General features: G+C 42.5%; 33 protein-coding genes and 1 long non-coding RNA gene across 85 annotated transcripts; 13 read left to right on the plus strand and 21 right to left on the minus strand.

The window, feature by feature from the left end:
• Window positions 1–3352: 3352 nt before the first annotated feature.
• Window positions 3353–7470, minus strand: LOC133502572 (synaptotagmin-4-like). Of its 6 annotated transcripts, none has more exons than XM_061823525.1 (4): window positions 7355–7470; window positions 5511–5667; window positions 3716–3876; window positions 3353–3630 (listed from the first exon to the last, which is right to left on the minus strand). In XM_061823525.1, the coding sequence occupies exons 1-4, from the start codon at window positions 7364–7366 to the stop codon at window positions 3484–3486; spliced, it is 477 nt and encodes a 158-aa protein (XP_061679509.1). In that variant the 5' UTR covers window positions 7367–7470; the 3' UTR covers window positions 3353–3483. The 6 variants fall into 6 exon arrangements, with proteins under 6 accessions (XP_061679509.1, XP_061679511.1, XP_061679504.1 ...); XM_061823527.1 differs by lacking the exon at window positions 7355–7470 and adding an exon at window positions 6546–6602; XM_061823520.1 differs by lacking the exon at window positions 7355–7470 and adding an exon at window positions 6416–6531.
• Window positions 7471–12020: 4550 nt separating this feature from the next.
• Window positions 12021–24461, minus strand: LOC133502412 (AT-rich interactive domain-containing protein 3B-like). The gene is made up of 9 exons (XM_061823182.1): window positions 24194–24461; window positions 21746–22360; window positions 17537–17608; window positions 17386–17458; window positions 15753–15936; window positions 14413–14663; window positions 14024–14326; window positions 13849–13938; window positions 12021–13220 (listed from the first exon to the last, which is right to left on the minus strand). Exons 1-9 carry the CDS (start codon window positions 24218–24220, stop codon window positions 13084–13086), a joined length of 1752 nt encoding a protein of 583 aa, XP_061679166.1. The 5' UTR covers window positions 24221–24461; the 3' UTR covers window positions 12021–13083.
• A 2252-nt stretch (window positions 24462–26713) lies between these two features.
• On the minus strand, window positions 26714–33836 carry LOC133502478 (cytochrome c oxidase subunit 5A, mitochondrial). Its single transcript, XM_061823312.1, has 5 exons — window positions 33634–33836; window positions 31593–31709; window positions 27838–27959; window positions 27646–27759; window positions 26714–27564 (listed from the first exon to the last, which is right to left on the minus strand). Exons 1-4 carry the CDS (start codon window positions 33704–33706, stop codon window positions 27646–27648), a joined length of 426 nt encoding a protein of 141 aa, XP_061679296.1. The 5' UTR covers window positions 33707–33836; the 3' UTR covers window positions 26714–27564.
• A 3631-nt stretch (window positions 33837–37467) lies between these two features.
• Window positions 37468–38082, minus strand: rpp25a (ribonuclease P and MRP subunit p25, a). The gene has a single exon (XM_061822065.1). The coding sequence runs from the start codon at window positions 38080–38082 to the stop codon at window positions 37468–37470; it is 615 nt and encodes a 204-aa protein (XP_061678049.1).
• A 2588-nt stretch (window positions 38083–40670) lies between these two features.
• On the minus strand, window positions 40671–49056 carry LOC133501905 (protein mono-ADP-ribosyltransferase PARP6-like). Its single transcript, XM_061822066.1, has 20 exons — window positions 48899–49056; window positions 48748–48808; window positions 48588–48678; window positions 48441–48504; window positions 48222–48368; window positions 48012–48153; window positions 46928–47059; window positions 45121–45216; window positions 44954–45046; window positions 44752–44877; window positions 44605–44670; window positions 44452–44519; window positions 42484–42532; window positions 42233–42345; window positions 42079–42151; window positions 41701–41770; window positions 41531–41610; window positions 41396–41453; window positions 40858–40942; window positions 40671–40767 (listed from the first exon to the last, which is right to left on the minus strand). The coding sequence occupies exons 1-20, from the start codon at window positions 49054–49056 to the stop codon at window positions 40671–40673; spliced, it is 1869 nt and encodes a 622-aa protein (XP_061678050.1).
• A 4884-nt stretch (window positions 49057–53940) lies between these two features.
• On the plus strand, window positions 53941–67072 carry pkmb (pyruvate kinase M1/2b). The gene is made up of 11 exons (XM_061822254.1): window positions 53941–53965; window positions 56057–56229; window positions 56306–56397; window positions 59714–59845; window positions 59934–60120; window positions 61285–61555; window positions 61710–61860; window positions 61944–62096; window positions 62561–62727; window positions 65260–65441; window positions 66618–67072. Exons 2-11 carry the CDS (start codon window positions 56085–56087, stop codon window positions 66722–66724), a joined length of 1587 nt encoding a protein of 528 aa, XP_061678238.1. The 5' UTR covers window positions 53941–53965; window positions 56057–56084; the 3' UTR covers window positions 66725–67072.
• A 226-nt stretch (window positions 67073–67298) lies between these two features.
• Window positions 67299–90014, minus strand: LOC133502741 (potassium/sodium hyperpolarization-activated cyclic nucleotide-gated channel 1-like). Of its 2 annotated transcripts, XM_061823898.1 has the most exons (9): window positions 89266–90014; window positions 81269–81692; window positions 79720–79755; window positions 79594–79635; window positions 79067–79285; window positions 77499–77645; window positions 75783–76023; window positions 74641–74805; window positions 67299–73244 (listed from the first exon to the last, which is right to left on the minus strand). In XM_061823898.1, exons 1-9 carry the CDS (start codon window positions 89889–89891, stop codon window positions 71734–71736), a joined length of 3411 nt encoding a protein of 1136 aa, XP_061679882.1. In that variant the 5' UTR covers window positions 89892–90014; the 3' UTR covers window positions 67299–71733. The 2 variants fall into 2 exon arrangements, with proteins under 2 accessions (XP_061679882.1, XP_061679881.1); XM_061823897.1 differs by having other exon boundaries at window positions 79594–79755.
• On the minus strand, window positions 89936–113813 carry nptna (neuroplastin a). Of its 6 annotated transcripts, none has more exons than XM_061823906.1 (9): window positions 113786–113813; window positions 113600–113640; window positions 113312–113380; window positions 109009–109198; window positions 104022–104196; window positions 101199–101293; window positions 99601–99734; window positions 98604–98877; window positions 89936–90339 (listed from the first exon to the last, which is right to left on the minus strand). In XM_061823906.1, exons 4-9 carry the CDS (start codon window positions 109097–109099, stop codon window positions 89984–89986), a joined length of 1125 nt encoding a protein of 374 aa, XP_061679890.1. In that variant the 5' UTR covers window positions 109100–109198; window positions 113312–113380; window positions 113600–113640; window positions 113786–113813; the 3' UTR covers window positions 89936–89983. The 6 variants fall into 6 exon arrangements, 5 of the variants coding, with proteins under 5 accessions (XP_061679890.1, XP_061679892.1, XP_061679891.1 ...); XR_009795575.1 differs by lacking the exons at window positions 89936–90339; window positions 113312–113380; window positions 113600–113640; window positions 113786–113813 and adding exons at window positions 94966–95934; window positions 96088–96164; window positions 96529–96550 and having other exon boundaries at window positions 98604–98631; window positions 98735–98877; window positions 109009–109370; XM_061823909.1 differs by lacking the exons at window positions 89936–90339; window positions 113312–113380; window positions 113600–113640; window positions 113786–113813 and adding exons at window positions 94966–95934; window positions 96088–96164; window positions 96529–96550 and having other exon boundaries at window positions 109009–109368.
• On the minus strand, window positions 110511–113923 carry LOC133502742 (UDP-glucuronosyltransferase 2C1-like). 3 transcript variants are annotated; one of them, XM_061823902.1, is made up of 4 exons: window positions 113786–113826; window positions 113600–113640; window positions 113324–113380; window positions 110513–112150 (listed from the first exon to the last, which is right to left on the minus strand). In XM_061823902.1, the coding sequence occupies exon 4, from the start codon at window positions 112129–112131 to the stop codon at window positions 110536–110538; it is 1596 nt and encodes a 531-aa protein (XP_061679886.1). In that variant the 5' UTR covers window positions 112132–112150; window positions 113324–113380; window positions 113600–113640; window positions 113786–113826; the 3' UTR covers window positions 110513–110535. The 3 variants fall into 3 exon arrangements, with proteins under 3 accessions (XP_061679883.1, XP_061679886.1, XP_061679884.1); XM_061823900.1 differs by having other exon boundaries at window positions 110515–112150; window positions 113312–113380; window positions 113786–113814; XM_061823899.1 differs by lacking the exon at window positions 113324–113380 and having other exon boundaries at window positions 110511–112150; window positions 113786–113923.
• Window positions 113924–115126: 1203 nt separating this feature from the next.
• LOC133502743 (ubiquitin-conjugating enzyme E2 Q2-like) lies at window positions 115127–131410 on the plus strand. 3 transcript variants are annotated; one of them, XM_061823904.1, is made up of 13 exons: window positions 115127–115876; window positions 118083–118187; window positions 118273–118395; window positions 118489–118545; window positions 118637–118786; window positions 121509–121593; window positions 123190–123250; window positions 123344–123434; window positions 123524–123582; window positions 123670–123718; window positions 123800–123895; window positions 129521–129587; window positions 129681–131410. In XM_061823904.1, exons 1-13 carry the CDS (start codon window positions 115718–115720, stop codon window positions 129710–129712), a joined length of 1134 nt encoding a protein of 377 aa, XP_061679888.1. In that variant the 5' UTR covers window positions 115127–115717; the 3' UTR covers window positions 129713–131410. The 3 variants fall into 3 exon arrangements, with proteins under 3 accessions (XP_061679888.1, XP_061679887.1, XP_061679889.1); XM_061823903.1 differs by having other exon boundaries at window positions 115129–115876; window positions 118634–118786; XM_061823905.1 differs by lacking the exon at window positions 115127–115876 and adding an exon at window positions 116681–116767 and having other exon boundaries at window positions 118634–118786.
• Window positions 131411–132829: 1419 nt separating this feature from the next.
• On the minus strand, window positions 132830–142132 carry scamp5a (secretory carrier membrane protein 5a). 3 transcript variants are annotated; one of them, XM_061821658.1, is made up of 7 exons: window positions 142072–142132; window positions 139642–139719; window positions 139429–139548; window positions 137394–137550; window positions 137201–137302; window positions 134367–134484; window positions 132830–134287 (listed from the first exon to the last, which is right to left on the minus strand). In XM_061821658.1, the coding sequence occupies exons 2-7, from the start codon at window positions 139646–139648 to the stop codon at window positions 134099–134101; spliced, it is 693 nt and encodes a 230-aa protein (XP_061677642.1). In that variant the 5' UTR covers window positions 139649–139719; window positions 142072–142132; the 3' UTR covers window positions 132830–134098. The 3 variants fall into 3 exon arrangements, with proteins under 3 accessions (XP_061677642.1, XP_061677641.1, XP_061677640.1); XM_061821657.1 differs by lacking the exon at window positions 142072–142132 and adding an exon at window positions 141714–141813; XM_061821656.1 differs by lacking the exon at window positions 142072–142132 and adding an exon at window positions 140427–140602.
• Window positions 140767–152534, plus strand: parp16 (poly (ADP-ribose) polymerase family, member 16). Of its 5 annotated transcripts, none has more exons than XM_061821652.1 (7): window positions 140767–141247; window positions 143805–144001; window positions 147541–147678; window positions 147752–147958; window positions 149192–149363; window positions 149435–149579; window positions 152390–152534. In XM_061821652.1, exons 2-7 carry the CDS (start codon window positions 143813–143815, stop codon window positions 152532–152534), a joined length of 996 nt encoding a protein of 331 aa, XP_061677636.1. In that variant the 5' UTR covers window positions 140767–141247; window positions 143805–143812. The 5 variants fall into 5 exon arrangements, with proteins under 5 accessions (XP_061677636.1, XP_061677634.1, XP_061677638.1 ...); XM_061821650.1 differs by lacking the exon at window positions 140767–141247 and adding an exon at window positions 141309–141468; XM_061821654.1 differs by lacking the exons at window positions 140767–141247; window positions 152390–152534 and adding exons at window positions 141309–141468; window positions 149744–151137.
• Window positions 152417–161109, minus strand: ctdspl2a (CTD (carboxy-terminal domain, RNA polymerase II, polypeptide A) small phosphatase like 2a). Its single transcript, XM_061821649.1, has 12 exons — window positions 160921–161109; window positions 159767–159902; window positions 159526–159672; window positions 158816–159043; window positions 157335–157431; window positions 155387–155498; window positions 155216–155302; window positions 155085–155147; window positions 154920–154999; window positions 154654–154780; window positions 152806–152901; window positions 152417–152556 (listed from the first exon to the last, which is right to left on the minus strand). The coding sequence occupies exons 1-12, from the start codon at window positions 161107–161109 to the stop codon at window positions 152491–152493; spliced, it is 1428 nt and encodes a 475-aa protein (XP_061677633.1). The 3' UTR covers window positions 152417–152490.
• A 4532-nt stretch (window positions 161110–165641) lies between these two features.
• On the minus strand, window positions 165642–168871 carry sqor (sulfide quinone oxidoreductase). Its single transcript, XM_061821655.1, has 10 exons — window positions 168729–168871; window positions 168228–168411; window positions 167967–168137; window positions 167795–167848; window positions 167536–167730; window positions 167252–167461; window positions 166409–166592; window positions 166179–166246; window positions 165874–166052; window positions 165642–165783 (listed from the first exon to the last, which is right to left on the minus strand). The coding sequence occupies exons 2-10, from the start codon at window positions 168408–168410 to the stop codon at window positions 165726–165728; spliced, it is 1302 nt and encodes a 433-aa protein (XP_061677639.1). The 5' UTR covers window position 168411; window positions 168729–168871; the 3' UTR covers window positions 165642–165725.
• Window positions 168872–169990: 1119 nt separating this feature from the next.
• Window positions 169991–171152, minus strand: nop10 (NOP10 ribonucleoprotein homolog (yeast)). The gene is made up of 2 exons (XM_061821799.1): window positions 170975–171152; window positions 169991–170393 (listed from the first exon to the last, which is right to left on the minus strand). The coding sequence occupies exons 1-2, from the start codon at window positions 171026–171028 to the stop codon at window positions 170253–170255; spliced, it is 195 nt and encodes a 64-aa protein (XP_061677783.1). The 5' UTR covers window positions 171029–171152; the 3' UTR covers window positions 169991–170252.
• An 871-nt stretch (window positions 171153–172023) lies between these two features.
• Window positions 172024–178556, minus strand: galk2 (galactokinase 2). 3 transcript variants are annotated; one of them, XM_061821797.1, is made up of 10 exons: window positions 178412–178556; window positions 176996–177084; window positions 175776–175899; window positions 175597–175690; window positions 175356–175502; window positions 175181–175279; window positions 174670–174822; window positions 174313–174523; window positions 174005–174206; window positions 172024–172683 (listed from the first exon to the last, which is right to left on the minus strand). In XM_061821797.1, exons 3-10 carry the CDS (start codon window positions 175859–175861, stop codon window positions 172476–172478), a joined length of 1200 nt encoding a protein of 399 aa, XP_061677781.1. In that variant the 5' UTR covers window positions 175862–175899; window positions 176996–177084; window positions 178412–178556; the 3' UTR covers window positions 172024–172475. The 3 variants fall into 3 exon arrangements, with proteins under 3 accessions (XP_061677781.1, XP_061677782.1, XP_061677780.1); XM_061821798.1 differs by lacking the exon at window positions 178412–178556 and adding an exon at window positions 178218–178260; XM_061821796.1 differs by lacking the exon at window positions 178412–178556 and adding an exon at window positions 177162–177389.
• On the plus strand, window positions 177509–198421 carry cep152 (centrosomal protein 152). Of its 3 annotated transcripts, XM_061821794.1 has the most exons (29): window positions 177565–178045; window positions 178190–178287; window positions 181433–181542; window positions 182696–182756; window positions 182858–183004; window positions 185185–185329; window positions 185427–185567; window positions 186058–186197; window positions 186373–186573; window positions 187979–188126; window positions 188215–188306; window positions 188883–189046; window positions 189167–189368; window positions 189441–189545; window positions 189638–189768; window positions 189844–189972; window positions 190050–190185; window positions 190816–190995; window positions 191069–191155; window positions 191216–191329; window positions 191431–191562; window positions 192959–193600; window positions 193736–193811; window positions 193909–194076; window positions 194143–194227; window positions 195528–195610; window positions 196494–196650; window positions 197234–197337; window positions 197406–198421. In XM_061821794.1, the coding sequence occupies exons 2-29, from the start codon at window positions 178201–178203 to the stop codon at window positions 198095–198097; spliced, it is 4659 nt and encodes a 1552-aa protein (XP_061677778.1). In that variant the 5' UTR covers window positions 177565–178045; window positions 178190–178200; the 3' UTR covers window positions 198098–198421. The 3 variants fall into 3 exon arrangements, with proteins under 3 accessions (XP_061677777.1, XP_061677778.1, XP_061677775.1); XM_061821793.1 differs by having other exon boundaries at window positions 177509–177611; window positions 191069–191329; XM_061821791.1 differs by having other exon boundaries at window positions 177566–178045; window positions 191069–191329.
• A 745-nt stretch (window positions 198422–199166) lies between these two features.
• On the plus strand, window positions 199167–214619 carry LOC133501806 (long-chain fatty acid transport protein 2-like). Its single transcript, XM_061821795.1, has 10 exons — window positions 199167–199952; window positions 206082–206291; window positions 206377–206532; window positions 206992–207116; window positions 209374–209568; window positions 209647–209737; window positions 210057–210255; window positions 210325–210422; window positions 213663–213793; window positions 213865–214619. The coding sequence occupies exons 1-10, from the start codon at window positions 199478–199480 to the stop codon at window positions 214039–214041; spliced, it is 1857 nt and encodes a 618-aa protein (XP_061677779.1). The 5' UTR covers window positions 199167–199477; the 3' UTR covers window positions 214042–214619.
• Window positions 214620–216534: 1915 nt separating this feature from the next.
• zgc:101540 (hsFATP2a_ACSVL_like domain-containing protein) lies at window positions 216535–224083 on the plus strand. The gene is made up of 10 exons (XM_061823931.1): window positions 216535–217181; window positions 218613–218822; window positions 218897–219055; window positions 220049–220173; window positions 220254–220448; window positions 220570–220660; window positions 220824–221022; window positions 221466–221563; window positions 221637–221767; window positions 222752–224083. The coding sequence occupies exons 1-10, from the start codon at window positions 216716–216718 to the stop codon at window positions 222926–222928; spliced, it is 1851 nt and encodes a 616-aa protein (XP_061679915.1). The 5' UTR covers window positions 216535–216715; the 3' UTR covers window positions 222929–224083.
• tjp1b (tight junction protein 1b) lies at window positions 223306–314652 on the minus strand. Of its 18 annotated transcripts, XM_061823911.1 has the most exons (30): window positions 314208–314652; window positions 312142–312253; window positions 276405–276546; window positions 247920–247976; window positions 247242–247366; window positions 247033–247135; window positions 246570–246885; window positions 245799–245905; window positions 245074–245242; window positions 244787–244931; window positions 242454–242587; window positions 240283–240388; window positions 239801–239951; window positions 239156–239264; window positions 238846–239065; window positions 237677–237861; window positions 237490–237585; window positions 235878–235960; window positions 235568–235778; window positions 235380–235480; window positions 234944–235294; window positions 233497–233727; window positions 231628–232485; window positions 231412–231503; window positions 230951–231166; window positions 230711–230847; window positions 229617–230088; window positions 229282–229499; window positions 227213–227356; window positions 223306–225006 (listed from the first exon to the last, which is right to left on the minus strand). In XM_061823911.1, the coding sequence occupies exons 1-30, from the start codon at window positions 314650–314652 to the stop codon at window positions 224912–224914; spliced, it is 5931 nt and encodes a 1976-aa protein (XP_061679895.1). In that variant the 3' UTR covers window positions 223306–224911. The 18 variants fall into 18 exon arrangements, with proteins under 18 accessions (XP_061679895.1, XP_061679897.1, XP_061679896.1 ...); XM_061823913.1 differs by lacking the exons at window positions 312142–312253; window positions 314208–314652 and adding an exon at window positions 300574–300930 and having other exon boundaries at window positions 227213–227371; window positions 245799–245902; XM_061823912.1 differs by lacking the exons at window positions 312142–312253; window positions 314208–314652 and adding an exon at window positions 300574–300930 and having other exon boundaries at window positions 227213–227371.
• On the plus strand, window positions 288357–292071 carry LOC133502749 (uncharacterized). The gene is made up of 2 exons (XR_009795576.1): window positions 288357–288598; window positions 291782–292071. It is a non-coding gene; the product is annotated as an uncharacterized LOC133502749 (long non-coding RNA).
• A 2077-nt stretch (window positions 314653–316729) lies between the features above and the next one.
• On the minus strand, window positions 316730–341293 carry duox (dual oxidase). The gene is made up of 33 exons (XM_061823123.1): window positions 341158–341293; window positions 340996–341079; window positions 340423–340581; window positions 337886–338073; window positions 337481–337682; window positions 335991–336157; window positions 335261–335324; window positions 334958–335054; window positions 334575–334665; window positions 333474–333576; window positions 333220–333392; window positions 332958–333133; window positions 332757–332875; window positions 332532–332669; window positions 332351–332464; window positions 332084–332286; window positions 331811–331996; window positions 331515–331740; window positions 330360–330453; window positions 330106–330281; window positions 329955–330024; window positions 329650–329691; window positions 327822–328000; window positions 327518–327748; window positions 327266–327365; window positions 325794–325843; window positions 325574–325701; window positions 325304–325457; window positions 324764–324996; window positions 320800–320958; window positions 318372–318527; window positions 317306–317434; window positions 316730–317186 (listed from the first exon to the last, which is right to left on the minus strand). The coding sequence occupies exons 1-33, from the start codon at window positions 341291–341293 to the stop codon at window positions 317064–317066; spliced, it is 4650 nt and encodes a 1549-aa protein (XP_061679107.1). The 3' UTR covers window positions 316730–317063.
• Window positions 340463–346636, plus strand: duox2 (dual oxidase 2). 2 transcript variants are annotated; one of them, XM_061823126.1, is made up of 9 exons: window positions 340463–340573; window positions 342115–342202; window positions 342284–342450; window positions 342548–342605; window positions 342701–342835; window positions 344469–344676; window positions 344751–344965; window positions 345040–345233; window positions 346092–346636. In XM_061823126.1, exons 3-9 carry the CDS (start codon window positions 342304–342306, stop codon window positions 346101–346103), a joined length of 969 nt encoding a protein of 322 aa, XP_061679110.1. In that variant the 5' UTR covers window positions 340463–340573; window positions 342115–342202; window positions 342284–342303; the 3' UTR covers window positions 346104–346636. The 2 variants fall into 2 exon arrangements, with proteins under 2 accessions (XP_061679110.1, XP_061679108.1); XM_061823124.1 differs by lacking the exon at window positions 340463–340573 and adding an exon at window positions 341250–341379.
• Window positions 346637–346670: 34 nt separating this feature from the next.
• Window positions 346671–356711, minus strand: apba2a (amyloid beta (A4) precursor protein-binding, family A, member 2a). Its single transcript, XM_061822067.1, has 12 exons — window positions 356702–356711; window positions 353433–354451; window positions 353111–353212; window positions 351942–351981; window positions 351683–351828; window positions 351433–351519; window positions 351162–351347; window positions 349697–349876; window positions 349245–349457; window positions 348203–348322; window positions 347969–348109; window positions 346671–347456 (listed from the first exon to the last, which is right to left on the minus strand). Exons 1-12 carry the CDS (start codon window positions 356709–356711, stop codon window positions 347385–347387), a joined length of 2316 nt encoding a protein of 771 aa, XP_061678051.1. The 3' UTR covers window positions 346671–347384.
• A 2018-nt stretch (window positions 356712–358729) lies between these two features.
• Window positions 358730–366666, plus strand: fan1 (FANCD2 and FANCI associated nuclease 1). The gene is made up of 13 exons (XM_061823397.1): window positions 358730–360107; window positions 360178–360318; window positions 360538–360739; window positions 360815–361048; window positions 361115–361246; window positions 362862–362970; window positions 363057–363176; window positions 363257–363421; window positions 363506–363662; window positions 363799–363902; window positions 363983–364177; window positions 364296–364424; window positions 365534–366666. The coding sequence occupies exons 1-13, from the start codon at window positions 359033–359035 to the stop codon at window positions 365669–365671; spliced, it is 2901 nt and encodes a 966-aa protein (XP_061679381.1). The 5' UTR covers window positions 358730–359032; the 3' UTR covers window positions 365672–366666.
• A 1345-nt stretch (window positions 366667–368011) lies between these two features.
• On the plus strand, window positions 368012–393958 carry LOC133502181 (disintegrin and metalloproteinase domain-containing protein 10-like). Its single transcript, XM_061822674.1, has 16 exons — window positions 368012–368310; window positions 371803–371953; window positions 375344–375462; window positions 377092–377250; window positions 377732–377832; window positions 380482–380631; window positions 382706–382798; window positions 382910–383093; window positions 384497–384660; window positions 384780–384963; window positions 386669–386819; window positions 386905–387088; window positions 388353–388461; window positions 388577–388797; window positions 389343–389469; window positions 391307–393958. The coding sequence occupies exons 1-16, from the start codon at window positions 368244–368246 to the stop codon at window positions 391489–391491; spliced, it is 2349 nt and encodes a 782-aa protein (XP_061678658.1). The 5' UTR covers window positions 368012–368243; the 3' UTR covers window positions 391492–393958.
• An 8076-nt stretch (window positions 393959–402034) lies between these two features.
• On the minus strand, window positions 402035–407011 carry LOC133501993 (aquaporin-9-like). Its single transcript, XM_061822226.1, has 6 exons — window positions 406838–407011; window positions 406187–406313; window positions 404378–404515; window positions 403317–403435; window positions 402554–402771; window positions 402035–402260 (listed from the first exon to the last, which is right to left on the minus strand). Exons 1-6 carry the CDS (start codon window positions 406913–406915, stop codon window positions 402035–402037), a joined length of 906 nt encoding a protein of 301 aa, XP_061678210.1. The 5' UTR covers window positions 406916–407011.
• A 157-nt stretch (window positions 407012–407168) lies between these two features.
• Window positions 407169–422773, minus strand: LOC133501992 (cingulin-like protein 1). Of its 3 annotated transcripts, none has more exons than XM_061822225.1 (19): window positions 422644–422773; window positions 419903–420782; window positions 419743–419807; window positions 418984–419089; window positions 418813–418908; window positions 418583–418731; window positions 417924–418065; window positions 417628–417840; window positions 417340–417546; window positions 415864–415968; window positions 415615–415767; window positions 415364–415534; window positions 414996–415148; window positions 413250–413339; window positions 411166–411249; window positions 409801–409925; window positions 409510–409618; window positions 409274–409437; window positions 407169–409186 (listed from the first exon to the last, which is right to left on the minus strand). In XM_061822225.1, the coding sequence occupies exons 2-19, from the start codon at window positions 420752–420754 to the stop codon at window positions 409111–409113; spliced, it is 3060 nt and encodes a 1019-aa protein (XP_061678209.1). In that variant the 5' UTR covers window positions 420755–420782; window positions 422644–422773; the 3' UTR covers window positions 407169–409110. The 3 variants fall into 3 exon arrangements, with proteins under 3 accessions (XP_061678209.1, XP_061678206.1, XP_061678207.1); XM_061822222.1 differs by having other exon boundaries at window positions 419743–419834; XM_061822223.1 differs by having other exon boundaries at window positions 419743–419834; window positions 419903–420765; window positions 422644–422728.
• Window positions 422774–423618: 845 nt separating this feature from the next.
• Window positions 423619–437426, minus strand: LOC133502644 (transcription factor 12-like). Its single transcript, XM_061823673.1, has 12 exons — window positions 437249–437426; window positions 434949–435048; window positions 433500–433639; window positions 433310–433421; window positions 431681–431751; window positions 431197–431293; window positions 431004–431077; window positions 429913–430089; window positions 429193–429310; window positions 428950–429097; window positions 425899–426128; window positions 423619–425814 (listed from the first exon to the last, which is right to left on the minus strand). The coding sequence occupies exons 1-12, from the start codon at window positions 437315–437317 to the stop codon at window positions 425684–425686; spliced, it is 1467 nt and encodes a 488-aa protein (XP_061679657.1). The 5' UTR covers window positions 437318–437426; the 3' UTR covers window positions 423619–425683.
• An 11581-nt stretch (window positions 437427–449007) lies between these two features.
• Window positions 449008–465047, plus strand: LOC133502223 (DNA-binding protein RFX7). Of its 3 annotated transcripts, XM_061822774.1 has the most exons (11): window positions 449008–449442; window positions 451314–451347; window positions 454649–454733; window positions 455052–455139; window positions 455232–455354; window positions 456203–456319; window positions 456907–456991; window positions 457073–457283; window positions 457601–457896; window positions 459048–459217; window positions 459299–465047. In XM_061822774.1, exons 1-11 carry the CDS (start codon window positions 449315–449317, stop codon window positions 462345–462347), a joined length of 4386 nt encoding a protein of 1461 aa, XP_061678758.1. In that variant the 5' UTR covers window positions 449008–449314; the 3' UTR covers window positions 462348–465047. The 3 variants fall into 3 exon arrangements, with proteins under 3 accessions (XP_061678758.1, XP_061678757.1, XP_061678759.1); XM_061822773.1 differs by having other exon boundaries at window positions 449009–449442; window positions 459048–465047; XM_061822775.1 differs by lacking the exon at window positions 455052–455139 and having other exon boundaries at window positions 449009–449442; window positions 454649–454734; window positions 459048–465047.
• Window positions 465048–467731: 2684 nt separating this feature from the next.
• LOC133501907 (protein FAM180A) lies at window positions 467732–468933 on the minus strand. Its single transcript, XM_061822068.1, has 4 exons — window positions 468916–468933; window positions 468480–468597; window positions 468165–468226; window positions 467732–468073 (listed from the first exon to the last, which is right to left on the minus strand). Exons 1-4 carry the CDS (start codon window positions 468931–468933, stop codon window positions 467732–467734), a joined length of 540 nt encoding a protein of 179 aa, XP_061678052.1.
• A 1431-nt stretch (window positions 468934–470364) lies between these two features.
• kbtbd4 (kelch repeat and BTB (POZ) domain containing 4) lies at window positions 470365–473487 on the plus strand. Of its 2 annotated transcripts, none has more exons than XM_061823626.1 (5): window positions 470365–470464; window positions 470964–471425; window positions 471504–471645; window positions 472071–472177; window positions 472422–473487. In XM_061823626.1, exons 1-5 carry the CDS (start codon window positions 470447–470449, stop codon window positions 473280–473282), a joined length of 1590 nt encoding a protein of 529 aa, XP_061679610.1. In that variant the 5' UTR covers window positions 470365–470446; the 3' UTR covers window positions 473283–473487. The 2 variants fall into 2 exon arrangements, with proteins under 2 accessions (XP_061679610.1, XP_061679611.1); XM_061823627.1 differs by having other exon boundaries at window positions 470441–470549.
• Window positions 473488–477357: 3870 nt separating this feature from the next.
• On the plus strand, window positions 477358–486341 carry rapsn (receptor-associated protein of the synapse, 43kD). Of its 3 annotated transcripts, none has more exons than XR_009795457.1 (8): window positions 477358–477920; window positions 478346–478684; window positions 481813–481971; window positions 484018–484116; window positions 484229–484351; window positions 485163–485241; window positions 485348–485503; window positions 485574–486341. XR_009795457.1 is itself a non-coding variant. In XM_061823022.1 (8 exons), exons 1-8 carry the CDS (start codon window positions 477696–477698, stop codon window positions 485644–485646), a joined length of 1272 nt encoding a protein of 423 aa, XP_061679006.1. In that variant the 5' UTR covers window positions 477358–477695; the 3' UTR covers window positions 485647–486341. The 3 variants fall into 3 exon arrangements, 2 of the variants coding, with proteins under 2 accessions (XP_061679006.1, XP_061679005.1); XM_061823022.1 differs by having other exon boundaries at window positions 485163–485216; window positions 485304–485503; XM_061823021.1 differs by having other exon boundaries at window positions 485163–485503.
• Window positions 486342–487156: 815 nt separating this feature from the next.
• ighmbp2 (immunoglobulin mu DNA binding protein 2) lies at window positions 487157–495294 on the minus strand. Of its 2 annotated transcripts, XM_061823019.1 has the most exons (16): window positions 495094–495294; window positions 494810–494888; window positions 494367–494536; window positions 494093–494288; window positions 493900–493997; window positions 493064–493227; window positions 492756–492956; window positions 491979–492126; window positions 491716–491890; window positions 491436–491618; window positions 491221–491339; window positions 490797–490891; window positions 489517–489640; window positions 488584–489405; window positions 488317–488516; window positions 487157–487503 (listed from the first exon to the last, which is right to left on the minus strand). In XM_061823019.1, the coding sequence occupies exons 2-16, from the start codon at window positions 494884–494886 to the stop codon at window positions 487306–487308; spliced, it is 2970 nt and encodes a 989-aa protein (XP_061679003.1). In that variant the 5' UTR covers window positions 494887–494888; window positions 495094–495294; the 3' UTR covers window positions 487157–487305. The 2 variants fall into 2 exon arrangements, with proteins under 2 accessions (XP_061679003.1, XP_061679004.1); XM_061823020.1 differs by lacking the exons at window positions 494093–494288; window positions 494367–494536; window positions 494810–494888; window positions 495094–495294 and having other exon boundaries at window positions 493830–493953.
• Between the last annotated feature and the right edge of the window lie 1874 nt (window positions 495295–497168).

Raw genomic sequence — 497168 nt, forward strand, 5'->3', positions numbered from 1 at the left:
AAAGCAACATATTGTAAATCCCTGGCCTCAAACTATGCTTGACTGCAAGATCATCATCATCAGTTCTGTATGAGCATCTGTAGCAGACGCAAATTAATATAATTAATGGCATAATCGCATTGCACAGATGATACCATGAGGAGCGGCCACCGGTCATCCGTTATGCTTCCACGTAGTGTATGTGCAGTAATCCCTGCTCCTGCTTTCGTCAACAAAGATTACAGTAAATTTGCAAGGGTGTCCGTATTAACACACGTTCCATAATCTCACAAATGAACCTCTCTGCTGTATAAATAATCCGATTGGAATATGAGGAGGAAAAATGCAGGAACGCATCCAATGTGGCCAAACAATATCAGAAGCACTGACAACGATCTGATGATCTGAACCTAAATTGAAGGTTCTATTTGTTGCATGAAATGATATAAATTAATTTCCAACAGTCTATTGTTTGCAAGTTTTAGTCAATGTTAGCCTTAGTGCACAACATTAAAACAAAATGTCCAAACAAATATTCCCCCTTGTCAAGATTCCAAAAATATCTCATCCATCTGCAGCCCAACTTAGCATGTACCTAATGAAGTGACAAGTGAACGAACGTATATGCGCCTGGAGCACGCCAAGGAAAAGATATGCAGAAATGTCATTCATTCCCGTTTATACTTCACATCCAGACATGTACAGTAGCAGCTAAACACTTTCACACACTTTCTCAATCTGATGGTACTGCGCATGTACAGTTAAATGTAAATTTAACTTTTTATCATCCTACGTATGCAGAGCACCTAAAGCAAATGTGCTTGTTAATAGTGACAATGTCGCATAAACAATATGAAGGGCCTGAATTTTAAAATTAAAAATGACAAAAGATTCAGCCACCAAAAGGAGACTTAAGGTCTCTCTATACTGCCTACATTACGTCACGTGACTCGCGTTCTCACTCTTCCTCCTGGCTCCACATACCACCAACGCCACTGGTGTCAAACTCAAGGCCCAGGGTCCAGATCTGGCCCGCCACATGATTTGATGTGGCCCGTGAAGTCAAATCATCTGTGACAACTTGCATGATTCTTGTGCAAATCTGTACAAAAATTTCAAATTGTCATGTATAATAAATGATAACGTTGAGATATTATAAGCATGTTTCTGTCACCAAACATGAACGATGGTTGAAAACCCATTACACTTGATTTCTGATTCCAAAACTGTTTCATAAATTCACTGTGTTAATATGATGAAGCAAGTAACGATGGTATGGTTTCACAGTCATAACGGCCCTATGAGGGAAACCGCAACTACAATGCAACTACAAAAATTAATTTGACACCCCTGATCTATGGCACCGCCTTCTTGTTCGAGTTTGCAGTATAAGTACACATCCATTTGTGGTAGTAGACATTGTTTCAGGGTCGCCATTGTTGTTGCTTTGTTCGTTGTTACGGAAAGGAAAGTAAAAAGAGCTACCGGGAATGACCAAACAATGCTGAGGAAACTCCACCCTGTGGCATCCTGGCCAGTACCAGCTTGTACATAGTCACACCTCTGACTTGGGGGGGGGGAATGTAGAACATCTTCAAAACTGCACACCTGGGTTGTGCTCGGATACAAATGCAAACTGCGTTTGGCACATACGCAGTGATGTCAGCATGGTCACCGCCTGTGCGAGTATAAAGACTCCTTCACTCACGGCAATGCTGTCCAAACTCTGACAAACAGAGCCCATATCAGGGAGTTTGGTACCCAATATTGCCGAAGCACCCCCACACCTCCACAGGACTCCCTGAGGGACACGATCTAACGCCTTCTTCAAGTGTTTTGAAAACACACACGTTGACATGAAAAAAAGGCTCATCATTTTAAAGGTCTAATCCAGATGAAATGTATTTTATTTGTCTATCATACAAATGTAGCTAAACATTTCATAAAAAAATATTTTAAAACTTGTTAACACAACAGAAATGAAATAAATTAGCATCAAAGTCAGTCTCAAGATTTTGTGCGAAATGTAACTTAGATCCGGCAAGTTCCAGTATTCTCCGGAATGTGACGTCAAGTCACAGCAACATTTAGCCAGAGAGTGAAAAAGCTAGCAACGATAATGAGAACCACAACCACGTTGCTGTTCTGCGTCAAACGCTGACAAAGTCAGTTAACATGAATGGACGAAACATGAACGGATAGGCAGGTTATGGACCGGGTTTGTGAAGACAAAACGAGAACATTGGACTTACAAACCAAAGTGGACAGTAATATGTTCCAAGCATTTCACGGACGACTGCTTTGAAAACCTGGTACAGCGTTCACTTGGCTTCGGTGGCAAGTAAGTACGTACGTGTTCAATTGTTTGGTATTGACAAGTATCTACCTCGTTTTAAATGTAAGTACAATACCGATACAGATATATATCTCAGCTAATATCCATGTGATGTTTAGGAAGTAATGAAATTTGGACGCTGTATAAAGTTAGTGTATTGTTGACACGGAGGTCTTGCTGAAATTCGACTACGGCGGTGTGTGCTCTCAAGTGTTAGGTGCATTATTTAAAATACGGGCTAAATCTTTAAACGCAGAACGATACCGAAGGTTTTGATTTTTGTTTTACGCCGACTCAGTCGCCAGTACAACAACAAGAACAAACGAGTCACAGTTGTGTGCAAGCAGCATCAGACGTTTAAACGTGTTTGAATTAGATTATTTCGTCAACAAGGTGTACGTAGATTTCTTGAGGCACCTACCAGTCTGTGTTTTGGGTGCGAAGTTCCACGTCAACTGCGTCAGGTTTCGCCGAATCCTGTCCTTGTGTTAGATTCATCAACTCTGGCGCAAACATATATGGTTGAATGACACCTGCATGGGATGTTTTTCGAACATTTAAAGAATAAGAAAATTCCTCCCCTTCAGTTCCTGTCTCTTCCATAGAGCATTCTGGAGATTTATTGGTTGTTTGTCACTATGTCGACTAGGCGCATACGCCTCTCCTCGGTGTTATGGGTTGGGTCCCTTATCTATGTTCTAGTTATTCAGCTGCGGGAGTCTACGTGTAGCCGCTCACTTTGTTCCATGTCCTCATTGCTTCATAAACCTGAGTGATCTCTTATGCACGCACAAGAAGCCAATACCATTTACACATTTCATAAAAACGTCTTCATCAATGCTGTCTATCTTCTCTAGATCCCAGTTGCGTGTGTGATTGTCTGTGTAGGAAGCCATTGTTTACTCGGGTTGTCTAGGTGTGACATCAGATGGAAGCAGCTTCAACAGAGCTTCGGTTTGAAACAGACATGGGAGGCATTCGGATTACAAAGAAAACGTGCACTTTGGCGCCAATTTATTTCATTTCTGTTGTGTTGAGAATTTTTCAAATATTTTTTTAATGAAATTTTAGCTACATTTGCATGATAGACAAATAAAAAACATTTCCTCTTGATTAGACCTTTAAAGTTGACATATTGGATGGTGATCACAGTTCATTATGCTATGTTTCTATGAAGGTTCTGGTAGAACTGTGTGCCAGCGTGAGCGCTCCCCTTGGAGATTGCACATATCCCTCCAGTGAGCACGTCCCACATCTGGAGCCTCTGCACCGATGAGGACTCGACCAAGAACTTTACATTGTGACCGCGCATGACTCTGAAATGTGGGAAAGGAGGAAGTTGAAAATCTTCAAATGGAAAGGACAACAAAGACTAATGGGTCCATTTCTATTGAATCGTACCTGTATGATTATGAACTCCACCATTAGTGCTAATCGACTGATGTCTCCTGGGGGGAGGTCAAACAGGAAGTAGGAGTTCCACACAGCAAACGAGGTTTGTTTTGTTTCTCTGCTGCTGATCACAAGCCCGTCGTGATGCAGCTTGATCATCACCTGGTAGTCTGTTACACAAACGCAGATCATCAATGATGCGGGAATAATGATTCACCGCCAGATGCTCTCACTATTGGTTGTCGTGCATTCATTAACAGACTTTGATGTACTGTGTCCACCAGGATGAAATATCCACATGGAACAATGCATTCATTATTTTGATGTTAACACTATTTTGGACTTTTACACAAAATGATTAAGCTGATTCGACATTGACTTGTTTTTCAATTTCATTATCAGACATCAACAGAAACAGCATGGATTAAACTAACTAACTAACTAAATAAATAAATAAATAGATAAATACATAAATAAATTGTTTATTATTCATCCAAGTATTATAGTGTTGACTCTTGTGGCAAGCTTGCAGCTTAAACACAACTATTTCCATCCATCCATTTTCCGAGTTGCTTATCCTCAAAAATGTCGCGGGAGTGCGGGTGTGATGGTCTAAGCGCTCCCCCGTGCTGAAAAGTCTCCTTGTGATTAATGCGGATGCGTTACCAACAGGGGAACTCTGGGTACGTAGCAGACGCTTACTGGGAAATCACCCAGTCTCATAGTTCCCCTTCTTCTACATAGAGGGAGCTAACATACATTATATCCTTACACTAACCCTAATTTAACCTTAAAACAAAAGTTGATTAAAAAAAAAAAAAGATATACACATATATGTACGTTCGTTGTGTTCGTCTTTCTGAGATGTCCATAGCGAACATGAACACTCAGCGACAAGTTGTCAAATGGCACATGTTGAACCATGGGTGGGGATGTTTAAGACTGGCCGGAAGTTTACAAAATACACCCACATGCGCATTAATCACAAGGAGACTTTTCAGCACCGGGAGCACTTAGACCGTGACATCGGAGCCTTTCCCAGCTATTTTCGGGCAGGAGGCGGGATACACTCAGAACTGGTTGCCATTAGCAAGCTGTTCCTTGAAAAATTGAATCAAATATGCTCACAAATGTATTTCATGTTTGATGAGAATCTGCATTTTGCTGTGCTACTATCTGGTGCATTTTCCATTCACAATGCATGCATTCCTTCAGAATCTGGGCGAAACCTCTTTTCTGAGCTATCAAGTTGCAGATATTAGCTAACTGTTCACTCTTTTTGTATGTGACATGATGAGGTTCCAAATGATTCTAGATCGATGTGTCCTCATGTTTGTATGTTAATTAATACACTGTAACACGCCATAAAAAGTAGAGTCACACAATGCATTCCGTTATGTTGTGTAAATATCCTTTAGGCCTACATACTGTATGGCTACAAGACTGCCCTCAGATGATAATGGCTGCCCACTGTATTGAGCATAAAACCCAGACATGCTCATGCAAATAAAGATTAGAGGTACACTGGAGATTGAAACACTTCCCTATGAGGATTGTGACCAGTAAAGGATTAAACCACAATGTCATTTATAAAGGGATGATCTCCCACTTCATTCGGATCGTGTAAAACATTGCATAATCCCTTTAACATTAAAAGCAAACAGGGGAAAATAACATCGGAAATATTTTACCTCCCCGCCTGCGTGGTTATCTGTCCCTGCAGTTAATATAATATCAGAACGTTTGGTGTCAGGAGGGGCACGGGGTGACAAGTTCGAGTGGCCGGATTTAACTCCGGTTCTACCTGCTGTAGTTGACGTGTGGATGAGGTTCTCCAAGTTGTCAGCCCTCAGGACTGCCACCTTGATCCGATGTGTGTGAGGGTTATAGTGCAGCAGAATGAAGATCTGTGGAGGACAGATAAGCCCCTTCGACATCTGCACATCCTGTCGAACCACACGCTGCAGCAAAGGCCACAAGTTCAGAAAGAGAAGAAAATGTACCATGAGCTCCTGTTTCATGTGTTTGTGTTCATCCAATATCAGGCTAGAGCACGGAATCGTCCATGTATTAGTAGATGCTTTGTCCTTACTAGTGAGACATTCAGTGCAATAGTACTCGGGTCGATTGGCCTTTGACAAACCATCTTAATGGTGAATTACAGGCACCAGCTGATATTGCCCTGCCGCCGCAAGGAAACTAATGTCAATTGATGGTGGCCGAATGTTGTGACATTTGTTGGCTGTAGCTAGCGGTATGGGTGTGAAGCACGCTTGTACCTCACTATATACACTCATGTTTCAATGCAAAAAAAAACCAAAAACAAAAACTGTGAGGTGACGTGTCATAGCCAATAAAATAAACAGAAATTTGTAAGTCAAGAGAATCATATTCATACTGCATCTCATAACAATGCTGTAGTTGTTCCACAATAATGTGCCCGAGGCATTCAACTACTGTGCAGAATTGTCTTACTAGTGAGAATCAAACATCATACTAATCCACAATCTAATCTGTCAGCGAGGTATTCTTTTAACTAGACAATGGATGGATGTGTTGATGATAATGCAGCAGCAACAGGATCTGGTGTGCTGAAAACCCCCTTAAAACTTTCCCAGATACAGTAGTTGGTACGTGTTCATGGCAAGGTTTTACTGTATAAGTGCCCCTGAAACTGATGTTTATCCATCGATTTTCCATACCGCTTACCCTCACAAGGGATGCAGGCGTTCTTGACCCTATCCCAGCTATCTTCGGGCCAGAGGGTACACCCTGGACTGGTTGCCGGCAAATCGCAGGGCACATGGAAACAAACAGCCATTTGCAATCACATACACACCTGTGGGCAATTTAGAGTCTTCAACACACGTTTTGGGGATATGGGAGGAAACCGGAGTACTCTGAGAAAACCCACCCAGACAAGAGGAGAACATGTAAACTCCACACAGGTGGAGCAGGATTTAAAGCCCAGTTCTCAGAATTGTGAGGCAGATTTGCTCACAGGTCCTCCACCGTGCTGCCAACTGATGTTTACCACCCTTTAAATGTATATTTTTTCACTATTCCTATGGCATATGCCCTCTAATATGATGGCGACCAGTCCAGCGCGTAGTCAGTCTTTTTCCCATTCAGCTGCGATACGCAACGCGTGTCACATTTTTTCAAACTGTAGTCACAATTTCACAAATGATATATTTCAAATTCAAACTGTGAGTTTTCCCTTTCAAAGTATCAAACGGTAGACTGATGCAGACTCCTAGCCATTTTGGTCACACCGTCATGCATTCCTGGAAGGATATTTCGCAACTCTCATCACGCCATCTTGACGTTGTCCACAGAATTGTTGTCTTTGATGAAAATTTTAAAAAATCACAACCTTGAGGAGTAGACAGATTGTTCTAGCAATGAGATATCCTTCCTAGCTAAGAACTGTGAGATGCTCAGGTCAATGAGTGAGTTGCCCTGTCACAACACTTCTTGCGCAACGAAGGAAGAAAATAATGTGGGTTTTCTCTCTCAATGATACCATTTTAAAGGTAAAAACTTTGTTGTTTGTTGTTTGGATTTGAAATACATCTTTGAGTTTTAAGTACATCAGCAGGGTTTTTGCCGAATGAGAAGCAAAATCATTCTTCTTTGGACCACAACCTTTTGGGGCATCCATTTGTTTGACTCAAGCTCTTTTGCAAAGTAAATCTCATGGCTTGTATTCCAGTCTTTTCCTCCACATTCAGCCTGCAGTTCACCCAGGGCAATGCCTGTCAGTCCATGTTCTTCCTTCTTGGACAGAACTATTCTTACATAGCACCTTTGCAGCTCCTCCGCAGAGCTCACATTTGAAACCACGACCCGGGTAAGGCCGCCCTGAATGGACGCTTTTACTAAACAGGGGTGGAGAGGCGGAAGGCAGGCCTCCACCGACACATCATCCAGCCTGTGAGATGACCCTGTGAGGCTGAGGACTGTGATTGTCAGGGTTTGTCTCTCTGAGGAGAAGAGCAATGTAAAATTGAGCTGGGGCATCACTGGTGGTGATGATTTGCAGCTGGCACTGGAGTCGCAATCAAATGGAACCAATGGGATTGGTTCCCCGGGCGCGCTCGGAGAGTTTCTACTGAGCCTGCTGTGATCCTGGTATGTTATGCTATTGCCAGTCAAAGTACAGCGTCTCTGCAGAGCCTTGGATAGCAGTTTCGGAAAAGAAGAAGAAGAAGAAGAAGAACAAGAAGGATGGCTGGTCTCTATGGGTTTATAAAGAGGTGGATTGCTGAGACGGCGCAGTGAAAAAAAAGTCTTGGGCTGCTCTTTTCGCTCAGATGCAGACCGGCCTTCATTAGAGTAGGACCAAGGGGTAAAATCCCTTTCAAAAGGGGTGGGGCTGGTGAACGTGGACGGGTAGTCCAGTGTATCTCCCTCCAGCTCGTCGTATTGAAGCCTATATGACGAGGGGGGTGCTGCCGAGGAGGGCTGGCAGTGTTCTAAGGTCGCACGCTCAGTTGAGGTGACACTTTCTATGTCTTCATCACAACAAATATGACTCCGCCACCAGCACAGAACACATCCCAGCAGCAAGCACAGACAGAAAGTGATCAGTCCAACAAGAAGGAGAACTTGAAGGTGAACTACAGAGAAAGAGAAAATACTTGGAATTACAAAAAAAAATCTATTTGCACAAATGCCTGCAGAGTCTGATGAAAACTTCTTGGCTTTACCTTCCAGTTGTTTGGTGAAGAGCACCTGCACAAGAAGCCAGAAGAAGAGGATGACCATGATGACCTCGATCATACCCTTGCAGCAAAAGAGCACCACGGACTGCCACAGAGGCTGACCTGGATACTCCTCGTCGAGATAAGGCATGTTGCCAGAGGGTGCACGACGCCAAACTTGCAGTCCCAGTGAAGCAAATAATTTGCATTAATTTGCATACCTTGTGTTTTCTAGACTTTACCGTGAAGTCATAGTTATGGGAAGTCACCAAAACGTCCTCAGCTTCAGCTCCCAGCAGCTCCCGTCACTGTATCTTGGTTGCCTCAGCCTACATAATGGTTTCTACAAAAATGTAGCTAATCAAGCCAAAACAAAATAGTCTACCCTAATGCTAAATACATACAGTACTCTATATAGGATTTTCTCAAGGATATCGTAGGTTCTTTTTGGGGGAATAAAAGCATATTCAAAATTTGTAGTTTTGTAGTTGCTCCTGATAAAAGGATGAACAATGAGATCCCCGTCTCCAGTGTGTATGCCGGTATTATTGCTATCCAGAGGGTGGAGTCAACGGGCAGTGATCTCCATGTCATAATGCTTCTCATGGTCTCTGTATGGGTCCTTCCTCGTCAACACTGTACCAGCTGTCGATCCAGCAGCACCCCCACGTATTAACCGATCCTGACAATAAATCCCACAATCCGTCCCAGCGTCTTCATCCCTACCGGCCATTAAATCTGAGCTGCAGTTCATGTTTTCTCTGTTACATGCTGTATATTACAACAGTGCCTTAATTTAATCATGCTCATAATTCAAAATATGCATCGCAATCTTTCCCCAAAAACTGAAATTTATGGAAGTGGCTTTAATCCAGCCCAGCCTCACCAATAGAAAAAAATAGCACTCCATAATGTTGAGCTTTACAAAAGAATAACAACACCATTAAATATAATGTAAAGGATTAAACAGTTTGTACATCATGATTAATTGTGCAGTTTTGTAACAAAGATATTAGTGTATTGAATATCCATCCATTTTGCATAACGTGCACATAAGGGTCACATGGATGATGGACAAAAGGCGGGGTACAATCTGAACTGAACACCAGCCAATCACAGCGCAGATACTGTACAAACAAACAGACATTCACCAGCACAATCACACTTGCAGGCAGTTTAGAGTCTTCTGTCAACCTACAAGGAATATTTTTGGGATGTGGGAGCAAACTGGAGTACCCAGAGAAAACCTACACAAACACGGGGAGTGACTCTAACACAGGTGAGACCGAATTTGAACCTGCATCCTCAGAACTGTGAGGCAGATGTCCAATTGTCCACCTTGCTACCAGTATTGAATATGTAAGGAAGTAAATAATATATATCAACAATGAGTAATTATACTTCTTCCTGGAACACCTAAATCACTCCCAAAAATTGGTGAGCATTCAGTTATGCATTGTTTAGGAAGAAATTTTTTTTGATAAATGTTTTGACGTTACCCTTCATAAGTGTTCCACTTTGGCCACCTGGGGGTAGCATAATACAGCCATTGAGATGGATGCAGTCGGAAGCTGCAGTAGTACAGTATTTTTTTATTTTTCAAAGAGGAAAAGGGATTTTGCTATGTGGCCTCAGGAACACTTCTGAAAAATATTGCCAGTTTACAGAATTCTTCAGTACATCTACTATTTCAGGTTAAATCTCTACCATGTAAAAGCAAAAAATCACGTCAACAAAACCCACAAATGCTGACATCTGGGTCAACGGTCATCTGAAATGCACGGACACAAAGTGGAAAAATGTGCTGTGATTTGATTAATCCACATTTCTAATTGTTGTTGGAAGTCGTGGATGAGCAAAAGAGGACAAGGTCCATCTGGATTGTTATCAGCGTAATGCTCAAAAGCAAGCATCTCAGATGGTATGGGGTGTTTTAGTGTCCATGGCATATGTAACTTGCACATCTATGAAGGCACCAACAATGGTGAAAGGTACATACAGGTTTTTGACCAGCATATGCTGCCATCCAAGCAACACCATTCCAGGGGCTTCCCTGCTGTATGTATGTCTACATATACACATTATTAATTTACATTTATTTTGGATATGTGTTGTTTTTTCATGTGCTTGACTGTTAGCCATTAGCTTGAAGCTGCCAGTGAAAGCTACCCCCAAGAGGACATAAGGACTTGTAGTTAAAATCACTCATGAGTACATTTACTGCGTAGTACCTCGGTACTTGCAGCAATGAATCACTCTATGTACATCGCTCCTTAACGGACCACAAACAACGAAGTTCAATGAACGAATCACTCGTGTCCAACAACAAAATTTTGCCTAGTAAAAATGCTGATTGACTAGTAACTCAACCAGCAACAGTGGCAGATGGAAAAAAAGTGAATGTCAAGCTCTGGCTCTTCCATTTGTCTATTTTGTAGCCATTTTGTGGTGTTAAGCATAAAGCTAAGCAGACTTTCTATCATGCAAAAGTTCATAGATATTTTAAATGGACGGAATTCTCTTCATTTTAAGTTTACCTTGACAGATCATTCAACTGGAGGGACAGTAAAAAGTTTGAAGGTTTTGTGAAGAAATGTTCACTATCCGACAAACTACCTCTTCAAACACCAGCCAACCAATGGCTTGTATCTCAAAAAACACAAAAGTCTATTCATTCTTATCTCAAAAGCACCACTGAATTTAATTTTTCAAATGAATTAACACATACAAAACACAACAGGGCAGATCCTGCCACCAATTTTTTAAAAAAGCACTTTCAAATGTACCTGTTTGGAGAATTTTTAAAAATTAGAAATAATACTTTTATCAAGAAATCGTGTACTTTAAAATTGCTGCTGTAAGGAAGAGAAATATTTTTTAACTGTTTTAAACACAGCTTCATGGAGTACCTTGCTTGATTGGTCATCACGAGGAAGGATCTTTTTGGAAACCAGAAATATAAGATGTACTGATTTAAACTTTGAACTCAGTTAGCTTGGCCGAGTTATACTTTAAAGTGTATCCTGTTTGACTGTTATTGTGAAATAGGACTATATTACACTAAGCTTTGTGAGTGATTGGTTAAAAATTGTCTGAGAGCTGAAAAAGTTTATGTAATTTGTACTTTGACCCCAGCTACCTTCTCACTGCTGCGTCAGGCATCTTTTAAAATGTATGCATTTAATTATGGCAGCTCAACTACCTGTACCTTATGTAAATGTGAATCCATGTTTTTTTTCCCCCCAGCTTTGACGTACATGGGCCATGTGTGTACTGTGTTTCTCATGCTGAAGTTTTATACGCCCACACACTGACGTTACTATAACATGATTCCACGATAGCATGATTGATCCATTGAAAATCATCACAGGGACGATACGTACTGTATGAAGAATTTTGACACCTTCGTCACCATTTTTTTTTTTTGTTGTTGTTGGCGCACCACAAGATAACAGGTAATGGTCGAATGCTTTCGAGACATACGATAATTGGGCCTTTTGGGATGTAGAGCACAAAAGAGGAAAAATGCTCATATTAGGCCTGATCAGCGGTGTGTGTGTGTGCGTACTTCTCAGTTTATTTTTGTTACACAGGGTAAATGGTACCACTGAACAGCACACGATTATTTTATTCCACATGATCGTAGGTCCAAGAAATATGTTGTCAAAGAGCAAAACAAGGCCTTGGTGTTTACACTCATCGTTGTCAGTAACATTTTGTTTGCAACTTTACTTGATTGTCCACTTACAGTACATGTCAGCAAATGGCTACATCAGCTTTTGCTGCTTTAAGGATTGCATATTTCTCTCAAGGATTGAGGTAGCACTGGTTGAGTCCAACGTGAGGTCAGTAATGATACATTCTTCGCCCATACAAAAATACATCACAGCACAGTTATGGGTCCAGTGGACATTCCTGAGTTTCAGAAATTTTCCCCCAAAAAGAAAAAAAAAACAACTTATCAAATGAGGTAAGTATGGCATCTGTTCTACACAAACCTCTCCCAGCAGATATGTTCAAGGCAGAACTACAGTCATTAAATAAAGAAAATAAAATACAAATAAAAAGTCCAACCAGTAAATGTGGCTAAAAATCCCTCTAAATACAAAAGGTCCCACAGTACCTGAAAGTGTACAAATTTCCCTGAAGGTTGCCACGAAAACTCGACTTGCAGTAACCAGCCCCCTTTTGTGTTAAATCATATCTACTGGTCACAAAACAGAACTATGATACTGAGATAAGGCTTTTTTTGGTCTTCGTTCACTTTGGCAACACCACCGTTCTATTGGGAACAGAACAGGATCTTAAACTAGCTACACTGTCGACGTCGCAAAAACAGCAATGATTCTCTCTCTCAGCACTAAAGACACTGAAACATGTCAACATCACTACGATTCAAAACAAGTATACACCAGGAACTAAGATTAGCAAGATACAATTAGAAGCTTTCGGAGGCCACACTTTAGACACTATTAACCCAAACTAACAGCAAACATTTCATGAAAAACATCCACGTGTGTCGAGAGTGACGGACTGCGCCGCTTGACGGACCGAACAACAAATTAGAGCTAATATTTCAAACAGTTCTTTGCCGGACGAGAGAAGCTAATATAATGTACACCGGCCAATGGTGATGGTAAGCGTGGAGTAAAAAAAAAAAAAATCTGATCTTTAATTTGGTCCTTTTGATGAGTTGGAGGATGAAGAGGAGGGGCTGTGAGAGGAGAAGGCACTGAAACCGCTGGTTCCTGCTGGAGTAACAGCCTGCGATACACCCGGAGCGCCAGACTTCTGAGCAAACAGCGTTCCTGTTGACAAAGACAAATGCAAATTAATCCTGGTTGATAAGAATCCAGCCTATTGTGGCAATCCAAAAATGTCATGCTTATACAGTGTGCTTCCTACCCGGCAATGGAATGACATTATGGCAACGCCATTGCTTGTTTCATGCTATTGTGACTAATTTAAGGTTTGAACAGAAAACAAAAAGAATTATGTTTATCTACTAAACCACATAACTAATTTGAAGCCTGCAAGCTCAAAGGAGAAATCCGACGAGGATAAAGCAGAGAAATCAGCGCTGGGCTTAAACGGTGTCCCATGTAATCGAGCCTTTGTTGCGGCACGGGACACGTCACATCCGTGCACGTAGGTCATGTGACTCGCGAAAATGCCAGCGCCCCTGAAAATTCGTAATTGTCGATAAAAATCTTCTCAAAACACCATTAAATGAGAGAGGATTTAACATCACATTGTCAAACTAGAGTACATAATACATGACCTATTGGATACATTGTTCATGGAAACCAGTGGATTTCCCCTTTAATGCTGATAAGGCAAAACTAGTACCAGTACAGTGATGGCAATGACCCTTGCTGTACAGAATGACCAAAATTTCACTTCAATCAGTGCTAAGGCATGACTGTGACAATTTACCCGAGTACATGGTGCCGTTGACCTCCACAGACACACTAATACTGGCAGCTCCATTAGTCGAGATACTCAGGGACAAATCCTGTTTGCCCTCTGTGGGAAAACAACAAACATTTCCATGAAATCGCCACCTCCTACGTGGCCCATGAATGATAATGACCAGGACCCCCACAATGACCATTGTTGATCTTGAGGTTCAGGGGGTTGAAGTGCGATGCCATCGCCAGGAGGTTTTGTTGGAGCGCCTGTTGCATGAGGCGCTGCTGCTCCTCTGCCAGACGCATCATTTTTTTCTCCGGGCCGTCGCCAACAGCACCCCCCGCCCCGCGCTCCAGCCTCTCTCGGAGATGTTCCAGAGTGGCAGCTTGGGCCAGTTGCTGCTGCTGATAATGTTGTTGCTGTTGCTGCTGCTGCTGCTGCTGCTGCCCCAGTGCCAGTGCCATTGGCAGCCGGCTGGGTATCACCAGACTTGAGGCCTCATCTAAAGCATTGTGCAGAATGCCCATTCAAAACAACCGTGAGAATGAATTGAGCAAAGAAGAACTAAAAGACATACTCGTAGCATACCTGGATTTTTCTTTACATTTGGGCTGATGGACTGACTGGAGGTGTTGTGCCCAGAGGTGGGGGTCTGCATCGTTGGTGAGGACAGGAGATTGTGTGGAGCGGAAGTGGGAGAGGGCGAGTAGCGGTACAGGCTGTTAGTGTAGCTGGGACGTCGACCTTCTCTGCGGTTACTGTCTATGGCTGCCTGCAGCTCCCCCGGAGAACTCAGAGCCTTCTTTTCGCACTCAAAAGGGTACAGGTACTTCATATACCTAAAGAATTCACATTTTTCATTTGAATACCTCTTTAAATACTTTAATATCAAATACCTCCACCAGAAATTGTCCTATATTACCTTTTGTTCACACCCATGAAACGGCACAATGAGCTCTGCTACCAGAGATTACACACAGTAGCAGTTCTTTTCTCTCTCTTTTGAATCTGATTTGATGAAAACTTTGAAACTTTGAAAACTTGGCTTCTAAGTAAGGCAACACAGAAACTTGGTGTGTCGCCATGCGAGTGCCTGCTGAAATTGAGTAAAGTGACACTAATAGTTGCACTGGAGTGAAGAAGTAGTCATGTGGCAAGGCGAACGTCTCTCTGGCAAATTCAATCCCATAAGAAATAATACAGTAGATTAATAAAAAAAATAAATGTAACATGTTCAATTTAGCTCAATGCAATAAGGTAAAAGTACTGCCTGTTAAAAATATTCAAGTAATAATATAAAGTAGTTTTATTAATACTACTCCACGTACAACTAATCCCATAATTTACTAGTTACTTTAGTATATATAGTGGAGTAAATGTCGCGCTTTCGTACCTCTGAGCAGAAGCTGAAATCTGGACCAAAAAATGCAAATGCAGTGCACGGCAGAAACTACTGAATTGACGTGGGCAGTTTCAATGAACACCTATTGCACGTCACAGATGTTTTCAGTAACTTTAAAAAGATAGCAATTGGTGAGAAGTAATTTTCCCAACATATAAGGTGAACCATAAGAATTACAGTATATTCTTTTCTTTATAATTTTTGTTTCATGCTAGTTAATAAGTACTAGCAAGAGTAAAAATGGGATTTTTTTTTTTTTTTTTTAAACCGACATGAGTTCAAATTGTGCTTGTATTGAGCTTCCAGTGTTGTAACTTTGCTCTTTGATGCCGTAACATGGAAATGTTCCCACTCTGTCTGCGAGTAATAAATGATTTGCGTTCTCATTAGATAAACTGGGGCTGATAAAACATGGCAGGGACACCATGTACCTTATCACAAGCAAGTTTACCATCGGAATGGCTTCGAGGCTCGTAGGGTAATAATAAACCTAGATACTGTCCATTGTGATAGTTTAGACACGTACTGCGTGCGGAGAGTGAACGCTGCACTGGTTATGGAGGTCGGGAGGTTGAGCCCTCTGGTGATCTCCCTCCAAATCTTCTTGTTGATGACTTCCACCAGGCCTCCCTTGTCAGTCACAAGTTTATACAGTTTGTACAGGTCGAGCACCTGTTTGGCCATAATGGGGATACGATTCACAGGCGTCCCTGCAGGAGTCAAAACAGTAAATCCATTGACACCAACGTCTTCAAATTGCAGCCATGAGCGCTTTGCACAAATAGGAGAGACCGGCTATTAAAAGACAAGAAGGTCGCCATGGATGCGCTCCGACTAGCTCACCTTACGATCAAGCCGAGATTAATGTCAAGTAAAAAAAGGCTCGGCTTGTGCAATCTATGTGGACACGCTCTTCTAATGAGGCTTATTTCAAATGGGGGTGGGGGTGGGAGTATTTCCACAGCAACAGCTTTGTTTCAGAATTGATTTGAGCGCAGCCTGGGGGGGTGGGAGAGCAGCAGTGCCTGCCAATCACGAGGTTGACAGCTAAACTCTGCAGAGCCTGAGCCTCTGTAGTAAAGCCATTTAATGAAGAGGGCTAAATACACGTTGTAGAAATAAGATTAGTTTGGGCTAAGCATGAACACATGCACGGTTGGCCTGGGTGTGACCTTTTCAGCGGGCTGACTACGACTTGCTTGGATGAAATCGGTGAAACGAGATAGCTTTGAACTGCATAGGAAATATATTGGACAGTATCGCCTAGTACAGAATATTAATTATTATTATTATTATTAATTAGGTACCGACACCAGGAATAGATATCGGGGTAATACCAGCTGATGTCCAAGATGATGTAATTTAAGCCTTTACTTATTTTTTGTTTGTTTTGTACAACTAATATAATCTTTAAAATGGTGTACAGTTATCGTAATTTCCGGCCAATAAATCGAGACTTTTTTCACACGCTTTCAACCCTGCGGTTTATGCGGTGATGCGGCTAATTTGTGCATTTTTTCTATAAGCCGCATGGGGGCACTCGAGCGGAAAAGGCAAGAGTGAGACCAGTGGAATATATGTGTCGAGGAAGTGACTTTTACCGTTATGTTTTTTTTCTTTAACCGGCCCTGTTGACGCGGCGCTAGCGTTAAACTCGCTGTGTAACATCTTTCTTTGTAAATATCTCGTGTTTCAACACGGGTTTCAATGTGGGTACTTGTGACTTTTACACAGCTGCGGCGTATCTATGTATCAAATAGTATTTCCTTTACAAATGTACTGGGTGAGGCCTATAACCAGGTGCGCTCTGTATGCCGGGAATCACGGTACATAATATATAGAGATAGGTGGGTGTTGACATTTTAGTTACCATTTAGACATTTCTTACTACTTAATATTAAACTCCACCTTTTGCCCTATATTGTTAAATTTTCACCTTGAAGTGGCGTTAAGGATTTAGTTACACATTAAGTCGAAAGTCAACTAATAATGGCACTTAGTGGAGCCAACCACTAAAACAAGACATTTTCCTATAAAAGTTTAATTTCCAGCACAATTCTAAGCTTTTTAAAGTTACCAGGGCATCAAAAACGAAAAACACCGCTTGCGGGGCTGCATAGTCCTAAACGTGCACAACAATCAAGAACGAAGAATCCGACCTCGTTTTTGCATGAAGACGAACAACTGATCGAGAAATTCCTTGCGCTGGGGGTCATTGTCCAGTTCATAAAGCTGCAACGCAAAAGAAAACGCTTATTAGCGTCACTTCCTGTCCAAATGAGGGGGGGAGGGGAACTCAAATCGACCGACTTTTGCAAAGTCCCTGGACGGCTCTGCTCTTCCTCTTCCTCCTTCATTCTCCTCGGCCCAGATGGGAACTCTCTACGTGTAGGAGAAGAGAAAGAGACATTTTAGATCATGTTTATGAAAAGAGCAAGTTAAGGTATGTGCACTAGTGTGGGGAGTTGGCGCTTGCTGCCCAACAGAAATTTGTCAAAACAGCATGGTTCCGCTCATACATTTCACCTATTATCACCCACCCTTACCTACCCCCTGAGTCCCCCCAACAGAAAGGGTGCCTGTATTGCTCTGCTCTGTATACATAATACATCATTTAAAGGGGGAGAGTTTGCTCAGACCTGTGGCCACTTGGAGGGGGGACGACGGGGAAGGCTGCATTGTCATGCGCTAGCTCAATGTGACATGTTATTGCTCCACGGGCTCCAACTTAATGTGACAGTTAAAGGTTAAAGTGTGTGTGTGTGTGTAACTGTAGAAAAACCTGCAGAGATGTTATTGTCCCGCAGACGCACACGCAGAGCGAGATGATCGGAATATGAAAGTGATAAGCAAAGCGAATCCGCGCCGTGTGTATAACAGCGAACTCTTACGTCCAGAAGTCATCGTTTGACGTCACTGTTGACACCACAACGGTTACTGGGCGGCTTGTCATCGTACGCGGCTCACGATTGAATTCAATTGGGTGTTTTGTACTAAAACAAGGGTGTGTTTTAGACAACACGACGTGCGCTTGTACCGGACAGGACGGTCTTGTCCATTTATCACACTTGTGCTTAATCAAAATAATGGAATGTTTTGGTTATTGCTCCGATTGGGATAGTAACATCTCCGTTGTTTTTGCCTCGCAACCAAAACCACGGTTCAAGGACTGGTTCCATAACAACATTTCGCTCTCTCAGCTATAAAATACATGGGAACCAAAACAACATCAACTACAACGCCCTTTGTGTTGACAGTAGAAACACCACTCACATTAGCCTTTTTGGACTCTACGGGGAATTATTTTGTAAATTCTTCCACAGTTGCTTCAACTAAGGGTACATTTACACGACAACGGCCAAGAAAAAAAAAAATTGACACCTTTGGAAAAGCATATGCTTCAAACAATCCTTGGTTACTTCAAAACACCCCCGAGCAAACGTGGCAAAGGACTACGAAGTATTATTTACTAAAAGTCTTCCTCGGTAGCTTCAACTGAATGATTGTGTGCAGCCCTCTCTCACACAACCTCACCCTGGGGTAGCTTTTGACACATGTAATAGCTTGGCTTAGAATTTCTAATAAAGGGCCTTCTACTCCCCCACGCAGAAACCCTATTGACACGAAGGTAGATAAACATCCCAGTCCTTTCACCATCAAATGGAAATAAAACCCTCCCCCGCTTATTGATGAGCAAGTGAGACCTACTGCAGCTCTATTAACAAAAGAGCTGGCAGTTAATTGCTCACAGAGCTTTCACACATCCAACCCTGGGAATGCTGATAGTACTCGGTATGTAGGTCAGCTAAAGGTTTCTTGTTTCACAAAAAAAAAGAAAATACACAACTTTTCACGAGTTGCAAACCATTACTTGATTTTTTTGATATTTTGCAGTATTTTAGGCTTCATTTACCACCCTCTCCCATGTTTTTAATTGATTCTCAAAGCCTTGATTATAAAGTCATTCACCAGACCAAAAGTGAAAATGTCGCTATTCAATGGAACAGCGGGGGGGACTAACATTCTAATCCAAATCAAATCATCATGCCTTTAATCCCCCATACAAGTCAAGATCATTTATCTAGCTCCTTGCTGAGTAAACGGGGGCTTTTAGCCCCCCCTGCAAAGCACCAGTGAAGGCCTTTACAGTGGGACCGCACATAAAGGGTGAACAATGGCCGTCCATGGTGGGCAATATGCCGGTTGATGGCCAAAAACGCTTCTTTAAATCTGAATATAAATAACCACTGAAAGGGCAAATAAGACTAAGATGAAGGGAAAATCTGCACCCATTACGACTGTATGTGATGTTTGCTTCTGGAACCTACGGATAAAGCATTTCTAGCAAGAACCAACGCATCATTTAAATTCGCTGTAATCAGGTCCGACGGCCGAGGGACGAGATCCAAAAGTGAATCCACATCTGAGGATTTTCACTTGCAGGCGACAGTCCACGCCTCACATATAAAGACCTCGTGAAAAATCACAGTTTGACACGACTTCGAACGAGTCCCGGCTATCCAAGCAAAGGGGAGAATTAAACATTGAACAATTATAAAATGCATTTTTAACCAGCACGCGATTACGCCTTACTTTAAACAGAGAGCAGTGGTTTCACCACAGCCTGAGTGCCGTGCTGAAGGAAGGACTTATGTTCTCATAGCAGCACCCATTATGTATTGATTACTTGCATGTGAATTACAGTGCCGTTTAGTGTTGCTAGGAGACAACTAAATTATGCAGGGTTAGCCACTGAGCCCGAGCTATCTTAGCAACGACTTGTTTCGGGATGTGCCTGAATAAAGAGTTTGATTTTTTTTCTCCCCCCACCCCCACTCAAACAATAAAAGGCAGGGCAGGAGTGAAATGAAATGAAACAGAAATATGCTTGGGAAACGAAAAGTGCACCCAACTCCCGAGTGAACGCTTCTGTACCAGTGAAACCACTGTCAGTAAACTTGAGAGTCGCATGCTGTGAGGCAACTGCCCTGGAGCCCCTCAAGCTGCAGGCTTCATTAGTCAGAATAATGTGGGTGGGGGGCTGAGCAAGGCAGAAGAGGACACGTTAGAATGGCTTCTGTTAACAAGAAAACAACACACTTTGGAAGACAGAAAACAAGAACTTACAACACTGCTTACCAACTACGATGTCGCACCAGGCAAATATTTCTTTCCATGAATAATACTTTTATTTTTACTTGTCTATGCGAGCGTTGTAGCGTCACAGGCATAACAATTAATGAATGGCAGGGTGTTAAAAAAAAAAAATGTGTGTATACACCTGTTGCCAGTCACACAACCGATACCATCTTTGCCTTCAACTCAACAGGCCGAAATCACACACAGAATAAGTACATTTATGAATAAATTGAGACAAGCTCATTATTATATTCATTATACGGAGGTACCTTGCCCAACCTAGTCTCGAAAAACCATATTTCAAATCATATTTTCCCATTTAAGTAAATTAAGTGTTGCTACACCATCTGTGTTCAATCCATTGTTTAACCGATTCAAGGGCAGGGTGGCAATTTTTTGCCTTATTGAGATAAACGTCTCCTAACAGGCCACAATCAAGGAAATAACACTTCTTTTTCGTTTATGGTTAAGTTAGATGATAACATTACTAATTTATAATCTCATCCCAAAAATCTAACTGCAAACTTTGACTGATGAGTGATCCTCTCCTGATACCAAATAATGTCTCGAGATTAAAACACTGAAATATTTTGATATACTGAAAGTTTATAATGCGTGAAAATCATGATGTCCCAAAAATGGGACGCTGCCCACGAATTAAAGGGCTAAAGCATTCCGCTATACAGTAACAAAAAAATAGTGGATGCAACAGATAAGTTATGTTTGTGGTAAATATATAACGTATAATTCTGTTTGTTTGGTGTTGAGTTTGACAGTAAATTTCAACCGCAAATGATAATACACCGTTTGAAGTGTCTTTTATGAAAATAATTGTATCTGCCAAACTGCTGGCTGTTGTGAAGTAAGTTGAGCACCATACTGTACAATGCTCAGAAATCTGTCTACACTCAAAAGACAAAACGGTGGAAGAAAAAATAAACAGCACCACTGTATCGTATTTTCTGTGACATTTGTATTTGGTGGCATGATGTGAGATTTGTCTCATGTAAAATACGAGCTTGGGATCAATAAAGGTTGGGAAACACTGGATATATTTTTGGGGGACTCGGTTTCCAAAGCACTGTTGAGCCCTTATCAGGGAATAGACACATTGCTTCGGAGTTACATGTTAGTCAGGCTTCACTGAGCCAGCTGGCTTGGAGCACAGCCAAGAGGTATTAGCCAGGCTGGTGGCATTTTATCAAGCATGCACGATATAAGCGAAGTAGAAGCTCTCTGCTGTGAATTGTAATTGAGAACTATTACACTCTGGGCATTTTGCCAAAAGGGTCGTGTTCCTTCTTTCGGCAGCAGCAAAGCAAAGGGCTTGCGGAATAGGCCTCACAGATGTTCAACTACACACGGACGATGCTTGCTTACTTGTTTCAGAGGCTCATCGTAGGCCCAGTCGGGAAAGCCGTTGGCCGACGTGAAGGGAGGCGGGCCCACGGGAGAGGGGACCTCTTTCTCCTCCTTCTCTAGTTTTACGGCTACAGGAGGAGAAGACGACTTGCCAGCTGCCGAGTGAAGCGTGGGGCAAAGACTGGGTTGGAGGCTCGGAACCTGCTCCAGGTGACGCTTTTTGGCCTCCTGTTGAGGTCCGCTCTCTTCCGCGTCCGCCCGCATCTCCTCCTCCTCCTCTTCCTCCTCAGAGTGATCATCGTCATCATCATCATCATCATCATCATCATCACCATCCTCCTCTTCCTCCTCTTCCCCGGCATTAATGCTGTTCAAAGCTTGCTGAGTGAATCCATCCGCTTTGCCGAACAGGTCTGGCCTGGAACCCGGCTGGGCCCTCGCAGCCGCCGCAGTAGCAGCAGCAGCATGTTGAGCAAAGAGGAGCTGAGCTTGGAGAAGGTGTTTCTCCTGGAGGTTTATGTCCTGTTTGGCTTCTTGCTGTCGCTGGAGGTGCTCCATCAACGCTTCCAGCTTCAGGCCCGCAGGACTGGACTGGGGGCTCCTTGTGGAGCTGCCCTCTTCAGATAAACTGGACTGAGACATACACAACAGCATAGCTTCAATTTTTGACATCATTGTAATTAAATAACAATAGTGTCTTTTTTAGCATTATCGGGCAAATAAAAAGGGAACTCATCTAATGGATTCTGCAGAGGATTAATATGTAAAAAAAAATAATTAAATTAACAGAGTTATCAGACCTATTAATAAACTTTAAATTTCTTTTTTACTTTCAGGTAGAGGTCCATCAATTAATCAACAATTATCAAATTAATTGCAAACTATTTTTTATAATTCAATTATTTGTTTAGAAAAATTGTTAAACTTAAATCTGTCCAAATCTCCTCAAGACTAAAATTCAAAGATTTCTGTAGACCGACATGAAAGAAATAAAATATATGCTTTTACTTTGGAAAACTATGATCAACATTTTTGCCCATTTTCTGAGTTTAATGACCAGAGCAGAAACTGAATCAAATTTAAATTTATGTTTGTGCATTTCATGCACAGTCAATTTAAAATAGTTTTTTTTTAAAGTGTATTAAAAAGTTCTTTCCAATTGATGATTAAGGAAAGATGCATTTATTCAATATTAAGATAAGCGCTAGTTGGAGTCCTAATTTTCATAGTCTTGTTAAAACAATATAAATCTTGCCTTATTTTACCTTTTGTGACTGTAACCAACATTTTTTTCAAAAATGGGGAAAATGAGATTGTAATGAAATGGCATGTCTTAAAATGAGGGCTATTATTTTGTATCATTTTTTTCTGAAATGATCTAGCCGAAATGCCAGTCTATCAACGATTGGATTTTTTTTTTTTTAAAAAAACACAAGATCTTGTGTCACATCCTTTACCTTTCTTTTTTATTTAATATGAATTGACTCATTTTAAGGTGAACTGTTTCCACTGAAAAGATTGTGGGATACAATAAATGTTGGTACAGAGATGTCAAAATAATAATGAAGTTCCAACACACACATATGTATCCAGAGCTGGAATTAGAGATCATTTGGGTCTTTTTCACCAGGGGCTCAAACAATATCATGGGTGTCAAACTCAAGGCCCTAGGGCCAGATGCGGTGTGCCACAACATTTTATGTGGCCCACGAAAGCAAATTAGATTCGTCAACTTCTCCAGTTTTTGCTAAACTCTGTACCCAAATTCCAGATTGTCATAATACACAATAATGTTAAGATAATTCTATTTCACTGTTGAAAAGCAGTTTTTCTGCAGTAACTTAAGACTTGGGGGAAAAAAAACCCATCCTTGTCTTCTGATTTCAAAATGAGCTCTCCCTCAATTTGTGTAATGGTAATAATTCAATTTGGTGATCAAAAATGTGTATGGTTTCACTCATGCCCCTCATAGATAGATAGATAGATAGATAGATAGATAGATGATAGATAGATAGATAGATAGATAGATAGATAGATAGATAGATAGATAGATAGATATAGATAGATAGATAGATAGAGTAGTTTTAAATGGGCCTATTGTATACGTTTATGTTCATTCATTTTGAAAGTGAAGCATTTCCGCAAAGAGGCATCACGTTGTGGAATACGTGTTTGCTTAAAATGCAGCTGGTGTTTTCCACATCAACTAAAACCAATGCACGTTCATGCTAGACAGGAAACTTTTTAAACGGCCAATTTTGTGCTCAAATGGTTGCCAATCTCTTTCAATCTCAATTGAACGAAACCATCAAATCAAATGCAGCATATAAACGAAGCTCGTTCCACCAAGTGTGCCGGTGACGTGGTTCGAGAGGTAAGCGAGCAGATATGTGGCCTGCGGCGCTTTGTCGGGTTAAAGCAAACACTGGTTGTGGAACCTCGAACCGAGCGGTCGTCGACACTCACCATTTGGCCCTTGCAGTAATCCATCATGTCCGACAGACTTGTTCCTTCTCCTTGGACCCCGCGCGGACGAATCGCATCGCACGAGAAAGAGTGGCTCGGAACCAAAGTGACCTGCTTGCTGGGTGGGGATCTTCTTCTTTTTAGGGACAAACAGCCAGTGTGCAGCGCAAGAGGAAAGAAGGAAGGAAGGGAGGGAGGTGGAGGTGGAGGTGGAGGAAGAGCAGGAGGTGGGGTCACGAACAAGCTGCTTGGTCACTGCGCATGGAAACTACAAACATCAGGGACTTTTTTTTTTTTTTTTTTTTACAACCCCCAACTTGAGTAAATGAATGAATGAATGAATGAATGAATGAATGAATTAGTGAGGTCCGCCCACTGCTAAAACGTGTTAAGGCTTAAAAACAAAATCTGCCATGGGGCATTTTGAACTTTTACAAGAATATTATGTACAACTATGACTGAAATATCAAGGCCAAAACGGGCTTTCTCTGCTCAAACCCATTCACAACATTAATTGTAATATATGTTGCATTAAATGGTTTGAATTTGTTCACAGCGGTATATTCTTTTCAGATGGTAGTTTTTCTTTTGGCTGTGCATGTTTTTTTCCCCTTCTTTGTTTTTGCTTTGTCCAATCAAATTTCAGCTTCTGTGCTTTGCCCAAGATATTGAGCATCTGTACAGTAGTGCTAGCACCTAATAAAACGTTGTTTAACCAAACAGGTTATTATTCATTTTCATCCTTTTGATTTGTTGCTAAGAGCAAAACCTATTGGCAAATTTGACAGGCAAAAACACATCTGTAGCAATCTGGACACATGGATAGATCCAATAATCAGCATATCTAGTGAGTGTGGTGTCTTTTATTTAAAATGCATTATGCTTTTCTCATGTTGTTAAATATAAACTGCTTCGGATGATGGACTGTACCACTGATAGGGATGTATGGTGGTGGGCTGCCAACAGAACTGGTTCCCTTTTTGGCTATTGATGAAACATTGGCACAACTACACTAAAGGTGTCAAACTGGTGGGCCAGGAGCCAGAGCTGGCCCATCATATCATTTTATATGGCCTTCAAAAACAAATCGTGCTTTGATTCTTGCAAAAATATGAAGTTGTGAATGATCTTCTATTGTAACGTTATAATGATGAGATATGGTAAGCATTTTATGTTGCCAATCTGTCCATCCATTTTTTTCCCCCGTTTACCCTCATAAGGGTCACGGGCTTGCTGGACGCTATCCCGATTAACTTCAAGCGAAAGTCGGATTACACCCTCAACTGGTCGGCAGTCAGTCGCAGGGCACTCCGGTTTCCTCCCACATCCCAAAAACACGCATTAATCGGACACTCTAAATTGCCCCAAGGTGTGATTGTGAGTGCGATTGTTGTCTGTCTCCAGGATGACAGCTGGGAAAGGCTCCAGCACTCCTGTGATCCTTGTGACGGTAAGCAGCTAAGAAAATGGATGGATGGATGGATGGATGGTTATTAATAGAGTCACTGATGGCGGAGTTGTGCACTTGCCTAAATTCCGTGTGGGCAGTGTGGGCTCCTTCCCGTCTCAGTGACTGTGAATGTGACAGCGTATAGTTGATCATGTGTCTGTGTATCCAACAACTGACTGGCGAACAGTACAGAGTGTAGTCCAAAGTCAGACCTGCCCAGGATAAGCTGTGTTGACAATGAATGAGCGGTTTAAAAGGTGGTATGGTGAACAACTGGTCCGGACATCTGCTCCACAGTTTTGAGCAATGGTGTTCAAATCTCTGCCTCGTCTGTGTGGACTTTGCGTGTTCTCCCCGTGCCTGGATGTTTTTTTTCTGGGTACTCCAGTTTCCGCTCATATTCCAAAAACATGTACGGTAGGTTAAGTGAAGACTCTAAATTGTCCTTAAGTGTGAATGAGTGTAGATGGTTGTTTATACTATATGCCTTGCAATTGGCTGGTGACGTGTTCAGGGTGTACCCTACCTCCTCCCCATTGACAGCTGGGATGGGCTTCAGCACTCCTGCAACCCTTGTGAGGATAAGAGGCTAAGAAAATGGAGAGATGGATGAAACAGGAATACCTACAATAATATACATCCATCCATTTTTTTTTACGAGGGTCAGAGGAGTGCTGCAGCCTATCTCAGCTGTCAACGGGCAGGAGGTGGACCCTGAACTGGTTTCCGGAGTCCCCGGAGGAAACCCATGTAGGCTCGGGGAGAACATGCTAACTCCACACAGGCGGGTCCAGGATGTGACCCGGGACCTCAGAACTGTGACGTCAACACTTTACCAGGTGAGTCACCGTCCCGCCACCTACAATAATAGTTCAACTTTATTTTGGCTTAATAGAGGCACTTTAAATGGTGGCAGGTGCATCCCAATCCCCCAATTTAATATTTTAATGTGATTGGTTAATTACAAACAGTTGAGGGTGTGCACACATATGCAACCCTGTTTTGGTTTTACTTTCCCTCTCCAAAGTCATTTTTCCCCATTTAAATGAATGGCAGACAAAGATTTGACATGATTTACATTTGTCGCTTTTATCCAGTAGATCACAAAACAATGATTGGTAAAAGTATGTGTTGACTTTTTGTATCAACATTCAAATAGGTCAGTTACATCAATAAAAACATGCATTCTGATGATTGACAGCTGCTGTGTTCAGTGATGCATCTCCAATCACTAAAAAGCCAGCCAGAGATCATAGAGCAATGCGGTTTTAAGCACAAACAGCAGATGTATTCTGTGTTTGGCTAAGATTAATGCAAGTGGAGTGGTTGGTGTTGAAAATTTATGTTCTGGATGTTGTGACTTGGTTAGTTAAATCTTCCATCAAAAAAATGAACGCTGGCTGTTGACAAAGAGGACATTCGTTGAAGTTTAGTCCTTTAACAACATTAAATATTGACATAACTCGCCACAATCTACCAACAATTCAAGTTATTGGATGCTTTCATTCACGTGTCTGATCAATTATGTGAAACCGATGTGCCATTTGAACATGTTTATTTGATCAGCATCGAACAAGGTCCCTGAAATGACAACACTTCTACTGTAAATGCAATCGAATGGCTTTTTAATAAAGCGAAAATGCTGGCCTCTGGTGGCGACAAACGAAAGCACATCCAAACAAATGGAGCCTCTCACAAATGAACTTGTCATGAATCGATTGCTTGCAGAACAACTTCACATTTTCTTTTAAAAACAGTATTTTGAAGTACTTGTAACACACGTTACAGATAAATCTTCCTTTATTCGGTTCATCAATATTGTACAAGCAAAAGAACTTAATAAAGGCAAAATTAAATAGACAGATGAGGCAAACGTAGGTACACAAATTCTGCGTTCTGAGGACATCCATCACCAATTGATCTGGAAGAAATAAAAACGGTATTGCTCTGGACTGCCGTCTCATGAAAGAGTGAGGGAAACATTTAGTTTTGGATAACATACTTAGACTTTGTCGATGCCGAGCTCTTCCGGTGTAGAGATTCCGAGCTCGTCTAATGTCGGCCTAAGTTCTTGAAGGAGGTACGGGTAGATCTCTTTGTGGGGCCCGGCTTTATCCTGAGGAGGAAACCGCCAGGACCCACTTAGTAATCAATAAACAAAAGACAAGAACGTCACTGATGTATATCCTGTCACCTTGACAGCTTCCAGAATTCGGATTGCACTGGCCAAGTCGTTTAACCTCCGACAAGCTCGCAGTGCCGCCTCGAGAATCTTTGGCTCAGGTACCAGATCGTAACCGATCAATGTGTTCATCCCTTAAAACACACAATAAACACACTTAATAACTATCATATTACCTGGCAGCACCGTGGACTACTTGCTTAGCAGGACATTTTGGGGTTCAATCATGGCTACTACCACTGATCCGGGGGTGGGGTTGGTAGACACTGGATGGCTTATTGGCCACCAAAGCTGAAGTTGCCATCCGCCATCTTGATAGTCCAAAACAACCATGCCAACCTGTGCATTAATCGCCAGTTTCGTGGCTGTGAGAAAACACTCCAGATGTAAGTTAGAAAGATTTATTTTGACACTGTTCAAGTTTGTTTGTAAAGGTTTTTTTTTTTTCCTGATGCACTTAATTCACTTGAACAAAGTTTTATTTATGGTTGTTGTTTCACTGTTCACTCTATGCTTCACCTTTATAGTCCGACGGTTTTTCACAGAAACACAATGTAAATATTTTCCCTAACGTCATCAGTGGACAAGCAAGAAAACATTTGTGAAATTTCTGATGAATTTCATAATACAGAACTCTGCAAATTGAATTTTGATTTTCAAATGCGAGGAAACAAGTTTAAATTTTGTCTGAAATAGGACGTCCCAGAAACAACTGAACAATGCGTTAAGCATGTATTTTTCCAATGCGAGTCCTTATTTCCAAAAATATATGTAACTGATTGACTTAAAATTTAATGGTTTTAGGACAAAAAATGCTTAGTTTTTTTTTCCCTATGTTATGATAGTGCTTCACAGCGTATTTTTGGAAAAGTTAACATGTCATGGAAATGGGCCATAGGTAATATGCAAGGTTTCCTGGCAGTCAGGGTGTTATGTCTTTCCTTTGCACGTACCCTTTTTTGGTTTACCAAGTCAGATTAAAAATCCTTCATGTTACCAGAACTGGAAAAAATGTCAAGCTCAGCAAATTTTAATTCTCCATGGCAAACTTTGAGAAAAACACCGCCAACCTGTAAACTATGTTTCCCACACGTTTTGGGAGTACCAAGATGGCGGACAACTGACTTCAACCGATCAACATACCACTCAGTGTGTATGCGCTATCCAATCTATTTTTTTTTTTTTTTTTCAAAGAGCAGTGGCTACTACAGCCTTCCTGGTTTATTTATATAGTTCATGTAATTATGACTTGACTACTGCATTACCGTTGGTTTCTGAAAGACTAAATTATGTTATGACTTGTGCACAAAATTCCGGTTACATTGCCAGTGGAGGAATGAAACTCATTCATAAACCAAGGGCCCCTCCCTCTGTACATTCTAATTAAAATCCTTCCCAAACAAAACGCTTTGCCTTGAATATAATCTTGGGCTAAATTAACACACTGCTCGCTACGTGAGGAAATGTAGGAGCTAAACAATCCAGAACGCAAAAAAAAAAAAAAAAAAAAAAAAAAAATCCTATATACCTAAGGTGTATTTTTCATAGAGTGTTTTCTACTGGAATTAGACTAGGTTCTCAGTTTATGATAGTTTCAGTACAAAAGTGAAGCTGTATCCTCAATTTGTTTAGAATGAACCAGTCTTTTGTCTTCAATTATAAGACATTTGCAAAAATCTTTTATTTTGGAATACAATGGTCGACGTTTTCTCCCAATTTATGTTACAGAACTAAATAGTAACTGAATGCTAATCATTTTATGGACAACATTATAATAATGGTTATTTGAAGCTGCAATATGAATAACCTGTCACGTAAATGAACCAGAAGCAGCCTTATAAATTCCACATGAACCTCGTGGCCTTTCACATTATTCAACGTGCAAGAAGCCTTCCGTTTCAAAAAGGTTGGCGAGTATAATTGCTTAACACTTTTTTATGCATTAAGCAAAAGCCCAAAAATAACATTGGTTCACAAACAGTAAGCAGAATAAAAGAATTTGCAAAAATCTGATGAAAATTATTTTATCCGATTATTTGATAGAAGAATTGATTCTAAAATATTACATTTTGAAAACTACAAAACTACATGACAGTCTAACACTGGTACATAAACGTGTTTGTGCACTATTCATAATTTTGAAACCTGGTATGTTGGGCGTGTCGTAAACAAAGCAGCCTCTGTACCACCTTACCAGCTTTTGTAAACTACTCGCGGTAACTTGTTCATGACAAATTTCTACTTGTTGGCTGGATGGTGTTGCTACATTAACCGTCCATCCAGTCGCTGTACCTCTGATCCTCAACGAGGGTTGCAGGTCTGCTGAATCCTCTCTCAGATGATTTCAGGTGAGAGGCATGTTACACGCTGCATGGCAGCCAATCATAGGACACATATAGACAAACATTCTCACCTAAGGACAATTTAGAGTGTTCAATTCACCAAAAACCGAAGTACCTCGAGTTAACACGGCGGCACAGAGAGATCATGCAAACTACATATATGTGCCTGGCATGTTAACATAATATTAAGTTATTCCAATAACTATAGCATAAATAACATACTAAGAAGTTTACCAAAACCAACCGTGTCACTTCATATGTCCGGTAACTAAAATCCAATGATATCTTCATCCTCTGTGTCACTTCTAAACAAGTCCACCAACTCCAGAGGTAGACGACGCGCCACTTCCTCTTCTGCTTCCGCTTACGTCAGACTCGTCAATGGCAGTTACAACTAGTCTATTCCAACCTTTCTGAATCGCGACAGGATGGTTTTGATTGTCACGGAAGCCCATACTTTGTCGAGCCATCCAATGACTTCCTGGAAAGTTGCATGGCTGATTCACTCGGAAGTTAAGCTGTCCACCAGTTATTAGATACAGCACCCTCTTATGGTCGTCAGTGTGAAAATAACAGATAAGCGACTCAAAAAATGGATAATGTGTTAATAATTTCACATATAAGTCAAGTCGCTCTGGAGATTAAGTCACAACCCCAGCCAAACTATGAAAAAAGAAAAAAAAAAAAAAAAAAAAAAAAGACTTATAGTCCGGAAAATACGATAATGGACCCCAGACCAGCAGATGACGTGGCTCCCAAACCATTACTGACTGGAAATTTCACCCTGGACTTTTGGCAGCTTAATTTGCATTTTCCTCCCGACTCTTGGACCTTGATTTACAAATGAAATACAAAATTTACTTTCATCTGAAAAGAAGATTTTGGACCACTGGACATCCTCTCTGTCCATCCTTTAGCAATTTATGTTTGATATGTTTTCTTCTTATGGAGAGTCTCGGTGGTTTTCTGCAAAATTCTCAGGTCAGCCCTTTTCCCTATGATTCTATAGCCTACCAAGGCAGAATATTTAAAGGTAAAAATTCTGCATGTGTTTTGTTATTACGTGACAAGATTGGGACACAGGAAGCCTTTGTCATTATATTCTAATTTTGTGAACTACTGATGTTTTTTTTTTTTTTTAAATCTTTCAGACAATTACCAAAATGGAAACAAAGGCTTGAAATGTCTTATGTGAGGTGAATTGACATAAGTTTCTCTCTTTGAAATAAATTCTTGAAAAAAATGGACACCCTCAATATTCACATTTTTTTTGGCCGCCTACCAGTAGATAAAGGCCCAGAGTGTGAATTCAAACCCCCTAACCTCAGAACTGTGAGGCAGATATGCGAAGCACGCATGCACATGAATAAAATTTGTGCAATGTGAAAGTACCTAAGTTGACGTCATAGCTGCCGGTTAGTTTACCTTTTCTCAGCTCCCACGCATCGATGTCTTGCTTGTTGAAATAGGTGACCCAACGTGCATCGAACTCCTCATCTGTCTCCTGTTTCCCATGTGAATAGCACCTTGAGGCCAACACACCTGCGAGGTGACAATGACACAACCTCCATTTAACGCGCTAAATCACACGTTGATCTTATAGCCTGTGCAGCAATTTTGTCTGGCCCGCAGAATCGATGTGAAGTCAGCATGATATTGGCCCGCATAACAGCATCAGACAAACATACACATGATCCGTAAGCGGCGTCTTCTTTTTTGGATGAACTGTACAGTACTCGGCATTTTGGGTTACAGCAGTTGCCCAATCAGGTAACAATTACAAAGGAATCACATGGCTACTTACGCATTTTAAATACATAATTGTTACTGCTAATTTTGGAAGCTCTTTGTTATTGTTTTAATGAAGACGCAGTGCCCAAGAACTCATTTCTAAAGGTGACGGCAAAAAGTGTTTTCAGTGTCCCAAAAAACCCCAATTACGATTCAGACAAGAGAAAAGTGTATGCAGGTGATGTACTTTTCTTGTCATTTAAGTTTGAAGTAAATCTGACAATGTCCTTCATCTCAGTGTGCAAAAATGGGATCGGTCAAGCACACGGCGCCAATGTTGGTTTGAATGTACAAACTCAAAAATCAATGGAATATCACAATCTCAAATTCTGGCGGACACCTTAAATTACTTTGATATTGAAGGCAAAGTATTTTAGTGAAAATAATGACTCTCAAGGAGCATCTGCTGCATTAGCTTGGACCCTCGCCATTTGCTAATCTTTCTGGGGTCCACATACAGTCAGCAGTTCAAACAACAGATTAGTACAGCTCATAGTTCATCAATACATTCGTGACTCAAAATACATGCTCATGAGTCCAACAAGTAAAAATCACAAAATTACCACGAGCATGGAAGATCTCTTAAATGTAAAGACCATCATGAAAAAATTACTAAACCAAATAGCAGATGTGTCAAACTCACATCCAGCCCACCATATTATTTGATGTGGTTGGTGAAAGCAAATAATATACATCAACTTCCAAGACTCTTGCTCAAATCTCCACCAGAATTCCATATCACAAAAAACATCGGGCTCTACCAAGCACTTTTTTTGGTGTTACCTAATCCCCTTATTCCGTAGGTTTTTTTTTTAACAATCATATTTAAATAAATATCCGAGCCTTCCGATTTGAAAACGACTTAGTCATTTTGTTGTGCGTATGTATAATACTATAATCAGGGGATGAAACATTTTTATGGTATGGTAACGACTGCTTTTTGAAAGTAAAGTGTACCAAAATATGGCCCGAGATTGAAATAAGTTTGACACCTTTACTAAACTTGCACTGGGTTGATACTGAAGGGCACCGTGTACACGGTCAAGGGTACAGACAACCAGTAAAATAGATATACTGTCGGGAAACTACTGTCTAGTCTAAAATGTACAACAGGATCAATGATAAGTCCCACATTAATCATACAAGTATATAGACGCAAATGTGGAGTTATGGACTTCCTCCTCAGAAGCGCGAGACGCCTACTATTTAAAATAGCTCGTTTTTTTTAGTTCTTCGACCAGCAGTTGAATACGTGCGACGAATGCACACGTAAGGGTCATAAAAACAATTAGTGTTGTTCTAGTGTGGGAGAAAAAGGTGACTTGAGCTCAGTTAGCTCGAGCTATTAGCGTTAGCAGCCTTACCACTAGGCCTTACACGCGAGTCTTTCAACTGGGTCACGGCAAGGACACACACGGAGGCGAGCTCACCCGCGGGGCGTTAACAGGCCAAAACGCCCTCAAGTCACATTTTACATGGCTCCTATTCATTTTTGTCTCCCCTGTTCACACGAAGCACCGGTAGGGGTCATTCAAGTGACTGTAACCGATTGGAACACTCGCTAATGTTAGCTAGCTAAGGAGCCCCGCGGGTACCGTGAAGTGTCCGCTATCATTAACAAGAACGTCTTCAGCTCCCAAAGCAGCACCGCCAGACGAATGATGTTGAAGAATACCTCTGCAAGCCGGTTTCGAACGGGTCAAACTCCGAACACCGGAGAAAGACAGGCGGACGGCGGCTCTGAACATGATGCGGGACAGCCGAACTGCGACCGACCGGTCAGTCTGATGGCAGGAAGTGCAGTCAAGTCAACGTTGCTGCTCACCGACGGTGTGACGTCAACCGCCCGCGGTGCGCATGTGCGCCTTTTCCCCAGCAAAGTTGACCGAGAAATACACGCGCGAAGTCCTCACACTGACACTCTTGCTGCAATAGAAGGAAGTCCGGGGACAGTATATGTGAGCAGGAACATTGAAATAACTTAAAAAAGGGGGAGCATATAAGTTTCCCCAAAATTACTTTTTCTCATATTTGTCAAAACTGGTAATCTGATCTGAGTTCATCTATAAAATCATCTGGGTTAAAAAAAAAAAAAAGAAAAAGCATCTGCCCTGTCAGGCCCCATCACGTACCTCCGAACTGATTTTTAAGAATCAGCTGTATTAGAGGGGGGGGGGGGGGAACAAACAAAGGTGCGACGGAAGAAGCAAAGCCATCGAAAAACAACTCTGGACAGGGACACCAGAGGGTGCCATATTATTACACATCTTGACATAAAGTCTATGCTGTGCAATGGAACACAGTTATTTTCCATCCATTTTCCAAGCTGCTTATCCTCACAAGTCAGCGGAGTGCTGGAGCCTATCTCAGCTCACTTCGGGCAAAAGGCGGACTACACACTGAACGGAACTGGTCACCAATCAGCCACAGGGAAGATATTGAAACCATCAGTGAGCAGGAATCAATCCAACACTGCCTCCACTTAAGTGAGGATTGTGTACCACTGCACCGTCACTCTGCTACACACTTGTCTTGTTCTACATTTGACTACTTCCCAAAATATTCAATTTGAATTGAATCATTTTCACATTTGCCGCATGGTATAACCAGCATTCAGGCCCAAATATCGCTGGGATAGAGTCCAGCACTCCTGCAACCCTTGTGAGAATAAAATCAGCAAATTAATGACTGGATGAAATTTCACATTCAAGTGAAAACAAATCAATGTGCCGACAATATTTTAGAGATGCAATTCTTCCTTTGTTTTCCTCTGCTGCCATTTTGACTGAACACATATGGGCAGTTGTAAAGTAGCCACTGGAGTCAATTGGATGGATGACGGAAACATCTCCCTTAAGAAGATAATCTCTGCAGAGCGAGCCTTCGAATGAGGAGGATTTGTACCAATGTTCATGGCGGGCTGCGACCGGAACAGGTGAATAAGGGAGGTTATGCAAGCTATTCAACACGTCGTGGCAGGTCATGGATGGGAGTGAGGCTGCTACTCCTAACTAGCAACCTAAGCTAATGAGCCGGCTTAGTGGAAGCAGATGTTGCAGTCAACATGAATTTCCACATTTTACAGCACCAAGACTGGCCTAAAACAGACCACAGTCATGATGCAGCAAGGGATCCTCATCAAAGTAAACCATTTTTAAGTAAAAGGAATGTTTTGGCAACCACTTTTTCCAGAGGTTGCTAAAACCTCCCAGCCAAAATACATTAGCTGTCTTTTATGGTGTTGTGACAAAGTCTGTGTCCAGCACTTAGCCAGGGGGGTATAGAGCTCGTGCACGTGACATCACAATTTTCATTGTTCCATATTGCCTGTCAAACAGAGCTGCCCAACATTGTGGGAGACATTGAACCGAAAGAGAATATTTACAATGCCCGAGACCTGTTGTGCTGTTGGTTGTCACAACAGACGAGACAGATATTCAAAGAGATCATTCTATGGAATACCAGCTGAAAAGACCAGAAAAGATCGATGGATTTTGGCAGTTAAACGTGATGGATGGTGCCCAACCAAAATACACACATGGCTGTGTAGCGATCGCTTCATTTCAGGTAGGAATTGTTATTCTCAATCTCAAATTACCAAGAAGTATTTATAATACCAAATTGGCTCATTTGAGAACAATGTGTTAAAAAAAAAAAAACGTGTCGCAGAGGTTTACAGGTGTGTGTGTGTGTGTGTGTGTGCGTGTGGCCGCAATACGCTTCCGTGTACGGAGGAGCCGACTCCCCATCCTCATTTTTTGTTCCAATAGTTAATGAATTTGTGTAAAACAGGGGTCATTTATTTAAATATTGTATTTGTATTGAATACCAGGTGAAAAGTTTGATGGATTTTGGCAAAGGTTAACGTGTAGCTGAGTACGCTTCCGCGTTCACGAGCCATCTCCCCATTGAGAACAGATCCAGCAACGAAGTATTTGTATGCGTCCAGACTTTTATACACTTTCAACCTCTTTTGTAAATCTCGACGACTGACTCACCAGATACATGTGTAGATTCATTTGTCCAAGACAAGCGGAAGCGAATGAACAGTCCAATTTCTCATCGGCGAAAACACAGACTTCGGCATTAAATATGGGTCCTCTATGCCAAGTGTCTGTCGTTTTTTCACATACCTTCGTTTATTATCACTTTCTAAATGTTTAAAGGTATCGGACAAAAGTCTGGGCATCGCACTATAAGACATATTTTCGTTTCGTCTCAATGGATTTAGCACTGAACAATGCTTTTTTTGACCTGCAATATGGCCAGTCATGTGATTTTGGTGACATAGGTGCACGAGCGCTATAGATTTTTCAGTTGTTGGACAATGACATGTTTTTATTTTGAAATAGCACAAAGCATAATAATTCAACTGTGAATTGAGTGTCATTTTGGTCAAAGGAGTTGGGGATTAACATACAGTAGCGAAGACACAAAACGTTGGAAGTAGGTAATGAAGTGAGGCGACATTCAAATCTTGCTTGCCTGCATACTCAAACTTTAAAGAAAACTAAGACCTCAATGCACGACCAGTAACACCGCTCGGGTGTCTTCAAGAGTGAAGTGAGCCAGCCTTCGGTGTGGAACCTCAGTCCTTTTCTGCTGAGGCGTGTCATACTGCCACAAATGTTAAATCAGGATTTTGTTGCAAGTCGTAGAAAAATCAAGCTCTTCTTAGCACACAGAGACGACTTGCAATTAGGCAAGCATACAATTGCAAGTCTGAGGGCTCCACAAAAACGCATTAAAAACTTCTGAATCAAGTTAACTTTTATTTATACATTTTTTTTTATTTTTAGTCTTAAATCTTACACTTCAGAAACACATCAAAATGCTGAACCAATCATGATCATAACGTGTGCTGCCTTCCCATCTCATGAGATGGACTATTTCACCACCTTACTGCACATATGCACACATGATTCAGGAAGAGAGTAGCAAAGCAACTTGGTTGGCACGTAAGAAAAATTAAGCCTGGCATATACATAATAATACTAATAAAGGTACTTTGTGAAAATGAAAAAGAAACCGATTGGTGCCGTTTGCATGTGGACATTTCCTCATTGTTGAATATTTTTCTTATCCAGTACAGGTCAAGCATTGAGATGATTCACGTGTCAGACAATAATGGTGAAGCTCAGGAAATGGGAAAATGTTCCTAAATTAGTTCATGATGAAAAATAATACTCAAAATCTGCAGTGCACAGAAGTGGAGAACACCATTGCAAGATTTGCCCTCAGTCCCCAAATAACTAAATATATCGGTTATTCCACACTCAGTGTCCGTGCAATATTGGACATACAAAAGCATGAAAGATTATGTTCTATAAATTGAACAAATGAATCTTCACATAGAGTATTTAAACAAATAAACTCTCAACATACCCATTGCCCAAGTTCCTTTTTTAATATTGAAGAAAAAAAAAAAAAAAAAAAAAAAGAATCCTTCAAGCCACTATCGTGGGAACTGGACATGACAGAAATGCGTTGGGAGGCACAGCTTTGGAGATCATGGATCATATTTAGTCAGCTCTTCAAAGCAGAGTCTCTTGGGTGACGTGGGGCAATGCAGCAATCTGAGCGTGCCTTTGCATATCCCAGCATCCTCTGTGGGAGCACTGGCTGATTGGGGAGGCTGGTATCCGGGCTCCTGGGGATTGAGAGGGTCTTTGGAGAGCAGGATGCAGATGGCAGGGACTGTCCTCTGCACGGTTATACCCGACACTCCGTGTTGCGATCCTTCCCAAACCTCATCCACGGTCTTGTAGTAGAGCTTGGAAACCTGGTGGAGCCCTTCCACTTTCCGTTTGAGGATCTCCACACAGGTGATCGTCTTGGTGACCCCTCTGTCCGAGCCTGTGAAGACCACCTGCCTCGGAGACCCTTCGTAGCCGTCCCGGCCCTCGCTTTGCATGCGAGCTGTTGCGAACCGCAGCAGATTGCGAATCTTGCTTCCCTCTCTCACTCGCATGTGGAGAAAGTTTGTGGCAAGTCCAGGAATTGGATAGGGAGCGTTGTCTTCCGTGCGCTTCACTCTTCTGAAGTTGTTCTGATCAAGTGTAGGAGGTAAAGATTGAATACCTGAAGTATTTGAACGCACCAGCTGAGCAGTGGGTTCTGTCATTGTTTAAAAATTGTCAAAAGTACTAAAAAATTCTGTCCGTCCATCAAATTGGTGTTTTCTTGGAGAGTTGCTTACAAGTGATCAGTTTTGTAATCCTAATTTCCCTTCTGCCCATTCCACATTCCTTCATTCTGAAACGATGGCACAGTTGAAGAAATAAATCTTCATCTAATCCCTGTGATGTGACGGAAAAGATGTCCTTGGTCTATTCAGCGCCGAGGACAGCTGATGCCCTCAACTCGCACGACGCTCCGTCAGTAGAGTGGCACAGAGTGGCTCTTAAAGGCACACGCGACATTTTGCCTGGTTGAATTCAGTCGTTAATTTCATTTGCTGGGTTTACAGGCAAACGTTTTTGACACCCTGAAGCCTCAGTGTGGTTGCTCGAATTATGCGGCTGGATACACGTGATTTAATGAGATGCAATTACACACAGACACACACACACACTTCCAAGTTGGTGGAACACCGATGACTTTCATTTGGGAAACATTTTTAGGTTCCTATTTTACTGTATCGGAGTGAGTTATATCATCGATGCCTGCACTTGCCTTTTGCACTATTTACAGAGAGCCATATGGTATTCAAGAAATGTCTTCCTTTGGGTCACCACAGACATTTGTCCTCCATTTCGCCTGCTGGGCTGACCTAGAAAATGCGAGACACTTTGGGCATCTTGTAAATCAATGAGAACATTTAAACCTTGGAGCGGTGACAATTTAGCGTGTGTGCGCGTCTGTGTAAAACCAAGCCAAACCGGTTTGTCCGCAGATGCCAACAATGCTGGCGGTGGAACATAGGGGGAAGCAGCTGTGGGGCTCATATGGAAGCACAATCGTGTCATAATGTTGCCATTCTGCCTCACGGGATGGGAAGCATCTCCTGTTATTTGCTGATATGAACAATGAGCACAGCCTTGTGAGTTCCATTGTGTCATTTGGTCCAATAAAAGCACGCACAATTGATAAGAATTTTGTTGAACCTCATTATTATGTTCTCTACTAGTTTGCGTTGATGTGTGTCATCCCTTTGAAGTTGTGATCATCTATTTGCATATGAATACACAAATAGCACTTCTGCATATGTCTTACTCTTTCTACCTTGTTTTTACATGTATTTCTTTATTTAATATATCTTTTAAGTATGTTTTCACAACATGTGATGCTTTACTTAAATTGCAACAGAATATAAATCAACATCAGAAAGGCAGAACTTGCCTATTGTCCTATTTGTACAAAAAAAAAAGAAAATACATAAAGCTGATATTGCAATAATGATTTGTAGCAGATTTAGTGCAACGGTTAACTTGATTTCCATCAATAAAAGCAATTCAACAAGTACCCTCGTCTAAAAATAAATCACTTAGACAATATGGTTGTTCATTTATCAAGATAAACCCCCTGGAGAGAAAAATGCTCATCTGTAATATGCAAAATGTAAATGAACACTTTTCCCCTATGGCCAAACTATAGAGCGGATGACTGATTGAAAATGCATTAGAAACCTAACTTAGAAAGTAATAAATAAAGTTAACAAGGTTCACTAACAAATTCAATTTACTTATGGCACAACTCAGTTTTCCCCATTGAAATGAATTGGAATGTCATTAATTTTTTCCAGGACCAAGAAACCCCCTCAAATTATTTGTTTCATGCATGATAAATAATAGAAAGACAATATAACTAACTTAATATTTTTTTTTAATGGTAAAAATGATGAATATTAGGCGGCACGGTGGAGCAGCTGTATAGCGTTGGGCTCACAGTTCTGAGGTCCTGGGTTCTGTTTGCATGTTCTCCCCATGCCTGCATGGTTTTTCTCCGGGCACTCCGGGTTCCTCTCATATCCCAAAAACATGCAACATTAATTAGACACTCTAAATTGCCCCTAGGTGTGATTGTGAGTGCGACTGTTGTCTGTCGCTATGTGCCCTGCGATTGGCTGGCAACCAGTTCAGAGTGTACCCCGCCTCCTGCCCGTTGACAGCTGGGATAGGCTCCAGCACTCCCTACGATCCTTGTGAGGATAAGCAGCTAAGAAAATGGATGGATGGAAATTCACTGGGTTAACGAACAAATTCAATTTACTTATAACGCAACTTAATTTTCCCCAACAAAATGAATCAAAATGTCATTCATCTTTTCAAGGACCAAGAACCGCCTCATATTATTTTGTTTCATTATAAATGAAAAAAAAATAGCCGTGTATTGTAAAAAAACATCATAAATGAGAACATTTGCTGAAGTAATCAGGATATCATGTAGTGTTCATGTGTTATTTGTGGACATTTAAGGGGCATGGTCTCTAGTTTGTGATGTGAATTTGTGAGTGGCAAGCGGTGCTGTGTGTGATGCTCACTCTTACTCTTAACTCGAATTTTGGCTCACAACACAAAGCCAAACATCCACCAAGCGACGGCTCAAATATCCCTACAGCCTGGGAAGCACTTAAGTCGAGGTACCACAATGTTAACGTCAAACACAAAAACGAAAACAGTAGAGTTAGGCAACACATTCAATCATCGCATTCTTTCCATCGAGAAAATGGTAAATATTTTTATCTGTTGGCCATCAAGTGGGGTATATTTTTCATCTGGGGTTGGTTGCAATGACCTCTAAAATTTGGCTCTGGATCTCTTCTTCCTGGGTGTCGATGTGGACGTCCCCCACGCAACCGTTTTCATACCTGAGACACACAAACGCAGTGTACCGTGTAGTTAAAATGAACAGGTACTGTAACAACAACGGAAGTGTGGCAGCGCCCGGCTGTTCTTACACAAAGAGGAAACGCGTGCACACGTGGTCAGATACAGGACACACCCAGATGTTTCCGTGTTTGTTGAGGTCCTTTGAGGTTATGACTGTGGAAAGATCCAAAAGGAAACGGATTTGATGAGGAACCGTCATGCCATGAAATGTAACAACAGTCACTCACATTTGAAAAATGTATGGATTTGGTCAGTCATGCCCGCAGATATAAGGTTACGCGTGTGTGTTCTGTTTGTAATTATGAGTGTACTCCTTTATAAGTGGGGGTCAGGTAAACCAGGAAGTAGAAGTCGGCTGAGCAGCAGCTCGTTATTAGAGACCATGTGCTTCCGTGTAAAAAAACAAAACAAAAAAAAAAGACGTTGGTCAAGACTACTCAAATTAAGCGACGTCTTTCAATATCTATGTATTTCCACTCGTAACAAATTTTATGCAGGTGATTTTCCACTCTCGACTGTGCAGATTTGCGAGTGCGATGGCAAGCTGACGCATATGCGCCCGTCAAACCACAGTGACTGTAACACTCATGATATGGGCAGTCATACCCTCACAAAGTGCAACACAGTTTAGGTTCCTGCTTTGGATGAACCTGCCAGGGGGATCCTGCAATGAGAAGATCAAACATGAAAGGGCAGGATGGACATGTTTACAGTTAAGATGTCGCCTCAAAAGTTATGTACCTGGTGGATTATGTTTACACGATTGTAGTTCTTCAGGAGTTCTTCTTTGGTGGGTATCTGGTGTTGTCCCTTGCCCATGTCTTAGCAAACAAAAAAGAAGATACGTTGGAGAATTCTAAAGAATGACTTCATTTTTTTTCTTTTTTAGGAGAAAACATGTGGATTCGTACCAGAATATCCAAATGATATGCTTGAGATTGGACTTAAATAGATCCCTTTGCCATAAGCAGCTCCATGCATCTTTTAAGAAAAAAACACAAGTGTGGATGTCAACACCAGCGAAAGGTTCTTCGACTTGGGGGTTCCCACCCTTTTGAAACTGAGTATTATTTCTTGGGGAATGATTCGTGCTGAGAGCTACCAGTTGTCACAATAATAACCAACAATGATCTAAAAAGCTAGTCAACGGATAAATATGAACACGCTACAATTCATTTCTCCATTCTACATTTGCAAATAATTACTTCCACAATTTAGCTAGGAAATCACAATGTCTCATCTGTGGGGAGCTGCTTGGCGGTGACCCCTAGATTGATGAGATTACTTACTTGGAATTTTGTGTTGGAGGCATTCACGAGGCCGTTTCTCAAAATGGAGTGCCAGTTTTCAATGTGGGAACCACTGAGAAAGAAGAAGAGTTTATAAACTGTTGTCGAAGTATGTTTCGTATACTACGTGCAAGAATGAAACCCAATTTCTCACTGGAAAGCAAAGGTGCTGCCGTAGAGTTTGCGTGCAGTTTGAAAACGGGCCTCCTTGGTCGGAGGGCTTGTGATGAGCAGGAACTGGTGTGGTGTGTGCATAAAGGGCAGTCGCTATTGTGCAGCGAGGAAAGAAAATAAATATATAAAGTAAGATCAACAAAGCTAAACAAAGTATTGTCTAGTGATACTCTCTAACGCGGCCGCTATACTACGTAGCGCTACTGTAAATCCAAGACTGCACTGTCCTACCCTGTCAGCTGGAAGCTTGACAATGTGAGATCTGTTGCTCGACAATATCCTGACGTCAAACATGGGAAGAAACAGCTGAGGCTCACTCTAATTGGCTGCCACAGCATTAGGTACACTCGCACAGTACACAGTACACAGTAACGAGGACATTAATGTTCGGTTTGGATGGAAACACTTAGAGGGTTATTAATTGAAAAAACACAGTATATATGTTCATTATTGTGGTGAAGCAACAAGTTGCATCGTAAGAACGTTAAATAAAAGTAAAATAGAGGGTGTTCCCGAAAAATCTGACACCCTTCTGTATTCTAGTACAAGGATTACCAATTCGTGCCTTGGCGCATGCGTGTGTCGTGAGAGATCATTAGTTGTGCAATTTAATAGGTACGAAGTTTTGATTTACTTCAAATATAATGTTTTTGTTTAACTATGCCAGTGACATATCGGGATGGGCAGAAAAATTCATTGCACTTTCATGTGATGGAAGGAAAAGAATCGGCGCATCCTCTTTTCTGACAATTTTGCTTAATAGTGCAACATGACATTTTTATGTGCTTCGGCTTGGTAAAGCAATGTTTTGGGAAACTCAAATTGGTCTAATTCCAACACTAATATTCACTCTAATGAGTTAATGTTTTTATGAGATGTGTAAGAACTAAAAACTTAAACTTGTGTCTCACGTAATTGAACATGCCATGTTTTGAAATGAAATTTCACAAGCAATGAAAAGGCGTACAGTGTGGAGTACAGGCGTATAGTGTACATTAGATTTGTTTATACTAACACTTTGTGGTGCGTTGCGATACGAGTTAATTCCTTCTGTGACCATGCTCACAACTCCAAATAGTCATTTCCCAAGGAAATTAATCGGTAATGGTATTAATCAGTATGTCAATACTTATAACTAAAATTGAACAAAAAAAATTTGAGCCTGTCATGTGGAATAAACATTTGCGATCATGTTTTTGTTGCCAACCGCCTTTTTACTGTACACAAGAACAGTTTACCAAGTATTACCCTTGACTTTCGAGTTCAAAACTAGCCATTTGTTGTCTATCCACTAATGTAATGTGGTGATAGTTAATGTTAATAGTTATGTGATTTGAAAATCATAACAGCCCTCTAAGAAAAAAACGTCAATGTGGCCTGCGACAAAAACGAGTCAGTCTTGTTGAATAACACTTTCACAGTGTTACTCATTTTAACTCAATATTTTACACCATGGCACAGCTGGAAAGCGTTTGCCTCACAGTTCTAAGGACCCGGGTTCAATCCCAGTCCTCCCTGTGTGTAGTTTGCGTGTTCTCCCCGTGTGTGCGTGGGTTTTCTCTGGGCACTCCAGTTTCCTCCCACATCCCAAAAACATGCAACACAAATTGGACACTCTAAATTGCCCCTTGGTGTAAAGGTGGGGTGGATGTATGTTTCTATGTGCCCTGTGATTGGCTGGCAACCAGTTCAGGATGTAGCCCGCCTCCTGCCCGTTGACAGCTGGGATGGACCCCAGCACTCCTCGTGACCCTGGTGAGGATAAGCGCCAAAGAAAATGGATAGACGGATGGAGGATTTTACACCATCTGAGTTGTTTAGTAACATGTTAATAATGTTATCCCTGACTGAACTCTGAACCAGGGTTTGGCATATAAACTCCAGGCAAGTGTTCATTTCAAATCTGAGGATGTTAAATTTGTCTTTTCAAATTTGCAGTGGACAATGTCTTAGCATTATACTAGCAGACCTAACGACAAAGTTATTTGGTTGTTTTAAGAACATTTCTCTTCTTTTTAGTTTGACAGTTAATGTCAACTGTGAGTGGCATTATGTAGATCCTCAACTATTCATACTTAAAATGATGTCAATTTTTTTGGAACGCCTCTAGAGTACCAAAAAAATAAGCACGTGATCAAACTGACAAAAGTGAACACATATTGTGATCTTGAATCCGCTTTTTTTGGGGGGGGGGCTTACCATTGCAGTAAAGGAATGGCGAGAGGGTCTATTGTGTCCATCTGCTTTTTTATTTCGGAATATGAACCCTGTAATCACATAAAAGAGCATTGGGAATAAAGTCAAGGCGAACTAAACCACATGTGACGTTAATGAAAGGAGTGCAGGGTTCACCTGTGTTATCCTCCGAATCAGCAGGACACTGTCCAGGGCTTTTTCCAGCCTCTCGTAGCTCTTTCTCTGTGGTGAGTAAAAAAAAAATAAAAGTGAAAAAATCTTCATAAAAAGTTGTCAATTATATCAGCTGAGTTCTGATTATACCTTGGGACTAAAGGCCAGCATTCTGGGATTCTTTGGATCTACAACAGACGGATATGGTTCGAAAATGATGCTTTTGCGTGACGACTGCACGGCCGCCCTGCACATCGCCACCAGCAAGTCGACCACCTGCAGAGCAGAAATGACTTTTTTTTTTTTTTTTAAACTGGATCGAGCCACCACAATCAATCGGCGTGCGGCTGACCTCTGCACCGGTGGCCACCTCCTCCGTGGCTCCCGACATCGCTCCGATGGTGTGAAAAGAAAATACGCATAGTTCCCTGGTGCAAACAGCAGGCTGGCGATGCACAACAGTGTTGTGATTGCGTTTTTTGTGCAGTTTCACAAGCGCTTTGGTTGTCAAACGTTTACCTTCAACAGGGGGCCATTTTGGAAAATGTGTCGTTCGTCACAAACCACGCAGTATTCGTTCAATGTGGGGATTCTCTGCTCTGCGTATCGCATGACCTGTGGAGACATCGAAGCGCAGTCGGATTTGATCCAATACGCGATTGACACTATTGGAGGTCATTTCACAGGTGTGGAAGGTCAGGTTAATGCTGTCTCTGCTGGCCTTAACACTATTAGCAGCACTGACCTACATTTACGACCTACATTCTAATCGAGTCCTGCCTTGAAATGAGAGTGACACGATTTACTTATTTTTGACCCGATTGTACCTAAGATTTTGCTTTGACATTCAGGTAAAAATTTGGGATACAGGCGCTGTCCGGTCCCGGTGAATTCAACTCAATTGACTGCCCAATATGTGTCAGTTTGGCAAATTTTGGTAATTTAAAAAAAAAAAAATCTTCAACCTGTTGAATCCGATTCCATTTAGTGTCATACTAAACAAAAAAGCTTCTAAAAAGGTAGGTTTTGAAAAATTTTTCAACGTAGAAGTAATGCATACTGTATTTCTGAATCCAGAACAATGTTTGAACAAACCTCATTTATTGAATAACTTTGCCAACTGTTTTAACTATTTTTAACAGTATTTTCAACCACACGAATATCAGAGTCACAGTGTTGTAACCCTTCAAGCTGTGGATATTTGAACACAAATTCTGGGGCTACACATATAGAAATATATATATATATATATATATATATATATATTATATATATATATATATATATATATTTTTTTTTTTTTTAATGGGTAAAAATGAGCAATACTACTGTGGCTTACAGAGGAGAGGTATGCACAAAATGGGTTAGCAGAATGAATTAATGATGATACCCAAAAACTCTTTTATTCTTTACATTCTATTTAGTTTTTGTACTGCCATATGTTTCCATTATATACAATATTACAAAGTGCTATTTTCCATATTAAAAAATGTTTTTTTGAAGAGGTAGCTAGAAAAAAATAATTACCTTTCAATTCATCTCAATTGGGAAAGATGATTTGACTATTCCAACCAAATTAAGTACATATTTCTAGGCCCCAATGTATTTATTGTATGAAATTGTGTTCATTGATTCCCAAAATTCAATTTCTCTTCTTTTTCAAGCATTTTTCTTGGGTGTTCTACTTCCAACAGGTGAATGTTAATTTTTTTGTTCAGTGAGATTTCAGTATGTGCTGCCATGCGAGTGTAATACACCCAGGGCCTTCAGAATCAGCAGTGCTGGAAGATGTATTTTAAACTACAGTATGTTAGCAATGGGACTGCCTCTTTAACTAATCAGAGTTCAAATTTCTCCTCACAAGGGCAGCAAGCTGGGCCTTGATGACATCACATTTTTCTATCCACTAGTTGGTTCGAGCAAAATTTGTTACAGCCATCTTTGACTGCCTGCCACTGTGAAATGACAATGTATTTGTTATTACAAGTGCACAATTACAAAGGCCCTCATTTAATCACTGTGTTCATTTCTCCATTCAAAAAGGTGTCAGGGCCTGGTCATTCCTGCTTGCTGGTTTAATTGTGGTTGTAGGTTGCAGTTAGTTAAAAGTGCATTGCGTCATAGTGGAGGCTGTTTTTGATATTTTCAATTCATTTGTGCACCAATAAAAGTCAAGACAAGAATAGTCATCGTTACATTTAGAAGGTGGAAATCGTTCTTGTCAAAATGACAACATGACATAGAAATGGAAACTCAGTTCAAGCATAAGATTCTTGTAAAATACTGACTGTGCACTGTCTTCTCCACACGGTTTGATTTGCTTTACCTGCACCAAGAAGCCATGTTGCAGAGTCGGTGTGCTCTTACAGTGCCCAATGGCCTGAGAGAAGAAGAGCAGCTCTATTAGCTGCTTGGTGCTGAGCTGAGCCGACGACTTCACTCCTGACACGACTACGCTCTGGGAAAGTAGACACACATAATCTCTTGAATGAAGTCAGAGCACTGCAAAGTAGCTTTATACAGTTGACTGTGTTCAATTCTTGGTTCCTCTCAGTCTTGCCCAAGTATTGTTGTGCAAGGTAATGAAGATGCTCATAATGATTTTTCATCAGTATGTGAAAGAGCTGGTTACTTAGTGTGTACAACATCACGTTTATAAGTAAATTGTGGCCTCAAGTTGGGGAGTCATGCATAGAAGTACGAGCAATAGTCAAAACGTAATGAGCCCAATTTTCCTCTCGCTTTATTGATTGCAATAGAAAGGCAAAGATACATAGAAATAACTGAAAAAAATCTATTTTTTCTCTATTTTGGAGATTGGCTTCCCATAGCTGACGATTAATGTTACAAACATAATTTGAAAGTAACTGAAGATTTTATGAGGGGAAAAAAAACGAGTATTTTCACAGAACCAAGTCAGTGGCTTCATCTAAACCCGATAGAGCATGTATTTTCCACTAACTGAAGACATATACGAAGGTACTAAGACCCACAAACAAGTAATAGAGGAAGGTGGCCGCACTAAAGGTCTGGCTAAGCATCTAAGGGATGAAACTTAACAATTTGATGATGTGCATGAATTCTAAACCTTAAGCAGTCTTTGTAATGTTTATCATTTATGACTCATCTTAGGCTGCGGCATGAGTGGTCTTGAGAAAGGATGGAGGGATGATTCATCAATTGTCAAAATGCTTTTGAGTCCCTGAACTTTGCGGTACAGTATTCTGAATACAGGGGTAAATGTTACATTTCTGTGTCTACCCTTCAGCCATCGGTTTGTTTCATTTCAAATCAATAAGGCAAATGTCACACAAATTATGTCATTGGTTAGGCTGAACACAATGTATATTTATATATTTTTTTAATTATCAACGGACCTCACTTGAATATCTTGAAAAGGTCCAGCTCACCTTTCCGCTCGGCGTGTAAGCGAAAAGTTCCCCTGACGGATTCTTGATTTTGTAGGAGGTTGTGTGATTGGCGAAATGATTCAGTTTCATGGCTGGCAAAAGAATCCGTCCCCGCAGGTTGCGGTCTTGGATTGTTTTAGATCTAAGGGGCAGATGCGATCAGAAAAGGAAAGCTGCTAACAGAAGCATCAAATACTGCACACTACATACTTTGAGGGCAGCCAGACACTGAATCTCGCACGGAATTTCTTCATGGTTCCACCGGGCCTGAACCAGCTGTGCCTTCTCTTCTGTCTCATTATCGTGTTCTCATTACTCAAATGGTTCCACTCCTGTGAGATGAAGACCGATAAAACACTGTGGAACAACGTTAAAAGGTTAGTGAACTTCAATCGAAATTTCAACATAAAACAATGCTCTGCGTCCTACTTTTGCAGTTGTTTTCCGAGACTGAAATGTCTATTAGATGGCTGAAAGACTTGAACTGTTGGTTCTATGGTGAGAAATCATCATCATCATCATCATCTGTAGAATGTCGATGCTCAATAGACTGTCTTGGCAGAAATGCAGTCTCACCGGGTCCATTGAGATACTGAGACAAAGAGAAGTGCAGGCGGACAATGATGGGCTCCGCTGGATGAACCCTCCAGGCCTTGGCCACTTCCTCCTGCAGCCGCCAAACAATATATTCAGCACAGCAGGATCAACAGTGTATTTTCTTTTGTTTTGAACTTACATCCAGAATATTGGCGTTAATGTTCAGATCGACGTCCACTTTATCGATTGATTGATATTCCCTGAAACACGCAGAATGTAGGCAGCATTAAAAACATGGGAAAGATTCCCGCTTGTTCCCATGACTAACAATTTTTCTTTTAAAGGTTTACCTGATAGTCACTGAACTAGGTGAATAGAGCCTCCTGACAATCTCAACGTCACCATCCAGGCGAGGATGGCAGCTCGGCTCAAAGGCGCAGCTTTCCTGTTGTGACGAGTGCAAACACTCATATTGCTTCTCCCCATCAACACAAAACCAGCTACCCATTACTACGTCTACGGATAGTAAAAGTGACGTTTACATATGTTGTTTCCTCTTCCTCTGAGCCCAAGTCTTCCTCACTTTCACTCCCTTGCTGCCAATCAGCTTCCTGAACGGTAAAATAGGATAACAATTCATCCCGCCATCTATTTTGTGTACCACCTTTCCTCACTAGGTTTCCCGGTCTGGTGAAGCCTATCTCGGCCGACTTTGTCCGGGAGAGGCAACATAACGCCACGGACTGGTCGCCAGGCAATTGTAGGGCACACGTGAGCAAAAAAATATGCCCACACATCTTCACACCAAAGGACAGTCTTCAATTACCACAGTAATTGTCAGATTTTTACACCAAATACCACCGAAAAACATACTGAACTTTCCAAGTACCACCATCATCACCAACAAAAAATCCAGGAGCGTAGTAGGTCTAACTGTTCATGAACTATGGCGTAGGTTTTATTCCTTAAAATGTATATTGAATATTATTTTTTATCCACTTTTACATTAAACACACTTAATAAAAAACACTGTGAAAACTATTTGATTAAAATAGCATCCATCTATTCATCCATCCCTTTTCTTTGCTGCTTATCCTCACAAGGGTTGCGGGGAGTGCTGCAGTACTATGAGTCATTTTTCACAGAAGATAAAGGATATATCCTCATGAGCGTCATTATTTCATCTGTCTTGTGATGCTCCACTTTGTGTTCAAAAAATGCATTACAGTATAACATTGCCACATAGATGCCATTCATCAGCCTGTCTATGGCATTTCTCATTACCCATTTCTCGCATTAAGCTAGCAGAGCAAAGTTAGGGGGTTGTTTTAAATCTACAACTCGCAATTAATTTCGGATGTTTAGTTTGACAGTAAATTTGAACAAACTGCTGTTTATTGTAGAGTGAGCCAATTTGAGTTCACTGCTGCCTTATATAGCTTGTATCTGAAATTTTCACTTGCAAGTCAAAGCAAATAATTGGCTGGTTGGGAAGTTGGGTCACTTGTAACTCAAAGCATCACTGTATTAGAAACACCCCTCTGTGTGACAACTGTCGAGGTCCTTATAAAGATGCAAGAAATCCTGTTAGGGTCCCACATGACAAGAAATCTCATAGTAGCCTAAAAGTACTGTACTTCACTGTAAACTTCCATCCATCCATCCATCCATCCATTTTCTTTGGCACTTATCCTCACCAGGGTCGCGGGGAGTGCTGGATCCTATCCCAGCTGTCAATGGGCACAAGGCGGGTGACACCCTGAACTGATTTCAACCCAATCACAGGGCACCTAGAGACAAACAGCCAGTCTCACAATCACACCTATGGGTAATTTAGAGTGTCCAACTAATGTTGCATGATTTTGGGATGTGGGAGGAAACCGGAGTGCCCGGAGGAAACCCACGCAGGCACAGGGAGAACATGCAAACTCCACACAGGCGGGTCCGGGATCGAATCCGGGTCCTCAGAACTGTGAGGCCAACGCTTTAGCAGCTGATCCACCGTGCTGCCTACTGTAAACTTCAACAAGAAAATAAACAGACTGTTGAATCAATACGTCGCTCACACTCCCAGTCAATGGGGAGCATCATTACAGCTTTGCAAAGGCAGAATTTTGGCTCCAGCTCTTCTATTGTATCTAAGTAGATTGTGTATTGTAGTACCATACTAGGAGAATAAATACGTTATCTGGACTCACCATGTGCACCAAGTATGCACTTCTTCAACCAACAGTGAATAGTCTTTACTCTTCTGCAGCTGAAGCAAAGAACACTGCAAACACACAGTTACATGCATTTTATACACAGTTCAGGTATATACAGTATTATGTAATGGTGACACAATTATACTTTTCATGGTGTCAGCACTTACCTCCTTTCACAGACAAATCTGCAGTGTCCACATCCTTGACATGAAGAACCAGTGATTGTATGGCCTCCGATCCAGTCAGAAGAATTTTTTTTTTTAAAGCAAGGTCCCTCGAACAATGCGATCTGACCAGGAGGGGGTCACACACGTCCCGTCGTGGACTCAAACAGCGATTAGAAGGCCTCGTGTGATCTACACAGTGAGGAGAGGCTGACACCTGGACCAGGTTGTTTTCTGTCCCGTCAAACACTACCACACTACTCACATCACCCACCCGCACGAGACATAAGCGTCATGACGGTTTTTACGACACATTTTCCGATTTTAAGCACCCCACGCCACCACCACCAATGTCTGAATGTGCTCGTCTCCAGTCTGACCTTAATCAGCAGTTAACCCGTGCCGGCAGACGCCTGCTGCTGCGCAGTCTGGTCAGATTACGCACTTGTAAGGTCTTCATACAAATGTGCTCTTGCAGTTCAGTAAGTGCTTTTCTCTGCGTGCTGTAATCCACTTGAATGAGTGTTTAGTAGTGGCGTGCTGTTTGACCCCTTCTTGTCCTGCTCATTAACCCCCCCCCCCCCCGAGGGGTTTATTGATAGAATTGAGACAACTGTAAAAATGTTGGATTTTCAAATAAAGTGGGAACTTGAATCCATTTTTGTTATTCATTTCAGAGAATTGTTTTAAACATGGCGACTGGTTTGTCTTTTACGCTGGAAGCTATGTGGTGCTGTCTTAATTTTGTGTGAGTGTCTGTGTATGCATGTGCATGTGCGTGTGCGTGTGTGTGTGTGTCTGTGTGTGTGCGTGCTTGCGTGGGTGTGCGTGTGTGTGTGATTTACAGAAGCTTGTTGCTGCCACACCAAAAAAAAAAACCTAAACTTTTAACATTATAACATGAAACATCACATTATAACATGATAACGACACTTTTTTTGTGCGGCAGCAATACGCTTCTGTAATTTCCAACAGCCATTACTGTGTTCTCATTTTGTCACCTAATCGTGTTAAATGTTAATTAATGACTACAACCGCCTGTGCAACTTCCGTGGTCGTGTGCTCATATCAAGTAGTTCAGCTTTTGTTGAATTTCAACAGTAAATTGATGTAATAATGTGCAGGCACAATTCAACTTGTTGCGCGGTTTGATGCTGGGAGAATATTTGTCCACTTCCACCGATCACCCACAAGAGGACGCTGTTGTTAAGAGGTTTTGGATTTAGCTTCACAGACTGGAAAAACAGTTCAACAAGATTTTTTTGCAGCTTGGTTTTCAAACGAATAAAAACAAAAAGAAGACATTTTTTAAAACATGAGCTCCATTCATCACTTCAAATAAAAATTTAATTATTATATCGTAATGAGAGATATGTCTAAATGTAGCCTTCACCACAATTAGATACTGGATAGGACTCAAATTTATTAGGAGCAGTCGTCATGATATGGTGCACCAACGCAAACTGCAATCGCAATAATCCATGTCCAACTAACATTATTTTCATTGTAATAACATGATATTTGCTACAGCTGTTTTATTTCTATTTATTATTATTAATTTTATATGACACACGGGTAATAGTAATGTAACAGTTTTGCTTTTTTTTGTGAAAATACCTCTTCATTCAGCCTATAACTGCATATAGCAAATACTGCATACAGGGGCGGCCCATCGTATGGAAAGCCACCCAAGGCAGGATTCTGTCGGGAGGGGAGGGGGGCAACGAGACCCTCTCCAATCTGCTCTTGACGATCGGCCAAGGTGTGCCATTAGGTTCCAGGTCCTACTCGGACTCTATATGCATTTTACCACATTTTTCCCCTGTGATGGGCTGGCAACCACTCCAAGGCTAAACCCGCCTCCTGCTTGAAGATAGCTGGGATAGGCTCCAGCAATCCCGTGACCCTTGTGAGTATAAGCGGCTCAGATAATGGATGGATGTTTGGGAGATTGCAATATGGTCTGAATAAACACTGCTTGAACATTTTGTCCATAAGTGCAAAAGGAACAAACCCCCCCCCCCCCCACAAAAGAAAACAACAACCCACCAACAACATGTTTTTGTTTTTTATTGAGCTATACAAGGTATAGGTCACAAAGTTTTTAAATGATTCATGCAGCTCCATGCATATTATGATTCTTTTTCTTATTTATTTCTGCACTGAGTCAACTGGTAATGCAAATATCAGAAAATTCACGCTCCCACTCACAAATGCAAGAATCAGAAACGTTCATGAACGATACACTGATACAAACAAGAACTTCATGAAGGCATGTTGTACTGCAGGGTGACTATTTTTGGAGGGTAGAATAGTTTCCTGACATGAACCTCATGTACAATATTTGCAGAACATGTACAATACGTGGGGAGCATGACAGGTGGCCTGTGATTGGCTGGCAATCAGTTCAGGGTGTACCCCGCCTCCTGCCCGTTGACAGCTGGGATAGGCTCCAGCACTCCCTGCGACCCTCGTGAGGATAAGCGACTAAGAAAATGGATGGATGGATCGATGGATGACGGTATCTGTGTCACTGATGGGCTTCTCAGTTTACTTATCATTTTGTCTCATATGAACACATAGCATTTTCAGTAAAATATAAAACAATTAATTGATTAATTGATTAAATACATTAATGCATAGTAAATGCATGTTAGTAAATTGTATTGTATTGTAATCCATGTTCACACATTGAAGATCAAATAAAATCCATTTATTTGTCAGTAAAATGATCCTTTTTACACATTTTAGAGAAAATGCGTTTTATACATGTTAACGCATAAAGTTGCCAACTTTTTTTTTTTTTAATTACGACTATGTGATAGTTTTTCTGCAACTGCAGTCAGCGTGATGTGAAAAATCATGCAACCTTTTTCAAGGCACTGCGGAGTGATTTGGCACAAACTAAGACTTGACGAACCACGCCTCGGTGGCGCACTCCATTCCCTCTGTGGGAGGAAAAGTAGTTCCAGCCGGCCGAGGAGCATAAAATGCTGCCGCCGCAGGGGAGCGAGTGGCGCTTTGGTTCCCTGCAAAGTTCATCCTGAAGGTGAGTGTGCACGTACATGCGTGGCAGAAACAGTGCAACGGAACTTTTGACATTATTAGTCTGAAGGGGGGAGGGGGGGTAATAAGGTCTTCCTCCCCTTAAATTGTCCTTAACACCTCCTGTTGCGCTTGCCTACCCATTATGCAGTGCTTTAAATCCATTCACGAAAATGTACAGTATCAGGATTATAAATGCATTTTCTGCTTCAATTTACATTTCTGTCACTGTTTTTATAGCTAAAAATAAGATGAAAAGTTCATTGAATATATGGTGATGGCAATTTCAGCCATTGTTTCACTTATTACACGGATATTTTGCACCACTCCCCCGTTTTTGGGTTGCAATCACAAAGTTAAAATTACATTCTTTTTAGATTTGTAAACAGCTATGTTTTTAGTTAGTTCCTGCAACTTTATATGTATTTTTAGATACAGTAATGCCAACTTTACATTCCGTTATTCTGAGGTACTTTTCACTTTTATTTTCCTATTTCCCTGTTTAAATAAAATGGGGAAACTTATATTTTGCAGCTCAATTAGACACAAACAACATAAAATAGTTTTCAAAAGATCAACTCCAAACGAGCTCTTCTTTTAAAAATCATACAAGCAAGCACATGTAAATAGTTTAATGTATCAATATTTTTTTTAATTAGACTACAGAAATAAATTGGGGTTTTCCATTATATTCTCTTGTACTATTAAAGTTACAAGTGCATTCTAAACATTATCGATCCTTGATATTTACTTTTGATTTCAGGAAATTTGATCACCAAATCTCATTTCAGCATTAAGACTTTTGAGCAGTGACTTTTGTGTGTGTGTGTGTGTGTGTGTGTGTGTGTGTGTGTGTGTGTGTGTGTGTGATTACATCATTTCAAATGTGTGCTATGAAAAGGAAAACTCAGTCATACATAGAATGTGCCCACTCCCGAAATATTCCTAGGTGGTTATTTTAGGTCATCATTGGGGTGGGGGGAATGGTCTCCCGGCACGCTCTCTGTTTCCATGCACTGACTGGCGATCACAGACAGTTGTCGGTCACGCAACCCGCATACAGCAACTGTCGCGCTGTCTCGGCTGTCAACAATAGAAGGCGCAGTGGTCCTTGTGGCTGAGCCCCAACCTTGCGTCAAAAGCGACTCGCTCCTCCTCTCCTTCAGCGTCACATGAACTCCCAGCGGAATGTGGAGAGCGCAGCCAGGCCGCCACTTTGGTGCTCTTGTTGCTTTATGCACATGTCGTTGTTTGATCAGCTCGCACGAAAACCTCTGTCTCGCCCCTTGGGCCGTTAACACTTTCTTTACCGTTGGTATGCATGTGGATCGGTGATCGTGTGTTGGGTTGATTTCGAAGGTTTTCTTGCAAATTGTTGGCTAGCATCCATATTTGCACCTCAATTTCAAACAGACGACACGCCACGACGAGGCAGTACAATAATAATAGAATGTGATTATCCCAGTCAACCAGCAAATATTTTATATTTATACTTGGACATGCAAGGCTTATCATGAAAACCAAATATTTTTGAGTGAGACTGTTAAAGAGGTTTTCATTTAATAATTTAACTATTTTGGTTGTAGTAATGGAGTTGTTGAAAAGTGTTGGCCTGAGAGTTCTGAGATCCCGGGTTCAGTCCCGGAGCCGCCTCTGTGGAGTTTGCATGTTCTCCCCGTGCCTGCGTGCGTTTTCTCCGGGCAATCCGGGTTCCTCCCACATCCCAAAAACATGCAACATTAATTGGACACTTTAAATTGCCCATAGGTGTGATTGTGAGTGCGGCCTCCTGCCCGTTGACAGCTGGGATATGATCCAACACTCCCCGCAACCCTCGTGAGGATAAGCAGCTAAAAAAATGGATGAGTGCTTATAGTAAACTGTCCCCTACTGATTACATTGCCAATACTATCATTGATCATCTGATACTGGACCTAATTTGATGGTGCACGTGACCCCCAACGTTTTGTCCTTCAAAGCTCGTCCAGAGAGGGAGAATGTTCTGTCAAAATTCTCCACTTGGAACGTGAATGAGTGAATACACATCACGGTTCTCAATAACAAGAAAATCACTTCCTGTGACCTCCGTCGGCAGACCTAATCCCAAAGGCACGTTTCCAATCATGTCCAAGTCCAAGGAGCCCTCCATCATCCACACCCAGCAGCTGCACGCCGCCATGGCGGACACCTTCATCGAGCACATGTGCCTGCTGGACATCGACTCGGAGCCTGCCGTGTCCCGCAACACCGGCATCATCTGCACAATTGGTCAGAAAAAAGACGTAAAAAAAAAAAATCCATGAAGGTCCATTCATTTGACGCAGTTGGTGTATTTATCACACAGGACCCGCCTCTCGCTCTGTGGTCATGGCCAAGGAAATGATTCTGGCCGGGATGAACATTGCAAGAATGAACTTCTCGCATGGCACACATGAAGTGAGTGCATTGGGGTTCATACTGGACAAACAATCATATTGCATATTGCTCACAAACTATATCACTGTGCCTCATTTTTTATAACCGCAAAATTTCGTTAGCCGTAAACCAGGTACTTCCTGTATATGATGATAAAATGATGGGACACCAACCAGTTCAAAGAAACAAAATGGTTGGCGGGTGTACCCCACGTCTTGGCCGAAGATAGCCACGACTGGCTCCAGCACGGCCGTGACCCTCGTGAGGATAAGCAACTTAGAAAATGGATAAATGGATATTAACTCATTCATGGGCAAGGTGGCAATTTTTTGCCTTATTGAGATAAAAGTCTCCTAACAGGCCACAACCAAGGAAATAACACTTCTTTTTCATTTAACACATAAAACAAAGGGCAAAAAAGATGCACCCTCTCACGGCCAGCGTCCCAAAACTGGGACGCGTATGTTATTAGTTCTGTGAAGTGGTACATACTACAGATATGTTTATTAATTAATTAATTCTTATTGTAGAACGACACGTACGCATTAATAATACTGAAGGATTAGCATTTTGAAGACAAACTTGGTTGCATACTGACCTTTCTCCCTTTCTTCGCTTGGAAAATGCTCCATGTATACTTGAGGCAGCCATGTTGGGTCAGGAAGGAAAGGGAAATAACTTTGACCGATGAGTTATCCCCTCCTGATACCAAATTATTAAAACACTTAAATATTTTGATATACTGAAGGATATGAAAATCATGATGTCCCAAAAATGGGATTCTGCCCACAAAAGGGTTTTATGGCAACACTGAAAGAACAACAGCAAAACATTGATAAGAGAATAAAGGAATACAATTATGAGACTGAAGTTGAAAGACTTCAAATAAAGCTCCTTACTTTGCAAAATTCAATATGTATTACAATATTACTGCTACAATATTAATACTACGTATTATGTACTGTATTGCACAGGCAACACAAATCACTCATGAGTCATTTGAAATCTTCAAAATTGAAATCAACATAACCCATCAAAATGAATTATGATCCTTTCCTGGCTTTTTAACTAATTGGCACAGTCCACTTGTTACTAGGCAGAATTCTCTGAAAATGTCAGCTGCGTCTAGTAAATTGATTGAATGACAAAGTGACACTGGAAAAAGGATAGATGTCACAAAATATAGACGTACATTTGACAGTACATTTGTTGTAGGAGTGGAACCCTGCTATGTCAAATACTGTACGGTTATATCGTATTTGAGACAGTCGTCAATGCGCTGACCGCCATGTGGCCTTTCGCTGCCTGTAATGGGATCTCCTGTATTTGCTAGTACTCCAACTGTGGGCTAGCTAGTGAGTTGCAAAGAGGCCAGTACGCTTTTGACCCGTCACCTTTTATAAAGGTCGTACTACTTTGCCTTCGCTGTCACCTGAGTGGACCCGGCGCAGTTAGAAACTCCAACTGGTACTGCTTAAAAGGGTTCAAGGAAAGGTGACTTTCAGGGCGCTCGACTGCCTCTGTTGAGGTGTAATGCAATAAAACAACCAAAAAAAAAAACGTTTCTGCAGGTGTACCTAATGTTACGTCTTGTTAGTTTGCACTACGTGGAGTTGCAGAAACATTAAAACAAAGTGGATCCACGAATTGTCTTGGGAAGGACATCATGAAATTGACCTCTGCATGGTCGCTCACTTGTTAGTACGGCTATTAATAGTTTGAGACTCAGAGAGTTGATATGGAGGCAACATGGGTTGTGTGGCCTCACTGGATTCTCGCTTCATTTTGCCTGTATTTCCTATTCTGAATATTTTCAACAAACATTTGTCAAAACACAATGTAAGTAGTTAATATTTAAATAAGAGAATGTGTTATTCACAAAAGTTATTTCAACTTCCCCGACAGTCGTGCGTTTGATACTGGCTCAACATCCAAGTATACACACATTAACACACAAAACATGCATACGCAGACCTTTGAGGAAATATTCTTGTAACACCTCAAGCACCTGTTTTGGGACAGTGAACCTGAACTGCATCATGAGCTAAAATTGGTATTGCATTTGTCATTCAGGATTTACACCTCTTCTTGGCTTGGAAGAAGAAAGCACTGTACTGTCCATACAAACGTTTTTCCAATGTATATAACTGGACTACTTTGACTATGAACTTTACATAATAACGTACTGTAACATTAGCCTTTGTGACATTGCCACATTTAGAATTTCCCTCCAACTCACTTATGGAACTGAGCTGTTCTTGAGGATGAAATTCAGTCATCATAAAACCTTTCAATTACGGCACAGGCAAAATTATACACGATTAACTAACCAGTGTAAATAGAGCTTACCAAGTGGTTGATTTAATATCTGAATCTAATCTTAGAACTTTCCTATACTCCCCAATAAGTTCCATTTGCCATTCTCAGGTCTTCATCATCATTCAGGTGCCAATTACCGTCACTGGTACTATTCTGTGGTGGCGTTTGGAATAGATGTGGCGTAAAAAGATGAAGAAAAATTCACTTAAAAAACAGGCACAGCTTAAACAAATTCCTGTACGTAAATACAACCAAACATCAAACAAGACAATTGAACACAGCAAAACAATAGAACAGTAACGTTAAAAACAATACAAAACATATCAAATGAAAGCAAGGGTTCACGTCTCGTGCTGTGTTGAAAGGCAAAAAAAATGATTTGAAGGTAGGTTTTAAAAACGGATGGTTAGGAACTTGTCTAATGTACACCAGGGGGCCGTTTCAAAGTTTAGGACGAGCGATAGAAAAAGGCCTCACCCGTCTGAGATGCCGCTTAGCGCTTCCACATGCAACAGGTCAGATAATCAGAGACACCGGGCAGGAGTGTAGAGATGGAGCAGCTCAGAGGTAGAGTGGTGGGAGGCCTTTTAAAGAGTTTAAAAAAAGAAGAAGGATTTAAAGTGCACAGCCTGCCAATGGAAGAAGACCAGAATGGGTTCTGCTCCCCCTTACAAAACAGGTGAGAGCAGTTTGAACCAACTGGAGATGCTTGAGGAAGAACTGGTGGACTCCAAAGTGTCATAAAATGCAGAAAACCCATCAATATGTAATGGAGGTATGGATTACTTTTTCAAAGCGCTGCTATGTAAGGGAAAGCTTCACCTCTAACAGCTGTCTGAGGTGAAAAGGCAGATTTATTAACCACTGCACTAATTTGCAGATCCAATTTAAAATGACTGTCCAATTGAAAAAAACTTGAGTTAACCCTTCAAATGCTGAGAGCGGTTTGGGCTGTGGATGTTAAACGACAGCTTTGGAGTTATTATTCCGTTTTCTTTGCTTGTAACTTGTGTGCCAGTACCACGCTGAGACCATCAAGAATGTCCGTGAAGCAACCGAGAGCTTTGGAGCGGGCTCACCCAGCTACAGGCCAGTGGCCATCGCTTTGGACACCAAGGGACCAGAAATCAGGACAGGGCTTATCAAGGGTGTAAGTTTTTCCTTCCTAAACAATCTCCACAGCCTCAGCGACTCTAGAAAGGATTTTAGAAAGGAGAAGCGTTGTTCTTGTTGCGCAGAGTGGCACCGCTGAGGTTGAGCTGAAGAAAGGTGACACCATCAAGTTGACTCTTGATGACAGTTACAAGGAGAATTGTGATGAGAAGACACTGTGGCTCGACTACAAAAACATCACCAAGGTCGTCCAGAGCGGAAGCCACATCTTCGTCGATGACGGTCTCATTTCCCTCAAGGTCAAAGACATTGGTAAGAGCAAAGATCAGTTTGAGGGGCCAACTTTCTTGTCACGCTCACAGCAGTGGTGACAAATAACCAAGTAGTCATACTTGGTTACTGTACCAAAGGAGATTTTTATGCATCTGTACCTTGCTTGATTTTTTTATTGTTACCAGAACCATCTTTCATTGCGAAGAATGTCAGAAAAACACAAGGAATTGTCTCTGGTACGACAACAGACAGCCACTGTGACAAAACATACTTTTACGACACGATGGAGAGTCATTGAGCACTGAAAGGTTACTAGGAAGGTGGTAAGGGTTCAGTTTCGGCTAACCATAACATCAGTTGGGCAAAACGTAACCCTTACGATACAATGACAATTTTGCAACTGATGCAGAGTCCTCAAGCAATTTACAACACTGAAGTGAAAAATAGTCTGGTACACTGACAATTATACAAATGGTGCTAATAGTTCTCAATGGAGCCCTGTGGGGGGCACAAGCCAGTGCAAACTATAAACCAGTCCCTAGCTTGGTTAAATGCATAAGGAAGGGTATATGGCTTAAAACTCTGTCAAACAAGTACTGTATGAGTCTTCCATCTGAAGAATCCCATACCAGATCGGCTGTGTTAATAACGTGAGGGGGAATTTAGAAAGGGATTAAAGAGGATGAAAAATGGAAAAGCAGTTGTTCCTGGTGACATTACCGTAGAATAGTACAGGACATGGATGAGAGCAGCAGAACATATATTGGTAGAAGGGTGCTGAGGATGGGGCTGCCAGACAAAGGAGCAAGAAGAAGACCAAATAGAAGGTTGATGGATGTCGTTCGGGAAGACATGAGGGCAGTTGGTGTGAGATAGGAAGATGCAAGAGATCGGCTGACGTGGAAAAAGATGAAGCACTGTGGCGACCCCTAATGTGACAAGCTGATAGGAAAAGAAGAAGTGCAGATAGTTCTCAAGCACAAGTTGCCAGTATTGGTCAAAAACAGATACAGTATGCATATAATGCAAAGTGACGAGATGACTACAATGAGTGCACAGACTAGATAAAGACTTTCTACTCCTTACTTTTTCAAGATATGTTCATACAGTTCTTCAATTTTGGAGATGACACGTGACATTAAAAAGACATAAATAGTGTACAATAAAGTCGACAGTCGACTAAGGTAATTCTTCCCCTCAAAGGCCACGACTACCTGATGTGCGAGATTGAAAACGGCGGCATGTTGGGCAGCAAAAAAGGCGTAAACCTGCCCGGTGCTGCAGTCGACCTGCCTGCCCTCTCTGAGAAGGACCTTCTGGACCTGAAGTTCGGTGTAGAGCAGGGCGTCGACATGGTGTTCGCTTCCTTCATCCGCAAGGCTGCTGACGTTCACGCTGTCAGGAAAGCTCTGGGCGAGAAGGGCAAGGACATCAAGATCATCAGCAAGCTGGAGAACCACGAGGGAGTGCGCAGGTCAGGAAATTGGATGGATGGATGGAGGATGGATGGATGGATGGATGGATGGATGGATGGATGGATGGATGGATGGATTCGTTGGATGCCACTAAAGATTATTCTGATGTAAAATGGATTGAGTTGTGAGAGTGTTCAATTATCTTGGTCGCAGATTTGACGAGATCCTGGAGGCTAGCGATGGCATCATGGTCGCCCGCGGAGATCTGGGTATCGAAATCCCGACGGAGAAGGTGTTCATCGCTCAGAAGATGATGACCGGCAGGTGCAACAGGCTGGGCAAGCCCATTGTCTGTGCCACGCAGGTCTGCCGCACCGCCGCAGCGGGGAGAGGATAGCGCTCTACTTTTCCGTGTCGTGATGGGAGCTTGTTGTCGTTGGCCTTAAGATGCTGGAGAGCATGACCAAGAAGCCTCGTCCTACCCGCGCAGAGGCCAGCGACGTGGCCAACGCCGTGCTAGACGGCAACGACTGCATCATGCTGAGCGGGGAGACGGCCAAGGGGGACTACCCTCTGGAGGCGGTACGCACACAGCATCAGGTGAGTGCATGTGGGAGGGGTTGTCGTGACCTTTTAGCATATTTTCACATCGATGATTCCCAAACAATGTGCCATGAGAAATCATCGGCTGTGCAAAGATGAAGGAAATGTTTGAGTTATTTAAAACGCATGTGTCAGTTCAGCTACCTATACCAACAACATATAGTACAAGATTGAAAAATATGTATCCAATTTTTCTTGCTCTTTCTGCTCTTTCTTTGTTTTTTTTTTACCTGGCTCTCATTTTTTGCATTCTTTTATTTTCAAAAATATTTAGGAATCACTTTTACAACAGCTACAGTTACATTTGGTTTCAAGACCACATCAACAATTTATATAACATGTGTTTCATGTATTTTGTGCACGGATCACATAATCGAAACTTTCTGAGGGCCACAGAAAATGTCGTTTGATTGTGGAGTGACCCAAGTAACAGTAACCACATTTTTTTTTGACATGTTCAGATCGCTCGTGAAGCTGAGGCCGCCATGTTCCACAGGCAGATGTTTGAGGAGCTGCGTCGCACCTCCCACCTGACCCGTGACCCCACGGAAACCGTCGCCATCGGCACGGTGGAGGCGTCTTTCAAATGCTGCGCCAGCGCCATCATCGTCCTCACCAGAACCGGCAGGTTAGAATCCCTCCGCTTCGCGAAATCGCCATCTCGCCGCCCCTGCGCCTCAGCGGAAAAGCCCCCGTGGCTCAAGTGGAGTGAGCCACTTCTGACCTTTTGGGAGCTGAACCCTGACATTTTACATGATAATTTTAACTCCCTGTTCATTCCTCTCACGAGGGAGTTCGTCTCCAAAAAACCATGTGATACAGGCAGCTGCGTTTTCATGAGTAGTAAAGTGGTTATTACTGATGGAATGTCGCAGATCAACCTTTCTTAACAACGTTTAGCTGGAGAGCCACTGAAGAGTGGGATAAATGAGGTGGAACCTCTAAAATGTTTAAATTGCATTATTTCCCGTCCATCCATCCTGTCTATACATGTTCCTAATTGATAAAGCCTTCGGCTGATAGCGCTAGACAAGGCAATGAGAAAATGATGACTAACAAATAGCACCTAGCTTTTAGGAGCATGTATGAAATACTTTTATTAAACATCATCATGAAAACATAATCACACGTCAAAGTATAGTACATTTAGTATTTGGAAACAATATTCCCGCATGAATGAAGAAAGAGCAGTACCACGTCAAAAAATACGTAGCCCTTTATGTACCAACATCATGACCAACATCATAATGTATTAGCGTAGTAGGCCCAAGTGTTCATTAAAATGATTCCGACATTTAATTTCTAAAAAAAAAAACATATTGAACAATATTGTAAGTCACTTTGACATTTGCATTGTTACAATGTTAGCACCGTACTTAAATAAAGTGCATAAATAAATACAGGGAGTCCTCGTGTTAAGGCAGTCTCGACCTAAAACGTTTCGACTTTACAACAGCCGTCTCCCGTCCGCCATTTTGTTTGACTAATGCTTGTCCGTGTTTGTGCGCCGGGAGTATCTTTGCATTTTTTGTCCTCCTTTTGAGACATTATCACCCTAAAAAAGAAAGCTGTGTTTTTTAGCAATGCTTCTGCAGCCAAAAGAAAATCCATTACCATGGAAACGAAGCTCAGGATCATAAAAAGAGTGGAGAAAGGAGAGACATCAACACCACCAAGGCTTCAGTCGGTCAAAGGTGGTGACAATTATTAAAGACAAAGCCTGTATTTTAGTGCATGTGATGAAGGATTCCGTTCCTTTGTCGGTGATCACAAATCAAGGTTCTTTGAAACTTGTCGAGATGCGGAGGATTGAGGACCAGGTTCCTTCGCAATAGCTAAGCACAGCCTCCCCTTCTTCTTCTCCATCCAACTCTCAGCAGTAATGCTTGTTTATTTCAATGTATTTGTTTTTTATACAAAGTATTTTGATGTAAATTCCGACTTTAATGGTGGAATCCAACTTGGGTCGTAATTCAAGTTAAGTCGCTACTGTAGGAACGGATTTCAGTCGAGTACTCCCTGTAACGATTTGATGTGTAGATAAATTGCACATCCAGGTTAAAGACCCCGTAAAGTGAAACTGAATATATCTTCTATATTTGACACAACACAGAAAAGAGCTTTGTTAACGATACAACCTCGAGCTTTGTTGCCTGGCTGCTCCGTCTTAATCATGGTTCGACCAATAAACTAACAATTTCTCTTGTGGACATGTCCTAACCAACGAAGTTTGCCCTCTCTAAAGTGTGTCTGTCAAAAAGCGTCGTTTTAACCACGCCCGCACAATAAGGAAAACTGAAATGGTGAGAAACATTTTCATCCTGTCGCTCCACAATTCAGTAATACATACCGTTGATGTGAAATTTTCACCAGATGTTGGGAACAATCAATGTAATCACTACGTGCAAAGAAAGTAGAGCAAATAAGATTGGAAATTAGGTTGTGAAATGGCACACTGAAAAAGTATTGAATACATGAAGAAAGGGAAGTGCAAAAAGTGATGAAAGCCAAGACAACACCTAAACTTTATCAATAATTTCACATCAATACCACCTTTTGAAATATATCTCATGTGAAAAATGGTGACGTGTTAAATATTTATTATAGCCAGTGTATAATGAATTTAGAAACCAATCTCTGAATTCATTTTATGGGGTCAAAATAAAACTAACAAACTAACCCTAATCCCGTTTGAAGGCAATTGTGTTATACTTCAAAGTTAAATACAACTGAATTGAACTCGCAACATATACTGGACTGGATCACTTTAAGCTGATGGAAAATGCAGTTTGACCATTTGATTCCTTTTTTGAATGTAAATGTGAACAAATATTAAAAATGCCGACTTATTAGTGTTCCCGATAACGGCAGTGTGACAATGATGCAATTATAGTTCAAATCAGTTTGAGGTGACTCTCTTATTAAAGGGTTGAAATTATTCCTCTTTTCCAATGAAATAACTTTTACTTCTGACAGCAACTATATTATTTCAGTCAGTCAGTTTAACACAACACTCCTGAATTGTCATGTCTATGAATATCAATTGACATAAAGTAAGTATATTTCCATATAGAAGACTTCTAATCAACCGTTCTTTCCGAACAACATTTCAAAGTGTTGAAACGTTTTGGAAAACTTTGCTTGGTTTTTGCTCCCGCAGGTCTGCTCACATGCTGTCAAGGTACAGGCCCCGCGCACCCATCATCGCCGTCACCCGCTGCGGCCAGGCGGCCCGCCAGGCTCACCTCTACCGTGGTATCTACCCGGTGCTCTACACCAAACCCGCCAATGACGTCTGGGCCGAGGATGTCGACCAGCGCGTCAACTTTGCCCTGGAAGTTGGTGAGTAACAAGGAGAGAAGAAATGCAACATTTGTATTATGTGGGCGGCATGGTGGATGGATCAGCTGGTAAAGCGTTGGCCTCACAGTCCTGAGGACCTGGGTTCAATCCCGGCCCCGCCTGTGTGGAGTTTGTATGTTCTCCCCGTGCCTGCCTGGGTTTTCTCCCGGCACTTCGGTTTCCTCCTACATCCCAAAAACATGCAACATTAAATGGACACTCTAAACTGCCCCCAGGTGTGATTATGAGTGTGACTGTTTGTCTCTATGTGCCCTGCGATTGGCTGGCGACCAGTTCAGGGTGTATCCCGCCATTGACAGCTGGGATAGGCTAAAGCACTCCCCGTGACCAACGTGAGGATAAGCAGCGATGAAAATAGATGGATGGATGTATTATGTGCTGAAATATAGTTTTGTGGCGCTTTGACAGCGCACCGTCACAATTTCCTGTTGTGGTTTTTTAATAAATAAATTTTAATATAATGCAGTTTAAATTAAACTTACTATTACTTTAATTTACTGTCATTTTAAAAATAATAAATAGAAAGTCCGCAACTTGGTACCAGAAAGATGCACGAGATAGGCTTGGATGAAAAAAGATGACACGCTGTGGCGACTCCTAATGGAACAAGCCGAAAGGAAAAGAAGAAGTGTGGATATGCAAAGATATCATAATGGGATGAAGTATTTTTAATGACTATGTTTGTATGTATGTTTATAAATGAAGTTTATTTATATAGGCCTTAGTCACAAAAAAATCTTAACGGGCTTCACTGGTTTATATTCACAGTAATCAGCAACCTCCCCTGGTGTAGACCCTCTAACTGGGCAATGAAAATTTCTGTGAAAACGCATTTGGAGGTGGGGGCGGGGGGTTCAGATAAAACAGGCCAAAATCCAGAGGCAGGGCTAAGGATTGGTTGTATGGTTTAACCAAAGAAGAGAGAGTAGAAATGAGTCTGAAATTGGGATTGAAACATTTCTACAGATGAATCTGTTCCAATGTCCACAAGCAGGACATTCCAGAGAACCAAGGCCCGAATAGAGAATGCTCTAGATCCCGTGTATTTCTCTGTAGCTCACGGAATCTCCAAAAGAGAACATTGTGAGTGTGAACCTTGATCAGACTCGTCAGCGCTTTGCTCGTTAAATCTGTATGTTGCTGTTACCTATGCAGGAAAACACAAGAATTTCTTCAAGAGTGGCGACGTAGCCCTTGTCGTAACCGGTTGGCGTCCAGGTTCTGGTTACACCAACACCATGAGGGTGGTCCTTGTGCCTTGAGCTCCATCCAAAGATGACCTCAACCTGCAACCTGATGTGTAACCCCTCACGTGTAACTTTACCTTTTTTAAATGGAGGCCACTCATCCGAGCAGACATTTAATGATTTTGTTCACTGGCTGCTCTGCAAAATTGTCTAAATTGGGTTCCCAGAATCTTTTATTTGACACTCCACTGTCATGTGTAATTTTATAGTGAACAACTCCATCTCTCTAAACACAGCATACATACGGTATGTATTAATTACTTGATTTATGGTCCTTTTAACTCTTGCAATAAGAATTTCTATGGGTGAGAAACTAATATACAGTAGCGTACCAAGTGTTACCGCAACATCCATTAAAAACAACTCGTGAAATGTATTGTCTTTGTCTCTAATTTATGCTACTTAATGTCCATTTTGTTCCAATTTCATTTTTTTCCCCTTCAATTAGTTTCCCATCCAAATTTGAACTGAAAACCAAGGTGAACTCAGAGTTATCTTTTATTTTTTTTTAGGTCAGTTTCCATCCTGACATACTCTTCTTCTGGAAATAAGGCAACTGTAAGGACCATCATTATTGAGCAGATAATCATTTATTGTACTGAATTCCATACCTAATATATTAAAATATAGCTAACATACTGCACATAGGAGACAGAATTCTCAAATTTCAAAGGCATCAAAAAGAACAATGAATACTGTATCTATAAATAGATGACTGTCCTTTCTATGAAAATGCACACCTTGCACCCAAAGTAACCTTCTAGTCAAGCCGGACTCGCGCCTCTGGTGTTGTGGGCTTGGAGGAGAATAGTAATGAGGAATTGATTGAGGCCAGCGGCGGAGGCAGCTCGGTGACCCAAAGCATCACTCGGTCGCAGCTGAACTCATCCTCCAGATCCACAAACCATGGAGCTAAATGACGCCAAGACACGATGGATTGTGATTCTTTAACGTCGAGGTGCGACTGAACAACTTGACGGTATTAACATGGCAGAGGATTCGCTCAGTATTGATTCAAAACGAGATACAAGGAAAGATGTAAATGTGCAGCAATGCGAGCCATCGGGGGTTTCTTGTTTATCATGTCCAAGTAATTGCTTTTAGCCCTTTGAGTAATGCAAGAAACATCCACATTTCACTGTCGTTCCTCAAATGTACCATCGATTCGTTGCCTTTGATCCATACTCAACAATTAACACGATCCAACTGAAATACTCTGATTCACAGTACTTGCTCATGGCCATAACAGACAGGGTGGTTACACAAACAGCATGGCTTAGCTGTCCTCCGAAAGGTTCCGCACTGCCTCTTTCATGCGGGATAATCTTCCTGATGACCTACATGGTGCACCTAGGTAGACATACATTACATTCATTACATTTTTCAAATATGATCGGATTTCTGTGCCCCGTTCAGCTGTGCGTTATTGCTGAAGCAGTTAGGAAGACATATATTCTTGAAACAAAAGAAACCACTTTCGTCCAATTTCTTTGCAAGGGCAGCAGTCGAAAGAGGGATGCTGAGACTTACCTATCTTTGGGCACCTCTCCTACTTCCAATTAAGGAGCACAAAGGCATTCCCAGGTAGTTGTGACTCATAGTCACTCCAGTGTGTCCTTGGTCTGTGTTAGGGTCTCCTCCTGATTGGACATGACATCCAAGCAGGTCGACCTCCAGGAGGGATCTTACAAACCATTTTCACAGAACACTGAGTTCTGTCACTGAGGTTGAGCCCGGATACAATCCATACAGATTTTTTCCACTTTTCTGGGGTCAGGTAGCAGAGCCTTGGGTCTTTCCCAGAACATCTTCCTGATGATTTGGGCACTGAACACCTCACACAGAGGCATCCAGGAGGCATCTTAACCACCTAAACAGATTCCTGAGTTACGTCAACAGGCTTGATGTCGAGGAGTAGTGGCTCTACACTGAGCCCCGCTCAGGTGACCGAGCTTTTCATACTATCTCCAAGGGGGAGTAAGGAAATTCATTTTAGATTTGTGTATCTATGATCTTGCTAGTGACCATAGCTGAGAGTATGAACGCAGATCAATCAGTAAATTGAGAGCTTCGCCATTCAGCTCAGCTCCTTCTGTACCACAACAGACCAATACAGAGTCCGCATCACTGCAGACACTGCACACATCTGCTTTTTGATCTCCCGCTCCTTTATTCCCTCACTCATGAACAGGACCCTAAGAACACGTGAACTCCTCCACTTGGGGAAGGAGATCATCCCTGACAAAGATGAGGAATGCCACTCTGTTCCAACTCACATTTGGAGGGGTAGATTCTCATCTTAGCCACTTCACACTAAGATAAACCAGTCCAGAAAGAATTGAAGATTACATCTTAATGGAGTCTACAGAACCAAATCATCTGCAAAATGAAGGGATGGAATTCTGAAGTCACTAAACTTGACCCTTCAACCTTAGCTGCACCAAGAAATTCTGTCCATGAAGTTTATGAACAGAATCATTGACAATGCTGGTCTTGGTTGACTCCATCCCTCACTGGAAAAAAATCTGACAAAGACACTGACACTGGTCATACGGGGACCAAACACCCCTTTTTAGGCGGTCCGGTGCCCCATACTCCCAGAGCACCCTCCGTAGAACGAAAACCTTCTCCAAGTCCACAATGCACATGAAAAAAAATAGTTGGGCGAGCTTTGACCTCCTCCATTTGAGGCAGAATTTTTCTCCCAATCCACAGGGGAAATATCAGCCTTATATTACTGAGTACCATTGCCTCTAGTGTGGAGGTACCGAGTCACATCCTGGCTGAAAACCTTCCCAGAAAACCGTGAACGTCAGACATTATCTGCATATAGCAGAGATTAAACCATCTAATCACCAATCTGGACATTGTATGTGCCTATAAATTCTTTATGTGAAGTCTATAAATCCTCACCGAAGTACAACACGCACCATGAAAAAGTTTGACTTAGGGTCGGCTTGGGCCGGTGTCGGATTCAGTGTTGCAATTACACCTCTAAAATGGAATAGTTTGAAATAATTGGATTATGTTAACATTTTTCCATTGAATGAAGGGATAGATCAAAATAATGCAACAGTAAAAGCTCTTATTGTTCGGACAGTGAGAAGCTACTTCTTTAATCATCTGAACACTACAACGAAAACAAAATGATGTTAACTATGCTTAGTAGCTAGTTATCTTCCTCGGTTGGAAGTCCATAGTACCCATATTTATTTTACGAATGGACCTTTCCGACCTGTCAATCACTCGTACAATAATAGCCAATCAGATAGCCGCATTGTCTTAACCTCTGGCTTGACACGCCCCTCTTGTGGTCATGTCCCACAAGCAATGCTGGTTATCAGTCGCGTGTGCTTTGAAAAGTTAATGTTACGAAGAAAATGGTCCTCAAATGCGCTTGGGGAACGTGCAATTCTGATGAAAGATATCCTGCTAGGTTACAAGGGGGCCGGTTGATTCATTTTCCAAATCTTAAAACACAGTTGCCGATGTGTCTATGATGGGTTAAGGCTTGCGGAAGAGCGCACGTACGACTAAATGTGGACAATATCAACAAACACAAGGCTGTATGTTCGAAGGTAAGTGAGGGAGAAGTATATTGTCTGAGTTTGATTGAATTATTATCAGTGCTCTATACAGCGCAGTAGAACAACTTTCACTTTGTTAGCGTATCACTGACCTGCTGAATGAAGTGTGTAATGTTTTATGCCGAAGAGTCAGGTTAGGGATACGTAAATGCGCCATGTCATGCAAGAGAAATGTCTATTTGCCCATTTGTATTACATCAGACTTTTAAGACAGGGCGAGCCATTACGAGACAAGTCAAATGAATACACCAACTCACTTATAAAGACTACAATGATATTACTCGTGATCTTTCCAAGTAAAAAGTACTCACCCTGCTTTAAATGCGCAGTACGATTCCACTATTTTATCCTGATGGATTTCAATATGAAGTTTGTGAGGCGTCAAACTTTTTTGCATCGATTGCCAACGTCTCGCTGTAACTCTGACATTGCGTCCTGCTCCATCAAAAATCTTAATTCCGTGTACATATCCTTGCGTGAAATAGTTGAGACCTTTCTGTAGAACCCTCTTGGACAAGCCTGGCGCATTTGGCAAAAAACATACCCCTACGCAATAGAGAATCCACTTCAAACATGTTCTGTTTAATCGCCATTTTGGAAGCTTATGGGAGATGGCAACAGTTGCTAAGGGGGACGGAACTGAAGATCGGCAGTCGAAAAGGTCCATTGTAGACAGACTCTAGTCGCTGGCTGCTAATGTTCATTTCAAGACACATTCATAGTTATATATTAACATCTTGAATTTGTCAAAGAGTGATGGGTTGCACGCTCGCAAATGCCTCTACCAAACTGGGGTACTCTCATTGACTGCGCACACCAGCAGCAACGAGAAGTTGTGCCTACACTGACAAGTAAAAAAAAAAAAAAATAACTAAAACAGCTCATAATCTTAAAGGTGCTTTTTGAAACGGACTTTTTTAACACCGCAGTTTACCTTGACGCGAGTAACCGGCCCATGCCTACTGCTGGCGATGCAAACGTCTTATGAGGTTAGAAAATGAGCAAAATGCACCAGAGGCCCTCAGGTTGTCATTAGTGTAACTTTGCATTGATAGCTGAGAAGAAGGGACAAAAAGGTTTTGGGTTTCATTGAACTTGAAATGAAGACAAAAGGTTGCTGGGAATACAGGATCACACAGCTGAAAACACATTTTGTGTACATTCTTGTGTAAGAGAGAGGATGATAAATTTGTATTTTCATGAAGTCTTATGTACCCACCAAAGGGCCTCTTATTACTATATTCAAAGGAGAAATATGCTATAGAAACTGTCCCTACCTGAAATCTATACATTTTGTGATAAAAAAAAAAATAATAAAATCCAATCACGCAAGAATCAGGCTTCCTCCTACGTTTAAAGGCGCAAAGTAGGTGTAAAAAGGGATGCCAAGGAAGAGAGTACTGAGTTGTATTTGTTAAAGGAGAGCACGTTTCACCGTCACAAGCTAGAGGGAAGTTTGGTCTGGTTGAGTTGGCTCTCTACCATTTTAGAGTTCACAGCTGGAAACCGATTCTGAGGTTCGAGTCCTGAATACGTCCACGTGACAGCAGTGGTGTGACCCGGAATCGTGACCTGGGGTTTACTGGCTGCGACAGTGAAGGAGAAGGGACTTGTTTCCCCCTCTGAGGTGATAGCCAAAAGTCTGTCTTGTGTGTGGTGTAAAGAGCTGTAAGAGCCTGAGATGGTCTTTATTTGCTGTGTAAAGAGCTCAGCTGGTGACTCGCTGCTCTCCCTGATGGTGCATGCAACCCTGGCCGGGGATGAGGTCTGGACAGTGAGGGGATTGTCTTTGGGCCCGGGGGGCTCGCTTTGGTAAACTGTCCTTCCTCTCACAGGACTTTGTAAGATAGGGCTGTGGAGAGGAGGAGTGTAGCAAGGTGAGGCTTCCGCGGAACCGTACTGCATGAGGGAACCAAGGGCGGACTGCTCGGGAAGAACCTGTGGCAGGAAAATCGAATTGAAGCCAGCCAGGCTGTGCTGCGCTAGACTTGCTGTGGCACCGACTCCGCCCACAGATGCTCGACTGGAGGAATGTGTGCTGGTGATGATGGAAAAATGTGGGAAGTTCAGACTGCTGGCGATCTTGCCTGCGTTGCCGTGACAGGACCCTATCTGCTGCGTGATGGGGTGAGAGCTCTGCTGTAGCTGGCTTAAAATCGGGCTGACAGAACTGGAGATCAAAGGACTTATGCCGCAAGAGGTAGGGGCCAGGAATCTTTCCGCCAGCCTCGCCGTCTCCGCCCGCTGGAGCAAACTGAATGAATGTGAATGTGCCGGGGTTGTCATTGCGCCGTGGAATGGCTGCGGGTGGAGCTGAGCAGCGCAAGTATAGGAAACGGTTGCCTGGCTGACGGGGAAGACTGAGGCCATGCCGGAGTGAGGAGGATTGTGGGCCGGCTGAGTGGGAGGGGCCAGGGGCTGCAGACTGCTGGTGAAGATGGGCTGGGAGAGCAGAGTCGATGAGGGCTCGATGGAGGGATGTTGTGCTCTGGTGAAGGCCAGAGTGGGAGTTTCAATCTCTGTGCGTAATTTGGTTGAACCTCCAGGTGAACTGGGCACTGACCCACAGGTGTTTGATGGGAGTCCTCCAGTGTGGACTCTCTTTGGTTGGCCAATGGGGTCTTTCAGGGAGCTCGGGACCAGATGAGGATGAAAGAGGACAGGGGGCAGCTGCGAGTGGTGAGCCAACGCCAGAGCCAGCGGCGTAGTGGCGGCAGCGGCCTGGAGTGGAGCCTGAATGAGAGGGGCCCAGATAACCGGGGTGGGTGATGAGGGAGGAGGTGGGATGTTTAAGATCTGCTCGTTGCTGGTCTGGATCAGTCGCGTGGACTGGGCCATGTCGCGGTCATGCTGCACTATTCTTTGGATGATCTCACTTTCGTGGAGATTTAATGTGCCAGAACTTTGGTGATGTTGGACTTTATGCTGAAGAACGGAGTTCCTCTTCCCTGTTGTTAAAAAGAGGAAGAAGAATCTGAAATGCATGGTTGCACACAAACGCAATGTGTACCTACGAGTTAACCTCTGAGTGATTCTCAACCACTGTGCAGTACAAATGATGAATTATCCATTTTACATAATTGGTCTTCACTACAAATAATGTATCTTTGTTCATCTATTTAGACCAGGGACATACAGTGACATGCAGAACATTTACGTGTTCTTCCAGTAAATACCAGAAGTTACTCGTTATTCATAAAAGAGAATCGGCCAGAAAACTTCATTGTTATTTTTTTAAACTACGACCAATCATCACCAAAACTTGTATGTTCGTCATCTCTAGTCGTGCCCATGTCAACCTCTGAAAACATCAAAACAAAAAACACAATCTCCGTAGGCGGTCACTAGAGAAAAAGCTTCATGTCATTTACCGTTCAAGGGTTCCCATCGATTGTTGTCAAAATTTATGTAGACGTCTCTACTTATGACCACTGCCACTTCTGAAAATATCACAACAATTCCCCCACTACTTTTTTTTTTTCATTTACGCAACATTTACATGAAGTGTTTTGGACTGTCCTGAGCAATTTGCTGCATAGCCTTGATAGACAAAGGAACTCAAAGCGACATTAAGTTGTTTTACGCTAAGGGTTTTAAACGGTCCCAACTGGTTTCCAGTTCTGCCAATGACATCACACATCATATGGCGGCAAATCGATTGTGCCAATGTACAAGGCGTCCAGGAAGCATTCGAATCAGATGCCCCAGCCACCTCATCTGGCTCCTCTCAATGCTGCTGAGGAGTAGCGGCTTGACACTGAGCCCCTCCTGGATGACCGAGCTTCTCACCTTATCTCTAAGGGAGAGCCCGGACACCCTGCGGAGGAAACTCATTTGCCGCTTGTATCCGGGATCCTGTTCTTTCAGCCATGACCTACAGCTCGCGCCCACAGGTGACGGTAGGAACATAGATCGACTGGTAAATTGAGAGCTTCGCCTTTCGACTTAGCTCCCTCTTTACCACAATGGACCAATATAAAGTCCGCATCACTGCAGATTCTGCACCAATCCGTCTGTCGATCTTACGCTCCATTCTTCCCTTACTCGTGAACAAGACCCCAAGACACTTGAACTCCGGTGTTTGATTCCAAAGTGATGAATGACGGTTTTAATCTACCAAAACTTTCCTGAACTGTCCTGTTGATGGATTCATTCCAAATTAAGAAAAGCAATCAAAATATGATCAAATGTCAATGTTACTTTGGGAAGACAATTGAAATATTTAGACTACTAGAACATTTTCTTGTAATTGTAACAGTGTAGCATTTCCAAAAGTCACCTTCCCAACACTGCTCAGTAGCCATACTGTACATAAATTTTAAGATTGATCCGCAAAGGTCTCACCGATGCGGTCTAGCCGGTCGAGGGCCACCGTCTCAAAAGCTCTCCTCATCATGGGATACTCCTCCAGCACCTCGTTGAAGTTGTCCACCGACAGAGAGTAGAGGCGGCAGTAGTTCTCTGCTCGCACACTTGCGGTCCTTCTGCCTCGGGTCAGGAGGCAAATTTCTGCAGGGGGGCGGGAAGAGAACGATTAGTCACGCAACTTAAAGCATAGAGAGGGTAAAATGCAGAAAGAGTTCAGTGAAAAACATTTTGGTGACGATATTATACTAAACGTTAGGAACATAAAAAAATATATATAACTACACATTTTGGGGAGAGGATTCTGCAAAATCCAAATCCAATAAATGAAAAATCAAACTTTTATTTGCATCAAACTGGCTAAATGGGGGTAGTGGATGAAACATGAAGAGCACTGCCACAGATGGAGCACTTAATGCAATTTCTGCAGCTTACAGTTTGTCCCGACCTAATCTGTCGTGCCAGATCACAAAAATTAAATAAAGCTCTGTTTGAAAAAAAAAAAAAAAAAGATGGACATATTTTCGAGGGCAGACATATTGAGGATATAGACACAAAACCACAGGGTCTCTCACGCTTGCTTCGCTGTCCTGTTTATTGATTTAATCTATTTGAGGTACATGAGCACATGGGACTGCTGACAAATTTATGGTCAGTGTGTTTGTCCTAATAATTTTTCCCTTCACCATTAATTCGACCTCTTTGGTGATTAGACATTAAACACTTACTTATTATATTTCGTCAAATGTCAAACAGGCTTCTGTACAAATTGTACCTCACTCATGAAATAGCAAAAACAGTCTTTCATATGTTTCATAATCGCAGGGAGAAAAAAAAACACACACCCGCTATAAATATTGATTTTAAAAAGTGGGGAAACCCCACAGATGGAACCAAAGATCAAACAATCTCTGCTGCTCTTTAGTCCCGAGCCCCTTTTAAGGAGATGATGTGGACAATTTTTCCCCAGCCGCAATAGTGCGCAAAGTTAATCTGCTGAGTGCCTGAGCAAAATAAATCAAAACAAGGCAGACTATTACCACTTCTTCACATCAGCGAACCGCCGCCAGCCACGGACTATATTTGTATGCATTAAACGGCCCCTCGTGTGAGGACGGTACCTCCGAAATAAGACCCATCTGACAGCTTGGTGTCTTGGCTGTTTTTGGTCAGGACGCTGACGACCCCGTGCTGGATGAAGTACATTTTCTTGCCGATGGTTCCCTCCCTGATGATGTAGTCGCCCGGCTGGAAGACCTCGAAGCGCAGTTTGGTCAGCATGGAGGTGACGAAGTTGGGGTCGGCGTTGGCAAACAGAGGCATGGAGGCCACGAGCTTACGGCAGTTAAAGTTGATGATCTCCTGCGGTGGTTTGAAGTAACAGTACAAATACTTCATTACTGTACTCGGATTTCAGATGGAGGTTTTCCTGATATCTGTACATCGCTTACAGTTGATATTTGTATGATGACATTTTAACTACACTCCCTCCATTTAAAAAAACAGATACTGTGTTGACCTCAGCAGATTAAGACGTGATCTAAAAATGTAAGTACAAATGTGGTGCTTGAGAGTTTGGGGGAAAAATACAGGAACAAAAGAAACATGAAGGAACGTGAGCCACAGACCATGAACAAGGGTGGAAACAGATTTGAAGTAGCAACACAATTCCCGACTCGCAGCCTTATTGAAGAGAATTATTTTTTCTTTTCGGCTACAAGATTTGTGGCAAATCATTCTCGTGAATTCTTGTGCCAGCTGACACATGCAAGTCATGTGTATTTTGTTCAGCTGTTATCATTTTTATTGTTTATTTTACACCATTAGCACACTTATGGGAACAAGTTTTGTTAGTAAAAAAGTCAAGTCAAGTCTAGCTAGCGCTTGAACAACAACATCCATCCAACCATTCATTTTCTTAGCCGCTTATGCTCAAAAGGGTCGCGGGGAGTGCTGGAGCCTATCCCAGCTGTCAGCAGGCAGGAGGCCCGGTACACCCTGAACTGGTCGCCAGCCAATCGCAGGGCACACAGAGACAAACAGCCGCACTCACAATCACACCTAGAGGGAATTTAGAGTGTCCAATTATTGTTGCATGTTTTTGGGATGTGGGAGGAAACCGAGGTGCCCGGAGAAAACCCACACAGGCACGGGGAGAACGTGCAAACTCCACACATGCGGGGCCGGGATCGGAATCAAACCCGGGTCTTCAGAACTGTGAGGCCAATGATTTACCAACAGATCCACCGTGCCACCCATTGAACAACAACATGCGACAGGATTTTATTTTTCCTCAGTCGGAGCACTATAAATCAATAAAAGGATCGTTTTTAAAGTGAACAATTGATGGTAAAAAATATATTTTTTTTTACCTTTTGTGTTACAGAGTGGGGTTTTTTTTTTATTCATACTTAATCGCAGGGTACTACTGCAACTGCACCTCTGATCTCCTGAAAGGGGCACCATCGTATCACGTACTTGATACATTTGCAATCATTCTGACAGCAGCGTCAGTAGCAGCGCTTGCTCGGTTAATGAGGCCCACATGCGGTGTCCAGCATTTACTAATCAGATTACATGACCATAAATATTATGGTGAAAAGATACACAGCTTGATTATACCCAAGCCATTTACATCTAACATGATCTCCTTCCCTGCAAAATGAAAAGACATTCAAAATATCGAGACGGGCGATATCCGTCACAGTCCGCGTGGTGAGCGAGGCGCTCAAAGCGGATTGTCAATTGTTTACATTGGATTTGATTACATTTCCGACGCAATCGACACATTTATGACCCGATAACGGTTAAAAGGGGAAGGTAGGATGACTTCTGACCTCTCGCAGTGGTTCATTTAACTCCTCCAAAATGCTCTCCTCGTCGAACATCTTGCCCTGGTAGCGGTGCTCGTAGTAATCGTGGATTCTCTGACGCATGTCGGCGGGGAGTTTGTGGAAGGACATGTACTGCTCCACCTGCTTGTACTGCGACCACAGACAAAATAGGTTTGATTGTACAGAAGCAAGCAATCTCTACAAAAGCTAAAGGAGCAATTATTTTGTACAGTATGTGATAGTGAAGGCAAAATGCAACGTCATGGCAAATGGAATATATGAATTAATCTGTTTGCTGTGTTGGCCCGAGGGTTGACTAAAATGTGCCTCATTATGTTAACACTCAACTGTCACGCCATCTGTGAAACATCTCCACAGTACACGTTTGGGCCACTTCCCCATCTGACAAATACAGTCGTGCTTTGCCGGCTGAGGCTAATACTATTAACTACTGTGTCCTTCAGCGTTGTACTCCAGCAGCGAAACATCACTAAAGGACAGTGGATCCAACCCTTTTGTCTTTGTTCTGTTTTGTCTCTCTGTTATTATTTTAGAAATTCAGAGGTGGCCACGGTTCTAGACTGAAGGGTGCTCACCTCCCATGTGTGTCGGGAATAAATCAGGAAAATACTTTAATTCATGGGCAGCGTCCCATTTCTGGGAGATCATGATTTTCACGCATTATATCCTTCAGTATATCAAAATATTGAAGTGTTTTAATCTGAAGCCATAATTTGGTATCAGGAGAGGATAACTCAGCGGTCAAAGTTAGCACGGAGTTATTTCCCTTTCCTTCCTGACCCAACACGGCTGCCACAAGTACACATGGAGTGTTTTCCAAGCGAAGAAAGGGAGAAAGGTGAGTATGCAACCAAGTTTGTCTTCAAAATGCTAATCCATCAATATTATTATTGTCGTTCTAAAATAAGAGTTAATTAAAAACATATCTCTAGTATGTACCACTTCACAGAATTGATAACATACCCGTCCCAAAACATTGCCCGTGAGAGGGTACATCTTTTTTGCTCTTTGTTTTATGCGTTAAATGAAAAAGAAGTGTTATTTCCTGGATTGTAGCCTGTTGGGAGACTTTTATCTCAATAAGGCAAAAAGTTGCCACCCTGCCCATGAATGAGTTAACGTCGGACTCCCGCTCTAACCTTAACCTTTTCAAGGGTCAAAAATGTAAGTCAGCGTGCCCCAATTCTGTGGGATCAGCCAATCTTGTGTGCATCTTGATAAAATTGCAATAAATTGCCACAAATTTGCCAGTCGGATTAAGAAAATTTTAATTGAAATGAAAAAAATGCATCGAATCCTAGATTTATGAAATACAGCAATTAGTAATTGACCTGATGTCACTATCTGGCAATTGCTACTATGTAATGTATGGATGATATAGAGTGCAGGAAATAGTTTATTTGTTTGTCTTGCTGTCTTGTGCAGAGATTAATGTAATGCCATGCACAGATGCACGGCCGCAAAAATCGGCGTGTCATCTCTACCCTCGTTATTTCATCTCTTTAACCTGAAAAGTCCTTGCGGCACATTGAGGAAATGTAGCCTCCCACCTTTTCTTGGTACTGCCTCCTGGAGGAGTCCAGGGACTGAATGAGGGCAGTGGCGTGCCCCACAAACATGGCAAAGCACGTCGCGCCCACGATCATGCTGAGGATGGTGAGCCAGACGTCGGCCATTCCGATTGGCGGGTACAGCCCGTAGCCGATGCACAGCATGTGGCTCATGGCTTTGAAGAGGGCGTAAGAATATTGCTGACCCCACGTGTCGTTCTGGAGGGAGGTGGGGGGGAGACAAGAGGAAAGAACATTTATTGATCTTCAGTTCAAGCCAAGCTGGAGGCAGTGGTGAGTGTCAAGGCCAGAAAGGGCTTCTACTAGGAGCAATACTTCCAATACTTTTTTTTTTTTTGGTCCAATCAGATTTCAGCCACTCAGAATCAGGGACTGATTCTGGATAAAGTTAGGTACTGCCGCACTGTAGGACCAGGTACCGAATAACAACCCCGCTGGTTCCAGGTAGAATACCTATTCTTGTCACTGTGGTTTGTCTGAATCATGAATAAAAACAACAAACATACCACCATCTTGTTTCGAGTGACCCAACAATCGGGAGGGAAGTCCTGCAGCATGGGAACCAGAAACTGCAGACAGCCGTCCCAGTGACACAGAAGCAGCATCATGCCGATTAGGTTCATAATACGCACCATGGCACTGGCCAGGTCATAGGTCATGTGGAACACCTGACACACACACACACAGATTATCAGCATTAATGGACGTGAAACAATGTCATGAATGTCTCTAGGCAAGTAAGTCTATGAAATTTCAATTGTCACTCATGCAATCAGAGGATTTGCAAAATGGACTCTGTTCAGTACGCTGATGGCTACGGTCGTCCTATACCGGACCGTAATGCTCTTAATCTTCTATAGAGAACAAAAGGCTATTCTAATGTTGCGTAATAACCTGCCACCAATATTACTGGCCTATGGGGAATGCTGCCCGCAATGACATTACAGTATATGAATGAAATACTGTACCGCTGGGAAATATCACGATTAAATGCAGTCTCAAGAGAGTGCTTGGCATAAAATATTGACTTATTCGTGTTAAAAAAAAAGTTAGACTATACTCCAATAGCTGTATTACAAATATATGCTTTTTGAGAGGGAAAATATAGTAAACAGCTCTTTAGTGGCCACAACACACAAGTGTAACACTCATAGGTTCAGGTTTCAGGTTGATATTTCACTATGACAGAATTACTTGTGACAACATCCAACTTCACACATAATATGATGAAAACTACAAAATGCTGGTAGTAAAGTCACTTAAAACATTGGGGCATTGCCTAAAGGGGCAGTTACATCATCATTACAGAGTGGACAGCAATTTCGGGGACAAAATATTCAATTTGATCGTGAAAATTGTATGCATGATCAAAACATCGTTTTCAAAAATGAAGGAAACACATTTCAGGAAAGCAATCATTGCAGTTGTATGTGTGCAAATGTTTGGCCAGAGTTGTAATTTTCTGCTACACCTTTTTTTAATAACTTTGTGTTTCTGACGAGGACCCCAAAGGCCCTTCATAGTGATAGCGATCCATCCATCCATTCATCTTCTTAGCCGCTTATCCTCACAAGGGTCGTGAGAGTGCTGTAGCTTATCCCAACTGTCAACGGGCTTGAGGCGGGGTACACCCTGAACTGGTTGTGAGCCAATTGCAGGGCACATTGAGACAAACAGCCGCACTCACAATCACACCTAGGGGCAATTTAGAGTGTCCAATTAATGTTGCATGTTTTTGGGATGTGGGAGGAAACCGGAGTGCCTGGAGGAAACCCATGCAGGCACAGGGAGAACATGGAAATTCCACACAGGCGGGGCCGTGATTGAACCTGCGTCCTCAGAACTGTGAGGCCAACACTTTCCACCTCAGTCACCTTGCCACCCTGATAGCAAACCAATCATGAAAATACAATCTGGTTAAATCGGTAACTTTTAACAGTGTAAATGTGAAGTGAGCAATTTTAACGGATGAATGTACATTAATGACCTAGTGTATCAGATAATCTGGGGCCACATTCAATGGCGCAAACTGAAAACACAATTTTTCTTTCCACTCTGTCAATCACAGAGCCTTTCAAATCAAAATCATTTCCCCTCCCTTACGGCACCCCTGGGGGTAACTAAGTATCGACTTTGTGCGTGTGGGCATCGCTCATTAAAGCCACTTTGTGTCGGATCTACCTCCTCCCACTGGTGGATGTAGCGGATGAGTCTGGAGAGGCGTAGCAGCCGCAGCAGACTGAGGATTTTGGTGAAGCGCACGATCCTCAGGGCTCTGGCCGTCTTGTAAAAATCAGAGTCAATGCGAGTCTCTACAATGAGAAAGATGTAGTCCACGGGTATTGAAGAGATGAAATCGACCACAAACCAGCTCTTCAGGTACTTGATCTTGATCTTCTGCGGGTCCAGGATGATTTCTGTGTTGTCCTCTTTGACAATGCCAGTGCGAAAGTTGAGGACCAGGTCCATAAGGAAGAACGTGTCCGAGACCACGTTGAAGACAATCCAGGGCGGCGTGTGCTCGTCCTTGAAGAAGGTGATCCCCACGGGGATGATGATGAGGTTTCCCACCATCAGAAGCAGCATAGTCAGATCCCAGTAGAATCTAAAACACACAAAAACACCCACAGCCCGGGTCGGAAAAACATTCGTACACAATACGTTCGTCGCAGCCAGGAAAATGATATGAGAGTCAAACTGTTCCAGGTCAGATGGATGATTTCATGCTTTGGAGATTGACATTGATTTTCAGACCAGGGGAGAGATGAAATAAGCAACTTGTGAGGATGTGATCTCCAAATGACATCTTCATTCCCTGGATCAACTTCTTCAGCAGGGAATCCAAGAATCCAAGAAATATGGTCATTGTCATATAGTGCAGGGTTTGCAAACCTTTATCGAGCCAATAAACAAGTTATACACAACACACCCAACAAAAATGGCAACAAAAGAATTCGTCAAGAAATAATGATTAATTCGCAAATTGACTTGGTGTGTAATTTGTGGCTGTCTTGTTGACAACAAATCTGATATACAACGTTCCAGGACTGACATCATGAAAGTTATTTTTTTAATGACTGTAGTGTATGGAAGTAAATATGTGCCACCCGGATTTGAATTTGAAATGCCACAGAAAACAGGATTTGAATTTGAAATGGAAAGTGATCACAGTTTCAATAGTTGTATTTCAGTGTAACTTTTCAATGTTAACAATTCAACTGGCTACAATTTGCAGTCTAAAATTTACCATCTGTGCCACCAGGCCGGGTTAATTCAGGTTACAACCCAACACCCAGTCAATCGAGTTACGCTTTCTTAGTCACCTGACGTCACATACTAAGAAAGCGTAACTGGATTGGCTGGCTGTTGGGTTCTGACCTGACGTAACCCTGCCTGGTGGCACAGACGGTGAATTTCAGACGGCGAATTGTAGCTGGTTGAATTTCAGACACTGAATTGTAGCCAGATGAATTGTTAGCATTGAAAAGTTACACTGAAATACAACTATTGAAAATGTGATCCCTTTACATTTCAAATTCAAATCCTGTTTTCCGTGGCATTTCAAATTCAAATCCTGCTGGCACATATTTACTTCCATAGTAGTGACAGTAAATTGTGCATCTCGGGTGAAAGATATGTTTTTCGAAAAGCAGATCCAGCATTATTTCTCCTTGCAGGAGGAGGTTTTAAATTAGTTTGCAGAGTTTGAGTATATGGATGAATTACGGATATGTTTGCGACAAACCTGTACCTAATATTGATTATTTGTTTTCTGTTTTCAATCATGTTCTAAAAGTAACTAAAAGTTATAAAAGTGTGCTAGGCATTGCTCCAGTGGTGTTTTGCACACACCTGCAAAGCTCACGCTGGTTAAATAATCACAGCTTCAATGTGGAACTGTGCTAAACCTCGCCATCTCTATTTGTGTTCAACATTGTGCTTCAGGGCACAAGGAAGGAGGCTAAAAGTCCATCTGATTTGCTGGTAAGAAGATATCGATTTCCACACCTGACTCAATGCTCGTGAACCAGCATCGGCGCGCTCTGTTCCATCTTTAGCTGCGTGACAAATTGATTTTGGTCATCATATCTACATCGCTTTTGTTTTTGCATGCTGCATTAAATATCCCCTTGAAGTAGCTGATGTATGAAGGACCTTTTCTAAAAGTCTCTCAGAGACTGAAATGCGGCACATTTTGCGCAACTTATTGTTGCTTCTCAGCCGAGCCTAGCAAAACTCCCACTGAATACACTCTGGAGTGTGTGTGCTCACACACACAAATCCATCTCAGAGAACTAATTAACCTCGAATCGATCAACCAGCACACCGGCAGCAGTAGCACACATCAACACCCCCTGAAGACGGACCCCCTAAAGGTACTTGTGACACGTGAGAGCGCATTATCACACTGTAGCCGAAATACGAACTTGTTTCGCCGGGGACGAACATTGATCAGCAGAGGATTCACTTGAGAACAGAGCTGATTAAAGGAGGCTATCACCTTCTTGTCAACAAGTGAAATTAATGTAATCCATTACTGATTAAATGTGAGCAGCTTGGAATGACGAGAAGGCTTACGATGGCAGCAAATCGATCCACGATGAGGATGATAATATGATAACTAAGACCTAATGGGGCAGTAGCGTTCAATATTGTTGTATTCGAGTGCTAAGTGTGGAGGCCAAAACACTACATTGACGATATGAATTCAGTTGGATTCTGTTCATTGCAAGCCCTCACATCATTTATTTACAAGCCAATATTGGCCAACTAACACAAATGTCACATAGCCATTCGCCACCAGCAATGAAAATGTAATGGAATTACATATAACGAGTCATGTAACTGGTATAAGGTGCTGGTAAAAATGGGATCGTTTGAGATTTCAGATGAAAGATAGTCCTATACATATAGGTATAAATGTTCATATCGCATGAACAAACAAGGCAAGGTTGAAGCATTTGGCCACCTCGTAGTCAAAAGGATCCATGTTTGAGTCTTGGCTTGGTCTTTTCTGCAGGTGTACTATAATATGGCTTTTTCCCACTTTCCAACGTCACACATGTTGGGTTCATTGAAGTCAGTGTGAACCTAAGTGCCATGTGCCATGTGGCATCTCTTGTAATTGTCATGTGTCATGTCATTATCCAAGCCGCTTATCCTCACAAGGGTTGCAATAAAGCTGGAGCCTACCCCAGCTAGCTTCGGACGAAAGGCGGGCTACACCCTGAACTGGCCGCCAGTCAGTCGCAGGGCAGATATGGATACAGTCACTGAGCGGGAATCAATCCCACGCTGCCCGCACCAAAGGCAGGCGTGTGTGTACCACTACACTATCAGTGAGCCCCTCCTGTAATTGATAGAAGGAAAAAAAAAAAATGGAAAACCGTTGCCAAAAGGTTGGCTGGGTCAGGCTGCAGTTCCCTCATAACTCATAAGTGGTGGGAAATTTATGGAACAAATCACTATCCGGGTTATTTTACCACAACAACTGAACCGAAAACATGGCCCAATTCACCAAGTTCAGCTCAGTATGTCCACTTTTGCTAGGTTTTTGAGTTTCAGATTCCCTCAAATGCGATGTTCTTTATCTGGAGAGTATCAGAAAACCACGTGCCCAAAATGTTCATGATTATCTTTGGGTTTTGTCGTCACGTGTCGCAGGTGGAACTCATGCCTGGATCAGAACAAATTTGCTCTCTCACGATGGCACTTTGTCAGACTGCTGGCAAGAAATCCTGCCATCAGAACAGCGGCAACACCACATGTGCCATTTTTTACGATCATTGGGCTAATCTTGTCAAATGCAGCTGTCGGGGGAGGCGGGACCGCAATATGGTGTCATCGCTACCCGATATAACTGTTCCCATAGCGGCAACAACAACAGTCCTGGCAGAAGAGGTGCTCGGCAATGTTTTATGTTGGAGCAACATTTTTTTTTAAAAAAAAGGGAAAAAAGAAGAAAAATGTTGTGTGGTGTTGTCTGTGGGTGCTCCACTAGGACGGTTTTGGGCTGTTTGTTTTTCAAGGAGATCTTCGGGTCATGTTCACGTAGTTTTAATGCCGCTAATGAGCAGACAAAGTAACAGTTTGTCACTAGCTAAACAGCTAGCTCGAGCTAGCACTAAAATTTGGACATAAACATTCTGTATATAGTGTAAAGAAGGGGTGCTGGTGCCACAAGTCCACCAGCTCCTCTTCCATTTCATTGTCGCACACCCCCCTCGTTTTTTCCCCGCGATGAATGTGAATAAAAGTTGACAACGGCAACCAAGCGTTGCAAAATGAGAACCTATGGGCCGTTTTCACCGACGTCACATTTTTTGCTGAACCACTGCGCGCCACCATTTAACCTCTCTACCTAATACGTACCCAGTACAGAAGACTACGGAATACTCCCGGTTACTGTTTGTGTTTTTGTGTTTCACAGGCGCCTCGGGACTCAAGTAAACAAGAGAGGACTTGCCAACCATCAGGGAGCCTTCTTCTGACTTTTCTTCTGACTTTTTTTCGACAGCTCTCGCCAATTCGCTGAAGCTTTTTCCAGAGTTACTTGTCAGCGCGCTCTTCAAAGCCTGCGATCCGGTACACAAGTCCGGCTGCGTAAGCGGGGACGTCGTCTTACGCTTCCGACGAAATATTTAGGACGTGCTGCAGCTCTTTTCTTCACCGAGACTTGGCTTTGTGGACAATTTTCCCGACGCTGCTATCTCACTGCCCAGTCTCAACCTCCATCGTGCTAACAAGCTTAATTGATACTCTTTTCAGGAGGCCAACATGACAGTTAAGATCCCTTGTTAGTCACTTGAAAGATTGGAGAACTTTGTGAAATACTGGATTTGTTTATTCTTTTGTCTTTCTGCCATTGTCATCAAATTTTAAACAAATAATTAATATTTCGCTTGCTCGTGGTGAACTAATATATGGGTCTTACTTTTTGAAAAAAAAATGGAATAAATGGAGTTTGCTCAATATGAAAAAAAATAATATTCCACCGCCTTTCGTTTTCCATGTTAGCATACAGGTGAGTGCTCTTCCTTTGTGATTTCTGTCACATAGAGTAAAAGATCAAGGGCACAATTCTGCGCCTTTGTTACGCAGTCCTGAGTTCCATGATGTGTGTATGCCAGGTAGCCTAATAGTCAATCTGGGCTTGATGTTTCGTCGGTCGCGTCTTCAATAAATGCGGTTAGAAACATAATGTCGTCTACCTTGCCTATGTATGAGTAACGGGAGCTCAGGGATCGAAAATGGCCGCCGTTCGAGGCAGCCCAACGGGTGACGTCACGTGAAAACAACCCATTGGTGGCCGTCAAGGTGCTTTTCTGCTCGATATGTCACACCACACGACAAAATATGTCGGGCTCAAGCGGGACAATCATTTGCGACGGCAAATCAGTCCACTAATGGGCTGAAAACTTGCAGTCTGATCCAGAGTTGATGATTAGTTTCAATGTTACTAGCAACTGTTTTATCAGAAACGGTGGATCCCTTGAGGAAACTACAAATAATAGTTCTTTTTGCTACTTTTTTTTCTTGTCAGTGCTCTAATTAATGCAAGAGAAAGCGGGGGAGGGAGATTGGTCCTCTTTCCATTCGGGAATTTTGTTATCAACTGTCAAACAAAAGCATTTGTATTGCTCTCTTTATGTGCCTGTTGTCTCTGCGGTGACACAGTGGTTCTAATTGCTCATCCCCTCTCTGGCTAAATCCACCGTTATCTCCTGGGAATCCATGTCATCTCCAGAAGTCAGCTCCCATCAGCCAGATGTTGAGTAGTTAGCATTACGGGTCTCCACACGGCACTGCGCTGCGGAACATCGGAACAGCTGGACCGCAAAAAAAAAAAAAAAGTGTGCCGGGCACGGGGACAGTGCATTATGTCCCCCTTTGCAGACCCTCCTGGTTGCTCATCAGCTGACGGTGCACGCAGCATCCGACCCTCAAAGATCAGGCGACTAGCTGTGGTGCAATCTGCCGCATCAAAATAAAAGTTTGCGGGTCCTCTTCCGAGAGGAATCTTGCACGATTTGGGTCAGAGTGCAACTCGGTTAAAGAGCATGAGAGCACAAAGAGACCGGAGTTATGAGCAAAGTGAACACAAAAAGGCTTAAAATTGTGAAAGGAGCTTAGATCAATCAGGACAGCTGAAAAAAAGGGATCACATTTGTGCTGGAGATACTTATCTCTTGTTGCCAGAGCGCAGCTGAAGCACAACAGCCCGCATTCAGCTCAGTGGCTTAGCGTACACCTGTACCGAGGCTCAGGTACGCCATCATATTAAACGTGCCAGCAAGCCTGGACCATCTGCTGCTGTATCCACTGCAGTCGTAATAAAAGACAGCAGACACTCGTTACACAGTGGCTGGAAAAGTACACAGTCGCCGTGATGGGCGCGTCTGAGCTCACAACACTCGGATATGAAGTTATATCAGTTATATCAGAATAACAATGGCAACTTTAGTGGAATTAGCATATCCATGGTAATATAGTTTTGTTTTATGTGTTAATTGCTAAAGAAAAATGATTTGTTTTCTTCTAGGGGGCTCTGTTGTTTATGATAAAAGCAAAATGCAGCCAACCGGTGAAACAGTGGTTTCCACATCTGCCTCACAGCTCTAATGTTACGGGTTCGAATCTCGTTTGCACGTTCTCCATGTCCTTGCTTTCCAAAAACATCCATGTTAGGTTCATCGCAGACCACATTTTTCAAGTGGGGTGAATGTGAGTGCGAATTGTTGCTGTTGTATATGTGGCCTGCGATTAATCATTTATCGCTAATTAACGGGGCAAGTGGTCCAGGGCGTACTCAACTTCTCACCCACTTTTTAAACTATATGAAATTGAGACAATTTCAGCAAGGCTATCTTGGTCTCAAAATGGTTGAGACAGTTATAGCAATTTTTTTTTTTTTTAACTCTGAGTCCCTTATTATGCTCAAGTGGAAACAAAAGCACAGCAGGAACAACAACATCTATAACATTCAGAATGTACAATTTATATAATGCTGTTTGCGGTATGTTCTAAAGCATTTCAGTAGCGTGATGCCATGACACTTCGGACTCAGCAGAGAGCAAACATCTGGGTGCCTTGATTCCATTCCAATCTCTCTTTCCCTCCATCTATGTCAGCATTTTGCGGGTGGCACCCGCCCCGTCCACAGCATCTCGGTTCCATTAAACTAATTGTGCTGTAATAATCCAGCCTGATGTGTGCATGTAATATTTTGAATGGTCATGTTACCCTATTTTGATTACCCCATTTCCACCCCCACCCCCCTGCTGCATTCTCTCTAATCTAATCCAATGACCTCACTAAATGACAGGGGAAAAAAAGTGTAATTCAGATGAGTGGGGGGGGGAGCAGCAGTAACAAACATTTGTACACATCAAAGACAGACAGCCGAGGTTCCAGGTTCGATGTCAAGACACGACGGGGATGCTATAAAGCAGTCAAGCCTGACTCGAAAACCCTGAAATGCATTTTAGATTTGTTTTTAATCCAGACTTTTGTGTTGGATGACCAAAGAGATATTTTCCTGCAGAGACATAGTTGCCCTAATGTGATTGTGCTTCAGAGTTTGTCTTGCATGATAATCAGCTCTTTTCATAGACATGAAATGATTTGATCTTTACAGCGGGTGATTGAGTGTTCAGTTGAGGGTCATTTTCACAAATTAAGCCATTTATCCAGCCAATTGTACGACTGGCGATATACGACCAGTGTATGCTCCGCATTAGCTCGCAAGGCTAATATTTTGCTGTCAGGAAAACATACACGGACAACTTACTGGACACCAGCACAATCTAATGATTGGAATTCTGCCTTTCTAAAGATAATAGTGCACTCATATTGTATGCCACTGATTTGGGTGGTATTATTTCCACAATCTGCAGTTATTGTGGTTTGCAGTGATACAGAACTCCACTGCATCAAAGTGGGATGCTGTTGCCCTCGATCAGCCACGTTTAATTTAGTGGTATTGTCACATCACAACAGCACAGTGATCAAAACTATTTCCTTTCTGACTATGTTAATCAATGGAAAGCATTATCTTTTGAACTATGCATGAATGCAACTTTTTGGGCTTGGTCAAGTCAAACAAACCCGGTGGGCCTAACGTGGCTGGTGGTCAATGACATGAAATACATTTCGAATTCCAAAAGAAGATGAATTACCTAAAATCACTGTATGGGTGAATAATCCAGAAACCAGCAGATTTGACACGTTCCCTCTCGTGCTCCACCGCCCTCTCACTCCCCAACATCCGCAGAGAGAACTTGTTGACTCCCGGTTGGAGCATCGCGCCGAACTGCCGATGCATAAATCCGGCTTGGTAAAGCCGCTCATCCTCGGGGTTGATTTGCTCGCTGCCTTCCAACTTGATGAAACTCGTCTGGTCGAAGACCGACGCCTGGCCGGCCGCCCCACTCAGACCGCCCGCGGCCGGACCGGGCTCACTGGGGGAACTCTCCCCGACCCCGGCGTCCGCCTCCGGGATGAGGCAGCGCTGCTCCGCCGGATCTGACCCGGCGGGATGACGCCCGCTGACGGAGGAGATGCTGCCCCTGAAACGGCGACAGTCCCCGTTCAAGTTGCTCTTCCTGGCGGCGTCCCTGCCGGCCTCCTCGATGCTCCTGCAACTGCCCGCGGGGGACAGCGAGGACAAATGTCTCAGCAAAATACTTTTCCTCTTCGTGTCCTTGTCGCCGCTGTCTCCTTCGTCCACCGCAAAAGGTCTTTGGCCAATGTTTTGCGGCAAGCTGTACAGGCGCTTGCGCATGGAAGACTGGAACCTTTCCATTTGTTTTGTTTGTTGTTGTTGTTGTTTTTGTTTTTGTTGTTGTTGTTGTTTTTATGGGGGAATAGCACAGTGCGAAGGAGCAGAGGGGTGAATCATATGGGCATCGTGCATTTGGGGTGCCACCGCAGGGAGAAAACACCGAGGAGGCGATTCGGCAGGACGGGTCGTATTTGACACTTGGGACGTGCCTCGCTTTCCCACGCCGCCACCCCGGGTCCAAACATTGGAGATGCGTCAAGGATCAAAGTCCGCCGTGTGTGGAAGAGGCAGGAGCTAAACGAGTGTAGATCCACAGCGCGTAGATGAGACGGCATTAGGATGCAGCACGCTGAGTGCGGGAGGAGTGAAAGAATGCAAGTGGTGCTGCTGCCGCCGCCGCCGCCGCCGCCGCTGCTGCTGCTGCTGCTGCTGCTGAGGTCTTCAATGACAAAGCATGGTCTCCACCTCCCTACAGGATAAATGCGCGGTGTCAGCACAAGGTGATGACACGCATGCACGCATATAGCACATGGCACCTGATTCCCGACGAAGCTTGCATCACGCAACGGTCACACGCGCCACAAAATTAGGTACACCTGCACAATCTACTAATGCCGTGAAAAAAAAAGTATTGGTCGAATGTGTCATATGTTTGCACAGTTTAGCCACTTGAATGGTTAAGATCATCCAACAAATGTAAACCAAGTGCACTTAAAATCCAGTTTTTAAATGGTGGTTTCATTTTATTAATGAAAAAAAATATTCATAGCTATGGTCGGGCCTTCATAAAATGGTAAAAACTCCATTGTTAAATGATGAATTAATATGAATTGTAGCTAATCACAATTAGTGGTTAATTTCCACAGATTTCGCCAGGCCTGATTACCTCCTCGGCACTGAAAAATGGAGAAACTTCCCATGAGTGGCCGGCCTACAAAGATCACCTTAAAAAAGATGAGATGAGTCTTGGACTTTAGGGGAGGTACACGTGACGTGAATGTAAATTAGGAAGATGGAGGCACGTACTGGAAAGGAGAGGAATTTAATATACATAGGAATATATGTGTATGAATGAGAGGGGCGGTGGAGGAAGAGTGAAGCTGCAGGACAAGACATAGTGAGGGTGGACGACTTCAAATACCTGGGGTCAACAATACAGAGCAATGTTGAGTGTGGTAAGGAAGTGAAAAAACGGGTCCAAGCGGGGTGGAACAATTGGCGGAAGGTGTCTGGTGTTCTATGTGACAGAAGAGTCTCCGCTTGGATGAAGGACAAAGTTGAGAAAAAACAGCGACCAAGGCATTAGAGACCATGGCACTGAAGAGACGACAGGAAGCAGAACTGGAGGTAGCAGAAATGAAGATTTTGAGGTTCTCGCTCAGAGTGAGCAGGTTGGATGGGATTAGAAATGAGCTCATTCGAGGGACAGCCAAAATTGGATGTTTTGGAGACAAGATTCGAGAGAGCAGACTTCGATGGTTTGGACATGTTCAGAGGCGAGAGAGTGAGTATATTGGTAGAAGGATGCTGAGGATGGAGCTCCCAGGCAAAAGAGCGAGAGGAAGACCAAAGAGAAGGTTTATGGATGTGGTGAGGGAAGACATGAGGGCAGTTGGGGTTAGAGAGGAAGATGCAGGAGATAGGCTAAGATGGCAAAAGATGACACGCTGTGGCGACCCCTAACGGGACAAGCCGAAAGGAAAAGAAGAAGATGTAAACATTTGGCTTCAACTGTAAGTCACTCTTGTCTACTACTCCTTCTGAAGCATTGTTTGATCAATCCATCTGTTTTCTTAGCTGCTTATCCTCACGAGGGTCGCAGGAGTGCTGGAGCCTATCCCAGCTGTCAACGGGCAGGAGGCGGGGTACACCCTGAACTGGTTGCCAGCCAATCGCAGGGCAAAGAGAGACAAACAGCCACACTCACAATCACACCTAGGGGCAATTTAGAGTGTCCAATTAATGTTGCATGTTTTTGGGATGTGGGAGGAAACCGCAGGGAGAGGGAGAACATACAAACTCCACACAGGCGGCACAATGTTAGAGAGAGCAGACTTAGATGGTTTGGATATGTTCAGAGATGAGGGAGTGAATATATTGATAGAAGGGTGCTGAGGATGGAGCTGCCAGGCAAAAGAGCGAGCGAGCGGAAGACCAAAGAAAATGTTGATGGATGTTGGGAGAGAATATATGAGGACTGTGGGTGTTAGAGAGGAGGATGCACGAGATAGGCTTGGATGGAAAAAGATGACACGCTGCTCATTCAGGGCCTGGACAACTTGCTGTTATTGATGGAATCATAAATTCCGCTCTTTAACAGAAAATGCTGAAGGAGGCTGTTCAGCCATCAGTGTGTGATCTCAAGCTGAAGCATACTTGGGTTCTGCACCCGGACAACGATCCAAAATGTCATGATCCACCCTACAGTACTACGTTCGGAGGCTGGGTGGACTTTGCACTCTCTCGCTCTTGTGGATTTTTTTTTCACCCTTTTTTCCATTTTTTTTTCTTTTTGTTTTCTTTTTGGGGTGAACCAATCTGAAAAATGCTCGTGTTTTATCACCTACTATTCAAGATTTTGGGATTTTTGGTCCCCCCCCCCCATTCCAATTATGATGAGTCACCGTACGCTCCGGGCCCATCCCAATTATGCCATTTGCACTTATTTAAAAATTTATTGAAACAGTGTCGGATGTTCAACTGTATTGGTGAAGACAATGCTATTATTCCGTCGAATGACCGGTTAAGGCCACGCTAAAAATTCCGGTTTGGTGCAATCTAGATTTTCAAGGTCAGCCGGAGCCCCCCCCAAAAAGTGTCTTGTCATATCATATAATTGTCCCAACGTGAGATCGTTGCTGTTTTTATGATGATCACTTTTGAATAATGTCAAGGAAAAATCGTGGTGAGCTTTCAATGGGCCCACACAACAAAACACAGAGGGCCACATTTGTTTGATACCTTGATTATTAGGTTGCCATAGCAGCCAACATGGCACTCGTGATAAAGCAGCTTATTCAAGAGAAAACGCTTAAGGAAGTCTTTTCTATTCCACTTTTGAGAAACTGCACGGTAAACCACTAGATTTAAAAAATGTTACAAAAAATACTGAAATAGGTATCTCGTCTTCGATTGCTCACAGATTGACTTTCTGTGGAAATCTGGGCCTAATTATTGAAACGTAAAAGTGACCACAGAAATCCAAGACTTCTTCTCAATGGCAACGTGTGGATCAAAAGATGTACTGGACCTGTCACCACACATCCATCGTTCAACACAAATGAACTTGGACTGTCAGACTGTGAATTGCTGTTTGTCTAAATTGTCTGGCAACCAGTCCAGGGTGTAGCATGCTTCTTGCCCAAAGTCACCCGTGATTCTAATCAGGATAGGCAGTGTAGAAAATGAATCAATACATGCATCTTATTTACACTTGATGGTTCCAACCGCCATCACGTAAACGATTGTTCTGGAATTTGAGGTTCCGCTTACTAAGAAGTCAAACGTAACATTGCCCCTCCCCTTTACTTCATTCAAATCTGAAGATGTATGAGTTGAATCGAATGCAAAATATGTATCATTCAGCAGTTTGCAAAAGGTAACAAACATCTTGTCAGTTCTGGAAGTCATGCGTGGTCCGCTGGGGAGAATTAGAGGCGCATTTCTTTCCTTTATTTTGGATTTGAAAATACTGTATTGGGCGAGATTAATTTGGCCATAGTGCAGCTTTAGGCATGTGCCACTTAATGGATAGTCTCTTATAAACTGCCAACAAATCCTCCATATTTAAGCAGATCACTAGATCTTTAATCATCTAATTCTGTGCCATGTGTGCTGCATGGACAGCTGTTTGTCAGAGGGCAGCTGAGAAAGTGTGCAATAAAACTATGCACACAGTTAGTCAATGATGATGTTGAAACAATAACGCAATAGCTTCAGTGAGATGAAAGCAATAAAAATGAAAATGTGTTGTCCCTTCCCCCCCCCCCCCCAAGTTTAAAAATCTTGGCTCCACTGACTGCAAGTTAAATGAACATCCATCCATCCATATTCTGAGCCGCTCATCCTCACGAGGGTCGCGTGAGTGCTGGAGCCAACCCCAGGTGACATCAGGCAGGTGGAAGGGTACACCCTGAACTGGTTGCCGCCCAATCGCAGGGCAGTTACAGTAAATGAACAATAAAGAATAATGTGTAAAGCTTTACTTCTTCATGGTGGTGCTGTTGCTCAGACTTCCTCCTTGCAAACGGAAAACACTTTCACAAAGTTGGACTGCACAATCCGCATGTGCGCAAGTGTGCTGATGACCTGTATGCATGTTCGCCACTCTTATAATGGATGTTTGACTTTTCACCTCCACTTATCCATAATCCCGAAGGGATAATACAGCTTGATCCCCGGACTTTCATGCAGGGGGGCTTTCATCGTCACCTCTTCAATCTGTCCACATCTAATTTGGGGCTTTAACGTTTAAATAAAAAAATAAATAACAATAGCAGGAATTTATGTAGACAGTTGGCCAACTGAAAAAAACAGAGTGGTTATGTTTGAGGGCGGCACGGTAGATCTGCTGGTAAAGCATTGGCCTCACAGTTCTGAGGACCCGGGTTCGATTCCGATCCCGGCCCCACCTGTGTGGAGTTTGCATGTTCTCTCCGTGCCTGCGTGGGTTTCCTCCAGGCACTCTAGTTTCCTCCCAGATCCCAAAAACATGCAACATTAATTGGACACTCTAAATTGCCCCTTGGTGTGATTGCGAGAGTGGCTGTTTGTCTCCATGTGCCCTGCGATTGGCTGGCAACCAGTTTAGGGTGTACCCCACCTCCTGCACGTTGACAGCTGGGATAGGCTCCAGCACTCCCCGCGACCCTCGTGAGGATAAGCGGCAAAGAGAATGGCTGGATAGAACCCCCCATTTTTTTTTTTGCACATCAAGCATCATTTTGCTCCTCCGATGTCATCACGGTCGTCATCTGACCCGTTGCAGCCACTAGAGGGCGGTGTAACACAAATTGTTCATCTTCCTGCCATCGGCTGGTCCCTGTGCAGCTTTTCCGTCACGGGTCAGGTAAAGAAACAAGGTCAAGAGCCAAAGTCTTTTTTTCCCCCAAAAAATGTTTATTCTTAAAAATGACTCGAGATTTTGCTTCGCAAGCTGTTCAAATTACGTCCGCTGTACAGAATCCATGCAGCTGTGTACTCTTAACTTCTATGCTCTATGGGTGATCCTATTTGTTTAAAGCTTTGTCACATACAAAAAAAAAAAAAAAAAAAAAGAAAGGGAAAAAGTAAAAGCTGCTATGGTTTGTCAACAAATTGATATGGACATTAGTTGCATAGGATAAAAGCCATGCTGTACAATACACACTGTCATGACATAATGTTAGAATGATTGTTACAGATTTCATAAAGGTTTATACAGTTTCTCGTTATCGTCCACATTTAAGTGCATCATACAATTTATATGAGTACATAGCTATAGTGAGTTGATACATACAATACAATGACATCAATTGAACCTTTAGAGGGACATTGCAAAGCCCTTGAAATGTAATACTAATATTCTGATGACTCTTAGGTAATGATATGCAGCTGCATGATGAAACGTACAAAAACCGCCATATTTGATGATGGCGCCATTTTCTACACCGCCCAAATGTGGTGTTTTTCTGTTTAGAAACGTACAGAAGAGATTATCTACATGAAGCCACTCTTAGAGAAAATAAAAATACAGAACAGAGTCCTGTCTCAAAAAGAGGGTCAACATCTTGCATGCAATTCTTTTTAAGTAGTAAAAGAGTAAAAGAAGCGAATAAGAGTGCGAGGGCAACTAAATCACACACGTCACTGTTGGCATGCAGTACCAATGGTTATATTAACAATCCCATAATGATATGAATGAAAATGAGCATCTCGCACCAGACACAATAAAATCATATACGCAACGCATGCCTCATTCATCTCCCCTACAACCAGCCTTTGAATGGCAAATAAATACTATGAACAACTGGCGTCCGTTCCGTTGTCGTTTACCTTCACGTGGTCAATAAATGTGTAATGTCATCTGCAAATGAAATGAAAGCACATCTCATTAAATGTGTCACGTTCCAGCGTTAACTTCACACATTGGGTCATCGTGTTATTTGTCCCTACGGGCTTGTAGTACATATTTATCATCAGCCAGACGCTTTGGACCTTTTAATAATTGAATACTCACTCTGCAGACAGGCAGCTCAATTTGTATTCCTCTGGCGCAGGTTCTTGTCTTTGTGGTTGTTGGTTGAATTGGTTTTCCTTTAGTAAGAAGTAAATGACCCAATCAAATCACATTTGACACAATGCTGCGTATTGAAAACCCAACACTTATTTGTGCTGTTCACTAATTACGGTCAGTTAAAAGCAACACATTCTGTTAAGCTGCATTATGTAATGCATACATTTGGCTGATATGATGTCAGCAATTTATATAAATCGCCACCATAGCACAAGCAGTCTCCCGCATCCCTTTCTCAGTATGCACGATCTAACAAAGACGTCACATCGAGGCACAGCTATAACTTTGCGATATGATTCAGATTTGAGGTTTGCTGCACTTACTCAAAGCTCTAACGAGAATTTTCAACATGTGACATGGTGAAGTAAAAAAGTTCACACTTACAGTGGTCCAACTGGGTCATCATCTGAAGCAGGAAGGGGGAAATATGCAGAAATGAAAACCAAGAATGAGCATCGCAGGAACGGAAGATGAAGGACTGATGTTTTTTTTTGTCCACAGAACATCGGAATGTGCATTTAGCCGAGTGCATTATGTTGTGATTTTTCTTTTAAGCCGTTTTATGCAATGAAAAGGCAGCCTTTTAATTTACTGCAACTAACAGAATACAATTGAATGTAGCACTACATCACATTCCACAGACAAATGAAATGGAGCTAAACTTGCAAAATTCTAGTTTTCATGCATAGATGAAAAAAAGTGTTGTTTTTTGTTTTTTTTTTTCAAGGTATTAGCAATACCATCCCCTCAACATTAACTGAGGTAGTGTGAAACAACGGCGGTCGTCATAACCGCACAAATGTTCCACGATGCAATAAGCTATGAGTTTAAAGCATCAAAATCAATGCATTCCATCATTTAACATAACAATTTTCAAGTAGAGCGCCGAAAACTGCCATCCTGCACTTTGATGTGAAAGAGGATGCGGCTGAAACATGCAGTCTCACACTTACCACACACAGCGTTAGGTTGGGCCATTGGGAAAAGGGGAATAGGAAGATATGATAACAATAAAATATTCAGCAGCGAAAGATGACCTCATTTAAGGCAATGCAATTGCTATATGAATTATTAACAATTCACGCACAAATTCTGACACTCTCACACAAGCAATGTTCATTTGATTTATATTACGCAAATGTAAAAAGAAATTTCAATACTCGGTCAGTTTCATTTTAGCTAATGAACATTAATGAAAATGTGATCACGTTCTGTGACAGTAAGTCACAGCTGAATCACTTATACATATGGCAGTTAACAAAATTGTAGTTTGAAAGCAAAAGGTTGACAAAATACCATTAATGGACAATTCATAACAGAGCAGGAGAATGAAAGGCTCTGATGGAAATGAAAATCCCATGTTGTGATTTCCTTGAGCAGGTGGCAGCGTGGAGAGTGGAAGGTCCATGAAACGCTATTAATCATTGAGAACGTTCATCTCCACAACACCACAGTATCCCGTTTCTCATGAATATGGAATATATGAAATTGTCCTGACAAAGTGCAACCTCCAACAACAGCTCGTCAGACTGAATTATTGAATGCCAGCGCAGGTGGCCGTGGTGGTGTCCATGGTGATGGAATAGCTAGAGAAAGCATTGTGGGTTTGTGGCGACTGCAGAGCGCGGACCACACGAGCTCCGCTTGCCTCTCCAAGTGCGTGCGTGCGTGCGTGATGGGAAGTATCCCAATTTCCTGCATCGCTGTGCGGCACGCCAACTGCTCTGCGGCAGGGGCACTGCAGCGCCATAATACATAATTTTCACCAGCACCGATAGGAAAGAGGAATACAGATGGAGAATGGGAGGGTACAACAATCTTCTGGCGGCCGGACTAAACGCACACCATCTTTTGTCCTAATGCCGACTTACTGATGCTCTCTACATCACTCAAATTTTTATTGCTGTTAATCAGATTTCGTAGAAATTCAGCCCACAAATCCATCTTAAATTCATACGATCATATACCCTCTTGGTGTTTTTTTATTGTCCTATTTGTAAAAAATAATGAATGCACCTTCCATTCTTATTCCATGATAAATTCTCCTCCTTGTATTTAAAATACCATCATTGAATAATATCCCAAAAACACGCATTCATTGGAGACTCTAAATTGTCCCTAGGTGCGATTGTGAGTACGACTGTTGTCTGTCTCCATGCCCTCTCCTATTGCCTGGCAACAGGTTGAGGGTATACGCTGCCTCCTGCCCGATGACACCTGGGATAGGCTCCGGCGCTCCCGCGACCCTCGTGAAGATAAGTGGATCAGAAAATGGATGGATGGATAGAAGAATAATATCCATCACCCAGTTATGATCACAGGGCGCTGGAGCCTATCCCAGCTGACTTTGAGCGAAAGGCGGACTGTACCCTGAACCAATCGCCCGTCAGTCGCAGGGCACGTGGAATAATAAGTATGTTTCAAATAACAAATTGAGCTCCAAAGTGTTGGCGACTCACCGTCTTGTAAATCCTCGGGCTTCTTACGCTTCTCATAAACAACAATGATCACAATCAGGATGATGATCTCAGCCAACACCCCCAAAAGAGGCCATAACGGGGCCAAATGGCTGCGGACTCTCAGCACAGACCTCTCGTCACTGCTCCCAATCAAATTGGTGGCGTTACACTGGTACTCGCCCGGGTCCAAATTGATGTCCAGATTGGTGATGCTGAGCTCAGTGTAATTGTCTTTGCTGCTGATGGAGAAGCGTCCGGATGCGTTGTCAATTTCCTGTCAAATCCAAACAAAGATGCTAACCTTGAATTGTTGCACATATAACTGATTTCTTTGACGTACACCATTCATCCAATAGTCCATTGCTTTCTGTGCAGTACTAGTTTTTAAAGTATTGGTTCTTAATTAATACTGTCCAATAAAATACAAAACAAATTAATGGGCACATTTTTTTAACAGGTTTGTAAAGATTTACACATTACAGTGACTCTTAAGACCACAGGTGTCAAACTCAAGGCCCAGGGGCCAGATCTGGCCCACCACATGATTTTATGCGGCCCGCGAAGCCAAATCTAGAGTGTCAACTTCCATGACTCCAGTAAAAGTCTGTACCAAAATTTCAAATTGTCATATATCATAAATGGTAAAGTTGAGATGTTACAAGCATTTTTGTTACCAAACGTGAATTGTTGAAAAACCCCTGATTTCTGATTCCAAAAATAGTTCATAAATTGATGATGTAAATATCATGAGATGACTAAATGGCCCGCGGGAAAAATTTGTTTGACACCCCTGCTTTATACACAATGCGCATGTCTAACACCTATTTACCAAATTGTGTCATGTCTGGAGTTTGTTGCTGATCAAGCACGCACCCAAAAAAAAGTCAACTAATCAGGCTCATAATGAAAATAACTTATTTCATTCAAGTTAAATAATACTGTATGATCTATACTACACATACAGTTATACACAGATACACACCCGCACACATCATACCCGATATATGCCGTTCTCAAGTTTGCGCCAGGTCCAGACGGGATGAGGGTAGCCCACAGACTTACAGTAAAGCAAAGCACGCTGGCCTTCGTTCTTATTCTCACTACGCTTGTGGCCCGTAATCTCTGGAGCAGCTACAAGCAGAAAATATATTACATTATATAATGTATGTCATAAAATATGCAAAAACATCTCAATTGGAACCGGCTTGTGATCCTGTTAATCGTGATGAAGATAAACAATCATTTCTCTCCAGGAAGCAGGAAGGTGGATCGGGCTTCAAATCACAGTCCTAGTGGAGTTTGCATCTTCTCCCCATGCCTGCATGGGTTTTCTCTGGATACTCGAGTTTCCTCCCCCATCCCAGAAAAACATGTGAGGTAGAATGATTGACTCTAAATTGCCTGAAGGCGTGAATGTGAGTGTGAATGTTTGTTTGTTTCTATGTGCCCTGTATTGGCTGGGGACCAGTACAGGGTGTACCACACCACTAGCCTGAAGATAGCTGGGATAGGCTCCAGCACACCTGCAACCCTAATGAGGATAAGCAGTACAGAAAATGGATAGATGGATCTCTACCAAGGATGATTATGATTCTAGCTCAGGTTGTTGGTGAGAAGGATTACACAATCTATTGACTCTAATGCAGGTCAATAAAACTTCAGGTAGGAGTACATGAACAACGGGGTTCAAATCCCATTCTCCCGGTACGCCAGGTTCCTCTCACATTCCCAAAACATCTGTAGCAAGTTGGTTGAAAACTCTAAACGCTAACATATTATTTATCTCTATCTACACTCTGTTCTTTAAAGATGATTGTATAAGAAGAACAAACATTAAAAGCAACTCCAATCATTCCAGTAAAAGTAATAATTTAGCCACGTTCTATTTGGGACTATGATTTTCCACATTTAAAAAAAAAAAAAAAATCTGTAAATAACTTGCAAAATAGTGTGACTAATTATAAAAGACACTTTCATATGGTAGTGGAACACTTGTGCAATAATTTTTAAAATGCATGTAAATCATATGGCTGTGGTAAAGCTCAAAATCAAGTGGCTTCCCCCAGGGGGGAAGTGTTAGGAGCCCTTACCAAGAAGTGGCCCTGTTTTTAAATTTCATTGACCTGTTTTGTCTGTTACTGCTTGTTTTGAACAAACGTCTCGTTGACAGTAACATATTTAGCAAATAATCATAACTTGAGTCAATATCAATCTTTCCTTCATAATGATGTGGGTAAAGTGAATTCGATTTTTTGTATCATTCATATGGCATTACAGTCCAATGATTCTCTCATTTCGTGCTAATTTTCCTTCACGGGAGTGTGTGTGGCGACGGAAAGGCTGCAACTAGATTCCGCCGTTGAGACATAATCCCTGTGCATCACACAAACAAGACACCATCTGCTGCCACTGAGCTGACCACTGGTTCGAGGGAGGTGTGAAGGGTGGTAGCTATGTGTGAACAAATCACAGGCCGAGCCCCCCCCCCCCGTTCTTAAGGCCACCCTGCGCCAGTGTTATTGTGAATAAAGTGTAAGCGATGTGGCCTTAAAAAAAGATGACCGGGGGGCCGACAGCTCACAAATCAACACAGACCTTTAACTTCGACGGTGGTGTTGGCAGCAGGAGACATCTCAAAAGTGAACACACACATGTACACGCCGGCATCATCTCCTCTCGGTTTATTCAGCCTGCAGAGCAAAAGCACAGATCAAGTAAACCTGCACTATGCCGATAAACCACTTGTGCGGCATATGCACACACTTAAAGTGCCACTGTCATGAAAAGCATAATTTTTAGTACATTATTAATGAAAAAGGCATCTGGAATCGACCCATCTGTTTTTTCACCACACAACATGATTTTGACGTATATGGCTTTTTGTAACTCCTGCCATGAAAATCCTCTCGAGGGATTTGTTTTCGAGAAGAAGTAGGAAGTGAGATTTTTAGCAGACGCCCACTCAAGCGGTCTCGTCTGTTTATGCTAGTTTTACATGCTGGAAGGTAGCTCGTTGTTCCTTTGTGTTAGCCAAAATGCCGGTTCTTTGCATTGGCAGGGTTCATACTCAGTCTGACCAAAAAAATTTAAGGGCTTGTTAGGGGCATTCTTAGGGGCTGACACGAAAAATTTAGGGCTGACACGGAAAAAATTTAGGGCCAACACAAAAAATTTAGAGCCATCGTGGGAAATCAAGAGTAAGGAAAAAAGACTCACCCAATGGTGCCATCGGCTGTTCTTGGTTCATCAAAGGTTCCACTACCTCAGTACCTGTGACAGTGATCACCTGTCGCCCCTTGTGGTAGTTCTCATTGATATGACCATTGTTAACGTTCTCACATAACAGCATACAGAAAAACTGATTCTAACTACAATTGGAATTATATACACAAATGTCTTCTACTGATGTCTGTCTCAGCACCCCTACTCTAGCTCCTTGAGCCTACCCAGTGCCTCCTCTATTTGTTGCTGCAGAGGTGCCAAAGCGGCTCTCTTGTCCTTTGCTCTGCCTCTGAGTGCATTGGCCTCGGTGATAAACCTCAGATTCCTCTTTTCGTCTGCCTCCTCACACAGCCTGTCAGCCTTCTCCATAAGCGTTGATATGTCAGTCTCTATTCTGGCTTTTTGGCTTTGAGGCAGTAGAGATGAAAAGTGGGCAGCGATGCCAAATGTAGCCAGGTACGAAGTCTTCCTTTCCCCACAGTGGTAGTTTTTAGCAATGTCACTGTCTGGGAACATGACTGCAAACACTTTTGAATTATTTTCACAAGATTTGTTACTGTAATTGCTGCAGATCACTTTTAAAGTCCACACGATCTCTGCCTTCAACGAGTCCGTCTTCGTGTATTGAACTAAGTTCATAAAGCCTGACTTCTGGCTGGTTGAAGTCGATGGCTGGACAACTGTAGGTGCGCATGCACTGCTAGTACCACTGCCTGAAGTTGATGCTTCACTATCTTGATATTTTAGAAACAGATTCATACCAACGGAAGATGAGAGAGTCTTCGCCAAATCAGTGTGTCTCCTGTTTTTTCGGTGCGACTCCAGCGCTTTGACGGCCATCTTTTCAAGCTGGTAACTCTGCTTGCACAGATGGCAGTAAAACATGTGCCGATCTTTTGGATCTCGACGAACCCAGCTCCCAAACTCCTTACTTTCAACCCAAGCTTCTTGAAAAATGCACTTCCCCGTGATACAAGTTGGATTGATGAAAGAACTACGCTACGTCGTAACGAAGACGAAGTGAAATGCCTACTCACGGAAACAAACAATGGAATATCGACAAGATGGCGACTAGTTGTCAACACGGTGACTTCTGTTGACAATTTCCGGCTGATTTGGACGCCAGATGGATCCCTATTTTTTTTTTAAATAAAAAGATACATTTATTTTTTAGGGAGAATTTTGGCGGTAGAGGTCCTCCCTTTGATTTTTTTTTAATTTAAGGCCTTTTTAGGGGCTTGACCAGTTTTCGTGGATTTTTAGAACTTTTAGGAGCCCCTAAATGCACCTTTGAAAATTTAGGGGGTTTTAGGGACTTTCAGGGCCGCGTGCGAACCCTGATTGGTTGATATTGTTCGAACACTCGGAAGGAAGGATTAATTCTTCATATCTTTCAAAAAGACCCGGTTCGTCGTGAAAAATAGATTGCACAGGTGCAAAGGACGAGAGCTTCGTGGGTTCCAAATGACAGGTAGGTGTGTATACAGCTACTAAAAAAAAAAAAAAAAAAAACAATAGTTAACAATGGAGGGGGGGGGGGGCAACAGACATAATCCTCTCAGAATGTAACAAAATATCCTCGTACGTTAATCAGGGGTGGTAAATTTGTCGATGTACCTGTCGGCGCCGCGGCCGGGCTGGCTCATACATACTGTCTGGGAGTCTGTTGTTAGTTAAAAGTGATCCGCATATCATCTGAATATGGCTCGAAACGAACAATAGGGTAATATTGCCCCAGTCACTTCACTCGATAGTGTCCACGGCGGACGGCTTCGGCCGGGCTGGCTCCTACATACTGTCAGTTGTTAGTTAGAACTGATCTGCATATCATCTAAATATGGCTCGAAATGATAGGGTAATAGTGCCCCGGTCCCTTCACTTGATTGTGAGATGTTCTCTTCTTTGAAAAGAGCTTCTGTGTCCCACAGTAGGTGGGAGTAGCGTGTTTTCAATGGCTAATGTCGCGGTGTAACTTAATGAACGGAGGATGCAGACAATATGGCTACCACTTGGATGTCAAATGAGACTTCCGTAACTTTGCGCAAGGATGACGCGCTCTCTGCTCATATTTATTTTTTCGTATAGACATTGAAGTGAATAATGTTATATGTATTTTTCATTACAATAGCTATTTTAGACTGTTTATGGCATAACAGTGGAGCTTTAAGTTCCATGAGGTTATGTGGAGATGCTCACTTGTACTCTGTGCTCCTATTTGTAGTGCGTGTTTCTGGGATCTCCTCCGCATTTTTCATCCAGTAGCTCTCCAGGAGGGCACTGTCGCTGCTGGTCAGGTTGCATTGCAGAGTGAAAGGGAGACTGTGGCCTTCTATGGGAAGGGACGTGTGCTCAGAAGCGGCAATAGATGGCTCTGCAAAAAAAAAAGACATCAATTAGCTCACAGAGACATGATGCCGACTGATTGTGACCAATGATGGCAACTTGAAAAATGTGACTGAGATCTCAAATGGGCATGCCAAGTGGAAAACAATGTGACATCATTTTGAATTAACTAACGGGATGATATGGCGACCATTGATTCGCACGACTGACTGTCGATGAAAAAATATATCAATTTAAAAAAAGATACATAGCGCACAAATGTGTTGCGCTTCTGCACAACTGTTCTGGTGTCCTCCTGAGACCAGCATTTTCTTACTGTTGCAAAGCGGCCGCCCACTTTTATAGACAATAACAATAAAACAAAATAGCCTCAGAAAACACTTACAGTGCATTATATTTTCAAAAGCCTATTCAAATCAGTTTGACATCCCCCCAAAACCATACTGTTAGCCATGTTTCTTTCCTACTACCCAGAGGCTGTGCTGTACTGTATTTATTTACTGTTTTGATTGTACTTTTTCTGTTTTTATTTATGTACCGTAATTTCCAGGCAACAAGCCACAACCTTTTTCACACGCTTTTAACCCTGTGGTTTATGCGGTGATGCGGCTAATTTGTTTATTTTTTCTAACGGGCGCAAGGGGGGCACTCGAGCGGAAAAGGTAAGAATGAGACTGGTGGAACATATGTGCCAAGGAAGTGACTTTTAGCCTGTTAGCGCTGTGCTAGGGTGTTGCTGCTGTGTTACTGGCGTGTCTCATTGATATTTACCGGGAGGTTTTATTTTAACCGGCCCTGTTAGCGTTAGCGCAGTGGTTGCATTGGCGCTAGCTTTAGCGCGGTGGTAGCCTTAGCGTTAAACTCTTTCTGTGTACTATCTTTGTAACTATCTCGTGTTTGAATGTGGATTTCAATGTGGTCACTTGCGGCTTTTACACAGCTGCGGCTTATGTATGTACCAAATAGTATTTCCTTTACAAACGTACACGGTGAGGGTTAAAACCAGGTGCGCTCTGTAGGCTGGGAATTACGGTATTTTAATGCTTCTAATCATGTAAACCGCATTAAGTGACCTTGTGTATGAAATGTACTATACAAATAAATTTGTTCTGCTTTGCTTAGAGTAAAGCCGTGACTGGAGCACAAGTTAATAACATATCTCGTCGCTCGTCTAATTTGTTCCATGTGGGGACCTGATACGCTTCTGCACTGTAATAGTAAGTTTCTTTCGCCTTGTCCCGTTAGGGGTTGCCACAGCGTGAGATCTCAGATAAATACATTTTTAAAAAATGAGAATACAAATGTGATCATTGTAATATTTTTATGAGCTGTCTGCGACGCACTTCCGGGTCCCGACCCAGCAGTTAAGAATCACTGACGTACATTTGTACAAATAGACAGAGGTTAATCACTATAGGTGTTAATCACTTAATGTGCATGCTGAACCGTAGAGGGTGTTCATGTTGATATGCTTTTTTTTTTTTAAATACACAACTCTATAAATATTTAGCTTCATTTTGTTTTATGAGGGGTTGTGTAATGTGAATTGTTAAAATCACAATGTAAAAGCAATTATTTTATGTCATCCTAAATGTCTTATAATAAATATTATACGGGTTAACCCATTAATTGATATTCATGTTAATTTGCACTCTAGTTGATTAAGGAAATATATTCAAATGACCATCGCGTCGAAAATACTGAATTAATCTACGTGATATAAAAGTGTGAGTTTAGTTTAAGCATATTCACCCTCATAAGATTTAATGTGAATGGAATTACAGTTAAATGGATTTAATCATCGCATTAAAATTACATCACTCAATTTGAGCTTTTGCAAAACATAAAAAAATCTGCTACAAAAACAATATTGTGCCCGCGTAAAATGGAAAGCAATAAAAGGGAATAAAACAGAGGGGAGTCAAAAGGGGTACATTTAAGAGGACTACAGCGCTCTGTGGGTTCTCTGGATGCACAACACCACTGATATCTGCTTGAAAGAGAACATCAACACATGACAGAGGTGCACTATTTCAGCACTACGAGGGATGACGGCACCTACGGAGGGAGTTGATGGTCCTCTAGAGATATTTGAAGGGGGCTGAATCACACAGGAACTGTTCAATTTGGTTTCTATCAGGAAGGGGGAGGTTGATGTTTCCACCACACTGACCACTCACTCTTCAGCACCGTTATCGTAGCCTGCGCTCTGACCCAGGTGGTGGCGGGATTTATGTGTAGGTCGTTCCGTCTCGGGTCGTTGCTGGCTCTGCACTCGTACGTCCCGATATCGTCCAGCGTCAGATAGGACACTCCCAGCACGCTAACCGCATTGACACCGTACACCGTGCTGATGGACACCCGCCGCTTTCGGGCGCCGTCCCACAGCTGCCTGAAGGAATCGGCTCGGTTGATCTCAGAGTACCACCACTGGATTTCAGGGGTGGGGTTTCCCACTACCTCACAGAATAGCTCAAAGGTGTCTCCTGTGAGCTTGGTTTCAGAGAGAGGGGATTTCACAAAGCCCGCTGGCAATGGAAGTTTAGAAAGGGCAGGATTAAGTAAGGAGAAAGGGGTACCAGAAATATACAAACAAACAAAATGTGCTTCAAGGTGAAATCAAGAGCATCTTCATTTATAGCAGGGGGGGGGGAGAGAAATCACTTGAATTGAGAGCAACACCCTTAATTCAATTGTTCTGGGAGCTCCCCCCCACAAGGCTGAGCTCATTTGGTCATATTCAATTAATGACATGACGTACATATGGTATATTTATGGTACACTCGCACAGCACTCATATGCAAACGTCCTCTGAGTGACCTTGTCGTTTTTCTTACCTCCCATTGTGATGAAAATATCATTAGGTGTTAAATGATTATGCAGTAATTGACTGTCAACACTGAGCAAAGTATGCCATCAGGGAAACGTCTCAGAGCGAAATGCGTTAATAGTGAAAGAAGTGATGGAGTCCACACAGGGAGGGGTGCCGTGTTTATAAAAGCCGTCTATAGGCAATCCGTGAGATTGATAAAGACATTTATAGAAGCTGCTTCCGCAGGTCTCTGAGGAGTGTGTGGGCACACGGAGATAGACATCGCCTCGCCTAAGAGAGCTGCTGAGATAGGCCCCGCCTCTTCCGATGTGTCAAATATGCACCACGTGAGTCGTTGACGTGTTTAGATTGCAGCGCGAACGATGTTTTGTGCGTTATAAATCCTGAACCCGTTGTTACATTGTAGCTCAGAATTCAGTACGAAGACAAAATAATACAATTTTCAAAAGATACAAATAACTTTTTTTTTACTTCTCCTGTTGATCTAGTCTGTTGGTGTATCCAACCAGTCCAGGAGGAATAGGCTCCACTTCAATGCTACTTTGCCTAGTGTTGAATGATTTGACGGTTATTAAGAATCATATTCACAAGAAGCAGCAGGAAGTGCTGTGCATGTTTCAAACTTTTAGACATGTCGAGAACTCCCCCTCCCCTCACCACAGTTTGCAGCAAGGAAATAGATAAGAAATTCCAAAAAAAAAAGTCTATACAAAATTGGTTAAAATCATTGTAAACACAGACAAATGAACTTATCTTGACTTCAAACCCAAAGAGGACTCTCTAATGTTGCATACTATGAATATTTCTTTCTTCTAAAACGAGTACAGTTTTTCGACATTAACGAGGCTTCACTGCGGCTTTGCTTTTTGGATTTCTTTGCAGGTTTTATTTATATTTGCAATGCATGCCTGTAGTGTAGCAGATGTCGTGGAAATGTGACAGCCCTTGATTGACAATGCTTTTTGTCAGCTGCAATATACGACTCTTTGTAGATTACGGCCAAACCAAAATATGCTTTGACCACAATTTGGAGCATCACATGCTTTGGATTTTCCCATACTGTGTCTGCAAGTTTTACTTTGCATCAACAGCGAATCACATCTACTGCTGCACATGTTCACATATCAAACCTCAGTTGCTTGGATGTGTACCAAGAAATCGTAATATAGCCACCCCAAAAAAAATATCATGTGGGCTGAATAAGAAACGTCCAATGTACTGTATCTCAATACCAGGTCAGGTGCAGAATTCTCAAACGACCCCATGAAAAGAGACAAACTTAAAGCATGGATCTGTAACCTCGAGCCCTGCTAATTCACGTGGGGGCCACCAGGTTGATGAATTTAGGGGTCATCTGCAGAAGTAGGTCTGAACTGAGAAAATCAATGCGGCTTGTGCAGTGCCGTGCATCTCAGCAAAGACTTAATAGATTCATTGTAGTGAGAGGACATTAAAGACATGGATCCCAGTGCAGCATCTCAGCTCTAAAAATAGAAGCATGCAGCAAAATGGACTGATGCTATTTACAGAGCTTCACTTCCGAAGGCCGACATCTATACATCTGTGTGGATAAAACTTCAATGTGACAGAATCTCGCTTCGCCATCTCTCCTTTCAGCTACTAAGCAGAACTTGTCCTTGTTTTTTTTTTTTTTTCTGTATTCAGCTCCACACTTGCAAAGGACATTTGGGGGGACATCACATGTGCCATTCTGTGGCCCACTTCGGCCTCCACAGATTGAATTTTATTAATCTTTTTATCGACCCTTCATTTCAGGCGCTCTGCAAGCACCCCCCCCCCCCCCCATCCCCTCCATCTGAAAAAACGTTTACCCGTTCAATTCCATGTCAACTACCTTGCGGCTCGGCAGGTAGGGGCATATTTGCCACCGACACATAGTGTTTTATGCATCAAATAAAAATGTCTGACGGGAAGGCGACGACTTCCACTGAAAAGCAGCCCCGTTTGCGGCAAGTTAATCATACACCAGGGGAGCTGGTTTCTTACCGTTTTGCGAGGAGACGGCGTGCAACATCAGGGCTCCGAATATCGCCACCGGGAAGGGCATGGCTGCGGTTCGGCGTTTGCCAGGTATCATCTTCGGGGGGAGGAAAATGCCGGCGTTGCGTGAACGCACGGGATACGACGACGCGAGGAGGAATCAGCAAGGAGGCTCGCCTCGCACCTCCGCACGCTCCTGTGGGGAAGAGGGAAGTGACGCCTGCCGGCCGGCTCGACTAGCGGATGCCTTCAGTACTACCTACGACGACCAGGTGGTCTCGGCCCAGCTTCTTGGCTTCCTTTGCTGCTGCATCAAACAACCACTTTGGAGCTACGCGTCCTTTCTCAAATCTCGCGAGAGGCAGTTGACCCTAGTTAGCAGTGTTTTCAATAAGTAGCCTAAAAGCTAATTTCAATAAATTTCGTACCAGGCAACCAATAGTTACTAGACATGTCTATACGCTATTATAGTCATTGTTTAATGTATTGAACATTTTACTGATTTGGTAGCTTTGAGAGGGTGAAACCATTTATATTTTTTCAAATTTCCTCTGTCATTTGACCCCCGTCTTACAGTACTTTACTTTTATGAATGTGGTAAAAGAACTGCATTGATTCATAATAACTGTTGTCTATATATACAATTTGCATGAAAATACATATATATTTTTTTTTCTTTTTTTTCAGAATGACACACAGACGGACCGATCAATAGAGGCCCAAAACAAATGTCTCCAAAACTTTGTCAACAGGTGTGATAAGGAAGATTTTTTTCACCTTTTGTGTCACCGGCGTCAATGCTAACAATCCACTTCACTCATAAAGGCACCTCACAACTTAACATAATCTTCTATAAATCATGAAGTAGCCTGCTAAATAATGAATATGGAGACAAACACAAAGGAGGTGAACTGTTTTTTTTTTTTTTTACATTTATGTCTATCTCTCTATCACATTTGTTGCAGTGTGTTGTGTTGTGTATTGGATCCCATTCATTTGTACAAGTAATGTTCAGTGTCACTGTAATTTAGCCACTGTTGGTCAAGATGTCTAGTTTAATTACTGTGCTTTAGGTTAACTAACTAAGCCTCAACAGCACCTTAAGTAGAGGTTTAATCCTATTTCACTCAGAACAGATATCAAGCGTCCCGTAGACGGCATAAAACCCTGGAAATAGTTCCTGGGACGTTATTGCAGAGAAGCTATTCCTTTTTTTATGGGCAACAGTGGGAGATACCGTCACTGAGTCCAAAGTCACATCGCACGCTCTGCCGATAAGAAAACCTCTACAGTAGCTTTTTTTGCAAAAGAGGCCGAGCATGCAAATCAAGTTTGTTGGTTGCATTTCGAAGGAAATAAAACTGCAAAAATTACAACTATCTTGTATTCATTGACTTTTCAAAGTCCTGTATACAATCTATTGTGAGATACTGCTAGTTAAACTCCAGTTTGTTTGTTTTTACAAGTAATTCATGTCAGAGGAAATTGTGTAAATGCAAATAATTAGCTCCAGAGTCAAGCTGTTATTTTTTCTTAATCGTGTTTAGTTTTTTTCACACTAAAACATTTTTTACACATAAATCTCAACATGAAAAGGCAAGTGACTATTAGAAGGAAAGCCACTGCCAGCAAAACAAGAATGACATCAACCGAGTGGTAAACAATCGAGGACATTTTGTTGGATTGTGCCTTCAGATGGCTAGCTCCTTTATGTCTAATAACATATTCAATCCAAAAGACTGCCAGGTCCATTGGTTTCATTGGCTGATCACTTTGCAGCCTCGAGAGCCTTTGCATGTTTTCCCTGTATGACGAGTTGTGAAGAACTGTCACAAGCGCGTCTGCAAAGTTGTGCCTGTCAAGCACGGCAAAATCCACATTCACTGCTCCTCCCCTTGCTTGCATTCTGTTGATATTGTCGTGCTGATCGAAAAACAGTGGAAGTCCTACGATCGGAACGCCGTGGTAAATTGCTTCTTGGACCCCGTTGATGCCTCCATGAGTGACAAATACTCTTGTTTTGGGATGGGCCAAGAGGTCATTCTGTGGCAGCCAGTTTACCAGTAGCGTGTTGTTGCCCAGGTTGATGGGCTTTTGTCCTAAATACCTCCAAATTACCTTCTGGGGCAGCTGGGCAAAGGCTGCAGCGATTTCCTCAGTGACATCTAGGGGAAGCTTCGCCACAAGAGTCCCCAAAGTCATGATCACCACCCCGTGATTTCCAGAACTCTGGACAAACTCCTCCAGATCCACGGGGAGCTGCTTCGGAGGCTTGCACTGAAACCCCCCCATGTAGACAACATTTGGCATCGTGGGTCGCGGAAATTCAAAGATAAAATTGTTTCTCATAAGCCATATGTCAGCATCTAAGAAAAATGTGGAGTAATCCACACTCGAACCAAAGTAGCGCCTGATTATTGGTTTGTAGTGAGGTTCTGATATGTACTTGGTTGACAAGAAACCAATCGTGTAGGATAAAACATTAATGATTCTTTGTGGGAAAGTCATTTTATCTGTTAACAGTGCTGCAAGAAAGGGAGTGTATGCCAGCGGGGAGGGGGCAATGAGGTCATGAGATTCGCCTTGCAGGGTCCACCTGACATTGTAAACGAGGGGAAGGCGGAGACGACGTGCAAGCAGTGCCCCTCCACCTATCCCGAGGTCGGTCAACATGACGTCATATTTAGCATCAGAAAAGGCCTGCATTTGAGTTTCATTTTCAAACATCTGAACAACTGTCTCGCAATGCATTTTGTGGAATAACGAAAACTGATTAATAACCAGGACCTGATTCTCCATCTTTTTCCAAATGCGAGGCAGAAGCGATAGAGACCTCCCCTGAAGCTTCAGTTCCAGTTGTTGCGACACAAATGATTCAAAGTGATCCTTAAATCCGTCCTGACCAGGAAGATTGATAGAGGTGTAGCGAGAGGACTTTTCGGAGATGTACCAGCTATCGGACGGACGCACCACTGTGATCTTGTGGCCTTTAGCGTGAAGTTTCTCGATGATTCCTTTCATGTTTATCCAATGGCTCCCATCTAAAGGGAAAACTAGTATTTTGCCACCAGATACACACGATAGTGGAATCAGCAGCAGAGTTAAGGTGATCATGGCAGACTTTGTCATTGTGACGCCCAGTGGTGACCTTGAAAATATACAAAAATTTAAAATAAAGAAAGAAACGCTGTTATTCTGGTTGGTGGATGTCATGTTCAAAATAATACAGTGATATGAAGTTCATTTCAAAACAATTTGGAATCTCTGAAATTGCTTTTGCACTAAAATGAATGCAATAGTCATTGAAATTAATTCATGAGGAAAGGAACAATCACATGAGAGTAATCGGTATCGTTCTGTTTGGAAAAAAATATGGATGAAACTGCTGTTCTTTGTTTTATATTTTCACATTTTTTTTTGTTTGTTTTTGGGTGGCGGCAGGGTGGATCATCTGGAAAGCTATGGCCTCACAGTTCTAAGGTCCCGGGTTCATTCCCGGACCCGCCTGTGTGGAGTTTGCATGTTCTCCCCGTGCCTGCGTGGGTTTTCTCTGGGCACTCCACTTTCCTCTCACATCCCCAAAACATGCAACATTAATTAGACACTCTAAATTGCTCATAGGTGTGATTGTGAGTGCAGCCGTTGTCTGTCTCCATGTGCCCTGCGATTGGCTGGCAACCAGTTCAAGGTGTACCCTGCCTCCTGCCCGTTGATAGTTGGGATAAGCTCCAGCACTCCCGCAACCCTTGTGAGGATAAGTGGCAAAGACAATGGATGGACGGATGTTTTTGGGTGTGTGTATCTTCAAAATGATTCATTTCCCGTTCCACCATTCTGAAGGCTTGATATCAGAATGACTTCTGGCACAATTTGGAACATCCATCCATCCATTTTCTTTGCCACTTATCCACCTAGGGGCAATTTAGAGTGTCCAATTAATGTTGTATGTTTTGTAGATGTGGGAGGAAACCGGGGTGCCCAGAGAAAACTCACACACAGGCACGGGGAGAACATGCAAACTCCATACTGGGAGGGCCGGGAACGAACCCGGGTCCTCAGAACTATGAGGCCAACGCTTTACCAGCTGATCCACCATGCCGCTAAATTTGGAACAAACAATTTGGAACATCCTAATGAATTACAAAGAATGAGATAAATAAATATTTAAAAAAAACGTATAGAATATATTTCAGTCGATACAATCCAGACAGTTAAACTCATACATTACTGCATAAAGATTCCCTCACACTGTGAAAGAATTCACAATAGTATTTTTCATAATTTGGTTGATTTGATGTGATTTGTGTACCCTGCCTCCTGCCTGTTGACAGCTGGGATCAGCTCCAGCGCTCCCCGCGACTCTTGAGAGGATCAGCAGCTAAGAAAATGGATGGATGTTGATTTCATTTCACCGCTAAAGTCGGTATTCACCATCTTAATCAATTATAATATTACATAAAAACAAAAAAAATGATTTTGCAACATCTAAATGAAGAAAGTTTTCTATGATATTCAAGTTTGTTGGGATGTATCTGTGTCTCAAACACATAAATATGTATGCAGTACTTTCAAAGGTTGAAAAAATATCAGCACTTACCCAGGGTCAAACATGCAAGAGGGCAATCCTTGAAAATACTCCTTAAAAACAACAATAATTGTTAGCAAATGTGCGTTTGCAAAGCCAAAGTAGCTGGCATGGAGTTTAGCGTGTGAACTGTGTCCCGGTGGAGGGAATACACTCTGTCGTATGAGAAGGCGTGCACTAGTAAAGACAAGCAATCACCTGTGAAATATTTGTTTTTTTACTGTCGTGGAGCAATCGCAATCGTGGCCTATGACTCAACAATAAATCGCTTACTCGAATGCATTCATCTCTTCCGCCATCTAGTGGGAAGACACGGCACTACCTGCACTAAGTGACTCCAACCACTGGACCTGACAAACCCAATCAACCCAAACTACCTTTAGAATTGCAATGTTGCGTCAATGACACGAAAGACGGTCGGACAATGAAAAAAATAAAAAATAAAAGTCAACTTGTACAGTACTGTGGAGATTCAGATTCACATTGTGAGGAATGAAAGCCCAAATTCACCATATGAAGAAATAAAGTATTACATGAGAAAACAACACAAAATGACTTTTAAAATAGAAATGAGGTACTATTTACCTGTGTTTAACGAATCTTTGTAAAATATTGCATTCACTTTTTGAATCAAACTAGTCAAATAAAATGATTTTTACATGGTATTCTAATTTATTGAGATGTACTGTAACTGTACATACCAAAAGCACTACTGGTACAAGTCAAGCTGAGCTATGGTATTATAGTGTTAATGTTGCATTTTTAAAACCTATGATTAAATTAAAAATTATTCAGACCATGGGCAAATTTTGGGCTTCAATTGAATTGAAAATTTGGTGTGTATCTTAATTTAAAGTTATTGGAAATAAATTGATGAGTAGAATGGTGGGCGGCTGGTTAGAGAAATTTGCCTCACAGTTCTGAGAACTTGGGTTCAAATCCCACTCCCACCTGTATGGAGTTTGAAATTCTCCCCGTGCCAGGGTAATGGTTCTCTGTCTCCATGTGCCCTGCGATTGGCTGGCAACCAGTTCAGGGTGTACCCTGCCTCCTGCCAGAAGATCGCTGGGAAAGGCTCCAGCTCTCCCGGGGTCCTTGTGAGCATAAGCGGCTCAGAAAATGAATGGATGTGTGATGTTCTTAGCTCTTATAATGATTCATGGTATAGTATAGTACAGTATACCTATTTCTTATCAGTTATCATGGTGTAACATTATTTTTTAGTTAGGTGACAAGGTTTTGATTTTTTTTTTTTTTGCACAGTGTAATCATTTATACCTTAAATAAATGTACTTTTTAAGAAGAAATCTTAATTCGCTTCTGAATTCTGTCATCAGATTGAAGTCCATCGCTCTGCTTCTGTTTGTTAATCTTGTGCCATATTGATGGAAAATGAGGGATGGTCGTATTTTCAAGAGGTGGATATTGTAAAACAGTTCCAGCAAAGCTCCTGAAGCCCAAGATAACAGGTTAGTCTGTGGTGACTAGCAGGCATGAGTGTGCAGGGCAAGCAACTGACATCTCGTCGGTAATGGCTTCTGTCGCTGATAGATTGTTCTTCCTCAAACGTGGTGGTTTTAATTGAGGTCGATTCTGACTCAATACCCAGTCATGATTCCTGAACTTGGATTTTAAAAAGAAAAAAAGATGAGAAGAGATGTGCCAAGACATCAGGCCCAAAAACTGCCAAACAAATCTGTGGTGAGGCCTAACGGGACAAGCTGAAAGTCCCAACAACTTCAGTACATTATAAAGGTTCTTGTTATTTTATTTTATTTTTTAAAACAAGTTGAGATGCTTCTGCTTAAACACAGTGTGAATTCATTTGCCACTTCTAAACATTTAAGAATGAAAGTGACAAATGAACTTGCAAATGCATTCCATTTTTAAACATTCTGATGAAAGGGGCATATGATGAATCGGAAATATTTTTCTTTTAACTCCTTGATGCATCGTACATCTATATTATTAAGAAGCTTGTCCTCTTTTATCTATGGGACTCTACGTTCACCCGCAGCCCTTTTGTTGTTGCTCTCACGCTAACATGCGAGATCCGCAGAGCCAACTCGACTGCATTCCGCCCAGACTTCCCCTCCGCCAGCGGCCTGCTTGCTTTGAGATGAGTACAAGATGTCGGTGTCGGGGCTGAAGGCCGAATTGAAGTTTCTCGAGTCAATCTTTGACCCGAACCACGAAAGATTCCGAATAATAGACTGGAAACCCGACGAACTCAGTTGCCAGTTCAACGTAACGGGAGAGAAGCTGCTGATCATTCACTGCAACATCACGGTGGGTCCTCGGGGCCAGTCCTGCGTACGAGCTAGCTCAACACAACACTCGTCACTCAACACACACGCACAACACACTTGAGTTCGTCCCGGGTTCCGCGGGCTCTGCCGAACCAAGTGGACCGTTTTTCTTTGTTTGGCGCTCGGTGACCGGGCGTTCAATTGAAACACGGCCAAGACCCGATACGCGTGAAATTAACTTTCAGGAAGCAGCCAGTCAAATGACGCTGCGTAGCTTTTTTTGCTAGCTCGCTCTTGACTGAAAGTAACGTGAAGCTTAGCTTTCCCTGTTAGCCAACATATTCCCTTTACTATTGGCAGCACTTGACCGTAAAGCTTCGCAGTTAACTTTATCACAACAGCGTCCTTTCATCTTGGCCAATAATTGATGCCATGGCTCGACATCACACATGTTTTACCTGTCGTAGCAAAGATGTTTGAACCGTCAACGCTGTCCCGAATAGAATACACACACATATATATATATAAATAAACAGTTGGCGTTTGTACACTATATTAATATTTACTGAATATCTAAAAGGGTATTTTGGGGTTCGGATTCTCCAGGTTAATTTACAGTATTAAAGAGCGGGATGCTTACTGCCTCTATTTTTGTAACAAACATCCGTAATTTATTGAGAATCGGGTTGCTTAGGCTCGCCGTTATTGGTTTATATCACTGAATAAAGTCAGTCAAGGGATTCGATGTGTGGGTGACATTTGTTGTATCTCTGAGGCATTAGTCTGAATGAATCTGTGCATCTAATTTTAGCTAACAAGCAGTTGTTATGGTTCAGGTTAAATTATTGGGTTCTCTTCTCAGAACCAGGCAAAGAAGCTGGGGCACATATGACATGCAAGTGGGAAATGGATGAATGAATGGAAACACCACGTAAGTCAATAGCAAATAACTGCAAGCAGTCTGCATACATGCAAACAGCAAAATATGCGAGCGTTCCGACAGGATGGACAATAGGGTGGACATTTTAGCCACATAGTGGACCTTGACTTAGCAATGGGATTCGGTTAGCAAGCTCATTAACAAATATTTTGAATTGCTGAACCACTTGTATGTCCTGACCATAGAAAATTCACATGATCGTGATGATGGTATTCAGTTTATCAAATCACTTACTAGGGACAATAAAACTATTTGAAAAATGTTGACAGTGCAGTTTAACCACTTATCACTCACACTGTAGTTAGCAAAACAGTCGATCGTGCCAAAATCATGTACATCAAAGGGAAAAAAATTGTCTAAAATGAAGCAAACACGTTTTAAGGGACCTACCATTGTACCAGTATGTGTGCAAATGTGTGACCACAGATAAGGATGTCCTCAAAAGTTAATAAATGAGTGATTCTGATGAGGCATTTTATAGTGATGGTGACCCACGGATCACAATGAATAAATGACAGCAGTCAAACTCGAGCACGATGCCAGTCGTGACGCATCCATACCACCTCGTACAATCCGTCATCGCATCCACATAAGTATTCACATCACCACCTCGATTCACAGTGAGTAGTGAAGCCTGTCTCAGTCTCGAGATTCTGTCGTTATAATATTGAGCTTTATCGGGCTGGAAGTACCCATCACAAGATGGTCGTCCATTGAGGGATGATACGGTGACCAACAATACTCGTACAAAGAACGATGAATATATGCTTCTTTGTAATCCATTGTCTTCTTCCACTTATCCAGTGTCTTCTAGTTTAAAATCAGATTTTAGCACCGCATTCTACATTTCTGAATGTTGCAGAGACTGAAATCCGCAACCATCTGATTTCCCCCTTTTATCAATTAATAATATGCTTTTACATCAAACTTTGGTACAAGCAAAGTTTTAGTAACAGTCAGTTGACTTCTTCTCAATAAGATGTTCTTCTAAAACGTGTATTAGTCAAACATGAACATGTCACCTTGCGTACATGCAACTGACTTTGCTGTGTGCATTCCATTCTTTTGTTTTCGCTAAAGAGGCTCGTACTAACTATATCAGTAATTGGTATTGGAACTCAAGCTGATGAGGTATTGTGTTCCTTAACTTCAGGAGTACGTCCTGCCAAGGCACAGATAAAGGATTTAGCTTTGCAAATAATTTCAGAAACCCGATCATAGAGAGAGAGAGAGAGTGATCAATTTCAGGATTATCATGATCTGTTATCTTGTCAGCTGCTTTACACCGCAACTTTCTCCGTCGCAGGAGTCTTATCCTTCAACGTCCCCGATATGGTTTGTCGACTCCGATGATCCAAGTCTGGCGGAAGTGTTAGAGCGCTTGGAGGATGTGAGAAAAGGCAGCACGTTGGTAAGTCGTCTCACTACTCAAGCTGCTTAAAATGAGAGGACCTCTCTTCAGAGGGGGAATTAACTTGACTTTCTTTTCCGTGCAGCTTCTTCAGCAGCTAAAGCGTCTCATTTGTGACCTGTGTCGACTGTACAACCTGCCTCAGCATCCAGATGTAGAAATGCTGGACCAGCCTCTGCCCGCTGGCCCCATTATGCAAGAACGAAAGGTGAGCTTGAAGCGACTTTCTGCAGCCACGTTGGCAAATGAAAATCTGTTGTCATCCCAGCTTGTAACACACAAATGTTTCACAACACTTCAGCATGGACCGTCAGATGAGGTGACGTCGGAGGAAGATGAGGAGGAAGAAATGGGAGAGGTGCCAATGTGTTTTCATTGGGGGGGATTTGTCTTTGCTTCTAGTTTTAGCACCCTTTTATCTAAATATCACTGATCCACTGTGGCAGCAGGACATTGACCTGGACCAAGACTTGGACCATTATGACATGAAAGAAGAAGAACCAGTGGATGGCAAAAAGTCTGAGGATGACGGGATTGAAAAAGAACATCTGGCCATCTTGGAGAAGATCCGTAAAAACCAGAGACAGGACCACTTGAATGTAAGTGCTTTTTTCTTTTTGTGTTTTCTACGCTGAAAACCACAAAATTGTTTCTTGCAAAGTGTAAGATGCTGTGGGACTTTAACCCCCTTTGGAACATTGCATGCTTGAATTATCGCTTATCTATGGTAGAAGTAGTGAGTTTTAATCGTCGATACGTAAGAATTACAAAATATGTGCAACATTTTTGCATTTGTTTATTATTGTGGTCACAATTTGCAAGTTTTTTTTAGGAGCAATAATAGTGATTGATGAGTGTTAGCCAAATTTAGACTACAATTCTATATAAAATGAACTTATATATATATATATATATATATATATCATCCCGTCAATTCGAATAATTTTAATTGGCGAACCTACTAAGTACTTCATCAGAAGATGCAGCCCTTAATGAGAATTTAGGAATTTCTGCACTTTTACAGAAACTAGTGAAGTGGGAGATTGTACTAAACTGTGTGCATACATTGCGGTCAGATTATTGGATACATGGCACCAACGGTGCCAGACGTGTGAGCTATAACGCTTGGCGAAAAGGAGAAGTGTAAGACGTGTGTGTAACTTCACACACCTGTCCTGGCAGTTTCGTTTATACGGAACAGTGACCTGAAAAAAGGTATAAATTAATGCATGTTGTGTAATAGGAGATAAGGTGAATGGAAGATCTCAAGTGGAAACGTGTGTGTGTGTGTGTGTATACACATATATACAGTGAAGAAAATAAGTATTTGAACACCCTGCTATATTGCAAGTTCTGCCACTTAGAAGTCATGGAGGGGTCTGAAATTTTCATCGTAGGTGCATGTCCACTGTGAGAGAGATAATCTAAAAAGAAAAATCCAGAAATCACAATCTATGACTTTTTTAAACAATTTATTTGTGTGATACAGCCGCATATAAGTATTTGAACACCTGAGAAAACCAACGTTAACATTTGGTACAGTAACCTTTGTTTCAATTACAGAGGTCAAACGTTTCCCGTAGTTGTTCACCAGGTTTGCACACTCTGCAGAAAGGATGTTGCCCCACTCCTCCACACAGATCTTCCCTAAATCAGACAGGTTTCTGGGCTGTCGCTAAGAAACACGGAGTTTCAGCTCCCTCCAAAGATTTTCTATTGGGTTTATGTCTGGAGACTGGCTAGGCCACGCCAGAACCTTGATATGCTTCTTACGGAGCCACTCCTTGGTTTTCCTGGCTGTGTGCTTCGGGTCATTGTCGTCATGTTGAAAAACCCAGCCACGACGCATCTTCAATGCTCTGACTGAGGGAAAGAGGTTGTTCCCCAAAATCTCACAATACATGGCCATCATCATCCTCTCCTTAATACAGTGCAGTCGTCCTGTCCCATATGCAGAAAAACACCCCCAAAGAATGATGCTACCACCCCCATGCTTCACAGTAGGGATGGTGTTGGTGGGATGGAACTCATCATTCGTCTTCCTCCAAACACGATTATTGGCATTATGACTAAAAAGTTCCATTTTGGTCTCATCTGACCACAAAACCTTCTCCCATGACTCCTCTGTATCATCCAAATGGTCATTGTCAAACTTAAGATGGTCCTTGACTTGTGCGGTATAACTTTCCGTGCCATGCATGATTTCAAACCATAACGTCTTAGTGTTATTACCAACAGTCACCTTAGAAACTGTGGTCCCAGCTCGTTTCAGGTCATTGATGTAGTCCTGGGCTGATTCCTCACCTTTCTAAAGAACATTGAGACCCCACGAGGTGATATCTTGCATGGGGTCCCACTCCGATTGAGATTGATCATCATGTTTAGCTTCTTCCATTTTCTAATGATTTCTCCAACAGTGGAGCTTTTTTCACCAAGCTGCTCGGCAATTTCTCCGTAGCCCTTTCCAGCCTGTGTGGAGTTGTACAATTTTGACTCTGGTGTCTTTGGACAGTTCTTTGGTCTTGGCCATGTTACAAGTTCAAGTCTTACTGATTGTATGGGGTGGACAAGTGTCTTTATGCAGCGAATAACCTCGCACATTTGCATTTGATTCAGGATAATACATGAAGTGGAGGTGGAATTGTAAAGGCGGACTAACAGGTCTTTGAGGGTCAGAATTGTAGCTGATAGAGAGGTGTTCAAATACCTATTTGCAGCTGTATCGCACAAATAAATCATGAAAAAAATCATACATTGTGATTTCTGGAATTTTCTTTCACCTACGATGAAAATTTCAGACCCCTACATTACTTCTAAGTGGCAGAATTTGCAATATAGCAGGGTGTTCAAATACTCATTTTCCTCACGATATATATATTAGTTTCTTTCGGCTTGTCCCCTTCAGGGGTCGCCACAGCGTGTCATCTCAGTTGAACGCATATATATGTTTGGCACAATTTTTACGCCAGATGCCCTTCCTGACGCAACCCTTCTCAGGGAGTGGACGCCCAGTGGGATACGAATATATATATATATATATATATATATATATATATATATATATATTCTTTAAATAATTATCAACTTGTTTATTAACGATTCAAACAATTTTTAACGTACAAGAATTTACAAATATCATTATTTAAAGTATGTATACATTTTTGGGGGGCAACCTATGCACACACAATGAGCCAGCATAGTTCATACATTCATGAGGGTGTCTGAAGCTATGACTGAATCTTTATGATATTTTCCCCAATTTGAATAGTCAATTTGATTTTGTGAAGGTGCATCGATGTAACCCACTTGTGTATTTTTTAGGGCGCAGTCTCTGGCTCTGTGCAGGCTTCGGACCGCCTCATGAAGGAACTCAGGGAGATCTATAGATCACAGAGTTACAAGACAGGTGACTAACAGACTTTTTTCTTGCTTTTGCTACACTACTAACCTTCACCAAACCGGCCCACAGCAACATTCACCATGTGCATGCCATATACTGTATGTGAATTGTATACACTTGATGAGTTTTTCCTGAGCAGAACCCAGAAGAAAACACTTACGCCTGTTGTCTTGTTAAGAAGTAAGGGTTCTTTTATTCCGTTGCAATGATCTAAATGTCACCTGTTACTTTCATTGGTCAATTTTTGCTTATCAACTATTTAATGCCCAAGACTAAAACTTCAACTTAGGCATTGAGCACTGTTTGCGGCTATCCAGTTTAAGTGCTAGTGATCTTTAAGTCTAGTTCACCGATCAAACAACAAAAGAAAGTCATGTGACCTTAAACAACATCTTTTAGTTGGTTTCCCAGGCATCGGTATTAACACCAAATAAGCCAAGTCCCACTTACTACCATGCCTACGTGGTCACCATTTTAGAAGGCCGTCGTTGCGATGTAGGCAACGGCGCACCACTCTTGTTTTCATTTATTCATCCATTTTCTGAGCCGCTTATCCTCACAGGGGTCGCGGGAGTGCTGGAGCCTATCCCAGCTGTCATCAGGCATGAGGCAGAATATACCCTGACCTGGTTGCCAGCCAATCGCAGGGCACATGCAGACAGTCACACTCACAATCACACCCACGGGCAATTTAGAGTCGCCAATGAATGCATGTTTTTGGGATGTGGGAGGAAACCGGAGTGCCCGGAGAAAACCCACGCGGGCAAGGGGAGAACATGCAAACTCCACAAAGGCGGGTCCGGGATTTGAACCCCGGTCCTAAGAACTATCAGGCCAATGCTCTAGAGTTGCCTTACCGTGCTGCCTTGTTTTCATTTAGAATAACAAAAGCTATGACTTTCATGTAATTGTAGTATTTGTTTTGCATTGTCTGCCGAAATGTGGATATTTCAGTTCACTTATTACTTGAGAAAACCGCCTTGCAGGAAATTGCAGTTTTGTTAGTTTTGCACTCACGGCAACATCAGTTTGCACAGTCATGTTTTAATTTGTATTATTTAATTGATGTTCATGCTGTGTTTTTTTTTTTTTTTTAAAAAAGTTACTTTTTACTCAGTACGTTAGTAATTATTTCACGGTGTAATTTTTACTTTTATTAATGTCTGGCTACTAAACCCAGACAATCCTCTACTGCTTCTCTTAGGTTTAAGCAACATTTTAGCTCCATCATATCAGCAATTACGGAATTTGTTGCACTGGTCTTTTGTATTTTCGCCTTGAAGTGCTAAGATAAGAAAAATATTCTACTTAATATGAATGATTTTTGTCAATTCCTTTCCGGAATGAGAGGGCTTAAAGAGGTTGGAGGTTATTCAATTCATGTGACACAGCTTGGCGCAGGCGTCAGGTCGAGGTTGTAATGGGCCTGGCTCAAGTTGGGAGGCCAAAACAAAAAAATAAAGGATTCAGGCAAATTTAATTTTAATCTTAAATTTGTACATCAATATGTATTTCAGTGGTGTAACATTTATTTACACCACTGAAGTACATATTGATGTACTCATGCATGTGCTTTCTCTCACTGTGTGTGTCACTCCACAGGTATTTATTCAGTGGAACTAGTCAATGACAGCCTTTATGACTGGCACGTCAAGTTAAGAACGTAAGTCAAGAAGACTCTGGTCTTCCGCTCATGATGTCTTCCCCCCCCGTATCTGTTGTGTGCTTTTGTTAAACTCACCCGTTTTTTTTGCAGGGTAGATCCAGATAGTCCGCTGCATAGTGATTTGCAGGTCTTAAAAGAAAAGGAAGGAGTGGACTACATTTTGCTCAATTTCTCTTATAAAGTAAGTTGTGTCATTTGGTTTTTCAAATTCTCATTTTAGGCTAAAGATAAGTGTCAAAACCTTTCTCTCTTCATTTCATGGTATGGCAGGATAATTTTCCTTTTGACCCGCCTTTTGTGCGGGTTGTCGCTCCTGTGCTCTCCGGGGGGTGAGTTGTGTGTGCCTATCTACTCTTGTCTGGTTTGCGTAGAGAGATTTTTGAGACACATGTTTTGTATAATTGTTATTTTCCCAGTTATGTTCTAGGAGGAGGAGCCTTGTGTATGGAACTTCTAACAAAACAGGTTTGAAATCGAGCTCTTCTCACGACATGACTATGATTTCCAGATTACCATTAATGCTTTTTTTGTGTGTGTGTTTTGCAGGGATGGAGCAGTGCCTATTCCATAGAATCTGTTATTATGCAGATAAATGCAACTCTAGTGAAAGGAAAAGCCAGAGTTCAGTTTGGGGCCAATAAGGTGACAGTCTTGTATTCAATTACTGCTATTTGTGTTAGTCTTCAGTCATATCTGCAGTTTTACATGAACATGGTCAGGGTGATTATGTTGGTGTGAACCATTTCACGCATTCGTGACCATTTCTAAAATTTAAGAGACTCCACACTTGGGGTTGGTACTAAACTGCATTTTCATTCACTTTAAATGATTGCGTGCACTGTAGGCAACATGTTAAAATGGTGGTAACTGTCATGATTAAAGCTCCACTGTCATGCCTATAAACATTGTAAAATAGATATTGTAATGAAAAATGCATACAACATCATTCACTTCAATGGCTATACGAAAAAGTAAATAGGAGCGGAGAGCCAATCATCTATGTGCAAAATTGCGGAGGTCCCATTCGACATCCAAGTGGTCGCCATATTGCTTGCAACGTCATCAGCAGATGTTACACGGCGACATTCGCCTTTTAAAACACTAGTGGCAACTTGCAATGGAACACGGAAGCTCTTTTCGAAGAAGAGAACATCTCACAATCGAGTGAAATGACCTGGGCAATATTACCCTATCATTTTGAGCCATATTTTGATGATGTGCGTATCACTTCTAACTAACAACAGACTCCCTGACAGTATGTACCCTACTCAGTAGGACCCATGCCGGGTGGGGGGAGAGAACTCCTTTCTCTTCCTGCATGCAGCCAAACCACCTGGCGTTGGGGCCAATGCGGAAGCCATCGCCGGTCGGCGAGCCGTGACAAGCGAGCCAATGCGGAAGCCGTTGCCGGCGAGCGGACACGCAAAGTGGTGTGCCCAGACACCGATGGCCCTTGGGGGGAGAGCCCGGCCAAACCACCTCCACATCGATGCTAACGCCGGGCCCCCGGCCTTGTGGATCGCCGCCGGCCTTGCGCCGGTCCACAAGGCTGTGCGGGGCCGTCCTTCCGCGGCTGATTCCCGGAAGCCGTCCAACGTTGACATCGACACATTTAGCACCCCTGATTTACGTACGCAGATCTTTTATTATGTTATGAGAGGATTACGTCCGTCCCCCTCCCAAACTATCGTGTTTTTTTTTTTTTTGTTTGTTTCGCTATACACACCTACCTGTCATTTGAAACCCACAAAGCTCTCGTCCTTTGCACCTGTGCAATCCATTTTTCACAACAAACCGGGTCTTTTTTGAAAAGTATGAAGAATGAACCATACTCCTGAGTGTTCGAACAATATCCAGCAATGAAACGAGCCGGCATTTTGGCTAACAAGAAGGAACAACGAGCTATCTTACTGCAGGTAAATTTGGTATAAACACGAAGCGGCCTAATGGGGATCGGCTAATAACGTTACTTCCTGCTTCTTCTCAAAAACAAATTCCTCGTGAGGATTTTCATGGCAGGAGTTACAAAAAGCCATATACGTCAAAATCATGTTTTCTGGTGAAAAAACGAATGGGTAAAGTCTGGCTGCCTTTTTTTCCCATTAATAACATCCTAAAAATCATGCATTTCATGACAGTGGACCTTTAAAAGATGGTTTTGCGCTTTGAATGTGTTTGTGGTACGCTTCAAAATGTTCTTCGCTATTTAGGAGCGCACCGTAAATGCAAAACAAAGTTTGAAATGATGGAATTGGAAGTGTAACTTGAAGATAAAACAACATTGCTGCGTCACTGAAAAGAAAGCGTCACTACAATAATTTTGGGGAAGTCAGCAAATTCATAAGAACCATGTTGTGTTTGATGTAACCCGGCCTGAGTGGCCATCGTGTGTAACATTGCATTTCAAACTTAGGACAGCACACTCGAAAAACTGCTTTGGGAGAGGTTAGCTTCAGAGAATTGGCACCGTGCAGTGAAATGACTTTGATGCATGGAAAGGTTTTGTCATTGTGATGGGCTCCAAGTCAGCCATCGCATCATTCAGAAGCTCCAGAATTGCACAGCTGAGTAAACAGTATTTCATGATCATTTTTGTTAGGGGCATCTCAAAAAAATGTTTACATGAAAGAAAAAGTTACTTTCTGCCAGCTGCCTCATCACACAAGGATGTTCTCGCACCTGCCTTTCGGGTGCCTTTATAAATTGTTCTTAAACACTAAGTCTTAGTCTTTAACTCCAAAAATAATCATGGAAGAATTAAGCAATTGGCGCTGGAAAGCATTTGCCTCACAGTTCTGAGGTCCTGGGTTCAATCCCGGACCCGCCTGTGTGGAGTTTGTATGTTCTCCCTCTCCCTGCGGTTTCCTCCCACATCCCAAAAACATGCAACATTAATTGGACACTCTAAATTGCCCCTAGGTGTGATTGTGAGTGTGGCTGTTTGTCTCTCTTTGCCCTGCGATTGGCTGGCAACCAGTTCAGGGTGTACCCCGCCTCCTGCCCGTTGACAGCTGGGATAGGCTCCAGCACTCCTGCGACCCTCGTGAGGATAAGCAGCTAAGAAAACAGATGGATTGATCAAACAATTGCTTCAGAAGGAGTAGTAGACAAGAGTGACTTACAGTTGAAGCCAAATGTTTACATCTTCTTCTTTTCCTTTCGGCTTGTCCCGTTAGGGGTCGCCACAGCGTGTCATCTTTTGCCATCTTAGCCTATCTCCTGCATCTTCCTCTCTAACCCCAACTGCCCTCATGTCTTCCCTCACCACATCCATAAACCTTCTCTTTGGTCTTCCTCTCGCTCTTTTGCCTGGGAGCTCCATCCTCAGCATCCTTCTACCAATATACTCACTCTCTCGCCTCTGAACATGTCCAAACCATCGAAGTCTGCTCTCTCGAATCTTGTCTCCAAAACATCCAGCTTTGGCCGTCCCTCGAATGAGCTCATTTCTAATCCTATCCAACCTGCTCACTCCGAGCGAGAACCTCAACATCTTCATTTCTGCCACCTCCAGTTCAGCTTCCTGTTGTTTCTTCAGTGCCACTGTCTCTAATCCGTACATCATGGCCGGCCTCACCACTGTTTTGTAAACTTTGCCCTTCATCCTCGCGGACACTCTTCTGTCACATAACACACCAGACACCTTTCGCCAGCTGTTCCAACCTGCTTGGACCCGTTTCTTCACTTCCTGACCACACTCTCCATTGCTCTGTATTGTTGACCCCAAGTATTTGAAGTCGTCCACCCTCGCTATCTCTTCTCCCTGTAGCCTCACTCTTCCCCCTCCACTTTTCTCATTCACGCACATATATTCTTTTTTACTTCGGCTAATCTTCATTCCTCTCCTTTCCAGTGCATGTCTCCATCTTTCCAATTGTTCCTCTGCATGCTCCCTGCTTTCACTGCATATGACAATATCATCTGCGAACATCATGGTCCAAGGGGATTCCAGTCTAACCTCATCTGTCAGCCTATCCATTACCACTGCAAATAGGAAGGGGCTCAGAGCTGATCCCTGATGCAGTCCCACCTCCACCTTAAATTCCTCTGTCACACCTAAGGCACACCTCACCATTGTTCTGCTGCCATCATACATGTCCTGTACTATTTTAACATACTTCTCTGCCACACCAGACTTACGCATGCAGTACCACAGTTCCTCTCTTGGTACTCTGTCATAGGCTTTCTCTAGGTCCACAAAGACGCAATGTAGCTCCTTCTGACCTTCTCTGTACTTTTCCACGAGCATCCTCAAGGCAAATAATGCATCTGTGGTACTCTTTCTAGGCATGAAACCATACTGTTGCTCGCAGATACTTACTTCTGTCCTGAGTCTAGCCTCCACTACTCTTTCCCATAACTTCATTGTGTGGCTCATCAACTTTATTCCTCTATAGTTCCCACAGCTCTGAACGTCCCCTTTGTTCTTAAAAATGGGAACTAGAACACTTTTCCTCCATTCTTCAGGCATCTTTTCGCCCGCTAGTATTCTGTTGAATAAGTTGGTCAAAAACTCCACAGCCATCTCTCCAAATTGCTTCCATACCTCTACCGGTATGTCATCAGGACCAACTGCCTTCCCATTTTTCATCCTTTGTAATGCCTTTCTGACTTCCCCCTTAGTAATCTTTTCCACTTCCTGGTCCTTCACTCTTGCCTCTTCAACTCTTCCTTCTCTCTCATTTTCTTCATTCATCAACTTCTCAAAGTATTCTTTCCATCTATTTAGTACACTACCGGCACCAGTCAACACATTTCCATCTCTATCCTTAATCACCCTTACCTGCTGCACATCCTTCCCATCTCTATCCCTCTGTCTGGCCAACCTGTAGAGATCCTTTTCTCCTTCTTTCGTGTCCAACCTGGTGTACATGTCTTCATATGCCTCTTGTTTAGCCTTTGCCACCTCTACCTTTGCCCTACGTCGCATCTCGATGTACTCCTTTCGCCTCTCCTCAGTCCTCTCAGTATCCCACTTCTTCTTCGCTAATCTCTTTCCTTGTATGACTCCCTGTATTATGGGGTTCCACCACCAAGTCTCCTTCTCCCCTTTCCTACCAGATGACACACCAAGTACTCTCCTGCCTGTCTCTCTGATCACCTTGGCTGTCGTCGTCCAGTCTTCCGGGAGCTTCGGTTGTCCATCGAGAGCCTGTCTCACCTCTTTCCGGAAGGCCGCACAACATTCTTCCTTTCTCAGCTTCCACCACATGGTTCTCTGCTCTACCTTTGTCTTCTTAATCTTCCTACCCACCACCAGAGTCATCCTACACACTACCATCCTATGCTGTCGAGCTACACTCTCCCCTACCACTACTTTACAGTCAGTAACCTCCTTCAGATTACATCGTCTGCACAAAATATAATCTACCTGCGTGGTTCTACCTCCGCTCTTGTAGGTCACTATGTGTTCCTCCCTCTTCTGGAAATAAGTGTTCACTACAGCCATCTCCATCCTTTTTGCAAAGTCCACCACCATCTGCCCTTCAAAGTTGCTTTCCTGGATGCTGTACTTACCCATCACTTCTTCATCGCCCCTGTTTCCTTTACCAATATGTCCATTACAATCTGCAGCAATCACAACTCTCTCGCTGTCTGGGATGCTCAGAACTACTTCATCTAGTTCCTTCCAGAATTTCTCTTTCAACTCTAGGTCACATCCTACCTGTGGTGCATAGCCGCTAACCACATTATACATAACACCCTCAATTTCAAATTTTAGTCTCATCACTCGATCTGATACTCTTTTCACCTCCAAGACATTCTTAGCCAGCTCTTCCTTTAAAATAACCCCTACTCCATTTCTCTTCCCATCTACTCCGTGGTAGAATAATTTAAACCCTGCTCCCAAACTTCTAGCCTTACTACCTTTCCACCTGCTCTCTTGGATGCACAGAATATCAACCTTTCTCCTAATCATCATGTCAACCAACTCCTGTGCTTTTCCTGTCATAGTCCCAACATTCAAAGTCCCTACACTCAGTTGTAGGCTCTGTGCATTCCTCTTTTTCTTCTGACGCTGGGTCCGGTTTCCTCCTCTTCTTTGTCTTTGTCTTCTTTGTCTACATACACTGAGCAAATCCCTTTTTTTTTGTCTGACTGTCGAAGTTAAATCAGACTAACCCTCTCCTGTTTCAGGTCAGTTCGAATCACCAAAATGATTTCAATTTGTTAAATGCCACAATAAGAAAAGAGCAAATTTCTTTAAGAATTTGAAGTTAATGTGTTGTGTTTGTCTGGATCTAACTGGATGATTTTGTCTCATAGAACCAGTACAATCTTGCCAGAGCACAACAGTCATACAAATCCCTTGTGCAGATTCACGAAAAGAATGGTACGTCAAGTCTGGTCACTGATTTGGGATCAGTCCTCGCACAGATGTTTGGACACACTATTGAAGGTTTTTTTTTTTTTTTTTCTTCTTTAGGTTGGTACACACCCCCGAAAGAGGATGGATAACCATCTCCGATCACTATGCACTGGGAACATGGGTCAAAGTGTCTCATTTTCTTTGAGTATTTTCCCCCCCCATCTGACTTGTCGGGAGTGCATCATGTTTGTTGCGGACCCATCTGGTTGCTTCATCTGACAAGTATTCCTTCGTATGATGTGAGGGCGATACCCGCCCTGTTCATATATCTTCGATTGTCTTTTCTCCAGTCTGAATGTGGGGGGGGAGGGGGGGACATTTCTTCTTTAGCTGCTTTTGACAAAGTGGACTTTAAATGAGAGTTTTAAAAGTCATTCGGAAGCCCTCGGAGTGGCACGTCACCTCACGTTTTGATTTTGTTTGTGTTAAACAGGTACACAGTTATTGTTTTCAAACTATTTAGTAAATGTTACTTTATATGAGCATCCTAGACAATAAATGAGCCAGTTGTCATAGTTTGGATGGTTATCTTTAAATTAAAATGACCTACCACTCTATCTTTTAAAAGATTTTGAGGAGTATTTGGGTCCAGGAGAGATTGGTTACGATCAGAGAGAGAGTTGCGTTGATATTAATAAAATGACTCTTAAACCGGCTCATTGTTGCTAAACAGGGAGTGACGCTTTTAAATGAACATCATTACGTGTTCCGGCTTAAATAAAAATGTTAAGGAGCTCTTTTTGCCTTATTCCTATCCATCATCCCTGCTGGAGTTGTATGAGTTCCAGCAGCAGGGTCGATGTGGTTTATAGTCGCAGTGCCGTGCTCACTTGTGGTCATGAACACGGATTTCATCCCTCTTTACTAGAATCACACTGGAAACATCCTCAGAGTAAACAAAGGTTGTTGGGTTCGGAACTCTGGACTGTGTTTGTCCTGGTGTCGTTTTTGTCGTGGTTTGCACCTTCCCAGTTGAGTTACTGAACTACAGACGTGTTACATGGCTGAAGAGACGTGTTGGGTTGACCAGGAGGGGAGAATTAAGAAATATGGCTGTCCTTTATTGCTACGATATGCAGATGTGCTTCTGTGTTGCTTTTGGCGTGAAAAATGAAAGGATTGCTGATAGTGTATGAATGCAAAATTTGTCTTAACTTAGCTGTCATCATTGCTTGGAATCAAACCTTTAAGTAACCACAAGTTTTAAAGGCCACACTGACTAATTACAAGTAGGGGGGAACTCGTTGCTCTTCTTATGATCACATTTCGGACACACAATTTGAAATAGGTCGATGGCAACACGACGGATATTGGGTCACCATAAGTTCAATTGTAATCGTATTACAGTTGATTTCTAAACGCCACCTGGAGGACGGCTTCCTCTGAAGCACTGGAACGCAGCTCGGGTCTGCCGGCGTTGTTTTGTGTTTCGTTTTGTAAGATTCTCTCAAAAATGTGCTCACCTGAGAGAAGCATGATCAGCTGGTGCGGTTGCCTGCCTGCCCGCCCGCCAATGCCAAAACTGCTCTGAAGCGGCGAAATCAGAGATGATCCGAGATTGAAAGTCATGCAGTGGTGAATGGACTTGCACTCTCGTCAAACTGGACTCTGTCGAAAAGTTGAATCTCTTTAAACCAACAAACAGGTGATGGTGGCATCTGGCACGATTTGCTTGCTTTGGTTTTTAATTCCTTTTCTTATTTTTTTTTCTCATTTAAAGACATTTTGACCATGTACAGTAATTTGTAAACTTGCATCAAGTTTATGAATAAAGAATTTTACGATTATTGCTGTTTCACTGAATTCATTTTATATTTGATGTTTATATATATTTTTTTTTAATCAAGAACTGGATTTTTTTCACTTCAACTGTATTATCTACAGTATGAAGAAAAAAGTAACATCCCACCCCTCCATATTTCTACCCAAAGAATATTTGAATAATTCAGGTGATTGGCTGGGCTATTGTAGTACCTTTTATTTTTTTTTCTCTTTGAAACCAATTGAGAGTTGCCTAAGTTTTGGTTCATGATCCTGCTGAAATGTCCACCCTCACTTAATTTTCATTGTCCCACGTAGATAGCAGCAGATTTTTGTCACAAAAGCCTCGGTATATTTGTCCATACTTCTTTTAATAATGCAAAGTTTCAGAAATCTTGGACTAGGAGCACATGATCAATCCAAATTTGTGATGGTATGTTTGGCTTTCTAAGTATGTATTAATATTATTATTACCTCCCTTAATGACTTCAATACATTTTCCCCATTTCATTTCAAATCATTACACACAACTTAATTTCTGATATTCTGTTTTTGTATGTATGGATTACTTGGGTTGTTGCCTATATTTTGTGAAATTTTCAACTCAATGGCACCTTTTAAAGTTTCTTCAGTGTGGCGTTAAATACTTATTTCAGCCGCTGTGTGTGTGTATATTTCTATTTCTGAAAGATGACAAAAGGGTTCTTAATCAGGCAAATCCACACAGCCCTGAATATTTTCAAACATGCAATTTAATAAACAGAACACATGCACTGGAAGATAGTTGAGTTTATGTGCATAGAAGACAGGTATTCCAACTGAAAATTGCAGCAATAAGTGTTTAATATCGATTATGATAGGACCAAATAATAGAAAAGTAATACACAAAAAAATTGTGTACCTCCCTCACAGAGACACCGGGAACTCTAAACAACCTCATTTGAATGTATTTTTGTTCTTTCTTTCTGCGTTTTACACATCTTCACGATTTATTTCATAGTCATACTTATTCAAGCTATAGTACATCTTAATACATATCAAACAGCGAACAATACACATGGGAACGTAGGAGGAAATGGCTTTTCGGAAACTTTGATAAAGCACAATGAAATGCGGTCTGTCAGCTGTTTAACGCCCTGCAGTGTGTGCTTCAAGCTCGCACAACACTTTCTTGCAGTTCATTGTGTTTTTTTAAGAACAGCTGACCGTGTACTTTACACTCTCTAAGTGATTGGTTAGCTGGTGGACGTGTAAGTTAAACACTGAAAGTACACTAGTGGTTTTCATTTCCAGAGCAGTTCCCGTTCGCCATCTTGAATCCAAATACAGGTGATTGTATTGTACAGGTCAAACCATTTGGCTATTGTTCAATTCAAATTTCTCAACAGTTTTTGTTGACACTGAGCACCTTTGTCAAGAGGCAACTTAGCTCCAATTTATTTAAAAAAAGAAAAAAAACATTCCAGTTAATGTGCTTGAAATGTCACCCAAATATCATCAACAGTTTCACACAAAATAACAACTGAAAGGTTAAACAAAGTACATATAAAATACCACATCGTCACGATCGGACAAGACGAGTCACGTTTTGGAAATAACAAAGCAGTCAGTTACATATTTTTGCACACGTCATTCAAATCTAATACAGTCACCGGCAATAAATAACCACCTAGGGAATCTTGAAGATATTTGGATCTGTGACCAATGACAAAAATATTCGCTTCCATTTTAACCTCATCGAGATTCAAATTATATTTCCTTCATGGTAATAATCGTAGGACGCCTACTTGTGGAATATCAACAGCCACAGAATGAACATGACAGCCATACCTTGAGAAACATACTTTTTTTTTTTTTTAAGCATTTACAGTAAGAAGGAGAATTTGTCAGCGGGGGGAAACTGATCACACACACACCTACAACAAAGACCATTCACATTGGATGTCCAAATTCCAGATTCAAGACTGATTTGGAATCTGCGGCCATTTTAACGACACATAATTTGGAAGTTAAGCAGGAAAAATGGGATAGTTCACGGAATGGAGCCAAAATATCATAAATGCAATAGTCTCCCGTAATGAGCGCATGATTTTTATGTGATTGAGATGCTAGGAATGTATGTTTGATATTGGACTATAATGAAGTCTGAAGCATTTATATTGTGAAGTTGGTTATTATTCATTTTTCTATCGTGCATCAGCCGTAAGAATTAATACAAGATAGCTCGGTAAACTTATCTTAGCAAACGGACACAACATCCAAAGGTCACAAAATCGGTGTTCAAAAATCATTTATCCGACTCGGAAAAAGACTGCCAAATTGTGGTTTAAGAGTTTTATGTAAGAATATTTGTGCATTAAATCCTTGGTGTTTTTGATGTTGCTATGCTAAGCTAAGTGAAACTAAAATCATTCGATCAATGTCGTGGGACTTGTTCTGCTGTTTGGGAATTCAAATTTAAAAAAAAAAAAAGTAAACAAGCCAGATGTTACATATTAAATGCCAGTATTGACGATGCCGAGATGTGACACAGTCCCGCTTCACTGATACAAAAAGTAACTTATTCACATTAATGTTCAGTAAATGTACAGTACATTTGCACCCAACAGCTTGTGAAGTGATTTCTAACAAAGGGCACCTAATTACGAGTCGTGTTATGAATTCATCCCTTTGTGTCGGTCTTCGACAGAAGAACCCGCCCCCGTGTCCTTGTCCTACATGGGGTCATCGTAATTGTAGGTGGGCGCTGCCGAGTACTGGTTTTGCTGCATGGCTCCCTGAGCGGCCCCCATTGCAGCCTGCTGAGCCGCCTGCTGGACGTGGGGGTTCTTCCAGGCCCCGGTCGCCCACTCCTCCTGGGCTTTTCCCAGACTGCCGCCACTACCGCGGTAGAAGTTATGCACCTGAACGAAAGAAAGAAAGAAACATCGTGTAAGGGAGTAGGAATTCGGAACCGTGGTCCAATGAAACTGCGAGAGTAACCTTTGAGAGGGCGATGAAGGAGAGCACGGCCACTGCAGTGAACATGATGGTGGGGATCAACATGACCACGGCCGAGCCGATGTTGGTGCTGAAGAAGGTGATGGTAGCCAGCCAGCCGCTAACGGGCCACAACAGGAGAGTTAGTGCTTTTCACACGCTAAAACTAACAAAAAAAAAAGACGTGTCAGCTCAACCTGAGCCGATCCTAGATGACTTTTGAGTGAAAGGCAGACTACATCCTGGAAAGATTGCCAGTTTTCCAGAAACAACCTTTCACACGCAAGATCTTGTAGTCACTGAGTGGGAAATGAATCCATACTGCCAGCACCAAATTCTGGTGTGTTTTCATTTCAGGTTGCCCATACGTAGGAATATTAGCTGTGAGTTATGATTTGTCTATATATTGTCAAAATTGTTCTGATGCAGTATGGTCCCGACGATTGACTGGCAGCCAGATCGGGGTGTAGTACCTCTTCTGTTGCCTAAGTGTCCAGGTCACCCTTGACCATCATCCATTCATCCATTTTCTTAGCCGCTTATCCTCACGAGGGTCGCGGGGAGTGCTGGAGCCTATCCCTGCTGTCAACGGGCAGGAGGTGGGGTACACCCTGAACTGCTTGCCAGCCAATCGCAGGGGACACAGAGACAAACAGCCACACTCACAATCACACCTAGGGGCAATTTAGAGTGTCCAATTAATGTTGCATGTTTTGGGGATGTGGGAGGAAATCGCAGAGCCCGAAGGAAACCCACACAGGCACAGGGAGAACATGCAAACTCCACACAGGCGGGTCCGGGATTGAACCCGGGACCTCTGCACTGTGAGGCAAACGCTTTACCACCTGAGCCACCATCACGCCCCCTTGACCATCATGAATATAGTAAATCAATGGATGCCGATTATCTCACGAGTAATAATAATTACAACAACAAAAAAAGTCACAGCTTAGTATTTTACATTTATTAGTTCCCAACTTGGATTTTTTGGGGGGGTAAACCCCAAGGCAGCACACTTATTAGCAACATATTGGTGTTCATCAATGGGAAATTTCTTAATCAATTTCTCTAGTCACTGATTGATTTCCCATACTTCCTCCTGATAGTGAGCTGGGATGTGAAAGGGAAGGCCTTCTTTTTTTTTTTTTTAACAACCAAGAAGTACTGATTAATGCAAAGGGATGCCCATTTGATACGTGCTCAAGACATAATTTGCTCAAATTACCTTAAATTATATGTCATTTAACGCCATTTATCTATGTGAAAACTTGATCATGTTAATGATTTCTAAAAATAACTATGTTAAATGATTGTTAATGTCAGGAAACAAATGAAAATGATTTATTTCTATAAATCTCTTCCCAGTGCCGCCATGTTGGTGACACTTGAATTAAAGAACGGGTGGATGAATTAGTGGATAGATACACTTTGCAAATACATTAGATATGACATTGGATTAAAAAAGCAAGATTGTCCCTTTACAATTATAATAGTATAACCGAATACAGCCTCCTGAAAATACAAAGAAAATCAGCCCGAAACAAGTTTCGCAGATCAATGCAAAATTTGCTGTTTATCATAACACGATGCACAATGAAGCCTCAAGAACGCATGCAGGAAGTCATCCATTATTGTTTGAAGGGGCCATTTTAGGAAAATTCCATCCAGCCTCCAGTGCTCCGGTGACCCTCGTGAGGATAAGCATCTTGGATAATGGATGGACAAAATCCATTTTCCCCGCATATATCGTAATTTCCGGCCTACAAGACGCGACGTTTTTCACACGCTTTCAACCCTGCGGCTTATGCTGTGAAGCAGCTAATTTGTGCCTTTTTTCTAACGCCCGCAAGGGGGCATTTGAGCGGAAAAAGTAGGAGTGAGACCAGTGGAACAAATGTGCAGAGTAAGTGACTTTTACCGGTATGTTTTTTTTAACCGACCCTGTTAGCGCTGCGCTAGCGTTAGCATTGTGCTAGCATGTTGCTGCTCTGTTACTACCATGTCTGAGTGATTTTTACCGGCATATTTTTTTTAACCAGCCCTGTTAGCGCTGCGCTAGCGTGTTGCTTCTGTTTTATCTCAGTTATTTAGGTTTTTTTTTTTTTTTTTTTTTTAAACGGCCCTATTAATGCTGTGCGTGTTGCTGCTGTGTCGCTGCTGCGGCTGTTTTTTTTTTTTTTTTTTTTTTTTTTTTTTTTAACCAGCCCTGTTCGTGCTACTGTGTTGTTGCTATGTTAAGCTAAGTTAAGCTAAGCAAAACTAAGGTATTAAAACTTTGCAAAATCTTTCTTTGTAAATACCTCCTGTTTCAATGTGGGCACTTGCGGCTCTTACACAGGTGCGGCTTATGTATGTACCAAATGGTATTTCCTTTACAAATGCACTGGGTGAGGCTTATAATCAGGTGTGCTCTGTAGGCCGGAAATTACGGTACTAATCATACAATTAAACGTGGCTTGTATCAAAAGGTAAAAAGGTAAAGATAGCACATTAATTTTTTTAATTAAAAATCAAAATGTAAAAAGTTGAACGTTACAAGATATCACACTTCCTGTTTTACTTTATAAAAAACTTCATTCAAAGTTTCAACCTATTTTTTATACCATCCTGCCTAACACAGGGGATGCGCTGGAGCTGATCCCAAATGACTTTGCGCGAGAGGTGGGGTCTACCCCGAACTGGTCACCAGCCAATCGCAGAATACCCACAACCATTGACACTCACATTCACACCTGAGAATCTTTAAAATTTGAATGTACCTTTCATTAAATTGTGGAGGCTGGTGAGTGTATCGCGATATGAGCTACCTACAGGTACATCAGTTTAAGACCGCTTACCATACTCCCCAACCCGGAATGCCAACAGTCTGGATGATGCTGATCACAACCTGGGCCATGAAGACGAAGAAGAACGCCATGAAGTTGAACGAGCTGTCAGTCCTGAGGGGAGGAAACGGTTGAAAGTCAGAAAGGGGCACTTTTTCCCCCCGACGTTGTGATGCATTTCAGTGGCAGGGCGGCGGCGGCTCACTTGAAGGCCTTGTAGATGGGCCTGAACCAGCAAACGTATGAGCAGGGCGTGAAGAGGATGAGCCACAGGAAGGCCATGCCGAAGTTGGTGGCTCCACCCCCACCACACATCCATGCCAGGCAGCCAATCAGATTAACAGCCAGTGTGGCGCTATTCACTGTAACAGAAAGAACGACACTTGAGTCCAGAATAGCTTTTTTTGATCGAAAAGAATCTCACTTTCCCCACAATTCACAATATTTATTTGTAGGAGAGTGGGCCAACAATTCATCTACGACTACACTGATGGTACTTTAACGATAAAACACACGAGATCTACTTTTAGAGCACACTTACGTTTGTGTTGTTAATCATCAGGCTTACGTGGTAAAATCAGAATCATCTTTATTGGACACACAAGGAACAAAAAAATAATTTGTACGCATAAACTACTACTTTGTGTAGTTATAGCATGCATACTAAGTAATTGTTAGCGCGCATGAAGTAGTTAGTGGGTGTGTGGCTGCGTACCGGACTAGAGGGTAACCAAATTGAGCGCACTTTTGCGGTCTGGCTACAAACGATGCAGCTGATACCGCAAGACACGTTCGATGTAACTTTTAACTTTTTTTCATCATGTTCTCGTCATTGTGTAGCTTACGAGCTTTAACCTCGCCTTGACCTTCAACTTCGGAAACAGGGTGCGCTCCATTTGCTTAACCTCCTGTCCAATATGGACCCGCTGCTTAGACTATGGCCTATAACTATTTCGTGAGCGCAAACAATTACTTCATACGTATAAAATAATTATTTTGTGAGCACAAAGTAGTACTTCATGCTCACAAAATAGTATTGCAATGTTTATTAGCATTAGGCTGAACAGACTTTCCTAGAGACCTGTGTGATTGTTTTAAAATCGGCTCTTTCGTTTTATGTTTACTTTGACTCTAACTTCGACTGGGAGTGGCACTAAACATTGTGAAGCATTTTTTTTTAAATAATTGTTGAAGGGCGGCACAGTGGATCAGCTGGTAAAGCCTTGGCCTCACAGTTCTGAGGACCCGGGTTCGATTCCGATCCCGGACCCCCCTGTGTGGAGTTTGCATGTTCTCCCCGTGCCTGCGTGCGTTTTCTCCGGGCACTCCGGGTTCCTCCCACATCCCAAAAACGTGAAGAAATAATTGGAGACTCTAAATTGCCCCTAGGTGTGATTGTGAGTGCAGCTGTTTGTCTCAATGTGCCCTGCGATTGGCTGGCAACCAGTTCAGGATGTACCTCGCCTCCTGCCCGTTGACAACTGGGATAGGCTCCAGCACTTCCCGCGACCCTTGTAAGGATAAGCGGCAAAGAAAATGGACAGATGGATAATTGCTCAATATATGTGCCATACTGCTACTTGTGAAGTGAGTTGATTTACCTTCACTATCGCCATGCATCTCAATATTCTTCTCTTAAGTCATCCATCCATCCATCCATTTTCTTCATCGCTTATCCTCACGAGGGTTGTGGGGAGTGCTGGAACCTATCCCAGCTGTCAACGGGCAGGAGGCGGGGTATACCCTGAACTGGTTGCCAGCCAATCGCAGGGCACATAGGGACAAACAGCTGCAATTTAGAGTGTCCAGTTTATGTCGGATGTTTTTGGAATGTGAGAGGAAACCGGAGCGCCATGAGGACATCCACACAGGCACAGGGAGAACATGCAAACTCCACACAGGCGGGGCTGGGATTGAACCTGGGACCTCAGAACTGTGAGGCCAACGCTTTAACAGCTGAAGCACCATGCCGCCTACTCTTAAGTCAAAGCGCAAAAAAAAAAAAGTCAAACCACCGCTCATATCTTGAGAAAACTTAAGTTGTGACACTCGTATCTCACACTGTAGTATTTTTTTTTTTAATCCGTCAAAAAATATGCTTCAGTCACTATTTATGTGGAAGTCAGAGCTGTTACCCTGGTCTTGCAGCGACACTGGGCAATGTTTTGGGAAAAACAGCTTATGACACGCACACAAATGTCACGGCCGCTCCACTATAGAAACCAGCAGGAAAGACTCACGGATCCACAAGTAGTAGAGGCGCTTGCACATGGTGCGCCGCTGGTCAGGGATCTCATTGAAATCTTGGTAAAAGCACGGCTTGAGGGGGATGAATCGAGGCAGCGGAGGGAAGTTGTTCTCTAGGATCGCAAAGACATATTTCAGTGTGGCGGTAAAGGCTGTTGCACAGTATCTTGGTAATCCGGATGCTTTAGTTCTAAGCATTAGCGTACCTGCCATGACGAGAGTTGTCAATTTTCCCCTGCTTCCAAATAAATAACTTTAAGGTCAGCTGGCCCAAAACAAATGTGCTAAAAAAAAAAAGAGGGAGAGGGCGAGAGAGAGAGAGAGAGAGAGAGTGAGAGAGAGAACATAGCTGTTTTAATGGCCTGCACAGGCTTTGTGACAGATTTTCCACCCCCTACAAATAGATGCATCCACCCATAATAACATTTCTTTCCTTATTATTGATGCAAATGAATGAACGACAGCCTGAGTAGTGAACACATATGAAAAGATGTGTATTACAGATAAGAGATGAAAGCAATGTGGCCTTGTGGACTGAAACAGGAACGATGGTGATTTCCAGGCCAACCGGATGCAAATATTGCACAATATTCGTAAATATTCATTGAACGAAAACGCTACGTCGTTATTGTGATGGCTAAGAGAGGACATGTTGGTGCACAGCATGATGGATGCCATGAAGGGCATCTTTCTGCCTCCGAATATTAAGCCGTCTCTGCAGAACTGAACCGCCAAACATAATCCTTTTTTTGTTTTGAACATCATGATCCCGAATCGAGAAGAAATGTGTTTTTCTGTAGGTGGTACTGCAGTGGGAAAGCGTGCATCTCGATGCCGGGCGATGCCAACGTCGCTGTCCTTCAGCCCGTTGCGTCACGTCACGGGGTGCATCGGTGCTTCTTCCCCCCGGACAGCGAGACTACGGAATCCGGTTGGATTTGAACGTTCTTCTAGCGTGGTTGAATGGAAATATGTAGGAAAATCGCCTTACCTTGCTTTTAGCGAGTCGCTAGAATATCGCGGCTTCTTTCAAAAGCATCTTATAATTGTCTGTTCGTCAAAAATGCACGTTTTGAAACAGACGGACGGGCCAGAAATGGAACGTTGGGCTTCGAATGATGGGTTTGGGAGGAACGGGCGATCACGTGACGTGAGGTCTTCTTTTTTTTTTTTTTTTTTTTTACTCCCAAATCTCGCTCACGGTTTTCAGCCGATGTCCAATAGAAACACTAGATTTGCTGCTGTCCCGAATCGACCAATCACGAAGCAGTGCAGCGGTTGTGGTGGAGCTGATTACACAAGCAAACCTAATTGGGTGCTTGCCAGTGACGTCATGACAGTGGTTAAGTGCCGCAGACGAGCTCGCGACTAGCGGGTTTTACTATAATTTGACTTAATTTATAAATTGACAAAATAAACATTACCTGGCCTAAAAGTCTCACTAACCTTATGTTAATTTAGAGCATTTTAAAGATAACATACGAGCCTACTTACCTTATTTCGAATAGCTATTACGAATATAGTCTGAGTAAATATACTAGTTGTAATTGTGACTTTACTGTCATCGAAAAGACCTGAACACGTTTCCGTAAAGCTATTTCGTCACACCTCACATATATGAAATTGACAATAGGAAAAATAGATCCTTTTTGTGAATGGATGAATGGATATTGTATTTCTATTGGATTTATTTTCCATTTTTATTAGAAACAGACTGAATAGTTCCACGTCACAAGTAGGTTGTATTCAGCGATAATTTGTATAGAAGGCTTTTAAATACATAGTTGTGGATACAAGAACAATAGAACAAAGGTTGGTTAAAAAAAAAAAAAGGTTGAAGTGTCCAAACAGTCAACGTCAATTTATATCTCTTAATATAACTACTTGAATAGCAAGTGCATTCGTGCAATAATTCGTTGCGTTGCGTGTAGTCTCTTAAAAAAAATTTTTACGACAGCCGTTGAACGCAACAGTCCCATTGGCTGACGTTAGCTATTCTCAGTCTCGGCTGCTATGAGTTTAGAGAACTTCAGGTAAGGCCACTTGGAGACAATTCTACTTTTTTCTACAAGCAGCATTTAGTTTAAGTCCGACACGAGTGTATTTCAATGACATACGTCTTCAGCCGCGAGTCGATAAGGTTGTTTACTTCGCCAGGGTATTAGCATCTGGACACTTGTGACCGTTTGCATTAGCGGTTAGCATTTGAAGCTAAAGAGACGCACATTAGCGCCATGTAAACACATGATCGTGATTTCCACTAAATTGATCGACATACCCATCGACACAGCCAGCAATTATGATCACCGATACGAAGTGCTGTTTTGTTTGCTAGAAACTATGTGTAGCCAAGCGCAGGAAGCTGTTCTGTGTATGTGATGCAGGTAACAGCTGTTATACATCCAAAATTGCCTACTCAATACAAATTTAATGATTTGAAAACAAAGCATCAGCAACAACCGGTCTTGTAAATACAGTCCCGTACTTGTTCAAATCGGTTATGCAGGTGGCGTATTGTGGTATATTTATGTTGGTCCAGTCTATACATAACTTTATACACTACTCAGAGGAAAAAAAAGTTAAGAATATTCAGCTTTGGGATGAGATTTCAGGATGACAATAAAATGGATTACAACCTTTGACCGACGAACATCATTTGATCTTCTCCAAAGTATTTAATGCACATGCCCCTCCATTTTTCTGTTCTCCAACTAGGAAGTAAATGGCAAAATTCACAGCACGTGTTTGATCCATGAATCAACCCTGCTAAAAAAAAAAAAAAAATCTTTACAAAATTCTACAGAAATCTATAAAATTTTATAGAATTTGTACAAAAGAACTTGTTCTATACAACTTTGGCTGTGATTTTCTACAGAACAGTCGAATTTCTATAGAAATTCCATAGGACTAGGGTCCTAAAATTCTTTGGAAATGTTCTATAGAAATTTTCGAGCATGGAACCAATACATTTCCAAGCATGTTTAGTTCAATGCCTTTCTGTGAGTCTTCCAGTCTCGCTGTATCGCCATTGCAACATTCTGATGACACACATTACGCTCTAATGTCGAGCAGACTACAGGATTTTAGCTCTGACATAGCCCAGGTTGCTATCAAAGCCGAATACGGTGTTATCGGAATACATGTCGTGTAGTGGTGCCACTGTTTTACCATGATACGGCAAGATTTGATGGCAATAGTGCAATCGTGAAACACCACATTGTTCTTGTAGTCTGATCCAGGGATAAGGTCAGCGGTTACTCCCCTCTGAGAATGTCCTACTTGTAGCCTTGCAAAAGTCTCGACTTGGTCTCATAATGTTCAAATGTGAACAGCGCGGTGGAGAGGACTGTTTAACTACCAAATATAATTGAACTAGGAAATGTACTGGTCGATTCATGGATCAAACATGTTGACTGGAGGATGGAGAAATTCATTCTGAATTGTGTATTGTGCGTGTTATTCGACATCTGACACTACAGTTGCTTGTTTACTTTGAACTTTGCTTTTGGTGAACGGGAGTGAACATGCAGCATATGGGAGTGATTGCAACATCTTTGATCTATAATTGAAAAAAAAAGTTAAACTTGCATAGATTATAGATCCAGGCCCCACCATTTAAACAGGTTCAAGTAATTATGTTTTGTTTTTATATAATTTGGGTTTTCCAGCTCTTAAAACCCACAAAATCAGGAGTTAAAAATTTTAGAATACCCTGAAGAAATCACCATTTACTTCTCATCAATGTGCGATCATGTCTTTGCCGATAATCGAAAAATAAAAATGTTTCCTTCATAAAACCTGTGCAGGTTTAGTAGCTTTGAGTTTAGTAGATGATTAGTGTGTGAAACTCAAGTAATTATGTTTTGTTTTTATATAATTTGGGTTTTCCAGCTCTTAAAACCCACAAAATCAGGAGTTAAAAATTTTAGAATACCCTGAAGAAATCACCATTTACTTCTCATCAATGTGCGATCATGTCTTTGCCGATAATCGAAAAATAAAAATGTTTCCTTCATAAAACCTGTGCAGGTTTAGTAGCTTTGAGTTTAGTAGATGATTAGTGTGTGAAACTCAGTTTAAAAGATTTCTGCCCTGAAAATTTAGGAGGATTTCTGCACAGTACGGTATTGTGATTTTTTTCAATTCCTGATTTTGTGAGTTTTTTGAGGTGGAAGCCCAACTTAAGTTAAAATAAACAAATGTATTTAGTGAGGAAAATGTTGACGTGTTGAATACTTATTTCGGCTGCTGTCACTGTAGTGAAACGGTGAGACATGAGTGAGTTTGTCTGGCTCTCAGGTGAGAGGTCACGGCCCGCTCCCTGTTTTTCCAGTCTGTTGACTCCTCGCTGCATCGCTTCTCTGCCCAGAGCCGGCAATGCAGCCGCCGCTCCCTCCTGAGGTCGTCCGAGAGCTGGTGCGCTCGTGTCTCCACAGAGATCCCGTGGCAGCCGATCTCCGCTGCAGCCTCTTTGTTGCCGCTGCTCAAAACTACAAGAAGGACTCTTTGCTCCGCCCTTTCCCTCCCCGATATTTACACGAGGGCACTAAAGACTTTGATGCACTGGTAAGTTGTACACAATTTCATTCTGGGCTGTCTCTGGGTACTCTGGCTTCCTCCCACATCCCCAAAACCTGCTTTATACTTTGGTTTTAAGACTGTCTTTATGTGGTCTTATCTGGTCTTGACCCCGCCATTTTCTTTTGCGCTTATCCTCAGAAGGACACCCCGGACTGGTTATCTTCTTCTTCTTCTTTTCCTTTCGGCTTGTCCCGTTAGGGGTCGCCACAGCGTGTCATCTTTTGCCATCTTAGCCTATCTCCTGCATCTTCCTCTCGAACCCCAACTGCCCTCATGTCTTCCCTCACCACATCCATAAACCTTCTCTTTGGTCTTCCTCTCGCCCTTTTGCCTGGGAGCTCCTTCCTCAGCATCCTTCTACCAATATACTCACTCTCTCGCCTCTGAACATGTCCAAACCATCGAAGTCTGCTCTCTCGAATCTTGTCTCCAAAACATCCAGCTTTGGCTGTCCCTCTAATGAGCTCATTTCTAATCCTATCCAACCTGGTCACTCCGAGCGAGAACCTCAACATCTTCATTTCTGCCACCTCCAGTTCAGCTTCCTGTTATTTCTTCAGTGCCACTGTCTCTAATCCGTACATCATGGCCGGCCTCACCACTGTTTTGTAAACTTTGCCCTTCATCCTAGCAGACACTCTTCTGTCACATAACACACCAGACACCTTTCGCCAGCTGTTCCAACCTGCTTGGACCCGTTTCTTCACTTCCTTACCACACTCTCCATTGCTCTGTATTGTTGACCCCAAGTATTTGAAGTCATCCACCCTCGCTATCTCTTCTCCTGTAGCCTCACTCTTCCCCCTCTACTTTTCTCATTCACGCACATATATTCTGTTTTACTTCGGCTAATCTTCATTCCTCTCCTTTCCAGTGCATGTCTCCATCTTTCCAATTGTTCCTCTGCGTGCTCCCTGCTTTCACTGCATATGACAATATCATCTGCGAACATCATGGTCCAAGGGGATTCCAGTCTAACCTCATCTGTCAGCCTATCCATTACCACTGCAAACAGGAAGGGGCTCAGAGCTGATCCCTGATGCAGTCCCACCTCCACCTTAAATTCCTCTGTCACACCTAAGGCACACCTCACCATTGTTCTGCTGCCATCATACATGTCCTGTACTATTTTAACATACTTCTCTGCCACACCAGACTTACGCATGCAGTACCACAGTTCCTCTCTTGGTACTCTGTCATAGGCTTTCTCTAGATCCACAAAGACACAATGTAGCTCCTTCTGACCTTCTCTGTACTTTTCCACGAGCATCCTCAAGGCAAATAATGCATCTGTGGTACTCTTTCTAGGCATGAAACCATACTGTTGCTCGCAGATACTTACTTCTGTCCTGAGTCTAGCCTCCACTACTCTTTCCCATAACTTCATTGTGTGGCTCATCAACTTTATTCCTCTATAGTTCCCACAGCTCTGAACGTCCCCTTTGTTCTTAAAAATGGGAACTAGAACACTTTTCCTCCATTCTTCAGGCATCTTTTCGCCCGCTAGTATTCTGTTGAATAATTTGGTCAAAAACTCCACAGCCATCTCTCCAAATTGCTTCCATACCTCTACCGGTATGTCATCAGGACCAACTGCCTTTCCATTTTTCATCCTTTGTAGTGCCTTTCTGACTTCCCCCTTAGTAATCATTTCCACTTCCTGGTCCTTCACTCTTGCCTCTTCAACTCTTCCTTCTCTCTCATTTTCTTCATTCATCAACTTCTCAAAGTATTCTTTCCATCTATTTAGTACACTACCGGCACCAGTCAACACATTTCCATCTCTATCCTTAATCACCCTTACCTGCTGCACATCCTTCCCATCTCTATCCCTCTGTCTGGCCAACCTGTAGAGATCCTTTTCTCTTCTTTCGTGTCCAACCTGGTGTACATGTCTTCAAATGCCTCTTGTTAAGCCTTTGCCACCTCTACCTTTGCCCTACGTCGCATCTCGATGTACTCCTTTGGCCTCTCCTCAGTCCTCTCAGTATCCCACTTCTTCTTCGCTAATCTCTTTCCTTGTATGACTCCCTGTATTATGGGGTTCCACCACCAAGTCTCCTTCTCCCCTTTCCTACCAGATGACACACCAAGTACTCTCCTGCCTGTCTCTCTGATCACCTTGGCTGTCGTCGTCCAGTCTTCCGGGAGCTTCGGTTGTCCATCGAGAGCCTGTCTCACCTCTTTCCGGAAGGCCGCACAACATTCTTCCTTTCTCAGCTTCCACCACATGGTTCTCTGCTCTACCTTTGTCTTCTTAATCTTCCTACCCACCACCAGAATCATCCTACATACTACCATCCTATGCTGTCGAGCTACACTCTCCCCTACCACTACTTTACAGTCAGTAACCTCCTTCAGATTACATCGTCTGCACAAAATATAATCTACCTGCGTGGTTCTACCTCCGCTCTTGTAGGTCACTATATGTTCCTCCCTCTTCTGGAAATAAGTGTTCACTACAGCCATCTCCATCCTTTTTGCAAAGTCCACCACCATCTGCCCTTCAAAGTTCCTTTCCTGGATGCCGTACTTACCCATCACTTCTTCATCGCCCCTGTTTCCTTTACCAATATGTCCATTACAATCTGCACCAATCACAACTCTCTCGCTGTCTGGGATGCTCAGAACTACTTCATCTAGTTCCTTCCAGAATTTCTCTTTCAACTCTAGGTCACATCCTACCTGTGGTGCATAGCCGCTAACCACATTATACATAACACCCTCAATTTCAAATTTTAGTCTCATCACTCGATCTGATACTCTTTTTACCTCCAAGACATTCTTAGCCAGCTCTTCCTTTAAAATAACCCCTACTCCATTTCTCTTTCCATCTACTCCGTGGTAGAATAATTTAAACCCTGCTCCCAAACTTCTAGCCTTACTACCTTTCCACCTGCTCTCTTGGATGCACAGAATATCAACCTTTCTCCTAATCATCATGTCAACCAACTCCTGTGCTTTTCCTGTCATAGTCCCAACATTCAAAGTCCCTACACTCAGTTGTAGGCTCTGTGCATTCCTCTTTTTCTTCTGACGACGGATCCGGTTTCCTCCTCTTCTTTGTCTTTGACCGACAGTAGCTGAATTTCCACCGACGCCCTGTAGGTTAGCAGTGCCGGGGGCGGGCGTTGTTAACCCGGGCCACGACCGATCCGGTATGGGATTCTTTAGATGAACGCTCATATTTGTTTGGCACAGTTTTTACGCCGGATGCCCTTCCTGACGCAACCCTCTGCATTTATCCAGGCTTGGGACCGGCCTACAGATTGCACTGGTTTGTGCCCCCATAGGGCTGCATTGCACCCCGGACTGGTTATATCATCTATTTTTTAGGAAACTTTGAGATAAACAAGCCCAGAGCTAAGGCAGATGTGCTAAACAATGGCATCCTCTGCATTCCATCAACCATAATAAGATGTTCTGGCTATTTAATATTTTTTTTTTGCTGCATCTCTTGTACTGTATATATGCAATGAAAATGCGTCGGTGTACGTGATGTTCCGCAAATGGTGTGTGTCTAGTTGGCAGATGTTAATTCCTTCCCCGGTGTGAGAGCGTTAGTACGACTGCGGCCAGGAGAGGCAGAGCACCATGTGGCCCTCGCGCACTGGATCCTGTCCTCCAAGAGCTTCGCCGTCAAGACGCTACAGAAGGACGAGGTACAACAGATGCGCCCACGTCGGTTTTTGCAACCACTAACTTCATTTCATCCGTTCTCCCGTTTTCTACAAGTACGTCAAACTTTGTGCCTTGACGCAAGACCCCAACGTTTCCGCCCCCGCGCCGGACTTCCTGTTCGAGCTGGAGTACTGTGACCAATTGAATGCGCGCTTTGAGCTCATGCGAGAGGACAGAGATGTCTTCTACGCCTTCCACGGGAGTCGCCTGGAGAACTTTCACTCCATCATTTACAACGGCCTCCACTGTCACCTCAACAAGGTCAGTGAGGCCGTCGGGTCCGCGCGAGCCATTGCCACTTCTCACAGTTGCAATTCTTGAAAAAGGTTTGATTCATTTTGTTGGTGCATTCTCGAATTTGGAAAGTAACCTTCAAGTGCACGAGTTCATAACTATCTCCCCACCCTGCCCAAAAAAACATTTCTTCTCCATCTGTTATCAGAAAAAATAGTGTTACTAGTATACAACATTTTAGCAAGTGAAATAAAATTGAATTTCATTGCATTGATACAGTGGAACCTCCAAATTGAAACGCTTCAAAGATACCGCATGAGGAAACTTTCTGCAAATAAATGACGACGCAAGTATTCTTTGCTTTCTCTTCAGCAAAAATAAATGAAAAAGCCGGATCGCTACATACTTAATGCACCATCCCCAGCGCGACGACATAAACCGATGAAGCATAAAAAATAAATAAAAACGCCAGCATACATTAGAACAGTACTGTAGCGGGAAGCCGCATTGATGGGGTATAATGCAGCATCCCGAGCAAGACGACAAGGACCTTTGAAGTAAAAAAAAAAAAAAAAAAAAAAGAAAGGGGGGAAAAAAATGGCATTTACCCCTACTTCGTGGTTTTTTTTACTTTTCGCGGGTGGGTCTGGTACCAATTAACTGTGAAAAACGAGGGATTACTGTAAATCAAAAATGGAACTTAACGCCACTGGTATTAACGTTTTACTTTCCTGATCCAAGAATGCAATTTACCTTAATTTTTTGGATTACAGTAATCCCTCGTTTATCACGGGGGTCGCTTGTAGTAGGTGATATTTGCAAAGTATTGACTAGATATTTATATTCCATTTAAAAAAAAAAATCTCCTCACGGGCTCTTCACTGGGAGCCAAAGCAATAACAAATGTTTTTATTATACATTATACATACAAAATTCAAACTGTTCAAGCTGATACTGTTTCACATTTTGCGTACCATTACAACAATATTACTTTCATTTACTAGATCAACAAGCAAGGGTAGTAACCTTGAACTAATAATACTTTATTCCTGTATTTACGTGGATTTTTAGGTATGTGCATGTTACTGAAGTTGATGACTTTTTACCTATTTCTCCAAGTACACATTTGCACACCTTCATCCCTGAACATGGTGTTCGTTATGGACCGCCCGTGATGAGCACAGAAGTCCAATAACAGAACACTGATTGGGTTCTGATTCATGCAGTTTTGATGGATTGCTTTGCTCGTGCCACATGCAGAACTCGGTGTTCGGGGAGGGCACCTACCTCACCAGTGACCTCAGCATGGCCGTCCTCTACAGCCCCCACAGCAGCGGCTGGCAGGAAAGCCTCCTGGGCCCGCTGCTCAGCTGCATCGCCTTGTGCGAAGTCATCGATCACCCGGACGTCAAGTGTCAGGTGAAGAAAAAAGGTGGGTGCAGCTGCGCGTCGGGCCGCAAAGTGGAAGTCTTGATCAGCTTTGTGACCTCTCGCCCGTGTCAGACTCTGAAATGATGGACCGTCAGCGCTCCAGGGCCAAAAACAGCGAGGGGGGAGATGTGCCGGAGAAGTACTTTGTGGTCACAAACAATCAGCTTTTACGTGTCAAGTACCTGCTGGTTTACTCGCAAAGGAGGCACATGCCGAGGTGAGAGGCTATACACAATCCAGAAGGCAACACATTTCGCGTACTCTACTTCATTTGATACGAGTACACAGATGTTTTCTCTATTTTGCTATATATGAAATGCAGAACTTTTTTTTAGCTTTATACATTAGCTATTTGTGACCGAGATGTCATTTTGGTCGCAGACATTCCCGCAACACCTCGTGGTTCCTCCGCCACCACTTTGCCGTCATGATGAGCCTCTACCTTCTGCTGCTCGTGTTTATCGGCACGTTCAACTCGAACTCCTTCATGTCCTTTTGGAACCGACGCTTTAGCTAACGGACCGGCTGACTCGCGAACTCGCTCTTCGTCCACTGTGCCTTCCTGATGGGACTGCGGGCGGGGGACTCGGCACCATTGACTGCACATTTTGATACTGCTTTCCCCTCCGTAAGCATTCACTTCTCATGCAGAAAAAAAACAAGACTATTTGCAACTGCACAGCATAGATTATTTTTTTTTCTAATGGAATTTAAAACGTGTAGCCCCCCCAGGCCTCTAATACAACTTCATATTGTAATAGAAATGCAGTGGAAATCGTCAAGTCCAATTCGCCTGTCACCTCCCAAGCACGTGCAGTAGTTCTTCTGCCATGAAGCAGGTTAAGTCATGTGGTCAAATTATAAGGGGGTGGGGCTAGCACAATTAATTTTAGTTTTATTATACACTTTCTTTTGTACTCCAGTTTAAAATGCTTCTTAAAACAGCTTGTGCATTTTCTCCAGGTTTCATGACGGCAAAAAGGTTGGTCACGTAACACGAGCGCTAGTCATTATTTTCCTACGGAAAAATAAATCAGAGCAAATTCCGAAGGTTTTGACCGCAGAACTTGTAACTGAAAAACAAAAGTACTCACTTTTTCACTGGAAAAAGTACCACTACTGTTCAAGTCCTTAAATAAAAGTAAAAAAGAAGACTGAAAGGTTGCTGTCAAATATATCGCTACACTGTAGTTTTGATAGCTAACTAATGCTTATATAGTATCAAAACATGTTTGAACAGAAAAAAAAACTAATACATAAGGCAAAGGGTGGAGAACATTTGTTGTGTCAATGTAGTTTGTTGTACTTCATCTCTGTTTTGTTTTTCTGCCTTTGAAATCCGCAAGATATCAATGTCAGTCACAATCAAAAACTAAAGGTCGACCTTATCTCTACTTGTAGTTTAAGTTTCATCTCCAGTTAAAAATTGAAAAATGTACTTGGGTACATTAACAAAGTATTTGTAGTTTGTTACTTCCCACCACTCCTCACAAACGTGCAAATAGTACGATGTCGGGTATAGGCTCCTAAAACGGGAGTCGCAAAATGCTAAACGTTGGCTACAAGCACACACAAACTCAAATTGTGCTCGCTGCCTGCAAACATTTGTTAGATATGGTTTTATTACACTGTAGGTTTTGTATTTTACTGTCGTAAAAGGACAATGATGATTGTAACAAATTGGAGAGGCTTGAGAGGAAACCTATTTGAACGATGTAGTAGTTATTCCCTAACTTGTACTACATACAGCAATATACTATTATAATCCAGTCCTGTATTACTCCAGGAATTCTATAAACTGTAATGAAAATAAAATATATTCAGTTCTGGTTATGTGCTGCGATGTTTGTTGAAAATGGAAACTAAACATGTCAGTTGAAGCAGGGCTTGGGCCTTCCGTGGGGAGGACTCTTTATCTCACCTGTGACTAACAAGTACATGATGGAAAAATGGATGCAATATGATCGCAGGGTGTGTGTTAATGGAATTGGGAGAAAATTGTCCCCAACAATTTGGGCTTTGGCTCTTCCTAAATGAAAATACATGACATTGTTTTGTGTCTTTACACATTACTTGTATAAAAGTTCCAGTATTTTGGGAGGAGACATTTATGACAGCTGGCTGCCGACAGCCTTTTGTTACCAGCAGTCCCTCACGTTGCCCTGTTTTACTCACGCACCTGTATGAAATCTATGCGGCGCTAGAGTGCTATAAAAACATATTTATTTTCATGGAAAACCATTGAATAACACTGAATACAACGTGATTGATCATTCAAGAGTCAATAAAACTTGGTTGTAACGCCAATATCAGAAAGACCCCACAGATGTCCCAGAAAACAGGAATCCAAAGCAATGGCTGGTGTTATGTCATCCCCTCCCCCCACCCCCTCCTCAAAACTGAAGCGTCAACAAATCTGTTTAGAAAATTGACGGACCTGACATCATCTTACAAAAGGGCTGGACGTCAAAGCCCTTCGTCATCATCTTCATCATGGACGATCAAGGTGGCTAATACAAATCTCCAAAATGAGGGATTGGCCATTATGGCTTTGTATTCTGTTCAGAGTCTAGTCTAGTTTACATTACAGAACCTTAAAATATTGTTTCAGAAACATTTTTTTAAAACTGCACCTTATAAACAGACGACTGCATGTAATTGAGTAAAGCATCACATAAGTAAAACAGGAATACTGCAAACAAAACACTAATTCATTAAAAAAACAAAATAAAAGTCAAAGTATTCATACTAAAACCTGAACATAAGACTTAAAACATTGGAGGGGGGACAAAAAAAACAACCTGTACACATATTTACAAGAAAATGAATTATAATACAAGTCCGACTGGCCATTTTGCGACATGATAATCCAACACAAACATTCAGTTTCGTCGTTCAAAATGGCGGTCAAAACACCTTCAATGATGTCAGCCCGCTGCGGCGAGCAGTTCAGTCATGTTCGAGTGTCTCTGCATAAAACATCCATTTTGCTCCTTTTTGCATTGTTTGGTTTTTTTTTTTCTATAGAAAAATCAATGTCTGTCGAGAAATCCACGGTATACATCATCCTTCCTTGGTAGGGGAGGGAGGGGCTTCCCCACGCCGATCCAACGGCGGACGCCGGCTGCTCAGTCTGAAGGCAAGAGGTCGTGCAAGCGAAAGCGCTCTCTGATGTGCGGCCGGACATCGTCGTTCTGAGAGGAGATGAACGTCAGTCACGTCGGTGCGGAACGTGCATTGAGTTATCGTACATACAGTGAACCCCCTGCATTTGGCAGAGGAAGGGGGACCGACCCCTCCGCCAAAATCACAGTTTGAGATTAGCTACTATTACCTTTGGATGCCACAAGATGGTGGCAAAGGACTACTTTTGTTGAAATGAAGCACGATGATAACGACTGCACGGGGGTTCACTATATACCATGTTTAGTGTCAACACCTACCAGCTCCACCAGCTTCTCGAGGAAAGGAACCAGCTTGAGAAGCTCATTGTCATTTCTATCCACGAACCAACTCTCGATCGGGATCCCATTGGAGAGCTGATGGATGATGACAAATTTTGTCAAACGGGGTACAAAAACATATTGATCAGAATGAGGAGAAATGTGAGCATTTTTCTTGTCTTAGGGCTGTCATTATTGATGTTGTCCGTCCATTCATCAAATGATTGGAAATTACTACATCGTTCAAACTTGTGCTACGTACAGCAATGCACTATTGTAATCCAGTCCTGTGTTACACCAGGAATTCTAAAAACTATAATGAAAATAAAATGGATTCGGTTCTGATATGTGTTGTGATGTTTTTGAAAATGGAAACTAACCCTAACCTAATCCTTTCACTAGGATACAGATAAGAGGCTTGGAAAACGGGTGGATGGGTGAGTGGAGGGCTCGCAAACAGGCAACAAAAACGCCGAGCTAGTGCTAGCGCTCATGGTTGTGTGTAAACATGTTGCCGTTCTATAGAGCTCGTGCACGTGACGTCACCATTTTCACGGCGCCGTACTGCCGGTCAAACAGAGCTGCTCGACATTGAACCAGAGGAGAATATTTACAATACCCGAGACCTGTTGTCACAATAAACGAGATAGATATTCAAAGAGATCATTCTATAGCACACCAGCTGAAAAGACCAGAAAAGATGGATGGATTTCGGCAATTAAACGTGATGGATGATGCCCAACCAAATACACACAGCTGTGTAGCGATCATTTCATTTCCAGTAGGAATTATTTGTCTCAATCTCAAATTACCAAGAAGTATTTAGAATGCCAAATTGACTCATTTGAGAACAATGCATATTTAAAAAAAGGAAAATAAACGGTCTGTCGCAGACAGGTTGACAGAGGTTAACGTGTGGCAGCAATCGATGCAGTGTACGTTCCGTGGAGACGACGCTGTCTTCTTCCCCCCCGCCCCCAAACATAGTTAATGAATGAGAGTTTGTGTAAAACTAGGGGTCATTTATTTAAATATTGGTATTTGTATTGAAAAAAATCTGAGTGGGTCCATCACAATGTGGGATTTATTCCTGATTGAGAACAGATCCAGCAACAAAGTATTTGTATGCGTCAAGACTTTTCTACGCTTTCAAACTTTTCCGTATAAATCTCAACGACTCACTCCCCAGATCCACGTGTTAGATCCAGTTGTCCAAGACAAGCGGAAGCGGTTTAACCGTCCACTTTCTTATCGGGGAAAACGTCGACATCTGCATTAAATATGGGTCCAATATGCCAAGTGTCTCTCATTTTTCCACGTACCTTCGTTCATTATCACCTTCTAAATGTTTACCGTATCGGACAAAACTGTGGGCATCGTGCTACAAGACACATTTTCGTTTTGTCACAATGGACTTAGCATTGAAAAATGTTTTGTTTGACCGGCAATATGCCCAGTTACGTGACTTCGGTGACGTAGGTGCACAAGTTCTATTGAACACATGATCTGACCAGAGCTGTGAATTCCAACCTTTTTGGAGCTCATAACACACCAATAAACAAAAATGTGACAAAAAGTAGACATTAAATGTTGTATGTACTTACTGACATCTAATCATTTAAATCGACTCTTTGCTCCATCTTGTGATCGGATCAGTGATTGCTTATCTTTTTTTTTTTAAACTCCCTAATCGATCCTAAAAGTCCTGGCTATGTAACGCAAACTTATTATACATTTGCCTTGTGACCACTTGTTCAATAAAGAGAGTGAAAGTGCACCAGGTGTGTGTCTAACAGAACTGGAATCACTGACAGTCTTGACGCACATAAACGCGGTCACAATTGATACCTGATAGGCGAAGGCTTGTGGTGAGTTGTCGATTATTATCGTCTTGGAAAGATCCCGTCCCAAAATGTTGAGGTCTTTTATATAATTTCCTTGGACACACACACAGTGTTCACGAAATAGACGGTGTCTAGAAAGAAAAACAAAAGAAAACAAACACGTACATAAAGATGCTCTCACAGCTCAGAAATTAAATGGATGGATAGATGGATGTACTTCATACTTTTGTCACATACTCCACGTATATTGTTTTTAATTTCTTTACTGACCTGACCAGCTGCTTTTTGGGATCGAGGATGTTGAGCAACTTGTCGGCGTACACTTTCTTTGATGCCGTGAACAGGATAATCTGAAATATGACAAAAACATGATAAACCAAGAGCATCTTGAGTTCAGCAAAGGTCCAATTACCGGGTGTGAAGAGAAAGCCTTACCTCATACATTTGAGACATGCGCTCGAGGAACTCTCGGAAAAATGGCCTTAACCGCACGTACACCTGGAAAAGAAAAACAAAAAGAACAGTTAATAAAAGCAACGAGAAACTACAGAGTAGTTAGTTCTTACCTGGTATATCACATCCTGAAAGAGCACAGGGAAGGTAAGAGCCGCATCTTCCAGCTCGTTCAAACTGCAGTGAACCAGAGTTTCGTCCTGAACAAAAAGTAAACAATGACAATCTAATCGAGTTTGCTTTGCAAGAGGACCTGAAGTACAAAAGAGGCCCCGGCTGCTTACCAAGTCAAGGACGAGCGAAAACTCAGGCGTGCTGCGCGTCTTTAAAGGTAGCGCCGGTTTGCGGGTCAGCTGCTCTTCCGTCAAAGGTGGCACGTGCTTGATGAAGAAGTACCTTCAATGCAGACGACACAAAATAAAACCAATTGGATTTTTGAAAGGTAACACTTAGGGAAAGACAACTAGTCACTATCGGGGACTTGTTTACTGATTGAAGTCCAGATTACATAATTTCAATGAGTTATATTTATAACTTCAGATATGCTTTGAGTATAACGATTAGAAGTATGTAGAAGAATGTTCAACTAGATTTGACATACATCATTCAGCGGTATTCTCAGTGCAGGTCCAAATCTTTAATGATGTATATGATTTATTTGACTGATTAATAGTAGCTGCGCATTTGATAAATTACAGATTTTTTCATTTTTTCCTTTAACAGCTGAAAATTTTATCTACAATGTTTTCATGAAGCAATGGCCTCAGATCTGAGGTCCCGGGTTCGAACCCGGCCCCACCTGTGTGGAGTTTGCAAGTTCTCCGGTGCCTGCGTGGGTTTTCTCCGGGCACTCCGGTTTCCTCCCTCATCCCAGAAACATGCAACATGAATTGGACACTCTAAATTTCCCCTTGGTGTGATTGTGTGTGCGGCTGTTTGTCTCTATGTGCCCTGCGATTGGCTGGCAACCAGTTCAGGGTGTACCCTGCCTCTTGCCTGTTGAAAGCTAGGATAGGCTCCAGCATTCCCCGCGACCCTCGTGAGGATAAGCTGCTAAGAAAATTGATGGATGTTTTTGTGCAAGTGCCAAACTAAGATTACTTTAGCGCCATCTGGTGGAGTCTTTGTATCAAAATTGAAGTACAACTACTCTGCCAAAATTGTTTCTTCACTTGGCTTGACTCAGATACGAATTTAAGTGACATCCCATTCTTAATCCATAGGGTCTAATATGACATCGGCCCACCCTCTTCATTTAGAACGTTTTAAACTCTTCTGGGAAGGTTTTCCAGGAGTTTGTTGATGGGAATTGGGACAGTTTTGAGAAGCGCATTCGTTGAGAAGCCCTGGCTCTCAGTCTCTGCTCTAAAGGCCTCTTTATACTCAAACGTACGGCGACCGTGCTGACTTCACTGCTGCTCTCCCGTATGTTGTTTGCCTTTATACTCGAGTGCAACCCACGCAGGCAGTTCTGAAAATGTGCCGCAGTTCTTCTCCAAATCCAAATGGTATTGGCTAGGATGCCACAGCGTGGGGTTTCCTCAGCACATTTTACTAATTTCTGGTAGCTGTTTTTACTTTTCTTTCCTTAACAAGGACCAAAGCAACAACAATGGTGGCCGTGGAAGTATGCCTGCTACAACAAATGGACCTAAAGGACTAGATGATATGCTTCCATTTTGCTGCAAAATCAAATCGAGAAAGCGGCAGCGTAGGTACTATGTGGAGCCAGGAGGAAAAGTGAGAACGTCATCACAGCACGTGACTAAAACGGGGGCCAATCACGAGAGATGAGCTGCACGGCTTTCTCCGCGCAGTAAATATTTTTGACGCGTGCAAAGGCAGGCTACCCACGAGCTACGCAGAGGTGCGGCACAGGCCAACGCGTAGGTCACGTGATGCAATGCGGGGTGTTGTCCACAGGAGTAAAAAGTGGCTTTAATTCATACAAAAGTGTTCTATAGGAATGAGGTCGGGATTGTGCATGGCAGTCAATTTAATAATTATATAATTTTTGTGCCCACCCTCACCCTGAAATAATAAGATTACACTCTTTTCACGCCAGTGGACTTTAGATCGTTTTGTTAATTAAGTGGATCCAGGAGCATACGTAGTTGTCACCTAATCCATGTATTTTTGATGACTTGAACCATAAAGTGTATATCCCACCTATATTTTAATTGGCAAATGATTAAGTGTGCGTCAGTCGTAAGTTGGCTGTACCATACGTACGGATCAAACACTTCCCAGTCTTCCTCGTATGACGGCTCTGCGGGGGCGGAGGGTAACGTGTGTGGATAGCTCCCATCTGGCAAACAACCGGGAGGTGCTGGTGGAGACACAAAAGATGGAGATTATATACTTTTATTATCACATGAATGAAGACATGATATACAAGTTAAAAAGTTGGAATGTAAACAAAGATGATCAAAACTCATATTAGAGAGGACTAAACAGAGGTCTTGGGTTGACGATGCTCCCGACATGTTTCATGATTCTGAATTGAGTGCAATTAGCTCGCTTGCACAGGATCACAAGAATATGTGGTCATGTGGCACAAGGAACTCTCAGTTTCTGTCACGCTTAATGTTTTTCACTTCATTGTTTTAATTTTATAGACCATATAAATGTTTACTGAAATTATAACATTGCCACTGCATTCCTGATTGGCAACCAGTTTAGGGTGTAGTCTGCCTCTCACCCAAAATTAGTGGAGTTAGGCTCCAGCACTCCCGTGACCCTTGTGAGGTTAAGCGGCTTGGGAAATGGATGGATTATTGTCCTGTATTTTAATGATGGACTCCAAGTTCTGATGTGTGCATTAATCCAGTTTACATTGTAACTGAGGACACACGATTATCAGTGTATTAATGGAAAATAGAATATTGTACGGCCTATTTCCCAAAATTTGTGATTTTTTTTTATTCTTCTGTTCGCAACAAATAAATCTGACAGCTATTTGTGATGGAATTAAATGAAATAATAGAGCACTTTCAAAACGTTTAAACCTAATAGATGCCAACTCTAAAGATTACAGACCCAATTTCTCTCTAATTTTCATTTCACTCATTATTACAGAGTCATGCACAAAGGTTTTAATATCTTTGTTACGAAGCTAGCAAATTTATCTTTATGGTAATCCTTGTACCATGTCCCAACCCTGTATACAGCTTGGACAAATATGTACAGTTAAAAATCCCAGTCTCCTTTGAAGCAGACTGCATAGGAAAATACAAAATCACATTTTCCTTTCTATTGTGGGTCGCCACACCGTGTCATCCTTTTTCCATGTAAGCCTAACATCTACATCCTCCAATCTAACACCAACTGCCTTCATGTCTTCCATCAACCTTTTCATTGATCTTCCTCTATCAGTCTTTCCTGGCAGCTCCTCGTCTACCTACAGCTTTTTTTTTTTTTTTTGCCAACAAAGTTATTGTTCACAGTAAAATATACATCATATTTCGAGTCACGGTTCATTTTTACTACATTCAAAACTATAGTGTGACTAAATCATGTGCTGGGCAACCAACAGAAAAGTTGTTCACACCATTCCTACTAGAGCAAGTTACCGTAGAGCCCTGAAAGCCTGCTCGGATGAAAAGCAACATGTCTTTCAAGACAGCCAAAACACTCCATTTCTGATTAATTTAATGCCCCAGGTTTCAAGCTTGGAACTGAAAGGGTCTCAAGGAGTCAAAAGTCGGTTTTACCTGTCAATGACGGCATGTCACTTTCAGCCACAATCTCTCCATCCTCTACGGTGGAGTCGGCGCCTATCTGCAGCCTCTGCGGCAACAGGGGCGCGCCGTAACAAGCGGTGATGCCCTCAGAGGACGTGAGTGTACTACTGGGCATTTCCTCGGCCTGCTCGATGTCCAGCTGCTTCATGATCTCCTCTGCCTCCACGGCTTGGCCAGGAGAGTCTGAACCGGGCGTGGCTAAAATAGAGCATACATTTCTTTAAAGGGACATGCTGTGAAGAAAAAAAAAAGTTTTTACTGTTTCTATACAAATACTGCCCCTTCTCCCAACTGTGAAATTTCACAACTATGTAAACCTTTTGTTATTTTCTCATTTTTTAATGTTATTCTGCACTTACACCCCACTGTTATATGACAGTTACTAGCCAGTGGTGGCTTTATAACTAGGTAAGCATGATTGCACGTATTTTTTTTTTTTTTTTTAAAGTATGCACAGATCAGTGTTAGCTTTTGATAAACAGCACACACTTGATTGCTCGGTGAAGTTGTCAACTCTGTGCCTGCAAAAGGATAGGGGCTATATTTGTGTTGGGCAATCTGCACAGTTAAAATACAAATGTGGAAAAAGGTAACTTCACTTGGACAAGACAGAGTGTGTACATACAATAAAATACATCAGGTTACAGAGTAGATGATGAAGTAATTGTGTGTTGTTTTACCGGTTTTGTTTACTGGTGAGAAAAAGTTGAAGACAGGAGAGAGGATGGTTCCCAGTAGTGTGGTGTGCGGAGGACTGCTCGCCGCCTCAACTGAACCTTCTAGTTTGCCGTTTGGTTTCAAGGTTTTGTTGTCGCATGTTATTGTATCTAAACAAAGACCCCCCAAAAAAAATCAACATGGAAAACATCGGTGTCATCTATTGCCTCATGGCATAATTAATGAAAAGGGGAGATGCTGCACCTTTAACTGGACTTTTTCTGCAAACTCTAGAGACTGTTTTGTTGGCAAAGCCTCGAGTTTGTGGTGCTGAAGTGATGAGATCGCTTTTCGCGCTGCAATCAATGCGACTCCTCTTGGCAGGAATATTTGGCTCCACCTGCCAATTATAAAAACATGGGTGCAGTAGTACACAGCCTTTTGTTGCAGTTTTAATCTTTAAATCTGGAATTACACTCTCTCTCCAAGGTCAAATTTCTAATTCACTCAAATTCAATTTTAAACCTTTTCCAGCACTTTACAGACATGGCATATTGTCCGTATACAGAATATACTGTCCTTTACTATATATGATTTGAGAGGGTAAATCGTGGCAAGCTTTTCAAACAGAAACACATAGTACAACCTGAAAATACTGTGTGCGTTGTGAAATTATTGGCCGCATTCTCTCCGATTGTTGCATAGTTTCCCCAATTCTACGTTTAAAAATCATCAAACTCATGTAAATAGCTGACAAATAAGTGAAGTTAAAATGCTGTCTTTATTTTGTGATTGAATTTATAAAGGGAAAAAAATATTCAAAGTCAACCTGCCAATGTGAAAAGTAAGATTTTCAGCTTGAATTTAATGTGTCACAGGAATAAGGAATATAACTTTAAGAAGTTAGTTAGCTGTATTGGAAGGGACTCAAAAGTATTCGACCCAGTAAGTCCATTTAAAAAGAAAATTTATCAAATATTTCAATGAACTCTATTAAGAAAAAAGGTCTTACCAAAATCTATGCCCCAAACCTTCGCAGAGATAACATTTTCCACACTGACTGATAGTACTGCATACAATCCGATCAGTGTAGAAAAAGGTTAAAGTGATTCCAGCAAGCAAGAGTTTGGAAAACATTTTTCCTCTTCTGCTTTCTTAAAAATTATATATGCACCTGCACGGAGGTTCATCCTCTGAGCTCAGCACATGCACCGACGTATTGGTGCTGCTGGACCCATCACAGGCAATAAGCATTTCGTTCAAACAACGGGGTTTTGTGTTTCAGCAACTGTGAACTACTCTAATAATGTAAAATCAATCAATCATTAAATTTTACCTGATAATCAGAATAACACTATTCTAAAAATGCTTGCCGGCTTCAACCCTAGGTGTGATTAGAAATATCTGTTGAACCCTACCTTAACAGGATCCCCCCGGATAAACTTCTTGATGGTGGACAAGAGGCCCCTTTCATTTTTCTGCATTCTGCCCCGAGCTCTCAGTGGGAGTGCATCCACTCCACAGCGTTTCCTTTTGGCCTGGGAGGTGGGGGCTCGACGGCCAAAGGTGGGCTGCTGAGGAGCTTTACGCACTCTCAGCCGCATCATGCTCCAGCATCACATAGAAGGATCTGACAAAAAGTGGAGAAGAGGTTTGGAAACTTTTATTCATATGCCCAAAAAAAAATGATGCCAATTCCAAGAATGTTGAACTAACATTTGTCAGGTATGAATTAATTTAACAATGTTTGGCGCTGAGTAGAGTTGTAATTTGGAATAATGTAGAAGTGCACTGCATCAGGAGGATGATCTTTGTTTTACGAGTAGATCTCCAATGCTTTCCCTTGCTTAAGGGCTCTATTCAATTTGTAAATGCATGATTATGAATAAACAGCATGTTCCAATTTCATCGTCAAATAACATGGCAATATTTATACAGGTGATCTGAAATTTTATCCCTGTCAGTCCCAATCATATTTTATTGAGTGAACAATGACATTAACAAGCTGTGAAAAGTAATTTTGTATGGGCGCATATCCTTGAGCAAAGTCAAACATGACAGACAAGTTTATTTTTGAACAAAATACTATTTAATATTGCATGTATACGACACAGATTTACTCAGATACAGTATTCCTATTTCCACTAAGTAATGACAAGTTTTCATCATGTCATGCTTTGCATAACACCCTCTCCATCGATGGAGATGCCACCCAGAAAGTGACAATCCATGGACTGTGTAGTTTGTGAACTAGCAAAAAAAAAAAAAAAAAAAAGACTTCTTAAAATCTGACAAAATGTAGAATGGTGCGCAAAGAACGATTATTTTGATTGCTAGTACATGTATACTGCATATGTCCTTTTTGATGCACATTTGTGAAGCAGAGTCAGGATGTAATGTAATGTCTCATGACTTAGTATCTACTTTATTACCTAGCATAAGCGATACCCAACCACTGTGCAGTGAGAAAACAAGTGTGATTTGGGAAATTAACCAATTTAGCGTCACTGGTTCAGAAAGTATTAATTTATTCACTACTCCATCATGCATTAAGCCTAATAATTACAGTAACCTCAAAAATGCTTCTTAGTTGGATGCCTCAATTTACAGAACAGCTCGGTGACATTTTTTAAGATCCCCCAATAATGAGTAAATAATGAAAAAAATTACTTACTAGGAAGACATGCAGAAGGCGAGATAAACAACACCGCTATTTTACTCACTGTGTGCATTTTTAGAAACAACATGGCTTTGTGGGTATGGGTAAATTAGAATTAATGAAAGTGGCAATGCTGGTGCTTATTTTTAGGATTATGGTCCACAGTAACCATTTGATTTTGAAGTTGTGGCTCCTAAAGTGATTTCACATTGTATAAGCTATCAGACCCTCAGTATGTTTTATTTCTTTTGGCGCATCCAAATCGACACGCCCACAGCCTCTGAGAGCTGGGCCTTTATTATTCAAGTTTTGAAACCTGATTCTACATGCAGTACATAACTATTTATTTTATTCAGATTTGGCAGGCTTGGTCACATTACTCTTCTCTGTAGTGTGTCGAAATCACATGCAGTTTTTGGAGCCTACTTAGTCCCACTTTGAATTCTCGTCTACGACTGACAGATGATAGAAAGTGAGAGTAAATTGGGGTTATCATTTCAGGATATTATGGTTTTGTAAAATGTGTGTTTGCTGCTGTCACGTAAGCTTTGTCTTCCGTAAAATACGTGCGTTGGCTCAATAAAGGTTGTGAAATATTGACATAGGGTTCTATACACATCACTCTAGGCAACTCATCCGCTTCCATAGCGGCCACAGCCGATGTCAACATTCCCGCATGGTGGTCACTTCTGTCTACATCACGACACCACATCGTGTTTATAAATGTGTGAATTGTGCCCGGAGTTACGTGTTGCCACTTTCAATCGCGTCCATCCTTGCTGAACGTCTCCAAAATGTGCATTTAAGCGGACCGCCGAATGCCCTTACGACAAAACATTGACACCTGAGACGTCAGCGATTGATGAGGTTTGCCCGCCGCTGTCTAACTTGACACACCAGTGGGTCGTCCAGTCCGCTGACAAGACCGTGACAATAACCGACTCCTGTTTTCACAGTTATTTATCAAAGGTTAGTGTTCCGTTGCTAGCGTTTAGCCACAGTTAGCTTATAGGCTAACAAACAGATAGCCAAATGGTGACATTATCGATACATGCGTACTTTCAAACGTGTGTTTTAGAAGAAAACGTGGCCTGGACTATGCAATAGAAAGAGCAAAATTTCCCAAAGCTACGCTCTGGCGTGGTTTTGTTTCCTTCTTACGACTATTTTCAGCCATTTGACTACGCCCCCTTCGCTGGCTAACAGCTAGCTAGCACGCTAGCTAACCTGGGGGACGACCACTTCTTCGCTCCCACATGTTGACGCCGCGTCCTTTTACTCACAGAAAATGGAGGAAGCGCTTCAAAAACGTCTCGCGGTGTCTTCAGCTCGGCGGCTGGGAAACCGCGACGGCGGCCGCCAAAAGTCGGAGCGCTCGCTTGCCCGTTTTTCGCTCGGCCAGTTGCGTCTGTCGCTGCCTGTCGGAGGCTGGCTGGCTGGCAAGTAGTCACACATCGGCCGTGTCTGTGGACGCCATTTCCCGCCTCCTCCTCCTCATCGCAAACATTCGCGAGTGCGCGCACGCGAGAATGCGACATGCGCGCGCGCGAACCAACGTGGCGGCCGGTCGGTATGAAATGACAGAAAACACGTCTTCACTTGTAGCGAACAACACTTATAATTGTCTAAAGAAAAAAAAAATAAGGGTGAACGGAGCGAGATACGCTCAATATAGCAGGCCAGCATTGTTATTACACAGTTTCACTTTTATTTTCTTTATAGTACAGTGTTCCCCCGTTATTCGCGGTGACATAATAATAATAATGGATGCAGTATTAACATACCTATGCATGATATTTACCATATTTTTGCAACCATAAAATGCACTTGAAAGTATTAAATGTTCTGCAAAATGACAGCATACCTTATGTGCACAATGTTTGTGTAACTTGTCCAATGAAGTACACTTGAACACACTGGTTACATTGTTAGCATAAAAGCTTTTGATTTTATGTATGCAAGCACATGTTTTAGTGTGTATGTAAGATACCATATGATGGTGCACACAAGGCAGAGAGGAATAATTGCTTTTTGCATCTGTAAGCAGAAGAAGCTTACATTGCCCTGCACCCTACAGGCAGGTCATTACTGATGATGTACACACTCACGATCTCACATAAAACTAAAATCATCACACCACAGCAAACAGAATAGCATAACTAGCAAATAAAACAAAAGAATGACTCAAGAAACAATTGACACTAAACATGCCATTTAAATGCTATTTACATGCACCCAGCATGCTTTGCGGCGCTCCCTGTGTACTTTGCGGCACTAAGGACATCCTTAGTGCCGCAAAGCATGCTGGGAGCATATTAACATTTAAAGTGCATTTTTAAATAATGTTTCTCTTGTTAAATCATGAATTAACAGAGACTCACATCTTTGGGTTCATTTTTGCTGACCACACCGAAACCTGATTACCTCCAGACCCAGTCAATCAAGAAATCAGTTAGATAGAAGCTGTTTGGGAAAATGGAGAGTCTCAAATAATAATAATACTATCATAAAAAGACATTCAAGAATTGACAAGAAATAATGCTGTTGACTATCAGTCTGGAAAAGGGTACAAAAATTTTTCCAAACATTAAGGATTCCAGTGAACCACAGTGAGAGTCATTATCCTCAAATGACGAAAACTTGAAACAGTGATGAACTTCCCCAGGAGCACCCAGCCAACAAAAACTTCCCAAAGAGCACAGCGACGACTCATCCACTAATTCACAAAAGGAACTGAGGACAACTTTTCCAAGAACTGCAGGGCTCCCTTAAGTTCAGTCTTCATGGTTCAACAATAAGGAAAAAACTGGGCAAAAATGGCATCCATGCCAAGGTTACAAGGTGAAAACCACTGCTGGACAAGAATAAAGGCTCATCAGATTTTAGCAAAAAATAGATCAATGATTCCCAAAACTTCAGGGAGAATATTCTGTGGACTGAGAAGATGAAGGTGTAGCTTTGCAGAAGATTTGAAAGACCAGTTTCACTGCTCAAAGCCAGTCCAGATGTCAGTTTCACGTGCTAATTTCCACCACTATTCCAGGGCAGATTAAAACGAATGAGAGACTTCCAGTCACTTTTCAGCAACATTCATAGTTCACGTCAGAAACGCATCCCGATACACAATTTTCTCAATCCTCAATTTAACATAAACCTACAATTACACATCTTGAAACAAATCATAATATTACAGGTTAAACTGTAAACCACATTGTCCCAGAGCCAATTTCAGACTGAAGGCCTGGACTAAAAGCTAGTTGTGTACAGCAATCAAGTAATAAAAACTGATAATGAAATTTACACTGGTAGCATAAACATGAGGGGCTGGGGAGTATCTATTTTCTTTGTTCATAGTTTCAGTCATGAATAAAGCTGCCACACTAAGCAAGTAAAATATTTTGTCGAGGCAATATTTTCTGCACTTAGCACATTATGCACTCTTGAAGAGAACCTGAATACAAATAAGCAATGGCATTGTATTTTTTGATAATATAAAAGCTCAATCTTACTTATATTCTGTTAAGGAATAAGGTCTTTTCCAATATGCACACTGATAGTGAGGAATCATTTCATTCCCAGATGCAGAAGTTTCCTGTATGGTTCTGGTCCACCCCATACACCCCTGGATAGGACACAGCAACACAAAATGAAAAGAATCAAATGGCGATATCAACAGAAGCAGCGAGTGTGATGTACTGAAGTATGAACATACTTGAGGAGCCCGTGCCAGTAGAGGTGCGGCATCACATCAGCTTTCATGTGGTACATGAGTCTCCTTTCTTTGCCTTGGTCGATGGGGAATGTTTCCAGTGGTTGACCGTTGTAGTCAAACTCCGCCAGAACAACTGTGTTGTAGCTCGTAACCAGTGGACATGACGTGTAACCGTCGTACTATCCGGAGAAAAAAGAAGATGATCAACATTGAAAAAATATTTTTGTTGACACTAACCTGAACAGACTGGTTCAGCAGAGTCAATGTGCACCATGAAATTATGCAATCTCTGAGTTATGAATTACCTTTTTATCTGGTTTCTCATTTTTCAGTATCTTTTTTATGGTTCTGTTCAGGACAGCAGACTGTGCAGCTAAAATTGAGAACACAAGTGTTAACTTCCTTTTCTAGCATTTCATATACTCCTGGAAATAACATCAACATGCTGACGTAGTTCCCTAATAAAATATTAAAAACATACGACTCAGTCACAGCAGCATCATGTATGTTCGTACGACGTTAAATTTGGACTTACCGACAGCAGCAGCTGTTTTTGAAGTCGGCAAGTTTGTGCAATCTCCAATCCCAAACACATTTGGGTACCTCTTGTGTTGAAGGTTCTCTTTATCCACATCTAACCAGCCAGCCTCATCGGCCAGTGGGCTTGCTTTAATCACAGAGTTGGGTCCCATTGGGGGCGTCACATGAAGCATATCGTACTTAAAAAAAAATACATAAAAATTTAAATATTGCAGAGTGTGTTGTAAATTAATGTGTTTTACATCAAAATGCATTAACTACCATCATTTCCGACCTCTTAACCAAGACTTTTTTTCCACACGCTTCTCAACCCTGCGGTTTATGCAGTGATGCGGCTAATTTGTGAATTTTCTGTCACGGCTGCAAGGGGGCACTCGAGCGGAAAAGGTAAGAGTGAGACTGATGGAATATATGTGCCAAGGAAGTGACTTTTACCGGTATGTTTTTTTTTTTTTTTTTTTAACTTACCCTGTTAGAGCTGCGCTAACGTGTTGGTGCTGTGTTACTGCCGTGCCTCAGTGATTTTTACCGATATATATATATATATATATATAGATATATATATATTTTTTTTTTTTAACCGGCCCTGTTTGTGCTACCGTGTTGTTGCTATGTTAAGCTAAGCTAAGGTATTAAAATTTTGTAAACTCTTTCTGTGTACCGTCTTTCTTTGTAAATTTCTCATGTTTCAATGTGGGCACTTGCGGATTTTACACAGGTGCGGCTTGTGTATGTACCAAATGGTATTTCCTTTACAAATGTGCTGGGTGAGGCTTATAATTAGGTGTGCTCTGTAGGGCGGAAATTATGGTAATTGGAATCGAACTGGTGGACTGACCTCATAGACTGTGGTCTCGCCCAGTTTATCAAGATTTTCAAACACAGCTTCCTGCTTGTCTGGCCGTACTTCGATCAGATTCTGTCTCAAGTTCACTTTAAGATCGCGTTGCTTCACAATGTCCCAAAGTGAGTCAGCATATTTCTTCACGCCAAACAGCACAGGAAGTGATGTGTTGTAAATGATGTTGGCCTTTTCCCTCTTTCCAGTCTTTAGAAATAACACAAAACCAAAAATGACTTTCAGAAACACTGGAAGAGTTTAAACTGGCAAAATTCATATACCTTTCTGAGGAAAGCATCAGCGAGGTACATTATCTTTTGTGGCGCTCCAGCACATTTAATAGGAGTGTTTGGGAAGGAAAAAACAGCGTTGCCTTCTTTGAAGTTCTGGAGCGCGGTCCAAGTTTTGTCCACAGTTTCAACAGAATAGTTGGAGCCAATCTTTGGATGTTCAAATCCCTCAGGAAGACCTTTGATCTAGAATATAAAACAAGTTGGACGACATGCACCTGAAAGGGTATAGAATGAGGCACGTCCTCACCTTCTCAAAATGGAGCTGCAAACCAAGAGCCACGATCAGATACTCGTACGAGATCTGCAATAAGGAGCGAAGGTCACATCATTAAAACATTACAAGTGGTAGTACATTGTTAAAATAACTTTACTGGTTTAAAACGCACATACAGTAAAGTAGTCAAGGAAAGCCAACACACCTCAGTCCCATCGCCAGTGCAGACGGTGTTTGTGTCCGGGTTTATTTCCTGAACTTTAGATTTCACCAGCTTGACACCTGATGGCACAACACTCGACGTGGGCCTTCCTGATGAAGCAACAGTTTTAGCACCGGCACCAACAAGTGTCCAGAGAGGCTGATAGTAGTGCATCTGAAAAGTCAATTATCATTTGCATCACAGTGCGCAAATGACCACATGACTTTAAATCCTGATCTTGAACAGAGAGAGTGGGGGGCTTGCCTCACTGGGCTCCACCACAGCCACGTTCTCAGCTCCCAGCATCCTTTTCATGCGGGCACTCATTGCGATTCCACCACTTCCTCCTCCGAGCACCAGCATTTTGTAATGCTGCTTGGCGGAGGCACGGCTACTTGTGTGGAGATGAGAAGCACGAAAGCCAACAGAGCGACATAAGGCAGCCATCCTGAGCCGGAAAAAGAAATAGACAGGACAAAAAAGGTGCGTCACGTAACTGAAAATGTTTTGGTACTCGAACGCAACTCCACGTTGTGTTTGCTGCATTAATAAGGTCAAGGCTAGAAGTTAAGAACAAACAGATCACGCGCGAACAACGACACAATTTAGGAAATAAATTTTGACACATCATTCCGATCGAGCGTTTCCCCAGGCCCTGTTGTATTACGTCACTTTGCGACAAAAGCGCAATATCAATATCAGACACACAGGTACCTTTTGACACGATGAGGTAGACTGGAAAAAAAAAGCTAGTCTCAAACTTACCTTGAAGAATACGAGCGATCCCTGGTTTTGCTTCGGGCAGTTAGTGAAAAAGATGCATTAGGGCGCAACCCAGTCGAGCCAGAGACGAAGGGTGCTCGAAAATGAACTTTCAACACACTTCCCTCGACTGACAGGCACCAAGGTCACGCCCAATCAAGCTATCGACCAATGAGATGAGACGCTATGGTGGGACGTGCTTGACTTACTGCTCGGTCCTCCTGATGCCATAAAATCCATGTTAAAAAAAAAAAATTACAACCACTCATCTTCAATGTGATATCAGAATATAGAATGAAAAAAAAAATCTAAATTACTGTACGGTGCTGGATTCTCTTCATGCTTTTATCTCGGGCAGACTTAACTATCGTAATGGTCTTCTGACTGGACTCCCCAAAAAGTTAATTCAGAATGCTGCGACTCGGGCTGGGACCAAAACAGACGTCGGAGCATTTTACTCCAATTCTATAAGTCTGTAGACTTGCTCCCGGTCAGCTTTAGAATAGATTTGTAAATTCTCCTCCTGGTCTATACATCACTAAATGGTTTAGGTCCTGAATACATGGAAGAAAATGGTAATAAAATGTAAATCCAGTAGGGCTCTCAGATTTAGATCAAATAGTAGAGCATAGAGTCCAAAGCAAATATGGTGAAGCAGTATTTAGCTATTATGCTGCACACAAATGCAGTTAAGGTGACAAAAGTGACGATAACACCAAATGTAAATTTTTTCAAGTCCATGTTAAATTTTTTCTCATGCTCTTCTGGGAATTTCCACTTTTACTTCTTGCACTGTACGCAGTTTTAATTGTAGTTTAACTTTTTTCAGTTGTAAAAGTTTGTAAATTGTTTTTACCCCTTTGTTATTGAATGCTTTTAATCGTGTAGAAAACGATGTAGGAAATACACTATATACACATGTAAATGCATTTGCTTTACTTCTTAAAGTGAAACTCGTATTACTTGTAATGCATTATGTCGCCATTAATTCATGCAGTAACTACACTTCTCCCTACAGTATAGTTAATACAGTACATAACACACAGCCACTAAATGTTTTCCCTTGATTAGATTTCATATAAATACCTTTCAAATTTTCAATTTTAAAATAAGAGTATATTATTGAGTTTTGTTTGCATGCAAATATTGTGACAATTTAACCTCACCGATGGGAATTCAAAAACTATAACACCACCTCTTTTTTTTCCAAGTTTGAACATGGGCTCCCTTTACGCAGTTGAGGTAAATAACTAGTTTTGACAAGGTCAATTTTTTATTTGGTTTTATCATGTTTATTCCAGCTGTTATTTGCGTGTTCACTGGGCACCATTTTAGCATTCACTCAACACAAAACAGATTTAAAAATAAAAATAGACAAACAATGCAATGTGAACATCACACACACAACACTTGTTTTGGGGATGGAAGCTGACAAGTCCTGGCATGTTGAGATCTTGTTTGATCTTGATCTCGTTTCCGTCCCCTTTATGCATTCTAGGCACTCGGCCACATCTTGGTGGAATCTTATTACAGAATAGGCCTGGGTTGCTGGGTGAGCAGAAGTCCAAAGCGTTTCTTCAGGGTCACCCGGTGTCGAGAGAACTTGTCATCAGGGGAGAAGCGTGCTGGATGGGCTGAGCTGGTGGGCTGCCCGTTAGGTGCCGCTTTCTGTCAGTCAGTCAAAAACAAGACAGGTTCAATAAATACTAATTTTAAAAATGGTATATAAACATTCTTGAAGAATGAATACAACAATTATGTGTGGTAAGATATTGCATAGATTCCATTCATTGGATCAAAACTCACAATTCACATACATAAACTGAACTGAAAGCAATGCAGCCAAGAGAAATGGAATGAAGTTGAAACAATTCTGCAAAGAAGAGTGGGACAAAATTCCTCCAGAGCGATGTGAAAGACTCAGAACCAATTATTGCAAACTATTGATTTCAGTTATTCCTGCCAACGGTGGCACAACCAGTTATTATGTTGGGGTGTGAAGGGGCAATTTTCACAGGGGGTAAGAAAGGTTTGTCTTTTTTTTGTGCCTTAATAAATTGTCATTTGAAAAGTGCGCTTTGTATTTCCTTTGGTTGCCTGAGTGATATTAAAAAAAAATGTGTGATGTGCAAAAAATAAAATCAGGAAGGAGACTAATGATTTTTCAGGGCACTGGAACTCCAGAACAGATTTTACTGGAGAATGCTAGCGAGCTAAAGGTATGACGAAAAACAACATTTAATATTTACCTTCAAAGTGTAGACTCTATTCCCATTCTCGTCCTCGTAGTACTGCAAGAACATGTTGATTGTCAACAAAAGACCCAAACAACAGCAAAATAATTATTTTTGTCCGTAAACCAGCGAACAACACCACGTTTCTGAAAAACGGTTGATCAACGAAAGGATATCCGGTTTGGAAAAACGGTGAGCATTCTGGGTAATGTAGTTTCTCAAGCCTGAGCCTCACTTCCGTCCCATAATAATCACCAAAAGATGTAAAAATTCTCCTGAGGAAATACGCCACACAGATGTTGGAATTTCATGTAAATCAAAATCTGAATGTGGGGCAGTTAAGAAAACCGTCAGAAGATGAAAGCTTTGAGAACTGAAGGAAATGAAAATCTGTAAAGATGGACACGCTCGCGTTTGGTAACACCACCTCCCATATCATGAAAATAATACCAATATCAATTTCAAATATGTGCTTTGAGAAAGTATTTCTCTAAAATAGTGTTATTTTCATTTTATATGCCAAGCAACCTTCCAGTCAAAAACATTAATGTAAGACAAAACTTTGCATAAGATTGCATTTTTAGCCTCATATTATATTATATAGCCATTGGTTAACCTAAGAAGCTATTGATTTAGAACGTCTTGTTAGTGATTCATTTGTACATTTCATTACATTCTAGGAACACACCGTGATATTACAGCCAACATCATGTGGTACATGCCTTCATTTGGATTTTCAATAGGAGCATGTCAGACCCCAATCCACCTGGCTCCTGGTTCTGCAACCCAGTAATAAAGTGCTCAGAGGTCAAGCACAGTGTTTAAAAAAATGGAATTCCGAACCATCCCTTCTTGTTCAAGTTCAAGTCAAAGACGGCAAAGAGATGGAATGTAAGATGGAGAAAAACTTCTTCTTGCATTATTGGAAGAACTCTGTGGATGAGGAATGTCACACAAAAATTTCAAAATCTGAAAACATAACCAAGTGTTTGAAAGAAAAAGGAAAACGATCTAAAAAAAATCAGGTACTTTATAAATACAACTGTATCCACGGTCTATAATTTTATTGTTCTGGGTACAGTCAACAGTGGATCCATAATTCATACATATGCATATACATATCCATTCTCATGGTTCTGCTGTCAGAACCTAACAGGTTTAAGGTCACGTAAATCAATGTGTATAAAAATATAAACATATAAGAATGGGTCTATGCTGAAAATAACGTACAGTACTGTAAAGAAAAACATTGGCCCTGTGTCTTATAGACAATTTAAATATCCTAAAAATGTTCAGACGAATGTCGTCCTGGATATGTCACCCACTTCAATGTATTTTACCTTGTGTGTAATAGTGAAGCTTCATACACAAATTATTGATTGCAAAACACGATTAAAAATGTTTCCCTTTATTCCCCTGGAAAAAAAAAACAGGTTTTGAGTTTCATTTTTGCTACCTTTTTTTCAAGTTTTTTTGGTCCAAGTGAAAATATTTTAGGTAATGTTAGTGTAATATGTCATTTCTCGAGATAGATTGCTGCACCTCCTCCAGGCTTTGACACAAACAAACTTTGTTTTTCCATTGCTGCTCTACGCGGATCAGGGAGGTAGTAGGCTTTCCTCACTGCTTGCAAGAAAGACGGGACTTTGTCACTCGGAACCATGGACACAGCGCAGCCGCCCCAGCCTGCTCCTGTCAGTCGTGAGCCCACAGCACCTGATTTCCTGTTCGCGGGGAAAGAAAGAAAAAAACATGGGCAATCTATGGCTCTCTTTGTAGTGTGTTCAGTTGAAAAGAGGTTGAGATGGATTTGCAAATATTTGTTAGGGATTTCCCAATCCAACTTTTTCACCTGTGATCCATTACTATTGTATGATTACTGGTGCATATTGCAACCTTTTTTAGCCAATATAAGGCCGATCCGATATCAGCAATGATAATATATACTCATTTTGTAGTATGGAATGTTGGAAAAGGATTGATTAAAAGATATAATTCAAAATGGGAACATTAATCAGCATCAGTAGGTATGAGAAAAAAAAAATGACGCATTTATTATGAGCCAATGGATGACATAAAATAACTAAAAATACGAAAGTACTACTATTGAATACAATAATTATTTTAGAAAATCCTAAAAAAAATTCAATACAACCAATTATATATATATATATATATATATATATATATATATATATATATATATATACATACATTGACATTTTAACAGATTCAATGAAAAATAAATTGCAAACCATGAAAAAATATCCCTGATATGTAAAAATCCTACTTTTAAAGTGCAGAATGACATTTAAAGTTCAATTTAATGCTGTTTTACTGTTCACCTTGTTTGAGCATAGAAGTCAAGATCAAATTTCTATTATAACTCTACCCATCCATCCATCCATCCATCCATCCGTTATTTGAGTCACTTATCCTCACAAGGGTCGCAGAAGTGCCAGACCCTATCCCAGCTATCTTCAGGCAGTAGGCAGGGTTCCCCCAGTTTAGTTTCACAGCAAACTTCAACTGGAGTGTCACTAAATGACTTAAAACAGTCACTCTTATTTCATGTTAGCGCCTTGGCAACCTGCTGATGTTATCATATATGATCTGCATGCCGTCCGGGCGCTCTTGGCATGGACTGCTTGTATAAGAAGTGGAAAATCTAAAATTTTGGACACAGTCTGATCTGATCTTCTTTTTTTGCTAGCATCGGGCTGACTTCCAATCTCAAAGAGCTGATCTATATACCCCTAATTTTTGTAAACTATTTTAATTCATATTTTAAAGAACATCCAAAGTTCATTTAGTTTGTAACATTTTTATCAACAACTATAATTACACATTTTTGCCTGGTAATGTAATTGATTACAATGATATACATTTTGTATTTAAATTACAAAATCTCTTCAGAATTAGCTACTCGCTGACACTTCTGGTTAGAGAGATAAAAACTCCCACATCCAGTGTTGTTACAGAACTGAACTATAGTTTTCAAAGTTGAGGTGATATTTTTGGAGTTGGATGAGGCTTTGTACTCACAGACAGATGTCCACCAGTTGGTCCAATTCTGGGCAGCTGCACTCATACAGATCTCTGCAGCTCACATGGCTCTGGTTCATCAGGTCACCCAGCAACTGGATGGAATCAGGTGGTGCACAATCACACACGCTTTTAAAGCGCAGCACACGTGCAGCTTCGCCGTATACATGCTTGGCTCGTTGGTGTAGCTTGAAATGTGTTACTGTGAAACAAAAAAAAAGGAAAAAAGTGAAATCCCATGGATGTACCCTTCTCACTGTTTTTGTTGCAGTGTTCCAGATTTAGGGTCTCGCTCTTTATTTGCTCACCATGTTGAGTATTTGCAGTGAGCAGCTCTGTGGAGAACTGCTGGGAGGTGATGCCCAGAACCTTAAAGATCTCCTCTTGACTGTATGGCTCAGGATGTAGAACCTCATCCACCAGAGCAAGCATCTCCTCTAGAGATGCATTTATCTCTTTGGGGACCTGGGCCAGCTTTAACAACCCATTTTGGTCCAACCCTTTGGCTTGGGCCAGCATCTGCGTTCACAACATCACAGGCAAACTTCATTCCACATGCATCCCTTTATGTTTTTTTCTACATGTGGAAAAAAAAATACACTACACAGTATCTTGGACGTTTTTCAGATTCTAAGCAGCCATCAGACTCGCCAATGATTTTATACCTTTGTGGCGATCCGACACTCCACCACACGGATGTTGAAATGTGAAGATGCTGCTTTATTCATCTCCACACAGCAGTTGGATATCACAAACATAGCACCGTCAGGTAGTCGGACATCAGTGGGCCTCAAAGGTTCAAACTCGATCAGTTTTGCCTGTTGGAGGGCACATCACACACAACAAATTCAAGGTTTTTTTGAATGATGGGTCCAAGTTTAAAAGAGGTCAGTGACCTCTAATTTAGTGCCTTCAATTGACCTAAGAAACGTGTTTTTGGAATGCGGGAGAAAGCTGGAGTACCCTGAGGTGAGGAAACCCACTCAAGCATGGGGAGAACATCAAAACTCCATGTAGGGAGTCTGCAGCTAGTAACTGAACCAATGACCTCAGAACTCCGAGGTAATGTATCAACCATTCTACACTGTGCCTCGACTTTACTTAAATTACAATTACATATTGTATTCATGGAAAATCTTTAAAAATGCTTGTGTCTGTTTTAACTCCACCACATACAGTTCCTTTCTCTGCCAGGAATGAGATGGACTGATCCATGCCTCCTCCCTCTGTGCCGATGTAGCACTCACATTTGGCACATATCTCTGCAAGATCTACCTGAAAAACAAAGTAAGTAAGATGAGGAATACGTTTGTTCAGACGTTACGCTGATTATCAGTATGCTTAGGATTACTTTGGAGAGTGACTGCTGATTTGCCTCCATTGTTACAAGCCCAGCACAGCAAACCAGGGCACTAGAACTGGACAGGCCGGAGCTCGGCGGAACGTTTCCATCGACGACGCACGACATTCCCGGTAAACGCGTGATCCCAAACTTTTCCTGTTGTGAACACGAGCTGTTTAATGATGCGATTGTGAAATTTGGACAATACCTTTGCCATTAATGGACATTCTGATCAATATTCAAATCCTACCTGAATGCCTTTAACTCCACATAAGAAATAATAATACCACTTCGGGTTAGCTCTGTCGATAACTATTTCCTCTGAACAGGACACAGTGATTTGGCTGCAGAATACAAACGGATAGGAAGATTGTACATCAATTATACTTAAGAAGCAATGTATACATATGTAAAAGTTTGAGGTCTTACTTGTAAAGAGGATTTACATTGGCCAGCTGTATTGTCCCTGAATGATTCAGTGAGACGGCGGCAAAGACATTCTGTTCAATAGCCATCGGGAGCACAGAGAAGCCACAATAATCAATGTGCTCACCTGTTGCATTGAAGAGAATGAGGCAAAAAAGCAGAATGCAATGAAAACCAATATGTGGAGCCATATTAGGAAAGGGCTCACCAACATGGTGCCTATTCTAAAATAATTCACCAAAGTTGAGGATATTGTGATTTTTTTAAGAATGCTGTAGAAGTGATCATTTCAAATGTAAACACTTGCCGAGATTTTGAAAATTAACGCCATATCTTGCTATTCATCCATACATCCATTTTCTTTGCCACTTATCCTCACGAGGGTGGCAGGGAGTGATGGAGCCTATCCCAGCTGTCAATGGGCAGGAGGCGGGGGACACCCAGAACTGGTTGCCAACCAATCACAGGGCACATTGAGACAAACAGTCGAATTCACAATCACACCTAGGGGCAATTTAGAGTGTCCAATTAATGTTGCATGTTTTTGGGATGTGGAAGGAAATCGGAGTGCCCGGAGAAAACTCACGCAGGTGCGGAGAGAACATGCAAACTTCACACAGGCGGGGCCGGGATCGAACTCGGGTCCTCAGAACTGTGAGGCCAAGGGTGTACCAGCAGACCCACCATGCCGTCCTCTTGCTATTCAGTTATTGTTAAATAATTTTTGATAAGTATTGTGAGGAGTCATGAACATGACCAGTATGTTCATATTGATTGCTATCATTAATTATAATCACACCATAAAAATGATAAAAAAAACATACAGGTTACTGTCCATATACATATTTTTTTTAATATCGAGGCAAACTCAATTTATTCTATTTTTTCTCCAAAAGTGAAACTTTTATATTAGCACAAGCAAAGCAAAATATGTATTCTTTGTTTAAATTTTGATGATAATGGCAGAAACACAATAGAATAATCAAATCCAGTATTTCACAAAATTCTAATCTTGCAAGTGACTAACAAAAAAGGATCTTAATTGTAATGTTTACTTTCTGAAAAGTGTATCAAAGTAATAGGCCCTCCTTTTCCATTAATCACACCAATGGTTCCCAAACTTTTTTTTGGAACTCATCAGCGTTGTTAGTTAGTGAGTTAACGTACTTTACCTTTGGCATTGAAGTAAATCTATATCTACGACCAAGTAGACATGTAATTACCTATGAGATTGACTCTTCCGGGTGCACATGCATAGAAGAGAGGGGATCCTCCAAACTGTCTTTCAAAAGCATTTTTCAAATTTTGCAGCCTACAGAGAGAAAGAATATATTGTATTCAAAGGAAACACTCCAATCTCGCAGCTTCAGTGTAGTTGTAGATGCATACCTTTCGTCATCAACGACGGCAACTTTTAATTTAGGAGGATTAGTGGCCATTTTTTAAAATTACTTTTGAATAATAAATCGCATATGAGTGTGCTACTCTATCAAGCAGTACAAACTCAGAAAGCATTTGAGTCCTGGATCTTGGCAGCGATCATCTGACCACCACCGGATCCCGGATGCTGAATTAACTGTATGGGAGTCAGTTGTCAACCCCATGTATATGGTCGACGCATTCAAGATGAATACAATTAACTGATCCTAGAACTGTTGGAACTCAGCTAACCCGGAAACGTTACAAAAAGAAAGAGGCGTGACCGACCAATCGGACTGAGAAACATATGACGTCAGCGAATACTTCAGGATTGGCAGTCGACGAAAGCACTACACTACCCATAATTCAAGAAAACTTGTTACCGAGGGATGGCTGACTGTTTTTGCGATTAAAATAATGGTTTCTGACTGTTATTGACATGTTTTTTTTCCCGTGGGACTTTGAAGTTCAATTTATGTAAACATATAATGTTAACAGTATGTTGGTGCGATGTTATCTGCGTTAAAACGGATCACAGAGGTTTCAAAGCGGGTTTAATTGGCGCTAGTAGTGCGCGCGACTTTTCAAAAGACGGCGATCTTATGTTTCTTTTCTAAGCGGACGACCAACGAGAGCCACCTAATAGATCTTCCGACGCGAAGTGCTCAACGGTCCATCGACACGACCAATTTTTGACTTCGGCCGAGTTGTGTCATGGCAAAGGACGCTAAACTGGCTACTTTGGGGCTAGTTAGCTAGCTACGCTCCCCTGTAAACAATGTGGTCTGCATTTAACGGAAGTCATTTTTAAGGTAGAATACTTGGGTCAAATCTATTCGAGGGGGTGCCAAAAGGTAAGGTTGGGGGGGGGGGGTATACTGTCGCATACAAAATTATCACATTTACTCGACTTTTTGGTAATACTTTGTGGCAACTAAATTGCGTTTTACATTCATCCTCGAAAGTCGACTGCTGTAGTCTTGTATCTCTCCGTGCAGTTTTCACAGTCATGTCTATCGAGTTTACCAGAGATGATTTCCGAATTCAGCACGACGAGGAAGAATGCGACGAGGATGACCATGAAAGAGAGCAAGAGGTAGGCTACAGCACTTATTTTATAATTTTTTTTTTACATTTCTTTAACTATTTAGTGAAAATTTTAACATGGCTCGTTTAAATAACATTCTACATCCGTTGAACATAATGAGATAAATCCTTACTTTCTTCCAGTGTGCTCGTGGTACAAAAATGATCGTCATTGCACATTATTGGAAATAGAAAATAGAGCATCAGATACGTGTGCTTGTTTGGGAACTATTTGAGCGAAAGCACAAGTCTTTCACCTTCACAGTTCGACCGGTATGCAGGGTTGTTGTTATGACTCATCCCATCAATATGTTGCAGTCTAAGCTTGCGTTCCCATTGGCTTCTTCCTGGTGTGTCACTGAATTTAGCTGCCATGTGGGTAACCTACTTTCTCACGATGACATGTTTTCTTCACAATGCGTCCCGTTCTTAAAAGCAAGCATGAAAATTATGTTTCTGTGGGCTGTGGCAACAAGTCTTTTGGACTTTATTAATCTTAATTGTCTACTATTCGCTTCTATCTGTATGTTTTATCGACTAGCTGGTCAAGTGGGAAATATTTCCTGCCAGTAAGTGGAATGTTTCTGCTCCATTTAGCTTTGCTATATGTTATGTACAAACAAAAGCGTTTTTTTGTGGTTTTTTTTTTTCGTTTTTTGAGGAAGTACGTGAGTTCTGCTGGGAGTCGACAACATGCCATGCACTCATTGGATGTTTTTTTAAATTTTTGCCCTGGTGAATTTGGTTAGCACGTTATGAATTTGATTCGGTCTTGAAGTGGATACATGTTCTTCAAATTGGATAATATGGGTCCTTTGGTTGAAGACATGTTGGAGGATTTGAAGACTATTCAACAGTCCTTGTGGGAAGTAAGTATAGTTGGTTAATTTGTCCAGTCCCTTGAAGAAATCCAACATGTTAAGGATGTTTTTTTACAAGAATGATATCTATGTTATTATTGCAAAGGGCAAAGTTCTAATTAATGTGGGGACAATGATGTACAGTCTTTTTCTCACAAAAATAGTACCGCAAATGTTGTTTTATTCTCATGTGAAAAAAGCATACCTTATATTACCTCAGTTTAAGTGATGCTAATCCAAGGTATAAAATATGCAGACCAACCAACGCTTTCCAATCCATCATCACAGAGAAATAACAATGCAGTGCTCACTTGAATAACGGTGAAATAAGACTGTGTTGGTGATCTACCAAAGAACTCGATTTTTATTTTTTTATGAATGAATGAATGAAAGCTTTACTCCAGACACAGAGGTCCATATCACACGACATATACACATATATACTGGGATATATGATGAATGATGAATAATGAGACTATTACCCACCATACAACATGTATGACATGTTTAGACACTTTGTGAGATCATGCATATAAATATTAAGCAAAAAAGGTGACTCCTTGACGAACCCCATTCCACATATGGAATGGGTCAGATGTAGAATTGCCCATTTTACCGTCATGGGCTGATGAGGATATCAATATGCAAATTTTCTAAGAGGATAGCCAGGAACTCTTCTATTACAATTTCATAAACATTTTCTTATGATTCACATGATTAAATGCCTTGGATGCATTAAAAAACACAAACATTGAAGAGTTCAGTCTCAAAAGTACATATCAGTGCCATGTTTATAGTTTAAAACCAAATTTGTTGTTTTAAGGAAGAATGCACTTCTTCAAACAAAATTCTCTCCAATATTTTAGACATTATGATGGCCAGAGCTGATAGTCTATTATTTTCTGAGTGGTTGATCTTGCCAACCCTGTCTTTTATTACCGGTCCAAAGAGGATGATCATTATCAAACCAGGATTCCATGAACTAGACTTTTAGTAGACTCAGCAGAGGCCAGAAATTCTTTCCCGCATGTTTCTCATTTTTGACACTTACATTTTCCATGCCATTTGCTCTATTGTTGCTAGACATACTTATCAGTATATATTAAATTACCCCCATTCTACCCTCCCGGTTCCCAACACTATCACCATGAGACATTGGCAGAGGTAGGTAACATTATACATAGAAGCATGTGATGAGTACAGCACTAGCCATATCTTTATAATTAATCTTTATAGAATCACTAAAATCTTGTGCGTCAACAGCACATGCACAATGACCGATAGAGCCAAGAAGTGGAGTTCCAAGCCTCAGTGATGTAAGTAAAACTATTTGCTGGCATGTGGGCCCAGCTAGACAATATCAACCCGCTATCAGAATAGAACAGAATTGCAGTAGTTAATTACCAAGCAGAGAGTTGCAATTAGACACTTCAGAATTCATCTTGCTTAATACAGATCTAGTATATGCATTATCATGGATAACTGAATATAATACACTCCAGTCTGTTTGAATGCTTAAACTCATTCACATCGCACTCAAATCATGTACATGTAATGTCATTATCCAAGCCGATTATCCTCACAAAAGTTGCGGGAAAGCTGGAGCCTATCATAACTAGCTTCGGGCGAAAGGGGGACTACACCCTGAACTGGTTGCCAGTCAGTCGCAGGGCAGATATCGACAACTTCACTGAGCCAAAGGCAGGCGTGTGTATCACTACACCATCAGCTACCTCAAATCGTGTATAGACATTGAAAATGAAGAATATCATTGCAGTTGGCTTGGCTCCAGCTCAATAGTCCAACATCCAATCTGGTCATATTTATTTATTCCATGAAGTAGCAACGGTAGTCAAATTCCTTCCATGGGCAGTTTTTCTCCTGAGATCAGACTTTATTTATGGAGTTGAGACTTTGGAGGACTTGTCGAGTGAGAAACGAGTTATACACCGTATGTCGCAGCCCTTGAGAAGTTTTTCCCCAACAATACGGCACAAATTGTCTGGTTCACTAAGACCAACATGCAATCCACAGACATTTTGTGACCCAACAGAAAGGTCCATAAAAGCAATGAATGTTCATAGCCTGCTGGCTGTAGAGCCATAGCAGCATTGCCATATGTGCATGTTAGACTGCTACCACATTGGCCTGGAGACCAGTTGGGCACCTGATAACGGCTCGAGTGTTCCTGGTTGCGGAAATGTCTCTGTTTTGTTTCTCTGTGTTACTTTATCGCCTGTTGCTGCGCAACCATCATGACTCATTGCCTTGAGTTTTTTTTTTTTTTTCCTGCAGCTCAAAAGGCGCATGGATGAAATGTCAGATGACTTGCTTGAGGATGACGAATACATTTCCTCCGCAGAAGAGGAATCCTCCATCTGCAGCAATAAAAGTACCGGAACCAGGTAACACACAGTAATTAAATGGTCTCTCCTGTTGTTCCTACTATGCATCGAGATAATAATCAATAGCTGTAGTTGACTGAGGAATGTGTGTGTGTTTGTGTTTATATTTATATATTATCTATGCATATGCGTGGTTGGTCTCGCCCAGAATCAGCTCGGATATGCTCCAGCACGTCCCTTAGAATAAGTTCTATGGATGGATGGATGAATGGTTTATTTCTGTGAATAAATATTGACAAGGTGCAACATGTGCTGTTGCAAAACAGTGATTGGTCGACATCAGGTGAGGAGGGTTCTCCTTCAGATGTCACACTAAAGCAAAGCAAAGCCAATTTATTTATATAGCGCATTTCTTACACAAGCTAACTCAATGCGCTTTACATGATTAGAAGCTTTCAAACACATAAAGACATTTGAAAGAAACTAGATGGACGAGATGTCCTAAAATCTGCTGTAACATGGTAGACTTTTCAATTTGGTGTTGTTGGCCCAAATCATTGTTTGCGGTTTACGTCGCACTAGAAAGATTTGTGTCGTTCTTGATTAAAATTGGTCAGGTCCAGTCTTGGAAATCATCCATGATAGCAAATCGGGCCAGTAACGGGGATAACATTTTCTAGTCTGATCAGGGTGCACACAGCAAGGATTGTTGAATGCATGAAATTATAGATATACTAATACATAAATAGTAAAATTTATTTAGAAAATTAAAGATTGATTAAAAACAAAAGACTCCTGTTAGGAATGTGCTAACGACAACAGTATAACAGGGCATGGGAATGGTTTTAGCTTCACGTCTGGTTTTATAGTTACCTGCTCAAGTTTATAGTAAATTTTAAAATGAGTTAGACTTCACACAAATAACTATTTATACTTATACTTCTGTGCTCTGCTGAGTGTAGTTTTTTTTTTTTTTACTGAAGCTATTATAAACTGTCACAAAAATACTGTACATGGGGAAAAGAAAAATGGGTGCCGGTTTTCACACCAGAAGTATTTTTTACCCATGTATTTTTTTTACACATGGCGATATATATTGCAGAGTTACAAATAATTGCTTGATTTTTTTTTTCCAACAGCAGATACTGTGTACCCATCCCTTGTTCTTAATAGGTAGTTTTGTATAATTGTTTATTTTGGTGTCTCTATACAGCCCACAGTCCAAATGGACTCGTCAGCAGTCGAAAGACCCCAGGCCACCTTCCAATGAGCAGGCATGGTGTTTGTTTGTTTTTCATTAAACATACTGGCAGGCTTTTTTTGTGTTGTATTTTTATTCCAAAAGAAAATATCTACTATTGATGTCTCTTTAAAGAGCTATGAAGCAGACTACAATCAACAATCTCGTGGTTTTGCTTCTGAGGATGGAGGAGTTCAGATCAATGGTCACCAGCGTCCTGCTCAGCCTCCCCCTCCGGATCGTATTTGGAACCAGCAGTCACAAGATTGGCAGTTCACCCAGGTAGACTACTCACACAGGAGCATGGTAACAGAAAAAGCTAGAGGCCAAGAAGTTTTCCACAGATGAGCAACAGGCTCTATACCCACTCCCTCATGCTAATAATATTGTAAATTATAATCGTGAAGAAGCCGTTGATAAATACAGCTACAATGACCACAGCAATAATCCCACAGTGCGTGTTCAAGTAAAGTCAATTCTGTCTGGCTTCTATCAATTTTGTAGGCGATTAAAATCATAGAACCGGTTGAAGAGCCCTTAAGCAAGATACCCATTGTCCCAATTGAAATATGCACATTGCTCCCGTGTTTTACCACTAAGGGTGGGCTTGTTGTGTTTTGGTATACCTGTATTTTATAGACCTTTATAACAAGTGTCTCAAAAGGCTTGACAAGCCCACAGTTCACAGAAAGTAACACCCCAATCCATCTGAGTTAGGATAAACTCAGAGGAACCCCACTTTGGGCTAAAAAAATAAAATAACAGGAAGCATCCTTACAGATGGAGGGATCCCACTCCCAGTATGATCAGGCGATAGATGTCATGTGGAAAACGTTATTCACATGATGCTGTACAATGTTAGTTTAAAACGCATGAGTCAATCTAATAAAATGAGGCGCTGCAGGTTGTCATCTCCTAGGAATTGGTCCAATGCAGATCTTGGCATTGTAGCTCGATGCAGAAACCTCCACAGCAACAGCATCACTTTGCTCAATGCCACTGGGTCTCCTCTACAAGAAGGAGACTGGGTAGGGACCGAGAGATGCGGCAGTAAAACAGATCATAATCCAAATTTTAGGGCATAAAGCATGGCAACGCACTAATTTCATACCGTGATAGTGTGTTGTTAGGAGAAAGTCTTAAATCGAGATTGAAGCATTTCCATAGATTTAACAGCTTTCATTTCTGTGGGCAGGGTGTTATATTAACACAGTTTGTTAAATGGAGAAGTGTAATATAAAACAAACTATGAATATTTCTTTTCTGTTGTGTGGGCTGGTGTTCACCAGAAAAGTGCCCATACTGTAATTCTTGGTCCCTTTTTAGAAACATCTCCTGGGCAGTGCGTTTATATGTCAAACTGCAGATAAATTATCAAGAAGCACATAACTGGCCCTCACATTATTCGGGAACCACCAATTTTGATTTTAACAGTGGGAGAAAAAATGATGTAATTTCTTACATTTCTTCATAAATTGGTTTTACAATGTGGTTTGATCTTCATCTAATTCACAAGAATAAACATGGTAGCTAAAACTAATATCACATGATACATTATGCTTTCATATTTTCATAGAAAATAATATGCATTTAATATCTTGTTGGCTCTCTTTTTGCAGCAATAATCTCAACCAGACATTTCCTGCAATTGCAGAACAGATGTGCACAAACATCAGGATGAGTTTTGGACCATTCCTCTTCCCCATTCCCCTAAAACTTGTGAAGTTCAGCAATATTTCTAGGCTGGTTGGTGTGAGTAACTCTCGAGGTCGTGCCACAGCATCTTGAGATACTGAGATGTCTCTTTCCCTGAAACTCAAGTAGCACAAATGGAACACTTTGGGCAATAGTGTTTTACTTAAATATTCAATAATTTTTTTTCACCAATGTACTTGTTGTACAGTATTTTAGAGACATTTGAAGTGCTCATTTTACATTTTTAGAAAAATCCCTAACTCTTGGGATGCTGTGGCATGACCTCGAGAGCTATTCATGCCAGACGTGAGGAATTTGTAAACTACAACAATTTTGCAAAGTGGAATGGTTCACAAATCCATTCCGAACATTGTTGACATCTGATCTACAACTACAGGCAATGTTTCGTAGTTATTGCTGTCAAAACCAGTTGTTAAATCCAATGGTTCACTTATTTTTCCTCATTGTCCTGTGAATGTTTATTTTCTGTGACATTGTGTGATATTTTCTAAAATATGTCAGCATGTTTTTTTTGTGGCATATGTTTAAGCAGATGTTTATTGTTATGATATATATGATTTTTATTGTAAGAGGAGTTTACACAGAAATCTAACAAATTCCAAAGTGTTCATCATTTTTCCTCTGACTGTACATACCCCGAATAAAGATTCTCGATTTTAAAGTGCAATAAAAAGGATTGATTTACAAAAAAATAATTACAGTGTGATGAAAATTGACAGACTGACTGTTCTTCTTTGACTCCAAAGTCTGGAGCAGTGGAGCGACATGTGGAAGACTACACAGCCCGCTACAATCCTCATGTTCCTCCGCGTCAGATGTTGAACTCGCAGACCACAGACCAAGATGGTCCATTTGATCAACTACAGAGAGTATTTCTCGACTCAACACAACGTACGTCTGCATCCCTCTCCATTTCACCTGTTTTTAATTCCAGTTATGCTTTTAATGAAGAATACAGATGCAGATCATTAAACCCCTTCTCTATTAGAAACCGCTGAGAAGGAGCAGCTTGCCCAGCTGCAGATCTTAAACAAGGCTCACCAAAGGCAAATTGAGGACTTGGAGAAAAAGCTTGAGGATTCAAAGCGTAAAAGCAGATACCTTGAGCACCAGCTTGCAGTTCTCAAAGGTATTTTGTCTTAGCAGTCTTTACTTTGACCGTTGAGTTTTGATGATATGCTGTAATTTGCATCATGACAAGTCAAAGGGGTCTTTGTGGAATTTTCTAAAAATAATGGAATGAACACAGAACACAAAAAAAAACGCAATATCCCCTGAGCCCATTATCGAAGTTTAAAAATTCAGCTATGTTGTACTTGGGTGGAAGTGGCCATTCCACCCAGATGTGGCATTTTGACAGATCATCATTGTTAGGAAATCTTGTCATGTTACAATTAACCTCTAATATGAAGTCAGTAGAAACAGTAAGACTGTTCTTCTATACTTGAACCTTTTGAAGAGGAAACAATTTAAACTTGATATTACATTAACTAAATCAATGGTTTTTTTTTTCATATTGATATCTTCCCCATCTGATGGCTAAAGTTAATCTCACAGTCAGTAGATACTGAAGGGCACTACAGTACACTATAATTAAGTCTTGATTTATTTATGCATAGATGAGAAAAATGGCTATGCTGCGAGTCTTAAAGAGTCAAGTCGCCACCACGAAGAAGCCAAAGAGCGTGCAGTTAAATTGCAAAGCAAAGTGAAGGCGCTGGAGGAGCAAATCCAGACCTTAATTGCGAGAGACCAGGAGGTAAGACGATGAGCTCTCAATAGTATATCTTTCAGTTATGTTGTTACATTTGAGAGTTGCTCTTAATAAAGCTGCAATCAGTCATAATAAACTCTTTTTGCGTTTGTATAATTTGATGCAGTGACACATTTTACAACTATCAGAAATTTTTCATCTGAAGTTTTAATAATCTCAGAACACAAAGAAGCAGAGGGTGGCCGAGGCCGCTGTTGACAGTATGAAGCAGCAGATGTTGGAGCTGTGTCATTCAGACACTCTGACCAAAGCACGAGAGCAGCACGACAGAGATGTCACTGTCATTAAGGAGCAGCACGAGGCCGCACTGTTAGTCTTACAGGAGCAGCTTGACGCGCGATCTCAAGCTCTGGATGAACAGGTTTGAGTTTTCTCTCTTGAATAAATGTATTTTTATTTATTTTCTTTGGTTTGGTTCTAACGGAGTTCCTTGTTTTAGCAATCCAAATTAACTGCACTTAGTGAAGACCGAAAAATTTAAGGGCCCACTTGCAATGCGATTAATATGAAAAGAAAATAATCCGTTTTGTCTTATTAATCATTAGATCCCTACTACAATGACATGTTAGATTTGAATGTTGTAAGGGGCTGTAGTGCTACACCCTGTGAAGGAGGGACAGCACTGGATAGGAAGAGGACAGGGGGGAAGCATTTAGGACAGAGGTAGTGGATCGAGCTCTTAAACTGAGGTGTGGTGGGAGTGTCTATGTAAATTGTAAACATCTTTAGAAACTGAGTGCAAGTGAAGGAATACCCAGAACGTTTGGATAGTTATGATTTATTTATCGCAATGAATGAGTGGCCCCACATCAAGCGAATAAGTCCCAGAGGTGATTATCTGACCATCCAAGTGAATTGACACTGTCTACCCTGCACAATAACCTTTAGAAGTGACTTGTAATTGTTGACCCTGGGGCCTGGCGCAGCCACTATATTATGAATATATTTTCTGTATCCCTTTATCACAAGCGTCAAAAAGGGCTTCAGAGCCCCGCAGTTGACAGTGATTGACGACATCTCCTAATCCAACCCACCTAATCTCACACTCCAATTCATATTAAGATCGGTTTGGAGTGTACAGTCCTGTACTTAATTTGTTCAAGTTTTGATAGCACTTGAACAGAGCATACACACAATATGGATGTTTTGGGATACGTAGAAATCAGATGGGAGCTGAAAATGGAGGAAAATGTAGAAGTAGAGTAGAGGCAATAACATCTGGCGTTTGGTCTTCAGGGAAGACTTTATGTTGTTTATTCACACAGAAAAACATTTGTTAGGGCAGTTGTTCACAAAGTGTTTTTGGTGTGCCCCCCATTTTGGAGATGAAATTTTCAGCATTCCCCCAGCTTAAAGTTTTTCCACCTGGGAGGGGCAGGGGTTAAAAAAATCCCCCTTCGCGTAGTAATGAAACGTTTTCACGATAGTTGATGGTTTCCCCGTGCCCCTCTGTCATAATGCTACATCCCCCAGTTTGAAAAGCACTAGGTAAGAGTGAATTGAGGGGGTTACCCGTACTTAAAAAATTGATACAAGGGTTAAATTGATTTTGCTCAATGTGTGTTTTAATTCTTTTCTCCATATTGTTTATTTCCTGAGTTATGTGTTGAAACTATCTTGCATATACTAATCAATACAATGCATGATTTGGTGATATCCAGCGAAAAAATACATTTCTAATGTCTTAATACTTACCCTGAGACTGATTGCTTTAATATGGTTTGTCCAATAATGTACCTGCCCTTCTCATCATGACATACTTTCAGATGGATACTAGTCGTAGGTTCCGTGAGCAGGTAAAACAGTTGGAGCGGCAAAGAGAAGAAGAGCAACTAGACCGAGGCAGAGTGGTAAATGCACTCACTCAGCGTCTTGAGGAAAGTCAGCAACAATGTGCCAAGCTGCTGGAAACGAGTGAGCCAAAACAAAACTGTCGTATGAATGAACCGCCATTGTTAAACCTTTCGTTTTCTTGATGTATGAAGTTTTGTTTACTCTCCAGGTTCTGTGCAGGAAATGAGCAAAATCCAGATCCAACTACAACAGGCTCAAGCAGCCAAGGTTCTAAATGAAGATATGAACAGAGTCTTACAGGTTTGGCATTCAGTGTTATCACTTACGGAGTAGCACTTAAGCATGTCTCTAAAGGATGCAAAATATCTGATAAAAGGGGGGATTCCCAACAGAACTAATACTGTATGGCAGAAATAAAGCTTGTGTGGGTTATTGTGAGGTAAACGAGAGCAAGTGCTGATAAGTACAAAGCTCTCAAATGTCGGGGAATATCCAGAATTTGTTCTGGAAATTGCTAAACGCCGACCTGTTCTAGCCTTAACGCTGATTACATGTTTTGTAAATGAATTCAAAGAAATAAATGCTATATTGTGAAAAGAAAAAATTGGCACATCCACATTGAACAGTTGCCCAACCACCCTTCTTTTGGCTACTATTGCTGATGATGCTTGACGGTGATTGAGTACTTTAGCAGAATATTTATTTTAATTATTGCAGAAAACAGCATTTTGAAAAATTGCAACACAAATGTCAACAATTGCTAAAAAAATATATACATTACTATATATTTTTTTCTACAGGAATAAATGCTATACAAAATGTTATTTATAGTATTTTGGACCCTGTCCTTATGTTTTTTTTTTTTTCAACTTAAAGGAGGATCTTGCCGACTTGAAGGAGCAGATTATGCTATATGAATCTGCTTTAAAGCACGGCGTTATTGCACTGGACATGAATGGTGACTGTGAGAACCAACTGTCTGAATCCTATTTGTCATTAGGCTTGAAGAAAACCACCTTTAAAAATGGTTCTCTCCACAGGTACTAGTCCAGACAGTCATTTTCAGCATTAGTCCTCATTCTCTCCTTTTTTTTTTTTTTTTTTAAATTAGATGAACTTTAAAATATTTCTCAAATACTTTGCTTCCTCTGTATTATCAGCATGGCCTTGGCCAACCTGTCTGACTCAAAGCTGCCAGAGGATGAAACTTTGCGACAGCTAAAAGTGGAGCTGCAGCGTTGCTTGGGGTGTTTAAAGGCAAAGCGGCAGAAGTTCAGTCGTTTGCAGGAGGAACTGCAACTGAGTCGGGCCCAAGTGACCGAGCTGCATACCCAACTAGATGAAGCAAAGCTCAGCTTATCGGTGAGAAGTGTGATTAAAACCTCCACACTGAAATGAATGATTCAAGTTTCAAAGAAGCACGCATGTCTCTAGGTAAGAAAGTCCAGCCAGCTAAAACATCCGAACTGTCCTGCAGAGGACCAGAATGAGTTAGTGAAACTAAAGGAAGACAAAAAATGCTTGCAAGCTCAAGTGGAGGTTGGTTGTCAACAATTTTTCAAATGTTCTGGTTGTATGTGTAACATCCAAATAAATAGATTTATTGTTGTTGTTGTCTTTTCCTACTCTAGGCGCAAGAAAATAAAATAATAGCGCTGCAGCAAAGTGAGGAGAAAGTCCGATCTGCTAACTTGGAGGTCCGCGTCCAAATGGAAGCCATGATCAAGGAGTTTGACCAAGAGAGGAAGGAGGCTGTGGAGCGGTAAGGAAAAGCAGGAAATGAAATGTTTTTCTCTTTTGGTATCTATTCATTACCAGTGTCTCTTTTCTAATGGAGATCTGAGCGGATTCATCAGCAGCATTGGGATGATGTGGTGAACAGAGTCAGGACAGAGCTGACCTTGGAACACAAAGCTCAGGTTGAATATTTGACTGCACAACACGAGCAACACACCCGGCAACTAAAGTATGTCCCCATTGTGTCACTTTAAGCTTTGTACTGTTTTGAAATGGGCAACACAATCAACTTTGGTTCCTCCCCAGCACTCAGCTGTCTGAAGCAAATGACAAGCTGTTGGATGTGCAAGATTGTTACATCGCTCTCTGCAAGGAAAAGGACCTGCTGGAGGAAAAAGTCCAAAATAGAGAGAGGGAAGATGCACTGAGGAGAGGAAATGAGGTATACCCCGGTCATATACTTTGTTGCCGGGGCATAACATGAATACATATTTATCACTGGAAAGTAATCAAATTTGACACAAGTATTAATGAACAAAAAAAAATGCAATTGTTTACCTTCCTCGCTAACAGAAGAGAAAAGGCAGAAACAAAAATGGCAGTTTGCCACTTCTTCAGTTCATGTCATCGACACCCCTAGAAAGGGTAAAGCACCTGTTATTGAATGACTGTTAAAGTTTATGATTATACCAATGTTTTTGCTACACCTATGTGATCTAATTTTTAATTGTACCTTACGGGAGGTATTAATTTTCCCATTATTTATAATTGTGATTGTAGTTCACACACTATGGCAATAGTATTTGTTGAGTGCAGTGCGAAACACTACATGCTTAAAATGCTTTTAAGACTCCTTTTAATGTATTTTCAATAATGACTGGGAAGACTGCAGTAAATAAAATACATTTGTGCAACCCAAGATTAACAAACTAAAATGAAATAATGTAGTGTTTTGATTCTACACGGGCACATTACTGATGCTGGAACAAAGATTAAATGAAATCGGTTTCACTACAAATTAATGCATGACATTTTATATATTTTTGATTTCTCTACACTTGTTTCTCGACAGAAAAGAGAGGAAAGTAGCACCAATATAGAGAAATTAAAGGCTGAAATGGAGGCACAACATCAGGCCTCTATAACCCAACTGAAGGTTTTCTGGTCCAAGGAGAAGGAGGCTGAGATCCAGCAGCAGGTGAACTCTCAAGTAGCTTTGGCCAAGGCTGCTTGGGATGAAGAGCACCATCGGGTAGGACTGACTATCTTTCTCAGAGCCCTAATAGCAAGTAGTACACTGATATTTGAGCTCTGATTCTGTGCAGAAGGAGATGATCTGGACACGGAGGTTGGAGGAAGCCAGGCGAGAAAAACAATCAGAGACCACTGACAGAATGTGCCAGACAGAGGAGGTGGGGGTTAGCGGCTTGACGATTACTGTTGAGGATTTGAACTCCAGGCTCTGTGCCCAGAGACAGCAGCTCCAAGTGGAAGCTGAAAAAGTCAAACATCAAGCAGTAGAAGAAGCCAAGAAACAAGTCCAGAAAGAGACTCACGACAAACATCTAGAGGACTTGGCAAGTCAGGTTGGTAATCATACAGTGTCATTACTAAGGTTTGTGAAAGCAAATTCATCAACGTGTGTCAATGCACATTCTAGAAGTAAAAGGAAATGTGCTTGTTACAGGTTGAAGGGGCAGTGACCAGGGCCTATAACCGCTGGATTGAGGATTTGACTTCATTACCGGAATACCAGGCCTCTCTGCAAACAGAGAAGGAGAACTGGGAAGAGCTACAGAAAGAACACATGGAACAAAAGGTAAAAGACATTTGAATAAACCAACAACATTTTAATAATATAACTACTATCGCTATCCATTTTGTTTATAGTCAAAAGCGTACCAGTCAAAAGGTTTTGAAGCACTGCCCGTAGCATGAGAGAGGATGTGTAAACGGTTATATAATTATACATCTGATTATGTATTCAGAATATTTATTCAAAGTCCCACAGGGTCTGACATTAACTGACTCGGATGGCGTCATCTTGACCCACCTCGCGGACACTGGCCGTACTGGACCACTCTAAATTGAATGAATACACACAATGAAATCAACACATTCTTGTTTGAAAATGGGGCGTTCACTTTCAGCAATGAGCCATTCTCCCTGCTTTCTGCTGTTTGGGTTCTGTCTGGGAATGCTCTGTACTGTTTTGTTCCACACCGTGTTTCAAGCTTTAGTTAATACCTAACTTGAAACATGGTGTAGAGGCACTCTGACACTAATCTTCACCTCCGCGGTTGCAAATAACTTCTGACGGTTATCGTTATCGCAAAGGGATGGCATGGACGGCGAAGCCATCCTAACCGCGAAACTATTGTTACATGTCGTCTGGAAAAGCCTGAATCAAGTGCTTGGCTGATACAGTAGACTTTTCACAGAAGTCTGGCTGGCTGGAATCGCATTACAGCGGAGAGTAATCGCTTTTAAATATCAAATTGTCAGTCAAAGTAATACGTGTCTGGAGAGAAAAAATAATACACAGCTGAAAACTGGCATTGAATTACCGGTAGTACAGTACCGCTTATATCAACCAAAAGAAGGGTCTATTAAGGTTTAAAGTGTATTGATATAGTGTACTCTACTGTGTGCTGAGTTTTAATTTAGATTTTCTAGATCTGGACAACATTCTCAAAATTACATCTACAATATATAAATTTAGCTTTACTTAAGGATAATAAAATCCATTCAGAAATGCTTGACTTATTTAAAATTACCACGAAGGCCTTAAAATTATACTGTGATATGACTTTTCTGTAGATAAAACTACCCTTTCAAGTGTTAGGTTTGTATGTGCTCTGCAATTGTCTCAAAGCTGGTGTACCCTTCCTCACCCCCAAAGTCAACTGGGGTAGGCCTATTACACAGGACTTTTCATAAACAAGTATTATTAGCAGTTACCAAAACATCTACCATTTTAGGCGACACAGTTTTCTACTATTTTTGCCATCGTTGTACGACTTTGTCTTTTCTAGAGAATATGATCCTCAATCTTCTGATTGGTTCAAATGGCCTTACAATTTTTTATTGTAGCAGCATATACTGTACAACTTTGTAGTCTGTGAGAACATTTAATTTGGGAAGATATTTGTTTTGAATTCTGTGAGAGGAAAAAGTTGAAAAAATATTTCTGCCACTTGTTGAAAATGTGCCAGGTAACCCAGGCTCTGAGGGCAGCAGAGGAGCAGTGGCAAAAGCAGCAAAAAGAACAGAAACATGGTCAAATCTCTGGGACGGCTGAGGAGCTCCAAGAGAAGTTGGTGACGCTTCAGTGTCAATTGGAGCAGTTAAGGAGGGAGCAAGCTGCTCTACTGAAAGCTGAACTAGGTGGAGCGAGAGCAGCCTGGAAAAGAGAGAAGCAGCAAGAGATCTCTGTTGTTCAAAGTCGCAGTGACCAAATGTACCAAAGCAAACTCCAGGAGCAGCATAAGAAGCTGGAGTTGGCTTTGCTGCAGGCCAGAGAGGAGACTGATCTCCAAAAAAAGGAGGTGCTCCTGCAAATGGAGGCCAAGCTCAAGAAGACCATCCGGGCTAAAGAGGACGAGTGGAGATTTCAGCAAGCTGAGAAGGAACACGCCCTCAGACGACAGCTGCGAGAGGATTTCCTTGCGGAACTTCAAACTGGCCTGGCGGAGGTCCAGACGCATCTACTCGGGAGTTCCTGGACTGTTCAGCAGAGTGTTGAAGAGAGTGAGAGAAGCCAAATGTCAGAAGGCGACATAACGCACATGATTCAAAGTTGCTGCATAGAAATCGTTGAGAAAGCCGTGTCCCAGGCCAAGAAGGATTGGAAGAAGGTATGATTCTATCCGTTAGTCATCATGCATTTATTGACTGTTCCGCCAAGATTTAACAGTTACCTTATCCTGCATGATTCGAAACATTAAAATATCAATCAGGTTCTTTACAGTTTTTTTTTTCTTTCTTCATAGATAAGTGAGGCTCAGCTGAGCTGTGTGTTACGAGAAACACAAGAGCAACATGAAAGAGAAATTGACAAGATGCAAAGTAGGAAATCCTTTGCTGCTGTTTCAGTCGATTGAAAGTGAAATATTTCGCCAATAATACATTTGCGGCACATGACACTATACTCTACCCAATATAGACTCTTTGGCACAAATGGCAGGGCAGGCCTGCAGCAGGAAGGAGTGCGCAGACACTACCAGTAAGATGCAGAAGAAAAACCAGGAGCTGCAGAAGCACTTGGAGAAGGCTTGCCGTCAGTTCCAGCACAGTGTCCGGGAACACAAGACGACCATGCAAAAACTCAAAGGTAATGATAAATACAATGACATTGCATTATAGCTTGTTTGTTGTTAATCAATACATATTACCATAGATGAACATGAGAGCAGATTACAAAAGGCAAAGGAGGAACATCTGCTACAACTGGAGGAAGTGAAGCTACGCAATGAAGCTGCTGGGTTGGTGTCATTTTCACTGGTTATTGCCACAGTACCGTACAAAAATAATGCATGTAAATATTAGTGGCAAATATTTCAGTATTACGTCAAACAACCTTTAGAATTAAGACCGTAAGAATACTTGACTGAGAATAAATCTTTTCGAGCATTTGCATAGACAGAATATAGACACGTTGAAACAGGAAGATGTTGTATTTTCATGAATTCGTCTCATTGGGTTTTAAGAATTTGCTCACGCTCAGGACACTTCCTGGCTATATCTGTGCGGTGTGAGCGATTCTTTACATGAGCTGTAGAAACCACCAAAAGTCAGTGAGATGTTAAGTTTGTCATGTTTATGGCGATTGTGATCTGTGTCATACAACACAGATCTAAGAGCATCATTACCTACACTATATGTTTTATTAGTATATATTTGTATATTTTTTATTTTGTATATTTTACACCACAACAAGGAACACTTAAGTGATACTTACCAACTGCTACATTCATGAACAGGCACGTGGAGAGAGGGACCCCTAGTGGTGTTCTATCAATTAGCTATTTTGCCCTGAATGATAAAAGTGCCCTCTTGCCAGGAGCCGACTTAAATAATATATTTATTTATTCAGGCGGCACGGTGGATCTGTTGGTAAACATTGGCCTCACAATTCTGAGGACCCGAGTTCGATCCCGATTTCGGCCCCGTCTGTGTGGAGTTTGCATGTTCTCCTCCCGTGCTTGCATTGGTTTTCTCCGGGCACTCTGGTTTCCTCGCACATCCCAAAAACATGCAACATGAATTGGACACTCTAAATTGCTCTTAGGTGTGATTGTGAGTGTGACTGTTTGTCTTGCTCTGCCCTATGATTGACTGGCAACCAGTTCAGGGTGTACCCCACTTCCTGACCGTTGACAGCTGGGATAGGCTCCCGCACTCCCCGCGACCCTCGTGAGGATAAGTGGCAAAAGAAAATGGATGGATGGATGTATTTATTCATCAATTGAAAAAAAAAATTATCAATTCCCCCCAAAATTATTTGGAGATCTGTTTGCAAAACATGTGTTTGACTTCCTCAGAGACTTATTCGTCATAATGGAAATGGTTATATTTTACAGTATAGCATTTTTTTTTTTTTACCATCTCCCTCCGAAAATGTCTGTGGATGTGTCTGAATATGTAGTATACAATGTATATGTTTCTGTGTTGTGATGCATCATGTGAGATTTTAGATGCACCATAATACTTTTTTTTTTCTCACTCACTTGTGTGGATTTACTTTTGTTTCAAGGAAATAAAGTCTGATGTTGTCCTTTTCAGGACTTTAAACCATCAACAAAATCTCAAAGAAGGCTTGGAAGAGATGAAGCAGCAATACTTAATGACTGTTGAAGAAATCAAAGGTTGGTGAATGAGGTATTGTTCTTTTGTGATCCAGCAGCTATCAGTGGACCAGAAGCAGAACCTGGTTGGGAAGGTTTTCACACATTTTTGTGAAACTCCAAACATGTCTTGTTGGGCCTCTTTGCCCTGTGGGACTCCTGAGGCTGATGGGTATTGCTGGCCTAGCGGTGGTCGCTCAGGCAAAAACCTGCGAGTGTGAGAAGAGTTTAGCGAGGCCATGGAGAATAACTTCCGGAAGGCTTCGAAGAAATTCTGGTGCAGCATCTGGTGTCTCGGGATGGGGGAAGCAGTGCTGACTGAATTTGACTCGGTATTTTGTGAATTGGTGGAGAGTATACAGTACTTCGAAGACCTCCTCAATTCCCTTCCCTTGCTTTCCCATGAGGAAGCACAGACTGGGGACTCTGAGGTGAGCTCTCCTGTCTCCTCTGGGGTTGAGGACACTCATGTGGTGAAAAACTATTCACTGGCAGGGTCCCGGGATCGATGGGATCGGCCCAGCATTCGGATGGTCTCTGGATGTTGTGGGGCTTTCCTGGTTCACGTGTCTCATGAATAATCATTTTCAGACAAATTATCTGGAGGTGAAACTGGGTAATTTTACATTGCGGCCCTTAAAATATTTTACAGCACACTAGTGTGCTGTGTGTAAAAGTAACTTTAAAATTGTTACCAGATACTGTAAGTTCTCCCTGTGGTTGACTGGCGACCAGTCCTGGGTGTAATCTACCTGTTACCCAAAAGCACCTCGGATGGGCTCTCGCTCCTAGTGACCCCAAAGAAGATAAACTGTCTAGAAAACTGATGATTGGATAATATAAACCAACATTTACATATTGTATACATGTGTCTACCCAAGCTCACCTCTTCTTTGTCTTGCAGGAAACATTTTGCGCTACGTCCGGGAAAGCCACGAGCGAGCAGCTGAGATGATCCGCACCGAGGTACGACGGGAGAGGCAGGACACTGCCCGTAAAATGCGACACTATTACCTGACCTGCCTGCAGGAATTGCTGGAGGACAGCGGGAAGACGACGGGGTAATACACCACTGTTCTTTGTTAAATCACTGCCTTCTCAGGGGGAAAAAGTACTTACACTATTCTTACTTATTACAGTAGAAGTTAGGCCTGCACTGTATTTTCTTTACCATCATCATCGCGATGTGTGGAAATCATACATTGTGATTTCTGGATTTTTCTTTTAGATTTATCTCTCACAGTGAACATGCACCTACGATGAAGATTTCAGACCCCTCCATGATTTCTAAGTGGGAGAACTTGCAATATAGTAGGGTGTTCAAATACTTATTTTCTTCACTGTGTCTGTGAAGCAGCCTCGTCGTACAACTAGGGAAACTTCAGACGAACAAATTCCTTTTGATCGACTATTTTGTGTCTTCCAAATACGATTTACTAAACTATTGCTAATTAAGTTAGCCCGGACGTTCTATCTTTCGTTGCTGTACCCAGTAGGGGTCTGGATTATTGAGGTACTTTACTTTGTCTGCGTTGGCGTCATTCAGTTTGTGCTCACGTTACACTAATGGTTAAATTCACATTCAGTGTGAACAGAGCATTACTTCGCACCACTGAATTTTGCTGATCTTTATATCTTCTGCAGTGCCGAAAAGAAAATAATGAATGCCGCCAGCAAGTTAGCAGCCATGGCGAAAGTACTGGAGACCCCCGTGAAAAATAAATCTGGAACGAATCGCAGCTTACCAAGTGAGTGTTTTGCTAAACTTGATGGTTTTTGATCACTCACAATTCTAAAACTCTCTTTGCTTTGACAGCTTGCATGACAGTTGTGTCCACCACTGGCCACAATTTAGCGAGTGTAACAGATTTTTCGAACCCATCGATTCTTGACAGAATGGGGGATAGAACCCAGAGGGAGAAGATGTTGGATATGGAGCGCAAAACGACTCTTGTGCAGACTAAACATGCGAACAATCAGGACGTAGAGACCTGTGAGTCCTCAGCAGATGCACAAGTCTGCCCTCATAAAGTGGCTCCTTTGAGGAACAAGACCAGGGAAGTGTACCTGCAGGGAGGACAACCAGACAACCACTTCCATGGCGACCCGCCAAACAAACCCTCTCTCACGCAGGAGGTTCCGGTCAGGGATGCTAAACTTACTCGCTGGTACCTGTCCAGCAGCGAATCAGATGACGTCCAGATCCCTCGACTGCCCTATTCAGAAAGGAAAGCAGAGTTGGCAAAGGCGTTTTGTGACTTGACTGAGTTTGCTTGTCTCACCCCGGATGCGTCTGACTTGACCGTTTATAATGATATCGCCCAGGAGACTAAGACCCAGATGCAAACTTTGGCCACCAAAGCGAAGGTGAGCACGCACAGAGAACCCACACCGGGTTCAGAGGGGGAAAAACAGCGTGGCGTGTGTACTGGGCTTCTGTTCTCCGAGTTGAGACAACAGCAGGACAGCGGCTTTGACAGCCCGTTTAACAACCAAAATGAGGGATAAACAATTTGACCGACTTGGGCTTGGTTTCATGGTGTACAAAAGAGTTCAGGTTCAACATTTCACTCAAATTCAAATCCATTATTTTTAGAAAGATGGTTTTCATCCTCAGGTGTCTCCATGCTTGTGTGTAAATGTTTCTATATTTCAAAATTTGCAGGTCAACATTCAGTCATTATGTATTTAATATCTTATTCAGTAGAAGAAAAGCAATGCTTTCTGTTCGACTATTTTTCTAATTACCATGTTGTGCCTTTTCTAGAAGATATCGATTTGTGTTCTATTTTAGTCTTGTCTATTTTATTTTAATAAATGATTTTATGCCAAGGTAAAGAGAGTTTCATGTTCAAATTACAATTTATTTATTTTTTAAGCAGGAAGGTGTGAAGGGATATGAAAATTTTGGGGAAAGAGTTCTCTTAAATAGGATTATAATGGTACAAAAAACAATTATAACAAGTAACTCAAAAATGTTTCTCCAATGAGGAAAGGAAGGATGAAATTAAAACATGAATTAAATGAAGAGGAGTATCAGTAAAAGTGTGGTATCGATCATCTCTCATCTTAATACTTTTCCCAATATAGTTTATTTCCTGAGTCCTGGCTCCATTGAACTATTTGTCATTTGCTAATCAATACAATGCTGTTTGTTACTATCCAGTCCAAAAGAGGATTTTTTTTTAAACCTGTGTTCAAAAATGTTCCTTCCGCTTATTAAGTTTATTTTGTTTGTTTGATAATGCAACTGGCACCGTGGTTATTTTGATCCAAGTAAGGTTTCAGATCAAAATTGCTATGATTAAAACAAAAAACAAATCTGAGATCGATGCTCATTATAAAACTTATAATTCTTACATTGACCAAATACAATGTAATCTTAAATTTGATCCCGTTTGCTGCTTGCTGAACAAAACGAATTGACAATAAATTATTACGATTAATTACAAGTAATACTTGATTTATGCAGGGGTGGAATTATAAGTATTTTTTTTAATTTATGTAGGGTGAAATTATAAGTAATTTTTGGAGAGGAAGTGATGCAAAATGTTGAAAATCACTCAGCGCAGCCCGCTCGACCTGGCCATGACTTGAAAATTCAATTCATAGCAGTGTGACTTGTGAGTGACTTCGACCATCTTTACTTGAACTTGCGTGACCCTGAAGGGACTGAGATGAGAAAAAAAGTCACCCAACGGATTCGTCCGTCCTCGGATTGATTTTCGGCAATGATTGACTCGTTGGGTTCTTGCGCAATGTGATCTCCGTGGGCCTGCTCGTCCTCGTCCCCCCCACCCCACCCACGGAAACAGCTGCAGTTAAAGACGACCCTGGTCACGTTATGTTGTCAATATATCGCGTGGAACTAAACTGCAAGTGAGGTGAATGCAGGTCATTGCAAACATGCTCCCGTGGTTGCTTCTCGCAGGGTTTACGCTTTTCCTCCTATTCCGCTTCCCTTACTTGTACCAGGACGTCAAATTCATGGTAACCCATCTGCGAATCCGACGCAAAATCTTCCAGCACACCCAGAACAACTACACTATCGTGGAGCACTTTGTGGAGACGGCGAAAAGGCAGCCGCACAAGCCGCTGCTGCTCTTCGAAGATGAGACGTTCACGTACCAGGAGGTCGACCGGCTCAGCAACCGGGCCGCCAGGGTGCTGCTGGAAAGCGGCCTCGTGAAGCAAGGCGACACGGTGACTTTGTTCGCAGCCAACGAGCCCGTGTTCGCGTGGCTCTGGTTGGCTGTGCTCAAGCTCGGATGTTCGGCGGCCCTCCTCAACTCCAACATCAGGTCCAAGTCCCTGCTGCACTGCTTCAGGTGCAGCGGCGCCCAAGTCCTGCTGGTGGCTCGAGGTGACGTGCTCGAAAAACAAACACAGTACACGCTGTGCGCGTGGCTCTCTCTTGATGCCACGTTTTCAGGTGTTAAGGTGATAAACTAAGAAGTCCTGTCCATGATCACAGATGGAGGTTCCCCATTCCCGTTTAAGTACATCACTTTTGTTCAGTTTTGATAAAAGGTATGTGCCTTGTAATTTGTAAATTCCACCCATTTTTATAGCTGATTATCCTCACAAGGGTCGCGGGGAGTGCTGGAGCCTATCTCAGCTGTCAATGGGCAGGAGGTGGGGTACACCCTGAACTGGTTGCCAGCCAAACGCAGGGCACATAGAGACAAACAGCCGCACTCACAATCACACCTAGGGGCAATTTTGAGTATCCAATTAATGTTGCATGTTTTTGGGGTGTGGGAGGAAATCGGAGTGTCCGGAGAAACCCCACGCAGGCATTGGGAGAACATGCAAACTCCACACAGGCGGGTCTGGGATGGAACCAGGGACCTCAGAACTGTGAGGCCAATGCTTTACCAGCTGAGCCAATGTGCCACCCTGATTTAAAAATTTGAAATCAATGAGCAAGTTGCTGCTTGCATCATTGGTTTTCATAACATTCTTAAAGCCCCTGTAAAGTGAAAATGAGTATTCCTTGTAAATCTGACACAGTGTTAACAGGCCTACCAAATTTGAACAGTTAACAAAATTGACAACTATGCAAAACAAGGCTTCAAAATTGCAGAAAATCAAGTTGTTCCCTCCACTCTCAAATGCGGTGGGCCTTTCCACCGGATGCGTTGAACCTGCGCCCCGCTTAACTGTCAATCAATGCAACTTCTACGAGTTGGAGAAATGGAGGCTGCTTAATGTAGCATCTTTCTTATGCCTACAGACAACTACATATCACAAAGGTGAAAATATGTGCGCTGAAATCGTCCGATGGCTGGAAGAAATCACTGCGGGACTTTTTTCACGCCACCCTGGACTGCAGGGGGGCCAGTGTCGTACCCGCACTCTTACTACAAAGCCACGCTGTTGTAACACTTGCAGAATGTGGTTTGGCATTGTCTTGCTGAAATAAGCAAGGGCGTCCATGAAAAAGACGTTGCTTGGATGGCAGCATATGTTTCTCCAAAATCTGCATGTACCTTTCAGCATTAATGGTGCCTTCGCAGATGTGTAAATTACCCATGCGATTGGCACGAACACACCCCCGTACCCTCGCAGATGCTGTCTTGTGAACTTTGTGTCCACAGCAGTCCGAATGTTTTTTTTTCCTCCTTGGCCCAGAGGACACGACATGAACAAGTTCCCAAAACAATTTCAAATGTGGACTTTTCGGGCTACAGAACACTTTTCCACTTTTTCATCAGTCCACCTTAAGAGCTCAAGCCCAGAGAAGCCGGCGGCGTTTCTGGGTATTGTTGGTAAATGGCTTTTGCTTGGTATGGTAGAGTTTTAAATTGCATTTATGGATGTAGCACAAAACTGTATTTACTGAAACTGATTTTCCGAAGTGGTCCTGAGCATATGTGGTGGTGCAGTGAGGCCCGAGCGATCGAAGGTCATGGGCACTCAATGTTGGTTTTCGGCTTTGCCGCTTAAATGCAGTGATTTCTTCAGATTCTCCGAAGATTCTTTTTGCTGATCTTTTTTTGGTCTCTAGATAATGAAATCTCTGGCGCTCATGTGTCAGTTTTGGAACAATTGAATTTCACATCTGTAAGCAGAAGAAGGTCACATTGCCCCACACGCTGCCTGTGTAGGCAGGTCATCACTGACTATCACAGTTCCCTCTAATTTTCGACGTGTCTGCGCAAACACGCTAAGGCTCTGAGCGCTCCCTTTGACCACTGTGAGCAACATCAGACGTATGCACTGTGCTCAATCAGTGTCATCCACTGAAGTTACATCCCTCATTAAAAGCTTCAGATTACATTCCCGTCAGAACATTTTTTTTTGCTTACACTGAAAATGTCAACAACTAAAAAAATACATTGCTAACCAAACTAAGCCAACTATGAATTATAAGTATGAAATGTCACTTTTAACTTTGTTTAATTCATGATTATTTTTTTAATCCACAATGATATCCCCGTCTGTTTTTCTCAATTAATGCTTGCAGAATATCTTTCACTGCAACTTTCTGTACTGGATCTTTTTTCACCTGCACTGAGAGTGTGCAACAAGTGCGCAAATGCATAGTTGCGCAGTTTAGAGGGAACATGGCTGACGATGTTGTACACATTCACGGTGTCGCATCAAAACTAAAATGATCACACCACAGCAAACAGAGTAGCATAACTAGCAAAACATATAAAAGAATGATTCACAAAATAATTCACACAGTATGTGAACTTCAAATGCTACATACATGCTCCCAGCATGCTTTTCAGCACAATGGAGGTCTTGAGTGCCGCAAAGCATGCTTACTAACAGTGTAACCGGTGTGTTTAATTGTACTTTACTGGACAAGTCACACAACGTTTGCAAATGTGGGATCTCAGTGTGCATATCAGTCATGTAATGTTTAATGCGGTGCTTCATCTATTTAGAAGAGAATTTAAGACCTTTACGATCGTGAAAGTATAGTAAAAAAAATGAAAATTGGAAAAAAAATCCACGAATGTACGGGGGCTAATGTATGCCAATGGAGAAGGGCACACTGTATTTACTCCCAAAACCCTTAATCTGCAGGATTTTCTGATTGGTTGGTTTCACAATCAAATTAAACAAGAAAAGGGTGTGCGTTCAGTACTTTTAACAAGTCCAGAAAATAAATCCACTGGACATGCTTAACAAATACGGAAGGTAGCATTTTGCAAGGGAAAATCAATGTTTGTTTTGGTTTTTAAGAGGTTTTGTTTTTTTTTCAAGAGAGGAAGTTTCGCACTTTGCCACCCTTACATCAATGAGTAATTTACTTGTGGAGTGTTAAAGGACAACGTTAGTTGTGTTATGTAATCGGACAATGACTGACAAAATTTGAAATTGGCCTGCTTAAATTTAAGGATTACCTAAATGTTGAGACCTCTCATTTCTTTGAAAAGTATTAAATTTGAATATACGCATTTCCCACGATGGATATGACTGATTATACACAAGTTTCACCTTTACGGTCTTCCATCACTGAGCTGGTTAACAATTCACACGATTGCCCATCAAATACATCATGCATGACAATGTTAAAAAAAGCAAAAACATGTCAGATAAATCACTTGTACTTTTAAAGGGAATTGAGAACAGATTCTGTTCTAAGAATAAAACAAGATGAAATAAAGCAAGTACAAACTAAATAATCAAAATACAATTTTCAAGGAAGGCAGAGAAGTGGACAGCGGCGCTAGCGTTAGCTTTACCGCAGCGCTAGTGTTAGCATTCACGCAGCTGCGCTAAGGTTAAACTCTCTGTGTACTGTCTTTCTTTGTAAATATCTCGTGTTTCAATGTGGGTTTCAATGTGGGCACTTGCGGCTTTTACGCAGGTGCGGAACTATGTATGTACCAAATGGTATTTCCTTTACAAATGTACTGGGTGAGGCTTATAACCAGGTGCGCTCTGTAGGCCGGGAATTACGGTAGTCTTATCTGTCATCAAGTAAAACAATTTTCAAAGAAATGGGTGGCGTGAACGTTGAATATTTCCTTTGAAAGAAATAGTGACAGGGAGAAAAGAGGAAATGCACGATTGAAGTAGCAAGAAATGAATTAGTCAGCATCTCTCAGTAAAGTACATTCAACCATTTTACCGTCAACCCTGGCCCATTTCTAATTTTGTCACTCATTGTCACATTACACAACACATCCAGTGAAGTACGCCGCATTCAAGTTATTCATTGATGTTGGTCCCCGTAGCGCAGTGGTTAGAGCATTGGTTTGGTAAACCAGAGGTTGTGATTTTGTATCCCACTGGGGCCTCCACTCGAGAGGGTTTGCGTCAGAAAAGGCATCCGCCGTAAAAACTACCGACCAAATATGAGCGTTCCTCTGAGATGTCACGCTGTGGCGACCCCTAACGGGACAAGCCGAAAGAAACTTACCTACGTAAGGGTGGCAAAGCACAAAACTGCTTTTTTGACAGGAAAAAGCATTAAAAAAAAAAAAAAAACAAGACTAATATTGGTTTAGTTAGTCTTACTGTGACTGTATTGGTGAAGTATATCCAACACATCATTTTTCATTTTGGCCTATGTGTTGAGAGCACTCAATATGAGCAGCCGTCCTTGCTCACTCTTAAATCTGATCTTGAAACCAACCAGTTTGAAAATCCATCAGATTGGAGGTTTTGTGGCAAATAATTTATTCTTCAAATCGCAAGGAGGCATTGCACTACGTTGAACCTTTGGCCGAGTGAATCGGAATCAGATTCTGTTTATTGTCCCTCAAAGCGAAATTAGTGAGGACAAGGTACACAATGACATTGGGGGCGGTGAGATTGGGACAGACCGGCCAAGATCGGAAACTTAAAACTGAGTACGGTATTTAAAGTGGGCAAAAGAAGTATTTGAACACCCTGCTTTATTGCAAGTTCTGCCACTTAGAAGTCATGGAGGGGTCTGAAATTTTCATCGTAGCTGTACGTCCGCTGTGAGAGAGATAATCTAAAAAGAAAAATCCAGAAATCACAATCTATCATTTTTTTATTATTTATTTGTGTGATACAGTTGCAAATAAGCATTTGAATACCCGAGAAAACCAATGTTAACATTTGGTACAATAGCCTTTGTTTCAATTACAGAGGTCAAACATTGCCTGTAGTTGTTCACCAGGTTTGTACACACTGCAGGAGGGATTTTGGCCCACTCCTCTACACAGATCTTCAGAGTTTCAGCTCCCTCCAAATAATTTCTATTGGGTTTAGGTCTGGAGACGAGCTCGGCCACGCCAGAACCTTGATATGTTTCTTACGGAGCCACTCCTTGGTTTTCCTGGCTGTGTGCTTCGGATCATTGTCGTCATGTTGAAAAACCCAGCCACGACGCATCTTCAATGCTCTGACTGAGGGAAAGAGGTTGTTCCCCAAAATCTCACAATACATGGCCATCATCATCCTCTCCTTAATACAGTGCAGTCGTCCTGTCCCATATGCAGAAAAACACCCCCAAAGAATGATGCTACCACCCCAATGCTTCACAGTAGGGATGGTGTTCTTGGGATGGAACTCATCATTGCTATTCCTCCAAACACAGTTAGTGGAATTATGACCAAAAAGTTCCATTTTGGTCTCATATGACCACAAAACTTTCTCCCATGACTCCTATGTATCATCCAAGTGGTCATTGGCAAACTTAAGACAGGCCTTGACATGTGCTGGTTTAAGCAGGGGAACCTTCCATGCCATGCATGATTTCAAGCCTTGACGTCTTAGTGTATTACCAACACTCACCTTGGAAACGGTGGTCTCAGCTCTTTTCAGGTCATGGACCAAGTCCTGTCATGTAGTCCTGGGCTGATTCCTCATCTTTCTACGGATCATTGAAACCCCACGAGGTGATATCTTGCATGGGGCTCCACTCCCATTGAGATTGACAGTCATGTTTAGCTTCTTCCATTTTCTAATGATTGCTCCAACAGTGGAGCTTTTTTCACCAAGCTGCTTGGCAATTTCTCCATAGCCCTTTCCAGCTGTGTGGAGTTGTGCAATTTTGTCTCTGGTATCTTTGAACAGCTCTTTGGTCTTGGCCACATTACAAGTTTGACTCTTACTGATTGTATGGGGTGGACAGGTGTCTTTATGCAGCTAACAACCTCACAGAGGTGCATCTGATTCAAGGTCAGAATTGTAGCTGACAGACAGGTGTATCACACAAATCATTAGAAAATCGTACACTGTGATTTCTGGATTTTTCCTTTTAGATTATCTCTCTCAAAGTGGACATGCACCTACGATGAAAATTTCAGACCCTTTCATGATTTCTAAGTGGGAGAACTTGCAATATAGCGTTATAGTATATAATATATACTGTTCATATATTTATTTTCTTCACTGTACATGCTGACAGGCTGCAGCAAAAGGGAAACGCTGGTTTCAAGACTTCCGATAATAGGGGCTTTGCTGACTCTGAGCAGAAGCGGCTGAGTGCTCAAATTGAACCCGATCTTTGGTAGGTGTGTATAGTACCCGATTTTATAGAGGGTTTTGTCTCCAGACCTGCAGGGCGCTGTGGAAGAGGTTCTGCCAGAACTTCTCGAGCAGCAGGTGACGGTGTTCTTCATGGGGAGCACACCCGCCACTTCAGCCATGCAGAGTTTCACTGAAAAGATGAGCCACGTGTCATCTGAACCTATCGGCCAAGATTTAAGATCCCATGTGAACATGCAAAGTCCTGCTGTGTATGTGTATACATCCGGGACCACAGGTGAGCTCCTACTGCGTTGTCGATGTTTTCCGGAGCCGGATGGCAAACAAGCTTAGTCGCTTCCTGTTCTTTTTCTTTCCAACAGGTCTCCCTAAGGCCGCTCTGCTAACTCATATCAAACTGTGGCGCCTGACTATGGTTCTCCGCGCGTCCGGCTTGACCTCCGACGACGTTCTATACATCAGCCTCCCTCTCTATCACACCTCGGGGCTTGTCGGGTTCACAGGAGGCATCGAGTTAGGTACGTACAGGACGTTCATTCATCTGGTAAATCACTGGAGTGGCACTGAGAGACAGGCGTCAAATTGAGCCCAGTGGCCAATTTAGAGTCTCCCATGGACACAATCCTCATCGTGTCAAATTGAATCAGCACCAGATTGTACACTACAGGTGTCAAACTCAAGGCCCGCAGGCGAGATCTGGCCCTCCACGAGGCCTGCGAAAGCAAGTCATCTGCGTTGATAATGTTGAGATATGGCAACCATATTTTGTTACAAATCCCTCTTTTACAGGAAGCTGTACAATCAATTTGTTAGCCTCTGATTTCAAAACTAGTCGTACATCTATTTCGTGTGTATTTGTTACAATTTGACAAAATACATTTATATGGTAATATAAATCATAACGTAAACACGCAAGACAAGCACTGTTGATGTACCCAATTAAGGTAAATGCCATTTTTTTGGAATGTTGTGTTCAGGCCTCACAGTTGCCCTGAAGAAGAAGTTCTCTTCATCTCAATTCTGGGATGACTGCAGGAAATACAACGTGACCGTCATACAGTACATCGGTGAAATCATGCGTTTCATCTGTAACACACCAAAGGTAGCCACTCTTAATCCCACACTTGAACACTATTTCAAGGAAATATAGGAGACTATTTGTGGGGCTTTTAAGAATGCATTTTTGTCCAAGTAACCCATAGAGAGAAAGAAAAAGATATTACCTCACACTTTGCATATCCTATTCCTTGTCTGGCTGAAATGAGCTGTCTTTAGGGGCCCCCGCTCTCTAGTGCGAGTGAGCAACTGGAGACCCCACCCCATTTACTGCTGGGCCAATGGCAAGTCCAACATTTGTCACCCTGACAACTGATACTGGCTTTTAGTTGAAGTAACAAAGCAAAAAGAGCATCGGCATCACAGTTCTGAGGTCCGGGGTTCGATCCCGTTCCTGCCTGTGTGGAGTTAGTATGTTCTCCCCATCCCTGCGTGGGTTTTCTCCGGGCACTCCAGTTTCCTCCCACATTCCAAAAACATGTAACATTAATTGGAGACTCTAAATTGCCCCTAGGTGTGATTGTGAGTGTGGCTATTTGTCTCGATGTGCCCTGCGATTGGCTGGCAACCTCCCTGATGACAGCTGGGATTGGCTCCGACACTCCCGAAACTCGGAAAATGGATGGATGGATCTTAATCACAAATGCATCGACGATAAAAGTAAGCTCAGAAGGAGCTACATTGTATGTTTGTAGACCTAGAGAAAGCCTACGACAGAGTACCAAGAAAGGAACTGTGGTACTGCATACGGAAGTCTGGTATGGCGAAGAAATATGTTAGAATAGTACAGGACATGCATGAAGGTTGCAGAACAGCGGTGTGATGTGCCGTTGGTGTGTCAGAAGAATTCCAGGTGGAGGTGGGACTGCATCAGGGACCTGCGGTGAGCCCCTTCCTGTTTGCGGTAGTAATGGATGGGCTGACAGACGAGGTTAGACAGGAATCCCCTTGGACCATGATGTTCGCAGATGATATTGTGATCTGTAGTGAAAGCAGGGAGGAGGCGGAGGAACAATTAGAAAGATGGAAGCCTGCACTGGAAAGGAGAGGAATGAAGATTAGCTGAAGTAGAACAGAATATATCGGCATGAATGAGAGGGGCAGAGGAGGAAGAGTGACGCTCCAGGAAGAAGAGATAGCAAGGGTGGATGACTTCAAATACTTGGTGTCAACAATACAGAGCAATGGAGAGTGTGGTAAAGAAATGAAGAAACAGGTCCAAACGGGGTGGAACAGTTGGCGGAAGGTGTCTGGTGTTCTATGTAACAGAAGAGTATCCGCTAGGATGAAGGACAAAGTTTATAAACCAGTGGTGAGGCCGGCCATGATGTACAGATTGGAGACCGTGGCTCTGAAGAAACAACAGGAAGCAGAAATGAAGATGCTGAGGTTCTCACTTGGAGTGAACAGGTTGGATAGGATTACAAATGAGGTCATTAAAGGGACAGCCAAAGTTGGATGTTTTGGAGACAAGGTTAGAGAGAGCAGACTTCGATGGTTTGGACATGTTCAGAGGCGAGAGAGTGAGTGTATTGGTAGAAGGGTGCTGAGGATGGAGCTGTCAGGCAAAAGAGCGAGGAAGAAGACCAAAGAAAAGGTTGATGGATGTTGTGAGGGAGGACATGAAGACAGTGGGTGTTAGAGAGGAGGATGCACGAGATAGGCTTAGATGGGAAAAGATGATACTTTGTGGTGACCCCTAAGGGGATAAGCCAAAAGAAAAAGAAGAAGAATCGACGATAAAAGTAAACTACATTTAGCAGTCATCTGCTACGGCTGAGATTCATACATCTTCATGAGGACGCTTTAGCTGTTCAACAAGATGCCTGCCGTAACTTAAACAATTTCAGAAACATCTGAGCAAACGAATGCACAAAATGCAGCAATTCCAAAATTTTCCATCTCTTCCTACCCACTGGTTGTCGTTCAAAGGATAAAAATGTTGTAGAATCATCACAGAGAAGAGCTCCCCTACGTCATATTCTATTGTTGTAATACTGAATTCTGACCTAGCGGGGGCGTCAGAACCTAGTGATTAAACAAAAAACTGGAAAATACTCAAGGAAAACTGAAATAATTAAATGCTTTACTGTATCTACACAATTGAGTATTGCATAGTTTTTGCACATTTTCAGCAATTGTCATCAAACACGTATAACTGGAGAACAAATCTCTGAATTCACTTCACAGTGTATTTTAATATGTGCGCAGCCAACTATTTGTTTCCATATCATTTAAAAGCTTTGTTTCCATAACGTGCGCCTTCCAAGGCAAACAAACCTGTACCTTTGTTTTCGCGGTAGAAACCAAACGACCGAAGTCACAAAGTAAGACTCGCAATCGGCAACGGCATCAGAGCCAACGTTTGGAGGGATTTCGTAAGCCGCTTCGGAAATGTTCGAATCCTGGAGCTTTACGGCGCAACGGAGGCGAACTTTTTTTTCATGAATTACTGCAACAAAATCGGAGCTGTGGGACGAGACAACTTCTTGTACAGAGTAAGTCAAAACGTCAACACATCCTTTGCTTGGCTCTACTTCTTAATCCACGATCTTGGTTTTTACGTTGTCTCTCAGTGGCGCTATCCCTTCACACTGATCAAGTACGACGTGGACCAGGGGGAACCTCTGAGGGATTCGTCCGGCCTTTGCATCCCGGTTCCCAAAGGTGCGTCACGCCCGCAGCAATTACCGGAGATCGCGTGACGAAAGCTGCATCGAAGGCAGCTATCAGTAAACTCGGGGGTGAGGAGGATGTTAAAAATCCTCAAAATCCCAAATAAATAAATGGGAACATCTTTTAAAATACCCACCAGAAAAGATGAAGGGGCCACGAATGCATGTACACACACACACACACACACACGCACAAATAAAAACTCAAAATATTTTATTCTGTTTTCATGTATTGTCCACGCCTCTTGTATGTGATCAACTTTATATCATTTACCGCATGATGATTTTATTTGACTGTGGCCACGCCACAGGCGAGCCGGGCCTCCTGGTGTCCGAGATAACCGCGAGGGCGCCGTTCTTGGGGTACGCCCGAGACCTGCAGCAGACGGAGAAGAAGAAGCTGCACGACGTCTCAAAGAAAGGAGACGTCTATTTCAACACCGGCGACTTGATGCTCATCGACAAAGACGGCTTCATTTACTTTCAAGACCGCGTCGGCGACACTTTCAGGTGAGTTCCCCCTTTCTTCCGTTTGAGCTGAGCGTGCCCAACACAGATTTTCACATTTTCAAACGACAGGTGGAAGGGAGAGAATGTGTCCACTAATGAAGTGGCGGACGTCATCACTCAGGCTGACTGCATTTCCGAGGCCGCCGTGTATGGCGTGGAAGTGCCAGGTAATCGTGCACCACTTACATACAAAGTCCATCTTTAGTACACATGTGCAGTGGAAAGAATTCTACAAATGTTTGCAACCAAGGTAAAGCTGGTTTGGTTTGTGGAATGGGCACAATGCGTGAAATAAGAAATAAATACAACTATGCGTTGCTCGTTGAGCATTGATCAATGTTTGGGTGCATCAGAATGCTTCAGAAGACCCAATTTGACAAGTTTGCGCGTTGCTAATCCTAATGTGACTGACAGCAGGAAGCTCCCCATCGAAAAGGAACCAACGAGGTTTGCGTGGTTCAACTGGTTGTGCAACTGACTTGTTTTTGTGACAGCCTTCTGGGTGCTGAATTGAAAAGCAAACACCACAAATCTGAGCTGCTTATTCCTTTCCACGTGCGTTTGTCTCGGTTGTTTTCTCTTGTCTGGTTGGTTAAAGTGGTTTGCATGCACAATGTATCCAATAGGCCATGTAATATTGTACTCTATTTTGACAATGTAATGTTAAATCCTCTCTCATTTAATAGTGTTTTGAGAAGATTTTTTATTGACAATTCCGAATTTTCAGGGGTGCTGCCATTTTCGTGAGTCACATGACCTACATGGACAGATGTGACGTGTTACCTGCCGCAACAAAGCTCGATTGCATGGGACACCATTTTTGCCCAGCGCTGATTTCTCGGATTTATACTCATCTGATGAAGAAATAGCAGTATCGGTTGGTCGGGAAGACGGAGGAATACTTCCATACAGATTTGAACCTGTGGCTGTAAATAATGTTGAATATTCGGATAGTTCTTCGGGCGGAATGACACGGAGTCTGACGAGCGAGCTCCGGCGGTGGAACGCGAGCCGAGCTTCGGCGTCCGGGGAGGCCGTTAGCCGAACTTCAGTGGCCGGGGAAGCCGTTAGCTGAGCTTCAGGGAGTGAGCTAACGGCCTCCCCGGATGCCGAAGCTCTGCTAACAACCTCCGATCAACCGATACTGCTATTTCTTCATCAGATTAGGATAAATCCGAGAAATCAGCGCTGGGCGTAAATGGTGTCCCATGTAATCGAGCGTTTGGAAGGGCACGTTACACATCACATCCGCGCATCTAGGTCATGGCTGAAAATTCGTAATTGTCAATAAAAATCTTCTCAAAAGACTATTAAATGTGAGAGGAATTAATTGAGTACATATTACATGACCTTTTGGATACATTGTTCATGCAAACCACTGGATTTCTCCTTTCAAGTCAATGTTTGGGTCCTAACCCTTCACCTAAATACGCAGTGAAGGCCATGTGTGAATGAACTGCTTCGGTTCAGCGGGGTTCACCGTGGCGTTTTCAAACCTGCCTGAAATGTTTGTTTTCTTTTTTTATCTCCACTTGACCTGTGATATACTTTATGTGGATTGAACGTAAAGTTCAGTGACGTGAAAGGCGACCTGAGCCCCGGATGGTGACTAAACGCAACCTGTTTTGTATAACGACTCAAAGCACCTGATGCACAAAATGCGCCACTGAGAACCACAAAGCATGAACGCTGACACAAATTGTGTGTCAGTGATGGAAAACTGCAATCCAAACATAAAGTCATTTTGTCACAACTAGAAAGGGGAAGTACCAGCACCTGCTCTTAATTAACTGGAGCACAGGTGTCAAACTCAAGGCCCGGGGGTTAGATCCGGCCCACTGCATCATTTTATGTGGCCCGCGAAGGCAAATCTTGTGTATCAACTACCATGATTTTTGTTTGAATCCGTGCCAAAATTTCAAATGGTCATATCATGAATGATAACGCTGAGGTATTGCAGGAATTTTTGTGTGACCAAACAAAAAATAGTTGAAAAACCCATTACCCGAGATTTCCGATTCCAAAATTAGTTTATACATTCCATGTGGAAATATGATGAGGCGATTAAAGGTTTTTATGTTTTCACAGTCATAACAGCCCTAAAAGGGAAACGGGAACTTCAACGTGGCCCTCGACAAAAATGAGTTTGACACCCCTGAACTAGAGCCTTCCTGTGAACTTTCAAACTACCGTAATCCCCAACCTACAGAGCATACCTGATTATAAGCCTCACTCAGTACATTTGTAACGGAAATACCAGTTGGTACATACATAGGACGCAGCCGCGTAAAAGCCGCAAGTGCCCACACTGAAACACGAGATGTTTACAAAGAAAGATGGTACACAGAGAGTTTAACACTAGCGCCGCCACGCTAATGCTCATGCTAGTGCCGCTCTGCTAACGCTGACGCTAGCACCGCAGTAACAGGGCCGGTTAAAAAAATATAATATATCAAAATCACTGAGACACGGCAGTAACACGCTAGCGCAGGGCTAACAGGGCCGGACCGGTAAAAGTCACTCCCTCGGCACATATATTCCACCGCTCTCACGCTTACCTTTTCCGCTCGATGCCCCTTTGTGGCCGTTAGAAAAAAAATGCACAAATTAGCCGCATCACACGATTGAAAGCGTGCGAAAAAAGTCGCGGCTTATAGGCTGGAAATGACGGTAGTTTGTGCTCTGTTTGACTACTTTCCCGAACAAATAAAGGCTATTTATTATGTCATGTTTCACTGTAATAGTTTGAAAAGCTTTGGATTTTTAAATCCTGAGCAAAATTCCCAGCTCAGGGTGCATTCATACAGCCATCCAATCACCCCCCCCCCACCACCACCACCCACTTCATCAGACTTGCTTCTGTTCTTCGATATCCATCCGGTTAAATACTGAAGCTGCCGTCCATCTGTCAATGTATTGATCATTTTGACCAAAATCGCCCCCCAACGCTGCACACGGTCACCGTGCATTCATCGCATCCATAAATACTTGGTGGCATCAGACACATAAGTCGCCATGGAGACCGTTTCCCCTGAAACACGCGCTCTCTCGTCTCCCGAGGGATTAAAAGAAGCTACATTGACCGTCGGGTGGGGGGTGGGGGTCATCTACCAATCTGACGGGACCACCCCCCTGCACCCCTCCCCGTCTTCCTTCACCTCAACACACCTGAGCAGCGCTGAGGCAGAACACACCTCCTCAGGGACCCTTTGGTTGCATGTACAATTACAGAAACGCACGGTTCGACTCCACCCCCCCCCCACCCCACCATTCACGCAGACCGATTTATACGCACACTTTCTACATAGTATACAAATACAACACGCTATACGGTGCCTCGATCTTCACGTGTTCATGAGTGAATATAGTTCAGCTGTATATATATATTTTTTTTCCTCCGTTCACAGGCAACGAGGGAAGAGTCGGCATGGCGGCCGTAGCGCTAAAAGACGGTCACGCGTTTGATTGCCTGGGCGTCTTCAAGCACATCGAAAGCTTCCTGCCCACCTACGCCAGGCCCCGTTTTATCCGGATTCAGGTATCCCGACGGTTTTGTTGCCGAAACGAGGCGCACCGGGAAGGTGTGAGTGAATTTGATTTTGCTCGCAGAGCTCTTTGGATGTCACGGGAACATTCAAGCACGTGAAGGCCAAGTTGGTCAAGGAGGCTTTCAACCCTTCTGCCATAAAGGAGCCGCTCTATTTTCTGGATGACAAGGAGAAGAGATACGTCCCGCTCACAACGGATATCGTGCACGCGGTTATATCAGGCAGCATCAAAATTTAACACTTTTCTTGCCGAATGTTTTATTTTTGTATTGCATTTGTACCATGAGGACTTTTTTTCTGCTCTAAGTAATTAATTAGTAACCAAAAGTAAATGCGACAAACTATCACCGTAGCTTTTAGTGCGCACGGCATATGTCATCCCAGATTCAATGTTAACATAAAAAAGAGGAATTTCTGACAGAAATGACCGTTTAAGAATAAATGTCTTCTATTTTGTATCTGTTTTGGGATGACCTACAAACACACGTGCACGAAATTATCACGTCTTTGTGATGTGAAGGAGTCAAGTAGTACGATATGAATTTGCTCCCCTCACCGGGTCAGGGTGGCCACGCTGGTTTTCGGTTTTTGGAGCACTACTTAAGATCCCAGCATAGGCCAAATGTGGTATATTTCTTCAATTTGTACAGTTTAAGACATTTTTCCATCATAGATTCGCTGTCAATCATAAAAACTGCTGCTCTTTTCATAACATTTTGAAAGGTTTGTTGGAAACCAACTACTTTTTATACAAAATCAGGAATTTGTTTTTAATAATTCATTTCACTGTCACTCAATTCTTGGCCATTAAATCTGATTCTGATGCACTCTTGATGAATTCATTGATTCACTGGAACTGTTAAGAATGATTTGTTCGTGGAGCAAAAGTGGTGGGGGGCAAATGCAGGGAAGTAAGAGGGACGAAAGGCGAGAGAGCAGGAAACGCAAAAGAAAGTATTTAAAGCTATATTTCATATTCAAATGAAGGACAAGCGTGATCCAAGATGAGCAAAGTACGGATGATAGTTGGGATGAGCGCCGGCACTCCTGCGACCCTTAAAAGCGGCTCGGAAAATGGATGGTTGGAATAACAATGAGAAATCCAGCCGCTGCCAACACCTTTTGGACCAACCAGAATATCTTGGTAAAGGACATCCTGGGTATTTTCAACTCAAATTATCCTGCGAACCTGATATGAGGATATTAAATATTATTACAAAATGGTGTGGCAGTGGACTGGTAATTAATTGCGAAGCTGCTGTAGCATTATGCACAGTATGAACATCAAGATTGCACTCGAATATTGAGAAAAAAAAAACATCTTTGGTCATCCAAAAGGGGCTCAGATTCCTGCTCCTCCGCATCGAGAGGGCTCAGGTTTGGTGACTCGGTTGTCTGGTTAGAATACCCCTGACACGTCTCCCTGGTGAGGTGCTCCCATTTGGGGTTAGGGAGACCCCAGGAGATGCTGGGCAGACTCCATCTCCCGGCTGCTTTGGGAACGCCTCGGGACGTGGCTGGGGGGAGGCGAGTTTGGGCTTCCGTCCAAAGCTGCTAGTCACAGTCTCAATTCTGAGGCTTGGTGTTCGAATCACAGCTGCAGTCTGTGGAATTTCCATGTTCTGGCTGTGGCCATGTGGATTTTCTCGAAGCTATTCCGACTTCTCAAAATCGTCCCTAGGTGTGAATGCAAGTGTGAAGACGTGTTTGTGCCCTGTGATTGGCTGGCGACCACTGCAGCGTGCACCTCGCCTCTCGTAGAAACTCAGCTGGGATAGACAACATCTCCCCCGCCGCCCTCATGACAACAACAGATGAATATGTGTTCATTTTTGTGAGAGCAATTTGGGCTGCACCGCGTCACACTGAGAGCTGCTTCGGCCATCTCGACTGTAGCTAAGTAAAGTCATATAACAATTTGTCACCATTATTACTATTATTAAAGGTAATATTAGAAAAACTTCAAGGCAGAGTTTTCCACACAGATTTTGACATAGCTGCATTGAGGACGCTTCCTATAGAGCTCATGTTTTGTGTGGTTAACACATGCAATGTCTATTTATGTGCGTGTGGGTGTGTCTTTGTGAGACCTCGCCCTCCCTTCATAAATCATCTGACAAACAAGGCTCACTTTCACACTTGCCATTCCTCCTCCTCCTCCAGCTGGTAATTTATGCAAACTTTCTGCGCGCCACAACAATGTCACGATTGTTTTTGTTCTTCCACGATGTGATAGTAACAGTATGCATGGCAAAAACAACAACAACAAAAATCACCACCGTTGCTATGAACTAGTGCACGAAAATGAGAAGAGGGCGTGTTTGCTTTTCTCACCAGTTTGGACTCAGCAATTTACTCCGCCTGTCGCAGTTTTAGAAAGCCGACAATGCGGTGCAAAAACGCATCAATCGTATTTTTTTGGGGGAGTGGGGTGTTCAAAACAACCCCGGCAACTGTCATGGGCGTCACTTATCCATATTTTCAGCGTTTGCGGCTGGGCATGACAACAGTGGTTAAAATGCGCAAAACTGACCCAAATGTCACTCTTTTCCCTCGAAATTAATCTCGTAACACGTTGTACCGATGTAGAAAATAAATCATCCAAAAGATTTATTTCCGTGTCAATGTCCTTTCTTTTTTATTTCTATGAATCGTTCAAGGGGAAATTCCCTATTAAAGTGGGGGCAATTTGCCGGGGGGCCCCTTGAAGGCGCGCTCGGATGAAGAACGCAAAGGCGAGGGCGGAATCGCGCTCGCGTACGTGTTCCCTCGCGAGTGGGCGTGGGGAGCCACGCGGCGGCTCGCAAACACGCCAAAAGAAGGAGGGCTCCCGCCTCGCGCGTCAACTTCGCCACGGGTCGTCGAGCGGCCGCTTGCGCCGCCGCCATCCGGCAAAGTGTTGCGGGCGCACGATGTTGGTGTGGCTGACGCTCGCAGGGGGGCTGCTGCTGATCCTCAGGGCGCACTTCCCCTACTGGCTCGACGACTGCACCTACATCCTCAGGAGTCTCCTCATCGCCGCGCGACTCCTCAGGTACAAGAGGAGCAAGCCGTTCTACAGCTTGCTGGACCGCTTCCTGGCGGTGGCCAGGAGCCACCCGGCCAAGACCTTCTTGCACTTCGAGGGCGAGCGCTTTTCCTACGGGGAGTTGGACCGGCGCAGCAACCGCCTGGCCCGGGTGCTGAGGCAGGAGGCGCGCCTCCGGGAGGGGGACCCGGTGGCCCTCTTTCTGGGCAACGAGCCCAACCTCGTGTGCGCCTGGCTGGGACTCGCCAAACTGGCCTGTCCGGTTGCCCTGCTCAACTTCCACATCCGAGCCAAGTCTCTGGTGCACTGCTTCATCCGCTCCGGGGCAAAAGTGCTGCTGACGTCAGCAGGTGAGGGACCCGCTGGGGGGTGGGGTGGGGTGGGGTGGGGTGGGGGACCCACGAGTTGGTGGCCAAATAAATGGCAAGTACATTTGGATTTGTCCTCATGCTTCAAATCTGAGGAGAAAGTTTCATAACAATAAAAGCGAAGAGATCATGTGATCATATAGATCAATGTAGACTGGATAAAGCGTTGGCCTTACTGTTCTGAGGACTGGGGTACAAATCCCGGCCCTGCCTGTGTGGAGTTTGCATGTTTTCCCCGTGCCTGCGTGGGTTTTCTCCGGGAACTCCGGTTTCCTTCCACATCCCAAAAACACGCAACATTAATTGGACACTCTAAATTGCTCATAGGTGCGATTGTGAGGGCTGCTGTTTGTCTCGATGTGCCCCGCGATTGGCTGGCAACCAGCTCAGTGTGTACCCCGCCTCCTGCCTGTTGACAGCTGGGATTGGCTCCAGCAGTCCTGCGACACTTGTGAGGATAAGCAGTTCAGAAAATGGATCGCATTTACATGTGCAATATGGCTCCAAATCATAGTGGATCCACTGTGTGTATTCTCTGTATTCATGTAACGTTATTAAGATTGAGAAATGCTTTTCAATTTGCTTTTTAAATGACAAGCAGGCCATTTGTAACGCGAGAGTAACATCAAAAGGAGAGAGAAATAATTCATTCTCTTTTGATGATTAATGATTAAGTGAATGCGAATTGACGTGATGATCAGCACAATCGCCTCACATGACTGAAGGTGAGCGTCCAAACCTGGACTGTTTGGAGTTTGTCCTCTCTGTCATTGCCCTACGTGGTCTGTCTGCCTCTCACATTAACAAACACAAACTTCCATCTATCCATCCATTTCCTTTGCCGCTTATCCTCACGAGGGCCGCGGGGAGTGCTGGAGCCCAGCCCATTCGTCAACAGGCAGGAGGCGGGGTACACCCTGAACTGGTTGCCAGCCAATCGCAGTGCATATAGAGACCAACAGCTGCACTCACAATCGCACCGATGAGCAATTTAGAGTGTCCAATTCATGTTGCATGTTTTTGGGATGTGCGAGGAAACCAGAGTGCCCGGAGGAAACCAACGCAGGCACGGGGAGAACATGCAAACTCCACACAGGTGGGGCCAGGATCGAACCCGGGTCCTCAGAACTGTGAGGCCGATGCTGATCCACCGTGCTGCCACGCAAACTTCTTAGGTTAAAGATTGTCAAGATTAGAATTTGTTATTTGCCTTTACGTGCCTTGCTTTTAACTGGCGACCAGTCCAAACTGTACTCCAGCTGTCGCCCAGCTCAGCCATAACCTAAGCGCGGATGAGCAATATTGGCTGGTATTTGTGCCTCATGGTCAGTAAGTCCGGGTGGTCCACAGGAGTCAAGGTGGGCACTTGCTGACGTGACATGAATGAAGGGACGCGGGCGTGTGTGTTTGCAGAGCTGCTGGATGCTGTGGAGGAAGTATTACCCGCGTTGAGAGAGGAGGGGGTCAGCGTCTACCTCTTAACAGACGCCCGAAAGATTCAGGGCGTCGCTTTGTTGGCCGACAAGATCTCCGAGGCCTCGGACCAACCCTTGTCAAGGGACCTGCGAGCCAACGTTACAATCAGGAGTACCGCTTTGTACATCTACACGTCGGGAACCACCGGTATGACCGGGACCGCGTTCGCTACTCCCCCAACCTTGTTGCTGCCATAAGGGTTTTTCCTCTGTCCCGAAAAGGTTTGCCTAAAGCCGCCATCGTCACCCACGAGAGGATGTGGAAAGCGTCCCTCCTCCAGTCGCTGGTCGGCGTCACCAAAGACGACGTCTTCTACGTCAATCTGCCGCTCTACCACAGCTCAGGCTTTCTCATCGGGTTAGCGGGCTCTATCGAGAGAGGTAATCCACTTTTTGATTCGACCAAAAGCAGGTGCAAGCCTTTAGGCAGGGGCTGTTCAGACTTTCAGACCCCTCTCAAAGTGTCCCCAACTTTATTATCGCTTTTACCAGAACAACTGCACTATGTTTTTGTGGTTCACTTGTTTTTTTTTTTTGTTTTGTTCATAGCATATTATATGTGGAGCCTTAAAACTCATTATAGGGTTGCAGCTTTTTCGTACATGTGCGGCGGCGTAAGCTGACAATATTTTTAATGAGTGTTTATTACTTCATTGTGTGATATGTCTCATAAAAGGCACTATAGACGAATCGCAATGTTGAGCAATTTCCAATTCTTGCCATTTGCCACAGAATCTGAATTATCTCTATACATAGTGGCTTTATGAATAGAATTGCTTTTATTGGAGTTATATTTTTTTCCACATTTGAATATCTAAAGGGGCGGCACGGTGTATCAGCTGGAAAGCGTTGGCCTCACAATTCTGAGGACCTGGGTTCGATCCCGGTCCCACCTGTGTGGAGTTTGCATGTTCTTCCCGTGCCTGCGTGGGTTTCCTCCCACATCCCAAAAACACGCAACATTAACTGGAGACTCTAAATTGCCCCTAGGTGTGATTGTGAGTGCCGCTTTTGTCTGTCTCAATGTGCCCTGCGATTGGCTGGCAACCAGTTCAGGGTGTACCCCACTTCCTGACGGTCGACAGCTGGGATAGACTCCAGCACTCCCTGCGACCCTCGTGAGGATAAGCGGTGAAGAAAATGGATGGATGGATGAATACCTAAAGAACTACAACCCCCCCCCCCACCCCCATTTTATGATTATTATGTGTCACAGTGATACGGGTTGTCAAGGATGTCGTCACGTTAAAAAGTCCAATAACAACAACTCAGCCACTAAAAACATAGATAACCCGCCCCTAGGCCGAAGTTTGGCAACAAGCATTTGACACGAATATTTCATATCGATGTCACCTCTGATGATGTGGCCTGCAGGTATATCGGTCGTGTTGAAGAGGAAGTTCTCCGCTTCCCAGTTCTGGGACGACTGCCGGGAGCACAACGTGACCGTGATGCAGTACATCGGCGAAACCATGCGCTACCTCTGCAACGCGCCCAAGGTCAGATCCGTTGTGCCCCCCCCCGGAATGATCGCCATCTTTGGTGGTCTAACCCAGTGTAGCCGTCACTCCCTCTGCAGAAGGACAACGAGAAGGAGCATAAAGTGAGACTCGCCCTGGGTAATGGTGTTCGCGCAGACGTCTGGTCCGACTTCCTCAGACGCTTTGGTGACATTAAAGTCAAAGAACTGTACGCGGCTACCGAAGGAAACATCGGATTTATTAACTACACCTCGAAGGTCGGTGCTGTGGGACGGGCCACGTTTTTCAACAGGGTAGGTAAAACAAAAAAAGTATTGGCATATCTATTTTTCCTCTTACAAAAACATCCGAGAACATGGATAGATGAGCAAATTTGTCGTAAACCTCACCGAATGTGTGATCATCTCCCTCCAGTGCATCTTCCCGTATTTGTTGATCAAGTTTGACATTGAGAAGGAGGAGCCCGTCCGGAACTCTCAGGGTCTTTGCATCAAGGCGGCCAGAGGTGAGCATCTTGTCCGTCAGCCGTTTTTAATTGTGGAGAAGGCAGGGAATGCAGTCCCAGTTTGGGGGGGGGGTGTCATGGTGCCAGCGTAACAATCATTTATATTGGTCTTGTAAATTTCTACGACTCCATTGTGGCTACGTGTTGTGCGTCCGTCTGCCAGGCGAAACGGGTCTCCTGGTGGGAAAGGTGACGAAGAGGTCACCTTTCATTGGCTACGCGGGCAACGACCAGCAGACGGAGAAAAAGAGGCTCCGCGATGTAATGAAAAAAGGCGACCTGTACTTCAACTCGGGAGATTTGCTTCGCTTCGACGACGACAACTTTGTCTACTTTCAGGATCGAGTTGGTGACACTTTCCGGCAAGTTGGCCCAGCGAGTCCCTCACGTATCCACCTTCTTCTCCTTTATTCCATGAAATATACATCCATCCATTTTCTTTGCCGCTTATCCTCACGAGGGTCACGGGGAGTGCTGGAGTCGCACTCACAATCACACCTAGGGACAATTTAGAGAGTCCAATTAATGTTGCATGTTTTTGGGATGTGGGAGGAAACCAGAGTCCCCGGAAAAAACCCACGCAGTAACGGGGTGAACGTGCAAAAACATGGGCAGAATTGAACCCGGGACCCCAGAACTGTGAGGCTGTCCCAGCTGAGTTGCCGAGCCGCTATGAAATGCACAATACAATGAAAATATTAGTTTTGATATCTGTTTGTGACATATAAAAGTCGAAAAGCTGTTAGTGGGGGGAAGCTGAAAGCAGAGCTCACCCTGCCCTGACTCTCTCTTTTCTTCTGAACAGATGGAAAGGTGAGAACGTGGCCACATCAGAGGTTGCAGACGTCCTCACCACGGCGCCTTGCATTTTAGAGGCAAACGTCTACGGTGTTAAGGTGGAAGGTAAGGCACCAGCGGCTCGTATGGAGGAACAGACATAAACATGGCTGATTCCAATGCTGCTTCGCTGTCATAGGGAACGAAGGGCGGGCGGGCATGGCTGCAATCACTTTGAAACCTGGAGAAGACTTCGACTGTGCTGATGTTTACAGGCAGGCGGTCAGCTATTTGCCAGCCTATGCACGCCCGCGATTTATCAGGATACAGGTAATGCTTCAATGGCGCTTGGATGCATCATGGTCTTAAAAACAAAAAACCCCGTGGCGAAAGTACTCCGAACACTAAAAGCCACAGGAATGCGTGACGTAGAATTTTGCCGGCTTGTCATTCAACACCACGTCATTGCTCTGTAGCAATCTGCTCCTCCACTGAGTGTCACTTATCTTCCATCCATCCATTTTCTTAGCCGCTTATCCTCACAAGGGTCTCGGGGAGTGCTAGAGTCGCACTCACAATCACATCTAGGGGCAATCTAGATTGTCCAATTAATGTTGCATGTTTTTGGAATGTGGGAGGAAACCGGAGTGCCCGGCTGGCACGGGGAGAACATGCAAACTCCACGCAGGCAAGTCCGGGATTGAACCCGGAACCTCAGAACTTTAACAGCTGAGCCATCGTGCCGGCGTCACTTGTCTCATCCAAAAAATGGTGTCATCCAGTTAAATACACGGTATATGCAAATCTATTGTATGGGGAGTTCTAAAAGCCAACACAGGGTGACAGGCTCGTGTCGCCTGGTGCCCATACATTAAATCGCTTAATGTGCAGGTGTAAGTCACCAACTGTCATTATTATTATTATTTTTTAATTTAGCAAAGGTCCAATCCAAATTGAGTTCTGCTGCGTTATACAGCGGGTTAAACTGACACAAAAAGATAAGATAGATAAAAATGGTTTTGGCTTAGCCCAACTCTTTTATGACTGTACGACTGTTATGCAACATAGTCACTGGCAAACGGATACAATGCTACTAAGCACAGTCCATTCAGCCATTTTCTTAGCCGCCTATCCACACAAGGATCGCAGTGAGCGCTGGAGCCTATCGCAGCCGTCAACGGGCAGGAGGCGGGGCACACCCTGAACTGGTTGCCAGCCAATCGCGGGGCACTAAGCACAGTCGTTTTCAGAAAGAAGATACATTGACGAGTTGTCCAAAGAAAACGTGACCGTGACTTCTTTCCCATCTTGCAGCCCTTCTTGGAGATGACGGGCACATTCAAGATGAAGAAAACCAAGCTGGTGGAACAGGGCTTCGACCCGGCCCTCATCAGCGATCCCTTGTACTACCTCGACGCCACCAAACAGACCTTTGCCCCCTTGACGGAGGAAGTGTACAGCGCCATAACCTCTGGCACTATTAAACTTTAGCACAGTAATGTCGAAAATATTTGTGCTTAGGCAGATTGGCTGCTTCAAACAACTCAACTCAGGGACGGACGGACTCGCATTCAACCACCAGACTAGCTACTGTACTTCCAGCCCTAACCAACCTTAGAAAGCACAATTCACTACAGTGTGTTGCCAATAATATTTTATCTGCAGCATTTCAAACACGACAGATATCTTGTACCAAATGCTCTTTGATCATTTTTTTAAGGGTGTGTTAATTAACATGCTTAAACTTTGCAAGAGATTTCTCTTGACATCCTGTGTGATATTCCCTTTTAAAGCCAAACTACTTTTAAATAAGCACTTATGGTAAATGTAGACTTTGAAATGACACGACAGCTGACCCCACAGAGTAGTTTACTTGAAAAATCTATTTATTTCTTTTTTTTAATACAGTGGTATACATAAAAAAAAAGTGTTGCAGGGGGGTGGGAGTTTGAAACAAGAAGTCCAAATAAATAATATAAAGAACGGTCAACACATGAAGAAAAAAAAAATTAGTGTTGCACTGAAGTGTTATATCAAAAGAAAGTAGTACTGATGTGCCATAATAAATTGTCTATTAGTACAAAAATACATTTCAGGGCACACAATAAAGCATCCAGTATCACAAATAAAGGAAGGGATCAGTTGTCATAACAGACCCCCCCGGGCCCCCATCCAAACCCCCTTTGAGCACATCTTTTAAAACCGTTTAAATCAAGCACTTGTCTATTTTATTTTGTCTTTGTAAATAAGAATAAAAACTTTTCATAGGGTTAAAAATGCCTTACGTAGTGTATTTATGCAGTATGTAGAAAAGTTGGACTTATTACTGCTTATGTCAGTTTCCAAGGCTCAGGGGTTTTAATCAGAATACAAACATAACCATGTAACTCCATTGCCTTCTTTTCCTTGTTTTTTTTAAACAACCTTTTTCTCTTTTATAAAAAACAGTATAGATGTACAAAAGTTCCTTTACAGAGAACCAAGGCCATATGCTAGCGGTATGTACAGCCACGTTGTCCTTTTCTGCTCCTCGTAACGCTTCATATGCATAGCAGGAAAACAAAGCACAACTTCCATTTGATCAGCGTCGTTTCGTCACGTGTGCTAGAATCAAAGTATAAAAAAAAAAAAAAGAAAAAGAAAAAGGAGAGACAACCGTGTCACCTGTGACTGGAGCATCAGGGTGGGTTCAATGTGGACTCTCTCTAGATATAGTTTTCTATGTTTATATGCAGATAAGGCATCACTGCTCGCAGTGTTCGATGGGCTTCACGTGTAGAAGTGGTAGCAGGCGTCTGGACCTGAGTCGTAGCACATGCATAGATCTCTAGACAGCAGGACTTTATCAAATCAAGTCAGTATATTTATCTACGGTAAAACATTTGCTACACACAAAACAAACGAAAAAAAAAAAAACCCCCGTCACTTTTCACCTGCTCACAGCAAAAGGGCGTTGTCAATGCCAGGCTGTAAACCTTCATTTTGTCAACGTCTTCGGTGACATCAAGTGCTCAGATTTCAAACAAAATGGTTAGCGTATGCCAACCGAGCTCTTTTTGACTTTCTTTTAACACTGCAAAAAACATCCTTAGCAAGATTAACATGATCCCAAGTTCTCCTTTTTTTCCTCCATTTTCCTTTCACTCCTCTGAGCTATTACAAAAAGTAGCTAAAAATGTCAAGATGAGTCTGTGGCACCCGTCATGCACTCTAACTTCAGTCCCATCATTTTTATTTTATTTTTTAATTTTTTGCAAGCCTTAAAAGCACCAAAAAAAGACTCAAAAAAGAACAGCTGGATTCTGCTGACTCGCCGTGTTTTTTTCCCATTTTCTTTTTTTCCTGGAGGCCAGTAAACAATGCGTGTTGGATTCACTCAAGGTGAATGCCACACCCCCACCTCGCCTTCCCCCCACAGGCAACAGACGCTTCCCATAGCTTTCACATTCTGTAACAGACCAGCTGTCGCCCTCTTCAGAAGTGGTCGATGAGCACAGAAACGCAGTTTGCGCCCACCAGGTAGTTTGGGTCTCCGGGGAGAGACTTGTTCTGCCAGCTTTTAGGGTCACCTGCACAGAAAACAAACATAGGTCATTGTTTTTTTTTTTTTTTTTGAAACAAATATGTAATCATCTCATTTAAAATAAAATATAAAAATAACATTCAATAATATGAGCCTTTCAATCAGGGGTTCTCAAAATATTTTTAGTCCAGGAATTTTTATTCCCCCCCCCCACAAAGGACCCACTGATAAGCCCAGTGTTAATCAAAAATAACTACTATGGGTACACCTAAGTGCCGCAGGAATTTAAAAAAATATATATTTTTTTTGCTGAATTTTTTTTTCCCATTTTATGAGAAGAAATTTATATTAAAATCTTTCAAGGCCGACAAAATGTTTTGTTGTGTGACAAGCACTGAAAAGACTCGTTTCACTAGAAAAAAGTTGATTTCCATCTTTTTTTTTTTTTAGTAGATAGCAGGAGAACACTGGCTTGGTTGCACCAAAAACACCCGTTTCTCCCCATAAAGTGAACTGATCTTATAAAATTTAACATCTGTGCCAATTTTGAATCCAAAGCAATAAAATGCTGCCCTCTACGGGGATCTGTTGTCATTACAGTACTTAAAAAAAAAAATTAATTTTACAAGCGAGCCTTTCTAGGCCTACCTGTTCAACAACATAATTGAGGATATGATGTGCATTCTGACAGTAAACAGTTGGATTCCAGTTGATGAATATAAACATCCATCGCAAGAAAGTCACATTTGAACAAATACGTTTTGAAAAAGATATACACTACATTAAGAAAAAACATGCTTTTTTTTGTTCTTGGGGAAAAAAGGACTTAAGTTGTGTAAGGATTTTAGATTTTTGATCCATGACAATAATGAAGCTTTAAATTGTCCCATTGTTGATGCTCGTGAAGTTCGTGGTCTGGAGTGTCTCAAACAAATTGAAAGAAGACGACGTAAAGACAATTTGAATATTTCCTGCCCTCTAATGTCAGTCAAAGAGTTGTTAGAAAAGGTAAAATCTGTTAAAGCACATAAACCACTGAAAGAGCTCAACACAGATTTTATGTGCGACATCTTTTATAGTCAGCTCGGGGAGGGTGACTTCGTCCTTAAAATGTATTTTATGATTCTACTTTAGGCGGCGAGGAATTCTTGATGAAGCATAATAATCATCTGGGCTGTGAAAATGACGGAAAGACAAGCTACGCAAAGGCGCAATCATCATTTTCTTATGCTTTTAAATAAGAGTTCAACCAAGCGATTGGTCCCTGTGTCCCCCCCCGATGATAAATTACAAGCGAGAATAAGAGACAAAGATGCCCCCCGCCTCCAACTACTGTGCTAGTAAAAGTTCTTGTTCCCACACTGTAAGGAGAACCTAAGCCTGTGAGTATTGTTGTATGCCGTTTGTATGCATTTCCTTTTCCTGGGTGAATACTGATTGTTTAGGAACAGGCTTGTTTTGTCAACGTTTATGAAAAACACGTAAATTAATGTCAAGACTACACAAAATAAGCGGCGTCTCTCAATATCAGTTTTTTCTACTCGCAACAAATTTTACGTGCGTGATTTTTCATGCTCGACTGTGCAGATTTGCGAGTGCAATGGCACCCAGGTGCGAACACGCTCGTCAAATGTGAGTGACTGCTGTTAATACTGCATCCATTATTCGCAGATTTTCGTTATTTGCGGGAGTGTAAGGAACGGGGGAACGCTCTATCAAGTTATTTTTAATCATAAAAGTAGGTTACTTACAACTTTTATTAAAATGTTAGCTTAATTGGTCTAGCTATGCTGGGCATTTTGAGCTATTGTGGGTAGGTGCGGAACATATACCCAATTAACGATGGGTTCACGTTACCACTAAAATGAGTAATCGCTCCGACACATTAACACGAGATAATCACAAATCAGATGATTCATATCATCAATATAAATTGTTTGAGCAATTCAACTGCACCACTGCATCATGTACACAGTAATGATCAATTTGTCCACTCTGGAACAGTAATCTGTAAAATTTGTCGAGCGGTAAATTAAAACCGGGCCTGGTAGTGAGCACGATACTAAGTATTATGGGGGAGGAACCAATGAAATATTCTCATTGCACAAAACGATTAAGAAATAAAAATATAATGCAGCCTGTCCACGATGGTGAGGAATGTGGAAAAGAAAGTGAACAAACTCTCTTCTACAATCATGCAAAACCTTTTAAGGCCACAGACCCAACAAGGACAGAGAGAGAGGACAGCGTACCCGACGAGGAGTCGGAGGATTTTAGAGCAAAAGACCAACCATCAGGGGTCATAGACGCACAGTGAGGTAAGCGCAGCTCCACCGGCTTCAGGAACTTGAGTCCGTGAGGGCCGCACATCACCAGCGGACTTAGCAGCGTTTCTCCTGCGTGGACACGCACTGACATTTACATTCCAAATGTCACACATTTTAGAAACAGTCATCAATATACCTTTGCGTGGTCTTTGTTCACACGCGCCGTGCAAAAAACACACATTTCATTTTTTTGTCAAATCAGAATAAACCGCTCTTTCAGGTCAATCAGGAAACCCAATTTATGCGTTTATTAATTTATGAATTATGGTACTTATGTCATGAATATATTGTCCCAAAACAACCTCTGGATATGAGACAGCTTGCACACTAAGCGTCTTTGGTTGACTACTGGAAGGCCTGCTCAGAGTGGAAAATGGCCCGTTAAAGTGCTGTAGGTTCTTAGCCACTACGCTGCAGCTGAGTGTCAGCGTGTTGGCAATGCTTTGTTTAACAGCCCAGGCCATGTCTACATAATGCAACAATTCTTTTCTTCAGATCCTCAGAGTTCTTTTCAATGACGTTCCTTACTAATACTTCCTGTGACACATATGAGAGTGATAACACCAACTTTAACACACATTCCCAGCATTCACACCTGTGCACCTTTGACAGTAAACAAATTGCGTGCCTCCGGGGAAGGAAACTGTTACTGAATCCAATATGGACATCTTCCTATAGAGATGCACTCACTTTTGTTGTCAGTGGTGTAGACGTTACTGGTTGTGTGTTGAGTTACTTGGAGGGGGCAGTAAATTTACACCGATTTAAAAGCTGCACACTGATCATTTTACATTGTAGCAAAATGCCATTTCTTATGTTGTCCACAAAAGGATATAATATCCTAATAAAAATGTGAGAGGCCTTTGTGAGATACAGTACACCTCATAAGAGCTATTGGAGGTACTAACTTGCTGGAGTGCAATGCATTGTTGGCTGATGACGACACCATGTTGCATCAGCTTGTTAGCTCAGGTGAAAAACACATTTGAAAAGCTGCCTTTTCATTAGTGTCACCTGCAACAAATCACTCCAGCGCTGACAAGGTACAATGCTTATTGATCTTACGTATTAGCAAAGCTTTTGCATTGACAAGAAAAACAACTGTTGAGAAGGGAAATGATCCTTAAAGTGTTTGTAATGTCTAATTTCACATCTAGACGAAAATACATGTTCAACTGTACCATAAAATGAATAACATTTTTGAGTGTTTATGAATTAAAGTCCGCAAACTTTGACCTAGTTTCCCCGTGTCTGAAAAACGACTCATTTCGGGGGCGGAGCCTCGTCCGTCACTACAGGCGGACCTGCTATTGTGAGACTGGTACCACCAGGTGAAATTATATTTACAGTGAAGCAAGATATCACCAGCTATTGCGCTCAAATTGATGTGGCAATATTTTCAATGGATTTCGGTCATTAAAATCCTTATTTGTGAATATATACCAACTTAAACTGTGGACTAAGTTATCATCTTCTGTTTGTTTGGGTGCGGTAAAAAACGAGCCTTTTACACGCAAATTAGTGGCACACATCGTACTGCAGATAAGTTTCACATACAAGCACATGCAGATCCATCGTGCTGTACAATGAACGGCCGGGTAGCCGCATACCTATTTATTAAATACACGGCGTTTGCATAATTTTAAAACAAGACCGAAAATTTCCGGCTTTGACGTCACGTTCCTACTCAGCTGTTACCGCTTCATTTTCTTTTTAGCGAATCCAGCAATGTGCAATTATTTTTTGCTGATAATCGAAAAATAAAAATGTTTCCTTCATAACGGAATTCAGATTTGAATTCTGCATAAAATGTATAATATTAGCAAAAAGGTGCACTGAGGACATTCCATACACTATAATAGAGTGCCGGAAATGAAATACTCAAAACTGAAGGTTGCATCTTGCTGGTGTGCCATCCAGCTTGCTGCTAACAAATGATTTTATCCTCAGCTAGAGAATCTTATTGGGATCGCAAACTTCCACGTGAGACTGACCTTTCTCCTTGTCGAGGGGGGGCAGGATGCTGTTGTCGCGGCACACCTTGAAGTAGATCTCCTGCTCCACGTTCTCTGGGATGGCTCCCTGGGGGATGATGATGCTGACACCCGTCTCGATGGAGCTCAGGACCCCTCCGTTGCAGTTGAAGATGCCACGGGCGGTGGCGACCACCGTGTGGCCTTCGTCCTCGTCGTCATCGTCCAGTGCGCCGGGGCTGCAGCAGAGGTCAGAGTCAATCAATCAGGGCAGCGGTTGAGCAGAAAAATACACGATGAAAGCAGCACGGTGACCTGACTGTGAAGAGACAGAGTGACACTAAAAGCGCTATTACCTTACAGGAATGGCCTTGGGGATGGCGTTGATGTTATTGTGCTGGTATTTGGGCCTGTTGTCCATGGTGCGAGTGAAGGTGTCCAGACCACTGTCATGGTCCAGAGCCTGAGGTGAGAGCTGTGGCATTCCCCCGCTGTTGCTCACCATGCCGAGCTTGCCGAGGAGCTCAGTCTTCACCTGTGTGTCATTGGGCAGCAGGTTGTGATTGAACTTGGGGCTCTCGAACTTGCGCTCGAACGGTCGTGCCGAGCTTGTGTACGGCTTGGGGACGTAGCGGTTGTAACCAGTGGGAACAGGAGCACCGATGGTCTTTGGGAGAGTGCCATCCGTGCCATTGATGGGGGACTTGTCAGGGACGGCCCTTGGGGCTAGGTAGCCTATCGGTGATGGTTCATCCCTGCTAACTGATCTGAGGGCCGACAGATCGGGTTTGGGATTAGGGGAGCTCAGTGGCTCGGGGATGGAGTTCACTGGGGGACGGGGGAGAGAATTACACCCAATTAAAATAAATAAAAGATCCTCAAGAAATGAAGTTACATTGTATGACTCCATGAAAACAAAACCTCCAGGTGTTCATAGCTGCAGTGTTTCATTTGGGGTTAATCTGAAGCCATTTTAATGGTGGCAATTGTGTGCTAAATCCTATTTAAGATGAGTTTGAATGTGATTTCGAACACAACCCCATCCCAGTTATAAGAGGGTGTGCACACTTGTGCAAGCATATTAATTCAGCATTTTTTTTCACTTTCAGTATCAAAAAGACTTCACTTGAGTGGTACAAGTAACTAGCGGTGGGAAAACATTTAGAAATAATTTACTTAGATCTCATTTTTTATTTCACAAAAAACTGCCCTATGAACAGTGGTGTGGAGACTTTTTTTTTACCACTGTTAAGTGGCAGATGTAGAAGTGAACGAATATCTCAATTTATGCAAAAGCAATTTAAAATGGGAGTGAATTGTCCATCGAGTGTGTAGAACCTAATTAAGAAATGGACCTCAAGCGACAAAATGCTAACAAAATATGACAAATATAAATGTATATAAATATATATGTATGTAAATATGATAAATGGGTGACTTGAGAGCTTACCGTCACTTGGGCTGAGTTTGGGCAGCGTATTGGGTGGGATACCAGACCCGGGGAGTCCATACTGAGAAGAGGGGCTAATCTGAGGTAGGGGGTCATATCGTTTCTCCCCTGGGCTCGCTTTCTCAACAGACTCCACCCTAATTTAGGTTAACAGAAAATGAATAAAAAAACATGCTGTTGAAAAGCAAAATGAAAGCAAGAGATGTTTTTGGCAATGGTGACAGCAGCATTTGCTTCTACCTGTTGTACGGGTATGACAGTTGAGCTGGTTTGGCCAGATCGTGGAAGCGATTTATGCCGGGATAGGGTTGGCCCATGGCTTTGCTGTCAAAGCTCCGACGGTCAAAGTAGGACAACTGCTTCCTGTAGTAGTCCTCATCCTCATCTGGGTCATAATGATTGGTACGCATTACATCATCAAGCGGTTTGATGTGAGGCCTCTGTGGCTCAGGAGCCCTAAAGATGATGCAAACAAAAATAAGGCATCACTTTATGACCGTTTTGTGCAGACCTGCTATTATGAAAACCCTGATGGACATTAATAACCATTATGGCAGTCATGTTTGGTTGCATAGCGGCTTGCCTTCACTAGATGGGGCTCAAACAATGAATGAAACGAGGCATAAGGAAAAAAGAAAAAAAAAGTTGCCATTTATCCACCTTTGTCATCGCCTGAGGGTTCTGCAATGCCCACAACATACCTGTAGGAGGACCTTTCCTGCTCCAGGTTGCTGAGTGAATTTGCCTTGAGCACTGGACCAGGTGCACTTGAAGGTTTGGGAACATCTGCTGGCTAAAAGAGAGAGTGAAGACACAATTAGCCTCTGGTTTTTCATAGTGTTGGCAAGACGGTTCCTTAATGAGAGAAAAGAACACAACACACTCCTCACTTTTAAATAGTGTTAAGAGAAAAGTACCCTGAGGACTGATGATTCTCCTTCCTTTGCTCTGTCCACAGAAACGGAACGTTTATTTTCAAACATCTTTACTCTGTTGAGGACAGACTGTGGTTTCATGGGTGGGTCCTCATCCAGGTCTTCCCGTTGATGGGGTGGCAAGGGCTTTGACCCAGGAGGGACTGCTGGCTCACCAGGGGATGTGAGGGTCTCTGTTTTAGGAGGGAGAACTGGTGGCTCAGAGTTTAGCACGGGCTCATGCATTCCTGCCTTGAAGCCCCGTTGTGGCCCAGGGATGTAGGAGGGCCTTAGACCAGAGTCGCCATAGTACTGCTTTGGTGGTTCTGGAGAACGAGGCGAGTTAATGGGAAAGCTGTGAGCATCTGCGTCATAAGAAGAGCGGGCATCGAAGCCTGCGGGAGGTGGCGGTGGGGGCGGTTCATCATAACGAATTGGCCCGGGTTTACTGTGGCGCGCTCTGGCATCATATCCCACAGGAAGAGGGTCTTCATATCGTGGTTGAGGCGGGCTGTAGTCCCTCCCTGGCCCATCTTCGTACGGTGAGCGGGGGTTGTAGCCGATGGGTTGCTGGTGTCCCAGCTGGTAACCTGCAGGCTGGCAGGATGAGGTCTGCTGGTCGTAGGGGGACCACTGTTCGTTGTAATGAGGCACACGGTTGTTGTAGTGCATGTGACAGTCAGCGTTGTGAGACTTTGGTTCTGCGTAGCCGCCCCCATCGTAACCGTAAGGCGGGTGGTCATATTCTCGGTATGGCTGCTTGTCCTGGTATGGTGGCTGGTGAGTGTAGCTCAGTGACTGCTTCAAGCCATGGTTGATTCGCACAGGTTCCTCCATATTGTACAGATCTTTCTTGTACATCTGTGAAGTGACAATTTGAAATTAACGATTTTGTTGCATCACCACAGTAAACGCAGGCTTTTTAACAATTAACATGTTCAAAGACACAACAGTTGGAGGAAGATGTCCCCAACAGCAAATGAAAAAGAACTGGCAGAATCTTTTCAAAATATTAAAGTGAAATGCATACAGTAAGTTTCCAAATGGCATATGGAAATTTGTCTAAGTGCAAATTACACAAGCAAACATTTGTATTTTATTATTTGAAAACAGTACTGAATGTGCATTTGACAAGATGCCTTTCAAGAAAGATCATCATCCATATTCTTATTCTAGTCATTATTTTTTTCTCAAGATTAATAAGAAATACATTTCTGAAAGGCCTCATCTCAAACTTATGATGTGTAGCCTGTAGACAGCAAATTTGAGTTACAGCACTTCCCATGGAAGGAAATTCATTGGTTGGCATCCGCCCAGAACAATGCATGTGAACATAAACATAATGCAGTCTGTTGAGGTGAGCAGTTTGTTAAAAGAATTGTTGGCTGGAAAAAATGATCAAGAGTACTGTCTGCAGGTTAGCGTTCATCATGCAACCAACATTCAGTTTGGCTCTAATGCAACGTCAAACTACTGACACTACAACACAACACATCTTATGATAATGCCACTCTAAGTGCTCGCTTTTCATCTACAGAAGAGGGTTAAAGCATAAGGAACCCAAAAACATTTTGGAGCCATGCAAAGGAAGTAAAAGGCAACAGTTAAGGCTGGTTGTGGATAGTCTTCACCCTGGTCAAAGACTCAGATATACCAGTCCTTCTGGTCTCCCAGGTCTCATCATTGTGCATGTGGACTAGTATATGTCACACATTGTCTGGGAGCCAGAGGCACACAATGGGCTCAGTGAGGCACACAGTGTGGGCAATTCATGCAGAGAAAGAGTGGAAAGCGTGTGCGTGAAGACAGGCAGTTAAAACAGCAGACTGAGGCCCAGGCCCGGTCCAAGTGGGCGGCCGAAGCAGCGGGTACCTTTGGTTCTGGACCAGGTGGGCCAGACAGGTGGGGTTCATGTGATGGTGCTGGGGGCTGAATAAGCTCAGGGGCAGGACTGAGGCTGCTAAGTGAGTCAGCCTGAGGAGCTGCGGGTGCAGCGGGGGGCTCCTCTAGGTGCATACCCTCTAGCTGTACAGGCTGCCCAACAGCAGGGGGCGCTACCACCGCTGCAGGCAAGGAGGGCATGGGCAGAGAAGCCTCCTCTTGCTGTGAATATTGTTAAAAGACATTTACAAACACAGCTTGCCAAGGGCACAAAAAATAAAACCTCAACCCAACACCTTGATATTTCCTCTCTCACACTGACCGAGTCAGACAAGGCTCTGCAAACGTCTGGTTTAATCAGATACAAGCACATCTCAATAAATTTGAATTATGGTAGAAAAGCTCATTTATTTCATTACCTATGTATTCTATATAGATTCATGAAAAGCGTGGGAGAATAATTTTTAGAGGGCAAAATCCTGCCTAATTTCGACGTTACAAATTATTTGTATTGTTCCTTGATTCTTTTTCCATTCTATTTTCATAGTGAATTTTATGTTTTTGTTAGCTGTAAGCTTTCATAAAATTATACATGTTAAAAAAATAAATAAATCAAGAATGTATGTGTACTGCCATCTGCGACTTTCACTTTTCAACAACTGAATTATTTCACTGAGTTGAGCTCTTGACATTATTGCAATTTATTTTGATATACAGTATGTGTTATATACAAATAGTTTCCAAATCATGTTTGATATTTCAGGAATGTCCACACTTATACAGGCCTTTTGAAACCAAAAGTAAAAAAACAAACTTGTATTTGTCCATAACAATGCTGTTTGACAAAAATCAGTCAGACATTAATGTGAGCAACAGGTTAGGGGGTCCAACTTCTACCTGTCAAATGGTTTTATCCAATACGTTGCACAACATAAATGCTCCCTTTCAGAATCAGCATCTATGGCAAACTGTACTACAAAATACACAAATGTAGGCCATTGAGTCTTACCATCATTTCCAGAATTGTTCTTTTGCTGTACTCATTTATGCTGAGCACTGGAAGAAGCCTAATCTAACATGTAGACTGGTTTGGAGTACCAGTGAAACATGATTTCCAGAATGTTTCCCTTGAATATCTCACTAAAACATGATGTTAACAAAATAAGTTAAAGTATATTGTACTAGATAATGGGATTTGGAAAATCATCAAGTGGACTCAAGCTTTCCAACAAGGTGTTTTCCGAGCCCAAAACCCAGTTAGCACGAAGAGAAAAATGGCCAAAGCACAAAGTAAAATACAAACTGCTGGTATGGACATGGCCTCAGCAAACAACCGAGATGACAAAAGGCGTTAACCTCTACTTTACAACTAATGACACAGTACATCTATCGATATAAGCACACACAGTGCAATGGTTTAAAGAGCTAGGAACATTACCTGCTGCGGAGATGGCATTTTGAAGCCTGTGGGGTCTATACGATTCGCTGGGTCGGGCGGTACTGGGTGCTGGTATCCAGGGTAGCCAGGGGTGTCCTGAATGACAGGCGGGTCTTCCCTCACAGGTTCGGAAGACCGCGTGATGGCGGGCTCCGTGGGCAGACCCACCTCGTCATTCAAGGTCTCATCCAGCTCCTGGTCCGTGTACGCTCCGCCCTCCGTGTCCGTGTCCTCGTAGTCAGATGTGTGACGGCTGTCCGTGCTGTACATGGAGTACTCGCTACCTGGTGCTGACAGGTAAGACAGACGGTCGTCGTGGATATCCAAGTCATCTTCTGTGGTGCCATCCGCCTTGAGGAGAAAGCATTTACCCTTGGGCTCATATTGCCTTGAAACTCATTAGAGATTTCCAAAATCCAAGGTGCCTATTGCTCACCTTTCCCTCAGAAACCCACACCAGCTGGTTCTGTTGCTGCTGGATTGTTTCTTTAAGAGCTCCGTACCAACCGTCATTCATGTTGTTCAAGTTAATAGTGGCTATAAAAGAGAAGTTGGGATAATTCATGGAAAGGAAATACAGTAACTCATCTTTCTAGTGCCTTTTAATATTCTGTGGCCACTCACTGGTGAACAGGTGATGATTATTCTTCCTCAGTTTGATGGCTCGCTCGTACAGCTTCCTGGCACTTTTCCTGGACTCGGGACACAGCCTCGTCCTCATGTTCTTCACACCCTGCTTATTGTCTGGATTTAGGAAGACTACGATTGGGTACCACTGAGCATAGTTCAGCCTGTCCACAGCATTCGGAGTGATGTCCAGCACAGCGTGTTTGTCCTTGAAGAGAGAACAGATGAAGAGAAGGTGAATGAGGGTGATGAAGTCAGAACACTAATATGGTGGATATCTGATTCGACAAAAAAACTGAGCGCTCACTCTATCTATGATTTGTTTAATGGTGTGAAGACGAATAATTCCTGAACTCCGCTGGTCTGTTCCTGCATCTCTGGGCTCGCTCTCTGGAAAATAATATAAATCACATTTGAAATTCAAGCATAGTTCCTATCTTGTGTACATCTCACAGACATGTTTTCAAACATTTTCTGCAATATAGTTTTTTTTGTGCCTTTAAAAATCATGAAAAAAAGGCCCACCCTCGGGCGACAAGAGTGTGGTTGGCCCACTGAAGATGACGAGCCATTTACGTGTTAATAAAACACAAGTTGACGTTCGCTTTTGTCAGTGGGTGTTATGTCACGCACTCCCGGTTTGAAGATCTGATCCCGCCCGTCCTCTTCCGGTCCGTTGAGCTCTAAGATAAATGACCGTTATATACAATCGACTCGAGGCACACCAAAAATTTCACCGAACGAGTTACGTCGTATTATTAGAGCGTATCCTTCCAAGTCACGACCCGAATTCAATTCGGACAGATCGTGTAATCCATAACTAGGATAGCTATTATTTTGACTCAAAAGACCCCACTGTCTCTTTGGTCAAAACTACAAGAGATGAAACAATTATTTGCACTTCACTGACATCTTTAAGTAAAGCAAACTACAACACTATATTTTTCCCCCCACTTTGGTGGTGTTGTAAACTGTTCTTTATCAGTGAGGCCGGCCATTTCATTAGGGACAGCGAGCGAGACGTTAGCTGACCGGGCTTGTTGCTTGTGCTTTTGGAGTCTAAACGTTGTGAACTCATATCCTGTATTTAAGAAAACATTTTTGAACTTAGGATAAGAAATATAATAGTGAGGAACACAAAATATATTGAAGTCTGCAACTGCATAAGAGTGATTGTTTTGTTTAACTGGCCCTGAGCGGATTGCAATGGCAGGTTCCCAAGTTAAAACTTGGGGCTTTTTGGGGCTTTCACCTAGTAAAGCACAGCGATGCAGAGTTGTTGGTACTTATATCCTATTTACATGACTTAATAGCGTGGCTCAACTCTTTTTGTCTTTGATAGTTGAGAACCTTCAATATACAATCGGCAATGTTTTTCATCAACACGTTTATAGAATCATAAAAGTTCTCCTCGTTGCTCGTCATTTTGCCCGACTTATGCTTCGCTAACTGTTGCCGTGTGCAGTATTGCTGCTGTTCATAGTGGGTAATACTATAGAACCCTCACACAAAGGAACATTTAAAGCTATAATAAAAAAAAGGACAAAAGCTCACAATGATGTACTTTTGGTTTGCAAACACTGAAATGTTTCATTTTACTTTGGTAGCCTGTCGTTTCATTGACTGGCAGATAGTGTTTCCAAAACATTGACGCCATGGCGACAGTTGGCTCTATAAGTACTCCCTGTGCCAGAAATATTGAGTCCCGCCCTCTCGGCGAGCCGAGTAGCTGCTAATGACACAGCCGTCCAACTCTTATCAGCTCACTGTGTGATCCAGCTTACCACAACAATGACAATTTATCAAGTCTGGAAAAATTTGACTCATGTCCATTCTATTCATCCAACCTCAAGTCTATTTAGTAATTATCTTGTCAGCCCTAGATGCACTTTCATTCAAAACATGATTTATAAACTTACTTGCAAGCTCAAAAAGATCTGGCTCTTCTCTGGAGAGTTTTTCACGTGCAACATCGGCAATAGGTCCAAATATCACAACAGGTCTTAGGAAACCAGCTACAATAACACAAGAATTGAAATTATACACTTATTTGTATACATAATACTGATTTAATATTTAAATTATGTGCAAGGTAAGCGTTTTTACCTTCTCTCAATACAACCCTCTCATATGCTGGGAACTTTGTCTGCACTGGCTGTGAAGAAAGATCTTCTCGGCTCTTCCGGAGGTTTCTCTTTGAACTGCGAAGACCACGGAACCTCCAGAAGTCCGCCCGGTCGCCCCCAGCTGTTTTGGGGAGTGTGTATTGCACACTGGAAAGCTGCTCCGCTCTGGTGACACATCACAGGGAGGCAGAGAACACTTGACGCACAAAGTAATGGATGTGTTATAAACTTGACACTGCTCATCACAATACTGCCAGCAACCAAGATCATTTAGAGGAAATGATAGATTTAAAATAATTTAAAGCTGAATGTTTAATGCACCATTTCTGCATGTCATTTCTTAGATGATAACATTTCCTGCTAAAGTCAAATAGATCGGATACATTAGGGCCCTAATTTAATGAGATCAAACACAGGGGCTGCATCAAGAGCTTCCTTTACAAAGATAATAATGTAATCTGCAAGCTTCTGTAGCCACAGGGAAGCATGGAGAGCAATAGGAGGTCTCAATTGTGCTTCCAATCGAGATAAAAAAAGCGATGAAAAGATTGGCATGTGCTTGCTTTCAGGAAGCAGTCCTTTCAACTTCAGGTCAAGTTCTCTCTTTTTCTTAACACTCAGGGAGCTAGGTGGAATGACGAGAGGCTGAATGAATGTCAGAGGTCAATGAGCAGTGAACAAGTTGGTGGCCAAAGAGTTACATCCTCTTCGATATGTGGGAAAGAACATGTTTATATCACTCAGTCTATGAAAGCTACAGTTTGAATAAGCAGATTTTTACTTTATTACAGCCAGTATAGCATTCTCTAGAGAAAGGCTTGTGTTTTTCTGGTGGTGCATATTGTTAAATGTTGCTTCTACTCTACCAGTTTTTTCATTTAAAAAAAATCATTATGATATGAATAAAATCACTAATCAATAAAATCCATCACTAAAATCTATTCCCACTCATAGTGGTGTAGAACTACAATGCATTGTAGTGACATTTATGATATTTTGTCCTATATTTGCGGCTAAACGGTAACCAAAATATACACTAACAACAATGACATTCACATTGCTCAATCTTATTTCTCTGACAAATCAAGTCTCTTTTCTCTAAGAGACAATCATGTGGCCTTTGTCATCTGCTTGTGAAGACGAGATCACCTGTTTTTGTTGGGGATGATACCCCTCTCCACCTCCTGATGGTTCTTGCCAATGCGAATAGCGAGCCAGGAACCCAGCTTGCCATTGTAGAGGGTGTCCACGACACGGAACACCTCGCCTTTGTTAAAGCTTAATCCGTATGGAGATTCCTTCTCATACTCAAAGTGTGTCCGGATGTAAAAGGAGTCACCTACGTCAGACTCCACAATCCGCCGATAGACTACAAAAAAAGTACGGTGGGGGAGTAATAATCTTATTCGGATCTCTGAGTGCGATTAAAATGATATTTTGGCATCTTCTCTTCACTTACCATCTTTCTTCTTTTGAGCCAAAATTGTGACCTCTTCACCTTTAGGAAGATCCAAGAGGAACAGCACTGCCTCCTCTCGGATTATGTTTGCAAAATCCACGTTGTTTACCTGCAATTAAGTAAAGCACATTTTTCCTGGTGCTTTTTTTTTTTTTTTAAATACAGAATAATTGAGCTATTCACTGCATTAGAGCTAAACTGTATACCTATTTCAACACAGAGCATGGTGTAGTATATAAATCTGTAAATTGAGAGAGTTCCTAGCCCTGTGCTTCCATATTGCTTAGGAAACTAGATTTTTGTGTGCAGTGCAAGAATTCAAGCCATTCCTTAAAGAAAGGAGGTGTGACAAAAGAGATATACGGCTGCATGGCAATGGTATAAAACAGTGAAAGGAAACCCTTTTTTTGTGTGTGCTGACTGGGATTCCCAAGTCATTGCCAAGACACCATCTCGGAGGTACAGGAATTTTGGAGTATTGTGTGTTAGGAGCAATAAAAATGGAGAGCTTCAGTTGCATGCAAAATAAGCCACTCTGCATTCCCTATTCTAATTATTAAAAAGTGAAAACCTTTCACCAAAATAACAGATTATTTAAAGAACATTCATCTTAAAACACATCATTTTTGGAGAAAATGGAAGTACCCTGAGAATTTGGTCACCCTCCTCCAGGCCCTCCTTCGCAGCTGGGCTATCTTCCAGCACTCCAGCAACAAAGATGCCAACATCATTCCCTCCCGCCAGTCGGAGCCCCACACTTTCCCCCTTTTTGAACTTCACCAGCTTCATGCTTGGCCTGAGGACAAAGGACAAAGAAAACAAAGTCAGACTTTAGGAGACATGATACATTTTAATGGAATCTTTGTGTCCTCCAAAGCAAAGTAGTAGTGAGCAGATCTCTGAATGTTGCGCTACTTTTGTATTTTCTTCAACTTTGTAGAGCTGTCAAGTAAATCGCTGAATGAAATGCACTCTGCCCCCTGTTGCTTATACTGAAGTAGTCAACTACTTTTGCTGATGACCACAAAGATTAGCCACCTTCGCATTATAGTTTAAAATGCTACGTTAACCGTTGTAATTTGAACAAAATTTTAGAAACAGCTCAAGAAGAATATGTTTCGTAATACCGAAGGATGCTGTCATCGTGAGCAGCACTTGGCACAGGGGCATCAGATGGGCTGACAGGGAGGTCAACATCAGGCTGTCCAGGCTGGGCGTAAACTGGCTTTGGTTCTAATTTGCACAGAGACAGAGGAGTGCCATCAAAACAAGGCCTACATAATCGTGCTCACCAGTATTGGCAACTCTGTTTAATATTGGGTTGCACACCCTGCGGCAGCAATGATCGCCTCCAAAGGTTTGTTGTCTTCATCTATCATCTTTCTGCACTACTCAGGTTGTATTTTCTCCCGCGTTTCATTTGCAATTTGTTAAAGCTCTTGAACATTTGGATGGTTCCTTTTCCCAATGGCACATTTCAGCTCCTGTGAAAGATTTTTTAATTGGACTGAGATCAAGACTCATTGCTGGCCATTTCAAAAGTATTTTTTTCCCTTTTCAACCATCCCTGTGTACTTTTGGATTTGTGCTTTGCCTCTTTGTCTTTGTGGAGGACCCATGATCTTCTGCCTGAAACCACGTTTTTTTTCAACAGTGCTAAAGGCATTTTGATCTAAAACCTCTTGATAATTTTTTTAATTTATGATACTGTCGATAACATCAAAGGGTCCAGTACCAGATGTAAAAAACCAAGCTGTTGGTGTTCTTTTCCTCAAATGCTTCATTGCGCAATCGGTCCATATCATTTGCTCTTTTGTATCAAACAAGTTCTCCATGATAAAATTGTGCTACACGTAACTAATTTTCACACTTCGTACTTGAAGGAGAATTCCGGTGGGTTGCATTAACAATGTATCCAATAGGTCATATGATTTGTACTCTATCTTGACAATGTGATGTTGAAGCCTCTCTCACTTAATAGTGTTTTGAGAAGATTTTTAATCGACAATTGCGAATTTTCAGGGGCACTGCCATTTTCGCAAGTCATATGACCTACGTGCGCAGATATGACGTGTTAGGTGCTGTTCCAAACGCTCGATTATATGGGAGACCATTATGCCTGGCGCTGATTTCTCGGATTTATCCTCATCTGCTGAAGAGATAGCAGTATTGGTTGATCGGAGGAAGACGGAGGAATACTACCATACAGATTTGAACCTGTGGCTGTAAATAATGCTCCCAAGCGGGTGGAGCCGTGAGCTGAGGTCCGCCGAGCGGCGGAGCCGTGAGCTTGCTCTGCCGGGGAGTAAGCTCCGGAGCTTGGTCCGCCGCTCGGCTGTAAATAATATTGAATATTTGGATGGTTCTTCAGGCAGAATGACACGGATTCTGACTAGCGAGCTCCGGGGCTCAGCGGGAAGCGAGCTAACGGCTCCGCCGCTCAGCAGCATTATTTACAGCCACAGGTTCAAATCTGTATGGAAGTATTCCTCCGTCTTCCCGATCAACTGATACTGCTGTTTCTTCATCAGATGAGGATAAATCAGAGAAATCAGCGCTGGGCATAAATGGTGTCCCATGTAATCGAATGTTTGGAACAGCATGTAATATGTCACATCCACCCACGTAGGTCATTCTGCTCTTCTCCCTCTTTGGTTGAACCAGAAAAATAATGGCGAAAAAAAAAAAGGCAGAAGAAAAGTTGCTGTCCCGTTTGGATGTACTCTTAACTTTCCTGCGGGTTGAACTGGTGAGTAACCGAGCTCTGGTGCTCAGTCAGGCGCATACAGGGCCAGCAGAGTATGCTAGTAGCTGGTTGACTCGCGAAAATGCCAGCGCCCCTGAAAATTTGTAATTGTTGACAAAAATCTTCTCAAAACACTATTAAATGAGAGAGGATTTAACATTCACATTGTCAAGATAGAGTACATATTACATGACCTATTGGCTACATTGTTAATGCAAACCACCGGAATTCCCCTTTAAACTTCATGGGTGCCAATAATGGTGAGCAGAACTGTACATATAACACACACGCACATTCACTGAAGGTACACAGAGTCCTGAGCAGTAAGGACAAACAGACAATAAGCGGAGTGCTGCAGGCTGCAATGAGACGTCAAGACTAAATAAGATCATATACTTTATTTTCACAGAGCTCCAGGAAAGTTACGCCTGGCTGAAGCTGAATGTTTTCTTGGAATTCATGTATTAAAAAAAAAAAACAAACAAAAAAACCCAGAGCTTTTCTGTTGTATGTAAGACAGGAAGCACATTGTCAAAGATAGGCTTGTCTGACCTGGGAGCGGTGGAAGTTGTTTCTCATCTTTAGCAAGAGCTGGCTCTTTCGGCTTGGGCAGAGGGACTTCCTCTGAAAGCTTTGCTGGTGTTGAAGCTGCTTTTGATATCCGCTCCTCATCTCGACTTCTGTGACTAAGATGAAAAAAAAAAAATATATGGATTTGTACAGTTCATCAAATACACGCAGCTGGCCTGTAAGAGCTGAGAGGTAACAAAATCCGTATCTTTGCTACAAAGAACAGCCACCAGGGTTTATTACACTAAAATTTATGGATCCCCCACTCCCATAAGGAGCAGGAAAAAAAACAGGACAATTGAACAGGTTGAGTCTCAGAGAGTATCTTGGTATTAAAGGTTACACGTTTTTTTCTTTTATGTGTTCTATTTATAGAGCATCTTTAACTCTCTTCTTCAAGGTTACATGTAGACACAGTCTGTAGAGGTAGGACTGTAGGCCGCTAAGGCTGCAAAAAAAAAAATCTAGTAAAAAAAAGTCACCGCCAGGTTCAAATAAACAATAGCAGCGATTGCACACAATGCTGTAAAACAGTCAAACAGGTCACCTTGTTTACAGCTTGCCTATTTGGTGCTAGCGTAACGCCGACAGAGCATGTGGATTGATACCTTAGTGTGTGATTGAGAGGAGTCAAAAGGATTTTGAAAAAATTGCTCCACTACCTTGTTAAGCGCATTTACAGACATTTATTTGGTGTCACTACTAACTTTACTTACCAGCACTCTCTTACAGGACAATGCAGCATAGTTTTCCACATGAGGGGAAAATACCCTCGATGTCAATTTATAATAGTTGTTTAATTTCAGCAACAACAGATTTTTTTTTTGTATAGTTCCCTTCCGAAAGTTGGTATTCTAAATAGACTCGAATGCTGTATTGTAGTATAAAAAATTCAAAAATGCACGCAAAAAGCATTTCTTTGTTGGGAAAATTGGTGAGTTTAAAACGAGACCAAAGTCATTGGTGTATTTTTTAAATACGTACATTAAGTATGTTTCAAGGTAAGTGTTGAAAAGATATGTTGTTAGATATCTTTTATAAAAATAATAAAACATCTATCTGACTCTGGCACTGTGCTTTAAATTGATTCAAGATTTCCATCCATCCATTGCAGGTGTACTGAACTCTATTCCTGCTATTTTGGGGCGAGAGGCGGGGAACACATTGAACTAGTAGACAGCATATTGCAGGGTACACAAACATTTATTCGCACTCAAATTCACACCTATGGGCAATTTAAACTCTTCAATCAACAGACCATGCATGTTTTTGGGATCTGGGAGGAAACTGGAGTACCTGGAGAAAACCCACACAGGCACAGGGTGAACATGCAAACTCCACACAGATGGGGCCAGGATTTGAACCCTGGTCCTCCAAACTGAGAGGCACACCTGCTAACAAGTCGTATACTCTGCCATCCTACTAAAGATTTACACTATTACACTAAATATGACTAGTTCTACAACTATCCATCCATCCATTCATTCATTCATTCATTTTCTTAGCCGCTTATCCTCACGAGGGTCGCGGGAGTGCTGGAGCCTATTCCAGCTGTCAACGGGCAGGAGACAGGGTACACCCTGAACTGGAAGTGGTCTGTTTTTGGGATGGTTGAGGAAACCAGAGTGCCTGGAGAAAACCCACGCAGGCACGGCCGAGAACATGCAAACTCCACACAGGCGGGTCTGGGATTGAACCCGGGACCTCAGAACTGTGAGGCCCACGCTTTCTAGCTGAGACACCATGCTTCCCTAGTTCTACAACTAAATAGTCACATTTTACGTGAACCATAAACCTATGGTATTTGCTAGGTTGGTCACAGTGTGTGTGTGTTGAGTGGGGGGGCAATAGATAAGGTAAATCACATTAAGTATGTACAGTGATGCTTTTTATGAACGTGTATCTGCCCGTCAAGTTGCTGTTCTACACGTATGATTCAAATTTGTCAAGATAAACAGCTTTTACATTTTGAAACAAGTCACGAGACAAAACTGCCACAAGTTTATTTCTTGTTTCAAGACTAGAATTAAGTGTAACAAATTGCTTGGGCTAAGTATAATTGGAGAGAAAAAAAAAATCAGCAGTTAACTCTTTCTCGTTCAAGTTTACAGTTAAATCTAATTTTGATTTTTGATTTTCTTCTAAACAAATCAAATTGTTATTAAGTCATTATTTTTCTCTATTTAAACAGACAATAAGGAAAATTGATAGATAGATGGATGGAAGTATATAAAATATTGATCCAAAAATGATCTCATATATTTACACAGTAATGTATGAAATTATGCATCTTTTGTGGATCGCTGGTCCTTCACCTGCCATTGCTGATTTGAGGTGGCGAGTGTCTGGAGTGATCTGACGGTTCCGATCGTCTGTCTGGAGAGCGGGAGCGGTTGCTACGAAGTCTGTCATGCGATCGATTAGAATGGTCGGATGCCAGAGAATGGATATCTGAAATGTCTGATCACACACACACACACACACACACACACACACACACACACACACACACACACACACACACACACACACACGCAGATGCCCGTGTTAAATACTGGCAGCCAGAGAACAGTTAGCAGTTACCGCTTAACACCGATCTCACCGTCTCTGTCGGAGGCGTTGCCTGAAGGAATGCTGTCGTCGAGGTCAGGGATGTTCAGCAAGGTCGCTCGGTCATCCCTCTGAACAACCATTTTTAGCTTGCCTTTTGACCTTTCTATCAGCTTCTTGGCATCAATCAATGAGAGGTTCTCAGTAACTGTGCCATTGATCTACGAGAAGCAGAGGGCAGATTGTTACCTACAACTTCAAAATGTTTTCCTCCCAGTCAGATATTTTTAAAATCATAGTATACGTTTGTAATTTTAGTACCAAGCATGGTCCTGACTGGATGCAGATCAACAGCAACATTGGCCATCCTTATCACAGTGAAATCATACTGAAGGGTATTGAGTAGCAACTCAAAAAATTAATTGGGATCAAAAGCCGCTAAGATCCAATAAAAACTGTATCACCGTTATTTCTTGGTTTTGATTGACACTGCCAGAGAAGGAGTGGTGTAAAACTGCTTCCCACTGAGAAGGGTTACTGACATTCTGGAAATGCACCAGCTGCATCTGTAAGTGCTGTTATGCAACATTTGACAGCACAAAACTGCAGCAAAAAAATAAAAACAAAACAAAAAAACCCAAAGTGGTTGCTACATTTCAAATCTGCTACATTACCACTCCTTAACTCCACTTTCAACCATGCCAAAAAGAACATCACACGATCCAATCAGTTGTTTCACACTTTTTTTTTTATCGTTCTCCACCAGAAACCCCTCACCTTCAGTACAACGTCCCCCTCCTGGATGTTTCCATCCCTGGCTGCTAAACTCTCGGGGGAGATGTCCTTGACGAAGATGTGGCTGGCCAGGCGCAGGCCATATTCTGCTTGTGAATGACAACAAAAAAAGACAAGGTTAGCACAGAGTTGACAAAAACCGCATGGCACAGACCACACTCAGATGCGGCTCCCTCCAGGATTAACAGTGAAGGTTAATTCCTCTTTTAATTTTCTTAACTCAGATTTATTTGCGTAACTTGAGATTCTGCTGTGGCTGGCCAGTTTTGCCTTACCTGGAAGTTAACCTAAACTGACTAGGGAGATTTTAAATCTGATCCTCAGGAAAATAAATTTAGAGGTAATTTTTCTGTATTACCATCCATCCATCCATTTTCTTAGCAACTTATCCCCACATGGGTCTTGGGAGTGCTGGAGCCTATCTCAGCTGTCAACAAGCAGGAGGCGAGGTACACTCTGAACTGGTTGCCAGGCAATCGCAGGGCACATAGAGACAAACAGCCACACTCACAATCACACCCAGGGGCAATTTAGAGTGTCCACTTAATGTTGCATGTTTTTGGGATGCGGGAGGAAACCGGAGTGCCCGGAGAAAAGCCACGCAGTTACGGGGAGAACATGCAAACTCCACACAGGCGAGTCTGGGATTGAGCCCGGGACCTCAGAACTGTGCTAATCCACCGTGCCGCTTCCCATATTACAAATCGGACTAATTGTCTTACGCTCTTCTATCTCCGACTTTGTGAGCCTCACCTTCATTTTTGCGCGACTTGACCAGTGTGACTTTGGCAGGGCGCGGAGGCAGATTGTGTGAGCGGCGATCTGAGCGTGGCGAGAGACTTCTCTCCCGCGAGCCACTTCGTTCACGTTCCCTCTCCCTTCGGCCGCAGCTGCGACCGCTGCGCCTACCCATGGCTCCACCCATGCCGCTGTACGCGCCACTGCGTCCGCTGCGCGTCTCATATATCTCTTCATCGTAGCTGTCCTCCTCCTCGTCATGCTCTGACATCGTTTCCCGCTCCCCGAGACGACCCATGGGGACATGCACCTTTCTCTTACGTCGGATTGTCTGCATAAAGGAAACGAGATATTAGAAAGTATCAGTTAGAGAGGGATGAATCAACTTCACTGATCAAACTCAGCTCCCATTTTCAATATCTGAATTACTGACAATAAAATAATATTCTTCAATATTAAATAACACAATTTAACTCACAATTTTGGCAATTTTTCCACTTTTACGAAGCTGCTGAACTGCATAGGCGTGTTCCACATTATCCATGGAGACAGCATTGACCATGACCACTCTGTCATTTTCCCTGTAGGCGGGCACAAGGAGAGGAGACATGCTGGAGGTGTTCTGGAGCAAGATGGGAAATGTAATAATAATCAGACTGTGCTGCCAAAAATAGTTGAAGAACTTACTGCAGTAGGCCTTCTGCCGGGCCGCCTTTTAGCACATCTGAAATAACAATGGAGGTCTCACCGCTCTGAAAATGAGGGTTATCTCTGCCTCCTGATATGGCTATGCCGAAGCCAAACCCTGGTGCCTGTATTTAGAAATACATGACAATGAACATTTCATTATTTCAATCTCGTTTATTATTATGGCTGACAGGGAAATCCAACTTTCACGCTTTTATACATTTTAATGCACACCACAGGAACAAACAAACTAAATAAAAATGTCATTGATGACATGAAATACTGTATACCCGTAAGTTGAGTCTGGGGGTGTTCATGATCAGGGCTTTACTGGTGCACAGTTGGCAAGAAGCAGACCAGCCTCTCACAAACCGCTGGTTCCAAATTCAAAACGGTAACACTAGTTACAAAGCCCAAGTCATTATGAATGAGCTACTGCCGTCCAACATGGAATAAATTCAAATAATTGATATCAGGTGACTATCATGCTCTTACATTTTCAGGTAGTCTTTAATTAAGTTAGCAAACCTTTCAAAACTGAATACAGTGTCACACAAGGGATATATCTGGATTTCCATTTACAAAAATAAAGAGAAAAATGCGAGTGTGAAACTAATTGGACCAAGACCAGTTTTTCAAAGAAAAGAGTTTCATTGCAAAGAGTCTTTGAATACTTACCCTGTGCAATGTTACAGTGTGCTGTTCCCAAATGACAGTCTCCTCCATTGCTGCACTCTAAAAGACACGCAAAGAAGACAGTGAACTCCTGTGTCCTCCTGTGACTTTTTCAAGGAGTCACAAGCACACAGACGGAACATCAGGACAATGCATTGGTCCACCTCAGAGTACGTAATATTCAGAAATTACATGTGTGTGGACGGTGGATGTGTGAAATGAATCTAGCTGCGCTCATTCACCATGTTCAAAAGAGCCCATGACGATAGCAAGAGCGATAGCTATCTACACCTCCCCCTCCAAAAAATGAATCTGAGCTACACGCCTCACAAAAATGTCCTATTTTTGAGTTCAAAACTGCAAATTTCGCCAAACGGAAACTGATTTGCATGTAAGGTCCATCTGAGCAGTGCCGTAGCAGCACCCACGCAAATAAGTCAGAAACTGTAGCTGTACTCATTCAAGGGAGAAAATAGACCTCATTTTCTGTAGTTATTTCTCACTGAATAGGAAATATACTGTACAGTTAGCCATGAAAACACAAAAATGATATAAATTGAGTAAAAGCCTCACAAAATTCAGGGAAAACTAATTTAAAGTACTTTGCTTTTCTTTCACCATCCCTCCTGTTCTCCCTATGACGCACACCCTCCCCTTTGAAGGCATGCAGTTTGGCATTTTCCTCCTGCAGAGCTTGTTGCTCCGGTAACACGGGGACCGCTGTGTTTTTTAAGTGGCCCGACATTTGCAGTGCTGGTTGGGAAAACACTGTTGGATATATAAACAAACAAAATGCCTAGCCATCTTATAAACAAAAGAAACAAACAGGGAGAGAGGATGCAAACAAACATTTAAGTTGCATTATACAGTTCCTTTGAAGGTTACATTAGCTGGTGCAGGTGGGTTCAAATGCAATTACGAATCAAAAACAAAAAAACACTGGTCTGGTGTGTACTGTGGTAATGTGTATAATTTTAAGAAAGTCAAAGGTTATCTCTTTAGATCTTCAGACATGTTTTCTACAACTGAATTAAGCATTGCAGGTCTGGATTTATACACTGGTAGGTATTAACATATCTATTTAAAACATAATTATAGGAGTGAGCTGGGGATAGTCAAGATAGTAGTTAGTGTTTTGCTGTGGAAAGGAATGCAGGGTTGTGTGCATTCTGCTACTCAACTACTCTTCATACAGCAATTGATAAATGCTGTACGGTGAAGACTAACTGCGAACCACAATAAGCTCAGAATGCCACCAGTAGAAATGGACCTTTCCGACCTGTCAATCACTCGTGCAATCAGATTGCTGCATGGTCTTAACACGCCCCTCTCACCATAGTGTCCCACAAGCAATGCTGGTTGTCAATAGCGTGGGCTTGGAAAAGTTAATGTTACGAAGAAAATAGTCCTCAGATGCGCTTGGGGAACGTGCAATTCTGATGAAAGGTATCCTGCTAGGTTACAAGGGGCCCGGTTGATACATTTTCCAAAGCCTAAAATACAGTTGATGAAGTGTCAACGATGGATTAAGGCTTGCGCAGGACCGCACGTACAACTAAATGTGAACATTCCACTATTTTATCCTGTTGGATTTCAATATGAAGTTTGTGAGGCGTCACACATTTTTGCATCGATCGCCAACATTTCACTGTAACTCTTGACAGTGCGTCCTGGTCCGTTCAAAAATCATAATTTTGTGTACATATCCTTGCCTGAAATAGTTGAGACCTCTCTGTAGAACTCTCTTGGACATGTCTGACGCATTTGGCAAAAAACATACTGCATTATCTATTATCTGGAATACACGTTAAAGAGAATCGACTTCAAACCTGTTCTGTTCAGTCGCCATTTTGGAAGCTTGTGGGAGCTTAAGATCGCCAGTCAGAATGGTCCATTACGTATGGGAGGCAGCAATGAATATCAGTAGCCAGTTTGCCCAGAAAAAATGTTTCTCTAGTGTTTTTTAATTCTCTCTTTTATGATTGGTACGACCACATACATATATATATATATATATATATATATATATATATATATATATCGATACCCTACATACAGATGGCAAATTTCATCATTTAATCATAACAGTCTCACCATTTCAGACCTGTGGATAATGATATTGGCACCAAGGCAAAAAGAAAACAAGACCCTTGTCATTTTAAACTATTTAGTTTCCACCCAGAACATGTCAATTGTAATCATTAAAAAAAAAAAAACTTTAATGATAATCCAAGCAATACCATTGCTTTCGAGAAAACAGCTCCTTTACAGTTAGGTAGTACCATCAGCTGATGTGTTTTTAGTCTGCTTGAGCACAAACAACTCGTGCCAACACAAGCTTCATGCCACAAGGCCGAGCCAATGCTGGCAGCTCGATGAAGATGCTCGGGCCATGCCTGGGGGATTATAGACAAGCAACTAGGGAATAGGCACAACGCAGATGGACCATCACACAGATGGAACCCACTATTGAGGGTAGGGCTGGGAGATATACAGTAGCCTTAAAATTAAATGCCAGAATTCCCACTGCCCAATAAATTTAATTTCACCATTTCCCCCCTTGAATAAAAACAAGAAGCAATTGACAATGACATTCGTCAATCCTAAGTGAAATTGCCCCTTCAAACAAAACCTTTAATACATTTTAATAAAATTGAAATTTAAACAAAAATTTCCTTTAGTATTAATGTAACAACTGTCACTGAAAATACCGATTTAAAAAAAAAAAGGGCTGCTCCCAAACAAGCTAAACCTTTGTCCCTGAAAAAAAAAAAAAAAAAAAGAAAATTATAGCAAATAGCCAATCGCCCTCAAGGTACATGCCATTCACATCACATTAGATCACATGCCTTGTACTGACTGACTGTATTGCTTAGTCTTAATAATGGAGCTGTACAAGAATCAGTGGTGACTCAAACTGGGATTCGAGTAGTCATGAAAATTTCTGTGTATCCCTCCAAAAAGACGATACTTGCAGAAAGGAGGCACTCTGACAGCCAAGCCTGAGGAACTGCATGGAGGCTCGTTTTGGTTTGAACAGTCTTTATATAGCAGTGGACTGTTTGTTGATTATTCTCTGACACTCCAAACCAACAAATTCCAGAACACTGACGAAATGGTTGCTGTTTAGTAAAATAGCTCCCGTTTGCTGCCATGTCCTCAGTGTAAGCAGTGAGCGTGAGCAGGCTACAAATGCAAAACAGCTTTTGAGGAAAAAAAGTAAAAGACACCAAGAGGGGAATGTCAATGCAGCAACAATAGAGGGAAAAGGTTTAGGTACCATTGTACAGTATTCCATTATGACTAAAACTAATGATAAAAGTCTCTCTAATTAGCCAATTGCTCAGAAATTGCCATAATGCAATGCATGCACAGACAGGCACGGAAGCACAAACACTGTACAGAGATCAGAAAAAAGATCTACATTTCTTCTTCATTAATAGTTCCGTCTATGTTATATACCTAAAAAGCCTTGAAGGGTGAGGCTTCATTGTCTATCTACTTTTTAAAAAAAAATTTAAATAATATTTAAAAAAAAAAAGGTCTTGGCAATAGAAAAACTCTATTGAGGCAGAATGCTGCACTGAGCAGCAGAATACAGTAGAAGCACAACATCTATTGTATTCTGCTGCCAGCCAACTGTAAGGGGGACATATCAAGAACCATTCACACCAAAGGGCAATCTAGAGTCTTCAACCTACCACGCATGTTTTGGGGATGTAGGAAAAAACACACAGGCGGTGGTGGCATTTGAACCCCAGTGCTCAGAACCATGAGGCAGATGTGCTAACCAGTCATTTATTATGCCACCCTACACAAGAGTACACAACATTCCTAGAAAAACAGAATATCCCATAACTGGTGAGGTTTTTGATTTAGCAGAGCTGCACAGATTAAACTTCAAAAAGCTTATTATGTACTTACCTTTACATTATTTACAACTCATTCCATGTTACTTTTTTATGAAAAGCACAAGTCTACTTTTAACCAGTAGAGGAAAATACCTTTTTGGGCCACCACAATGAGGTTCAAGTTTATGCAAAAATGGGTGTCCAAATATTCAGCGAAACATGAAAGAGAAGCATTTGCTAAAGATGGTCAGATTAACAACTGATACACCAGGTCTGCAAAGAATGTGATGCGTCAACAAAACTGTGAATAAGCATTGTTAAACACCAACAACAGAGGAACTTATTTTAGTTCATGTCACGTATGCTAGAAGTTACGAGAAAAAGAATTTCCTGTTTAACGACAGTTTGTTCGGCAACAGCAATGTATGACACCAATCACAGCAACAAACCCACACCTTACTTCCGTCTCCCTGCTAAGAGACAACATTAATTATGAACTCAGATGATGCTTTATAGAAGCTGCATCGCAATTCTCCTCTGCTTCACGTACAGAGGCCAGAGACATGCTCTCCGAACATCCTTCTTCAAACTGGATCCCTCCCTCCAACTCACGCTCATGGGATTGTAGCAAATCCCCTCGGGCTTGGCAGCGACCTGTGTGGGATCTGCAGTTCCACTCTTAGCAAGGGACTACTCTGCTAGTGAAAATCCATCCGCAGTGTAAACTGCTGTATTGGAATTAACTCTTGAATTGCTATGTTGGTCCGAGCATGGTTTTCTCTCAGCCACCCACATTCTTTTGCTCCCTTCTTCCATTAGTGTGTTGGATTTCATAAAGAGATTAGTTTAACCATTGTGACATCACAAAAAGAACTCCCTTGAATCGACACTTCAAAACAAAATGCGAGACATTCATCTGCAGCCAGAACAAAATTAAAAAAAGTTAATTTAACAGTGGAAGTTTGATGAGTTGCTTTTTATTTATAGGGAACTAACCAGTTCCTCGTAAAAGCGACTAACAGTAAATGTCTCAACACCAAACTATCCATCAATTTTCCGTATCGCTTATCCTGACTAGGCTCAAGAGTGAATTGGAGCCTCACTCAGCTGACTTTGGGCATTCCATTGCAATTAAAGCTTAAAAACATAAAAGCAGAATTCCCTCCCCCCTTCACTACTTACAGGAAAAAAAAAACAGCTCACAATATGTTGGAAAGTTTTATTGATTTATAATGCAGCTGGTGCTCCGGGTCAGATTGAAAAGACAGGTGTCACAGCGAATGAATGACCTGAAGGGACTTAACATTACACCGCTGCTGTATCGGGCATTCACAATGCAATGTTTCACTCTGCATAACATGACCCCAGCGCTCCACTTGAGGACAAACCACTGAGTTAACCTCAGACTACAGAAGCAATTTAGCAGCTATTATAGACCAGCTGATATGGACCGACATACATAAAAACCCCAATTACAATCTAGTTGGAACGTTGTGCAAAACAGCAACAGAACGCACTCCTGTTTTACAAATCATTTTCAGCCTAGTATATTCAATTGAATACACTACAAAGACAAGATATTTAATGCTCAAAAACAAACTTTGCAAATCGCTTGTTTTGAATTTGACGCACCCCCACAAAAAAAAGAAAAAGATGAGTATGTTTACCACTGTGTTACATTAATACTAACTGATTGCTTTGTTGGGCTAATTTTTTTCTTCCACTTCCACTCTAAGATGCTGGAGTATTATTCATTCATCTCCCGTACTACTTATCCTCACTAAGGTCATGGGGGTCCTGGAGCCTATCCTGGCTATCCTCGGGTGGGAGGTGGGGTACAATCTGAACTGGTCGTTAGCCAATCGCAGGTTCCATAAAAGCTCAATTCCTTTGTATTTGTTGCAGCGCATGTGTCAAATTCAAGGACCGGTCAGATCCGACCCACCACGTGATTTTATGTGGGTCGTGATTTTATGTAGCAAATCATCTGCCAACTTCCGTGATTCTCGTGAAAATCTGTATAAAAATTTTTAAATGTCCTATATCATAAATAATTATGAAAGATTAGCATTTTTGTGTTACCAAAAATGAACATCGGTGGAAAATCCCAGAAATACAGATGAGCTACAAAGTTTTATGGATGGATGAAACCGACCTCATCCAAAGTTATGGAAAAGCCAAAATATGGTGAAAGAAAGGATCTGCTTATGATCTAAAAGACACAAGCTCATGTGTGAAGCATGGTGTCATGGCCAAGCCCAAGCTTGCGTGACTGCTTCTTGCGTCTTTATTGATGATGCAACTCATGATGGCAGTGGGAGAATTAATTCTCAAGTCTACAAAACCATTTTGTCTGCCAGTTACAGAAAAATGCATCCAAACTAATTGGGAGAAGCTTCATCATGCAACAAGACAATAACCCCACGCACACCGCCAACACAAAAAGGACTCCATTAGGGGCGAAGTAGAAAGTCTTAAAATGGCCAAGTTAATCACCAGACCTTAACCCAATAGAGCATGTATTTTACCTCATGAAGAGGAGACTGAAGGGAGAAACCCCCAGTAACCAACAAGGCCGGGTAAGGCATTTCAAATAACGAATACAACAGTCTATTGAACTCAATGGGTCACAGGCTTAATGCAATTTATTGCAAGTAAGGGATAACCCACTGAATATTAAATGTTATTCAGTTTAAGCTAATTTAATAATGTCTGTTCCAATAATTTTACTCACTTGAAAAGTGGGTGGCTTCAAACAAAACATGCTCTCTCCTGAGGATTTTAACAAATCTAGATGTAGGTGGAAATAAAAGATGGAATCCTGAACTTTTGTCTCATAATAATTTGATCTGAAACACAAATGTCTTCACTATACAACAAAAACAAAAGAAAGTGACTGCGCCATTCTAATACTTTTGGAGAGACGGTAATTAGACTTCATCAAACGTATAGGTGTTTGTAATATTCAACGCCACCTATGTTGCTAAATAAGCTGGAAGAAGAAAACACTACATGAACAGAAGCATGTGATACCCACATGTAACCTAGTTCAACAGTAATTTAGGGTATTTGCTATTATCCACTAATATCTACTACTGTCCACTTAAGTCACTAACAGCAGTTCAGGGAGATGGTAATGGAAATCCCCTACAATTGGCTGGCAATCAGGTCCATCCAGCCACTTGCCAGAAAACTGCTGGGATAGGCTCCAGATCGCCTGTGACCCTCAGTGAGGATAAGCGGAACAGAAAATTGATGGTGATAGAAAACCACACAAGAAACGATGCAAATCCAGTTATGTCCTCAAACAACAAAAAGACCAGGTCAGAATAGGGAAATAAAGGCTTTGGTCACAGACATTAGCACTGCTCACAGACCCTGACTAGTGCTAGCTAGAAGCTACAGCGTGGGCCAACCATATCATATCAATATACATGGAAACCAAAGAAAACATTACTGCCGTCTAATCCAACCATCCATTTTCTACACCACTTACTGGAGCCTATTCTGGCTAACTGGGGAGAAAAGGTGGGGTAAACCCAGAACTGGTTAACAGCAAATTGCAGGGGACATATAAACAACTATTCCCACTCACATTCATACCTATGGACAATTTAGAGCCTTATATTAATCTATCACACGTTTTTTGGGATGGGGAGGCTCCATGGCCCAGTGATTAGAGCATTCGTTGGATAAACCAGGCGTCGTGAGTTCATATCTCTCTCGGGCCTCTACTCCCCAAGAGTCAGGAAGTGCATCCAATATAAAAACTTTGCCAAACAAATATGAGCGTTCATTTGAGATGTCACGCTGTGGCGACCCCTAACGGGACACGCCGAAAGAGACTTACTTACACGTTTTTGGGATGAGGGAGGAAATCGTAGTACCCAGAGAAAACCCATGCAGAACATGCGCACTCCACGCAAACTAGGCTGGATCTGAATCCAGGACCTCAGAACTGTGAGGCAGATGTGCTAACCAGTCATCCATTGTTCCACCTTTTGTCAACATTTCATAGCATTCCTCTCTTTTTCTCTAACACACTTCTTTTTCTTTCGGCTTGTGCTGTTAGGGGACACCCAAAGTTGGATGTTTTGGAGACAAGGTGAGAGAGAGAAGACTTCGATGGTTTGGACATGTTCAGAGGCGAGAGAGAGTGATTATATTGGTAGAAGGGTGCTGAGGATGGAGCTGCCAGGCAAAAGCGCGAGAGGAAGACCAAAGAAAAGGTTGATGGATGTTGTGAGGGAGGACATGAGGACAGTGGGTGTTCGAGAGGAGGATGCTCTAACACACTTAACGGACAAAAAAATAAATAAATAAAAAAAAAAATAAATAAAAATCCTGCTGGTACTCATAAAGCTAGCTCTCATCGTAAGAAAAGAACAAAGCAGGTGCAAATCGCCTCCATCACTTCCTTGAAAAGGCGCACGCCGACTCACTGTTGCTACAGTGCAGTATGCAGCAATGATTCAAGTATTTTAATTCCCAAAATCACTTGGTTCATCACAACCACTTTAAAATAGTACACCCTCAATGAAAATGGAAAATAGGGCTAACCCTTTTTTCTCCTATCAAATATCTATGTTAGGATTCTCATTTTGAACATGTATATTGCAATTCTGTCAATGTTTGATATTTTAATCTCAATCTGTCTAGCAACTCTTTTCGTTGATCAACGGCCTAATAGTAACCTGTGTTTCACATAATATAGCTGTGGGAGCATCAAGTTTTTCATCATCTGGAAATAGGACTGAGGTCAAGGTGGAGAAGAGTAGCCAGTCAATTTTGTCACAAAACCCATAGATGGCAAACATTGGCAAAGATAGGATTGCTCTTGCCTGAGTGTTGGTGTGGTAAAGAAAGTATTTATCCTTTTAAGGGTAGAGGGAAAGAGACTGTTAACCATCTTTCAAAAAGTACTATTATGATGGGCATATATATGATACAAGCAGTTAATATTTCTTACTTATATTAACTTAGCACTAATGAATAAGTAAGATCAAACCATTTGTCATTAAAACACTGTCAGGAATTGGGAAAATCACATTCATCATGCTTGACAGGCAACAGGGCATCCCACCAGTGAGAGGGAAATTAAATTTACATCCCACAAAGCGCAGACAATGATTTCATGATTTAACAATGACAGAAAAGCACTGTTGTTCACCATGGGGCACGCGAGTCTTATGTGTTTCCTGAAGTTCATTAAAAGAACTGTGCTATTTTTAGATTTAGCTAAACATTATGGATCAGGCGCCTATGGCTGGGATGTAAGAACATCTACCACATTGGAGGGATTTAGGTGACTGGACTTATTTTTGTATCAAGCAGTGGAAATACCAAAACATATTTAAGACATTTTAATGACTTGCAAAGCCAGCTAGAAAACATTTTCTTTTAAGTTTGGCATATGTAACCGTTTGATCAACAAATTTACCAGATTAACATTTTAACAGCACTCAACACAAATACAAACAACTACAACCTGATGCAGCCAGTATTTTTTTTTCTTGAAAATATTTAAAACATCACCCAACCCACAGCTGGAGCTACTGATCCTGACCAGAGGTACAGGGGGGGGATATCAACTCCAGCACTCAATCAAGCCCAGTGGAAGTTATCAGCAGACCACACCGAGGCCAGAAAGGAAGGAATGTGCTGATAAACAGAGCTGATGACCTGCATCCCATCTTGTCTCTGTCACAGTATGTGGGATGAGGAAAACAGTGCCAGCGAAAACCACTGATAATGAAAGCTTGATTGTGCGTCACAGAGGAGGTTGGTGTTGATAGCTGAGCAATAAGATTTCCAGAGATCGCTTGATAACCAACCCCTCGTGTTTTAACTGAGGATTTCTAAGCCAAGTTGAGTCACAGGAAAACTTCTGTATTACCTTAACCACAAGTGTAATGTACTGTGGAATCTCAAAAGTCAAACAACCCAGTCCCATCCCGGAGCCAGTCCTTTGATGTTGGCCAAATTTAGCTCCCATGAGATTCACCCGATGTGCTAACATCTTGTGTTACGTCAGACCATCTTTTGGAAGGGTACAAGAATCCAGTGAAAAAACTAAACTGCTTCCAGGATTAATTCTGCAATGTACGCAGAGTTTTTGGCCTTGGGAGATTTCTGGAACTCGACATTCTGCAAGATGACAGTTGAACCTTGCGATTTTTGAGGCTACTCTTGGCACTTTGTTTTATTCGTGTTGTAGCCGACTTTTGCAGTGCTGAGCTTGTGCTACAGTGTGCTCCATCCGAGCGTCTGCTAATGACCGCTATCACTGATTGCCTTTGTGATATGAAAAATGCAAAAACAGCCCTTTGTTTATTTTTGAGGATCGATCTTCTGGTATCAGAGGCCTCGACATTTCACTTCATTCCTTCCCCACGCCAGCGACACATCCCCAGCCCTTGTAATAACCATCATGTCACAGCACACTTGCCACTGCTTTGTTGGTTTTGTGTGTATTTTTGGTTGGAAATGTAACTCCATGTGTGGCAAAACTCGAGTTGGATTACGCTACGGAAAAACTACCAGACGCAAACTAATGCTGCGGCGCCTGAGCCATGCAGAGCGCTCCATTATCTCCTTTGTCGGCAATTACACAGTTTGAAAGTTGTGTAAGTTTCCAACTAAAGTATTTAGTTGTAATTTTATCTATCGCATGTTTTGGAAGCAGCTACATCTTTACTAAAATCAAGTTTGGCTCGTTGTTAAGAAGCATTTTGTACCACATTTTGTATTTTGCTATGAAAAATATATATGAATAATTATATATTCATAAACATGTAACTACTGACCATGCAAAAGCTTTTAAATTTTACAATTCACACCCAACGAATTTTTAATGCAGGTCATTCAAGAAAATTATCCACTTCAAATCCCGTGCTAACTGATTACATATTTTAGGATACAATTTGGCTACAGTCACATTGCAGTGCATGATGCGCAATTAGTTTGTTTTTATAATATTAAGATACATTTCACTTTGGAAAAAAAAAAAAGAAGACCTGCAGTTTCAACATAGCTATGGTCGCTATATCTTGCTAGATGCCTCGCTTGCACACATTAAATTATTTCCAAGTTAAGAATTTAATTAAAACCGTTATCTGCAGTTTGTATGCTCTTCCCAAGCCATGGGCTGTTTCCGGATGTTCTGGTTTACTTGTAGAATCCAAAAGGGGTCTGTAGGTGTAAGGAGAAAAAGTTGTCTCTGTCTTCAAAATGGCGCCGCAACTGTTTCATTGGGGGATGGACAATTTGCATTTTGCTTTGTCCACTAAATTATAGGGATCGACCATTTAAGAAGTTAGTCACATTCCATTGAATAAGCTTTTATAGCAGCAGCAATTAAACTCACGTATGGAAGTAAATTAGTGCCACCAAGATTTGAATTTGAAATGCCACAGAAAACAGGATTTGAATTTGAAATGCCACAGATAACAGGATTTGAATTTGAAATGCCACAGATAACAGGATTTGAATTTGAAATGTAAAGTGATCACATTTTCAATAGTTGCTACAATTCGCTGTCTGAAATTCAACTTGCTACAATTCGCTGCCTGAAATTCAGTCGGCTACAATTCCCTGTTCGAAATTCAACCGGCTACATTTCGCTGTCTAAAATTCACCGCCTGTGCCACCAGGCACGGTTACTTCAGGTCAGAACCAAACACCCAGCTAATCGCAGTTACGCTTTCTTAGTCACGTGACGTCGCATACTAAGAAAGCGTAACTGGATTGGCTGGCTATTTGGTTCGGACCTGAAGTAACACTGCCTGGTGACACAGACGGTGAATTTCAGACAGTAAATTGTAGCCGGTTGAATTTCAGACAGTGAACTGTAGCAACGATTGCCAATGTGATCACTTCACATTTCAAATTCAAATCCAGTTTTCTGTAGCATTTCAAATTCAAATCCTGGTGGCACTAATTTACTTCCATACTCACGGCCTGGGATAAATGCAAACATGAAAATGTTTTACTTCAGGCTCTAGTAGATTCATGCTTCATAAATGTACATAGATACCAAGGAATCATGTGTTCAGTAGTAACACTGGGGCACAACATTTTTACTGAACACATTCGACAGCATATTAGTTTCCTTTAAAATGTACACTCAGTGAGTGCTGTTGAATGATTTGACTAGAGTGTTCCCTCACAATAATGCGCTTCATTGTTCGCACCCCGACTGTATTGCAGCTTTTTAAGCTATCGTTTTTCATGGTTCTTTTCGGGTAAACACCGAATCATCGCATATTTGGGGTTTGGCATGTTACAGTTTTTGTGCTCAGATCGAAGCAATAAAAATAAAACTATGTTGCCATCTTGATGCCAATGAACTATGCTTATGTAAGTTCAGGTGCTATGTTTACATAAAAGCAGTACTTTGCTTTAATCTAGCTTTTGCTCCAGGTGCTTTGTTTACATAAAAGCAGTACAGTGTACTTTGTTTCAATCTAGCTTTACCTACAAACTACTATTATTAATTTCTATAATTATTGGGGGGGGGGTACAATCTAGACATCACTGTGCTCTACTGGAAGGGATAGACTCTAAGAAAAAGAGGCAGACATGGCCCCAAACTGTGATCCTCTGGTACTACTTTGGAGAGAGCAAAACATTCATCTATTGAGGGTGGGTCAGGAACCTGATAAAAACAGGTTCACTGTAGTTCAGTTACTTTCAATAAACTAAGCACAGTTTCAATAAAGAGCAAAGGTCATTGAGATACATTTATTATTAATAATATTTACGTAATAGGTAACACTGATTGAAGAAGTTGATTTGCAATAATCACAAATTTGGACCGACTTCCAAAGGGTAAACATGTAATGACGGTCATCATTTATGAAATACATCATTGTGAGTTGATAACAGGTAATATTTACTCAGGTAACACTGACTGAAGACGTTATTAAGCAGAAATTACAAGTCTGGACCGACTTTCAGAAGGGCAAACCTGTAATGATGATTTCCAATATTCAACAGGTTGACTGACGGCTGCTGTCCTTTGGCTGGACTGCAGTCCCGTTCAGAAGACAACATGACAACGTGGGATGCTTTGAACACCAAGCGTCAGCAAACCCTGACGATGCAACCACACCGTTCCGACAGTTTGGCAGCTGCCCGAACAAGTAACGGAACGGCCAGAGATGAGCGTGCCATCATTCGAGTGCGGCTAACGGGTAATGTTAGCAAAGTGCTACCTAGCTATGGCCAAAGACCCTCGTGAGCGGTCCTGTACGACCACCAAAATAACGCAAGCACCCGCTCGACCTTCGCCTCCGCTTGCGAGCGTCATTATATTTGTGACTAGCCGTTTCAACTTCTCATCCTCTCTTCGCATCACTTAGTACACTTCCTAAACGCTTGGCCCCCTCTTCTTTACGTTGATCATATCAAGCCCCTTTTGCTGGCCGACATTTTGTGGTAGCGGCTAGGCTAGCTACTCCTCGCTAACGGTCACCTGAGCGCTCCGCCGGATGACAGCTTGGCGGAATGACATTTTATGGCACAATAAAACAGTATCAGACGATACGTGCTCATAGAAGCCGCTGCCATGTAGTTCTTGAACTATGCGGATTGACTGGCTAACCCGCTTAGCATAGCGCGTAAATGCAGTTTTACTCGCACTTTGGTCGCTAAATTACCTCCACTTGCACCGTTTTCGCTCGCTTGTACCCGCTGTGGTGGGAGGCATATTTATTCTATATTCGCCTGCTGGTAGGAACCCCCCCATTCTCAAAAAAAACAAAAACAAACGAAAAAAAAAAAACCAACGGATAAATCCAGAAACATTCACCTTGGCAAAGACAACGGTCCGTGTGGCGTGCTTCTACACCCCCAAACAACACCGAAAAGGGAAGATCCTCCTGGCGTGGCTCCAGAGCAGCAGCAGCCGCCGCACTGCAATGGCAGGCAGGCAGGCAGTGGATGATGCCTTCCTCCCTTCCTTCCTTCCCACCCCCTCTGCTCGTACACTTCGGCTGCCTTGCTTGCCGCGGTGACAGTGACAGGTTCGCCTGGAACAAACCATTCGGGCTAGTCCAGCGGGGGGCGTGAGTGATGCAAGCCGGGATGCAGGGGAGGCTGTCCACGACAGCTGCAGTACACAACAGCAGGAGCATCAAGAGTAACACTTTGCTATGACAACGTCTGGTTTTTCGTTTAAAAAGACCACTATGTGTGCTGCAATGGATGCTGTGGTGAAAAACTATTGGCCCTTAAAAGCTTATATTTTTGCATAGTTTCCCCACTTTCATGTTTAAGATCATCAAACAAATGCCATGCATCTATTTTCTTAGCCGCTTATCCTCACAAGGGTCGCCGGGAGTGCTGGAGCCTATCCCAGCTGTCAATGGGCAGGAGGCGGGGTACTCCCTGAACTGGATCAGAAAAATCTAACCTGTGAACTTAAAACGCTGTTTTTCGATCGTGATTTAATTTATTTCCTCACATGGAGAAAACAGAACAGCAGTGAAGCTTCCCTGGAGTGGCCGGCCTACAAAGATCACTGCAAGGGAAAGGCCATGACTCATCAAGGTAGCCACAAAGGAACTCAGGACAACTTTTAAATAACTTCAGGCCTCCCTTGCGCCAGTATTCATGACATAATAAGGCAGAGATGAGGCAAAAATGGCATCCGTGGCAGAGTTCTGAGGCGAAACAAAGTGCCCACCAAAAAGACGAAGTTTACTCTTCCTGTTGCAAAACAACATCTGAATAATTCCTGAGAGTTTGGGGAGAATATAATAAGGACTGACAAGATGAATGTTGAGTCTTTTGGATGGTGTGTGATTCGTTCCATCTGGCATAAATGTAACAGCATTTGAGAAAAAAAATATCATAATAGTTGGGCTGCTTTTCTCAAACTGGACCCGATCTTAATTTTATCATGTAAAATTGTGCCGCATCTGCCATGTGCATCATTACCAAGATAAACACCAATAGTATACAGTCAAGCATCGACATCTGATGATTTCTTATATTTTGGATGTACATAAACACTGAATGAAATCTATCTCAGCAAATGAAGCTCACTACTTGAAAAAATGGCTCAAATTAAATATTTTTTTTCATGTCTTTCCTGTGCAGATGACTTTAGAAGTAATTAAAAACTGCATAAATCAACTTTAAATACAGAAGAGGATTGATCTACAATTCACCCTACTGTTGCGGCGCTTAATACAGCTTCCCGTGTCGTGTACAGATTTAATCAATACGCAGTGAAATGTAAATTGTGCACTGCACCAAACCTTCCTCTTTAATCTGTGTTGCGCGTACTGGAGTGGTACTGTATCCCCTTCTCCGCAACACCCCTATTGTACCTTTATCACAATTGGAGATTGTCACCCCGACCTCTGGCATTAATGAGGGGGAGAGAGATAGCGGCTGAATCTAATGCCGGGGGAGCAAAGAGGTCCTGCAATGTTGCTGACATAAGGAGACTCCATTGGAGGATAACAAGGAGCGGAGGGTGGGGGTATCTCGGAGGGATGAATGCGGGTTGGCCAAGGTCATTACAATTGGATAAACAAAGGCAGTCTTATTAATATCCTGTAGCGAAACAACAAAGGATCGACACGAAGATGTAATGTGCAGGCTACGACAAAATTCATGTCTTTTGGCCTGCGCCCTTAAGTAGTTTTAATAGGCACACATTGGGCCACTAAGCACGATAGTGTTACTGTGCTTGCAAGACCATTGGCTCAAAGTGATCATCTGTTATCATGCAGTATGGCTGAAGTATTGGAGCAGAAAGGCCCTCTGGAAATGCATGAAAGCAAACTTTTAAGAGTCTGTACAGCTTTGACGTGAGCTTAACGCCGCTTTATCTTCCACTGTTGAAGCCCTTGAAATACCCTCTGCTAAAGCCACAGCAGTGTTTGCCTCACTGGCTCTGACAGCACAGAGGGAGTTTCACATGCCGTGCAACACAACAATGGTAGCCTCGCTCCTCATCGCTGTTCAGATCTCAACCCCATCTTGTTGGTTCGAAAATTCTCGGCTTTTTGAAAGCGCTGCCCCAGTTTGGGAATGCGTCACCTCACAGCTGCAAAGGTCAAGAAAACGGCACCGCTAAGCAAATATTGGTGTGGCTACCTATGAGCTTTAATGGGTGCAGCGATCAGATAACGTGGCTGTTCTTAAACGTAGCACTGCAGTAGGGTGAAATAAATGCATTTGTCCATTTTTAGCAGAGTAGTAAAGACGAAAGCTAATACAAGGCTTTGTAGTCCCGTATATCAACGGAACCCCATAAAGGTGTGCTCTGGCCTGAGTTCAGTTGTGTTGTTCTCTAACTTCTCTGTTCTCCTTGCTCAGTATTTGACCTTTTGGATGAAAATCACCCCGCTGGCTTGACACACAGCCTGGAACCTCAGAAGAGAAAATTCCTTCCTCAAGCCTTCATAATGCATCTCACGCTGAGAAAGAGACAAGAGTCCAAGATCTAGGAAGCATAAGCTACCTTGTAAAGTCAGCAGTAAAAAAAGCACTTATCAAAGGCGGCCTCTGTGGGTAGGAAGATGAACCGTGCCCTTGGTGTTGAGGACGAACAGCTGTAAAAATGCAGCAGAAACACACCGCAGTTTGCTGGCATTCTCATCGTTTCGAAGTCATTCTAATATTGTGTTTTAAAGCCTTTCAGCATCCTACACAAGAACAAAAAAAAACCTACAGTTTTCAACAACATTTAGATTAGACTGCTGGCTGCTACACAATTAATATCCTTCTGAATTATCTCATTATTATGACACAATGAGTGTTGTGTTGTTGACTAAATTTACGACACCCTTCGGTTATTCTGTTATATTTTACTGTATTGCATACAACTGTATCATTAATTACTAGGCTGCAGTACAGTTGGAGTTGTTCACTTTGTCTCAAGGTACCATGTACATCAAGGGTGCTCAATGCGTCGATGGCGATCGCTTGGTCAATGGCGGGGACGGCGTGCCAAAAAAAAAAAAAAAACCTCAGCCAACGTTCCCTCTAATCTGCACGCATGCGCAATTTTGCACCGCTGATACAGTCTCTTTGCATATATTCTGCGTTGCGTTCAAAAAAAAAAAAAAATCCAACGCAAATTGAAAGTATAACATACAGCTATTCAGTTTGTGGCATTTTGCAATGTGATTCAATGAGTGAGGGATGACTGGTTGTTACATCCAATGGCACAATTCACATACATACTATAATAAATGAGAAGAGAAAGCCACCGCTTTCTTTAGGCAGCACACGAAACTTTCTCTAACAATGACCGCTGCTTCGCCACACTCTATTTTCCTAGTTTACGTTACCCCATGCTCTTAAAGACGTACACTCATAATTACAAATGTTACAGTACTTACACAGCCCATCAATGTGTTTTATAATGACAGCGTCCACCACCGCTGCTTTAGTTAGCAACACAGTCTGGGCAACCTAGAGCAAAGACGAGCTAGATACGCTGCTTATGTTTACTTTCTATATTCAATTTTCGAAGTTAAAAAAAGAAATACCGTTGTTTTAAGATGCAATGACTGTCGGAGTATGTGAATATTAGAAGAAAAAGTGGTTAAACTGGACGAGACTTTCTCTTTTCCAAGTGGGAGAGGTCTGGTCTGAAGCCAAAGTAGAAAGTGCAGGAGGAGATGGTGTGTAATTTTAAAATTCCACCTTGGCACAGCCTGATCCAGGATGAAAACACAGACAATACAGTGCACAAAAAGCTAAATAAATATTAAATTAAATATAGGAGGCAGTACAACATTAACCTTAAAACAGTTTGAGAGCATCATCATCAACCTCCCCCCTCCCCTGTCGTTGGTACCTCACGAGACGTTGGCTGCTTGAAAAGTAGATCTTAAGGTAATAAAGTCTGGGCACCCCTGATGTACATTCTACATGAGCAACACTGGCTTACTCAACGCCAAGGTAACTGCGTTATTTCCATTGTTAAAATATCTTTTTCTGCATTATTTCTAGGGCCAAAAGTTATACATTTATATTCCCAAAATGGAGCAGCTTTACCTTTGACGGCACCATTCAACTGATAAGTTACTAACTCCTAAACAAACAACAAAGCACTTTTTCTGGAAGAGTAAATGATAAGTGGCTCTCTTTGAGTCACATATAGTATTGTGCAATATGAAAATGCCTATACAGGTTAATCTCAATCGATTAGAATATAATAAAAAAAAAGTAGTGATTTCAGTAATCAATTTAAAATGTTTTTTGAATTTATTAACAACATCAGACAATACCCTTCGGAAGGCCAATTCCAACCTTTATTAGAAAACATTTGAATATTACATAATAAGCACACATTTATTAAAATGCTGAATTTTGCATTTTCAAAGCAATATTAATAATTAAAATTAATCCATCCATTTTCTTTACTCTACTCTACTCTGAACTCCTCCCGTATGACTGAGCTTCTTACCCTATCTCTAAGGGAGAGCCTGGACACCACGCCGAGGAAACTCATTTCGACCGCTTGTATCAGACAGCAACAGAATCGGTGACAGAGGGCAGCCTTGGTGGGGTCCAACCCTCACCAGAAATGAATCCCACTTACTGCCGGCAATGCGAACCAAACTCGGACACCGGTCGTACAGGGACTGAACAGCCCGTATGAAGGGGTTCGGTACCCCATAAAGCACCCCCCATAGGACTCCCCTAGTCCACACATGGAGACTGGTTGGGCGAAATCTCATGTACCAACGAGGACCCTGCCGAGGGTGTCGAGCTAGTCCACTGTTCCACGGCTAGGACGAAAACCGTATTGCTTCTCCTGAATCTGAGATTCGACTTCGCGAAGGACCCTCCTCTCCAGGACCCCTGAATAGACCTTACCAGGGAGGTTGACGAGTGTGATCCCCCTCCAGTTGGAGCACATCCTCTGCCCCCTTCTTAAAAAGGGGGACCACCACTATGGTCTGGCAATCCAGAGACACTATGGCAGATGTTCACACAATGTTGCAGACGTGTGTCAACCACAACATCCGAAGCTTTTAGGAATTCTGGGGCGGATTTCATTTCACCCTGGGGCATTGCCACAAGGAGCTTTTAATAATAATAATAATTATTATTATTTATAATAATAATAGTAAGCAGACAGGCATGCTCAGTTACTGTTGCACCCTCTGGTGTTTGGTTTTATCGTTATGTAATTAGGAATTTTGATTTTACAACTGTCTTTGCACCGGTTACAAGAGAAACTGAGGAAGTAAGGATTCAATACATTATTGAGTTACGAAATGTGGTTCACAATTGATCTTACTAAATAATGGTTGGTAAATGTCAAGTAAAACTAACACTATAAAAAAAAAACTAAATGACAAAGCATAAATCCAGATTTACTGACTCATGGATTTCAAAGCTAAATCCAGAAGCAATGCTCTTGGAGAACACACACAATTTCAGTATTTTCTGAGATGAGACCCATAATCTCATTCCCCCCCCCACCAACCCCTCCGCTTCTCGGAAAGCAACAGCTGAGAGCTCAGACTTATCAGGTGACTCTGGATAACCTCACATTGCCAGCCTGAGGATCATGTGACACCAGGCTCTGCTGTGAGTGCAGACAGCCCAAATAAATCTCCGGGGATCCAACCGCAGCCTCATCATGTACAGTAGCAAAGAAGCAATCACGCAAAGTATGTTGATCCTCACTAAGCTAATAAAGATGAACAATTCCAATCAGTTAATGTCAATGCATTTGTGGCGGCGAGGTCTTCAGAAAGTTGTTTGGGTTGGGAACACGTCAACCGACACGCCACTGAGCGCCGCGTTCAACGCCACGCTCAATTCCTTGGGGTAATAACAGAACTGGGATTGAAGTGGCAGGAATAAATCGTGACGGAAGGTTAATTACATACTGTAACTACAATTACTCTGAGACCCCCCGTCAAATAAAACTAAGGAAGACCCAACGGGAATACTAAACGATACTGTTTTTAAACAGCGCTGTAATGGCTCTAACCTCGATTTGCTTCTGTGATGTTAACGACTGCTTAAATCGTCAATAAAGTGGCTTGGATTTGGTTATTTATTCTTATTTTCACAGAAAACGGCTCACTTTGGTGAGAAAGCGGGATCAGCAGTATTGTGGCAGGCGGGGGTGAGTCATAAGAATGGTAAAGTAGAAAAAAGACAAATATACAGCAGAAAGAAGGAACAATGAGTGGGCAAAAAAATAACTCTTACTAAATTATTTATTAATCCAAAATCCAACCCATGCAATATTCCTGCCAGGAATCTATCACAGAAATTCATCTTTCTTGACACTTTACACTCATATTGTTGAAAATAAATTACAACCTGCTTGGCACTAACATGCCTTTATAAGGTCATGTGAAATGTAATACTGTAACCCAAATGCTTAAAAAGAACCTCCTTTTCTTTATGACGCCCCCTGTGTCCTATGTGGACATCTTTGTGCACTCTTGCGCATCCAGCAAGTAAAACTCTGCCCTCTGCAGGACTTCATCTGATATCTAAGCTGTGCTTGGGGCCTGCCCGTGTCAAGCCCTGCAAGAGAAAATGTATATGACGATAGAGCGGTGGGAAAACAAGCATGAAACATAGTAAAGGGGATCGGCGCGATTTCAACACGGCGCACAAATGAAGGCTGTGTGAACCGATGCAGGGAGACTGAGCATGGAGTCTGGCTTCCTTATCCGCAGGTCTGCCGGGATGGAAGCTCCTGACTACAAACAGCATATGGTCGCCTCCCTGGGCATCAACACACATGCACACATGTCCAGCGACACGCTGCATGATGCACGCACACAGTAGCAACAAAACCAGACGTGCTTGAAAATGCACAGTGTGAACAGACCTCCACACACACGCACATGCACACACAGACACTTTTCTTTCATTCACTGAGATGAAGATGTAAGAGATCTAACAAAAAAACCAAAAAAAAACTGCTCATCTGTTAGAGTCATCTGAAGCAGAAATTGTGCTCCATTGTGACATAGTAAAGCTGACATTTGTTTGAGAATAGATTTGGATCTATTAAAAAAAAAATACACATAAAAAATGTGAAACTTGACATTTCCATTGGCTATCGTTTATTTTTGTGACCTGGTTTTCCTAAAATTTTCAAAACTAATCTACAGATCTGTCCTGTGATTGGCTAGTAACCAGCTCAGGGTGTACCGTGCCTCTCGCCCGAAGACAGCTTGGATAGCCTCCAGTATGCCTGCGACCCCAATGAGGATAAGCAGTATGGAAAATGAATCAACAACATGCATCCTTATACTCATTACCTTCTTTGTTGGCTGGGCTGATTGGTTTCATGTATGGTTTCTGGCCAAATAAATTGCTGGTAGGTTTGTTATTTTTCTTTTGTGTAGTAGTTGACAAAGTAAAACACAAAAAGAGTATACAGAAATAGCTTTTATTTTATTATTTTTTTTTTAATCTGATGGGTTTCTCCAAAGGAGAGTATTGCATATCATATTTTTAAGATCTAGCATTCCGACTATTGCGCTTGCCTATATGATTTAATTTAATAGATTGGTAGCCAAGCAACATGTTTTTGCTTGTGAATTCTTTATGTGACTACAGTGAAGAGTTCATGTCGTGATAATCAGTCAAAACACATACAGGGTAATCTACAGAACGTCCATCACTGTGAGCATCAAGTGCGGTGATTGATGAGGTTATTTTAGGACAATCATCTTAGTGCTTCATTTTTCATGCTTGCCTTGCCCACCATGGCCCCCATCTTCGGTCCCCAAAACATGACATCATCCGGCTTCTTGTCCTTCACTTGACCCCACACTCGAGTGAACAAACAGAGGGAAATAAAATCAACAAGCACTTGTCGAAAATCCCAAATCATAAAAAGAGGTTGTTGTGGGACATAAATAGATCCATGCTTGCGTAGGCAATGGAACATATTATGTGATGTTGATTTAGTACTACATTTTCAGCAATCTGTGGATGCTGAAGATGCTTTCTATCCAGCTCTGGCCTATTGTTATAAATCATCCGTGTAAACCAATAGAGTTGTTGGGATTTACGTGGTTTCTTGTCTTCTTTCATATCATGATTTGTTGCATATGAGGAACAGAATCCTGACAATGAAAACAATTGAGAAGCACACATTTTTCTGCAATCTCCTCCTGACAAGGGAAGGCTCCTCCGCTTATAATCCTCCTGGTTAATCCTTAAAGGAATAAAACTGAGATTCCTATCCTCAGGGAAACGGATTCAGAAATAATCTTAAATTTCCAGATTTATTAAATAATTAAAAGTACTACATTGGCTGTGCAATACCTATTTATGTGTTATCTACATACAAGGAAAAATTACAGTACTTACTGTCTACTGTCAACTTCTTTTCTTTCATTTACTATTCAACATACATTTGCAACAACCAAACAAAATGAAGACTTTGGAAAGTAATAAACAACAGGTTTGGTAAGTGTACAGTTTATTGTATAAACATTATAAGCACAAACTCTACCACAGCACCATTACCGTTTTGACAGACACACACCCGCTACTCAACATGTCCAGAGATGTATGTCTTCTGTTTTCTTGACAGTTTTAAAAACAGCAAACCAATGTACTAGAAGCTGTGCAGCCAAGATAAACATTGCAAAATGAAGAGAATAGGTAGTACTGAATAAATAAATATAATACAATGGAAAAAATATTAGAATTAAGGTCATAAATGCAGGTCAGTACTTTGATAGAGTTTAGGCTAGCGGAGAAGGGCTTGTTGGCCCTGACCGACAACAACTGCGTTCACCCAAATGGGCAATTTGTAATCTTCAGTTGAAGGTCAAGTTTGCAAAGCAAGATTTTAATGTAGCTTCATGTCAACCCCCCCCCCCCCCCCTCGCATCTTTGACCAAAGCCAGGTCCCTCACTCACATGAATGTAAACAAGACTTGCCTGCATTGTACAAATGTGCATGGTAACCAAGCCGCGTAGAGCGCCCCCATTACTTACAGTATGTCTACCTATGTTCTATCTCCAAGCTGCCCAATTCTTTCTTTTTAACTTTTCTTGCTTGCCAGAGGTAAATAATTTGGCCAAATAAAACACTCTGCGCAGGGCTACTGAGTGTATCGACAATGAGATGACGGCATGTGCATGGCAAATCACTGCTCTCCGCTCTCAATCAGGTCTTCTGGATGTACAGTCTCTGATTGGCAGTGGTACACGTGTTAAAATACTGTACTTATTCAAATCAGTCAATCATTTGAATAATATCATCCTGGATGGTCATACAGACACAACAAAAGGTATTGTTCTTTTAACTACAAACTCCAACTTTAACCTAAAATTCATCTTTTTCGCTATGCAGGAGAGAGATGAGTATCTCAAGCACACTCACGAAGGCACATGAAAAATATGCACATTCCCTATACTGCATCTGAAATCTCAAAGTTAAACCTCAAAAGTGTGAGGCAGACTAACCATTGTATCATTTTTATAATTTAATCTGCTGTGTTTGGCTGGCGACCAGTTCAGGGTGTACCCCATCTCTCGCTTGAAGTTAACTGGAAATGGCTCAGACACTTGTGTGGCTAAGCAGTACAGGAAATGGAAGGATAATTCAATCTGTTTACTGTATATTTTGAAGCATATCATGTAAGGAATGAAAAAACGAGTGCTGTCAATGGGGCCATTGCATTAACCTCTTGCATAGCCCAAATTGCATGTAAAGGTTAAAGAGTGCCATAAAGTCAACACATGGCGACACGATGGATGGCATTGTGTGAACGCACAGTGCCTTCAGTGACCTGCCATATGTCCCATTGGAGGACACACAATAGACAGGCCTTGCCCCTGAGTCGTCGCCCCCAGAAACGTACCCAACATCTGCCGTCTCCTCCGAGCGGCCTGCATAATCAAACACGCAACCTTTGCATGCATCACGGATGGCCAACTCTGCGCCTTTTTTTTTCATTTTTTTAAACACACCGACCCTCCAACCATCATTCTGTGCTCATGAAAAAAACCCCACATCCGTTCTGTGACACGTCTTACGCAACAGTCCTGTTTCACCTAGAGAAAATCACGAGCTCCTCCAATCACAGAATCTTCCCTTGCCCCCACCCTCTCCCCCACCTTTCAATAAGACTTCCTGCTGATAAATCTCTCGCTTCCACCCCGCTGGTGCTCCCAGCTCCCCCCCTCCCCCCGGCCCCCCTCGCTTTTCACAGTCCTCGTCCATGGCGTGTCTCACTAAGATTCCTCCTCATACACCTGCATCACATGGGACAACCTCCCTCTGACAGGCCCTGAATATGCAGATTGCCTCATTCGGCTGCAGCCACACTCCCCGCAAATGCATTTGCAGCACTTTCTGACTCTGATTGAGTAGCGAATTAATGCTTACACTGGGCCTTTTTTTTTTTTTTTTTTTTTGGTGCTAATTTAAAGGGCTTTGCTTCATCTGACCATTGCAGTTACAGTACGATGCATTTGCAGGAGAGGGGCTGGGTCAGATATTGGTAACAATAGTCCATGACAAAATTAAGGTATGCGGTGATACCTTTAGATGGGACTGTTTTGATTTTCAAGTTTTCCCAAGTCTTTTGATTGATTTATTATTATTTTTTGCTTTGACTTGTAAGGAAAAATATTAGATACGAATGCTATAACATGGCGCTGAACTAAACTTTGCTAAAAAGCAGCAGTTTGGCAGACAGCAGCTCTTCAAAAAAAGATGCTCTATTGTCAAACTAAACTTAAAACGAAGGAGTACATGAAATTTAAAACAACCGCATATCTTTTTCTTACGAAAGTCTGCGATGTTAATGCTAAAAAACAAATTCAAAATGCCAGAGATAGACGAACAGAGCATCTATGTGGCGTTTTTATTTGAATGAATGAATTAGTGAACGACCCATACATTCTCTGAACTGCTTATCCTCACTAGAGTCACAGATTCCCCGGCGCCTATCCCAGATAACTTTGGGTGAGAGGTACTGTAGGGTACACCCTGAATTGGTTGCCAGTCCATCACAGGGCACATATTTAAAAAAAAAAAATTGCACACATACTTATGGAGAATTTAGTTGTCTATTAACCTACCAGGCATGTTTTTGGAATGTGGGAGGAAACCGGAATACCAGGAGAGGATATCAAACTCCACACAGGAAGGCCAAATTTGAACCCAGGACCTGAAAACTGTGAGGCGCCTATGCTAACCAATTTTTCCACCGTGCCACTTGTGAGTGACTGAACAAATTACATTTTTGATAGCATGATATTTAGACAGAGAGCCTTCAAAAGATTCAGCGTTGATACTTTTTTCCATCTGGCTGGCTGAAACACTGAGGGCTGAACATTTAACCCCAGCACAAATCTTAATTACAAGCGGGGAAAAAGGGAGGTGGTGTGGAATTACTTGATTTCATTCCATAATTCTTTGTCAACATGGGTAGGGGTGGGAGAGATATAATTAATTACCAATCATTTCAATTTGGAAAGATGATTTAAGAGTCTGTTGAGGTAGGTTTGCGCATAATCAAAGAATGAATTAAACACACACCTCAAGGCATCACTGTAGTGTATTTGACTCCTAATCCTTATGTGTCATCCATTCAATTGCCCTGTTAATCTGTTGCGATTATCTCTGCAGCTCACCTGGTTAAAGCGACGCTAAAGCTATGCCGAAAACAAACCAAATGAAAGAAATCTTGCAGTCAACAACGTAAAATAATCAGATCATGCAGAATCACAATAACACATAATAGTAAAATCAGTCATGTAAATTCTCTGGCAATTCATGGGAATTAGAAAGAAATTGTCCCATTGGTGCATTTGAGAAATAAGCATAGAGCGGTTTAGGTGCTTTTTCCCCTCAAGCACCCGATAGCACAGTTGTAATATTTTAAAATTGGAAGGCTTCCGTTGCACAAAATGACAGCGGTTTCCCTCTTTGATGTGTTTTCTGCAGCCACAGCATTAAAATCTGATTCAAGCGCTCAGTGAACGGGCGCGTGGCTTGCCAACACAAATGACAGCGCGAGTGGGCCAAGCGCCAAAATCCTCTTCTGACTATCAACAGACAAAACACACACACAAAAAAAGAAAGCACTCGATAGAAAGTACTGAACTACTATTGATTATTTTGTATTTGCTGATAGTTCGGCGCCAACATTGAGTTACCAAATAAAACCTTCACCAGCCTAATTAAAAACCCTCCAGCGCTCATCTAGTGGCTTCAGGTCTGGTTTTTCTCAGTATCCTGCAGTCTCATCACTCACTGTGAGGCAGACCACCCCTTCCATCAGCTGCATTTGAGTTTGGGAACATCAGCAACTTTTTCCTCTAGTGCGAACGCACGTACGTGCAGCCTGTACTGAGAAATATACAGAAGGAAAAAAAAAAGCCCTGAGCCGAGTCCTCGGTCGCAGGTGATATAGTGGCCTCTTGAGCCGCTTGAAGGATGATTGAGTGGCAGGATGTAAAGACAAAATGGCTACAGTGTGGCGTGTGTGTCGCTATAATCAACTCTATAGTGTTATCATTTTTATGGAAACAGAAATTTATAGTATTGTACTTACAGAAAAATAGAGAGAAAAAAACAATTACATAGAATATAAATAATAAACAGTCTGTGTGTCATGCTTTACTGCTCCAATCCAATTCATTGTGCTGCTCCTTCTGGTTTGCATGTCTTGGCCACTGGGAGGCAGCATAACAGTTAAATAGATAAAGATGAATAGCGCTCCTAAAATTAATGTGACTCGGTAAGATGCTGTAATATGAGCCATAATGTATTATTTGTCCATGTGTCTCTCAACCACTGTGTTTTTTTGTTTTAAACAGCGGGCATCAAAGCTAACCATTTTGAGTGAGCATTAAACTAGCAGACTTTAAAAGACTTACTGTATGTTTTTTTTAAATACACTTTTGATGTTTAGTTTGTTTAACTGAGTGACAAAAAGCTTCAAGCCTTTTTTTTATGAATTATTTACGTTTGCAAAAACTCCTTAGGTCACTTTTTTTTTTTTTTTTTTTTTTTTTTTTTACACATAATGTATGCAGTCATATTTTCAGTGCTGTAATACTTCCACTGCTTTTAATAAATCAACATGTCAGAGAGCAGATTTAAGCTCTCGGGCTCTTCCACACACATCACACCACCACTAAGCCTTACAGGGAGGGACGATAAACACTCAAAGTGGTATTACAAATACTGTAACATTTTTTCAAAGCACAATCTCTCCAAACAGTTTTAAGCATTTTTTTTTTTTTGCTGACTACTGGTTTTAATCTTTTATCTTACGGTCATTGAAATCCCCAAAGGCTTCAACACTACTGCTGACCAACGGTGATATCAATAATTCAAGCAGCTCAGTTTTTTTCTCCTTTTTTTTATGTACTTTAATGAGGTGGAGCATTGAGCTGAATTCACTGTTAGTTTAGTTGTCAACCCCAAATTACTCCCCTGAGGCTTTCACAATCTATGCTTCCATCTGGCAAAAACAAGGAAGTACATTGACATCCCCAATAAAACACTTAAAAAAATTAAATGTAAAACTTTGTTGTGTGCTTATTGTTCAGCACGGTCTGCTGGGACAAAACAAAACAAAGAAACTCAAATATGTATTTTAAATCCTGATAGATGAAAACATAAAATATAGAGCATTATTATTGTTTGCTTGGACAAAACCTGGGGTTTTTACACACCACCTTGTTTTTTTAGAATTAGAATTAGAAATTATTAGATATCACAATATATAATTACTCATCTAAAATTCTGTCAGTCTTTTTAGAGTGCACTACTTAATGTTTCTGACATCACAATTAGTGTCCAGTTTTCTAATCTGTGGGAGCACAGACTTAAATTAAAGATGTTTTTTTATGTATAAAAAAACCCCCCACATGATTTTTAGGATGCCACCATACTTGAAGAATATACATGTAACCATTTCCTTGACAGTTTTGTCAGAAAGTGTTGACATTGAAATAAGCCAACTGGTAGCACAGGTGAAGCGGTTATGCCATTCCAGATTAAATCATATAGCAACAATTCAATATGATAGTGAAAAACATTTGTCTTTGTTTTTTTGTGATAATGTTAACTTGGAAATTGTTGCTTCAAACACAAAACTAGAGATCAAAGATGTCAAGAATGTTTAACACATTCATCTGCAAATTACACAAACCTTTTCTTTTAGTTATTATAGTATTGTATTTAATACTGCTGTACCAACACCTATACAGGGTTTGATAAACATTTACATATGTATATTTTGTAACATAGCAGTATAGCATTAATTACAACATTGCAATAGATGCGTTTATATTTACTGATTTATTTTAATGTAATTAACCCTTCCCTCCATGTTTTTTTACTGCTTATTGGTGACTTTGAGTAAGAGGAGGGGTACACCCTGGACTCGTCACCAGTCAATCAAATAAGGTTATGAAATACAATTTACACATACAAACTAATGATAAAGGACATAACAGGTGCTTATTTATTACAAATTAGGCTGCTCTGAAGTTTCCATGTCACCCATGCAAAAAGAATACCAAAATAGAATACTTTTTATATAGCAGTTAATATGATTGGTTCCAGTTCAATCCAAGTGTTTACAAGACGTTGAATTCCTTCCCTGTAGTTTACATAGATGTGACATCTTATGTGACTTACGTTGGAGTCCAGGAGGTCGATGCTGTCCAGGCTCTTGCTCCTGTGTATTCGGCCCTTAATGCGGCGGAGTGACGGCTTGCCCTGAACGGTGCTCACAGATGAGGCGGCTGTGACAGAGCCAGCGGTCGGACTGGGGTGTATCCTGAAGTCAGCGGGACAAATAAAAACAACAGCCCTCCATCAGAGCACGACAAAAGCAATACAGTTCATTTGTATCACAGCGGGACAACCGGCCTTGGGCTCAAGAACGGGAAGAACAACACAGCGGGGACGTTCCTTCTTATCCAAAGGCCACGGCTCTACCCCGAACCCAACTGGTTAAACGGACATTTCAAAGAAATCTACAGCTGGATTTAATATCACAAGGACCCCGAAGGGGGGCTGGTTTCCTGTCAGACATCACCATCGCTTCACACAAAAATGGCCACATCAGCTCTGTTAACCAAACTGAAGCCGGGTCATGGTGAGAAGAACGTAGTGGTACACTTGGGTTGACCAATCATCCACATTCTCAGGGAATGTTTTACCCTTCCAAAATCATCCTCTCCTCAAATCAAGACCAGCACAGCAGGAGACCCCTCACCTTGCTCCAAACCTTCTGATCTTTCTTTCTGCCGACTCCACCTGCCAGGAACTTAAGCACTTCTGCCAAGGACGATGGAAGAAAATATAGACCAGGGGTGTCAAACTCGGAGCCACATTGTAGTTATGGTTTCCCTCAGTGGCCCGCTACGACTGTGAAACCATAAAAATCTTTAATCGCTTCATCTTATTTAAACACGAAGTTTTTGAACATGTTTTAAATCAGAAATCAAGGGGAATGGGGTTTTCAACCATTGTTCACGTTTGACAACACAAAAAGGTTAAAAATGTATTGATATTATCATTTATGATTTTAATTTTGAATTTTGGAAGAGATTTTCACAATAATCATGGAAGTCAACACTGATTTGCCTATATGGGCCACATAAAAATCACGTGGGGAGACGGATCTGCCCCCCGGGCCTCGAATTGGACACCTGCGATCTCGATAATGTGGCTCAAAAATCAAAAATGGCATGATCTTCCTTATTTGAACCAGAAGGAGGCTTTCTTCTCTTTTGGCGTCTTCCATGTATGGTCGCCACAGAGGTATGTGCCTCCGATCATATTCATCCATTTGTGTGGGTTTTGCATCACAAACCAAAGCTTCTTTCTACAATCAAGAAACACTATGGCTCCCTACGCATGGGCACTTTGCAAACAGGACTATTGCTACAATATGGCAGGGAGACCGTCGGCTTATTGCCAATATGTCAAAGAAACACCAGCATTTAATCAAATTACCACTACGCAACCTCTGAACAACTAACGATGGAGAGCCAGCCAGGGTAGCCACTTCATTTGGCTTTAAATATGCGGCCTTTTTTCCATTCATGTTTTCAATTGCAATGTAATGACTCATTTACAGGAAGGGACATCTCTACCATCATCACCCCACAGAGCAGCATGAAAACAACAAAGGTCGCTTCAAAACATTTCACTATCCATTCTGGAAAAACAGTACTGACATTTAAAAATAGCAAGCTCATTTTATGTTTGTTTGAGGACCCAGAAAAGGGTGAAGACATTTTATTTCCAGATCAAGCAAAAATGAGAACATTTTTTCAATTAATAACATCAAATGAACAAATAAAAAATAAACAGCAAAAACAAGACCTGATTGGATCTCAGCCTGCAGAAGGGGTTAGGGTGGGGGGGGGTTGTCTAGTGAGCACGTCCCTTCAATGTCTCACATTATTGTGTAAGTTTCATCATTTAAACTCAGTGTAACAATAGGAATTATTGTTTGGGTCTGTCATGATCCTGCCGCTCCGGCACGAGCTGTGCAGTTGTCCGTGCAGGTGCACTGATTGGAAGGTGCACACCTCCGCCTCATGGAGTCTGATTATGCTGTGGATTTATATGACCGCGATGACAACTGGCCGGCGCCAGTTCGTTGATCTTCATGTCCCGTTCGTGTGCTCCGGTATCCCTGATCGAACCTGTGTGTACCGACCTTCGCATGTTTTCCGACCAACCTTGTAAGCCTGACTCCTTCGTTACTTCTGCCTGCTTTGATTGTTCTCCTGTGTACCGACTCCTGCCTGTCCGCTCACCTGCTCTCTTCGCCCGACGTCCCAACTATCGCTGCTGCATCGGACTGCCTGCTCGATCCCCTACCTCTGCATATAATAAACGTGTCTCCTTGAACTACCTTGCATCTTCCGAGTCCTGCATTTGGGTCCTACTCTCGTTCCGATGGGACGTGACAGAACGAACTGGCCAACACAGGACCCAGCAGGAAAGACCCGACGTCGCCGGGACCGACGCAAGGTAGACCGTCTGCCAGAGGACCAAGCCTGTTTGATCCGGGTAGGCTCCCTGATGTCCTCCGCTTCCGTATCTTACGCTCCGCCAGCAAGGTATGAATACGTCCCGAACACGACCCGTCCGGCTCCTCATATTCTTCTGGACTCTGACTTTTCGGAGTATGAGGAGGACCGTGATTTGTATGACCAGCTGCTGGAGTACAACTCCGATTATTCCGATTATGAATCTGCTCGTCCGATCTTTCATCCCAGTCAGTTTGTTCCATCTCCCCGCGTTTCCAGCACCTGAACGTCTTCGCCCGGTAGGTTTAAGTACACTAATCCGTATGAGGGAACCCGCTTGGCCATCTACCCGGGACCTCCGGGTGGCGGCCAGAGGAGACGCCTCCCACTGAGCGGCAACTAAGACATCGTCCTCCCATTCCTCGCCAGCAACGGCGAAACTGGCAGACCCGCAGCTGGTGGCGAAGCTTCCAGCCCAGAGGGAGGAGGAGTCTCCAAATCACGAGGCGTTCCGCCGCGAAATGTGGGCGGAGATAGAGCGGCAGAGCGGAGTTGGCGGCTCTCATGGCCCAGGTCCGGCAAGGATTGGCGAACCAGCCGAGCTACGCTGACGTCGCAACGGCGACAGACTCGCTGCTGACGCAGGTTCATGTGGCAGTTGGAACTGACCCGCTCCCGAGACACGCCCACGTGTCAGTTTCGACTGACTCTCTGCCTACTCTCGTTCACGTTGCCGTGGAAACCGACCCACCCCCTCGCCAAGTGCACGTCGCAGTGGGAAAGGACTCGCCACCTCGCCAAGTGCACGTCGCAGTGGGAACGGACTCGCCACCTCGCCAAGCGCACGTAGCTGTGGAAACTGACCCGATGCCGCCTCACGTTCCCGCCCAGGAGGAGGTGGAGTTGGTGATGCTGCCTCCGCCTTCTCACGTTCCTGTCCAGGAGGTGGCGACAGTTCCCCAGCCGCCTCACGCTCCCGTCCAGGAGGAGGTGGAGTTGGTGATGCTGCCTCCGCCTTCTCACGTTGCTGTCCAGGAGGAGGCGATGGTGTCGCCGCCTTCTCACGTTGCTGTCCAGGAGGAGCTGGGGAGTTCTGTGGAGCCACCCTGGAGCTGGAGAGACTTCGGGATGGCGGTCATGGCTCTGGTCCTTCTCTCCATCATCCTATTCGCTCCAGATGGCTCCCAGCCGCTTCATGACCTGGCCTCGTTGGTGACCAATCCACGGCTGCCTACTGACCAAGCCTCGGGGGGGTGCCCTCCTCCGTCCACCCCTGCCTGTGTTAATTGTCTTTTTCGTTTAGGCACGTCTGGGAGCCGTGCCTTTGTGGGGGGGGGGGGGGGGTACTGTCATGCACGAGCTGTGCGGTTGTCCGCGCAGGTGCGCTGATTGGAAGGTGCACACCTGCGCCTCATGCAGCCTGATTATGCTGTGGATTTATATGACCGCGATGACAACTGGCCGGCGCCAGTTCGTTGATCTTCATGTCCCGTTCGTGTGCTCTGGTATCCCTGATCGAACCTGTGTGTACCGACCTTCGTCCGTTCTCCGACCAACCTTGTAAGCCTGACTCCTTCGTTACTTCTGCCTGCTTTGATTGTTCTCCTGTGTACCGACTCCTGGCTGCCCGCTCACCTGCTCTCTTCGCCCGACGTCCCAACTACCGCTGCTGCACCAGACTGCCTGCTCGATCCCCTACCTCTGCATATAATAAACGTTTCTTGAACTAGCTTGCATCTTCCGAGTCCTGCATTTGGGTCCTACTCTCGTTCCGATGGGACGTGACAGGGTCTGTGTTGACACACAAAGTTGCTCTGAGTGACATTACAGAGACTGAATTAATTTTTGCAATTTTTGGGTACAAACCCAACACACAAAATGGTGACCACATGAAATGATAGGTGAACTGTTTTCATAATTAACGACTTAACATAAAACATAGCTGGGTGGTAAGTCAGATACACACTGATTGATATACTGGAGTAGTCTATGAAACTCACCAGCGTTTATATTGCAGCTGCTGAGGTTACATTTAATACATTTGTAAAGCCGTCAGCTGAGATAAGGGATCCTGTCACACTTAGTTTGTTCCTAACTCACAAATTCATTACCTATGACAAAATTGCCATTTTTTGCCAGTTTAATTGAAATGGTAATTTAAATGAAAGATGTTGGTGGTAAATTCTGCGCAGCTGTGCTTGCTTCCTGCCCACACAACAGCAGGATAGGATTGGCCGGCTGAGCCCACCCAAGACCGACCTTGCTGAGACATTTAATGAAGCTTGGAAAATATATGCTTTATGGCCGATGCTTGTTCCCGCATGCTACTCTTGTTGTTTGAGCTTGTTAGTGAATGAAGCTCCAGCCTGAACTGGTCGCCAGGTCGTCACAGTGCACATATAGACACAGACAACCATTGTCAGTCACATTTACACTGTCACAGAGTGGGAATTGAACCCATGCTGGTCGCACCAAAGTCAGGTGAGTCTACAGTATTGTGCGAAGAGTAATGGTCCAAAATCCATTCTGATCATTGTATGCATCTGATCTGCAACTACAGGAAACATTTGGTCGAGGTTATTACTGTCAAACGAGGAGCAACCAGGTATTAAATCCAAAGGTTCATCTCCTTTTTCCTCCTTCTCCTGTAATTATGTAATCAAATGTATTAAATGTTTAGAAATGTGTTTGTTTAGTAGTAGTTTACACAGACTGTACTCTTGTGATACAGATGAAAATCCGACTACATTTTATGGCCAATTTATGCAGTGATTTGTTTAAATTCCAAAGGATCGCCATACTTTTCCTCCCACGGTACATAAAGAAACATCCCATTTAGTTATCCCATTCGCTTTACTTTACTTTTTATAGCGCAGACATTTATCCCTCACAAATCTCCTCCGGGACACATTCGTCTCCACGTTGGCGGCAAAGCTCCTCACGTTCAGAGTTCCTTGCGACTGTACCATCGCAGACAGTCCAACACCATCGACATTCTCAACAAAAATGGGGCTGTCACAAAGATACTACCAATGAAAATATAGTGTATATATTATATAGCTGATAGTCACCTCCAATCAAATCATTCATATTAAAGAAAGACTTCAATAATCGTGGCATGGTGGCTTAGCTGGAGTGTGTTGGACTTCAATAATGAATATAGTGCTATGTAATATTTTATATTTTACCTCACAATGCCAGTGTTCAAAAGTGGCAAAATTCTCAGTGTAATGTACATGTTACATATACGGCAGTGGTAATAATGATGTCTTATATTTTCTACGGTGTCATGATGTCAAGGACGTCTCATCCAGAGACCGATATCCAAGAGTGACTTCTGCACAAAGCCCAGAGGAGCGTCCAGGATTTGGAGACTCAGCATGAGAAATTATTAGAGAAAGGAATTAATAGAGATGGTGCAAAGACAACATGGTTTCCCCTTTCCTCTCTGCATTAATTCAATATTGCCTCGAGGCAGATAAGGTGCTTACTGGATGGAAAAGCTTTTGTGCAGTCAGATACAGTCGAGCTAAGGCTGTGCTCTAAACAAGATTGCAAACATTAGCAAGCTTGGACTGTGTCTCAGCCCTGGAGCTATCCTTTGCCTACACAAATTTCTTTCCCCCTGTGTTGATTTGGAAACGGACTTCAGGTCAAACCCTTGAGGCCACAAAAGAGCTGACTGTTACAGAGTTGAACAACGGGGTCTACTCTGATGTAGTGTACAAGTGAAAGAATCTAAATTGGCATTTGATTAACTCATCATCATCAAAAACGTGGAGCTAATTATTTCCACGAGTGCATAGAAATGTGACATTAATGGTCTTAGCTACATTTTTAAACTCTTTACCAAGCATGAGGGTAAAAACTGACAATATTCAGGAAAGAACGCATTTCTTTTGTACATCCATCCATTTTCTTAGCCACTTATCTCCACAAGGGTCGCGGGAGTGCTGGAGCCTATCCCAGCGTTCAATGGGCAGGAGGCGGGGTACACCCTGAACTGGTTGCCAGCCAATCGCAGGGCACATGGAAATCGAAACAAACAGCCATACTCACAATCACACCTAGGAGCAATGTTGCACAGAACAATAGAATTTCTATAGAAATTGTATAGGACTTGGGTCCTAAAGTTCTATAGTTATTTAGAAATTTTTTAGCAGGCCTGTCATCGGGTACAAGGCAGGGTACACCCTGAACTGGTAGCCAGCCAATCGCAGGGCACACGGAGACAAACAACAGTCATAGTCACAATCACAATTAAGGGCAATTTAGAGTGTCGAATGAATGTTGCATGTTTTTGGAATGTGGGAGGAAACCGGAGTGCCCCGAGAAAACCCACGCAGGCACGGGAAGAACATGCAAACTTCACACAAGCAGGTCTGGGATTGAACCCGGGATTGAACTGTAAGGCCAACGTTTTCCAGCTGAGCTACCATGCCGCCTCTCTTGTGCATTTATACATAAAATGTATTCTCAAGGGCATTTTTATTAAAGAATTCCTCTGTACAAAATCAACAATTGTAAATTACTGCCAGTATGGACAAAAGTAATTGACAGTTACTTAACGGTACAGTTACTGTAACTTGATTTTAACAGTACAGTACCGCATTTTGAATTACTGAACTGTCACCATAATCAATGCATTTGCCGTCATTTTTTTTTTACAGTATACTCCCATAATGTGGATTGCAATTAGTCACTCTAATTAATCAGTACATTTCTCTAATTCGAGGGTGCACATTAGTAAGTTATTATTAATTCATTTATTATTATTATTATTGTATATGTACTGTGGATTACAGTATGTTCCCATAATTTTAGAGTGACCGTTGGTATTTTATTTTCACAGTACTGTATATTGGGTTAAAGTACACCGTAGTACGATAACTGTGGGTAGTTTTAATTCTACAGTCCACGTCAAGTTGTTGTTCCTTCAGAGTAAGAGTTTCAGCAAAACGGAGCCATGGGACTTCAGCTGTCCAGTTTTGTCAGCCTACAAGTTTGCGGCTCAGTCGCTGTTGTTCCCAAACGTTTCTACGATCTTATAATAGTGTACATCTGATAGTCGACTGTGGAATATTGAGAAGTGAGGAAATTTCATGACTGGACTTGTTGATTAGGTAACAGTTCCACGGTGCAATTCACTCAACTACTGAAAACAACTCATTCTTACCCAAATGTTTGTTTGTCAAAATAAGTTGGATGCTTATGTGCTTGGTATTACACACCTGTGGCCATGGAAGTGATTGAAACACCTGATTCCGATTGAATGGGTAAGCAAATACTTTTGCCAATTTAGTACTTATACACGGATGAATGGATGGCTGGATGGATGGATGGATATAGATACATCATTGGATTTGAAAATATTTTTGCATCATTACAGGCAATCACATATTGGTTGATTGGTATATGCAGTGTATCAATCAATCAATTTTTACCCATTATTCAGATTTAATGACTCATTTGAGAGATACTCACCACCTCGCCCCACTTTGTGATGTCACTTAAATACTGCTAACATTCCATCAACAAAATGTATCGCACCGCTAAAGATAATTCCTGGATCTGCACTGCGTTTGGGATGCTTTCAAAATGTGATGGCTCCCTTCATTACTCACACTCAGCCTCATCAGGTTTTACGAAAAAAAAAAAAAAAAAATCAAGCTCCCATCTAGTTTTTCTATAATCCTACTGACAGTCAGACAAACAAGTGAAAGAGATGCTAATGCTAATCTGTTTGGCGGAGGTAATTAGTGATTTGAATATATCTCTCTTTCCACTGTGATGCAATATCATTTACGCTGCCAGTGGGATTTGATAGCAGGGGTAATCAGTCAGGCCATTGCAAAAAGGTAGGATTTTTTTTTTTTTTTTTGGGGGGTGGTACATGACACTCAATGTCTGTCAGGCAAACATGAAGTGGGGAAACAATATATAAAAAAATAATATACGGTAGAACTGGGAGACAGACATAGAATAGGATCTTTGGATTGAGGTGGGAAAAAAATATTTTTCCTTGGATCTGCTTGGATGCATTCAGTACACAAGCCAAGTGTTACATCTCCTCAGTAATATCTTCAGACTTCCAATTCTGTCCAACTTCCATTCAGAAACACACACGCGCACACATTTGTGACCACACACACACACACATATATGCCTTGACCTATTGTTATCAATTGACAAGAATGTGTTAGCTAATTGTTTTTTGTCTAGCAAAGGAGCGACTATATAATAAAACATGCCAAATCACATTTTCACTCAGTGGTCATCCTGAACTATCTATCCATCCATTTTTCCATTTATCCTCACAAGGGTTGCTTGAGCTTGAGCTCCAGGCCTATCCCAGCTATCATTGGACAAGAGGGGGGGGGGACACCCTGAACTGGTTGCCAGCCAATCGCAGCATCTTAAACTATGACAACATTTCAACACTTGCACAGTAATGCTGGACAAAAGCACTTGGAAATCTCCAGTCTGCAACTACCACTGACGATTCTTCTGCTCATTTCATGGTCATTCTTTCATAAATGTGTCATGAAAAGCACAAAAAAAGGAGGTTTACTGAGGTGCAAAGATGGTTGACATGAAATGGTGCTGTCACATATGATGACGTTGAACTTCAAAATCTGTTGGAATTTTGGGCTAAAGTTATCATCAACAATGTAAGAATTATAAATGAAACAACTTTTGATCTTGAAAAAAGAAAAATGTTCCTCCATCCAATGATTTTCTATTGCACTTACCCTCATTAAGATGGCAGGTGAGTTGCAGCCTATCCTAGTTGATTTTGGCTAAGTTGACACACACTCTGGATTGGCTGCAACACAATCAGTCTGTGCCTTTCCGAGCATCTGGGATTGTAAACCCAAAAGTGCTTAATATTAAGAACGAAGACACCGCAGGACAACTGACAATTGTCTTGGCCCCAAATCTAAAGGGGGCCCTGAGAGCCAGATCAAACTGGGCCATGTCAGCGACAAAACAATGGCAACGCTTTAGACGCTGCAACAACTTGTTGGGAAAGCTCAGTACATACGTAATGACTTAGCCCTCACTAGGTGTTCCTGGCTAGCAAGGCCCTCCGAGAGACAGCTGATATTGGTCTATATCAATGACAACTGGAAAACCCTATAGACACTGCAATGACACGTCAGGAGTCGTCATTCTTAGTAATGGAGCAGCCTACGATAGGACTTGTTTTTTTAAGCAGGCTTTGTTTTTGTCAATTTTGGAAAAGGTGTATTTGACTTTCTATTATTCAGATTTTTTCCTTTGGTTGTTTGTTTTGGTGGCAGCAACTGGTTAGAGCGTTGGCCTCACAGAACCGAGGACCTGGGTTCAAATCCCAGCCCCGCCTGTGTGCAGTTTGCATGTTCTGCCCATAACATGCGTGGGTTTTCTCCTGGCACTCCTGTTTCCTCCCGCATCCCAAAAACATGCAACATTCATTGGACACTATAAATTGCCCTTAATTGTGATTGTGAGTAGGACTGTTGTTTGTCTCCATGTGCCCTGCGATTGGCTGGCTACCAGTTCAGGGTGTACCCTGCCTCCTACCCGATGACAGCCCTGCTAAAAAATTTCTATAGAACATTTCTAAAGAATTTGTAAAAAACTATAGAACTTTAGGACCCAAATCCTGTTCTGTGGAAATTCTATAGAAAATCAGAGTCAAAGTTCTATAGAACAAGTTGTTTTGTACAAATTCTATAGATTTCTGTAGAATTTCTATTAAAACATTTTTTAGCAAGGAGCTCGGATAGGTCCCATCAGTCCCGCGATCCTTCTGAGGATAAGCGGCTCAGAAATTAGATGGATGGATGTTTTTTTGGGTCCAGTTCTTATGTTAAGGGTCTAGAAATATCCCTGATTAGGAGGGTGCACATCACAAAGTTTGGGCTGGTCCTGTACTCAAGGCTGCATTAGAATCTTGGTCATATTAACTCTGGGGATCTTTCTTCAGCCAGCCAGTATGCTAAATTGAGAAGTACACACACCACCTCATGAAAAATGTATGATGCAAGAGCCTCTGAAGATGATTACATTTAGACTCAATCAAAGCCTTGTGTTTTTGATCAAACCCAAAAAGCAACATGTAAGCTTTTGAACTCAAACAACAACAGACAGCAATTACAATATTTAACTTCGTTAGTCACTGTAAAATCACTACAGATAGCTATTATAACTTTCCAATTTGGCTCACAGATAGCTGGTCAAATATTAATTAAGCTTCATATTGATTACCCATTTATTTGAGGAAAACAATACAGCAACAGCGACTGTTTTTGGAACCATTAAATAACAATGTGATTGTGAATGTGTTAGTACAGCTATCTATCACAAGTACAGATGAAATTGCAGCTATATAATGAACAAAAATATAAATGAGGGTCATTTGTTTTTGCTGGCATCGTGTGGCCCTGAAAGACTTTGATGGGCACAGCTGGCTGGTGATTTCTTCCACTTTAATCATTGACACTCCCATGAATTAGTCTTTTTTTGCATATCTAATTAGTTGTTGAACATAATTTTGGGGTGCTGCTGTGTTGCTGTGAGTGTGCACCTATATGAGAGCATAACCAGCTATAATACCAACTTGAACAAAATAGGGTTTGGAAAGTCAAGCAAATGTATAGTATACTGGAGTACATTCCTTTGGTCAAGGTGGTTACACAGCGAATATGGGCCCCCATGTCCGTCGCGGACGTCACAACAAAACATGACAACATATAAACGTTAGTGATGAAAAAGGGCAGTTGCCAGCACAATTATTTACTGATTTCTCAAAAAAACCTAAAAAGATTTTCATTGGACATTACTGGCAGTTTGATTTTTTGGAGCAAGAAATTTCTCAAAAATAATGTGCAAATTTTTCCCAAAATATTTTCAAAAAGGAAAAAGAAATAGAGTGCATTATATTTAGGTATGGATGAAAAATACAATCACATTGTATAGTCATATACAGATACCTAGAGTGGTAAAAAAATGTATACATATACATTTCGATATGATATTTGATGTCTTATGTTACACATGTATTTATATTACAATAATGTGCGCCCCCAAACTGAGCTCTCTGAGCTTCTCAGGGAGCTTGCATTTTACGATCTTTAGCGTAGCATGCTTGTTGCTACTGAACCAAAGATCTGAAACAACTGCCCGTGAGTTTGTTTTAAAATGTCGACTACAACGGCCAGTTGTGGAGGTGCTTTTAAAAGAAATGTGTCATCACTCGTGCCGCAGTCCGAAACAACAATAGCTCGACTCAATGGCTTCAAGTGGCTATCAAAACAACGTGAGCTCAAACTATGTGATACAAGCGTCACAGGGACATTAAAAAAAACAGGAGAGCGCACACAATTGAAATGCTCGCTTTTTTTTTTAAAAAGTGCCCATTACACTATTTTCTATGTAGTTTGCGCTCACGTTGTTTTGATAGCCAACCCAAACTCTTGGGATTTGAAGTTAGAATAATTTAATTGTGTTGTTTTTCCATATTTAAAAGATGTTTCGCAATAGCTTCATATATGTTTCGCAATAGCTTTGCATAACCAGCAATGTCATAAAAGGATGTTTGGATAACCAGCAATGTCATAAAACGATGTTTATGTTATATATGATGTTGAGCAAAGCCATTTGTCAAGAACAAAGATAGCGTGGCGTCAGGCGGGCTGAATTGGCCACTCACCCCTCCTTCCGCACACGCTTAGAGTATAAAAGGAGAACTTTGGATACTCTCGGTAGAGTCTGCTGCGGGTTGCGTACGGACGCCCAGCCGGTATTGAAGCTCGCTCTGCCTGGAGTGTTGGCTCTCCCTCCTATTGGCGCACGGTAAGAGCTGGATATTCTTCTAAGAGCTGGTTGGATATTACTTAGCTTCATGCCACGTGATTTGTGCTTGTGCTTGTGTTACCATTTCTGTGTGGGACCAATAAAGTGCCAATTGTTGGTAGCCAGAAGTGTGTCTTGTCTTCATTTCTGAGTGCCTATCTCCAACGATCCTATTAAAATTTGATACCGAACTCCTGAGCGAGGTATCAGAAATGTTTTAAAACAGGATTAAAAAAAAAAAAATTCAAATCATCAATGATGAGTTCCACAGCGACGCACCCAAGGTAGATGCTATGGATCTTTTTCGGATTGGAGATGACTCAGCTGCTTCTTTTGAAGACTTGACCAAGGATCTGTAATGTAGTGGATAAATTGCTTATGCACAAATATTGGAGTGTAAACAGTGTTAAATAGGTTACATGTTTATGATTGCAATATGTGTTATCAACAGTATTAAAATGTTGTGCCGTCATTGAGTATTTATTTTAGTTGGTTGAGGGATTCTGTTCAGACAATTACAGGGACCAGGAAAAGCGTGTCCTGTGGCCTGTCCCAAGATTATATTACCGCTAAATCAGCACATGCACAATGATTATTATTAATGATTGCTGTACGGACAGTTTTTTGAAAAACGATACAAGTATAAACATTACAAAATATAAATACAGATCATTCCTAATATTCTGAGCATATGGGTAGCAGGAAATTGGTGGTGCGCATTGTACATTGGTAGAAGGGTTTTCCAGATTTTTTTAGGTCAACTTTGGGGGTGCGCATTGTACTTCAGGACACATTATACTCGAAAAATTACAGTACTACTTGAAATATGGGCTATCTGGAAGATCGAGGTCCCTTAACTTGCTCATAAGTACAGGTGGGTAGAACTTTAGAATAACATGACTCGAGTAAAAGTAACAAGTAGTCCTGCAAATAATTACTTGAGTAAAAAAAAAACCACCATACTCAGTAGGTTGGGAAAAAAAACTACTCAGATACCTAGTAGCTAGTGAACAACTTCAGATTCAGACTCTTAAATCAGAGTACGGTCAAATAAAATAGAAATAATAAAATAAGAATGCACAAATTCAGATATTAGTTTTGTTAATGTAAATTCTATTCTTGTAAAATAATTAAGGGAAATTCAGCTCCAAGAAATAATCTTTTGGTGCGCGGCTGTTTTCAGAAGCAACCCATTACATCGAAACTCTGTTTAATGGGACTCCACGCACACCTGCCACCAGTTCAGCTTTTAAGTGACATAAAAGCTAACAACAACACATCTACGGGGCATTACAAAAGCGGTCTTATTGAGTGTGTGCGTGTGTGTGTGTGGCAGAGCGAAAGAGAGCGAGAGATGATAAAACATACAGCAAGGTGTTTCCTCAAATGAGAAGTGGGCTGAACATCCCAAGTTTGGCCAATGACAAAACTACGCTGCACATTGCAGCAGTTGTTTTTTTTTTTCTGTAGTCTGCAATGTAAACACGAGTTGTGCGCGACAATGTTACCAAAATGCTACTTGAGTATATGTGATGGCATAAATGTAGCGTGTTGCTACCCAATTCTGCTTATAACTTGCACATACAATATATGACTTTTTCCCACCTCTGTCAAAACGTACTTGATATTAGGAGGGTGCACCACACAATAAAAGCTTGCCTGGCCCTCTGATCACGGCTTCATTAGTCTCAGTCCTTCTTCGCAGCTCATGAGAACAAAGAAGAATCAGCTTCAAAAGAAAACAGATCAATAAGGAGACCTGCCACGGCCTGCGCTCTCCATCTTGGAGTGCGATGATGTTGTAGACTGCTAATAAAGTGAAACATGCGCCTGATGCTTTTACAAAGAAAGCAGGGACACACTTGCCATTAAACAGCTGCAGGACACGCTGCAGCCTTTCTGTTGGCTTTCTGTCAGTCGGCCTGCAGGACCAATCCGGCGCGATTAGCTCAGGCAATAACGGCTTCCGCTTAATCAGCAGATCAATAGGCAATATTACACTTCATTCCTCACAACTTGGCCTCTACTAACGTAAAAATTTGCTGAGCGCTCCTGCCTCGTGGAAGAGGTGCAGGCAAGAGGCACACGCGATCATAGCTAGAAGAAGTTTACGCTACACTCTTCTTTGGTGAGGCAGATGTTAAAAATAAAGGCAAGCGTTACATAAATGCATGCGACTTGTTGTATTATCCCTGCAGGCCTGCAACAGAGTGTAAAGTTCATTTAGTCAGGTTAATGCTAATCTTTGGCTGTATGCAGGGGGAGGGAATCTGGTTTTAAGACTGCAGGCAAGAGGAACATCTGTTTGCAAAGACTAATCCTAATATAGCGAGCTGCAGCTATTCAGTCTTTATCAAAGGCAAGCAGACTCGTGCCTCCGCTAATTTCGACGGAGCACATGGCGCGCGCGCACGCATAAACGCGCCATTGGGGCAGAGGGATGTGTAAAGCTCAGTGCCACACGCTGCGAAACGAGCGGGACGGGAAGCGGCGCCGACCATTTGACCGGGGAACAGGGCAGTATTAATGCGAAAATTATGTAAACACTTAAAAATGGGATCAGATAATACGATGCTGCCGTTTCTTCATTGAAAAGCTCGCCTGTCAGTGATGTCACATCCAGCGCTTACAATTAATTCAGATCATGAATGACATAATGACTCACTCGAAATAGTAGCTCGGGAGTCTAAATTTGCATTTATTTTTCACACGACTTATTCATAGTACATATTTCCAAATCGAAAAGTTAATGCCTAAACCACTGTATTGATCTAAAAGGAGGAATTAACCAATTTCCAAGGCGCTTATCCTCACAAGGGTTGCAGGAGCGCTGGAGCTAATCCCAGCCAACTTGGGGCGAAAGCCTGACTACACCCAGGAGGGGTCGCCAGGCAATACAATTTGTGGGAAAGGGTTGAAGCAGTGTGTCCAAAATATGAGCATGCCGTAGAATATTAACATTAGTATACACCGTGGAATATGAATTCCCAAATATACATTTCATACATAGATCCCTTTTCAGTCCTTTTATCAAATTACGCTTTCTGTACCCTGTTTATCATATGACGACATGAGGCACATCTACCTCAGAGTTCTGAGGACGTGGCTCGCTTGTGTAGAGTTTGCTTGTTTATCCTGTGCCAGTCTGGGTTTTTTCCAAGTACTCTGATTGTTTGTTTACAGTATACTGTATGTGGCCTGCGATTGCCTGGCATCCAGTTCAGGGTGTAACCTCACCTCTCACAGTCAGCTGGGGTAAGTTCCAGCATGCCCGCAACCATACTGAGGATAAGATGAAAGAATGAATGTGTATCATATACAGCATGGTTCATTGAGCGTTTATGAAATATGATCCGGTTTACGAAACATGTTCCAATTGTTTGCCGCTCGACCTGAAATCACTCCCAGTTGTATTTTAGAGAGCATATTCAGCTCATTTAACAAATGTAAATAAAATGTAGAATAGAACAATACTGACTTGCAAATGGGTTTTGTATTGAACATCTCTTCCCCCAGCAGCCAAGTCGACACAAGCACACAGCAGGGATTCGAGCAGCAAGCGTGGATGCCCTTTTTTGTACAAAAATGGATGAATCACACAGTCAGACCCTGCTTTCACAAACTGACAAAACTACTTCCTAAATAAACAAACGGTGCTGCAATACTGTTCGAACGAGGTGTCTAACGGCAGAAAGTGGAGGAACACTTGTAGCATTAGCAGTGTTCATTTTAGAGCGCCACTTGTTGATGATAAGTGGACTCCAACGGATGGTGTTAAATTCACGCATAGACCACGTCCGATCCATTTCGGTAGCAGCCCGGTCTTGTCAACAAGATCAAGTGGAGAGACTTGACAGGATTGTCTTTTCAGGAGTGGAGACTTTGACGCGCTACCGACCCATGCACAGGCATTGTTTCAGATGTTACGTAATACATTCATTCCCACGTTTTTACAAATACCCTTTTCCATGTGCGCTGGATACAATTTTTAAGGCGGGACAAGAGAAACGGGGTAGAATGTGGAAAGTAGGTGCATCATAGAAAGGCACCAATTACGCAGTCACTGTGCACACGTATTAGTACTGCCACTATAATGCAGATGCGAGCAGCATGAAGGTGAACTCAACAGTGGAGTAACTCACGCTATTTGTGGGGGTTGGGGGACGCCGACTGCGAGTAGCAAATTTCTGTCACTAATTGGCGCTCCTCCAATAGTCACGGTAATTGCCTGTATTAATAGTTGAGCCTCTCATGCACTAGTATGCATTCGGGCTAATTTTGCGTGAGCACATAAGGAGAAACAACAATATTGTTAACTAATTTGTATCGAAGGAGTTAACACGTTACAGTACTAGATAAAAATGATATGTATAGCCTGGAACTGGGTTTTACAACCTATGGGCCCTGACTCAAAACGGGTAAGTTTTATTTGGTTCCACCAGATCAGAATTAGAACTAAAGTATAGTCCGTATTTGCGAAGAACTTTTCGATTCATGTGGGTTATTGTAAATCTGTTCTTTATGATGAATATAGGCGCCACGGTGACTCAGCTGGAAAGCGTTGGCCTCACAGTTCTGAGGTCCTGGGTTCAATCCCGGACACGCCTGTGTGGCGTTTGCATGGTCTCCCCGTGCCTGCGTGGGTTTCCTTCGGGCACTCGGGTTTCCTCCCACATCCCAAAAACACGCGACATGAATTGGACACTCTAAATTGCCCCTAGGTGTGATTGTGAGTGCGGCTGTTTGTCTCTATGTGCCCTGCGATTGGCTGGCAACCACTTCAGGATGTACCCTGCCTTCTGCCCGTTGACAGCGGGGATAGGCTCCACCACTCCCCACGACCCTTGTGAGGATAAGCATCTAAGAAAATGGATGGATGGATGATGAATATATTTGGCATTGTTGTATTTTGGCAAACAGAAACCACATTTTCTAGTTTGAGTCTTGACCTCTAAATAAAACAATAACCCAACTTTCTAATCTTTTTCTAATTATTATTAGTGTGCAATTTTTTTCAACAGTGCAATCGCTGCTTTTAGAACAATGCCGATCTTATTTGCTGCTGTCATTGCGTTCTCTCAGTAAATCTCTTAAACTATTAGCAATTAGCTGTGTAACGTTACAAGCTCCAACCAGCATCACTCTTGAGTGCATTCCCACAACAGAAAATAATTAAGCAAATGAACTCAAATCATTACCAATGCTAAGTACAGATCTCTTGAAAGAGACAACACCCGCATCCAAAATCCATTAGCGGCGGTTGAGTGCAGGGGAACCTGGCACGCAGATTGTTTTGAAAAGTCCCTTGAAAACGTGACCTTGACACAAACGAATGCAGACGCAGCACGTGGCGTGACACAAAGCAAAAGTGTGCCGCGAACGGGTGGAAACCACAACATCTCGCCCACAAAGCGGGATGTCATAATGGATCAGCGAGATTGACCATAATGATAGGCTCCGATGAGGAGTCCCTGGTTCTCCAAAGTATCAGTTCTATACTAAAATAGCTTATTATTCTTTTAACACCTGATCGCGGTTGGCACGTCCTCTCTCTGTCACGCTTGCTGTTACAAATCTTCGATCTAACGAGATCAGAGCTCACCTGGGCGCTTGCATGAATAATTCAGGCCTTTGTGCCTGGGTTCCCTAAAATGAAATCAGATACTTGAAAGTCAGATGTGTGAATCATCACAAACAATAACACGGGAGACATGAAAGGTCTCTGAGAAAACTCTCTTCTTGTTCCCAGGCAGCAGTTGCGATTGGACGATGAATAAAATTAGGCAATAAGATAAAAAGCTGCCAGTGATTGGACCCTCGACTCTGGTGATAGCAGCAGTTTGTGTTTGTGGGAGACATTTACTGCACAGATCAATGTTTGGGGTTACTGCAAAGACTTTATCCCGTTACTCAACGTTGGATTTAGAATAACTTATTTTGAGACATATGAAGCTGTTTAATAGGCCTTGTGTGAGAATGTAGAAGTCAATAAGTTTAATTTCCTAGTCGTAACAAATAATGGCTTAACATCCTTATATTGATGTTTTTAGTTAAACGTGACATCAAAACCACAATTTAGTTTATTTGTGATTAACGACCAAAAACTTCTCGATCCACTTTTTTTCTTTATTGTCATACAAACAAATGAGAGTCTCTATTTCTGTCTAAACAATTGTGTTTTGCCAAGCACAGACACCCTGCTCTTTGCTTACAATAACAAGTCACACCATTAGGTAAATCGACACAATTTAATGAAATCCAATATAGCAGGGCCTTGAGATACAAATTAATTTCATTCACCACATTCAAGTCAAAACATTCATATCTCAAATCACATTTCTTCATTGAAATGAATGGAAACACCATCAATATGTTCCAGCATTCCCCACATAACAAAACAAGCACTGGTACTGATCATATGGTACTTTATAATAATGACATGATTAAATACAAGATTAAGAATGAAACAGCTTGTTCATAATTGTTAATTTATTGCTGCTCCTCTTGATGTGAATGACATGCAGACTCAGTATTATGTAGTTCTATTAGTTGTTTTTCATAGAGTATAAATTTACGCCTCTAACTATAATACTATAGTACTGTCTCTCTACATGTGTTACTGCACCGCTTGTTTAAAAATTCATCCTTCGAAGCTTTAGAACACCGCCACATAGAGGCTATTCATGAACGTTTCTTTAGGTTTAAGATGCCTGTGAATATTCTCATTCATTCAGGTCATTGAATCCATCGCCAATGTGCCATTCTGTTTGTCTGAGATGTTTCTCCTCTCATCAGTTCATACAACAACACCCCCCCCCCCCCCGGTTGATGTATTTAGACAAATACCAACAAAACTAATTATCCTTGGCGAATTTAGCAAACCTCCAGTTCCAACAGTGGGACTGAGCAATATCCAATATTCATCAAGAGTCTGAGCTGCTTACCCTCACAATGGTTGCAGGAGTGCTGGAGCCTATCCCAGCTATCTTTGGGCACGAGGCAGGGTACACCCTGAATTGGTTGCCAGCCAATCGCAGCAATAGCCAATATCATATCATTAATAGATAATTAGACATGGCTTGGGACATCAGTGAGATTTTCTAATTAGGCTTTCATCTCCATTAGCTTTGTTAGTATGCAAGAGCATCTTTCCTTGAAACTGTGGAGAGTTGAGTCATGGGGCAAAGAAGAAGCCATCAAATTAAGGCGTGGATCCAGGGATTCTTTTAACATTACAATGCAGGGGCCATTTTTGACAGAGTCCTTCATTTCTTGGGGAAAAATGCTTGACTGTTGATGTCCAAATGAGGCTGACATCATGGTAGGTGTACAATTTGGTGCTCGTCCAAATTAGGATAGTTATAAGCGATGGTGGAAGTGAGGTGTGTCCTTTCTAATTCAGTTATTGTGGAGTAGAAACCCACTCCACTATAGTGAGAGGACTGTTTTATAATCATTTGTTCAGAAGAAATTTGAGATGGTGTGTCTCAAAACCAACACTTTTGGGCAAGGCATTCAAGTTCTTGTATAGTACGGGAGAAGCGACTTGTGTAGCGCCCGAGTGCACCACTGGGCCCAGCCAAAAAGTCAAGAAAAAATGCTTTAACTCCACGACTGCACTACAGAATTTTCAGTCTTTGCATGTTTTCAGCAATCATCTTCTTCTTCTTTTTCTTTCAGCTTGTCTCATTAGGCGTCGCCACAGCATGCCGTTTTTCCCCATCTAAGCCTATTTTGTGCATCTTCCTCTCTAACACCCACTGGCCTCATGTCCTCCCTCACAACATCCATCAACCTTTTCTTTGGTCTTCCTCTCCTTCCTCTTTTGCCTGGAAGCTCCATCCTCAGCACCCTTCTACCAATATACGCACTCTCTCACCTCTGAACATGTCCAAACCATCGAAGTCTGCTCTCTCGAATCTTGTCTCCAAAACATCCAACTTTGGCTGTCCCTCTAATGAGCTCATTTCTAATCCTATCCAACCTCAGCATCTTCATTTCTGCCACCTCCCGTTCTGCTTCCTGTTGTTTCTTCAGTGCCACCGTCTCTAACCAGTACATCATGGCCGGCCTCCCCACTGTTTTATAAACTTTGCCCTTCATCCTAGCAGAGACTCTTCTGTCACATGACACACAAGACACCTTCCGCCACCTGTTCCAACCTACTTGGACCCGTTTCTTCACTTCCTTACCTCACTCATCATTGCTCTCTATTGTTGACCCCAAGTATTTGAAGTCATCCGCCCTCGCTTTCTCTTCTCCTTGGAGTTTCACTCTTCCCCTTTCATCCTCTTACTCACGCACATATATTTGACTTTGACTAATATTCAGTCCTCTCCTTTCCAGTGCATGCCTCCATCTTTCTAATTGTTCCTATACCTGCTCCCTGCTTTAACTGCAGATCACAATGTCATCTGCGAACATCGTGGTCCACGGGGATTCCAGTCTAACCTCATCTGTCAGCCTATCCATGACCACAGCAAACATGCCAAATGTACTCTGAAGCAAATCTTGGAATTCACTTTACAGAGTCTTTAACATGATCACTCAACATAATGTGAAATTTCCATCCATCCATCCATCCATTTTCTACACCGCTTATGCCCAGTAGTATTGTGGGTGAGTCTATCCCAAATTATGCCAGGCACATGGCAGAGTACACTGGACATGTCAGTCAGTCATTTGCAGGCCCGTCACACTCATATTCACCCCATCACTGAGAACCAGTGCTGTCTGCACTAAAATTACACTATTGTGCCACTACCCCATTTGTGATTGAACCAGAAGGCAATATGAAATAGTCTGACAAAACAAATAAATAAATGGCAAGAGGATCTGAACAAAGCAAATGTGCTAAAAATGGTATAAACACCCCCACAGTGGATGTGTTGGTCAGCATTGGTATAATTCCAACACAATAAATAACAATAGTGAGGAAAAAAAACACATGGGGTTTGAAGGTGACAGCTGTTAAATATTTTGCTTACTCAGTATTTCAGTGCTACAGCAGAACCAAAACCACAGCAATAAACATATCGTGAAATCAACACATCTGCCGCTGTCAAATAGCAATTAGCTTTGTGAAGGTTTTTTTTTTTTGCACAACTCCTATAATAGAGTGCACTAATTTGAGCAGGTGTACCTATACAATTGTCCGGTCCGTGCATACGTAGGCAATACAATTGAACGATCTATGGAGAATCCTGCTGACCTTACGATTGGAACCTGACTGTAACGCCACACATAGAGAATCAGTAGACTGTGGTTCGTACTGAAGTGAGTGGATTTGCACTTTGTACGGCAAGTCCTTGTCATTGTGGTTACTCCGTTTCATGCATTGTGCTTCCGTTTGCCTCTGACACGCACGGCTGCCAAGCGTTTGCAAGCGCCACCTGCTATTTGAGTTCCATGGAGCCAACTCCTGATTAAGCATCTTTGATTTTGAACAACATGATAATCCGTCAGTAATTAAGCAGACTATGCCACACACACATTCCAGAGTTGGTAGTACTTCTGGGGGGGGGGGGGGTTTCTTTTTACATTAATACAAAACCAAAGCAGGAGGAGAGAGCAAGAGGAATTGACCACTGCAGTTTGGTATAATGAGAATACACTGTGGTGGTGAGACAAGACACAAACACGTTGAGAGCACGTAGGACATGTTCATGAGGGAGTTAAAAGAACACAGTGTCATATTTCATGCTTTATGTTTTCATATAACGAGGATATTCACAAGCAGACAAAAGCATGGACGAAGCACGTGAATTTGGGACAATGACATAAGCCTGCCTGTGATTCCTAACCAGTGTGCTCGGCACATTAGTGGGTGACGGGAAATTATCCAATTTCACTGGATTCAGGGATGTCCAAACTTTTTTCCAGTGAGGAAAACATACAAAAAAAAAAAAGGTAGGAGGATGGGAGCTCACATCAACTTGTTTTTATGAAACTTGAACAAACTAATTAAAATGCTGTAGGTCAACACGTTCAAAGCAGTCAAGAATATTTTTAAAGGTAAAAAAAAATACGTCTAAATCTTAAATTAGTGTTATCAGTAGCAAAATAAAAGATTATTAGTATTTGTGTGATCTAAAAGATGCTATATATCATATAACATTCAACTTTCTAAATAATTAAATGTAATATATCAGGTAATATTTGACTATTTCAAATTTTGAAAAATCCTGTGACAAATTTTCTTTAAACTTAACATATCAAAATGTGTGATATATTTTAGTATTCGACTGTTTTGGGGTTTTTTTGCATTTTTATTCTCAATTCTGATAAATAGCAGGCTTTTGTTCAACATTTTAACCTATCCTCGCAACGTTTTGATGTGGGCTACATAGAATTTAGAATATACTGTGGGCATAGCAAATACCTGACTTTGCACAACCCTGATTAAATTTGTCTGAAAAAGACTTATGAACAAGCGCCACGGTATATCAGCTGGTAAAGCGTTGGCCTCACAGTTCTGAGGTCCCGGGTTCGATCCCGGACCCACCTGTGTGGAGTTTGCGTGTTCTCCTCCCGTGCTTGCATTGGTTTTCTCCGGGCACTCTGGTTTCCTCCCACATCCCAAAAACGTGCAAGATTAATTGGACACTAAATTGCCCCGAGGTGTGATGGTGAGTGTGGCTGTTTGTCTCTATGTAACCTGCGATTGGCTGGCATCAACTTCAGGGTGTACCCTGCCTCCTGCCCGTTGACAGCTGGGATAGGCTCTAGCACTCCCCGCGACCCTCGTGAAGATAAGCAGCAAAGAAAATGGATGGATGGATGGATGATTTATTAACCACTAGGAGTGGAACTCGAGTCGACAGTTTGACTTACTACTCCACAGCTAATTTATAATCATGTGTTTTGGCATCTCATCCTCCAATTGTGGAACAGCAAAAGGTCAATGTGTAAATTTGTGTGGGTACGAGAGTACAAAAATTAGCTAGTGGTGGGCGAGAACCGCGGCTAGCCTCGCTAACATCGGCTAGTCTTAACGAAGCGAGGAACGAGCCGAGTGGCGCAATGAGAACCTCCATTTTTGTAGCCAAAATGTGATGTCCAATAAAGTAGCAACAACAACTGTGTGCTAGCAAAACCTTTACTGAAGTTGTAGGATACAGCACATTTCTTTCAGACTTTGGTTTGTAACAATTGTAGCAGTATTGCATTTGGCGCTACTATGCTACGGGCCTGTGCAGATATTTTACCAATAAAAACTGGTTTGTAAAAAGTTCAAATCTAATGTCAAGTGAAATAGAAACAGTGAAACAGGGCAATACATTTTACTACTAGATGCTGTACACATGATGAGACCAGCTTTGATGTTGAAGAGGAAATTGTGCTCATGATTTCAACTAATTACAACTACATTAGCATAATGGTGAATTGAATTGGTTTTCATCTGTTTCCGTTCCGGGCCTTTGAAATTTGTCTTCAGGTTAAAGTGACCCTTAGCTCCCGGCCCCAAATAAAAGGTTAGGGACTTCCTTCAAGTGCTAAAGAAATACCAACAATATCATCGATTAAAGAACTTTGACTCAACTTTCATCAAATTGTAGTCATCCATCCTCACTTATCTATGTTCCCGACGTATAGTGACAAACGGAACAATGAAATGTTTTTCCACTAGGTGGCAGAAGGTACATAATTCACCTGCATATCCATTTTTGGGGCCATTTTCTTTGGTGGTATGCTGTGCGTTTGTTTTATGATATATATATGCTGTATATATGTTTTTTAAATCAATTTATATATGGAAGTGCTTTGGCTCAAATGTTGAGAAACCCTGCCCTTGCATTCAACTTTAGGAGGGAGCACACACACGCGCACAAACTCCCAGCATGCCTTGTAGTGAAATGGTTACAGATTGGCTGCAGTGAGCAAAAGCACTATTGTGTCATTTAGAACACCTTTTTTTAAATACAGCTTTGATGCGTCCCCCCCCCCCCCCCCAACCTCCCCGCCATCCTACTCACCACATTCGCTTCCTGGGTGGAAGACAATGTTCTTTGTTGGAGGCGGTCACCCCCAGAGCCAGCTGCATCACAGTAATGTATTTCTGGTAATTCACCATGGTACCGTCCACCGTTACGGAAAATCCCAGGCAAAGAAAAGCGCAGGTGATCATATATGTGTCTTCTTATTATTCCCTGGCATCCGCCGCCTCGGCTGCGTCTCCCGGGCTCGGCAGCGGTAGCATCAGCAGCACATCGCCATTTGCAGAGCCGAAGGACTGAAAGCGCAAACACCCCCCAAGGAGCTCAAGGCAAGGTGTCGTGCCGCGGCGACCCATGTCTGCAATGACACTCGCACCGAAGCGCACCGCCCTTGCATCCGGTCGCTAGCTTCTTTCCGGTTTGCAAGTCCTGTGTGAGGGTTTTCTCTCTCTCTCGCTCGCTCGCTCGCTCTCCACCTAACACGCTCCGGACATGATCGGCTGCCTCCTCCTCCTCCTCCTCCTCCTCCCCCTGGCTCGCCAACACTCTTGAAAAATCGCTGCAGCGTCCAAGGGTGCGTGTGTCTGTGTTTGGGTTGGGGGTGGGTGTGTTCATTTTGGAGATGCTCAGGAGTAGAAGTCAGGGGCGTAGCCATCATTTCAGGAGTGTGTGTGTGTGTGTGTGTGTGTGGTGTGTGTGTGTGTGTGTGTGTGTGTGTGTGTATGGGGGGGTGTAAGTAAGCCAACTTTTATTAGCAAATGAGCATCTCACATTCAACTTATTCAAACTTTGCTTGACGGTGCCACGGTGGAGCAGTTGGTAAAAGCGTTGGCCTCACAGTTCTCAGGTCCCGGGTTCCATCCCGGACCCACCTGTGTGGAGTTTGCATGTTCTCCCGTGCCTGTGTGGATATTCTCCTGGGCACTCTGGTTTCCTCCCACATTCCAAAAACATGCAATATTAATTGGACACTCTGAATTGCCCTAGGTGTGATTGTGAGTGCGGCTGTTTGTCTCAATGTGCCCTGCGATTGGCTGGCAACCAGTTCAGGGTGTACTCCGCCTCCAGCCCGTTGACAGCTGGGATAGGCTCCAGCACTCCCTGCGACCCTTGTGAGGGTAAGCGACAAAGAAAATGGATGGATGGATGGATGGATGGTTGAGATACAACACAATGGCAGTAAAGAATATAAACCCAAATAATCCAAGTCCAAGTACACACAAACATTTCGGAAATACAAATCATTTTTGCCCATAAAGTTATATACTGGAAACAAAATTAAAAGGGACCATTTTGTTTTTAAATGCTACAGCAAATATGGGTTTAATATGTAGCAGCCCCCCCCCCCCCCAAAATGCTTTTTTTTTAATGAGGAAAAACAGAACTCTATTATAATGTCCATCCATCTAATCATTTTCTTCTGCTTATCTGGGGTTGGGTCGCAGGGGAAGCGCAAATTTCCCTCTCCCCAGCCACTTCCATCTCTTCCAGGTGGATCTCGAGGAGTTTCTAGCCCAGGCAGGAGACGTCCTGCTTTTCTACTCTATCGGTTCTACCCCAACCACCATCGTTCCACCCCGTGTGGTCACTTCTCCATTACACTCCAACCTGGTTCTAAAATGACTGAATGAAATTATTGTCATCATCCGAACCTGTACAATTAAATTGGAGAGCCTCTCCTGCGTCTGTGCATACAAATGATCAAAATAAATAAAGGTATGAATACAAATAAATACTAATATATAAAAATATGTGTGTTATATGCAATGCATAAAATGTATTGCTCAAGATATTGAAATCAGCGTGCCCTTAGTTCCTGTTCTTTGGTCTGTTGGTCCTAGCTTTTGCGCATCTGTACTGCCTTCCAGATGGCAGGAGCTCAAACAATTGATAGCTGGGATGTGCCGTATCCTTAATGTTCTGAGCTCTGCTGAGGCACCGAGAGGAATAAATGTCTGCAACAGGGGTTTGGGGGGCAGCCAACGATCTTTCGTGCTGCTTTGATTGTCCTCTGAAGGCTCGCTCTGTCTGACTCAGTGCAGCTCCCGTACCAAACGGAGACCTAGTACGTCAGCAGGCTCTTGATAGATGAGTGGTAGAAGGCCAGCCACATGGTTGTTTTTCCTGAGGACTCTCATGTTGTTGAACCTCGATGACTGATGAGATGTTGTCTGTCCAGGAGAGGTCCCAGGAACCTGAATGTGCAGACTCTCTTCACACACTCGCCGTTGATGAAGAGCGGCACCTGTTCAGCTCCGTTCCTCCTGAAGTCCACAATGATCTCCTTTGTTTTTATAGTGTTCAGTGTCAGATTGTTGTCTGTCCACCAGGTCATGAGGTTCTGGATCTCCTCTTCATAGGGGTTCCTCATCTCCCTTTGAGACCACTGTAGTGTTGTCATCGAATTTGACAATGAGGTTATTTTTGTGGACTGGGCTGCAGTCAAAGGTAGTACACACAAGACAGTACAGAAGGGTGCTTAGCGTGGGGCCCTGTGGTGAGTGCACGGGTGGAGGAAAGGTGCGACCCGATTCTCACTGTCTGGGGTCTGTCGGTCAAGAAGTCCTTATTCCAGGTGCTTGTGAGCAGAGGGAGGTCCAAGATGTCCAGTCTCATAATCATCAGAATGTCAGGAATAATTGTGTTAACGGACGAGCTATAATCCACAAAGCATCCTAGTGTAGCTCTGCTGTTTGTTCCAGGTGACTCAACACAGCGCACAGAGCTCTGCCGATGGCGTCCTATATTGATGTTTTTGCCTTGTATACGAACTGGTGGGAGTCGAAGTTGCAGGGGAGGCATTCTGTGATGTACTTGAGTATCAGAAATGCAAGCTAAGGAGGGCATGAGACAACTGTCATCTGATTGGCCGACACTTGTATGCTTTACTTTCAGCGTGGTGACTTTTAACCTTCACAATCATCCCGTCTAAAGCCTGAATAGACCTTACCAGAGAAAGCCAAGGACTGTGATTCCCATGTAGTTAGAACACACCATTCAGTCCCCGTTCTTTAAAAACTTGAACAAATTATTATCCTTGACTTCTGATTTTGAATTTCTTAGTGTACATGTAATACCATAATGAGGTGATGAAACATTTATGGTTTCAGTCACAACATCCCCTCTGAAAGAAACCGTACAAACCCGCAACAATAATGAGTTTAACCAACCCCCCCCCACCCCCAAATGTATACAATACACACCATAGACATTACATTTGATAGTAATACAGTTGAAATTCAGATCCAAAAATAATGATGACTAAATGATGTTGGGCGACACAGTGGCGCAACTGTAAAGTGTTGGCCTCACAGTTCTGAGGACCAGGGTTCACTCCCTATATGGAGTTTGCATGTTCTCCCCGTGCCTGTGTGGGTTTTCCCCGGAAACATGCATTCATTGGAGACTCTAAATTGCCCCAAGTTGTGATTGTGAATGCAACTGTTGTCTCTCTCCATGTGCCCTGTGATTGGCTGGCGACCAGTTCAGGGTGTACCCCGCCTCCTGCTCGATGACAGCTGGGATTGTCTCCACCACTCCCGCGACCCTCATGAGGATAAGTGGCTCAGAAAATGGATGGACGAATACATAAATAATGTTGACTTCTATTAGTGACAACCACACAAACCACTCGATGTCTACCTGTAATTTTTCCCCATTTGTTGATTTCATGCTTCAGTCCCGGAGGAAACGTTCAATCATTTAACCGCAGACGGTAAAACATTTAGTCATTTGTTTTTTTTTTTAAACTCAGATGTCAACTTAGAATTTAGACTCTTAACATGATAAATAATTTCAGTGTGATCATGCGCTGTACTTGCGGGTCTGCCAGTGTGCGACGGTGCAAAATCTTCAATAATTCATTTTGCACAGAACCTCAAATTACCTTTGTCTTTTGCTAAGTCCGCTCTTCAAATGACCACAAATGGATTATTTATCAATCATTAGTGTGACGCACTGGTGCTGTTCTAGACAGGATAGGAAGTCATTTGGTCTCGACTAGACTTCGTTATTGTGGAGGAGCGAGCCGCCCCCTTACCTGAGCACAGAACATCTGACTCACATGCTCTAAAACCAGTAAAGAAGTCTCTGCAGGTTAAAATAAGGCACATGAATTTATAGAGAATGGCTAGTAGTACTTAAACGAAGCAACGTGATAATAGATTCACATTTATTAGAGCCCCTGCAAAGTGAAAATAAAAGTCTTCTAAATTTGACAAAGCCCTGAAAAAATGTAATGATATAAAAAAAAAGGCAAATACATAAAAGACGCTTCAAAATTGTGAAAAATCAAGCCATGTGTTTGTCTCGTTTTGGGTGTGTCAGCTCAATGCGCTGAAAGCATATCCCGCTCAACTGTCAGCTGTCTGTCAAATAACACTGCTTCAATCTGAAAAATGGATGCTATGGCTTACATCTAGCACTTTTCTTATCCCTACAATTAACTACATGTTTGACCCGTAAAACTATATCTGCTGAAAAACCTCACCACAACAACAAGGTACTCTAAATTGGCCGGGCCAGCCCAAAGCCCTGGTATACACACTGGCTGTCAAGTCGGACACCCCTCCTTTCTTTTTCCTTCCAGGCACTTCTGCCTTTCTCACCACAGTCACAACCAACAAAGAGGCGCTCTAATGCAACGAGTTCAGCGAGCCGGCTTTAGGGAAGATGCAGTTTTGAGGTGCAAGCTAGCTAGCTCACTGCACGTCGGAATTGTGCCGGACAACTCCTAATGTGAATGAAGGCCTTTAATTTCTTAAATAGTAGACGAAGTGTGACTCATGCTGCATGCCCAAGTACTGTATGTCACGCAGCATCGTTTTGGGCACACACGAAATATCAGGTGTATTGACAGGGTGAAAAACTGCCACGTCTTAATGAAAGTGGACTCTGACGCATTAAAAGTGAATCTTAAACGACCACCGAAATTCAAAAGCATGTTGCAATATTTTCAAATCTATATAGGGGAGAAAGGCCTACTGTTCCAAAAATCTACAAAGTACAACATTGTGCATGTTCAAACAAAATGGTTATTAATGTATTTTTAGAAGGTGAGCTCAATATAAATGATTCCAAAATGTTCCGTTTGGTAATGGCCTGAAATACTGTGATTAGCTGGCGTCTAGTGCAGGGTGGAGTCCGCCTTTCGGCCAGATTCAGGTGGGATTGGCACTAGCACAGTAGCAAGCATAGTACATGACTGGATGGATAGCTTGAAATGATTTCATGGTTTACCAATGGCTTCCCAGAAAATCAGAACTATTAGTAAAAGACAGGTGAGATTGCTCTAATAAAGGGGTGTCAAACTTATTTTTGTCGCCGGCTAGTTACGGGTTCCATCAGAGGGCCGTTATGACTGTGAAACCGTAAAAATCGCCTCATCATTTTCACAGACAAAATATTATGAACTAGTTTTGGAATCAGTAATCAAGTGTAATGTTTTTTGTCTGGTAACAAAAAAATGCTAGTAATATCTCAACATTATCGTTTATCTGACAATTAGAAATTTTGGTACAGATTTTCACAAGATTCATGGGAATTGACACACTAGATTTGCCTTCACGGGGCCTCATAAAATCACGTGGCGGGCCGGATCTGGCCCCCGGACCTTGAGTTTGACACCTGTGCTCTAATGTACAGTATTTATGCTACTCACTACCCGTAGGGGCCATTTTTATCACAGTATCTGATACGGTAATTCTAATTAAGAAATCAGTTGACTTCTTCCTTTTTTTTTAAGTCTCAAACTTCAAATGCAATTTGCATGGTCTGCGTGAATTAATAATTTACAACATTGTAATGACTATTGTTCCAGCCGAATAATAAAATAAGGCAGTTGGCACACGATCAAGAATTAATAGAGTCATTTTTGACCTCTGACAAACCTCCCTGCAACACTCTATCACCTCCCGCTGATGAGGATCATACAATTCAGATGATTATCAAGAATAACGAGACACTACAGATCCTCATTAGCAGACACGGGCAGCGATAAATCTAACAAAGAGGGATGGTAGAAATATTCACAAGTTTCTATGTTTGGGAATAAAAGGAGGATATGGTTTCACCGTGAAGTGTAAAATTATTATTTACAAGCAAATATTAATGACTGGGAAAATTACAGTCAACATTCACTCACTCACGGTTGGACACTGTTGGGTGGGTGAGCACGATCGACCATTACTGCATATTCTCAAATTGTGGCTTATGTTCTAATACTGTAACGGGTGTGGTCATTCCCTCTGCCTCCTGAGAGCATCCTCCCCGCCTGCATTTTATTTGGATCCTCTCCCGTGTTCTGCCCTTGACAAATACTGTACATGCTTTTGCTCAATTAATCACCAGCTGTATTGCCACCTTGAATAAATACTGGTGCTAAAATATTAATGACCATCAACAGTACAGCCGCATTTCCATAAGGCTGCTCAGTTCGATTAAGCATACAATGACATCAGTGGTTAGCAAGATTAAAAACTGGTCTTTATTTTTGTAACCAACCAAGCCAAACCCAAATACACATGGCTCTGATCTTAAAGCTCCACTGTCATGAAATGCATGATTTTTAGGATCTTATTAATGAAAAAAAGGCAGCTGGAATGGACCCATCTGTTTTTTCACCACACAACATGATTTTGACGTATATGGATTTTTGTCACTCGCGGCATGAAAATCCTCTCGAGGGATTTGTATTCGAGAAGAAGCAGGAAGTGACCTACAGGGCAGTACCACACTCAGGCAGGCTTGTATGTTTCTAGTAGTTTTACCTGCTCGAAGGTAGTTCGTTGTTCCTTCGTGTTAGCCAAAACGCCAGCTCGTTGTATTGCTGGATATTGTTGGAACACTCGGAAGGATGGATTCATTCTTTATACGTTTCCAAAAGACATGGTTCGTTGTGAAAAATGGATTGCACGGGTACAAAGGACGAGACCTCCGTGGCTTCCAAATGACAGGTAGGTGCGCATAGAGCTATTAAAAAAAAGTTTGGCGGGTGGAGGAAGGGTCGTAATCCTCTCAGAATGTGACAAAAGATCCGCGTACGTAAGTAAGGGGTGCGAAATGTATCGATGTACCCGTTGGCACCGAGCAAGGCTTTCAGGTGACACTTCAGAGATTCAGTGGACACGCCTAGGCGTCTGATGGCAGAAAGGACGAAGTGATTTTTCATGATTTTGACACCCTGTTTTAGATACTTGATTTGTCAAATTTAGGACATTTCTTTTCACTTTACGTGGATCTTAAATCCAAACCTCCCTAAAATAAACAGCACATATTGTCTGTGGTTGTGTAAAAAAAAAAAAAAAGCCCCTGCCCACTATATATGGAAATACGGTATGTTCCTTTCAGAATGATGCAGTGAGCGCACTTCATAATGTGTGTGTGTGGGGGGAGTCAATCACTAGCGTGTCACTGTACAGGCACTCGGAGTCAACAGTTGTGCTGCAGTCTGGAGTCCAGTGGATACCACTGCAGCAAAGGATTTCACACTGGCACCCCCCCCCCTTCCTCTGCATCCATACAGTAATGACTTGCCTTAGCCAATCATTACCTTTCTCTTATGTGGAACCACTATTGACATTTTACACTGTGTACACTACAGACTTGAGCTGGCACTCTTAACACATTAAAGTGCTCTTTTTACTTGGCCAGTAAATAGGCCAGCCGGGGTTGCCCTTCTTTCCCGTGTCCTTTTGCTGGCTTGTCCACTTTAATGCATGCAGCAACGTCCAAAGATGGTTTGTAGCACTTGCCGGCTGTTCCCGGAGGATGCAAACCTGGCCCGGAGCCCCGAGAACCTCCGCTGCTGTAACCGTGTGATTTATTAGTTTTTCACCAAACAAAAACAGGACGTTCACAAAGAAAGTCCTTTTCACATTAAAAGCACTGCACCAAGTGGGACGAAATATACACACGTGTACACACAGTCACACTTGGGTTCTGTCGCAGTGCTTTTTGCTCTTTTACTGTATGTGCTGTGAGGTGAGTCATCAGCACGGAGACGGACAACCTCGCAGCTTCAGTTCATCACTCCTGGGATCCACCTCCCCAACCTGCCAGAGGCTCATTTTGTCCACTTATATTTGAAGAAGTGACATCATCACCCCCCCCCTCCCCCCACCCAAACACAAATATCCTTCCAGAGGAGAAAGTGCTTCATCCTGTGGTCACTGGAGACTCTGCATCAGGGGCAGGGAAAGGACACATCCCCACCAGATGGCGCTATTTTTTTTTGAACAGTAATATATGTCCATTTTTCATGACGCTTATCCTCACAAGGGACGCAGGCATGCTGGACCCTTTCCCATCTATCATCGTACACTCTAATCTGGTCGCCAGCCCATAGCAGGACACAGTAGAAACAAACAGCCGTTCACACTCACAATCACACCTAAGGGGTATTTAGAGGGGGAAAAAGAATTATAATAATTATATATATATATGGCCTAGAAATGTTTTTTTTAAAAATACATAATCATGAATTCAGTAGAGCATATCTTGGCCTTTCGTGAGGGCTAACACGACTTCATGCACCTGTCAATACCACCACTATCAATTCAAAATAACTATAGAAATCATCAACACCCATTAAAAAAACATAATAGCACGCAACTTTGCCACATTTATCAAATAACATGACAAAAACAAAATACATTTCAATAAGCTACAGCAAACTCACTGGAGATGCTTTTTATTAAATACGTTCATGCGGATCACAACAGATGCTCTTTGTGTTGAGCAGTAGGCTGTAACAGGTTTTGTTATGATCAACCAATAAGAGGACAGAACAACGCTGATATTATCATGGGGTGAATGCTCTAAATCTTTTTTTGAATTTGAAATCTGACGGGAAGAAACGGTCCCATTTCTAAAGTTGTTTACATTATATTGGCCCGCACCACTGATTCAGAAACGCTTTGGGCAAATTAAAATGATATGGCAGCACCCAGAGGCAGAAATCTGATTGGACAAAATAATAACATCCATATATTGAAACCTGTATAGCCAAGAAAAATGCTACGAAATGAATAGATTTGGGAATATCCATCAATCCATTTTCTTTGCCGCTTAACCTCACGAGGGAGTGCTGGAGCCTATTCCAGCTGTCAACAGGCAGGAGGCGGTGTACACCCTGAACTGGTTTCAAGCCAATCACAGGGCACATAGAGACAAACAGCCTTGCTCACAATCAGACCTACGGGCTAGTTAGAGTCTCCAATTAATGTTGCATGTTTTTGGGATGTGGGAGGAAACCGGAGTGCCCAGGAGAAAACCCATGCAGGCACGGGGAGAACATGCAAACTCCACACTGGCGGGGTCGGGATCAAACCCGGGTCCTCAGAGCTGTGACACCAACGGTTCACCAGCTGCTCCACCAGCCCGGCTGACTTGGGAATAAATTAAGACAATTTCATGGAACAACTGCTGTAAAAGATTTAGTGCTCCTGCATTAGCATAGCTTAGTAAAAGACTACGGAATGTTCCGACTTGTGCACATTTTCAGGTTGCATTTTTGTGTGTCTCTCTGACATCCATTTTTTTTTTTCTTTACAGCTTTCTTCGCATTGCTATCATAAAGTGGCATACAATGAGTTCCCGGCATCCAGTGTGGGTCAAATATTTTCAAGCATCAGTGCTCTGGAGCATTGATCTCTTCTACCAGTCCAGTATTGACCCTTTTGTCCACCATAATTGGAGCTCATGTTCGACAATGTAAAGGAAGTGAGTCCAAAGGATGTATATCCGGCGGCATGGTGATATCAAGTGTGGCAATCGGCTCAAAGTTCTGAGTTTGAATTTTGTCTGCTCCTCAGATTTAAATTTTGCATGTTTGCGTAGGTTTTCTTCTAGAATCCAACAGACAAGCCTGGAGGCTCTTTCTTGTGAGTGAGTGGGGAAGATGCCCGTTGCAACTCTGAAATTAGGAAAATCAATTCAAGCAATTCTGTTGATCTATTTTGAATAATAAGTAGCTTTATTTTTGCGTCATGAGGACCTTTAAAGCTCTGAATACAGAAAATACAGACTAAGTATTGTTCTTTTCACCGTCTGTGGTATTATAAAAGGCTTTCATCCCATATATTCTATTGTGTTTAATCATTCATTTGAAGTGCAGTTGAATCAGAAGATTAATTTCTATTCAGAGGAGATGACTATTCTCTCCACCTCAGCGAATTTTCTCTTTCTTTTTTTTAAGAAAAAATTTAGTAAAGCAATATTTCAGCTGTCGGCACTCAAACTGGATTCAGTCAATTTCACATCTGCTCCCGCGGTGTTCTTCTACTTTGCAGGCGCCTTTTGTACACTTTCAGCCCAGAGACGTGATCCGCTACCTGTACACTCACGCCGATTCAACGCTGCTCTCACCAGAAACAAAACCGGCTAACAGTCTTCTCTTGAGTTCACTGAGCAAACAAATGACTCCACGAAAAGCTACAGCGCACCGCAAGGAAGACATTGTTTCTTAACAAGCATGGCCGCCGAGGCGCCTCACTCTGCCACAGAGGGACACGCTCTCGCACCAAACCAGCAAGCCTTGAGGCGCCCTGTGCCCTACTTCCATTTAGATTGAATAAACAAACGATTATGCCATTTTTCATCCTCAATACACGTGGACTCGACCTTAACTGACTGCTCACTCTCTCGCACCGACTCCAACACGTGTTATCAGCTGCTGCAAAACAAAATGAGGTCAAAAAGACATCACATGTCACCTTTTGAGGCGCTAGCTCCAGCAGTTGGAACTTGTTCAAAGAAAATCCTCACATACGCTCGCAATAATTCCAGGAGGACTTACATGGCCTTGCAAGTGGTCTGCGTGTTGTTTGGCGGCTGTGTGACCATTCAGCGCTGTGTGTGCTGCTTTGGAGCTGTAATGTGTGTTGCTGTCATCATGTTGAGTGTGTGTGTCAGTACCCAGAGCCCACACCGCTGTGGCTCGCGGTCTCACTGCTGACTTAGCTGTCACATATTAAAGAGGCCTCCTTAACGGTCTACAGAGCATATTAGCTCGTCTGTCCCGTCACTTTAAGCTCACCGCGGCCCACCCACCTGACTCACGCATAGACACGCAGTATCTACCCGGTCTCGCCCCCCCCCCCCAACCTGCGGGGGCAGCTGGGCCAAGGGTACTCTCCGGGGGGCCAAACTCACACAGAACTACTCCGTCACTTACATGTGACGCAATCACATTGCTTCAGTGTACTCGTACTACAAAATAACCCCAAAGAGCATTTGTTTCATTGTCAATAGAGATGATTTTCACATTCATACATGAAGTTATGGAGCGATGATACACGTTCCCTTTTGATTACTTAAGGGTGGCACGGTTGTCTAGGTATACCTACATATGGGGACCATCGCCACGATGAAACAAACATACAAAACCAATTACACCTCCTATCCTTTTCTTAATTAAACACCAAGGCTAACCCTAACCAAAACAAACTTTCAAAGTCTTTAACTTGTACAAATGTGATACACGTTTGGGATGCTAATATTGCTACATCTGCGTAGCGTAGAAACCACGTGGGAATCAAACACATAAAACAAGTATATGAGCAAGAAAGTGCAAAATGGAGTGAGTGATAGATGAACGAGCAGTCTTACCTAGAGTCAAACACTGGGTCAGTGTACATGGGAGGCGGGCACAGAGGTTCCTCTCCAGAAGTGTTTGGGGGCACGGGGAGCGCACCTTTCTTGCTCTCTCCTGGTGCACCATCTTTTAGAACAGATAGATCCATCAACCAAGTTTTCCGAATTTAACGCATTCGTACTAGTCAAGTCAAGTCAACTCGCTTTTACCTATATGGCACCCATTCACTCCAAAAATTATCTCAAGGCACTTTACACATTGACCTGGTCAAGAACTACAGTCACCATCCATCATAATATATGCATGTGAGTATCAATGATTGTCTCTATGTCCCTTGAACTGCAAAGAACTATCAACCAATCCAGGGTGTACCTTGCCTATAACTCAGGATCAGCTGGGGAATCTCTTCAAATGGAATGAAAGAACACCACTAAGCGAGGGAGACTGGTGATGTCTTGACCCCCTTATCTGTTGAGAGATTATTTCACCTTTTCTCCTCTTATATTTTGTCGTCTGTCCAGAAGATGTACATTTTTGCCCTCAATAGAGTGTGGTTTCTTTTTAAAATGCTGGTACCTCGGGTTGGGGATGAGATCCTACCCCATTTGGAGGAGTTCAAGTATCTTGGGGTCTTGTTCACGAGTGAGGGAAGAATGGAGCAGGAGATCGACAGACGGATCGGTGCAGTGTCTGCAGTGATGCGGACTTTGTATCGGTCCGTTGTGGTAAAGAGGGAGCTAAGTCGAAAGGCGAAGCTCTCCATTTACCAGTCGATCTACGTTCCTACCCTCACCTATGGACACGAGCTGTGGGTCGTGACCGAAAGAACAAGATACCTCAAACAAGTGGTCGAAATGACTTTCCTCCACAAGGTGTCCGTGCTATCCCTCAGAGATAGGGTGAGGAGCTCGGTCATCCGGGAGGGGCTCACTGTTGAGCTGGTGCTCCTCCACATTGAGAGGAGCCAGATGAGGTGGCTGGGGCATTTAATTCCGATGCCTCCCGGACGCCTCCCTGGTGAGGTGTTCCGGGCATGTCCCACCGGAAAGAGACCCCAAGGATGACCCAGCACATGCTGGAGAGGCTATGTCTCTCGGCTGGCTTGAGAACGCCTCGGGATCCCTCTGGAAGAGCTGGAAGAAGTGGCTGGGGAAAGGGAAGTCTGGGTATCCCTCCTGAAGCTACTTCCCCCATGACCCGACCCGGAGAAGGGGTAGAAGAGGGATGGATGGATGGATGGATGGATGGATGGATGGATGGATGGATGGATGGTACTGTAGACAGTTGTGTCTTGACCGCAAGAGTTAGCCTGTTTGTGTTGTTAAATACGCCCACTCAGTGGGTGATGGTTTCGTTAATATACAGTATAGTTGGTGTACTTTAGACATCACTGCCTTCCTCACGGGAATAGAATAGAGCAGGTTGTTGTTCTGGGTGTGCAGTTATTGGAGTGTTCCACCCTTTGTCTCAAGGTGTTTCCAGGTTTGAAGTGCACCAGAATGTTGTCTTGGTTCAATATCCCTCTGAATGTTTCTGATCGAGGTTCTCAAGTAGTTTCTTAGTTAGACATGATACATACGGCATGACAATGTTGCTGCGTCTGTCACTCTTTTCACAATATTGTTTACTGTCTCCTCTCGAGCGCCACTGCTACAGATAGCACAGTACACCAGCGGTTAGTTCGTCTGCAGAATTGCGGTAAATTTGATATATTAATTGGCCAGGGGTATCTTGTTAATTTTGACATTTGTGTGCCACGGATAGAGCGATCGAGGCTGTAGACCGCAGACACGTCGGCCATATGCCTTCATCGGCTAGTTACAAAGGCTGCCCGCTCACTAATCCCCTCAGCCATCGCCGGTTTAAGAGGCTATTTTTTGCTGCCTCTTAGTCTGCACTGCTGCTTTAGTACAAAGTAATTTCTCGCTGTAAATATATATTTTTTGATTGATATTGTTTTTAGATTATTTTGCATTACTTTTTTCTATGACTGTCAATGCAAGGGGAAGAAAGGCACTGATTTATTGATATGACAATGCATACAGTTGATATCGTTGTGTGTGCAATGTCATGAGGATACCTTCTCCATCCAGCAGAAAGTAGGTAAGCAGGTGCGGGCACACCTCCTCTAAGACTGAGCAGAAGGAGCAGAACGCAACAGGTCCTTTGGAAGACAGACGGTCCAGAAATATCTCAGTGCGCCTCTTGTTGGACTCCTGTCCCAGGATTTCCTTGTATTCTCCAAGCGAAAACACCTTATCATAGACCAAGTAGGGAAGCACGGTGTTGACGTCTAGCTCGCTCAGGAGTTTCTGCCTGTGCTGCTTGAGGATCTTGGCGGCCCAGCGCTTGCTCTGCTTGCCGCACGGCCTGCTGGCGGACCTTTGCTGCGGCTGATACTGCCTCTTGTGTTTCCTTACAAACCACTTCCTCTTCCCACCGCCAAACATCTTCAAGTTAAGCAGGCCCTCCAACACTTCTTCCACAGCTCTGTCAGCGCACTTCCCAAAGGAAAGGAGGTGCATATTTCATGCCAGAGAAGCCACCATGCCACCCAGTCTGCAGAAGCACACTTTGTTGTTGTTGTTGTCCAAGTGGGGATGAGACAATCTGGACAGTAGCTGATTTCTAGCTGGGTACTTACCAAGACTAAGAAGATTATCAGACTCTTAAACACACCGATACAAACAGCTAACGTACTGGGCAGTAATATATGACAGAATTCACAATCTTCACAATCTTCAAACCCATCTTTGTGACTGATGATAATTATAAACAGATTTGCTTCATCTTAACTGACAGGAACACGTAACCTTTCAGCCCCGTTTTATTTTCACATCTTTTCAAGCAGACAGGACTTTTTTTGTTGTTGTTGTTTTTGTTTTTGCAGTGACATAAAACTGAACAATCCATTCTGCTAACTTAAACTAATATATGAACACATTCACATTTTTCCCCCACTTTGATCACTAGCTTTGTTATAAGTGCATCAGCCCTGACTGTGATGGTGTCGAGATGTGCTCTGCGACAAACTGGCGACCAGTTCAGGGTATAGTTTGGGTTTCCTCCGAAGTTAGCAGGGATAAGCTCCAGCACTCCAGCAACCCTTGTGAGGATAAGCGGCTTGGAAAATGGAGGGATTCAAATTCGGAATTATACACCTTTAAATGCTTGTTCCATCAAATAAGGTCAATGTTTTTCAAAGGGAGAAAGCATTACATCCCGTAACGTTTTTCAAGAAGCATTGCAGCTAAATGCCATTTATCAGCAGTGTCAATGATTTTAATCTTGTGCAGCGTCATAAAAACAGGAAAAACGCTCTCTCGGGTAAAATATGCAATATTATTTGTGATACATAAATCTATAGCGGCACGGTGGATCAGCTGGAAAGCATTGGCCTCACAGTTCTGAGGAGACGGGTTCAAACCCGGCCCTCCCTGTGTGGTGTTCTCCTCATGCCTGCGTGGGTTTTCTCCGGGCACTCCGGTTTCCTCCCACATCTCCGAAACGTGCAACATTAATTGGACACTCTAAATAGCTCCTAGGTGTGATTGTAAGTGCGGCTGTTTGTCTCAATGTGCCCTGCGATTGGCCGGCAACCAGTTCAGGGTGTACCCTGCCTCCTGCCTGTTGACAGCTGGGATAGGCTCCAGGACTCCCGTGACCCTTGTGAGGATAAGCGGCTAAGAAAATGGATGAATGGATACAAACCTATAGGCTTCATGCAGTTCAATTCCAACATTTGATACTTAGATACATAGAGAGGTACAGATGTTTTATTTGTCCACTTGGGGCAACTCTTCACACACACTATACACAAAGGCATGCCTATTTAAGGCAGGTGCGCTCTGCTTGAATTGTGTGAATAGTGGCGTTCTAAACACTGACAGTCCGGCCAATGTAGTCAGGGAAAAGCATTGTGGGAATCCGGAATTCAGGCACCAATATTGTTTGTTTTTTAAGGGAAAAGCAAACACTAATATGCACCCTTGCCTCTAGCTCCAAATTATTGGTGTGAATGTGACGCCGAGTTAGGATGCGATTATGTTTTCTGTCACAGGGAAGCATCAGACCTGCCTGAGTCAGGAGAAAATTAGCAGCCTGGAAGAAGGACACTTAAAGGGCAGCTTTGTGTGTTTTTGATTGAAAATCTATAGAAAAAGGTAACGCAGCATAAAGCAGCATGTCCTTGTGGACTGCATTAGATGAAGACAGCTCACGCTTTACCAGGAGAGGGTGCCATTTGATCGGTGAGAATCAATAATTGAAGTTTCTGAGACGATAGTTTAGTTTTTCTTCAAAAGGAAATAAAGGAAACCGAATTAATTATTTTTCAGGGTCATATCAGGTCATGCTTTTAGAAGCATTCCTTCATTCCCAAGTGACCGTGGTACTATATCGTGGAAATAATGTAATAATAATAATTAATATTTCTGAGAAAAAGATAGCATGCGATTGCAGTACTTCTGCCTACTGGGACTGCACTAGCTTGTCTGAAGGGAGAAATCTACCAATCCGACCTTCAAGCAAGATAATACTGAGCAATGTACAATGATTTGTTTGTTCCCATCATCATTATTATTTATTGCTTATGGGGAAAAAAAGTTTGGGAACCACTGGCTTAAGAAGTAATTGGTACTAGACAAGATAGCAGGGATAGTCTTGACAATTACAATTACAAAGTAGTGCCACACATGTAGGACAGTCGGACAGCAAATGAGATTTGTCAATGTGCACACATCTGCAGTTGAGTACAGATAAACCCAATGTCACTATTCAGAATAAAATTATTAAATAACAAAGACATTCAACACAGCAGACAATTTTGCAGCTTGAAGATCAATAAGATGGATTCAATTTCATTTTAAAGGGTGTACACTGAATTAGCTCAATTACATAAGTATTTCTCAGCATAAATATTCAAAAAGAACATCATTTAAAAATTCTCATAGTGGTGCATAAACAGCGCCTGGTCTCTCTTGTTCATGTGCTGACAGGCTTTCTCCACATTCTTGGTCAGTCCCGGTGGGCCACAGCTGAACACACCAATCTTGGACACCTGCAGGAAAATAACGCTTATTCAAACATATTCCATGCCATCGATTACACGTGTTCAAGTGTGTGCCGCCGTGGGCAGACGCGAGTAGGTGGAGCGAGAGCGGCTCAAAAAGAACTGACCTCTGGATGAACCTCCTGGAGTGAGCTGAAAAAGGACACGAAGGGCGGCCGGCCAAAATGGGTAACGGACCTCAGGCCAGTGAACAGACTGCGGCTCCACACCTTCTGGAAGTGACGCTCACACACGTACTGTTTACACATTCAAAACAAAAACAAACAAAAAAATATGAACCTCGTATCCCAGCAAAATATGAATACAACAGTAAACACTATCAAATCTGGTTTGTAATTTAAAAAACAGCATAAATCTGCTCTGAGGGTTGATCTAATGTGTGAGACTCCACTTAAAACATAAATACAGTAGTTAAGGAAAAGTGCAAGGTGATGTGAATAAGGGTATTAGAAGAAAAAAAAGAAAAAATATTGCACAATAATGTGAAATATTGCAGACATCTGCACTGACAAAATTGACAATGAAATTTACCAAGAAACTACAATGACTTATGCCTGAATCAGACTACAAGACAAATTTCGTCATTCATTATTGGGGTTGCTACTAAAAACATTTTTCATAATTAAGTAAACCCAGCAGATGGACCTCAATTTTACTACTGAGCAAACAAGCCCCCTCCACCCACTAAAATGATGTGAAATTAAATGATGGAAGATGTTAAATTGTAGCAGGAAAAAAAAAGTTTGGATTTTTGTGTATTTTTGGTGGCCTGATAAACTAATTTGTGTAATTTTTCAACTGTAAAATTGAGCACTGCAATGATGATTGATTATTGCAAGCTAAGCCTATGCGTATCTATGGAAAAACTATGTGATGGTGTGTCGTTTGGGCGAGCGGCAAAAAAATTTTGGTAAACACTGTCTATAAGAAGTTTCTTTTTTCCCGACAGAATATGTTGAGTCCGCTCTGGTAAATTGCTCCAACTAGGAAGGCCGGAAGCCAGATTCAAACCCCCAACTTCAAAACTACTTATCCCAACTGGATGATATGTTCAATGTATGCAGAGCTCAAAAACAAATGTGAAAATATGAATGAATGAATACCCAGGATAATTTGATTGCATTTTAGTTGGAAATGTTGACATTTCTTGTTTTTTACTGTTGCTTAACTCACCAGCATGGTGGTGCGGAGGTCAAACTTCTGGGCCACCTGGGTGATATAAGTGTGAACTGACACCAGATCCAGCGAGTCCATCTCCTCCACCTCCTTGATGATGTCTGACACCCACTCAAACTGACGCTGTGTCCGTGTCACCCAGATGAAGTACACCTGACAAACATAATACATCTCGCAGTAAAGGCTGCTGCACAGTGAGCAACGAGGCCGAACCCGACGAGATTGTCGCGCAGTCTGCATGGTTTGGCAACTGTCTTGATGAAACAGTCAGCTACTGTTTATTTCCACAGTTCAAAATTTGGTGGGCATCGTTGCAGCCAATTAAAATGCACACAAGATTTCCATCCATCCATTTTCTATACCACTCATTCTCACTAGGGTTGTAGGTATTGTATGTTGGCGCCTCTTCCAGCTCATTCTGGGCGAGAGGTGGAGCACAACCTGAATTGGTCGCTAACCAATTGCAGGGCACATATCCATATAAAGCATCAGTGTGTTTTACATCAAAACTATACACAAAATCTCCAAAGTGCCTAGTTGTGACTAAAATATATGGGAAAGGCGTGTCCCTCTCTGGGTACATTCAAATGAATGGAATCAGCGAGATTCCTTAAAAAAAAAAATCCCCAACTGTGTCCACTCTTTTTAGCAACCTGCCTCTTTATTGACTATTAATCTAGGTTTTAATGGTTTAAGAAATGTAATAAAGTACATTATACTGTCAATACTCCTAAAGAGGCTCCAATTGCTCAATGTGCAGTTTCGCGTCATTTTTATGCGATGGTCCAAGCCAATTGCGTTGTGTTTGGCAGGTTTAACGGGAAGTACGTCACACGTATGCAAGTCATAGAGTACATGTACAGCTCAGGTCTTCGCTTTCAAGTTTCAAGCAGAAGTGTTGTAAGTGTGTTGTAACACCGCACAGTATTGTATACAATTGTATAAACTGTATGAAGTGCCCTTATGTAGCGCTTTATCTACTGTACACCATCACGGTTCCAAAAGCACTTTCCATTGGCTCACACATTCACCGTGCAGACGTTGAGCCTCTTTTATGAGTTTTAGCCAAGCTATTCCCAAGTCCTAAAGTTGGCGACTCGAGGCAAATAAAACGACTTGAGTCCCTTGCATATAGAGTTCGTGCACGTGACGTCACCATTTTCACGGCGCCATATTCCCGGTCAAACAGAGCTGCTCGACATTGAACCGGAGGAGAATATTTACAATACCGGAGACCCGTTGTGCTGTTGGTTGTCACAACAGACGAGACGGCTATTCAAAGAGATCATTCTTTGGAATACCAGCTGAAAAGACCAGAAAATAAAGATGGATTTCGGCAATTAAACGTGATGGATGGTGCCCAACCAAATACACACAACTGTGTAGCGATCACTTCACTTCAGGTAGGAATTATTCTTCTCATTATCAAATTCCCAATAAATATTTATTATGCCAAGTTGACTCATTTGAGAACAATGTGTTAATAAAAAAAAAAAAAAAAAAAAAACCGACAGGGAGTCGTCTCCAACGTACATGAAGCATGTTGCGGCCAAACGTTAAACTTCGGTAAACCTCTCTGTGACAGACTTTTTGTTTTTTAATATGCATTGTTCTCATATGAGCCCAATGCATATTTAAAAAAAGAAAATAAACCATCGGTCACAGTGATGTTTAGGTAGGTTAACGTGTGGCCGGAACACGCTCCCGTGTACGGGGGCTGAAGCCTATCTCAGTGGTTTATTTTCTTTTTTTAAATACGCATTGGACTCATTTGAGAACAATGCATTTTTTAAAAAAACGTTTGTCACGAAGAGGTTTACCAAAGTTTAACGTGTGGGCGCAGCACGCTTCGTGTATGGAGGAGCTGACGAGCTGTCTTTTTTTTTCCCAATCATAGTTAATGATTAGGAGTTTGTGTAAAACTAGGGGTCATTTATTTAAATATTGGTATTTGTATTGACAAAAACTGAGTGGCTCCATCACTATGTGGGATTTATTCTTGATTGACAACAGATCCAGCAATGAAGTATTTGTATGTGTCCAGACTTTTCTATGCTTTCAAACACTTCCATGCAAATCTCAACAACTTCCTCACCAGATATGCGTGTAGATCCAGTTGTCCAAGACGAACGGAAGCGGGTTAACAGTCCAATTTCTTATCGGCTAAAACATCGACTTCAGCATTAAATATGGGTCTCAAATTTCTCCACGTACCTTCATTTATTATCACCTTTTAAATGTTTAACCGTATCGAGCAAATCTCTGGAAGTCGTGTTAGCGGTCTCCAACCGACTTAGCATTGAAGAATGCTCTGTTAGACCATCAATACGGCCAGTCACGTGACTTCGGTGACGTAGGGGCACGAGGTCTATTGTCAGTATGGAGACAGTATTGAATGAGGAATATTATGGGAAGAGAAGCATACCTTTTGACACTGAATCTTGGACTTGATGGAGGACGTGACCACCAGATCTTTGAGGATGGAGGCAAATGGCGTGACGCCGATGCCTCCTCCCACCAAAACAGACACCTTAAAGTCGGTCCATTCCTGGTGTCCCTCTCCGAACGGGCCATCCAGGTACAGCTGTGGTAAAAGGAACAGAATACAAGCGCTCACGATTACCTTCTACAACAAATAGCTTTGCTTCACTGGCTGTTTTCTGTCATGTCTTTTAAGGGACATTTTGCAGATGGAAACCCTTTTTCCACGATGAACTAATTTGGAGTTGTTCGTGTGTTGGGCAAATAAAACTGTTGCAGGGAACGCGGTGCACCTTTGATACACAGTTTAGGAAAACATTGGTTGAAATTACCTTTAAGTATATCTTCTTCTTCTTTTCCTTTCGGCTTGTCCCGTTAGGGGTCGCCACAGCGTGTCATCTTTTGCCATCTTAGCCTATCTCCTGCATCTTCCTCTCTAACCCCAACTGCCCTCATGTCTTCCCTCACCACATCCATAAACCTTCTCTTTGGTCTTCCTCTCGCTCTTTTGCCTGGGAGCTCCATCCTCAGCATCCTTCTACCAATATACTCACTCTCTCGCCTCTGAACATGTCCAAACCATCAAAGTCTGCTCTCTCGAATCTTGTCTCCAAAACATCCACCTTTGGCTGTCCCTCTAATGAGCTCATTTCTAATCCTATCCGACCTGGTCACTCCGAGCGAGAACCTCAACATCTTCATTTCTGCCACCTCCAGTTCAGATTCCTGTTGTTTCTTCAGTGCCACTGTCTCTAATCCGTACATCATGGCCGGCCTCACCACTGTTTTGTAAACTTTGCCCTTCATCCTCGCAGACACTCTTCTGTCACATAACACACCAGACACCTTCCGCCAGCTGTTCCAACCTGCTTGGACCCATTTCTTCACTTCCTGACCACACTCTCCATTGCTCTGTATTGTTGACCCCAAGTATTTGAAGTCGTCCACCCTCGCTATCTCTTCTCCCTGTAGCCTCACTCTTCCCCCTCTACTTTTCTCATTCACGCACATATATTCTGTTTTACTTCGGCTAATCTTCATTCCTCTCCTTTCCAGTGCATGTCTCCATCTTTCCAATTGTTCCTCTGCGTGCTCCCTGCTTTCACTGCATATGACAATATCATCTGCGAACATCATGGTCCAAGGGGATTCCAGTCTAACCTCATCTGTCAGCCTATCATTACCACTGCAAACAGGAAGGGGCTCAGAGCTGATCCCCGATGCAGTCCCACCTCCACCTTAAATTCCTCTGTCACACCTAAGGCACACCTCACCATTGTTCTGCTGCCATCATACATGTCCTGTACTATTTTAACATACTTCTCTGCCACACCAGACTTACGCATGCAGTACCACAGTTCCTCTCTTGGTACTCTGTCATAGGCTTTCTCTAGATCCACAAAGACACAATGTAGCTCCTTCTGACCTTCTCTGTACTTTTCCACGAGCATCCTCAAGGCAAATAAAGCATCTGTGGTACTCTTTCTAGGCATGAAACCATACTGTTGCTCGCAGATACTTACTTCTGTCCTGAGTCTAGCCTCCACTACTCTTTCCCATAACTTCATTGTGTGGCTCATCAACTTTATTCCTCTATAGTTCCCACAGCTCTGAACATCTCCTTTGTTCTTAAAAATGGGAACTAGAACACTTTTCCTCCATTCTTCAGGCATCTTTTCGCCCGCTAGTATTCTGTTGAATAAGTTGGTCAAAAACTCCACAGCCATCTCTCCAAATTGCTTCCATACCTCTACCGGTATGTCATCAGGACCAACTGCCTTCCCATTTTTCATCCTTTGTAATGCCTTTCTGACTTCCCCCTTAGTAATCATTTCCACTTCCTGGTCCTTCACTCTTGCCTCTTCAACTCTTCCTTCTCTCTCATTTTCTTCATTCATCAACTTCTCAAAGTATTCTTTCCATCTATTTAGCACACTACCGGCACCAGTCAACACATTTCCATCTCTATCCTTAATCACCCTAACCTTCTGCACATCCTTCCCATCTCTATCCCTCTGTCTGGCCAACCTGTAGAGATCCTTTTCTCCTTCTTTCGTGTCCAACCTGGTGTACATGTCTTCATATGCCTCTTGTTTAGCCTTTGCCACCTCTACCTTTGCCCTACGTCGCATCTCGATGTACTCCTTTCGCCTCTCCTCAGTCCTCTCAGTATCCCACTTCTTCTTCGCTAATCTCTTTCCTTGTATGACTCCCTGTATTATGGGGTTCCACCACCAAGTCTCCTTCTCCCCTTTCCTACCAGATGACACACCAAGTACTCTCCTGCCTGTCTCTCTGATCACCTTGGCTGTCGTCGTCCAGTCTTCCGGGAGCTTCGGTTGTCCATCGAGAGCCTGTCTCACCTCTTTCCGGAAGGCCGCACAACATTCTTCCTTTCTCAGCTTCCACCACATGGTTCTCTGCTCTACCTTTGTCTTCTTAATCTTCCTACCCACCACCAGAATCATCCTACATACTACCATCCTATGCTGTCGAGCTACACTCTCCCCTACCACTACTTTACAGTCAGTAACCTCCTTCAGATTACATCGTCTGCACAAAATATAATCTACCTGCGTGGTTTTACCTCCGCTCTTGTAGGTCACTATATGTTCCTCCCTCTTCTGGAAATAAGTGTTCACTACAGCCATCTCCATCCTTTTTGCAAAGTCCACCACCATCTGCCCTTCAAAGTTCCTTTCCTGGATGCCGTACTTACCCATCACTTCTTCATCGCCCCTGTTTCCTTTACCAATATGTCCATTACAATCTGCACCAATCACAACTCTCTCCCTGTCTGGGATGCTCAGAACAACTTCATCTAGTTCCTTCCAGAATTTCTCTTTCAACTCTAGGTCACATCCTACCTGTGGTGCATAGCCGCTAACCACATTATACATAACACCCTCAATTTCAAATTTTAGTCTCATCACTCGATCTGATACTCTTTTCACCTCCAAGACATTCTTAGCCAGCTCTTCCTTTAAAATAACCCCTACTCCATTTCTCTTCCCATCTACTCCGTGGTAGAATAATTTAAACCCTGCTCCCAAACTTCTAGCCTTGCTACCTTTCCACCTGCTCTCTTGGATGAACAGAATATCAACCTTTCTCCTAATCATCATGTCAACCAACTCCTGAGCTTTTCCTGTCATAGTCCCAACATTTAAAGTCCCTACACTCAGTTGTAGGCTCTGTGCATTCCTCTTTTTCTTCTGACGCTGGATCCGGTTTCCTCCTCTTCTTTGTCTTCGACCCACAGTAGCTGAATTTCCACCGACGCCCTGCAGGTTAGCAGTGCCGGGGGCGGGCGTTGTTAACCCGGGCCACGACCGATCCGGTATGGGATTCTTTAGATGAACGCTCATATTTGTTTGGCACAGTTTTTACGCCGGATGCACTTCCTGACGCAACCCTCTGCATTTATCCGGGCTTGGGACCGGCCTACAGATTGCACTGGTTTGTGCCCCCATAGGGCTGCATTACCTTTAAGTATATGTTATTATCAATTAATAGTCTTTATTTGTGCAAAGGCACTGTAATACTTCCAACTTTCTGGGGCATTAGGAACAGATTGGAAAAGACAATTTGCTGTTCCAAGAAAAGTTCATGAAGGCATTCTTGAGGAGGTAACGCTTTCTCAATTATGCCACCGAGGGGATGAAATGAAATGAATCTGCCCCTTGAATGTATGATCATGTAGTCTGTTAGATTGGTCGATTCTGTCACCATTTCTATTCTCACCTTTTTGAAATATGTTTACTTTTATCTGCAGTAGTGCAATGAGTGCGCCTCATAAAAGGAAGTCTGGCACATGAAAATGACGTTGGGAGCAGAACACACTAGCACAAAACTAGAATTTTTAAAGCTAATACTATACGGTTTTTTTTTTATGCTATCTGTCTTACCTTTGGATAAGCTCCAAACTCAGTCAGACTTTTTTCACTGTAGAGCTCTCTGAGCTGGCTGGTCCAGGGCCCCACCGCCCGGATGTGCAGGCTGAGAGTCTCCTCGTGAGGGGCCGACGTCAACGTGAACGGATGGTACTCGTCTGTTCCCAACATCAGGCATGCAATGCGAACCCACTGGCCCGAACGGTACCTAAAGCCTTGTGGTCTCTTGAATTCCAGATGAGTTACGCCTGCAGGGAGCACAATCCAGAGAGAGTTTGCTGAGGACAATAAATCATGGTCCAGTTTGAAGTTTGCTGCCCTGTTGTTCATTTCAATAATCACAGCAGCGGAGGTGGCATGAACAAAGCCAGACAAACGGACTTATGTTGAAGAGGGGGAGCAAATGCCATATTTGGATATGTTTACTTAAACTACACATGTGCAAAGGGAATATTCAATGATTTCAGTGCTGGTATTTGTTGCTCAGCATGGATGAAATAGAACTTCTGCCCAAAGAACGAAAGAGGGCTGTGTAACAAATAAAATAAAGGTCACCTGAAGGCAGCAACTCTGCTCTAATGACAACAATTTCCACCTTCTTCCTGCTCAGACTAATCAGTTTGTCCAGGAGGAAGAACAGTGCAGGCGGGATGAGGAAGATGTAGAACCGTGGTTCTTGCAGTAGGCCAAAACTGCCATGAATGATTGTCTGTTGGGTGCAAACATGGCAGAATCACAAGTGGATCCAGCTCCTAAAAATACTAAGAGAAAAAAAGTTCTGTCTTGTTTACGTATTTTGTTCATTTGTCAAGTAGGAACACTTACCAAAATATACACAACGACGTAAAGGTAATGAGTGATCCAGAACCCTCGGAAACTGATTTGGCGAAAATGGCGGGAGGCAAAAACGTAAATGAACGCCAAAGTGAAGAGGAGCAGCACACCGGTGAACCCTGATAGCAAAACAAAGTCCTGTATGGACTCATAGCGCACTGGAACAAAAAGTATCCGTTCTGTGACATTTGAATCTACCGCAATACAGTACCTGGAACGGTTTCAAAGAACCACCAAGACCAATTGAGAGGAAGTTCGGACCTATAATGGGGGACCACACAATAAATTTGAAAACATTCCCTCATAGAATGTGTTTGAATGGCAGTGTCGCAAAAATGAAAAGAAGCAATTTTAGTAAACATACTGTACAACTACGGGTATGAAATCCGTGTCATCTTTTTCTTTTTTTTTCCTAACCTGTTCTGTTCAAAAAGAGCAGGACAGGAGAGGATGTGGGAATTGAGCAAGGCTACTGATGAATAGTACAGTGGCATTCTTTGAATCAATTTATGCATGTACTGTATTGTACTTCATTAACTTTCTGTTCACGTAATCAACAAAATCACCAATAGTTCTGTTAACACAAGAGGTGACTGTCAACAGATGTCAGGTTTTTGTGATGTTTCAAAAATTTACATTCCCCCCCCCCACCCATTACCAGTTAATCTATAACCTCTACAACTCAATTGAAACAAAAATTAGAGCGGGGAAGTAAAAAAAAAAAAGAAAAAAATTGAGATAATGTAGTTGCACAAGTGCACACATCCTCTTATCAATGGGGATGTGGCTATGTTCAGAATTAAGTAATCACGATCAAACTCATCAGGTCAGCACACACCTGCCACCAAGTAAAGTCCCTCTGATTAATCCCAAATAAGTTAAAGTGTGAGAAAACGTACCGCTCTTTCCATTTTCAAATAATTGCTCCTCAAATAACACGATACCATAATTTCCGGCCTATAAACCGTAACTTTTTTCACACGCTTTCAACCCTGCGGTTTATGCGGTGATGCGGCTAATTTGTGCATTTTTTCAAACGACCGCAAGGGGGCACTCGAGCGGAAAAGGTAAGACTGAGAACGGATATATGTGCCGAGGATGTAACTTTTACCGGTCCGGCACTGTTAGCGCTGCGCTGGCGTTACTGCCGTGTCTCATTGATTTTTACCGGTATATTTTTTTTAACTGGCCCTGTTAGCGCAGCAGCGCCGCTAGCGTTAAACTCTCTGTGTACCGTCTTTGTAAAGATCTCGTTTCAATGTCAGTTTCAATGTGGGCACTTGCAGATTTTACACCCCTGCGGCCTATGTATGTACCAAATGGTATTTCCTTTACAAATGTACTCGGTGAGGCTTATAGCCAGGTGCGCTCTGTATGCCGGGAATTGTGATACTTTGAGGGGAATTGATGACAGATGAAAATTTTATTTTCTGATATACTAAGGAATTGATTAAAAAGGGACCGAAGCAAAAGGGGCACTTTTTACATCCAGGACAAAATGGCAATCGCTTGGGGGCCACTCAGCGTCTATGTGTGCGCATGCCTGTTCAAAAGTGTCTTCTGGCCATGACAATGGCTTCATTAACTATCAATAACCTTGTGATTAGTGGTGCGGATTGGTAACGTTAAAATGGAGGCTCTGTGTAAAATGCCAAGAATGAAAAAACAAAGGTAAAACATTACCCGTTGTTGGTCAAAACCTTAGGGAACAAACAAGCCAGGATGTTGAGGTCACTGATGGAGAAGATGTAGATGTTGACCACATGGCCCAAGCTGTGAACAACTACAAAATATAACTTGTTTTTGTAAATAAGTAGTAAAATTTAGTGCATCATAAGTAAACAACTTAGAAAAGGTCAGGTGAAGGTTCTAGTGCATTTCAGCTTCACAGTATTCCTCACATTTTGTGAGCATAAAATCGTACTGCCCGGCAACCTGAGAGGACGACGGCGGTCGAGGCCATAGAGCGATGAAGGTCGATGGCGGCATCAAAGGGGATGTACCGATTCAGGAAAGTCTCTCTGCAGAGCGTGATGAGGTTGCGGCACACGGTCAGGAGCATGTAGGGGAACAGGAAGGAGATGGCGGCCGCTGAGCCGCGGGACACCACCACGCCCACCACTGAAGTCTCAGGCATGCCCGTCGACGTGGCCTGAAAGCTGTAGTCTGACAAACGCATTAGAATTGAAATAAGGCATCATGATGCGTCAACAGCACGGCATAAAACACGTATCCTTACAATAACATCTCTCGAGCGCCAAACCGGCTGTTATGCCATAAACCACAATGAAGCAGACAATATGGCGGCGGTAGTTCTCAATGAATCGTTTGAACTGTTGGATCTTCTGCCTTACGGGGCTTCTTATGTAGTGGCTGCGCTTGGGCTTCACATACACATTGGGAGTATTCAAGTAAATCCTGTAATGGATCAAATGTATTATAGCCATAAAGGTTGTGTTTAACAGTTCTAAATACACACAATGGTGCCTTAAGATACGAGTTCAAATTGTTCTGTGACCACTCTTGGAACTCAAAACAATCCCAAATGACCCTTTTCCCCATTCAAATAAAATGGCCATTGATCAGTTCTAGCTTTCCACCACACAAAAAAAACCATCATTGTTCTGTATTTTAATTGGAAAAACACTACTGTCTAACTTTGTACAACATACAGTGTAATGATAAATAAATGAATTTTGTTTTGTTTTTTACATCGCATCAATTAAATGGCCATTTCCCACCTTGGCTACCAGGGGGTAGATTATGACAGATAGACAGCTATGCTGTTCATTGAGATGCCTCAACCCCTCTGAGGTCATCAGTATGGCAATAATATGAGAGACTATAAGACTGCGATTACCATTAAATTGTCTGTCTACATGTGTTGATGCATGGTTTGTGTTCAACCAGTTGCTTTAAGCGTTATAAACACCATACCATGGATGCAACATTAAGATAGCGGATTGAAAGATTAGCTATTTGGTTGGTGGGAATCTTTTTCTCTAATGTTTAGTCTGACAGTGATCATAAAGTTGAAGTGGTCATAAACTGTTTGAAGCCCATTTTTTGGAAGAATTGTACAATATTTGTCAATGTGATGCTTATTGTGAAGTTAGTTGAGGTCAGTACAAAGATGGCAAAGTCATGAAGTAAACACTTCATTAGCTAAAGTAGACATTTGAGCTCTCTATATGTACTTTATTCCAATGTTTATTTCTCAACATACTTTATACTACTGCTACTTACATTAGCACACAAATATCTGTATCTTCAACTCTTTAGAGTAAAAGCCAAACTTGTTCTATTTAATTTTGCACCGTGTTCATTCCTGCTTGTTGTTGTTCAAAAACATGTGCACATCTTTTAGGTCTGAGTTTTCTTTTTGGATTGTATATTCATAATCCTTTAGATTAATCATTCACTTTGACAGCATTGATGTCTAGTGTGTAACTGTTACTAAACCAGCCCTCTAAACTACTTTTAGACAGTTTTCTTCTCTTACATCTGTGACCCTCACAAGCTTCTGTCGCAAAGTTCAAATACAATAAACTATCCAATAAACTCGATAACATGCCAACGAGGATTGACTGCGTGCACTATTGAAATACCTGAGGTAACTATCCATCAGATCTATGCTCAGTGAAGAACACATTAATGCTCAGTAGTAGTAATACAAAAAATGGGCTTGGTCGTGCCCAACAGGATGCGGCCCAAGTCTGTGTCCTAATAGATTTTCTTCTCCTTTCCATTACATTTACTTTTATACTTACAGTAATTTTGAAAGCATTACTTGCTTTTACTTGAGGAAAAAAGTTGATTTGAAACTTCAACATAAAGATTTTTAAACACCAATATCTATACGCTTGTACTTGGATGATGAAGATGAGACATCCCTGGTTCACTGCCACCTTACAGCACTCATGTCCAAGTCAAACCAAAAAAAAAAAAAAAAAAAAAATGTAAGAATGACATTCATATCTCAAAAAACCTGCAGGACCCGGCACTTGTATTTCAAGGCACCACTGTATTATTTGTATATTGTTATCACTTGGGAAATGTGCACACACCTTTTCCGTCTGCGGGCATCCAGTCCATCTGCATTGTCACAGCTGAAATCAATAATAAAAAATCATGTGATAAACACGGAATCATACAGCCTTGGAAGTACGACAAGGACGATTGTCGGAAGTATGACAAGGACAATTGTCTTTGACTTCATGAAAGGGTCTCAATACTGGGACCAGCTCTCAATAAGTTATAGGACTACAACCACCATAATAATCCATCCTAGGCATTATATTATTGTACTGAAGTCATTTTGTAGGGCTCTTGTAATGTATCAGTAGATGATGCAAGTGATATTTTTGCATACTTTGTCACGGGGCAGATAAAGGATACTCTCTGGTCTCGATCAAATAATTTCTTTCCTCGATTCTCCACCCCTGCATTGGCAGCATAGCGGATTCATCAGTGAGCATGACAATTGAGGACGAGGGAGAAAGATAAATGAAACCTCCTTCCACCTTTAACACTGAGCTGGGCAAACTGCAGCTCCCTCTCATGGTCACGCAGGATGAAATGGAAGTCTTCCCATGTGATATTGTCTTTGTTATCAAACCCCGCCGCCTGCATCACGGCTCTGATGGCGTCATCCGTCTGACGCTTTGACAATGCGCCGTTGGAGATTTCAATAAAGGACCTTTAAGTGAATCAAAGGGTGGACAGTAAAACATGAGACGAAGAGAATCCCATTTGAAAAATAAATTATTGGTCAAACCTGAGCATCCTGGCAAATTCTTCTTTTGATAAATAACCATTTCCACTGATGTCATTCATGGAGAACATCATCTTGGACTTTTCCTCAGGGCTTCCTGTGCAAACGTACTTTTACTCACATTAGTACGTTATCGTTAACACCTCCTCAGCGGTCTGGTAGATCGGTCTCGTCTACTTCCAAAAATTCCAGGAATTTTCAAAGTTGTAATATATCCATTGGAATTTTGTGGGAATAATGTGAATAAACCCAGATTTACAAGGTTGGCTCTTACTACTTCAATATGGTGGCAGAAAATATGATTTAGTATAATGCTGATTGTAATAATCAGATTTAGCGGAATTTCCGGCCTACAAGCCGCAACTTTTTTCACACGCTTTCAATCCTGCTGTTATTGCGGTGATGTGGGTAATTTGTGCATTTTTTCTAACGGCCGCAAAGGGACACTTGAGTGGAAAAGGTAAGAATGAGACCAGTGGAATACGTGTGCCGAGGAAGGCCTTGTTAGCGTTAGTGCTAGCTTTAGCACGGCGCTAGTGTGAGCACTAGGGTTAAACTCTTTCTGTATACCGTCTTTCTTTGTAAATATCTTGTGTTTCAATGTCAGTTTCAATGTGGGCACTTGCGGCTTTTACACAGCTGCAGCGTATGAATGTATCAAATGGTATTTCCTTTACAAATGTACTCAGCGAGGCTTGTAACCAGGTGCGCTCTGTAGGCCGTGAATTACGATACTTACTTACGGTAAGTTTAAAGTTTTTTTGAGTTACGAGATGTCAACCGCTTAATTTTTTCGTTTGTTTGTTTGTTGTTGCAAAACCAAATTTGAGGTACGAGTGAACTTCAGCTATGCTGCGGGTGACAAAAAAAAAATTAAGCAATCAAGGTAAAGTGAACTGGTCAGTCACGAAGGTAAGAGTGTGCAAGTTTATTTCCTATTATACTGATTAGTCAGCATAATTTCATCAGTTTTATTTATTGCATCAGTTATGGCTCCAAGACTTTTTCGCAAAGAGTTTGTGCAGGTGATATTACTACAGTTGTTTGGTTTAGTAAAGTATTAAAGGCTTATGTTACGGTTCGTATGATGAGCTGCAAAATGTTTTGGAAAGCATTTAATCTTCGGTTATACTACTGTTTTTGGTGACCATTGTTTACCGTTCATGAAAATGACGATGACATCAAGGAACTCCTGGAAGGAGAGGTAGCCGTTGCCGTCTTTATCAGCCAACGTGAACATGGAGTCCACAAATAAGGAGTCAGGTTTGAGGCCCAGCGCATCGGCAAACTCTGCAGCTGTCAACTCACACTGCAGAACCTCTTTGGCCTTATTACAGGAAACACCGTTCATGTCACCGGCATCGCACCTCTCTATTTCCAAAACCTGAGCAAGACAAGGAGTGTAGATCATTACACCATAGGCATCTTTCTCTCAAGCTAGCTAGCTAGCTTACCCTAGAGAAAGCGTGTCGGATGAATGTTTCCACAATCTGGGCCCTTTGTTCTCCTGTTAAAGCCTCCTTCAGCAGTGCCTTCTCCCTCATCTCCCTCAATCTAACCACTTGCCTGTCATCAGGCACCTCTGGGTGCAGACACTGGAGGAATGCAGCACGTCTGCGCTCGTCATCGAAAAACAGCACCTGGAAGAGCAAAAGGTGGAGAATATTCAGATGTTCCAGTGGAAACCTCCAAGAGTGTTAACATTCTTGCTGATTCCAGCTACTAACTAGGTCGTATTCTTTCGGCACTTTGAGCAGGAGGGCTTTCTGATAGCGGTCATTCGAGAGGACCACATCAAGGCAACGTTGTTTGTTCAGATTCAAACAGCGGAGAGCGGATCCAGATCTGTCCCATATCTGCAATTTCCTGTCTTCTATGACCTCAACACTGACGGGACGCGGAGGCTTTTTATCACTTTGCCACTCATAGGCTAGAGAGGACGAAAACATGCTATGAGAGAATTAGTAACAACACAAGAAATGTAATATTCATACCAGCAAATCCTGGAGCTGTTGTCTCTGCTCTTCCAATGGGGCTCCCTCTTTTCTGGAACTTTGTGTAGCAGTACTTGCGGTGATACGCCACCGTACAGGCTACTAAGTAACTCACTGTGAAGGATGATCAATATCAATAACGTAGTGCAATAAAATACAGAGGTGAATTTATGATACTGACCGACAGGAAAGAGGAACAGAATGATAATGAATATCCCAAAGCCAACTGCACTCCCATCAAAGTAATTGAGTTTGGTGGCATTAGTGCAAGGATGGAGCGTTGATGCTTTCAGCTGAGTGGGTTGAGGACAAGGATCACCTAGGGCCAACAATGAGATCATTGTATGTATTTAGTCTCTGGATATCATATTCACATTGCAGTTTGTGCTTAAAAGTCACAATTTACCACTCTTCCAGAAGAACACACTGTTTTGAATATCGGAATCCTCAGTGTTGGTGACTGCAACAAGGACGTCATGAAAAGTCACCTCGCGGATCCTTTGGACGTCGTCGTCTGAGAACAAGCTGCGAGAACACAAATTTCAGGAAAGCTCAATGTTGGTGGCACCCGGCACTGAGCATGGCGGTCCTAGCGGGAGGAGCTCACCCGTTCTGTTTGTTCTCAAACCAGAACCGATCGCCATTTCTTATGCGTTCAAACTGGTCCAAGATTATAGCAGAGAAAACCGGACCTGGACCCTCCATGGACTCTAACAGTCCTCCAGGGAAGAGCTCCAGTTTGGAGATATTGCCACCATACATTTGCGCAACTTCTCTGAGCAACTGTTAAACAAAATCTCACGCTAGTCACGTTGTTCTTGATACCCATTTTGGACTGTTGGTTACGAAACAAACATCCTGTATTTTACTTGTGGGTTGGTCCTGTTGATCTGAGGATTAATTTCTTCAAATGTCTTGACAGGAGGCAGATTCAATGCTTGTCTGACCTCCGTGTAACTGCGAAGACCGAAGTCTCTTCCCCTCTGGACGGTCAGCGCCACCAAGTCCGTGCGAGTGAATTTAAGAGGTCCATACATGAAGTCTGTCGGAGATGAGATCCAGCGTTTAAAAACGTGTGACTCAATGTGTGTTCATGATACGTGGACCTTTCAGGGTGTACAACCTCTTAGGTCCTCCACAACAACGTGGTCCACTTCCTCTGCAATCTGAGAGGTCATGCCCATGAGGAGGTCATCCACATCCTGGCTTGTGTTCACATTAATCTCCTGATGACAAAATGACGTGGGCATAAAAAAAAAGTCCGATCTCTTCCGATAGGCTTCAGATAGTCGAGAATATTGTACCACTCCATTTTGATTGACACAGAGAGGTATTATTTCACAAATGTTTATTATTGTGCTTGCAGTTTATGGGAGTGTAGCACCAGTACTGCAGGCATCATATTGAAAGGACAATCTAACGCGGTGGCACCTTCAGATACAATTTTAGTTTCTTCTTTATCTTAAATCACCTTTTTTCATAGGAATGAATGGAAATATCATTAATCTTTCTCAATTTCCCCCTTAAAATGACAAAATATTTTGTGCGTTTTTCAATTAGGAAAATAGCACATGACAACATTATACTTTAGACAAATATTTGAGTCATAATTGCATAATGAAATACAATGTGAACAATTAAACATTTTGTATCATGAATAATTTACTAAAGATCTTTTGGTGTCAATACTGTAAAAGACAGTAATACTGACAAACAAAGAAGATTTTCACTCATCTACAGGAGTTTACTCTATAATCTGTAGAGGGTGAAGGAACATACGTTATTTTACTGTCTGTCTACATGTTTTGCTGCAGCATTTTGTGTTCATATATTCCTTCCTTCCAAAGTTTTATAACACTGCCACATGGATGCTCTTTGTTAGCCCGTCTATGGAATTTCACATTATGTGTGAGCATTAAGCCAGGGGACAAATTATGCGCTTATTTTAAATACACAACATGTAATTGTCTGTGTTTCATCATTAGTTTGAAAGTAAACTTTAATTGGAAGTGGCATAAAAAGTCTTACAGCCTTTTTTCTGCTTCCTTTGCCAAAATGCTGCTTGTTGTGAAGTGAGGTGAGTTGTTTACCTTACCTTTAATTGTCAGAGAGAAAAAAATGTCGTATGACATCTTGTATCCCCCCAAAACTTTTGGGTCACTAGTACTTCAAGCCACACAACTGCATTTTGATGGTAAACTGAGCAGACAGTATGGAGGCCCACCTGACGTTTCCAAAAGCTGTTACAAAGTCGCAAGGCTGGGGATAAACTGCCATCAGGGTTGATGATTTTTCGGAAATGGCAGGTTCTGTTCCTGTACAAAAGTAGGCAGCCATTGAACATATCCTGAGAGAAATAACAATTTGCAGTACATTGAAACATTGGTCGATACTGCTGCCCAGAAAGTTCCAATTTGGATCCTCGACTTTGCATGTTTTCCATGTGTCAAGATGCGAGATATGTTCGTTTTCACTGACAATGGTCCATGTGTATAAATGTGAGTGTCTGCATGGCATCCTTGACATTAACACTGGGTCAGTTAGCCGGAAATTGTGAAAATGGTTGGTTCTGTCAGACCAAAAGCCAAGCAAATGGTAGAATAATACCTCATGTAAACACCGGGAGGAGCCATTGTGATACCTAATCTCATAGCGGCAGCCTGAAACTCAGGGGAGATAGCAGGATCAACAAACTTCTGATAACCTGCACAGATAAATCAGAATATAATATTGAAGCAAAAGTCAGTATTTTATTTTTTTTTAAACTTCTGAACTGTGAGTGCTCAGTCAGCAGCGGAGAACGATTTTGCTGACACAGCTCAAATTTGTCAAGCAACTCACACAGACTTGAGGTCACTAGTGCATTACTTGCTGTTCTCCACTCTCTCTCTCTCTCTCTCACATTCTTACCTGGGTAGGGCGGAAAAGTTCTGTCTCCCAAGTATGCTGGCAGCCATTCGTAAAGTGCAATATTCTGTTTTTGGGGAGATAATTCTTTTTATTGTAAGGAAAGGAGTTTCTTGTTGCTGTTGAATCACAAGCTTTCTTTGACTCTATTTTTACATCTAAATTGACAACTTTAAATAGCAAGACAACATTTTTTACGATTTGATGCATCAAACTTGTCAAGAGCCACACAGTTCACACGCAAAATTGTTCAAATATAATGAAGTGTTCAGTTTTATACATTTACAAAAGTACCACACTAAACAATGGATAAATGGTTAGCACGTGTACCAGTCAGGAGATTCTCGGTTCGAATCTTTCACTGGGCACAGCAGCTTCCTTGCACATTCCAAAAGCATCCATGTTGGGTTAATTGAAGACTATAAATTGTCCCTAACTGAGACTGTGAGAGGAAATGTTTGCTTGTCTAAAACGCTAAAACATATTTATGCCCTACGATGGACATGTAACCAATTCCTCCCCTCAAACCCAAAGTAGGCGGAATAGACTTGACCTCACCCACCACCCTCATGAAAATGTACACAATTTTTGATACAGCTCCCGTACTAAGAGTAATGTGCCTAATGTCATGTCCGGCAAGTGCAACTCCACAACCATCTAAAATTGATACAACCTTGTTTTTAAAATCATCTCTTGCATAGAGAATGAATCTAATTGAGGCTTTTCTTCCTACCTGGAATGTGGCCACGACTGTTTTCCGGGCATTTTGAAACAACTCTTCATCCGACCACAGCGGGTGTTCCTCACGCAGCTTGGAGGCCAAATAGTTATGGTAACGAAACCAGATGATTCCCTCTGCTGACGTGAACACATTCTCGTTGGCCCAAGCATTTCCCAACTCTGGACACAGAAGATAGGTTTTATTTTTAGTTCATTCTGATACATTTACATGGACTCTACCATACAGTACGGAAGACAAAAATGCACCCAAGTTCACCCTTATTGATGACGTCACACATGTAGTTCGGTACAATTATTCCATCCACTTTCGCCGGCTTATCCGAGGCATCCTAAAAGGATGCCCGAGCCACCTCATCTGGCGGAGGATTAGCGGCCCTAATCTGAGCCCCTCCCGGATGACCAAGATTCTACTGAACTGTAAAGGAGAGCCTGGACACCCTGCAGGGGAAATTCATTTTGGCCCCTTGTATCCGGGATCTTGTTCTTCCAGTTAAGACCCACAACCCGTGACCGTAGGTGAGGGTAAGAACGTAGATCGACCAGTAAATTGAGAGCTTCGCCTTTCAGTTAGTTACAAAGTCCACATCACTACCGCACTGCGCCAACTCATGTGTTGACCATCCATTCCAATCTTCCCTCCATTATGAGCAAGACCCCAAAATAGTTGAGCTCCTCCATTTAGAACAGGACCTACGCCCCGAACCGCAGAAAGCCCTCCATCCTTTTCCGACTGAGGACCATCATCTCAGATTTCGAGGTGCTGAATTTCATCCAAACTGCTTCATACTCAGCTGCAAACCACTCCAGTGACCGTTGGAGATCACGGCTGAACCCAACAGAACCGCACCGTCTGCAAAAAGCAGAGACGCAATCTTGAGGCCGCCAAACCAGAACCCCTCTAGGCCTCAACTATACTTAGAGATTCGGTCCATAAAGTTGTGAACAGAATGATGAAGGGCAGCCCTGGCAGAGTCCAACCCGTACTGGAAATTAATTCGACTTACTGCCGGCAATACAAACCACACTCTGACACTGGTCGTACACAGCCTGAATTGCCCATATCGGGGGTTCAGTACCCCATTCTCTTAAATTAACCCTGACAGGACTCCCACAGGCACGCCTTATCCAAGTACACAGAACACATGTACACTGGTTGGGTGAACTTCCGTTGCTTTCCGGAGTAATAATACACAATTTAAGACCACCAATTTAAGGGAAACGCACTTCCACTCCACTTGACACACCAACAACTTTTACAACACCTGGGATGCAGAACACCTTTTGTTCAGGACTGACTGGTGAGTGTGAGCAACCATTTCCTCAATTATTCAGTAACATGCAACGGAAGGGACCTCGCATGCCCTCAGGCTATAAACCCGATTCAAGTTAAATGGACAGGAAATACGTGCACACAATAATTTATTTATGTATTCATTTGGTATGCCATGATATTCAAATTAAAAGTGAATAAATACATCTTACCATAGAGCCCCTGTGGTCCATGATCACCTGTTGTGGGATCAGCAGCGCTCCACATGAAACTGTTTCGGGTCGCCTGTCTCGGCATGTTCCACTCCGAACCGGAGGCCAGCAGTCCATCAGAAAAGCTTCTCAGGGAGTCTGACCAGGAAGTTGAGGGGCCATAGATGGAGCTGCCATCAATCCAAGTTGTGACCGTGTTGATCTTCAAGAATATTATTGTTTTGTGTTTAGAATGCAAACCTTGACAGCACAAATTACAAGAATATATATGATAAAATATTTCATTTAAACAGAGATTTGTCAGCGTTCTCTATAAACTGTCCATGAAATTTAGTCTTTAAAAGCATGCTCAAGGCTACCCCAGGGTAGCAGCATCTGTTGTAAACCACTTAATTCTAGTATCACCTGCGTACGAGGGTTGCCCGGACTCTGGCCTGTGTCTTTGTCCCATGGGCCTCTCTGGAAGGGCAGCAGAACTTCACCGGTCCCGTGTGGGTCAAAAATTGGGTCATCTTTAGGTACTGGGATGTTCATAAATTCAGGCGGGCACCCAGGGGTCCGTGAGTTAATTATTTCAAATGCTACATGATAACCTGAAAAGTACCATTATTTGTTCATTAAAAAGTAAATGATGCCGGTGTCTACATACACTGGTTCTAATGCATCCATTGATCCATTCAGTCTCTGTACGGCTCATTGTCACGAGGGTCTCACTTTGGGCGGGAGGTGGGGTACACCCTCAATTGATCACCAGGCATTTGCAGGGCATATATAGAGCTCGTGCACGTGACGTCACCATTTTCACAAAGCCATATTGCCGGTCAAACAGAGCTGCTCGACATTGAACCGGAGGAGAATATTTACAATACCGGAGACCTGTTGTGCTGTTGGTTGTCACAACGGACGAGACAGAGATCATTCTATAGCACACCAGCTGAAAAGACCAGAAAAGATCGATGGATTTCGCCAATGAAACGTGATGGATGCTACCCAATCAAATACACACGTCTGTGTAGCAATCATTTCATTTCAGGTAGGAATTATTCTTCTCAATCTCAAATTGCCAAAATGTATTTGTAATGCCAAATTGACTCATTTGAGAACAATGCATGTTTAATAAAAGAAATTAAACCCTCTGTCGCAGACAGGTTGACAGAGGTTAACGTGTGGCAGGGATACGCTTCCGTGTACGGAGGAGCCAACTCCTGTCCTCTTTTTTTTTCAAATCATAGTTAATGATTGCGAGTTTGTGTAAAAGTAGGGGTCATTTCTTTAAATATTGGTATTTGTATTGAAAAAATCTGAGTGGGTCCATCACTATGTGGTATTTATCCCTGATTGAGAACAGATCCAGCAACGAAGTATTTATATGCGTCAAGACTTTTCTAGCCTTTCAAAGTCTTCCGTGTCAATCTCGACGACTTACTCGCCAGATACATGTGTAGATCCAATTGTCCAAGGCAAGCGGAAGTGAATTAACAGTCCACTTTCTTATCGGAGAAAACATCGATTTCAGCATTAAATATCGGTCCTCTATGCCAAGTGTCTTTCCACGCATCTTCGTTTATTATCACCTTCTAAATGTTTAACGGTATCAGACAAAATTGTGGGCGTCGTGCTATAAAACATATTTTAGGTTCAATGGAATTAACTTGCAACAATTCTTTGTTTGACCGGCAATATGGCCAGTCAGGTGATTTTATGACGTAGGTGCACAAGCTCTATACTCTACTGTATAAAACCAGCTGTCCACCGTGCTGCCTGTTAGAATACATCTAACATGAGAATATTCTGTTTGGAGAATTGATCAATTTGGTCTAAGTATTAGAAAAATCATACAGTATTTGTAATTCCGTGGCGGCATGGTGGGCCAGCTGGTAAAGCGTTGGCCTCACAGTTCTGAGGTCCCGGGTTCAATCCCGGACCCACCTGTGTGGAGTTTGCATGATCTCCCCCGTGCCTGCGTGGGTTTCCTCCGGGCACTAAGGTTTCTCCCACATTCCAAAAACGTGCAGCATTAATTGGACACTTTAAGTTGCTCTCGGTGTGATTGTGAGTGCGGCTGTTTGTCACTATGTGCCCTGCGATTGGCTGGCAACCAGTTCAGGGTGTACCCTGCCTCCTGCCCGTTGTCAGCTGGGATAGGCTCAACCACTCCCTCGACCCTCGTGAGGATAAGCAGCAAAGAAAATGGATGGATGGATTTGCAATTCCATCAAATGTAGGATGTGCATGCTGAAATGCTGTTGCTAGGCAGAATAAAGAGAAATAAATAAATGAAGAAATGTGCCTCTCAATCACATCTTAACGTACGATTAGCAAAGATGTAAGCATGCCACCTAAGGACTATAAGCAGCGTAGGGATATGACGGGAAAATGTTGTAACATCATTAGAATCAAATTATCTTTGTTTATTCACCCACATTATATGAGGTCAAAAACAGGGAATTTGTCTCTGATACTTGTGCGACAACCATTTGGGATTCCCTGCTAAAAAAAATTATATCGAAATCTATAGCATTCTATAGAATTTGGAGAGAATAACTTGTTCTATAGAACGTTGGCTGTTATTTTCAATAGAATTTCTACAGAACAATGGAATTCCTATAAAAATTCTATAGGGCTTGGGTCCTAAAGTCCTATCGTTCTTGGGAAATTTTTAGAAGGGCTTATTTATACTTTTAAAAGCCGTGAAGTAATGGCATTGCTCTCAGGGGCAAAGGCTTTTTTATATTTTCTGAATAGTTTGGAAAGTGGCCCTTTTCAATTCCACCATGGTCCATAGAAGCAAGGATGGATGAGTTTACAAAAAGGACAATTGCCGCTTATCATTTCAAAGGAGGAAATAGTCTGTCTGAAAAAATGAATTACACTCAGAGCACATTAACAGGAATCTCACAGGGATGTGCATGAGGAAAGGGAGGAATTGGATGTATATTTACCAAAAAACAAAGCTAACACGGTGTGGTTTCGAATGGAGGCCAAGCCGGATGGACCGGCGCTGAGGATGCGGCTCAGGGCTCTCGGATTGGGCAGCTTGTCCTCAGTTTGGTAGACCCCATCCCGGAAGTTGGCGGGCACGAGCCGCACGAGGTGGGAGCCTGCAACAATACAAACATTTTTGACTGCTAGATTTAGTCCATTTTTAACACCTAAGCTGCTTGTAAAAATTTCAATGGAAACTTTTTGCATCTTTGGAAAAGTGACTCATACACTTACTGTATATACGTCGTTTTATGACTTTGTTTTGAAGGCCAGTTTTTGCAGTGTAGCTAAATTAACTTCGATACAAAATAATTTTTTCCCGTGTCAAAATCTTAAATACTTATTTCCTGTACACCTGTCTGTAGAAGTATAATATAGATTGCTAAATGTACTTTTGGTGGAAGGTTTAGTACCATAAAACCACGTAATGTGCACGTAACTGCGCAATGACAATCCCGGACAGGTGAAACGTCATCGAGCAACTTTTTGCAACATCCACTCAACAACGTCAACACAAACGTCAACCTCACCTACTGCTCCACGTTGAGGACATCCTAAAGTGTTGTACCAGCCGTCGAAGCGAGGAACCTCCCACGTTATTTCCCCCCGCGAATCTGTCCAAACGCACCCAAAAGAGTCGCTTCATCACCGAGCCGACTGGTCGAACTTGGCTCAGCGCGTCTTCTACTCACCGGCGATGAGCAGCAAGCCGAACGCTGCACAAACACTCCAAAGCCGCTGACGCAAATGCATCGATGCAGAGAGGCTCCTCAGCTCGGTCTGCAGCCAAGAGGCTTCTGAGAGGGTCACACAACGTGGAGATAACATTTTATCTCATTTCCCTCCTGCGGGGAATATTAGTGTGCAACTTCCTGGTACTTGGATGACTTTTTTCATTTTATTTTTTATGACAGGTAAGTGTTCCTACAAGGATGTTGCTGTGGTATCCTTGTGGTAGGAATCCTCATCATAAAATGTCCAAATATGTTTGAGTACAGATTGTTATTGAACACAATTTGCTATGCAGCGGGAAATTCTAAAGGAAACCGTCAGTCATGCCTACATTTTTTTTCATCACTCTAAATGCTCATCTGGTCAAATTGTATTATGTAGAATATTTTATAATTACTGCTCCATGTATGGTTCACATTAATATTTACCTCCATTTATCTATTGTTCTTGTAGCTCATATTCAAGCTTTAGAAGTCTAACAAGAAAACGAACAAAAAAAAATCAAATGTTTTTTCCATTCCACCAAACAAAAATGTCTCAAAACGTGTGTTTACTGTCTGGTCATAAATCTTCTTACACAGTGTAAAAATAGCTTCTGATTAGTTGAACACAATGCTGATAGGCGGTTCTTATAAAGATTATATTTTTAGTGAGCAGCACACTTAATGATCTGCCGCGACACAATGGTTACGAATCTCTCCTCTATGGCACTTTATCTGATAAGTAGATAAGCGAAACGGTCATGCTTACCCTGTGTCGAGGTTGAAAGCCGGTGAATGTAGAAGGTTGATGTGCAATGAAGGAGCAGACAAGAGTTGTGTGGAGGGGAGGAGGGAGTCTCCCCCACCTCATCAATAACATGTGACCTGGAATTCCCAAATGGGCTGATCATTTGTTCCGCCTTTACTTTTCTCCAGTCAAGCCATCCTTTTCCTCGTGTATAAAAGAAGTGCACATTTCCTCATGAGTCACACTTGCTGCTTCACTCGTCTTCAAACCACTCAGGTTCGGATACAGCGTCTTTATTTTTTTTTCGTTTTTCCATCTTCATCGCAGCACATCCCCTTCCCAACTTTTTGTCTCCAGCCACTAGACCCAAAGTCGAGATGACTTTGTTCGACAACATTTATCCTTTCTACCATATGCGGAGGACATCTTTCATCTTCAGCGGTCACTTGTTCACTGTTATCGTTTGTTTCGTCGTGCTGACGCTCTGTCTGCTACTCATCCTACCCGGGATTCGAGGCAAGTCGGTGAGTACAACACTCAAACTAGTCCACAGCCTAAAAATCAACATGTGTGCTCAAGCTTTAAACATTTTTCACTGTCTGGCCTTTTCTGTTCAATCAGCGACTGCTCTGGCTGTTCAGGATCCTTTTGAGCTTCTATATCAGTGCTGTCATCGTGGGTGAGTTCAGCGCTTTTTCCGTAATCCTCTTAATAAATTCCATATTTTTTTTTAGCGGCAATTACACATTTCTCCTTGCCTTCCTTTTCCTGCAGCACTCAACTTTACTAACACTTGGGCTGAAGCCCGTATGATGACAAACACTACCTACAAGTCTTTCAGCAATGCACTGGTGAACGCTGACATTGGCTTACATGTTGGCCTGTATGGCATTAATGTTACACTAAAAGGTGAGTTAAGGCCGCTCTTAAAATATCATGCCACGGATTCATAGTGTCACTCTGCATTGCAGCTATTATCCTTAAAACAATTTAAAAAAAAGTTAAATCATCCATCCATCCATTTTCTTAGCCGCTTATCCTCACGAGGGTCGCGGGAGTGGTGTAACCTATCACAGCTATCAACGGAGAGGTGGCAGGGTATCCCCTCAACTGGTTGCCAGTCAATTGCATCAAGACAAACGGCTCCACTCACAATCACACCTAGGGGCAATTTAGAGTGTCCAATTAATGTTGCATGTTTTTGGGATGTGGGAGAAAACCGGAGTGCCCGGAGAAAACCCACGCAGGCACGGGGAGAACATGCAAACTCCACACAGGCAGGGCCGGGATTGAACCCGGGACCTCAGAACTGTGAGGCCAATGCTTTCCAGGAGGCCCACCGTGCCTAAAATACACATCCTAATCCTAAATAAGTCTATATGTGAGTATTCCACTCAGGAATGGGCACAAGCACAGAGATTCACATTTGATTCAGTGAACCTTTTGCATAGCACACCTGTATCACAGTTCTGAGGACCGGGGTTTCAACCCCCGTCCTCGCCTGTGTGGCGTTTCCATGTTCTCCCTGTTGCCAGCAATTAGGTGTCTCCAGGTATTCCAGTTTCCTCCCACATCCTGAAAATGCCCATGGTAGGTTCATTGAGGGCTCTAAATTGCCTGTAGGTGTGGATGATAGTTTGTTTATACAGTATGTGCCCTGCGATCATCTGGCGATCTCTTCGTGGTGTACCCGTCTCTTGCCCAGTCAGCTGGGATAGGCTTCAGCACCCCTGCGACCCTAGTGAGGAAAGGTGGTATGGAGAATGGATGGGTGAATTGATTCTTTAGCATACCACTGGAGGGAGCCCTCATACAACTAATGATAGTACTGTAGTACCAATCTGAGAATCACCCATGAATCACTGATGGTGGTCCATTCGCCTGACTTTGGTGTGGTTAGTGTCGGTTCACTTCCCGCTCACTGACGGTGTGAATGTGAGTATGAGTGGTTGTGCATGTGATTACGTGCACTGCAACTGCCTGGCGACCAGTTCAGGGTGTAGTCCACCTTTTGCCCAGTTTCAGGTGGGATAGACTCCAGTGCCCCATGACCTTAACGACGATAAACGGTGTTGAGAATAGATGGAGGGTGGGTGAATCACTGCTTTATAGTATTGATAAGTGCTATGTGCTGTTATCCATCCATCCGTGCATTTTCAAAGCCGCTTATCCTCACAAGGGTCACGTGAGTGCTGCAATCCCAGCTGTCATTGGGCAGGAGGTGGGGTGCACCCTGAACTGGTTGCCAGGCAATTGCAGGGCACATGGAGGCAAACAGTTGCACTCCTAATCACACCTAGGGGCAATTTAGAGTCTCCAATGAATGGGATGTGGGAGGAAACCGGAGTGCCCGGAAAAAAACCCACGCAGGCCCGGGGAGAACATGCATACTCCACACAGGCGGGGCCGGGATTTGAACCCCTGTCCTTAGAACTTTGAGGCAGGCCTTCTAACCAGTCCTTCACCATCCCACCACTGTACTTACAGTGATTCTTAAATTTCAATCACCATGATGCAATTATGTGCGTTTTTTTCTCTGCAGGAAATCCTGTTGTCCAGTTGAACGAAACTATCGACTACAATGAGATGTTCAGCTGGAGTGACACTATTGAGCAGGAATATAAGGAAGCGTTGGCGAAAGGACTGCCAAACCCAATCCTGTACATTGCAGAGAAATTCACTCTCAGCAGCCCGTGCGGCCTCATCTTTCACTACAGGCACTCTGGGCAATACGCATCTGCAACTCTCTGGTGTGTAAATATGAACTTGCAATGTCCGTATTAATGGTTAAATGTTGCGGAAATTAACTGATTGTTCAAACCAGGACGGCCTTTTGCTGCTGGATGCTGGCCAACATCCTTCTTTACATGCCAGTCATTTTATACGCCGGCTACATGATGCTGGCCACGGCCGCCTTCATCTTCATTTCTACGGCCACCTTCAGCTCCATCATGCACGCGTCCCAGTGTGTTTTCTCCATCGGAGCAGTCTCCTTTGAAATTGAATACAGCTTTTCATTCTGGCTGGCTCTGGCTACTGGTAACTATTAAGGTCTTGCTTACAGAATCCATGACAGTTGATGGATTTCGACTAAATAATTAAGCCCTTCCCAGGTGTGCTGTGCACAGTCGTCGGCGTTCTGGTGGTGATAATGAACTTTATGGTACCGGAGAAGATAAAGGAGGCTTTCAGTGTGGGTGTTGACAGTTGGGAAGATGAGGATGTTTCTTACGGACAGACGCACCGGAATCCAGCCTTCATTGATGACGTAACAGTCTCTCCATGCCCATTCACAGAGGTCACAGTGGTCAGTATGCTGTACATTCAGTTCATATTTGTCTTCTTCTTTTATTGTCAGTTCTAGTTAACGTTTGAAAAGGCAACAAAATTAGGGGAAAAAAGAGGTGATGAAAATGGAAAAACAGTTGTAACATAATCTCACAGAGATAAAATCACACCCGTGGTGATGAAAAATTTGGCTGCAGTTTTACCTGTTGAATGGTTATCGTCTGGTTGACCATCACACAACCTTTTAAAGGTTTGTAAGAAATTGCGTAACGCCCGTCGCACACTGAAAAAACTTGGCCTGACTTGGACTGAACTGGAAAATCGCAAATAAATTAGTCGGCGAACCGGCGACTCACATCCACGAACCGGATAACTTACTCGTGTTCTCATGACTATTTTAAGGCCCCACTCTTTTTATTGACCCCCAAACAACATGGCGTGATTGTCAAGGAAAAAGCGGTGAAACGGGCCAAATAAGAAAAGCGTCAGGATATTTGAGAGCCTGTTGGTTGCACTGACTGCATTTCAGTTTTTCTGTGTCAGAGACTCTCCAAACGTCCCGTTTTAGCCACAGGTACGTTTTAAATTCTAAATACAGTTGAGATTTATTGGAGAACAGCCATTACAGCTGCAGTATTGCTGCACAGTCCACCTACGATTCAAATTTCAAATGACAGGACCACCACACATGGCAAAAAAACAAAACAAAATAGTAAGCAGCTCTCAATATGATGTAGTAGAGTTCTACACTTCTGCAAACAACAACTACTCTCTAAATATTATATGTTGTTCTTCAATGTAAGTGTTCAGTGTCAATTATTATTTAACCCTACAAACCCTATGAGATAAATAATGTCCTTTTGTTTTTATTTTTCAGGAAGAGGTCTGAGTCCCTGTCGGAAACTTTCCTAGTCAATACTTGAAGAGGGGTTGCGTCAGGAAGGGCATCCGGTATAAAAACTGTGCCAAACAAATATGAGCGTTCATCCGAGATGTTACGCTGTGGCGACCCCTAACGGGACAAGCTGAAAGAAACTTACTTACTTACTTACTTACTTGAAGACTTACTGAATGTTTTCAAGAGAGAATGTTGAATTTCACTTCAAATGTCTGTGTATGTTTCTAGACAATAGTGATTTGACGTAACTGTATTTGTAAATGCAAAATGATTTTGTATGGGATCCATGCACTTTAGTGTTAATAAACACAACTTTTTTTTCTGTCTTTTTTTTTTTTTATAAGTCCGGCATTAGCCTATAATTATTTTTGCAGGTCATGAGAAATTAAAAATGTCCTTTAGGATTCGGGCAAATATACTGCTAATGAAACACAGTATGGCATATTTCCTGTTATGTATTGAAGCAAGAATATATACTCTTGCTAATTATAGTTGTTATTCAAACAGCTGTAATTTAAATAATTTGTCAACATCTAACTTTGACAATGTCTGAGCTAAAGTTTGATGTAATAATGAAAAAAGAGGTAGAATTAACATCAAACTGTTTGGTAAATGTGTGTTACGACAAACGACCATACTTGTGGGTTTTATTTTATAATGTACAGTACATATTAGCACAATAAAAAGAAAGCAAACAACAAGCGTTAAACAGTGAGATTGTATTATTTGTGTTACACTGTTACATTCATTCCGCAATGTACATTCTTGTACGCGCTTGTAAAGGTTGTCTCTTAAAACTGCTTTTCAAAATGAAGGGGTGTCTTTGGCCTTCAGCGTTTCCATAATACCCATAAGTTGAGTGGCTTCATACAGGGTAATACAGTAGATGTGTAATACTTACTCTTATAGATTATTGTGAATTCTTGGTCAGAAATTTGTCATTATACCATGCATACACTGTACGAGTTATATGGCCTTCCCGCTTCAGTCCTTGAGTAACCCATAATATTTACAGTCGAATTACGAGACGATATAAAAATGACTAACTAAAATATAAATGCACTTCTTTTCATAGGAAAAAATAAAAGTGACCGCAAAGCTACGTCTCTTCCACGCTCACACACAACACTACAGAATTGACATTGTAAGGCCATTATGAGAATGTAATTCAAGATTAAACCTGAAATGAGAACCGGGGCCGGGGGAGCCCCCAAATGATATTAAAATGATAGAAAAATAAAACTTTGCTCATCACTAATCATTGCTGGGTCTTCATATGTAGGATGGCATCTCCTGCCCTGTGAGCAGTCGGAACATCACAGCGGGCATCGTCTTCATGTTGATCTGCCAAAGGATAATGTGTACATTTTTATTGTTACATCATTTTCATCCCCTCCACACTGCAGGATGGAAAAGATGTTGCCCCTACCAGTCACGAAAAACAACCAAAGGCTGTTAAGCGAACCCGGTAAAGTGAATTTAGAGATTTGTTTCTAAATACATTAAACATTTTTGAAGATAATTGCTATGTGGTACTCAATTACAGATATAAGCCATGAAACAGTTTTTACTATTTCAGTTTTAAATGTTCAGGTGGGGCTAAAGCACGAGTGACCCCTCCCAGACTGTATATAACATAAATGCTTTCATATTCACTTGATTGTCTGGTGTAACTGCAACATGCACTTAGCTAACTAGCAATGGCTTCATCCCAAAACTGCATCTTCCTTTGCGGTGGTTTCTCTAGCGTGGCCGCTTTAGAACACCATGTTGTCTGTCATCTGTGAGTGTGCGCGGGGAAATTATTATTGTACTTCGATTCATTGAGCTCGCTGATGCAGATGACGATCTCTTACCTCACCCACCGACACGGACAGTGTCTGCACGATTTTTTCGTGTGGCATAGCAACCACGCTTTGACCGTTTATCTCTATGATTCGGTGTCCAACACGAACGCCGCCCCTCTCGGCGATCCCGCCTCGCATCAGGCTGCAGATCTAAAGATGAGAAAAAGATGCAACTCAATGAAAGCTCATATAAATACATTCGTAGCCGCTCACCCTGCCCGATTTTTTTCCCCCCAGACTCACTATGCCATTTTGGACACTAAAGCCGAGCTGGAACTTCAGATCGGGTCGCTTGATGAGGACAGTGGTGACAGGCGGGCAGCTCACGATGCTCATCTTTACTTTGATCTGATTCTTCAATCCCTAGAAAATATCACACAGAAGAGAACATGGGTGACCTGAATATGGTTCGGGATAAGTCCACACCCACTGAAGTGATGTCATAGTCCACAGGTGTCAAACTAAAGGCCCGGGGGGCCAGACCTGGCCCGCCACATGATTTTATGTGGCCCCACGAAGTCAAATCTATTGTGTCAATTTCCATGATTCTTGTAAAAATCTGTACCAAAATTTCAAATTGTCACATATCCTAAATGATAAAGTTGAGATATTACAATCATTTTTGTGTTACCAAATGTGAATAGCTGAAAAACACATTAACCTTGATTTCTGATTCCAAAACTAGTTCACAAATTGATGACGGAAATATGATGAGATGATTGAATATTTTTGTTCCACAGTGATAACGGCCCTCTGAAGGAAACCAGAACAACAATGTGGCCCGCAAGAAAAATGAGTTTGACACCCATGTCTTAGTCGCTCTCGGGTTTTGGAAAATAATTAAATCCACACATCCATTTTCTTTGCCGCTTATCCTCACGATGGTCGTGGGGATTGCTGGACCCTATCCCATCTGTCAACGGGCAGGAGGCGGGGTACACCCTGAACTGGTTGCCAGCCAATCGCAGGCCACATGGAGACAGAAAACAGCCGCACTCACAATCACACCTAAGGGCAATTTAGAGTGTCCAATTAATGTGGCATGTTTTTTGGGGTGTGGGAGGAAACCGGAGTGCCCGGAGGAAACCCACACAAGCACGGGGAGAACATGAAAACTCCACACAGGCGGGTCGGGGATTGAACCCAGGACCTCAGAACTGTGAGGCCAACATTTTCCAGCTGCCCCACCATGCTGCCCACTGGAGTATTTGATGGGAACTTAAACAGCTGCACAGATGTCATGAGTAGAAAGATAGCGTTGAATATCATCACTAAGGAGATGCACCTTGATGATGCCCTGGCAGGTAGCTAGCGGCAGCCCTACCAGGCTAGTGTCGTTGATGGACATAATCTGATCACCAACACTGAGTTTGCCAGAGCGTGCTGCCGGGCCGCTGTTCAGCATTCCAGCGAGGATGACCGTGGGCAGAATGGACCCCCAGCCGGACTCGACGATCACCACGCCGAGGATTTCTCCTTTCTGCTTCTCCACGCACAGCTACAACACACAAGATGTCGTCACATTTTCCCTCCAGCTAATTCCAGGATCATTTATGACATCACACTGGGCCACATTGATAAGGGCACTTTGATTACTGGGAAGCCATTTTAATGTATAATCCCTAGGGTGATAATAGAGTAAAAAAAAATGTAAGGTGGTCTGAATGCTTTCTGTACCCCCTCCATTTTGTCTTAATTTTTTTTTTTGTTTCAGTCTGTCAATCCTTTGGAACAAACCTCTTTGCAGTTGTCAGAATTTGAGAAATGGATGAGGTCATCGTGGTACATTTCCTGGGAGTTGATGATGTCACTGTATTGTTTCTGACTTAAATCCGTGGGATTGATGCCATTGGCTCGAAGAAATTCTCTGTAGGCCACACTGAACGCCTGACCAATGGACTGTGCGATGAGCTGGGCCTGCAGGAGGGTGGGATACCGCTCAGCAAAAACAACATCACACTTTATAAAAACAATACATCACCATATGCAGTAGAGTCTTGGAATACAACTTCATACTTCTTTCTGTAACCACACTCAAAACACCTGTACCTCAAATAATCCTTGTACATTAAAATTAATGTAAATGTGATCCAACCATTTTAGCCCCCACCACACACAAAAAAAACGTTTATAATGTGGTTTCAATAAGAATACATACTCTGATATTGTAAATCATTATTAAATACATTAATTACACAAATTGAATATAAAATGTAAAAAAAAAAAGAAAAAAAAAGATAACCACATTTGGCACATTTTTCACCTCAATTCAATGGACATTACGCTGCTCCTTCTGGTGGCCAGCTTGGCCACCTGGTTGGCAGCATATACATTCATTCATTCATTCATTCATTCATTCATTCATTTCATTTCATTTCATTTCCACTTATCAACACTAGGGTTGTGGGGTTGCTGGGGCCTATCCCAGCTGACTCTGGGGGAGAGGCAGGGAACACCCTGAACTGGTCACATATAAACAAACAACCATTCACACCGAAGGGTAATTTTCAATTAACCTAGCTTGCATGCTTTTGGGATGTGGGAGAAAACCAGGAACCAAGAGATAATAATCTATTAGTCGTTCTTTGCAGAGGGTAAAGAATATATTAGCTGTCTACATGTGTTGTTACACCACTAGTGTTCAAATATCCTTTGCTCAAAGGGTTACAACACTACAAAATCTATGCCAATCATTATCCTATCTACAGTGTTTCCTATTAGGTTTTGCCTATACATTAATGTAGCAGATATTAAGGCAAAATTATGCTGTTGTTTTAGCTACAGAACATGTTAGCTTTGTTGTATTTTCAACTAAGAGTTGAAAATAAAACTGCTTAAAGCTTTTTTTTTAATGTATACCAAACTGTTGCTTTTTGTGACATGAACTGAGTTCAATATTGACTGCCAACATAAAGCTCTTGTATCGCAGTTTTTTGCCAGCAAACAAAAGCCCTAAAATGGCCAAATGATGGATTGAATCAAAAACTTGTAAGTGGGGTCACTTGTATCTCGATGGGGATCGATAGGGATCTCTATCCAAGTTCATCACAAAGGTGATTGATGGGATTAAAATCCTCATACCGATTCAAAGCATGTCTTTATGAACGTGGATTTGTGTCCTTATCTGCTATCAGATATCTGAATCTGACCCAATGCCTGGTTAAGGATTTGATTTTGTGATGTAATAGCAACAAATACTTACATCCTCAGATTCAAAGACATAGCAGATCATCCCGTATTGACTAGTTCCGTCGCCTCTCGACTCCACAGATTCAGAGAAATCCTCAGACGATGTCTGAGACAAGCGCCTGCGTGCCATCAGAACCACAATGCTGCCAATGTCAGCAATATAGGAGATGGTACGCAAGGCGCTGTCCATCATTGTGTCCTGAGGGGAGAAAAAGAATCAATTTTGTTCCTGCGTGACAATTCAAGCAAAAATTGAAGTGGATCCAGCACACACTCAAACTCACTTGCGTGTCAGCATTGAGCACCTTGACCGTTTTAGTGGAGATAAAAAGGTCGACTTCAGTCATCATTTGGGAGTCTTCATCTTGGCTCTTTCACATGAACAAGTCAGTTACTTAAAAAAATGTGATGCAACAGCGTCACTACGTGGTATAAATTGAAAACCGCACGAGATTTAAAGGTGCGAATTGAAAAATTGTATCAAATAAGGAACGGAAGTTAAAGGAGGGATGGATTGCTGAAGACGTCTGGTACCTTGATACGACTGACGGCTTCTTGGGCCTGCGACATGCGGACGGTCTTGGATGGATTCTTGTCGGAGAGCACCTGAGTGCAGCCAAGGTAGTTAGCGGCAAAGATGATCCCATCAATGAGATCTTCGGGCTCACAGGGACCTGGAACTTTGTGAAACAGCCATGAAAACAAACAAACAAAAAGCTTCTAGTATGACTTGAAAAAGTGTTCCGACTTCTATGAATGTACGCAGATCTTATAATTACTATTGAAAACCTACCGTCTTCAAAACTGGGGAACGAAGCAGCTTCTTGTGTTTTCTTTAGAAGGAAAGTGTTAGTTTTAGTCAATTATCTTGAATTATTCATACATGCAGTATTGACATTATGTGTACTGAATATCTCAATAGTCAAGGTTTCAAATAATTAAAAAAAAAACCACAAGTAAGAATATCTCAGGCCATCCATCCATTTTCTTCTGCTTATCTGAGGTCGGCTCACGGGGACTGAAGCTTTTGAAGGTAAGACCAGACTTCCCTTTCCCCGGGCAGTTCATCCAGATCTTTCAGAGGGATTTGTTTCTAGGCCAGAGGCGAAGTCCCTCCAGCATCTCCTGGTTTATTACCAGGGCCTCATCCTGGTGAGACATGCCCAGAACACCTCAACAGGGAGGCATCAAGTGGGGATCCTAATCAGATGCCTGAGTCACCTAATCTGGTTTCTCTCAATGTGGAGGAATAGCACAGAAACTCTCCTCTGAGCCCGTCCCAGATGACTGAGCTTCTCACCCTATCTCGAAGTGAGAGCCCACACATCCTACAGAGGAAACTCTTTTTGGCCAAAATCTTCCTCTTTCAGTCACACACAGACCTCCTAACCATAGATGAGTGTAGGAACACATATCGAGTAGGAAATTGAGAACTTCCTGTTTCATCTTAGCTCCAGTCTCACCACAACGGAGCGTTACAGAGTCCGCACCACTGCAGACACTCTACCGGTCTTCAATTCCACGTAAATTATGTCTTCTGCTACCAGTGGAAGTACAATTACAATCGTTCTCCCTGTTACGACATGTCGGTGGCATGGATAGACAAAGATATGCAGCAAACTGCTTGTGAATCACTGGTCTAATGGGCCAAGTAAGTTAAAAGCAGCAAAATATATAAAACATGAATATTTCAAGCCTAGTGCTTAAAATCATAGAAAGCCTGTCTCATAAATGAAACATTGTATTACCAAGACAGGATTATTGTAACAAGTTCTCTTTTGAAGAGAATATTTCTTGTGTGGTTTCCAGATTTTGGTCAAAAATGCGGGGAGCAAATCTCTTAAAACATTTTCTCCGGTACATGCAATTCAATTTGGGTGTGTTCACTTTTTATACCCACTACAGGGTTCTAAAAGCATCATCTGTGATGCATTACAAATAGAAAAAGAAAAGTGTTTTGACCTTGGGGGAGCTGCTCTCATCATCTGGGAGGAGATCTGGACTAAGAGGTCTCCTTGGCTGATCGGGAACCTTCTCCTGGATCACGCTTGGCTTCTCCTCCTGCTATGAATAATTGAAAAATGTTGAAATGGTTTTGTTACTTCCACCAAGGACGAGACCACTTTTGTTGGTCTCTTCCAGTCTGACGGGGTTTCTGTTGTTTTCTGCCATGGGAAATGACCATTGACAATTTGCGTTGTTGGAAGGCGTGCAATTAAACCTGACCCGATTCTCTCCAAAGCGCTACGGTTGTGAATTGCCGAGGGAAATTAATGTTACAAACCTGCTGGAGTTTCTCTTGCTGGCTGTGGCTCTCCTCAGGGGGAATCTTCCCTTGCTCGGGTGCATGACGGAGAGTTGGCGAAGGCTTGATGACCCTCGTCTCACTCTCCTGGTTATTACTACAGGCACTGGTTCTGGGAACAGAAGTGGCCTCTCTTCGAGGTTGGGCCCTCTGGCTGTTGATCGGTGCTGGGCCGTGAGAATGACGGGGGGATGGGTGGTGCTTGCTGGATTTGGCTTTGGTCCGCCCGGGAGCCTTTCTGTTTTCTTTCGACGACGTCTTCACTCGATGATCATTTTTGTTGGTCGTGCAACCTTTAATCCCAGAGGTCATATGCTCACTATCCTGTCCGGCCGCTTTCTTCTCTCGTCCTTTCCCCTGCCGCTCCTCCTTGGAACTCCTGTGAGATGACTCGCAATTCCTATTTGCTTCTCGCATGTTATAGTTTCTTGTAATTCTGCTGTCATCTTCTCTGGCCCGCTCATCACACCCCCTTCTAATCCTTTCACTGTCCTGATAAATGCCAGCCTGCCTTTGATCACTGTCTTTTGTCTCCTCTAAATCTTGTATAAACCTGGCCCCATCCAGCACCTCTTCTATTTCATCTCCATCACAAAAGAAGAACCTGTTTTCCAGGCCCTTTCCCAGTTCTTCCCCCTCCGCTGCCTCTCTTGCAACAGATGTGCAACGCGACCGAAAGGGACGACCTGCCTTGTGGGACTTAGCGTCCGAATGTGATCCATTGCGTTTTTCTGTGCTTTGGCGAGATGTGGCCGTGAACTGGTCACCGGCACTGTTGCTTTCGTTTCCGTTCTTACTACCTGCGTTCTTGACGTAAGCCCCATCCTCAGAGCAGTACTGTTTGTAATACCTCATGTCCATGACGCCCTCCCTGTTTAAATGTAACACCTCATCGCAATCCTGTTCCACATCAGAACCCACGTTGTCGTATTCGGAGCATGTGTCCTCCATGTCTTCACCTCTTGGTTCACAACTTATACGTGTTTGGCAGGAGTCAGCTGGTCGTTGATATCATCCTTCAAGGTAGAGGATGATTTTACATAAAGCCGCACCCTCACCAAATCTCTGTGAACCGATTGGTTTCTGCTTAATTCCCCCAGGAAATTGTGTCTTGAGTATTTGCATGAGCCATTACTGGTTCAATTAGCCAAATGTTCTCAACCCTGTGAACACACACACACAAAAAAAAAAAAAACATACCAAGTGTAATTATTTTAATTTAATTTTAGCTACAAAGAATGACTATTTCTGTCAAATACAGCATTTTTAGCAGATTTGTATGTGAATTATTAGAAATTATTAGAAATGTTAGCTTTAAAAAAGACCTTTGTATGATGATGTGGAGTTCAACAAGATTACAATGATTAGGCATTCCATTAATCATTTCATTTGCTTAACAACTAAAAACTGAGCAATATTGTCCCAAGAAACAGCTGAAATAGAAAGGAATGAATTTTGTGCAAATGTGTAAGATTGAAAGTAAGCTATTTTATTCCCCCCAAATCCCTAGTAATCCATCATCATCCCCAAACCATCATTCAAAGGAATCCACAGGAATGAACTAAAGTCGTGACAATGCCAAAAACGCTTTACAGTATTCCGTTGTGCACTAAGATTGAGGTTTTTATTGATGCCGACTGTTAGTCTTGCTTTGCTGCGTCAGCACTAATCGTGTCATGGTGTCCTCAAGAGCAGGAGATCACACCTCACGTGGTGTGATCTGCAAGATCAGTGATCACAGGTAGAGACCCAACAGAATTTATGACTGCATCTGTGTCGTTTGTCAATTTTTTTACATGCATAACAAAAGGCTATATGAAAGATGCAGCAATGATGGTTGCTTATTAAATTTTGTTGTTTCTGAATCTCTGAATCAGAAACTCTAAGTGGGCAAATATAACAACACATACAAACACAAAGCATTGGATAGTCTCACAGTTCAGTGACAATGCATTTTAGGACTGGGAAAACACGCGACCTCCTCTCTTCCTCTGTAGATAAGCACAGGATAAAAATCCCAGACCTATATGTGAACCAGGGGCATATACATAATTCTATGCATTTAAAAAAAACAATTATGAACTATTTTGATCAGTTTTAGTCATCTGGTAAAACATCAAATTGTTCATTGTGTGGGAATTGTGTTCATGATCTGCTCATAACTGGTATTAAGCATCCAAAACAATGCGCCAATTGAACCAAACAAAAGGGAGCCTAATAAAATAAAATCCATCCTTCTGTCCCTTTTGTATACAATTTATCTTCATTAGGGTCACAGATGAGCTAGAGCCTATCCCAGGTGACTTGGGAGAAAGTCCAGCAAGACCCTGGACTGGTCGTTGCCCAGTCACAGTGAACGCATAGATCGAAAAATGTTGATATTCACACCTATGGGGCAGTTTTGTCTTCAATGAACCTAACATGCATGTTTTTGGAATGCGAGGAGGATAACCCAGTGAAAACTAGTGAGAAAATGCAAACAAAACATAGGAAGGTCAGGGCCGAGATTCACAACTCAAACATCTAAACTGCGAGGCAGATAAACAACATCCTAACCATTCGTGTTATTCGTATTTGTACTGTGTAATTACTGTAGATACTCAAGTTATAAATTATGCCTTTATCACGATTTGACTCCTGCTGCATTAAACCAAAACAATAGCAACGAGCACGCTGTGACACACCATAACGACACAGCTCTTCAAATAAGCACGCGATTAAGACGAGGAAATTGATGACTGTTCTCGTAAATAAATAAAACACCACGTTATTCAGATCAAAGAGGATGAAGACAGAATCCAATCATCGGAGAGGAAACTTGATCTCTCCATGGTGCTGAACTGCAAATGGAAAAAGAAAAATGTGCGAGCGGTGCGCCCTGCCCTTGACGCCTTCCGAGAGCAATTTCGAAGCCGCTTTTATGGCGAACTTTTGCCGCAGCTGCGGGGATTGCTTGTTGTGGTCGCTCGGCCAGTAAACAGCCGCATAGACGACAGAGAAATGTGGAATTCTGGGGGGGACACGTTTGTGCCAATGGATGAGGCCTGGTAAACGCACATTAGGGTTTAACGTCTCGAGCGAGCCAATTCTTCTCACGCAGAACTGCATGTCGACCTTGGTTTTGAAGACTGCACCATACTGACATCCCACCGATGTGCAACCAGATGAGCGCGCCCAGCTTTGTCTGTTCGCAAATCAGCGTCGGCCTACACCCAAATATTATTGTAAACATCGGTCAGTGCGCCTACCGTCAGTCATCGGTACGGTGTCTTGGCCTCTCCAGTGCGTGTTGCTCAGGTCCGATTGCTCTCCCGGATGATGATTTTTGAATAAAAGTCGCAGACGCACAGCAGCCCAGGAACGTGTGTAAAGAAGATACCGGTCTGTGTCACGTGACCGGAGCTCCGATGCCCAACGCTGTCATTATGCAGAATTAGATGATGACAAAGCACATTCACGCCCTTAACATAATTTAACGTTACATTGGAAAACAGTTCATTAATGGCAAATAAATCACAGACGTAAAGTGCCCGTGTCAATTGTGAACGTAAACTTCCGCCATAAAAACAAAAAAACATTAAAAAAAAGTAAAACAAAGAAAAAATACTGGTCGATATATGGAACAAGTCACATTATTTTAACATTTTTTTGTGTACAAGAAGACATGTTTTCGTAAAGCTCAGCATTCTTGGCACCCCATATTTTTTCGCCTAACCTGTATAAATAACATCTTCAGAAATTATGAACTCTGATTATCAGGATCTTAAAACTGGAGGTCCAAAGTAATTCAGCAACGAAACGTTTATTTATTTATTTGTTTGTTTGTTTATTTAAAGATTGTAATTTTAAATACATAAAGAAAAAAAAAAGAAAGCAGGTTGAGCAAAAATATTGGAACCTAGGTCCCCTCTATATTTGGTTGCACATCCTTTTGGCAGCCTTCAAACGTTCCTTCTGTCCACCAAAAAGCTTGTTGCACTTCTTGGGTTGGTGATTTCTCCTACTCTCCCTTTCAACATCTTGAAAAGATTTACAGATTTGGTAGCTTTAAGATGCCCCCAAATATTTTCAGTTTGATTGAAATCATAACTCATTGCTGGCCATCTAAAGGAATTTTTTTCTTTTCACCAATTTCTGTGCTTTTGGATGCATGCTTTGCATATTCATCTCTTAGATGACCCATGATATAATTGCCTCAAGCCAAGTTTTATTACACTGGGTAAGATACCTGTACTTGACTCTTTTTTTTCTTTTTTTTTCTTTTTTTAGCATTTTTTGATCTCATGATGCCTGTTTGAATGCATTGCCAACAAGGTCAATATTTGTTTTACATGTCCTTAAAATGCTGTATATTACTTGCTCTTTTACATCAAGCACAAGTTCTCTGCAGAAAAAAGATTTCACTTGATTAATTTTCTTCAAAATGAATCATCAATAAAATAGTAGTTGTAGGTGATGCTCTGTCTCTGTATTCAATGAAGTACAAAATAGAAAGCTGTACATGTTTGGAACATGTTAATGATATTTAATTATTAGTTAATTATAATATTACCGATTCATTCAGAGAATTTCATCTCAGTATGATACTTATTATCGTGATGTGATGTACCCGTATTGCCTGCGGCCCCCTTGTCAGAAAGTTCATGAGTCCTTAGAGTGAGTGGGGACTTGATGTGGTGCATGATTAACTGCTAAAAGAACATTTTAAGGATGGGGGTGATCGCTACCTACAATTTCTTGACCGGGATGATGGTGGCGGCTTTCAAGCACATTGGAACAACAGCCTGACTCAAGGAGTTGGGACAAACGTCTGTGAAGAGATTTGAGAGCTCAACTGCACAGTCTCTTACAACATGGCCAGTAATGTTATCAGGGGCTGGTGCCTTATGTGCGTTGATACATAATAAGATGAGCTACTATCTCCTAATGATGAAATGCTAAGTAATAATTACAAGATACTAAGGCATTATTGAGAGGTTTTATATCATAATGGTAAAAAGCTTGTGGTATGTGTAGTTGTTGAACTCCATAGGAATCTAAAAGTGAGTTTCCATGGCAAATTATGACAAAACAACTGTGATTACCCTGTTGTCTGCCAGTAAAAGAAATGGGGATTAAAAATGGGAAATGTTTATTTATTTGTTTTTAACTTTTCCTAGGTTAATTTTACTTGTTTTCTTTCATATAAAAGTGTTGAACTATTTCAATTAATATTGCGCATGGAGGAAAGGTAAACATATCCATGCGCTTGGGCTCGACTGCTATAGTCTGAAATACTTTCTGTGCTCTTCTTGTATAGTCTGACAAGCGGGTTTGTTATGTAGCATTGGTGTCACATTGCGAGCACCTATTTGGCTCCTAAATGTAGTTTTTGTATGTTATTGTTTTTATTTGCCAACATTATCTTAATGTCTCCTGCAGACACGTTCACTGTGCGTTGACCAATTTCAGAACCTTTTTTTCCCGAGCTAAATAACCATTGACGCTAGCTTGAAATGGACGAGTTAGCAGCAGCTTCGTCAATCCAAGTTGACGGAAAATATACTTGAAGCATTTTGTAACATTTTTTGTAGTTGAGCATGGCCGACAAAGGAGACAAACACAAACCCAGGCGGGATTTGTCCTCCAAGAACAAAAAGAAAGGAAGCGCTCTCGCTGTCAACAAAACTCTCATCACGTCGTTCTTCAGCAACCCGCCGCCGCCAAAACTGTCTTGCCCGCTTTGCGGTCAGATGGTTCTCAGATTTGGCATCAACGAGCACATTGATTTGCAGTGCAAGAACTTTGAGAGAGGAGACCATGTTGCCTCATCAGAAAATAAGACTGCCGTGTCACCCAGCAGAAACTCCCCCAAGTCCTCCCAGCGAGATCCGGAGCAGGAGGACGAAACCAGGACAAGTCCTTATTTCAAGTCGAGAACCTCTCCGAACCCGACTCGGGAAATAAGCAACAAGATTGTAGTCAGAACACTCAACCTAGGAAGTCTCTCCAATAAGTTATCTAGAACTTGCCAAACGACAATTGATACCACACACTCAAATGTTAAAGATGGATGTTCTGATCTTAAAGACTCTTTGGATGATGTGAGCAACTCACAGAAAGAAAATATTGACAGCCAGGCTTCGGGAAGCAACGGACACTCAATGAGAGAAAGCGAGTTGACAACAACCGATGTTGACCCAAGTATAACAGCAACAAGTTTGGAAAATGATCCAAAACAAGAGACAGGGTCAAATGCGTTACTCTCCTCTTCCTCCAAACAAGTTAAGCGAAAGAAGGAGACACCTGACACTGGTAGGGTGTCTAGTATAATAAAGAAACAAAAACACGGGGGAACCAGCTCGGTGGAAACATTTTCTGGGAAAAATGCACAAGAAAAAGTAAAACTCAAGACTGAGGTGCTCTCTACCATTGATCATGAGCCCCTTTCAAGCTCAGACAAGTCCTCTCATACTAGCAGCGATTTACAGGTGGATAGTGTGGCTGAGAAAAGCATCAGGAACCAGACAGACGACACATCACCCCCACAAAGGCTGCCCTATTACCTACGCAATTTCCAGACCGTTCTTCAGGCCGTGCTGGAGAACGAAGACGACAGAGCCCTGTTTGATCAGGATGACCTGATGCTGGTGCAAACCTTTGAGAAGCTCTCACGTATGTGGAAATGTAACAGATCCCTCGAAACATCTCGTTTCTAACATTTGATTGTCTGTGTCTTTTAAAGTCATGGGACAGAAGTTGTACGTGAGACTGTTTCAGCGGAAACTGAAGTGGCTTCAAGTGGATAAACTGAATTATGAGGAAATATCCAGTGATTTGGGACTTGTTACTCGGGAGCTGGTCCAGGGTGGTCTTCTGGAGACAGGTAACTTCCATTACTCTCAGTGACCTCTGAACTCAAATGTTATTCCGGATGAAAACAAATACGCTTCAACATATTGTAAAAAGCCTTCGCATAAGTGTGGAATCTGGTTGTAGCCGGAAATGGGTGACTAACCGCATCTTTTCTATCGGGGTGCTTTTATTTGTTTACTGTCATATATTTCTAATAGCTACTTTGAAATTGTCATTATTTATTTTTAAGAGAAAGACCTAAGCGATGTAGAAGAAGTTCTAGATCTCTTGCCTGCCCCTGAGCTCAAAGCACTGGCAAAGACATTTCATCTGGGCAATTGTGGAACTCAAAAACAGCAGCTCGTCGATGGGCTTCTCCGGCTGAGCAAGCAGAAGTCACTCTTCTCGCTGAGCCAGCCTCAAAACAACATCAGGGCTGTCATCTTGAAAAGGTGAGATCCCCCAATGCGGTCTGTCATTCATAATTGTCTCAAAGTAATCATATCGCTTGGTTTTTCCCCATAAAGAGCAAAGCAGCTTGCAGGTTCCTGTGTGCGTCTGCACCGCGGTCCTCGGGCTGTCTTCTCTCGCATCCTTCTGCTCTTCTCTCTGACCGACACTATGGATGAGGAGGAGACAGCAGCAGGTGGACAAAGCCAGCTTTATACCATCCTGCTGGTCAACACGGGGCGCCTGGCCTTCCCAGATTACGTAGTGCAGCGCGTGGCAAAGGTCTTCCAGGACAGAGACGACCTCATTAGGTGACCCGATTTTGTGTTTTCAGGGAGCTTGAGTGTTATCTAATTTTTCTGTGGGAATCCTTTCAGATATGAAGCATCCATGCGAGCATTGCAGGAGGTGACCTTGACGATGCAGGCAGGTCACTGGGAAGAGGCTATGGACCTTTATACTAAAGCCAAGAATGAGTGGGAGGACCTAAAAATGAGCTACGATCTCAGGTTAGAACACCATTTTTAAAATCCATCCATCCATTTTCTTTGCCGCTTATCCTCACGGGGAGGGCTGGAGCCTATCCCAGCTGTCAACGGGCAGGAGGTGGGGTACACCGTGAACTGGTTGCCAGCCAATCGCAGGGCACATAGAGACAGACAACAGTCGCACTCACAATCACAAGTAGGGGCAATTTAGAGTGTCCAATTAATGTTGCATGTTTTTGGGATGTGGGAGGAAACCGGAGCTCCCGGAGAAAACCCACACAGTCACGGGGAGAACGTGCAAACTCCACACAGGCTGATGTGATTCTGATTCCTTCTTATTCCGTGCCCAGAACTGTGAGGCCTACGTTTTACCAGCTGATCCACCATGCTGCATTTTTAAAATCATCTCCCAACAAAATTTTGAATGGGGGAATACTGTTGTTGTTAGTTAATTTTATAAACTTGTGCTCACTAGACACATCTACTGGACACCGGAGGTCAGCATCGCCCCCCCCCCCTCAGAAAAAAAAAAAACTACTTCCTACTGATTCATGCAAACGGCTATCATGTTGGTGACCTCTGTACAAAATATGACATCAAATATGACCAGTTAAAACAACAACTTAACAGTTTGTTTATTTTTGTGGTTGAAATTTACAGTGGTGTAAAACTGTACTGCTATACAGTATTTGATATTTTACCCTTCTCATAGCTTAATTAATATGAATATCAGGAACACTTGTCAGTATAAGTACAGTAGAATAGTAGTATTTTTGATGCTGCTCTGCTATCAGTTTTAATCAAGTTTGAGCAAGTGTAGTTAGTTAAAGGTCAAGTGTCATGAAATGGATGATTTTTAGTATGTTATCAATGAAAAAACGGCAGCCGTTATGGACCCATCCATTTTTTCACCACAAAATGTGAAACGTGAAAAATGGATTGGACAGGTAGAAAGGACAAGAGCTCCGTGGGTCCCAAATGACCGGTAGGTGTGTATAGAGCTCTAAAAAAATTGTTTGGGGGGGACCACGTAATCCGTCTCTCATAACGTAAAAAAAGATCCGCGTACGTATGACAGGAGTGCTCGCCGGCAAAGGCTTCTATGTCGGGCTTGCTGGCGAAGGCTTCCGCGTTGTGCCTCACGGACGAGCACAGCTTTGGCCGGGCTGGCTCATACATACTGTCTGGGAGTCTGTTGTTAGAAGTAATCCGCATATCATCTAAATATGGCTTGAAACAATAGGGTAATATTGTCCCGGTCATTTCACTCGATTGTGAGATGTTCTCTTCTTTGAAAAAAGCTTCTGTGTCCGAAGGGGCGTGTCCCATAGTAGGTGCCACAGCGTGTTTTCAATGGCGAATGTCTGGGGTGATGTCACAGACGGTAGATACAGCCAATATGGCGACCACTTGGATGTCAAATGAGACTTCCACAACTTTGCGCATGGATGACGCGCTCTCCGCTCATATTAATTTTTTCATATGGACATTGAAGTGAATAATGTTATATGTATTTTTCATTTCAATATCTATTTTCGAATGTTTATAGGGATGACACTTGACCTTTAAGTGTCTGATGTTTGTAGTGGTGTTGTCCATCTATTTCTTTTATTTACCATGTTGCTGTGTATGCTAGTCATCAAGAGGAGCTCCCAGTGTTCCTGCGCAGCTTCACCACAGGATGGGCTTACACTCGTATATTATCAAGAGGTGTGGAGATCTTACAGAGACTGCGTCGATATGAGGTATGAGTCATTTTAATTTATCTGTAACCTGATGTGGAGGGCAAATGTTTTTTATTGATTTATTTACTTTTTGCATATCATCCAAGGAGGCTGTCGATGAGTTGCAGTCCTTGCTTCTCCAGGATGTGTACTGCCCAGACAGTAGAGGGCGCTGGTGGGACAGACTGGCACTGAACCTTCAACAACACCTCAAAAAACCTGAAGAAGTTAGTGCTTCCTTATATTATCTTTTAATTGTTCATTGTTACGCTGCTCTGTCTGAGTTGTCACCTCCGATGCCCCGCAGGCCATCTGTGCTATCAGAGACGGTTTGTCTGACCCCTTAGTGCGAACAGGACATAAGTTGTCCCTCTACCAGAGAGCTTTTCGGATGAGAGAGTCTGCCAGCTTCAAGAAGTACCATCTGCTGCTCAGCGAGCTCCCCACTTTCGATGTCCAGGATGTCAGACATGTCGGTATTATTTCAGTACATAGCTGTATTTAAATTCTACGATTTGTTGTTCACACGCTTAGAACTTTGGATCGTTGTCTGTAGGTGACCATCCGAGGACAGCTTTTTCCCCATGAAGGGGGCAAAGGGAAATCACGGTTTCTAGTACCGTCAAATGTGGACGATTGTACTGATGGCACCGTAATATGCTCCGTGGAAGATCTGTCTTTAGCTCATTACCGCCAGCAAGGCTTTGACCAAGGTAAGCACTGCAAAAAATTTGGGCTTGCCACATAGATGCTGAAGTAACATTTACCATCTTTAGACCCTAAAAAAAACTATATTAATAAGTTAAAGCAAAACCATTATAAAGTTTTGTCTCGGTTGGAATCTAACAGGAATCCATGGAGAAGGATCAACATTCTCAACACTATTCGCCCTTCTGTTGTGGGACATCATTTTTATGGATGGAATACCAGATGTTTTCCGAACTTTGTATCAGGTATAATAATATGCCCAACAAGTTATAACTTTGAGAGAGTACCTGGAGATCTCTCCACGTCTTCTCCCTTCCTGTCACAGGCATATCCCCTGGATTTTTACACTGACTGTTTCTATGAGAACCGACGAGAGGCAGTGGATTCCCGTGTAGATTTACTTAGTAAAGCTTCGGTAGAAACCTTGCACGCCATGATGGAGGATATTTGGAATTCCCAAGAGGGCAAAGTGTGTTCTTGTGCCAACTGGGAGCTATTCTCTTCACTTAGACAAGCCCAGGTACTTTACTTTCAAATGTCCTGAAGTCATGCATTGCAAATAACGTTAACTTTTGCTCTAACATAAGGCTGTTGAGTGTTATGTCATTATAACTGAGTCCATGATTGTTTATTTGCAGTCTCTTGTGTCATGCATGGGCGGAGCCTTCTTAGCAGGCGTAATAATACGGATGGCGAAAGACTTCAGACACTGTCGTGGAGGTTTGCCGGACCTTGTTGTGTGGAACACATCCAATAAAATCTACAAGGTGAGATCCACCACATCTTGTTGCTTTAAAGGGGAAATCCAGTGCTTTGCATGAACAGTGTATCCAATAGGTCATATAATATGTACCCTATTTTGACAATGTGATGTTAAATCCTCTCTCATTTAATAGTGTTTTGAGAAGATTGCCATTTTTGTGAGTCACATGACATACGTGCGCAGATGTGTACTGTGCCGCAACAAAGGCTCGATTACATGGGACACCATTTATGCCCAGCGCCGAAGCGCCGATTTCTCGGATTTATCCTCATCTGATGAAGGCTGCCACTGAAGCTCGGCTGAAGGCCTCCGCCGCCGCCGAAGCTCGGCGAACGTCCTCCCCGGACGCCGAAGTTCGACTAAAGGCCGCCGCCGAAGCTCAGGCTAAAGGCCTCCGCCGCCGCTGAAGCTCAGCTAACAGCCACCCTGGATGCCGTAGCTCAGCTAAAGTGTGGAGGTCTTTAGTCGACCTTCGGCGGCAGCAAAGGTCTTTAGCCTAGCTTTGGCGTCTGGGGCTAACGGCCTCCGCCGCCAGAGCTTGCTCGTCAGACTCCACGTCATTCCCGTCTGGGGAACCATCCGCGGCTGCCAGCCTGGACCTCCAGGGCCCTTTGTTTACGCACTTATGTCCCGAGTAGTCAGACTCCGCATCATTCCGCCCGAAGAACCATCCAAATATTCACCATTAATTACAGCCACAGCTTAAAATCTGTATGGAAGTATTCCTCCGTCTTCCCGATCAACCGATACTGCTATTTCTTCATCAGATGAGGATAAATCCAAGAAATCAGCGCTGGGCACAATGGTGTCCCATGTAATCCAGCGTTTGGAACGGCACAGTACATGCCACATCGGCGCACGTAGGTCATGTGACTCGCGAAAATGGCAGCGCCCCTGAAAATTCGTAATTGTCAATAAAAATCTCCTCCAAACACTATTAAATGAGAGAGGATTTAACATCACATTGTCAAAATAGAGTACATATTACATGACCTATTGGATATATTGTTACTTGCAAACCACTGGATTTCACCTTTAAACACAGTAGTGTACTGTATTTGTCGAAACTGAGATTCCTGATTGCATGACATCTGCTAACATTTCTCATTTTAGCTGGTGGAGGTGAAGGGGCCGAATGACCGTCTGTCCCAGAAGCAACAGATCTGGTTGGATGAGCTCCAAAAACTGGGTGCTGACGTGGAGGTGTGTCATGTGGTGGCCACTGGAGCCAAAGGATCTCGTGTGGAATAAAAGAGAAATAAATGACCAAAGTGATAAAGACACAGTCAGAAACTGAATTAAAATGCTTCAATTGCTTTTTCGGTTCTGTTCATCTCAGCTCCAGGGAATGAATTGCAGAGTGAAAGTGGAGTATAATATGCTACATATTTCCTTTGTTTATCTCGAAAACTCTCACAAAAGCTTTCAGATCAAAATAATCACAGCTCACACCGAGCTCATTGTGTTATTTTTTTCTCTGACACTGCGGCCTAGATTTTCTATCTTAAAACAAATGACAATGACGACTTGATGATGACTATTGTTTTTTCTATGTCATACTCGTCTCAATGAAAAATATATTAATACAATGAGGTCTGTCAGAGAAGTTCCAGAACTGCCACAAAAGATGTATTTCAAATCCGAACTGCAAGTTTTCCGTTTCGAAGTAATCCCCCTTGGAGTGATAGATGCTCTCCCATCCTTCTCTGCCACGCCTTCATGCACACTTGGAAGAATTCTTCAGGATCCTCTGCAGTTCTGTCGTCGGGGCAATCTTGTTATGTGGAGCTTCAAAAGGGGTCCCCTTGAGCTTTTCAAAGAGGAAAACATAACACGGAGCCAGGTCGTGTGAGTACAGCGACTGCTCCAGCACAGCCATGTTTTTCTTAGCAAGGAACTGTTGTGCATAGGCGCGTAATTATGCTTTTCTCATGCACTGATGAAAAGAAACACCACAGGATTTATGTAGATCTGCAGGTTGATTGTCTGTCCCATGTCGGTTTTCTGCAGTCCCCCCCAAGTGGCCAAAGTGGACACCCCAGAATGCCAATGTAGATTGTATTGAATGATATAATAAGTGACACAAAAAAAGTTGAATTCTATTTATGCAATTCCTGTGCTTTGACAAATGATATCATAAAGTGTCGTTGAAGTGGGGAAAGGTGATTTGAGATGCAAGTTATTGAGTTATGAGCATCGTCAAGGAATGAATTAAAGATGTATATCAAGGCACTAATGTACACAAAAGTCACCAAGGAATGAATTAAAGATGTATATCAAGGCACTAATGTACACAAAAGTCACAACTCTGCAGTAATGGTCATTATTTACAGAGAATAAAGAATATATGACAATACTGTTATATTGTCTGTCTGCATATGTCGGTGCTTCATTCGGGTGTCAGATGTGTCTACTGGTTATTATTATCCATGCGTTTTTATGCCAAGAGGCCTGAAATCAGGAGTTTACCAAGATTACCACCAAGGATCTCCACCTAACTCTACACCTGGGGTCTCCAACACGGTGCCCGCGGGGGAATGGTAGCCCACAAGGATCATATAAAGCGTCCGCAAGCTATGTTCTAAAAATACCGTAGGTCACAAATTGTTACTATTATTTGTGCTTTAAATTCTGAATCTGACTTGCTAACGTGAATTAAAGATGTAATACACCTGTAATGTCATTTACTACAATAAAATGAAACAAAAATATTTTATGCACGTGGAATGAACTTAGTCTGAAGTTTGCCCCAAACAAGTCACGTAGCCCTTCATACGATCGGTGCTCACGAAGTAGGCCTCAGGCTCAAAAAGGTTGCTGAGCCCTGCTCTACACCCCTCAGCCAGAGCTGTTAACATAAACACTATTCTCTCAAAAATGGGTCTTCTATATGTAGGTAGCCAATCAGAGAATAGGGGGCAGTCTTAGCCAAATATAGACAAAACGGACGCAGAACTTAGTCAAACAGAAGCAGCTGTCAGAGAGACTTTTTCTGAACACTTGTATAACAATACCAAACAGCTTTTTAAATTAAACGGACACTTTTTATGCTAAGTCCATGTTCGAAAGTTGCTCTACTGAGGTCTTAATATCCAAAATACCGGGTCTCTGTCCACATCTCTCCCTGTATTTATATTGTCTGTCTACATGTCTTGCTGCCCCGAATGTGTTCTATCTGTTGCTTCAAGGGTTATAGCAGCACAACGGTATTTTCTTTCGGCTTGTCCCTTTTCGGGGTCGCCACAGCGTGTCATCTCAGATGAACGCACATATATGTTTGGCACAATTTTTACGCCGGATGCCCTTCCTGACGCAACCCTTAGCTACCAGGCTGAAAGGTTCAGTATGAGGCCGTTTTAAATATGCAACCTGTGATTCTCCGTTTTCTTTATTGTGATAGTAAACTCCAACTGAGAATGACAATAATCTTTCCGGAAGAATATTTACGAATTTCATCTGCCAAACTACCGCTTGTTGTGCAGTTGAGTCGCTGCCACCATTCAGCCCCCTTATCTCAACTTTGAGCTCGCAAGTAAAGAGAAAAATATCCGCCAAACGACGACTCGGAAAACTCACAAGTCAGGTCACCGGAGCTAAATTCTACAATGCACTGCAGTGACACTTTCAAATGAATGCAGGTGTACCTAATGAAACGAACGGGCTCCTGGACGCATTCCGGGGAAGGGATAGCAACTGCGTTGCGCGTGACGTCACCGCGCAAGAGCGAGGGGGCGACGGCGAGTGGAACCTGCAATAAACACACAGGGCGTCTGCGCCTATCTAACTAGGACAATAAAGTGCAAACAGCATCAATGCTTTAACCATGGATCTATCCGATATGCTTCTCCTAAAAGTTGTCCTTTTCGCCTACTTGCTGCGCGACACTCAAGGTGAGCAAGGCGTTTTTGTGGCGGAAAAAACTACGCGGATCAAAGATGTGGATAACGGGTTTGACTGCTAGGCTAGCTTCTCGGCTAACGTTCCGCTTTGGATCAGCGGGGCCTTGCTTGTTGTGAAGGGGACTGCACCCTTTTCGCCGTGTTCTCGCCTTAAAACGAGGCACACTTGAAGCTCTTCCACAAATTCGGCCGGCGTGTTGGAATAAACCCACGTTTTCGGTGTATTCCAGCGTGTTGTCACGGGTCTCATCGTCACCTTTATGTTGTATTACCGCGCCTATGTCGCCGCCGTCCATTGTTGTGAGATGATGGGAGATTTCAACACTGGACTGTTAGCCATATGCTAGCTAAGGCTCGTTGTTTGTCTTTCGTTGATTACAATCGCCGCCAAAGTCATTCTTTACTTTTTTTTTTTTACTAGTCACGTTACATTTTAATTCATGCGTACTTTTTATGCTTATATATTTTTTCCTACGTTTTCCTCATAACTACTAACATAAATAAATGATTATTCTTTAGCTAACGCAATAAGGCTACATTATTCAACTCTAAGGCGATGCACTATTTTAAATAAGGTTTCTTTTTCCGTGTTTAAATTTTACAATGTACTGTTGTTGTTGTTTGTGGTTATTTCTCAAAACACATGTGACATGCCAGTGCAGCTCCGATGACTCAACTACATACTGTTACAAAATGTTAGCCGAACAGCATAATTGCACAAGTGATTTTTGAATGTTGTTGGAAAACAAGAACAAACAGTTTTAAGAGTCCACTTGCTCAAATTAACCTTTGGGGATTACCATGACCTCAGAAAGGCTATGCCAACATCAAGGAAAACAAAAACAATTCGATTTTTTGTTCATGAATATGACAATGAGTTAAAATTATGTTGGAAATTATTTTATTGCTCAACGCTCTAATTTTGAATTATTTCACGTTGTGTATGTGTGTGTGTAAGAGAGCGCGAGAGAGAAAGTGAGGGAGAGAAAGAGATTATGTTGTAAAGTACTTGTTTACATGCTTGTGGAACACTAGGAAGTCAACCGAATAATGCTGCACAATGCTTAAAAGCATATCGCTTGCCCAATATTTTTTTTTTCAAGTTTTTAAGTAAACAAGAAAAAAACAACAATACCTCTATATTCAGTCTTTGAAAATTAAAATGTGGATGATTGAGAAATTCACATAAATGAAAAAAGATTTTATTTGTTTTTTTTTAGCTAGCACACTGGGGTTATTTATTAAAACTGTGACAGTCAGGTAAAAAAAAAATCACTTGGGAAATTCTGGTATTAGACTAATAATAGTTAGACTGGGGGAAAAAATGTCAGCTCTAAAGTAAATGTTTGTATGTGTGGGGTTTCTAATTAAAACTGAATTTGTGGTGGTTGTGAAATTTTAGACAGAAATTCAAAATAATGTGGTGGTCAAATAAGTGGCACAGATGTTTCCTCTTAAAAATTAGAATATTCTAGAATAGTCACAGCTTTTACGTCTCATACTCAATGAAAAATTTAATGTTAACGCCTAAATTTTTCATAACGCACATGAGGAGTGAACTAGCTGAAGCTCAAGTCTACTACCGTCCGTTACATTGTTACTCTGGATGATGGAAATTCTGCCTCTCAGGCATAATTACAGAGAAACACGCCGCTTATACTGAAAATACCTCCCACTGGTTTGGATCTATTTCCATAATATGACCCTGCAAATACAACGGAGTGCTTGGCAAAGGGTTGCATTGCTGTCATTTTGTGCAGCACATTTCTAAGAATTGTATTGTTGTTTTGTTGAGTGCAAATGAAATTCAAGCTTCTTTTTCTTTATTCATTTTTTTTAAGAAATGTGGAGAAGTCGGAGAAACAAGTGGAGGTGTTAAAGCTACTTCCTCCTTCATGCCCACCACCCACTCTTCGTATGGGGAAATAATGATACCAGGGGATGCTGTTAAGCACAACCATGACGACTGATCATTTTACTGAAATACTCGATTCTTTTTTACGCACACCACATCATTTGGCTATATTTTTAACCTTCCTTGTCATCCGTCTTCCCACATAAAACCTGCCTACATGATGAAAAAATGTCACTTATAAAGGTAGCTACAATTGTGTTTAAATTTTAACACTCATCTTGCAAATTTAAACAAATCCTGATAAACCTTACAAACCATTTTTTTATTTAGTGGGGGAAATATATCTATTAATATATCATTAATAGCATTACTTTGGGACATTTGCTGGAGTGTTTTGTTGTCCTCATTGTATTACATGAAAATGTAGTAGAATGATGAAACTCTTGAGATCTTATCATGGGTGACCAAACATTTACATGCATTCAATGACTTGCTCTACTTCCGAGTTGCAGTCTGTAATAAGTAGTTAAATGATAATAAAATATATCCACAAGAAAATATTTGATACAAGTAATTTGATCTTGCCTATTCTATTTTCAGAATAATATTAATCATTTTGTATGTGCCCTTGAAATGTCACTTTTATGATGTAGCTGCCCCTTCAGGAAATCCTCTGATGTTTATAGTGACATTACTACCAGCATTTTTTTTTTCTTCAATGCAGACCGAAACAGTGGATAGTTGCACAGCAAATATTTACACTTGGGATTCTCAAGTTTCATCATAGAGTGTATATGTGTGTCTCTGGATGTAGTGAAGCATATCTTGTCCACAATGTCATCAGTAAATATCAGTTTATGAAAACCTTTTAGGAATGCAAAGTATATTAGTAGTACAGTAAACCACTTGCTTCCTGAATCGTATATGTGGTCATTACATGCTAACCATAGCCACAAATGTTCACACTGTCTTTGTCCACGCTGTCAGCCAAGCTGTTTGTATGTTCATTGTCTGCTTGCAGTTAATATATATATTTATAAAATAGGGTGGGAGCTTGATTAATATGCATTTATAACAGCGCATTATCTACTTAATACTACCCTGCATTTTCTGAGCCACCTATCCTCACGAGAGTTGTGGGAGGGGTGGAGCCTATCCCAGCTGCCAACAAGCAGGATGTGGGGTAGACCCTGAACTGGTCGCCATCCAATTGGAGGGCATATAGAGACAGACAACAGTCGCACTCACATTCAGACTGAAAGGGCAATTTGGAGTCTCCATTTAGTGCATGTTTTTGGGATGTGGGAGGAAATCGGAATGCCGGTAGAAAACCCACACAGAGACATGGAGAACATGCAAACATGACACAGGCTAGGCTGGGATTCGAACCCAGGGCCTCAGAACTGTTAGGCCAACGCGCTTACCAGTTGGCCCACAATGCCGCTCTACTTGATAGAGTGAATAGAAATTTAAATGGAAAATCTCAAGGTTTCTATGGGGAATTGCAAACATTTCAATGGCACCTTATTGTGGTCCTTTTATTCATACACTTGAAATGATCTGTACTACTGTCTAAAAATATTTTAGAACCTTTTGTAATTTTTCTCTTCCCGTTTCCCTTCACACAGGGCACTATCGGAATCCCCTCAACAAGTACATCCGGCACTATGAAGGCCTTTCCTACGACACAGAAATGGTACACAGCAACCATCAGAGGGCTAAAAGAGCACTTTCCCATGAAGACCAGTTTCTTCATTTAGATTTTCACGCCCATGGAAGGTTGGTCAATACTGATATGTATTATTGTTTTTTTTTTTTTTCTTTCATTATTTCTGCTGATCTTTATTATTTCAGTGTTTGGCAAATCTATATGCCTACATTGTTTATGTTTGATGGAAAGTACGAGTAGACTCTTGATAATGTCAGGGAAAGCTATTTGACATTAGTTAATGCAATCAAGTACACGGACAATAGCTATCAGTTGTCGAGGTCACGAGTTCTAATTTTGTCTTTGGTAACTTTACAATCTAAATGTAATAACTGAGGATTTCCTGTTCCCATAAAACTTTTTCTTGTTGTGAATGGCGCTACTGTGAAACGATAAGAACAAAGTGCACGCTTTTATCAAGTGATATGACTCTCCTTGGAAATTGGGTGTGGCTGATGAATGCAATAGTTGAAATGGCATACTGATTGCAGCATTTTGTAGAATTTAAGCGGCAGCGGTGATGAAATCAGAAGTCTTAAGTTGATGCTCACTGAGCAACAATACAGTACTACATTTGACTTAATTCCTGCATCCATTCCCTGTGATTGTGACATACTTTTTGCTTTTCGTTCAGTTCCTTCTTTCATTTTAAACACTTTAAAGGCTTTAAGCTGTTAGTTGTTTACTGCACTTTTTATTGCTTTGTTGTGCTTTATTTTTTCTTTAGGTTTTATTGAAGTAGTTCGCAAAAGTTTACTGGTAACACACTTGTAAGGTCCATTTGAAACAATAATACAGCGAACTTTAGAAATTTGCTAAGCTGAAATCCACAAAATAAATGAACTGAGGACTATCATGCTTAGTAGTGTACATCAGAAATCCTTTGCAATGCCCAGATACCGCACAATTTTCTTTTTCTAAAGCACGTTACCTACATAGCACAGAAATATTCACTATTGACAATTTTTTTTTTCTGGCAAAAGTAAATGCAGTACTACAATTTACTATTTACAATCGTTACGTCAACTACTGCCAGTTGCTCATTGGTCCAACAAATTATTCATCCTAGTATCATTGGAATTTTTTAATACACATGGCTAGAAATGATGAAAATAACATTACCCAGTTTTTGTGGTAAACTATATTATAGTCTTCACTTTCCTGGAGTATTCTGAAAGAGTTATTGTTTGTTTGTGTGTCTCATTGCTAATGTACTTTTTGTGACTAGCATTGACGCAGTAATATTTAGTAGTGGAGAATTAATTACATCAACCTGAGGCTAGGAGAACTGAGCTGCTATTTAAAAAGCGGGGAGTGGAGGTAACATATGCGCTCGTGCTTAGGGACTATGAGCACTATACAAGATGCCAGAGCAAACTCATTAGGTTCTAATTACCTCTGACAAGTCATAACATTGTCCCCTTTATGGGTGCTAATTATGTCTGCGACAATTCATAACATCATCACCTTTTAATCTTTCATCAGAAAAGTAAAGTGTTTGTTTGGCCTCAGCTACATGCTTGGCTCTTTAAGTAAGTAAAAATCAATTGGATGGATACTGAGGCTGTCATCTGCACTTAAAATGACTAATAATAGCATTAGCGTGCATTCATTAATTCTATTATACCGGGGTGTGTCGAAGCTGAGCTTTTGAAATATTTTTTAAAGGCAGTTATTTTGATACAAGCCTTGTATTATCTCTCAATAGAGTTTCCAAGTGTTTGCGATGGTGAACTAATCAAGGAAAATGGCTGCATTCCCTAGCGACACGTTTTTGTTTATATAGCAACCCTTGATGGGTCAAATATGTTATTTCACAAAACATGTTGACGTCACGGCAACTATCTCCGGTGAAATCACAATTGTATTTAATATTTTTTAATGGATGCACATAGCGCTTTTGGTTTGGTTCTCAAAGAAGCTCCAGAGGTTGTTGCTTCGTCCATTTTTGTTTCTGTTTCCTCAAACTGATGTCATATAATTGCTTCCCATTTCTTCACATCGAGGGAGCGAGATCAGGTGCTAAGAAATACTTTTAAAAATTTTTTAATAAGGTAAAAAAAAATTTAAGCATGTGTGAAAGGTGGAACTACTTTTGCTAGAGTAGAGGTAGGAGGTCTTTTATTTTGGAGATTTTTTTTTTTCACCATTTTGCGCTTTGATTTGTACGATGGTGTAATAACTGGATCATGTACCAATTAGAAAATTAGCTCTTCATTCTGCAGCTTGATAATTTCCTATTTGAATATGATGATTTTCCATTGGTGGAAACTAATGAGTACAGGAATATGCCCAAAAATTTGAAAATTGAGGAAAAGTCAATTAATTTCAATATGTTTCAAAAAGTGAAACTTGTTCTACAATGTTGAGCTTTGTCATGATAATATAATTTTATGATTTTCTGCCTGAACTATCAAAATTGAAACAAACAAAGGCTTGAAATATTTCACTTTAAGTTTGTAGTGAACTAATAGAATGTACAAGTTTCACTTTACGAAACAAATAGAAATAAATTGACTTTCTCTCTATTTTAATCATAAATCCAGTAGAATCAATTCAAATAAAAATTGTACTTGTAAAGGAAATCTATCTTTCCACTGCTGTCAGCGGCGCATGTTCTTGTCAAGTCCATCAAACAAGCTTTTTGCTGTCACACACGAAAAACAAACACTTTGGTACCGGGCTGGCTTTTGTGAGATAGATGAGTGTAACGCATTCTACATCGAAAATGTTTGACGACTCGTCCCTGGGAAAAAAAAAGTTAAGTTAAGTTAAACCAAATATGCTGATGTTTAATTCTTACATTGGTATGTTGCAGAGAGTGGTGTGTTTTGAACAAACGTGTCCACACTCTCCATGACCATCTGGCTTAGAGAGCTCAGAAATGACTGTTTATATCATCCTGCGTGGGGCAGAGCCTGCTGTTGCCAACCTCACATGCTGCTTAATAGGCGGGAGAATGATAAGAGCTGTACAGAACACGGAAGGAAGACGCCTGTTTCCTTGGAAAAGCAAAGATGTGTCAGCTTCTTTTCCCGTTTGAATCCTGCTTGACAAAGCCAGGCACACAATAGTCCCTCTGAACATTCACGTGTCTGCATAATGTCCACATCCAGTGGCTATGTTTAGACATGCACAGATTCTTCAGTTTATTATTACATACAGCTTTGTATATACCAGAGGACTGCTGCCTGATTTATAAATGAGAACAGAACATGTAATTAATCATTCTTTCATGCTGTCAAAATAGAACAGCTTGACATGCTTTATTTTGCGTCACAGGGGGTAATGAGCAAACATGATTTCAGAACTTTTTTTTTTTTTTACTCTGGCATTAATTCGTGTACTTAACAGCAGTTATTAATGAGTGCTTGTAAATATCTAAATATACCCAATGTTAGATCATTGCTAAAAAATATACTGATGAAGTTATTTTGTTGGTTACCTCTGTTTTATTTCAGGCATTTTAATTTACGCATGAAGAGAGATACAAGCCTGTTCACTCCAGACTTGAAAGTGGAAGTTTCAGGAGAAGAGTCGATATATGATACCTCTCACATCTACACTGGAGAAATATATGGTGAGAAAAGTATTCCTTAAAGGGGAATTCCGGTGGTTTGGATTAACAATGTATCCAATAGGTCATGTCATATGTACTGTATCTTGAAAATGTGATGTTAATCCTCTTTCATTTAACGGTGTTTTGAGGAGATTTTTATCAGCAATTACGAATTTTCATGGATGCCGCCATTTTGGCGAGTCACATGACGTACATGCCCGAATGTTGGGTGTAACGTGACCCAACAAAGGCTCGCTTACTTTGGGACACAATTATGGGCAGCGCTGATTTCTCAGATTTATCCTCATCTGATGATAAAATAGCAGTATCGGTTGATTGGGAAGACGGAGGAATACATTCCTACAGATTTGAATCTGTGGCTGTAAATAATGTTGAATATTCGGATGGTTCTTTGGACGGGAATGATGCGGAGTCTGACGAGCGAGCTCCGGCGGCCAGCGACCAGCCTCAAACGAGCTCCAGTGGCGGACCGCGAGCGACCTCCAGCGGCGGGCCCCGAGCGGAGCAGAGAGGCTACCAAACCCCCTGATACATGCTGTTCGGTACAACCAGTGTCAAGAGTTAGGTCTGCGTTACCCGGAGTAAATCAGTCGTTTTCAGTCCAGTGAGAGTTGGGCGTAGAGGGGGTCCAGTTTGGTAGCTTCAGTATTGCATCTCTGCTCTTTGCAGATGATGTGGTTCTGTTGGCTTCTTCAAACCGTGACCTAAACGCTCACTGGAGCAGTTCGCAGCCAAGTTTGCAGTGGCTGGGATGAGATTCAGCATCTTCAAATCTGAAACCATTTTCCTCAGTCAGAAAAGGGTGGTGTGCTCTCTCCGGGTCGAGAATGAGACCCTGCCCAATTGGAGGGGTTCAAGTATCTTGGGGTCTTGTTCACGAGTGAGGGAAGAATAGAGCGGGAGATCGACAGATGGATCGGTGCAGCGTCTCCAATGATACAGACTTTGTATCGGTCCGTTGTGGTAAAGAGGGAGCTAAGCCGAAAGGCGAAGCTCTCAATTTACCAGTTGATCTACGTTCCTATTTTCACCTATGCTCACATTGTTGTGGGTCATGACCGAAAGAACAAAATCCCACATACAAGCGGCCGAAATTCATTTCCTCTGCATGGTGTCCGGGCTCTCCTTTAGAAATAGGGTCAGAGGCTCGGTCATCCGGGAGAGGCTCAGTGTTGAGCCAATGCTCCTCCCTCCACATTGAGAGGAGCTAGATGAGTTGGCTGGGGCATCTGACTCAGATGCCTCCTGGCTGAGGTGTTCCAGGCACATCCCACCGGAAAGAGACCCTGGGTTGATCCAGGATACACTAGAGAGAATATGTCTCCCTCCGGAAGAACTGGATGAAGTGGCTGGGGAAAGGGAAGTCTGGGCATCCCTGCTAAAGCCAATGTGAAGTGAATGGAGAAATGTCTTCTGATTCAGCCTCCCTCACAGAGTTTGATTTGACAAGATAAAGCCCAGCGAGTGTAAAAGACGCTATTGGAATAAATGTTGTGTAGTGTGGCCATTGTCTGCCAGAGATACAGCAAGATTTTTATGTACCATAATCTCATTTTAGCTGCTGCGACCTGTTTTCTTGCTCCCCTCAGTGGCTAAAATAAAAGGGTTCTGTCTAATTTGTCTTTCCAGGTGAGAAAGGCACGCTGGCACATGGCTCCATCGTGGATGGTAAATTTGAGGGCTTCATTCAGAGTTACCACGGCAATTATTATGTGGAGCCCACTGAGCGATACCTGGAGGGCAAAAACGTGCCGTTCCACTCTGTCATCTACCACGAGGACGACATACGTGAGTCCTTGACAGCTGCATGCTCGCAATTCCTTAAACAGGACATGCAGTAGGCAGTTTTATGTCATTTACTGATAGCATGTGGCTACACGTGAGCCGAAAGTGTAAGGTTAATCTAGCTGAGCTGATGGAGGCAGATCTGTGAGAAACCCCCCTGAAGAGCATGCTATGCAGGGTGCTCATTAGCTGAGTAACATGATCTTTCTCTCAGGGTACTGCCTCATTTAAGCTGTCTGTACAGCATTGGTAAGGATAGTGAACAGCACTCGCATTTAATTTCTAATCACCTTTTACATACAGACTCTGTTAACTATGAGGGATCACTCAAGAAAGTAAGCCTGCAGAGCAGCTGAGGCTCAGGTGGTGTGTAAGGATACCCAATTAGCTGATCATGAATAGCATCACAGAGTGACTCAGGGGGTTAAGTAGCTAACATTGTCTACATAATCCTGACAGTGTTGTGTCGGCCTCTTTCACTTAGGCTATCCTCACAAGTATGGCGCGGAGGGAGGCTGTGCCGATCACTCCGTGTTTGAGAAGATGAAGAAGTACCAAGCCTCCGCTGTAGAAGAGCCGTCCAAGGTGAACCTCACCGCATACTTGCAGGAAAAGTGTTGTGCGAAATGAAAATTGATAAGGTTTTAAATGTTTATCCCCTTTGCAGGAGTTAGGGAATTTTACACCGCCCGAGCACAACGTTATGAAAACAAGATCTAATGAGATCCAATATAAGAGCACTATCAAATATTCTGCATTGCGAAGATAATGCTCATCTTGTTAATTTGGTTCCGTGGGATCTTTTTTTACAAGTATAATTTGTTCAGTGACCATGCCCTTAACTACAAACACTTGTCTTACATCCTCTTTTCATGCAGAAATTAATTGAAAAGATAACATTTCCCCTCTCCCCATTTTTTATAATTTATAATGCTCAAACTAATCCAATACATACATCCAAACAAAAAGAAGACTTTCACAACTGTGACTCAGTAACCTGCTGTAACATGAGTTATTTTTTTGTGAGGATAAATTAAATAGGCCTGTTATAATTATATTTTATGTCTACATACAGTCTGCGGCTGCAATGCTATTTGTTAGCTTGTCTGTTGTGTTTGCATTGAGTAGTAGCATTTTTTTTTTTTTTTTTAAATAACCTGCCCTGTTTTGCTGCATGGCCTTGCAGAATAATGGATCTGTATGCCTCTGTGCTGAAACAGTTTTGCTGTGCCGCAGGGGAGTTTGAAATACTTCCTCTCTTTATTTTTAAGTTTTTAATTATTTTCATGTTTTCATGAAATAGCAGCCGGACAGAAACGTTTTTTTTTTTTTGGGTTCGGGGTCAATAGACCGAAGTATGGAGTAGACAGGGGGACTAGGGGTCAATCCAACTCCCACTGAAGCTCCAACACACACACCGCTTCAAAGGACACAGGTTTGATACCAATACTAGCCGTAACGAACCCTGGCGCGAATACCCACCCCGGTCCAGCTCATGGGCCACTACGAAAGTGTACGCTCATACCCGGGATAACCCCCATTTAAACCGCGCAGTCCTCCCCGGCCAAGTGACACCCCCCCCCCCCCACTCCTCTACAGCCTGACAAATTTGGTGAGGAAAGGGGCAGCATTAGCATTAAGCTTGTGGAATTTCCTGGGGCAAATTTGATGTGGTTGTTTTAAACACACAAATTGTCTTTGTTTTTGTTTTATTTGACTACAATCTTCAACTAGGAGTGGTATTAAAGGTCTTGTATTTTGGCTATTTAGACTTTCATAGAGAAACTTTAGAACATGGACTTTGTATAAAAGTGTCAATTTCATTTATAGAAAACAAACCACCTTGGTTTTGTCATACAAGTATCCAGAAAAGGTCCCTCTGACAGCTACTTCTTTTTGACCCAGTTTTGCATTAGCTTTGTAGAGATTTCCCTCAGACTGCCTCCTTTCCTCTGATTGGTCAAAAACCCACTTGTGAGAGCGCATGTTCATTATGTTTCCAATGCTGGTTTGGGAGTGGAAATGGAAAGTGGGGATATTCTCTTGTGACGTAGATAAGAGAAATTCAAATGACCTGATTTTAGGGTGGCTGGTTAACACATCTGGTTCACAGTGCTGAGGACCGGGGTTCAACTCCCGGCACCGCCTGTGTTGAATTTGCATATTCTCCCCAGACCTGTGTGGGTTTTCGGTACTCCATTTTCCTCCATGCTCCCAAAAAATGTGTGAGAGGTTTATTGAAGACTTTAAATTGCCCACAGTTGTGTGTGTGTGTGGTGTGTGTGTGTGTGTGTGTGTGTGTGTGAGAGAGAGAGAGGGAGAGGGAGGGAGAGAGAGAGAGAGAGAGAGAGAGAGAGAGAGAGAGAGAGAGAGAAGAGAGAGAGAGAGAGAGAGAGAATGAATGAATGAAGTCGTTTGTTTTCATTTGCTCCAAAATTGGCTGGGGAACAGTTCAGGTTGTAGCTGGTAAAGGATCAATAACGCCCATCACCCTAGTGACAATAAGCGGTACAGAAAATGGATGGATAGGTGATTTGAGGCCTTTCAGCAAAAAAACCTCTCGAACTCAGGAATGTGTTGATGATTTTAAGTCATATTTCACGTTTACTGAGGCACCGTATAGAGAATATTACATCCCAAATACTGTAAAAACTTACTTTGATTAAATACAGTAACTTTAATCAAGTTGAAGCCTCATTTTTGAAGAATTGTCTGCCAAAATGCTGCCTGTTGTGAAGTGAGTTGAGTTGCATTCGCTGCTGCGATCTAGCGCTTGTGTCTCAAATGTGTAAGTCGGGTGCCTCGTAAGTCAGGGAACCACTGTGTTATTTTACCATTATTATGGGGTGCTAAATCTGACTGAGGGATTTTTTAATATTTGGAGTCTCGAGAAGCTAATTTCCATAAGCATGTAGAAAATTTCAGTTATGTGTGAGATGGCATATTTATGAGACAGTTTACACTGTCACAATGAGTTACATTATCCATTTTCCGTACCGTTTGTATACATACCTGTATGTATGTTAATTTTTGTTGTTGTTTGAGTAAAATGTACTTATTTTTTTGCACCATATACTGTAGCATCAATGCATATTATATGAAGGTTCAATGCCTTTGAAATTAGACGCCAGAATTATGAGACATAATTTCTTCAACAGCTGTTCGGTTGTAAATGCCCTGACACTTTTCTGTGTGTAATTTAACTGCAGTCTATTTCCTTTTCTGTCACACCAGGCACAACTTGGCCAGTCAGTTCTTAACGAATCTGTGATGCTAAGAAAGAAGAGAATGGCGCAGGCTGAGAAAAACACGTGCCAGCTCTTCATCCAAACCGATCACCTCTTCTACAAGTATTACAAGACAAGAGAGGCTGTCATCGCTCAGGTGAGAGCCACGTAAACATGAGGTCAAGTGGGCTCCAGGATGCGATTGTCACCCAAAATGTACTGTTGATTGCGTGGCATGCCGTGACGCAACGACAGTGGCTCTTCGCACCTTCTGCACCCTAATTAACATATCGAGCTGTCTCTTGAGCGTTTCATCACACTTCGTAGAAATGGCAAGAAGAAGCATTTATACACCCCATGCAGTATAATAGCAACCCATCCATCCCTTATTCTGAACCGCTAAGCCTCACTAGGGTTGCGGATGTTCTGGAGCATATCCGAGCTGACTTTGGGCGCAAGGTGGTGCACCCTGAATTGGTCGCCAGTCTGTGCTAGTGCACACAGAAATTAACAACCATTCAAACCTACGAGCATTTTAGAGTCCTCACTTAACAGTGATCCCGTTACTTTGTAACATGTTAAGGTTTCTTTATACTCGCACGGACGGTCTCCGTGCTCACATCACTGTCACTATAAATCACTAAATGATTTAGGTCCTGAATACATGAAAGAAATGCTTACGGAATACAAACCCAGTAGCGCTCTGAGATCGACTGACTCAGGTCAAATAGTGGAGCGCAGAGTCTAAAGCAAACGTGGTGAAGCAGCATTTAGCTATTATGCTGCAGAGAAATGGAATAAGTTGCCAACAGAGGTGAGGACAGCCCCAAGTGGGAATGTTTTTAAATCCAGGTTGAAAACTCTTTTTTTTTTTTTTTTTCCCTCATGCTTTTTAGAATATATCCACTTTTTGATCATATTACTTGCACTGTATACAGTTTTAATTATTTTTTTAAATATTTTGTTTGTCGTTTTTATTGTTTTTAAATGTTTTATCTCTTTGTATTCAAATGCTTTCAATCATGTAAAGCACATTGGGTTACCTCATGTATGAAATGCGCTATACAAATAAGTTTGCTTTGCTATCCACGCGCAGTTTGCTTTTATACTTGAGCACAACAACAATAGCAACCATGTAACAGTGTCTGCTTGGACAAATGAACCTTTTTGGCCAGATAATTATTGTTTAATTATCCTGAAAAATCGATCAAGGAGGCGGCTCCATAGGTGGTACAATATGTGGATCTGGGTGGAACGAGGTGTACATCATCACAGCGTGTGACTAAAACAGACCAATCCCGAGAGATTATCTCTGCAGCTTTCTCCATCCAGCAATTTATTTTTGTATGTGCGCAGCAAGTTACACAGAGGTGCTGCGCGAGGCAAAGTGAGGGTCATATGATGCATACAGGCGTTGTTGACAGTGTGCGTGTATACAGAGGCCTTTACTCCATGAATCTGCCATTTTGAGTAATGACTGAAGTAATTTGTTACTTTCCCCAGGAACATAATTAGACTTGTTTTTGCTTCAATCCAACAATAGTTACTTTTGCATCGTCGTTGTCTCTCACAAAACAATCATTTGTAGCCGGTTATTCAAACAAAAACCTGTCCGAATGCTTTTGCATTTTACCAAGACCACCCTTTTCTCCAACAAACTGAAGAAAGCTATTGGGAAGTGATTGTTCATTCTACAATGGACAGTGACATTGCAGTATCATCAAGGTGCAAAAAAATGCACTATTCCACTGTTGCTGCACTATTTTCGGTATTTCCCTTAGAAAAATTGTTACGTTTGTATTTACACAAAGAATACAGTTTTGCTGGCATGTTAAATGTGTAATGCATTGTGGTTTAATTATTCATAGCGAGTGGGCGATCAATTGGTCACGGAGAGTAAGGACTGACTCACTGAAGGACTTAGTTTATATAATATTTGCAAGGAAGCTGGTTGAACGTGCTGCACGGTCACCTAGTAAGAAACAAGAGAATGAATGTTCATGAGAGATGGGTTGCCCTTTAGTAGATGTATCCATTTTAAGTGTCAGTCAAGGACTGAATTCCATTTATCTACAATAGGAAAAACAAACAACCAATTCATTGTCCCTTTGAAGGGGTGGGAGAAACTTTTGAAATTCTGAACTAAATAAAAAACTGAATACCTCCCCAGCTATTCAATATACAATGCATTTCATCACTATGTTGTGAATATTGTTATCATACCATTTTAGATCTCCAGTCACGTCAAGGCCATTAATGCCATCTATCAGGGCACAGACTTCTTAGGGATTCGCAACATCAGTTTCATGGTGAAAAGAATCAGGGTGAGTTTACTGTTGGTGTTCTAACAACCCCCACACCCCGTCCTATTTTGTTCATGTTGAAAATACTCGTCATCGTGTTTGATTTAAAAAAGCCCTCTTCCTCCCACTCAGATAAACACCACCAGTGATGAGAGGGACAAGTCCAACCCGTTCCGTTTTGGGAACATCGGAGTGGAGAAGTTCCTGGAGCTGAACTCAGAGCAGAACCACGATGACTACTGTTTGGCTTACGTTTTCACTGACAGAGACTTTGATGATGGCGTCTTAGGTTTGGCCTGGGTCGGAGCCCCCTCAGGTACTACAGGATTTTAGTCACTAATCAGCAGGTCTAAACAATTGGCTGTGTTTTTTCAAGTCCACAAAAGTATTTCAAAGGCATTTGTCATTGTCAAATTAGTGCATCTATGGGTTGTTTTCATGTGACGTCACCCATTGTGCTGCCTCAAACGCCGGCCATTTTTTACCCCTGAGCTCTGTTACTCATACATAGGCAAAGTGGACGACATTATGTTTCCAACTGCATTTATTGAAGACGCGATCTACAGCACATCAAGCCCAGATTGACTAGTAGGCTACCTGGCATACACAGAGGACTGTGTCACAAAGGTGCAGTATTGTGCCCTTGATCTTTTACTCTATGTGACAGAAATCACGAAGGAGGAGCATTTACCTGTATGCTAACACTGGAAACGAAAGTCGGTGGAATATTATTTTTTTTTAGTATTGAGGCAAACTCCATTTATGCCTTTTTTTGTCAAAAAATAAAACCTGTATATTAGTTCACCACAAGCAAAGCGAAATGTTTATTTGTTTAAAATTTGGTGACAATGGCCGAAATACTACTACTACTTTACTTTACTACTCTACTGGAATAAACAAATCCAGTATTTCACAAAATTCTCAAAGCATTCAAGTGACTAACAAAAAGGGTCTTAACTCTAATATTGGCCTTCTGAAAAGAGTATCGATTAAACTTGTTAGCTTAGCTCAGCGACACATCACCACGATGGAGGTTTAGACCGGGGCAGCATGATAGCAGCGTCGTCCACAAAACCAAGTCTCCGTGAAACATTTCATTGGAAGCATTAGACGATGTCCCCGCGTACGCAGTCGGACTTATGTAGCGGATCGCGAGGCTTTGAAGAGCGCGCCAACTAATTACTCTGGAAAAAGATCCAGTGAATTGGCGAGAGTTGTCAAAAAAAAGTCAGAAGAAAAGTCAGAAAAAGGCTCTCAAGTCGTCTTTTGTGTACTTGAGTCCCGAGACGCCCGTGAAACACAAAAACACAAACAGTAACGGAGAGCATTCTGGAGACTTGCACACTGGTACGCGTTAGGTAGAGAGGTTAAATGGCGGTGCGCAGTGGTGTATAGGTAATTCAGCAAAAAATGTGACGTCATTGAAAACAACCCATATTTTAATTGGATTTCATGGTCAAAAGTTTGACTCAAACAGTCTGACCTCAGTGCCCAATGAGGTGTGTATCATTGAAGCTGAAACAAAAAGATTTCAGCAGAACTTAAGACTGTCACAGACTGAGGTTGTTATGGGAATCAGTCAAATAAAAAATGTTCAGAGGTGTTTTTCCTCTAAAAGCATTGAATTATTTTGAATCTGTATTTCTTTTCCTTATCTTATGACATTACAGGCATGCTTTGGAGGGTAGTTTATCTAATAGATGTGCTTATCCTTGTCAGGGAGTTCGGGAGGGATCTGTGAAAAAAGCAAGCTGTACTCAGATGGGAAGAAGAAGTCTCTCAACACAGGGATTATCACTGTCCAGAACTATGCCTCTCACGTGCCTCCCAAAGTCTCCCATATCACCTTTGCACATGAAGTAGGGCACAACTTTGGCTCCCCAGTGAGTACCTCATCTACTATATTCACTCACAGCAAGAAAGATTAAATGGAGCGCAGCCACCTTTGTCTTCTCATCTTCTTTTGACCTAGCTTTTAATTTCTTTTTTTCTTCATGCACAGCATGACTCTGGGTCTGAGTGCACCCCAGGTGAATCCAAGAGCCAAGACAAAAAGGAGAAGGGCAATTATATCATGTATGCAAGGGCTACATCAGGAGATAAGCTGAACAACAACAAGTTCTCCATCTGTAGTGTGCGCAACATCAGCCAGGTGCTGGAGAAAAAGAGGAGCAATTGTTTTGTTGGTATGTATCACAGTGTCATTCTTGTGACTAGAAAAACAAACATACTAACTAGGCTGTAGTCTACACGATCAGGATTTTTGGGCCAATCAGCAAGTTTTAAAAAAAAAAAACGATCACCAATCTGATCACAAGATAAAGCAATGTGTTGCTTTAAATCACTTATTTACGTTATATACTTGTGTACTGTCAACTCATGTATTCTAATCAGTATTGTCAAACCAACAATTCAACATGACAGAGATAATAGGTGCTAACTTATTGTAATTAAATTATTGTAATTAAAGTACTTTACACACACCCAAAACGTTAGGCAGGGGTGGCCAACCCGCGGTTCTTGAGCCGCTTGCGGCTCTTTGCCTCTTTTTATGCGGCTTTCGTGAAGGCACGAAAGCATATCAAAGTCCTTTTTTTTATGTGCGTGCGCACGCGTGTTTTGCTTGACTTCATTACAGTAGTTGCGAGCCAGCATTGCATGCGTTTCTTGCGGTATTTGTGTGTACACTTTGCTTGAGTTTATTACGGTTGTTACAGGTATTGTGGCAACAAGAGTGTGTTACCGTGTGAGTGAGGCGTGACTACTCAGTCAAATACTAAGTCTACTAAGTCTAATACTAACTGGCAATGATTTTGAAATGAATATGGCCATTATTCCTGTTCAGTTTTTTTTTCTACTGGCCTCATTTGTTTTTTTCTTTCTAAATATCAGCCAGGGGAGTGTTTTTTGTGCGTGTGTGTGTCAAATGATAATCGCCCAGCTCCTTCTTTTATTTCACTTTATTGATATGCTACCCTGCAGAGGTCTTTGACATGGCCTAACATTTGTTTTTACAGCATATCACTGAACTTCTTTTTTTTCCCGGCTTGTCCCATTAGGGGTTGCCACAAGAAAAAGAGGAATTTAAGTGATATGCTGTAAAAACAAAAAAAACAAAAAAAAGAATCTACAAGGAGTCTTTATGCACATAATGTTACGCCATGTCAGAGACCTCTCCAGGGTAGCATATCAATAGAGTGAAATAAAAGAAAGAGCTGGGCGATTATCACTTGACCAAAAAAAAAACAACAAATACTCCCCTACCAGTAGAAAAAAAAAAGCTGAACAGGAACAATGGCAATATTCATTTCAAAATCATTGCCAGTTATTATTAGACTTAGTATTAGCATATCGCAGCATATCACTGAACAATACCAAAAAAAAAGATTTTTTTCAAGTAATGACATTGTAAATGTCATGAGTCATGATAATAAACAAGGATGCGTCTCATAGTGGAAAAGGTTGACGATCCTTGCACTATGATTGCTGCATATTCAGTAGCATCTTTCGTAATTTAGATGATTCTTTTTTTAATATATATATATATATATATATATAAAATATAGTTTATTTTTTTGGGAAAGAAAGCTCTTTGGGTACACGATTCACTGTACTTTTTTTCCTCTCCGGCCATATGTGCCACGTTTTTCTTCTACTTGACTGAGTTTTCCTAGGTACAGATCATCAGATGGTAGTATACTGGCCATATGTCATACAGTGACTACACTGAGTAAATGCACCTCTAAGTAACATTATGGTTGAGCAGTGTACTTGTCAGTTTCCTAATATACAAAGTCACACAGTCAATGGTACTCATAATTAATAGAAATGCTCCGCTGTACTGTATCTACTGTATGTATACTGTATTTTGTTTTTCCCTCCACCAACTAGAGTCTGGTCAGCCCATCTGTGGAAATGGCCTTGTGGAGCCAGGAGAAGAGTGTGATTGCGGCTACAGTGACCAGTGCAGAGACCAGTGCTGCTATGACGCCAACCAGGCTGATAACAAGAAGTGCAAATTAAAGCCCAGCAAAGTCTGCAGGTAGATTGGGATCTGTGCCCATTTCAAATTTCCACAACATCTTTTGAGCTCTATCTGAGCAAACGTCTTCTGCTCTTGTCCTCAGTCCCAGCCAGGGTCCCTGTTGTACCCCTGAGTGCAGCTACAAGGGGCGCAATGAGAAGTGCAGGGATGAGTCGGAGTGCGCTCATCAGGGCATGTGTAATGGGGTGAGCCCCCAGTGCCCGTCATCTGAGCCCAAGGCCAACTTCACCGCTTGTCATGGCGAGACTCAAGTCTGTTTGAACGGAGTGAGTGAGCAGCGCATTTTACAAACAACCGGTCTCAAACTCATTAATTGCCAGCTGATTCAAAAGTGGAGTTTCCCGTATCTTCATTTTAGAGCATTTTGAATGATCTTTCAAGACCCGCGTAATGTTGTTCTGTGACAATATAAGCACCAGACCTGCCAAAAGAAAGCGTAGATTATATTGATGGAGAAATTATTTATTTAAGAAACTTGCCGTGAGCAGCACTGACTCACTGCAAGGCACGAGTTAAATTGTTATGGGGTTTATACATCCTGTTTGCCGTTCGCTCAAAAATTGCATCTGTATCATTTCTCACGACCGTGACACACACTTGGTAGTTCCTATCGTGATACATACTCTGTTCATACCATGTTTATGCATACTCTTGAGAGTGAGGTGTGCGGGGATAGGCCTCCTTCAGACACATAGAAACGGTCAGGCCTGTCTTGTTTACTGCTGTAAACTTTTCACCGCTACAGTCTTTAATTTTGTTGGTTCTATGCACACAAAGTTTGCTCAAACTAGAAAATAACAGTTAAAACCGTGGAGTTACACATAGGAAAAGTGCTGAGACACTGTAAGGCTGTAGACCAAGACTGGAGGGGGGAGTAAACTTGGGGAGAGGCACTCTCCAATCGCCATGCAGAGTATTTCATCCAGCACTGTGATATAAACTCTTATGGCATTGCACGCCCTGAACTGAAAAACTAGTCCTCTGGTAGCTAATGACAATTTAAGTAAAGCGGAACCTAAGGAAAAAGCCATCTACAGGGGCTCTTGGTCAGTACTGTGGTTTACAAACCCAAATTTCACAGATAGACTGGGCGAGACCGAGACGCTCTTCCACATTTGTTAAAAAAGTACCATAATTTGACATTTTTTTTCACACTAATATTGACAAACGTCAAGAATGCACATTATACATGGGAAAATAAAAAAAATAATTCTACATATAATTTTTGATTATATGTATGGCTAGGACCAAAATCATCCATTATACTTATATAGAATTGTTAACTTTGGGGGTTCGTATTATACATTGGTGCGCGTTATACACAAGAAATTAGAGTGGTTGACAGTGGTATTTGTCAATGGCCGTTAACACCTGGTTTCCAGTTGAAAAATATTTAAAAAAATAAATCTTGTAGCCCATTCTCTGTGATGGACAAGAGTCCAGGGCAACGAACGGGTTAAAAAGAAGTCGAGGAGATTGAGGCCAGGGGCATTGTTACGTAGCTGGCATTCTCCTGCTCCTCGCCCACAGGGTTGCTCCGGCTCCATTTGTGAGAAGTATGGACTTGAAGCGTGCACATGCGCCAGCCAAGAAGGAAAGGATGAGACGGAGCTTTGTCACGTATGCTGCATGGAGAAGAGTGAGTCATGTACTTTACACGTGGCTTGGGGGGGGACATGGGGGCTCCATTTCCAATGCACACAGTTCATATCTCGACCACAGGCGTCCTCATTCACTCGGCTTCTTCTCTCCAGTGAATCCCAACACGTGCAGCAGTACCGGGTCAGAGCGTCTGGCTCGTTTCTTCAATAAAAAGGTGACCACCTTGCCGGCTGGCTCGCCCTGCAACGACTTCAAAGGTTACTGCGACGTGTTCATGAAGTGTCGTCTGGTGGATGCCGACGGCCCCCTTGCTCGACTCAAGAAGGCCATTTTCAACCCAGAGCTCTACGAGAACATTGCTGAGTGGATTGTGGTATGTACTATCTACTCCCATCGGATCCATGTCACACACGGGCAAAACAATTTGACCTGCTGACAGAACATAACCAATTTCTTCACCCAATTCCGTATTCAAAAAGTTTCACTCGTTTACTACAACGCCCTAGTAATAATTAAATGATGCACATTCTCCCATTTTGCTTCTCTTTTTGAAATGTTTGCGCCATGTCCAAATATGCTATTTGTGATATTTGTATTGAATTTCCTGGAACGTGCATACTGTAAGATACTCTTGCTTGACTATTAAGCATATTCTAACACAAAATCCCTTTACGATGCTTGTCAATTTCAATATTTAACCAGATAAAAGTACTTATAGTATATGGATGAACATAAAACTGCCAAACAAATATGCATTCATCTCAGATGACGCGCTGTGGCGACCCTTAATGGGACAAGCCGAAAGGAAAAGAAGAATTTCAGGTCCTCATTATTATTAAATGCTAAGACTCAGCTGAAACTTGTAGAATTTAGATTTTGTGCACTTTCAAGGATCTATGTGCCCTCAATTGTTTGCAGGCACACTGGTGGGCAGTGCTGCTGATGGGGATCGCGCTCATCATGCTCATGGCGGGCTTCATTAAGATCTGTAGCGTTCATACGCCCAGCAGTAACCCCAAGCTTCCTCCACCTAAACCACTTCCAGGTGAGTTCGCACCCCTCGACAAAACAAGGTTTTTGTCGTTGTGCGTGAGGTTCAACACGCAGCACTCAGTTCGGTGGAATTTTCGTATCGAGCGGAAGTTTGCAGGTGTGATCGCTGGGATGCTGAACAATCAGGCCTGTGGACACAAGGCTGCATTTAAAAGGGAAATGTGTCCTTCAAAGTTTTAACTTATTATATTGATTATAATCGCTTGAGGAAATTCAACTTACACTGTTCTGTATTCATATTTTGTTTCATTCATATCACACGTGATCGGAAACGACTACTCCTTAAGATTGGTCCAAATTTGCACTGCTCAATTGATGATAAGTTGAGATAATTTTGGTTTCCGGCATTTAAAAAAATATTTACATGAGCATACTAAATTCAAATTCTCTGACGTATCCTCCCAAAACACGCTATAAGAACTGCATGGCATTTATGCCCAGGTGGCCTCTCGTCACTAATCCCTTCTTGGCTCAAATACTGTAAGGCCATTAATGATGACGTAATTATGAAAGTGTCAATTTGCGATAAATACAGAGAACACATATTCAGCTTCAGCATATTTACAGTGCTAGCAATGCCAAGCCAGTATTAGTCCTGTAAACAAGCCAACATGATCCATGATTACTACATTGGTAGATTGACTCATTCAAAGGAGTGTTACGATACCAATAAATTTGTTTTATTATGCAATTGTGCAATCAATTAAAAATAAAAAAGGTGCTAAACTTACCTGCCAATAAGAAATGTTGAAATTTCACATTGGTTATGAATCCTCTCAACTGCCTGAGGTCCTGTCTGTGGAAGTAAATATGTGGATTTGAATTTGAAATGCCACAGAAAACAGGATTTGAATTTGGAATGTAAAGTGATCACAATTTCAATAGTTGTATTTCAGTGTAACTTTGCAATGTTAACTATTCAACTGGGTACAATTCGCTCTCTGAAATTCGTCGTCTGTGCCACCAGGCAGGGTTACTTCAGGTCAGAACCAAACAGCCAGCCAATCCAGTTACGTTTTCTTAGTATCTGAAGTCACGTGACTAAGAAAGCACAACTGCGATTGGCTGAGTGTTCGCTTCTGACTTGAAGTAACCCTGCCTGGTGGCACAAATGGGGAATTTTAGACAGCGAAGTTAGCCAGTTGAATTTCAGACAGCGAATTTCCTACAGCGAATTGTTGCAACTATTGAAAATGTGATCACTTTCCATTTTAAATTCAAATCCTGTTTTCTGTGGCATTTCAAATTCAAATCCCGGTGGCACATATTTACTTCCATACTGTCAACCTGCTTCTATTTTTTAGCTTTGTAACTACCCCACCTTAAATACTCCTCCATAGTTTCAGCAAAGTGGATGAAACCCAAAGTAGCAGTTCACGGCAGGGCTGTAGCGGTTTGCCTGTGATTGTAAGAGAAATGATGGGCACCTCTTCAATCAGATGTTCTGGTCTTTGTTTGTTTTTCCTCAGGTATGCTGGTTTCTTAAATGTCAAATTAGATATATAAACTGTGGCCAGAGAGGGCTGTTTTTTTTTTTCCTCTGTTTTTTCTTCAAGTTATTTTTCTCATTGTCCGACTTTCAGGGCATACTCCCAGTTTTAACTATGACAAAAAGGGATTTTGGGGAGAATTGGAAAGTCCCATTTCAAGAGGCAAACTCCTGCTTGGTCAAGTCCCATACATTTCTGTTCATTAAAGTTTTCATCTTTGAAAAGTCTCAGAATTTTGCAGTCCAACCTCATCAGGTTGAGTCGCATTGCTTCCCATGTCTTCATTCCCACGCCCCACACAGTTTAACTTGCATCCTTTATCCTCCCCCCTCTCGACAGGCACTCTGAAGAGGCGGCGAGCGCAGCAGCACGCAAGCTCCCAGGTGCAGCACCAGTCCCAACACGGCGGCCATGGCGGTCAGCGGCAGGGCCAGAGGCAGCCTCAGAGGCAGGCCCAGCAGCAACATCAGCGACACCACCGTCAGCCCAGAGAGAACTATCAGATGGGGCAGATGAGACGCTGAGACCCCCATCCCCACCCCTCCACCCCCGTCCTCCCCCGCCCCCGCCCGCCCGCCACTCCCCTCCAATGCCTTGGCTCCTCCTTGTGCCTACAGTGGGAAACATAAGCGTCACTCCATCCAAAGAAAAGCTTGACATGGTTGTTGGTCACCACCGTATTTTCCATCTTACTGACACGCAAAGAAGAGAAAATTCCAGCGACTCGACTGGCGTCAGCCATTTCCAATGCCGCGCAATCTAGCTTTTTTTTTTTGTTTTTTCCATCATCATCTTCTTTTTGTTCATTTCAAAGGAGTGCCAAGGAGTTAAGGAATCATCAGTAGCTTTAGTCCACTTTTGTGATGTGTTTTGGGTTCTATTGCGATGTCGTCTCAAAGTGACATGCCTGTGGCTGCCGGGGAATTGTCGCGTGCTTTTCTAGCGCAGTTCTAGCCACAAATGAAAGAGAGAGAGAGTGAGAGAGAGACACTCGGCGGGGGATTGGCGCTTCTTTTGTGATTTCCACATGGCCAAAAACGGCAAGGACACATGCTCCGGTCTCTTGTGCAGACAGTCTCCTGCATGTGACTGTACATATTTAGTGTATCATAAGTAAAAACGAACTATTTCTTCTACTGTAAATGTGTAATTCTTCACTCTTTTTCTTTTTTTCTTTTTCTTTTTTTTTTTTTTGGTTAGCGCTCTCAGGACTTTTAACATAAATAAAGGAGTGATGGTCGCTAGGGGTTCCTTGGATGTTGCCACTGACGATCTGATGCTGTCGGGTCTTCTCTACGGTTGTCCAATCAGGTGGAGCTCATTCACTTTGGGTTACTTCTTTCTCAATTTGAATCAAGTCACCATATCTTTTTTCTTTTTTTCCCAAAGGTCATCTATATTTCTTGCTAACGTGCTGCTTGCGTTGTGTAACAACCTTCACGGGAGAAAGGGAAGGATTGCTCTGCTTGTTCTTTTATCAATTTCATTTAGCTATATGAAGAATGAATAACCACTAACTGAACCCGATGCAGCGTGGGGGGGGGGGGTGGAAAGTTCAAGCCTACTGTGGCGCTGTTTAGAAGTGAGCGTTAGTGACATGCGTGTGGGAATAAGTTTTTAAATGACTCAGTGTGGATGTATTAAAAAAAAGTTAGGCTCATCATTCTACTCTTGCTCTGATAGCAAACTTTTTTTGGGCATGCAGAGGCATTAATTAAATGTGACTATAATAATTGGTCTGTGACGTGTGTCTCGACACTATGCTGACAACTGTTAATGTGAAAATAAAGGAAGGCAGGCTTGCTGAGGCAGGATTTTTCACACAGTTTAACTTTGCTACTTCACCTTCACAGATTGACACTTTGCAGCTTGCGTCGGTTTGGATTTTTTTTTTTTTAACTTGTGTTTTTTTGCTCACATAGAAGACGGGAAGCATCCACGAGCTTTGTTGGAACGATGCGTCACACCTCAGGTGTTCTTTCCTTTCGCAAAATAACACTTGATCTTGTCACCTCGGCATGATTCAGGCTTTGCTTTGGCGAACGGGCAAATATTCTTACACTAACAATGAAACACATCATTTTACATTATATATTTCATGTAATTATTTTTATTTTCAGGGTTGGGGGGGGCTTACTGGTCAGAATCGAGTATTTCTTGGCATTTTTTTTACGTTTAGAGTGCATGCAATTCAAATCACAAATAATGTCTTAAAACACTGTCCTGAGGGTCGGAGTAATCCCGTGTTCCGATCCAGATGGAATGAGGAAAGCGACACGGCAGATGAATCGGGCTTGTTATGTCTGCATAAAATCATCAACCACATTCTTGGCTCCAGAATCTAACATGTAAACTTGTACAGTACTTTGAAAATTTGCATTTCATTGAAAACTAACAATTACATTTCGATACATCTTTTTAAAAAAATGTTTTCATTTGATTCCAATTCAAAGATGTTTGTATGTGACAAAGGTCTTAAGTTATTTATGTTCTCATATGTGCTCGTTCAACTGGAGTTTGCTTCCGTTTTTTTTTTTTTCCACTGTCATCAATGATATAAAAAAAAAAAAAAAACAATTGAGTGTGTTGAATTTAATGTGACATTCTCATTTTAGTCTTTGTTATCCTGTGGCATGGTTTGGCTAGAAGAGCAGAAGAAAAATGCCTGTAAATTTACTTTTCTTTTCATTTCGTAGTCTTGGTAAAAATAAAAAAAAAAAGTGTTTAGATAAACGTGCACTGCAATGTCCCAATTGATTTGAAATGTTGTAGGTGATATAGGCCGAAAGAACACGATTAAAAAGTAATACTACTGTCTGATTTTAATGTTCACTGTGTTTTATACAGTATTGCAAATTTTTGTTCACTTTGAACATTTTTACTAAAAGAAAAAAATTCAATTGTATTGTGCAAAGAGATGTAATTTTTTGGAGTACTTGAAATGCATTAATTAAACGACTCATTCAATAAAATAGACCACTGTTTACTGTCTTTTAGGTGTACTCTCTCTTTAGGTGGCTTTATTTCAGGGGTTATTTAATTTATTAACTCATACAACCACAATAACATTCTTGATGCAAAATCGCGTTTGCAAACAATACCTCCATACTAACGGGGCAGTAGGCGGTGTTTTACATCCAATGTAATAACACCATTACACAATTTCCAATTGACCCCTCCGTACAGGGCACTTAACCAGGCCTCCTGAAGTGACGTCAAGCCACGTGCGCTAACGTCAGACAAACAATTAGCAAAAAGGGCGGCGCAGCAAGAAAAGAATAGAGCGAAACTGTCCGATTTACCGGCTGATTTCTCACTCGCATTCTTAGCTTACAGTGAAATATCGTTGAAAAGCAGACAGCAGGGCTTCAAGTATTTCAGCGAGCGGTATTTCAATGGTATTTACATGCATATCGACGGAGAAACCATTGATATTAGCACGAGATCTTTCCAGAGTCAGAGGAAGACCAAGAAGCCACATAATATAATATATTATAACCCAAAGACAAATTCGTCATTGACCTATTTTCGTGTTACCTATCACACTTGTGTGCAGAATCTGTATACGTATCTGTATAGCCGTTTGTGAACCGCCGTATGAAGGAATAGAAGAAAACGAGGCTTGATTTACGAGTTGTTTCTCTCGTTTTCTTTGTGTAACGTCACGCGCTCCCCTCAATAATTAGTCTTGAATTAGTGCCGAACCTACGTAAGTCCCGACCGAGTACGACAATCACTACTTTAGTGTCCTCAAACATCCTTCCTTCAGTCTTGGTGTCTCGGTGCACGTCAAAGGCTTTTAGGACTGCTAGTCCGGTTTAGCTTAGCTCATTAGCCACGAACAAAGGGACACGTTTGTGCAGTCAGATCATCGCAAAATATCGCTCAACACAGATCAAGTGTGTCAATCATTCACACGTAGCTATGTTATGCAAGCAAAGAACTGCTAATTCATTTATATGACAGATATATTGAAAATCAAATATAGGGCATACCTTCGTACAAACATAGTCCGGTTTACTGTAGCCGGCAACAAAGAGACACGTTTGTGCAGTCAGATCATCGCAAAATATCGCTCAACACAGATCAAGTGTGTCAATCATTCACACTTAGCTATGTTATGCAAGCGAAGAACTGCTTATTCATTTATAATGGACATGTATTGAAAATCAAATTTAGGGCTTACCTTCGTGCAAACATCTGTTCCGGTTGATGGATTCAGTTGATGATGCGGTCTTCCACAAAGTTTGATCCATCGAAGACATTTTTCGTACTGGGTCTTCGGTTTTGGAGAGGGTACGAATTGAACTCCGCCAACTAGCCTTTCAGGATACCTGTCGTCACTATTACAAAGTCCGTGACTTCACCTCTTAACCATATCTATTGTTAAAGAACCCAAATACGCGATAAAACGCTAACAAAAGCTATACTGGACCATGCAACGTTGTCTGGGGGGAGGGGCGTGGTTTATGCAGATCTCTGGCCTCTGATTGGTCAGCGACGCGGATGACGGAATTTCTACGGTCAATTGCCAGAAATTGAACGAAATATATAATAGGGAAGGCAGCCCGGTGAAATAGCTGGTAAAGTGTTGGCCTCACAGTTCTGAGGACCCAGGTTCGATCCTGGTCCCGCCTGTGTGGAGTTTGCATGTTCTCCCCGTGCCTGCGTGGGTTTTCTCTGGGCACTCCAGTTTCCTCTCACATCCCCAAAACATGCAACATTAATTAGACACTCTACATTGCTCATAGGTGTGATTGTGAGTGCAGCTGTTGTCTGTCTCCATGTGCCCTGCGATTGGCTGGCAACCAGTTCAAGGTGTACCCCGCCTCCTGCCCGTTGACAGCTGCAATAGGCTCCAACACTCCCGATGATGAGGATAAGCGGCAAAAGAAAATGGATGGATGGATGGTATATCAACGACAGTGTAGGCACTGTGACCAAGAGTTCTGAAGACCCATGTGGGGGGGACTGGAGTTCCCGACAAACTCCACATAGGCGGGGCCGGGATTTGAACCTCCGTCCTCAGAACTGTGAAGCAAACAGTCCCACACCATGCTAGAGTGATAAATCAATCAACATATTCATTTCTATGCAAAAATTATTTCCATCTGTGGCCCTGCGCCATATTTTTCCCACCAATGTGGTTGAACTCCCTAAAAGAGTATCCATCCATCCACGTTCTGCTTATCCTCATAGGGTTCCCGGGTGTGCGGGGGCCTTTCCCAGCTATCTTTTCGGGCGAGAGGCGAAGTACACTGAACTGGTCAGCAGCCAATTGCATCCCTAAAAGAGTAAATTATATCATTAAAGTTACATCAACATTGTATGTTTTAATGTGCATATTGATGGTAGAAGTTTATTGAACATTAATTACAAAGTGTAAATACAGTGCAGTTGTATTCAACAGCATTTCCATTCAATCTAAAAAAAATATTTCGTTGTAAAGCAGTTACACATTACAATTTTAAATATATATTTCTTAACTTCCTGCATTTAAGTGCAGCATTAATCTTCAAACACTCCTGAGTGTTGGCTAACAATAATATCTGACATACTTTTTAGGGAGTACTTGCAAAGCTAAATGGCGAGGTCACTTCTCGCATCCATTGTGCTGACACTTGCCTCCTTTCCAAGAACTAATGAGGACATAAATTTCTATGACCGGACAAGCGTATGTACGGTAATGATGATGTAATAACCAACCAGGAAAGAGGAATGTCAGGCTCGGTCTTCATTTGCACATGCAATGGAATGTGGCCCGTATTGATTTTCAATTTGTACCCTCAAGCTGGTGGCCTTGACATAATCACGCATTCACTCCACCAGAGGTGGCAAAAGTACTCGCATTCTGTACTTAAGTAGCAGTACACATCAGGTAGTGCCTTGACATAAGACTGACTCGACTTACAGCCTTTTCACGATTCCGCTCGTCATTTCACCGAGCAGTGACACAACTATAATTTCTCAACAAACAGCGTTTTCCAGGTACAGTCGTTCAACAATTCTTCAAAAAGCAGACTTGTTTGCTTGAAGCTGTTATTTGCACTTCAAACAAGAGACGCAAATGAAATAATCAAACCCGCTTCTGCACCTGCAGTCATCGTTTCTCTTTTACAAAAGTGTTGTACTGCGTAATGAATTGAATGAAGTTGTCACAAGCTGTTCCTATGCAGTACATTGCGTGTATTGTGCATGTCAATTTGTGTTTCTTCACAGGACCTACTACACTCGTACAGTACACGTCCTAGTTATTTAGTAGTCTATATTAGCTCAGTCTCCAAAGTTAATGTCACGTCCCATCGGAAACGAGAGTAGGACCCAAATGCAGGAACTCGGAAGACGCAAGGTAGTTCAAGAAGAGACACGTTTATTGTATGCAGAGGTCGGGGATCGAGCAGGCAGTCCGGTGCAGCAGCGGTAGTTGTGACGTCGGGCGACGAGAACAGATGAGCGGACAGGCAGGAGTCGGTACACGGGGAAACAATCAACGCAGGCAGAAGTGTCAAGGAGTCAGGCTTACAAGGTTGGTCAGAGAACGGACGGAGGTCGGTACACACAGGTTCAGTCAGGAATACGAGAGTGCTGGAACGGGACATAAAGCTCAACGAACTGGCGGAGGACCAGTCGTCACCGGGTCCTATATATACGGGGAATGATCAGCCCGCATGAGGCACAGGTGTGTGCCTCCCAATTAGCGCAGCCGCACGGGCACCCGCACAGCTCGTGCTGAAGCGGCAGTACCCCCCCCCTCAAAGGCACGGCTCCCAGACGTGCCTAAACGAAAAAAAAACGGACACTAATTAACACAGGCAGGGGTGGGCGGAAGGGGGTCCGGAGGAGGGCACGCCCCCCCCTGAACCCCAGACTGGTGGCCATCCAGGCCACCAAACACGAGGCGTCCGGGCAGACAGGTCAGGAGGACGACCCAGACGCCAAGCACCAGGGTCCCCACGGGGCGATTCGGGCGGACGACCTCTGTGAGGAACCAAACGGCGAGGCAGGAACCAGAACGAGGCAGGCCACTGCTCCAGACAAGAACCTCCCACGCCGTCGTTGCAAGACGACCAGGGATTGGTCGCCAACGAGGCCAGGTCCTGAAGCGGCTGGGCGAACTCAGGGGCGAAGAAAATGATGGAGAGCAGGACCAGAGCCATGACCGCCACCCCGAAGTCTCTCCAGCTCCTGGGTGGCTCCACAGAACTCCCCAGCTCCTGCTGGACAGGAACGAGAGAAGGCAGCGACCCCGTCGCCGCCTCCTCCTGGACAGGAACGAGAGAAGGCGGCAGCAGCATCACCAACTCCACCTCCTCCTGGACGGGAGCGTGAGGTGGCTGGGGAACTGTCGCCACCTCCTGGACAGGAACGTGAGGGCGTGCCCGTCCCCGACAGAGCAGGAACGGGGAGCGGCCGCGGGCCGGTCGCCGACAGAGCAGGAACGGGGAGCGGCCGCGGGCCGGTCGCCGACAGAGCAGGAACGGGGAGCGGCCGCTGGCCGGTCGCCGACAGAGCAGGAACAGGGAGCGGCCGCGGGCCGGTCGCCACTGCCACTCCAGAGCACGGACGAGAAGCGGCTGTGGAGACGTCGCCACCTCCTGGACAGCAACGTGAGGCGGCATCGGGTCGGTCCCCACTGGCACGTGAGCTTGCACTGCATCCGTTGAAACAGCAACGTGGGCGTGGCGCGGTGGCGAATCCGTTTCCAGGGCAACGTGAACCTGAGTAGGCGGAGAGTCAGTCGAAACTGACACGTGGGCGTGTCTCGGGAGCGGGTCAGTTCCGACTGCCGCGTGAGCTCTTCTCGGAACCGCAAACACTGCGACGTGCACTTGAGGTGGCGAGTCTGTTCCCACTGTGGCGTGCACTTGGCAAGGGGGCGGGGCGTTTTCCACGGCAACGTCAACCTGAGTCAGCAGTTTGTCCGTCGCCGTTGCGACATCAGCGAAGCTCGGCTGGTTCGCCAATCGTTGCCGGACCTGGGCCGTGAGAGCCGCCAATTCCACGCTCTGCCTCTCTATCTGCGCCCGCATTTCGCGACAGAACGCCTCGTGGTTTGGCGGCTCCTCCTCCCTCTGGGCTGGAAGCTTCGCCACCAGCTGCGGGTCTGCCGGTCTCGCCGTTGCCGGCGAGGAGTGGGAGGACTGTCTTCGTTGCCGCGCAGCGACAGACACCAGGGAGCGCCCGGCCGGGGCGTCTCCTCTGGCCGCCCCGCGGAGGTCCCGGGTAGATGGCCAATCGGGTTCCCTCGTACCGATTGGTGTACTTTGATCTACCGGGTGAAGACGTTCGGGTGCTGGAAACGTGGGGAGGTGAAACAAACTGAGTGGGATGAAAGATCGGACGAGCAGATTCATAGTCAGAATAATCGGAGTCGTACTCAGGCAGCAGGTCAAACAAATCGTGGTCCTCCTCATATTCCGAAAAGTCAGAGTCCAGAAGAATATGAGGAGCCGGACGGGTCCTGTTCGGGACGTATTCATACCTCGCTGGCGGAGCGCAAGACACGGAAGTAGAGGACGTCAAGGAGCCTACCCGGATTGGACAGGCTTGGTCCTCCGGCAGACGGTCTACCTTGCGTCGGTCCCGGCGACGCCGGGTCTTTCCTGCTGGGTCCTGTGATGGCCAGTTCGTTCTGTCACGTCCCATCGGAAACGAGAGTAGGACCCAAATGCAGGAACTCGGAAGACGCAAGGTAGTTCAAGAAGAGACACGTTTATTGTATGCAGAGGTCGGGGATCGAGCAGGCAGTCCGGTGCAGCAGCGGTAGTTGGGACGTCGGGCGACGAGAACAGATGAGCGGACAGGCAGGAGTCGGTACACGGGGAAACAATCAACGCAGGCAGAAGTGTCAAGGAGTCAGGCTTACAAGGTTGGTCAGAGAACGGACGGAGGTCGGTACACACAGGTTCAGTCAGGAATACGAGAGTGCTGGAACGGGACATAAAGCTCAACGAACTGGCGGAGGACCAGTCGTCACCGGGTCCTATATATACGGGGAATGATCAGCCCGCATGAGGCACAGGTGTGTGCCTCCCAATTAGCGCAGCCGCACGGGCACCCGCACAGCTCGTGCTGAAGCGGCAGGATCATGACAATTAATTGTATTCATTTGTCAGGAAATGTAAACTTGAAAGTTTCTAATGTAGCTTGATTGGTTGCGCCTGTAAGCCGTTGTCATGACAATCCTGTCCATATCAATACAAGCATTTTTAGCCCGGTGACTTAAACTTAAAATTTCTCCCTGACAGTTATGAAAGTTACAGCAAGTATAGTAATCCCTCGCTGTATCGCAGTTTGCCTATTGCAGATTCAGTGCATTGCAGATTTTTTTTTCTCGCATAATTCACCATTTTGTGGGATTTTGAGTGTGTGTGGTTTTTTATTTTTTTTTTTTTTTGGGGGGGGGGTGGTAAAATGAATGCTTCTTTGCCTAAACCCATCCATCTATTTTCCTTGGCGCTTATCCTCACATGGTGGGCCAGGGTGCTGGAGCCTATGCCAGCTATCTATGGTCAGGAGGCGGTTTGGATACACCCCAAATTGGTCAGCAGCCAATCGCAGGTGACATAGAAACAAACAACCATTCGCACACGCAATCCCACTTACAGGCATTTTAAATTCTTTAATTAACTCACTGTCCATGTTTTGGAGATGTGGGAGAAATCCCACACAGGCACGGGGAGAACATGAAAACTGCACGGGCGAGGCCGGATTTCAACCCTTGTCCTCATAACTGCCAAGCAGATGCTGACCACCCTTCTCTGTCCCACCTGGCTAAAATAATAAAACTAAATAAATAAATAGATAAAAGCCCCCAAAAATATGAAAACCCATTACAAGGAATAAAATGTGCACAGTATACAAGACATTAGTGTATTTTTAAGTGTTGAAAAGGTGTGTAACGACAAAAAAAGGGTTTGTATGAGTATGGGAAATATTAGTCTGCTGAGGTTTATAGAGCTTTAATATACCTTTAAATAATCCCCCAAAATTGTGGTCACTGCTTCACAGATTTCCCCTCTTGGGGGTGTGGTCCAGAACTTTAATGCCCGCAATAAATGAGGGATTACTGAATTTATATTTAAGGGAGTACTTTAAGTATGCTAATGTTCTGTCGTACTTTTCAATGAAGTTTTTTTCTTTTTTTGTGCAGCAACGTGACTCCAGTGGTTACCACATTTCCTGTCCAGTTCAGAGGTTCTGAGATTGAATCTGAGGGCCCGCCTTGCCATGCTTCTGTGGATGTTCTCTCTGTAGTCTGTCCTCCTACCATATCCCAAAAATATTCAGTGCACTGTACATTTAGTTCACAATACTAAGCAGGCATCATGTTGTGTTCACATTGGAGTGGAGTCGACATTACTTTTTGGATTTGAGATTCACACCCTGAACCTCTAAATTGTGAGACATTCTAACCACTGCCTTCAGAAAGCACTGATTTTATATGTTACACAAAAGAACCAATGATGACATAAAATACAGGTAATTCATTTGTAGAAATTTTTATTGCAACAAAACAATAGGAAAACATTTGGCTTGCTTCAGAAAACAAAAGAAGTAAAACAAATAAGTAAAAAGATTTTGACTACTGCAGAATAACAGGAGCAAATACAAAGGAGATTATCTTGTTTGTAATATTTAATATTTACATGTCATCCATTCCTAATGTTCATTACATTTCCATCTACTCACATTGAAATACTTGAGCACATCACACCTGTTTTATTTTATTTATTGGCAAGCTAATTGCTTCTGTGGAACTGTTAAGAAGTTGTACAATGAGCTGCTGTCTGGCATCAAATTTGAATGGAGTGTCTGTGGGGGGTCAAAAACGTTGTTGGAGGTGTCGCCTCACTCAGTTGTCGTGGTAACAAAGAGAGCAGAAACACTGACGTCAGAGTTCTTTATGGGATGGCGCACAACCCGAGTGAATGTGATCGCGTGTGTGATTGACGGCTTCTATAATTGTTAGTGGCGGCATTAAGAAATGGATGAAGTCATGTGAGTTCCCACTGAAGGCCCAGGAATCAAACGTGCGCCCCCCCCCCCCCCACTGCACCCACGTGTTTAACTCATGGCGATCATTTCGTATTTGTCCTTCAGACTGCAGTCCTCGTCGTCCTCCTCTTCCTCCTCCTCCTCCTCCTCTTCCTCCTCACCTTCCTCATGGGGCTTCTCTGCTGCTTGGTCGCGGGGGTGATGAAGCTCGATGAGCAGGTAGTACAGGACGGCGGCGACCACCCCCCCCACCATGGGCCCCGCCACCGGGATCCACCACCAGTAGCCTGCCGTGCTGGAACACATGGTAGCTACGTGGTACTTTGAAAAGTGTCATGGAAACTTGTTGGATCAACAACAACAACAAGAATAATCGATCAGCTCTGCTGAGTGCATGTGCACATTATATAATAACCCAACAATGCTCGTTGCCTAATCTCTGATTTCAATCAATATGTTTGTTTGTCCACTAGCCATCCCACATGTGGTTGATGGAGGACATTAATCTTACAAATTGACTACGTAATAAAACGCAAATAAAAAACAGACGTTGTGACTTAAATCGTCCCGAATGTGTCCCGCAGTCACCTGAAGACCTCCATCCCCCATCCGGCCACAGCAGTGAACAGTCTGGGTCCGAGGTCCCGGGCGGGATTCAAGGGGTAGCCGCAGTTGAGCCCCATCGACACCCCGATGGCCATGATGACCAACCCGATGGCCAGCGGCTCCACACCTTTAGGAGCGCCGATGTTTCCCCCATCGATGATGGCCAGGATGCACAGAACCAGCATGCCTGTGCCCACCACCTGCAAGAAGGGAGACGGTGGGGCTCATGGCTGCACTTTCTCGTCTATGTGCCCCCCCCCCCTCCCCCGGATGCTAGAGTTCATCCACACTGTCATGGAATCACCAAATCATTTCCACGATTTCCTATTGGAAACGCTGATTCTGAATCCAAACACAAGATTTTGTCCGACCTGTGAGTTTCTACTATTAGTACATGTGAACAAGGCAAACTTGTAGCGTCGTCACACAACCGTGAACCCAGTCGCTCATCTCAACTCATCCGAGTGGGTCACTTCTTGTGGTTTTCAACACTTTCCAGCCCCAACATGTTATTTCTGGATCAGTGCACCGACTTAGCAGACTGGAAATGGCGCTGAGTATAGATCTGAGCTTCCGGTGAATAGCAGGAAACGGGTCATTAAATCCCAAAACCAAAATAAACAAAGGGGGATGGGGGGTGAGTTCTGAAACTAAATGGGGCAATCAATTTCCCATCACCGACATTCCGCTGATTTTGCTGTACTTCAACAACAGGAAGGTGATCGGGATGTCGTGTTGAGTTCACCTGATCAATGAATCCGCCGAGAACTGACAGGTGTCTCGCCGGGTAGGATGCAAAAATGTGACCGGTGGCGTTGATTCCCGTCACCGACAGAATCCCGCTGGTGAAGTCCATGAAGGCGTCTGTAGAGAGTTCAGAGTTGTCACTCATTGCAACTTTTCAGTGTACATTCGAACGCAGCGATTCCAAACAACGTAAGTGTGCTGTGTGAGAGAGCGTCATGTCGATCCAATTTCATGAAAACTCCGTGGAAGAATGTACAATTAACCCGTGCATCCACCTGTTGGGATTCATAGAAAAGAGCAACAGGTTTATATTCAAATTAAACGGGTGCAGACCACCCTGTAGCCATGAAGTGCATTGAAACATCTTGAACAACATGTAGTGAGTGCACCTTTAAGAGGCGGGGCCAATGGCATGGTCGATGCCTGGCTAATCTGCTTGTGAGTGTTTGGGCGTGAGGAGTGGCTGACATTTGTTTTGTGTTTGTGTTTTACTGTTCTCCGGACGTTCAATAAAAGACTGAAAAGTGCGTCTTTTGTCCAGTCTCACATGCGTTACAATAACTATTCCAAGTTCTTGAAATAGCATTCCCAATACGTGCTAAGATCCCAAAACCATCTGAATTTTTGTTACGTTTTGAGTTACGAGAACTCAGTCGTGGTGGCAGTTCATCATCCGGCTAGCTTGGGCTGAGCATCTGCTCCATGCGCCTTGTGAGTGGTTTCATTTTCATTTTATTTCACCATGTGAGGGCATTCCGCAGCCTTAATTTCTCCAATAATTTTTAACATCGATCAAATGAAGTGGTAGCATATGTGAAGTTGGTTTGTAGCTCGAGACTTGGCAAAAAAAAAAATCAACCAAGTGATGCAAAAAAGTGATATCCCATTAAAAAAAAATAGCATTTCAAATCTATACATTATATTGCAGGGGGATAAAGGATGAACCGCGATATGCCAGGAGGAAAATTTATACAATACAGTATATATTTTGTGACATTTATGTTTGCTGGAATTTTTGTGATGTAACACAAGATACGACCGAAACGGACGTCCGTTTACCGTAGTATAATCCAAAGACCGCAGCCGCTCCTGCGAATGCGCCGAGAAACTGAGCAATGACGTAGAAAGGAAACTTCCAGATCTTCAATTTGCCGAGGATCACCATGGCCAGAGACACGGCAGGGTTCACGTGGCCCCCTGGGATGCAGGACAAAAGCTACAATCAGCGAGATCTGGAGCCTGGATCGAGGCAGCATGGGCACGCCACAGAATTTTTTTCCCCTCATACACTCCAGAAAAGTGGAAATGCCCTCATACATACCACAGAAATATTTTTGCTTACATACACTACTGAATCGTTTTTTTTTTAAATTCTCGTATCCACTACATAAACATTCTCATGCACTGCTTTTGTTTTTTCACTCACACACTACTGAAATGTTCTTATTGGCATTACTGGACTCAACAATATACTGAAATATGTTTCTGAAATCCATTTGTACAATAGCTTGAAATGCATGTTTTAGAGGTGTGGACGAAAGTGTTTCAGTAGTTTGTGAGAGGTAATCCCGAACGATGTCCCCAAGGGTCCCTCGTAGGCCGGCATGTTACCCTCTCCATCATGGTGGAGGTTGTCACATTTACGAGGGGCAGCAGAAGGGAAGCAGCCCCCTGGGGGGGTGGCAGGAGTTTATTGAAGAACGCCAGACAGTCGCACACAATAATGCCCATAAATCACGGCTACAGCACCGCCGACTTTCTTTTCAAGACAAAAAACAAACATTCTGGCTTCAGCGCAAGTCATTTTGGTCCAGCTGTTCAAACGGGATGCGGTCACGTTTTTGAAGCTGACGTTTGCCACAGACCGCAGACCAGCGATCGATGCTCGCGGGGCATTCAGTGCCCCGGGCTGCGGACGACCCCGGAAAGGCCGCGCTCGGACGCTAACAAATCAATAGCCAGTGCACAGTGAGTGAGAAATGGCACGTTCCTGCTGCGTGGGAGCTCGGCAGAGCCACGGAGGCTGCACGAGGCTGCACGAGAGGCCATGAAGACCATCAAGACCACCAGAATACAGAGAGGCAGGCAACCGCATTCGCACCGTCACTGAGTGACAACTGAACCTATGCCGCATACGGCCAAGTTAGCCGAATGTTGCACGATAATATATTCAGTAATCGGACCATGAAACAACACTTCCCTTCTGAAACTAAATCATCCCGACTCACTTGGGCCTATTGAAAGAAACCTTATTACTACAGTATTTTAATCATCCAGAGAATAATTTCTTTGCATCTTTGCAGTTATAGGCTCGACATTAAAATATATATATTAGCAATCATAGCTGTGGTAGTATGATGTGAGTATTGCAAGCCCCCAGCGTGCACACACATTTTCCACACCCATACTTTTCATACACACACACTTTCTTTTCTTTTCTTTTTTTAAATAGCAAAGCAGGCTGTGTTAATCATTATGTTCATTATATACTGCGGGCCACAAAAAAAAAAAAGGCCACAAATGGCCCCTGAGCCGTAGTTTGGACACCAATGCTCTAAATTGTGTATAGTTGGGAATATAAATGCATATTTGTCTGTATGTGTCGTGCGCTTGGCTGGCAGCCAGGATAGGACGTAAACAACCTCTGACCCGATGTCAACTGGGATCGGCTCCAGCACACTCGTGACCCTTAAAACAAGGACAAACGCTGTACCATCAAATTTGTTCAACAACAATCCGGTTCCAATATCACAAAATTCCTCTGCCTATATGACTAAAAACCAGTATGCGCGATCACAAGCGTCTACAGGACATCTTCTACTCTGCTCATGCAAAATATGTTTTGTGACATCTCCTAATCATATTTACCTGACACTCCACCAGCCACGTAAGCCGCCATCGTCAATCCGACGGAGAAGCCGATGTGGACGGTTAGCGGCTCACCCAAAGAGTTCCGACTGAGGACCGTTTGGGCCACTGATCCGCAGCCAAATAACTGAGAATATATAGACAATACAGTATATATATATATATATATATATATATATATATATAAATGCATGGACCAACACACAACATTCTTCAGATTTAGTCACTGGCAATTCTAATGTAATTGTAATTAGAATGTAATGAAGTTGTGTCAAAGTCTTAGTTGGACATTAGGACCTAAAAATCTGCTCTTACAAAAATAATAATGCTCTTTTTAATACTCATTCAACAATAGGTATCTATGTAATTATTTGCAGCAGTATAAAACTGCACTACATCATAGTGAGAGACGCTGGGAGCCAAAAGGAATGAAACATCATAGAAAGACGGAGTACAGTACTACACCCTTAAACTCCAACTGCAATAGGATTAAATGACCACCTCTGGGAGTTTCAATAAACCCTGATCATTCCCATTTGCATATTCTCTTTTGCCCTTTGAATTGAAAATATCTAATTAAGTGTCAAATGAAAGACCATGTCAGCGGGAAATAATTCATTGCATAAATTATACATGCAAAATGTTACTCACAACCAAAACAAAGGTCCCCAGGAATTCTGCCAGGAATTCCTTAAGTATTCCATGCTTGATCGCACAGTGTTTCCTCATGCTCCTCCTCTTGAGATGTTTCAAAGTATCGCCGCGCCGACTGCGATTAAAAGTGCCGGAACGTCCCGCCGCGTCAACCTCTGCCAAGCGGATGTCGTGAGCGATCGCCACCTCCGCCCAAGCGCAGCCATTCAGCTCGCAGGATTGATCCACTTTGGACGACCATCACCAAGTTTCCAGGCACGGTGATTGACGCGTGTTGGTTCTGTTTTGACCGTTTAAACGATTTCCATGACGTGATGTCGAAGCAAAACCTTTTGAATTGGTTTTATTTTTTTATTTTGTACAGAGCCTCTGAAGGTTTATAAACACCAAAAGGCATTTTGAAAAGGGTCACAGTACATTGGAAATATTAGTGGGGAGGTAAGACAGAGATGAGTTTGAACAATGTGGACAAAGGTATTGAGCCGGAGCCGCATGGTCGTGAGGAAAACACACAAAGGAACATTTGTGAGGTCGCCGACGTTGCAGATAAGAAAAGGCCTTGCTCGCAATATTTGCTCACCAAACTATTTTCACACACTTTGAAGCTGCTTTATATTTCTGTTTTCATGACATTTTGTATAATTCCCTGGAATGGTCACTACACAATCAAGGGCAAGATGAAAGCATCAAAATGTCACAAAATAAAAGACCAGCCTTAAAGGGGAAATCCACTGGTTTCCAAGTAACAATGTATCCAATCGGTCACGTAATATGTACTCTATCTTGACAATGTGATTTTAAATCCTCTCTCATTTAATAGTGTTTTGAGAAGATTTTTATCGACAATTATGAATCTTCAGGTGCCATTTTCGCGAGTCACATAACCAACGTGCGCGGATGTGACATATACCGTGCTCCAACAAAGGCTCGATTCCATGGGACACCATTTATGCCTAGCGCTGATTTCTCGGATTTATCCTCAACTGATGAAGAAATAGCAGTATTGGTTGATCGGGAAGACGGAGGAATACTTCCATACACAGCCGTGAGCGGCACGGCCATGAGCGGCTCCGCCACCCAGTTGATCTGGAAGGCGGAGGAATACTTCCATACAGATTTGAACCTTTGGCTGTAAATAATGCCACCGAGCGGCGGAGCCCTGAGCTCGCTCCCCCACGAGCGAGCTTCACCGCTCGGCTGTAAATGTTGCATATTCGGATGATTCTTTGGACGGAATGACGCGGAGTCTGACGAGCTCGCCCCGCTCTGCAGAGCTCATTATTATTTATAAATAATAAACACCATTATGCCCACCGCTCCGCCGCTCTGTATGGAAGTATTCCTCCGTCTTCCCGATCAAATGCGAGAAATCAGCACTGGGCATAATGGTGTCCCATGTAATCGAGTGTTTGGAGCCCATGTAGGTCATGTGACTCGCGAAAATGGCAGCGCCCCTGAAAATTCGTAATTGTCGATAGAAATCTTAAAACACATTAAAGGAGAGAGGATTTAAAATCACATTGTCAAGATAGAGTACATATTACGTGACCTATTGGATACATTGTTCATGCAACCACAGGATTTCCCCTTTAAGATTCGGGGGGAACCAGACAAAATTGGTGTAACCCACATCAAAAGCAGTGATTGTAAACCACAGTGCTCACATCACATTAGTGTTCCAGGACATCTGGTGTACTACAAGAAATTATACAAGTTCACTTTATTGGGATAACACTCCCATGGCCCTTGTGAGGATAAGCGGATCAGAAAACAGATGGATGGATGGTCTAAAAATGATTATATTTGCCAATCTATCTAAGCCAGTGACATATACAGACAGCCAGATGACGGAAGGTAGCGACGTAATTTACTTAAAAGTGTGAGTAAAATCAAATGTTATCATCATTATTTTGGGACATTTTGGTTTGGTGGTGAGATTTTTGTAATGTGAAATAGTTCAAATAGTGATGCATAATTGGCGTGAGAGTTATGTTTAGGTTTTAGGAAAAAAAAAAAGTAGCGGGTGTAGTTTCTCCACACGCTAAATTTGAGAAGATCTACTTTTGAAAATGGATGGATGGATTGTACATCTCCATACTTGGGTCCACATCTTATCGCAGCACTGGGTGTTTGTTTGCCACACCAAATAGTTACAAATATAGCCACTAGAGGTCAGGCTTAACACAATGCCAGGATACCAGGAGTCGTTAATGGAATTACTGGAACAAGCGCCTCATGAAGTTCAAACGTGATGTGAGTTATTGATCCGGTTAATCGGAACCAGTGTCATCCTGCCCGTCTCCATCCGCCGCCACTTTCATCACGGGGGGTGATATTCGTTTGCGCCTGGTCATGCAAAAAAAGAGAAATGTCAAAGTTAAGCAACAGTTTGCCTTTCATTTCTGTGAAGTATAAAAAGTAAAAAAAAATCACCTCATGTCTTTCCTCAACGTGTCAATTTGGCCGTGAAGCTGCTCATTGGCCTCGAGCTGCTCCTCCAGCTCTCTCTGCAGCTTCTTCTTGGCGTGCTCCAGGCGCTCGATCTCCTCCTCGGCTTCGTCCATCTGTCGCTTGGCCGTCTTCAGCCTCTGAGTCAACTGCGCCGTTCGGGACAAATCAGATAAGCGACAGCGTGAGCGGTGATGGCGGCGGCGCGGTCTCTCTCAAACCTGGTCGCTGTGCGTCTGCAGGTTGGCGTGGTCCTCGTCCGCCTGCATCTTCATCTCCTTCACCTTGCGCTCCAGCTTGCGGTTGGCTTGCTGCAAGTTGTTGTTGTCCCTGAGAGGAGAAGAGCCAAGAGATCAGATGAAGCTTCCTGTAATGTGACACCCTCCCACTCCGACGCTCCCAGTCTTACAGTCATAAGGGATGTGATACCAGACAGTTGGCGGGGGGATCACCACAGAACTACCGACGCAAAATACACAAATTTTTGGTAAACGGTCAGGGGGGGGCCTTACCTTTCCTCCCCTTGCAACCTGTCTTCGAGTTCCTGGATGCGGCTGTTGAGTTTGGAAATGAGAGAATCCTGGTTGGTCCTCTGCGATCCTTCTAAATGAGACACTCTGCTCTTGAGGTCTTTATTCTGACGCAGGAAACGAAACAGAGGAACGTCACAAACGAGGCAACGTGTACGCTGCGGCCCGTGCAGGTCAAAGGCAGGTCACGTCTCTTAATCAACAAACGTGGCAGGCTATTGTTACTATTGGGCGGTCTCAACTAGGGTCTGTTATTTATTTGTTGATTTACAAATTATTGATCATTCTAAAGTAGTGAAAATGTCTTGCTCTCTGTGATGATGCAATGTTAATGGCTCATTAAATGTCGACAAATTGAATGATTTATGAAAGGGATGGTTTTGTAGATGCAAGGATTCCGCCCGAGAGCGGCGATTTGGTGGAATCATTTTGGGGGGCCCAGCTTATTAAAAAAAAAGCTTGATGATCAAATTAAATAATGAGTCAAATAAACCAATGCATATTTTTTTGTAATAAATGTATCATTAATAATCATGCCGTTTGTTGCATATAATCCATTACACGCTGTCAAACACAAGTTTACCAGGCACTGATTCATTCTTCATTCAAACCAGGGGTGTCAAACGGGCCACATTAAAGTTCCAGTTTCCCTCAAAGGGCCGTTATGACTGTGAAACAATAATAATATTTAATCGTCTCATCATATATAGATTTATATATATATGATGAGACATATACATATATAGATTTATAGATCAATTTATGAACTACTTTTGGAGTCAGAAATCACGGGTAATGTGTTTTTCAACTATTCATGTTTGGGAACTAAAATGATCGGCATATCTCAACTTATAGCAATAACTTAACGTCATCATTTATGATATATAACGATTTGAAATAATTCTGGTACAGTTTTTTACAAGAATCATGCAAATTGACACTCTGGATTTGGCTTTGCGGGCCACATAAAATCATGTGGCGGGCCGGATCTGGGCCCCGGGCCTTGAGTTTGACACCTTTGATTTAAACTAACATGTTGCGACTCCTGTGTGACAGCGAGGCGTACAAAAATCTTTGCATTGCCTTTAGTTTCATTTTTTTCCGCTAGAATAATTACAGAATAAATGGGTGTGGTGGACTGTTAATGTTTTACCTTCAACTGAGAAAAGAAATCAAATAAAACACAATCAGCCAGTGACCCCCTGAAAAAAAAAAAGGTTGTACCTGTATCACAGGTTACAACTAACAACATCCGTCGGCTCGGTTTGTTTAGTGTGTCATCTTGGACATTTTTGAGTGTTCTGTAACATTCTGTATATTCTCTTATTGATGATATGTTGACCCTACCTGTCTTTCCAGGCTGATGTTGTCACACTCCAGGTCCTGCCTGACTGCTCTCTCCTGCATCAACTCGCTCCTCATCTGATCCACCTGACACACATCAACACATCAATATGTACTGTTACACTTCGGCACATTACAATCACCATTTTCACGGTGACATATTGCCAGTCAAAAAGAGGTGCTCGACGGGGTGGGGGAATATACACAATGCCCGAGACCTGTTGTACTGTTGGTTGGGTTGTCACAACAGACAAGACAGATATTCAGAGAGATCATTTTATGGAATACCAGCTGACCACAAAAGATTGATGGATTTCAGAAATTAAACAGGATGGATGGTGCCCAACCAAATACACACGACGATCACTTCGCTTCAGGTAGGAATTATTCTTCTCAATCTCAAATTCCAAGAAGTATTTATAATGCCAAGTTGTCTCATTTGAGAACAATGTGTTAAAAAAAAAAAAAAAAAGACGGAGTCATCTCCAACATATACGGAAGCATGTTGCGGCCATACGTTAAACTTTGGTAAAGCTCTCCCCAACAGATATTTTTTTTTTTTTAAAACATGCATTGTTCTCAAATGAGTCCAACGCATATTTAAAAAAGGAAAATAAACCGTCGGTCACACAGAGGTTTACGTAGGTTTAACGTGTGGCCGCAACACGCTTCGTGTAAGGAGGAGCCGACTTTGTCATATTTTTTTTAACGCATTGTTCTCAAATGAGCCAACTTGGCATTATAAATACTTCTTGGGAAACGCTATGGAGCAGCCGACTCGCTTGTCCTTTTTATTTTTCCCCAATCATAGTTAATGAATGCGAGTTTGTGTAAAACCAGGGGTCATTTATTTAAATATTCGTATTTGTATTTAATACTAGCTGAAAAGATCGATGGATTTCGGCAAAGGTGAACGTGTAGCCGAACAGACTTCCGCGTTCACGAGCCGTCTCCCGGTTGAGAACAGATCCAGCAAGGAAGTATTTGTATGCATCCAGACATTTCTAGGCTTTCAAAAACTCTTCCGTGTAAATCTCGACGACTTACTCGCCAGATACATGTGTAGATCCAATTGTCCAAGACAAGCGCAAGCAAATTAACAGTCCAATTTCTTATCGGCGAAAACATCGACTTCGGCATTAAATATGGGTCATCTATGCCAAGTGTCTCTCATTTTTCCACGTGCCTTCATTTATTTTCACCTTCTAAATGTCTAACGGTATCAGACAAAACTCTGGGCGTCGTGCTACAAGACGTAGTTTCGCGTGGTCTCCAATCGACTTCGCGTTGAAGAATGGTTTGTTTGACCGACACTTCCAGCCGGTGACGTTATTTGATGACGAAGGAGCACGAGCTCTATATATTATATGAACGAGAGGTAACTTATCCAGTACATCCCCTCCGGGAAATTAGAAACATCAACAGAACACAACAATAAATGTGATGTTAAATGACAATGCGATGATTTTGTCAATTAAAGCAGATAGAATTTTTAAATATCACTTATACAGCTTTGTGCGATATTCTGTATTGATAAATTGTATTAAGGAATTTAAAAGGTCACTTTCAGGTTAAATGGACTTCATTATAAAAAGAGGAAGTCGTAGCAGCCTTAGTCTCAGCTCTAGTAACTTGCAGAGGCCTAGTGAAGGGAAAGCGAAACACCGCACACAATAGTGTGCTGCTTTGTGTCTTTGCACAGCCTTCAAAACGCTGTTTTGTGTCAATTAGTCCGCGGCGCTCTGCTTGCAGGCACACTGAGGCCTACTAGAGCAGAAAAGGGGTCCGTCCCATTGCTGACTGACAGAAGGTAATCAGAAACATGTGACATGTGAGGAGTGCAGGCGTACATCAACGCCACTACAAAGTGAACAAGATGGAACAAAAACACACTTTTTAGGAGATGACTGAACATAACATCGGCAGCGGTGGGGAAATCCGAGTATGCAGCCCGCACATCTGCTTGCGGTTAAAACACAACTCGAGATAATAATTGTATAATGGTCGGGGTGACCCTTGACTGATTCTTTACAAATTGGAAAAAACAAGAAAAGGTCAGTGTTGTACATAAAGGTTTTGAAACGTGCCTGGTCTTTGGTTTTGTCTAATCGCTCCATGAGGCGGTCGGCAGTGCCGCGCTCGTCCTTCACGTCTTCCTCCAGCTGACCGATGCGACCCTAAGATGAAAGGAAGAGTGACAAAATATTTGAATAGTCACAAAAGCGGCACGGCAACTTAGGGAATGCCCCTGAAGTTGTAAAATTTGGAGTTCAACCAATACATAAACACAAAGACAGTGGCTATAAAAAGTCTGCACACCCCCATTCAAATGCCAGGTTCTTGTCATGTCATTATCAAAGCTGCTTATCCTGACAAGGGCCGTGGAAAATCCGGAGCCTGTCCGAGATAGCTACGGGGGAAAAGCAGACTACACCCTGAACTGGTCGCAAGTCAGTTGCAGGGCAGATAACGACACCTTCACTGAGTGGGAATTGATCCAACGCTGCGCGCACCAAAGGCAGGCGTGTGTACCACTACACGGTCAGTGACTGCCAGGTTCGTGTGATGTCAAAAAATGAGACCAATATAAACCATTTCCGAACCTTTCCCGCCATTAATGTGAGCCGTGGCCTGTACAACTCTATCGAAAATGAATATTTGAGAGAGGAAGTAAAAACAAATGACTAAGATAATGTGATTGCAAAAGTGTGCACACCCTCTTACAAGAGGGTGACGGTACTTTCACGTTCATTCAAGTAAGGAGAATGCGCTCCTGGGTGCTTTTATTGTTAGCGTGTCGCTATTGCATTTCGTTATAATTGGGGGGTGACGCTTGCTATTGTTATTTTGCCTACATTATTACACAACATTTGAACATTTAATTGAATTTCTCATATATAAAACCAACCTAAGCAACCGACCTACAATATATGGCTGCCCAGTTAGGAAAGGTACGAAAGATTAGATTGGCTCTCCTCAGGGGCTCGCTAATTGTACATCGGTGCAGTATTGCAGTGTTTGTGTCCCACTCGGACAGGTCGGAGAACTTTTCCCAGTAAACACAAGGCTTCCTCGCTTGACGCGCAGTGTCAACACACTGATGTCACTGTGTAATGTTTTGTCATCAGCAGGGCAAACAGTGCTGAGCCGTGAGATGCTGCCGCAGTGGCGCCGTTCAGCGCCCTCACAGCCGCCCGTGCGAGGAAAAGCCAAAGGCAAATAGTGGCGGCAGACACGTAAACGCCCCACGGCATGTGATCGAGTGCAATTGAAGTTTTGCTCGTGTATGTTTGAACAAAGAGTGACGTCATTGAATCATCAGCATGTAATAGAAGAGTTGTAACAAAAATTGATTGCTACTTTTGTCTATGTCAAGTCTCGGTCACCCCGGGTCATGGTAAACCTCTAGCCCCACTATTTCCCACCAGATATGTAAATAGGGGGACTCCGCACGTAAAATTTATAGCTAAAGATGTGTTTTGGATTTAAAGTTGAAACAATTTTGACAGCCAAGAAGAATCCACTTCTCTTCATTCAATTTCTGGGGAATGCCAGTTTGTGTATTGAATCAAGTATACGTTTATTATTATAAAAAAACCTGTACTGCATGACATTGAGAGCCGTTTTTAATGGTTTGCTTTATTTATTTAGCTACATGAGATTGAGAAACTCCAATATGAGCATACCTGGATACACTGCCTTAATCCTAGCTGGATATACAGTCTCGCCTTGAGATAAGAGTGACCCGGCTTTCAAGTTTCTCAAGAGTCGTCGTTTGGACAATTTTTTTGCTTGGACCTGAGAGCTAACATATCAAATGGTGCTGCATTCACCTCAAGGAGTTTGACGTGGCGGTCGCGCTCGTCCACCGTGGTGGCGTTGCTCTCCTCCAGCTCCTCCACCCTTTGCTCCAGCTGCTGGGCCCTGGACTGGGCCTCCTGCTGCTCCCGGTGACACCTCCGCAGATCCTCCTCCAGAGGAAGCAGCTGAGCACAGAATAAACACACACATAAGGAAAAGAAAGTCAAGGAAAGTTAAAGAACTGACACTTCCGACTCTTTTTTTATTGTCGCTCATCCAAGCAAAGTGTTCCTCGGCCTCTCGTCGGAGCTAAAAATTCCCTTTGGCCGATTTGATCAGAGACTTAGCTATTTGAACCCAGGTTCTGGTGAGTCAGCAAAATGATTTGCGGGGGCCACACCTCATCCTGAAGCTTTTTGGCCACCAGTCGGGATTTCTCCAGCTCGGCCCCCTTTTCCTGCAGCTGTCTGCGCAGCTCGGCCGACTCCCTCTGACTCCTCTCTTTGGCCTCGTCTATCTGGCTCTGAAGAACATCTGTAGATGCCTCGCAGTCCTCCATGATGCTATTCATCTGAGCAGACAGATTTACAAGGAGTGAGGTGAAACTCCCCCCCGTAAGGTTCAGAAGACGAGAGACGGGGCGGCTCGTACCTTCCTCTGAAGTTGTTCCACTGTCCTGTCCTGCAGCCTCCTCTTATCCTCCAGCTGACTTTTGCTCTTCCACAGCTCTTCAGCTTGTTTCCGCTCCTCCCTGAGCTTCTCTTTCATGTCCCTGTGCTCGTGGTTGAGTTTGGTCAGCTTACTCTAAAACAAGCCAGAGTATAACTTTTAAATCCATATACCTTCACTCAGTGCCCTATTTTTTTCCTTGGTTTTTAAAATGTTTTTTGATTTTTTTACTTGCACTTCCTCGAGACGAGTTAGCAGCGAGCGGTTGGACTGGCACATTTCCTCTTCATTCCTCCTCACATCCTGCAACGCTTCCTCCAACTGCTGCTTTTCCCTCTTTAGAGCAAACAAACAACAGGAAAACCAAGACCGCGTGATATCATTTCAGTCAGAGCACGCACAGATTTCGTTTATCACCTGTAAATGAGAAAATGACTGTGGTCTTCAATATTAGTCTTGTCATGAGTTGAACAAAAAAAAAGATAATCTCAGAAGTGTCTGAACGTCCCGTTCCGTTAAATGGGATTTTCCTGATATACTTTTGAATTGAAGCCTAATGTAAGTGAAATCCAACTGAGCGTTTTTTTTTTTTTTTCATTCATTTTACAAACTGCTTATCGTGAAAAATAAAACTAAACACTGGGTATTTTTATCTTACATACGCACGTAAAGTTTTTACATTTTACTTCTTTTCATAGGCAGCAAAAAAACCCACACAAACACCGCGTGAACTTGCGAACTCCACACGAGGAAGGCCAGAGTCAAGATGTGGATTGTGAACTTCAGAACTGTAAGGCAGACCTGCGAACCACCTGTCCACCGTGCCGTCTGGAATAACTTCGATTAACACTAACATTTTCAAATGATATACTGTAATTTCCGGCCGATAAGTCGCGACTTTTTCACATGCTTTCAACCCTGCGGCTTATGTGGTGATGCACAATGGTAATTTGTGCATTTTTTTCCAACGACCACAAAGGGGCACTCGAGTGGAAAAGGTAATATTGAGACTGGTGGAATATATGTGCTGAGAAAGTGACTTTTACCGGTATGTTTTTTTTTTAACCGGCCCTGTTAGCTCTGCGCTAGAATTAGCGCTGTGCTAGCATGTTGCTGCTGTGTTACTGCCGTGCTTCAGTGATTTTTACTGGTACGTTTTTTTTTAACCGGCCCTGTTAGCACTGTGCTAGTGTGTTGCTGCTGTGTTACTGCCGCTTCTCAGTGATTTTTAACCGGCCCTCTTAGTGCCGCGCCAGTGTTAGCGCCGCACTAGCATTAGCGCCGTGCTAATAGTACTGTTCCTGCTGTGTGACTGCCGCGTCTCAGTGATTTTTTTTTTTTTTTAACCGGCTCTGTTAGTGCTGTGCTACCATGTTGCTACTATGTAGCAGTATGCTTTTTTTTTATTTTTTAACCAGCCCTGTTCGTGACACCATGTTGTGCTATGTTAAGCTAAGCTAAGCTAAGGTATTAAAACTTTTAAAACTCTTTCTGTGTACCGTCTTTCTTTGTAAATATCTCGTGTTTCAATGTGGGTTTCAATGTGGGAACTTGCGGCTTTTACACAGGTGCGGCCTATGTATGTACCAAATGTTATTTCCTTCACAAATGTACTGGGTGAGGCTTGTAATCCGGTGTGCTCTGTAGGCCATAAATCACGGTACACGTGTAGAGGAAGACAAAACCTCCTTGGTGGAGGTAACAAACCTCCAACTGCTTGTCTCGCTGCTCCTGCAGCCTCTCCACCGCTTTTGACTCCTGAACGGCTCGACTCAGCTGATCCACTTTGCCGCTCAGCTCCTGCACTTTTCCCTTGAGTTGATCTCTTTGCTGAGTCAGCTCCTGGAGCTTCTCCTTGGCTGCACCGCCCTCTTGCAGCGCCTCCACCTTCTCTCGGCCCAGCATGGCATTGCTCTGAGTTAGTTAGAATCTCAGTTAGTTGGAATTATGATGAGATTTCGTGAAGAAGAACAGCAACGAGTGGCTTGGATTTACCTCCTTCGTCTTCTCTAAATCCCTCATGAGATGTTCCAGCTCTAATTCATATTCTTCCTTCAGAGCAGCAATGTATTTATCGTGCGTCTCCACCTCGTCTTTGATGGCCCCCTTCAAGTCTTTGAGCTCCTTTTCCTGCTGTCGTAGAAGCTCCTCGTGCTCCTCCTTCGCCAGCAGCACCTCCTGAAAGTCTCCACGCAGCTGGGCCATATCCTGAGACACGGCACGTGGCCAATAACACTTTCAACCCCCTGGTTGTCGACCTGCTGCGGACAATTGGGATGCCACGGTTCTACCTTCAAAAGGACTTCTTTCTCCGCGTGTATCAATTCTGCCTTCTTGGATTGGTCCAGTTCATCGTGCATGTCAGAGAGCTGCTGCTGGAGGTCTTTCATCTGCACTTTAGAACGCTCCTTGTCTGCAATCATCTGATTCAACCTGGGAAATTGACCATGTACAGTGCAATGTAGTAACAACTACTTTTTCATTGTCAATGCCATCCATCAATCCATCCGTTTTCTTAGCCGCTTATCCTCACGAGGGGCGTGTGTGTGCTGGAGCCAATCCCAGCTGCCAACAGGCAGGAGGCGGGGTACACCCTGAACTGGTTGCCAGCCCATCGCAGGGCACATCAAGACAAACAGCTGCACTCACAATCACACCTAGGGGCAATTTAGAGGGTCCAATCAATGTTGCATGTTTTTTGGGATGTGGGAGGAAACCGGATTGCCTGGAGACAACCCACATAGGCACGGGGAGAACATGCAAACTCCACACAGGCGGGGCCGGGATCGAACCCGGCACCTCAGAACTGTGAGGCCAACGCTTTCCAGCTGATCCACCGTGCCGCCTTGTCAATGCCATAAGAGACCATCTCTTATGCTGTAATTATGGTTGTATTTTGGATGATGTTTGATTAAACGATTTTGAGCTGAACAAATAAACAATTGCTGACTCGTCTTTGGTTGACTTGAGCTGCGCCTCAATTTCCATCAGTTTGCTCCGAAGTTTGGAAAGCTCGGCCTGACTCGTGGCCAACTCTTCCTGCAGCTTCTTCTTCTCCGTCCGGGCCTTCTCGCAGGCTTTGGCAAGTGTCTTTTCATTCTGGGGGCCAGAGAGACAAGGCTCAAAGGGAAGGTTTTAGTGACTTCGCTGTCTCAAGTACGCCAGAAATTGCATGGAAACCTTCATCTCGGTTTCCAGTTTCCGCTTCAAGTCGCACACTTGGGACTCCAGTGCTTCTTGTTTCTCCAACAGCTGTTTCACCTCGACTGCCTGATCCTACAGAAGGAAGGATTTCAGTCAAACGTGCTATCTTGTCAATAGTTATGAACAATAGAGAACAAATTTTCTCACTTTCATCTCCTCCTCCACATTCACACCCGTTTTCCACTTCAGTCTGTTGATCCTTTCGAGCAGCAGGCTGACTTTCCTCTTGGTGACCGACAATTCATCAGTCGTCCTGAGGAGCAACAGATGCTTAATAAATGCTTGCGTTTTGGCCGGGATTGCTCAGGGTTGAAAACGTTGGCGGGGCTTCTCTCGGCCTGCCACACACGCGCTTTATGAGCGCGTAAGTCAAAATAGGTGATAGCTCTTCAAGACATTCCAAGTGAGGGAGTCATTTTATCAGGAGAAGCAAGATCACGCTCTGCATTCCTGACGGACTGACTCTGTGTGTGTGTGAGCAGCTGGTCCAGTTATCACACTAAATTACACAATAGCCTGAGTGAAAATAATTGAACTCTTACTCTTTAGTTTATCGTCAAACTAATCCGCCAAATGTTTTTTTTTAGATTCTGCGATACCGGTCTTTTTTTCCTTTTTTTTTATTAGAAATACAGAGAATCAGCGTAGGAGGGTTCAGACATATTTAAGACGGAATGAATATTAGTGTTATCTATTTGTGGCATGCTGTCAATGGAAATAGTTTTAGAAATGAAACTAGGTTGACGGGAATAATCTTAAAATAAAAATCTGATCTATTTTACCAGTAACGTCTGCCAATACTGCTTATAATGTACTCAGAGAGTCATTGAAAGGGAAATGAGCCAATACCCAAATCAGGGCCACCTTCTACTAAGGTCCATTCCGGTTCTTTTTGTGGTCACTCACCCTTCCTTGAGGTAGGTGAAGAGCATTTGTTTCGCCGCATCTTCATTCGGGTCGACAGACACCTGCTGTCCTTTCAGAAGATCAGGAGTGACCTGGTTAGAGAGCATCATTGAACAGAACCTTTTAAATGAGAATCGTGTCCTTGGGGTCTTCGCTTTACCTGAGCGTCTCTTTCCTCAGCGCCGTCTACGCAGGCACCGTGCGACGATTCCTTAGTTTTGTGAAATACTTTTTCTGTCACGTCCATCCCAGGATGAGCTTTGAGCGGCATGCTGGGTTTGCTCTCTGCTCTCTTGTTGGCCTCGCCGCCCAGCAGTCGAGCCCGGGCCGACCCAGGAGGATACATCCCGGCTGAGGTCGCGGCGCTGCTGCCCCCCTTCAGAGATGACGCCCTGCTGGACGAGGAGGAAGACGAGTCGGAAGCTCGGCCGCTGTCCACGCTACGTGACCGCCGCATTTCCTCCGGGTCGAGCCGACTCCTGGGACCACCCCTTCCCCTACGGGGGCTGCTGTTGAACTGGTTGATCAGCTTGCCGACGGACACGAAGGGCTCGGAGTCTACTGAGTTTGGGGACTTGGGAGGTATTTCTGAGGGAGGCGTGTTGTGGTCATCGGAAGGGCCTTCTGCTGGAAGCGGAATCCTGGCTTTGACTCGGTCCACTGCTCTTCCAGGAACGGTTTGGGAAGGGTTGAGATGGTTGAGGTTGTTGCTTCTGGGGTCGTACGGCCTCATGATCTCTGGATGTTTTTGGTAATGAAACTGGAAGGAGGAGCTACTCTCGTCCAGGGACCTCCTCACCATGCCCGGCTTGTACCCAGTCTGGTGAGTAACGACTGATACGTCTCTGTGGCTTTCTTCGCCAGAACTGTTCAGAACGACAAAGGGCTGACCTTTAATTCCTTGAACCTGCACACGAACTCCAAACAAGCTGTCATGGCCGCCTCTTGGGTTGTGTGGATCCACATAACCCTTGTGCATCCTCATTTCCGGGGAACCTCCAAGTCCTGCCATTGTGGCGCCAGCTGCATGCAGGGGTGAACTAGGAGGGAGGAAAACAGAGGGCCCGTTTTAAAAAGATCCCATATATCACTCACTAAATTGCATATACACTCTTTCAGACTCCGTGATATTGAGCTTGTTGCATATGATCTACCAAGATTGCGGCGTAACTGGAAACGGGTATCAAAGTGGTGACAAATGGAGACCATCAAGTGTCGAGTGGCTCAAAACTGCACATTCTCGGATTTAGTGATGCAAAACTGTAAACTTTTGTAATCTCTCACATGAATTTTGGTTTCTGACACTTCATAAAGGTTTACGCACGAAAAAAAAAATCCTCAGGTTGAATAAATCACATTGTGTGCACTCATTTTAAATCTACTCCTCACAGTACTCACTGTATTTGGGTAGAAACACGTACATCGAATTGTGACAAAATCCTCCGTGCACCTGGCGAGGAGCTCGGTTTCCACATGTGTTTGTGTGCACAAACCCTTTTATTACACCCGCAAACCTTCTGTAAATCAGGCCCAGGGTGTTATGTATAACCCCGATGGACGCTGATCCAGCATGGGAAAAACCGTACACAGATGTTTACACAACATTGGAAGTGGAGTGGGAGTAGAGCTATTGGGCCACCTAAGGATCGGGTCTCACACGCACAGCTGCACTCACCACCCAACACGAAGACACAATACATGGACAAGAGCTCGATTTTTCAAACAACTCACTCTGTGTGTTAATGACACTGTCGTATTGTACCAACAACGCTGAGCCGACTGCATGATGACTACAACTGGCTGAGGTCTCAGGGGTGTCGTCACGCACTTGACGGTATAAAGGAGCAATATTTGTCAATAGAAATGGCAACACTGGAGCCATTGTCATCGTTATCATCCTCAACTTTGAATTTAGAGCCATTTTACAGATGCGATTTGAGCATCTGCCGTAGGGTTTCTAATATCGTCGTCACAGAAGGTGAATAAGCTACCCAAACTATTAGAAACATCTCTCATGATGATGGACTGAATTCTGCACCACTAAAATCTATAAGCATATTAATTATATGCAGTGTAGTCAAGTTAAAACCTCTCTAGCCAACATTACCTTGTTAAATCATTTCATGACGGAGAATAGTGCAACCATAATAATATGTCGCTCAGTGTGATGGCCTGCAATCTACAACCATATTATATTAATGTTGTATAGTGAAATTAATACCTGTGACAGCATGAATTTTTTTGTCCAATTTTTTTAGGTCATTTTCTATCTCACGAGATTAGTTTATGTGTAAGATGTATTTAGTGCCTGTAACCGAGGCACACTTTATAAATGTTTACATATTTTTGAAAGTGACCCCTTTATTTGTAACGTTTGAGGCAAAAAAAAAAAAATGTGGGTTGCCATGTTGAGAAAATCCTCTTTTAGCATATGAAAAGGTTAGTTTTACATCAAAGCATATTTTACAACATAATGAAAGCAAAAACAAGTGTCTGTGTTTTTTTTTTTATCAGGGCGGCAAAACAAAAGTTGTTTTTTTAATTCTGTAAAGCAAGTAATTAATATGCAATTCAATCACTGTAATTAAGTCTTAAGTTTTCTCACAGCTTTTACAATAGCATTAGCTAGTTGCCGTCATTCACAGGAAAAACAACACCAAAGCAAATAGCAAGTATTGCTTCCATATTGTTAGGACTGGTCAGGGCAGGGTCGCTGTCTACATTAAAACGAGGAGGCTGTCTGTCACAGAAAGCGAGCAGCTTTGAACAGAGGAAGAAAAACTTTAGCGACCGAGGTTCCCTAAACTCACCACAATCACGCTAGAAAATCGTAGCTATTGTTATTCGTTTGTTCTCCAAAAGTTGAAAGTGTTATAACGCAAATAAAGAGGGAAAACTTACCCGTTGTGAGCGCGTGAGGGACTGAGTGTGAGTCCAATGAGTTAAGTCCTCCTCTTCCTCCTCCAAACTATCCCGCTGGCCTGCCTCTGCCCAATGAGGCGTTCACTGACGCCTCCGTGTCCGACATCCGAGAGTCACGTGACAAAGGATGGCGTCGGGACTTTTTCATGCTTCAACGTTTTAAATAAAAATGATCAAATATGTGCGGCACGGTGGAACAACTGGTTCAGGCGCTGGCCTCACAGTTCCGAGCACCGCCTGTGTGGACTTTGCATGTTCTCCCCGTGCCGGCGTGAGTTTTCACCGGGCCTTCCAGTTTGCTCCCACGTCCCAAAAACGTGCATCAAATGGAGACTCTAAATTGCCCCGAGGTGTGATTGTGAATGCGATTGTTATCTGTGTCTATGTGCCCTGCGATTGGCTGGCGACCAGTTCAACGTGTACAATAACCCGCATCCTACCCGACGAGAGCGGGGATAGCCTCCAGCACTCCCGCGACCCCTGTGAGGATAAGTGGCTAAGAAAATGGATGGATGGATGGATGGATGGATGGATAAAATATGTACCTGAAAGACTATTTTACTGGCCAAAAAAGTGGAGTTGATTGAGTTAAACCAATACTTGTGGTCGTTTGTTTGTGCAACCCAAGGTTTCTCACACTTTACCAACTTAACTACCACGTCTTGAGTGCTTGTAATGTTGTAAGACCAAATGTTGCCCCCCCCCCCAAAAAAAACAATAATCTTTACCATTATAACAATAATCTTTACCAAGGACATAAGTATTTTGTTGCAATGATAAAAATGTATCTTAAGAGAATAATGTCATATTCCTTCAATATCAAATTGTAATACTCAGACACTTCAAAATGTAATATTTTAACAAGTGTATTTCAAAAACAAAACTTTATTCTTGTGATACTACACCTTTTATTATAGACGTATTCTCTATAAAGACTATAACCCTGCCCTCCCCCCCAAAAGTCCTGCCATATTACACGCTTTTTTTTATGAATAAAACAAAAACAACCGTTGCATGTATGGATTATTTTGATATGTTACATTCATTTACATGTTTTTATTTACATTTAGCTTTTAAATGTCACAAAGCTAACGTAGGGAGGAGTATTTATTATTATGTTTTTTTTTTTTTTTTTTTTTACTGGCTGCTGGAACCCGTATGTAAGTACATTCTTTTGCAGACTTCAAGCTATGGCTCGCTGTCCCCCCTCCCTGGGGTACCGGACTCCAGCTTGACATACATTGACACCTGTATTTTCCATATCAAGTTACAGTACTTGACGAGTTGCATACAGTACAATACTATCTCACATGTCAAGTGTACGTTAACCAAGGGTTGTTGTTGTTGTTGGTCTGCTTTAAATACTGTAATACAGGTCCTCTGAGTTGAGGTACTCTTAATTGATGAATTATCTTCACGAATCACAAATAAAAGATGAAGTGACAAATACGGTTTGGTGTGTGGTGGCACCCCATGAATTTCAAATATTAGCAAAAAAAAAAAAAAAAGAACAAGAACAAGAAAAAACATCAATTGCTATAAGCAGACACAAGCCGTTAGGCTACTTCAAACTGTACACATACTGTACATGTTGTATGATGGCAGTACTTTTGATTGTGTGAGATTTGTTCAAAAAAGCAATTAACAGCATTTTGTCTTCATATATTGCTCAAAACATGAATTGTGTCTAAAACTGCAAAGGAATCGTTCCTCTGTGAAATCAGAGCGGGAAAAAAAGCATTTACATACATTTGTATAAAAGATAAGTTACATAACTTAGAAAAAAAAGAAACACCCTAAACATGCAAAATGAAATTTTAAAAAACATATTTGGCTAGATTTGAAAAGTCATGAACGTTTGTGACAAGTGTTTTGTTTTTGTCCACCAGTGTTGTTTTTGTAGCAGTGCTAAACACACAAATAAAAGAACAACTTCAATAGATAAGATGCTAATTAGAACATTCTTGGAGATCTGTTCATTCACAGAATGGTCCAACTCCTGAAAGACACACACACACACACACACACACACACACAATGCCACACAACAAATACTACATTTGCTGCCTGAGCACACGTGGAAACGTCCCGTCTGCGACTGCGAGAAATAGCGATGCGTTGTTCGACCGTCTGCCGCAAGTGCAGATGAGGCCACTCCGCAGCTGAGTTTCGTCCGGCCGGGTACAATAATAAATATTTAAAAAGAAGTGTACAAAACATCTGCAAGTTACAATGCATTTGTCTGTTAGAAGTACTGTAGAGGTTTAGGCACAAAGTAAGTCGTGTGCTGGAGAAGCGAGGGCATGATTGTTCGACTGTGTTGACGCTTCACAGAGTCTCTGCTTCTAATTATGACAGAGACCGAGACCCAGCATTTGTTTATTTATTGACCAGTTTAATCAAAGTAAGCTAGTAAAAGTTGATATTTAGAAATATTTAGCTTTCACGTGAAACTTCAAGATGAACCTGAAATGCACTATAAATTTGACCATCCATTTTCTAAACTGCTTATCCTCACGAGTGTCTCGCACGTGCCTGCCCCTATCTCAGCTGAATCTGGGCGAGAGGTGAGGAATACCCTGAACTGGTGGGGGAATCGCATAGACAAACGACCTTTCACAATCTCACCAACAGACAATTTAGAGTCTTCAATTAAACGACAACGCACGTCTTTGGGTGTACGGGGAGAAAAGCCACACCGGTGAGGCTAGATTTGAACCCGGGTCTTCAGAACTGTGAAGTGGATGTGTTAAACAGTTAAGCATAATGCTGGTGGGAGTGGGTGTGAAAGTTTAGAGAAGGTCAAACGAAGTTCACTTATAAAATTTATAGTGCATTGTAGATCATTATCAAAGGCCCAATTATCCTAAATATTTTGTAAGGGGGGTGCTGTATATTTAGTGCGCCTCTAAGAGTGTGTCAACAACCAAATGTTAATAAAAAATATATCATCGTGAAGGTCATTTTTGGAAGCATAAAGTCCACATCGATAATCAGGAGTTTTTGACTACTCGGACCCTCAGAGATGGCCCATCGGGTTTGCGGGGTCAGTGAGACCTGGATGAAATGCGACGTGCATGGACTGCGGATCCGACACCTTCTCTTCCTCTCTCCTCCTCAGACAGGCGGCTTTGGGGTTGAGGTTCCTCTCTGGGAGACGAGCAGAGGTTTGTTTGGTTGAATATCAACGCGGCTGTCAACGAGCGTCTCGGGTCATCTGCGTGCGGCGCTCACCTCGGACTTGCTGTTCCAGGCTGAGGATGACGGCCACGGCCTGGTGCAACACCAGCAACTTGGTCTGCGGCTTCTCGCTCTTCAGGTGGAGTTGACACATGTGGCCCAGCTCCTTGAAGGCCTCGTTGATGTCGCGCACACGCAGACGCTCCCGCGCATTGTTGGCCATCCTCCTTTCGCGCTCGCGCTCAGCCTTCTGCTCCGGACTCAGATCTTCATCCTCGTGAATACTTCAACATTGGACGAGAAGGGAGAGGAGGGTGAACGTCAAGTTACTTGATGAGGGAGGAGGTGGAATTTTAAGTGGATTTTACTGCCTCCTACTGGCCACTACACTGTACATTTACAACATCAATTCTAACATTTTTCAATGAAATTGTATTCATTTATTTCTATTCCCAACAGTCTTCTGAATAGATTTGTTACAATTTGTCTTGGCTGCACCGCTTCCACTACATGTACATATGGATGTTGGATTTTTTTTTTCTCCAATCAGATTTCAGCCTCCATGTGTTGCCATTTCGGCTTCATCTGCCCACTGCCCGATGAATCAGTTGCACTTGCCCATCCATCCATCCATCCATCCATCCATCCATCCATCCATCCATCCATCCATCCATCCATCCATCCATCCATTTTCTTCACCGCTTATCCTCACGAGGGTCGGGGGGAGTGCTGGAGCCTACCCCAGCTGTCAACGAGCAGGAGGCGGGGTACACCCTGAACTGGTTGCCAGTCAATCGCAGGACACATGGAGACCAACAGCCGCACTCACAATCACACCTATGGGCAATTTAGACATGTAATGTTGCATGTTTTTTGGAATGTGGGAGGAAACCGGGGGGTGCCCGGGAAAAACCCACGTAGGCACGGGGAGAACATGCAAACTCCACACAGGCGTGGAAGGGATTGAATCCCGGACCTCAGAAATGTGAGGCCAACGCTTTCCAGCTGACCACTGTTCCGCCCTTGCAGATGTAACCTAAACTATTTTAGCAATGGAAGTCTTTCTTTGATCCAGTTAGATTCCAAATCTCATCTTTCTGTCCTGATTGTAGGGTCAAACAAGCTAAATTTGACTAGTAAAAGACATTTGTTGCATCACAGATGAATACGATGTATTTTATATAAGTATATTATGATTTTTTTGTGTGTGTTCATCAATGAATACTAATTTGGAACCGCACCAAAAAATTTATACAGCACAGTTGCGTGCTCTTTTTTGAATGTACATTTTTGTATAGTCTTGATAGGTTCTATAATTATAATGTGATCATTGAAGCGAAGAAGTGAATTAAGTCCTCAGTGAAGGCCTAGGTACAAAATACTTGGCCAGCCACTGGTTGAGGTGCACCCTGGACTAGTAGTCTAGTAGCCAGTCAATCACAGGGCACATATCATTTGGACAACTTTCCGTAGAACCCAGATCAAATAAATCCACGCAAACAGGGAGAATATGCAAATTCCACACAAATAGACCAGAGAGATTCAAACCCAGAACCTTAAAACTGGGAGGAGGACTCGCCACTCCACTATATTAGAACGATTAACTTCAAAATGTTAATGTGTTTTTTTCACAACAGTCGTTTTTCTGTGGTAAAATAATAAGAAGCAAGACGGATAATGTACATTTATTAGAAATGACATCAGTCGGTTTCTATTCCATTTTAAGGCTTACAACTTTACACTCTTGCAATTCTCATGCTTTAGCCATCATTTTAGTTGCAGCCTCGTTTGGATTTGTCTTTATCATGCAAAAACGAACATGTCCAAATGGTTTTTCAAGCACAAACGCCGTACAAGTATTTCTGTGTGACACATACAAGTATTGTTTAAGGGAACATAAATCCTTGCCACAGCATCTTATCGTTCTTCTATTCTGGTGAATCATAAACAAGACACTGAGAAATAAATGTAAATGTTCAAAATAGCGTTGTTAACCTGATCTCATAAGCGTGGATGTTTTTTTTTTCTTTTTTTGAATATGTTACATCCTTTTGTACGAAAGAAAAGCTAATCATCGAAACGTCAGATACAAATAGGGAAGCACGAAGAGTGACAGTGAGTAATGACATCAGCTAGACCACAACTATTCACTTTGCTGTCGCTGATGCGGCGTTATTATTTTTTATTGCGTTCGTGGCTATGTTTGCTTTTTCCATGTATATGACGTGAATAAGAAATTCTTCTGGTCTGACTCAAAGCATTGATCAGCAAGTCTCTTTAATGTAGCTGTAATACATGTCTGCACCTCATGGGGCAACGGTGAGCTACTCGAGTGCCAAAATGTGCGGGACAATTCCGATATGGAACTCCGATGCAGGGCACCTCTACACAACTCTACAGCCACAATAATAAACGTATAGTCAAGTTCGCTGCTGTCCCAAACAATCAGAAGCCCTGACGTACAATAACAAACCTAAATTCTAATATTTGTTCCATGCATTTATATTAAAATACTCCCAACAGTCTGTCCTCATTTCAGCCTCTATATACTGATATGTCAATCTCATCCTCCTTGGGCCTTCAAAATCAGGAATGCTGGCCAATGTAACAAACTACGGTCGCAACGGGACAGTTTCTTGGACTAATCCAGATCAAATTCTCCTCAGAGGTCCAGCGTGCTAGCCCACGATAAATCACAGAAATTTTTCCATCCTTTGATTAGTTGGTCAGATAAAGCTAATTTCTCAGAGGATAAAATATCTGGAGCCCACATTCATGCACTTTATAATCAGCATCTCTGGTAAGTATGCTAAATTATATTTAAGTGTTTTAATATTTTGTCAAATGATGTACAGAACACGACAGTTGTGAGCGGTATATTGTGTTTTTGTTTTTTATACAAGGTTTCATTCTGATTGCGATGTGATGGTGGTGCGATTAAAAAGTGTATTAGGTCCCTATTGAAGGACAAGGTACCGAATACATGGCCCACCACGGAGCTCGTGTATCAGTTTTTTCACTAGTACCTAATGAAGTGTCTTTTTTTTTTAAATCCTACTTTCATGTAAGTTGATAGACATCTAAACTGAAAGCATTAAAGTCTACCTGTCCCTCGTGCTGTTGTCTCCATGCGTCTTGAGTTCGCTCTCCTCATCTGACTTTTGACTGTCAGAACTGTGACTGGTGTGCATCAAGTCTTCCCTTTCGCCGGTTTCCATCTTCAGCTCCGCATTCCCTGGCATCCCCAAACTCCCTGGAAGGGAAAAAGGAACGTTCGGCACTAAGAAGTCTGTGAGGCAGTCAAACTGATTGCTGCTTGAACAATAGAAAAACGAGCGATGGAGTCACCTCTACATCCTCCCATCATTGGCTCCACTGGGGTCACCTGTCGGCCCGTGTACGGTTGTCCATTTTGTGTGCGGGCCTGGAAGGCTGAGTGGTTGTTATTCATGGTGACGGTCTCAACCTTTGCAGCACACAAAGAAAAAGGATGAGATAAGGCCAATATTTACAATATGTGTTCGGTTAGTACAGGACACGTGAGAATCCTTTAAATAATGATTGGAAATGATGCTACACCACAGCGCTTTAAAGTCTGAAAGCGACACAAAACTAACATCTGCTTCTTTGTATCCAATGACCCCCCCCTGAGTGGATCACTTTCTGCACAGGCCCAATCTTAATCCTCCCCTTTAAACTGCTATACACTTTCTATCACACCAGTAATTCTCTTCAGGAATGATTCACTCCTAATCGACACATCCAAAGTAAGAAAATGTAATACCGCTCTCCCCCAGGGGATTAGTATGTACTTCCCCTGCCGCTAGCCCCAAATCCTCCCACTCGGCTAAAAGGGAAAAACATGGCGTATCTTCGGCTAACCTCGTCACCCCACACATTCACTAGACTTCCCATACAAGGGTGACGTTTGTCCACTCTCCCCCATTGTGTTCTGTTTCCTATTTGGCTGATAACACCTCAGTGGAAAAGTCCAGGAACTGAACAGCACTCCAAAGAAAAAAAAGATGGGATTTGCGGACTTAAATGCTTCATAGTGGTAAGTCTAACCATAGTTGGGCTGTGGCAGGTGAGCGCCAGCGTGCCGGCGGGGTTTGGGCGGCCGTGGAGATTCTGGTTCAGCAGCCCGTGGATTTCAGCGGCCAGGCCGGGTATGGGACCGACGGCATGGTTCCTTAAAACGTGGATCACATCGTCCAATCTGTCCAGTCTGTCTTCTACCTGAGACTGAAAGGGGAATGAGATTTACTAAATCATGTCTTAATCCACCTCAATAATGACACAATATGTCAAGTAGTTACAATATATAATATAAAACTATCTATCTATATATAGCAAGATGGCTAGTTATCATTGCTTAGAGTAGCATAGTACCAATTAGCTTACTCTCGCTTAGCTTAGCATAGTCTAAAAACTCAAACATAAGTAAGAATAATTGTTACATGGTGCTTAACTTTTTGTACGATTCACTACATTCTCATATCTGTAGATTTCATTTATTGTAAACGTACGTATGTTTTTAAATTGTCTGTTTATTCACATTTAATCAATCCCAAAACATAATAATAAACAAGCTGCGACCTTAGCAATACTGACAGCTTATATGGAAAACATTATATTATTCTTTTTGTAAAGGCAACAATATTCACTTTACATCGTGTCCAGTGAATGTCAGACATAGAAGTGCAATGGTGAGTCTTAATCTTAAAAAAAAAAAAAAAAAATGTAATTTGCAGCCAGAGTTTGAATAACCTGTAAATAAAGTGTAACTGAACTTCAGGTTCATTTTCAGTAAAGACTCATTTTCAATAAAGTTGGTGAGCGCACCATCACTTCCTCTTGGGTGCTGCTTATTTTGTTTCATTTCATCATTAAAAAATATCAAAACAACAACAACCTGATAATAATCTGAAGATTTTGAAATGAATTTTATACAATTATTCGAGAAACAGACGGAATAGCCAATAGAAGAATCAATTCAAATGATATTTTTTGTTTTTCAGTTTCATTATTGGAGGAACGTGAACCTGACATAACCCAAATACTGCTCCACTTTTTTTTTTTTTTTTAAATGTCATCAGGGGCAGTCTCAAAGTCTCACTGTATGGTGATATTGACTGGACAAAATAATCAGGTCTTACCATGGATATAAGTGATGACTCATAATGTGGTGATACAGGTGTCTGTACCGAGCTGCGGGGCCACATTTCGGTTCCTGTTACGAGAAAAACCCGGAGAGATGAAAACACACAATCAGTTGAAAAAGGACAAATGGCAAACAAAATAAACACCGTCTGACTAGAAGGAGCCAATTATAGGCAGCGGACAATTTACCTGCGGGTTCGCTGGCGTTTGGCAGTGGGGACGGGGACCTCACAGGCGTGGATGCGCTGGAAGGGAAGCTGCTGCTGGTGTGATCGGGGGAATAAATCTGGCAGCCGACACGGAGGGAGAGAAGAAGAAGAGGAGGAGGAGGAGAAGGAGGAGGAGGATGAGTGGGACGAGGGCATGGATCATTTTAAAAGCACTTGTCATTTCTGCACCGGGCCTTCCAGCTGTTGCCTTTAGAGCCGGCTCATAACCCAAACTAACTCATCAATTGTGATCATATTTCTAGTCAGCAGCTAATAAAAAGTGTGAGAGTAGTAGCCCTTTGCTGATATGCGTTCGGCCGGTACCGCCAGGAAGGACCTACTATTTCCTGTTTGCATTGCACCCCTGGGGCCCTCGCTTTAGATTTATAGTCTTGTTTTGAATGTTTAATTGTAACAGAGAACAAATGAACTGATGCAATGTGACGGCGGTGCTGCATACTTACAGAAGCCAGCGCTTTGCCTAATGTATCGCCAGTTTGTGACCCTCCAGACACATTTGTGTGGTTCCCTGAGACTGAAAAAAAAAAAAAAATACCAGAATGTGAATGTGTGAGTGTGTATAGTCATACACAGAGAGATTAAACATGATCAAAAATGCAGATAGAGAAATTTATTTTTTCACTTCACTGTTTGAATTTCACGTTGCTAACTAACATGGTGACAGTGATATCGTAGACTAAAATGTGCTCTTTAACTTTTTTACTTTTATAAGGGAGAATTACATCATTTTAATTGACTCCTCCCGCTTTAGGGTCTAAAATATTACTCCAAAATTTGTGGCATTCTCTATGGCAACACACATTTTGAGTAATTGGCTTGATTTTATACTACAGCCGGAGCTAACTGGCTGCTAGCAGGACACATAGTACCGTATTTTCCGCACTATAAGGCACACCGCATTATAAGGTGAACCTTCAATGAATGGCCAATTTTAAAACTTTTTTCATATATAAGGCACATGGAATAGACGCTAAAGTAGAGGCTGGGCTTACATTATGCATCCATTAGACGGAGCTGCACTAAAGGCTCAATATTGATCCATATATAAGCCGCACCGGATTATAAGGCACACCGTCGGCTTTTGAGAAAATTAAAGACTTTTAGGTGCGTCTTATAGTGCGGAAAGTACGATACATCACGGTCTTTTTTGTTTCTGTCTGGCTTCACAATAAAAGGCGTTCTTTGCCAACTGCTGCCTCATAATTGTCGGAACACGGCAGAATCGGCCTCCGGACACATTAAGATTTAAAACACGATTAGACAGCCAGTTCTCTGCCATTCAATGGTAAAAATGTCCATTGTCCATTTTCCAAGCCACTAATCCTCACGAGGGTCACGGGAGTGCCGGAGCCCATCCCAGCTAACATCGAGCAAGAGGTAGACTACACCCTGAACTGGTCAGCAGTCAGTCACAGGGCCCCCCATCAACATCATCACTGAGCAGGAATCAATTCCACGCTGCCCGCACCAAAGTCAGGCATGTGTACCACTACAGGCTCAGTTTCTATCCATCCATCCATCCATCTATTTTCTTATGCCGCTTATCCTCACAAGGGTCACGTACCTGGTTGCCAACCAATCGCAGGGCACATAGAGACAAACAGTCGCAGTCACAATCACACCTACAGGCAATTTAGAGTGTTCAATTAATGTTGCAACTTTTTGGGATGTAGGAGGAAACCAGAGGGCCATAAAGAAACCGACGCAGGTACGGGGAGAACATGCAAACGCCACAAAGGCGGGGTCGGGATTGAACCCGGGTCCGTTGAACTGTGAGGCCAACGCTTTACCGGCAGACCACCGTGCCGCTTCCTCAGTGACTATCTTGGTGAAAATGTATCAAATAAAATCAAAACAAATTAATCTGTCAACAATTTTATCCAGATTTGCAGTACAATTTGACAGGTTCTTGCTTGCCATCTGTGCCACACCTCCAAAAAGCAAAATAATAGCAGATATTGTATCTGTATCGAATGTTGGAATGTTTCTGTCTGCTTTTTGCCTTTAAACTCTTAAATGTATCCTCTCATTTTTGAGCAACATTGGAGGAGCATCTTGACCTCTCGCCTCACCCGCGGAAGTGTCTGTCGTGTTTACGGACGCAGCATTGTTGCGGTGAAAGGTTGACATGGGAGGGAGAGCCCTGCTCATGTCTGCAGCCATCAACGGATGTGGAGAATAGTCCTAAACAAGGAGACCAACACACGGTTGACGTGCCGGGTTATAAAACACAATATGTTCCGTCCTGGATGTAAATCTCACCAGGTGGCCGTGCGGCTGAAGACTGCTGTAGTTTGCCGGCTGCGTTTGGTGGCCGCCGGTCGCTCCCAGTGCGCCTTCATAGCCGTGCTGGTTCAGCCCGTTTACTGCATTCCAGATGTCGGGCAAATTGCTTGCGCCCTCTAAAATGGATGGCAATATGTTACATGTAAGCACTGGAGCAGTATCTTAAGCAGACATGAAACTCGAGAGCAGCCTGGACGGGTGTCAAATTAATTCACCGTTATTTACCACTTTCACGGACTCTATGTAGACCAAACTTAATTAGCATTATAATCAACCGCACAGGCAAAATGACATCCGTTTAAATGTTCAGTTGATTTAGCGGATTTGAAACAAAACCTGATTGCATTCAATTAAAAAAAGCAATAAAAGGAGTTTGAATGCGGAAAATTGGTCTTTTAATTCAAATAACTCATTTTCAATGGTAAAATGTAAAGGAATTAAATATGAATGTTTTTGGAGGCCATTTTTGACTCAACCCTGGTGCAAATGTCTGTGTTCTGGAAATGTTTTAAGAAATATGTAGCAAATGGAACCTTAGCTGATTATTTCCAGATTTAACCTGCTAATGCAGTAAAGTGTGGTACTGGAACCACACGGGGGGGGGGGGGGCGGCAAAAAAACATCAGTAATTAAATGGTCTACACTGTGCATGATGTTACAGTGGCCTAAACTTGTTTTTTTGTTGGGGGTCGCGGGAATCCAATACACCACATTGATTAAGTACATTTCAGTTATATTTTATCTTTAATTTAGGTGTAATTTTTATTTAACCCTAATGTGCAATATATTTTGATGTAGTCGTTTTTTAAGTACATACATGTGATTTATATATATATTTAAGCATATGTTTATGTTTAAACTTTTCCCAATGTTACAGTGCCTGACAATAACATGAAATGCAATGCTGAGGAATAAAAACTTGTGTTTTTCTTTCAAACTAAGTATTTCTTTAAATGGTACATGGTGTAAAAAAAATGGTAAACCACAGATCTCAACAAATACGATATTATATGATTATTTAATGCGCAAAGTCTGTCATTACTTTAATAATTTATAAAGCTCAAAATGCAACAACCAGGGAACATTCACATCAGGATTGAAGCTCGTTGGTGGAATAAATTACGGTATCAAACTACATTTTGGCAAAATGTAGCAAAACATATTGTAAATAATAAATACATACAAGTGATAAACAATACATAGGTAGAGTGATATATAGGTTTTACTGACATAATAAGTACAATAAACACCTTGCATAAATCCAGTGTTTACATTTGTTAGGTACTGGTGATCTTAATTCCTTTGGGTTATATTTATATTGTTTATTTGTTTGTTAGTTTTTTTTGTGTGTGTTTGGCTGTGTCGCAACAGCAGGGTTCTTTAAAAGGCTTAGAATAGATTCACATTCATAATCGTTTTGCCTACCAAAAAAAGTGCTGGCAAACACATTGCTGGAGGCCTTGCTGGACGGATGTAAAGATGAGTTCTGGCTGATGTCGTCATTGCCGGGAGACTGCCCATAAATCTACATCAAAAGAACAGTCTGTTCAAATTGGGCAACAGAAACCCGGGCGCACAGTTTAGCGCGATCGGAAGCGACAGCACGTTCAAAACAAAGCAGAGAGCTGATGCACACACTTAGAGCTATTGCGATAATCCATAAACTGCAGATCCGTGCACCTCCTCATCCGGATTTAGGAACCATTCAGCATGAGAAATCCCTGCCCTAATCGTGATCGGTTCGGGTGGTTTCAGAATCCTGAGATACAATTCCTCCCTTAATGAAATTGAGTTACAAGCCTTGGCAAGGAACCCAAGTAAGAACAACTGACATTGTTGGACCTCTTATTGGTCTGCAGAGATATTAATGGAGAAACAGAACTCGTCAAAGTTCCCACTTAATGTTTCATGTTTACGATACTGCATTTGTATTGCACAGGACTGCACATATGCATACACACAACACATGCTTCCTTACTCGCACACTCAAACACACACACTGAGAGGTCTGGACTGCACCTGCACCACCCTCCAGTTCTTTGATCTGGCCCAGGAAATGAAAATAAAACTCCCTGCACAGCATCAATGGGGTGTCAGTTACCGGGACGACAAGTCCTGTAAAGCAGGCTTTTAAAGACTCTCTTGAGCATGGTTGTGCGGCAACACACACGCACACACGCACGCAGATACATACACACAGACCCGTGACCCTGGTTGGCACGAGTCCCATGATGATTGCGGGCCAGGGCAAACAGGGGAGCCCCTGCCGACACTGGGCCCGTCTGAGCCGCCGTGGGCAGCATATGGCCAAGGATAAAGCCAATTGTCCTCCTTACCATCAGCATAGCAGGCGACCCGTTAATAATGGTCACACCCCCGCCCCAGCACGCCTCCTCTGGCCCCCGCTGGAGAGGAGGGCCGTCACCATGGCATCCTCTTTTAGCCAAGCATTGATTTAGAAACCATCAATCACGGCATCACAAATGATAAGGGGCTCTCTTTTTTTCTGAAGCAATTAAAGGCCTTAAATAGGAAAGGATTAGTAAGAAAGTAGGTTTCTTTTTTTGAATGGTCATTTTATTTCATCCAACATACATTTTGCAAAAGTGAAATCAATCTTGGGTCTTTATAGTGCAAGGAAATATAGCATTAGTCTAATGGCATAATTGCTTTAATTATTTTTAACTTACTGTCACAAGAGCAATGAAAAACAATGTGCTAAAGCCAAAAATTATGTTTTTTTTTGTTTTGTTTTTTTAATCTGTGCAGGTTGTCAATCATGTAGGTCATGGTAAGGTGCTGAATTTGTTTGTTTGCTTTGTTTTCCTATTTCCCAGAATGCTCAAAAATGACTCGCTGGGCCACTCATGCAACTTGGTTAATGACATTTGAATACCGCACAACTCTCTATAAAGTTGTGGAACCAATCCCGATATCAAGTTGAGCTGACCATTGAGTTCTTTATAATAACAAAACGGCAACTCGTAACAACAACAAGCAAGTAGTCCACGAGGAGGTTTCACGATGTTACCAGACTATCACGTTAGATCCGAGGAATATCAACTTGCGCTTTGACGGCCTCCTCAAGCAGCCACATGCAACCAATTTTCCGCCTCTGTGATCCGTGATGTCTGGATATGGTTAGTCTCAGTGAGATCAAAGCTGCCTTTGATAATGGCTGAAGCGGTGGAGGGACAGCTTAAATCAAATCGAAATAGCGAGCAATCTGCTTCATGTCAAGATGCTCGCTGCTGCCAGGCTGCTGCTGCTGCTGCTGCGGCCCTTAGCGGACAGGAAGCAGGAGCGCCGCCAGGCCATTCGAAACGCAACTTTGTCAAAGTGCAAAGGCCACGAGTGTGCTGTGATTTTAATGGCGCTGTCCAGTGCAGGTGGCTGTTGTGCACGATTCCAGATTCGGTATTGCAGATTGCGAACTTGAATCTGGGATGCGCCTCGGAATATAAATAAATCACTTGGGGGGGGAAGAGAATTTAGTTATCAAAGCAGAAACAATGAGAATTTCAAAATACTGTACACTGATGCTCATTTATTTATCTACGTATTTATTGCATGACTTGTGGGGTGATGTCAACGCATTGTTCTACCAATGTAAGAAACAAAGCTCTCCAAATAAACACAGCATCTGGAAACGCCGTGCATAAAAGTCTGCATCAGCATCACACACAGTACAAACTTCCGAAAGATGCACAGAAAAGTGTACTTACGGGCTTCACGTTGTAGCAGTACATCAGTGAGTTGCTGCCTGTGCCTGAGACGGGATGAGCACAGTACATAACTGCCGCTTTTCACAGTACAGTCCACACAGTGTCAGTTCGGCCAGTCAGAGAGTCGCTCGGTGCTCCTACTCATGCGTATTCGGTCCTCTTGCACTTCCCTCCTCTAATCCACCCCTGCTGGTCATGCAGCTACCCACAGACAGTATGCAAATAAGGGCTGGACCATTGCAGAGAGTATACAGAGGGGTGGCCAAGAGAGAATGTTAGTACGAGACTACAACTGATGGCATGGTCTGGAATATTATGAGCACCCCCCCCCCCCCCACCCACAAAACAGAGACTTCCATTGCAACTCCACACCTAAATTTAGTGCTTAAGTGCGCATGTGCATAGTACAAAGATTGACACAAAATGTTCTTTGTTGTGATTGTAATGTCAATAAAATAATCAAGGATGAATGGATAATTTCACAATGAGGGAATTCTCCACCTACGCATCTTCATCACTGTCACCTTGGTCCAAATATTACAATAATAAGCCTTTATGAGTCACTTGAGCCCTGTAATTCCTCCAATGTTTACTTAAAATCAAGCTTGAGAGCGAGCCGCCCTCAGAGCAGAGAACAGCGATGAAGACACGAAGATTAGCCGCTTTTAGACAGGTAAATTGGGGATAACACAGCCTTGTCTGACCCACTTTTGCAAATAGAATCAAGGCTGTGGGCACGTGTGTGGCGGCTGGGTTAAAGCTTGTTTACTCTGTCTGAGAAAGCGGGGAAAAGGTGGCACATTAACACGCAGACTTCCGCGACAAGGTGAACCGGAAGTCTGATGCTCCGCTCTTATGTACACCCCTCTAATGCAATTAATAAAAAACGCTTGTCACGGGAGACTAACTCAACAAGTGTTTGGGGACGGAGTCTACATATAGTTAAAGTTAGTCAGGGAAATTCCTTCCTATTTTGTTTGATGTGAAACTTCACTTGCTCAACAGTCTGGGGTTTCCCTTGTCATGTACTGTGTACAGCACACATTTTCAAAGGGAGATAGTTTGGGACTGCTGGCAGGATAGTCTAGTACAGTCTCGTACACGCACTCTTTTACTCTGAAGTCACACATGAAGAATGTGCTGAAAATAAAAACATTCCTGCTTGGATGGCAGCATATGTTGCTCTAACACATACACGTATATATGTACCTTTCAGCATAAATTGTGCCTTCAGAAGTGGGCACTAACCCACAACCATACCATCACATATGCTGGGTTTTGAAAATTGCTCTCAAGGTTTCTGTTCACTCGTTTACAGGAAACTTGTTTGGCTAGCTAAAGACGGTCATATTTATCTGATCCAACATTAACTTGTGACAAATTAAGCACGATGAAATGCAGCATCAAAGGGGCCATCGTTTTATTTTTCAGATTCGTTTTACCAGTTGACAGTTTTTACATAAGGCTTACTACGATTATCCATCCATTTTCTTTGCCGCTTATCCTCACGAGGGTCGCGGGGAGTACTGGAGCCTACCCCAGCTGTCAACAGGGAAGAGGCAGGGTACACCCTGAACTGGTTACCAGCCAATGGCAGGGCACATAGAGACAAACAGCCACACTCACAATCCACCTAGGGGCAATTTAGAGTGTCCAATTACTGTTGCATGTTTTTGGGGTGTGGGAGGAAACCGGAGTACCCCGAGAAAACCCTCACAAGCACAGGGACAACATGCAAACTCCACACAGGCGGGGCCAGGATTGAACCCAGGTCCTCAGAAATGTGAGGCCAACGCTTTACCAGCTGAGACACCGTGCCGCCTTATTACGATTACAAGTGTTAAAATCTTACTTCAAGCATGATGTACCATTGATAAAATATTTTTTGTGATAACATTTGGATTTAGGTAAAACATCATTTGATTTCGGTTGTCTTTAAGACAGGTTCCCACCAGTGTCCCAGAATCAGCCCCATGATTTTTTCAGGACGAGACCAAAATACAACATTTTGAGGTTATGAGTGCCACGCAATGAACTAGTTTGCACGACAGCATAACAATATGACAACAAAAATCATTAACATAAATTCATAATTAAGTATAAGTCAATTAATTTAGCATACAGTTTAAGATCGAAGATCAAGGAAATTTCGCCTCAACCCTAAAAGTCACTTTAGCGGGCATATTAACTGCATACGGAAATATGTACATACATATAAACTGCAAGGGATCGACTGTATTTTCCACTTTTTATTTTTAAGCCTGCAGTGACTGACCTTCAAGATAAAATGAAAGAGCACTTTGTTTGGCAGCATCGTTCCCCTGGAATCAAACTGCGGCGCACTGATCTCGGTCTCGTCAGGAGGTGAGCCGTGTCGACCACAAATTCTAATCCTGACTCTTCACGCTAGTCTTAACTGGGTTAGCGGGTCAAGCGCTTCTTTTTTTTTTTTTTTTTTTTAATCGCTGCAGGTAATTGCAAAGGAGTATTTGGATTTTGTTTTGTTGTTAAAAACGGAAAAATAAACGTTGTTTTAGAGTCAAGTTTTTCTTACTCATCAGTGATCCAAGAACACTCGCAGCAACTGCATGACCTTTTCCCACTGATTGAGATCACTTCTGCCATCTCAGATAGTCGACACACAACTACACACAAACCCCAAGGCTGTGGATAAATGAGCCAAGAGCAAATATATACAGTCCCCTAACCCTGAACTTTGCATCAATCTTAGCTAATTGCAGCCTTGTCAGGGGTGCGATTATTCAAACAGGTAATGCAAATGTTAATGAGTTCAAATTTGCATATCTTTATTTTCCCGTGGATGAAATGTCATTGGGTATGACGCTCTACATTGAAGAATGTCATTCCCGATGGCCCCCTGATACGTCGTTGGCCATTAAGAGGCTGAAAAAAATGAGCACCTGGGATGACGTTGGAAGAAATACGCACACAAATATAAACGGGATTCAATGTTTTCAAGGAGAACAGAAATAAACACATTCCCACAGCACCAGGATCACAAGAAACACAAATTGTTGAATTTTTAACGACCTTTGTACCAATTTTATAGCTGCTCAGTTGCTTAAACAGCAGGGTTGAAAAAGGAATGTGTTGATTGAAATTGTTCCCCTTTTTTCCGCTATTGTGCATGATACTGTTTTTGCCCAAGTGCAGTTTGCACGCTGCTCTTCGTCATGCGCCTGATTTGACATGGCTTAAATAAGTATCTTCCTGCCAGTGACTGGCATTGGCACAAGAAGGGCTGAGTGGGACTGGGGAGCAGATGGTGACATTCCACATGACCAGACTGATCAATCAGCGTGCTGGGACGCAGGTGCAGCGCAGGCGGGCAGCACCGCGCCGTCTATTTCGCCATCGACGAGGCACAAACACGCGGGCACCAAACCCGGCACCCTCAGGGCCCGCATGCTCCGCTGTTCCGCTGCGCCAAGGTTGATGACATCACAATTTCCCATCCGCGCTTCCGTGGACAGCCAAGCATAATGATCGGGCGCGGCCTGCCGAGCTTGCGTGCATGACGTCAAACTAAAGGGGACTCCTACAACGTGTGTCAGAAAAGTTCAGGGACTGCTGTCCTCTTCTCTACGTGCCCAAAAATCCCAGCAGAACACCTACAAACAGATCCCCTGGTATTTTACCCATTTAGTATGTAAAATGAGCTGAGAGTTGTGGTACGACAACTTCTGGCTTGCTTGACCATGACAAAATGGCTGCTCTCAATGCCCTGAGCATCTGACAGTTCCCACCCCGGAAGAACATCACTGTGCTAGAGGAACCTCCCTACTCACCTGACCTGCTCCATATGATATTTTTTAATAAATAAATAAATATAAAAAATCAAACCACTGTATATTTATCCTGCGATTGACTGGCAACCAGTTCAAAGTGCACCCTGCCTCCTGCCCGTTGACAGCTGTGATAGCCTCCAGCACTTCCCGTGACCCTCATGAGGATAAGCAGTAAAAGAAAATGGATGGATGTATATTTAGAAATTGTTAATTAAGATATATTTTGGGTGCCCCTGAAAATCTCAGGAAGTCAGGCTATGCCCAACTGTGACTTTTCTGAAAGGAAACTAATTTTGAACAGAGGTTGAGGGGAGAATGTGCTGTAAGCAGTACTTTTGCGGGTCAACTAAGGGGTCAAATCTGGCCTGCAGGCCTTCAGTTTAGCACCTGTGATCTAAAAAGCATCCAATAAAATACTTGTGTTGGCAATTCTGCCCTTTACAAAGACAATGTTTTGTTTTAATTCACGCTGTAAGAGAGGTGTTCATTTAGCAATATGTTCATTATTGTGATACGAATTCCACTGATGTGGAAGTGAATTAAATAACAATGAGCGGCACTTCTAATATTTGGCCACTTCGGATTCAATAAAATGCAGCAAGCAGCACGAGAAATCCACACAAAAACATGATGCAAAGTTTTACTATAAAGCATTTCTGGTAAAACAACACTGCATACTCCGCATTCTCGAGATAAAATGCAAATACGCATATTAGGCGCTGATAGTAGCATAGGAATGAAGTACAGTACAGTAGTATTATGATGAATCATTACTGCTCTTCCATCCATGATCATCCCTTCTTTTCCGAAAATTCATTTGTGAAAGGTTTTTGGATGTGTTGATGGATTAATACACGGACGGACTAAATAGTGTTTCTCTTTTTTTAAGGTTGAATATTACTGCAAATCCTTCAATCTCTTCAAGACCCAAACTGTGACACTGTCCATTAAAAAAAAAATTACATTTGTTTGATCACATTAAATTGTGTGTGTGCCAAACGATACAGTTCAATAGATTGCGAATATCTACGCAATGTTGTGGCCCGGGGCGGCATGGTGGAATAATGTTGGCCTCAGAGTTTGGAGGACCCAGGATCAATCCCAGCCCTCCCTGTGTGGTGTTTGCGTGTTCTTCCTGTGCCTGCGTGGGTTTTCTCCGGGCACTCTGGTTTCTTCCCGTGTCCCAAAAACATGCAACATTAATTGGACCCTCTAAATTGCGCCTCGGTGTGATTGCGAGTGCGGCTATTTGTCTTTTCCTTTCGGCTTGTCCTGTTAGGCGTCGCCACACCGTGTCATCTTTTTCCATCAAAGCCTATCTCATGCATCTTCCTCTCTAACACCCACTGTCCTCATGTCCTCCCTCACAACATCCATCAACCTTTTCTTTGGTCTTCCTCTCCTTCCTCTTTTGCCTGGCAGCTCCATCCTCAGCAACCTTCTACCAATATACTCACTCTCTTGCCTCTGAACATGTCCAAACCATCGAAGTCTGCTCTCTCGAATCTTGTCTCCAAAACATCCAACTTGGCTGTCCCTCTAATGAGCTCGTTTCTAATCCTATCCAACCTTTTCACTCCAAGCAAAAACCTCAGCATCTTCATTTCTGCCACCTCCAGTTCTGCTTCCTGTTGTTTCTTCAGTGCCACCGTCTCTAATCCGTACATCATGGCCGGCCTCACCACTGTTTTGTAAACTTTGCCCTTCATCCTAGCAGAGACTCTTCTGTCACATAACACACCAGACACCTTCCGGCAACTGTTCCACCCCACTTGGACCCGTTTCTTCACTTCCTTACCACACTCTCCATTGCTCTGTATTGTTGACCCCAAGTATTTGAAGTCATCCACCCTCTCTATCTCTTCTCCCTGGAGCTTCACTCTTCCCCTCCCACCCCTCTCATTCACTCATTTACATTCTGTTTTACTTCAGGTAATCTTCATTCCCCTCCTTTCCAATGCATGCCCCCATCTTTCTAATTGTTCCTCCGCCTGCTCCCTGCTTTCACTGCGGATCACAATATCATCTGCGAACATCATGGTCCAAGGGGATTCCTGTCTAAGCTCATCTATCGGCCTATCCATTACTTCCCCAAACAGGAAGGGGCTCAGCGCGGAACCCTGATCCAGTCCCACCTCCACCTTAAATTCTTCTGACACACCTACGGCACATTTCATCGCTGTTCTGCTGCCCTCATACATGTCCTGTACTAGTAAGTTTCTTTCGGCTTGTCCCTTTCGGGGTCGCCACAGCGTGTCATCTCAGATGAACGCACATATGTTTGGCACAATTTTTACGCCGGATGCCCTTCCTGACGCAACCCTTCTCAGGAGTGGAGGCCCCAGTGGGATACGAACCCACAACCCCTGGTTTATCAAACCAGTGCTCTAACCACTGAGCTACGGGGGCCTCTATACATGTCCTGTACTATTCTAAAATATTTCTCCGCCACACCAGACTTGCGCATGCATTACCACAGTTCCTCTCTTGGTACTCTGTCATAGGCTTTCCATAAGTCTACAAAGACACAATGTAGCTCCTTCTGACCTTCTCTGTACTTTTCCACAAGCATCCTCAAGGCAAATAAACCATATGTGGTACTCTTTCTAAGCATGAAACCATACTGTTGCTCGCAGATACTTACTTCTGTCCTGAGTCTAGCCTCCACTACTTCACTACTCTATCCCATAACTTCATTGTGTGGCTCATCATCTTTATTCCTCTATAGTTTCTACAGGCTATTTGTCTCTATGTGCCCTGCAATTGGCTGGCAAGCATTTCAGGGTGTACCCCACCACCTGCATGTTGACAGCTGGCATAGGCTCCAGCACTCCCTGCGACCATCGTGAGGATAAGCGGCTAAGAAAATGGATGGATGGATGGATGGATGGATGGATGGATGTTGTGGCCAGTGAATGGAAGTAGAGAGAGGATTGCATTCTCTCATTCTATTCAAACTATACATCTATTTTAAGATCTACCTTGAGCACTTAAATTGGAACGTACCACTGAGAGTGGTCCTTAAGCTGTATTTAAAACGTATTTCAACACACTGATGAGAAAGTGCATTGAAAAATGGTGTCACCAAAGGCTTTGTTGCAGGTAAAGAAGGCCAGTCGTCGACGTTTGATACGTGCTGGCGTGACTCTGTGCCGAGGATGTGCACTGTCTTTGGGATAAGACGTGAACGCGGTGAGCTGATCTCACAGTCTGGCCTTGAGTGCTTTTAAGAAGTGGAGGGGTGGGGGTTGTAAGAGGATTGGAGCGGCCATGGAGCGCACGTGCGAGCCAGTCTCATCCACCTCTCCGCCGCCGTGACCTCGCTGGCCCACATTCAACGGCGGGCGCACCTATAACGGGAAGACGGGCAGCTTTAGGTCTCGGCCAGTGAATCGTGTGACCTGCTTGATGTCCGCTGAGCACGCCAGTGAATCCCACTTGTCTGTTATCTGCTCTCTAAATGTAAAATAAAATACAGAAAACATTTTTCTGCTGTCCTCATAGAAGGTGGTTGATTTTGGCTGGTATTTTCAGTCAAATGTTTTGCACACAAACAAAGCCTGCCCTCAAAAAGAAGCCTCAGTTTTGTCCCCAAGCAGTAACAACAGTTGCTTCCACGTGCTGCCTTCGTAAAGATTTCTTAAAAAGAATGCATATGGCATACAGTTTCCGTTGGAAGATCAAATGCTTCTGTACGTGCAAGGTTCTGTACGAAACACTGCTTTAAAAAAAATGGAAAAACTAAATCAAAAAGAATTTGAGAGCAAAAATGCCAGGAACGTGCGGTCGTATGTGTGGATCCAGAGAATTCCAAACACGCTTAATGGGTGACAAGTCATGTGAGGGTGCCGGCCGTGCGGGAACTGGGATACTTGGAGCTTCCAGGAATTGTTTTGTGTTTAGAACCTTTGCAACACGGGGCCGTCGCAACATGAGGTGACGCTCACGGGTGAAAAACAAAATGCAAGCAAACATAAAAGTCTTGCTTTTATTCCCCAGGATATATTGTATACTCATTATGAAACATATTACATTATTATTGAAAATTGCCATAATTGTTGATTTGTGGGGGCAGAAGAAAACAGCATAGTAATAATGTTCAGTATCCATCCATTCATCCATCCATCCATCCATTTTCTTTGCCACTTATCCTCACGAGGGTCGCAGGGAGTGCTGGAGCCTATCCCAGCTTTAAGGGGCAAGAGGTGGCGTACACCCTGAACCGGTTGCCAGCCAATTGCAGGGCACATAGAGACAAACAACCACACGCACAATCACACCTAGGGGCAATTTAGTTCTCCAATTAATGTTGCAGGTTTTTGGGATGTGGAAGGAAACCGGAGTGCCCGGAGAAAACCCACGCAGGCACGGGGAGGAGAACAGGCAAACTCCACACAGGGAGGGGCTGGGATCGAACCCAGGTCCTCAGAACTGAGGCCAACGCTTTACCAGCTGATGCACCATGCTGCCTTACTGTTCAGTAGCACTCTAAAAATTATTTTAATACCAAATAAAAATATAGAAATGCCTTCCCTTCATAGACAGCTGTTGAGTAAAATTCTTCAAAACTCTCCTGCCCCGAAAAACAGTAAACTGTGCTAAATGTAGAATGACGCCAAATTAACAGGATCAGAAGGGCCAGTGACGTGTGAAGTGATGGTTCTACTCTTTTGTGGGATTACAGTTTTTTGAATTGCAAAGGTTTTCATAACACTTTAGCATACTTTTTTGCATGCCTTGCATCACATGCAGTCCACACACATGCAGGCAAGGGTGTCGTTTCTGAGCAAAGGGATGGCGAGACTCTGAGCAGAGCCTCAAGAGCGTCTTAGGGTGGGGGGGGCGTTTTATGCATTGCTCAAAGGCACCTAAATTTGTTACAGCAGCTCGAAGTCATTGCCTGGGTTATTTCCTTATTAACATAATTATTCCAAATGAAGTCATTTTCATCATGCGTAGCCTAGCGGACTAACTGTTCCTGTTTCCTCATTATCGAGGGACACAGCGCCATCAGCCCCAAGATGGCTTTTAAATCACCTTGGGTCAAACATTTTCTTTAATGGCACGGCATGGTGCATGAGTGGTTGAAATCTGAACTCCAAGTTCTTCCCACATTCCAAAACATGCATCTCGGGTTTTTTTGGGAGACGCTTGACAGGTAAAAATCACAACTGCAATGAACGCAATGGCGGCCGATGTCTACCCAAGCCGTCTGAGGGCTGAACTGGCTGCCCTCAAGAGATACAGAAGACGTTGCTATGTTACCGTTCCAAAGATGGGGGCCACGTCGGGAGAGGTGTTGCGTAAATCTTCACATTTGGAGGAAAGAGCAAGGGCAAGGACCGCTGAGATGCGACCTTCCGACCGAAATGAGAAGTGACAGGAGATTGACAGAAACATAAATCAGTCCAGAATGGCCGGCGACGCAAGGTCAAAAATAGAGTGGGAAAACAATGACCGAACGAAGGAGAGGAGGAGGGGGGACACACATTTTCTTGAGATTCAGAAGAAGTGTCATGCTTTCACACCTCCGGTGTCGCTAACAAGTCGACAAGGGTGGACAAACCAGTGTGACACGTTGTGAAAATCATACTGATCAAAGTTTGGCCATTGGACACGTACAAGGCGACACTGTCAGGTCTGGCGCACACGCAGGAAGTGTTACATCACTTAAAAGCTTCTAATAACAACAATATCGCTCTTTCCCCCCCCCCACGTTCACCAAAGACTTTGTGAAACCCAGCGCTAAATCACTCCTTGATTGGTTTACGGTGCGCCGAAAACACGCCTCTGTGACAATGGATCACACACATGCGCGGCACATTTTGGACGGCTGCACGCGGGTGCCGCTGTTCGTGCTAACAATGTCGCTTTTGTAATGTGCAGACGTTTGCAGATCAGAGGGATGTCGGGAATCGTGAAAAAAAAAAAACCTCTTTCTTCGCAAATGCACGACTGGAAGGAAAAGGTCTATGAGGCCAAAAGTTCCAGATTTCCTATTGGGGGTGCCGCTGCTACAGTTAGGTTAGCTAGCAAGGACCACGAAACACATTTGGCGATTTACACCTCATTCAAAATGAATGCTGCTGCTGCTGCGAGTTTCACTATAAGGCAGTAAAATTGTTTTATTTTTTTTTATTTTCGTTTTTGTTGAAATTTTATTTCCATCAGCTCAGCATTGAAAATGGAAATGTTGCCATTTAAAACAATGAAAGAAAAGTATAGCAAGTATAATAAGTATATATAATTCTGATTAATGTAATTGGATTTGGAACAAAAATATTTTTCTGGTGTTACAATTCTGAATATGTAACTAGTTAAATCCATTAAAAAAACATCTCATTCAAGTAATTACCTTAAAACAAAAATAAAATGATACAGGAAACATACACAAAAAATGAAATATAACTCGCTGAAAGCTTTAATGGATGCATAACACCAGCATGAACAAAATAGTGATAATCATAACATAACAGTACCCGAGTCCATCAACAGATGGCACTGTAGAGTAAATCACGCACTGCATGTAGCAGGGCTTGTTTTTCTTGACCTACTGACTTCATTCTGAGCTTGCACCAGAATGTTCTTCCAATGATCATTTTTGGTCCGTATGATGAATTACTACCTTTCGTGTCGTTTCTTGAAACGCGTTTGAAAAGGTGTGTACAACGGGAATTAGAAGCAGTTTCATATATTTGTCTCGTGACGCCATTTTCCTGTTTAGTTGTTGCCTCGTTATTATATCTTTAAATTCAACTGTGGCCCAGTGAGTGGAGGAAAACAGGTAAGAGTGATGACAAAAGAAAATTGTGAGGGACAAACCAGTTGGAGTTGTTGGCGTTTCAGGGCGGCTTTTGACCTCCAGATCGGATGGATAGAAGTACCCAGGAGGGCTTCATATTGGAAAAATGCTCACCGGCTCATATGTGGAGCTGATTTCAGATTTCATCCTGCCTGTTTACCCGTCATTGTTATTCTCTGATCAAAGCGCTTCAACAACAGCGCCTCTATGGGTTGACAGCGACATTGCAGTGGACAAATAACGTCAGGTGTCATCAAAGGAAGGGGTGAATTCCAGTCGCGATTTTCACAGTAAGATTTTTTCATTTTTATTTTTTTTATTCAATTACTCAATAAAAGAAACCCCTTTGGTTAAAAAGAAATGTGTCTGTTCAATGCCGTGCTCTAAATCTAAATTACAGTAAAGTAAAAAGAATATTTGCAGTTTGGGTATTTTAGCAAGAAACATCAAGTCAACACTAATGATTTGCGTTTGCAAGCCACAGAAAGAATCACTGCCCAAGTACTGTTTACTTGTATTTAACTTTTTAGTACAATATATTTGTATATGGAGTAATACCTCATTTATTGCAGGGTTGCGTTCTGGACACCAGCTGCAAAAGGTGAAATCCACAATATAGTGGACCACATGTTTTTTTTTTTTAATTATTCGTGCATATTTTATAGATTTATAGACCTCTCTAGACTCATATGAAACTTCCCCACACTCCTATAAACCTCGAGCATACCCAAATAAACACATTCGCTATACAGCAGGCTATGTACGATAACTTTTTATTCCTTGTAATATATTTTTAATGATTTTTCAAACTGTTTTTAATGTTTCCTGAAGATTAGTGGTTGCGAAAATTGATGGATGGAAGTATTTATTTTACCACACACACACAAAAAAAAAAAAAATACAGGATACACAAAATTCCACTGTATGTCAAATCATGTGGAACACGAATATTAAAAAAAAAACAATAATTAAAATCTGCAATGCACTGGACTCGCACTATAGGTCGAGTAGACCGTAATATTGTTTCCCATTTTTTTTTTAATATTCAAACACAATGTCAAAATTCAAGTATGTAGGAGGCTCTTATTTTGAAGGCAAAAATGGGGGTTGCTTCCGGCCGGGCCGGTGCCGCAACTTGCAACCTGACGCAGGGCAGCTCGTCCTCGGCTGCCGCTGGCTGCTGCAGGCGTGCTATCGGAGGTAGCGGAGGCACCTCTGCGAAATGCCTGGTGCATGGCCGCCCTCGGTCTTTCCTCCTCCTTGGGCTTTTTTTTTTTTTCCATTATTATTATTTTTCGCCGCACCGAGTTTGTAGGGACCATGCTCCGCGGCGGGCTGTCCTAGCCGCCTGAGCCCGCCCCAGCCAGCGGTGCGGCGGGGTCCGGTGCGGCGCTCTGCTCCGCCGGGGATGCGGCCTTGCTTGTTAAAGCGCCCTCAACCACTCCTCCGACCGTGATGGCTGATGATCAACAACAAGCTGACCAGAAGCCTGCCTCGGGACTCGGCTCTCTTCCGGCGCTGGTGCCGGGACTCCAGGGACCCGAAGCGAACGCGTTACAGTTTAAAATCAAGAATTCAATTTGGTAAGGATGGCAATGAAGCCCCGACGTAGCTGCGGCGTCCCCTCGCCACCCACCGCCCGCCTCCCCCCATGCTAGCTCCGTCATTAGCGCATCCACTAGCTGCACGAAAGCGCCCGGGATCAGCGACGCGTGCTGGCGCAGTTCACGCGGAAATAAGGCCGAGAGGGAAGCTCTACTGGCCGATGTGCTTTTGCGTGCAACTCGCACCCCGGCGTCGCCTTCCTCGGTACTAGTAGCTCGCATCATTAGCAGGGAGCCACGGGAGGCCGTGGCTGGCAACGATGACACTCCACCCCGTCGAGCCCATGACAGGTGTCACAGCAAAGTGCAACATCTGGAGTAATAAGCAGAAGCATACAAACAGAAAACACAAAAACATTACTTGGCCGCAGAATTTCATACCATGTGTACTGTATTTTAATCGCCATCGAGTTTAGGGGTGCAGGACGTGGTAATACTCCGTGATTAATTCACTGTACTGTCATAGAGTGGACAGTTTTCACTAACACCACGCTGGGGGGAGTATTTTAAATTTTGGAACATATTAATTTTAACACTGTTATCTGCCGATAGAAGAGAGATTTCAGTAAACAAAGCTACGCCATTCTATATATATATATTTAAAAAAAAAAGATTGGTGTCTATACTACTTCGCCTAAGGAATTGTGGTATTGTTATCATAAGTTTGACTTGGTTATAATTAGTGACAAAAACGCTTATTAACAAGTTATAGTACCTAAACAAGCATTTTAATGGGGAAAATACTTGAACTCTATTACACAAAAAATATCACTCACATTTTACCTTTACCTTATGTGTTATTAATATCGGTGAGAGTTTTTGCTGAGGTGACATTGGTATTTTTGATTTTAGTTTTTTGCTTCTGTGCGTAGCTGCACTGCCCGATTGTAACACAATAGAATTGTTTTGTTTTAATTGCAGACTCTTGCAAATGTTGAAAAATGTTCACTGCTGTTATAACACGAAAGATCTGCGATGCAATGATCAGTGTTTTCTCGTGAGAGCTTTTAAGGCCAGATTATCAGAAAAAAAACTCTCTGTATGCTGCAGTGCTCTTTGACACGATTTACATGATGAAACAATACGTGATAGAAACACATTTACTGGTATGGTACGTGCAGTAGCTCTGTTTTGAGCGCCGTCGCTTATCAGAACACTTGGCGCTGAACAAAGGGCGGTAAATTCAGCGCTGCACTAGCGTCATCCTGTTGTTTGTTATGCCAATCAATCCAGGTCGTTTAATGAGCTAATAATATTTAAATGCATTTCTCAGTTTTCCATGACACAGAATAACTGTTTGCACATGAAAGTTATTGCGTGACGCGCATTATCATTCGGGACAGGCCGATCTCTCTGCGGGAGTCCAAAACTTTGATGGCTCCGTACTAAAACGCCAGTGGTAGTATTTGAAGAAGAATTTTCATTTGAGTTCTGCATTTACAAACTCGCACAATCGTGTACTGATTGCGTGCACTTATTGGACACTTCATTAGGTGCACCCAAACATTAAAAAAAAAAAAAAAATCCACCTGACCTCCTTGATTGGACTCAATGCTGCAAACATTCAGGTCTGTAAAAATTCACCCTCATTACTTGGTCACTCACATTAATTATTCACATCCAACTAATGATAGTTTTCTGTTCTTAAGCGTTCTGCTCCACCTCGATTCAGCATATTTTTTAGCTAAGCCTACACTGAAAGTGGCCTAAAATTACTGCAGGCTCGGAAAAAAAAACCAGAAATCGTTACTATGTAATAGAAGATAAGGTAAAATGACAGAAGAAAATTAATTATCGCTCTCTGTATTTGTTGCAGTCTAATCTTTATTTTGCTGTCTTTGTTGTTGCAGCAAATCTGTACAATCAAAAGTGGACAGCATACTGGTGAGTTTCCACAATATCGCCGCATGAATGTTTACTTGCATACACAGTTGCATACATGACAGCGGAACGTACACTATAAGGCCAAACAGTCCATGCCGGTACGCTGATATATCTGCTGAAATATGTGTGGATGTTGTTGTCTTGGCGGCACAGTGACTTAGGTGAAGAACATTAGCCTCAGAGTTCTGAGGTCTCGGGTTCAATCCCGGCCCCGACTGTGTGGTGGTTTGCACGTTCTCCCCGTGACTGTGTGGGTTTTCTCCGGGCGCTCCGGTTTCCTCCCACATCCCAAAAACATGCAACATTAATTGGATACTTTAAATTGGCCCTAGGTGTGATTGGTAGTGTGGCATTTTGTCTCCATGTGCCCTGCGATTGGCTGGCCACCAGTTCAGGGTGCACCCCGCCTCCTCCCCGTTGACAGTTGGGATGGGCTCCAGCACTCCCTGTGACCCTTGTGAGGATAAGCGGCGAAGAAAATGGATGGATGGATGTTGTTGTCTTTGTATCGTTGCACTTCCAGAATTAATTTTGCCCTTTGAAAATAAGCGTTTAAACTCATGGAGGCAGAAGTTCAGACAGTACGTTGTGAAGTACAACACAGCCAGAGAGGGTCCAACTTTTTATTCTTTCTAATCCTAAATTGTATATGAAAGTGCGATGCAGAAGTCTTCACAATGCTGTAAAAATAGCCATCGTTATTCTAACACACTGCATACCAAATACCTGATCTTGGAATGTTTTTGAAGAATAACTTTCAATGTCTTCACGACATCAGTGTGGCGTTGTTGTGAATTCAGTGGATGTGACATTCGCATTGTCATACCAAGAAGGTTTTTGCGTATTGTATTTAAGGCGGCTCGCTGTTGAACTCGGCGAGTGTGTCGGGTGTTTGACAGATTCGGGTTGGCAGGACGAGTCCTCGTTAAGCACACAGACAGCGCAAATTGTACTCCGGAGGGTTTATTTCATTTTAAGACTCCTTTGGGAGTTTAAATAAGCCATCACGATCCTTAAGCTTGAGAAATATTGGCGCAATAAGTGATGACAAGGCACATTTTAAAATGGCACTGGTTCCAAAGATGCTAGCATCTTCTTGAACTCAGCTACGTTGGCAAACATGAATGAACATTCCGAATTAATTTTGCACACACCCTTTGAAGCTACAGCGTGGCATCGAACTACAAATGACATTCATTAACAAAATACATGAACATGGTATGAATATTTTTAGACTATAAAAGCTTCAAGTAGGTCACTGATGGTGTAGCGGTACAGACGGCTGCCTTTGGTGCATGCAGCGTGGGATCGATTCCCGCTCAGTGATGGTGTCGATATCTGCCCTGCGACTGACTGGCGACCAGTTCAGGGTGTAGTCCGCCTTTTGCCTGAAGCTACCTGGTATAGGCTCCAGCTTTCCCGCAACCCTTGTGAGGATAAGCGGCTTGGATAATGACGTGACATGACAAAAGCTCCAAGTGGCTGGAACTAAGTCAATTCGCGTTTGAATAACTTTTTCCTTACGAATATAAATTTGCCATTTTTGTAGATATTGGAAGTGTGATTAGATTGTGTCAAAAGGTTGCGCTTCGGAAGCTAAATGTAATTGTAAAAGCAGCGACCACCTCATTCATCAGTTTCCTCAAGCATCAAAGAGGCGAAAGGCTTTTTCACATTGCAGCTAGCACAGCGTAGCGCGCCGCCAACCGAGCCATTCGTTGCATTCATACTGCTGCGGTGCAACGGTGCAGCGCCATGCATGAGGTGGCCCCAGATTTTAGTGAAACCAGAGCGAGATTTTGACTTGATTTTAAGTTTTACGGTGAAAACAGTGCAGCATGGTGAGTCAGCTGTAAAGCGTTGGCCTCACAGTTCTGAGGACCCGAGTTCGATCCCGCCAACCGAGCCATTCGTTGCATTCATACTGCCGCGGTGCAACGGTGCAGCGCCATGCATGAGGTGGCCCCAGATTTTAGTGAAACCAGAGCGAGATTTTGACTTGATTTTAAGTTTTACGGTGAAAACAGTGCAGCATGGTGAGTCAGCTGTAAAGCGTTGGCCTCACAGTTCTGAGGACCCGAGTTCGATCCTGCCCCAGCCTGTGTGGAGTTTGCATGTTCTCCCCATGCCTGCGTGGGTTTTCTCCGGGAGCTCCGGTTTGCTCCCACATCCCAAAAACATGCAACATTAATTGGACACTCTAAATTGCCCCTAGGTGTGATTGTGAGTGCGGCTCTTTGTCTCAATGTTCCCTGCAATTGGCTGGCAACCAGTTCAGGGTGTACCCCGCCTCGTGCCCGTTGACAGCTGGGATAGGCTCCAGCACTCCCCGCGAGCCTCATGAGGATAAGTGGTGAAGAAAATTGATAGATGGACGGTGAAAACAGCAGAGTGGAAAAGAGAAAGGTGAACACGTCAGTCAAATATAACATTTATACACACAAATTCCAATTCATACCAAGCCAATTATCCTCACAAGGGTCACAGGAGTGCTGGAGCCTATCCAGGCTCCACCCTGAAATGGTCACCAGTCAGTCACACGGGACATATCGACACCATCACTGAGCAGGAATCGATCCCACGCTGCCTGCACCAAAGTCAGGCTTGTGTACCACTACACCATCGCTGACCTTACATAATCACAACGATTGGGGGGAAAAAAAAAAAACAAGAAAAACTTTTGTCGAACATGAAACTAATTTTACACAAATATGACACTTTTTATACATGGAATAATCCTGTTTTACTTGTCTGGGAGGTTTGACTACTGCTTCTGCCTTCAAGTAGGCAGTGTGGCGCACGCATGCAGATACTACAGGTACTGTAGATTTGAAGAAAAGATAAAGAAGGAGATTGCTGGCTGTAAAGAAAATTATACGCCTGTGCGTATTGTTATATAGTAATCTTCCTGTATCTGCTGTTTGTATCTGCACATGCACGTTCTGGGGACGTACAATTTGTAAGTCCATCTAAACTACAATCAACAAACTGGTTGAAGTAAGCATACAACGACTCTTTTGGAAAAACTGTGTTGGAAAACTACGCAGGACGCTCAGGGAAGACAGAATAGTATGCGATAGGCGGGCAAAGTGGTATCGGAGGTCATAGTATCAAAATACGAATCGACACCACACTGGTGCATCTCTAATTGAGTGTTGTTATTATTGAAAATATTATTAGTTATTTTTATCTTCTATGACCATTCAGTCATACAGCATCTACTGAAAGATTAATTGTGAAGCTGTATTGATCTTGGGTACTTGTGTGTGTGTGTGTCTTTTTTTTTTTTTTTTTTTTACAGCAAGATGTTGAGAAGTTTACAGACATCGAAAAGCTCTACCTCTACCTTAAGTTGCCTTCTGGTCCCAGCAGCGGCAATGATAAAAGGTACTCCTTCTATTTCACGCTCAAATACAAACAAACAGAGGAGTCGCGCTTTCCATTTTTCTCGCCGACGCTTCCTGGTCTGCTTTGCTCGTGATGACATTTTTGGCAGTGTTGTCTCATTCCTCGGCTATATCAGCGACGCTACTTTGAAAATTGGAAAGAGAAATTTCAAGCTTTCTTTTGTTTTGTTTTTCCTGATCTGCTTTGTGATATTGTTGGGGCTGATTACACACACACACATTCATGCCAGCTGTGTTCTTAACTAAAACATTGATATCTGTAGATTTTTGCTATACCTAGCTGTCTGTGTTTCATTTGTTTCCCCATATCTATTCATCACCCCAACCCCCAAATTGTGCCCAATTGGACTGAGAATGAGAGGGGGTCGTCCACTCCTGGATTATGGTATTCAAGTTTCTGTTTTAACAAGAAATGATGCGTGCCAGTGGAGGACGCCGCCTCACCCCGCTTTGCTTTCTCCTCTCGCACCACGGCAGCGATCAGAGTTCCATGTCGTCGAGTCGCACTCAGCAGATGTACGCGTTCAACTGGATACGGAATCACCTAGAGGAGCACCCGGAGACGTCCCTCCCCAAACAGGAAGTGTACGATGAATACAAGTGAGTCGCCGTATCGGATGTGTCGGCGCTTTCACTTTTGGGGCTGAACAAACTGGGTGTTAGCCCCACCCACAAAATCAGGAAAATTCCAGCGCTGAAAAAGATTCTTATGCTTTATCAACAACAATTCAGTCTTTGCATTTCAGACTTCCTGAGGGGGAAGGTAATGTCAGTAAGGCTTCTAATATACCGTAATTCCCGGCCTACAGACCGCACCTGGTTATAAGCCTCACCGAGTACATTTGTAAAGGAAATACCATTTGGTACATACATACGCCGGAGTTATGTAAAGACCGCAAGTGCACACATTGAAACCCCCATTCAAACATGAGATATTTACAAAGAAATACAGTACACAGAAAGAGTTTAACATTATCACAGCGCTAGTGCTGCGCTAAAGCTAGTGGTAACGCTAGCGCCGCACTCACGCTAACAGGGCCGGTTAAAATAAAACTTACTGGTAAATATCACTGAGACACGCCAGTAACACAGCAGCAACACGCTAGCACAACGCTAACGCTAACACAGCGCTAACCGGGCCGGTAAAAGTCACTTCCTCGGCACATGTATTCCACTGGTCTCATTCTTACATTTTCCACTGGAGTGCCGCTTTGCAGTCGTTAGGAAAAAATGCACAAACTAGCCGCATCACCGCATAAACCGCTGGGTTGAACGCGTGTGAAAAAAGTCGCAGCTTGGAAATTACGGGAATCAGGATTTGTTGTAATTGATCTAACTTTGAACTTTGAAGGTACTGGGTTTTTTTTTTTTTTTTTAACTTTCATATTACAGTTGCTGCCAGGGCAAATGATTTTTTTCATGAAGCTCATTCTTCTGCTCTTTTTCAGGAGCTATTGTGACAATCTCGGCTACAATCCATTGAGCGCAGCAGACTTTGGGAAGATCATGAAGAACGTCTTTCCCAACATGAAGGCACGTCGACTCGGGATGAGGGGAAAATCCAAATATCCTTTCCAAAAAAAAAATCCATGTTGATTCGCCTCCATTGCCATAAAATTAGTTTAAGCACTGATTCCAATTCATTTGGGTACATTTCATGATGAATTATTTCATTTATGAATTTGTTGTATTTCATATGAAATGCCGTACTATTTGGAGCGATGAGTAACAAAATAAATAACAAATTTCTTGCTAAATTTAACCACACGGGGGCGCTGGCAACTTATTTTTATCTAGGCATTGTCTTTCATGCAGAAAAATGAATTTTCAGGCTACATGACACAAATTGGATATTTTTGGTATGTGTGGACTATTACTATGATTGTATTTAATATGATTCTCTTTTTTAGAGCAATGCAAATAGCTGGTGACCTTTCGAGGGTGTACTTCACCTTTTCCTCCCGAAGTCAGCCGGGTTAGGCTTCAGCTCACCTGGGACCCAAATAAAAACAAGCTCTGTAGAAAATGGATGGATGTTATATTAGATAGCATCTATTTTTGCCAGAATTCGGTGGAGACGAGTAGAATTTCACAACAGTAGTCACCTTTTAACTCTGCTCAAATGTTTCTGTCATCCTTAACTCCATCTAACATATTGTTATAGCGGGTTAAGGAAGAAAGCTTTCGTTCACATGCCGTCACTACCCAACTTGGATCTTCAGAAATCAGGCGACGGGGTTGGTTCTGCTGTATTAACGCATTAATAGTGCGTGAAGTGTTCTGTCACTCACCTTCCGTCTGCGCTCTTTCCGTTTCAGTGTGAATTGATGGAGCCGGCCGGACAGTCCCCGAGTGCTGAGGATGAAATGAGGTCAGCAGCGTGTGGTTTGGTATGCGAGTGGGCTCAAAAGGTCTTGAGTCGTCAGTTTGACAACGTGGAGGATCTGGCGCGCTTCTTGCTAAATAGCCACTACATCGGTACCAAGTCCATGGCTGCACTCACTGTTATGACGGGGACACCCACAACAGGTAAGGACGATCAAACCCGCCCGCTTTTATCACTTACTGATTGAATAAAGAAGTACAAGAAGTGTTGATTTTTGGGGCATGTGCACACATTTTGAAAGAAAAAGTTTCATGTGGATCACATGAAGGGATATATTGGATTCATACTCAGATCTCAGTTTAAGATGGCTCATATTCCAAATATTTCTCTGTTTTCATCATTCTGCCAGCTGCCGGTTTCTCCATCTTTTCTTTTAATTCAGTTACAATTGTAGTGACTGCAATAGAGGCCTGATTATGTGTTCTTAATTCTTTCAATATTGATTTTCTATTTTCCCTAGGCATGAAAACGCCGACCCCCGCCTCTGCGTTTGTGCCTACAGCCGAGGCCAACTCCTTCCAGCCCCAGGTGAAGACCCTGCCCTCGCCCTCTGTCGATGCAAAGCAGCAACTGCAGCGAAAGATACAGAAGAAGCAGCAAGAGCAGAAGCTGCATTCTCCTTTACCCAGCGACGCCCAAGTGAAACGAACGGAGGCCAGCACGCCGGGCCCGACCATCCCCTGTGGCAGCCCCGCTCTTCTGTCCCCTCAGCCCACCATAGGCATCGTAGTAGCAGCTGTGCCCAGCCCAGTCACGGTATCTAACCTTTGAGTGTGATCTTAATTCTTTACTTTTATGTTGCATGTCGAAATTTGATCTGCGACAGAGCTGCAGATGCACCACCGCTCCGTTGAAGTGGAAAAAAATGGGGAGTCAGTGCCATCAATGTAGGTTTATTCAATGGTAGTCATAAAAAACAAATAGTAAATGAGAATACTGCCAAAAAAAAATACAAAAAGCCAAAACTTGCATTGAGATGCTCAGGGACTAACTGGCCATGTACCTGACATCACTCACTAGGCCACACACCTTTAACATAGACAGCTTAGTTGCGACCTCTGGCTTAATTACGGTTTTAAAGCCAGTTTATTTATTTATTGCTTTAAAATACTTTGCATTATGTTCAATCAAGACAATACAAGGGAAGCTTATTGCTGTATTTGTCTGTATGTTATGTTTTATATTCAGTGAATGCCCTATTTATTGCACGAGCTGGTGGCGTACTACAAATTACAGCACGTAAATGACGGCACTGAAATGACGCATTTCTGGCAAAATGTAGTAAAAATGTTGTAGAATCACATATTAGGAGCATAACACACATTGCCTACATCATAGTGAATTGAGAGCTATGTTCTTTTGTTGAAAAAAAGTTGCATACTCTAGCTTTAGGTCGTTCTTATGGAAAAATGCCGTAGTTAGAATATGAATAGCATCTAAGTATTGGCATTGTTCCGTTTTAAACAATGGATATTTGAACATAAATGGTGCAGCACATGTAGACAAACAGTATGTCAATATTCACAGGCATATATTTGTTTCCCTCTGTCAAAAGCAAACTAATATAACTGCAGGTAGTAGAAAGAAACTCACAATAATTTACACTCGCAATCACGCCTAGGGGCAATTTAAAGTCTCCAATGAATGCATGTTTTTGGGATGTGGGAGGAAACCGGAGTTTCCGGAGAAAGTCAATGCAGGCCTGGGGAGAACGTGCAAATCCCACACAGGCAGGGCCGGGATTTCAACCCTTCTGCCCCACCGTACTTTGGATTTCTATTTCAAAGTACCGCTATATTAGTCAGACGACTTATGACCTTCATCTTGAAACAAATTCAACTTATAAGTCAAAGTATCTCTTTATGTCTTAGAGAAGAATGCGTCCAACTGTGTTTTCTGTCTTTCAGGTACAGAGAAGCAGGCAGCTAATGACTTCTCCGAGCCCTGTCGGGACAACTGAGGGAAAGGTTCTGCCTGTGAACTTAGTGGTCACCCAGTCTCTTAAGCAGTCACCCAAAACCCCGCAGAATATACCAGCGAGTCCCGTAGGGGAGCGGCTGGCACGGCACGGTACCAGGTACGCTCAAATCCTACCCAAGCCCTCCGCCACCAGTGCCATCACACTTCGGTCCCCTCCCACCCTGCTCATTACCAACAGCCCCATAAAAACTGTGATGCCCACTCCCCACGTCAGCTCGGTCAACGTGGTCAAGATGACGGCCATCGCGTTGGCTCCCAGCAGCAGCAGCAGCAGCAGCAGCAGCAGCAGCAGTACTACCAGCAGCAGCACCGTCGTACGCCCCGCCTCGACCGGGATAGGCGTGACTTCCGCCTCCGACGAATCACAAGTTGCAAGCCTGACAGCTGCAGTCAGGGCTGTTGCCTCCAACCTGGCCTCGTGCACTGACGTTAAGGTGTCCGAAGCCGGAAACTATAACAGTGCTGTGGAGAAGACTGGTATTGCCGCTGGTGAGGAGAGAGCGGCAAAGTTCAGGGCTGCTAGTGAACCAAGCTTGTCAATTAAGTGTTCTCCAGGAACAGACAAGGTCTCGAAAATTAAGAGTGACTCGATTTCCCTTTCCACCTCGGTAGCTGTAGCTGGAATTCAGGACAGCAATAACAGTAACTGCCTTGACAGCACCTTGTACTTGACTGTTGATAATCACAACTCAATTGGCAACATGTCGGCCAGTGGTTCCTCCGTCAGTATTCCAGGTTCAAAAGACCCTTGCACAGATGCCAAGAGTCCCAGAAAGCGCACAGGCCCTACCGGAGAGTCTCATATTATTCCTGTGAAGAGAGTTTTTATATCTCAGCAACCACTTACTGCACCTGACAATCCTAAAGGTGGAATCAGTGCAGCAGTGAAGAGGATCCCGCGACCAGGAACCCCAGCCCGACCGGAAAGCGCACCCTGCAAAGTGACTGTGAAAGCCAGCTCGGTCGGCTCTACGCAGGTTCTGGCACTTTCCGACTCGCCAGTCACGCACATCCAGAGCTCTCCGACTGTTGTCAAACCGCAGGCGTTGATGGTGAAACGGGAAAACCGTTCCCTCAGCACGGACATCACCATCGAAGGAGTGGGAACGTCTGACCAGGCCTTGTTGCAGCAGATCACCACGGACACACGTGCAATCCCAACCAACTCAGGAGCACACAATGCCTCTGTGATGAGCGAACTAAAGAGCACAATATGGGAAGAGGGTCAGCTTGATGAGCTACGGAAACACTCGTTTACGCCGCAGATACCAGCAGAACACAAGCAAGCGCCTACGGACCAGCTTTCTATGATACCCCAATCCTCTGACACCCAAGGCCAACTCGCCCTCGCACAGGAGATGGTTGACTTTGCCGGTTCTCAGCCCAACATGGACTACTTCCCGTTCAACGACGACGACATGACCCAGGACAGCATCGTGGAGGAGCTTGTCCAGATGGAGGAGCAGATGAAACTGAAGGGTCTGTTTAGCAGCTGCGTGGACGTCTCCCTCCAAGGCCAGCCAGCCGGCAACCAGAGCTCCGTGCTCAACGCTCACCAGGCGGGCACGGCTTTCTACCACTCCACCCACAGCAGCACCACTCCGGTGCAAACTCCCACGCCGACTCCCACGCCAACCCCGACACCAACCCCTACCTCGGAGATGACGCTTGGCCACAGCCTGACGAGAGAGAGTCCCTGCTCCCGCATGGCTCCCGTCACTCCTGTAGACGGCGCGCTGGGTCGCCACACGCCTATCAGCACGCCGTTGTCCAACTGCAGTAGCAGCGTGCCTCCGAGCCCGGTGGAGTGCAGAAACCCTTTTGCGTTCACGCCCATCAACTCGAGCATCACCGCTTACCACGACGCCAGTATTGTCTCCAGCAGCCCCGTGAAGCCCATGCAGCGGCCCATGGCGACACACCCTGACAAGGCCAAACTGGAGTGGATCAACAACCGCTACAACAGCAATTCAGCCGGCCCCTTGTCCAACCATAGCATCGGTATCCTGCCCAGCTACCAAGACCTGGTTGATGACCAGTTTCGTAAACCACATGCTTTTGCAATTCCTGGTCAGTCATTTCAGTCTCAGTCAAGGCCAGATTCAGCTCACTTTGGCCCTTTGACGCCCATGTCCCCCGTGCACCAACCGCACCAAGTTTCCGGCGGGGCCACTCCCACGAAACAGGAGAGCTTTGCCGTGCCTGCCCCATTGGACAACAAGGCGCCAACCTCCTCGGCATCCAGTACTTTCCGCTGCCGCAGTGTCAGCCCTGCCGTGCGCCAGAGGAACTTCAGCGGCAACGCCGGCCCCCAGACCTCCACCGCCGCCAATACCTCCACGACCACCCTTGCCGTCGTCTCGCCCTTTAACTCGGCCATCACCTCCGAAGTGCTCAGCATCCTGTCCACCACCCAGTCGGCCAGTTCCGTCCACAGCATGGTCCAACGCAGTCAGTCTGTACCCCTGAACGTCATGATGCAGAGTGAGATGCTGCCCGTGCAGGGCCCGAGTAACACTGCCAAAATCACCAACGTCCTTCTTAGCAAGATGGAGGCAGACGGGGACGAGTCTGTCCGCGGCCTGGGGGTAAACAACCTAGCGTCTAACTACACGGCGCGAATGAATCTCACACAAATCCTGGAGACCACTCCGGCCTTCACTGTCGCAGCGTCGCACCAGACCGCACTGCCCGTCAGCTCCAGCCCGGCTGCCTTCGAGCTCCAGCAGCACGGCTACCTCGCCAACGCCGGCGGGGAGCAAGTGAGCTTCTCGGCCGCGGACGGCCAAGCACAAGAGGGCGCCGGTGAGCCAGACCAGCAACAGCAGCTCCAAGAGATCCCGGTGCAGACGCAGCAGGAGGCGGAGGACGAGCAGCAGCAGCTAGATTTCAACAACACCGTCAAGGACTTGTTGGGGGACGACACCCTCAACCCCAGCTCCCAGCTGGTGGGCCAGGTCGCCTCGGAACTTAACGCGGTGGCGTCCGATTTTTCAAACGACATCCGACTGACCACAGATCTGTCCAGTAGCATCACTGACCTTAACACGTTGGACACCAATCTGCTGTTTGACCCCAATCAGCAGCAGGAACAATATGAAGACACAACACTGGAAGAACTGAAAAACGACCCGCTATTTCAGCAGATATGCAGTGATACTGTGAACTCCGGCTTCGACTGGCTGGAGAGCAAAGACCAGCCGACTACCGTAGAGATGTTGGGCTGATCTCACCGTTTATTCTCTACCACTTCTGTTCCGTGTGGCTCGTTCGTTTGGTGCGTATCTCGTATCTGTTTTTTTTTTAAACTACAGTTGTTTGGGATCGGTCTGGACTTTTGCCGTTGGTTCTGTTCAAAAGTGCCAGGCTTACTCTTCTTTCTTGATTTCTCTCTTCTCCCTCTTTATGCTGATGTTCCATGAGCTTCTCCTTCTTTCCCATTTCCCGTTTATCCCCTCACTCAACCACCTTACTCCCTGTGTCTACAATCAGAAGTGAAAGCGTTGCAAATACAGGGGAGAATTCGATGGCTCGTTATGCAGCGACGTGTGAGAGCATTTGGAGGGGGGAAAAAAACATCTTCCACGTTAGAACAAATCCGTAATGCAATATTTATATTGAACAAACACTTGGTGAGTGAGACGGATAAGAGATTTGGCAGAATATGACATCACCAAAAATGTAAACTGTTTTCAGTGTGTGCAGTTCAACTAAATGTAGATAATAACAGGGCGGTTGTTGGATGTTTGCCTGTCATATCGAAATATTAACAGGTAGCGACTCAGGCTGCCAGGTGCTGAATTTTTGACCACTTCTTTCTACTTTATCGAAAACCAAAATCAGTGGCGAACTAACTGATTGACGCCTGAGCATTGTTGACGTGTTTTTTTTTTTTTTTTCCTTAAAAGCCTAAACTCGTACTGTTGAATATCTTGCAATGGGAGTAGATGAAGCAGTAGGGAGACGATGTGATTCCGGGCCACTTGTCGGATTAAACATTGAAAAGAAATCAACAACTGGCTGCCTTATTCATTATTATGTCCAAGGCCTTATGCCATCTTTAGAGACTGTACAAAGAAAAAAATGTTAAGATAGACCCATCCCGAGTGTCTTTGTCATATCAAGGCAGCTGTTACTCTTGATATTTTCAGCACTATTCCTTCGTCTAAGTTTCACAGTGTTGAGCATTTTTTTGTTCTTTTTTTGTACAGGCTAGCAGTTACATTGTACACGGGCTAATTGCATTTAGAGGAATTTAATACACTGTCACAGAACCAATGGCAGGCACGCTTTCCATCATGATGTTTTTGTTAAGAGTTTTGCATGCTTGAATAAAAATACAAAAAATCAATGGTTTGGAGAAGGCTAAGCTAACATAAAAGGACAAGGCAAAATACACGCATTGATGTCATCGTGAAAGATTTGTGCGATCCAGCCTTATTTCCATACCAAAGATTTTGAAAAGAGATTATTACATGTGGTCACTCGTAGTTCAAGTCAGCAGAATCGATTCTATGAAAACCTTTTATCGCATCGAACTAAAACGATTAAGTTACAAAAATTCTATGTACAGTATGTACAGTATATTAGGGAAGTGGTCACGGGCCGAAAGCCTGCAGAAGCATGTTGAAACCGTCACTACTATGTGATACAGTTAGGAAGCTTACTTGAGTTTTTGGGCAATTGTCAATGTTCTACAAGTCATGTTAAAGCTCCATTTGTAAATAGGATAGATACATAGAGATTTGATGTATCCGGACACTATATTATGGCCATTATTATAGCTAAGTATGTGTCATTTCAAAGAAAAAAAAAAAAGTTTAACAAATGTATCGTCAGCAAGATACTGTATGTTGTGTGTTACATATCTGGCTTAGAGTGTCGTATAAGTAATGCTGTCTGGTCTTAGCTTGCTGATTTTATTTGACTTTTTGAGGAGGAGAAGCAGAAAGGCGTGTACTTTGAACAGGAAGGGGGGGGGCGGAGTTGCGATACTGTTAGCTTGCTGCTGACATTTTTGCAACGAAGCCTTTCAGCAGACACTGGATAAGAAAAAATCATTCGCTCATGTTTCAACAAACTTCAAAGGTTCACATTATTGCACTAAATTTTTACGACACGCCTTTGCCACATTTGATGTGACAAACATTAACAATGGGTGGCTGCAACATAAAAAAAATATTTTTTATGACAAGGTAAGGAAATTAATTGTCAGAAAAGGACTTATTGTCTTGTAGCAAAATGTGCATTAATCTCAGTGAGATACACATTTCTTACACATTCTCACACACGAGAATATGAAGCATTGAGGGGGGAAAAAAACGTTAAAAGAGTAACCTTTAAAAACCTACGTGCTCATTGTGTTGATAAATGATTGTACGCACGCATGTGTGAGGTTTTCTGTTGTACTTTATATGTTCTCGGTGACCACTGTCTGCTGTGATGTGGGCAGGTTCTGTAAAACCAGACAGGCAGTGCCAGTTTTGTCAGCTACTTCTGTTGTTTGCTGTTTACTAAGTTAACATTGTTCTCTCGTCTTGACCTTGATGACTGTTTTACTGTTGATTTTTACATATGTCTCAAAGTTCAGTTGTGAAGACATGTTCCTGTATTTTTTTTTCTTTTGGGAAGGCACTGATATTCTGATATTTGAATTCTCAATGAAGGAAATGCATCTCTTCTGAGTTCCATCAAGCAGGAATTTTACCTTTGACTGACCCGGAACCAACTCTGTTTGACTCTTTAATCATTTCTACCAGTATAAGAAAAAAAAAATCCTCCTCTGTGATGTTGTCTGGTGTACTGCTTCATGTACAGTAGCTTGTTAATATTGCAAATGCGTTGTTTCATTTTTTTTTCAATGGAAAGTACTCACTGGTGAGATTTTTAAAGTGGTTTTAAAAGCCAATAAAAGTTTTTCAAGAATGTTTGGTGCTTTCTTGTTTTTTGCTGTTTATTTAGACAAAATTGTATGATTGGCTTTTCAATGCAAGACAGATAATAATGCTGAAAATGAGGTCGATCAAGAAAGACATGGGAAAACTGTGTAATGTGTATCCAAAATTGATTTTTAATATCCAGTAGTAATATCCATTCTGTATCCTAATTCAATTGAAGGGAAGTATATTAGACTGACGTAGTAAAGAACAAAAAAGTAAATAATATCGGAGAGTCTGAATAAATTGTAACCCCTCCCCCCCAAAAAAGAAAGAAAGAATTCTGTCTTGTCTTTGAAGAAAGAAGTATTTGCAAAAACAAATCAGGTAAAAGTATCCCAAAGTAGCACAGCCTTGGTTGGCACCGCTCGTGCGGCCAAAGTATTATGATTATAATCTATTTGGGAGAATGTACTGTACTGTATGCAGTTTAGGATTATGGGCTACAATGGAACTTTTTCGTATGTAGTGCTGCAAAACTAATTTGATATACAGTGCCTTGTGAAAGTATTCGGCCAAACCTTTCGCCACATTTCGGGCTTCAAACAAAGTTATAAGATTCAACATTTTTGTCAAGAATCAACAACAAGTGGGACCTAATGGTGAAGTGGAACGAAATTTATTGGATATTTTAAACTTTTTTTTAACAAATAAAAACCTGAAAAGTGGGGCGTGCAATATTATTCGGCCCCATTGCGTTAATACTTTGTACCGGCACCTTTTGCTGCAATTACAGCTGCAAGTCGCTTGGGGTATGTCTCTATCAGTTTTGCACATCGAGAGATGGAAATTCTTGCCCATTATTTCTTGCACAACAGCTCGAGCTCAGTGAGGTTGGATGGAGAGCGTTTGTGAACAGCAGTCTGCAGATCTGCCCACAGATTCTCGATTGGATTCAGGTCTGGACTTTGACTTGGTCATTCTATCACCTGGATATGTTTATTTGTGAACCATTCCATTGTGGATTTGGCTTTATGTTTTAGATCATTTTCCTGTTGGAAGTTAAATCTCCGTCCCAGTCTCGGGTCTTTTGCAGACTCCAACAGGTTTTCTTCCAGAACGGTCCTGTATTTGGCTCCATTCATCTTCCCATCCATTTGAACCATCTTCCCTGTCCCTGCTCAAGAAAAGCAGGCCCAAACCATGAGGCTGACACCACCATGTTTGACAGTGAGGATGGTGTGTTCGGATTGATGAGCTGTGTTGCTTTTACGCCAAACATATCATTTTGCATTGTGGCCAAAAAGTTCAATTATGGTTTGATTTGAGCAGAGCACCTTCTTCCACATGTTTGGTGTGTCTCCCAGGTGGCTTGTGGCAAACTTTAAATGGATATCTTGAAGAAATGGCTTTCTTCTTGCCACTCTTCCACGAAGGCTAGATTTATGCAGTGTACTACTGATTGTGGTCTTACGGACAGACTCTCCCACCTCAGCTGTAGATCTCTGCGGTTCATCCGGAGTGATCATGGGCATCTTGGCTGCATCTCTGATCAGTCTTCTCCAAGTTCGAGGTGAAAGTTTAGAGGGACAGCCGGGTCTTGGTAGATTTGCAGTAGTCTGATACTCCTTCCATTTCAATATGATTGCTTGCACAGTGCTCCTTGAGATGTTTAAAGCTTTGGAAACCTTTTTGTATCCAAATCTGACTAAACCTCTCCACAACAGTATCTCGGACATGCCTGGTGTGTTCCTTGGTCTTCATGATGCTCTCTGCTCTTTAAACAGAACCCTGAGGCTATCACGGAGCAGGTGCATAGTGTTTATACAGACACTTGATTCCACACAAGTGGATTCTAGATAATCATCATCAGTCAACAGTGGATCTTTCAGAGATCCTCACTGAACTTCTGGAGTGAATGTGCTGCACTGAAAGTAAAGGGGGCGAATATTGTTGCATGCCGCACTTTTCAGTTTTTTATTTGTTAAAAAAAAAGTATAAATATCCTATAAATTTCGTTCAACTCATCATTGTGTCACACTTCTTGTTGATCCTTGACCCCCAAAATTTGAAGCTGAAATGTGGCGAAAGGTTGAAAGGTTCAAGGGGGCCGAATAGTTTCACGAGGCACTGTACATAATAATAACTGATGGGGGTCTCAGTTGTGTTCCCCAGAGAAGGGAGAGAAGAAGAACCGTTTCCGTACATCGGCAAACGGGATGGCGTTTTTTTCCCCCCTCTCGTTGAATATTTTCCATGTTGTGTGAAGTTTTCAGTACATGAGAGAAAAGAACATGATTGAAGTTTCCAACAACCAGTCTGCTAGATCTGTGATTGTACATGGATCTGTTAGTACCTGTAGCCTCAGTAAGTTCTCTGTGAAAATACCCTAAATCCTGAAAGGTACATGCAGGTTTAGCAGCAATGCATGCTGCCATCCAAGCAACTCTTTCTTTCAGGAACATCCCTTCCATACATTTTGTAATTTAATTAATCTGGTTACATGCAATTAGTTACTCCCCAGTACTGCACATCACAGTGGCTTACAACAGCTTACGACAGACAGTGGGGGCAGAACGATAACAATGTAACCACAATACTGTTCCTCAACTAAGGCCCATTACTGACATAAAAATGGTTGGATGGATGATCATTGTAGCATAAGATAAGCATAAGAGCCAAGTCTGTTCCATCAAAATGAATGATTTATTGCGCGTGCACAAATCATGTATTTTTTATGCATAACTGAAGATATAACTTCCACGTAGGTCATGTACGGTGACATTTGCAAGTTGCAGGAGCACACCACCCCAGGCCTCCTGGTCCTCGGGTCTGTGCTGGTTCCTGACCTGCTGTGCTGCGAGCACTGTGCTTAAGACCAGACTTTCAAACTGACCCTGAGTCAGTTTTCTCCAACTCTTCATCATGTCCACCATCTGCTCCATGGAGCTCAGACTTCTGGGAATGTTGTCGTTGATCTGAGAGAGGAAGGCCCGCCCCTGCCTCATCGATGCCATCTCCTCATCAAGGAGGACAATGTTGTTGTCCTTGTTGAGTTCCACCCCGCCCAGTAAAAACTGCAAGAAGGGATGAAGGAACAACTGGGTTTAAATGGAACCAGAGATGGTCATAACTTAAAGTCACTGAACCGTAACATGGCAACGATACCTCGAACATCAGGTTTGCATCGACAAATGCCGGGGCAGTTGGACTTCTGCCCGCAGACGCATCTAAAGCAGAAAACATAAACACTTTCTTGCTAAATGAAGAGATTTATTTCTAACAAACACATACGGCTCATGTTTTAAACCTTTAACTTAGGCACAGGCACAAATCACATTTTTTTTATCGTTAGACCCGTCACATTCAAACGCTCCTAATTGAGGCTGCTATGAACGGTTTACATATTCCTTGTCCAATTTCATCGCATATTTTTCAACTTGGATTCAGTCCCCGTCACCGCTCTGACTTGCTCCGACTTACCGTGAAGCGCTCGTTCGAACCACATCCACATGATGACCAGCCGCCAAAATCTAAATTGGACTTTCATCTTCAATCTTGATTTCCAACTAGTGCATCCTTCTCCCTTCTCGCTTGTCCACTTGTGAGTTCAGGCACAGGCAACGCTGTCAAAATACCACACATTTTTTGCTCCCTGGAAAAAGAAAGCCAAAGCCAGATGGCCGTGATGCGGAACAGCAATATTTCGGATCCTACTTTTTCTGATCCAAAAATCTTCAAAATCCTGCTGAAGTAACAGAGGTAGTGGAAAGAGGTAAACCTCTGTTCATTTTCATTGTGCAAAATATATATACAGTATACCTATCGATGCTGGATATATAAAATCCCATTTGGTGTTAGTTTTGTCCTCATTTCCTTTTCCTCTGTGTATGATTAATTTTGTCAAACATTTGAGGACCTGCAAAACAACGCGCATAGCTGGAAATATTTTTGTGAGTCTCATCAGTTCCAGTAGTGGAGGTTTCCGACAGATGTTGAAAGTATGTTCACTATGGTACGCGTCTTAATAATAAATATAATCCTAGTAACAGTTTAGTAATGATTTGTAGGCTGTGCTTTTTTTTTCTTCCAAAAAATAATCTCATGGTCAAGGTCAAGTATCTCCATTCCTGCTGTTTTAGTAACATGTTAGTCTGCACTACTTTAGGTCAATACTCTTTTCTGTTTACTGCCTCAAATGATTGGGAAACTCTGCAACTAAGAAAAAAACTCTCCTCATTTACCACAATGTAATCATTTAAAAAGTGAGGGGCGGAGGGGGGAATTGACGTGATTCCTGTATCTGTTTTTAGCATGTTATGAACCGGTCATTAATCATATGCTGTGATGTAATGTATTTTGGAAATATATATTCATTCTATCATTTGTTGTATTTTTTACTGTATTTGCTTGTATTGTAATTATGCGTATATGCTTTTATTTGAATTCTTTATCTATTATTATTATTATTATTATTACTAGTAGTAGTAGTAGTAGTAGTAGTAGTAGTAGTAGTTTAAATAAATAAATAAATATCCATCCAGCCAGCCATTCCCTTAACCACTTATCCTCACAAAGGTCGTAGGGAGTTCTGGAGCCCATCCAAGCTGTCAATGGGCAGGAGGCAGGGTACACCCTGAACTGGTTGCCAGCCAATCGCAGGGCACATAGAAACAAACTGCCGCACTCACAATCACACCTAGGGGCAATTTAGAGTGTCCAATTAATGTTGCATGTTTTTGGGATGTGGGAGGAAACCGGAGTGCCCGGAGAAAATCCACGCAGGCACGGGGAGACATACAAACTCCACACAGGGAGGGCCGGGATTGAACCTCGGTCTTCCGAAATGTGATGCTTTCCAGCTGAACACCATGCTGCCAAAAAAAAAAAAAAACACAAAAAAACAAATAGTTATAAATAAACAAACAAATATATGAATGAATGAATGAATGAATGAATGAATGAATGAATATATAACTAAATAAACATACAGACAAAGAAACAAATAAATAAATAAATTGGCAGCATGGTGGATCAGCTGGTAAAGCATTGGCCTCACAGTTCTGAGGTCCTGGGTTCTATCCCAGACCCACCTGTGTGGAGTTTGCATGTTCTCCCCGTGCCTGCGTGGGTTTTCTCAGGGCACTCCGGTTTCCTCCCACATCCCAAAAACGTGCAGCATTAATTGGACACTCTAAATTGCCCCTAGGTGTGATTGTGAGTGTGGCTGTTTGTCTCTGTGCCCTGTGATTGGCTGGCAACTAGTTCAGGGATAAGCGGCTCAGAAAATGAATTGATGGATGAATCCATAACCATTCATGCAATATAATTCTGGCCTCTTGGAGGCAGCAATTTACCTTACGTCATCCGGCCGGAAACACAGTTGAAGACGACGATCAGCTGACCGTCGCAGTTTATTTACTTCCGGTGAAGAGCGTCGTTGCTTTTTAATGCTCAAGTGGGTGAAGGTAATGGTCCTGTATTAATATTACCACTTTGTTCATATATCGTTAAAATCATTTTTTAAATTATTCACGTGAGTTTACCTTACAGGTGAGATGTTTTCTGTGCTAACATGCACTAACGCAAGCATTTCGCAGTTTGCATTAGCTTAGCAGCTGGTCCTATTCTCCACTGACGTGTGAAATTGTTAAAGTTTGTTTTTCTTGTCATAGTATACAAACATTATTGTTTATTGGGTAGTTCTTATTACCACTTACATTGTATTGGTTTTAGTAAGATTATGCCGTTTTCTGTCAAATGAGCAAGTCTGCTCATCGCGCTTTATTTGTAGCGTTTGCCGCGTTATCTTTTGTCTCAGTGTTATTACTGTGTTTTGCATTCACTGTATTCGCTTTTATAATGCGCACAAAATTACTCAATACATATAAGTGAAGATCGCAATGTCGTTAGTAATAGTAAACGTTTTTTTTTTTCGTTTTGTTTGTTTTTTGTTTTCCCGTCCAGTCTGGCGAAATGGAGTCCAGTGAGGAGGGGGGTCTCAGTGTTGGAGGAGAGGAGAACTACTTCCAGGGCTATACCTTCACAGACCGCTCTCACTCCAGTCGGGTGGTGAAAAGTATCATGGACCTGTGCCTGGAAGATGGCCTATTTGCCGACGTCACCATTGCAGTGGACGGCAAAGAATTCCACCTACACCGACTTGTGCTGTCGGCACAGAGCAGTTTCTTCCGCTCCATGTTCACCTCCAACCTGAAAGAGTCCCGTAACCGCTGTATTGAACTGAAGGATGTAAGCGCCGCGGTCTTCCAGCTGCTGGTTGACTACATTTATCATGGCACCATTAAACTGAGGGTGGAGGAGCTGCAGGACACCTACGAGATGGCAGATATGTACCAGTTAACGGCTCTCTTTGAGGAATGTTCTCGCTTTCTTTCACGGACCGTGGAGGTCAAGAATTGTCTCCAGGTGAGTTGTTTTTGATCAGACCACGTTTCCCTGTGCGTGTTATTATTTATGAACCTTTGGATTTATGATGCTGTCCAGGTGATGTGGCTTGCAGACAGGCACAGTGACCAGGAGTTGTACACGTCTGCCAAACACTGTGCTAAAATCCACTTGGCCCAACTTCATCTGACCGAGGAATTCCTCAACCTGCCGCTCTGTCTGCTCTTAGACATCATCAAAGGTAGTAGCAGGGCTGGACACTAACTTGGCACTGATGGGACACGATAGCTGATTTAGTCACGCTCTTTTTCGGACATATATACATGTTGGCCGCTCAAATTATGCAGTCCTATCCAAATGTGTAGTAATGGCAAAATCAATTAATTTGTTTTTCTTTGGGTTTCAGACCAATATGAGACAAAAGTTCACAACCTCAGCTTTTATTTCATGGTCTTTACATCTAGATGTGTTCAAATACCCAGGACAGAGTACATTTTGTTTGAAGCCACCCACTTTTCAAGTGAGCTAAAGTCTTGGAACAGACATTACTTAACAAACCTCATGTGACAGTTCATATTTAGTGGCATAACCCTCACCTGCAATGACTGCACCAAGCCTGGGACATTAATGCGTTGTTTATGTTTTGGGGTTTTTTTTTCCCACCAGATGGAGTTCCAACCTCCCAGAATCCAACTGTGGCTATTGAGTCATGGATAAATCACAACAGGGTGGAGAGAGAGGAGTTTGCATGCATCCTCCAGGAAAATCTCAAGGTACAATTTTGGCATTTTTCACAAAAACGCACCACAAATGTTTATTACGTTATTATAAGATTCTGCAAGTTTGGCAGTACAAACTGAAAAAATTAATTTTAATAGTTTCACAGCAGTTTTTGATGAAAACAATTTCTCTCATGGTGTTGTATAAAGTTTGTATACGTTGTTTAGCTGCACACCTTTAACAGTGCAAGGCAGAAGAAGAAGCAGTTCCCGAGTCTTTTTCTTTCTCCGGCCGCAGGAAATCGGTGAGAACGTCCACATTTACCTGATCGGTAAAGAGGACACGAGGACTCACTCCCTCGCCGTGTCACTTCACTGCGACGAGGACGACGCCATCAGCGTTAGTGGCCAGAACAGCCTCTGCCACCAAATCACCGCCGCTTGTAAGCACGGCGGCGACCTCTACGTGGTGGGCGGCTCCATCCCCCGGCGCATGTGGAAATGCAACATGCACACCATGGACTGGGAGCGCTGCGCGCCGCTGCCCAGGGACCGCCTCCACCACACCATGGTGTCGGTGCCCGGCGAGGATGCCATCTACTCTCTCGGCGGGAAGACACTGCAGGACACGCTCTCCTACGCCGTCATCTTCTACACGGTAAAAGACAATATGTGGACGGAGACCAGCCAGCTGGACATGGCGGTCTCAGGGGCTGCAGGCGTCAACTTGGGTGGTACCATCTACTTGCTCGGCGGCGAGGAGAACGACATGGATTTTTTCACCAAGCCATCGCGCCTCATTCAGTGTTTTGACACGGCGTCTCAGAGTTGTCACATAAAACCGTACATGCTGCCGTTCGCCGGATGGATGCATGCCGCGGTCCACATGGATGTCATCTTCATCGTGGCGGAAGGAGACTCGCTGGTTTGCTACAACCCTTTGCTGGAGAGCTTCACCCGCCTGCGTTTCCCCGAAGCGTGGAGCTGTGTGCCGTCGCTGTGGAAAGTGGCCAGTTGCAATGGCTGCATCTATGTTTTTCGGGACAAATGTAAGAAAGGGGATGCGAAGACACTGAAGTTGAATCCGGCCACGTCGGTTGTCTCTGTTATCAGAGGTCTTAAAATCCTTTTGACAAACTGGCAATTTGTCTTGGCCTAACGTTTCTTATTTTTAGCTGTGACTGTACATACTGGACACTACACAGCAAGTGTTGGGAGTAACTCATTGCATGGAACGCGATTATATCATTTACTTGCAAAGTTTCTGTAACTTACTCCATGATAGGAAAAAATCTGTATTGAAAGCAGTTGCTTATGTAAATTTGCCAAATTACAATTTTGGTTACGTTTGAAAAATAGCTGAAAGAACTGACGGATGGATTTTACTTATCCAGGATATCATATGAAACAAATTAGGGAGGTTTCCACAGAGCCTTCTACTCTGATTATAAGTGGTTTAGAAGCCCAAATCTAATGAAAATGCTTCATTTACACACCTCAGTCGGAATAAACAGGCCGAATCGGAGTCAAATTTCATTTGGTTTCATAGGGGTTCAACATTTCTTTGCCAAACCTATCAGAAGTCAATTTTCATCACGTAATCAGTGATTGAGGCTGTGCTCTGTCTTGATGTAAATGCACAGTGATGTCATCATTTGCACTCGTAAATATGTTTGAATATTGTCATTCATCCTGTCATTCATTCCGTAACAGAGCATTGAATCAATCGTAAGTGGAGTGTTGGGTTTGTCTTAGAAAACCTTTCACCTCTCATGCCAAGAGGCTTCATCAATTCATGCAACAAGGCTTAGTTGGGACGCACGGGCCAGTGTTTGTGCTATTTATGCTCCAAATTAGATGCATGCCCCATAGCAGGTATGGAAACTCTTTTTGAAATGCGAAAAAGGGGAGAGGCCATTTTCACGTGTCAGCCCACCAGAATCTACGGGTGGAAACTCCCTCATTGGTATTACTACCTTCAGTTGGATTGTGGTCGTGGAGTTACCTCACGGTCGAGGTGTCCCGGAAATGGGGCGGCCTCCAGCCAAGAGTGCATATGCCATGGAGACTTTTTATGAAGTGGTTGTTTTAATAAAAGTGTCAAAACAATCCCAAAGACTGTGGTTGACAATGTACCTCCATCTTCATAAATGATGAGGTTTATGCGGATGTGTGCACGTGTACACTCAGATAGATCACATCACATGTCAAAAGTTGACCCGAGATCTTCAACTGGAATGACCAAAAAAAAAAAGTCTCCATGTAAACATGCTTATTGTCGAATTTGTTATTAGGCTATATGCGTGTAAAGCAACAAACATTTTTTTAATTGAATCTTCATCCTGTTTTATTATCAGTTTATTTGTGTAAGGAAGGTTAGTTTAAAATAATGAGCTAGACTTAGAGGTTAACCAGGCCTTCTGGTCCATTATTAGTATACAAATTATTTTACTCTCATAGACATTTTATGTTTGACCAATTCATTTAACCCATCACAGTGAAGGCGGCACCCTATTGGTTGATGTCATTTTTGTGTTTGTATTAGTGGCATTATTTTGGATGTGTTCGCTGAGGAGTTACACAATATGTCACAATAGCATAACCAGTGTGCACGCATGCACTTAAGTATAAACATTTTACTACTGTTCCTTATATCGTAACGTGTCAAATGTTGATGAGCATACATATATTACCGGAGATGTTTTATAACTCGTCAAATGTTGTCATGAAACTTTTATGTACTGTGTTTCTTGTCAAATATATTGCTGTGGTCTTTATACTGCTTATTCAACTTTTCTGGCCTTGTGTTTGTGAAATGCCTGTTTCCACTGATTTTTTTCAATTATTTTTGATAATCAAGGGTGCCTCTCGCAATTTGAGTTACCCTGCTAATATAATATGCTATTCATCATTTGTGGTAGCATGAGGTGTGCTGTGGGAAATTAGAACATTTTATGTAATTCCTCAAAATAAAGAAATAATGTAGATTTGTTGATCTATTTTTGCCAGTGAGGCATAGCTACAATCAGAACAAATAACTCCTCTTCTATCGGATGGGAGGAAGTACATAACCTAATTAATGTATCAACATTTTGTGCCGTTTTTGTTTGTTGGCGTGTCAGCTGCCTGAGGTCTTTTGCTCTGGTTCTTTTTGTTAGTCTTAGAAACAGTTGTTAGCTAATGAGGGATGGGAATTTATTTCAGGAGGTGGGTATTACGCCAAAGTTTCAGCATAGCTCCTGAAGCTCCAGCAAACAGGTCAGCACGAAGCTGTCTGGGGTCCCACAACACAGCAAATGACTGGCACCTTGTCGGTCACACTGTCTATGATTGGTTATATTACTATACAAGTTTAAAGCCCAAGTGTCATCCCTATAAACATTCTAAAATAGATATTGAAATGAAAAATACATATAACATTATTCACTTCAATGTCCATACAAAAAAATGAGCGAAGAGCACGTCATCCATGTGCAAAGTTGCTGAAGTGTCATTCGACATCCAAGTGGTCGCCATATTGGCTGCATTTACTGTCCATGACATCACCCCGAACATTCACCATTAAAAACACGCTGCGGCGCCTATTATGGGACATGCCCCTTCAGAGATGGAAGCTCTTTTCGAAGAAGAGAAGGTCTTACAACCGAATGAAGTTACTGGGGCAATATTACCCTGTTATTTTGAGTCATATTTAGATGATATGTGGATCACTTTTAACTAACAACAAACTCCCAGACAGTATGTATGAGCCAGCCCGGCCAAAGCCGTGCTCGTCTGCAACGCATGGCTTTGGGGGCGGCTCGTCCGCCTACCTACTATGGGACATGGAAACTCTTTTCAAAGAAGAGAACATCTCACAATCGAGTGGTGACTGGGGCAATATTACCCTATTGTTTCGAGCCATATTTAGATGATATGCGGATCACGGGCAAACCGCATGCGTCCAAATCACCTCCCCATCCGATCCACCTCTGCGCGGCTTAGATGAGCCACCCCGGCCGAAGCCGTGATCGGCGGACACGGCGCCGACGGGTACATCTACACATTTAGCACCTCTGATTTACGGACACGGATCTTTTGTTACGTTCTGAAAGGATTACGTCCCCTCCCCCTCCAACTATTGTTTTTTTTAGTAGCTCTATACACACCTACCTGTCATTTGGAACCCACAAAGCTCTCGCCCTTTGCACCCGTGCAATTCATTTTTCACAACGAACCAGGTCACTTGGAAACTTATGAAGGGTAAATCCATTCTCCCGAGTGTTCGAGCAATATCCAGCAATGCAACGAGCCGGCATTTTGGCTAACACGAACGAACAAAGAGCTACCTTCCCGCATGTAAAACTAATAGCAATTAATGAGTCCGTTTCAGTGCACTCCTGCCCTGTACGTCACTTCCTGGTTCTTCTCGAAAACAAATCCCTCGAGAGGATTTTCATGGCGGGAGTTACAAAAATCCATACATGTCAAAATCATGTTTTGTGGTGAAAACACCGTTTTTTTCATGAATAACATACTAAAAAATCATGCATTTCATGACAATGGTCATTTAAACAACAATGACAAAAAGTGATTTGGAATGTACTGCAAACTAACGTCTGTTTAGTCGCATAAATTTAATGGGAGACGAGATGGACTTTGCAAAGTAAGAGGCATCCTTGGTGGACAAAAAGAGAACTGAAAGCGAGAACGCTACTACAGAGAGGCCATGACTTTGATCCCATTGATGTGCTGCAGGGGTCTGTGCAGCTGAAACCCAAGCTCGGTTACATGTCAGACTTTGGGAACTATTCTAAGCGTCAGTTGCTGACGCTGAGATGAGTGGTGGGGGTTTCTGGGAGCACATATGCTCCTCCATAAGGACTCCCGAATGAAGAGGCTGTGATTGCTGTCTCACGTGCGGGCTCCGGTGACCCGGGGAAATGAAACTTGCACCTCAACAAATTATCCAAAATGGTGGTCGGATATACTTGGTTCGGTTCGCGCTCATAAGGCAAGTGATGTTAGATGACTGGATTAGATGGGCTTTTAATCTGAAGGTGGATCGCTAAGAGCTCTTGTGACCTTGGAGCTGCTTGCTGAGGACAGAGCAGAATTCCTGAGGGGACACATGGTTTAGAGTGACAAGGCCATCTGCTGTAGCGCCAGCACTACGAGGGAAGGTGGAGGGGGTTGGACAGAGAGGTGCTGAGAATTCCTTCTGCTTGGGTGTGGAGGGAGGAGATATTCTGGGATCTCACGGCTAGCACTCAGCTAGGAAACGTGTTTCTTTGGAGTTTTTCAGGGAGAACTTTTAAACGCTTCATGCTGAGGGGAGATTATTGCAGAGTTAAATGGGGAAGATATTTGCCCGGCCCTCGGCTTTACCGCGAAGCCGCTGGTGATAATGGTCTCGACTTCGTTGGATCCAGTTTCCTTTTCGTCCCAGCTCAGCCGGAGTTGAGAGAACTGGATGTGTTAGGCCTTCTGGCACGAGCGTCTCGGGGGATCATCTTCAGAGGATCTTCAGTGTTTTTAGCATGGCGGAGATCTGTTTTCTTTCTGCCCTGCTGAAGTTCCTTGGCCTAAACAAATGAATATTTTTATGAGGCACCTCAGTACAGAGATGGGCCAGGACCAAACCAAGCAACAGATAGAGAAAGGACTGAGGTTGTACCAGTCCAATCAGACTGACAAAGCTCTGCACGTGTGGACAAAGGTTTTGGAGAAAACCTCAGATCCGGGAGGGAAGTTTCGGGTTTTGGGATGCTTGATCACAGCTCACTCGGAAATGGGAAAATATAAAGATATGCTCAAGGTAAGACCACCAACACCACTTTGGATTCGTTAAAGATTGACAGCTGTGCTTAAAGCATTTTGGATGTACGCTAAAGCTAATTGACATTTATTTACACAGTTTTATGCAAACAGCAATCTGCACGTACGGCATCATTCCAAGATTGCATGCCTTCAAATATTAACAGTGTGTCATCTGGACAACTGTGCACTAATTGTGCATTTCCACGATGCGCAGGATGTTTTTAAATGATACGAGATCAAAGGTTATACCTTCTTAGCACCAGCTCCATGTGTGGCTTGCACTCAATGCAGAGTAAATAAGTGTCCTGCAATCCGAGAGTCGGTGTGGGGTGTCCTGTTGACATAATCAGCCTTACTCAAGCGCCGAACTGGAGAATCAAGTGTTGTCGATGTTAGCGTCGTCGTATTACACATTCTCCGCAGTACGCCTTGGATCAAATCGACACAGCCAGAGAAATGGAGGACCCGGATTACCTGACCGAGGGTTACCTGAACTTGGCGCGCAGCAACGAGAAGCTGTGCGACTTCCACAAAACGGTCTCGTACTGTAAGACCTGCTTAAACATGCAGGGCACCACGGTCAGCCTGCAGCTCAATGGTCAGGTATGTCTCAGCATGGGCAATGCGTTCCTGGGCCTCAGCCTCTTCCAGCAAGCTCTGGAGAGCTACGAGAAGGCCCTGCGCTACGCACACAACAACGACGACAAGATGCTGGAGTGCAGAGTCTGCTGCAGCCTGGGAAACATTTATATCCATCTGAAGGTAACGCAAATGACAAGTCACACTTGCGTCAGACAAACAGTCAAGGTTGAAGATGAACCGTAAGATCAAAGGTCATTCACTTACCTTTTGACATCTTCTAAGATTTATGATAAATAAAAAGCACCATTCAGTTTCTGTTCTCGAAGTCTCTGTTGAATTCCCATATTCAGTGAAGAAAATAGGTATTTGAACACCCTGCTATATTGCAAGTTGTCCCACTTAGTAATCAGGGAGGGGTCTAAAATCATTGTAGGTGCATGTCCACTATGAGAGAGATAATCTAAAAAGAAAAATCCAGAAATCACAATATATGATTTTTTAACGATTTATTTGTGTGATACAGCTCCAAATAAGTATTTGAACACCTGAGAAAACCAATGTTAATATTTGGTACAGTAGCCTTTGTTTGCCATTCCAGAGGTCAAATGTTTCCTGTAGTTGTTCACCAGGTTTGCACACACTGCAGGAGGCATTTTGGCCCACGCCTCCACACAGATCTTCTCTACATCAGACGAGTTTCTGGGCTGTCGCTGAGAAACACGGAGTTTCAGCTCCCTCCAATAATTTTCTATTGGGTTTAGGTCTGGAGACTGGCAAGGCCACGCCAGAACCTTGATATGCTTCTTACGGAGACACTCCTTGGTTTTCCTGGCAGTGTGCTTTGGCTCATTGTCATGTTGAAAGACCCAGCCACGACCCATTTTCAATACTCTGACTGAGGGAAAGAGCTTGTTCCCCAAAATCTCACAATACATGGCCATCATCATCCTCTCCTTAAAACAGTGCAGTCGTCCTGTCCCATGTGCAGAAAAACTCCCCCAAAGCATGATGCTACCACCACCATGCTTCACACTAGGGATGGTGTTTTTGGGACGGAACTCATCATTCGTCTTCCTCCAAACACGGTTTGTGGAATTATGACCAAAAAGTTCCATTTTGGTCTCATCTGACCACAAACCTTTCTCCCATGACTTCTCTGTATCATCCAAATGGTCATTGGCAAACTTAAGACGGGCCTTGACATTTGCTGGTTTAAGCAGGGGAACCTTCCATCCCATGCATGATTTCAAATCATGACATCCTAGTATATTACCAACAGTCACCTTAGAAACGGTGGTCCCAGCTCTTTTCAGCTCATTGAACAAGTCCTGTCATGTAGCCCTGGCCTGATTTCTCACCTTTCTAAGGATTGTTGACACCCTACGAGGTGATATCTTGCATGGGGTCCCACTCCGATTGAGATTGATCATCATGTTTAGCTTCTTCCATTTTCTAATGATTGCTCCAACAGTGGACCTTTTTTCACCAAGCTGCTTGGCAATTTCTCCGGAGCCCTTTCCAGCCGTGTGGAGTTGTACAACTTTGTCTCTGGTGTCTTTGGACAGCTCTTTGGTCTTGGCCATGTTCCAAGTTTGAGTCTTACTGATTGTATGGGGTGGACAGGTGTCTTTGTGGAGCTAACGACCTCACACAGGTGCATCTGATTCAGGATAATACATGGAGTGGAGGTGGACTTCTAAAGGCGGACCAACACGTCTTTGAGGGTCAGAATTCTAGCTGATAGACAGGTGTTGAAATACTTATTTGTAGCTAACACAAATATATTGTTAACAAAAATCATACATTGTGATTTCTGAATTTTTCATTTTAGATTATCTCTCTCACAGTGAAAATGCACCTACAATGAAAATTTCAGAGCCCTCCATGATTTCTAAGTGGGAGAATTTGCAATATAGCAGGGTGTTCAAATACTTATTTTCTTCACCATACCAATGGAAGACTTTTGTCAATTTATTTTAAATAGGATTTTAACATTCTCTATAATATTTGAAGTTTAAAAATTTAAAAACAGACAAAGTATAATGTGTGTGTTTTGTGTCAGCAATGAAATAATCAGCATTCTTCACAATCACACAACGTTAAAAATAAGTGAATACAATAATGAAAGGAACAACAATGGAACACTATACCGGACATGACGACGTGCATGTTCACGATGGCTAGAAGTGTTTGTGGGTCTGGCAACTTCACAAGGTTCAAACTGAATACCATTTAGTGTTACGGCAACACTCCATTACGAGTGAGGTATGTATCTGGGGTAACAAGATAGTAGTTCAGTGCGACTGTGAAGTCACAATCACAACAATGACAAAAAAGTAATCTTTTTAAAATGGGAAAAAAGTAATCTTTTTAAAATTTGATTTCAAAACCTTTTTCTACATTGTGATTTTTAAAAAAATATTTTTGTATTGTGGAAGGTGACGTTTTATCTGTTTTGTTTTTTACTTCCTTTGTCGAGCGTGTTCATATTATTTATTTAATTTTCCCCCAATATTTATTATCATTAATTTTCTTCCTGAACACAAGTCATCTGACAGGATGCCGAGAAGCGGTCAAGCTTTTGGAATTGATGCAAGGGGGAAAAAAAAAATCAAAGAAAAAACAAAATGTCCACGCCATGAAACGCTCCACCTAATGTTAACGGTTCAGTTATGTGCACTTTGCTTGGTGTATGACTATAGAGGTTCTACTGCATAAGTCTTGGAAATTTACCAAAAATCACTTTTGTTCTTTTTCCAGTGAGCAATACCTGTGATCCAATTTTGTTCTTTTAGTATCACGTTTTTTATTTGTTTGTTTTATTAATGTAATAAGAGTGCATACCGCCCTCAATTTGGCTACATCCATTGTTTTTTTTTTTTTTTTTAAATAGTGCCCATTGACATTGGGTGCCACGTGTGACTTGATTGTGCAATCACCAGGTCCACTGATGTGTATTTGTGGAGCATGATAACACCGTGGAGCATCTACACAAACATGACCAACTGTTAGCTCATGCAGTAGTGGGCATTGTTAGTCATGAAAACCTGCTATGGGGTGTGGGAGGGTGGAGGGGGGGGCATGATGGCGTACCCTTGACATCAGAGATTTGTATGAGTAATCCCGTAGCTTCCCATGGAGGATTGGTTACAATGGCATTGTGACCATGTGGCATGCAAAGAATGCACTCACGTGTTGGTTTAGTCATACAGCCCCCCAATAAAACTGTACAGTTTCAGCTTCTTTATTTGGACACTGCCGTATTTTGATTTTGACTTGTCCCGTTCATTCAAAATGTCTGCCCACAGGACTACGAAAAAGCCCTGTTCTTCCCCTGCAAAGCAGCCGAACTTGTCAACGACTACGGCAAAGGTTGGAGCCTCAAGTATCGAGCTATGAGCCAGTACCACATGTCGGTGGCCTACAGGAAACTGGAGCGTCTGCCGGACGCCATGGAGTGCTGTGAGGTAATAACAACGACACTCAAAAATACAATTCTGATAAAAGTGCAAGTATTCATTTATCTCCTTCACTTAAAGTGAATGCAGGGATTTGTTTCTCAGTAAATAATACGTGTGAAGATAATTGCTGAAATTGTCCAAAGACTATGTCCTAACTATGTAGCATTTAATTGTAGAGGTGCAGCTTTAAACTTGGCGGTAAAAGTTTAAACCTTTTTTTTTTTTGTGATGTGGCAAGAACTGCCATGTGACACACCTTGTCGTTTCCCCACAACTCACTATAAAAAAAAAATTGAGCACCTTAATTCGCATTAATAGCTATCCGGTGCAAATGGGGTGTGCAGTTAGCTATGGCTACACGCTGAAAATACATGTTCCCCTTGGATGGCCCCCTGGCACGGCCGCATAAGAGCACCTTGTTTTTGGTAATGTCATGGTGAGAAATGTGGAAGCCCAACGAAGGAAGGAAAGGAAGGTCAAGATCCAGGGCCCACATTTTAAACAATTTGAAGTATTTATTTGTTTATCTTTACATAATTTGGATTACCAGATCATAAAACCCACTCAATCAGGAGTTTGAAAAAATTTGAATACTGTGCAGAAATCATCCTAAAGGCATAAATGTTTTAAACCGAGTGTCACACACTAATCCTCCACTAAACTCAAAGTAATTGTTCAGCTTTCCTCAGGTGTCATTAAATTGCTTCACTTTGGTTTAATTGTCTCAGTTGGGTTCAAAGTAGGAAAGACTGAAGACTTGACAACTGTCCAGAAGACCATCATTGATGCCCTCCATCGGATGGGGGAGTCACAAAAACTTCTAGCAAAGGAGCCTGCTGGTTAACAGGGTGCTTTGTTTGAGCATAGCGATGGAAATTGGAGTAGAAGGACAAAATGTGTCAGGAGAAGATTCACATATCATTTGAAAGTACCAGATTTTTTTTTTTGATTCGTGACCCAAATGTTACTTTTTTTTGTACAAAATTTCAGAAGTGTGATTTCTTCACAACATTAACTTTTTAAAATTTCTGATTTCAAGGGTTTTATGAGCTGGTAGCCCAAATGATCTAAAAACAAATGCATACTTGAAATTGTTTAAATTGCAGAGCCTGAATCCATGATAGTTTAACTTTTTAAACAGAATTATGAAAATTAAAAAACTTTTTCCATGATAAAATTTTCTGGAATAGGTCTGTTGGAGTTATGTGTAGGCATAAGAAATACGCTAACTGAAGTAGCATCATTTTATGTGACTAACAGTTGACAGTCGAGTAGGGTGCCGTTTCAGCGCTATTGGCAATAGCAGGGACAATGACTTGTTTATTCATTATTTTTAACCCTCATTTTATGTAGTATATATGTTTTTTTCATCCTTCAAATTCACCAGGATTGTTAACACGATTCTAGAGAGTTTAAGAAGAGCAATCAAGTATTTGTACTTCTTACTTCCTACTCCTGTCTATAATTTATGGACAGGATGTTCCAAGTGAGATCTTTGATGTCGGTCTGATGTCAAAGCTGTAGATACTGTAGACTCTTGGTTGGCGACAGGTGCGCGGACCAGTTGTTCTGTTCTCGCAGTAGACATCGACCAAAATATGGCACTGGTTTTCAGTGTTAATGAAGAGAGGGCCTTTCGTCTCCGCTCTCTGTTCTAATTATGCGCCGTGGGAGGGGAGGAAGGGAAGCTGCAGGCGATAAATCGATGTCATTGACTTGGCGTGCAAAAGTCTTGTGATAAAATACCAGGAAGCTCCACAGATTTTTTATAGTTTACACATCCAGTCATATTTAGAATAGCAGCTCACAGGAGGGTGCTCGAAGGTTAGCTCAGTAACATCTCACACTCCCCGTGAGATTGATTTGAAAACATAACTTGAGGTAGCCGTGTAAAATCTCTAAAATCGTGAAGCACCCTGAACTGATCAGCAGTCAGTCGCAGGGCAGATAACATCATTCTCATAGCATATTATTGTGCCAATTGATTTGTTTACATACTTTGCCATTTTTAGTTAGCAACCAAGCTTAGTCGCCAACGTTTCCCTTTACCAGGAATCAATGAAAATTGCTCTGCAGCACGGTGACCGTCCTCTGCAGGCTCTGTGCTTGCTGAACTTTGCAGACATACACCGCTATAGACGTGACTTTGATGTAAGTAACTATCATTTGTGTTCCCTGATTTTGTTGTACTGTGCCTGACATATGAACTGATTGAAAAATTGTAACACATGCACTTAACTGCGTTTTTTTTAAACCTTTTCAGAAAGCATTCCCTCGTTACGAGTCGGCATTGGGTATCATGACTGAGGTTGGGAATCGACTTGGACAAGCCCACGTGCACCTGGCAGTAGCAAAGTGTTGGCTTCTGATGAAGGAATATGTTAAGGTGCCCAAAATAGAACATCAATTCAGTAGTTAAAGACCAGTCTTTTAGAAAATTTCACAGAAGCCAAATACATATTATATTTGCTCACCAGACAACACCAGATACACCTACACAAACTGATGATATCCAGAATGAATAGTTAATGACTTTATTGAATGATTATATATTTAGAAAGTATCCATTCATCAGTCCCTCAATTACTATCCTACTTTTGTGACTAAATCCTATACTGGCCGTGGATCTGGCTGGCCCTGGGCAGATGGACATAGAGCAAGACTGAAATCTGAGTGGACAAGAAAAAAAAAAAAATCCAACAAGCAATAAAAATGCTCTGAAATGAATACTATTGGAAATAAATCTAAATTTCATGGAACAAATATTAGAACTTATGTTGTTAAAGGGGAAATCCAGTGGATTGCATTAACAATGTATCCAATAGGTCATGTAATATGTACTCTATTTTGATCAGCGCTGAGCATAAATGGTGTCCCATGTAATCGAGCCTTTATTGCGGCACGCAACACGTCACATCCGCCCACGTAGGTCATGTGACTCGCGAAAATGGCAGCGGCCCTGACAATTTGTAATTGTCGCAAAAAATCTTCTCAAAATACTATTAAATGAGAGAGGATTTAACATCACATTGTCAAGATAGAGTACATATTACATGACCTATTGGATACATTGTTACTTGCAAACCAGTGGATTTGCCCTTTAAGTGTTGCTCAGTGCTTCTAACGTTTAGGCCAGCAGAGAAAGCCTCAATGTGTATTGTACCAAAGCAACTGACCATGCCGCATTTATTCTCAAGGCTCTGGATTCCTTAGAGCGAGCACAGGCCCTGGCAGATGGAATGGGAAACAAGGTTCGAGATGTTCTTCAGACATATGGTAAAACCATCCACAGTGGTCTACATGTTCCACTGATGACCTTGTTGTGTTTGTGGACAAAGCTGTGCACAATGAAGGTCCATTGTCTGAGGGAAGGCATCTACAGGAGTCAGGGCAGACAGGAAGAGCTGCGTGAGCAGGTGGTGAAGTTCCTGCAGTGCGTGGAGGAGTTGGAGCTCTACTGCGGCATGTGTGGGGAGTCCATCGGGGACAGGGACCAAAAGCTGCAGGCCTTGCCCTGTTCCCACATTTTCCACCTCAAGTGGGTGCCGATTCATTGTCCCGTCATTCCTTTAGAGCACTTTTGAGTATAATGGGTTTCATTCTTTCAGGTGTTTGCAGACAAATGGGACAAAAGGCTGTCCCAAGTGTTTCAAAAACTCCATGAAGCCAGGGTTCGTGTGATTCGGCCACGTTTACACGGGGGTGATCTCTAAACAGAGCATTAATGCCTCACATGCTGCCGAACGGTCTTAAGAGAAGCAGGCAGCCTCGGGGAAGAGATGATCATTGACGAGGGTCTAACTCATGGTCCTCTACTGAGGGATGCTGAACGGAAGAGGGCCTCGCATTCTGAGGACTCAGTCATCTCTGCTGACATCAGTTTGGAATTGACTGAAGAGGACGATGGAGGTCAAGCTGCCACTTGCCACCTTTCAATACAGGCTGGAGTATTTGGCATTTGGTTGCAGAGTGTGAGGAAGTAGCGAAGAATGTGCACACATAACTGAACTCATGCCAGTCTTTGCATTGGTAGTGTACAAGAAAGATGAGGATTTCTTGCTCTTATTTACACTTTACGCATATTGTTTTTACGTCCACTTCTGAATTCAACTCATGACTTTTTTTTAAATTCTTGTACATCCTGTAATGTAAAAGTTTTGAGTTGGGGAGGTGTTTTGAAAAACAGAACGAGACTCATGTCTTCATAAAACGTACACGCAGCTGTTTTCTCATTCACTGAGATTAAGGAACCGTATCAACGCACATTGTGTTCTTCATTGAAATTCCTTCTTCTGTCCACATCTGACATCAGTAGTGAAGGACAGATGGCTTAACAGGAAAACTGGTGGTTGCTTAAATGTAGCCTTTCGTAAATATGAATTAATTGGTCATTTGAAAAAAAAAAAAAAAGATAAATATTGGTGAGCTTTAGTAGAATTTAGAAATCTGCATGTCAGACATTGCATGTATTATTGACTAAAGAATGCCAAGCAACGACACAGAATCAAAATCTAGTTGTGCATTCACTTAAGCATACAGTATAATCAAACTATTTAGCAAAAAAAGTGACATTTTTCACATAATAGAAACCCTTCTGTACAATGGATTCTGCAAACTACAACCAAAATAATCACCAGGGTTAAATACCTCCTGCATTGGCAAAACTGAGAATTATCTTTGTAAAGGCAGAATATTTGCAACAGCTCATTAAATTGCACTGGTGTACCTAATTTTGTGGCCAGTGATTGTCTACTTAATGACTGAAAGGTTAACTTCAACACTGACTTAACATTTAAAAGTGTAGCATGATCACATTTCACAGGGGAAAAAAATATTTTTGAACACTGTCTCACTTTGAGTATTGCAGATAAAACCAAAACAGATGAGTTTTCCTCAGTGCAAACAATGGAGGTATACGTGAGTCCATTGCTTGACATCATTAAGAATTATCTACCTCAACTCCGACTTCTGTTAAACATGGTTCAAACATCCAGAATATATGATGAATTTTGGTGTCTTATAGCTTTGCAGAATGGGAGTTTCCATTTTCAGCAGAACATTGAACATAAGGCTATAAGGTGAAAATTAACAGTGTTAAGGTAAGACTTTTATAGTAGTAACATTTGAAGTTGTCCCTGTGAGAAACCAGCTTAGCTTCGTCTTTGCGACGCAATGTGCTTGCATCCATGAGTTGTCTCCCTCTCTGTTCCATTTTGTTTTCTCATGTTGGATGAATGAATACCCAATTGTCTCATGTATTGTATTATGTTTATAAAATAAAGAATGAAAAAAAAAAAAAAACATTTTGGGCAGAAGTGACACCACTTTATTAAATTATTGTTAACCATCCTTGTCTTTGTTTTTTGTTTTCCTCTGTGTTGCCATATCTTTAAGTTTAGAGTCCAGTTTTCTGTGTAGATAAGCTTTCTTGTTGGGGTCCATGGATTTTTCTTTCGTCCCGCTACCGGCGTAAAGAATTCCCTCCTTGCTTATTCTCATTCGAGCCTGAATCTTTGCTTGCTCTCCACAGCCATGAACCTAATATGATAAAATGACAAAAATTTAAAGCCTGAACAAGTGCCAGTGAAGTTAAAACAATTCAATTGCAACAAAAGTATTGGGAGATCTCTCCTACCAAAAAAAAAAAAGTTTGAGTTTATCTCCCTTTACCAATTTTATGTATTTATGCATGCAATTTTGTTATAAAAGAAAAAGCCCTCCCCCCTTTCTTTCCGACGTTATTAAAGGGATGGTGGGATGGGTTGGTAAAGTAGAACTTGATGGCTCTGATCTCAAATCCTATCAAACACCGCGATGAAATAGAACCAGGAAAATTGCGTGTGAGGTCATACAGTGGATATAAAATGTCACACAGACACACGCCACTGTTTAAATGCCAATATTTTTGTTAACTTAAAAAAAAAAAGACGCCAAAATAAATTTTAAAAATCTTCTGGGAAAAAAATAAATACATGAAGGGATGTAGAAATACCAGACGTGGTTGCACAAGTGTGCACACACACAACTCGGATGTAGCTGCAATTCGACTTAATCAAATTCATGCTAAATGGAAGTCAGAATACATTGCCACCATTTTAAAGGGCCTCAAATTAAACCCGAACAAAGTTCAACGAAAGACACCACTAAATAATGCTTCCACCACAGTGTTTCGCCGTTAGTATAGGGTCATTTGTTGATGAGCAGTGTGGTGTTTGTACTAAACATGCCTTTTGGAATCTTAGTGTCATGGGACCATAGCAAAATATTCCAAACACGCATAAACCATGCACCTTATTTTAAGATTACATACGCAGTCTACTTGTCTAGGTTCTAGTCTTCGTGCTGCCATACCTCTGGTATGTGGTGACTGAGACAATATTGCCTTTTGCAGAAAAGACAAAGCTGTCCAAGAGTTACCACGGAGGCTTTACACTTGATAAAACTGCATACACTGTCTGCCTTCACCACGGCACTGATGAGGGCGTCAAAGTCGTCGCCTGGAGAAGAGGATGCCGCGATGTCGCATGCACTTGCTTTTGTTCGCTTCTTTCCTATAAGAGGAAAACAAAGTTTGCCCAGGTTTGGAGAGCTACAAATACTGATGTTTACACTGCTAACCTTTAATGGCTGTGGACTTCTTTGTAACAACCAAAATGGTCTGCTGCTTCTTTTGTTCAGCCTTTTCTCCCCTTTTCTGTTGTTCCCTCTTCATTCGCTCCAAATGTAATTTTTTAAGATCTAATGGAGGTTGACTTGATTCTTTTGAGGATGGTTGAGGAATGTCCTGTTCTTGATAAACTGCAGCTCCCTCACGTTTGTCGCTTTCCTGCTCCTTTTCCTCAGTCTCTTGTTCTGTTGGCTGATCTGGTTTTGAACTCAGATGCTTGGAGACGGTGATATACCTGTCTTTCCCCTCGCCTTTACTCAGGTGCGCAAGGCCCAGCTCTTCAGCGATCTGGTGCACCAACAAGCGGTCATGAGAGTTGAATGACGGTGGAAAATCTAGTTCACTCTGACTGAGGTTCTTCAGAAAGTTTTCCACCATCTCTCTGATTTCACTTTGTCGGTTCTTCATCTTTTCCTCCTCAGCGAGCTCCGACAAACATGGCTTTAGAGTTTTGTCGTGTTTTTTACTATTTTTTGTGTTACTTCCATTTGTTTTCTTCTGAACCGCTTTTATTTTCTTTCCCTCAACATTTTGTGAGGTCAAATTGCAAGGCTTTGTGTCTTTGTGGTCACGACTGTAATTCTGTGGGACAATGTCTTGTAGGTACTCAAATGCTGTCCGTACCTCCCCACATTCGGTGACATGATGGATCAGAGTCTTAAGGAAAGCATGATTTTGAACAGTCTGGGTGTCACACACGATGGCGACGTGACGTCTCGCACGTGTCACAGCCACGTTTATCCTTCTGTCCTCCGCCAGAAATCCGACTTCACCTGCATTTAAGAAGCACAAAAATTGTCAAATTCATTTTATTTAAATTTTTTGGTGCCAGATTGATATGTTGCTATGCCAAAAAAAAAAAAAACACTAAACTGAAATCATACCTTTTCTATTGGAGCGGACTAAAGACAAAACCACAGCGTCTTTCTCTCTGCCTTGAAAGCCATCCACTGACTTGATTTCCAGATCTGGATGCCTTGCAGAAAGTTTCTGACGCAAAAGGTCAACCTTAAGAGAGGTACAGAAATTAAAGCCATTCAGCTGTTATCTGTCTTTAGAAGTAACTTCACTGACGTCAATATTAACTTCACTTGCACAAACTAATATGACCCAAGAGTAGCATTAAAAATTCAAACTTCAAAGATAAAATATTTGGGAGGATCAAACATTGGTTCGAAATTAACACTCTCCAGGCACCAAATGCAAGTAAAATTGTTCACTTCATGACACTATTTTATCTTGTACCTCCAAAAATACAAATGACTTCAAACTAGTGTAATGTTTTATATACATCCTGCACTGTAGATTGAAGTGTTGTATTTTTCCATTTGTATTTTATATTATTAGTATCATATTAGGGTTCTTGTTTTAATTAATGACTAAGAAATGTTCACAACGGTTAATAAAATGTTGATCTCTCTAGATTCTTTAGTTTTCAGTATAGATGCTTTACAACTTGCTTTAAAAAAATAGTGAAGTAAGGCCAGATGATATGAAAAAAATAAATTGTGATTCATTTTTGTGAGATCACGGAGCCCGACAACAAACGTTTTACAGTACAAGCTGAAACATTCAAAAATTCTGATTTGTGAATCAGCACAGCAGTTTACTCAGGAAAATCCAAAATTTTTGAAACCAAATTAAATGAGAAAGTCTGTTGGAACTTCCAAGCTGCTAGAAATCCTTTAAAAGTGTTCAATGCTGAAAAACTAGAACAGAAGAAACATGCCAGGGAGTTTACTCCTAAAGAGGCTGCGGCACGACTGCCGGTGTCAGAAAAAGAAAATCAATGGCTGACCTTATGAATGTTAAAAATGTATATATTTTACTTCTGTTTAATGTTGCTGTAACTTCTTTCAGTTTGCATCCAAAATAATACCATATTATAGAAATATTTGTAAAATTAGGCCTGCACACACATACGTATTGCATGTACCATTATTGCGATTATTCAATTTTTTTTATATATACACATTAAAAACCTTCACAAGATGATTTTATATTTTAGTGTGCTTGGCTGGTGGAATTTTTCATCTACCAGCCAACTCAGCTGGTGAGTCTAAAAACCCCTGACACACAATGTGTCACTAAACAATTGGAAGAAATTTAAAAAGACAAAACTCTTGTGATAGTTCAGATGCAGCTTCCCATTTGAATGACTTACTTGCAAATTGTACGGCGCAATAACAGCTATGTCTTTGGCATTCACCCCAGCCTCAGTCAAGGCTTTAATGTGCAGAGCTACGATGTCCACCTCACCTATGAAACAGAAGACATGCTGTTAAAAGCTCACAACAACCTTAGTTGTTGTCCTTCATCCATTCATTTTAAACCCAGCATATACAGTTCAGGTTTGTGGGTGATCATGAGCCTTTCCCAGCTGACTAGGGTCAAAAAGCGGAATACACGCTGGTGTGGTAGCCAGTCAAAATTGGGGCACATACAAAACAGGCAACAATTCACACTCAAATTCACGTCGTCACTGAAGAGGAACAAAATCCACATTGTCTGCACTGAAATCAGGTAAATATAATACATCACGACCCAAGTACCAAATATTTTTTCTTCAGGAAAGAAAAAATTCTAACCTTGGTTGCCTTTGGATTGCTCTTCTGCGATCTCCATTTCTGTCAGACCGCAGCCAGATGTATCGATGAGAAGAAGAGCTGTCCTGGTTTCTTCGACACAGGTGACCCCAGGCAGATCTCTGTGTGACATTCATTTGAATACAGCACATATCTAAAACACTTTTTTCACAATTAAATTTAGCTTATTATTTATTTTTTACTGAAATGATTCTCACTTCAACAAGTGTGATTCCACTGAGCTGTGTGCCGTCAGTCTTCCTTGGTACATCTCTTTGGACGCCCAGTCCATGATGGCACTGTTCATGCGGTACTGGACTGTGAGCATTCGCACAACTGAGTCTCCGTACATCTGGATGAGTCTCTCCATTAGACTAAGAGACAAGCCTTTTGAAGCTGCCCTGAACAAACCATGCAAGAACAATGTGGATTGTGTCAAGAATGAAAATGAAAACTTATGATGGAACAAATGTCCAATATGGGAAGAAAATTGTTTACGTGTGTGATTTAATGGTAGGCGGTAACTGCTTGTAGTCTCCGGACAGAATGCACTTGCGTGCTCGGAGCAGGCTAATCCAGCAGCTGCTCTCCAGTGACTGAGCGCACTCATCAATCACCACCCAATCAAAATGCTCCGCTGGCAGGAATTTTAGAGGCCCGTCGTCACATGCACCTGCAGACGCGGACAACTGGCTTCTGATCATTGACACAACTACACCCAGATGACATTTGCTATCTCGCTCCTAGACGCTGTTACTGACCTGTATTGGTTGATAGGACAACATCGGCGCTTTTAAGAATCTGGGTGATGGCCGTTGCTTCCCTGGTTTTCAGCTCTTTTCTTAGTTCGCCTAGTTCCCTCCTGTAGTTCACGCGGTCTCCTTTTTCATTTTTCTTTTTTATTCCCAGCTGGCAGGATTACACATACAGTACAGGGGCACCGTTCCTTGAGTTTAATTTAAGTGATCAAACTAATGATGCTTATTATTTGCGGACCAAATCAATTTTCCCCACTGAAATGAAGTATAATGCTATGATTTTGTTTTTCATACAAGAAAAACAACACTATATTGTGTGAATACAGGAGACAATGTCAAGAAATAAACTAAATTTATAACGTGGAATTCCTGTATGTCGGGAGAGATTGAAAGTCACAACTGCAGCGTTTTCTGTGTGCCTTTAACAAACGGAGCCTGGTAAGTGACATCTCGGGCTGAAATCGAGTTTTGGTCAACTAGAGCTCTCTATAAGTGTTCTCATGTTGTGTCAAGTACAGTATGTTTTTTTTTTTGTATGTGCTGTTCAATAAACATCTGTAACTGCATCGATTCCTGTGGTTCTCCTGTTTTTTCCCCGACTTTGAGTTACAGTGTATCTGAAGCCTGCATGTTCTAATTTTGGCTCACAACACAGCAAATTGAAAAAAAAAACAAATCAAGATTAGAAAAACAACCCACCAACAGCTCATAAACTCCAAAAACTCACCGAACAACCACCACAGTTTTACGCCAAAAAGTTATCAGTGCAGACATACTTACAAAAGCTTTGTCAATTTCTCTGCGTATGTCAGTGATGATGTTGGTACTGTCACTGTTAGCGAGGATGGCATCCAGTGAATGCTTTTGTATAGACTCCAGCACTCTGGCTGGGTGACCAAGCCTCAGAATTTTGGCCTTACACCGGGCTAATCTCTCAACCAAATTATCCACCGCCACATTTGACGGGGCACAGCACAAGACCTGCACAAAAAGGATAAAAGTTATATGCTTTTAACAGTTGCAACCAGTAGATAGCCTTGTTCATACAATTTGAGGCATCCTAAATTTTTTTTTTTTTTTTTTTGCACCTTTTGGCCTTGTTTGATAGCTTGAAGAATGATCTCCACTACAGTGGTGGTTTTCCCAGTGCCTGGAGGACCATGAATCACTGCTAGTTCTCTCTGAGATAGAGCAAAAGTCACTGCTTCTTTCTGAGAATCATCCAGGTTGGAGTTAAAGAATTTGACGTCCTCTAATAGAAAACAACAAAGCAAAAAGATTTCTCTCAAAAAACCAATCTGAGATATAAACCCACGTGACAATAAAACATCTGTATGACAAATTTTGCCTTTTAGTTCCTTTAACTACTAGTGCCAAAACATTTGAATAAAAACTTTTGCTCTTATGCCGCGCAGTTCTAAACCACTACCAAAATCCATTGTATATATAAAAAAAAAAGATATAGATATGTATTGTTACATACTGCATGTACTTTTCTGACAGCCCCAATCAAAAGTGATAATTAATGATTTTCTCTTTGCTGCAGATCCTCTCAAGGTCAGTCAGGTTAAATGGGCAGCCTCCGGCTGGGCAACTCGGGAACGTTCAAAGGGTGTCCCTTAAGCCAGAACTTTGTTATCTTGGCTATATGCATTGGATCGTTGTTGTGCTGGCATATTATTTGTTAATTCTGAACAGGGTCACATTTTAAAAGAATGCATACATTAACATCTGAGATGTTTATTTTCCCTTTCCCTTCAAAAAATATTTTTTATTCAATTGAGTTGTACAGGTATAGGTCACATTAACTGAGCAAAGTTTTTAAATGACTTTTAGCATCACAAAAAAACCTACCATTGGAACAGGGTGGACTTGACCTTCTATATCCACCATGCATACAGTACATCAGTAAGACATCACTCACGTGGCTGAGAATGAGAAGAAGGTTTGGCTTCTCCAAAGAGAACACTGATCAGATTTGCAGATGGTCCATTTTTGTATCCATTCAACACATGTAAAGCCCTGCCAACACAAAGGAATAATTACAAATAAAATGCTCACAAGACACAACGAAACAGTTGACAATGTAAACTGTACATTGAAGAGGCGCTTGTTACCTTTTCATTCGATTATAAGTCACGTCATTTGCCAACTTTAAGAGGCTGTATAAAGCCTCCGTATCAAAACTGAGCCCATCGTTTGAATTGTCAAAAGCCACACTTATTGAGGCCTGGCTGACTCGTGTCACAATGCCGGTGCTGATCTGAGATGTCCCACTGAATTCACCGGAGTCATATAACCCAACTATATCCCCTGAGGTAAAAGGTACAACATGAAGTTAACCAGAGTTGCAAATACATAGGTGAAATGCCATTTTTTCCTGCATCTTACCAGGTCCAAAGCTATTGCTGGGAAGAGATGAGAATCCAAGATGCTTTCTTGGCTCTAGGACTATTACTGTTCGACCATAGAGGCCAGTGGACTGGCTTCCTATGTGAAGTTTAAGCAGGCACACTCCTTTGTTTTGAAGCTCTTTGTGTGAAATATTCTCTTTCCACACCCTAAGGGCAGAAAACAAAAGCTATAAAAAGATTTCAAAGTACAGGGATTGTATAATTTGATAAGAAAACAGCGGATACAATTTATTTGTATAGCACATTTCATACATAACTTAAATCAATGTGCTTTACATGATTTAAAGCTTTTAAATACAAAGACAAAAAAATGTTAGAAAAATTGCAATTGCAATTAAAAAGTACAGTTAATAGGGGAAGTCTAAGATCCAGATATTTTAATTCATAGACTGTTATGGACTTTAAGTTCTCTTCACAAACCTGGTTTCCTCTATTTCAGCTTCCCTCTCTTCTTGCAGAAGCTCCAATGTCGTAGAAACAAAATTTTCAACTGCCATCACTCACGAAGGAAAAAAAAATAAAAACAAAAAAAGGATCTATAAATTTATACCGGAGGAGTAAGTGGGCTAAAACGATAGCGTGAAAACATTTATGGTCACTTTCATTTAAAAGACCCACCATACTTTACAATGTTGACGAATTAGCTTACCGACTGGGCAAATACCAACAGCAACATTACGTATGCGATTAAAACATTCACTCACCTACTGTAGTTAATGGTAAGAGTCAGTGACATAATTTAAAAGAAAGCGACGAAAATAAACACTGCATACTTCCAGACTTCACCCATTAAAGTATTTGTTTTTGTCCAACATTATAGCTGGTTGTCAGCTTGTAGCATTGTAGCACGTGAAACTTCCGGTCCAAATCTGTGGAGCTTCCTGTCGCGTCACACACACACGCCAAACTGCTGTTGACCATTTGAGCACTCGCGGTAGAAAGATTACCAGTACTGCATTTTGTATAACGTTACAGTGCATTTTATCTGGGTCAGTTTTATAGTATCATGGAGGTTCTCAAATGTGGGAGTACGGTCAGTGGCACCTCTTGTACCACAAACCTGAGATTCGGATTCAGTTTGAATGTTTTCCCCCCTCTCCTTGTGTGTGGGTTTTCTCTGGGAACTCTCGCTTCTTCCCACATTACAAAAACAAGCTTCTTGGGTTAATTCATGAATACATTGCTCATAGACCCGTGTGAATGGTTGTCTGTGGCACTGGTATTGGGCACCTTACGTCTCCAAAATAATTATTTTTCAGGAAAAAAAAACCTGCATATTTCTTGTAGGGTTAAGATAATCGTCAACGAGATAGCCATTTTCAACATTTTTGTCAGACTCGATAATTTATAAAAAAAAAAAAAAAAACATACCCGTGTAGGGGCTGACTGATAGTCTTCTTCTTCTTTTCCTTTCGGCTTGTCCCGTTAGGGGTCGCCACAGCGTGTCATCTTTTGCCATCTTAGCCTATCTCCTGCATCTTCCTCTCTAACCCCAACTGCCCTCATGTCTTCCCTCACCACATCCATAAACCTTCTCTTTGGTCTTCCTCTCGCTCTTTTGCCTGGGAGCGCCATCCTCAGCATCCTTCTACCAATATACTCACTCTCTCGCCTCTGAACATGTCCAAACCATCGAAGTCTGCTCTCTCGAATCTTGTCTCCAAAACATCCAGCTTTGGCCGTCCCTCGAATGAGCTCATTTCTAATCCTATCCAACCTGGTCACTCCGAGCGAGAACCTCAACATCTTCATTTCTGCCACCTCCAGTTCTGCTTCCTGTTGTTTCTTCAGTGCCACCGTCTCTAATCCGTACATCATGGCCGGCCTCACCACTGTTTTGTAAACTTTGCCCTTCATCCTAGCAGACACTCTTCTGTCACATAACACACCAGACACCTTTCGCCAGCTGTTCCAACCTGCTTGGACCCGTTTCTTCACTTCCTGACCACACTCTCCATTGCTCTGTATTGTTGACCCCAAGTATTTGAAGTCGTCCACCCTCGCTATCTCTTCTCCCTGTAGCCTCACTCTTCCCCCTCTACTTTTCTCATTCACGCACATATATTCTGTTTTACTTCGGCTAATCTTCATTCCTCTCCTTTCCAGTGCATGTCTCCATCTTTCTAATTGTTCCTCTGCATGCTCCCTGCTTTCACTGCATATGACAATATCATCTGCGAACATCATGGTCCAAGGGGATTCCAGTCTAACCTCATCTGTCAGCCTATCCATTACCACTGCAAACAGGAAGGGGCTCAGAGCTGATCCCTGATGCAGTCCCACCTCCACCTTAAATTCCTCTGTCACACCTAAGGCACACCTCACCATTGTTCTGCTACCATCATACATGTCCTGTACTATTTTAACATACTTCTCTGCCACACCAGACTTACGCATGCAGTACCACAGTTCCTCTCTTGGTACTCTGTCATAGGCTTTCTCTAGATCCACAAAGACACAATGTAGCTCCTTCTGACCTTCTCTGTACTTTTCCACGAGCATCCTCAAGGCAAATAATGCATCTGTGGTACTCTTTCTAGGCATGAAACCATACTGTTGCTCGCAGATACTTACTTCTGTCCTGAGTCTAGCCTCCACTACTCTTTCCCATAACTTCATTGTGTGGCTCATCAACTTTATTCCTCTATAGTTCCCACAGCTCTGAACATCCCCTTTGTTCTTAAAAATGGGAACTAGAACACTTTTCCTCCATTCTTCAGGCATCTTTTCGCCCGCTAGTATTCTGTTAAATAAGTTGGTCAAAAACTCCACAGCCATC

This window comes from Syngnathoides biaculeatus, chromosome 6 (assembly GCF_019802595.1).
Source record: "Syngnathoides biaculeatus isolate LvHL_M chromosome 6, ASM1980259v1, whole genome shotgun sequence".
In the NCBI taxonomy this organism is placed as follows: domain Eukaryota; kingdom Metazoa; phylum Chordata; class Actinopteri; order Syngnathiformes; family Syngnathidae; genus Syngnathoides; species Syngnathoides biaculeatus.

What these genes read in the sequence shown, in the direction of transcription:
- zgc:101540 (XM_061823931.1), top strand. Translation starts at nt 216,716, where the DNA reads ATGTTGGTGTGGCTGACGCTCGCAGGGGGGCTGCTGCTGATCCTCAGG. An exon ending in AGTGCTGCTGACGTCAGCAG is followed by an intron (nt 217,182 to 218,612) that starts GTGAGGGACCCG and finishes GTGTGTTTGCAG; the next exon opens with AGCTGCTGGATGCTGTGGAG. An exon ending in CTACACGTCGGGAACCACCG is followed by an intron (nt 218,823 to 218,896) that starts GTATGACCGGGA and finishes TGTCCCGAAAAG; the next exon opens with GTTTGCCTAAAGCCGCCATC.
- duox (XM_061823123.1), bottom strand. Translation starts at nt 341,293, where the DNA reads ATGTTATCTCCACGTTGTGTGACCCTCTCAGAAGCCTCTTGGCTGCAG. An exon ending in CGTGTTAGCTTTGTTTTTTG is followed by an intron (nt 338,074 to 340,422) that starts GTAAATATACAT and finishes GGTACTTTTCAG; the next exon opens with GTTATCATGTAGCATTTGAA. An exon ending in AACAGCTCCAGGATTTGCTG is followed by an intron (nt 332,287 to 332,350) that starts GTATGAATATTA and finishes CGTCCTCTCTAG; the next exon opens with CCTATGAGTGGCAAAGTGAT.
- LOC133502741 (XM_061823897.1), bottom strand. Translation starts at nt 89,891, where the DNA reads ATGGAAAGGTTCCAGTCTTCCATGCGCAAGCGCCTGTACAGCTTGCCG. An exon ending in GGAGGCAGTACCAAGAAAAG is followed by an intron (nt 77,646 to 79,066) that starts GTGGGAGGCTAC and finishes CTGTGGTCGCAG; the next exon opens with TACAAGCAGGTGGAGCAGTA. An exon ending in CGACCGGCTAGACCGCATCG is followed by an intron (nt 73,245 to 74,640) that starts GTGAGACCTTTG and finishes TTTTAACAACAG; the next exon opens with GGAAGAGGAACTCCGTTCTT.
- nop10 (XM_061821799.1), bottom strand. Translation starts at nt 171,028, where the DNA reads ATGTTCTTGCAGTACTACGAGGACGAGAATGGGAATAGAGTCTACACT. An exon ending in ATAGAGTCTACACTTTGAAG is followed by an intron (nt 170,394 to 170,974) that starts GTAAATATTAAA and finishes ACTGACTGACAG; the next exon opens with AAAGCGGCACCTAACGGGCA.
- sqor (XM_061821655.1), bottom strand. Translation starts at nt 168,410, where the DNA reads ATGGCTGCCTTATGTCGCTCTGTTGGCTTTCGTGCTTCTCATCTCCAC. An exon ending in GCGAGACCACAGTCTATGAG is followed by an intron (nt 166,593 to 167,251) that starts GTCAGTCCACCA and finishes TTTTTTTTTAAG; the next exon opens with TACGATATGCTTCATGTGAC. An exon ending in TACTGGCACGGGCTCCTCAA is followed by an intron (nt 165,784 to 165,873) that starts GTATGTTCATAC and finishes TGTCCTATCCAG; the next exon opens with GGGTGTATGGGGTGGACCAG.
- LOC133502572 (XM_061823520.1), bottom strand. Translation starts at nt 6,511, where the DNA reads ATGTGCCCTGCGATTTGCCGGCAACCAGTCCAGGGTGTACCCTCTGGC. An exon ending in CGCCTGCATCCCTTGTGAGG is followed by an intron (nt 5,668 to 6,415) that starts GTAAGCGGTATG and finishes CCTTTGCTGCAG; the next exon opens with CGTGTGGTTCGACAGGATGT. An exon ending in TGGAGTTCATAATCATACAG is followed by an intron (nt 3,631 to 3,715) that starts GTACGATTCAAT and finishes CCCACATTTCAG; the next exon opens with AGTCATGCGCGGTCACAATG.
- LOC133502223 (XM_061822773.1), top strand. Translation starts at nt 449,315, where the DNA reads ATGGCTGATGATCAACAACAAGCTGACCAGAAGCCTGCCTCGGGACTC. An exon ending in GAAGTGTACGATGAATACAA is followed by an intron (nt 455,355 to 456,202) that starts GTGAGTCGCCGT and finishes GCTCTTTTTCAG; the next exon opens with GAGCTATTGTGACAATCTCG. An exon ending in TTCAGAAATCAGGCGACGGG is followed by an intron (nt 456,992 to 457,072) that starts GTTGGTTCTGCT and finishes TTTCCGTTTCAG; the next exon opens with TGTGAATTGATGGAGCCGGC.
- LOC133502644 (XM_061823673.1), bottom strand. Translation starts at nt 437,317, where the DNA reads ATGTACTGTGCTCATCCCGTCTCAGGCACAGGCAGCAACTCACTGATG. An exon ending in ACTGCTACAACGTGAAGCCC is followed by an intron (nt 435,049 to 437,248) that starts GTAAGTACACTT and finishes CTTTTGATGTAG; the next exon opens with ATTTATGGGCAGTCTCCCGG. An exon ending in AAACGCCAGCGAACCCGCAG is followed by an intron (nt 431,078 to 431,196) that starts GTAAATTGTCCG and finishes TTCTCGTAACAG; the next exon opens with GAACCGAAATGTGGCCCCGC.
- rpp25a (XM_061822065.1), bottom strand. Translation starts at nt 38,082, where the DNA reads ATGACAGAACCCACTGCTCAGCTGGTGCGTTCAAATACTTCAGGTATT.
- nptna (XM_061823906.1), bottom strand. Translation starts at nt 109,099, where the DNA reads ATGATACCTGGCAAACGCCGAACCGCAGCCATGCCCTTCCCGGTGGCG. An exon ending in CGCCGTCTCCTCGCAAAACG is followed by an intron (nt 104,197 to 109,008) that starts GTAAGAAACCAG and finishes TTTTTTTTGCAG; the next exon opens with AGCCATCTATTGCCGCTTCT. An exon ending in CACCACCGTCGAAGTTAAAG is followed by an intron (nt 99,735 to 101,198) that starts GTCTGTGTTGAT and finishes TTCTGCTTGTAG; the next exon opens with CTGCTCCAGAGATTACGGGC.
- scamp5a (XM_061821658.1), bottom strand. An exon ending in CCCATCTACAAGGCCTTCAA is followed by an intron (nt 137,303 to 137,393) that starts GTGAGCCGCCGC and finishes TCCTCCCCTCAG; the next exon opens with GACTGACAGCTCGTTCAACT. An exon ending in ATTCCGGGTTGGGGAGTATG is followed by an intron (nt 134,485 to 137,200) that starts GTAAGCGGTCTT and finishes GTGGCCCGTTAG; the next exon opens with CGGCTGGCTGGCTACCATCA.
- LOC133501806 (XM_061821795.1), top strand. Translation starts at nt 199,478, where the DNA reads ATGCAGGTCATTGCAAACATGCTCCCGTGGTTGCTTCTCGCAGGGTTT. An exon ending in CGCGTCGGCGACACTTTCAG is followed by an intron (nt 210,256 to 210,324) that starts GTGAGTTCCCCC and finishes TTCAAACGACAG; the next exon opens with GTGGAAGGGAGAGAATGTGT. An exon ending in CCCGTTTTATCCGGATTCAG is followed by an intron (nt 213,794 to 213,864) that starts GTATCCCGACGG and finishes TTTTGCTCGCAG; the next exon opens with AGCTCTTTGGATGTCACGGG.
- parp16 (XM_061821652.1), top strand. Translation starts at nt 143,813, where the DNA reads ATGCAGCCGCCGCTCCCTCCTGAGGTCGTCCGAGAGCTGGTGCGCTCG. An exon ending in AGACGCTACAGAAGGACGAG is followed by an intron (nt 147,679 to 147,751) that starts GTACAACAGATG and finishes GTTTTCTACAAG; the next exon opens with TACGTCAAACTTTGTGCCTT. An exon ending in CAAAGGAGGCACATGCCGAG is followed by an intron (nt 149,580 to 152,389) that starts GTGAGAGGCTAT and finishes TTTTTTCTATAG; the next exon opens with AAAAATCAATGTCTGTCGAG.
- LOC133502181 (XM_061822674.1), top strand. Translation starts at nt 368,244, where the DNA reads ATGGATCTATCCGATATGCTTCTCCTAAAAGTTGTCCTTTTCGCCTAC. An exon ending in CTTGCTGCGCGACACTCAAG is followed by an intron (nt 368,311 to 371,802) that starts GTGAGCAAGGCG and finishes CCCTTCACACAG; the next exon opens with GGCACTATCGGAATCCCCTC. An exon ending in CTGTAGAAGAGCCGTCCAAG is followed by an intron (nt 377,833 to 380,481) that starts GTGAACCTCACC and finishes CTGTCACACCAG; the next exon opens with GCACAACTTGGCCAGTCAGT.
- kbtbd4 (XM_061823626.1), top strand. An exon ending in AGGTCAAGAATTGTCTCCAG is followed by an intron (nt 471,426 to 471,503) that starts GTGAGTTGTTTT and finishes GATGCTGTCCAG; the next exon opens with GTGATGTGGCTTGCAGACAG. An exon ending in TCCTCCAGGAAAATCTCAAG is followed by an intron (nt 472,178 to 472,421) that starts GTACAATTTTGG and finishes CTCCGGCCGCAG; the next exon opens with GAAATCGGTGAGAACGTCCA.
- rapsn (XM_061823021.1), top strand. Translation starts at nt 477,696, where the DNA reads ATGAATATTTTTATGAGGCACCTCAGTACAGAGATGGGCCAGGACCAA. An exon ending in ACATTTATATCCATCTGAAG is followed by an intron (nt 478,685 to 481,812) that starts GTAACGCAAATG and finishes GTCTGCCCACAG; the next exon opens with GACTACGAAAAAGCCCTGTT. An exon ending in GCTATAGACGTGACTTTGAT is followed by an intron (nt 484,117 to 484,228) that starts GTAAGTAACTAT and finishes AAACCTTTTCAG; the next exon opens with AAAGCATTCCCTCGTTACGA.
- tjp1b (XM_061823911.1), bottom strand. Translation starts at nt 314,652, where the DNA reads ATGCACCTCCTTTCCTTTGGGAAGTGCGCTGACAGAGCTGTGGAAGAA. An exon ending in GAGAATCATCAGTCCTCAGG is followed by an intron (nt 231,504 to 231,627) that starts GTACTTTTCTCT and finishes TCTCTCTTTTAG; the next exon opens with CCAGCAGATGTTCCCAAACC. An exon ending in CCCAAGGCCATTCCTGTAAG is followed by an intron (nt 229,500 to 229,616) that starts GTAATAGCGCTT and finishes CCTCTGCTGCAG; the next exon opens with CCCCGGCGCACTGGACGATG.
- galk2 (XM_061821796.1), bottom strand. Translation starts at nt 177,211, where the DNA reads ATGGCCACTAATCCTCCTAAATTAAAAGTTGCCGTCGTTGATGACGAA. An exon ending in GCCGTCGTTGATGACGAAAG is followed by an intron (nt 177,085 to 177,161) that starts GTATGCATCTAC and finishes TTCTCTCTGTAG; the next exon opens with GCTGCAAAATTTGAAAAATG. An exon ending in TCCTGGCAGAGAAAGGAACT is followed by an intron (nt 174,823 to 175,180) that starts GTATGTGGTGGA and finishes GCCCTCCAACAG; the next exon opens with GCAAAACTGATCGAGTTTGA.
- duox2 (XM_061823126.1), top strand. Translation starts at nt 342,304, where the DNA reads ATGACTTTGTTCGACAACATTTATCCTTTCTACCATATGCGGAGGACA. An exon ending in TATCAGTGCTGTCATCGTGG is followed by an intron (nt 342,606 to 342,700) that starts GTGAGTTCAGCG and finishes CTTTTCCTGCAG; the next exon opens with CACTCAACTTTACTAACACT. An exon ending in CTGGCTGGCTCTGGCTACTG is followed by an intron (nt 344,966 to 345,039) that starts GTAACTATTAAG and finishes AGCCCTTCCCAG; the next exon opens with GTGTGCTGTGCACAGTCGTC.
- LOC133502743 (XM_061823903.1), top strand. Translation starts at nt 115,718, where the DNA reads ATGTCGGTGTCGGGGCTGAAGGCCGAATTGAAGTTTCTCGAGTCAATC. An exon ending in TCATTCACTGCAACATCACG is followed by an intron (nt 115,877 to 118,082) that starts GTGGGTCCTCGG and finishes TCTCCGTCGCAG; the next exon opens with GAGTCTTATCCTTCAACGTC. An exon ending in CCATTATGCAAGAACGAAAG is followed by an intron (nt 118,396 to 118,488) that starts GTGAGCTTGAAG and finishes ACAACACTTCAG; the next exon opens with CATGGACCGTCAGATGAGGT.
- LOC133501993 (XM_061822226.1), bottom strand. Translation starts at nt 406,915, where the DNA reads ATGAGGAAACACTGTGCGATCAAGCATGGAATACTTAAGGAATTCCTG. An exon ending in CGTGGCTGGTGGAGTGTCAG is followed by an intron (nt 404,516 to 406,186) that starts GTAAATATGATT and finishes CCTGCATCCCAG; the next exon opens with GGGGCCACGTGAACCCTGCC. An exon ending in TGGGGGATGGAGGTCTTCAG is followed by an intron (nt 402,261 to 402,553) that starts GTGACTGCGGGA and finishes CATGTGTTCCAG; the next exon opens with CACGGCAGGCTACTGGTGGT.
- ctdspl2a (XM_061821649.1), bottom strand. Translation starts at nt 161,109, where the DNA reads ATGATGCGGCTGAGAGTGCGTAAAGCTCCTCAGCAGCCCACCTTTGGC. An exon ending in CAGAAAAAGTCCAGTTAAAG is followed by an intron (nt 159,673 to 159,766) that starts GTGCAGCATCTC and finishes GTCTTTGTTTAG; the next exon opens with ATACAATAACATGCGACAAC. An exon ending in GACTGGGAAGTGTTTGATCC is followed by an intron (nt 155,499 to 157,334) that starts GTACGTATGGTA and finishes TCTGCATTGAAG; the next exon opens with GTACTTCTTCATCAAGCACG.
- cep152 (XM_061821793.1), top strand. Translation starts at nt 178,201, where the DNA reads ATGTCTATCGAGTTTACCAGAGATGATTTCCGAATTCAGCACGACGAG. An exon ending in GCTTGCAAGCTCAAGTGGAG is followed by an intron (nt 189,546 to 189,637) that starts GTTGGTTGTCAA and finishes TTCCTACTCTAG; the next exon opens with GCGCAAGAAAATAAAATAAT. An exon ending in AACGAATCGCAGCTTACCAA is followed by an intron (nt 197,338 to 197,405) that starts GTGAGTGTTTTG and finishes TTGCTTTGACAG; the next exon opens with CTTGCATGACAGTTGTGTCC.
- LOC133502478 (XM_061823312.1), bottom strand. Translation starts at nt 33,706, where the DNA reads ATGTTCAGAGCCGCCGTCCGCCTGTCTTTCTCCGGTGTTCGGAGTTTG. An exon ending in TTCGAAACCGGCTTGCAGAG is followed by an intron (nt 31,710 to 33,633) that starts GTATTCTTCAAC and finishes GTCACCTCGCAG; the next exon opens with GTGTGTTGGCCTCAAGGTGC. An exon ending in GAATTCTGGAAGCTGTCAAG is followed by an intron (nt 27,760 to 27,837) that starts GTGACAGGATAT and finishes TTTCCTCCTCAG; the next exon opens with GATAAAGCCGGGCCCCACAA.
- LOC133502412 (XM_061823182.1), bottom strand. Translation starts at nt 24,220, where the DNA reads ATGATGGATTACTGCAAGGGCCAAATG. An exon ending in AAATGTAAAGAAAAATCCAG is followed by an intron (nt 14,327 to 14,412) that starts GTATGCTACGAG and finishes ACAATGCTTTAG; the next exon opens with ATGAGGCCTCAAGTCTGGTG. An exon ending in CAACGGCACCATGTACTCGG is followed by an intron (nt 13,221 to 13,848) that starts GTAAATTGTCAC and finishes CTTTGTCAACAG; the next exon opens with GAACGCTGTTTGCTCAGAAG.
- LOC133501992 (XM_061822222.1), bottom strand. Translation starts at nt 420,754, where the DNA reads ATGGCAGGACTTGGAGGTTCCCCGGAAATGAGGATGCACAAGGGTTAT. An exon ending in AGCGAGACAAGCAGTTGGAG is followed by an intron (nt 415,969 to 417,339) that starts GTTTGTTACCTC and finishes TTTGCTCTAAAG; the next exon opens with AGGGAAAAGCAGCAGTTGGA. An exon ending in TGCAGACGCACAGCGACCAG is followed by an intron (nt 409,438 to 409,509) that starts GTTTGAGAGAGA and finishes CGAACGGCGCAG; the next exon opens with TTGACTCAGAGGCTGAAGAC.
- fan1 (XM_061823397.1), top strand. Translation starts at nt 359,033, where the DNA reads ATGGCCGACAAAGGAGACAAACACAAACCCAGGCGGGATTTGTCCTCC. An exon ending in AGAGACTGCGTCGATATGAG is followed by an intron (nt 362,971 to 363,056) that starts GTATGAGTCATT and finishes ATATCATCCAAG; the next exon opens with GAGGCTGTCGATGAGTTGCA. An exon ending in CTTCACTTAGACAAGCCCAG is followed by an intron (nt 364,178 to 364,295) that starts GTACTTTACTTT and finishes GTTTATTTGCAG; the next exon opens with TCTCTTGTGTCATGCATGGG.
- apba2a (XM_061822067.1), bottom strand. An exon ending in ATGAGAGCAGCTCCCCCAAG is followed by an intron (nt 351,982 to 353,110) that starts GTCAAAACACTT and finishes TTCCTTCTAAAG; the next exon opens with AAAACACAAGAAGCTGCTTC. An exon ending in TGTCCGTGTCGGTGGGTGAG is followed by an intron (nt 347,457 to 347,968) that starts GTAAGAGATCGT and finishes ATCCTTTGGCAG; the next exon opens with ATCAACATGAAGACGATGCC.
- ighmbp2 (XM_061823019.1), bottom strand. Translation starts at nt 494,886, where the DNA reads ATGGCAGTTGAAAATTTTGTTTCTACGACATTGGAGCTTCTGCAAGAA. An exon ending in TGTCCTATCAACCAATACAG is followed by an intron (nt 491,891 to 491,978) that starts GTCAGTAACAGC and finishes CCGCGTCTGCAG; the next exon opens with GTGCATGTGACGACGGGCCT. An exon ending in GAAGTCCACAGCCATTAAAG is followed by an intron (nt 488,517 to 488,583) that starts GTTAGCAGTGTA and finishes TTCCTCTTATAG; the next exon opens with GAAAGAAGCGAACAAAAGCA.
- LOC133501905 (XM_061822066.1), bottom strand. Translation starts at nt 49,056, where the DNA reads ATGGGTAGCTGGTTTTGTGTTGATGGGGAGAAGCAATATGAGTGTTTG. An exon ending in CCTAGTTCAGTGACTATCAG is followed by an intron (nt 48,809 to 48,898) that starts GTAAACCTTTAA and finishes TGCGTGTTTCAG; the next exon opens with GGAATATCAATCAATCGATA. An exon ending in GGCAGCACCTTTGCTTTCCA is followed by an intron (nt 42,152 to 42,232) that starts GTGAGAAATTGG and finishes CTTCTTTCTCAG; the next exon opens with TGGTTCCCACATTGAAAACT.
- LOC133501907 (XM_061822068.1), bottom strand. An exon ending in GTTCGAACGAGCGCTTCACG is followed by an intron (nt 468,227 to 468,479) that starts GTAAGTCGGAGC and finishes TTTCTGCTTTAG; the next exon opens with ATGCGTCTGCGGGCAGAAGT. An exon ending in ATGCAAACCTGATGTTCGAG is followed by an intron (nt 468,074 to 468,164) that starts GTATCGTTGCCA and finishes CCCTTCTTGCAG; the next exon opens with TTTTTACTGGGCGGGGTGGA.
- pkmb (XM_061822254.1), top strand. Translation starts at nt 56,085, where the DNA reads ATGTCCAAGTCCAAGGAGCCCTCCATCATCCACACCCAGCAGCTGCAC. An exon ending in CCTCAAGGTCAAAGACATTG is followed by an intron (nt 60,121 to 61,284) that starts GTAAGAGCAAAG and finishes TTCCCCTCAAAG; the next exon opens with GCCACGACTACCTGATGTGC. An exon ending in GTCCTCACCAGAACCGGCAG is followed by an intron (nt 62,728 to 65,259) that starts GTTAGAATCCCT and finishes TTGCTCCCGCAG; the next exon opens with GTCTGCTCACATGCTGTCAA.